Source organism: Chlorocebus sabaeus, chromosome X (assembly GCF_047675955.1).
Source record: "Chlorocebus sabaeus isolate Y175 chromosome X, mChlSab1.0.hap1, whole genome shotgun sequence".
Lineage (NCBI taxonomy): Eukaryota > Metazoa > Chordata > Mammalia > Primates > Cercopithecidae > Chlorocebus > Chlorocebus sabaeus.
In genome coordinates this window covers 531,738-1,108,453 of record NC_132933.1, presented here as the reverse complement: position 1 = coordinate 1,108,453, position 576,716 = coordinate 531,738, and the positions used below count along the sequence as shown (strand labels likewise).

Here is a 576,716-nt window from a genome sequence, read left to right as displayed (position 1 = left end):
ACACCCACTAGAAAATGCTACCACTGAATGGACTAATTTGGTGAAGCACACTGAACACATCTCAGCTACAGACTCTGCAAGAGGAGGCAGTGTGACTCTAGAGAGCATGCTAGCAGGCCCAGCTCAGACAGAGTCCTGGGCATAAACATACCTGGTATGGTGCAGTCTTCCAGTCTCACAGTTGGACAAAACCAGATAATCTGGAAGGAAGAGAAGCTCTGACTCACTTCTTGTTTCCTCAGTGGCTACAGCATTAGTGTTTGGGTCATCTCTTGGCAAGGAGGAGCTGGCAGCATGGGCGGTATGAAGGGAGCTGGCAGAGGATGGCTGCAGGGAGGAGGGTGTGTAAGAGACGCTCTCCATGGAATCTGCTGGAGAAATCATTTCCCAGGTTAATGTTTAAGAATGGCTATAACACGCACTCAAAATTTCTCAAACAGCATCAAAGAAGCCAAACAGAAGATGCAAATCACAGCTGGTGTTTGTACTGATGGAGGAGACCATTTCCCCAAGCTGTAAACAATGTCTGGGAAAGAAGGCCAATGTTCAAGAGCAAAGTGTTGAATCAATTAAGAGTAAAAAACCCAGCATTCTTGGCCTAAAACTCTGCAGTTAGTCTACACACAGCTTCTTTATGGCCCTCAGCAGCAGCCCTGCATCATTGTCTTTTCACTCAACAAACATACATACATATATATATATGTATGCATAACAAGTCCATGCATATAATTATATATGTACTTGTGCATATATGTATGTGTATCCATAGATGTTTATATCGGTATATGTCTATATAGAATACCTATCACATCTACCATGTACCCGGAATGCCACTAACCCTCACAATACAGACAAGACAAAGATCCTGCCCTTATCGATGTTTAGATTCTAGCAGAGAAGACAGACAAATAACACATAAATAGAAAATCCTGTTCATCACTGTTATAAGTAAAGGGAAGGAAAGAAACACTGTGCTGTGGTGGCTGGAAAAGCACATTCCTTTTTCTCAAGGAGCATGACATCCTCCCTATCACCTGAAAACATGGCCCTTAAGATGAATTTGAATCAGGAACCAATGAGAACTTCAGATCAGAAACAGCTAATGAAAAGCCTGCTTTTATTTCCCCTTTGAACCAAGTTAATAGTCCAGGATTCCTGAGTCAGGATGAGCCAGAACTGCCTGAGTTCAAGTCCAGGCTCTACTACATAGCCATTACTACATGGCCTGCCTTCTCCAAGTTTCCTTTTCTATAAAGTAGAGATAATAATCACACAGGCCATAGAACTGCTGTGGGGATGAGACGAGTTACTATACAAAAGCATTTCAACAGAGCTCCTGGCCAGGGTACACACACAATGTGTTGACTACTCTATGGTTGCTGGAGACAGAACCAAACACTCTGTGAAAAGTCACAAGAAAGCCCTTTGGGTGTAATTCTCAGATGAAGAGGACCCTGCTCTTACGTGGTTCTAAAAACTGAGGGGGGCTACAGAGAATGGAAAGGGTCACAGGTGAGTTTTCTGGCTTCCTCCAACTTCATGCCGGGGCAGGCTTTCCGGTTTTGGCCTGGTGCCTTACTCATTCCTGTTGCTCTTGGGTTATTGGGAAACATATTATGTACATATGTTTTAGGATAACTCCTGGATAAGGAAAGAAACAGAGGAGACACATAACACAGTATATGACGATATACCTATTTAGGGCTGAAGGTGTGGAATAGGGTGGTAAAGAGCTGGCTGGAGAAGTTGGTCAGGGAGGCTCTGCTTGATTTGCATAATGTCAGACTCTAGCCAGAACCTACTTAATGCGACTTTCCAATTAAGTTTTGTCCATTGTACCAAGGATAAAGAACTTGCCATCACTTCATTTCCTTTTATTTGAGCGCTCTCAATGCTCAGCAATATTACTGAATAGCCTCACTTAATACGCTTCCCTGGTTCACGAAACGAAAAGGAATGTGTTCTCAGGAAGCACACTCTCTTGTGCCTGTCCTGGAGGGAGATACAACTCTGACTCTCCATTGCCACCTAGTGTTAGAGTGTGGATATTTCAGTGGCAGATGGTGGAAACCATACAGTAACCCTTAAAATGTTGAAGCAAGTATAGATCACAGGATTTAGGGGCCAAGTTTTGTCTACTAGACTAAGAGGCTAAAAGAAATCAGATTCAAAATCTCATATTTTGAGGAAAAGGGCATGTTGCAATAATGTCAGGGGCTCAACAACAAAATCCATGAAGGGAAGTGAATTGTAACCCTAGATTACAATATACCTGGTAAATTACATAGGAAGAGTTGTGTGTATGTGTGTGCGTGTGTGCGTGTGGCAGAGAGAGAGAGAGTCTGGGGTACTCTTCATGGGTCAATTGCCCCCACTGTCCAGAAATGGCCCAGAGCAAACTTACAACTAATTTCCTCTGCAGAGAACTTGAGACATTTGGAGGTAGAAGGAAATCTTTCTTGCCTACGGTAAGTAGCCAAGTTCTCTCTTTCTACCATTTAGTGATGAACAACCCAATAGGTACCAGAAATACTGGAGTTCCACAATATTTTGAAGTGTGGCAATATTTGATATTTCTAGAAAGTCATGAGTGTCAGCATCATGGGAAGACATCCTTATCCACATTTGACTTTCACTGTGGTTGAATGAGAGCAAAGACATGAAGGGGTTTTAAAGCCTACAATGCTCAGTGTGTGTATGGACTCTGCCTTCCCACATTTGGACTGAGTAAAAGAGGGCAATTTCCAGTACCGTATTTGGTAGGGACAGTTCTGATATAAATTAGCCTGCCAAAACACCCTCGAGGAGGCAGGCTTGGCATCTTGAAGTGTTTTTCTGCAGTAGCCCTCCAGTCCTGGGATACCCCTTAGCACATGGGAGCCCCAACTCCGCTCTTACCTGCGCCATCCTCCAGGTGGCCAAGGTTGCAGACCTGACTGATGCTGTGCACCCACACCTGCATTTCTTGCTCAGTTTTGGCCACCAGGTAGAATGTACGGGAAGTAGTCTTGACAATGAACACGAAATTATTCTGAAATTCCTTCCGAACAAAGCCGGGGCCCACATGCTTCCACACTGCACACTCGCTGAGGTCTATTACCCGGATCGGCTTGCTGGAGTGCTTGTTCCTGTAGTACTCCAAGACATCGGGGTTGCCGCTCATGCGGCCTCGCCGGAGGACAAACCAGCGCTTGCGCCAGGCCTGCAGAAAGGCAATTCAATAAGGAGTTACTGGACCAATTTCTCTTGCTTCTCAGGCTATGCCAAGAACCCATGTCATGACAAGGACAGCAGGAAGGAAGCAAATCAGCCATTCTAATGATGAAACGCTTTGTATTACAGGACTAGTGCCCATCTTCAAGTCTACTTTATTGGATGATTTTAAGGACAGGTCAGGATATGAGAGTCTAGTAATGGGATTCACACCCACAGTTTGAAGGACCAGAATTATACAATCATTGAAATTGATGCAGCAAAGGAATGTAGTACAAATTTAACATATGCTTAAGCTTTAAAAGAATCTTAGCAATAAAGAACTAGAAGGAAGCTTTCTTACTATTATCTATCTATCTCAGTTCAAGAGCCAATATCATACATTAAAATCAGATGCAAATCACAAGTGCTCACCACTGCCCCAGTATCTTCTAACATTGTTATTTAAGTTCTACACAACTGGCCAAGAAGGAAAATCATACACATTGGAGAGGAGGGGAGAGGATTGCCAGTGTCTAAAGGTGACAAATTGTCTTCCATAAAACTCCCAATGATGATTAAAACACTAATAGAATTCTCAGAGAATTAACTAGCCTGGCTAGTTACAATTCCTATGTAAGAGACCCTAAGTGCTTTACTATAATCCATTTAATCCCTAAAACTATACTATGGGAGGGGTAACTATTACTATCTCCATCTTATGTCTGATAAAATTGAGATTCAGAGAGATTAAGTAATGTGCCCAAGGTCACATAGCTAAACAGCTGTAGGAATGAATTTGAACTCAGGTTGGGATAGAAGGATCAGTAATGGATGTGAAGTCAAAAAAAAAAATAGAGAGAGGAAGTGTATTCAGCTCTTCAGAAACATCTGACTGTAAAGGGGGAAGCCCTGGGGTCAAGGGAGTTTTTAAAGATGGGAGACTCTTAAGCATTCCCCCCTAAGTCACAGTGTTTCTCAATAAGGGATAGTCTAATTCCTTTCTGGAGCATCTGAAAATATGTGGGTTTTGCTTGTTATAAAGGCTGGAGATGGGGTGGGGGGTGAGGCATGGCAGGATTGGCCTCAAGCTATCAGTGCCTCTGTTTTGAAACACTGTAAAAACTAAAAGGAACTTTTGTTAATGGAATAGGAATCTTGGAAAGAGCCAAGCCTGGAGGTCAGATGAACAGGTAAAGCTCAGTCCATGCTCAGAAAAGAAAAGAGAATGATATTCCACAATAGCCAGTGCCAAGATACGACAGGTCTCTTTTGTGCCACTGAGAACTACTGAGGATGACCTAGGGCTCCTTGGCTCCCCACTCACCACTGACCTAGAATGTTTGATGTAGACAGTACCATCTTGGCTCAGTACAAAGAAAGGGTGCAGATCTCTGGCCTGGGGAAAGAGGTATTTTCAATTGACCAAAGCCCTAAGGAGTCCCCTGGATCTGTAAACTTCCCTGCCCTCTCATGGAGCCAGGGGGAAGGAAATGTTTGAGTTCCTTGTCTTCTTACATTTAGGTGCCCTTTGTTCATCAGAGGGCCAGACAGGCCAGCCTGCATGGATAGCGTATGCTTCCTTTCTGCGGTAGGGAACTATGGCATGAGCCCCAGTTGGGAATTGAGCACAGAGAAGGATGACGGGCTGACCGCAGGGCTCTCTTCCATTGGAGACACTCAATGTTGCATAGGAGAGATTTATAGCTCTGTGGTTTTCTCTCCCGTGCAGTAGCATGTGTGACAGCAGGAAGTGTCGGGTTCTGCCAGGAGGTACAGCGACCCCTGGGACAGGAAGTCTTTTGTATCTCTAGCTTCATTTATGTGTAATACTTTTTAAGCCCACCAGCTTTGACCAAGAGGCCAGGGAAAAAGGAAAAGACACTATTTGGAGTATTCTCAGCTCCCTCCCTGCTCAGAGAACATGAATCTGAGATGTCAGAGAATCCAAAGAAGCACTGACCTCCAATTATGCCTTAGAATAAAAAGCCCTTCCAGGACTGTGGCAAGGGGCAGCAAGCAGAAGGAAGGCAGTCACTCCGTGTCAGGTTGGGGCAGGTGAACCCTGGTTTGCTCCTGCGTTTACAGACAGTATATGGCTTTGAGAAGAGGTCTGGCCATGAGTCAAACAAGGAGACAAACTCAGGAGACAAACAACGTGGTGTGATTAAGTCCACGTTTTTAAGACAGGAAAAATAACAGCATGTTTGTATGCTCGTGGGGGTGACCCAAGAGGGAGAGAAAAATTGATTCAATGAATTCCTGTTGCAAAAACATGGCATTGGATGGGAGTAGAGCCACTAAACATAAGAGAAGTAGCTTGAGTCTTGCTGTGGGGTTTGAAAGTGGGAAACTTGGGCTTCTGGCATCAACTGAGGCAAACAGGAACATAAGACCCAGTTCAGGGAAGGGGCTCAGGGGATAAGAGAATGGCATGTGTGCCTGCTGAGGAAAGCTTTCATGAGGAGGGAGCATGGGGTGCTCTAAACTTTCCAAAAGCCACTTTGGTAGGGGAAATATAAAGAGGAACTTTGTTGCACTTCCCAAAAATGATTCTAAAAGAGGAAGTCAAACTGAGCACAGAAACAAGTTTCACATTAACTGCTCTTAGTGTTATGGAGACAATAGATTTCTTATCTTTTAATAACAATATTGGAAGAGAAGTAACACCAAGAGTTTATTTATTGAGTGCCTACTCTGCACTATGCATCCTGCTAGACAATGAAGATAGAAAAGGAGATTAGAGCTGGTCTCTAAAAAGACCTCACTCTCTAGCTGGGATAGGGAGAAGGGTAGAATTATGATATGGGTAGATTTCAACTCAGGATAGTGAGCGGTCTAGCAGAAGAGTGAACCAGAAGTGGTGGGAGTGCAATGGAAAGAGTGACATGAAGAAGTTTGGGCTTTATTCATTCATTCAACAATTACCTATTGATAGCCTACTAATATGCTGGACACTGTGCAGACACTGGGGAAGATGAAGTGAGCAAGCCACAGGCCCTGCCACTCACAGTCTCATGGGCAACAAGGGAGTGAGCAGATGGATAAACAGACAATTGCAATCAGTGAGATAAGTGCTACGATAAGGCAAAACCAAGATGCTATGGGAACAAACAAAAGAGACATCTCTGTCAGATCAGTTGTCTGGGGAGGCTTCCGGGAAGAAGTGGTGACTAAGCTGAGGCTAAAGTGGGGCAGGAGGAAGCAGCATGCACAAAGGCATTAAGGTGGAAAGGCTGAAAACTTTGCGTAAGTAGTTCAGCAGGGCTGGAAGGCAGGCATGAAGGTGGAAAGGAAAAAGAACAGTCACACAGTAACTTAAATAGGATGTAGCATAGTCTTGATGCTAAATCATGCAAAATTGCCAGTGTGTCATCCCTTAGGTTTTTAAATCTCTACATAAGAGTTGTGATTATGCAAAAACAGAAATGGGTGTTCTTGGAGCTCTTTGCTAAGTAGGTAAAACCAGAGGCCACATACAGTTCTGTTCCACCAGGTTTACAGGCTTCTGGAAAATGAAAGACATGTGACAAAGCCCCTGAAAGCAGTCAGTCTGCCAGCACCAAAGCGAAGAAAAAGAATTTGTCATCTTCAGAGGATGTAAGGGAACTACTTCATTTCCTTGAAAACTAGTTAAGTAAAGGGAAGAATCAAGCATTATCCAACCTTTGCTATGTGAGCTGTCCCACTTGGGTAGAAGAAGGGAATGTTTCTTTATGAATGTATTCTGATTAGTAATGGAAAAACAAATGACAGAATTAGAATATCCCCACTTTGCTAGCCCCAATGAATTAATAGGTATAGCTATTAAGCATCAACAGCTGCTAACTTGGGAATAGAAACAATCAGACATTTTGTGCCTTTGATAGCCTGATATGAGGGTGCAATCAGCAAAGAAAAGCACAGGAAAAGAAGCAATCAATAAAATGAAAAGGTAACCTATATACTAGGAAAAATATTTGCAAACTACATTAAAGGGTTAATATTCAAAATTTATAAAGAACTCTTACAAGTCAATTGCAGAAAAAGAAACAATTAAAAAATGGGTGAAGGATCTGAAGGAAGTGAAATCACCATCTCATAAAGATATCTGCACTCCCATGATCAGCACAGCATTAATTTACAATGGCCAAGATATGGAAACATCCTAGGTGTCTGTTGACAGATAAGTGGATAAAGATACTGTGGTATGTGCATCGCATCACACTATGAAATATTATTCATCCTTAAAAAGGAAGGAGATCCTGCCATTTGCAAAAATATAGATGGATCTACAGGACATTCTGGTAAGTGGAGCAGGACAGACACAGCAAGACAAATACTGAATGATCTATCTTGTATGTGGGGGGAAAAGGTCAAATGTACTGTGGTATATTTATAAATATAAAAAAATAAAACTGGTTACCAGAGATAGGATGGGAGGAAATGGGAAGATGTAGGTCAAAGGATACAAAGTAACAAATATGTAAGAGGAGCAAGTCTAAAGATCCAATGTACAGCCTGAGGGCTGCAGCTAATGCAATTGTGTTAGGGATTTCTGTGAAATAAGTAGATTTTTGCTGCTATTGACACACAAAAATAAACATGTGAGATTATATGTTAATTTACTTCACTATAGTAACCATCACTATCCATAGGTATCCTATAAGGTCATGTTGTAAACTCCAAACTATATACAATAAAATTTATTTTTAAAAAGAAAGAAAAATAAAGGGACAGAGGAGAGATCTATGGATTAGATGATACTTAAAAGACACATCAAAATTTTTAAGTGTGCCTAGCAGATACTCATTTGAGTGATGAAAACATTAAAAAATGCAAAGAAGATATTTCTGTACATGTCAGGATAGTGCTTATTTATGGGGAGAAGAAGGAGGAGGTTATGATCGACAAGGACACATGGAGGGACTTCTGTTGTGGGTGGCAAAGTTCTATTTTTCAATACATTTCTTTTATGTGATTTTCAATATTTGTTTTGTTTGCTTGTTTGTTTTTTCTTTTTTTGAGATGGAGTTTTTTGCTCTTGTTGCCCAGGCTGCAGTGCAATGGCGTGATCTCGGCTCACCTCCCAGCTTCAAGCGATTCTCCTGCCTCAGTCTCTCAAGTAGCTGGGATTACAGGCATGCGCCACCACGCCTGGCTAATTTTTTGTACTTTAGTAGAGATGAGGTTTTGCCACGTTGGTCAGGCTGGTCTTGAACTCCTGACCTCAGGTGATCCGCCCTCCTCGGCATCCCAAAGTGCTGGGATTACAGGCGTGAGCCACTGTGCCTGGCCTTGTGTTTTCTTTTATGATAAAAAAAATCTTAAAACAATTCCTCTGTACAGGGCACATTTGTGGATTCATTCAATCAGTATTTACCAAGTGTCTACTATGTGCCAGACACTGTGCATGTAAAGAAAAAGGGTGCTATGTTTATCAGGGAGTTCATAAGCTCACAGAATGAGGAAGGAAAGCAGAGGTTTATGCTCAATGTCCAGCATCAACTACCAGATGTGAGGAGGGGGTGTCAGAGTATAAATAAGAGATAAGTGGAGGGGTCTGAACCTAAGGAGTTCAGAGATGGGTCAGGAAGTAAAGAGTACAAAAGATGATGGTGAACACTTCAGAACAGAGGGTATGAGGATGCTGGGACCTGAGGGCTGCCCTCTCTTCTTACTGAGATGTTTGCATTTTATGGAAACATAAAAATGCAGGATTGCTGGCTTCAAGTAGCTGCGCTGGACTTCACCTTCTCCCCTCAGTCCTTCTCTGCCGGGTAGGTCATGAGCAGCTTGGGAAGCCAAGATGGAAAAGGGTGAGGTCAAGAGTTCAGGATAGACTGTGAAGATAAGCCTGGGTCAAGAGGATCTAGAAAGCAGAATCACTATGCAAACAAGTATCCACAACAGTAACTTAGAGAAATGGAGTACAAAAATGGGCGTGGGGGAGGCACTGAATTGAAAGTCAGGAGACCTGAATTTGAATTCTGATTCTACTTTTGACTTTCTGTGTGACTTTGAGCACACAGTACTTGAGTAACTCAGCTTCTGCAAACCTCAGTCCTGTCACCTGTAAATGGAAATAGTAAACCCTGCCCTGTCACCCTTATGGTATAATTGTAGTGAACCAATGAGAAACAATGGCAAAACATTATCAATGTAAAAGTAACTTATAAAATGACAACGTGGGCTAGGGGCGGTGGCTCACGCCTGTTATCCCAGCACTTTGGGAGGCCGAGGTGGGTGGATCACTTGAAGTCTGGAGTTCAAGACCAGCCTGACCAACATGGTGAAACCCCTTCTCTACTAAAAATACAAAAATTGGCCAGGTGTGGTGACATGCACCTGTAATCCCAACTACTCAGGTGGCTGAGGCAGAATTGCTTGAACCCAGGAGACGGAGGTTGCAGTGAGCCAAGATCGGGCCACTGCACTCCAGCCTGGGCAACAAAGTGAGACTTCATCTCAATAAATAAATAAATAAATAAATAAATAAATAAATAAATAAAATAAAACAAAATAAAATGACAATGTGACTATTGGCCACCAGGGCTCATGGCATCACTTGCCCTGGGGAAACTGCTTCTCCCCATACTATAAAATGATGAGCTCTGAGGGCTTTTCCAGCTCCGACCATCAAAAGATCCACTTCCCATCAGCCTTTCCTGCCACAGCCACCAAGCTGACTCATTACCAGCGACCAGTATCATCTCTAACAACAAAACCCTGTAACCTTGTGTAAAGGTGTTTGTGCTCATTTCTAGTCTCCTCCAGGAAGGTGTGTCTAGGCCACAGGCTTGTTAGTTTTTATAAAATTGTTAGAGAACAGTTTAATCCCATTCTTCTGAGAGTAAAAGCTACACATTGTTCTCATCTTAAAACAATCCAACTTGCTGTTTGTTTCCTAATGGAGTGAACAAAGGTGCGAGTACCTGCAAGGCTGAAGTGGGTCCTATGCAATGGCAAGGTGTCACCCCCCCACCAAATTCATATGTTAAACTCCTAAGCCCCCAGTATCTCCGAATATAACCTTATATGGAAATAATCTTTAGCAAGTTAAAGTGAGGTCATAATCAAATATGACTGGTATCTTCATAAAAAGGGGAAATTGGAACACAGAAATGCATAGAAGGAAGACATTGTGAAAAGACACAGAGAGAAGATGGCCATCTACAAGTCAAGGAGAGAAGCCTGGAACACATCCTTCCCTCACAGCCTTGAGAAGGAACCAAATCTGCTGACAGCTTAATTTCAGACGTCCAGCCTCCAGAACTGTGAGACTATAATACACCTCTCTTGTCTAAGCCACCCAGTCTGTGGTACTTTGTTACAGCAGCCCTAGGAAATGAATACACTCTGCAACCTTTATTATGCATTTGAATCACCTGGAAGGACTTCCACTTCCAGCCACATTAGTGTACTGGACACTGAACTTGCCCCCTACACATAAAACCAACTAGAAAACTAGATCAAATAAATATATGAAATAGACATTAGATGGCAGTCAGTGCAGAGCTGTGGCCTGTATAAAAAGGAAAGCAAAAGAGGTGAGTCCCTGATCACCCTGGCTTTCATCCTGTAAGCACTTTCTCAACCATGGCCATCTCACAGAGTTGAGAAAGCAGAGATCAGAATTCTGGGTGGTTGAGGTGGCTAGAATTTGCAGGACAAAGGACCACAGAGAACACAGCTATGTAGAGAAAGAGCTCTAGAAATCTACATAGGTGTTTCCCCATGAGACTTTGGCTGAATACTAACATTCATGTGTGTAGAGTGAAACCCCATGAGGTGAATCCTAAAACAACTACTGAAGACCCCAAATCTAAACAACTGCCAGAGCTCTGGCTGAGAGATGTTTGAGTGCTTTTTTTTTATCAGCCATGATGGAGAGACCTGGAACATTCAGTAGAGACTCAAGAAAGGCCACACCTTAGAAGCAAGAGTAAGGCCAAACTAGCCCTAGAGTATAGGCTGCTCTAGATTTGCCCTAAGAAAGCTTAAAAAGAAGGCTTGGAATGATCAAGCTCATCAGCAAGTTACTGAATTGGTGGCCAAAACAAAGTTCAACACTCTAAGGGAAGACAAAAGTAGACACTCAATAATATAATATTTACAATGAAAACATCCAAGAAATTACTAAATATGCAAAGAAGCATAAAAATATGACTAATAACCAAAGGAAAAAATCAGTCAATAGAAAGAAACCTAGAAATGACAGAGATGATAGAATAAGCAGACAACTTTAAAACAGCTGTTATAAAATTTGAGATGTAAAGGAAAATACGAACATAATGAGAGAAATGGAAGTTACAAACAAGAAAAAAATGGAACATGTATAGGTAAAAAATATAATATCTGAGCCACATAAAAAATACACTAGATGGGCATAATAACATCTTAGATACTGAAGAAGTGATCAGCAAACCTGAAGCACAGATAGAAAAGCCTGGGAAGACAGGAATAACCAGAATCACCCAGAGAGCTGTTAAAAATGCACATTCCTGGACCTCACCTCCAGAGATCTTAATTCACCAGGCCTGACTTGCGGACCTCTGCAGATCACAATGCATAAAACTAAGTGGCCACAGATGAAAACAAAATAAGTGAAAAGGGATGTCAAGAGGGTAGAAGGAATTGGACTGTGATCACTAATAGACCGCAGATACAAGAGGAGGTGTACACAAAACCTACTTGAAAGGGAAAAGTATTCTAAATGGTAGTTTGGCTGGATCCTCAGGGTACAGAGGAATAAAAAACAGTTTCATGAAACTAGTTGCTTATACCTCAGGATATATGTGTTATCAACAGAAGTGGAATTCGCCTATCTCAAAACCACAGTCTCAAGATGGATCATTTCAGCAGTGAATTCCTCATCTTTTATGGGCTGTGAACCGTTTAGAGAACATGATTAAATACATGAATCTTCTTTTGTCAGAAACATGCATGTGTGTGCCTGTGCACGCACACACACATACACACAAGTTGCTCTGCCTTTCCCCTTAATGAACTACTCATACTCTCCCTTAGAGGCTTCATCCAGTCTCGTTTCCCTTAACTACCATCTATTTGATGATGGTTTACAAAATTATGTTTCCAATCTGGATCTTTCCCATGAACTTCAGACCCATATAGCCACCATCTAACTAACTGATATCTCCACTTACACATCTAAGAGGTCTGTCAAACTTAACATGGCCAAAATGCAGCTTTTATTTCATGCCCACTTAACCCACTCCTCTCCCAGCCTCCCAATACCTCCCAATGGTACCACCATCCTTCCATTTTCTAAATACAAAAACTTTGGCGTGATCTTTGCTTCCACTCTCCACTAGTGGTTGACTCTACTTTCAAAACATTCCAAATCAGTCCACTTCTCTCCATGCGTCACTCCTGCCGCAAAACCACCCTAGTCCAAGTCACCATTGTCTCTCACCTGGGTAATGGAAATAGCCTCTTGTCTTCCCACATCCACTCTCAACTCCCCCCATAAATTCATTCTTAACAAAGAAGCCAGTAACATTTTAAAATCATAAATCAGATCATGTTGTTCCCTTGGTCAGCACCCTCTAAAGGCTTCCCAATATATTAATAAGAAAACCCAAAACCCTTCACATAGACTAGAACGTCTCACATGAACTGGCTCTGCCTGTCTCTCCCACTTCACATCTCAGCCACTCTCTTGCTCTTCCACACTAGTCTTTTTGCATTCCAGAACATGTAGAATCTTCTCTCCATCTTGGGGGCTTTGCCTTACTTGTTCCTTCTTCATGGAATACTCTGTCACACAGATCTCTGCATGGCTGTCATGCAGATCTCTGCTTCCTGTCATTGAGACCTGAACTTAATTGTCATCTCTCAGAGAGACCCTCTTTGATCATCCATATTGAAGTGGCCAGCCTCACTGGCCACACTGGCCAGTCACAGTCATTCTCTGCCTCCACCAGTAGAATGTGAGCTCCTGGACAGTAGAGGCCTTGTCTGTCTTGATCACTGTTTTATCCTCTGGGCCTAGTAGTGCCTGGCACAGGATAGTCGCTCAGTAAATACTTGTTGAATGAATGAATTGTACACGTGATTTCATGATATCACAGATCTAGGTTTAAAACACTACTCTTGAGGAACAAGACTAGTATTGTGGTTTATAGCAAACCTAATTACCAGAATTTACTCATCATATATTTATGTGCTAGGAGCTGGAGATGTAACAGTGAACCAGATAGACACAGTCTCCAAGCTGGAACTTAGGCTGTCAGGTAAGGCGTCATATCAGAGTTTTAACTCAAAACCAACAAATATGCTATCCAGATATTGCAGCATGTTGTTCAGGATTAAACTGAACAACGAACAAGTCTTGGAAGTTTGGACACATTCCTTCTGCACTCAATTCTACTTGCACAGTAAAATAAACCTGGCTGGGTTACAGCAAGTTTCACTTCTTTGGCTCCAGAATTCACTCCAATAAAATTGAAGTGGCCCGCCTGGATTGTATTCATTGTCAAAAGACACAGAAATGAACTGAGAAACATCCTGAAAGTCTCTGAGGCTGTAAAGAGACACCTCTGATTTAAACTACTTTTCTGGTGAGAGTGATTATTGTCCCTTTGTTTCAGCAGAATTGGCCCTCTGCCCCCTCTGCAGTGGTGAAATCCCAAAGCTATGAAGTCATTTCCTTCACATGTGCACAGGAGGGGTCAGCAACCTGCCTTCAGAGCCAGGCTTTCCAACTCAGGCTGAGGGAGGAGAAGCTATATCTATCTGCATTTGGAGCTCTGTGTTTTGATCCTTCAATACTGCTGTCATTTCAGCAATGGCACTTTTTGACTGAACCTGCCAAAAGGAATTGTGTGGGCCTTTTCCCCTCCTGACCCATGGACGTGCTTCATACTGTCCTGGCCAAGAGCGTCTACAGCGCCAGGATTTTGGTGCTCAGATTCTGATTGTTCTGATTGCTTACAGGTGTTGGTCTCCTTCTGCACTGCTTTTTCAGTGGCCTTATTGACCATGTATAGGAGATGCCTCAGATTAAAAGACAACAAGGAGGAAATAAAAATGTTGCTAAGAACCTACCTGAACCAACTGTGAAAGGCTTTCAAGTTGAATGTAAATTGGTGAGATGTTGGAAATGGAACTAGCTTGGGGAGCAGTTAGAGTTACAGATAGAACACAGAAATCCTGGAAACCAAGCCACACCCAGTGAACAGCAACTGGCTCCAACTTTCCCTGGAACTTTAGCCTGTGCTGACCTAAACTGTATGCTCTGTGAAGGCAAGGACGTTGCCCATCTTGGTCCCTAAAGTACCTCCAACATCTTTAAGTCTTGGCATACAATACATACTCAATGTGTTGTTGTGGACAGAATGACTGACTAAAGTATGGCTATAAAGGGGCAACACAAGGGATCTTTGTGATGGAGCAGTTCAGTATTGGTTTCAGTGGTGGGTACATGACTCTACACAGGTGATGAAATCACACACAGCTACACATGTGCACACATGCACGTGCAAGGGGTGACACCTACAGCTGCTCCTAGAGGGTATCAATGTCATTTGCTGGTTGTGAGACCGCACTAGAATTATGCTAGATGGCAACACTGAGGGAACTGGGGGAAAAGATGCACTGGTCTTCCGGACATTTCATTACAACTTCCTGTGAATCCAGTGATTTCAAAATACTAAGTTTACAAAAAGACACTCAATCCAAAGGAAAATTTAAAAGTGCAGAAAAAGAAACCTAGAAAAGATAGGGCAAATAGAAAGCACAATAAGATGCTTGACGTCAATCCAAAGGCACCCATAATTACTTTAAATGTAAATGGACTCAATGCTCTTGTGAAAAGACATTTATCCAATGCCTACTGTGAACCAAGCCCTGTGATGTGTGCAAGGGTAACAGCGATGAATACGACCCAGGCCCTGCTTCTATGACGCTTGGTGCAATGAACCAAGAACTGGGCCAAATGCTGTTAATGAGTGCCACCTGAATGAGTGTGTAACTGCCAGAGGTTTGGAGCGACGGAAGATGAAGCTAGAGATGTGGCCATAGCAGACAAGTTGCAAGGAGAATTAATAGGACCGGGTCACCAAATGCATGTGGGCCACCAGGGAGAGGAAAGGATTCAGACTGAATCACAGGGTTCTGGTTTGCAATTAGCAGATAATACTATTGCGTAGCATGCTATCAAGGCCTCATGGAACAAGGGCAAATGAGCTTTCACTGATGACATTTCTTTCTCCTACAAGTTTTTATCAACTTACATTCCTAATCTTGTGCAGTGGTCAAGGCAGCTACTACCCTAATTTTCCAGAAAAAGAAACTGGTACTTAGACAGATGAAGTGGCTTGCTCACTGAGTAACAGTGAATCTGAACCCATGGCTCCCCCATTCGGTGTTCAACAACATTGTTTCAAATTCTTTGAAATTAAGAGAGAAAACAGAGAGCCACAGTAAGGAGAGGGTATGTGGCCATTCAAGTTGGTTGATGACCCTTCAAGATAGCTTAGAACTTTACCAGGCAAGTTTTCAAGCTGGTTGCTCCTGCCACACTCTGCAGTTTGCTGTGGGGGTATCTGAAGGAAAACAGTCATGTGCTAGAGCACTTTGAGCACTGTTCTATCACATGGAACTGTCAAAGCTATTTCCTCTGATTTAGCTCTGTATTGCAAAGTTGGATATTTCTGTCCCTTCATGTGCAAACATTCTTTGGAGTCCAGAAGACACAGAGGAAAAGAAGGAAAGAGGAATAAGACTTGCTCTTGTCTGATTTACTGACTTTTCATTTCCTTTGACACCCTTCCTCACCCCTGCTCCTCTGACTATGGACAACTTTCCCCTACGGTGTTTTTCTTGTTCTTGTGTTGCTATTGACATATACTTAGTAGATTCTAGTTAATGTTTAGAAAATCTAACAACTCAATTACTGACTGCCACTTGCAAGGCCCCTAGGAATCTTGGATGTGGTCCCAGAACACGAAATGAAATAAAGCATTTGGTAACAACTTAGAGATTTTTGGTAACTTCCCAAGACCTGCTCCTCTAAGCTGATCTCCCGTTCTCTGCCCAGTAGCTACACTTTGAATGCACTCACGAGGCTTGGGGGGTGTTTATATGTTATATGTTGCAAAAGGTAAGCATCATTAAAGAAACAGAAATCTGGTTAATTTTCTATTTTCTGCTGAGCTTTACTCAAGAGGGCCCTTTCCCTCTGCCTTCTACTTCCTTGCCAAGGGGGGGCCACAAAGGTTGGGAATTTCCAGGAGCAGGTTACACACTTCTCCTCTCTGTCCTGGCTCAATGCCACTAGCCCTGGCATTGCTGGTGACCTTTCAGCCTGATGGCCTGTAACCTTCTGCTCCCTGCCAGATAGAGTTGGGACTTGTCCAAGGCATGGAATAACTTCCTGTGATTGTCCTGAAGATGGCCTGGCCCACAGGATCTGCTTCCATAGCTTGTCAACAAAAGCAGAAAAGTCCTGTATCTCTACAGTATGGTGGGCCTTGGAAGGAAGAATCTCGAGGAGAAATGTTCAGCAAAGATAAGCATGCCAACAGGGCTGTGTTCAAGTACAGCCACACTACATGACATGGACTTGACCTTCCTCATGTATTGTCAACCAAAGTGCCACTGAATATCCTGGCTAGTTGCTCATTATTTCTTGTGTGGCAGAATCTTTGAGGTCATTAAGACCAGCTAATCAAATTTGCAGGTGTTTATAAACCTGGGAGGGTCACCAATATGTTAAGTCAGGATCAGGATGCAAAATTATGGGTTGAAACAATGGGCCAAAACCAACTGAGGAATAAAGTTATTTTAAACTCTGGTAAGTTCTGTGATACATTAAGTATCTGAGAGGCAGTGGAGGTAATCAAATCTGGATGGAGGATCAAGGAAGGTACAATATGGAGGAAGTGACGGTGCAGCTGAACTCACCAGTTGTATGAGACCAATGTGGTTGAGGGGAGGCTCTTCTAAGCAGAGGTACTTGCAAAACATTAAGAATAACTCCAAAGTGTTAGGTATAATTAGTGGTGATGGTTACACAACATCATAAAGGTACAGTAGTTAATGCCACTGAACTGTCCCCTTACACATGGTTAAAATGGTCAATATTATGTTATGTATCTTTTCCCACAAGAAAAGTAATGAAAAATGCTACCCTCACATCCATGGGTGTCCCCTAGGGACATTCCCCATTGCCCAAGCTGAGTGCACAGATGTGGTGGCTCCTGGGATTGTCTCTAAAGGAGTCCATTAATGATGAGAACATACCAGTACCAGAGTCACAGACAAACATGAAGTAACACAGATCCCTCAAAATATGCAATAGCAATATTAATAGCTAACATGTATATCCCAGGAATTATTCTAAATGCTTTAAATTAAATTAAATCATTTGACACTCACACAGACCCCATGTGAGTAAATACTCTTTTTAGGGCATTCTATACGTATGCAGAAACTGAGGCACAGAGAGGTCGAGCAATTTGCCTAAGGGCAAGAGTGAATATGTAGCAGAAGTGGCCATGAAATCAGATCATCTGCTTCAGTCTGGTTCCTAATCGCAGACTATGTGTGATGTTGAGAAGTTGTCATCCACTGACTACAGCTATGTAGGTCAAAGAGCTTAGCACATCAGAAGAGTGAGCAGTGGGTGAGGAGTCAAAGAGGAATCTCATTCCACGTGAAGAAAAGCATGAGCTGAATGACTGGGATTGTGGAAGAGTGTGTATTCAGGTTAAAAAGTCTAGGAGAGGAGAAAAATACAACATCATATTGTAAAAATGAGCTCATAGTCTAGCAAGAGGTCCTCCTATTCTTTTTCCTAAAATATATGAATTTGGAAAGCATTCAGAAAACCTTGTATCTTGTGTTATTGGGCATAATATAATCTGATGTTTAATACTGAAGAAAGTCTTTCTCAAATGTCCCAACAGTGCCTGGTGCCTAACAGGGACTCGGTAAATCTTGTTGAATTAATTAATGAATCTCTGTCTCATCCCACATATAATAAAAATAAATTCTTGGCCGGGCGCGGTGGCTCAAGCCTGTAATCCCAGCACTTTGGGAGGCCGAGACGGGCAGATCATGAGGTCAGGAGATCAAGACCATCCTGGCTAACACGGTGAAACCCCGTCTCTACTAAAAAATACAAAAATCTAGCCAGGCGAGGTGGCGGGCGCCTGTAGTCCCAGCTACTCGGGAGGCTGAGGCAGGAGCATGGCGGGAACCCGGGAGGCGGAGCTTGCAGTGAGCTGAGATCCGGCCACTGCACTCCAGCCTGGGCGACAGAGCGAGACTCCGCCTAAAAAAAAAAATATAAAAAAAAAAATAAAAAAAAAAAAAATAAATTCTTTCTGGATTAAACATTTACATTGAAATAAAGAAACTGACACTACTGAAAAAATAGAGGTGGACACTTACATGATACTGGCAGCTGAGAAGGCTTTCTAACCATATATGAATTCCTAAACAGTAGAAATGCTTGAAACACCTAAGTGCTATGTGTGAGTCTAAGGGCGGGAGGGAAGAAAAGAGACGACAGGGGAAGGAGTGAGCCGTTCTAGAATGGGTCCCAGCACCCCAGGGTCGGTGGGAAATCCAGCAGTCAGCTACAGCCCCCAAATGAATTCTTTCAGAGTGGTTCATCACTTCTAAGTACTCCTCTGACTGGAGGAAGTTGCCAAAACCACCTCCGAGCCCCTGGCCAGCACATAACCTTGAGTCAATAGAAGCTGCTCCATCAGAGACCACAGGGCACCAGTGTTTACTTAAACTCCTGTCTCAGCATGGGAGAAGTTAAGACCCCAGAGGGCATCTGCATGCTGACTTATCCCCAGGTACCTGGAGAGGAAAAGAACATTCTCAATTTCAACTTGGTTTCATTACTTGCTTGGCTCAAAGCACACCAACTAGACGGAAGAACCCTTTACTGTTTACAGTTCCAGACAAACTCTTGGCCTCTTCACTGTTGAACCAAATGCCCTTTCTTTTCTCCCAAGAACACATGTGCAAGTTAGGGTTCCGAAAATGTTTGCTGAATGAATCAGTGAGCACTGGTCCAGAACATGTCAATATGCACACTTGGATACAACACCAACCAGTCTCATTTTCAATTCAATGTATGTTATTTTTTACGTGTCATATCCCTTTGTGAACTGCTGTGAACTGTCTGTGAACTGCTGTTCAGGTATGTTGCCCATTTTCCAATTGTGATGCTGATCTTTTTCTAATAATTGATCAGGATTACTCATAAAGGTGAAGAATATGAACTCTTTGCTTGCCTCGTACGATGTGAAAAACTTTCACATTTTGTCATTTGTCTTATAAGTTGGTATTGTTTTTGAATTACCTAAAACAGTGTTCAGCATATAGGAGACACTCACTAGATTATTTGTTGAAGAACTGACTGAATAAATAAATGAGCAAAGAGATATGTTTTATTTTCATGTAGCAAAAATCCTTGTCTCTTCCTTTATAGATTTTCCTCTGCTATCATGTTTAGAAAGGTTTTCCCAACCCCAAGATCAGATTGAGATTCAATAACATTGTCCCTTCTAGAAATTATATTATTTCGTTTTCTTTACATTTAAATACAACACATCTGGAATTCGTCTCTCATATCTACGCTAAGTGAGATTGATTATAATTTTCTTTTTTGCACTGTAATCTCCTTATGTAATTTGGTATCAGGGTCATACTAATGTCATACAATGAACCAAAGGTGTTTGCATCTTTTTCTGTGCCCAGTTTGAAGAGTATGAGAGTTATATGTTCTTTAAAGCTCAAGAGATCTCAAATCTAAGACTTTCTGAGTTAGTTATCTGTCCTGGAGGTAATTATCTGACAATACTTTTCATCTCTTATATTTACTTACAATGTTGATTAGTCTAACATTTCAGGGGCTAACACTTTGAAGAGTGTACCTTTTTTTTTTTTTTTGGCAAGGCGATGTTAGAATTCTCATTTGGTGTGAAAATTTGGGTGGGGTTAAATTAATGTTTAAACCTCAGTTGAACTTCTAATTACACTGTTCTGGTGGCTAAAGACCCTAAACCACTGATTTTTTTTAGCACTAAAAGCCACAATGTAACAGACTGGCTTCTTGTGAAATAGGAACCAAATACTCTGCCAGAACTGGAAGCCTCTAACAGGAAGTCATGACTTAGTGGTGAAATAACTAAAGAAAAGGAGGGGACAGAAAAGCAGCCATCCCCCTTTGGGGGCCTAGCTGTCATTTTGCTGCTGTTGCCTTTTAGTAAGTAATAGCCAAATCTTTAGCTTGGTCTAGAGCATAGTGACATTCTTATGTGCAAAGAAGGCAAAATAGGCTGAATTACTTGGATAGAAAGTCTCCAGTGAAAGGCTACAAATATGAGTAAGTCAAACAAATAATCACTGTGCAGAATGCTAATGTTGTAACAGAGGGAAGTCCAGGGCCTAAGAGGGAGGATGGGAAGGTTTTTGCCCACACACTTCGCAGGTCAGTGGGACGTTCTTACAAGGCTCTACTTGGCAGGAAGACACTGTGTTTTCAGGCACTGGGCACAACCCACAGGGAAGGAACCCCGACTTTGATGTAGCACACTGCAGGCCCTGGGGAGACAGCGCTGAGCAAGGCGCTCAGGGAGGGAGACAGACAAGTAAACAGAGGGGCTGCTTTGCAAGGGAAGGAAACTGACTTTGATGGCTGTTTCCACTCTAACGCTTGCCCTTAGCTACAGAGACAGCAGATCTGGAGCCACCCCAGCCAAGGTTTCCCAGCATGCTTTCAGCACATCCAGCCTGACTGAAGTGGGGGCCATCCTCCTATTACGCGATCTGGAAGCCTTCTCCACTCCAAGATTATCAAAATATTTTCCTATGTTTTCTTTTAATCTTTTATGTTGAATTACAAATAAATGTGTATCGAATAAATAAAGCATGAAAAGAGCTTCTATGAGGCATTAAGATAAATATGAATAACCTAATAGAAAAACATGGGCAAAATATATGAATCAGTATTTCACAGAAAAAGAAACAGAAATGGCCCCAAACTATATATCCATATCTAATTTTAAATAAGACATCTTTGCATATAAGACTGGCAAAAATGTTCAAACATGTGCAATGTATCTTAATGTCATTTTTCATAATGAATAAAAATCAGGAAGAAACTAAACATCTATCAAAAGATAAAATAAATTATGGTATGAATAAGCAAACCACACACATAAGCCCCTCCACCCTAGTCTATGCTTATATTTTGGCAATCTCGGCACTCTTGTGTGCTGTGATTATTTGAGTTCCATTCCATTCATCCCATTTACAAGTCGGAGTGAAATGAAGAGTAAAGTCTATAATTCCAAAAGCAAATTTTCAAAACAATTAAATACAGACTGTTCACATGACATCTTTCCAGAATGGAGCCCATGGGGGTAGTTGGGGGCTCCCTGAACCTGTTCCTTCCACATGCTTCCAAATCTCACTGGAATTCTTGACTCCTTTCTTTCTCTTGCGCAGAATAACCAATCCGTCAGAAAATCTTGCCGGTTCTATCTTCAGAATATACCCCTCTCCACGCACCTCACCTGTATCACTGCACTAGCCCCCAACCTGGTCTCCCTGCTTCTGCCCTGGCCCCTACAGCTTGCAGGCAGCTGCCAGAGTGATCCTGTCACAATTCACATCAAATCATGTCAGTTCTGTTCTCAGAACCCTCTGGTGTCTTCCTCCCTTACTCAGACGAAAAGCCAAAGGCTAAAGTAAGGCCTCTACTTGCATCACCACTCTGACCTCATCTGCTCCATCCCTTACTCCCTGGGCTGCAGCCAAGCTCACTGCTCTTGGAACATTCCAGGTGTGTTCCTGCTTCAGAGGCTGTACACTGTCCATTCCCTCCCCTGATTAAGGAGTGGGGTATGCCATTCCCAGACACTTTGAGCTCTCTAACATGCAAGCAAAATGGTCTCTGGTAGGCCAAGAGCAATCTCTCAAACAGAAGCTGCCACTGTTGGAAGTGAAAGCCCCCCAAAGTCGGGGGAGAGGAGCACATCCTCCAATATCTTTCTGTGGTGCTAGTACTAGCAGTACTAGTAATACAATATGAATTGGTCACCTTTATTGGCTACTTATGAAGTGCATTACATATAACTCACTACATCCTCACAACAACCCCATGACGCAGGATATTGGTCAAACTTGACAAGAGCAGTTTTGATGGAGTGGTGGAGTAAACACGTGATTAGGAGTGAATGAGAAATAGAATCTCACCATTTGTAATCCTTAATGAATTAATCAATTTAAGCATTAAGCATCAGTGGCTGCTACAATCACAAAAAGGGAAACAACCAGATATGATTTTCCTCCTAATGGAAGTACAATAATACCATCTAGGAAGGGTTCATTATATTATTCTCTCAGAAAATAACAACATGCTTGAGTGCTGACTGTTATCATCTAGAGCCAAGTGGATCCACATACTGCCATCTTCCAATTTAAAAAGAGTAAAATGCTAGAGTTGAAGTTTTCTTTCTGCTTTTCTGTGGTATGTATGTATTTTGGTGCTAAGAGTGGTTATTCTCCTGAAAGATCTTAAAGTCTTATATCAGATTCATGATAAAGGTTTAAGGTATTCATCAAATGCAGGGGCAGGGAGAATAAGCCAGGGTTGGACATGAGTGACCTCTCTGCCATTTAGAGAGCTTGTCCCAAAGCATTTGGCCTGTGGAGGAACCAGTCCAGGGGTTTTTCCTATTAAGACTTCTAAGCAGTACACTTTATCCTCAATCTCACAAATACCTATTGGCAGAACTCATCTAAAACACACACTTCAGGCCCTAAAGATGTAGTCGGCCCTTTGGAAAATTGTTGACTTTGAGTCCATTTCACCACTTGGTTGTATTTCTTTCTTTATTAGGCCTGGGTCTGGTAGCCTGGGTCACTGGTTTTCTGGCTGACACTGCAAATGAATAAATACTTTCCTCCCATTTGCTTCTTTCACTTTTAACTACCATCTCATCTCCTTTCTCTTCCACTGCCATACTTCTTGCTGTCCTTGCTACCCATTTCTTTCTAAACCATTAATATTGGGAATCCGCTTCACTAGAAAGACTCGGAAGCCCCACTTAGACTTCACGCTCAAGCAGCTTTCTCCAATTCAGCTTTTTTAGTGATAAAACAGCTGTTTTGCATCCATCTTCCTTATCTTGTGCCCCTTGTCCATTCCTTCTCTGTGCCCTATCAGTCAGAGCCCTAGGAGGAAAGACGGGTGACTGGCATTACCATTGCAAGGTATTTAGGGTTATCCATTGCTTCTAATGGTCTCTCCTCTTATCTCTTCTCAGTTCTGCTGACACTTTTCCTCTTACTCTCTAACTGTGGTATCTCCCAAAATTCTGCCCTAGGTCCTTTTCCTTCTTACTCATCACACCCTTCTTGGATAGTCTCATCCACCCCCATAACTTTAACTGCTTCCTATACCCCAGTAACCACCAAAACTCCATCTGGAGCCCAGGTCCCTCCCCTTGGCTCTAGACAAATTTACCCACGGATACTTCAAACTTGGTATGTGCCAGCCTGAATGTACCAGTCTTACTGACTTGCCCCCAAACTGGGTTTTTTCTCCCATGCTCTTGCTCACAGTGTCTGTATGACATAGTCAGTGTCCAAAAAGATGTGGTGTAAAAAATCAATTACAGGCCAGGCGCAGTGTAATCCCAGCACTTTGGGAGGCCAAGGCAGGAGGATCACCTGAGGTCAGGAGTTTGAGCCTGGGCAACACGGTGAAGCCCCGTCTCTACTAAAAATACAAAAATTAGCTGGGCGTGGTGGCAGGTGCCTGTAATCCCAGCTTCTCAGGAGGCTGAGGCAGGAGAATTGCTTGAACCTGGGAGGGGGAGGTTGCAGTGAGCCGAGATTGCGCCACTGCACTCCAGCCTGGGCAACAGAGTGAGATCCTGTTTCAAAAAAAATAAAAAAGAATCAATTACAAAAATGAATAAATTAAAGATGAAATTCAACAGTAATAATGTAGGTCCTGTTCCTGGGCTTAAGCAAAACACCAATAGCACAAGAACAGACTGGAGAAAAGATAGCTTAGCTGAAACACAGAGGAAAACTAAGTCTGTTTGACAGGAAGCTCAGTGTGAGTCAACGGTGTGGCGTGGCTGCCAGAACAAAGCTAATGGAATCTCCAGCTGCCTTCTCAGAAGCACGATGTCCAGATGAGCAATGATGGTCCTGGAGGAGTTTATTTAGTTCTGGTACCAGTTCAGAGGAAATATACAGGACAGTGAGGGAACTCAGAACTCTGTTCTATCCTAAGGAATGACTGAGTAAACCAGCAACATTTAGGTTGGATATTTGCAGGGCTCTCAAATTGAAAAAGAATTAGAGGTGTTCTGTATATTCTAAAGAGGTAACACCAGGACCAATTTCTCGCAGTCAGAACTATCACACGATTATTTGGGTAGCATATTATGTAACCGGTTTCCTGTCATTGGAAGTGTCCAGATAACAAATGACTGGCAAAAATGTGGCCAGCATTGGAGTTGCTGTAATTCATCTTGGGCTAATCACCCTTCTCCACATTCCTACTCCTGCCAAGTTCAAAATCTTTAATTATGCCCTCTCTCACATACCTTATAATTAAGCAATCAACATTTCCCATTGATTATTTCTCTAAAATATTCTCATATTTTCCCTTCTGCTGCATTCACATTAATACCCTGGACTAAGTCGCCTTGCATAGGAAAGAAGATTTTTTTAAAAAGGACATCTTCAAATACCATCCCAATCAACCTGACTTCCAGAATCTAAGTGGCAATCTGGAGTAACATTGTCAGTTGTTTTGGCCACCCAGCATCTGCACCTTTTTCTATATTTGGGGAATTCCCAACCTTATCAGTTACTGGGACAGAAGAGACCAACTCCAGTTACAGAAGCAAGAAATGACGGATCCTTTCCTTTCCGATCTCCCTTACTATGAAGGTACAGATTCTGATCGTCTTTCCTGACAGTTTAACCTCAAGACTGTTTCTGCAGATCCCACAACAGTACTTTTTATCTGCCTAATTAAATCATCATCTAGTTACCTGAAATGACATGCTCACTGAAGATAAGGTTTTAGGGGAGTGGGGAGTGGGAGCCCAGTGTCAAAAATTAAAGTTTTTATTAAAGATATATGATTTTAAAAAACAAAGCTTCTCAGTACCATGCCCTGAAACTCATTAACAGAAGCTGTTTTTACATATTTATACCATACTTAAAGTATACTCATGTCATCCATGTGTATTGCAGCACTATTCACAATAGCCAAGCTACAGAATCAACGTAAGTGTCCATTAATGGATGAATGGAAAAAGAAAATGTGGTACCTATACACAATGGAATACAATTCAGCCATAAAAAAGAATGAAATCCTGTCATTCACAGCAACACAGATGGAACTGGAGGTTATTATATTAAGTGAAATGAGCCAGGCACAAAAAGACAAATTTCACATGGGCTCAATCATATGTGGGGACTAAAAAACTTGATGCCATGGACGCAGAGAATAGAACAATAGATACCACAGACTGGGAAGGGGAGGGGGTGAATGAAGAGAGGTTAGTTAATGGGTACAAACGTACAGTTACATAGAAGGAAGAAGTTTTAATGTTTAATAGCAGAGTAGGGTGATTATACTTAGCACATATAAATGATAAATACTTAAGGTGATGAATACCCCAAACAGCATGACTTGATCATTATACATTCTATGCATGTAGCAAACATATGTACACCATAAATATACAAAATATGGCCGGGCGCAGTGACTCACGCCTGTAATCCCAGCACTTTGGGAGGCTGAGGCAGACGGATCGCCTGAGGTCAGGAGTTTGAAACCAGCCTGACCAACATGGAGAAACCCTGTCTCTACTAAAAATACAAAATTAGCCAGGCATGGTGGCGCATGCCTTTAATCCCAGCTACTTGGGAGACTGAGGCAGGAGAATTGCTTGAACTCAGGAGGCGGAGGTTGCGGTGAGCCGAGATCGTGCCATTGCACTCCAACCTGGGCAACAAGAGTGAAACTCCATCTTTAGATATATATATACACACACATATATATATACACATATATATACACACATATATATACACATATATATAGAGTATCAATAAAAGAAAAAAAGATGAACTGAACTCTGGCCACTGACATGGAGACAATTCTAGGATAAATTTTTTAATGAACGGAGTAATGTACAGAACATTCTGTATCTTTTGTGTTAGAAAAGGAGGAATAAGAAGTTGTATATGTATTTCCTTGTGTTCATATGAAGAAATACTGAAAAGATTAAAGAAAAAAATTTTAAAAATGGTTATTTGAGGGGTAAGGGTAAAAATAGGGTGGAGGAAGGCAGAGGTGGAAGGAGTTTTCATTAAACATTTAAAATATATTTTTTAATTTTTGAAACATGACTGCATTACCTATTCGATAGCAATTTTTAAAACTAAGGCAAAAGTAGAAGAATTGACAGGAAGATCAACAGAACTGCCCCAAAACAGACCCAAAGAAAGATTTAAGATTTAGGTTACATTTAAGATAATTTTCTAGAAACAGAAATATAAATAGCTTTTATACTGAAGAGATGTTCAACCTTACTCAGAAAGAAATTTAATTAAAACAAGATGCCATTTATCATCTATTGATTTTTCAAAGATAAAAACATTTAATAGTACACTATATTTGAGTGGGTGCAGGAGGACAAGCACTTTCATACTCTGTTGCTGAGAGTAAAAATTGGCATTATACATTTACATGCACTTCGACTCAGCAATTCAACTTCTAACAGTTTTTTTTACAAGCGTAATTGCACATAACCACAAAGACCAATGTACGAAGATATTCACCGCAGTATTGTTTACAGCAGCATGAGACTGGAAACAAGAGAAGTTCTATCATAGTATCTCCACATAGTGAAATATTATGAAGCTGTTATGGACTGATACGGACCAATCTCCAAAATACATTAATAAGAAAGGAGGTTACAAAATAGTGAGTATAGTGTACTACCATTTGTGCAAAAAATGGGGAAGTATATGTGCTTGTATATGCATGGAATATATCTGGAAGGAAAATCAAGAAACTTGTCTCAGAGAAGAAATATAAGGGGTCTCCACTTCTAGGAATGTAAAAAGATGCAAAGAACATCCTTCCCACTATGACGAGAAAAGCTGGACAAAACACAAAATCTTCATTTTATTAAGCCTGTCAGAGAGTGGAGGTCACAAGGCACCCAAGTGATCTGACTTCCAAAGAGGGATGACAATCCCTTCCCACAGTATATAGGGCTCATGGAGGAGATCCCTCCCTTAGTGGTAATCCTAAGTACAGAGACTTCCAGTTGCTGAGGTAGCCCATGACCCAGAAAACAAGCTACCTGTATAGCCAACCCAGGTCCCTGGCATTCCTCTTCATCATAACAGGAAACAGTCTCCTATAATTAAAGTGGATATCTATAAACAGGATTCTCATTTAAGCTGAAGGAATTCACTGTTCAATCTGGAACAGAATATCCCCCCTCTTGGCACCACTTGGACCCATTTGGGCCAAATTCATGGTGGTGGCGGACTGTCCTGTGCATTGTAGAATATTTAGCAGCATCCCTGGCCTCTGCCTACTAGAGAATGCATCCACAGAGATATGGTTTGGCTGTGTCTCCACGCAAACCTCATCTTGAATTGTAGCTCCCATAATTCCCACGTGTTGTGGGAGGGACCCAGTGGGAGATAACTGAATCATGGGGGTGGGCCTTTCCCATGCTATTCTCATGATAGCAAATAAGTCTCACAAGATCTGATGGTTTTATAAAGGGGAGTTTCCCTGCACAAATTCTTTCTCTTGTCTGCTGCCATGTGAGACGTGCCTTTCACCTTCCGCCATGATTGTGAAGCCTCCCCCGCCACATGGAACTTTGAGTCCATTAAACCTCTTTTTTTTGTAAATTGCCCAGTCTCTGGTATGTCTGTATTAGCAGTGTAAAAACAGACTAACATATGTGGTGTACTAGTCCGTTCTCACACTGCCATGAAGACATACCCAAGACTGGGTAATTTATAAAGGAAAAAGGTTGGGCCGGGCGTGGTGGCTCATGCCTGTAATCCCAGCACTTTGGGAGGCCAAGGTGGGCTGGATCACTTGAGGTCAGGAGTTCAAGACCAGCCTGGCCAATATGGTGAAACCTGTCTCTACTAAAAATACAAAAATTAACCAGGCAGGTGCCTGTAATCCCACCTACTCGGGAGGCTGAGGCAGGAGAATTGCTTGAACCCAGGAGGCAGAGGTTGCAGTGAGTTAAGGTTGTGTCACTGCACTCCAGCCTGGGTGACAATGCAAGACTCAGTCTCAGAAAAACAAGGAAGATTGTAGCATTAAATGCTTATGTTAGAAAATAAGAAAGGTCTCAAATCAGTAATTTAAGTTTCCTCCCTAAGGAACTAGATAAAGAAGTGATTAAATTAAACCCAATGCAATCAAAAGGAGGAAAATAATAAAGATAAGAGGATAAATTAACAAAATAGAGAAAAGCCTTGAAAGACACTAATGACACTCATTCAAGAAGATATGGATAACCCAAATAGCCCTATATCTATTAAAGAAATAAAATTTGGCCGGGCGCAGTGGCTCATGCCTGTAATCCTAGCACTTTGGGAGGCCGAGGCGGGTGGATCACCTGAGGTCAGGAGTTCGAGACCAGCCTGGCCAACATGGCGAAGCCCTGTCTCTACCAAAAATAAAAAAATTAGCTAGGCGTGGTGGCGGGCACCTGTCTTCCCAGCTACCTGGCAGGCTGAAGCTGGAGAATCTCTTGAACCCAGGAGGTGGAGGTTGCAGCGAGCCAAGATCGTTCCACTGAACTCCAGCCTGGGTGACAAGAGTGAAACTCCATCTCAAAAAAAAAAAAAAAAAAAAAAAAGGACAAGAAAGAAAATTTGTAGTTGATATAGCCTTCCCAAAAAGAAAAGTATAGGCCCAGATGTTTTCAATGGTGAGTTCTACCAAACATTTAAGGAGGAAGGAATACCAATTCTACACAACATCTTTCAGAAAATACAAGAAGAGGGAGAACTTCTGATTTCATTTTATGAGGCCAGCACTATGCTAATATCAAAACCAAAGATAGTATAAAAAAGGAAAACTGCAGACCAATATCCCCCATGGACAGAGACACAAATATCTTCAGCAAAACTATCAGCAAAGCAAATCCAGAAATATATGAAAAGAATAATATGTTACAACCAACTGAAGTTTATTCCAGAAGTTCAAGGTTGGTTCAACATTCAAAATCAAGCAGCATAATTCACCATAGTAACAGACTAAAAAATAAAAAACATATCATTTTTATAGATGCAGGAAATGCAACAAAATCCCACTCATGAGAAGAAGCCTCAGGAAACTAGCAATATGGGGGAACTTCCTCAATTTGGTAAAAGGTGCCTACAAAAAGCCTACAGCTAACATACTTAAAAGGTGAAAAATGGAATGCTTTCCCTCTAAAATCAAGAAAAAGTCAAGGATGTCTGCTCTCGTCATTTCTATGCAACATTTATAGTATTGCAGGTTGCAACAGATAAGGCTATTAGAACTAATAAGTGAGTTTAGCAAGGCTATGGGATATGAGGCCAGTGAAATCAATTGACAAACCAATTCTAAAATTGTTATAGAAAAACAAGGGACCTAAAATAGCCAAAACAACTCTGAGAAAGAAAAAGTCTGAGGGCTAAAATAACCTGATTTCCAGAATTACTGTAAGGCTACAGTCATTAGTCATTAAACAGCATGTTGTTGGCATAGAACAAATAGATCAATGGAACAGACTAGAGAATCCAGAAATAGATCTACATGGATATGGTAAATGGATTTTCTTTTTTTTTTTTTTTTTGAGACAGTTTTGCTCTTGTCTCCCAGGCTGGAGTGCAGTGGTGTCATCTCAGCTCACTGCAACCTCCACCTCCAGGGTTCAAGCGATTCTCCTGCCTCAGCCTCCCAAGTAGCTGGGATTACAGGCGCCCACCACAAATTTGTAAAAATACAAATTTGTAAAAATACAATTTTTTTGGTATTTTTAGTAGATACAGAGTTTCACCTTGTTGGCCAGGCTGGTCTCGAATTCCTGACCTTAGGTGATCCTTCAGCCTCAGACTCCCAAAGTGCTGGGATTATAGGAGTGAGCCACTGTGCCCTTCAGGTAAATTGATTTTTGATGATGTTTCAAAAGTAAATCAATGGAATAAAGGAAGTCTACTCAATAAATAGTACTGGAACAAATGAAATTGGTATGCAAGAAAAGAAACCATGATATAAACCTCACAGCTTTTATAAAATTTACTCAAAATGGATCATAGATCTAAATATAAAATGTAAATATATAAAACTTTCAGAGACCAGGTGCATTGGCTCACACCTATAATCCCAGCACTTTAGAAGGCCAAGGTGGAAGGATCGCTTGAGGCCAAGAGTTGGAGACCAGCCTGTGGGCAACATGGAGAAATCCTGTCCTCTCTACAAAAAATACAACAATTAGCAGTGTGTGGTGGGGAGCAGCTATAGTACCAGCTGCTCAGGAGACTGAAGCGGGAGGATCACTTGAGCCCGAGAAGTCAAGGCTGCAGTGAGCCATGACCATGCCACTGCACTCCAGCCTGGGTGACAAAGTGAGACCCTGTCTCGAAAAGGAAAGAAAAACAAAACAACTTATAGAAAAAACAGAAAAAAATCTTCAGGATCTTAGGCTAGATGAAGAGTTGTTAGATTTGACATTAAATCCATGATTCATAAAATAAAAATTGTATTGGGGATTTCATTAAAATTTTTAAATTTTAGTTCTTCAAAAGAGAATGAAAAGACAAAAACTATGGGCTGCTAGAAAATATTTGCAAATTAAATATGCAACAAAGAACCTATATCCAGTGACAAAAACAGTGCCTGGCTCTTGTCATTGTTTTGAAAACTAAATGAGTTAATACAAGTTCTTAGTGTAGTGCCAGGCACATATAAACATTCAATAAAAGTGAACTATTATAGCTTTATTATCACTGTTATTATAGGATTCTTTAAAATTGATAAAATAGATGCAAGCCAAATGTTCACCAATAGAGAAATTGTTATATTATATGTATTACAAGGAATATTTGACAATGCTTTAAAGAACGAAGTAAATCTATATGTACTAACCTGGAAAGGTGTCCAGAATTTTTGTGAACAAAGCAAATTGCAGGACAGATAGTATAATATGATCCCAGTTGTGAAAAAAGAAAATTATATATTTTCTGAAAAATTTTGTAGAATGGTACTCACTAAACGGCTAACAGTTGTTATCCCTGGGTTGGGGAGTATGGAATAAGGAGGAGAGCAAAGGGAAAGCAGGGGGTAGGGGAAATATAAAGGGGGTCTTCATGTTTCATTCTATTTATTAACATAAGAATATATTTATTGTGAAACAAAAAATACAAATGAAAATAATTATCTTTTAAAAGACCAATGATAAAAAATAACTTTCTGATTGTCTTCGCTGATGGATTCAAGTGGATGAAGTACAAGCCTACTGTGGACTGAAAGGTTTGCCTAAAAACTGCCTGAGCTTCCATTTGTAATAGGAAACATTGATGGAGTGCTGCTTGCTGGCCTGACAGCATGAAGAACTGAGTTATTGTCCTGGTTGTGCCAATAACTAGTTTTGCTATGTTATTATTATAAATGTTAAACTATAAACTGGAATCAAGTCTTTTTTTTCTGTCTTCCCAGCCTGTAACACAGGGCCTAGTTCGGAGTTAGCGCTCCGTTAACAGGAGGGAGTGACAGGAATTGAATTTAAGCAGCTGCAACAGCCCTGTCCAGGCCCCGTCGAAGCGACACATGATCACCATCTAGTGGTAAAAAGGATTCCTGCAAAATTTAGCTATGAAAGGAAAAAGAATTCTTTCTGTGGTGTGTTCCAGGGACAGATGCCAGTCAGCAAAAAAAGCATTGACTATCTATGATCTTTCTTAGAGAGAGTTCCCAACCATCAAGGTTTATGTCTTGGAGTGTTGGTAAGATGATGCCTAGGTACTCTTGTGTCTTAAGTCTGGTCCCTGCCCCATCATCACACGCCCCACATATCTCTAAGTCGCACGGTGTCCACTCCTGCCACATCCCCTACAGGAGGGAACCCCATGTGATAATAGGCACACACACCCACGCCTTCCCAAAGCTGATGAAATACTAGTCAACTTCCCTAAGCCAGTCTGCTTAAGATACAAAAAAAGACTGGGGAATAAAATACGCTATAATCTTTGCCCTCCAGGTCCACCATCTTTCTGTATCATCTACTAAAACTGTATAGTGAACCTTCAAAATGCCTGTCATTCCAAAGGACAACAAGGAAACCCATCTTGAGCCAACATTTCAAGCACTGCTGTGTGACAAAAGCCTCACCTGCTCATGCAGGTGATGGGAGCAGCTTTTCTTCTCTTGCCTCCTTTGAGTAGCTTCACAGTTAAGGAAGCAGCTGGATAATGCAGAGGCCAAGAGATATTGGACCCTGTGCTTATGGACTCCTGGACTCAAAAGCAAATGATGCAGGGACACACTGGCACTTAGAGAAATCTCAGTATTTATACACCCCTGATATTCACATGCTAAATAGAACAACCTTCCTCTAAAATTCTGTTCTGCAGAACAAACAACAAAAATCTTTTCAAAGACCCTTAAGAGAGAAACAAACACTGTCTAGCCTGGGGTGAATGGGAAAAGAAGGTTTGAGCAACTCTATGTTCAGGAAAATCTCCTGCCACATATTCTGGAAGTATTCATACATTATTAAAGTCATTTTATAATCCCATCTCTTGACCTTCCACACAATATGTGCCTCATGTATGTGGGAACAAAACCAGTTGTGAAATTTGGCCAAAAGAGGACAGCAGTTTGAGAGCATTGTATAGACAAGAGCACAAGGCTAAACCACATTTGGGTGGGCGCAGACATGGGCGAGTTTGTTCCTACCACCGTGCAGTGAAGTTGCAGAGAAATTAGGAATTAAGAACAAGATGATTCCATCCAGCTACTCCCAGCCTAAAAAAAGCAAGAAGCCCTAATATCTATTTATATGCAACTCCCTGGGGACTGAAGTGGTTCTTCCTAATGGCTGAAAAATACTGAGTAGCAATCAGGTCTTTAAGCAGAATGTTTTTAAAACCTTATCGTGAGGACGCTGATGGAGATAACGAACTTTTGAGGTGTCGATAGCACATCTTAAAACAGTAATGGAATATGTTGGAAGATATGCTCTTCCAAGTATTCCTAATTTCATACTAGTAAAAGTCAATTGTCCTGCTGGCACTATAAAAGCGCGGTGTCAGCATTAAGAAGAAGCTGAAACGGGTTACACGATGAGAAACGAGTTACACTGTGTAGGGTTCCAGACAGCAGTGTCCGATGACAGCTACAAGAGCAGCACTCCGCACTCCTTACGGTCCTGGGGGAATGCAGGCAACTCCCCTCCGGCTGTCAGCCTCCCTATCCCGTGCCGCGTCCCCCTCGCAGGGCAATGGGTGTCAGAGCCACCCCCCGCCAAAGAAAGGGGCACGCTTTCGAGATGTCACCCTGGCCGCTCCTGCACGGAGACTGGTGCCTGAGGTTTCAGCCCCAACCCGCCTCCCTCCGCTAGAGTCAGCGGCGGTCTGGAGTCCCTGAGACCCGCGGGCAGGCGCCACCTGGTCTCTGGCCCGCTGCCTAGCACAGCGGCGAAGCTGGCTCGACGTGCGATTTCGCTTTCCGTCCATCGGCCTCGCCCGCAGTCCCGGGCGCTGGGAGCGGCTGCGCCTGGCGCGCCCAGAGCCCCGCGGCTTCCCCGCGGCCGCCCCGCGGGCGGGTGCCCCGGGAAGCGAAGGCCGGGCGGGTGGCGGCGCCCCTACTCACGTAGCGCTGTAGCTTCCTCTCGGGGGGCGACTTAACGAGCCAGCCGGTGCACACTGCGTCGCCCGCACTCATCGTGGCCGCCGCCGCCGCTTCCTCCAGCTGGGCCAGCCGCCCGCTGCAGAAGGAAGTCGAGCCAAGGATGCCGGCGGGGCGGGCCCAGAGCCCGCCCGCCCAGCGCCGCCCCAAGCGGCCGCTGCGACCCCCGCCTCCGGCCGCTGCGGCCCCCGGGGAGGGAACCGACGCCGCCCGCCACCCAAGACGGCGGGAAAAGCAGGCAGCGAAGCCTGGGAAGCCCCTTCGAGCAAGTGCAGCGCCGCCAGCGGCTGTGCCCAGGGGAGCCTATGCAGCAGGGCGCCTGCCACTCTCACCCAGGGTCACGAAAAAGCGCTCGGAAGGAGCCCTGCGACCTAATGGGAGCACAGCCTGGAACCTGTTGCCCTCAGGCCCCATCCCCAATCAGCCACGCCAAACGGGATGGTCCCTGGGCCTCAGGGACCCTGGAGCCGAAACCGACGTACCACCCACAACTGCCATGTGCATAGTTCACGGAGAAACAAAAGCACGACTCCTCTTTGACTTCCCTATTCCACTTAATTGTTTGCAGAGTACTGTGTTTTCTATGTCCCTCCCCCAAACATCGTTGTATTGAGTGATAAGCTTTGCTGGCTAAACGGTCTAAATGTCTTAATGAACCTAAATGACCCAAACTCAAAAGTGCTGTTTGCAGTCTCTTTGACTCTAAGGTTTTAAAAGATGGATCTAAAGTTGATTGTGCCAACTAGTGTGCTGACCACGCTAAATAAAAATAACAATCATGAGCACCTAACACTTGTGACCTTCCTTACTGCCAAGCGAACACCATGCCAGCGATTGTGCTAAAGCACTTTACAGGCGTTATCTCATTGAATCCACACAAACACCCTGTCAAAGGGCTCTTATTATTATCTCAATTTTGCAGATTACTAAAATGAAAAACAGGATGATAGTGTCACTTGTCAAGAGCCACACAACTAGAAAATCATCCATAGGAAGCCAGAGCTGTGCCAAGAGCCCATCCACTTAAGCACCACCCTCTGCTTTTTGTGGGCATCATCTGTGTGACGTTTGCTAGCATCTTCAACAAAATGACCATCCTACCATCCTATCAGGCCAGGTGCTTCAGGGTGATGAGCTAACATGGTAACACTAGTGGAGTCCATCAGCATGCGCACACTGGCTTATAATGATTTTCTTGTGTGAGATAATGTCAGTGTGAATAATGGGTTCAGTAAGTCAATGGGTGGGAGTGCCAGCAGAAATGTGAATTTTTAAAAAGCGAATCCATGTACAAAATTATACCTGTTCAAGTGAGAACAAATTGCTGCCCCTTCCAGATGGCAGTCCAGGTGGCTGGCTGGTCCCTCCAGGGAATGCTATGTTATTAGGGGTTCATTGTTTGTCTCTGCCTGTGGGCAGCTTGAGCACTTAGCAGTGGTTGTGGCCATATCAACTGTTGCCAGTCCCTGAGAGCCCCGCTATGCATTGCTAATTATCTAAGTCTTGCTCACACCTGTGTTTAAAAACAAAATCCCTTAATTATACTTTCCTCATTTCAACCCCTTGAGTCTACCATTTGCTTCCTTTTGAAACCTTGACCAATAGACCTGGTCATGAGGAACTCCCTATGACATTCTAGGTGTGAGTCCAGGGAATGGTGATCATGCAGCAGCAGGGGCCACAGAGATGTGAGCCACCTGCTCAAGCAACTTTCCTGTACCTTCCAGACCTGCTTGAGTCTGGTCTCAAATATTCCACTTCCAATAGAAGACCAAGTAGCACCAAACGTATCAGGGGCAGCCGAAGTTACATGGTTCTTTGGTGCCCCACGGTCAAGCATTCAGACTTTGCCACAGCCCAGGAGCAAGCTGGAAGCTGTTGGTCAAAAGGAAAATACTTCTTTTGTGGTTGAGGGCATGGTTTACTTCAAAACTCTAGGGGTTTGCTCTATGTTTCTCCTATTGGGACTTGCCAGAGGCTTCATGTAGCCTCCCAATGTGTCAAAGGTTCTGTACCTGTTGAATCTACATAGTCATAAGGGTCAAGTGGCCTGGACCTGTCACAGAGCCTTTTTTTGCCCTGGATCTCTCCCTGAAAACATGCAACCCTACAGATTACTTGCTGAGTGCATTGGTGCGGCACAATTAAGTGTAGCATATGTTGCCTACAAAATTCAAACACCCACACCAAATGCTGTGCCTCTTTCTGAGTGGTAGGTGGTATGAGGTACAACAACATGTTGAATACCCAACGTGGTCCAGACCATCTAAAAACTTTGCTGAGGTTCAGGCTCTTGAGTTTTCATGGGGCTTATCACCCGCCCTGTGGTGTACTTGTATCTTAATAAAGCATCTAGAGTATTTGCTACCTCTTGATCATCAGGTCCAGTACATATGTCATCAGTGTAATAAACCAGCACGACATTCACAACAATCAAATTCCATTCAACGTGGATTATGACAGTGAGCCAGAGAATAGATACAGCCCTAAAGTTGTACTTCTGTTCCTGCCAGATGAAAGTAAGCTGCTTCTAGTGTTCTCTGCTGAATGGGAAAAAATAACATTTGGCAGATGGATAGTTGTATCCCAGGTGCCAGGGGCCTGTGTTGATTTGCTGTAGGAAAACAGCATCATCTGGAATAGCAGCTTCAGTTCGAATCACAACCTGATTAATTCTACAATTACCCACTATTAATCTCCAAACTAGCCAGATGGGTTAAATAAAGATGTGATATGAGTAATTATTCCTGTATCTTTTAGGGTACACTGTTCTCCCTGCAGGAGAAATTGAAATTGTTCCTTCATGGAAACCCATCCCAGTTTCTCTGCACTCTAGCCTGGGAAGAGGAGAGAATTTGAATAGCAAGTGATTTTTGGCACCTGAATTCCCTTTGTGGCTTCCCCATTTATTTTTTATTTAAAATAGACTTTGTTTCACAGTTCATTAAACTTCTGTAAATCTTATAACTACAAACTTGTGAAAATAAATGCCCACTATTACAGAAGAGTTTCTATCTCAATTACATCATGATGAGTCAAAGTGGCTATGCATCTAACTTATTCGCTATGAAAAGAAAATTTGAAAAGAAAATTCTGGATCACAGACAGGCATGGGAAACAGTTTCACATGTGTGTGAAAGCCAATAATGAGGGAAAGGACTGCACTTTCCTATATCTCCCACCTCCCACCCACCTCTTGATTTAATAAATCGAAGAAGTATGTGAATTAAAGGCCTGGAGTGCCATGGCACAAGCTCAGATAGGGGAACACTCTTTTGCCTAGATAGGCATCCATAAAGGACTTCTCTAAGAGTTAAAATCATCTAATTTTCATCTGGAATATGAAATTTGACTTTATTATTATCAATGATAGTCTTTCATCATATCCATTATTGTTGTATTTAAAATTGCCCAAAATTGGTCAGGTATGGTGATTCACACCTGTAATCCCAGCCCTGTGGGAGGATGAGGCAGGAGGATCCCTTGAGCTCAGGAGTTTGAGACCAGCCTGAGCAACATAGGAAGACTCCATCGCTAAACAAACAAACAAACAAATAAATAAAAGATTGCACAAAATTGTTGTCATAAGTCCAAATCAAATACTTCTCAATTGATTCCATAAAGCCAGTATTACTCTGATACTTCCAAAACCAGAAAAAGTTAAAGAAAGAAGGCTATATGCCAATATGCCTCATGAATATAGACACAAAAATCCTTAGAAAAATATTAGCAAATAGAATCCACAAATACATAAAAAGAATTATACACCATGCGTCTCAAGATGCAAGGCTTGTTCAATATTTGAAAACCAATTAATGCAATACAGTACATTAACAGACAAAAAAAGAAAAATCACATGATTTATCAGTTGATGCAGAACAAGCATTTGACAGAATTCATGACAAAAACTCTCAGAAAACTCTCAGAAAATGGGGGAATTTCCTCAATTTATTAAAGAACATCTGCAGAAGACCTACAGGTAACATCATACTTACTGGTGAAAACCTGGACAGTTTCCCCCTAAGACTGGGGAACAAGGCAAGGATATCCACTCTCCCCACTTGTATTCAACATAGTACTAGAAGTCCTAGTTCAGTACAATAAGATAATAAAAAGAAACAAATTGCATAAAGATTGGGAAGAAAATGTCTCAATTTGCAGAACATAATTGTCTCCACAGAAAATCTCAAGGAATATGCAAAAACAACTCCCCAAACTAATAAGTGAGTTTTGCAAGGTTGCAGGATAGAAGGTCAACATATAAATCTCTTTATACAATTTCAAGGCTTATTATAAAGCTACAGTAATCAAAACTTTTTGTATTGGTGAAAGGATAGACATATAGATAAATGGTATGGAATAGAGAGCCTGGAGATAGGCTCACATAAATTCGTCCAACTGGTTTTTGACAAAGGTGCAAAAGCCATTCAATGGAGGAAGGATAGTCTTTTCAACAGACTGCAGCAACTGGACGTCCATAGGCCAAAACCAAACAAAATACCTCAACCCAATCCTCACACCTGATACAAAAATGAACTCAAAATGGATCCGAGATTTAAATATAAAATGTAAAACTACAAAACTTTTAGAAGATAAAATAGGAGAAAATCTTTGGGACCTACGACGGTGATGAGTTCTTAGACATGGCACCAAAAATACAATCCATAAAAGAAAAACCTGAGGCCAAGTGCACTGGCTTATGCCTGTAATCCCAGCACTTTGGGAGGCCAAAACAGGAAGATCACTTGAGCCCAACAGTCTGAGACCAGCCTGAGCAACAAAGATAGACAGCGTCTCTACACCAATTTTTTTTTTTTAATTAGCCAGGTGTGGTGGTGCACACCTGTAGTCCCTGCTACTCAGGAGATTGATGCGGGAAGATGGCTTCAGCCCAGGAGATTGAGGCAACAGTGAGTCACAGAGCGAGATCTTGCCTCCCCCCTCAAAAAAAAAAGAAGAGAAAAAAGTGATAAATTCGACTGCATCAAAATTAAAACTTGTGCTCTACAAAATACCTTGTTAAGAAGCATAAAAAGACAGCCAGGCATGGTGGCTCACACCTGTAATCCCAGCACTTTGGGAGACCAAGGCTGGTGAATCACCTGAGGTCAGGAGTTCGAGACCAGCTTGGCCAACATGGTGAAACCTCGTCTCTACTAAAATTACAAAAATTAGTTGGGCGTGGTGGTGGGCCCTTGTAATCCCAGCTACTCGGGAGGCTGAGGCAAGAGAATTACTTGAACCTGGGAGACAGAGGTTGCAGTGAACCCAGATCATGCCACTGCACTCAAGCCTGGGCAACAAAAGCGAAACTCTGTCTCAAGAAAAAAAAAAAAAAAAAAAAAGGTGTAAAAAGACAAGCTACAGACTGGGAGAAAATATTTACAAATCATGTATCTAACAAAGGATTCATATCAAGAATATATAAAGAATTCCCAAAAATAAACAGTAAAAAAAAAAAAAACCCAATTATAAAATAAACAAAAGATATGAAGAGACATTTCACTGAAGAGGATATACAGGTAGCAAATAAGCCCATAGAAAGAGGTTCAGCATCATTAGCTATTAGAGAAGTGCATATTAAAACCACCATTACCTACTCATCTAAATGGAAAAAAATAAAAAAAGTTAGCTGGCCAGGCGCGGTGGCTCATGCCTGTAATCCCAGCACTTTGGGAGGCTGAAGCGGGCAGATCACCTGAGGTCAGGAGTTTGAGACCAACCTGGCCAACATGGTGAAACCTCATCTCTGCTAAAAAAACAAAAATTAGCCAGGCGTGGTGGTGCATGCCTGTAATCCCAGCTACTACGGAGGATGAGGCAGGAGAATTGCTTGAACCTGGGAGGCGGAGGTTGCAGTGAGCCAAGATCGAGTCATTGCACTCCAGCCTGGGTGACAGAGCAAGACTCCGTCTTAAAAAAAAAAAAAAAAAGGTCAGCAAAATCCCCACATTGGGCCAGGCATAGTGGCTCATGTCTGTAATCCTAGCACTTTGGGAGGCCGGGGCAGAAGGACTGCTTGAACCTAGGAGCTCAAGATCAGCCTGGGCAACATAGTGAGACTGCGTGTCTACACAAAACACAAAAATTTGCTGGGCATGATGGTGCACGTCTGTAGCCTCAGCTACTTGGGAGGCTGACAAGGGAGGATGACTTGAGCCCAGGAGGTTGAGGCTGCAGTGAGATGTGATCACACCAATGCACTCCAGCCTGGATGACAGAGTGTGAGACCCTGTCTCAAAAGAAAACAAAACAAAATTCCCACAATGATTTCCTGACCTACAGAATGAGGCCATCCTGGCAGAAAGGCCCAAGTGGAAACCCCTAGAGTTTCCCCTTCTCACAAAGTGTAAATCAAAACAAATAATACCACGTACTTAGGAGCAATTTCAGAAATTAGTTCCCTCACCAAAGACTTGAAAAATGCAGAGAAGAAAATTCCTATTACACCCTCATTTAATTCATCCGTTCGGCCTGCACAGCAGTTGGTTAGGTCTTGGTGAACGTGGCAGTTCTAAACCAGGACTCCAAAATTCTTGACACTCCTCCCATTGAGAGGTGGGGTTAATGTTCCCTCCCCTTGAACCTGAGCAGGCTTGTGGCTGCTTCAACCATAGACTGCAACAAAAATGGCATGATGAGACTTCCAAGGCTAAGTCATAAAAGGTGATGCAGCTTTTTGCCTTTTTCACTCTAATCCTTGCTTTGGAGGTCCTGAGCCACCAAGTACAGACTCCAGCTAGTCTAAGGCTGCCATAAAGAGAGGCTGTGTGTAGTAGGTGCTCCAGTTCCAGAGGAACCCAGCCTTCCAGCCATCCTAGTATAGGCAACAGGCTGAAGAAGCTTCCAGAAGATTATAGCCTCCAGCCATCCTGTCACCCCTATCCATCAAGTCATCTCAGCCAAGACCTCAGACATTACAGAGCAAAGAGAAACTATTCTCACTGTGTCCTGTCTTAATTTCTAACCTGAAGAACCTGTCAGCACAATGAAATGGCTGTTTAATGGCACTAAGTTTGGGGATGGTTTGTTATGCAGCAGTAGAAACCTAAACTGTGGACATTAAACGGCTGTGGATTACTGAAAGCATAATCAGATGGTTATTTCAATTGCTGCTACGGTTCCAGATGTGATCTATTTGCTAAAACAATTCCATACCTCTTCCAACATTCTGTATGCAGCTGTTGATCTGGGCAATGATAAAGTGGCCTGTTGAAGATTCTGCTGTGTTGCTAGCTGGGACACAACACTCTTGTGAGGATCTGGACCATACGCTGAACTAGAAACCATTAAATGGTGCAGTTTTTCTCATGGTCAGAATATAAGAGGTCTGGAAAACAGAGTTGAGGTTGGGAATGGCATATCTCACAGATATGCTGAATAATCTGCCTTCAGAATTTTTGCTTCTCAACCTCATGACTTTGTACCTGGCTGGTTTAGATTCTAGTACCCAAGAAAAACATGCTTCCACTTATGAGAATCACACCACTAACCTGGAAACAGAGCCACTTGGCCACTTCTGGCTCCTCGTGCCATTACCCAATCCTCCCCTCTCCAGCTGACTTCCAGTTACAACTCGTTGGCCAGCACTGTGCCACATGGCCACCCGAACTGCAAGAGAGGCCAGTAAATGATGTGACAAAGGATCTGATTGGCTTAGAGCGACTGTGATACATCCCCCGCTGCTGGGCACAGTGCTGTCCTGGCCAAAACTGGGGATCTTTTATGGAGAAAGAAGAGGAAAGGGATAGCCGTTAGGCAGCCAACTAACAGTGCTTACCACACATGACCTAGTGAAACATTGTAGAAGCAATATAACCCTACAGGACCTGAGGGCAAGAGAGCAGGCTGGGAACTAAAGAGCATCCATGCTGGGCATTGTTAGGGGCTTTTCTTTTAGAGTACAAAAAGATATATAGAGCTATTGTTTTACATTCCTTTCTTTAAATTTGATTTTCTGTTTTTACTTCTGCAAACATCCACTAAAGTCTTATTTAATCGTATAACTTGGTGTGGTGTGGTGCTGTGAAGGTGAGAGATGAGACATAAACGATTTTGAGGCCTACCCTAAATGTTCACTCACCCCACTCTTTAAACCTGTTCTTTATTGAGTCCTACAGTCTATAATACCCTTCCAATAATAACAGTCTGTTTCTTTTACTTCCAAACAAAACATTTCTGGCACAAGATTTGGTACTAGAAGCAAAGTCTTCCATGAATCTTGCAAGCAGACAAATGCAAGAATTTTGTTTTGGTTATCTGGCTAGATGTAGTGAAAACAATGTGGTGAAAAATCATCTGGTATGGGAATCTAGTAGCTTACAGCATTGATTAGCAAAACAGCTCCTTCAATCCCTGCACGTTCTCACCTGAACTCCATCGTCCATTGCAGTTAAAGTTCTGGGATAGGCTTCTTGGTCCAGGCATCACCTCCACATGAACCTCTATTCCAGCATCTATACCAAGAATTCAGCCCGATTTAAAATGATCTCCCTTTTTGGGTCAAGAACCTTCACATATCATTTACATAAATATTACCTATTTCCTGGTACATGTTTGCAAACTTCTACTACTGTTTTCATATGCAAGCTTTGTCCTGCTGCATGACTTAAATTGTTCAGTTGAGGCAATGTAGAGGTTAACTCTAGTCACAGGCCTGGAGACATTGGGGTGGGAGAGTAAGAGGGAAGTGCTTTTGCTTCCCTGCTAATTCCCTCAGGAGAGAGTAAGGGAACCTGCAATCAGATAAACGTGGGGGTTGTTTAACAATGGAGGCTCAGTAAGAGTTGGGGATTCTGGGGACTCCCAATTCTCCAATTTGCTCCCATTTCCAATCCCAGTGTTCTATGCTTTTCTGATCATGGCCCCAACCTTTACTAAGGGAACTGAGAAGGCTGTGAATTCACTGAGTTTTGTAATTTGGAAAGGTGATGGGTCAAAATTTTAAAGTTTGGTTTTTAGTTGTTTTATTCTTGTGCCTGTAAAAGATAAGTACTTCCTTAAGCATTGTTACAGAAATTCCCTGGATTTCTGTCTGTGACCCAAACCAAAAATTCGAGGAATTTGGCTGTCATTTAAATTATCCCAAACAGTCATGAGTGGCCATCCTATCCCACAATTCTTGAAATCTTGTGCAATCATCACCAAAATGTAATTTTAGAACCTTTTTTATCACCTCAAAAGAAACTCTGTGCCCATTAGCAGTCATTCCCCATGTTCCCCTAAATTCCTAGGCCAAGGCTACCACTAATCTGCTTTTTGTCTCTAGATTTGCCTAGTCTGGATATTTCCTATAAATGGAATCATACAAAATGTGGCCTTTGGTGTATGGCTTCTTTCACTAAGCATAATGCTTTCAATGTTGTATCCGTGTTGTAGCATGGATCAGTACTACATCCCTTTTTATGGCTAATAATATTCCATTGTATGAATAGACCACATTTTGTTTATCTATTCATCTGTTCATTTTGGTCGTTTCTACCTTTTGGCTATTGTGAATAGTTCTGCTATGAACATATGTGTAGAACCATCTGTCTAAAAATCCATTTTCAATTCTCTTGGGTCTATACCTAGGAGTAGAATTGGTGAGTCATATGGTAACTCTATGTTTAACCTTTCAAGGAATTACCAGACCATTTTCTAAAGGGGCTGCATCATTGTATTTGAGGATGGAGTACTGCTTCACATGCCCAACTTTATGGTTTGGTCAGACAACACCCAGTTTATCATGGGCAGCTCAGGTCTTAAGACCACGTGTATCACAGTCATTCCGTTTCAGTAAATAATTACAGTAAGCCAGGAGCTTTTCCTCCTGGCAAATTATTATTTTTTGTGTGTGGAGGTTTTAGCTTTAAGTTTATTTCAAATTCCAGAGGGCTGAACTGTGAGTCTCTTACTAAAGCTTGGAAAAGGCTCTGTGTAGCATCCTAATGGTATATGCCATCTCCAGAAAATGGCCCACTGAGTGTCATGCTTCTTATTTAGCAAGCAGAGGGTTCCAAGTAAGGCAACTTGTCTTTCTCTTTGGAGGGACTGTCTCAACATGCCTCAGCCCACTGGATGCCCAGGAAGCTCACTGAGGTGTCACCTCCCTGAATTTTCAAGGGGCTTATCTCTCACCCTGTGGTGAAATATTTGCTACTTCCTAAGCATCAGGTCCGCTCTGCATGATGTCTTGGGGTACAGTGAGATGATCAAATCAGTTTCCAGGGAATCAATTATGATAATGTGCCAGAGGCTTCCTTTGATCTTTCCTTCCATTATCACCCTCAGTCCTTGAGTCAGGAAGCCCCTGTGGGAATTTTTCCAGCTACCAATTTACTGTTTATTACAAGTACGGATTCAAGAACTGGGGAGAGAGCCACAGGGTGGCTAATAGTGAAAGGGACGTGGGCTGACTCCACTTCTGACCATTGGACCACAGTGGCATTCTACTTCCACAGCGATTAACACAGGCTAGTGCAAGCCCCTAGGAAATGGCCATGGGTCCCAGGAGAAGGCAGGAGGCAGGCTTAAAGTACACACTTGTAGCGTTACATATGCCTGGCCTCACCTTTACAGGTTCACCTCACAGGCTCTGGCCTGTGGACTGACTAGATCTGGGAATTAGATGAGGCACTATGATTTTCCATTGTGGTGATTCAAGGCAGGATGCCTTTAGCCAGACCTAGAGTTACCGGGGTTATACAGATCATGATGGCTTACTACAGGACACTGTGATCAACTAGACACCATCAAAGATCCCTGGGGAGAAATCAGTTTGGTTCCAGCTTCCAGCCCTGCTGCCTATCATGATACCCAGGCTCATCCTGTTTCTATGAGATTTAGTGCCAGTGCTTTGTCTCTGCTGTTTGGCGTGAAGCCCGGTCGTGGAGTTCGAATTGAGGTGTGCTGTGAGCATAAACGCACACTCTGGAAAGTCTTCGTGAGGGGACAAAAAAAAAAATGTAAAATATCCTATTCATACTGTTGTGTTTTGCCTATATGTGGAAATGATAATATTTCGGATACGCTGGGTTAAAAAAATTCATTATAAAAATCATTTTCACCTTTTTCTTTTTACTCTTCTTTCATGTTGCTGCTGGAAAATTTAAAAGTCAACATGCAGCACGCACTCTACTCCTATTTGCTCTAGCTGGATGGGAACTGCAAGCAGCAAAGGGCTTTCAACCTCTCCGAGCTTTAACATGTTCACTTATTAATCAGGACTGATCCAACACCAACCTGAAAGGGTCGGTGTGAGAAAGCAAAGAAAGAGGTACTGTTTACGGAGCGTTCAGCCGTGAGCCCAGGCGCAGGCGCGGAGCTAAAACCGGAGGTGAACCAGTTACAGCTGAGGCCACGCCCACAGACTCCAGGCTGCCGGGGCGGGCGGCAGTCGCGCTTCCAGCCTGGGCCAACCGGGCTGGTTGAGGCTCGATGCGCACGCGCGATCGCGCCCTCCGTACTGGCCAAGCCAGCAAATCGCATTGCGCGGACTACCAGCGCGCGCCTCGGATTCCGCCCCCGGGATGGCCCCGCCCCCTCCCGCCCCGCGGCAAGGCACGCACAGGGTGGTGCGCGGGTGGGTGGGTCCTAGCAGCGCGGCCTGACGGGACCGAGGCGGCGGGAGTCTGCGGTCGATCTCTCAGCTGTGGTCGGGGCTGCACGCACGCGGTGCACGGTAACATGGCGGATGCGGAAGGTAAGGGCTGCAGGCGTCCGGGCCGTGCTAACTCCGGGCGACTCGGGGAGCTGGGGGTGGGGGGATGGTATCGGGGCCCGCGCACGCCTCCTTCTGGTTCCCGCCGGCGTGTCGGCCTCTTCTCCGCCCGGCCTTAAGCCGGCCTTGTCGCTCAGTACTGGCTCCATGGCAAGGGCGCGAGAGTGGAAGCCCCTCGTGGTGACTTAGTATGATGGGGCTCGGCTCTCTCACCTCTCTGGGGTCCGGGTCGCCGTCGAAGGACCTCTGCCGTGCTGCCCACCCTGTGGTGGCGGGGGACGTGGCAGTGTCTGTGCTGCTGCCCGCCCGGACGCCGCCGTTACAGCTCCATGGGACTAGTGGGGCAAGGGTAGTGGAAACGGGCCGAGAAGAAAAGGAGCCGAGGGACCTCGGAGCAGGGATAGAGCTCCGAGTTGCAAGAAAGTTCTAGAGGCCACAAGCCCGCGGGGACAGTCGAGTGGTCGCTTGTGGAACTTTCCGGCCCGCTGCGTGAGTGCTTCTGTTGGATATTTAAGCCCTGCCATAGCCACGTGGTGAACCGGAAGGGAAGCCGACACGTGCAGTAGCCTGCAGTCAGTTACCCAGCCATGCGACCCATATATTTGGCCTTACACACTTTGTTTTCTTGCTTACCTACGGATATACGTTCTGAGAAATGGGTCGTTAGGCGATTTCATCATTGTATGAACATCAGAGGACTCTTACACAAACCTTGATGGCATAGGCTACTACACACCTGGGCTGTATATGGTGTAGCGTATGGCTCCTAGGCTACAAACCTGGACAGCATGGTACTGTGCGGAATGCTGTAGGCAGTTGGAACACAGCGTCGAGAGTTTGTGTATTTAAACATGTCTAAGCAGAAAAAGGACAGTGAAAATATAGCACAGGGCCGGTCGCGGTGGCTCAGGCCTGTAATCCCAGCACTTTGGCAAGCCCAGGCGGGCGGATCACCTGAGGTCAGGAGTTCAAGACCAGCCTGGCTAACATGGTGAAACCCCGTCTCTACTAAAAATACAAAAAAATTAGGTGGGCGTGGTGGTACACGCCTGTAATCCCAGCTACTTGGGAGGCTGAGGCAGGAGAATTGCTTAAGAACCGGGAGACCGAGCCTGGGGAAAGAGGGTCCCCCCACTCAAAAAAAAAAAAAAAAAAAAAAATTATATATATATATATATATATATATATAGTACACAAGGTTATAAGTGGTGCACCGGAGGGCACTTACCATGAATAGAGCTTGCTGGGCTGGAAGTTGCCCTGGCTGAGTCGGTGACTGAATGTGAAGGCCTCAGACTGAAGACTACTGAAGACTTTGTAATCTGTATACCTAGGCTACACTAAATTTATAAAAATATATTTTTCTTCAGAATAAATCAACCTTAGCTTACTGTAACTTCATAAACTTTTTACTTCGACTATTGTAATAGTACTTAGCTTAAAACAAACACATTATTCAGCTGTACATAAATATTTTCTCTGTTTATATCCTTATGTTTTCTATTTAAAAATTTTTAAATTTTTTTCTTAAAAAAATTTTTTTTTTGTTAACTAAGGCACAAACACATACAACACACACAGTAGCCTTGACCTACACAGGGTCGGGATCATCAAGACATCACTAGGAGATAGGAATTTTTCAGCTCTGTTATAATCTTATGGGGGCCACCGTCACATACGCAGTCTGTCCTTGCAAAACATTATGTGACATGTGACTGTAATCGTAGACCTAAAATACATTTCCTACCTGACCTAATTTCAGTCTTTATTTTAAACTCTTGTTTCGTTTATTCTTGGGGAAAATTCTCGAATCCTGTGTTTGTTTTTTTAGTAATTATTTTGCCAAAGAAACATAAGAAGAAAAAGGAGCGGAAGTCATTGCCAGAAGAAGATGTAGCTGTGAGTAGTAATGTGTTTGACTTCACTTTGACTAAAAAGGTTTACTTAAATAACAAACTAAAGAAAGAGGTGTTTTTAAAGGTTTCCAAGGAATGGGCCAGCATTGGTGGTCATTGTGTAGATTTGAAAAAGCATTGAAATGAGAGCCCCAGACAGTCCAAGTGTCCTTCAGGCATAGCTAACTAAGTGGTGCTGGCCTTAACCAACTGCTCTCTCTGAATTTCTCTTCTTTATGCCACCCACAGACCCACCATCCCCCTTTCTCTTTAAATGTTTGGACCTATCTTAGTGGCATTTCACTTCCCCTCTGTACTCCTGGTTCATTTCTTCTCTCTCTCTCCCTTGGAGGTCCCAGTGAAAATGCATAGGAAGCCTTATTTTCTATTTAAAAGGCATACATTTCCATGGCAGTAATGGAATTGTTCAAAATCGGGTGGGAAGTTTAATAGGTTATATTTCTGTCCTGTTGAAGGAAATACAACACGCTGAAGAATTTCTTATCAAACCCGAATCCAAAGTTGCTAAGTTGGACACGTCTCAGTGGCCCCTTCTGCTAAAGGTATGTGGTTAAAATCGTGCATCAGGTGAATGCCTGCTTTTATGGTATTTCCAAGTGTTAAGCAATTGATTGAGAATGCTTACTGCTGGCATCCTTGACTTTAGGAAATGCCCACTGATACAGTTTAAAGCAGGATTCCTTAAGGTATCTGAAATGAAGAACCAAGTTTTTAAAAAAATTTGCAGTGCACTTGACACTGTTGTAGAATAAATGTCCCCACAATGTTAAATTGCTAAGTTTGTAAACAGTTCTCAGTTTTTGTACTTAGTCCATCCTGCAGACCTATGCCAGTTTGTGGGCCACATAGTGGTACTGACTCTTTTTTTACATGTGCTCACGACATGGTATTTTGTTTTATGTTGTGTCGTTGCTTTGTAGAATTTTGATAAGCTGAATGTAAGGACAACACACTATACACCTCTTGCATGTGGTTCAAATCCTCTGAAGAGAGAGATTGGGGACTATATCAGGTAAGTGTTGGGAGGAGGCACTGTGCAAACTTACTTTCTTTTGAAAATGCTTTCACACCAGCTATTCAAGAAGGCAGTGACATGCCAGAATAGCTTTGTCTTGAATATATAACCTGTACCCACAGTGAATTCTTTTTCTTTTAACTCTAGATCTGTTGTTTCATTGGCACACAGGAGTGGGTTATACATTAATTTTTTTTTTTTTCATTCTAGGACAGGTTTCATTAATCTTGACAAGCCCTCTAACCCCTCTTCCCATGAGGTGGTAGCCTGGATTCGACGGATACTTAGGGTGGAGAAGACAGGGCACAGTGGTACTCTGGATCCCAAGGTGACTGGTTGTTTAATCGTGTGTATAGAACGAGCCACTCGCTTGGTGAAGTCACAACAGAGTGCAGGTATTTGGGAGAGGGAGGGAAGGACTGGCTAGAGTGGAAAGCTTTCTGTATTTCCCTTCTATGTTTTGTCTGCTGGAAACTATTTCTTCGTTAGGGGAAAAAAAATCCTAAAGCAGAGATACTGTTTTGGTTTCTGTGTACCTTCTGTCCCCTGCCAGATCTTGGTGGTCCACCCTTTTTGGAATTCCACATACTAAGCATGTATTCATCAAGCTGACAGGATCCATTTGTAGCCTGGAGGCAGAACTCTGTCCAGGTTCAGCTCTCAGCTTGTCACTCTAGGCTTCTCACTCTGTGCCACTGCTTCTGCCTAAAGTATCCTTCCTTCATTTTTATCTGAGAAAAGCCTGCTTATCTTGCAAGGCTTTTTCCAGGCAGGTTCTACACTGGGTACTCCCAACTGTCCCTGTCAGTACATTGAATTCCCAGTGAGAGAGTATCTTCATTCTTTCCTACATCATCACCATGAAATCTGTCTTCTTGCAGATTTTATAGAAACACAAGGTCAAACTGCCTGCTTTTCCTGTTGTGCAAAATGGGAGTGACTGAGCATATAAGAAATATGAAAAACAGAAAACTCAGTGGCCAAACCTGACTACTCTTGTCATTTTTCAGGCAAAGAGTATGTGGGGATTGTCCGGCTGCACAATGCTATTGAAGGGGGGACCCAGCTTTCTAGGGTAAGTCTGCAATTGTAGGGAGGACACCCTTTGTTGATTTGGATCTCTGAGCCCCTAAACATCTGGAGATGGGTTAGCTGTCCTGGCTGACTCCTTTTGTGCCGTTTCAGTCAGCTGCCACAGCCAGCCTGGACCAGTGACTGCACATTTACATTCTGATGAGGGTGTTTGGTTTGCTTTGTGTTTGTTCTTAGGCCCTAGAAACTCTGACAGGTGCCCTATTCCAGCGACCCCCACTTATTGCTGCAGTAAAGAGGCAGCTCCGAGTGAGGACCATCTACGAGAGCAAAATGATTGAATACGATCCTGAAAGAAGATTAGGTGGGTCATTAGGTCTGTGAGTGGGTATGAACACATTCTTCAGGATTCTGTTCTCTTGTTAAAAGTAGATGCCCTTGAAGTTGAAGACTTTCTGAAACCTGCCCTACAGCTGGGATATTGTCTGTGGGCAATAGTTTTTATTATCTTTTGTTAAAAAGTGAACAGTGCCTAGTAAAGTGAGATGGCTTTTGCACTTTTTATGATGACTGCTTCTGCTGGAATTGAAATATTTTCATTCTGCATTACAGTTCGGTGCTTTGTTCAAAGATGTTTTCACCAAAGTATGTTTTGCATGTGTTTTTTACTTGTTGCAATTTTGACTGCTTAGAAGTTTCTGTTGTACAAAACATCATTTAAAAGGTTTTTCTGTTGAATCCAGAGTATTCTCCAGATTGAAGCCTATGTGTAAAATGCTACCAAATGGCAAAAAGCAACAATAAACAGTTGGATTTTACTTTTCTTTTAAACATAGCAATACTTAGCAGGGCTGGTCAGATTAAGTTGTCAGAAGTAAATTTAAGACAATGCCTATTTTCCGCCCATCCATGAAACATACCATGCTGAATATACCTGCAACTAAGTGTTAAAAATTCTGTTAATATCAGAATTACAGATCTTTAAATACAGCAAATGCTTATATTTTAAGAAGTGGTTGCCCTTGGCATATTGTGTTAGTCATGCCCTCTGTCTGTCACCTCTAGTCTTGATGGCTCAGATGAAGGATAACCATTTCTCAACCAGTGATGTATTTATAGTAGGTGCTGATTTTCTTTTGTGTGTATATCTTAGGAATCTTTTGGGTGAGTTGTGAGGCCGGCACCTACATTCGGACATTATGTGTGCACCTTGGTTTGTTATTGGGAGTTGGTGGTCAGATGCAGGAGCTTCGGAGGGTTCGTTCTGGAGTCATGAGTGAAAAGGTATGTGTTACGGGGCTAGAAGTTTTAGAGCTTGTTCTTAACATCTGCCAGCCTTTGGTGGCACTCCACTTGCTTCATGTTGTGGGAAAGGCGCTTTCCAAAGTGTTGAGTTCAGTCCAGGGCAGCTTCCCTGTTCTGTTAATTAAACTTTGGGACATTAAAATGGACTAAGGGAGATGATTGGGTAGGAAGTATTATTCTATTCATTTGCCTCCCAGCCTACAAAAATGCCTGCTTGGGATCTAATACTTCAGTGGTTAAAGATGCCTGGAAGAGCCAGGACTGAAGAGGCTGAAGACATAATGAGCTCGGACTAGTAGACAAGTTACATTCAGTTTTAGGAAGTTTGGGATCTGATGGGCCGAGATGCAAATAAACTGAATTATTTTCATACATGGCTGCTTTTCAGGACCACATGGTGACAATGCACGATGTGCTTGATGCTCAGTGGCTATATGATAACCACAAGGATGAGAGTTACCTGCGGCGAGTTGTTTACCCTTTGGAAAAGTTGTTGACATCTCATAAACGGCTGGTTATGAAAGACAGTGCAGTAAGTTCCGGGTTAGGAGTTTATATTTGGACAGAATATACTCCAAAGATGAGGCTTGCTCTTTTTATTGTTTTCCTTGGGTTTTATTTGTTTATTTTTTCAAGTCCAAACCAAGTATACTAATTTAAAGTAAAAGTTTAATGGTAGAAATACTTTAAAAATAAGGCACATTAGGCCGGGCACAGTGGCTGATGCCTGTAATCCCAGCACTTTGGCAGGCTAAGGCAAGAGGATCACTTGAGCCCAGGAAGGAGTTTGAGACCAGCCTGAGCAACATAGTAAGACCCTGTCGTCACAAAAATAAAAAATAGCCAGGTGTAGTGGCACATGTCTATATTCCCATCTACTTGGGAGGCTGAAGTGGGAGAATCGCTTGAGTCCAGGAGATCAAGGCTGTGAGCTGTGTTTTTATGATGATCAGAGAGTTGGCCTTTTATAAATTAAAGCATACTCTCTTTTCTCTAACTTGAGGGATAAAAATTTCTGGATATTTAAAATGTTTGTAGCTGGTAATTATTTATATTCAAATCTTGTACAGATGTTTGCATATTTTGTATGTGTATAGGCTGCAATAAATATTGAAAGATGGCACCATAATAGTTGAAAAAACTCAGTCACAAAACAGTGGACAACATAAATGTGATATCCTCTCCTTATCAAACCATTGGCTTCTGGGTGAATGTAAAGGGAGGGTCAAATGTGATCAGCAAAAGAGATCTAGGTGAGTGGAGATGGCATGAGGCAGATGGGTGCCTTGGGCACCATTGAACTTCTGGAGAGGAAGCCTTAAGTTGTACCTACTGATCTATAAATTCTGCACCAAGACTTTTGTGTGATTGGTTCAACAGGCCTCAGTAATCTTGTTTTCAAGTTCTTTAGGAGCCTGTTATTGCCTGGATCTCTAGTAAATCTTTTCTTTCTCCTGATAAGGAGGAGAGAGGAGCAATTAAGGAATGCCAAGGCTATTTTTATGTTTAAAATGAAAATACCGACCAGGTGCAGTGACTCACACTTGTAATCCCAGCACTTTGGGAGGCCAGGCCAGGCAAATTGCTTGAGCTCAGGAGTTTGAGACCAGCCTGGGCAATATGGTGAAACCCTGTCCCTATTAAAAATACAAAAATTAGCTGGGCGTGGTGGCGCATGCCTGTAATCCCAGCTACTTGGGAGGCTGAGGCACGAGAATCACTTGAACTCCGTAGGTGGAGGTTGCAGTGAGCTGAGAACGTGCCACTGCACTCCACCACCCTGGACGACAGAGGGAGGTTCTGCCGGAAAACAAAAAATAAAAAAATAAAATGAAAATACCTGTGAGTCTCTAGAACCTGAAAATCTGAAAGTCTTCTTTACGACTTTTAAGTCGTGTGTGTAAAGTGCAGAGAGTGGTGCCTAGCACAGTGAGGTGGCTGTTGCTCTTCTGAGTCCCTTCATGCCCCTTGCAGCTAGTGGGCTATCAGTGCCATCCCCATTTCATGGTGTCAGACCCCACCCCCTTGTTGTCTTCCTTTACTCAGGTGTGGGAGTGGGGTGGAAGGCAGCAGCTGGGCCCCTCACACATGGTGCCATCTCTGCAGGTAAATGCTATCTGCTATGGGGCCAAGATCATGCTTCCAGGTGTTCTTCGATATGAGGATGGCATTGAGGTCAATCAGGAGATTGTGGTTATCACCACCAAAGGAGAAGCAATCTGCATGGGTAAGAGGGGATGTTTATTTTTTAAATTGTAAATGTTTGTGGTTACATAGTAGGTGTATATATTTATGGGGTTCATGAGATGTTTTGACACAGGCATGCAATACATAATAATCACATCATGGAGAATGGGGTGTCCATCTTAAGCATTTCTCCTTTGTGTTACTAACAATCCTATTTTACTGTTAGTTATTTATCTATCACCTTAGTTATTTTAAAATATACACTTAAGCTATTGATTATAGTCACCCTGTGACTATAATCTATCAAATAGTAGGCTATCAAATAGTAGGTCTTACTCGTCTTGTTCATTCATTTGATTTTTTTGTTTTTGTTGTTGGTGTTTTGTTTTTGTTTTTGTTTTTTAAGAAGACAAGAGTCTTGCCCTTTCGCCCAGGCTGGAGTGCAGTGACGTGACTTTGGCTCGCTGCAACCTCTGCTTCCCAGGTTCAAACAATTCTCGTGACTCAGCCTTCCGAGTAGCTAGGATTACAGGTGCACACCATGACACTTGGCTAATTTTTTGTATTTTTAGTAGAAATGGGGTTTTGCCATGTTGGTCAGGCTGGTCTTGAACTCCTGACCTCAGGTGATCTGCCTTTATTTTTTTTTTGTACCCATTAACCATCCCTACCTCCCTGCCAGCCTCCAACTACCCTCCCAGTCTCTGGTAACCATGAGTTCAATTGTTTCGATTCTTAGCTCCCACAAATAAGTGAGAACACGCAATGTTTGTCTTTCTATGCCTGACTGATTACACTTAACATGGTCTTCAGTTCCACCCATGTTGTTGGAAATGACAGGATCTCTTTTTTTTTTTTAAGGCTGAATAGTATTCCATCGTGTATATGTACCACATTTTCTTTATCTATTTATCTGTTGATGGGCACCTTGGTTGCTTCCAAATCTTGGCTATTGTGATAACACTAGTTTCCTTTATTTGATAACACTAATTTCCTTTATTTGGGGTATATACCCAGCAGTGGGATTGCTGGATCCTATGGTAGCTCAGTTTAGTTTTTCGAGGAACCTCCTAACTGTTCTCCATAGTGGTTGTATTAATTTACCTTCCCACCAACAATGTACAAAGGTTCCCTTTTCTCCACATCCTTTCCAGCATTTGTCATTGTCTGTCTTTTGGATATAAACCATTTTAACTGGAGTGAAATGATATTTCATTGTAGTTTTGATTTGCATTTCTCTGGTGATCAGCGTTGAGCACCTTTTCATATGCTTGTTTGCCATTTATTTATCTTCTTTTGAGAAGTGTCTATTCAAATATTTTGCCTGTTTTTTGATTGGATTATTAGATTTTTTACCTATAGCGCTGAGTTCGTTATATATTCTGGTTATAAATCCCTTGTCAGATGGGTAGTTTGCGGATATTTTGTCCCGTTCTTATGCATATGGATATCTAGTTTTCCCAGCACCATTTATTGAAGAGACTGGTTTTTACCCAGTGTATGTTCTTGGTACCTTTGTCAAAAATGAGTTCAATGTGGCTGTGTGAATTTGTTTCTGGGTTCCCTATTCTGTTCCATTGGTTTATGTGCCTGTTTTTATGCCAGTACCATACTATTGTGGTTACTGTAGCTCTATAGTATAATGTGAAGTGAGGTAATGTGATTCCTCTAGGTTTGTTCTTTTTGCTTAGGATCGCTTTGGCTAGTTTGAGTCTTTTGTGGTTCCATGTAAAGTACCAGTGTTTTTTAACTCGTGAAAGCTTAGCTACTGTTGGATTGTCTCTTAAGACTTTAAATGCTCTGCACCCTCTTAGCGAATGAACCTTAGAGCTATTCATTTAATGGGTCCAATTTGTACCAGAAGTAAGCATGTCATCAGGATTCCTTAGCTCTGTGAGCAGGCAGGCCAGCCATGGCCTATGGACAGCAGCAAAAAAGGAATCCTTAAAACTTCAAAGGTTCTGTGGCCGCAAAGGGAGTGTGCATGCCATTCCTATAGATGTCTTGAGCTGCAAGCCTGTTATGTGTATCGTTAGGTGCTTTGGTTAGGTGTTTTTTAACTTGAGAAGTTTAACATCATTTCAGAAGCCTCCTTCTCATAATGGGGGATTTCTTCCATATGCATATCCTGAGCAAAGGAAACCCCAATTAAAGTAGTAGAGCTCAGAGTTTTAAAAGTGGCATACAACAGTAGAGTTGGGGCTCATCAATTATCAATTCTTTCCCCCTTCAAATAATTCTTTTCTTTATTCAATGCCTGTAGCTATTGCGTTAATGACCACAGCGGTCATCTCTACCTGCGATCATGGTATAGTAGCAAAGATCAAGAGAGTGATCATGGAGAGAGACACTTACCCTCGGAAGTGGGGTTTAGGTCCAAAGGTAAGTGGTACTGGGTTGCGTGCTCTGCCAGTTCTTTTGTTTGGCATTGTTGAATACTTGGGCAGCTATTGGTGTATTTCACCACCACAGCCTTGTATTGTGCTGGGCTCTGGATTGTCGATGAGTGGAAACAGGCCCTGCCTTGGGCCTTAGAGATTTCAGTCTAATGAGGGGAAACAGTTGGGCATTACTTACGTAATTCCACAGTGGAATGGCAAATTTCATTCATGTTAGTGGCTACCAAGAAGTGCAGAGGTGGCTGTCACCTGGAGTGTCCACAGTGCTCAAGGAGTCTGGGCAAGAGATCATCTGTTAAGCCACACCACTGTAAAGAGTGGATTAGGTGTTGATGAAGTGAAGAGGGGAGGGGAGAGTTCAGGGCAGTGGGAGGGAGCAAACAGCATGTGCAAAGGCAAAAAAGTAGAGTGGCTGTGGTGGGGACATATGTCTGCAGAGGCTCTCACTAATAAGCTTTGTGACCTTCAACAAGTCCTGTGTGTGTTGGAGTTAGTGGACGAATTCTGAATGCTCTGGAGAGGAGTTTGAGGCCCTGCTGAGAATACACCAGGGAGGAACCTTGTTCTATTCTTTGCAGTCACCATGCCCGCTTCCGCATTGACACCATTCTAATGTTGACACCTTGATGTTCCACCAGGCAAGTCAGAAGAAGCTGATGATCAAGCAGGGCCTTCTGGACAAGTACGGGAAGCCCACAGAGAGCACGCCTGCCACCTGGAAGCAGGAGTATGTTGACTACAGGTGAGGGCAGGATGTTTCAGAGCCAGGCGGGTAGAGACAGCACACACATGCTGCCTTGATGCAGGAGTACGTCAACAACAGGTGAGGATGGGAGGGTAGAGAGTGCCCACTTGCCATTTGGATGCAGGAGTACATAGACGACAGGTGAGGGACAGGTGAGCACGGAGGTTGTAGAGCCCAGGGGAGGGGGAGTCACTTGGTCTGGGGCAAACTTGCTAAATGCAGGACCACAGGAACCAGCTCTTTGGCTCCCATGAAGTCTTGGCTGCCCAGGCCAGTTAGGGGTGTGGGCCTGCACGGCAGACAGTTATCCCTTTCTAGTCTGGCTCGTGGGACTCTAGAGGGAGTCAGTCTGCAGCAGTGAGTGGTGAGTTCTTCTGTCCAGCGTCAGTATTTTGATGGTGGTTTTAGACTTGCCAGATAACACTACATGACATCAGTACTGCCCTGGAAAGCCATTCAGTGCATTTGACCTATTGCTACCTCTTCTCTTTCAGTGAGACTGCCAAAAAAGAGGTGGTTGCTGAAGTGGTAAAAGCCCCGCAGGTAGTTGCCGAAGCAGCAAAAACTGCGAAGGTGAGTGGCATGCTGTAATCAGTTTGGAATGTGCTTAGGGAGAGAATCCTAAGAGGCACTGGCATTCCTCTTACTTTGTGACTGTCTGCAGTCTAGCCATATACCCTGGCGTCAGAGGTGCAGTGCATACACAGGTAATGCTGCCTTATACCCTGGGGTGCTTGTTTGGGCTCTGCAGGCTCCTCTGATTTGTATTCCCTGTCGTATCTGCTGGGAGGAGGAATGTGGGCTCAGGAATCAGATCGGCCTCGACTCCTACCTCAGCTATGGCAGCAACACAGGGATAGAATGGGTGCTGGTGTGTGTGTCATTCTGGCCCCCGCCCTGGGTCAAATGGTAGGACACATGTGTTGAAATCAGAGGCCATGGCTGTTGGACACTCGAGGCCATACAAAATTCAGCAGAGAACAGAATTGCATTTTAACTCGGCACCACCTGGTGTTGAAAGAGTCAGTCAAGCATGGGGTGGCAAGTCCACTCCATGTTGCTGCTGGCATTGGCGCACAGAATGACAGGTCTGTACTCAGACACGGGGGGCGGTACTGAGTATCCTGCACAACGCTGTGTGGGAGGAGCTTCTGACTTGTCAGATGTGAATTCCTGCTTTGCCTGCTTTCTGTGAGAGGTCCTTGCAGTCGTGAAAGAAACAGCTTCTCTGGGCCTTTCCATCCCCAAGCCCCGTGCTGCTGCTGTGCTGCTCCTCTCTGCCTGCCTCAAGGCTTCTTGGATTTGGGGGATGAGACTGTCTTCAAATCCTCAGTAAACTAAAGCCCTGTCCGGGTTTGTAGTCACAAAACATCCTGTTGGATTCAGTTGGGATCTTTCTCGGTGCCTCACTACCTTGTGACTCACTGAACCTTTCTTGTCCATTATTGCCCAATATCTAACACTTAACCAATTGCTTTCATCTCAGCGGAAGCGAGAGAGTGAGAGTGAAAGTGACGAGACCCCTCCAGCAGCTCCTCAGTTGATCAAGAAGGAAAAGAAGAAGAGTAAGAAGGACAAGAAGGCCAAAGCTGGTCTGGAGAGTGGGGCCGAGCCTGGAGATGGGGTGTGTGGAGATATGTTCAGGTTCCTTGGGCTGGCTTAGTCCCTCCATGGGGAAAGAATTACCCAGGTGGTACCAGCTTTGTTATTCTTCTTGGAGGAGCTGTGGCCTGGGGGTGGCATGCGACTGAGTGCCTTTAGTGCTTCCCCATGTTCCTGAACTGCTTTTGCCCTCCCTGTGGAATGGACAGATAGAGGTACTCGGCATCTACCACTTATACTTACAGCTCTATTGATGGTGGGTGGAGAGGATGTGTAGGATGGTGATCTGAATGTTTCTACTTCCAAAAGTAGACCACGAGGGTGTCACTGAAAGGTTCGCAGAACTTTGTGTCACATGTAGTATTTAACCCAAAATATCCTTACAGGTCCTGAAAAAAGGCTTGCTTGACTGTGGACCTTTACCAGATTTCCTTCTGGGAGTGTGATAGCTTTGTTAGTGGATCCCACGGTATCTATAAGCTTTCATTCTCTTTCTTTCTAGGACAGTGATACCACCAAGAAGAAGAAGAAGAAGAAGAAAGCAAAAGAGGTAGAATTGGTTTCTGAGTAGTGAAGGCCACTTGAAGCATTGTGTCCAGCTGGAGGAGAAACTAAAGCCTTATTGAGAAAACATGTTATAGATCCTTTTGTTGCTGAGAGAGTGGAACATAGGTCCTAGACAGGGTGAAGAGTTCCGGCACATTTTAGCTGCTACTTTGAGACCTCGGTGATGTTACCTGGTGTGGTCATCCCATCTTGTCCTGTTTTAAGGATATGGGTGATGAAAGAGGCAGAGTTTATCCCAATGACTTCTCGGTTTGAGCTGGGAAGCCTCACCTTCAGACCCAGTAACTGTCCGCAGCTGTCTGCTAGTGGTTGTCTTAACATCATAGTCCTAGTTTGCATTTTTTTATCCCCTCTGTTTATAAGGTTTGTAAAACAAAACAAAAAACTAAGTCTGCTCAGTGAAATGGTGTAGAACCGTAAATAAGTGATAGAAGAGTGTCACTGAATTTTGTCTCTGAATTCAGTATAACTGAGTTTTGTCCATGCTGGTGTCTGATGGGCCTGGTAGTTTTCCATCTTGTTCTGGCCTAGAGGTCAGTCCTTTGCACTTCCTCAAAGCTTCTGTACAGTGTTCACCTAAATCCATCTGACTACTTGTTCCTGTGCCGTCTTGTTTTAGGCCTCGTTTACTTTTAAAGAATGAAATTGTTCATTGCTGGGAGAAGAATGTTGTAATTTTTACTTATTAAAGTCAATTTGTTAAGTTTTTTATGTATTCCTGTTGGGTTTTCTTGTTGGTGATCTCATGCTAGCAGAGCAAAAATTGTAAAATATTTTGATTAAAAATCTAGGGACCTTTATGTCCTATTTGAAGTGTGATGCTTTTATGTTTTCTGGTTTTTACATTTTCGTTCTGTATGTTACACAGTTCCCCTTGGGCCCTGTCATCTGATGTGAGTACTCAGAGGCAGTGATTACCACAAAACCAGTGATCTGTAGAAGAACAGAGGAGAGGGTTGATGTATTTATACATAGTGGGCCTGGCAGGAGGGAGGCAGGGTAAGTCGGGAGAAGGAAGCTGAAAGTTAGGGACATTCAGGAATCTGAAGGCCTTGGTGACAGATTAGTGGAAGAAAGGTCTAGGGTTGCTTCCAGTTTGGTATTAAGAACCAAGAAAGAGGCTGGGTGTGGTGACTTACACCTGTAATCCCATCAACTTTGGGAGGCTGAGGTGGGCAGATCACCTGAGGTCAGGAGTTTGAGACCAGCCTGGCTAACATGGCAAAACCCATCTCTACTAAAAATACAAAAATTAGCCAGGTGTGGTGGTGTGCACCTGTAATCCCAGCTACTTGGGAGGCTGAGGCAGGAGAGTCCCTTGAACCTGGGAGGTGGAGGTTGCAGTGAGCCGAGATCCTGTCACTGTACTCCAGCCTGGGCAAAGCAGTGAGACTGTCTCAAAAAAAAAAAAAAGTGTCGCTTCCTGGGGGAGTCCTTGGATGCAGTGAGGAGAGGCCCTGAGCTGTAGCCACATTATGAGCCAGGCGTGCAGAGTGGACCCCAGCCCTGGCTCAGCGACCAACCTCCACTGTACCACGGGACCCCAGGCTAGGATTTTCTCTAAATATGTGCCCACAATGGGCTTTCCTCCAGATACGACAACCTTGGGGTGTTTTTCTACATGGGCACTAGCCAGTAGAGACCTGCAGTGGGGGCACAGAGAATGGGGATTCTTCCAGGGCACTGGTGTTTATCATCTGCATCCCATCTGAACACAAGAGAGGCATCTTGTGTTAATGCCGTTGTCCAGGAGCTTAAGTGAAATGGACCACATTTCTTTGTGTGGAAACCCAGAGTTACAAGGTCATTGGCATTTTAACACAGCATTTTTATTGCTTTTGAAGGTTTCCCTAGAGCAGACATCATTCTATTGCACAGATGTGTCATTTTGGCATTATAGAAAGTTGCAGTTAAAAACGCTTTCTCCAAAATAAAAAGACAAACGAGATACCAGCATATACAGTTGAAGGCAAAGGAGGGCAGGCTTTAGAGGGATGGAGTCGTTGCTTTTGCTGTGCATCATCATTGATTAGCAGTGACGTTTTGGTAGTACTGCTTACCCCCAATTTCTAGAAATCCTTTTGCAATCCAGATTACTGGGGCCCCATCAGGAAAATCAAATCCCAAGCCTTCAGGAGCCTGAGCAAGAAGACCGAACCCTACTCGCTTAATTAGGATAGCTGCAGAGAGCTGGAAGCTGACACAAAACTAGTTGGAGCAGCCCTGTTTGTCTTAAAGCAAGGGGGGTGGAGTTCCAGATGCTGGAGAGGGGCATACATTGGGTTCCCCCATTCTATAAGCTTAGTAAACCCAGGAGACAGGCACCCACTGTGGAGAACTGCATGCTTGGTCGAAGGCTTCTTGTAATTTCTTAAGGGTTTCATCAACACTATTATTGACCAGTGAGAGGTCAAAGTAGTGAGCGTACTGGCTGCGGATGGCCTCAGAGTCCTTCTGCAGCTGCTGCAGGGCTTCTGTCTGCAAAGAAGAAAGCCACAGATGAAGCAAGCTGCACCACCCCCAGCCCAGAGAGGCCAGTGACAGATTTTAAAGAGCAACTGTTAGCGCTGCTCAGCTGTGCATCATACTTGAAGAGTCAAACTTGGAAGACATTGTGAAAGAATGTTAATATAGGGCATGAAGAGGCAATCTCAAAAGACCATGGCAATTCTCAGAGGATCTCAAGCTAACCCTGACCAATCAGAGCCCTCTGGAGAACCAATAGCTATGCAGAGACAGCATGGACTTCACCAGCATCTCCTATTAATGCCGTTTGAACATGGAAGAGCCATTTCAACAACCACCAGAGCTGCAATACTAAAACAAAGATAAAGGTGATTTTGTTTTGTTTTGTTTTGAGATAGAGTCTTGCTCTGTGGCCCAGGCTGGAGTACAGTGGCACAATCTTGGCTCACTGCAACCTCTGCCTGCTGGGTTCAAGCAATTCTTGTGCCTCAGCCTCCCGAGTAGCTGGGATTACAGGCGTGCGCCACCACATCTGGCTAATTTTTGTATTTTTAGTAGAGACAGGGTTTTGCCATGTTGGCCAGGCTGGTCTCGAACTTTGGACCTCAGGTGATCCGCCCGCCTCGGCCTCTCAAAGTGCTGGGATTACAGGCGTGAGCCACTGCACCCAGTCAGATAAAGGTGATTTCTAATCCCAGAGCACACCTGTAATCCCAGCACTTTGGAAGGCCGAGGCAAGATGATTGCTTGAGCACAGGAGTTCAAGACCAGCCTGGACAACACAGTGAGACCCCATTTCTACAAAAAACAAAATTTAAAAATGTGTGTGTATATATCTCACGACTCTTTCTTTGACCTAAAACCAAGCAGCCATGAAAGACAAATTATGTAACTACATAAAAGTAAAAATGTCTGCATAGCAAAAAGACATGCCAAATTGGGAAAAAAAAAATTACAGCTGATACTACAAAGGGCTAATTACCCTAATACAGACTTCCTATACATCAAAGGCCAATAACTCAGCAGAAAAATGAGCTAAGGACATGACCAGATAATTCTCAGAAAAGGCAATACAAATTGCTCTTCATATGAAAAAGTACCCAATCATCTCTTTTAGTAAAAAAGAATGAGATACCATTTTTCCCGCCAGTAGCCTGGCAAAAAAAGAAAAGACAACATGCTACAGGCAAAGAGAAACAAGCACTCTCACAGGTGGTTGGAGGGACTACAAATCCTAAAGGAGTGGTTTGGCAGTCCCTGTCCAAATTCTAAGTGCATGTGCTCTTGGACCCAGTGATCCTACTTGGAGTTTTTCCTACAGATATATTTGCACACATATGCTATATGCACAGGGCTACTGATTGCAGTATTCTTTATAATCAGTGTTTGAAAGCAACCCAAATGGCTATCAACAGGTGAATGGTTAAGTCATTACACATGCATGCAGTAGAAGACCATGCAGCTATTGAGAAAAAGAGTTCCTCACACCCTGATAGGGAAAGGTGTCCATTGTTCAATGAAAAAGCACAGTGTAGCAAAGTGCATGGGTAGGGCTGGGCAGAGGAGCAGGGCAGGCTTTTCAATATATTCCTGGCCCCTCTGTCTTTCCTCACAGCCATACTGCACCCCAGGGCAGGTTCAGTGCCACCTCTGTCCATCACAGCTTCCCCTGCCAGAGCCTGCATCCCACCAGTATCAGGATCTGCTCAACTGTCCATCTCTACCCCTGGAACTGTGTGCCTCCGGGACAATGACTGGGTCTGGTTTGTTTTGTCCCCATTACCTGTCATAGGCACCAGCCTAGCTAGTGGTTTAAGAGCTCGAATGAATGTGCATGCCCTTTGGCTTCTTGGCCCTGGAGGAAGCCCAGCTGGAGCTGTGACCTCCAGCCAGCACTCTGGCCAATGACCTGGACTGAAGTCCTAGTCTGGGCAGGCCCGGAGAAAGTGAATTCCTACCCAACCCACACAACCTCTCCTCACCTGAGTGCCCTGGTCAGTAGGTGCAATGAATACGATGAAAGGTGAAAGTTCTGCTGTCCGAACAATTTTCAGGGTCTAGGAAAAAAAAAAAAGAAGGGGAGGAAGGAAGAAAAGGAAAGTGAAAACAAAAAACAAAACAAAACAAAAAACCTGCATAGCTGTCATAATGGATTCCTTCTAAATTAGCAGCTTTGAACTTTACCAATACTACTTTCCATCTTTCCCAGTACTACTGTCCTTGTTCCAGGCTGACCCCATTAAAAGTGCTGAAGCAATCCTGAGCTCCCAGAAGATTCCCAAGGAGCACTATCTTTTTCAGCACTCTCTTCGCCATCCCTTGTGTGGCTGAGCCCATCCGTCCCTGCCCTTCCGTGCCTACCCACCTGGGGCTCAATGTCAAGGATGGCAATCTTGTCTTGCTTATGAATCTGGTGCACTGTTTCAAATTTGGTGCCAAACATGTTGCCTTGGTAGCTGCCAAACTCCAAGAACTCATTGGCAGAGATGTTCCTTGTCATCTCCTCTGTTGAGATAAAGTGGTACTCCTTCCCATCTTCCTCACTCTTCCTTGGCGGCCGTGTTGTATCTGTGTACAAGAGCCCAAATCCCTGACAAACTCCAGGTCCTCACCCTTTCATGAGGGCTTGGACCATGGTTGTCTGTATTGAAATCCTAGCTGCCTTTGGTGCATTGACTTTAATACAGGGGTTCCTGAAGAGCTGATGCTCGAAAGTGATGTACACCAGGAAATCCCTCCATCTGCCCAGGACACATTCAATTTTTAAGGGGCAAAGCCTAACATAGAAAATTCCTATTATCATTTTCCCTAGATGAAGTTACATCTCTCAAACTTCCAAATCTAGGAATATTGAAACTCAGAAATGAAAACAGCAGAAAATATTTTTAAAACAGATCTATAGACTATGCTCAGGATCTCTTGGAAATATATTTAAGGTTTCCTTTTCATGACTTGGAAAGAAGAGTACTTTAGTTTACTCTCAGCTCATGTTGTTAAAAGTTGGACTATTTTCTATTACTTGTATAAACTGTCTAATCAGTAAAATATGCTCCAGATATTGTAGTTTGAAACACAATCCTCCCAACCTCCCCTCTTTCCATCTTCCATTGACTGTCTACTTTGCCTCCCAGATCACACTTGTCTCTCACCTGGCCCCTTCTCCTCAATCTACAACCACGTGTGATTCTCTTGAAGGAGGAGCCTGTACTGGTTATTTCTGCTTCCCCACTCACTCCTGGGGCCATTTGCTTTCTGCTCCTAATGCGAACCTGGAATAAGTCTATGTCCCTCCGGCAAGGAGACAACTTTCAATGATCCATGTGTAAAAAAGCAAAATGAAGAAAGAATAATAATAATAAAAAAAACAATATGAGGTTTAGAATCTGGTTTTCTATTTTGCTTAGCAGTACAGTAATTCCTCACTTAATATTATTATCAGTAGGTTCTTGGAAAATGTGACTTTAAGTGAAATCACATGCAGTTGGTCCTTGAATAACACGGTTTAGTTCAACTTCATTTCATTGTATTGTTGATGAGTAAAAAAACTGTTTCTTGTTATATGTCATTTCACTTAAAGTCACAGTCTTCGAAGAGCCTATTGACAATATTAAGCGAGGAATGACTGTATTTCTTTCTGGGAACATACACAACTATAGCATGCAGCATCACTTCTGGAATGGAAGAGTTATCAAATTCACCTGATCACCGGCGCTACTCTCCTCCGTATCTAGGACTGCTGTTGAGATAGTTTGGGCCTTTCCTAGGCACTGCTTTGATTTAGAAGACATTCCATGAAAATGAGAGGCAGCCTGAATATCAAGAGTGGGCTAGCTAAGGAAATCCACCAAGGACATCCACTCAGTGGACTATAAAACCATTCTCAAAGAGAATTAGGCAAATTGCAGGGAAACATGAGAAAATGTTTAAAAAGTAAAATGACAAAGTTATATGTATAAACTTTAATACTTAGTAATTTTTAAGGCAGTATAAAATGTTTACTATAGCTTCTGTTATGTAGACAAACAGCACGAATAACAATAAGAAAACAGTTATTCTGTTAGGTGGAGGAATTGTGGGCACAAATTTTTTTCTTTCCATATTTAGTTTTAATAATCAAACATTTAAAATAAAATAATTAAAAAAAATAAAATAACACTATGGTATTTCAGATGGAGAGTGGTACTGTGATAAAAAGTGCTACTGATGCCCTGTCCTTCAGCCTGTCACCTCCCCTCCACAGTGCCTATGAGCTACTTACATGGGGCAGGGTACATAAACTTCTCCGGATTCTGGCTGAGCAGGGCATTCTTAATGTGGCTGCGACCCACCCCACTGGCTCCTGTGTAGAGAGAGAACATCTTTTGGAAAACGGGGAGAGGAGCAGGGATCGGGGATAAGATACAGATTTTCCTCTCTCGGCACTCAAAGCTGCCAACAGGTGAACATGAGTTCGGGTTCCATGTGGGCTGGGGTCAGGGCCTTTAAGCTGTCAGAAGATTTGGGGCCACCAAGGGGCTTCAGGTCCTTTTTTCCATTTCGGGGAGAAGGCTCTTTCTGAGGACTAAGGGTTGGGACTCAGAATGTAACTGTCACTTCTGCAGAGGAGCCAGCAAACACATGAGGCTTTCTGGTTATTTTCTAAAATTTCTTCAAAATTAATGGAACTGAATTTAAGCCACTGTTTTTACTAGAAATTTTACCAAAACTTCTAGTTTAATGTAGATCCTCTAACCAACTAAAGTTTCAACTCTAAAGACAGGAAGGTGAGCAGCCCGCCAGAGGCAAAGCCTGCATACCTGGGTTTGAAGCAAGGACTTACTCTGTTTCAGGTCAGAGTCACTGCTTGGGGGAAGGGAGCTTCCAAGGCTTATATGGGTGACTGACAGCTCAGAATACTAACAAAATGCTAGGGAAGCACTCCAACATATTTGCTTTAAAAAGCATATTACTGCCAGTGGACAGATGAACAAAGAGCAAAACCTTGTTTCGGACCTGCCAGCATGAAACCTAACCAAAAAGAATTCGTTGCTAAATAGTAGAGAAACTTATAAGGTTTAGTTTCACTTGTGAGGTGGACCCAGATGGGGTGCATGTGAGGATTCAGAAAATTCCTTACACCTGCTCTATGTGGAGAACCCAAGAGACCTCACTTATTTTCTTCCTCACTGCCTTTTTTTGGGGTGGGCACATGATGCAGGCAGGAAAATAAAGACAGAAATGTGCAAATGGGGCAATGAGAAGATACCGATCAGCACCAGGGTCTTCCTCTTGAATGCAGGGAGCCGAACGACTTCCTCGTAGGAAACAACATCCAACTGATCAAAAACTAGAGACAAAGAAAACCAAGCAGTGTTCATTTCCAGAGCTGGGAAGAACAGTGTTCCACACTCTGAAGTGGGAAAGAACCTCACGATATCTCAACAAGCAGGGAGGAAGTGACTAGAGATGAGGCCAGGGAGGTTGGTGTGAAGGAAGGACTTCGGACTGTATTTTTAGTGTGGTGAGGGAATTTTGAGCACAGGAGTTTATCTAACTTTTGGACCCTCTCTTCCTGCTTGCTCTATCTCTCTGAGCCAACTTTTCTTGTCTCCTGTCCTCATCTCTTCTCTATAGTTTCAGTATCAGATGTTCCCTTGGCACTTAGAGCTGAAGAATGCCAACGCTATCTCTGTTCTGCCTGAATGTCCCTTATCTTAGAAGATACTGAAACTATAGAGAAGAGATGAGGACAGGAGACCTGCTCAAGATGGAGACCTGGTGTCATCCTGACTCTCCACCCCCTCACCTGCTCACAACCCAAGACTGCCACGATCATTCCCTGGCTGGTGGTGTGCATGTGACATCTCAGAAAGAGAAATGCAGATGGAAAGCTGACCGTGTGAATTCTCTGCTCAAAACCCTTCACTAGCTCCACAGTCTGTAGTACAAAATTTAAAACGCTAGGGAGGGTGCACGAAGCTCCTATGACCTGGTCCTGGCCTCTCCCTCTGGCCTGTGTTCTTGCCCCACTTCTCCTCTCCCACCACAGATATTCTGGCCACATCTACTTCTGTGTGAGGGGTGGGGTGATGAGTAGGTGTAGGCAGACCACTAGTCCTCCTTTACCTCCACTGGTCTGACTGCGGCAAGCTTGTGAAGATGGATTCAATAAAAAGAAACCAGAATAAATTATATGCTTTATGTAGAATGTGCCTTCCGCTGCACACTGCACCACCTCCCCTTTTCTGCTGGTTACAGAGACTGGGAAACACACGAATGCTGGAGGAGCCTGGGGCAAGAAGGCTCAGAAAGCTTACTCGAGCTGTGCTTGGCCAGATATTTGTCTTTGTACTTCTTCTTCTTTCCAAAGGGACTGCAGCTCGGGGCTTCGCTAGGAGCTGACTGAGCTATACTTGCCACTCGCCTGGTAGGAAAAGACAATCAAGGGGTCAGCTTTCCTCCCCCTCCCCTCATAACCCCCTAGTCACTCATTCCCTAATCCCCTTCACTCTCTGAGTGTCCGTTACAGTGGGACATAATGTGTGCAAAGCGCCCCATACGCTGTTTGGTGCATCTTGCACTGTGCCCTGCCCTCAGTCAGGGACCTGGCCCCTTGAGTCTGTGTCATCCAGTACCTGTCAGCACATTCTGGACACAACGCACAAACAACGTGCTTTCTTTGGTCTAGACCATAAAGGTCTCAAACCTTTATGACCCTACCTCACTCTAAGAAATACACTGTACATTGCAAGCCAGTATTACACATACATCTATAAACAAAACACATACACACACCCCACACATATATATCTAAAACAACTGCTTCACAAAACAATAACTTGTATTACTACATGTAATAGATTCTAATATTTCTATTCAATGTCAACCGCACAAGGGTTGTAATCTTTACACTGGGGTAATTTTGCACAGGCAGAGGGAGGCTCAGTGTTGGATATGTTATAGTTTGGAACTGTTTTGTGAATTTTTCTGTGAGCAATCTGACTCGGGGACAGAAATTATTTCTTCTACGTACCAGAAATATGCCTAAAGGACACATACTTAAATGTGCCTGTTTTCTGCAGGACTCCAAGGAAATCCCAGAAACAGTATGGCTGGTAGAAGCGCACTAGCTTGGGAGATAGGAGACCAGGGAGGGCTCTGTCCCAGCACTGTCATGTGCTTTGTAACTATGGGGAAAACGTTTAAGGAAGCAAGAGGCCCACATAGGAATGAAGAGCTATTTGGGCTCCCTTGCCTGTAGTTGCCTCTCAGCCCAGCTTATCAACTCATGGTTAAACCCTCCCCCACCCATTATGCCAGGAAATCTAGGAGGTCTCCTTGGTCGAGAAACAGAAACTACAAACAAAATGACAGATTTTCTGAAGCTAAGTTATTTGTGGCAGGCACATGGCCCTTCCACCTGCACAAAAATGGCTCACCATTCCTGCAGTTCAGGGGAAGGGATCAATCCTGCTGACTCCTTGGAGGAGCCTTCCACCCGTCCCTGCCACCAATTGCTGTCATCCTTGTTGATAATCTGGATAATGTCCCCAGTAGCAAACTTCAGTCCCGCCTCCTTGCAAGGGATCAGATTGTCCTTTTTGGGATCATAGTCAAACTGTGCTCTCATGAACATCTAAAAAGAAGGCAAAAGGAACTGCAGGCGGCAGCTTCAAAAGAAACACCAGCATCAGAGTATGTCCTACTGTAAACAAATTGGGTCAAGATACACAAATCTGACAAGAATCTTACAATTTCTCTCTGCAACAGAGATGTAAAAACGCCAAACAAAATATTAGCAAGTCAAATTTAGCTATGTATACAAAGTATAATAAATCACACCCAAACAGGATCTAGTTCAGCAATATAAGAAGGTTTACTACCTGAAGGCCAATAAATTCACCACATTCACATAAAAATGGAAAAAGATCATATGATCCCCTCAATAGATGCAGAAAAAGCCTATGATAACATTCAAAACCCATTCAAGATTAAAATTCTTAGCAAACTTGGAATAGAAGGGAAGTTCTTTATTGTGAGAAAGAATACCTACAAAAACCCTACATCCAGCGTCATACTTCTCAGTGAAAGATTAAAAGCTTTACCCCCTTTTTTTTAAAGGACATGGGTCTTGCTATGTTACCCAGGTTGGTCTCGAACTCCTGGGCTCAAGCAATCCACCCGCCTTGGCCTCCCAAAGTGCTAGGATTACAGGCGTGAGCCACCACACCTGGCCAGCTTTCCCTTTAAGATGGAAAAATAAACAAAAATGCCTGCTATCATCACTTCCACTGAGATATGGTACAGATGCCTCTTTTATCCAAATTGACATGCAGGTTTGGCATAGGGATAAACAAACAGTACAATGGAAAAGAATAAATAGGCCTGTAAATATTACTCATGACAAAAGTGATGGTGTACAGTAAATGATACTGGTTCAATTGGTATCCATATGGAAAAACTGGAATCTTGACCTCTTACCTTACAATATGTATAACAATGAATCCCAGATGGGTTGTGGATCCAAATGTGAAAAATCAAACAAGTAAGCATTTAGAAGAAAACATAGGAGAATATCTTCTTAACCTTGTAGTAAGTAAAAACTTTTAAAACAAGACGTGCCGGGCGCGGTGGCTCACGCCTGTAATCCCAGCACTTTGGGAGGCCGAGACGGGCGGATCACAAGGTCAGGAGATCGAGACCATCCTGGCGAACACGGTGAAACCCCGTCTCTACTAAAAAATACAAAAAACTAGCCGGGCGAGGTGGCGGGCGCCCGTAGTCCCAGCTACTCGGGAGGCTGAGGCAGGAGAATGGCGTAAACCCGGGAGGCGGAGCTTGTAGTGAGCCGAGTTCGTGCCACTGCACTCCAGCCTGGGCGACAGAGCAAAGACTCCGTCTCAAAAAAAAAAAAAAAAAAAAACAACAAAAAAAAACAAGACGTAAAAAGTGCTAATCAGAAAAAAGTGGTAGATTGGATTTCATTAAAATTGAGAGTTTCTAGTCATCTACAGGAACCATGAAGAAAATAAGCCACAGAAGAAGAGAACATACTTGGACTCTTATCCAGAATATATGAGGAACTCCTACAAATCAAATCAGTGAAAAGCCTTGAATCGGTATCTTACAAAAGAGGATACCCAAGTGGAAAAAAAACATATAAAAAGGAGTTTACCCTCACTAGTCATTAGAGAATTTTTAGAATCACAATGTGATACCACCATCAGGATGGCCAAAGGGCGAAAAAAAAACCAAACAAATCAGAGAATGGTAAGTATTGGTGAGAATATAGAATAACCAGAACCGTCATACTATGCAGCTGGGGATGTCACATGGTTCAGCTACTTTGGAATACTATTTGGCAATATCATCTAAAGATGAAGACACACATATGCTACAACCTGGCAATTCTACTCTCAAAAGAAAGGCATAGATGTATGCACAAAACACATGCATAAAAATCATATGATTTTTCTCCATTTTTCTGTTAACGTGGTGAATTCATTGCCCTTCAGGCAGTAAATCTTCTCATATTGCTGAATTAGATCCTGTTTGGTTAATGGCAGCACTTCGTAAGACCAAAAAAGCTGACTGAATCAATTGTAGCATGTTCATACAATGAATGAATGAGAATGAAGCAATATAGGCGATTCCCATAAACATAATACTGAGTGAATAAAATGAGACACCAAAGAATTCATACTGTATAATTCAATGTTAATACATTTCAAAAAGGGGCAAAACTCATCCCTGCTGTTAGAAGTCAGGGTTATGGTGGGCCTTGAGGAAACAGGCATGGTGGGGCTGGGGGCGGTGGTCTTAGGCTGCTGGCATATTCTGTCTCTTGAGCTGGGTGCTGGTTGCATGGGTGTATTCAGTTTGTGAAAAATTCATCCAGTTTTATACTTGTGATGTGTGCCCTTTGTTGAATATATACCCATATATGCCAAAACTTCAATTTAAAAGTTTACTTAAGAAAATTATACCATCATACTACAAGTAACCTGCAATAGAAACTTCAGATGTATTCTTTTAAATATCTCCTTCTTCCACATTGACTTGCCATGGCCCTGTCCAATCTATTCCTCTACTGGCTGATGAGCTGTGTGCAAACTGGGAACCATTTCTCTTTATGTCACCTCCATGTTCTAGCACAGTACTTTGTACATGGTAGATCCTCAATAAATTGTCAATGAGTGCTCAACAGATTCTATCTTCTTTCTTTCTTTACTTCGCCACTATCAATCACAGGGCTTTATTATTGCTATTTTAAAAGCTATTTGCCAATTTGCTTGGTGAAAACTGGTGTCCCATGCATATTTCAATTTGCATTTCTTTGATGACAGGTAAGATAAAATATTTTTTTCATATGTTCAACGCTCATTTGTAGTTTTCATCCTGTGAATGATCTCTTCATTCCCTTTACCCATTTTCCTCTTGGAGTTGTATTGATTCCTTAACATCTGTAGAATAAGATTACCCTCTCCCTTCCTACCTGATCACTAGCAGCAAAGGCTCATTCATTCTCTACTACTGTCGTCACTATGTTCTCCCTTGAGGAAAGGGGAATGGGCTCCTGTATTTTATACCAGGCAGGGAATAATGGGACCCTGAGCCAAGCAGCTACACACTTGTGAGATACTTAGAACTTATCCCTTATAATCAAATTTCAAAGAATACAAGACAAATGGCCCAACTCCTGCCATCATGACAACAGAGAAAATGGTGCCCACCCACCTGTAGTGCAGGAAGACGGCTTTGCTGGTTGGGAATTACTTTTAATGAGATCATTCCTTTGGTTTCTTTCTATTTAAAAAAATGGACATAAAATTGTACAGAAAACTCAGTTGAATGATGTGATCATTCATTCAAAGTCCCAGGTTTTTTTCCCCAACAACCATCTTTACATTTTGAGATTCTGTAGGACAATTCCTCCTTTAATACAAAAGTATCATATGCCCCATAAAGCAGCATAACAATATGAAGACATGCAAAGAGTAACAAAGAAAAGCTAACTAAAGACTTTTCTGAGCTGGGCACGGTGGCTTACGCCTGTTGTAATCCCAGCTCTTTGGGAGGCTGAGGTGGGTGCATCGTCTGAGATCAGGAGTTCGAGACTAGCCTGGCCAACATGGTGAAACCCCGTCTCTACTAAAAATGCAAAAATTAGCCAGGCGTGATGGTGGGTACCTGTAATCCCAGCTACTCGGGAGGATGAGGCAGGAGAATCGCTTGAACCCAGGAAGCGGAGGTTGCAGTGAGCCGAGATCACGCCATTGCACTCCAGCCTGGGTGACGGAGCGAAACTCCATCTCAAAAAATAAATAAATAAATAAATAAATAAATAAATAAATAAATAAAAACTTTTCCTCCCCAAAAAGTCCCGAAGAAGTTCCTAAAAATGAACTACGGCACATATATATCCAAGCCTTTCCCCATACCAATGAAAGGATTACAAATATTTACATACATTATACATATACATACATATGTATTGTTTGTTTTTAACAAAAATGGGATTCTACTATACACATGATAACTTGCTTTACTTCATTTGGCATTACTTCATGGAATACCAGATTGATGTTCGGGGTTATTTGCCCTGCTTTAGAATTTTATGAAATAAAGGCAGAAAATTATCATTTCTTACACAAAATAAAGACTAGCAGTGAAAAGAGCCCCCTCAAGAAGGTACAAATACTTTGACAGAAAGACGAGGTCACTGATACCAATGTGGATCAGCACTTATGGAGACAATGGAAGGTCTTCATCTAGCATAGAAAATACCCACCATCGCCTTCTGCAGCTGATCCACTGAATGATTAGTCACATTTGTGCCATTGATTTCTAGGATCTCATCCCCCACGTGAAGAGAGCCTGCCATGAAATGAAAAATCAATCCACAAAAGAACAAAAGTTCAAACAGGAGCTGTCGATGTAACTCAAGATACCACAGAAGAGAAACCAGGATTTACAGCATGTTATGAAACAGATTGTGTCAAATACTCAGGATTGAAAACATTTGACTTGACAGTTTAAGATGGTCTCATCCTCCTTGGCCTCAGTAGTCCAATAGCACAGTAAAACACCTTGTCCTCAAATTCCTGGAACTAGAGTGGCTACTGACTCCAGACTATGATACAGATGTATATACTAAAAAGAATAACAAAGGCCGGGCGCGGTGGCTCAAGCCTGTAATCCCAGCACTTTGGGAGGCCGAGACAGGCGGATCACGAGGTCAGGAGATCGAGACCATCCTGGCTAACCCGGTGAAACCCCGTCTCTACTAAAAAAATACAAGGAACTGGCCGGGCGGGGTGGCGGGCGCCTGTAGTCCCAGCTACTCAGGAGGCTGAGGCAGGAGAATGGCGTGGGCCCGGGAGGCGGAGCTTGCAGTGAGCCGAGATCCGGCCACTGCACTCCAGCCTGGGCGACAGAGCGAGACTCCGTCTCAAAAAATAAAAAAATAAAAAAAAATAAAAAATAAAAGAATAACAAAGCAAGGCAAAGAACTCAGTACTCCTCTTTCACCAGCAAGCTCCATGTTTCTTTGTTGTTTAGCTCAAACTCCAAAATGCTACCAAATGGTACTGCTGTCCTTTCCGAGTCTAATGCAATGGGTGGCATGTGGCAATTGTTCAAATATTAACTACTAGAAAAATATTGGTATAAATAGGTGTGAAAGAAGGCTCAGATAGAGAGATGGTCGCACTGGGCAATTCACATAGAGATCTTATCATGTAGTGATTCTACAGAGCCAGTTATTAAGCTACAAAAAGTCTCTTGGCACACTCACAAAAATGCTACCAGTTTGGAGGATTGTAAGCTTCATGCCCCACACCACTGAACAGGGAGTAAATTATTAATCCCTGAATAAAACCCCACCCAGAGCTCCCACAGAGTACCTTGTCTATGGATCATGCCACCATGAAGAATTCTGGCCACTGTACAGGACTGTTTTTCATTCAGCTTCAGAGTGATTCCCTGAAATAAAGATAATGGCATGATAAGCTTTATTTTAAGGTCTTTCTGAGGTTATTTTAGAAATAACTTATGGCAATTTCTCAGGAAAAGCATTTTCTATTTATACCCAGGATAGTCCTCAGCTAGAACAGGCATGAAGCCTGCTTTGAGGAGGAATTTGAGATGAGGATGAAAAGACAATATTGGGGTTGGCCAATTCCCTAACTCCATGAGCAGCCTCCTTCACTGGGCCAGAAGAGTCACTGGTGAGCAACAATAGGACGAGGGATTACCATGGGCTCTTCTGTGACCTTCTCAATCTGTATGAGTCGTACTTTCCGCACCTCCTGTCCCTTGACTTGGGCAGGGCTACCTGGGGCAGGAGACCCGTTGGTGTACATGTCCTCAGTCACAGTATTCAATGGATGTGATACAGCCTGTCAAGTCAAAACAACAAAGCAATGTGTGAAATCAGGAGCAAGGCCCACAGTCAGTCCACAATCTGCAATTCTAACATTCAAAAGCTCTGAAAACTTATTTCATAAGTTTGGCCTCATTCTTATTTGAATTAACATGAAGCTGTTTGTAAGCTTTATTTCTCCAACTTAATAGACATGTTAGCCAAGTGTGGTAGTGTGCACCTGTAGTCCCAGCTATAGTCCCAGGGCAACAGAGCGAGACCCTGTCTCTAAAAATAAGTAAAACAGACATGTTTATCTAGGTTGCTGCAGAAATATTAATGTGCCTTGATTTACATGGTGCTCCCCTGGATCCTACTTGGGGGATTACATAATATATAACAAAATTAGAAAGATTCTGAATCCTGCAGCACCTCAGGCTCCAAGGGTTTCTGGCATGTCCCCTTCTCCTCTGTATTTCCTTGAACAACCTGATGCTCTCAGTCACACAGCAGCAAAGGTAATTCAGGTTAACATCAGTTTCTCATGAATCACCTCTTAGGCTACAAAGAACTTCTACCTGTACAATTAGGTGCTTAGGACTGGACCCCAAACCACGGTGATGACAATAATACATTGCCACTGTGACTCCTTCCCCTAATCTCAAAGACAGCAAAGCTAAATGAGTTACTCTACCAGGCAGCAAGACCTCTTCATTATAAATCTAAAGTAATTCAAGGCACTGTGGTAAGAAGAAAGATAAAAGACCAATGTAATGGAACAGAAAGTGCAAAAACAGAGCCATACATTTATAGTCAGGTGACTCTGCAGTGAACTCAAGCCAATGACATGCATGCTGAAGCTTTCAGGGGTAAAGTGCTCTGATATCTGAAAATTATTTGAAATACCAGGAAAAAAAGGTAGACAGATGGGCAGTTTTTGGATAGAAATGTGATAAAGCAAACATAGCAACATGTTAATTGTAGAATCTAGGAGATGTGGCTATATGGGTGTTACTATACAATTCTTTCATCTTTTTGGCGCCATTCCAAGAGCAGCAAGTACCCTTTTAAAATATTATAAAATTTAATTTTGAACCATTTGAGCTTAATCTAAAGACTTTATTTTCCTTTACCCATAAGTGTCTCTACATGTTAGGAACGAGCATTTTCAAAACTGAAAATTTAACATTGACACAATATTGTCATCTGGTCCTCAGTTCATATCTAAATTTTGCCAACCCTTTCAAGAATGTCCTTTATAGCTATATATTTCTTCCCCAGTACAGAATCCAATCTAGGACTTTTTGGTCCCAGAATCCAATCTAGGACCAGAATCCAATCATGCATTTTTCACATTTCCTTACTCTTCCTTAATTTGGAAAATTTCTTCTTTCATGACCTTGACATTCTTGAAGAGTACACACCTGTTATTTTGTAGATGTCTCTCAGTTTGGGTTTATCATCTGATGTTTTTTTAAAGATTAGATTGGGATTTTGCATTTTTGGCAGGAATTCCAGGAAAGTAGTGGTGTGCCCTTTCCAGAACAACACTATTCTTAAAAGCCCAAACCTGAAAATACCCCAAAAGTCCATCAACAGTAGAATGGATAAACTGTGGCATATCCAGTGGATATCCCACATCAATGGGAATGAATGGCTACTGCTACACCACAACATGGTGGATCACCTGTGGATCACTCACAGGTGATTGCTCTCTTCTCCTTAAAACACTCCTTCTCAGTTTGCTTTGCTGGTCTTTCCTCATCTTACTGATCTGTTAATGTCTAAGAAGCCCAGGGCCTGGGGTAAGAGCAATCACAATGGGGAAAAACTATGGAAACCTCTGAAAACGCTCCCTTCCCACCCCAGATAAAATATTAAATCAAAAATAATATAGCCACTTGGAGGAGGAGGAGGAGGAGGAGGAGGAGGAGGAGGAGGAGGAGGAGGAGGTATATGCCTGAAGTGGGCTTATGGAAGGATCTGCTGAAAATAGAGGATAGCTGCATTCCAGTCATACCCAGAGGTGACCCTCAAAACAGTAAGGAGGGAAGATCTTCCCAATAGGCAGAACTGTGAGGAGTGTGCCATTCACTGTGTGGGGAAGGAGAAGGGTCCCTAGAAGGGAATACATGTATTCCTGAGCAGTGTCCACTGGCCTGCCCAAAGCCTAAAAAAGGACTAGAAGACGAGAGACAAGGAAGTCTGGAGTAGAGGCTTACATCATTTCTAAGGGACTCTGATTTCTAAGTAGAAACTTTGATAAGATAGTGAGGTTTGGGCCAGGTGCAGTGGTTAACACCTGTAATCCCAGCACTTTGGGAGGCCAAGGTGGGGAGATCACTAAAGCCCAGGAGTTTGAGACCAGCCTGGGCAACATGGTGAAACTCCTGCCTCTATAAGAAATTTTGAAATTAGCCGAGTGTAGTGGTGCAAGCCTGTGGTCCCAGCTACTCGGGAGGCTGACACAGGAGGATTGCTTGAGCTCAGGAGTTGAAGGCAGCAGTGAGCCATGATCATACCACTACACTCCAACCTGGGCAACAGAGGAAGACCCTGTCTCAGAAAAAAAACAAAAACAAAAACAAACAAACAAACAAAAACACAACATGGTGAGGTTTGAAGTAATGTTCACTATCAGGTGACCTCAATGAGGGAAGTACTGAGAAAGAGAAACCGCCTTGTCTAGCAACTAGAAACTGCCTTGTCTAGCAACTAGAACTTCAAAAAACTCACATGACACCAAGTCATATGGCATTGCTGTTATAACAAAATTGTCTAAGATAGGCTTATATTAAAAAATTGACTTATGATACCTGGGATACACCATGCAGGTATGAAAAGGAAGTTCTGAGGGTAATCTTGAAGATTTATTGTTAAGCAAAAAATAATAATGATGCGATGAAGGGTATATTAGCTTCATCATAAAGAGTGAAAGAATGATTATATTCATATTTGCTTAAAAATCCATAAACTGGCCAGGCGCAGTGGCTCACACCTGTAATCCCAGCACTTTGGGAGGCTGAGGTGGGAGGATCACTTGAGCCCAGGAGTTTGAGACAAGCCTAGGCAACATAGTAAAACCTTGTCTCTACAAAAAATAAAAAAATTGGCCGGGCATGGTGGTGTGCACCTGTAATCCTAGCTACTCGGGAAGCTGAGGCAGAAGGATTGCTTGAGCCCAGGAGGTCAAGGCTGCGGTGAGCTGTGATTATGCCACTGCACTCTAGCCTGGGTGACAGAGTGAGACCCTGTCTCAAAAAATAAAATAAATAAAATAAAATAAATGAAAATACATAAACTATGTCTGGAAGGAGACATAAGAAACAGTGGTTACTTCTAGGGAAAGGAACTGGGTGGCTATAAGATGGGGTGAGAAGGAAATTGTTTTCACTGTGTATCAAGTTATACCTTTCAAATTATGTATTATGTGCTTGTGTTACTTTAATAAAAGAAATTAGTAAAAGAAGTTTCCAAAGTGATTGGGACTCAGGTTCAAGTACTTGTATGGATCTTGTCCTGCCTCAGCCTTGACCCTGTTTAAGGGGAGGAGGGAAATAGAAACCCACAAAAAGTCATCAGGGTTGAAGGATTTCTTTCTCTTCTTTACTTTTCTTTCTTTCTTTCTTTCTTTCTTTTTTTTTTTTTTTTTTTTGAGAAAGAGTCTCACTCTGTCGCCCAGGCTGGAGTGCAGTGGCATGATCTTGGCTCACTGCAACCTCCACCTTCCGGGTTCAAGCGATTCTCCTGCCTCAGCCTCCAGAGTAGCTGGGATCACAGGCATGTACCACCATACCTGGCTAATTTTTGTATTTTTAGTAGAGACGGGGTTTCACCATGTTGGCCAGGCTGGTCTCCAACTCCTGACCTCAGGTAATCTGCCTGCCTCGGCCTCCCAAATCTACTGGGGTTACAGGCATGAGCCACCACGCCTGGCCAGGATTTCAATAGCTTTCTAGAAGGCAGAAAGCTGACGGAGGAACGACCAAGGAGAGTTGAGACAGCTAGAGCCTAGAATGTGCATACCGGAGGCACCAGCCAAGGGGATAACTGTGCCCTCTGCAGAAAACAGCAGATTCAGGGCTCAGAGGCCCCCAAAAGAAGTGAGGCTTGTGGTTCTTGTCTCATTGGCCAGAACTGTGGAACTCAGCCGTCCCAGCTAAAAAAGAGGCTGGGAAGATTAGTTTAGTTGAGCATCTTGCCATCCCAAACAAGATCAGGGATCTATAAGTGAGAAGTGGGATGTTGGATCGGCAACCAGTTATAACAATATAAAAACCACTTACTGATTTTTACTTTTTAGAACTCACTTGGAAACAAATAACAGACTGTAAATATCACCACCATGACAATATTAAGGTACATATGTACATGATAGGAAGTTGGCAGGTAAAAAGGGGAGAAAAAAACGAAGGGAAGAGGCCTGTAATCTTGTTCTGTTACAAAGTGGGGATTCAAGAAGTAGTATCTGCATTGGTTGGACAATAAATGAAGGAATGAATGCATAATTTAAAGTTCCAAGCCAGGTGTGGTGGCGTGTGCCCGTAGTCCTAGTTACTTGTGAGGCTGAAGCAGGAGGATCGTTTGAGCCCAGGAGGTCAAGGCTGCAGTGAGCTATGATAGCACCACTGCACTCTAGCCTGGGCAACAGAGTGAGACCCTATTTCCAGAAAAAGAAAAGAAAAAGTTCCAAGGGTAACCACCAAAGCAGAAGTTGCAAACTGTTTTATTTCAACCACATGTCTCTGTTTTGTTTAGTAAAAATCAGGGGACTATAACTTCTTTTTAAAGTACCGGAAAATCTGGCACCGCTCTCCAGGTGGCCCCAGCTCTCACATTCCCTACTGATGCCTCATCCAGAAGCCAGTGTTGGCTACCGATCACCCTACACTTGGGGTGTTATTTTTCTTATACATAAGAGTTTTCACTCACTTGGTCCATGTAGGTTACACTAAAAGCATGTCTAGACTTGCCCCTTTAAAAATCATACACATGATGGAAAGGTACAGGCCCATGAAAAGCTAAAACAATTTTGAAAAACAAGACAGTAGGAAGACCCAGTCTGCACAGTTTTGAAACTTACTGTAGTATAGTCTCAATAAAGACTACATGGTAGAGACACGCAGATCAATGGAACAGGATAGGGAACCCAGAAACAGATCCACAGAGATATGCCCAGTTGATTTTTAACAAAGATGCAAAAGCAACTCAATGGTGCTGCAGCAATTGGAAACTCATTGCCAAAAAGGGAAATGCTGACCTGAACTTTACCTTCTAAAATGGATGTGGACTTACATGTAAAGTGCAAAACTAGAAAATATTTTTGGAAAAAATAGAAGAAACTTGTCAGGATCTAGAGCCAGGCAAAAAGTTCCTATACATGACACCAAAAGCAAGATCCATAAAAGGAAAAATTGGTAAATTGGACCGCATCAAAATGAAAAACTCTTGTTCTGTGAAAGCCCATGTGAAGATTATGAAAATACAGCAAGCTACAGACTGGCAGAAACATTTACAAACCACATATCCAATAAAAGACCGGTATATAGAATATAAAAAGAGAGTACTCAATACTCAACAGTAAAAACAATCTAATTAGAAAATGGGCAAAAAACATGAACAGATATTTCACCAAAGAGGATATATAAAGATGGCAAATGAGGATATAAAAAGATATTCAACATCATTAGCCATCAGGGAGAAATGCAAATTAAAAAAACAATGATATGTCACTACACATCTATCAGAACAGCTGAAATAAAAAATAGTGACAATACTCATAACTGGTGAAGCTGAGGGGAAATTGGGTATCTCACACATTGCTGGTGGGAATGTAAGTGATATGGCTTCCTTAGAAAATAGTTGAACACTTTATTAAAAAACCAAACACACAACTACCATACAACCCAGGGATGGCACCTAGAGAAATGGAAATTCATGTCTGTTCAAAAGCCTATACATGAATGCTCATAACAGCTTTATTTACAACAGCCAAAACCTATAAAGAACCAAAATATAGGTGAACAGTTAAACTGTAGTACATCCATACCATAGAACACTTCTCAGCAATTAAAACAAAAAACACTATTGATAGTAAAACAACTTGGGATCCATCTCAAAGGCATTATCCTGACTGAAAGCAAGCTAATCTATCTGAAAACATCACATACTATATGATTCCACTTATATAACAGTCCTGAAATGACAAAATCATAGAGACATTGAACAGAGTAGTGGCTGCAAGGGGTTGCGAGGATGGAGTAGGGAGGAGGACAAGTGTGACTATGAAGCGACAGCAGGAGGGAGGTCTTTGGGGTGATAGAACAGTTCTGTATCTTTATTGTGGTGGTGGGTAGAGGAATTTTATTTTATTTTATTTTATTTATTTTTTGAGGCAGAGTCTTGCTCTTGTTGCCCAGGCTGGAGGGCAATGGCACAATCTCAGCTCACTGTAACCTCAGCTCACTGTAACTAGTTGAACTCCTTTAACTAGTCCCCACATCTCCTCATTACTGACGTATCATAGGAGAAAAGATATGCAGAATTCAATCAATTCTCCTGGCTCAGCCTCCCGAGGAGCTGGGATTACAGGCGGGCACCACCACACCCAGTTAATTCTGTATTTTTAGTAGAGATGGGGTTTCTCCATGTTGGTCAGGCTGGTCTCAAACTCCCAACCTCAGGTGATCCACCCGCCTCAGCCTCCCAAAGTGCTGAGATTACAGGTGTGAGCCACCATGCCCAGCTATGTTATATTCTTCTTATCCAGCTTTATTACAGTGATTGCTTTTTACATGTCAGCCTTTAAATTAAATTAAAGACTCAGCAAAGCTTAGTAGAGGCAGAACACATTTCAGCTAGAAAAGTTCAAGAGTTGCTATCCCAAAGGTTGGTCTTTCAGATGTGCTTATCCATCAAGATGTTCCTCTTTGCGATGACTAAGAGTCATTATCACGCTTACCCAGAAGTTGCAAATGATGACTAAGAAAAACGGAAACTTTCAACGTGGTAACTAAAGTACACACTTGCAACAATAAGTTTTCCAAAAGCAAAGCACAATTTTCTCCCCCATCAACTTGTCCCTGAGCCACCCTGTCTTCATGAGACTCTCAGAAAGGGAGGGTCAGCTTCTCTGAGACCTCATCTTACAGAACTCCTTCAACTAGTCCCCACGTCTCCTCATTACTGACGTATCATAGGAGAAAAGATATGCAGACATATACTGTAAGTGACATGAGTAATGCTGAACAAATAATAAAGGTCAAAGGTACTAGATTCTATTTCTCAGAGGTCACTTCACAACCTCCACATCATCCCCTCAAAGCAGCCACCATCATCTCTACTGGATACAGGAGGCCACAGAGCTATGGCAGGCCTGCCCCTGACCAGTGACAAGGCAGGGCGGAAGTGGCTCTGTTAAGGATGACTGCTGGGATTCAGGAGGAGCCAGGGAATAAACACCCACCCATGACTCCATGTCTGGCCTTTGTTCTGCAGCATCTGGCCTTTAATCAGACAAAGTGCTGGAGTGGCAATGCCTGCCGCTCTGAAAGCCCCTGCGGAGGAAACATCTGCAGGGTTCAAAGGGCAGAGGCAGTTGCTCAAAGGAAGTTGGAATTTAAAAAGAGATGAAAAACAAACTGGGCGGGGGCAGGTGGTGGTAGGGGTAAATAGAGCAGGGGCAACTGAAGTTGGCTTTCTAATCCAAACAATTAGATTAAGTGACAGTGAACATAGGAAAGAACAAACATTTGCTCAGCCTACTGTTAGGCTTTTTGCCAACTGCTCCCACGTGGAGACTTAGAAAGCCAAGTCCAAGACGGCGAGAGGATGCCAGACAGCTGCCCAGCAAGCCCTGGCCCCAGGTGCCCGCAAATTCCCTCTCTTTGCATAGGCAGTATCCTATTCCACTTCGGGAAAAAAACAAGCGAAACTGAGAAAGCCAAGGGTATTCTGAAGTATTAGAAAAAGATTAGCAATGTTTAACCACAAATGAGAGGAACTAGGGAGAGAGGAAGGCCTAAGAGCCAGGATATTCTTGCAGGTACTGTAAAATCATACATTAACCAGGTGCTTTGCTTCTCAGGTACTAAATCCATCTGGGAACACACACATCAACCTAAAGGCCAAGTCTCTAGAGATCCCTTTCCAATGAGCTTTATCTACCCCATGCTTTTAGTACACATGCAAAGGCTTTTGCTTTCACAAGGCCGGGACGGAGGTGGGGAAACAACAGGAAACTCAAGTAGCACCGGTCCACACAGAAGAAACACAAGGCTGCAGATACCTGGTGCTGAGTCCGCCATTAAACCAGTGCCAGAGCTGTGTGCAAATAACAACACTCGTTAAATCAAATGCTCATCCCCATTCTATGGTCAATATTTGAAGACATGAAATGGTTCAGAAACCTGTCTGAGCTTAAAGGATGAGTAAGCCTCAGACTCCAGAGGTTAAACTATAAGCATGGACTTTGGAGTTTGTGCAGGTACAGGGAGAGAATGCGGGTGCTGTGTCGCTCACATAAAGGCTGCCTCTGCACTGTGCAGAATATTCAGAGATGATGACAGGTGCTAAGGAGGAAAATAAAGCAGAAAAGGCCTCGCAAGGAAGATAACTTTTGAGGGAAAACCTATTATGAGTTTTGTTCATGTATATATTTCTTCATATGAAAGAAAAAAAGAAAAGCAAAACTCTATGTTACGAAAGTTCCTCTTCCCCTCCTCTGGCGTCACTTCCTCTACCCCAGCCAATCTTGGAAATATGGCTATTTAGTTTTGCCTTTCTACACTCCACACTCAGAGTTCTTTTTTAGCAACGTTGAAAGGTTAGAGGCAATTCACTGCTTCTGAGAAAACTCTCTGCATCGACTAATTTTGTCTCCCCTCCTGACACTGTCTCCCCTCCTGACACTGTCTCCCCTCCTGACACTGTCTCCCCTCCTGACACTGTCTCAGGACATTTTTGATTGTCACAACTTAGCGGCGAGGTATTATTACTTTTTACAACAGAATTATCAGACCCAAAATGTTAACAGTGCCCAGGTTGGCAAACTCCAATTTAAGGGAATTGATCTTAACCTGAAATATCTGTTCCTGATATTCTATTATACTTCAGTGTCTTGAGTAGGGAGAACAAATGAGTTAGAAAAGAATAGAACGTTCATGATGAAACTCGAATCTACTTAGCCACAATAAAAGCAGATTCTTATCTACAAGGTATCCTAAGCCCTTCTGGTTTTGAAAAAAAAGTCATGAATGGCCAGGGACACTGGCTTATACCTGTAATCCCAGCACTTTGGGAGGCCAAGGCAGGCGGATCACCTGAGATCAGAAGTTTGTGACCAGCCCGGCCAACATGGCGAAAACCCATCTCTACCAAAAATCAAAAATTAGCTGGGTGTGCTGGCAGGTACCTGTAATCCCAGCTAGCTGGGAGACTGAGGCAGGAGAATCGTTTGAAAGTAGGAGACAGAGGTTGCAGTGAGCCAAGACCACGTCACTACACTCCAGCCTGGGCGACAGAGCAAGACTGTGTCTCAAAAAAGAAAAAAAAAAAAAAAAAAGAAGAACAGAAGAAAAGTCATGAAGTTCCTGGAACTGAAGGATAGGAAAGGCTGACTGGCTGAGACCACACCACATACTGGGGAGACTGGGCAGAGGATTGCATAATTTGAAAATTACACTTTACTTTCTAGTATCAGTTCTGTGAAAAGAGAAACCTTGAACAGAAACATTTCCTTTGCAAACGAAACAGCAAGATCCAAGTCTGGAGCAAAAGTTCTTTCTCAGGTGAAATTATAACTAGTCAGAAGCAGAGTCAGTGATCATGCACACCATAGACTCGACCTCCTCCCATCGCAGAAGGTGCCACACCTGGCATGCACCTTGGTGTCTGTGCACAGGCTATTCCCTCTGCCCGAGTGCTATTTGTCAGTTACAGCCTAGGTACTGGGAAATGCAAGAGCCCCACCGTGCTGGGTGCCCCTCCTTGCTCCACAGCGCTCCACGCCTGCCTCTATCACATCACCACCACACTACTCCGTATTTGTTTCTATGTCTGTGTCCTTCCTTATTTGCCTCCTAGTTCCAGCAGCAGACCTGGAGTAGGCAACAAACAACACTGCGTCACACTCAATGGCCACCAGTGGGGAGTAATGCTGCATGTGATGGCCCTAAGAACCAAGAAACAGGTTTTCTTAGTGGAAATTTGCCTGGAGCCTGACTTATCTGTTAGGTGATTTTTTTGATGTGGGATAGGCCTAAGTGAATTTTCAGGGATTCTCAACCTATTGCTTCAGGTCCTGGGGAAAGAGTTGCTTCAAACAGGCCCGAAGAGGAAAGCAGTAACAGGAATTTTACAACTACTTTTATGTGCATTAATGGGCACTACTGTGAAGAACAAGGCCAGAGAGAGCTAATAAAATCAGTTTCTCCATCAACCTGCCTAGACCACATTGAAAAAAAAAATAGTTTATCTAAGGAAGGAGATATACTTAAATAGGGGAGACAGGCTACATTCAAACCTATTGCAAAATTATCTTTAGACAATATTTTTTCAGTATTAAATGTGGATTATAATTGGAAGTGAAACTTTGTGTTTTGAATCGGTAGCCTTTTTCCATAAAGTGACACCTTTAATGAAACTTTCAGCAAAATAATTTTATAATTTCTATTGAAGCCAACAACTTCCTCACGGGTTTTCCTGCTTCAACTCTTGCCACTATAGAAAACCTTTCTGACTGCTACTAATGGGCAGGCAGCTCCTAGGGGATACTGGGTCATTATCCTGGATGTCCCAGTGTGGCTCAAGGTCCTTGTCAAGTATTACCTCACGTAAATGTTGCCACAACCTTCCAAACTTGCCAGTTTCATAAAGGAGAGAAACCTAAGGTACAGAGAGCTCCAGCAGTTTGCCCAAAGCCATGCAGCAAGTGAAAGGCAGAGCTTGGTGCCACAGCAAAGACTGGTAAGAGCCCCAAAGGGAAGGTGAACCTAAAGAAATAAGAAGCTGCAGGTTTGTGGAGTCAAGCCACACTTCATCACGTGAAGATTCTCCCTCAGATGCTCACTTTGCCACAGCTGGATGCTATTTCATTCAGGGATTTAGTAAGTTTTCTTATTTGATCTTCTTCAAATCCTTTAATAAAGACCAAACAAATGAGCTAACTGGTAGACTATCTCCAATATTATAGTATAAACTCAAAGCCCCACAAAACATGCTGTTTACTCAGGGGGTGTGCCCACAACATAACAGTGGTGGTGACAGGGCCTCTTTTCGAAAAGGCAATCTTTCAAGCATGCCCATAAGAGAACACATAGGTTTACATAAGAACCCCGACACAAAATACATCATACTGTAGGATTCTATTTATATAAAATTCCAGAAAAGGCAAATCTATAGTGATAGATCAGTGGTTGCCAGGTTCCAGGTGGAGGAAAGTGACTGACTGCCAAGGGCCACAGGCGAACTTTCTAGAACCCTGAAAATGTTTATTCTTTGTCATGATTGTGATTGTCGTTACATGACTGTATACATTTGTGAAATGTCATCAAACTGCACAATTAAATTTCATGAATTCTACTGTATGCTAACTGTACCTCAATAAGACTTCCAAAAATAAATAAAGAGATTTTAAAAAAACAGTTGAGGCTCAGCCAAGTGAGTACTGACTGTGGGGAAGAAAAAAAATTACAAGTCCAAGTTCATGGGGAATCAGGTAACAGAACTTGTAATTTTGTCTTGTCATCTGTATAACAATAGCATCTTTCACGCCTGTATCATTTCTGCACTCATTTAAATCCAGGCTGTTGCAATCCTGATTTGAAATGACAGGCAGGTGTGAATGCCTCACTCCGAGTGGAATATAAAGGGAAAGGCAATGCGGCGCAGCAGAAAGTACACTGACCTTTGACTCCGCAGACACAAAATCTAGCCTCAGTTCTGATGCCCATTACTTGTTTCCTTGAGTTAATGCCACTCAGTCCAAAGAGTCTACAGCTCTACTGTTTGCCTTACGTTGCAGGGATCTTCAGTTTTCTCATCTGTGAAATCGGAGGGTTACTCTAAATCCCAAATGTCCACCTCTTCAGTCATTTATTAATTGAGGCCTTGCAGTCTAGGAAGGATGTTCATGCTGTGACTTCTAAGCTTCTGCCTGGCTCTCTGGTTCTCTCTGGACATTTTCCCCTTGGGACCTGGCCAGCATGCTGTGAGGAAGGCCAAGCCACAGGGAGAGGCTGCTGGTTGCTTTTCCGGCTCATGGCTCCAAATGAGAGCCAGCATCAACCTCCAGATGAGTAAGTGAGCCGTGTCCCCACCTGACAGACCCTGAATGACGACCACCTTGCTGGGCCCAACCAAAACGAACTATGAGAGACAAGAAAATGCTCAGTGTTGTAAACCAGCGAGTTTGGGAGAGATTTGCCAGCAACAGATAAGCACAACCTACCCTTAGGGCATCTTTGAGGACACAGGTTAATAGCTATTTACCAGCCATCCATCCCTGGAATCTGGATTCCTTGTTCCACCCGCAAATACACACTGGCCACCCTCTTTGCACCACAGCACAAGGGGACCTGCCTAAATGAAGAGGAACAGTGAGTGAGCTGTTTAGAACCAGAAGCTGGCTTTTACAATCATTTGTGCGGATCCAAACACAAGTACTTCAACAACAACCAGGCAGACCTACTCCTTGATGTGTTCCTTAAAGACTTTCTGTTACTCTGACTTCCGTCCACGAGGAAGTTTTCCTTGACCTTAATAAGCTCATTGTCCAGGCCGCTGTCTCTCCTGATTTCCAACTAGAAGGACTGCCGGGGGCAAGGATCCACTGCACCAGCAGCCCGATACGAACCCGGCCGCGCGCTGGCCTTGTCCCCACCCCGCTGGCTATCGCGGCCTCCGGCCTATGGCCAGGATCCGCAAGGTCAGGCCCCCCGGGGACACGGCCCCGCACAGGGAAAGTCCCTAGATGAATAGCCGAGCCCCGGCCCAGCACCCTTGGGACTCGCGGAGCCCGCTCACCTCTGGCCGACTACGCTTCTGCAGCAAGTGCTCCAGGTAGAGGTCGGAGAGCGCCGTGTGCATGCTGCCCCCACTCTCGCCCTCGCTCGCCTTGAGCGTCATCTCGCAGAAGCTGGAACACTGGAACCCAAGACAGGGCAGCGCTGAGAATGAGAGGGCCCCGGGCCTGCGGGGCTGCAGAGACAGCGGGAGACGCGGTGCGGCTGGGCCAGTCACCGCCCCGCAGGCGGTGCGCCGGGCGGGCGTGTACGGAGCTCCGCCCACGCTCCACCCACTCCTGCCCTCGCTCCGCCCATGGAACCCTCCCACGCCCCGGACTCCGCAGCGCCCTGCGCTCTGGGAAGCGGCCCTTAAAGGGCCTGAGGAAGTCGTAGCTGTAGGTGGCCGCGTGAGACGAATCCCCGAAAGATAAGAACGGGGAGGGGGCCCCCAGTTTCTGGCTGGTTGAGCACACGGCCCATGCTCCGTTGGGCCTGAGCCGCCCGGGTGCCCGGCCAAATTCGTGGGGATTGCAGAAAGGCAACAAGGGAAGTCGGAATCGGCCGGCTTAGAGGAGTCTGAAGGATGTAGGTGAACTCTAGACTCTTCCCATAAATTGATGCGGGCGCAGCATTACCCTTTGAGATCTGGACATTGCGAAAATGCCTTTAAGGCTCCTGTGCTGCTGCACCCTGTCATTTAATTGCTGTATGCTGTTCGATGATGAAACATCTTATTGCCTTCAAAACCAAACTATTTTTACTTAGGGCAGATCTCCTGCTGTAAATGCCACAAAAATTTTCCGGCTCAGCGAAAGCAAAGGGAGCAAACATTCCTTAGGAACCCTAGAGGAGAATTCCTTAGCATCCTAACGCGTTGGAGACATTCAAACACCAGTCACAGTGATGGAAGGCTTTCTGAACAAAACAAACATGTAATGGACTTGTAGGGCTCTTGGTCCCCTACCCCAAGCTAGTAGCCTCACAGTATCAGAAGCAGTTCATCACTACATGTAATCTTATTCTGACCTTCCTCAAAGCTTCCTGGGAAGGAGGAGCTCATAGCCAAGAGGAGAAAATCCAAGGGCAACAGTTTAGAGCTGCATTGCCCAGTTTTCTCTACTAAGAGGCTGAACTCATGTGAATGACGGTTCCCTTCCACAAGATCACGCTAAACAAACGAGGCGGGGGCGGGGGAGAGATTGAAGTTAACACTGTGATATTGATGCACGGATAGACGGAGCAATGGCGTAGAATAGAAAACCCAGAAACCCATCCATGCCAGTATAGAAATGTGGTATATGATAGAAGTGGCATGTTAGGTAAGTAAACAGGGACATTTTATTAACTGACGGTGGAAAATGGTTATTTATATTGGAAAAGATGAAATTCGAACCCTCATTCATGTGATATGGAAAATAATAATAATCTATTCCAGATGGATTAAGGAATTAAATGTCAAAAACATACCCTTAAAGCTCTTGACAGGAAACATAGTCAAGAAACTTTTAGACTTTGGGATAAAGATTTCTAAACAATGGGGACAAACCATTGACCATAGAATGGAACAGTGGTAACTTTGACTTTAAGAATTTTAATTTATGAAGACACCATAAAGAGCAAAAAACACAGCTGTGCATTGGGGGAAAATATTTTCAATACAGATAAGTGGCAAGGAATTCCGATTGTGAATATATAAAGGACTACAAATTATTAAGAAAAACACAATCCAGTAAAGAAGTGGACAAAACACACGAATAGACATTTCGCCAACGGAGAGACACATATGGCCAATAAACATATAAAGAGATATTCGACATCATTAGTGATCAGGAAAATGCAAAGCAAAACTACAATGAAATACCACTGTTCACCCATTCAGTTGTCAAAAATTTAAAAGTCTAACAGTATCAAGTGTTGGGGAGGATGTAAATCCATATGATTTATTGAATATTGCTGGTGGGAGTCTAAATTGGTACCAGTTGTAAGGAAAATGGGTTTCCATTATCTCTTACAGTTGAACATACATCTACCCTTTGAGCCAGCAATTCTACTCCTAGAGGGAACAACTATTCCCAGTTTGGTCTGTAAGGTCTCCCTCTGTGCATCTGCAAAATATTCAGGACTAGAGTTGCCTTGTTTGTCCAGGTATGAAAACCATAGTATGCATGACCTTGCTCCAATTTATACTCCTTCCATATTTTCTCAGCCTTATCTACTTCCCAGGCCATCAGGCACTTGATCAATGGAAATCCCTGACTGCCACTGCCTTTTTCACATCTCCTGACACTTCTGACTCCTTCACTTTTCTAAAGTGAGGGCTGGGTTCTGAAATGTCCTCTACTGCACTCACTGCAGCAGAAGCTTCTGCACTCAAGCTCATCCTGACCAGATCCATGGAGGCTCTGATGACTCCTACCACTTTTGGACTCAGGATTGAACTGTGGTGTGTGGGATCTGGCTTTCCTACTGACTACCAGGACCAAGGTAACACAACAACTCAGAGGTGTGAGGAAACTAACAAACACCCAATAGGGTGAACTTTGACCACTGACAGAAATGAGACAAACATCTGTAGGCAGATCAATTCCTTTCCTCAACCATTTCAAGATGCTGTGATTCTATACAACTCGTCTAGAAGCATTCAGGAAGACTGTGAAACAAGGTGTGTTTTCTTGAGTAACAGTGGCGAACTCAGTAGCACACCAAAGTATATTTTATTTCCATCCTTCCCTACCTCACTTCATTTATTCCCTCACTCTTACACCCACGGGATTGCATCCTTCACTAAAGCTTTACCACATATGTTTTGCTCCAGGCTTTGCTTTCTGCTGAACATAGGCTAAGAAAACAGGTGTAGGAAATGGGGTGGCCTCAGAAAACAGACCCTCAGGATAGGACTTTTTCTATACAAATACATGGACATTAAATAATCTGCTCTTGAATGATCTTTGGGTCAACAATGAGATGAAGATGGAAATTAAAAATGTATTTGAGCTGAACAGTAACAGGGACACAACTTATCAAAACCTCTGGGATACAGCAAAAGCGGCGCTAAGAGGAAGGTTCATAGCATTAAATGCCTATATCAAAAAGTCTAAAACAGCACAAATAGATAATCTAAGGTCACATTACCTGACTTCAAACTATACTACAAGGCCATCATTACGAAAACAGCATGGTACTGCTATAAAAATAGGCATGTAGACCAATGGAACAAAATAGAGAACCCAGAAATAAAGCCAAATACAAACAACTGATCTCTGACCTAACAAACAAAAACATAAAATGGGGAAAGGACACCCTGTTCAATGAATGGTGCTGGGAAAATTGGCAAGCCACATGTAGACAATTGAAACTGGATCCTCATCCCTTGCCTTGTACAAAAATCAACTCCAGATGGATCTAAGATTTAAATCTAACACCTGAAACCATAAAAATTCTAGGAGATAACGTTGGTAAGGCTCTTCTAGACATTGGCTTAGGCAAAGAGTTCGTGACCAAGAACCCAAAAGCAAATGCAACAAAAACAAAAATAAATAGGTGGGACCTGATTAAACTGAAAAGCCTCTGCACAGCAAAAGAAATAATCGGCAGAGTAAACAGACAACCCACAGAATGAGAGAAAATATTTGCAAACAATGCATCTAACGACAAAGGACTAATATCCAGAATCTACAAGGAACTCAAACAAATTAGCAAGAAGAAAATAACCCCATCAAAAAGTGGGCAAAGGAATGAATAGACAATTCTCAAAAGAAAATATACAAATGGCCAATAAACATATGAAAAACTGTTCAACATCACCAATTATCAGGGAAATGCAAATTAAAACCACAATGAGATACCACCTTACTCCTGCAAGAATGGGCATAATAAAAAAATAAAAAAAGAATAGATATTGGTGTGAATGTGGTGAAAAGAGAAGACTTTTACATTGCTGGTGGGAATGTAAACTAGTACAACCACTGTGGAAAACAGTACCAAGATTCCTTAAAGAACTAGAAGTAGAACTACCATTTGATCCAGCAGTTCCACTACTGGATATCTACCCAGAGGAAAATAAGTCATTATGTGAAAAAGACACTTGCACACGCATATTTATAGCAGCACAATTTGCAATTGCAAAGATGTGGAACCAGTCAAATGCCCATCAACCAATGAGTGGATAAAGAAAGTGTGGTATATATATATTATACTATGGAATACTATTCAGCCATAAAAAAAGAACAAAATAATGGCAACCCACAGATGGAGTTGGAGACCATTATTCTAAGTGAAATAACTTAGGAATGGAAAACCAAATATCGTATGTTCTCACTTATAAGTGGGAGCTAAGCTATGAGGACAAATGGCATAAGAATTATACAATGGACTTTGGGGACTCAGGGGAAAGGGTGGGAGGGAGATGAGGGACAAAAGACTACACATTGGGTGCAGTGTACACTGCTGAGGTGATGGATGCACCAAAATCTCAGAAATTACCACTAAAGAACTTATCCATGTAACTAAAAACCACCTCTACCCAAATAATTTTGAATTAAAAAATAAAAATATTTTAAAAGAACTCTTTAAAATAAATAATGAAAAGCACCAACAGACTTATGAACAGGCAATATAAAAAAATGAGAAATAGAAAGGAATACAAATGAAAGTACAGAAAAAGATACCACACTGGTAATTTGAAATACAGATTGAAATAATGCAAAAAAAAAAAAAAAAAGGCAATTTCTGGCACCATGGCAGACCAGGTACCTGGATGACTTTGTTGGTGAAAACAACTGAAAATGCTAGTTAAAATCTATTAACACATTCTTGAATACAGTCATGGCCAAAGGAAGTCACGTGACTAAGCCCATCGTCAAGGAGTGAGAAAGTATTTTCTTTTTCTTTCTTTCTTTTTTTTTTTTTGAGACAGAGTCTCGCTCTGGAGTGCAGTGACCGGATCTTGGCTCACTGCAAGCTCCACCTCCCGGGTTTACGCCATTCTCCTGCCTCAACCTCCCGAGTAGCTGGGACTACAGGCACCCGCCACCTCGCCTGGCTAGTTTTTTTGTATTTTTTAGTAAGACAGGGTTTCACTGTGTTAGCCAGGATGGTCTCGATCTCCTGACGTCGTGATCCGCCCGTCTCGGCCTCCCAAAGTGCTGGGATTACAGGCTTGAGCCACCGCGCCCGGCCGAGAAAGTATTTTCTACCTACCACGAGGCCAGGGCAAGGGTGTGCACTTAAAATTCTATTACAGTAGTCAAGAATTAGACCACTAGCTTTTTTTTTCCTTCTGTTCATTGAATACAGTCACTGTGCATTTTACATACTTTCATTTAGTCTTATGACAATCCTATGAAACAAGTACTTTTTAAAAATTGAGATAACAGTTGCATACTGTGAAAATCATCCATTTAAAGTGAACAACTCGCAGGTGCAGCTAGCTCAGTCAGCAAAGCATAAGACTCTTAAAGTGAAAAATTCAGTGGTTTTTAGTATATTCACAGAGTTGTGCAACCATTGCTACTATCTAATTGGTCTTAGTCTGTTTGGGCTGCCATAACAAAATACCACAAATGGGATAGCTCATAAACAACAGGCATTTATGGCTCACAGTTCCAGAGGCTGGAAGTGCAAGATTAAGATGCCAGCAGATTCTGTGTCTGCTGAGGGCCTGTTCCTCATAGAAGGTGGCCTTTTGCTGAATTCTCACATGGTAGAAGGGGAAAAACAAGCTTGCGTGGGCCTCTTCAATCCCAAAGGCCCCACCTCTAAAAAGCCCCACTTCTGAATACCATTACATTGATAATTAGGTTTCAGCATAGGAATTTGGGGGAACACAAATATCCAGACTGTAGCATAATTCCAGAACAGATTCATTACCCACGGAGACCCCAGCCCCATTAGTAGTCACTCCCCATTCCTAGTCCCTGGCAACCACTAATCTACTTTCCGTGGGACCACTGACTGAATCTACCACAAGGGACTAATGAAAACCCTGCCCTGAGAATTCATAAGTACAAGTTGGCCCTTGCTCTGGTTGGCAGCTCAAAGTTGCACGACCTGAGTAACCTGACAAACCTTAAGTAGAGAATTTAACTTCAAGTGTTTTCTTGACTGATAGAGCCCCGAGGTGCCTGGCAAAGCAAAACATGTCTTTTTGAAGGAGTCCTCATTGATACCAGACCTTAAATTCCATACATATCCATAGATGAATAAATCACTAAATAATCAAGGAAACAAAGTCCTCTGAGTGAGATCCAGCAGAAACTACAGATAACCAAACTGGACCAAAAACTTCAGATACTGAAATTCAAGATTAGTTAACATTAGAAAATTTATTAATCCAATTTACCATATTTATGGAGAAATTCATATTATCTCAGTAGGTGGAAAATATTCAATGTAATTCAATATCTATTAATGATAAAAAAATCTTTTATCAAATTAGGCATAGAAAGAACCATCATTAGTCGGGCGTGGTGGCTCACGCCTGTAATCCCAGCACTTTGGGAGGCCGAGATGGGTGTATTGCTTGAGGTCAGGAGTTCGAGACAGCCTGGCCAACGTGGTTAAAAATGATCTCCATGAAAAATACAAAAATTAGCTGGACGAGGTGGCAAGCACCTGTCGTCCCAGCTCTTTGGGAGACTGAGGCAAGAGAATTGCTTGAACCCAGGAGGCGGAGGTTGGAGTGAGCTGAGATCATGCCACTGCACTTCAGCCTTCAGCCTGGGTGACAGTGCGATTCTGTCTCAAAACAAACAAACAAAAATTCCCTCTTTAATCTGATTTTTAAAAACTATTTGTAAAACATCTAAAACACCTACAACAAATATAGTATTGAAAAGCTGAATGTATTTCCTTTAACATTTTGAACAAGACAAAGATGCCTCTATGGCCACTTTTCTCTGTGTTGTATTATAAGTTCCATCCGGCAGAATAAGGCAAAAATAAATGTATCATGGTATAAAGACTGGGAGGGCAGAAACAAAACTGTTGTTATCAATGGATATATTATTGTCTATGTAGAATATTTAAAAATCTACAGATAAATTACTAAAATTAATAAATGCTATTACCAAGGTTGTTAGCTACAGTCATATAAAGAAATCAATTGTATTTCTATACACCAATGACACACATAAAATATAATTTAAAAGACTCCATTTCGTTATGACATCTAAAATGATCAAATACCTAGGAACAAATCAAACCATATATAGGTACTGTATGGAGAGAATTATAAAATTCTGTCCGCATACATTGAAGAAGAGCTAAAAATTGAAAGAGAAATCATGTTCATGGTTTGGAAGGCTTAATTTTATTAAGATGTAGGTTCTCCTGAAATTGGCCTAAAGATTCAATGCAATCCTGATAAAAATCTCAATAGGTATGTTTTGTGAAACTTGACAATCTAATTTCAAAATATGTGTAGAGTTGTCAACAGTAAGACTAGCCAAAGAAGAACAAAGTGGGGGACCTGTCTTGCAGATAGCAAGACCTTAATAAAGCTATGGTAATTAAGAGTGTGGTATAGGCACAGAAATAGACCAATGGACCAGAAAGAAGAGGCTAGAAACAGAGTTATGCATATTTAGACACTTGATAATATGACAGGTAAATCAGTAGGAAAGGACAGACTTTCACCAAGTGGTACTGGGCGTACTGGGTATTCATAGCATCAAAATGGAAACCGAAACTAGATAGAGGTGAAGGAAGGTAAGCACTTTACCTAAACTACTGTAGTCAGAAGAACAGAAGAGGGAGTGACTCCTTGAGCGAAACTTGGTTTTTACTGAGGCAAAGCTCAGAGTAGAAAAGTACTGCAACAGCAAGCTGGTTGCCTCAGAGGCTGGGTGGTCATACAGCTTGTCTTTTTTCAACATTCTGATGCCTTTTTATGGTCAGCCAGCTGTGGTTCAAGGTGATCATTGTTCAAAATCTGATTTTGCTCCTTCAAATTTATTGCTTCTTGGAATTTATTGCAACTATCTGCTATTCACAGTTCCTAGAACTGCCTTTAGGTACAGCAGTTCAGTTCAAAGTTCATGAGTGGAAAGTTACAACTTTTCACAATATAAAAAAATGACATTGGACTCTACCTCACACCATATAAAAAATCAATTCCAAGTAGCTTAAGGAGCTAAATATAAAAGACAATATAAAAGTTTTGTCTTCCAAAACTTTTGGAAGACAAATACAATCCTCAAACTGGAAGAAAGTATTTTCCACACACATAGCCTACAAAACATTAGTGTATCAGGCATATAAAGAATTCCTATTCATCAATAAAGAATAAGCAAAACTACTAATTAGAAAAATGGGCAAAATCCATTAACACGATTTTCATAGAAGATAGACAAATGATCTATAAACACAAGAAAAAGTCTTCAATCTCATCAGTTATCAGGGAAATATAAATTAAGAAAACAATGGGACATAATTTCTCATTCACCAGATTGACAAACAATTAAAAGGCTGATGATATTGCATATTATCAAGGATATGGGATAATGGCAACATTCACATACTGCTGGTAGGAGTGTAAATTGATGCAATGTCTTTGGGAAGCTGGCATTGTATCATAAAATGGAACATTTGCTTACCCTTTGACCCAGCTATTCAATCACAGGGTATATTCCTTGCAGAAACTTGCACATGTGCACTGTGAGACATGTGCAAGAATATTTATGGAAGCTTTACTTAGAATAGAAAAAAACCACAGGAACAATACAAATACCCTTCTGCAGTTGATAGTCTAAATGAGTAGCGTTCTCTTCATACTATAGGACATTATGCAGAATGAGTGAAAATGGACTAACTGCAACTACAAGCATCAGCATGGAAGAATATCAAAACATTATATGAATAAAGCAAGAAAATCACAGAATATATATGTATAGCTTAGTTTTTATAAAATTTTAAAATGGGAAAGGTTATGTGTTAGATGAAAGGATAAGGGTTGCTTTGGGGGTTAGGAGGGGCTGGTGACATGGAGGGGGAGGGGGAAGGGAGGAGGAATTTATTATCTTTGTGGTAACTCTTTGAGCTACATACATATGATCTGCATTCTTTCCTGTATGTATATTTCAAAAATAAATTTAAAAGTTCTGGGGCACCAAGCAGAGGAACACTTCAAGAATTTTTTTAAATACAGGCAAAATTAAATAATATATTGCCAAACATATTAGCAAAAAATGTAAAGAAAAACAAGGAAATAATATTAGGGACAGAGGAAGGAGGGCTGTGAGCCTGGAATGTAAATTGGTATAACCATTATGTGGAACAATATAAAAACCTTAATATGGTGATAGTCTATAACCCAACAATTCCACATTCAGCAATTTGTAGTAAGGAACAACTTGGACAAGAGTATAAAGACTATAAAGCTATGTGTAAGGTTACTCAACAAATTGCTATGTGAGTAGCAGGGTTCCAAATGCCCCTAACACCAAAACTCAGATGTTCACGGAAAGTGCAACTCTTCTGTTTTATTATAACTTATTGACTTCCCCCACAAGCTCCCACCTGTTGGTTAGTGAAAAAGAATTTAAGTAAATATCACTCTGATTTAAAGTTTAGTGTAAATTGATAAATTAAACAGTCATTGCAGATAGTCTCTGATAAGAATGATAGTCTCTTTCTACCATCTGGATGTATGGGACAAAGGGTGCGTGGCTAATATGCTATGGGGAAATTGGTCCCCTCACATCAGCTTGCAAATGTGACCTGGCACCCACTGGTGTCCACAGGGATGTCTCTTGTTCCCCAGTCTTTCTCTCTGTTGGTCTCTAATGTGGCCCATCATATTTTGGTTTGAGCAATGCTCTCAGTAGCTCCCAACTGGCAGCAGTACCTTAAGCTTCTGTCAGGTCCTCCCCCTAACTGACCACTCCTAGTCTTTTAAAAAAAGTTTTTGCCTCCAATTTTATTGAGATATAATTGACAAAATTTTATATATATAAGGTATACATTGTGACGATTGATATACATGTATATTGTGAAATGATCATCACAACGAAGTTAGTTAACACATGCATCACCTCACATAGTTACCACATTTTTGTGGTAAGAACATTTAAGATCTTCTCTCGCCATACTCCATGCAAATGGTAACCCAAAGAGAGCAGGGTGGCTATATTTATATCAGACAAAATAGACTTTCAGTCAAAATCTGTCACAAGAGACAAAGAAGGTCTTTATATAATGATAAAGGGATTGTGAATCCCAAATATCTGAGACAGGTCTCTGTCAGTTTAGATAATTTGTTTTGCCAAGGTTAAGGAGACACCCATGACACAGTCTCAGAAGGTTCTGACGACATGTGCCCAAGGTGGTTGGGGCACAGCTTGGTTTTATACATTTTAGGGAGACAGGAGACATCAATCAATATATGTAAGATGTACATTGGTTTCATCCAGCAAGGTGGGACAACTGTAATAGAGGAGGGAGCTTCCAGGTCATAGGTAGATAAGAGAAAAATGGTTGCATTCTTTTGAGTTTCTGATTAGCCTTTCACTGGATACACAATTTACAGGAATAGTCAATTATGCCTTAGTCTGGCTCAATGCAACAGTAGGGCAAAAGAAGTAATCAGATATGCATTTGTATCATGTGAGTAGAGGGATGACTTTGAGTCCTGCCTGCCATTTGTTTCACAAGGAATTTTCTTGTGGGCAAATTGTGAGGGAGTCATGTAGCTTATTTATTTGTTTGTTTGTTTGTTTATTTATCTTTATAGCTATCTTATTTAGGAATAGAATGGGGGGGGGGGGCATTTACCTAATGCAGTTCCCTGCTTGACTTTTCCCTTTGGCTTGGTGATTTTGGAGAGATTTATTTTCCTTTCATATTCTCCCCTTTTCCTTTTAAAATCTTTCAGAGAAAGCATTTTAGAAGAAAATGAGTCTCTGGTCTCAGCTTTTGTCTGATCTGTCATGGCTAGGATGCTTTATTCCCAGACAGATAGATCCCACATTATTAGGAAAGCTCATTTTTAGCAGGTTGTGAAGTCTCATGTCCTACAAAGGGAAAATAGGGGTAGGAAGGGAGAACAACAACAACAAACAAACATAAATTGAAGAACAATCCTGGAAAATCAATATAGGCCATATTCCTCTGAAGTCCATACATCAGTAGGCAGGTATGAAATTGGTTTATGTATAATATGTAAATAGGTTGCTGTTATTTTCTTCTGAAGTTTAAGTTGTCTAGCTTTAGTTTACAGAGCTTTAAGAAAGCACAGCTTAATTTTTAAATTTCAAATCAGGAAAAATGGGAAGAAAGGAAAGAACAAAAAAAATTAAAAACATTATTTTGGAGACTTGTAGCCAGAAAAAAGTTTAGAATTCAGCCCAAACTGCAGAAAATAATAAAAAATGAAAAATGTTAGGCAAGACCAGAATCTAATAACAGGTGTACCATAGTTTATTTTGAAACATAGTTTTTCTCTCTCCAGTTCCATTTTTACTAAAGACAAATCATAGGAGAAATTCATTTGCAAAATAAGTTTTAGTCTTATTACACTTGGCTGGAGTAGCTGCAAGAACAATTATTTGCCATATAGGCTCCTCTTGTTTTTTAAATTGGCTTTGCTGGAACTTTATTCCATAAGCAATCTCAGATTTGAATTTAATGTCTTAAGCCCAGCCTATGTCTGCAAATACCTACGTTAATTGGGTGAATTCCTTACCTTGAGGTTCCAAGAAAACTTGGGGATCCTGGGCCAGTCAGAAAGTGACATTTTTTACTTACCACAGGTCAGGAACCTGTATAGGGACTGTATAGGGACTGCACAGACAAGGTGTGAGGCCAGTTTTCCCAAGGGGCTTTTATTGGCTCTATAAGTCAACTTTGATTACTTGAAGGAATCTGTATTTGAAAGCATGTTATTCCAGTCAAAACCTTGCTAAAAGAACCAGTGTGTCTCCAATTGTGTCCTGTTACAAAAGAAAGCAGGTTCTTATTATACTTAGGCAAATAACAATATTGCCATAAGTTGAGAATACTCACAACTACTTTCCAAATTTTGGAGAAATCAGGTAGAGAGAAATGTGCTCCAAATTTTGTTTATAGGAATATTTTTTACTCAATTGTCAAAAGCTTCAAAAAGTTTCTTTGGCTCTGAAAAACAAACAAAAGATCAGCAATGTTTTAAGCAAAAAGTCATAAAAGGATTTATTTCAGTCTTCTATTAGTTTAGTCCATGCAGTTAACTCCTGTTCTGCTTGATATTCGTGAATATTTCAGCTCTCTATGGGAGTCTTGGGAAGTTTTTCCTCTATTGTAGTGTCACAATCTCCAACGTTATCAGAAACCTGCAATCAAGAGCACCTGTCAGAGTCCTATGTTGATTATAAAACCACTTTTTGAAAAGGATAAAAATAAAACAACTGTGGATAACAGAAGTCTTAGAATAGTCATAGTTAAACACACAATTGACAAGAAAATTTGGTTATTTCTGTGGCATACAACAGTTTTACATAATAAACATAATTACTGCTGATAACATATGCTAAGACATCAGAATCACAGGAATTTCATACAATTCTGGAACATACACTAATAACACAGTTATATAAACATAATCCAAAGAAGCTTAAACACTGTTTCATATTTGACAATACTTCCTGTTTGACTTTATTATATCAAATAAGCTGAATATGTCTCTTCTGAACTTCAGAGGACTAACATAAAACATTAATGAGTACTGAAGTTAAAATTTGATTTGGGAAAGTTTGTCAAATATAAAAAGTTTAAAACACTTGATATCACAAAATAGGATCACAGGTCATTGTAAAATAAGTCATTCATTTAGCCAAAGTGATAACTCAAAGTTTTTTTTTAAAGGTAAAAATCTTTAGTCTTTGAGAGAGGAGACTTAATTTTCCAAACAATAAGCCCTAATAAAGACAGCATGAGGCCAATTAAATTTTTTTCAAAATTTTATAAACAATCTATAAAATGTTAACCATCTTGACCCTAAGATATAATTTCCATAGCCTTTTTATAACCTTTATAATCTTTTATTAAGGAGTGGTTTAATGCTCCAAGAAAACCTTGTTAATCTGACACAGGGACCCATACGCTACATCAGTGTGCCTTCAACATTAATGGTTAATTTATAGAGAAACTGAACTTACTTTATCTCTCAAAATCAGCCCTTAGAATCTCATGTGCTCACCTCTTCCACGATAGTCCCTGGACCTTGAGGAGTTAAATAGCTTTAATTTCTGGCCATGTGTCTCATGAACAAAGTTTATTTTGATTGGCATCTTCTATGGGGTCTGGAGATGAGGATTTAATTGCCGTCAGTGTTTAATATTTAGCAGGACTTGGGGTTCTTTTTAGACCCAGTAGTCATAGCCCTGTAACTTAGTGGCACAAGAATTTTAAAAGCACATATAGAAAGTCATATGGATGTAATAACCTTAATTTTTAAAAAAGTTTTAATCTCAGTTTTTTCCCTAAGCAAATCAAAACTTAGTAATAATGACATAGAAATTATTTTGATAAAGCATAAAATCTGTTTATCAGGCCAGTTACCCAAAGGCAAAAGACACTTTCTGCAGTGTGACTGCTGTTCCCTATGGGGAGTTTCATTTAGATAACTTCAAGTCAAAACTAATGAAATGGGTACTTGAATTAGTTAGACATAGGAAGAATGTTTCCTGGATCATAAATGCAAATTTTCAGATTCATAAAACAATTTAAAGCCAAGAGCACTGAATATTATGTTGGAAGGAAACATTTTCTTTAGACCTTTAAGATAAAACACTTTTAGCATCAGACCACAACAAACAGAAACCAAAGGAGGGGAAAAAAAGAAATGTACAGGAGCTGAAAATGAGTTGAAGGAGAGTTATTATTTCAGACTTTTAAAAGGGGAGAGAAAGCTGAAAAAGTGAGACACAATTAAAGTTGAACTCTGCATTAAAAAAATCATAATGTCTTATGATTTTATTAAGGGTAAAGCAAATACCTTAAGAAAATACCATTTTTCTAATCGATCCTTTAGTGTATAAGTGTTTTTTCTTTAAATATCAAAACCCGATCTCTAGAAAGATCATTATAAATGATTTCCCTTTAATTATAGACAACTCGATCATACAAGATTTGATCCCACATTTTTTTTTTCTTAAAAGGAGGAACTGAGCTGTGGCCAGACCATTCATGATATGCTTGGACTTTCTGGTTTGTCTTGACCTTCCCTCTTTCTTAAATAACCAATCATTTTATTCTGGCACACAAAAAAATACCATATAAGATTCTTTATCATATAAAATTATTTTTAAGCTGTTTTACCAAAAATACTTCTTTACTTCTATACCTTTCTTTACGTATCTCTTATTTCCCTGTTCTTTTTACTTGTTTTATACATAACCTTTAAATAAGCTTTGAATTAGATAAAAATTATTCACTTTTTAACAAGAACACACGTTTTTTAGAAAAAATGTTTTCCTACAATATATATTTTTTAATTAGAAAATGCCCATTTAATGAAGTATCTATTATTTAACTTTAGATTCTAAATTATGGCAAGTTTATCCACAAGTATTTATCCCATCACATTTACCTAATTATTTTATTTTAATAGTTTACCTAGATTATTTATGAGAACTGCAATAGTCACCAAAGTTATTTTCCTGTCAACCATTTTATAGCTTGTGAATTTCAGGCATTTATCTGAGTTAGAATCTTAAGATTGAATATATGGTTATTTTATTAAATAATTCAGGATTTAGCTGTTTTCATTAAACCAATAATAACGTCTTTTTTGTGAAAGATTACACAGGCAAAGATCATTCTGTTTTGGGTTGGGATTATCGTTTAATAACCTTTATGACGGCTGGGCACAGTGGCTCAGGCCTGTAATCCCAGCACTTTGGGAGGCTGAGGCGGGCGGATCACGAGGTCAGGAGATGAGACGATCCTGGCTAACACGGTGAAACCCCGTCTCTACTAAAAATACAAAAAATTAGCTGGGTGGGTGGTGGGCACCTGTAGTCCCAGCTACTCGGGAGGCTGAGGCAGGAGAATGGCGGGAACCCGGGAGGCGGAGCTTGCAGGGAGCTGAGATCGCGCCACTCACTCCAGCCTGGGCGACAGAGCGAGACTCCGCCTCCAAAAAAAAAAATAAAGTAAAATAACCTTTATGACAAGTTTTGACACCTTATAATATTTGGCAGGGATAAGTATGAAATCTCTTGATCAATAAATGCAAACAAAAATGTATGCTGACATTTCTGAAGATATTTGTAATATTACTCTACCAATAATTTTAAAGCTAGCTTATTAAAAGCTCTACTTAAGTCATGTGAGCTTGAAAAGCATTTGGGCTTATTATTTAATTTATGAGTACTCTTTAAGCCAAATTTGGTACCTTGTGGCAGAAAACATATAACAAAATACGTCTACATACACGTAAACACACACATACACACTCATATAAACAAATATCCTAGAGCATTTACTTCAGAACTCTAGCCATGAGATATTAATAACAACTCATCGGTTTGCAAAAACAATAACATAAAGAAATGGTTAGGTGCAAACAGTTGATTTTATCTCAGTAGAAAAGTAACAACAGACTTAAAGCAGGCAGAAAAGAAAGCAGAGAGATACAGAACTTAGGAGCTTTATAGTTGCAATCGACCTTCAGGCTCTGAATTTTCCTTGATGTAATTTGCTTGTCAGTTTAAAATGTGCACAAGAACAGACCTAACATGTAACCAGCTGCAGTGTTAGAAAATCTGGCATGCCCTTCTATTTACACAGCTACTTGCAAGTAGAGGAGCCATAAAACCAAATGGGGTTCCAAGGCGGGGGGGTTGTTCTCCTTGCCTTTCCTCATTCTTAGATGATGTGTTTCCCACATTTTTTTTTTTTCTTAAAAGGAGGAACTGAGCTGTGGCCTAGGGTTTAATGTGGTGGGTCAAAGTGTGCTGGTTGTGGACAGGACTCCCCAGTGCATCACCACTGAATTGCTTCAGTCCTCTTCTGTGTCTGTTTCTCTCTCCAGAGGTCTAGCATCCCTGGGAGGGCTCAAAGCTTGGGGTGAGCAGCTCCTATATGTGCTCCCTGGATGAACCTTTTAAAACTAATTTTTTTTTTTTTTTTTTTTTTTTTGAGACGGAGTCTCACTCTGTCACCCAGGCTGGAGTGCAGTGGCGCGATCTCGGCTCACTGCAAGCTCCGCCTCCCGGGTTCCCGCCATTCTCCTGCTTCAGCCTCCCGCGTAGCTGGGACTACAGGCGCCGCCACCACGCCCGGCTAGTTTTTTGTAGTTTTAGTAGAGACGGGGTTTCACCGTGTTAGCCAGGATGATCTCCATCTCCTGACCTCGTGATGCGCACGCCTCGCCTCCCAAAGTGCTGGGATTACAGGCGTGAGCCACCGCGCCCTTCCTAAAACTAATTTTGTTGGCGGTTCCCTGTAGGTCTACTGCACATCAAAGGGAGGCAACCCCCAGACACTCCCACTTGGCCTCCAGTCACTGAGGAGCACCTTTTTTGACTGGGAGGAGCAAAATGCCCTTTCTCTTTGGAGTTGAGGAAACTCCGTCTCATTTATCTATGAAAGTGACAGTGCAGTTCCTCATGCAAATATGCAGACAAGCCAATGGACATTAATTTGCGGGAGAAAGGCAACAGAGAAGACTCTTTAGAATGTACCTCTGAATTAGAATTGAGATCCTAAACAACTTCCTAGGAGGAAAAAAACCCAGCCAAGACCACTTTCTGTAAACTGTCCTCGGCCACCTTTAACTGTAGCTCTTGTCTGCTATTACACATGCCAAGGTCAAATCCTCTCACAGCACAAGGTAATCTCTGGTACCCCTGATACAGGACTTAAGAAGAAATCACTTGGGCAGATAGTAAGGGTATGGGGTAAGGTTTTTGTGTTTAATGAAAAGCAGCCCCAAATCATTTTCTAACAAAGAGCAGCCTGTAAAGTCCAGCTGCAGACTGAGAGAGGCAAGACGGCTCTAATCAACTGGAAAGTCTATTTGCATAATAATATTCAGCTGGGGCCACCAGCCTTCCCCATGCACCATGTAAACATCATACCTGATCGAACCAATCTGTGAGCCCTATGTAAATCAGACACCGCCTCCTCAAACCTGACTAAAATTTGGCGCATCCACCACCTGCTGGTCCTTTCCACTGGGAGACCCCTTTCTCTATAGAGAAAACTGCTCTCTTTCTCTTCTCTTCTGCTCATTAAACCTCTGCTCCTAAACTCCTTGTGTGTGTCCATGTCCTAAATTTTCCTGGTGCATGACAACGAACCCCAGGGTGTATACCCCAGACAACGTAGCCACTTCACCCCCAAAAGCCAAAGAGATCAGGTAATGCAATACAGGAGAGGAGAGCTTTAGACCTAACAAGACTCTGCCCATGACTCTTGAAACTCCACAAAGAAAACAGAACACCCCCAGAGGAGTGAATGGTGTCTTTGTCCTGAGTTCTTTAAAGGGTTAAAGTCATTAGATGCCTTCTTTAGATTCTTCTTGGTACCAAAGATGGCGAGAAGAGAAGGAGGAGTAGGGTGGAAGAAAAGTAAATGAAAGAACAATTATTTTTTTAAGACAGGGAGTGAACACACAAAGCAAGTGCATGTTTGGTCATTTTTTCTCTTTTGCAGCTGCAAGGAATTTTAGCCAATTCAGAGATACCTTGTTACCCATTATTTGGAATTCTCATTCGGATTTTACCAAGTCCAGTAGAATTGGCCAAATGTGATGGGAGAAATACTGGAACAAACAACAAAAGAACCCCAACAATATGATTACTGAGTCCTCTAATGGTAAGGAGAAATTAAGACCAGCTGACTGTTAACCATAACTTTAGCCAAGACAAAACTCCAATTCAACTTCTTACCTAGGAGTGGGTCTCAGGCTGAAGACTGCTCTCTACCATCCCAGAAGCAGGAAAAACTCTAACTCACCTTCCCTGTTGGAAGTGAGCTCAAATTCCAGAATGCAGTTATCTGCCTTTCATTGTCATGGAAGCAGGAAAACTTGCCTGCCTTGTTGGAAGCAAGCAAAACTCCAGAAAACTAGTTGTACAGCAAAATAAACTTTAGATCTCAACCAAATTTTGGGAGATGAGGGATTCTCTGGAGGGAGAGGAGGTCCCAGGCCTCAGCAAATTGTTCTATTGGTTTGAGCTCAAGTTGGTACCAAGTACTGATAGGAGATTTGTCAAAGGTCAGGGCCACCTCCACTCAGTCTCTTTGTGGTCACCAAATGTGTACCTCGAATATCTGAGACACGTCTCAGTGAATTTAGAAAGTTTATTTTGCCAAGGTTAAGGACATGCACATGACACAGCCTCAGGAGGTCCTGATGCCATGTGCCTAAGGCTTGGTTTTATACATTTTAGGGAGACATGAGACATCAATCAGTATATGTAAGACATGCAATGGTTTGGTCCAGAAAGGTGGGACAACTTGAAGTGGGGAGGGGGCTTCCAGGTCATAGGTAGATAAGAAACAAATGGTTGCATTCTTTTGAGTTTCTGATTAGCCTTTCACTTAATACACAATTTACATGTGAGAGCAGGAATAGTCACTTATGTTTTAGTCTGACTTTGTGAAACAATAGGGCAAAGGAAGCAATCAGATATGCATTTGTCTCATGTGAGCAGAGGGATAACTTTGAGTTCTGCCTGCCCTTTGTTTACAAGGAATTTCTTCATGGGAAAATTGTGAGGAAGGTATATAGCTTTAAAAAAATATATTTGTAGTTATTTTATATAGGAGGCAGGTTTGCCTAATGCACTTCCCAGCTTGACTTTTCCCTTTGGCTTGGTCATTTGGGGGAGATTTATTTTCCTTTCATGGGGTCAATCCATCAAGAAGACGTAACAACTGTAAATATATATATATATGTATGCACCCAACATTGGAGTAGCTAAATATATAAAGCAAATATTTACAGAACCCAAGGGAGAAATTGACAGCAACATGGAGACTTCAACACCCCACTCTCAACAGTGGACACATCATCCAGAAAGACAGTCAATAAGGAAACATTGGACTTAAACAAAACTCGAAGTCTTTTCTGAGTTCACCTTGGCTTGCCACAGCAGGCCACATGACAGGCCATGTGGCAGCCCACTAGATCTCACGTCAGCATCAATTAGAATATCACTTCAGTTTTTCTTTCTCTTTGCATTTTCTCTGTAGTAAATTCCTAACCTCCTGCAGTTTTCTCTAGCTCAACAAATGACAACCCCATTCTTTCATTTGCTCAGGCCAAGAACCTGGGAGGCATCCTTGAAGCCTCACTCTCTCTCTCACCTCATCCAAATCCTAATCAAATCCCATCTGCTCTCCCTTCACATCCCTCCTCTGATCTAAACCTTCTGTTGGCCCCTGCTATGGCCCCCAGGAAGAGCCTAAATCCTTTCAATGGCTCACAATATCTGCTCTGCCCCTCGCTTAATCTGGTTTTTCTGCTACCACTCAAATATGCTAGGGATGCTCTTGCCTCAGCACCATGTGGCTGTTTGAAGGATCTGAATCCTCACATTAGCATGGTGGCTCCACAAGAGCTGGGCGGGGGGTGGGGAGGGGGGTTAGATGGTGCCATTGCACTCCAGCCTGTGTGACAGAGCAAGACCCCTTCTGTTTGTTACCTGTCCAGTGTCTGTCTCACAGTAGGTGATCAACAAGTGTCTGTTGAATGAATGATTTTAAACTCAGAACAGCAAAAAGGAAAAGCAAATTAATATATCTATTTTTTGAGACAGGGTCTTGCTCTGTCACCCAGGCTGCAGTGCAATGGCAGTATCTCAGCTCACTGCAGCCTCCACCTCCCAGGTTCAAGCAAGTCTCCCACCTCAGCCTCCTGGGTAGCTGGGATCACAGGGGCGCGCCACCACGGCCAGGTAATTTTTGCATTTTTAGTAGAGATGGGGTTTCACCATGTTGGCCAGGCTGGTCTCCAACTCCTGACCTCAGGTGATCCACCCGCCTCGGCCTCCCAAAGTGCTGGGATTACAGGCGTGAACCACTGCACCTGGCCAATAATTTTTAATAATATTACCTGTATTACATTTATAATACTGAATAAATAGAAACACCTTAAATAATTATTATATAGGGAGGTGGTTAAATGACTCATGTCATATCCACTACATTAAAAAAATCTCATGTTTAAATTAGTTTGGGAAATGCTATATATTATACTCACTTGTGGAGATTAATATTAGCCTGTTAAAAGTTCTTAGAAGTCCTGGAGCAAAGAAAAATAGGTTTAAATGTGTTTAATCCAGCATTTCCCAAACATAACTGACCACAGGGCCCTCATTGTTTTGTGACTTTTATTAAAACAGAACTATTGTTTCACAGAACAGACTTTGGAAAACTTGTAATACATATATAGAAAAAAATTGAAGGGAGGTACATCAAGATGTTAATGATGTTTATTTCTGGGTGCTAGAATTATGAAAACTTACTCTTTTCTTTGTATTTCTCAACTTTTTTTTGCAATAAATATGTGTTACTATTATAACCAAAACAGTAATAAGGATATTCACATTTTAAAATTGCAACTTTTGAAGGAGAAAATGAAGGCAAAGATAATTCAAGTTGGAAGACAATTTAATTTTAACTGATAGATACTTCCTCATTTTAAGCAGATAGCAAATGCCCCACTCTTTTGGAGTCCAACCGAAGAGACCATATGTGCCCTGTTGAATCTTCTAGTTCTTCACTGGACTGGGTCAACTACAAGAATGCTGGGAAAAGAAGATAAAATGGTAAATGCTCTGCACAGAGTTACTATGTAATTATATACCTTTTTCAAAGATTGGATTTTTCACCACTTTTTCTCTTAATATGAACCAAATAATTCCATACAAACAAAATGCTTTGATGAAAAAGCAGAATGTGTTTCCAGTACAGTGGGGCTTGGAGGTAGTGGTATAAGTATGGTTAGGTAGTTTTTCTTCTTTCGTTTTTAAAGTATCTTTTAAAAAATGAACTGATCAAACAATATAGCTCGTTGTAGAAAGATCAGAAAGTGCAATTAGATGGGGAAAAAAAAGTTAACACCACCACCAATAATAATAAAACAATCTACTCACTACCACAAGGAGATAACCAATGTGTAATACTTCGGTAAGGTTCTTAGAGGCTTTCCCCCTATATGATTAGTTTTTTAAAAGAAATTAGACTAAACTATGTATCTTCTGTTATAATCTGTTTTTTCCACTCAATGATATTTCATGAATATCTTTCCGTGTAATTATTCTTAGTACTCATTGTATGAATGTGCAATGCTTTCTTTAGCCAGCCCCAGACTGATGGACATTTAAGTTTTCATTTCTTCACTATTGAAAACCATACTAAACATTCCTTGTACACATATCTTTTTGGACTTGTTAGAGCCTGTCAGTCCTCCTGATTGCCACCTCTGCTTCTGGAATGCTGGGAGATTAGCCAAGCTTTCATGTGCCTCAGGTAATAAGCAGCTAGCTTAAGCCTTCATTACAGCTGCAGCTAATGGTATATACAGGTGAGTATAGAGGAGGAAGAATGAGGCACAGAAAGACTGCAATCCTCACTGTGAAATGTCTTAATTAAAAATCAACAAGTATTACTGAGAGTCTACTATGTGCCCAGTACCAAGTCCCAATTTTTCCTGGGAATTGATGTGTCCTTTATGACCACAGACTTCAGTCTTCTTTAATTCCTGCAACACTTAAAAAATTATAACTTGGCCAGACTCTGTGACTCACGCCTGTCATCCCAGCACTATGGGAAGCCGAGGCGGGTGGATCATGAGGTCAGGAGTTGGAGACCAGCCTGACCAACATGGTGAAACCCCATCTCTACAAAAAAGACAAAAATTAGCCAGGCGTGGTGGCGCGTGCCTGTAATCCCAGCTACTCAGGAGGCTGAGGCAGGAGAATCGCTTGAACCCGGGAGGCAGAGGTTGCAGTGAGCTGAGATGGCGCCACTGCACTCCAGCATGTGTGACAAGCTGAGACTTAATCTCAAAAAAAAAAAAAAAAAAAAAAAAAAAAAAGAAAAAATTATAACTTTTTCTTCTGTTGGATTATTTTGGTTCTCTTAATCAAAGAAATCATTCTGTGCCTCCTATATCTACCATTTCTTCTCTAATCTTACTTTCACCAAACTGTTTAATACTGCTTGCCTATGTAATCCTGTTTTCCATATTTTCTTTCATATTTTGTACCAATGTCTCTCTTTCTTCATGGTTCCTCATTTTGGCGATAGTTTTACTTTTTGTCTTTTACATTTTTCTTGGGATTTTCCATCTAATTTTCATCTTCTCCTTTTGTTTTAGTATACCTTATCTGCCCTGTTTTATTTCTGCATATAGCTTTTATTATTATTATTATTATTATTATTATTGAGATGAGGTCTTGCTATGTTCCCAGGCTGGTCTCGAACTCCTGGCCTTAAGCAATCCTCCCGCCTCAGCCTCTCAAAGTGCTGGGATTACAGGCATGTGCCACCATGCCCGACCTTAGCTATTATTTTATATTTTGTATCAAATGTTTTGAATTTATGGCAATATGTTAGTACACAGTTTTTATCTGCCCTGAGATATTTTTCTAGTGAGTATTCCTCATCTGCCATTTCTTGCTTATATATTTCTTGTCTTTTCCATACAGTAACTCAGTATAGATCTGGTGCTGTTTCCTGTTGAATGAGATAAACTCTTACTGGACCAGTTATTTACAGGAGATTTGCACAAGTCACCAGCGCTATACTTTAGACTAACAAATTATCTTCATGATGCTGAGGTATGTGTGAGCTCTTGTAGCCTTTACTTCTTTCCAGCCAAGTGAGAGCAGCAGCTGTAGGTCTGAGCATAAAGAAGTTTCAGACTTTATCTTCTTGCCTCAACAGACTGCTTCTTACAAATATGGCTTGCCTATATGCTTATTCATTCAAATTTATCTGTTAGGCTTCTACTTGGTGCCCAGTTGGGTCCAGAAATGTTTCTTTCACTAGTTAGCTTGCTTGTTCCCAGCAAGGGCTTATTGGCTTTTCTCTTCAGGTTAAGCCATCTACTTCAAAGAAGGAATTATTTTTGTTGGCATATAGTCTGCCTTATCTTCACAGACGTCCCTCTGAATGTGCATGGTTAACCAATACTTCCGATGCTTTTGATGCAGCTTACCTGCCGACCACAGTTTGAGTAACAGTGACTTCAAAGATGTGGAACCAGACATATCTTATTTCAGTTCCAGCTTCCTTGGTTGGTTGCTAGGTATACTATTCAGGGACATTCAGCTGCTATAACGGTCCTGAGGTCTTAGTAGCTTAACACAATAAAATTGATCCTTCACTCATGACTCATTCTGATGTAGGTTAAGTTCTCCTCCATGAGGTGATTCAGGGATCCCAGCTCCTTCCATCATGTGGCTTCACCACCTTAGAGTCCTTCAGTCGAAGCCATGCATATGTGAAAGAGAGAGGTAGCATGGACACATGTGCAAGACATTTTATGTCATACATTCCTTTTGCTCGTATTTTACTGGCCAAATCTCAGTACTGTGGTCCCAGCCTAGTTGGAAGGAAGGTTGGGAATATAATGTTACTCTGTGCTTGGGGAAGAAGGAACAGGATTGCTGAACAAATAGCCAGTCTCTGTTACAGTCTGTCTTTCTGATCATCCAGTATCTGTTTCACTTTTCTTTTCATATGTGGAACACAGCCACCCTGTCATGCATATGGAAATATTCCACCCATATTTCCGCTTGAGAAAGGCCTTATTTCCCTAGCTGCTGAGAGTGTTGTCAGCAGAGAGCCTCTACCTGTTAGCTCATTCAGAGGCTGCCTCAGCTGCAGAGAGCTTCCATGTACTTTCTGGGAACAGCCCACATCCAGTGAATGATCTAGGTGGGGTTAGAGAGGTCCAGCCATTTCAGCCATGTGGGACAACTCTGATGGGGCTGACTGAGTCTTTGTTGGGCTTGCAAGACAGTTTGATTTCTCCCTTCCACCCCATATCTTCCACAGGCGTTGATCATTAATAATACCCTGAATGCCAAATTCTGGTCTCCCTGTCTACTTTCAGAATACCTGACTTGTGGCAAACCCTTTCCTCAGGACTAAATCTCATTCATCACTGTGTCCAGCTCAAAGTCCAGAGTATCTGGTGATGCTGAGTTCTCTCAAGTCTGGGGGTGGCTCTGCTTGGTTAAGTGATCTGCTCCTGATCTCTACAACCCAGAATAATGTTGGAACAGGAAGAGGATAAGCACCATAAACATTCCTATTTGAAAAGAGGAAGAATGAGAGACATACAGCAGTCATTGCTCTGTGGCAATCCTGGAGTCCTGGTGGGTAGGCATCGATTAGGCCCAAATCCTGCTTTCAAAGGGTGGCTCTGTGGCCCTTTGTCCATTCTCTGGGAGGCTCTTCTGATCCATTATTCTTCTGAAGCAAATATTGGGACCTTCAAAGCTGGTGTCCTTATTTTTCATGGAAGGTTGGAGGCCTAACTATTGTTCACAACTGATGGCTCATTTAGTTCTGGCTTATGGTTTCTCTGGCAATAAGCTTCTCTCAAAAGCTTAGCTGACATCTAATCTATTTGCCTCCAATCAGTTCCATGTGCCAGTAACCACATCCAAGGTTGCTTCCTAGACACAGTTCTTGATCCTGTGATCATTTCGAGGTTACAGGAGCCATAGGTGATGCCACACCCTTAATCTGATCTTTATCCTCAGCCACTTTCCTTAGATTTTTGAGCTCTTTTAATTGCTTTCTTTCTCTGTCTTTCTAGCAACCAGCACACAGACAGGCAAGTAGTCATTTGTTGGTAAATACTGACTGAATTAACAAAATTTAGCTCAACTATTTTGTTTTCCTCAGGATTCTTTTGGCTTCATATGATTTATGTAGATAAATATTAAGGTAAATTTTGAGGAAATTGAGAGCACAACTAATTATATATTTTCTATGTATAGTTCTTGAGCCACAGGGAAGAAAAATTAGGAGTTAATAAAGTTGATAAAAGAAATGACCAGTTGTAAACACTGGTCATTAAATGTGGCCTGTCAGTCATTGGTAACAAATGGAGCAAGTTGGAGGAAGCAAAAGAGAAAGTAGAGAAGACATTTTAAAAAGGGGTTGCATGACCTTTCACAGTTTTCCTCCCAGAATTGAATTTCTTAAAACTTTTCCTTAATTACAGATATGCAGGCTGGTGAGCAACCTGTTTCTGTTCCCGCCCCCCTTCACGTTCCCTCTCTCCTCCTCGTCTCTTCTTCCCGCAGAAGCTTACGTGAAGCAGCAGAGGATCCCCATTAGTGCTGAGGTGAGAAGAAAAGCAACAATGGCTGCTGGAGGTAAGGCACTCTTGATAAGTTGCCATAAGTAATCCCTGAAGTTGTTCAGCCAGGACCTGTCATTACCTGCAGAAAGAGCATAGATGTTCATTGAGGAGAGGTCAAGTAAATGATAGGGCTGGCGTTTGAATCCAAATTCCAGTTCAAATAGTTGTCCCAGATATCATGTTCTTATAGTTGTCCAGAGCCCATATCCTAAACTACTTTGCTGTGCTGGCTGTAAGATGTTCAAAGGGCAAACATTTGTTTTTAAAGTATCCTTAGATGGATATAATTTTTTGCCTCCTTGTAAGTCAAATAGGATCAATAATTGTTGTTTCAGATACCTTAAGGGTTGTTTCGAGTATATTGGGTACTTTTTGAAAGAGAAGCATGAATTGATAACAAGAAAGTCTTTACTAAAGTGTTGCTGCCTAGAGTATATCTCTGGGAGTCCTGCAGGAGGCTGAGGGAAGGGAGTATCCCAGGAAGAGAAAGGAGAAGGCCACCAGCCCTAAGAGCAGGGGAGGAAGGGGCCAGGGCAACTGGAATAAGGACCTCTAGGGGGAGTTTGCTGATCAATGTAAGGCTCGGACTGTTGGGTCTTTTCATTAGCAACTGGGGGAGGAAAGTACAGTGCTTTGACCCTAAAGAAAGAAGTAGGGGAAAATGAAAGTGTCTGCAGCATGGAGTTGAGAGGATTCACCACTAACCAGCAAGACACTTGAATAGCATGTGTGTGCATGTTGGAACCTAGATTGTGGATCAGTGGACCATCAGGTTTATTGTCAATTTCACCTCCTTTGTCAAGTCTTTCCTGACCCCTCCCCAAAAACAGTTTAAATTATCCCCTTGTCCGCTGGGACATTGATCATGCTCCATGGAAGGTTGGCATCTATGGCTTTGTCTGCCTATCCGTGAGCTCCTTCATAACAGAGGCTGTTCAATTCCTAATCCATGTAGTTCAGAAAAGGACTTGGTACATAGTAGGTAGGTTAATGCTTGTTGAACTAAATTGAACCAAACCAGAATAGTTTGCTTTCCTATGAACATTCTTTTTAAACATGAAATTCATTTTACCTGACCTGAAACATGAATCTTAAGTCCTATGAAGAAAGGAACATTCATCCTAACAGCAAACACACCCCCTGAGCGTGGTTTCGATCCTGTTTTTTCTTGTATTCCCAAGGCAGACAAAGGCGAAGGACAGGAAGCTACTGTCTCCAACAAGAGGCAAGTTAGAGAGTATAGCAGAAATCCAGTTATCAGCAGCTTCTGGGGTTCCATGGATGCCCGCCTTCAGCTGCGGCTGAAGAGATGGTAATCCTAGCTCACTCCGCCAAGGAGAGATGTCTTTGTCCGTAGCTCTTTCCACAGAAACTCTGTCTGAAAAGTTAGACAATGATGGTTTAGTTCATATTCCAAAAATCCTCTCACCATCACGAACATAAGGATAATTGACTGACTTACACAGGTGACTCCTGAAAATGGTCACTTTCCAAAGCAAAATGTATCCCCTCCAAGAAAACAAAACAAAACCTCTATCAGGTCAGATACCTGACATTCCCTCCTACCCCTGATACCTTTTCAATCGTCCCCAACTCAATTAGTAGAAACTGTTTCATCTGTTCAGGCCAAAAAAAGTATATTCACATTGTTGTGCAACAGATCCCTAGAACTTTTTCAACTTGGAAAACTGTAAACAGTAAACTGTAAACAGCTCCTCATTACCCCTCCCCTTCAGGTCCTGGTAACCACCATTCTACTTTTTGTTTCTATGAATTTGACTACTTTAGATACCAAATATAATAAATTTCTATATATCTATATATTTTTAACTCCATAATATATTTTATATATTCAAGTAACAAACTTTTATATTGCTTTAAAAAGTAAATGTTTATTTAGGTTTACATACAATGACTCTTCTTTTTCTTTCATACACTTTATCCATCAGAAGTGTCTAGTCACCTTTACTCACAAAACGTATCCAGAATCCTGCCACTTCACACCACCTCCACTGCTACCTACCATCATCTCTGTCTTTCTGCTTCCATCCTTGCCTCCCTTAAGCCTCTTCTCCAGTGAGTGGTCAAAGAGATCTTGGTAAGTTGTAGGTCAGATTATGTCCTAGTTACTGCTGACCACATATCCTACCAGTTTCCTCTTGATCATCACTCCAACTTAGCCTCATTTCATTTTGAACAAGCTGGGCGTGTTCCTACCTTGGGGCTTTTTCACCTGCTTTTCCCTTTCCAGGGAATGCCTTTCCCCCAGGTATTCTCACCTCCTTTGGTTACTCAAATATCACCTTCTCAATGAGGATTTTCCTTAGATCCCATTGTTAAAATTGTACCACCCTCCTACAAACTTCCTAGTTGTCTTACCTGCTTGATTTTTCTCCAAAACCTCATTAGAACCTAGTAGAATATATTTTACTTTACTTTATTATATGTATCTCCTGAATATAATGTAAGCTGTATGAGTGCAGGGATTTTTGTCTGTTTTGTTCACTGCTAAACAGTACCTAGCACATAGGGTATCCAGGTGCTCAATAAATATTTTTTGAATGAATGGTGACTTTTGGCGGATATTGTTCCCACCCGTTTTTCATTTACTACATCCAACTAGATAAGCTGAAAAAGCTGAATCCTCTCGTTCTCAGCCATCCTTGAAGTTAGGCTTGGCTATGTGACATAGCTCTAGATAATGAAACATAAGGGCAATCTGATGGGTAGCTTTTGGGAAGGCTTTTTGCTGTCTTGATAAAAGAGATGGTGCTGCCTTGAATGTTGTTTAAGAAATGTTGCCTGAAGTTGCTCTGACAATTTCAAGCCACTAAACGAACACCTGTAGCTCCTCACCTCTGGACTACATGGTATGAGAAAAATATACTCTTATTTGAGCCATTATAATTTGGGCCTCCTATTACTTAAGACATTTATAACTGATACACTCACCTACTGTTTGCTAGGGCTTAAAGAGACCCACATCCAGTGGGAAACCACTTACCTGAAAATGGACTTAGCACCACGGAATTCAAAGAAACCAGTGGAATTAGGCCTTAGTCTTTAGAGGGCAGAAGTCTTCAGAAGAAGCTGGTCAGTCTTCTCCTTAGGTCTCTGAAGTTCCAAATAGAATTCCACGACTCCTTATGATATCATCGATTACATTTAACTCTCCCCCAGTCTCCTTATTCGACAGCTAAGCACACAGACATCAATTTCTGTCTATGTATAAACATCTGTGCTATACCAAAACCCATCCTTACAGTAGTTGTATCCTCTTAGGCTTGAAGAATTCTAAGATATTTTATTCACCACATGGTATCTAACTATGCCTTATAATAACATATATATAGAACTTCAATAGATTGTAAATATGGCATTTCATATTGGGAAAAAGACATTATTTAATATGATGTTGGGTGTGAGCCCTTTGCCATGCTATGCAAAATAGAAATTCTAGATGGATCAAGGACTAAACAAAAATAAAATCATATATAAAATATGACATTTTCTGTCATACTTTTATGATAGAAAATTCTATGAGTGGATATTTTTATAATCTTGCTGCAGAATAAGCTACTCTAAGCATGTCATAAAACCCAAAGCCATAAATGAAAATACTGATAAATTTATAACATAAAAATGTAAAGCTTTCATATAGCAAAACATTGTTTAAAAAAGATAAAAGATTAATGACAAATTAAGTAATTTCACAGCATATACGACAGACATTCAATTAAGATTGTTAATGTACAAAGAACTCTTATAAACTAATTAAAAAAAAATAGTTCTGGCTGACGCCTGTCATCCCAGCACTTTGGGAGGCTGAGGCAGAAGGATAGCTTGAGCTCAGGAGTTTGAGACCAGCCTGAGCAACATAGCGAGATCCTGTCTCTACAAGACATTTAAAAATTAGCCAGGTGTGGTGGTGCACGCCTGTAGTCCCAGTTACTCTGGAGGCTGAGGCAGTAGCCTGCCTTGAGCCTGGGAGATTGAGGCTGCAGTGAGCTATGATCATGCCACTGCACTCCAGCCTGGGTGACATGTGGGGCTTATAACCTAGATGACGGGTTGATGGGTGCACCCAACCATCATGGCACATGTATACCTATGTAACAAACCTGCATGTTCTGCACATATATCCCAGAACTTAAAGTTTAAAAAAATGCAAATCAAGTCTAGGCAACATAGCAGGAGCCTGTCTCTACAAAATATAAAATATTTTAAAAATTTAAAAAATAATAGTTATCCATAGAAGAACGGCAAAAATGGTATCTCAGTTAGGGGTCTATCAGAAAACAGGCTCCCAGGAAATACATAAAATGAAAGTTTTTGTAAAGTCCTCCAGTCTCTCCCAGTTTCTTGCTATGTCATGATAGAAAATCATGGAGTGGCTTGACCATTCTGTGACCCAGCCAGCAGGCCTGAATGAAAATTGGGACCTTGAACATTCCCAGGCACTGATAAAGGTATCTAGGTTGTGACCTAAAACACTGAAAGAAACTGGAGGATCTACTTCCAAGATGGTGCACTCACATGACTATTGCTAGATGACCAAAAGTCCCAGCTTGCCTGGGACTCAGGATTGGCTTCATGGGAGTTTGATCTATGCCGGTCCACAGGGCCCCACACCCTGAGGGGCCCTATGTTTTGTTTGCTCTGATGTCACTGTCTTGAAATTCTTAATAATTTTATCTTTGATCTTGTGTTTTGTAAGGGAAGTTTAATGAGACCGCCTATTTCATCATACTCATTTTCCCCTCCCCACTGACTTTGTTAACATTCTTCTCCCTGGGGCGGAGCAAGATGGCCGAATAGGAACAGCTCCAGTCTCCAACTCCCAACACGAGCGACACAGAAGACCGGCGATTTCTGCATTTTCAACTGAGGTACTGGGTTCATCTCACTGGGGAGTGCCAGACGATCGGTGCTGGTCAGCTGCTGCAGCCCGACCAGCGAGAGCTGAAGCAGGGCGAGGCATTGCCTCACCTGGAAAGCGCAAGGGGGAAGGGAATCCCTTTTCCTAGCCAGGGGAACTGAGACACACAACACCTGGAAAATCGGGTAACTCCCACCCCAATACTGCACTTTAAGCAGACAGGCACACCAGGAGATCATATCCCACACCTGGCCGGGAGTGTCCCACACCCACGGAGCCTCCCTCATTGCTAGCACAGCAGTCTGTGATCTACCGGCAAGGCAGCAGCGAGGCTGGGGGAGGGGCGCCCGCCATTGCTGAGGCTTAAGTAGGTAAACAAAGCTGCTGGGAAGCTCGAACTGGGTGGAGCTCACAGCAGCTCAAGGAAACCTGCCTGTCTCTGTAGACTCCACCTCTGGGGACAGGGCACAGTAAATAATAACAAACGCAGCAGCTCTGCAGACGCAAACGACTCTGTCTGACAGCTTTGAAGAGAGCAGTGGATCTCCCAACACGGAGGTTGAGATCTGAGAAGGGACAGACTCCCTGCTCAAGTGGGTCCCTGACCCCTGAGTAGCCTAACTGGGAGACATCCCCCACTAGGGGCAGTCTGACACACCACACCTCACAGGGTGGAGTACACCCCTGAGAGGAAGATTCCAAAACAAGAATCAGACAGGTACACTCACTGTTCAGAAATATTCTATCTTCTGCAGCCTCTGCTGCTGATACCCAGGCAAACAGGGTCTGGAGTGGACCTCAAGCAATCTCCTACAGCTACAACCTACAGCTGAGGATCCTGACTGTTAGAAGGAAAGCTATCAAACAGGAAGGACACCTACACCAAAACCCCATCAGTACATCACCATCATCAAAGACCAGAGGCAGATAAAACCACAAAGATGGGGAAAAAGCAGGGCAGAAAAGCTGGAAATTCAAAAAATAAGAGCGCATCTCCCCCGGCAAAGGAGCGCAGCTCATCGCCAGCAACGGATCAAAGCTGGACGGAGAATGACTTCGACGAGATGAGAGAAGAAGGCTTCAGTCCATCAAATTTCTCAGAGCTAAAGGAGGAATTACGTACCCAGCGCAAAGAAACTAAAAATCTTGAAAAAAAAGTGGAAGAATTGATGGCTAGAGTAATTAATGCAGAGAAGCTCACAAACGAAATGAAAGAGACGAAAACCATGGCACGAGAAATACGTGACAAATGCACAAGCTTCAGTAACCGTCTCGATCAACTGGAAGAAAGAATGTCAGCGATGGAGGATCAAATGAATGAAATGAAGCGAGAAGAGAAACCAAAAGAAAAAAGAAGAAAGAGAAATGAACAAAGCCTGCAAGAAGTATGGGATTATGTAAAAAGACCAAATCTACGTCTGATCGGGGTGCCTGAAAGTGAGGGGGAAAATGGAACCAAGTTGGAAAACACTCTTCAGGATATCATCCAGGAGAACTTCCCCAACCTAGTAGGGCAGGCCAACATTCAAATCCAGGAAATACAGAGAACGCCACAAAGATACTCCTCGAGAAGAGCAACTCCAAGACACATAATTGCCAGATTCACCAAAGTTGAAATGAAGGAAAAAATCTTAAGGGCAGCCAGAGAGAAAGGTCGGGTTACCCACAAAGGGAAGCCCATCAGACTAACAGCAGATCTCTCGGCAGAAACTCTTCAAGCCAGAAGAGAGTGGGGGCCAATATTCAACATTCTTAAAGAAAAGAATTTTAAACCCAGAATTTTATATCCAGCCAAACTAAGTTTCATAAGTGAAGGAGAAATAAAATCCTTTACAGATAAGCAAATGCTTAGAGATTTTGTCACCACTAGGCCTGCCTTACAAGAGACCCTGAAGGAAGCACTAAACATGGAAAGGAACAACCGGTACCAGCCATTGCAAAAACATGCCAAAATGTAAAGACCATCAAGGCTAGGAAGAAACTGCATCAACTAACGAGCAAAATAACCAGTTAATATCATAATGGCAGGATCAAGTTCACACATAACAATCTTAACCTTAAATGTAAATGGACTAAATGCTCCAATTAAAAGACACAGACTGGCAAACTGGATAAAGAGTCAAGATCCATCAGTCTGCTGTATTCAGGAGACCCATCTCACACGCAGAGACATACATAGGCTCAAAATAAAGGGATGGAGGAAGATTTACCAAGCAAATGGAGAACACAAAAAAGCAGGGGTTGCAATACTAGTCTCTGATAAAACAGACTTTAAACCATCAAAGATCAAAAGAGACAAAGAAGGCCATTACATAATGGTAAAGGGATCAATTCAACAGGAAGAGCTAACTATCCTAAATATATATGCACCCAATACAGGAGCACCCAGATTCATAAAGCAAGTCCTTAGAGACTTACAAAGAGACTTAGACTCCCATACAATAATAATGGGAGACTTCAACACTCCACTGTCAACATTAGACAGATCAACGAGACAGAAAGTTAACAAGGATATCCAGGAATTGAACTCATCTCTGCAGCAAGCAGACCTAATAGACATCTATAGAACTCTCCACCCCAAATCAACAGAATATACATTCTTCTCAGCACCACATCGTACTTACTCCAAAATTGACCACGTCATTGGAAGTAAAGCACTCCTCAGCAAATGTACAAGAACAGAAATTATAACAAACTGTCTCTCAGACCACAGTGCAATCAAATTAGAACTCAGGACTAAGAAACTCAATCAAAACCGCTCAACTACATGGAAACTGAACAACCTGCTCCTGAATGACTACTGGGTACATAACAAAATGAAGGCAGAAATAAAGATGTTCTTTGAAACCAATGAGAACAAAGATACAACATACCAGAATCTCTGGGACACATTTAAAGCAGTGTGTAGAGGGAAATTTATAGCACTAAATGCCCACAAGAGAAAGCAGGAAAGATCTAAAATTGACACTCTAACATCGCAATTAAAAGAACTAGAGAAGCAAGAGCAAACACATTCGAAAGCTAGCAGAAGGCAAGAAATAACTAAGATCAGAGCAGAACTGAAGGAGATAGAGACACAAAAAACCCTCCAAAAAATCAATGAATCCAGGAGTTGGTTTTTTGAAAAGATCAACAAAATTGACAGACCACTAGCAAGACTAATAAAGAAGAAAAGAGAGAAGAATCAAATCGACGCAATTAAAAATGATAAAGGGGATATCACCACCGACCCCACAGAAATACAAACTACCATCAGAGAATACTATAAACACCTCTACGCAAATAAACTGGAAAATCTAGAAGAAATGGATAATTTCCTGGACACTTACACTCTTCCAAGACTAAACCAGGAAGAAGTTGAATCCCTGAATAGACCAATAGTAGGCTCTGAAATTGAGGCAATAATTAATAGCCTACCAACCAAAAAAAGTCCAGGACCAGATGGATTCACAGCTGAATTCTACCAGAGGTACAAGGAGGAGCTGGTACCATTCCTTCTGAAACTATTCCAATCAATAGAAAAAGAGGGAATCCTCCCTAACTCATTTTATGAGGCCAACATCATCCTGATACCAAAGCCTGGCAGAGACACAACAAAAAAAGAGAATTTTAGACCAATATCCCTGATGAACATCGATGCAAAAATCCTCAATAAAATACTGGCAAACCGGATCCAGCAGCACATCAAAAAGCTTATCCACCATGATCAAGTGGGCTTCATCCCTGGGATGCAAGGCTGGTTCAACATTCGCAAATCAATAAACATAATCCAGCATATAAACAGAACCAAAGACAAGAACCACATCGTTATCTCAATAGATGCAGAAAAGGCTTTTGACAAAATTCAACAGCCCTTCATGCTAAAAACGCTCAATAAATTCGGTATTGATGGAATGTACCTCAAAATCATAAGAGCTATTTATGACAAACCCACAGCCAATATCATACTGAATGGGCAAAAACTGGAAAAATTCCCTTTGAAAACTGGCACAAGACAGGGATGCCCTCTCTCACCACTCCTATTCAACATAGTGTTGGAAGTTCTGGCTAGGGCAATCAGGCAAGAGAAAGAAATCAAGGGGATTCAGTTAGGAAAAGAAGAAGTCAAATTGTCCCTGTTTGCAGACGACATGATTGTATATTTAGAAAACCCCATTGTCTCAGCCCAAAATCTCCTTAAGCTGATCAGCAACTTCAGCAAAGTCTCAGGATACAAAATTAATGTGCAAAAATCACAAGCATTCTTATACACCAGTGACAGTCAAACAGAGAGCCAAATCAGGAATGAACTTCCATTCACAATTGCTTCAAAGAGAATAAAATACCTAGGAATCCAACTTACAAGGGATGTAAAGGACCTCTTCAAGGAGAACTACAAACCACTGCTCAGTGAAATCAAAGAGGACACAAACAAATGGAAGAACATACCATGCTCATGGATAGGAAGAATCAATATCGTGAAAATGGCCATACTGCCCAAGGTAATTTATAGATTCAATGCCATCCCCATCAAGCTACCAATGAGCTTCTTCACAGAATTGGAAAAAACTGCTTTAAAGTTCATATGGAACCAAAAAAGAGCCCGCATCTCCAAGACAATCCTAAGTCAAAAGAACAAAGCTGGAGGCATCACGCTACCTGACTTCAAACTATACTACAAGGCTACAGTAACCAAAACAGCATGGTACTGGTACCAAAACAGAGATATAGACCAATGGAACAGAACAGAGTCCTCAGAAATAATACCACACATCTACAGCCATCTGATCTTTGACAAACCTGAGAGAAACAAGAAATGGGGAAAGGATTCCCTATTTAATAAATGGTGCTGGGAAAACTGGCTAGCCATAAGTAGAAAGCTGAAACTGGATCCTTTCCTTACTCCTTATACGAAAATTAATTCAAGATGGATTAGAGACTTAAATGTTAGACCTAATACCATAAAAATCCTAGAGGAAAACCTAGGTAGTACCATTCAGGACATAGGCATGGGCAAAGACTTCATGTCTAAAACACCAAAAGCAACGGCAGCAAAAGCCAAAATTGACAAATGGGATCTCATCAAACTAAAGAGCTTCTGCACAGCAAAAGAAACTACCATCAGAGTGAGCAGGCAACCTACAGAATGGGAGAAAATTTTTGCAATCTACTCATCTGACAAAGGGCTAATATCCAGAACCTACAAAGAACTCAAACAAATTTACAAGAAAAAAACAAACAACCCCATCCAAAAGTGGGCAAAGGATATGAACAGACATTTCTCAAAAGAAGACATTCATACAGCCAACAGACACATGAAAAAATGCTCATCATCACTGGCCATCAGAGAAATGCAAATCAAAACCACAATGAGATACCATCTCACACCAGTTAGAATGGCGATCATTCAAAAGTCAGGAAACAACAGGTGCTGGAGAGGATGTGGAGAAATAGGAACACTTTTACACTGTTGGTGGGATTGTAAACTAGTTCAACCATTATGGAAAACAGTATGGCGATTCCTCAAGGATCTAGAACTAGATGTACCATATGACCCAGCCATCCCATTACTGGGTATATACCCAAAGGATTATAAATTATGCTGCTATAAGGACACATGCACACGTATGTTTATTGCAGCACTATTCACAATAGCAAAGACTTGGAATCAACCCAAATGTCCATCAGTGACAGATTGGATTAAGAAAATGTGGCACATATACACCATGGAATACTATGCAGCCATAAAAAAGGATGAGTTTGTGTCCTTTGTAGGGACATGGATGCAGCTGGAAACCATCATTCTTAGCAAACTATCACAAGAACAGAAAACCAAACACCGCATGTTCTCACTCGTAGGTGGGAACTGAACAATGAGATCACTTGGACTCGGGAAGGGGAACATCACACACCGGGGCCTATCATGGGGAGGGGGGAGGGGGGAGGGATTGCATTGGGAGTTATACCTGATGTAAATGACGAGTTGATGGGTGCAGCACACCAACATGGCACAAGTATACATATGTAGCAAACCTGCACGTTGTGCACATGTACCCTACAACTTGAAGTTTAATAATAATAAATAAATTAAAAAAAAAAAAAAAAACCTTCTTCTCCCTTTGAGTCTCACTGAACTCCAATGCATTGTGGGTCCACTAGAATGTTATGCTCATGGGCATTGTGTACATTCTTTGCTATTCTATTTGCACATAGTGTTTACAATGCATTTTTACATTGTGGTAAAATTGTAGTAAGAACACAACATGGTATCTGCTCTCTTGACAAATTTTTAAGTGCCCAGTATGGTATCGTTAGCTATATGCACAATGTTGTACATTAGATCTGTAGAACTTAATTCATCTTGCATAACTGAAACTTTTTTTTTTTTTTTTTTGAGATGGAGTCTCACTCTGTTGCCCAGGCTGATGGAATGCAATGGCATGATCTCGGCTCACTGCAACCTCCACCCGCCTCCCGGGTTCAAGCAATTCTTGTGCCTCAGCCTCCCAAGTAGCTGGGACTACAGGCGTGTGCCACAATGCCCAGCTAATTTTTATATTTTTAGTAGAGATGGGATTTCGCCATGTTGGCTAGGCTGGTCTCGAACTCGTGCCCTCAGGTGATCCACCTGCCTTGGCCTCCCAAAATGCTGGGATTACAGGTGTGAGCCACCATGCCCAGCAGCATAACTGAAACTTTATGCCCATTGAACAGAAACTCCCATTTCTCTCTCAGTCTCTTTCTCTCTCCATATAAGCTGTTCACCTGGATTGAGACTCCATTTCTGATTTATTTTATTCAGCCTCTCATGAATTAAACCATTTTTACTCTGAGTTCAATTTAATCTGGTTTTCTACCTCACTAATTTGGTTTTCTAGAGTGTCCATCTTGCTATTCAGTGCCCCATTTGTTTTACAAATATCAGTGCTCACATTTTTATTTCCAGTGTAAAAACACAATTCTCAAAGGCATTTGTTTGTATGTGTCAATGTTTTATTTAACTCATTACTGAAGAAACCAGCAGGAAAATAAAAGAACTAGTTCCATGAACATTTGAGAAATAGAGATGTATATAGTCAATGGGAAAAGAATGCCAAAACAAGATTGCCAAGTTAAACATAACAGGAAATAAAACCATATCACCTTTGGGGTTAACTCTTCTACCGGGCTATAAAACAAAACAACTTATTCATTTCTGTAAGTTAGCCTCTAAATGTTAAGAACTTCACAGGGCTATAAACCATTTTCACCTTTATCATTTGTGGATTGTGACTATACTGTGACAGCTATGTTATAGTTTCCAAAGCGGTCAGCTCAGGGTCAAGCAGGATTATTAGAAAATACTCCAGCATAGAAAATAAGTAGCCATTCTTTTGCCTTTTCTCAGATTGGGATCCATTTTTCTTTCATATTAGGATCTCCTATTTTCAAATTGCCCTGGGTTGCAATCTTCGGATGCTTCCTCCAACTGCTCTATAACTTATCCTTGCCTCCAGTCCCCTTTACTAAATCAGGAGATTCTGTGTAGTCTTAGTGAAGGGGTCAGGCAGATGGAAGGAGCAGTAAACCCTTCGCAATCTTATTGGGGTGGAGGGCAAGATGGGGAATCCTACTGTGTGGTGACATGGCAGGCTGGAGTGCTTTTTCAGTTTTCACCAGTCCAATTTTCTTCTGACTTCCTTGATACTTCAACTATGTAAGTGGGACTCTAGTTTTCAGTCATGGTATAAAATTTCCCATTACATTTTTGTTGTGTTATTTTCAGCAGGAAATTAGTAGAGGGAGCGAGTAAACTGAGTGCATTATTATAGCACAGTAAGCACTCATAGGGGCAGACTATGCTGTTGTTGTGTTGTGTCACAGGGCGAACCTCAAAGCTGGGGTTCAACTTGAGAAGTCACATAGGTTCTTGGCTTTGCACAGGAAGGAATTCAAGAGCGAGCTGACAGACTTAAGTGACAGCAAATTATTAAGACATAAAAGAATGAAAGGGTGGCTATTCCATAGGCTGGTTGGCTATTTTTATGATTATTTCTTGATCACCTGCTAGACAAGGGGTGGATTATTTATGAGTTTTCCAGGAATGGGGTGTGGAATTCCTGGAACTGAGGGTTCCTCTTCCTTTCAGACCATGTACAGTAACTTCTGGATGTTGCCATGGCATTTGTAAACTGTCGTGGTGCTGGTGGTAATGTCTTTTAGCATGCTAATGCGTTAGGATTAGTGTATAACGAGCAGTGAGGACCACCAGAGGAAGCTTTTGCTGCCATCTTGGTTTTGGCAGGTTTGGCCAGCTTCTTTACTGCATCCTGTTTTATCTGCAGAGTCTGTTGAACTCCTATCTCAGGGCATGTGCCTCTTAGTACAGCAGATGTCAACAAAGTTTTGAACTGTTTGCTATCAGTTCCATTTCTTCCTGTCCCCCCAGGATTCATTATGGAAATTTATGATTTTCAAAGAATTTGCTAGATCTTTAGGACTTTATGTGGCACTACCTCAAAGATTTAAAAAATCCATCTTCATTTATTACGAAGTAGGCCAAATACAAAATACAAAGTTTGTATCTCCTATCCCAGATAACCATGGATTTTCCTCATATTTCAACAGAAATATTAAATATATGTCCTTAGAAGCCTATTATCATCATCATTTTCTTTCTTGGCCATCACAAATTTCAAGAAGACATAGTTATTTTGTTTCAAAGCTTTCAACAATTCCATCCTCCTGACTTATTTTTTATTGGTCAGAGTTAAGACCAAATGGTTTTATGTCTACATCTTTCTGAGATTAAATCTATGGACACTCATCAGAAAAATGCACATTTGCATTTATACAGAATGTCCCATATAATTTCAGGAAACTTAGGGATTCTTGAACCCTATCTATAATTCTCAGTTTAAGACTGCTAGTTTTGGAGATAAGAATGTGCCCCTCATGACTAAATAACATAATTATGTCTATGTGTAAGGAAGCAAAAACAACTTTTTGCCTAGTTACATTGGAAGGAAGGAATAATCTGGGAGCAGCTGCAGAAAATAGGTAAGAGTTAAGTTAAATTGGATGCACCCTCCTGGCCCCACACCAAATAAATGCAGGATTAATGATAGTTAATTCAGGAGGCTTCAAGGCAGTGTCTGCTAGGACTGTATAGTTTAAATACATAGCAAAATAATGGGGCCATGGACAATGTGGGGCAGGAAGTAAACCGAAGGTCAGCCCAAAGGTAGAAGGCAAGCCAGGAAGGGACACTGCCCTGGAGCTGAGGAGGGAGGGGTGCGGGCACTGGCAGGTGCTGCAGTGGCCACTCTCAGTAGAGCTCCTGTGCCTCACAGCCCAGAACCTCTATCCTCAGGGCAATCTGGTGCACCCAACTCTGGGGATGAATTCGAAGGTAGCGAGTCAGTAACGGTGAGTCTAGAGAGTTCACCACAGGTGTGAAGGAGTCTTGATTTCCCTGAAAAACCTGAAAGAGGAAAGATAGCATTTATTGATTGTCTGACAGGACAGTGGTCACTGCAAAGCACAGATGCTTTTCTCACTTCTAGTTGTTTCCAGTAGTCCAGGATTAAATCCTGGAAGATGACTAGATTACTCTGTCCCACGCATCTGGGACATCTAGAATTAAGAGCACCCTGCTTTGGAGGCCTTCACTCTAGCTAGGCCTTATATCTAGAATGTTCTCACCCACTTTCCAAACCTCAGTGATATTAAGTGCTTTGTCCCGGGTCACACACAGCACCTGTGTTGGATCATCTGGAGATGAGAGTCAGGCTTTGGCCAGCAGACTCCCTTGTCAATGCATTTGCTGTGGCAAGAAGAGTACACAGTAAGAGCTCAGAAAATGGTAGCTATCATTATTAGTTAGATAAACTGGTTTCCCACATGTTGGTGACAACTTTAGAATGATAACGAATGCAACACAGCAAGGCATGCAATTTAATGTGGCTGGGCAACCTTGGCAGGAGGGGATACAGAGAGAAAGAAGTGGGAAGACAGTCTAAGACTCAAGGCATCTTGCTACTCCAGGACTTTGGAGCAAAGGCCACCTATAACTGGGTGGATGTTTGGGAAAATGAAGATCCGAATGTTCAAGTGTGTAATTCAAGGCAACTCTAAAACCCTGTGGGTTTTGTGTGGATTCTGAGGTAAACCTACAGAAGAAAGTCCAGCCAAATGGTGAGAATACGCAAGAGTCTCAGAGAAAAAGGAACAGAATGAAGGTAATGTCCTACCATAGTGCATGCTCTTGCAAGGACAGACACCATGATATCCTTAGGATCTCCTGAGGCAGTTTGTGTGTAAGGAGGCAACTTGCCACCATACCGGAAAGAAGTGGTTAAATAGCAACAAAAGGGCTCCTGCTTCCTGGGACTATTGGGTGACATTTTCCTCTAACAATCCTGGCATCTTCAAGTATGGTGTCGGTTTTACTTCAGATTCCAAATGGGAAGGGACTTTTCCTGGCGAATGCACTGTAAAGTAGCACTGTGTTCCTACAGAGAGTTTAGCTATCAGAACAAAAGAAGTTTGGGCCATCTTCATTAATCTAGCTACATGTCCCCCCTAGGTTCCCAACCCTGGCTGCTTATTGGAATTGCCTTTGGAGCTTTTAAAAAATGATGCATGGGCTAGCTCCCTGCCCCCCCACCCCTCGGGAAGAAATGCCAATTTAATTGGTTTGTTCCCACCTTGGCCCCCTTATTCTCGTCTCCAAGTTCTGCCTAATATAGCCCCAGCCTAAGTCTCTGATCTGTTCTCCCACTGCATTCCTCCTATTCTACTGCATCGCAGATAAACTAATCTTTTAGTTTCTCAACAAGGTCAACTCTTGTTTTATTTAACATGAGAGCCTTTGTATATGTGATTCCCTCTGCTTGGAAGGCTCTTACCCCTTCTGTTTCTTCTTTTATCCATGTTTTTTTACCCTTCAGGTCTCAGTTTAAATACTACCTCTTAAACTAGGCATAGTGGCATGCCCCTATAGTCTCAGCTACTCAGGAGGCTGAGGCAGGAGGATTGCTTGAGCCCAGTAGTTTGAGACAAGCCTAGGCAACAGCGAAATTCTGCCTCAATTTTTTTTCTTTTTTTGAGATGGAGTCTCGCTCTGTCGCCCAGGCTGGAGTGCAGTGGCACAATCTCAGCTCACTGCGAGCTCCGCCCCCCCGGGTTCACACCATTCTCCTGCCTCAGCTTCCCAAGTAGCTGGGACTACAGGTGCCCCCCACCAGGCCCTGCTAATTTTTTTTTTTTTTGTATTTTTAGTAGAGACGGGGTTTCACCGTGTTAGCCAGGATGGTCTCAATTTCCTGACTTTTCCTAACAATTTGTGGAGTGAGACTTTGAGATCATGCAAATATTCTGTTTCACAACAAGTTTTTATCCAATGGTATTAGCAACCCTTAAAGTTCTTTACAAGTATTCAATAGTATATTGATGGTTGCAAACTGATTTTCCAATTATGATCCATTACCCTCATTATTCCTTTTGATGCTCAAATTGTCTCAAATCTAGCCAACAGGAAGCCCTTCAGGCCAGTTGCTGTGTTCTTTTCCCATGATCCCATTTATCTTCTGGCACATCAAGATCACCAAGATCATCTAAGATCACCTGGCAGTTTCCTTGATCCAGCCTTGAAAAAGTCATTTCTCTAGGGAGCTCAGATTCTTTTGAATGGAAAATGGCAGTTAGAGACCAAGATTTGGGCATGCGATGGGCTTGTTATTACTGCAGTGTAATTACTTCTAGATTCCTTCAGCGAACAGTGCTAAGAATATGCTTTTTTAATTCCTAAGTTCTCACTGACACTTCTAATTAAACTCTAACATTGTTTTTGTTAGTATTAGATTTCTAGGGCTACTGTAACAAATTCACTACACACTTGGTGCCTTTAAAACAAAAGAAATTTATTCACTCATCATTCTAGAGGCTCAAAGTCTGGAGCCTGGAGCAGTGGCACAAGAGTGTCAAACACAAAATCACATTTAAAGCTTCTGTTTGGAAGTGGTATATGTCATGTCCAATCACATTCTATTGATCAAAATGAGTTACATGGCCATGCCTAAAGTTGATGAGGTTTTCAAGGAAAGAGGGAATAAAAACTCAAGAACATTAATACCATCTGCCTCATGTGCTATTTTCTATTCATTTAGAAATTCCTTACATTTTCTTGTTTCAGCAAAAGAGGTGATTTATGTAGGCAGACATGAGGGCTGGGTGCCTTACTAGGTTTCTTAGCCAGGAGTACCCTCTACTGTTGATAAATGGAAGTGCAATTTATTTAATAGATGGGACCAAAGAGGTCTGTGGGTCTTGTGATTTCGTGATTCACTTTTGTTTTTATAGGACAGTTAAGTTCCAACATTTGCTTTCTTCTTTCTTCCTTTCTTTTTTCTTTTTCTTTTTTTTTTGAGACAGGGTTTCTCTCTGGAGCAAGGTTGTCTAGATTTGTAGATTTATTTTCTACTTGTAAATATAAACTTTCAGTACTTTTTATCTTCTGGTTATTCTGTAGATGGGTTATGGGTGGTTTTAGTCATAATTTAAAATTGTGTGTGTGTATGTGTATGTATAGTTTTTGAAGACTGTGTGGAGAGATTTAGGCAGCTGCCATTATCTTACAGGAATGTGTGACTCGTGCTTGGAATTTTAAAATGCTATTTAAAACTATTTTTCCAACTGTTTCTGGTATACAGAAATACAATTAATTTTGGTATTTATTTTGTTTTCAGCAAGCCTGAAAAATTTTTTAAATTCTAATAATTTATATATAATTTCCTTTGGATTTTCTATCTATGCCATCATATCTTCCATATACAATGAGTTTTCCCCTTTCATCATATTCAATCCTTACATATTTTCCTTCTTTTTCTCATCTTATTGCACTGTTTAGGATATCCAATATGTATAATCCTTCAGTCTATCACTGTGATAAATTATATCAGTTTTCTAATGTATAAGCCAACCTTGAATTCCTAACATAAATCCAATTTGGATCCATATTGCTAATATTTTGTTTGGGATTTATATTTATGAATAAAATGGGCCTATTATCTTCCTTTCTAATACTGTTCATGTTGGGTTTGGTTGTCAATGTTATGCTATTATTATAAGAGAATTGAATAACATACCATCTTTTTCCATTTTCTGGAAGAAGTTTTGTAAGGTTAATATTATTTCTCCCTTGAAAAACTGGTAGAATGTAGTTAGTGTAGCCATCTGGATCTGGATTTTTTTTTTGCGGGAAGATTTTTGAATACAAATTCAGTTTCTCAAAGGTTTTAGGAGTTTCAAGGTTTTTATTCATTCTTCTTGTATTTACCAGGGATTAATCAATTTTACCTAATTTTCCAAACTTACTGTTAAAAGATTAATAAGTATTCTCATTTTTTATATTGGCAGAAATTTTTGTGGGATCTTTATTGATGTCCAATTTTTTAAAGTTTCTGATATCATTTGTGCCTTCTTTTCATCTTGATTGCTCTTGCCAGAAGTTTGTCAGTTTTCAAGGAACCAACTTTTGGTTTTGTTTATTCTCTCTATTGTATGTTTCTTTTTTACTTCATTTACTTCATATCTTTATTATTTCCTTGCTTCTACTTCCTTTTGGTTTATTTTGCTGTTCCCCTAGCTTCTTGAGACATACCTGAGTTCATGAATTTTCAGGCTTTCTTCTTTTCTAATATATGTTTTTAAGGCTATATATTTCCTTCTAAGTATTGCTTTAGCTGATTCCCACATTTTAATATGTCATGCCTTGTTATCACTCAGTTTAAAATATTTTCTAATTTATGATTTCTTCTCTGACATATGGGTTTAAAAGTATATTTCTTGATTTCTAACATAGGAAGATTTTATAGTTATCTCTTTCTTACTTATATCTACTTTAATTGTATTGTGACCAGAAAACATGTTTTATATTATCTGAAATTTGAGACTACTTTATTTGTAGCTTAAAATGGAAAATTCTAACATGTTTCCTTTGTGTACTTCCAAAGAATGTGTAATTCTGCAATTTCAAGGTGCTATTTTCTAAATATGTCTATAAGATCAAACTTGTGAATTGTTAACTGTTCTATTTCTATACATTGTTCCATCACTTGATGAGAAATGTGTTAAAATCTAGCACTCTAAATTGTGAATTTGTCCATTTTCCTTTTTCTATCAGTTTCTGCTTTAAATATTTTGAAGCTATGTAATTACATAATATAAATTCAAATTTTATTTTCTCAGAGACCTTTGATTATTATGAAATCACTTTTTTTTTTTTTTTTTTTGAGACGGAGTCTCACTCTGTCGCCCAGGCTGGAGTGCAGTGATGTCATCTCTGCTCACTGCAAGCTCCACCTCCTGGGTTCATGCCATTCTCTTGCCTCAGCCTCCTGAGTAGCTGGGACTACAGGCACCCGCCACCATGCCCGGCTAATTTTTTGTATATATTTTTTTAGTACAGATGGGGTTTCACCTTGTTAGCCAGGATGGTCTTGATCTCCTGACCTCATGATCCGCCCGCCTCAGGCTCCCAAAGTGCTGGGATTACAGGCGTGAGCCACCACATCTGGCCATGAAATCACATTCTTAATCTCCAGTAATACTTTCTTGCTTTAAAGTCTATTTTTCTGCTATCAATAGAGCTGCAATCGATATCTTTTAGATATTTGCATAACTTCTTTTCCTATTTTTGTCTTGCAACTTTTCTGTATCTAATGTTTTAGATATGCCTTTTATAAAATGCACACGATTTGCTTTTGCTTTTTTTTTTTTAAATAGGATACAATTTTATTTTTATTTTTTAGAAATGGAGTCTCACTCTGTCAACCAGAGGTTGAAACACAATAATAAAGACAAAAAAGAGGTTACTATGTGTGTAAATCTAAACAAACATTTACCTTTTAAACAATATAAAAGTTTGTTACTTGAATATATAAAATATATTATGGAGTTAAAAATATATAGATATATAGAAATTTATTATATTTGGTATCTAAAGCAGTCAAATTCATAGAAACAAAAAGTAGAATGTGGTTACCAGGGCCTGGAGGGGAGCGGGTAATGAGGAGCTGTTTAGAGTTTCAGGTCTTCCTTTTTATATTTGCTCATTATTCACCTCTCTCTGCTATGGTTTCAGCTCATTATTTTAAAATGGAAGTTTGTGGGGTTTTTTTTGATGAGGGGGCTGGAGATTCCCCTTTCTTTGCCAAATACAACAATGTATTGTCAGTGATATAGCCTTTTTTATTGTTGTACAATATACATAAAATTTACCATTTTAATCATTTTAAGTGTACAATTTAGTGGTATTAAGTATATTCACAATATTGTGCACCCATTACCACTATCCATTTCCAGAACTTTTTCATCACCCCAAACAGAAACTCTGTACTCATTAAAAATAACTCTCCATTTCCTCCCCATTCCAAGCCCCTGGTAACCTCTTTTCTACTTTCTGTCTTTATGAATTTGCCTACTCTAGATACCTCATTATGGTGGTTAATTTTATGTGTCAACTTGACTGGGTCATGGGGTGCCCATATATTTGATTAAACTTTATTTTATGTGTGTCTGTGAGAGTGTTTTGTGGTGAGATTAACATTTGAGTTGATAGACTAACTAAAGCAGATTGTCCTCCCCAGTGTAGGTGGAACTTATCCAATCAGTTGAAGGGCTAAATATAACAAAAAGGCTGACTGTCCTCTTAGTAAGAGACAGTTCCTTCTATTTGACTACTTTTAAACTGGGACTTCGGTTTTGTTTTTTTTTCTGCCTTTGGCTTCAAACTAAAACATTTTAACTCTTTCTAGGTCTGCAGCCTGCTGGTCTTTGAACTGGAACTACAAATCAGCTCTCAGGGGTCTCTAGGTTGCCAACTCATCCTGCAGATCTTGAGACTTGTCAGACTCCATAATCACATGAGCTAATTCCTTATAAGTGTGTGTGTGTGTGTGTGTGTGTGCGCGCGCGCGCGTGCGCGCGCCTGTGTGTCTCCTCTTGGTTCTGTTTCTTTGGGAACCATGACTAATATAGATTTTCACACCAAGAGTGATTCTAAAGGAACAGAACTTCAAGGATAAATTTTATACATTTGTTATTGGATTTCTGGAATTGGGTCTGTAATCTGATGAAATTTAAAGACACTACTGACTATTTTCAGTAGTAAAAATTGTCCACGGCATGATCTGGTAATAGAAATATGCAGGCCAGGCTGGGCGCAGTGGCTCACGCCTGTAATCCCAGCACTTTGGGAGGCCGAGGCGGATGCATCACCTGAGGTCAGGAGTTCGAGACCAGCCTGGCCAACATGACAAAACCCTGTCTCTACTAAAAACACAAAAATTAGGCAGGTGCCTTTAATCCCAGCTACTCGGGAGGCTGAGGCATGAGAATCCCTTGAACCTGGTAGATGAAGGTTGTAGTGAGCTGAGATCACGCCACTGCACTCTGGCCTGGGCGACAGAGTGAGACTCAATCTCAAAATATATGTATATGCAAAATATCTCCATTGGATACTCCTAATCAACTACTCATAAGAAGCAAGGGTCTTGGTGACTATGTATATTGACATTTATGAACATATTTGTCAAACTAATGAAATGATGAGATTAGTTGGTTGCTGCTAATGTTGCTGGAAAAAGTGATGAAAGAAAAGGAGGAGCTCAGAAATTTGAATTCCCAGCTCAAGAGCTGCATAAATGACCTGACAGATTCTATGTATGCCCTGAAGGAGACCCTTATCTACTGTAGCCACAGAGCTGAGATTGCTGAAAATCAAATGCCAAATCTCATCCCGTGACTAACTGAATTACAAAGCAAGTCAAACTTCCAGCTTTGCAGGGTTTCTACTGTTAAAGCAAGGGCATTGATTGGGAAATAATGGGGCACTATAAGTTGGATTAGGTATGTGTGGAAGACCCTGATTAAGCTGCGGACATTGAGCTCCTAAATATTGATGAGTCTTCTTTGCCAGTGAAAGTTGTCTCTCCATCCCTGTGGTGGCAGTGTCTCCACTCCAGTCTAAGTGGATTAACCCTGCACTGCCTGCGGAAACTGTAATGGCCTCCCTTGAGGCAAGTGCCATGCAAGATAATGCTGATTGCCTTCAGGACCCACCCTACCACCCCTCTTTGTTATTAGATCTCTAACTACACTCAAGTCCCAGCAGGCGAGGTGAGGTATGAAGGTGACCCATGACAACATGCACTACACTCCAAAAGAATGACTTGAGTTTTCTAATTTACACAAACAGGAATCCAGAGGATATGTATAGGAATGGGTACTAAGGATGTGAGATAATAGTGGAAGGCACATAAAGTTGGATTAGGCCAAATTTATTGACATGGGCCCACTAAGCAGACATTCTGGATTTAATGTTGCATCTCAGGGAATTAGGAAGGCCTCTAACGGTTTAATTGGTTGACTGAAACACAGACCAAAAGATGGCCCACAGTGAGCAAACTAGAAATTTCAAACTTGCCCTGGTTTAACGTAGAAGAAAGGAGATTGAAATGCTTGAGTTAATTTGTCATTTAAGACCTACTCACCAACACTGGGAGAGTTCAGAAGACACAGATCTCACCATTACTTTGAGAAATAAATTTGTCAGAGGAACCTCAGCATCCTCGAAGGGCTCTGTGATCACTCTTCTCTGTAGGTGACACCTTACAGCGGGACCTGCATTCACTGAATTAGAAAACCTAAATACGATGGGAATAATTGGATCCTGGGGTGACAGGGGAAAAGGGGCAGCACTCAACTGCCAAAGGCAAGGTAAGTGTGGTTACCATAAGGGACAGCAGAGTCAAAGCAGCAATTAGAATAGTATGACTATGGTGTTGGCTAGTAGATTATAGTGTTCCTAGATGAGATATAGATAGAATGCCTACCAAATACTTGATCTGTATAAGCGGAAAAGTTCTAGGTCAAGTGAACAAAAGTCTAACCTGAATAATAAAAACAGAGTCACGGCCTCTCAATCAATTCCCAGACTTGAGCAAGTTTACAGACCCAGCACTACTTGAATGAAGGGGAGGCTCAGTCTCCTTGAGGAAGGACTCTGGTACACTGCCAAGAATACTGTTACTTTCTCTCAGCCTTCCCCAAAGGGACATATGGCCTTTCTATCAGAATAACTGTGCATTGAAGAAAAATACTTAATCAGACCTTTTAGGGACTACTGGACAATGGCTCTGAACTGGCACTAATTTCTGGAGACCCAAAATGTCACTGTGGTCCACCAGTCAAGAGTATGGGCTTATGGAGGGTCAAATGATCAATGGAATTTTAGCTCAAGTCCATCTCAAAGTGGATGCAGAGGATCTGTGAGCCTATCTTGTGGTTATTTCCCCAGTCCTAGAATGCGTAATTGGAACAGATATATTGAGCAGCTAGCAGGATCTTCACATTGGTTCCCTGACTTATGGAGCAGGGGCTATTATAGTGAGAAATCCTCCTGCAATCCTCTGTGAATAGCTATTCTCCTTTTGTGAGTAGCTCTTGGCCTACTACTGGGCCTTAGTAGATACTGAATGCTTGGCCACAGACCACCAAGTTGCCATGTAACCTGAACTGCCCATCATGAACTAGGTGTTATCTGATCTACCAAGCCATAAAGTTGGGTATGAATAATGGCACTCCATCATCAAATGGAAGTGGTATATACATGGTTAGGTCTGAGCAGGTCCTGAAGGCACATGTAAATTACATTAAGAAGTAGCCCAAATGTCCATGGTGCCTGTTTCTGCTACCCTGCCTTCTCTCTCCCAGCCTGCACTTATGGCCTCATTGGGAGTTCCCTATGATCAGTTTACAGAGGAAGAGGAGTCTTGGACCTGGTTTACCAATGGTTTTGCATGATATGCAGGTACTACACAAAAGTGGACAGTCTCTATCTGAGATATCCATGAAGGACAGTGGGCAGAATTTTAGGCAGTGTACCTGGTTGTGGACTTTGCTTAGAAGAAGAAATGGCCAGGTGTGCAATTATATGTCAAATTATGGGCTGTAGTCAGTGCTTTGTCCAGATATGGACTTGGAAGGAACATGATTAGAAAACAGGTGACACAGAAATTTGGGGAAGAGGTATGCAGATAGATCTCTCTGAATGGGCGAAGGATGTGAAGATATTTATGTCCCATGTGAGTGCTCAACAAAGGGTGACCTCAGCAGATAAGGATTTCAGTAATCAAGTAAACATGATGAGCCGGGTGCAGTGGCTCACACCTGTAATCCCAGCACTTTGGGAGGCAAAGGCAGGAGGATCACCTGAGGTCAGGAGTTCAAGACCAGCCTGGCCAACATGGCGAAACTCTGTCTCTACTAAAAATACAAAAATTAGCCAGGTGTGGTGATGTGCACCTGTAGTCCCAGCTACTTGGGAGGCTGAGGCATGAGAAATGCTTGAACCCGGGAGGCAGAGGTTGCAGTGAGCCGAGATTGTGCCATTGCACTCCAGCCTGGGTGACAGAGCAAGACTCCATCTCAAAAAAAAAGTAGATATGATGACCTGTTCTGTGGATACCAGTCATCCTCTTTACTCAGCCACCTATGTCACTGCCTGATGGGCTCATGAACAAAGTAGCCATGGTGGCAGGGATAGAGGTTATGCGTGGGCTCAGCAACATGGACTTCTATTCAACAAGGCTGACCTGTCTATGGCCACTGCTAAGGGCCCAATCTGATAGCAGTAGAGACAAACACAGAGTCCCCAGTATGGCAGTATTTCCCAGGCTGATCAGCCAGCTATCTGGCAGCAGGCTGATTACACTAGAATATGTTAATCATGGAAGGGGCAGCGTTTTGTCTACTACTTCACAATGGAGGTATGGAAGAGTGTGTCTGGAATATAATAGATCCCTTAGAGTATCTCTTACTATTACCACACCCTATGATTCTGGTCAATGGGAAACTATAGCAACCCAATCCATGCAGGACTACTAACGGCCCAGGCTCTTCAGGAATAAAGGTTCGGGTCACCCCATCAGGTAAAGAACCACAATCAGCTGAGATGCTTGCTGAAGGCAAAGTCAACACAGAATGGGTAGTAGAAGAAGGTAGTTATCAATACCAGTCAAGTTTTGTCATATCATGTTAGGTGGAATTAGGACCTCATTTCTGTCTCTATTTAGAGATAAAGGAGATGTGTATGGTGGGTGCTACACTGACAAGGGGTGGACTTGTGATGGTTATTTTTATGTATCTACTTTACTCGGTTATAAGGTGCCCAGATATTTACTCAAACATTATTCTGGGTATTTCTCTGAGGGTGTTTTTGAATTAGATTAACACTGAAGTCAGTAGACTGAGTAAAGCAGATTGCCCTCCCTAATGTGGACAGGCATCATCCAATTAGTTGAAGGCCTGAATAGAACAAAAAGGCTGAGTCTTCCCCAAGTAAGAAAGTATTTTTGCTGCCTGACTGCCTTTGGACTGGAACATCGCTTTTTCCTGCTTTCAGTCTTGAACTAAAAGAGTTTAGCTCATCCAGAGAGAGAAGGCAGACAGACAGACAGAATCTCCTATTGGTTCTGTTTCTTTGGATATCCCTGACTAACACACTCATATAAGTAGAATCATACAATATCTATATCCTTTTATGTCTGGCCTATTCACTTAGCATATTTTCTTCTTTTTTTTTTAGACTGAGTTTCACTCTGTGGCCCAGGTTGGAGTGCAGTGGCGCAATCTCAGCTCACTGCAAGCTCCGCCTCCTGGGTTCACGCCATTCTCCTGCCTCAGCCTCGTGAGTACCTGGGATTACAGGTGCCCGCCATCATGCTTGGCTAATTTTTTGTATTTTTAGAAGAGACAGGGTTTTACTGTGTTAGCCAGGATGGTCTCGATCTCCTGACCTCGTGATCCATCCTCCTCGGCCTCCCAAAGTGCTGGGATTACAGGCATGAGCCACCGTGCCCGGCCTTCGCTTAGCATATTTTCAAAGTTCGTCATGTTGTGGCACTAATCAGAGATATAACCTTTTTTAAATGGGAATTTCTTCTAGAATATCCAATGTCTAGACTTTAGTTCACCAAACTGCCAGTTTGGTGAAGTCTTTAATCCAGCCTTGATGGATAAGGGAATTCTTCTTGAACATGATGTTTATCCGAGACTTAAAGAATGAGTCAGGTGAAAGTGGCAGTAGTGCGCAGCTAGAAAAATGTTCCAGGTAGAAGAAATAGTATCTATTTAAAAGCCTGATATGAGATACAATGTGCTGTGTTTAGTGACCTGAGAATTTCTTTTTTTTTTTTTTTTTTTTGAGACAGAGTCTCACTCTGTCTCCCAGGATGGAGTGCAGTGGCCGGATCTCAGCTCACTGTAAGCTCCGCCTCCCGGGTTCACGCCATTCTCCTGCCTCAGCCTCCCGAGTAGCTGGGACTACAGGCACCCGCCACCTTGCTCGGCTAGTTTTTTTGTATTTTTTAGTAGAGACAGGGTTTCACCGTGTTAGCCAGGATGGTCTCGATCTCCTGACCTCATGATCCGCCCGTCTCGGCCTCCCAAAGTGCTGGGATTACAGGCCTGAGCCACCGCGCCCGGCCGAACTTCTTAGTATGGATGGAGCTTAAAGAGCCAAGTGGCAAGAGACTGTAGTAGAGAGATTGGTAAGGACCACATCATGGTTAACTCTTAGTGAACAAAGAATATAGAAAATACCAAAGAGAGGAACTATTCCTTGCCCCATTACTCATGGGATAATAAGAGTTTATGTCATGTCTTTTCATCAGCACAATTTGTTGAATTATCCAGTAAACCCAGATTAAGAATGAAGACTTCCTGGACCACTAAAGTTAAAGGTCAAAAAGGCTTGGGAATCAAGGTGCTGATGAGGAGAATCAACTCTTGGATCTACTCTGCCCTTTTCTCGGTACTTTACCTTTTTCTTAAAGTCACCGTGTTCTCTCAGAATGCCTTTTACAATGTCTTGCTACCTTAGGTACTTAATAAATGTTGCCCTGAAAGTTTGGTCATATATCAACCTTGTTATGTTATGTTAAGCTCTAGGAGAAGTGTTTTTTTTTTTCCTTTCTTTCCAAGGAGACCAGCATACCTTTACTTTGCCATTCTGAAAAAAGAGAGTCCAGTGATGGCCATCTTGACTGCTGGAGATGAGGAACTCCTTCACATACATGCTGGTAAGTAGAGATTTTACTCCCTGAGTAGTTATTCCTGTGACTTTCATTGTCTTCTGGAAGTCCACTTGCAGCCACTCTTTTGGATTATTCACCTGAGGGCAATAGAGTTGGATTAGTAACCTCTTGGTAACCATTTACTCCCAGAAATTCCCAAATCCCTCTTAACCATACCACAGCATTTCTCACTCTACTTTCTTTTTTGGAGATGGAGTCTCGCTTTGTCACCTGGGCGGGAGTGCAATGGCACGATCTCAGCTCACTGAACCTCTGCCTCCCAAGTTCAAGCGATTCTCCTGCCTCAGCCTCCCGAGTACCTGTGGTTACAGGTACCCACCACCATGCCCGGATAATTTTCTATTTTTAGTAGAGATGAGGTTTCACCAGGTTGGCCAGGCTGGTCTTGAACTCCTGACTTCAGGTGATCTGCCACCTAGGCTTCCCAAAGTGCTAGGATTACAGGCGTGAGCCACTGTGCCCAGCCTCACTCTTTTTTTCTTTCTCTCTCTCTCTCTCTCTTTTTTTTTTTGAGACGGAGTCAGGCATGGTCGCCTGGGCCAGAGTACAATAGCGTGATCTCAGCTCACTGCAACGTCCGCCTCCCAGGTTCATGTGATTATCCTGCCTCAGCAAAAGACTGGTCTCGAACTCCTGACCTTGTGATTAGCCTGCCTCAGCCTCCCAAAGTGCTGGGATTACAGGCATGAGCCACCGCGCTGCCAGGCCTCTACTTTCTATTGGCTAATCAGTCTCTCTTATTCAACTCTAAGCAACTTCAGGGCCAAAATTTTTCACAATTCACCTTTGTATCCCTAGGCGCATCCTGGGGATACTAAGATGCACAGTAAATGTTTACTTTCCATTGATGTAATGAGAAACCTGGAAAGAAAGCTAATTGTTGATATTTATATGTAAAATGGACTTTAGCTTCTACAATTCTTTGACAGATATTAGCCCATAATCAAACTTCCTTGACACTCTTTTTAGGACTAACAGTTGACAGAAATACCTCGGAAGAAACAGTCAAGGGCTTCCCCCATTTTTTCCCCAACCACTGCTTTGAGTCAGTTAAAGAGTAAATCTGTTGCCTCTTACCTGAGGTCTCCAGGCATTACTCCTTCCTTGGAGGTTAAGTCGAGCTTTTGAAGGAGACCAGGTGGCAAACATATTGGTGAAGTAGGATGAAGCAGTAATCTGTGCATCTGATATTGCTTTACTCTCCATTCCCAACGGCATGCTGCAACCTCAAAGAAAAGAAAAAAGAAGGTTATCACAAGGACATGCTTCAGCGTCAGTTATACTGAGCAGCCTCCACTGACATTCTAGGGCTACTGTCATCATAATATCATTTCTCAGGTGTTAACTTTTGCATAGATTCTGTTATTGGTTTTTTGTTTTGTTTTGTTTTTTGAGATGGAGTCTCGCTTTGTCACCCAGGCTGGAGTGCAGTGGCGTGATCTCGGCTCACTGCAACCTCCACCTCCCGGGTTCAAGTGATTCTCTTGCCTCAGCCTCTGGAGTAGCTGGGACTACAGGCGCACACCACCATGACCGGCTAATTTTTTGTATTTTTAGTAGAGATGGGGTTTCACCGTGTTAGCCAGGATGGTCTTGATCTCCTGACCTCGTGATCTGCCCGCCTCTGCCTCCCAAAGTGCTGGGATTACAGGCGTGAGCCACCACGCCCGGCCAATTCTGTTATTGTTATCTGTTTTCTGGCCAGCTCTTCCCACTTTGTGTGACTCTTTAATTTTCCTTGTTTCTTTTCTTCTTCTACTTTTATTTTAGGTTCTAGGGGGTACATGGGTAGGTTTGTTGCATGGGTAAATTGCATGTCACTGAGGCTTGGTGTATGAACGATCCCCTCACCCAGGTAGTGAGTGTAGTACCCAATACGTAACCTTCGAACCCACACCCCCCTCCCAACCTCTCCCCTCCTGAGTTTCCATTATCGTGTCCATGTGCATTTAATGTTTAGCTCCCACTTATGAGAACAGGTGATATTTGGTTTTCTGTTCTTGCATTAGTTCATTTATGATACTGGCCTCTAGCTGCATCTATGTTGCTGAAAAGGACATGAACTCATTCTTTTTTTATGGCTGCATAGTATTCCATGGTATGTATGTACCACATTTTCTTTATCCAGTCTGTTGTTGATGGGCATTTAGGTTGATTCCATGCCTTTGCTATTGTGAATCGTGCAGAAATGAATATATGTATGCATGTGTCTTTATGACAGAATGATTTCTATTCCTTTGAGTATACACCCAGTTGTGGGGTTGCTGGGTTGAATGGTATTTCTAGGTTTGCCCAGGACTGCGCTGGTTTTAGCACTGACAATTTTGTGTCCTGATACTGGGAACCCTCCCCCAGTCTCAGGATAACTAGAACAGTTAGTCGCCCTACCCATAGTTGAGGGAAGAAGGATATGGGATGACTTGGCACTTACTATTTAAATCACAGCCCATCAACTCCATGCGAAGAGTGCTGCGAATGCTATAATGAGTTGGGTGCAAACGGATGTATCGAGCAATAATTGGAGGGTTAAAAATATTGTGTTTTATCCCAGATGAATCCACATTGCCAAAGAAGACCTGTATGGAGAGATTAGCACAAATACATGGAAAGTGAATACACAGTAAAAAACAATTTCTGTCAATCACATCTTCCTTCTAATTTGCTTTGTGCATTTCTCAACAGCATCCAACATCTACATAAGACAACTATGGTTAGATGAATGTTACGATGGTAGACACAAAGGAGGAAAGCACCAAGAAGAAGTGGGAACAAGGGAAATTATTAGGTCTGGGGCAAGTGAAGTCATTTTCTACTGCAAACTGAACAACTTGCTCCTGAATGACTACCAGGTAAATAATGAAATGAAGGCAGACGTAAAGATGTTCTTTGAAACCAATGAGAACGAAGACACAACGTACCAGAATCTCTAGGACACATTTAAACCAGTGTTTAGAGGGAAATTTATAGCACTAAATGCCCACAAGAGAAAGCAGGAAAGATTGAAAATTGACACCCTAACATCAAAATTAAAGAATTAGAGAAGTAACAGCAAACAAATTCAAAAGCTAGCAGAAGACATGAAATAACTAAGATCAGAGCAGAACTGAAAGAGATAGAGACACGAAAAACTCTTCAAAAAATCAATGAATCCAGGATCGTGATCTGCCCACCTTGGCCTCCCAAAGTGCTGGGATTACAGGCGTGAGCCACCGCGCCTGGCCTTCACTTAGCATATTTTCAAAGTTCATCATGTTGTGGCACTAATCAGAGATAACCTTTTTTAAATGGGAATTTCTTCAACAAAATAGATAGACTGCTAGCCAGACTAATAAAGAAGAAAAGAATCAAGTAGATGCAATAAAAAATGATATTGGTGATATCACCACTGATCCCACAGAAATACAAACTACCATCAGAGAATACTATAAACACATCTATGAAAATAAACTAGAAAATCCAGAAGAAATAGATAAATTCCTGGACACATACACTCTCCCAAGTCTGAGCCAGGAAGAAGTCAAATCACTGAATAGACCAATAGTAGGCTCTGAAATTGAGGCAGTAATTAATAGCCTACCAACCAAAAAAAAATCCAGGACCAGACAGATTCACAGCTGAATTCTACCAGAGGTACAAAGAGGAGCTGGTACCATTCCTTCTGAAACTATTCCAAACAATAGAAAAAGAGGGAATCCTCCCTAACTCATTTTATGAGACCAGCATAATCCTGATACCAAAACCTGGCAGAGACACAACAAAAAAAGAAAATTTCAGGCCAATATCCCTGATGAACATCAGTACGAAAATCCTCAATAAAATACTGGTTAACTGAATTCAGCAGCACATCAAAAAGCTTATCCTCCACGATCAAGTTGGCTTCATCCCTGGGATGCAAGACTGGTTCAACATATGCAAATCAATAAACATAATCCATCACATAAAGAGAACCAAAGACAAAAACCACATGATTATCTCAATAGATGCAGAAAAGGCCTTCAATAAAATTCAATACCTCTTCATGCTAAACACTCTCAATAAACTAGGTATCGATGGAACATACCTCAAAATAATAAGAGCTATTTATGACAAACCCACAGCCAATATCACATGGAATGGGCAAAAACTGGAAGCATTCCCTTTGAAAACTGGCACAAGACAATGATGCCCTCTCATACCACTCCTATTCAACATAGTATTGGAAGTTCTGGCCAGGGCAATCAGGCAAGAGAAAGCAATAAAGCGTATTCAAATAGGAAAAAAGGAAGTCAAATTGTCTCTCTTTGCAGATGACATGATTGTATATTTAGAAAACCCCATCATCTCAGCCAAAAACCTCCTTAAGCTGATAAGCAACTTCAGCAAATTCTCAGGATACAAAATCAATGTGCAAAAATCACAAGCATTTCTACACACCAATAACAGACAAACGGATAGCCAAATCATGAGTGAACTCCCATTCACAATTGCTACAGAGAATAAAATACCTAGGAATACAACTTACAAGGGATGTGAAGGACCTCTTCAAGGAGAACTACACACCACTGCTCAATGAAATAAAAGAGGACACAAACAAATGGAAGAGCATTCCATGCTCATGGATAGGAAGAATCAATATCGTGAAAATGGCCATACTGCCCAAAGTAATTTATAGATTCAATGCTATCTCCATCAAGCTACCACTGACTTTCTTCACAAAATTGGAAAAAACTACTTTAAACTTCAGATGGAACCAAAAAAGAGCCCACATAGCCAAGACAATCCTGGGCAAGAAGGACAAAGCTGGAGGCATCATGCTACCTGACTTCAAACTACAGTACAAGACTACAGTAACCAAAACAGCATGGTACTGGTACCAAAACAGAGATATAGACCAATGGAACAGAACGGAGGCCTCAGAAATAACACCACACAGCTACAACCATATTTTCTTTGACAAACCTGACGAAACAAGCAATGGGGAAAAGATTCCCTATTTAATAAATGGTGTTGGAAAAACTGGCTAGCCATATGCAGAAAACTGAAACTGGACCCCTTCCTTACACCTTTTACAAAAATCAACTCAAGATGGATCAAAGACTTAAATGTAAGACCTAGGACCATAAAAATCCTAGAGGGAAACCTGGGTAATACCATTCAGGACATAAGCATGGGCAAAGACTTCATATCTAAAACACCAAAAGCAATGACAACAAAAGCCAGAATTGACAAATGGGATCTAATCAAACTAAGGAGCTTCTGCACAGCAAAAGAAACTATCATCAGAGTGAACAGGCAACCTACAGAACGGGAGAAAATTTTTGCAATCTATCCATCTGACAAAGGGCTAATATCCAGAATCTACAAAGAACTTAAACAAATTTACAAGAAAAAAACAACCCCATCAAAAAATGGGCAAAGGATATGAATAGACACTTCTCAAAAGAAGACATTTATGCAGCCAACAGACATGAAAAAATGCTCATCATCACTGGGTATTAGAGAAATGCAAATCAAAACCACAATGAGATACCATATCGTGCAGGTTTGTTACATATGTATACTTGTGCCATGTTGCTGTGCTGCACCCATCAACTCGTCAGCACCCATCAACTCATCATTTACATCAGGTATAACTCCCATTGCAATCCCTCCCCCCTCCCCCCTCCCCATGATAGGCCCCAGTGTGTGATGTTCCCCTTCCTGAGTCCAAGTGATCTCATTGTTCAGTTCCCATCTATGAGTGAGAACATGCAGTGTTTGGTTTTCTGTTCTTGCGATAGTTTGCTGAGAATGATGGTTTCCAGCTGCATCCAAGTCCCTACAAAGGACACGAACTCATCCTTTTTTTTTGGCTGCATAGTATTCCATGGTGTATATGTGCCACATTTTCTTAATCCAGTCTGTCACTGATGGATATTTGGGTTGATTCCAAGTCTTTGCTATTGTGAATAGTGCCGCAATAAACATACGTGTACATGTGTCTTTATAGCAGCATGATTTATAATCCTTTGGGTATATACCCAGTAATGGGATGGCTGGGTCATATGGTACTTCTAGCTCTAGATCCTTAAGGAATCACCACACTGTTTTCCACCATGGTTGAACTAGTTTACAGTCCCACCAACAGTGTAAAAGTGTTCCTATTTCTCCACATCCTCTCCAGCACCTGTTGTTTCCTGATTTTTTAATGATTGCCATTCTAACTGGTGTGAGATGGTATCTCATTGTGGTTTTGATTTGCATTTCTCTGATGGCCAGTGATGATGAGCATTTTTTCATGTGTCTGTTGGCTGTATGAATGTCTTCTTTTGAGAAATGTCTGTTCATATCCTTTGCCCACTTTTGGATGGGGTTGTTTGTTTTTTTCTTGTAAATTTGTTTGAGTTCTTTGTAGGTTCTGGATATTAGCCAACATGGCACAAGTATACATATGTAACAAACCTGCACATTATGCACATGTACCCTAGAACTTAAAGTATTAAAAAAAAAAAGTTATGTTAAAAGAAAGACTGAAATGAAAGCAATAGTTGCTTGGAATTAGGGGTGGTAGCAGGAATTTACTGCATATGGGCTGAGGGAAATTTTTGAGATGATGAAAATGCTCTAAAACCATAAATTTACTAAAAAATAATGTATACAGTTACAATGGGCACATTTTACGATATGTAAATTATACCACAATAAAGCTTTATGTACCATTAAAAAAAAAAAAAAAAGAGATACCATTTCATGCCAGTTAGAATGGTGATCATTAAAAAGTCAGGAAACAACAGATGCTAGAGAGGTTGTGGAAAAATAGCAACGCTTTTACACTGTTGATGGGAGTGTAAATTAATTCAACCATTGTGGAAGACAGTTTGGCGATTCCTAAAGGATCTAGAACTGGAAATACCATTTGACCCAGCAATCCCATTACTGGGCATATGCCCAAAGGATTATAAATCATTATACGATAAAGACACATGCACATGTATGTTTATTGTGGCACTATTCACAATAGCAGAAGACTTGGAACCAACCCAAATGTCCATCAATGATAGACTGGATTAAGAAAATGTAGCACATATACACCATGGAATACTATACAGCCATTAAAAAGGATGAGTTCATGTCCTTTGCAGGGACATGGATCAAGCTGGAAACCATCATTCTCAGCAAACTATCACAAAATCAGAAAACCAAATACTGCATGTTCTCACTCATAAGTGGGAGTTGAACAGTAAGAACATATAGAAGCAGGGAGGGGAACATCGCACACCAGGGCCTGTTGGGGGGTGGGGGGCTAGGAGAGGGATAACATTAGAAGAAATACCTGATGTAGGTGACGGGTTGATGGGTGCACCAAACCACCAGGGCACATGTATACCTATGTAACAAAACTGCACGGTCTGCACATGTACCCCAGAACTTCAAATATAATTTTAAAAAATAAATAAATAAAATAAGCATCCAAATAGGAGAGAATAGTAAAATCATCTCTTTTTGCAGATGACATGGTCGTACATGTAGAAAACTCTAAAGACTCAACAAAAAATTATTAGAACTAATACATGAATTCTGTAAAGTTGCAGGATACAAAATCAACATACAGAAGTCAGTGGTGTTTCTATACACTATAAACTATCCCAAAGGAAATTAGAAAATAATCTTATTTACAATAGCAACAAAAGAATAAAATACTTAGGAATAGACTTAACCAAAGAAATGAAAGACTTGTACAATGAAAATATAGAAAACATTTATGAAGGAAATTAAAGAAGACACAGATAAATAAAAGATATTCCATATTCCTAGATTGAAAGAATTAGTATTGTTAAAATGTCCACAATACCCAAAGTAATCTATAGATTTGATGTGATCTGTATCAAAATCTCAAAATCTCAATGGTGTTCTTCACAGAAATAAAAAAAAAAATTAAATTAATATGAAATCACAAAAGATCCCAAGGAGGCAAAGCAATTTTTTTTTTTTTTTTGAGACAGAGTATTGCTCTGTCACCCAGGCTGGAGTGCAGTGGTGCAATCTCGGCTCACCACAACCTCTGCCTCCCAGGTTCAAGTGATTCTCCTGCCTCAGCTACCACACCTGGCTAATTTTTGTATTTTTTCAGTAGAGACGGGGTTTTACCATGTTGGTGAGGCTGCTCTTAAACTCCTGACCTCAAGTGATCAACCCATCTCAGCCTCCCAAAGTGCTGGGATTACAGGTGTGAGCCAACACATGCAACCAGGCAAAGCAATCTTAAGAAGAACAAAGCTAGAGGAATCATACTTCCTGATTTCAAAATATACTACAAGTCTCCAGTAATCAAAATAGTATGGTGCTGGCATAAAAATAGACACATCAACCAAGGGAAGAGAATAGAAAAGCCCAGAAATAAATTCACACATTTACTGTCAACAGATTTTTGACAAGGGTGCCAAGAACACACAACAGGAAAAAGAGTGTCTCTTCAATAAATGATATTGGGAAAACTGAATTTCCACATGCAGAAGAAAGAAATTGGGCCCTTTTCTCAAAGTATACATAAAATTCAACTCAAAATTGATTAAACACTTGTATATAAGACCTGAAACTATAAAACTCCTAGAAGAAAACAGGAAAAAAGCTTCCAGATATTGATTTGGGCAATACTTTTTTTATATGACACCAAAATCACAGGCAACAAAAACAAAAACAGACAACTGGGATTGCATCAAACTAAAAACTTTCTACACAGCAAAAGAAATAATCAACAGAGTGAAAAGGCAACCTATGGAATGGATGAAAATATTTGCAAACTGTATATCTGATAATGGGTAAGAAACTCAAACAACTCATTAGTAAGAAACAAACTACATATACTTCTCAAAAGAAGACATTCATACAGCCAACAGACACATGAAAAAATGCTCATCATCACTGGCCATCAGAGAAATGCAAATCAAAACCACAATGAGATACCATCTCACACCAGTTAGAATGGCAATCATTAAAAAATCAGGAAACAACAGGTGCTGGAGAGGATGTGGAGAAATAGGAACACTTTTACACTGTTGGTGGGATTGTAAACTAGTTCAACCATTATGGAAAACAGTATGGCGATTCCTCAAGGATCTAGAACTAGATGTACCATATGACCCAGCCATCCCATTACTAGGTATATACCCAAAGGATTATAAATCATGCTGCTATAAAGACACATGCACACGTATGTTCATTGCGGCACTATTCACAATAGCAAAGACTTGGAATCAACCCAAATGTCCATCAGTGACAGACTGGATTAAGAAAATGTGGCACATATACACCATGGAATACTATGCAGCCATAAAAAGGATGAGTTCGTGTCCTTTGTAGGGACATGGATGCAGCTGGAAACCATCATTCTCAGCAAACTATCGCAAGAACAGAAAACCAAATACCGCGTGTTCTCATTTATAGGTGGGAATTGAACAATGAGATCACCTGGACACAGGAAAGGGAACATCACACACTGGGTCCTATTGTGGGGAGGGGGTATGGGGGAGGGATAGCATTAGGAGATATACCTAATGTAAATGATGAGTTAATGGGTGCAGCACACCAACATGGCACATGTATACATATGTAACAAACCTGCATGTTGTGCACATGTACCCTAGAACTTAAAGTATAATAATAAAAAAAAAGAAACAAACAACCCAATTAAAAACGGGCAAAGGACCCAAATAGAATTTTTCAAAAGAAGAAATATAAAAGGCCAACAGATAAATGATGCTCAGCATCACTAACCCACAGGGAAATGCAAATCAAAACACAATGAGATATTCCCTCACATCTATTAGAATAGTGTCTTAGTCTGTTATTATGGACTATAACTTATTATGGACTATAATTTATTATGCTGATGTGACAGAATACCACAGACTGAGTAATTTGTAGTGAACAGAAATGTATTTGGCTCACAGTTCTGGAGGCTGGGCAGTCCAAGATCAAGAGGCCAACATCTGGCAGAGGCTTTCTTTCTGTATCATAACATGGCAGAAGGGCAAAAAGAGGGCAAGAGAGAGCAAGAGTTCAAATTCACAGCCTTAGGTGCTTTTGTAACTGGCATTAATCCATTCATGAGGGTGGAGTCCTCAAAACCTAAACACCTCCCATTCGGTCCTACCTCCCAACACTGTTGCATTGGGAATTCAGTTTCCAACACATGTTTTTTTGGGGAAAACACTCAAACCAGAGCAAATAGCTATTATCAAAATGATAAAAAGATGACAAATGGTGGTAATGTGAAGAAAAGGAAACCCTTGTATGCTGTTGCTGCAAAAATAAATTGGTACAGCCATTATGAAAAACATCATAGAGTTTCCTCAAAAAACTAAAACTAGAATACCATATGATCTGGCAATCTCACTTCTGGTATATATCCAAAGGATATAAAATCAGTATGTTGAATATCTGCACTCCCATGTTCACTGTAACAGTATTCACAATAGCCAAGATATGCAAACAACCTAAGTGTGTTCACTGATGGATGGAGGGATCACTGATGGACATATATATATATCTGATGGAATATTCCCACAATTATAAAATATTATTCAGACTTAAAATAGAAGAAAATCCTGCCACTTGTGATAACATGGATGAAGCTGGAAAATATGCTAAGTGTAATAAGCCAGACACAGAAAGAAAAATACTTCATGACCTCATATGTGGAATCTAAGATGGTCAAACTCCTAAAAGCAGACAGTAGAATGTTAGGTGCTAGGGACCATGGTGTGGGGGAAACAGGAAGATGTTGATCAAAGGGTACAAAATTTCACTTATGCAAGATAAATTAGTTCTGGAGATCTAATGTACGATATAGTAACTATAGTAAACAATACTGTATTGTATACTTGAAATCTGCTAAAAGAGTAAGTCATAAATGTTCTCACCACAAAAAAAGGTAGCTAGGCAAAGAGATAGATATATCTTAATTAGCTTGCTTGTGGTGACCATTTCACAATGTATCAAACATCATATATCAAAAACAACATAAATCGAAACATCTTAAATATACAGACCTCTTAAATATATGCAACTTTTATTTGTCAATTATATCTAAGTAAAGATTTTTAAAAAGAGATGCAGTTTCTTGGGCACCAAGTCAGGTCTACTGAATCAGAATCTAAATTTTAATAAGATCCTTAGGTGTTTCATAAGCACACTAAAGTTTGAAAAACACTGGCAGAGGACAGAGACAGCTGTGAAAGAGTACTGGGAATGCACAGCCTATCCTCCACACTGGTCTCAGAATGATCTTCTAAGAATGTAGTGTGTACGTGTGTGTGTGTGTAGAGAGACAGAGAGAGAGTCTACAATGTGGGCATTAATGAATGATCCCACTGTATGAATTAATGAGACACATGTTAGTATCCAAAACATGGGATTTTGTACCTTGACATGTCTGGGTTCTGGACAAAATTATATAACATATTCAAGGGAAAGGGAATACAGTTTGAGAAATATGGTAGTAATGCCAATTTGAAAGGCCTAGATTTAAACCATGGCATACAGCATAAGAAATACTGAAAATGATATAACTCGCAGAACACTTGGGATTTTTTTATCTGCTTGAATACACTAAAATAGGAATCAATGTAAGTCTATTATATGATCACACATCAGAGTTTAGTATCATGGGAAATTTTTAAAAATTATTCTGCCATGTAGCATTTTTTCTTCCCATGGAATAGAAAATATTAATAAATTTGTGGCTTTGTTCCTAAACAAGTTACACCAGAAATCACAACATTCTTTTTTATAAATATGTCTATATTGGGGGGTTAAAATAGAATGAATAACATATTCAAATCATAGAACTTTATTTAAAGATTTACCAAGGATTTTGTTTTCTCTGCTGCTCTCCTCTCTATATAGGAGAAGATTTGACCTTCTATTTATGGCCTTGCAAGAGCTTGCAAGACTTGGCTCTTGCAAGAGCTAGTATAATTAAATCCCAGGTAATAAGTAAACACTCCAACCCACCTCTCTGGGGTGGGATGGTGCAAAATTACTTGTAGAAAGCCACCTGTTTCGTCTAGCTACCTCCTGCATAAGTGGGTACTGGCAGCTCTTGGGGGCCTGAATTTTATGTCTCATTTTGACTAAAATAATGAATGTGTAATCTGACTCCAAAAGGGGATAGTCATCTTTGATTTGAGATAGGTCTCGTTGTGTTTCCAGATTTCTGATTTAAAAGAAATTTGTTGCTACAGAATAATCATTGAGAAGGAGAAAAAGTTTTGAAATGAAGTATATATCAATGTAAAATGCCATTCCATTTTATCAGCATCTGAAAAGTTTATGTTGAACTTAAGAGTATTATATAGCTAATAAATGTTGATCATTAACTTGTGACTAAACTGTATGTGCTAGGAAGAATATGATCTCCCAGTGATGTCCACATTTTAATCCCCAGAACATTTGACTATGTTATGTTGCATGGCAAGAGGGACTTAAGGTTGCAGATGGAATTAAGTTTGCCAATTAGCTGATGTCAAAATAGGGAGAATATCCTGGATTATCCAGGTCTGCCCAATGTAATCACAAGAGGCCTTGAAAGTGAGAGAGAGAGGCAGAAGAGGAGAGTCAAAGGGAGATGTGACTACTTAAGAAGAATAGTCAGAAAGGTGCAATGTTACTGGCTTCGAAGATGGAGGAAGGAGACCATGAGTTAATGAATGTGTGTGGCCTCTAGAAGCTGGAAAAGAAAGGAAAAAGGATTCTTTCTTTTTTGAGACAGAGTCTCACTCTGTCGCCCAGGCTGGAGTGCAGTGGTGCGATCTCAGCTCACTGCAAGCTCTGCCTCCCAGATTCACACCATTCTCCTGACTCAGGCTCCCAAGTAGGGACTACAGGCTCCTGAAAAAGGATCCTTTCCTAGAGCTTCCAGAAAGAAATGCAGCCCTGATGATACCTTGATTTTAGCCCAGTGAGACTTGGATCAGTCTTCTGCCCTATAGAACTGTAAGATAATAAACTTGTGTTGTTTTAAGCCATAGTAAGTTTGTGGTAATTTGCCACCCCAGTATTAGAAAACTAATACCCTACATACATTGACTTTGTTTTCATTCATTACTCAATCTTTGTGCCTTGATTAGAAACCTGCTTGGTGAGGCAATTTATTAATTCAACAAATAGTTAATGACTGACTACATAAATCCTAGATTCCATATATTATGTACCAGGCATTGTGCTAGAAGGCCTCACTGGTAAATTCTACTAAATGTTTAAGGAAGGATTAACATTAATCCTTCTTAAACTCTTCCAAGAGATAGAAAAGGAGAGTAAACTTTACAACTCATACTATGAGGCCACCATTATCTTGACATCAAAGCCAGACAAATATATCACAAGAAAAGAAAATTACAAATTGCATGCAATTGAATATGTGAATATAATATTCCCTTAGGCATATAGATGCAAAAATCTTCAACAAAATATTAGCAAACCAAATCCAGCAGCATGTTATAAAGGTTATATCCCATGCTCAAGTGGAAATTATCCCAATAATGCAAGAGTGGTTCAGCATAAGACAATCAATCCACCAGTCAACTCCACATTAATAAAATATAGGGGAAAAAAATCCTGCAAGTTTATTCTGGTTGATGCAGAAAAATCACTTGATAAAGCTGAAGACTTTTTCACGACAAGAAAAAAAAAAAAACCAGTAAGCAAACTAGAAATAGAAGAGAAAATCCACAACATGATAAAGAGCATTCATAAAATACCCAAAACTAACATCACACTCAATGGTAGAAGACTGAAAGATATTTCCCTAACATCAGAAATGAGACAAGAATGACTGCTGTTATGACTTCTATTCAAAATTGTATTGGAAGTCTTAGCCAGAGCAATTAGGAAAAAAAGAAATAAAAGCCTTCCAAATTGAAAAGGAATAAGTAAAGCTATCTTATTCTCAGATGAACATGAGCTTATATATGGAAAACCCCAAAGAATCCACAAAACACTATAGAGCTAATAAATGAATTCAGCAAAGTTGCAGGATATAAGATCAACACGCAAAAATCAGTTGTATTTCTACGCACTAGCAATGAACAATCTGAGATGAAATTAACAAAAAAAAAATAATTCTATTTAAAATAGCATCAAAAAGAAGAAAATACTTAGGAATAAATTCGGCCAAGGAGGTACAAGACTTGTACATCAAAAACTACAAAACATTGCTGAAAGATATTAGAGACAGCATAAAGAAGTGGAAATATATCCTGTGTTCATGAATTAGAAGACAATATTATTATGATGATGGTACTACCCAAAGTGATCTACAGATTTAATACAATCTGCATCAAAATCCCAGTGACCTTTTTTTTTTTTTTTTTTTTTTTGGCAGAAATGGAAAAGCCAGTCTTAAAATTCATGTGTGATTGTGTGGGACCTCAAATAGCCAAAATAATCTTGGAAAATAACAAAGCTGGAGAACTCACATTTCCCAAATTCAAAACTTCTTATAAGGCTACAGTTATCAACACTTTGTGGTACAGGTGTAAGGACAGACATATATATATATAAATGGAATAGAATTAGGAAGCAAGAAATAAACCCGTAAATGTATTCATGGGTATGTACCTCAAATATGAATGGTTTCCAGCTTATAATGGTTGGACTTACAATGTTTTGACTTTATGATGGTATGAAAGCAACATGCATTCAGTAGAATCTATACACATAAAAGTACTTAAAATACACATACAACCACATACAACCATTCTGTATTTCACTTTCAGTGCAATGTTTAATAAATTACATGAGATAGTCAACACTTCATTATAAATTTGACTTTGTGTTATATGATTTTGCCCAACTGTAGCCTAATTGTAAGTGTTCCGAGCATGTTTAAGGTAGGCTGGGCTAAACTATGATGATTGGTAGGTTAGCTGTTGATATGGTTTGACTCTGTATCCCCACCCAAATCTCATGTCAAATTGTAATCCCCATGTGTCAGAGGAGAGGCCTGGTGGGATGTCATTGGATCATGGGGGTGGATTTCCCCTTGCTGTTCTTGAGACAGTGAGTGAGTTCTCATGAGATCTGATGGTTTAAAAGTGTATGACATTTCCCCACTTCACTCACTCTCTCTTCTGCTCCACCATAGTAAGGCGTGCTTGCTTCCCCTTCACCTGCTGCTGTGACTGTAAGTTTCCTGAGGCCTTGCAGTCATGCTTCCTGTTAAGCCTGCAGAACTGTGAGTCCATTAATAAATGCTTCATAAATTACCAAGTCTCAGGGAGTTATTTATAGCAGTGTGAGAATGGACTAATATAGCTGTATTAAATGAATTTACACTAATAATGGTTTTAACTAACAATGGGTTTATCAGGATGTAATACCATTCCAAGTTGAGGAGCATCTGTAATTTAAAACAGCTGTTCAAACAAACACTTGTACAGGAGCGTTCATGGCAGCACTATTCACACTATCCAATCAGTAATGTAGGGGATCAAATGCCACCTCAAAATATGCCACTTTGGGATATTGATTATTTTGAGTTTAAAGGCACTTGAAAATAGCAGATGCAAGAAGAGCATGCTGACCTTCCTTTTTTTTTCATGAAAGGAAGAGATGAAACTCTGATGTGAAAGGTATTATCTGTATACCAGGAAGAAGAAACACATTCTTATTGCCCCAGATGGGGAGTCCAGGTTTGAGGGAAAGCTGCTCCAAAAAAACCTTGTTAAACAACTCTTACCTTCTTAGTGACTTTTCCACAATTAACTCTCCTAGCCCAAACCCCATTGTCTTGTTATGTTTTCACAATTTAACACACTTTTTCCATCCTAGTATGTAAGTATTCAGCTGTAATTGCTCATTTGAGTCTCCGTATTTCTTATGAGGGCTCCCATGTACATGTAAAAAAATTTTGTATGCTTTTCTTTTGTTAATCTGTCTTATTTAAGTCCTAGCTGGAGAATCTAAGAAGATAGAGGGCAACATTTACCTCCTCTGCCATGGAAATCACTTAATGAACTGTTCATCAACTGATGAGTAGATAAACAAAATCTGGCCTATTTAAACAACAGAGTATTTCTCATTGGTGTTGTCTCAATGCTTAACACAGTATGCCTGGCACTACCCTTCAATATTTTTTGAAGAATGAGACAATGAATTATCATGTCTCCAGCTAGGTTCGCCAGTATGAGTAATATGTAGTGAGTGCCTACTGTGTGCCATTTTACTACCTAAACTTTGCATGGACTCTGTCCCCTAATCTTATCTACCAATGCCATTGTCTTAGTTGAGATATCTGTCATTTCTTGACTGGTATAATACAGCAGCTTTCTAATTCCAATCTCAGTCCTCTCTGTTCTATTCTCCACACACAATCCTCTCTGTTCAATTCTCCACGCAGCTTCCAGAGTGATCTTTCTAGAGGCAAATCAGACCATGTCACTCCCAAGCTGAAAGACCACAGTGGGTTCAGTGTAGCCTACAGGGTATTCTAAACCCTGAGCATGGTATAATAGAGCCTCCATGTCTTGGCTCCTGCCTACCTCTTTCCCAGCCACATCAACCACTACTACTCCACTGGCATCCTACTCTCCAGCCTTAATGAATTGGTTGCAACTCCCCTCCTCCCACCAGTGCCTTGGCTTCTCATCATGCTACAGATTCTTTAACACACGCACTGTCCTCCAAGAAGCTTGCCAGATCCACTCCTATTCTTTCAACGAAATGTTTATTGACCACTCTTTATACACTATGACCAAACAGGATTTATCCCACAAATGTAAGGTTGGTTCAACATGTGAAAATCGGTTTATATAATACACCATATTAATGGTTGGTTCAACATGTGAAAATCAACTTATATAATACGCCGTATTAACAGAATGCATGGTGGAGCGGCGGGGGGCGCGGGGGGGGGAGGGACTCATGGTCATCTTAATCATGTACAAAAAGGATCATCTGACAAAACGCAATACCCTTTCATGAAAGTACATTCAACAAACCAGGAATAGAAAGAAACTTCTTCAACCTGGTAGAGGGCATCCATGAAAAACCCAGAGATAATATCATACTTAATGGTGAAAGACTGGTTGACCTCCCCCTAAGATCAGGAATGAGAAAAGGATGTCTTCTCTTGCCACTTCTAATTCAACACCGTACTCAAAGTTCTAGTCAGGGTAATTAGTCGAGAAAAAGAAATAAAAGGCATCCAGATTGGAAAGGAGCAAGTAAAACCATCTCTATTCATACGTGCATAGATGGCATGTTCTTATATAGAGGACACTAAAGAGTCCATCAAAAGAAAAAAAAAAAAAAAAAAAAAAACCCGAGATGGTTTGGCTCTGCGTCCCCACCCAAATCTCATGTCGAATTGTAATCCCCACCTGTTGAAGGAGGGGCCTGGTGGGAGGTGACAGAATCATGGGGGCGGACTTCCCCCCTGCCATTCTTGTGATAGAGTTCTCACAAGATCTGATCGTTTGAAAATGTGCAGCCCTTCCCCCTTCGCGCACGTTCTCTCTCTCTTCCTCCTGCTCCAATATGTGAAGAAGGTGCTTGCTTCCCCTTCGCCTTCCGCCATGATTGCACGTTTCCTGAGGCCTGTCCAGAAGCAGAAGCCTGTACAGCCTGCAGAACCATGAGGCAATTCAACCTCTTTTCTTTATGAATTACTCATTCTCAGGCAGTTCTTTATAGCAGTGTAGAAACAGACTAATACGCCAACCCTATCTGAGTATGCTCAGCAAAGCTGCAGTACCCAAGATCAATCTGCAACAATCAGTGGTATTTCCATACCCTAGCAGTGAATAACATGGATGAACCCTGATGAAACCATTATGCTAAGTGAAAGCAGCCAGACACACAAGGCCTCACATTTGGTCGTATGATTCCATCTATAGGAAATCTCCAAAACAGGCTAACCTCTACCGACAGAAAGCAGATTGACAAGTGGTTGCCAGGGACTATCGGGAATGTGCGTATGGGCGGGGGGAGAGGGGTGTGTGTGGCGGGGTGTGGGGGTTGGTAGTGGCGGTGTGGAAGGAGGCGTGTGGCAAGTGACTGCTTATAGGTGCAGGGGTTTCAGTTTCTTTTGAGGGTGTTGAAAATGTTTTGGAACTAGGTGGTTGTGACGGATGTGCAACATTGTGAAGGCGTGGTACCCACTCTCCCCTCGCCCACCCCTCTGTCTTTCCCACAATGTTCCCATCCAGTAGAAAGGGAGAGTTCCCACTGGCAGAGAAAGGGTCACGAGCGGGATTCCCCTCCCCCCACCATGGCCCTCCAGTCACTTCTAGGCCCAGGCCTGCTCCCTCGAGGCCAATGGGAAAGCGCTGAGGTCACCTGATGGACGTGTCCCTTGTGAGGCCATCACCACGTGCGAGGCCGTCACCACCTGCGAGGCCGTCACCGCGTGCGAGGCCGTCACCGCGTGCGTGCCCGTCACCGCGTGCGTGCCCGTCACCGGACGTGCGTGCCCATTGGTCTCGGCTCCCCAGCCAATGAGGGGCTGGGCCCTGGTCGCTAGGATACACAGCACTGGACGCGGTAACTGTCATCTTGAGAGCCATCTTGTCTAGCTAGGGCAAGCCGAGATAGCACACTCAACGCCCAGCATGTCGGGGAGGAGGAGCCATCGCCGGTCCTCCGGGGCTGGCGACCGGGGGCGGACCCGCTCTCGCACCGTCCGAGCGGAGCTTTCGTTTTCGGTGAGCCAGGTGGAGCGCGGTCTACGGGAGGGCCACTACGCTCAGCGCCTGAGTCCCACGGCGCCGGTCTACCTCGCTGCGGTTATCGAGTACCTGACGGCCAAGGTCCTGGAGCTGGCGGGCAACGAGGCCCAGAACAACGGAGAGAGGAACATCACTCCACTACTCCTGGACATGGCGGTTCACAACAACAGGCTGCTGAGCACCCTTTTTCACACAACCACCATCTCTCAAGTGGCCCCCGGTGGGGACTAGCTTCTGACGCCCAGCCCCTGGGACCTGGCAGGTCCACTCGTCCACCCACCCAGCCCCAAACTCCCCGGCCTCAAATCCCCCGGCCCGAATCCCCAGCCTTAAATCAACCCCCACCACCCGGGCCCCAAAGTCTTGGGTCTTCATTAATTCTGTCAATAAAATGTTTAAAGGAACCCACCTGCCTGCTTCAGTCACTTTGCCTTGGGGTGGGGGGGGGGTGGGTGGTGACATGGGGTGGGGGGCTGGGCGATGTCATGGGGTGTGTTGGGGGCGTGGGCGGTGAGTGGGGTGGGGGGTTGTGAGACCTCCACAGCTGGAGGGATGGAGAGGTGGTGGGGGTCTGGGGTTGGGTGGGAGTCAGGGATGGCACAGAGGAGCGGTCCCTCCCGGTGACAGTGCAGGGGACTGGCCCTGGGTGGGAAGGGGACACCCCCGCTGGTTCTGAGCAAGTCAGGGCCTGCCCGGGAAAGTCCTCAGCATGATGGCGTTCGTTGGGGCGGGTGGGCCTCAAGACCATGACTGCAGCGTTGCCACAGGATGGACTCCTAAAGGCAACCGGGCTGGGGACGGAGAGGTGGACCCGGCGCTTGGCAAGGGGCCCTGGACAGGAAGATGGAGGAGTGAGCGGTGGGGGGAAAACAGTCGAGAAATGTACGGACACGGAATTAGGGTCACGAGTTTAGTTTGGGTCATGTTCAGATGGAGAGGCTGTGGGAGGCCTTCAGCAAGCGAGACCATCTGCATTGCAGCCGAGCTAGCAGCAGGTGGCGCCGGGCCAGGCCCCGCGTACCTTCCCAAGGTCTTGGCTCCGCATCCCCGAGACCCTGGATTTGCATGCGCCGCTCACAGCCCGGCCAGGCCCCGCCTCCGATCCCGCTCTTTGCACATCACCAGGGCAAGGGGCACGCTCGGGCTGGGGAGCGGGCGCGGGCACGCCGGCAGCCTGCCAAGGGGGACGCAGGGCACGTCGCCCCGCCCCGCCCCGCCCGTCCGCCAGCTGCGGCAGCGCGTCCGGAAGTGCCTGGGGCGGCGAGCATGGCGGCGGCGGCGGCGGCGGCCGGCCTGGGCGGAGGCGGCGGCGCCGGCCCGGGACCCGAGGCCGGGGACTTCCTGGCCCGCTACCGGCTGGTGTCGAACAAGTTGAAGAAGCGGTTCCTGCGGAAGCCGAACGTGGCGGAGGCCGGCGAGCAGTTCGGACAGCTGGGCCGGGAGCTGCGCGCCCAGGAGTGTCTGCCGTACGCGGCCTGGTGCCAGCTGGCGGTGGCGCGCTGCCAGCAGGCGCTCTTCCACGGGCCCGGGGAGGCGCTGGCCCTCACCGAGGCCGCCCGCCTCTTCCTGCGGCAGGAGCGCGACGCGCGCCAGCGCCTGGTCTGCCCCGCCGCCTACGGGGAGCCGCTGCAGGCCGCCGCCAGCGCCCTGGGCGCCGCGGTGCGTCTGCACCTCGAGCTGGGCCAGCCGGCCGCCGCCGCCGCCCTCTGCCTCGAGCTGGCCGCCGCCCTGCGCGACCTGGGCCAGCCGGCCGCCGCCGCCGGTCACTTCCAGCGCGCCGCCCAGCTCCAGCTGCCCCAGCTGCCCCTGGCCGCGCTGCAGGCGCTGGGCGAGGCCGCCTCCTGCCAGCTGCTGGCGCGCGACTACACCGGCGCCCTGGCGGTCTTCACGCGCATGCAGCGCCTGGCGCGGGAGCACGGCAGCCACCCGGTGCAGTCACTGCCGCCGCCCCCGCCGCCGGGGCCCCAGCCCGGGCCCGGGACCGGGGCGACGCCCGCCCTACCGGCCGCGCTGCTTCCTCCGAACTCCGGCTCGGCGGCGCCCTCTCCCGCCGCCCTGGGCGCCTTCTCGGACGTGCTGGTCCGCTGCGAGGTGTCCCGCGTGCTGCTGCTGCTCCTCCTACAACCACCGCCGGCCAAGCTGCTGCCGGAGCACGCCCAGACCCTGGAGAAGTACTCCTGGGAGGCTTTTGACAGCCACGGGCAGGAGAGCAGCGGCCAGCTTCCCGAGGAGCTCTTTCTGCTGCTCCAGTCCTTGGTCATGGCTGCCCACGAAAAGGACACGGAAGCCATCAAGTCGCTGCAGGTGGAGATGTGGCCACTGTTGACTGCTGAGCAGAACCACCTCCTTCACCTCGTTCTGCAAGAAACCATCTCCCCCTCAGGACAGGGAGTCTGATCCATCCCATTCACCCAGTGACTTTTTGCCCAGACCGGCAGGGGATTCCCATCAGTCACGTGAACCAGATGACTTTGCCTGTTGCCAAACCTCACGCATCCACGTTTGCGTCTGGGGAGGAATAAAAAAGACATCGTTCCCGCTTCTGTGTTTTGTTATTCCTATTGCCGCCATAGGAATTATTTCGTTGGCTGAACGTTACCTGCATCCCAAGAACACATTTTGATAGAATCAGAGTAGAGGACACGGCCGTCTTCTAAAAAGCCACGACATGAAAATAACAGTCCCTTTCGTCTCCTTCCTCTGCTTCTTCCACCCAACGCAGCCTCCTGCCTCCGCCTTTGTTTCATAGTGAGGATTTTATTTTGCACGGCACTCTCCCTCTAAATACCTACCCTAGATGATTTCATCCTGCCCCTCATTTCTGAACGTATTTCTGTGTCTTTGTAATGGCCACATTTCTCCTTCCACTCGTCCGCACAGTACGTCTTCGTGGCAGGGGAGTCATTTTATTCCTTACAGCTTCCTTGTAACCACAGCCCTAAATCCATGATAAAGCTACTCTTGCACTCCTCATGTGTGGTTTTGGTGTCCCTCGTCTATAAAATGTGACTCTCTTCCCTACTTGTCAGGAGGCCAGAAGCAGAACCAGATAGCTCTTTGGGCTCCAGGATGCGTTCGTTCCTTTGAAATTTGCACTATGCCTGCCTCCTATGTGGGCAACGAACCTGCCTCAGGGCAACGAACCTGCAGAGATCATCTGTGATGTGCTCCGTACTGGGGTGACTGCAATGCAAACGTGTCCAATGCAGCGGGTCCGGTGCCGATGCATCAATTTGCATTGGAATTCACGGTTCCGGTTCTTTTCCCAGAGGTATATGCAGTGTGGATCACAACAGCTTTTATTTGTAATAGGGATTCCCCCTGCCCCCCATCCCCGAGATGGAGTCTCACTCTGTCACCCAGGCTGGAGCACAGTGGCGTGATCTCGGCTCACTGCAACCTCCGCCTCCTGGGTTCAAGCGATTCTCCTACCTCGGCCTCCGGAGTACCTGGGATTACAGGCGCGCACCACCATGCTAGGCTAATTTTTGCATTTTTAATAGAGACGGGGTCTCACCATGTTGGCCAAGCTGGTCTCCAACTCCTGACCTCAAATGAGCCACCCTCCTCCGCGTCCCAAAGTGCTGGGATGACAGGTATGAGCCACCACGCCTGGCCTGTAGTAGGGATTTTTGCTGCAACTTTTAGTTAAGTGGGTGAAATCAGAGTGCATGGCCTTTTGGTGGTGTGCGATCACGTGACTGCAAGGCAGCCTCCGTGTTCCCCAAAAGCAGGATGGCGTTCCATTTGAAAACACTTAAGTTTCCAAGGCTTACTGGCTCAGATGGAGCATGCAACCCAACTAAGCTGTTTTCTTATTTATTGCGTCTTTTTAATCCTTTTGATGGTGACGACAAGAACCCTTCAGAATACAGCCTCTTTCTCAGACTTTCAACCCTGGGGAAATGCATCCTTTGGGCCGAAGTTGCACACAATACTGATCTTCAGGGCTGAGATATAAGGACACAGTTTGGAGTAGGTGTTTTTGTTATGCGTCTTTTTGCGGGGGAGAGGTGTGGAGGGTTGTCACTGTGAGTTGAGTGCCTCAAAATGGGTGGGACTTGTAGGGTGTTCTTTTCTGCTTCTACTTCTATTTCAACAGTGTGGAAGTAACGGGAAGCACTGTCATTCCTCTTTCTCTCACTTGGCTGCCAGGAAGGGTCCTACGGAGCCCTGAACGCCTAGCCCAAATTATTGTAAAAGCGGTTGAAGGGCTCATGGTCCTTTGCTCTTTGGCTGTTTCCTGGTATGCTCCTCTTAACCCGGGCTGCAGACCTGGCCGGCTGGCTTATTGTCAGGTTTAGGAGTTACGGAGCATGACTGGTGACCAGTTTGGGATTTGGGCTTCAGGAGAAGCCCCCTGAGGCCTCTGGTCCAAACTCCTTGCATCAGGGAGGTGAAGGGAAGGATAACCAGACAGTCGGGTACTGGGTAGCTGAGCATAGTTCTAGGAAACACTAAAACTCCTCGTTTTCCATTTCCCGTGGGCTCATTCATGTATCTGCCTCAGAAACTTAAGAGCAGTGATAACTGGGCCGGGGCCAGATTTCAGCATTTTTGAGAATTCCCTCCTAATGTACCACATCAATATCAAAAGTCAACACTGATTTCTAGCATGCCAAAAGCAAATATTTTCAGAGGACATGATTCGTTTGCTTTTTAACTTGAAAACAATTCCAGATCCACATTTAAAACAGTGTAAACCGTCGGAAATGGTGGCAGCGAAGCAGTGAACCCTTAAAGGGTGTTGGGGTTCCCCTTCTCCCCATTATGAGGTACTCCTAAAAGGAGAAGTGTTGCTTATGAAAGAATATTTTATACGCGAATAGCACAAAGACAAAGACGTTTGAGAACCGCTACGCCGGAGGAAGGTGATCAAGACTGAAATTAGTGTATTAGGCAAGATCTGGTTCCTAGGTGCTGAGGATTCTGGTGCCAAGGATTAATGTTAACCGTGTAGGCATCTCTACCACCGTTAGAGGAGACCAGCAGCCCACAGACTCTTTCTGTCAAGGGCCAGATAGAAATGTGTTAGTCTTTACAGACCACAGATGATCTCTGTTGCACAGTCTTCTTTGTTTCTTTGTATGTTTGTCTTTGCAATCCTTTAAACGTGTAAAAACTATTCTTAACTCACAGTCCGTACAAAAGCAGGCTGTGGGCCAAATTCTGGGGCTATCGTTTGCCCACCCCTGAATTAGAACCCAGAACATAGTAGTTGCTCAGTGGCTGTTCAAGGAATGAACCTCATGAGAGTAGTTAATAACTATAACTAATTTATCCTTATCATTAAAGGACAAAGATTGAAGAATAAGTGAACTAAGCATTCACCTCCAGATTGTAGAGAACAAACAAAATAAACCAAAAGAAAGGAAAATAGAATTTTTAAGGTTTTGAACAGAGATTGATGAACTAGAAACAGCTCTTTCAAAACCATGTTTGAGTTTAAAACTGAGCTGATTCTAGGCCGGGCGTGGTGGCTCAAGCCTGTAATCCCAGCACTTTGGGAGGCCAAGACGGGCGGATCACGAGGTCAGGAGATCAAGACCATCCTGGCTAAAATGGTGAAACCCCGTCTCTACTAAAAAATACAAAAATCTAGCCGGGCGAGGTGGCGGGCGCCTGTAGTCCCAGCTACTCGGGAGGCTGAGGCAGGAGAATGGCGTAAACCTGGGAGGCGGAGCTTGCAGTGAGCTGAGATCCGGCCACTGCACTCCAGCCTGGGTGACAGAGCCAGACTCCGCCTCAAAAAAAACAAAACAAAACAAAACAAAAAAAACTGAGCTGATTCTTTGAAAACTTGATAGAATAGACAAACACTTGCCAACTCTTGCTACAGAGGGGAAAAAAGGAGAAAAGACATATATGTATGTATACAGATATAGATGTATGGCACAGGAAAGGATATATGACTAATGTGCACATTTGCAGACATTAACTCAAGGCAACACAAATGAGAATAGCAATAATCATATAAGGATTGGAAAATATAGCCTAGTATCTCTCACTAAATAAAGCACATGGCTCACATGGCTTTTTCATTTACTCTCATTAAATACTGGATTCCTACATTAAATAAGCTATTCTAGAGCAATAGTTTCATGGAAAAAAATGGAAGCTTTCCCATTTTATTTTCAAGTTTAATATAACTCTCATGCCAAAACCTGATAAGTAGAGCTACTGAAAAAGTTAAACCCATTTCATCCATGAATATAGATATAGAAATTATAAATAAAATGTTGGCAAATTGGATCCAGCTAAGTTTTAAATGACTAACACACTATGACTGATGAAAGTTTTCCCAGGAATGGAGCACAGTAGTTCTCTTGCACTGGTCTGTGACAGCCAATTGTAAGTAAGCATCTCTTCCCACCCCTGGGGCCAGGCATGATGGGAGTAGTATTTATGTCAGGGAAATCTGCCAATGCTATAAATCAAGGCCTTTACTTCCTAACCTCCTCTCACTTTGCTCCCCTGTGGGTTGCTAATTTATTGTCAGCACACTACTGAATGTTAAGTATAATCTGACAATACAAAAGAGAAATGTGACCATGTCAAAGATGCTGGAAAAGCATTTGATAAAATTCAGTTGCCACTGCAAATAAAATAGGAATAGAAGAAAACTTTTTAGATGTCATAAAAAGTATTTGAAACTAACAGTAAACATTATATTAAACAATGAAACACAGGTTACATTCTCATTAAAGTCAGGAACAAGATAGGCTTATTTGTTATGTGTTTACCAGGTCCTGTCAGTGTAATGTCATCAGTGTAATGGACAGGCATGGTGCTTGTGGGATGTAAAGGTGTTTGAGGTCCCTTGAGTCTATATTATGATAGAAAACAAAAGAGCTAACATTGCCCTGATGCATGGACAGTAAACTTAATACTCTTGTTCCTACTTGGTAAATTCAAATGTATTCTGATTTACTAATGTATGAAAATGAAGAAAAAGCATTTTCTAGGTAAATACTTCTATATCAGGCTCCTGGGCCTGTGTAAATTTGCTTCAACAGAGATATGATATCTGGAATTGCAATTTTTTTTTGGCATCACCACCTGATTAAATTTGTGATGCTCTGCTGTCATATTCCGTGACTCGCCTGGCTTTTGTAGTGGCCAAACAGGCTCTCTAAGGAGAACAGTCACTGGTTTGTGAGGCACCTATCCCAGTTATAGCCACTGAAAGGCTTTTATGCAAAAGAGGGATGACTGCTTCAGAGACTGGTGAGTGGTTGCCTCCTCAGGCAAAGGAGGTTCAGGGGAATTTGGAGGTTTGCAATTCTCAGCCTCATCCATGTCTGCCTAAATACCTCCATCTCAAATGGAGGTGGAGTTTCAATGGAGGCCTCAGAGTTTCACTCCTTCCCACCAGTACTCTTACCACAGCACAGTAGATCTGGTAGAGTTGAGCATTTAATTGTCACTGCAGCTCTGCAACTTATGCTCAGCCCTTAAGTCGTATCTGCCTACAACCACAGGATATGGAGGATTCCTCAAAAGCTCTATGTATGCATCCTGATTTTCCATGTATGTTCATCAGTGTTCTTATTTTGTACATAGTCACATTTCATTTCTTTTTCCATGTGTATGTCCTCTAGGGCTGTAAGAAGACAGACCATTCTACAATCAGGTAATGGCTATGTTTGTTGCCACAGTGACTAAATGCCACTGTCATTTAATCTCCCCAGTGTCTTACTTGCCATCTGCAACTCATCCCATAGTATCACTGGTGATAATCTGAGAAACTATAATACTAACACATGTCATGGATTCCCTAACTGCTCATTTTCTTCCTAGGCAAATATGTTATCTCTGTGTTTCTTGAATATATTAGCAATGTAACCTTAGAATTGCATTTTGAAAATCTGTTTCCTGGGGTTTCTTGTAGCACCAATTACTGTATGAAACAAGGGATCCAGCAAGGAACAGAAAACATGGAAATTAGGATAATTTGTGGAAGATTTAATAAATATACTAGTTAGGAGGGTGGGAACAGAGTATTACCATCCTGTAAACCCAAAATAAAATTCTAATCCCCCCAACCATCTGAATGAACCCTTCTTTTCAGCAAAGGGCATTCCAAAGTTAACCTGAAAAACTAGTTCAGGCCATGATGAGAAGGTGGGGATCAAACATGCCTCATTATACCCTCCTCCCTTTTGGAATTCAGAAAAATCTGACCAGCATTAACATCAACACAGACCTTAAGACTGATAGAAAAGACTCTTTAAGTCTGATAAGAAACATTTACAATGTATTCTATCTGAAGCCTGCTACCTGGAGGCTTCATCTGCATGACAAAATCTTGGTCTTCACAATCCCTTATCTTAACCCAGATGTTCCTCTCTATTGATTCTAAGTCTTTACACAATAACTTAATTTTCAACTAATTGCCAATCAGAAAATCTTTGAATCTACCTACGACCTGGAAGTCCCACCTCGCTTCCAGTTGTCCTGCCTTTCCAAACTCAATGAATATACATCTTACATCTATTGATTTATGTCTTATGTCTCCCTAAAATGCGTAAAACCAAGTTGTAGCCAGACCACGTTGAGTACGTGTTCTCAGGATCTCCTGAGGGCTGTGTCACAGGCCACTGGTCTCTCATATTTGGCTCATAATAAATCTCTTCAGGTATTTTACAGGGTTTAACTTTTTGTTTGTTGACAATCCCTAAACCTGAAAGGATCAGAAGAGACAGAAACATCCTGAAAGAGAGAATTGGATAGATTGTTGTAGTGGCTTTTAAAAATGACCATCAATTATTTAACATTTCTCCCATTAAAAATTAGGGTCTATGTCTCTTCCCCTTGAATCTGGGTGGATATGTGATTTGCTTATAACCAATAGAATGTATTGAAAGTGAGGACTAAACTCTAATTTTTTTTTTATCTTGCCCAAATTCCTATCTAAGGGGCCTGGGGAGTCATGCCCTACAAATCATAAATTCTCATCAGATGGGTTTTATTTAACCTTTATATATCATGATTTACTTTCCAACCTGACTCTGGAATAACATTGTGAGACAAGGAAGAAAATAAAAATATTTTGCCCCAAAACATGTTTCTTTGCCATATTTTTTAATGGCCCTGCAAAGCTGTTCTTTGTGGGGGGAAATTTGCATCTGTAAAGAATCTCTATTAACATAGCTAGATCTTTTTCTTCCAGCCCCTCCCAATCCTAAAGAGATTAACTAAGATCTGAATACAAAACATTTGTCATCTATTGTCTCTAAGGGCAGCCACTATAAGACTTCAAAAGAACTTTGGTCTCCACAATGTTTATCTTAACCTGAACATTCCCTTTCTATCAATCCCAGGTCTTTAGACAAACTCAACCAATAGTCAACTAGAAAATGTTTAAATTCACCTATAGCCCGGAAGCCCCCAGATGGAGTTGTCCCGCCTTTCTGGACCAAATCAATGTATTTATTAAATGTATTTGATTGATGTCTCAAGCCTCTCTAAAATGTATAAAACAAAGCTGTGCCCCGACCATCTTGGGCACATGTTCTCAGGACCTCCTGAGGGCCATGTCATGGGCCATACTCACTCATATTTGGCTCCGAATAAATCTCTTAAAATATTTTACAGAGTTCAACTCTTTTTGTCGACAAAAGTGATGCTACATAACTTAAAGACTAGGTCAGAAAAGGTTATGTAGTCTTCACCTTGTTAACTGTAACACTCACACTTGGAGGCCCTAAAATGATGTGTAAGAAGTCCAACTACAGGCTGGGCACGGTGGCTCACACCTGTAATCCCAGCACTTTGGGAGGCTGAGGCAGGCGGATCACCTGTGGTCAGGAGTTCAAGACCAGCCTGGTCAACATGGCAAAACCCGTCTCTACTAAAAATACAAAAATTAGCTGGGTGTGGTGGCATGAACCTGTAGTCCCAGCTACTCAGGAGGCTGAGGCAGGAGAATCACTTGAACCCGGGAGGCAGAGACTGCAGTGAGCCGAGATCACACCACTGCACTCCAGCCTGGGCAACAGAGTGAGACTCTGTCCTCCTCCCACCCTCCCTGCCCCACAAAAAAGAAGTCCAACTACCTTGAAACACGCTGTAAGGAAGCCCAGGCCTCAGGGAAAATCCATGTAAAGTTACAGCAGTCAATAACCCCAGATTCTGTCCTAGCTGACAGTCAGCACCAACCACCAGAAAAGCAAGAGAAGGAACTTCCAGATGATTCTAGCACCCAGCTGTTAAATATTCCTAACTGAGGCTCCAGAAACCACCCATCCCCACTGTGTCCCAAAGTCTTGATCTACAGAATCTGTGAGTAAAACATAATGGTTTTTGTTATGACACTAAGTTTTGAAGTGGGTTGGTACACAGCAATAGTAACTAGTACAGGTTGAAAAAGCCACTCTGAGGGAAACAGTGACCTTAAGTGGAGAGAGAGAGTGAACTCCTCTACAAGGGGAAAGTTGGAAGAATAAATATGCCAATCTTTTGCCAGTGCTCCCTGTTGGTGAAATCCAACCAAAAGCTGGAGGACAAGGTAGCCTGTTGATGTATTCTATACAAGCTCACCTCACAGAACAAGAAGCAGGATAGAGAAGCAGGAAAATGGATCTAAAGGGGCAAACAAAAGTTATCTTGCTTGGGGTCATTTGAAGACTTTGAACTTTATTCTGAAGACAATGGGAAGATATTGAAAAGTTTTAGACAGGCAACTGATACTTATCCTGAAAATGATGTGCAGCCTTTGTTGGAGAATAGATTAGAAACAGGGGAAGACTAGTTAGGAATGTAAAACAATAGATCAAGTGTGAGGTGATGGGACCCTGGGCTGTGGCAACAGTGGTATAAATGGAAACAGAAGAAAGATGTGAGAGGCATTACAAATACAGGATTGACCAGATTTGTGGGCATAAAAATGAGGGAAGAGTAGACAATAACACTGAGGTTTTAAGCCTTTAAGGGTCTTGAGCTCACCTCTAGAGAATTCATCAATTCCCAAAGTTTCACCCATCCTTTTATGTGGAAGTCATGAATCTTCATCTCCATCCATGGTTTTGCCCCCTAAACTTGTCTTTCACCTACTGCCTGCTGGACATTTCAACCTGATTGTCCTACTATAACCTCAAACCTAGGATATCAATAAGCAAGCTCACAATCATCAATCCACACAATCCTGAATCACATATTTCTGTCAATACAGCATCTTTTCATTTCTATCATCTATGAGCCTTGACACTACTACATTTTTGCTGATATGTCCGTAATAACTCCTATTGTTCATAAGTGAAAAAGTATTTTTTGGAGTTAAGTTTGTAGAAGCTAAGAGTGTTTGTCCAATATCTGAAATCTGCCAAAATTCTTTAAAGTATTCAGGCATTCCTTTTACATGACTAATTACATACCATTAAGGTTCCAGTGGAATTTCCTCGATAAGTCTGCCACTTTTTCCCATCAAGACTATACATGATGATAAACTGAGAGATGTAGAGGCTGGAGAACTTCTGACGGGCACCCTGGGTCTTGATGCCGTGAATAATCATTGGCGCCAACAGATCCACCTACCAATTAAAACAATACTTTATTTTAACCTATTTTTAAATGTATGTACTACCTCCTGAAACTAATTATTAGCTTAGGAAGAATCTACATTGCTACAGATGTGTCCATCATTACCTGACATGTGCAAGTGAAGCAGTCACCAATGTTGAAATGTGCATGTGTGTGTGAAGCTGTGGGATAAACAGTAGAAATGAATAGAAAGATGCTTATTGAGTTCCCAGCCTGCTTCTTGACAAACCAAACCACTACCAAATCATTGAGCCCCCATTTCCTACACACACACACACACACACACACACACACCCCTTTTGTGGACTCACATAAGCTAATGGACCCACATAAGCTAATGCTTTGCCCACACCTCAGTCTCAGACTAAAGCCAATTTCCTGCCCTCCTCCCAAACCAGACCCAGCCCAACATCACTGTCAGTGATGAACTGCTACACCTCCTTCAAGTGTTAGTTCAGAAACTATTTTTCCTGGTTAGCCTGCTCTGACTCACCCAGACAAATTTAGTGCTGCTTCTTCTATGCTTCTACTTCACTTTGTATATAACTTTATTATAGCAAATTATTGCACCATAGTATAAGGTTGCTTTGCTTTTCTGCTTTTCTTATTAGACTGAGATCCTTAAGGCAATGAACCTAAACTTTCTGTGTCTCAATTTATCTGTAAAGTGAAGATAATATTAGTTTTTATCTCAAAGGGCTGCCATAAGGGTTAAAGAGTTAATACATGTAATGTGCTGAGTTCAGTGCCTAGTGCATACTAAACACTCGATCAATGTTAGCTTTTATATTCTCTCTAGCCCCAGCACCTAATATGGTATCTGGTGTAATACTGCTATATAGCAAATGCTTTGGAATGAATGAGTGAATAATGGAAAAGTAGTATAGAATGGACACTTCTTAAAGAAGAGGTCGTGGACTACAAGAACATTAGAAGTATCAGTTACTGTCCTAACAAGCAAGTCAAATTTAGCATGTTTTCACAGATGCCTGACACACACAAATTGGACTGGTCATGACTCTTGTGCTTAATAACTGCCTCCTTCAGCTCACTATAAGTTCCATTCATACACTCATCCAAAGAATATTTTTTAGCACTTGCTATGTGCCAAGCACTGTTTTAGGTACAGGGAATAGAGTAAAACAAGAAACAAAGCCCTGCCCTCATGGAACTTACAGTTGAGTAGGGGAAATAGACCTTATATCATATATGTTTATAGCCTCAAGTAGTGATAAATGCAGGAGAAAAATGAAGCAGTGTAACAGGACAGAGTGGCAAGGTCTTCAGAAGTTGCAGCACTGTCTTTTCCCAGATTAGATGGTATTCCCATTCAAAGACACTTCATTTTAACATCTTGGTATTATGGCATAAAAAAGTGAAAGCAACAGGCACAAAAATAATGATTTTTACTGAATTGACTTTTACTGTTTCTTCATATAGATAGAGTATAAGAGTTTTTTCTTGGACCAGTGATTATTGTATTTTCTAGCAGCCTTGCTAGAATAAAGCTGCAATAGAACCAGGCTACAATAAAGCCTTGGCAGCCTACCTACATTCTGCAACTGACGAATGCTTGACAAACTGCCAGGCTTATCTACTTCATCTTCTTGTGCCTCTTCTACATTATAATTGGCACCTGGGAGCAGTTTGACAATTACAGACTCAATAGCTTCACCTATGTGCACCAGCTGGGTGTTTCAGTGTAACTACAAGACACATCTGTCTACTAGGAAGTAAGCAAGGGGGTAATGAGTTTCATTGTATAAAAGTACAAATATTGCAGCTGCGTATCTCCATGGAGCCTGCTGACTTCCCCCTGTGCATTGCCTGGTCTTGGTCACCTGGTGCTCCTCAAGCCAGCCCAGTGCTCTTGTGGCCAGGCTGTTGTGCACTCTTCAGGCCTTCTCACGAGCATAGATGCCTTCTCCAACTCCCTTCCTTGTCAGCATGCCTTTCAACTCCATCTCCATGGTTTATTTTAAAGTTACAAGATATATAAAAAGTCTAGCTGGACCTTAGTAGGACAGATGGCAAAAACCACCTTGAAGATAAGGTGATTTAATAGTGGTAGATGATAACATAACTAGGTGGATTTGTAACTGGTTTAATTTCCATAAGTAAACAGTGACAGTTAATAGATGGTTATCAACTTAAAGGGAGCATTCTGGAAACAGTGTAGTACAATGGTTACCAACTAGGGTTCTGGAGCCCAACCATCAGAATTTGAATTTTGCCTCAGGCACTTACTAGCCATGTGACTTGGGCCTCTCTATGCTTCAATGTGACTTGGACCTCGCTATGCTTCAATTTCATTATCTGAAATGAAGATGATAGTAACATCTAGCTTCTTTGTATTGTGCACATACTAAGGAAGTCTTGTCTACTTCAATACTTTGATCATGACTTTGCTGCAGTATTACAAAGTTTACTGATCAAATCAGTAACTGGAAAAACTAGGAAACACTTTGGGATACTGAAGATTGGCAAACTGAAACAATGGGCCAAATCTAGTAAGTGGAAACAACAGGGTATATTGTTCAGGGTTCATTGGCTAGGCACAGACAGGACACTCTATTTACTAGTCTAATCAGGTTGTATCTAGGGAGGAAGATATAATTCCCCCCTCCCAAATAAGAATGTTATTACAAAAAATTAAATAGCACAGACACAGGGCGGCCAAATAGATAAATATGTCCTCTATATAGGGATACATTTAAGGTTGAAAATAACCATAGAAATACAGGGTGAAGAACATAACATGTTGTTTGGCAGAAGCACAAACAAACAAAAAATACTTAGGGATTAGTGAACAGCAGCTCAGATTGAGTCAAAATTGGCAGTGTCTACAAAACAATGCTGTGGCATTAATAGACATGCTATTTACAAAGATGGAAACCAAAATGTTTTCTCCATTTCCTGTTTAGGTGGAGAGGCTGAGTAGGCACTGCCAAGCTGCCCTCAGCTTTTGTGAGGCATGGAAGAGACCCAGAAGTTTCCATCTGTCTGCCTTTGAAGGGGCCCGATTGATCAAATGTTGAAATGATAGTATTTTCAGATATGTTGAGTTAAATAAAATGTATTATTAAAGTGAATTTCACATTTTTGAAAACGTGGCTACTAGAAAATGTAAAATTACCCATGTGGTTTGCATTTGTGAACCATTGTTTTATGTTAAAATAAAGGGGATTGGAGTACTTAAGGACACCTGGGCGGTTGGAAGCATCTAATAATAACATATACTGTATTGAGAGATGGTGAGTTCAATATTATAGAAAATATTCAGATGTTCTAATCCAAGTAGAAGGACTAAAATACAGAAATACAACATATCAGTATACTTAATTCTATCCCCATATCTCTTTGTTTATGACTGCTTTCATACAAATCATAAGGCATTCTGTTCTTTAGTTTTCTCATATTCATAGAATCCTTTGAGCTTACAGGAGGAATAAGTAATGCAATTGACTGAATGTGATACATTTCCCACCATTGATTAAATTTTCTAACCTTGATCCAAGAAAAGGGCTCCTTGGTGCTCCAGGCATTGATTGATCCGGAATAATGAAGTCTGGCCAGCTTTGGGGCCCACTGTCCTTTGCCGAAGTAAAGAAACAGAGATTAAATCAGCTGGGTTGGTCCTAGACACTTGAGAATAAAATTATTGTCTTGAGAAAGATTATTGTCTTGAGAAATTATTGTAAAATTATTGTCTTGTAAAATTATTGTCTTGAGAAATCTAAGCTGTGGTGAAAATAGAGAAAAACATAAAGGCTTTATGGCATACCAGTATCAATTACTATCTAAGTATACTGCTTATCCTTGTTGTCCATTTTATTTTCTAAAATTTATAATTTTGTTAATTGTTAGCACCGCTAATTAGCTGATACTGCAATTTGTTACCGACACTACCAAATAATAATATTATTATTTCTTTTCTTTTCTTTTTTTTCTTTTTTTGAGATAGAGTCTTGCTCTGTTGCTTAGTCTCGCTCAGGCTGGAATGCAATGGCGTGATCTTGGCTCACTGCAACCTCCACCTCCTGAGTTCAAGCAATTCTCCTGCCTCAGTCTCCCGGATAGCTGGGACTACAATTGCGCACCACCATGCCCGACTAATTTTTGTATTTTTAGTAGAGATAGGGTTTCACTATGTTGGCCAGGCTGGTCTTGAACTCCTGACCTCAGGTAATCTGCCTGCCTCAGCCTCGCAAAGTGCTGGGATTACACGCATGAGTTAACATACCTGGCCTATTATTTATTATACAATTTATATTCATTGTAGAAAAATCAGAAAATGAAAAGTAAAAATAAAAATAAGTAAAAATACAAATAAAAGAAATTTTAAAATGTAACCCTTCCACCTAGTGAAAAATGTTACTATTTTGGTATACAACTCTTAAGCCTCTTTTTCTTTTTTTTTTTTTTTTTGAATTTAATATATACAAATTTATTGATGGCATTTAAACACTAGACAATATGTGAACAAAATAAAGTTAAAACTCCTACTTCATTCAATGTTTGCAACTTATGAGATTCACTCAGGAATAAAATTTTCAATAAAAAAGATTTAGAAAAGAAAAATCTACAAGAAAAAATAAGCAATTGGTAAAATATATTTTTTTTTAATTTATTTATTATTATTATACTTTAAGTTGTAGGGTACATGTGCATAACGTGCAGGTTTGTTACATATGTATACTTGTGCCATGTTGGTGTGCTGCACCCATCAACTCGTCATTTACATCAGGTATAACTCCCAATGCAATCCCTCCCCCCTCCCCCCTCCCCATGATAGGCCCCGGTGTGTGATGTTCCCCTTCCCGAGTCCAAGTGATCTCATTGTTCAGTTCCCACCTATGAGTGAGAACATGCGGTGTTTGGCTTTCTGTTCTTGTGATAGTTTGCTAAGAATGATGGTTTCCAGCTGCATCCATGTCCCTACAAAGGACACAAACTCATCCTTTTTTATGGCTACATAGTATTCCATGGTGTATATGTGCCACATTTTCTTAATCCAATCTGTCACTGATGGACATTTGGGTTGATTCCAAGTCTTTGCTATTGTGAATAGTGCTGCAATAAACATACGTGTGCATGTGTCTTTATAGCAGCATGATTTATAATCCTTTGGGTATATACCCAGTAATGGGATGGCTGGGTCATATGGTACATCTAGTTCTAGATCCTTGAGGAATCGCCATACTGTTTTCCATAATGGTTGAACTAGTTTACAATCCCACCAACAGTGTAAAAGTGTTCCCATTTCTCCACATCCTCTCCAGCACCTGTTGTTTCCTGACTTTTTAATGATCGCCATTCTAACTGGTGTGAGATGGTATCTCATTGTGGTTTTGATTTGCATTTCTCTGATGGCCAGTGACGATGAGCATTTTTTCATGTGTCTGTTGGCTGTATGAATGTCTTCTTTTGAGAAATGTCTGTTCATATCCTTTGCCCACTTTTTGATGGGGTTGTTTGTTTTTTTCTTGTAAATTTGTTTGAGTTCTTTGTAGGTTCTGGATATTAGCCCTTTGTCAGACGAGTAGATTGCAAAAATTTTCTCCCATTCTGTAGGTTGCCTGTTCACTCTGATGGTAGTTTCTTTTGCTGTGCAGAAGCTCTTTAGTTTAATGAGATCCCATTTGTCAATTTTGGCTTTTGCTGCTGTTGCTTTTGGTGTTTTAGACATGAAGTCTTTGCCCATGCCTATGTCCTGAATGGTACTACCTAGGTTTTCCTCTAGGATTTTTATGGTATTAGGTCTAACATTTAAGTCTCTAATCCATCTTGAATTAATTTTCGTATAAGGAGTAAGGAAAGGATCCAGTTTCAGCTTTCTACTTATGGCTAGCCAGTTTTCCCAGCACCATTTATTAAATAGGGAATCCTTTCCCCATTTCTTGTTTCTCTCAGGTTTGTCAAAGATCAGATGGCTGTAGATGTGTGGTATTATTTCTGAGGACTCTGTTCTGTTCCATTGGTCTATATCTCTGTTTTGGTACCAGTACCATGCTGTTTTGGTTACTGTAGCCTTGTAGTATAGTTTGAAGTCAGGTAGCGTGATGCCTCCAGCTTTGTTCTTTTGACTTAGGATTGTCTTGGAGATGCGGGCTCTTTTTTGGTTCCATATGAACTTTAAAGCAGTTTTTTCCAATTCTGTGAAGAAGCTCATTGGTAGCTTGATGGGGATGGCATTGAATCTATAAATTACCTTGGGCAGTATGGCCATTTTCACGATATTGATTCTTCCTATCCATGAGCATGGTATGTTCTTCCATTTGTTTGTGTCCTCTTTGATTTCACTGAGCAGTGGTTTGTAGTTCTCCTTGAAGAGGTCCTTTACATCCCTTGTAAGTTGGATTCCTAGGTATTTTATTCTCTTTGAAGCAATTGTGAATGGAAGTTCATTCCTGATTTGGCTCTCTGTTTGTCTGTTACTGGTGTATAAGAATGCTTGTGATTTTTGCACATTAATTTTGTATCCTGAGACTTTGCTGAAGTTGCTTATCAGCTTAAGGAGATTTTGGGCTGAGACAATGGGGTTTTCTAAATAAACAATCATGTCATCTGCAAACAGGGACAATTTGACTTCTTCTTTTCCTAACTGAATCCCCTTGATTTCTTTCTCTTGCCTGATTGCCCTAGCCAGAACTTCCAACACTATGTTGAATAGGAGTGGTGAGAGAGGGCATCCCTGTCTTGTGCCAGTTTTCAAAGGGAATTTTTCCAGTTTTTGCCCATTCAGTATGATATTGGCTGTGGGTTTGTCATAAATAGCTCTTATGATTTTGAGGTACGTTCCATCAATACCGAATTTATTGAGCGTTTTTAGCATGAAGGGCTGTTGAATTTTGTCAAAAGCCTTTTCTGCATCTATTGAGATAACGATGTGGTTCTTGTCTTTGGTTCTGTTTATATGCTGGATTATGTTTATTGATTTGCGAATGTTGAACCAGCCTTGCATCCCAGGGATGAAGCCCACTTGATCATGGTGGATAAGCTTTTTGATGTGTTGCTGAATCCGGTTTCCCAGTATTTTATTGAGGATTTTTGCATCGATGTTCATCAGGGATATTGGTCTAAAATTCTCTTTTTTTGTTGTGTCTCTACCAGGCTTTGGTATCAGGATGATGTTGGCCTCATAAAATGAGTTAGGGAGGATTCCCCCTTTTTCTATTGATTGGAATAGTTTCAGAAGGAATGGTACCAGCTCCTCCTTGTACCTCTGGTAGAATTCAGCTGTGAATCCATCTGGTCCTGGACATTTTTTGGTTGGTAGGCTATTAATTATTGCCTCAATTTCAGAGCCTGCTATTGGTCTATTCAGGGATTCAACTTCTTCCTGGTTTAGTCTTGGAAGAGTGTAAGTGTCCAGGAAATTATCCATTTCTTCTAGATTTTCCAGTTTATTTGCGTAGAGGTGTTTATAGTATTCTCTGATGGTAGTTTGTATTTCTGTGGGGTCGGTGGTGATATCCCCTTTATCATTTTTAATTGCGTCGATTTGATTCTTCTCTCTTTTCTTCTTTATTAGTCTTGCTAGTGGTCTGTCAATTTTGTTGATCTTTTCAAAAAACCAACTCCTGGATTCATTGATTTTTTGGAGGGTTTTTTGTGTCTCTATCTCCTTCAGTTCTGCTCTGATCTTAGTTATTTCTTGCCTTCTGCTAGCTTTCGACTGTGTTTGCTCTTGCTTCTCTAGTTCTTTTAATTGCGATGTTAGAGTGTCAATTTTAGATCTTTCCTGCTTTCTCTTGTGGGCATTTAGTGCTATAAATTTCCCTCTACACACTGCTTTAAATGTGTCCCAGAGATTCTGGTATGTTGTATCTTTGTTCTCATTGGTTTCAAAGAACATCTTTATTTCTGCCTTCATTTCGTTATGTACCCAGTAGTCATTCAGGAGCAGGTTGTTCAGTTTCCATGTAGTTGAGCGGTTTTGATTGAGTTTCTTAGTCCTGAGTTCTAGTTTGATTGCACTGTGGTCTGAGAGACAGTTTGTTATAATTTCTGTTCTTGCACATTTGCTGAGGAGTGCTTTACTTCCAATTACGTGGTCAATTTTGGAGAAAGTACGATGTGGTGCTGAGAAGAATGTATATTCTGTTGATTTGGGGTGGAGAGTTCTATAGATGTCTATTAGGTCTGCTTGCTGCAGAGATGAGTTCAATTCCTGGATATCCTTGTTAACTTTCTGTCTCGTTGATCTGTCTAATGTTGACAGTGGAGTGTTGAAGTCTCCCATTATTATTGTATGGGAGTCTAAGTCTCTTTGTAAGTCTCTAAGGACTTGCTTTATGAATCTGGGTGCTCCTGTATTGGGTGCATATATATTTAGGATAGTTAGCTCTTCCTGTTGAATTGATCCCTTTACCATTATGTAATGGCCTTCTTTGTCTCTTTTGATCTTTGATGGTTTAAAGTCTGTTTTATCGGAGACTAGTACTGCAACCCCCGCTTTTTTTGGTTCTCCATTTGCTTGGTAAATCTTCCTCCATCCCTTTATTTTGAGCCTATGTATGTCTCTGCGTGTGAGATGGGTCTCCTGAATACAGCAGACTGATGTGTCTTGACTCTTTATCCAGTTTGCCAGTCTGTGTCTTTTAATTGGAGCATTTAGTCCATTTACATTTAAGGTTAAGATTGTTATGTGTGAACTTGATCCTGCCATTATGATATTAACTGGTTATTTTGCTCGTTAGTTGATGCAGTTTCTTCCTAGCCTTGATGGTCTTTACATTTTGGCATGGTTTTGCAATGGCTGGTACCGGTTGTTCCTTTCCATGTTTAGTGCTTCCTTCAGGGTCTCTTGTAAAGCAGGCCTAGTGGTGACAAAATCTCTAAGCATTTGCTTATCTGTAAAGGATTTTATTTCTCCTTCACTTATGAAACTTAGTTTGGCTGGATATAAAATTCTGGGTTTAAAATTCTTTTCTTTAAGAATGTTGAATATTGGCCCCCACTCTCTTCTGGCTTGAAGAGTTTCTGCCGAGAGATCTGCTGTTAGTCTGATGGGCTTCCCTTTGTGGGTAACCCGACCTTTCTCTCTGGCTGCCCTTAAGATTTTTTCCTTCATTTCAACTTTGGTGAATCTGGCAATTATGTGTCTTGGAGTTGCTCTTCTCGAGGAGTATCTTTGTGGCGTTCTCTGTATTTCCTGGATTTGAATGTTGGCCTGCCCTACTAGGTTGGGGAAGTTCTCCTGGATGATATCCTGAAGAGTGTTTTCCAACTTGGTTCCATTTTCCCCCTCACTTTCAGGCACCCCAATCAGACGTAGATTTGGTCTTTTTACATAATCCCATGCTTCTTGCAGGCTTTGTTCATTTCTTTTTCTTCTTTTTTCTTTTGGTTTCTCTTCTCGCTTCATTTCATTCATTTGATCCTCCATCGCTGACATTCTTTCTTCCAGTTGATCGAGTTGGTTACTGAAGCTTGTGCATTTGTCACGTATTTCTCGTGTCATGGTTTTCATCTCTTTCATTTCGTTTATGACCTTCTCTGCATTAATTACTCTAGCCATCAATTCTTCCACTTTTTTTTCAAGATTTTTAGTTTCTTTGCGCTGGGTACGTAATTCCTCCTTTAGCTCTGAGAAATTTGATGGACTGAAGCCTTCTTCTCTCATCTCGTCGAAGTCATTCTCCGTCCAGCTTTGATCCGTTGCTGGCGATGAGCTGCGCTTCTTTGCCGGGGGAGATGCGCTCTTATTTTTTGAATTTCCAGCTTTTCTGCCCTGCTTTTTCCCCATCTTTGTGGTTTTATCTGCCTCTGGTCTTTGATGATGGTGATGTACTGATGGGGTTTTGGTGTAGGTGTCCTTTCTGTTTGATAGTTTTCCTTCTAACAGTCAGGACCCTCAGCTGTAGGTCTGTTGGAGATTGCTTGAGGTCCACTCCAGACCCTGTTTGCCTGGGTATCAGCAGCGGAGGCTGCAGAAGATAGAATATTTCTGAACAGCGAGTGTACCTGTCTGATTCTTGCTTTGGAAGCTTCCTCTCAGGGGTGTACTCCACCCTGTGAGGTGTGGGGTGTCAGACTGCCCCTAGTGGGGGTTGTCTCCCAGTTAGGCTACTCAGGGGTCAGGGACCCACTTGAGCTGGGAGTCTGTCCCTTCTCAGATCTCAACCTCCGTGTTGGGAGATCCACTGCTCTCTTCGAAGCTGTCAGACAGTCGTTTGCGTCTGCAGAGCTGCTGCGTTTGTTATTGTTTACTGTGCCCTGTCCCCAGAGGTGGAGTCTACAGAGACAGGCAGGTTTCCTTGAGCTGCTGTGAGCTCCACCCAGTTCGAGCTTCCCAGCAGCTTTGTTTACCTACTTAAGCCTCAGCAATGGCGGGCGCCCCTCCCCCAGCCTCGCTGCTGCCTTGCCGGTAGATCACAGACTGCTGTGCTAGCAATGAGGGAGGCTCCGTGGGTGTGGGACCCTCCCGGCCGGGTGTGGGACCCTCCCGGCCATGTGTGGGACATGATCTCCTGGTGTGCCTGTTTACTTAAAGCGCAGTATTGGGGTGGGAGTTACCCAATTTTCCAGGTGTTGTGTGTCTCAGTTCCCCTGGCTAGGAAAAGGGATTCCCTTCCCCCTTGTGCTTCCCAGGTGAGGCAATGCCTCGCCCTGCTTCAGCTCTCGCTGGTCGGGCTGCAGCAGCTGACCAGCACCGATCGTCTGGCACTCCCCAGTGAGATGAACCCAGTACCTCAGTTGAAAATGCAGAAATCACCGGTCTTCTGTGTTGCTCGCGCTGGGAGTTGGAGACTGGAGCTGTTCCTATTTGGCCATCTTGCTCCGCCCCCCAAGCCTCTTTTTCAAGGGGATTTTTTGCCCCACAAAAACATAGGTTGGCAAACTTTTTTTGTAAAGGGCCAGATAGTAAATCATTTAGGCTTTGCATATTATATGGTCTCTGTTGCAACTATGTTACTGCTGCTGTAGCCATAGATGATATGTAAATTAATGGACATGGCTGTGTTCCAAAATAAGACTTTATTATGGATGCTGAAATTTGAATTTTATAATTTCATGTCATGAAATAATCTTCATCTTTTTGTCAATTATTTAAAAATGGAAAATCTGTTCATAGCTCACATGCCATACAAAAACAGGCAGTGTGCTGCATTTTGCCTGTGGGCAGTAGTGCTCTAAAACAATTTTTGATAATTCTCTATAGACCCTAGTCAAACGTTACCATTACTGCTCACAGGAAAGTGTAGCTTCCTGCTACAGTGAAAAGAATTGACTCAAGGAAGGAATAGTGAAGGTAGGGAGGATATTTAAGGAGGCAGTGTCATTGCCCAGGTAAGAAATGATAGTGACCAGAGTTAAGATGGCCACAGTGGGAAGTGGAGAGGAGGAGATGTATTTGAGAGGCAATTATGGAATAGAACAAATAGAAGCATGGAGATGGATTCATTATCTGAGATTCTCCAACAGATTATTAAAAAAGATATAATCAGCCCAGGTTCTTGGAGCAAAAATAATAGTATTTACCATATTGTCCTGAAGCTGTAATCTGAAAATCTCTAATGCGTCCAGAAGCCATTCCCAGGGGAGTCTGACACTCTGAAATGAAACAGGTGGAACACAGTAACTAGAAGTGCACAAAATTCAGCTTCTCAAATGTAAGTCAATGAAAATGGGAGAATGTCAACAAATACTAATTTTTTTAGTGTTTAAATGTGCCAAGAACTGTACTAAATGTTTTACTGTATTAGTTCATTTAATTAATCCTAACAGGTGCTAGAATGATTCACATTTTACAGATGAAAAAACTGGGGTCCATACATAAATAGACCAGTGGTTCTCTTACTTGTTTAGGGTTAAATCTCCAAACTCTTCCAAGTAATATTTCTTTTTTTTTTTTTTTTTTTTTTTTTTTTTTTTTTTTTTTTTTTTGAGACGGAGTCTCGCTCTGTCGCCCAGGCTGGAGTGCAGTGGCGCAATCTCGGCTCACTGCAAGCTCCGCCTCCCGGGTTCACGCCATTCTCCTACCTCAGCCTCCCGAGTAGCTGGGACTACAGGCGCCCGCCACTGCGCCCGGCTAATTTTTTTTCTATTTTTTAGTAGAGACGGGGTTTCACCATGGTCTCGATCTCCTGACCTTGTGATCCACCCGCCTCAGCCTCCCAAAGTGCTGGGATTACAGGCGTGAGCCACCGCGCCTGGCCCCAAGTAATATTTCTAAGTTATCTGGTAACTAAATCAACATTAAATTCCAAAATCTGCTACTGGAGATCTTAGAGCTTTACCAAGTTGTGAAAATGAGGTGTTTTTCTGGTCAATTATTTAGAGCTTCAGGTTCAAAGTGTTCAAAGCTTCAAGTATATCTGCCCTCCTCTGAGAACTCTGATGATTTCTACCAGCAATATTCATTTTAAATTTGATAATGATGTAAACTTGTATTTATTTCCTGACACAAGCAACCATTCGAGAAAGAAGGAAAGCTGTAAAGAAGTAGGCTGAGTGGGTAGGGAACCTCTGCCCACATGGCTACTCACTGTTGCTGTACACCAGAAAAAGTGTGCTCATCCCAGCATGTAGGTGCTCGCCAATAAGGCATTCCACCCGCCAAATTCCAGCTTTGGATGGTAACATTTCAACTGTCTCAAAAACACCTTATAAAAACCAAAAGGAACACAAATTATTTCTTTTCACTAAAAAATGAGCATAAGATACATTGGTTTATGTGAAATATCAGGGTAGACCTACCAAATTTGGTAGTTCCACTATTCTTGGACCCCTCAAACCCAAAGTGCTTGCTAGGTGACCCTTACAGTTGGGGGTCATGGAGATTGAGTTCTGACTACTCCCCTCCCCCCAGGAGATGAGAAACAGGGTGACTGAATTCTTTGATGATAGGGACAGGAGAATGCTACTGCATTATGATTGACCTACATCCCCAGGGTTTTTCCAAGCAAAAGGTGTGTTTCCTATTGGCCAGATGTGGACTCTGTGAAAGAGATAAGTCAGGGTGAGTTCCCACTGGATCCAGTCCACTAGGGCTGCCTACAAGGGTAAAGTTACCCCAGCAACAAGAAGCTGCAGGTGAACACTGAGGGCTGAGAAATGAGTCACAAGTGACCACCCAGAATAAAGGTGGAAGAAACCATGTCAAGGGGGTTTCATGACAGTCATGTAAGGGAGTCTCTAAAGAGTTCCCTGAAAGTGCCCTGCAGGAGAAAGAGTCAACTTTAAGTATTGCCAGGCACAAACAGCGTTAAGCTAGTTTACAACAATGGTGCCAGCTGTAAATAGGTAAGAACTATCTTATCCCCTTACCTTTAACCTATCCATGTTGGAGTTCAAAACAGCAGCTATAAAGGGGCTGTTGCAAAGCATGATCATCACAAGGTACAGACACAGAGGACTCAACCATGTCTCCCTTTTCCAGTGCAGACTTCCAGCCTGATGCAGGCTCAAGTTGGAGGGGAGACTGAAGTTAAATCAAGTTCAGAACTTTGATTAATATCTTGGGATGGACATTGTAATTTCTGATTTGAACTGTATTTGTGATATAAAGTGACTTTAGTCCTGTTTATTACTTAAGGGCGAGGAGAAAGTTACAGGGCTTATCAGAATTTTTATGAAGAAATAGGGTAAGTTTACCCCCACTCTTAAACCAGATTTTTTTTTTTTAGAGACAGGGTCTAAATCCAGTCTGTCATTGATGGACATTTGGGTTGGTTCCAAGTCTTTGCTATTGTGAATAGTGCCACAGTAAACATATGTGTGCATGTGTCTTTATAGCAGCATGATTTGGATATATACCCAGTAATGGGATGGCTGGGTCATATGGTACTTCTAGTTCTAGATCCTTAAGGAATGGCCACACTGTCTTCCACAATGGTTGAACTAAAAAATGTGGCACATATACACCATGGAATACTATGCAGCCATAAAAAAGGATGAGTTTGTGTCCTTTGCAGGGACTTTGCAGGGACATGCAGCTGGAAACCTTCATTCTCAGCAAACTATCGCAAGAACAGAAAACCAAACACTGCATGTTCTCACTCATAGGTGGGAATTGAACAATGAGATCACTTGGACACAGGAAGGGAAACATCACACACCAGGGCCTGTCGTGGGGTGGGGGTAGCAGGGAGGAATACCATTAGGAGATATACCTAATGTAAATGACGAGTTAATGGGTGCATGCAGCATGCCAACATATGTAACAAACCTGCATGTTGTGCACATGTACCCTAGAACTTAAAGTATAATAAAAAATTTAAAATAAAATAAAATAAAAATTCAATAATTGTTAGTATATACATAGAGTTGTGTAGTCATCTGTGATCAACCTTACCTAGTAGTGTTAAGGGGCAAAGTAAGATGAAAACTGTGGCCTGTGACTTTAGACAGTGGTATGGTAGAATTTAGAGTCAGATTGCAATGGATTAAGGAGAAAGTAGAAAGTGAACAAGCAAAGAAAACAAATGTGGACTATTCTTTATTACAAAGATTAAGAGAGACATAGCTCTGGGGGATGTGAGATCACAAAGTTTTGATTGATTTTTATGATTTAAAATATGTCAATACTTTTCTAAACTGAGAGGAAGGAGCCATTTCATCCAATTGCATTGGAAAAGGGAGACATGGCTGAGTCCTCTGTTTCTGTACCTTGTGATGATCATGCTTCCCCAAAGCCCCTTTATAGCTGCTGTCTTTCATAGCTCACTGCAGCAATCCTCCCACCTTGGCCTCCCAAAGCGCTGGGATTACAAGTGTGAGCCACTGCACCTGGTCAAACCTATTTTAAAGGGACAGTGGAGAACCAAAATAGAATTGTGTCGTGATCAACATTATGAGTAGTGCTTAATCAATATATTGGTTACATACATAAACAAATCACTCTTTGGATGACTACTGGTGCCCTATGGGATTTGAGATGGTAAATGATAAAGGAATAAATTCCTTTTCCCTAGGAAAGTACTATGACATTAATTATCCATTTATTATGTTCTATTTCCTTTTTAGCAATTTTTCTATATGTGAAATTATCTTGTTCATTTGCTAATTTATTTATCTCCCTGTAGGTTTGAAAAAGTGTTACCTGAGAGCATGAAGAAGTGTTACCTGAGAGCATGGAGCTTGTCTGTTTTGTTCACTGATTGTGTTCCCAGTGCCTAGACCATTTAAAGTAAGTACTCAACAAATAGAGTAGGTAGAAGAAAGAACGCAAACGAGCTCATACCTGGATAGAGATTGTACACTGCCATTTTATACTCCTCTTTTTTTCGTACAGTGAACACATGTCCACTGAAATGAATAGAATGGATGTTTTCATTGCTGCCCATGCTGAGCAGATACCATCGAATCCTTTGATCCTGAGCCATTACTAAGCCAGGTAGTGTATCCATTATGTAGCCATTGATTGCTGGAGAAGGACACAGAGAAGCCTGTTAAAATCTATTATATAAGTTTCTTTCCCTCCACTCCACCAAAAAAACTGACATCTATGAGGATTCCACCCCCACAGATATACTCTAAATAAATACAATGTTTAAGGCACTGGATCAAGTCTCATTTGTCAAAGTGCAATCTGCATTTCACAGTGATAATGTTTAGATGTGGGTTATATTACCATGGAAGCGATAATTCTCTTTAAAAGTGGGATCTTCCATCTGGATATTGCAGGGAGCCCTGCAGTTTCTTTCCGTGTTTTCAGTGAAGTACCAGCTTTTGGTCTCATCAAAGATAGTGAAAAACAGAGCAAATTCCTGTACTGTCACTTGTCTCCCATGAGCAGGGTTCAGTGTGTTAGTGTGGCAGACCAGAAGGGGTCCAATCAGGCCTGAGTGCACATCTTTTTCCTAGGGAGGGAAGACATCAATCCTATGAGTATAAGCTCTCTCACCTATGAACCAGAGTGGATTTCTCATCAATTTTTATGCCACTCCAACCTGCCTCCCATCTTCCAAAAATATAATCCATCCTCTTCAGTAGATTCCAGAATGACATTTCTAAAACACAAATATAGTGATCAACTCCCTATTTAAAGCTTCTCATTGCATGTAGGATAAAAACCAAAATTCTTAGCACACAAAGACCATTTCTTTTAAACCAAAAAGTGGTCAGTACAATAGACACCTGCTTACCAGATCAACATCAGAGAAATAAGCCCAGGCTTTGCAGTCAAACTCATCTTTAGTGGGCGCCATATGATGTTGCACTTTCCAAAAGTAAGTTTTAGTTTCATTAGGCTTGACAAAATTCTTTCTAGGTTCTGCTCCTTGCCTCTGATCTTCCTCATAAGAAATAAGGCTAGAATAGAAGGAATAGGGACGAGAGGCCTGATTTTTGAAAGTTACCTGCAGAACAATAACGACAAAAAAAAAAAAAAAAAAAAAAAAGCAAGAATAATCTTCTAGGATCTTAAAGTCCTTAGGGTTTACATCCCTAAAAGAAATACCTGTCTTTTGGTCTTTATCAAAGTTTTTAATAACCTGGAAGAAGTGGTACAGATGGATGCTGTTAGAACCCAAACTTAATCCTGAGGAGGTTTTGTATTCTAAATTTAAGGCATGAACTCAAAGTTGCAAAGGAGAAAACTCCTAAACACTTAAAGGCAATTCCAGAGTAAAAGGGAAAATGTCACTGCAGGGGTTATAAGAGACCATAACACCAAGAGTTGATATGTAAGTTAAGGTTCTTCATGACAAATTCTAGAATGAATGCATATTATCTTTTTAAAAAGGTTTATTTTCCAGATTAAAAATTATACATATTTGCCGGGCGCGGTGGCTCACGCCTGTAATCCCAGCACTTTGGGAGGCCGAGGCGGGTGGATCACAAGGTCAGGAGATCGAGACCATGGTGAAACCCCGTCTCTACTAAAAATAGAAAAAATTAGCCGGGCGCAGTGGCGGGCGCCTGTAGTCCCAGCTACTCGGGAGGCTGAGGTAGGAGAATGGCGTGAACCCGGGAGGCGGAGCTTGCAGTGAGCTGAGATTGCGCCACTGCACTCCAGCCTGGGCGACAGAGCGGGACTCCGTCTCAAAAAAAAAAAAAAAAAAAAAAAAAAAAAAAAAAAAAAAAAAAAAAATTATACATATTTATCATAGAATATATGGAAAGTCAAATAAAATGTAAGGCAAAAATTGCCCACAATTCCATAATTTTAGATCCTTCTACATCCTTAATATAAACAATCAATTAATTGAAACAATGAATAGATATTTTCAGAAAAAAATAAAACTACTTTGATCTTTGGTTCACACAATGCACCAAAATAACTTTTAGTCTACAGGAAGTATTAAAAAGTTAAATGTAAAAAATTAAACTGTAAGAGAAAAACTGAAGAAAGTATAGCTGTTTTTTAAAAAGTCTCTGGATAGGCACGAATTTTTATAAACATAAAAGCAATCAAAGTGTCAAAAAGTAAAAATTGATGGGTTATTATCTAAAAATTAAAATTTGTTTTATTTCAAAAACCATCATTTATAAAATTAAGAGAAAACAAAAACTTGAAAAAGTACTTTTCATTAAAATGTTCAGTGGTTTACTATCTAATATATAAGGCAACGTAATTAATAAGAAAAGCACTTTCTCCACAAAAGACAAATGTGCAAGGGACATTACCAAATAATTAATAAGAAAAACTCTTCTCCGTCTCAAAAAAAAAAAAAAAAGAAAAGAAAAACTCTTAAGATGCTCAAATACATTGCACTTCTGGAATTTTAATCTTAGAAAAACTGTTGTGATTACAGCATTATTTATATAGTGAAAAAAGAAACTGTCTAAAAGGTTGTTCAAATAAATGGTTACATAAACTATGGTTCCAAAAATTCATATAATAGACTATTATACAGTATTTTAAAAACATACATAGGAAGTGTTTTTAATGACATAAGAAATGTTTATGATGTGATATTTAGTTAAAAAACAAGAATCAGAATTCTGTATGGTATAATTTGAATATATAAGGAGAAAAATACACAGGAAAAATATAAGAACATACACAAACATGATAATTATGGAATTATTTTTCTATACTTAAACATTTCCAAAAGTGGGAATACATCATAGTCAGCAAGAAAATAAATATATAAAATTAATTTTCTTGTAATTCCATTGTCCTTAACTCACCATGATATTATCTTCAACTTCTGCTCTTATATATGGCCCCAGGAGTCCCAAATGTTCATTTAGTTCTCCACGGTATAAGGGCTGAGTAAAGGAGCCATCAGTAAATTCCTGGAAAACAACTTTCTTGAACTGAGGGACACTGCCACTCTGAGCCCTGGAGAAAAGAAAGCAGAGGAAAAGCAATAATTTTATGTACCAAGTAGGTAGAAATGCCTCACATCCTCATTTTCCTAGGTGTCTGAGAAGCATTTTGCATAGTTAACCACTTTATCTTCCTTGAAATATACTTTTGCCAAGCTTTATTAGTATGTAAGTTCCATGAAAACTGGGGTTTTGTCTATTTTGTTCACTGTTGTATTCCCAGCACCTGTAATGGTGCTTGGCACAAAGTAGTAGCTCAGAAAATATTTGTTGAATGTTGAATGAATGTAGAGTTTATAAACACACTCCAAATATAAGAGAGTCCCATGGTCAAGCCCTTGGACCTCTTTTCTTTTTACTTTTAAAAATCCTATTAAAATTGTGAACTAAAAAAAATTGTGAACTAAAACATGTACAATAAAGTGCATAAAACACAAATGCCTTTGGTACAAAAATGCAATCATCACCCAGATCAGTAACATTGCCAATAACCCACAAGACTCACTGAATGTCCCTTTTCAATCATACTTTCTCCCTTCCCACTGAAGGTATCCACCATTCTGATCTTTATGATAATCGTACATCCTTTAAAAATATAGTTTAGTTTTGCCTGTTTTGAAGTGTGTAAATAAAACATACTACATATATTCTTTTGTTTCTTCTTTCACTTAGCATTCTGGTTGTGAGATTCATCTATATTATTGTATGTAGCTATAGTTTGTTCATTCCTATTGTTGTATAGTATTATATGAATATACCCTAATCACGGACATTTGAGTCATTATAATCTTTGGTGCTTACAAATGGGCCTGCTAGAACCTTCTGGTGCATATCTTTTGGTGAACATATATGTGCATTTCTGTTGGGCACATACACAGCGGTGGAATTGCTAGGTATGCATGTGTTCGACTTTGGTAGGTATTGCCACACTGTTTTCCAAAGCAGCTGCACTATTTTCCATTTTCCTTAGCAATGTATGAGAGTTCCATTTGCTCCAAATTATTACAAATACCTGGTATTGACTGTGTTTTTACATTTTTTGATGTTCCATCAGGTTGAGCATCTTTTCTTACGAGTAGCAGTCATTTGGATTTCCTCTTTTGTGGAGCACCTATCCAAGTTTTTTTTCTGCTAAGTTTTCTCTTGAATAATCTGCTTTTTTCTTTTTGAATCAAAATAGTACCCTATATATCCTTGATTGCTGGAGAAGGAGGACACAGAGAATCCTGTTAAAATCTTTTTTTTTTTTAAATTTATTTATTATTATTAAACTTCAAGTTGTAGGGTACATGTGCACAACGTGCAGGTTTGCCACATATGTATACTTGTGCCCTGTTGGTGTGCTGCACCCATCAACTCGTCATTTACATCAGGTATAACTCCCAATGCAATCCCTCCCCCCTCCCCCCTCCCCATGATAGGCCCCGGTGTGTGATGTTCCCCTTCCCGAGTCCAAGTGATCTCATTGTTCAGTTCCCACCTACGAGTGAGAACATGCGGTGTTTGGTTTTCTGTTCTTGTGATAGTTTGCTAAGAATGATGGTTTCCAGCTGCATCCATGTCCCTACAAAGGACACAAACTCATCCTTTTTTATGGCTGCATAGTATTCCATGGTGTATATGTGCCACATTTTCTTAATCCAATCTGTCACTGATGGACATTTGGGTTGATTCCAAGTCTTTGCTATTGTGAATAGTGCTGCAATAAACATACGTGTGCATGTGTCTTTATAGCAGCATAATTTATAATCCTTTGGGTATATACCCAGTAATGGGATGGCTGGGTCATATGGTACATCTAGTTCTAGATCCTTGAGGAATCGCCATACTGTTTTCCATAATGGTTGAACTAGTTTACAATCCCACCAACAGTGTAAAAGTGTTCCTATTTCTCCACATCCTCTCCAGCACCTGTTGTTTCCTGACTTTTGAATGATCGCCATTCTAACTGGTGTGAGATGGTATCTCATTGTGGTTTTGATTTGCATTTCTCTGATGGCCAGTGATGATGAGCATTTTTTCATGTGTCTGTTGGCTGTATGAATGTCTTCTTTTGAGAAATGTCCTTTGCCCACTTTTGGATGGGGTTGTTTGTTTTTTTCTTGTAAATTTGTTTGAGTTCTTTGTAGGTTCTGGATATTAGCCCTTTGTCAGATGAGTAGATTGCAAAAATTTTCTCCCATTCTGTAGGTTGCCTGCTCACTCTGATGGTAGTTTCTTTTGCTGTGCAGAAGCTCTTTAGTTTGATGAGATCCCATTTGTCAATTTTGGCTTTTGCTGCCGTTGCTTTTGGTGTTTTAGACATGAAGTCTTTGCCCATGCCTATGTCCTGAATGGTACTACCTAGGTTTTCCTCTAGGATTTTTATGGTATTAGGTCTAACATTTAAGTCTCTAATCCATCTTGAATTAATTTTCGTATAAGGAGTAAGGAAAGGATCCAGTTTCAGCTTTCTACTTATGGCTAGCCAGTTTTCCCAGCACCATTTATTAAATAGGGAATCCTTTCCCCATTTCTTGTTTCTCTCAGGTTTGTCAAAGATCAGATGGCTGTAGATGTGTGGTATTATTTCTGAGGACTCTGTTCTGTTCCATTGGTCTATATCTCTGTTTTGGTACCAGTACCATGCTGTTTTGGTTACTGTAGCCTTGTAGTATAGTTTGAAGTCAGGTAGCGTGATGCCTCCAGCTTTGTTCTTTTGACTTAGGATTGTCTTGGAGATGCGGGCTCTTTTTTGGTTCCATATGAACTTTAAAGCAGTTTTTTCCAATTCTGTGAAGAAACTCATTGGTAGCTTGATGGGGATGGCATTGAATCTATAAATTACCTTGGGCAGTATGGCCATTTTCACGATATTGATTCTTCCTATCCATGAGCATGGTATGTTCTTCCATTTGTTTGTGTCCTCTTTGATTTCACTGAGCAGTGGTTTGTAGTTCTCCTTGAAGAGGTCCTTTACATCCCTTGTAAGTTGGATTCCTAGGTATTTTATTCTCTTTGAAGCAATTGTGAATGGAAGTTCATTCCTGATTTGGCTCTCTGTTTGACTGTCACTGGTGTATAAGAATGCTTGTGATTTTTGCACATTAATTTTGTATCCTGAGACTTTGCTGAAGTTGCTGATCAGCTTAAGGAGATTTTGGGCTGAGACAATGGGGTTTTCTAAATATACAATCAGGTCGTCTGCAAACAGGGACAATTTGACTTCTTCTTTTCCTAACTGAATCCCCTTGATTTCTTTCTCTTGCCTGATTGCCCTAGCCAGAACTTCCAACACTATGTTGAATAGGAGTGGTGAGAGAGGGCATCCCTGTCTTGTGCCAGTTTTCAAAGGGAATTTTTCCAGTTTTTGCCCATTCAGTATGATATTGGCTGTGGGTTTGTCATAAATAGCTCTTATGATTTTGAGGTACGTTCCATCAATACCGAATTTATTGAGCGTTTTTAGCATGAAGGGCTGTTGAATTTTGTCAAAAGCCTTTTCTGCATCTATTGAGATAATGATGTGGTTCTTGTCTTTGGTTCTGTTTATATGCTGGATTATGTTTATTGATTTGCGAATGTTGAACCAGCCTTGCATCCCAGGGATGAAGCCCACTTGATCATGGTGGATAAGCTTTTTGATGTGCTGCTGGATCCGGTTTGCCAGTATTTTATTGAGGATTTTTGCATCAATGTTCATCAGGGATATTGGTCTAAAATTCCCTTTTTTTGTTGTGTCTCTGCCAGGCTTTGGTATCAGGATGATGTTGGCCTCATAAAATGAGTTAGGGAGGATTCCCTCTTTTTCTATTGATTGGAATAGTTTCAGAAGGAATGGTACCAGCTCCTCCTTGTACCTCTGGTAGAATTCAGCTGTGAATCCATCTGGTCCTGGACTTTTTTTGGTTGGTAGGCTATTAATTATTGCCTCAATTTCAGAGCCTACTATTGGTCTATTCAGGGATTCAACTTCTTCCTGGTTTAGTCTTGGAAGAGTGTAAGTGTCCAGGAAATTATCCATTTCTTCTAGATTTTCCAGTTTATTTGCGTAGAGGTGTTTATAGTATTCTCTGATGGTAGTTTGTATTTCTGTGGGGTCGGTGGTGATATCCCCTTTATCATTTTTAATTGCGTCGATTTGATTCTTCTCTCTTTTCTTCTTTATTAGTCTTGCTAGTGGTCTGTCAATTTTGTTGATCTTTTCAAAAAACCAACTCCTGGATTCATTGATTTTTTGGAGGGTTTTTTGTGTCTCTATCTCCTTCAGTTCTGCTCTGATCTTAGTTATTTCTTGCCTTCTGCTAGCTTTCGAATGTGTTTGCTCTTGCTTCTCTAGTTCTTTTAATTGCGATGTTAGAGTGTCAATTTTAGATCTTTCCTGCTTTCTCTTGTGGGCATTTAGTGCTATAAATTTCCCTCTACACACTGCTTTAAATGTGTCCCAGAGATTCTGGTATGTTGTATCTTTGTTCTCATTGGTTTCAAAGAACATCTTTATTTCTGCCTTCATTTCGTTATGTACCCAGTAGTCATTCAGGAGCAGGTTGTTCAGTTTCCATGTAGTTGAGCGGTTTTGATTGAGTTTCTTAGTCCTGAGTTCTAATTTGATTGCACTGTGGTCTGAGAGACAGTTTGTTATAATTTCTGTTCTTGTACATTTGCTGAGGAGTGCTTTACTTCCAATTACGTGGTCAATTTTGGAGTAAGTACGATGTGGTGCTGAGAAGAATGTATATTCTGTTGATTTGGGGTGGAGAGTTCTATAGATGTCTATTAGGTCTGCTTGCTGCAGAGATGAGTTCAATTCCTGGATATCCTTGTTAACTTTCTGTCTCGTTGATCTGTCTAATGTTGACAGTGGAGTGTTGAAGTCTCCCATTATTATTGTATGGGAGTCTAAGTCTCTTTGTAAGTCTCTAAGGACTTGCTTTATGAATCTGGGTGCTCCTGTATTGGGTGCATATATATTTAGGATAGTTAGCTCTTCCTGTTGAATTGATCCCTTTACCATTATGTAATGGCCTTCTTTGTCTCTTTTGATCTTTGATGGTTTAAAGTCTGTTTTATCAGAGACTAGTATTGCAACCCCCGCTTTTTTGTGTTCTCCATTTGCTTGGTAAATCTTCCTCCATCCCTTTATTTTGAGCCTATGTATGTCTCTGCGTGTGAGATGGGTCTCCTGAATACAGCAGACTGATGGGTCTTGACTCTTTATCCAGTTTGCCAGTCTGTGTCTTTTAATTGGAGCATTTAGTCCATTTACATTTAAGGTTAAGATTGTTATGTGTGAACTTGATCCTGCCATTATGATATTAACTGGTTATTTTGCTCGTTAGTTGATGCAGTTTCTTCCTAGCCTTGATGGTCTTTACATTTTGGCATGGTTTTGCAATGGCTGGTACCGGTTGTTCCTTTCCATGTTTAGTGCTTCCTTCAGGGTCTCTTGTAAGGCAGGCCTAGTGGTGACAAAATCTCTAAGCATTTGCTTATCTGTAAAGGATTTTATTTCTCCTTCACTTATGAAACTTAGTTTGGCTGGATATAAAATTCTGGGTTTAAAATTCTTTTCTTTAAGAATGTTGAATATTGGCCCCCACTCTCTTCTGGCTTGAAGAGTTTCTGCCGAGAGATCTGCTGTTAGTCTGATGGGCTTCCCTTTGTGGGTAACCCGACCTTTCTCTCTGGCTGCCCTTAAGATTTTTTCCTTCATTTCAACTTTGGTGAATCTGGCAATTATGTGTCTTGGAGTTGCTCTTCTCGAGGAGTATCTTTGTGGCGTTCTCTGTATTTCCTGGATTTGAATGTTGGCCTGCCCTACTAGGTTGGGGAAGTTCTCCTGGATGATATCCTGAAGAGTGTTTTCCAACTTGGTTCCATTTTCCCCCTCACTTTCAGGCACCCCGATCAGACGTAGATTTGGTCTTTTTACATAATCCCATACTTCTTGCAGGCTTTGTTCATTTCTTTTTCTTCTTTTTTCTTTTGGTTTCTCTTCTCGCTTCATTTCATTCATTTGATCCTCCATCGCTGACATTCTTTCTTCCAGTTGATCGAGACGGTTACTGAAGCTTGTGCATTTGTCACGTATTTCTCGTGCCATGGTTTTCGTCTCTTTCGTTTGTGAGCTTCTCTGCATTAATTACTCTAGCCATCAATTCTTCCACTTTTTTTTCAAGATTTTTAGTTTCTTTGCGCTGGGTACGTAATTCCTCCTTTAGCTCTGAGAAATTTGATGGACTGAAGCCTTCTTCTCTCATCTCGTCGAAGTCATTCTCCGTCCAGCTTTGATCCGTTGCTGGCGATGAGCTGCGCTCCTTTGCCGGGGGAGATGCACTCTTATTTTTTGAATTTCCAGCTTTTCTGCCCTGCTTTTTCCCCATCTTTGTGGTTTTATCTGCCTCTGGTCTTTGATGATGGTGATGTACTGATGGGGTTTTGGTGTAGGTGTCCTTCCTGTTTGATAGCTTTCCTTCTAACAGTCAGGATCCTCAGCTGTAGGTTGTAGCTGTAGGAGATTGCTTGAGGTCCACTCCAGACCCTGTTTGCCTGGGTATCAGCAGCAGAGGCTGCAGAAGATAGAATATTTCTGAACAGCGAGTGTACCTGTCTGATTCTTGCTTTGGAATCTTCCTCTCAGGGGTGTACTCCACCCTGTGAGGTGTGGGGTGTCAGACTGCCCCTAGTGGGGGATGTCTCCCAGTTAGGCTACTCAGGGGTCAGGGACCCACTTGAGCAGGGAGTCTGTCCCTTCTCAGATCTCAACCTCCGTGTTGGGAGATCCACTGCTCTCTTCAAAGCTGTCAGACAGAGTCGTTTGGGTCTGCAGAGCTGCTGCGTTTGTTGTTTATTTACTGTGCCCTGTCCCCAGAGGTGGAGTCTACAGAGACAGGCAGGTTTCCTTGAGCTGCTGTGAGCTCCACCCAGTTCGAGCTTCCCAGCAGCTTTGTTTACCTACTTAAGCCTCAGCAATGGCGGGCGCCCCTCCCCCAGCCTCGCTGCTGCCTTGCCGGTAGATCACAGACTGCTGTGCTAGCAATGAGGGAGGCTCCGTGGGTGTGGGACACTCCCGGCCAGGTGTGGGATATGATCTCCTGGTGTGCCTGTCTGCTTAAAGCGCAGTATTGGGGTGGGAGTTACCCGATTTTCCAGGTGTTGTGTGTCTCAGTTCCCCTGGCTAGGTAAAGGGATTCCCTTCCCCCTTGCGCTTTCCAGGTGAGGCGATGCCTCGCCCTGCTTCAGCTCTCGCTGGTCGGGCTGCAGCAGCTGACCAGCACCGATCGTCTGGCACTCCCCAGTGAGATGAACCCAGTACCTCAGTTGAAAATGCAGAAATCGCCGGTCTTCTGTGTCGCTCGCGCTGGGAGTTGGAGACTGGAGCTGTTCCTATTTGGCCATCTTGCTCCGCCCCCTAAAATCTATTATATAAGTTTCCTTTGTGTGTTCTTTGTGTTATGTATTGCAAACATTTACCATTCTGTGGCTACTCTTTTCATTCTTTTTATGTTATCTTTTGATGAGCATAAGTTTGTAATTTTAATGTGTGGAATTTATTTTAAAAATCCTTATTGGCTAGTGCTTTTGTATCTTGATGTCAATTCTCTTTCTTTCCCTACCCTGTCGTTATTAATATATTCTTTTACTTTTTCTTTCTAAAATGTTTATGATTTTATATTTCACTTTTAGACTTGTAATGCAACATGAATGGATTTTTGTGTATGGTGTGAGTTAGGAATCCAATGTAATGTTTTGTCTATATAGATACCAACATTTTTCAGCATCTTTTATTGAAACTCTTCTTCTGTGACACCTTTGTCATAAATTAAGTGTCTATGTGCGTTAGACTAGTTTTGAATTTTCTATTCTATTTCATTTACCTGTTTGATTATCCCTATACCAATTGCTACATTGTTTTAATTATTATAGCTTTAAAATAAGTCTCAATATATTATACAACAATTACTCTCATCTTATTCTTCCTCTTCAAGAAGGACTTGGCTATTCATAAACCTTTACATTGTCATATTAATTTTAGAATCAGCTTTTTGAGCTCTACAAAAGGAAAGGCTTGGGATTTTCATTCAGGTTGCACTGAATCTATAAATCAGTTTGGCAATAACTGACAGTTTCAAATATCATGTTTTCCAGTTCATGTATGTGGTGTATCTTGAAAGTTATTTAGGTACTCTTTAAAGTTTCTCAGTAAATTTCCATAGTTTTTTTTTCCATAGACATCTTGCATATTTTTAGCTAGACTTATTTCTAGGTACTTGTTAGTATTTTATTCCACTGTTTATTTTGTTTTTACTTCATCATTGTGTCTCACCTAGCTGACACACTCAAACTTAACCTTCCCCCTGGTCAGGACTCTCCTAGAAAGTGGCTATCTTGGCTTATGACCATTCTCAAGGGAGAGACCTCAAGACTAAACTAGAAAGAAACCATAGAAATAAAAATCACAATGGGGGTCATCTTCCAGCTTCTAACCAGAAGGAAATCAACCACCTTCAGCTCAGCAAACCTGCAAGCAATGTGAGCTGTGTGACAATCCAACACAGGTGGAGAGCCAGCACTGATTTGGCCTGGATGGTTCAGGATAATCACTTGAGCAGTGAAGCCAGCTGCTTCCGTTGGTGAGTCATTTTTGCTGTCACAAGCCATATTGCCATGATGAACATCTTGGCAATGTGGGCTTCAGAGAAAGCATAGGTGTTTTTTTAAAAAAACCTCTGGATAGGCAGGAATTTTTACAAACAATATACTACAATTCAAGATGAGACTTGGGTGGGGACACAGAGCCAAACCATATCATTCCATCCATGGTCCCTCCAAAATCTCATGTCCTCACATTTAAAAACAGAATCATGCCTTTCCAACAGTTCCCCAAAGTGTTAGCTCATTCCAGCATTAACCCAAAAGTCCAAGTCCAAAGTCTCATCTGAGACAAGGTAAGTCCCTTCCACTTATGAGACTGTAAAATCAAAAGCAAGTTAGTTACTTCCTAGATACAATACGGGTACAGGTGTTGGGTAAATACAGTCATTCCAAATGGGAGGAATTGGCCAAAACAAAGGGGCTACAGGCCCCATGCAAATCTGAAATCCAATAGGGCAGTCATTAAACCTGAAAGTTGCAAAATATTCTCCTTTGACTCCATGTCTCACATTTAGGTCACCCTGATACAAAAGGCAGGCTCCCACAGCCTTGGGCAGCTCTGCCCCTCTAGCTTTGCAGGGTACAGCCTTGCTTCTGGCTGCTTTCATGGGCTGGCATTGAGTGCCTATGGCTTTTCCAGGTGCATGGTGCAAGCTGTCAGTGGATCTACCATTCTGGGGTCTGGAGGACAGTGGCCCTCTTCTCACAGCTCCACTAGGCAGTGCCCCAGTGGTGACTGTTGGGGGCTCCCACTCCACATTTCTTTTCCTCGCTGCCCTAGGAGAGGTTCTCCATGAGGGCTCTGCCTCTGCAGCACACCTCCGCCTGGATATCCAGGCGTTTCCATACATCCTCTGAAATCTAGGCGGATGTTCCCAAACCTCAATTTTTGTCTTCTGTGCACCCACAGAACAAAGGCTGGGGGCTTGCACCCTCTGAAGCCATAGCCCAAGCTGTACTTTGGCCTCTTTTAACTGGGGTGGCTAGGACACAGGGCACCAAGTCCCAGGCTGAACACTGCAGGGGGGCCCTGGACTCATCCCACGGAAGCATTTTTCCCTCCTAGGCCTCCAGGCTTGTGACGGGAGGGTCTGCTGCGAAGATCTCTAACATGCCCTGGACACATTTTCCCCATTATCTTGGCGAATAACATTTGGCTCCTTGTTACTTATACAAATTCTTATAGCTGGATTGAATTTCTCCCCAGAAAATGGGTTTGTCTTTTCCACTGCATCATCAGGCTATTCGTTGAATAGCTTTCACCAAAATGCTGATAGTGATATGGACAATGAAACTGCCCCCATGACCCAATCACTTCCCACTGGATCCCTCCCATGACATGTGGGGATTATGGGAACTACAATTCAAGATGAGATTTGGGTGGGGACACAGCCAAACCATATCTGGGTCTTTTGTGGTTCTGTACAAATTTTAAGATTGCTTTTTCTATTTCTGTGAAAAATGTTATTGGCATTTTGATAGGTAATACATTAAATCTGGTAGTACTGATATTTTAACAATATGAATTCTTCCATTCTATGAACATGGGATAGATACCTTTTCATTTTGTGTGTGTCTTCTTCAATTCCTTTCATCAATGTTTTACAGTTGTCAGGATAGAGATATTTCACCTCTTTGGTTAAATTTATTCCTAGATATTTATTTTTATTGTAGCTATTATAAATGAAAATGCTTTTATGATTTCTCTCTCAGATTGTTAGCTCTTGGTATATAGAAATGCTACTGATTTTTATATGTTGGTTTTGCATCTTGCAACTTTACTGAATTTGTTGATCAGTTCTAACAGTTTTTTGGTGGAGTGTTTAGGTTTTTCTAAATATAACATTGTATCTTCTGCAAACAAGGGGAATTTGATTTCTTTTTTTCTAATTTGAAGGCCTTTTGCTTAATTCCTGCATCTTGGACTTCTAGGACTACATTTAATAGAATTGATGAAAGTGGGCATACTTGTCTTGTTCCAGATCTTAGAGGAAAGGCTTTCAATTTTTTCCCATTCAGTATAATCTTAGCTGTGCATTTGTCATATATAACATTTACTGTTTTGAGATATGCTCCTTTTAAATCAAGTTTGTTAAGAGTTTTTATCATGAAGGGATGTTGAATTTTATTCGATGCTTTCTTGACATTTATTGAAATAAAGATATGGTTTTTGTCTTTCCTTCTGTTAATGTGGTATATCACATTTATTGATTTCCATATGTTGAACTATCTTTGTATTCCTAGGATGAATCCCCCTTAAGCATGACAAATACTCATTTTAATGTGTTGTTGAATTTAGTTTGCTAGTAGTTTGTTGAGGATTTTTGCATCTATATTCATCAGTGATGTTGGCCTGTAGTTTTCTTTTTCAGGTACACTGAGAATACATACACTGTTCCATTTGATGGTGTCCCTTAAGTCTCTTAAGCTATCTTTGCTCTTCTGTTCTTTGTTTCTTTTGGTCTTTGGATTAAATGATTTTCAGTGACCTGTCTTTGAGTTAACTGATCCTTTCTTCTGCTTGATCTAGTCTGTTTTGAACCTCTCTACTGAATTTTTCTGTTTAGTTATAGTATTCTTTAACTCTTGATTTCTGTTTGGTACTTTTTAATACTTTTTATCTTTTTGATGAAATTCTAAATTTTTTTCCTGCATTTCTCTCCTGATTTTAGGGAACAGTTCTCTTTATGACCATTGTTTCAAATTCCCTTTTGGGTAAATCACATATCCCTACTTCACTCGGGTAGGTTTTTGTAGGTTTATCTTGTTTTCATTTTGAATGTATTTATTTGTTTCTTCATTTTCCTTGGCTCCCTGTGTTGGTGTCTGCACATAAGATAAGAAAACTGCCTCTCCCAGTCTTGTCAGACATGCCTCATGTAGGAGAAGGATCTCACCAGTTGGTCCAGCTGGAGACTTTAAGGTGCCTCACAAATCTTTGTGTTTGGCCAAAGTGCTGTCTCTGTTTTTGATGGTCCCCTGGAGATTAGAATTTGCCACGTCCTGTCAGTACCCTGTGACCAGTAAAGTAGAAGGCAGACCCTCTAGATGTGACTGGAAAGGCCGGGGCATTGGATATGTAGTCCAGTTCCTTCTATCCTCATGGTGAAGCTGAGTGCAGGGTTTACCTCCAACTCTCTGTACTAAGCTGGAGAGAAAATCTGTGGCAAATGCCTGTATATTCAGGCTGTACCTTCTGATCCTGGGGAGATGGCTGCTGGAATTTGGCCTGTTGTATGTTCACCTCTTTTTTTTTCTGTGGTCTATGGCCACTTGGGAGCACAAAGCCTCATTGACTCCCAGAGCTTGGTTGTATAGGAGACAGTCTTTTGGGTGGAAGCTATAGAAGTTGTGCTTGTGCATGGACAAATTTCTTCCAGGTAGAATGAGGACTTTAATTTATCACTGGGGTGAACCAGAGGAAAGGCTCAGGAATTGCTGAGTTTCTGCTCAGGCTGCCTGAGGGCTACTGTTCTTCTGCCCTTTTAGCTCCCTGATGCAATTTCATTAGAATCTAGGTTGTCAAGTAGTCACCGGAATAGTGTAAAGTAAACCCCTTCTGGAAAGAAAATGGGAGTTGTGTTTTCCAGCCTCTTTTCTGCACAGCTCTCAGTGGGTATAGCCTCTGGAAGTGTTTGCATGCCCATTTAAAACCATCTCTTTCTGTGATCTAGGAAGACTTGCATATGCCTAGTCCCTTTCCCTCCCAGAGCCAGATTTAGGATGCATTCCTCAGGTAATAGCTGTAAACGTTTGGGTGCTCAACATGTGCCATAAACCCCTTCCAGGGAAAAATAGGAAGTTGTATTTTTATACACTACTACCAGGGGATGAAGCCCCTGGAAGTACTGGTGAGCCTATATAAAATTGCTGCTTTTTTTCCCTGTGGTATTGAGAAAGTCATGTTTGCCTAGTCTCTTCTGCTCTCAAAGCTAGGAGAGTTAGGATGCAGTCCCTCAGGTGGAAGCTGTAAAGCAAAAGTTCGGACACTGGATGTATGGACAAATTCTTTCAGGAGGGATTAATAGATCTGGAGTTATCATTGGGATGAGCTGAAGGAGAAGGTTTGGGAAGTACCAATTTTCTCCTCAGGCTGCCAGCAGGCTACTATTTGTCTGTCTTCAGCTCCTTGATACAAGTTAATTAGAAGCCAGGCCACAAAGTAGCTACTGGAAGAATGTGTCATAAACTCTTTCTGGACAGAAATAGGGAGCCACATTTTTTTTCTATGCCTCTTCTCTGTACTGCTCCCTGGGGATGAGGCCCCTGGGAGTGCTTACAGACTCACACAAAACCACCACATTTTTCTTATAGTATAGAGAGAATTGTATATGCTTAATATCCTCTGTTCTCAGAGTTGGTGATTTAAGAGCCAAACCGTGGGTAGCCTCAGAGTTAGGGACTTATATGTAATGTCCAAACCCTCCTCTCCACAGAGGGAATCTGGGTGCTGGGGATTCTTTTCCCAATTGTATGGTGCAGTGCCTGGGGCAGGGCTCATGCCTCAGCTTTTCTTACCCATTTGATGTAGAATTTTGCTCAGTTGCCCAGTGGGTAGAAGTCCCTTGACTGATTTCTGACTTTCCCTCAGAAGGAACTGATCTGTGAATAGATGTTTATTTGGTACATCCATGGGTGGAGGGAGAGTCAGGAGCCTTCTATTCCACCATGTTCTTCTATCTTTCTCTCTTTTTTTTTCTTTTCTTCTTCTTCTCTTTTTGAGATGGGACCTTGCTATGTTGCCCAGGCTGGTCTTGAATTCCTGGGCTCAAACAATCCTCCTGTCTCAGCCTTCCAAATAGCTGGGAATACAAGCATGTGCCACTGCACCCAGCTTCTATCTTTAACTAGTACTATTGAAAACTTGCCTGTCTGCATCTCATTTGAGAGTGTGTCTTTTTTCTTTGGTTACTTTGAAGAGTTTTCTCTTGGGTTTCTGCAGTTTCACTCTGATGGAATATGCCTTTGTGTTTATTTTTTATTTATCCTGGTTGGGATTTGTTGAGCTCCCTGAACCTGTGTATTGATATATTTTTTAAATTCTGGAAAATATTAAGCCATTGCCTCTGCAAATATTGCTTCTTTTCTAATCCCTCTTTCCTTTCCTCCTGAGATTTCAATTAAACACAGTTTAGTCCTCCTCACTCTGTCCTCCATGTGTCTCTTCTGGTTATCTGTTGCTGTATCAAAAACTACCTCTAAACGTTAGTTGCTTAAAACAGCAACCATTTTATTATAATACTGATTTTTTGTGAGTCAGGAATTCCAACAGGGGTTGGCTAGGTAATAGTTTTGCTCCTCATGGTGTCAAATGAAGTCACTCAGTAATATACAGCTGGCATCTGGGCTAGTATGGAGGGTCTAAAATGGCTTCATTCACATGTCTGGTGTCTTAGTAGAGAATGCTAGAAAGCTGGGCTAAGCTGGGACTCTTGACCGAAGGGCCTACATGTGAACTGTGGCACCAGGGTCAGACTTTTTATGTGGTGGCTACATTTTTCCAGAGAGAAAATCCCAAGAGAACCAGGTATAGGCTGCATGGTATTTTCTGGCCTAGCTTCAGGGATCACACAACATCACTTCCACCACATCCACAGGTTGCAATTTTTTGTTCCATTCTATTGGTCACACAGGAGTTGTAATGCCAGGCCAGATCAAGGAGAGGAGAATTATACTCTACTCCTTGAATGACAGAGTGGCAAGGTCACATTGTACAAGAGCATGTATCTCATTATATCTTTTGTATTTTTCCACTTAAAAAAACTCTACATGCTGCATTTCACAGTATTTCTTTTTTACTTACCTACCAACCCACCAATTCTTTCTTCATGTTTTAATAATGGTATCTGCTGATTCCAAGATCTTAGGTCTGTGAGTTTATTTTGGTTCTCTGTTGTTTCTGTTATGTCTTGCTTATTTTTTCTTATTTGTTTTTGTACCTAATATCGTTCTGTTCTGGGTATTGTATTTGAAACATTTATGAAAATAATTTGAGTTCTAGAAAGTTGATTTCTTCTTTAAATTTTATATTTTCTTCTGCCAGATGCCTGGGAACACTGCCAATCAAAAACTGGCTTAAATTATGATCAAGAATAGAGGTTTCAAATTCCACATGTTCTCACTTATAAGTGGGAGCTAAATGATGCGAACACATGGACACATAGAGGGGAACACCACATATTGGGGCCTGTTGGAAGGTGGAGGGTGCAAGGAGGGAGAGGATCAGGAAAAATAACTGATGGGCACTAGGCTTAATTCCTGGGTAATGAATAATCTGTTCAACAAACCCCCATGATGTAAGTTTACCTATGTAAGAAACCTGCACTTGTACCTCTGAACTTAAAAGTTTGAAAAAAATTCCCAGACATTAGCGACTTCCTGATCATATGCTCCACTTGGGGAAAATTCAGATCAGTATTATAAACTGCCAACAGACACCAGTTCCCAAACACATGGACCATTCTTGCCTCTGAGAATCACAGAATGAAAGAAAATGATTGAGAAGCAGCTCAGGAAGTATTCCACCAGCCCAGACAATAGTTGTATCAGACAACTATTGTCCAGAACATCAGCCCTGCAATTCAATCTGAGGGTCTGACACCCCTTTAGAGAGGGCCAGAAAAATTTGGAAAGGCCAGAAGGGCAAGAAAACAAAACAAAACAAAAGGTCCAGTGAGCAAGATTTGAAGGAATAGGAGCTATTTTGCTGGGACAGAAGAGTTACCTAAGATAGAAGTATCTGAAAAGCTGTTATGTGGAGGAGATATTGGGTCTGTGCTGTGTAGGATGTGGGGCGGGTGCAGGGGGGCGGGTACGTCCAGGGATCCACAATTAGCACAATCCAAAAAATAAAGTGAGCTGTTTTGGAAAGTCACCATAGTGGCTGGAATAACCACACACAAAAAAAGAATAGAGGTTTAATAGATAACACAGATGATAGAAAACTGGACTGTAAGTTAATGAAGTGAAAGTTAACTGATTCACCATTATCTTGAGGATATTTCTCTTTAGGGACTGATATGGTTTGGCTGTGTCCCCACCCAAATCTCATCTTGAATTGTAACTCCCACAATTCCCACGTGTCTTGGGAGGGACCCGTTGGGAGGTAATTGAATCACGGGGGCAGATCTTTCCCGTGCTGTTCTCATGATAGTGGATAAGTCTCCACTTATCCACTATCATGAGATCTGATGGTTTTATAAGGGAGACTCTCCTTGCACAAGCTCTCTTCTTGCCTGCTGCCATCCATGTAAGATGTGACTTGCTCCTCCTTGCCTTCCAGCGTGATTGTGAGGCCTTCCCAGCCATGTGGAACTGTAATTCCATTAAACCTCTTTCTCTGGTAAATTGCCCAGTCTTGGGTATGTCTTTAGCAGCAGGGTGAAAACAAACTAAGACAGGGACCAAGCTTAAAGTTAGAGTGGTTTACATCTATTTGTATTTCCTTGCTTACCCCATTAAGTGTTATTTGAATGCTATCTATGTGCTTATGACTCCTAAATTTATATCTTTAGCACAGACCTCTTCCTTAACTATCCAGACTCATACATCAAGCTGCCTACTAAACATCTCAATTTAGGTATCTAATTGGCATCTCAAACCTAATATGCAAAAAACAGACCCTTCAGTGTTTCCTCAAATAAATCTGTTCTACCTCAAGCCTTCCATATCTCACTAAATGACACCATCATTCACCTACTTGCTCAGGACAAAACTTAAAAATGTTCTTTACATCCTCTCTCCTCATTCTTCCCATACTCAATTAACAGCCAGTCTTATATGCTTATCTTAAATTATACCCAACATCCTTCCATTTCTTTCCATTTCTATCACCACCACACTGGTCTAAATAACTGTCTTCTTTTATCTGTATGACCGCAATAGCATCTTAACTGGTATCTCTGCCTCCATTCTTGCCCATGGATGCTGTGTTCCATATAATTGGTCTTTCCTAGAGTCCTAGAGTTTGGACATAAATGGGAGACCTGCTTTTGTCTCCCTACATTTATCATTTACTAATTCATTCAACATACATTTATTTGAACATCTACCATGTGCCAGGCACTGTTCAAAGTTCTGGGGACACACTATTAAACAATACCTCCAAAGTTTGTGTTCTTAATGAGCTTAACTTATAGTCAGAGAAGATAGACAATAAAGAAATAAATATATAATATTTCAGGCACTGTTAAGTGCATTGAAAAAAAATGATGGGAGTAATATTTACACACAGTGTTTAGGGAAAGCCTCACTGATAAAATGAAATTTGAGCAGCGTCTTGAAGGAAGTAAGAGAACTAGCATTAGAGTATCAGGGGACATAATTTTAAATATAGAGAACAGAAACTGTAATGGTCTAGAAACAGGAGCATATCTGGTCCATTTGAGAAGAACAAGGAGGTCAGTGTGGCTGGGGCAGGATTAACAGGAGACAATGGTAACAGATGAGGGCAGAGAGGTTGCAGAGGGTCAAATTTCATACGGTCTTGAAGGCCATGGTGAAGTCTTTGGAATTTACTGAGTGAGATGAAAATCCACTGGAGGATTTGAAGCAGAGAACAGTGATCAGAATTGCAATTTGAAAAACTACTTTAGATGCAATGTTGGGAAAAGACTATATGAGGGTAAGGTTGGAAGCAGGAAGGCTTTCTATCAACTCTCATCTGAATTACTGCAATGGCTTCCTGCAATAATTCAGATGAGAGTTGATGATAGTTTAGATCTGGATGGTAGTCACTGAGGTGTAGAGAAGAGGCTGGTGTGTGTGTGTGTGTGTGTGTGTGTGTGTGTGTGTGATTTATAGACTTGATTTTATTATTTTAGTACCCTTTTATTATTACAGAAGCAGTGCATATGCAGTGTAGATAATTTGAAAATATAGGCAAATAACATTCAAAAAATAAAAACATCACTTTTATGGCATCCGAAGTGACACTGTATCCTCTCTTGGCTTGTAACCTGCTTTCCCTGGTCAATTATCTTCATCGTTCCATTTCAGTACATTTTCATCTTATTCAATACTAAGTACATAATCAACCCTGATTATTTTTTGAAATTATAGCCAACAGGATCTGATATGGTTTGGCTGTGTCCCCACCCAAATCTCATCTTGAATTCCCATGTGTTGTGGGAGGGACCTGGTGGGAGGTAATTGAATCATGGGGGCAGGTCTTTCCTGTGCTGTTCTTGTGATAGTGAATACGTCTCATGAGAGCTGATGGTTTTAAAAATAAGAGTTTTTGGCCGGGCACAGTGGTTCTCACCTGTAATCCCAGCACTTTGTGAGGCTGAGGTGGGTGGATCATAAGGTCAGGAGTTAGAGACCAGTCTGGCCAATATGGTGAAACCCCATCTCTACTAAAAATACAAAAATTAGCTGGGCATGGTGGCACATGCCTGTAGTACCAGCTACTTGGAAGGCTGAGGCAGGAGAATCACTTGAACCCGGGAGGTGGAGGTTGCAGTGAGCCGAGATCACGCCACTGACTCCAGCCTGGGTGACAGAGCAAAATTCCATTTAAAAAGAAAAAAAAAAAAAAAAAGAGGAGTTTTCCTGCACAAGTGTTCTTTCTTTGCCTGCTGCCATCCATGTATGACATGACTTGCTCCTCCTTGCCATCTGCCATAATTTTGAGGCCTCCCCAGCCATGTGGAACAGTAAGTCCATAAAACCTCTTTCCTTTGTAAATTTCCCAGTCTCAGGCATATTTTTATCAGCAGTGTGAGGACAGACTAATACAGTAAGTTGGTACCAGTAGAGTGGGGTGCTGCTGAAAAGATACCCGAAAATGTGGAAGCGACTTTGGAACTGGGTAACAGGCAGAGGTTGGAACAGTTTGGAGGGCTCAGAAGAAGACAGGAAAATGTGGGAAAGTTTGGAACTCCCTAGAGACTTGTTGAATGGCTTTGACCAAAATGCTGATAATAATATGGACAATGAAATCCAGGCTGAGGTGGTCTCAGATAGAGATGAGGAAGTTCTTGGGAACTGGAGCAAAGGTAACTCTTGTCATGTTTTAGCAAAGAGACTGGTGGCATTTTGCCCCTGCCCTAGAGATTTGTGGAACTTCGAATTTGAAAGAGATGATTTAGGTTATCTGGTAGAAGAAATTTTTTTAAGCAGCAAAGCATTCAAGAGGCAACTTGGGTGCTATTAAGGGCATTCATTTTCATAAGGGAAGCAGAGCATAAAAGTCTGGAAAATTTGCAGCCTGACAATGTTATAGAAAAGAAAATTCCATTTTCTGAGGAGAAATTCAAGCGGGCTGCAGAAATTTGCATAAGCAATGAGGAGCTGAATGTTAATCCCCAAGACAATGGGGAAAATGTCTGCAGGGCATGTCAGAGGTCTTCACAGCAGCCCCTCCCATCACAGGCCCAGAGGCCTAAGAGGAAAAAGTTGTTTCATGGGCCGGGCCCAGGGTCCCTGTGCTGTGTGCAGCCTAGGGACTTGGTGCCCTGTGTCCCAGCTGCTACAGCCATGGCTGAAAGGGGCCAATGCAGAGCTCCAGCCATGGCTTCAGAGGCTGCAAGTCCCAAGCCTTGGCAGCTTCCACATGATGTTGAGCCTGTGAGTGCACAGAAGTCAAGAATTAGGGTTTGGGAACGTCTGCTTAGATTTCAGAAGATGTATGAAAATGCCTGGATGCCTAAGCAGAAGTTTGCTGTGGGGGTTGGCCCTCATGTAGAACCTCTGCTAGGGCAGTGCTGAAGGGAAATGTGGGCTCAGAGCACCCACACAGAGTCCCTACTGGGGTACCACCTAGTGGAGCTGTGAGAAGAGGGCCACCGTCCTCCAGACGCCAGAACGGTAGATCCACCAAAAGCTTGCACCAGCATCTGGAAAAGCTACAGACAATGCTAGCCCATGAAGGCAGACACGAGGGAGGCTGTACCCTGCAAAGCCACAGGGGTGGAGCTGCCCAAGACCATGGGCACCTACCTCTTGCATCAGCATGACCCAGATGCAAGACATGGAGTCAAAGGAGATCATTTTAGAGATTTAAGATTTGACTGCCCCATAGAATTTCAGACTTGCATGGGGCCTGTAGGCCCTTTGTTTTGGCCAATTTCTCCCATTTGGAATGGCTGTATTTACCCAATGCCTATACCCCATTGTATCTAGGAAGTAACTAACTTGCTTTTGACTTTACATGCTCGTAGGTGGAAGGGACTTGCCTTGTCTCAGATGAGACACTGGACTGTGGACTTTTGAGTTAATGCTGAAATAAGTTATGACTTTGGGGGACTGTTGGGAAGGCATGATTTGTTTTGAAATGTGAGGACATGAGATTTGGGAGGGGACAGGGTGGAATGATATGATTTGGCTGTGTCCCTACCCAAATCTCATCTTGAATTCCCATGTTTTGTCGGGGGGACCTGATAAGAGGTAATTGAATCATGGCAGCTGGTCCTTCCCTTGCTGTTCTTGTGATAGTGAATAAGTCTCACAAGATCTGATGGTTTTAAAAAGAGGAGTTTCCCTGCACAAGCTCTCTCTCTTTGCCTGTGCCATCCATGTAAGACATGACTTGCTCCTCCCTGCCTTCTGCCATGATTGTGAGGCCTCCCCAGCCATGTGGAACTGTGAGTCCATTAAACTTTTTTCTTTTGTAAATTGCCCAGTCTCAGGTAAGTATTTATCAGCAGTGTGAAAATGGACTAATACAGGATCCTTTACAGATTAGATGTTAATGTAAGAAAAAAAAAAGTTGGAGAACTTCAAGGTCTGTGGACTGAATAACTGAAATAGGAAATGGTTTTATTTATTTATTTATTTATTTGAGACCAAGTCTGACTCTGTCGCCCAGGCTGGAGTGCAGTGAGGCCATCTCGGCTCACTGCAACCTCCGCCTCCCCAGTTCAAGCGATTCTCGTGCCTCAGCCTCCTGAGTAGCTGGGACTACAGGTGTGCACCACCATGCCTGGCTAATTTTTGTATTTTTAATAGAGATGAGGTTTCGCCATGTTGCCCAGGCTGATCTTGAACTCCCGGGCTCAACCAATCCACTTGCCTCAGCTTCCCCTACTGCTGGGATTACAGGAGTGAGCCACTATGCCTGGCCAGGAATGGTTTTTTATTGCCATGGAGAAGGCTGGGCAATCAGCAGGTTTGGGGAAGGGGTAGGAATTAAGAGTCTAATTGTGTACATGTTAAGGTAGGGAGTTGATATGTAAATTTTGACTTCAGGAGAGAGATCTGAGAATATCTCCAGATATTCAACTGGAATTATCTGCAGATAGATAGTACTTAAAATCATGAGGCTAAACAATATCATCACAGAGTGAGTAAAAACAAAATAAAGGAGAAGTTGGACAACTAATCCCTGGAGCACTCTAACCTTTAAAGATTAGGGGGATGAAGAAGGACTCACAAAGTTGACAAAGATTGGCAGTGAGTTTAGTAGAAAAGTGAAGAAAAGTGGTGTTAGAGAAACCAAGTGAGAACCTGTATCAGGGATGGAGTAATCCCCTCTCAAATACTACTGAGAATTCAAATAAGATGAGGACTAGGAATTAGTAATGTAAAGATCAATAATGACCTTGAAAATGTAGTTCTTATAAAATAATAGTGATAACAGCTTCTTTGGGGTGGGTTAAAGAGGAGAGAATGGCAGGAAAAGATGCAAAGGCTGCAAGCAGGGACAATTATTTTAAGATGGTTTCTGTAAAGATAGGGGAGGAAATAATAGCATAATTGATGTTGAGATTAATCTAGTGGAGAGAGAAATTGATGATGTAAGGGAGAAACGGAGAAATTGCTGGAGCAACATTTTTTATGAAGGGAGAAGAGATGGGAATCAAGTACAAAACTGGAGAGGTTGGCCTTAGGAGCACAGATATTCTATTTATTGTAATAAGTGTGCAGGCAGAGTATATGGGTACAAATGCCAGTAAATGTGATGCTGGGAGTCTATGGAGGTTCATTGCACAGTATCAGCTAAGAGTGAAAATGGGCATTGGAGAATGGAAAAAAGGTGTTTTAGATGTAAGGAAAACACAGAAAATCTAAGATAGAGGTCCAGGAGAATGAGAAAGTCAGTGGACTAGGGAAATATTCTATGGTTGCTGTGCAGCAATAAGGGCTTAGTTGAGCTAGAAAGCAAGGTGGGAAAGTGACAAGTCATGCTTGTCCCTTCTTGTTCCTCAAACATGCTAAACTTTTTCCATTCTCAGGGCCTTTGCCTTTTCTGTTCCCTCTGTCTGGAAACATCTTCTCTCAGAGCTCCATCAGCTGGCCTCTTATCATCATTTAGGTCTCAACTCCTCAAAGATTATTTCTGTGACCACCACAGCTAATGTAACACTCTACCATATTACTCTATCATATTATTCTCTCTACCATATTATTCTATTCTATCTTCTGAATAACACCATTGAGATTGCCTTATTTAGTTTTGTACTAACTTGTCTCTTGCTCTTTCCAACAGAATATAAGCTCCTGCTGTGCTGTACTCCAATGTGTACAAAAGTGTCTGGCATGTAGCAGGTGCTCCATAAATATTTGCTGACTGACTGACTCTCCTTATGTTTATATTCCACATTTCTCTGTGCTACTTGACCACCCAACCTCCCTCTACTCACCTAAAAATAAAATCCTCCTACTTTGCCCTCTGGATCCCCAGTATCATGAAAACCAATCCTCCACAAGTCCTTAACCTCTTTAACATGAACTCACTTCTTCTGCCTCACTTAAAGTTCTCTGATGAGACTAAGATCTCCCCTGCAGCTCATAAGGTTGATAGCTGAGGTTGACTTTCTTCCTGCTCCCCATTGCTCCTTCTTGACCCTGATTCCTCTACCCTCTTGTAAACCTCTCTTCTATATCACCAGAGTTAAGAGTTTCAAGCCACCTTGATTTTTCATCCTCTAACTCTCATTGTTGGTATCATCATCTGGTAAAGTCAAATGTCACAAAAGCAGAGCAAAGGAGTAACCAATGAATTCATACCTGTTTCTTAGAACATGCGGGGAACTACTCATCCCATAATCCCAGAGCCGCTCCACTGCAGCAATAAAATAGTGTCGTGTTTTCTTTTGAAAGCTGCGGGGGCTCTGATTTTCATCCTCACCATAAATGTCAAAATCTTCCTTCTTCATTTCAACTGAGATGGTATCATCATAGTCAATTTCCTCTTGATCTGACTGAAGAGTATTAAGACTTATTTCCCTTTGATGACGTTTCAAGACTGGTGGGTTTTGAGAGCACAGCCTTTCAGTCCCACCTTGCTTTGCCCAGGTGACTTCTATTTGGGGCTCATTTTGTTCCTCATTTATTGCTGCTATTGTATGATTGCTTTCACAAGGGTTCAGGGGCAAAATGGTATCCTTTTTCTTAAAAGCTGTGTTTTCTGGTGACTTCTCTTGGGATTTCCACTCTTCTTTTGGTATCTGAGTACCATAGTGGTTATCCCAAGCAAGAGGATCCAATAGCTTGGAAGGAGTCTTTGCAGAGCTTTCTGTTGCTCCTCTCAGAAAGGGAATTTTTCCAGGTCTATTTGCTTCCTTCCACTTAATTGCCCCCTCTGTTTCCTGAAGAAGGCTCCCTTCCATGAGATCCAGATGGCCAGGAGACCCACTGCTAGTTTCTGTAGGGAAAAGGTCCTTCTGATAAATGCGAACTTTTGGAAGCAATTCAACTTTGCCAGATGTTTCGGGCAAGCCTGGTTTCAAGAAAACAGTGTTCTCAACTTTCTTGTACGTGACTGAATTTGTGGCACTTGTCACCAGGGAGCCAACCTCTCTTTGATCACCAATCATCTCCAAGGTTAGAATAGCTAAAGAAAGGTTATTTTTTTTGACTCCTTGTAAGAAATGACTGCTTTCTTGGACCCCAGAATCTTTCTTTCTGTAAGATGGTGCTGGAAGATGAGAAAAGTTGTCTTGGAATAGGACCCTGGTCAGATCCATAGGTCTAATAGATGGAAATGATGATACCTTTGCAATGGGTAATGGAGATCTATTTGCTTGAGTGATGCTATGACTCCTCGTAAGACAATCTGATAAGGGAGACTGAGTAATGGCTCCTTTCTCCTTCTCATTGTAGTCTATCTGTGTGAGGGTGCTTGGGGTCAAATGTTTTATGTTTTTGGACCACTGGGTTGAGGTGTCCTCCACAATTAGCCTTTTTTCAAGTTCTGTTTCTTCTAGTGGGAGTCTGAATTGTTTCAAAGCTCTCTTACCACGTTGCGTGACAAAATTTTGCTGGCTTGGATTAGGAGATATCCTTGTGGTGTGTGGATATTTCTCTACAATTTGCTTTGTTTGATTTCCCAAACCTTCCAAGTTTTCTTCCTCCCCTTTTACTGAGAAATGAGCCATGTGGTTCTTTGTTCTATTTGTTGAATCACTTAATGACCTAAAATCTTGAAGTACTGGAGCATATGCCCCCTCATATGAACCTTCTACATTTTGCCTAGTGCTCAGTAAGAAAAGGTTCTTCATGAAATTCTTAGTGCCAGTCACTGTATGTATCTGAGGCAAAACTACATTATCTTGGATTAATGTTTCCTTTCTTTCTATTTCTTCCTGAATTTTTTTTTCTTGATTGTGTGTATTATTTTCATGTAAATTATCCAAGTTAGTAAGAAATAGGTTTCTGTTGCTTGGAAAAACTATCTCTTTGAGTCCTATATCCTTTGTAAGTTCACCCTTTCCTACTACCACTTTATTTTTCTCAGACAAGAAATTCTGACCTTCCACAGAGTTTTCTGGTCCTAAGGATATGAATAGTTTTGGACTGGGGCCTTGCCCCGAGTTCAGGGAGTTCTTTCCATGAGTCCTTTGTATCCAATTTGCTGATTCTGGTAAGAATAGCATCTTAAAGAATGACATATCTGGATTTTCTGCATCTGGTAGTATGGGGCCCTCTATTTTTTGTTGGACCATTTCCATGTTTTTCGATGAAGTAGTTTTATTTGACATATGATTTAGCCTCAAAGTTGTAGTATTTTTGTCCGTAAGCATTCTGTCATGAATCAAAGGTGTCACTTTTTGAAACTCAGTATCACTTTCTAATATATTTTGCCAGACTGATGGACTATTCTCAACTAATAATGATGGGCCATCAATGTGAGTCTTTCTATTAGTTGCTGAATTATTGGAAGTTTTGTTTATCTTTAACAAAGAGATGCTAACTTTGAATAAGGCATTATCTTTAGTCAACAAAGCAGGTCCATGAGCTCTCTTCTCTTTAAATAACCTACCACTGTCTGTTGACCATACATTTTTTCCCCATGAACTTTCTTGGCTATTCATTAAACCTGATTCTAACAACTTTGAATCATTATTTTCTTCACTCAAACTCAGAGGTCCACCAGACTCAATAAGGGGAGATGACTTTTTGCCAGATAGAGTGGTATCTAATGGACTCTCATAATGAACTGGCATATTTGGGGGTCCTAAGGAACTTGTATTATCATTACCTGCTGCCAAATTGTCTGATGGAATTGTTGAAATCAGATTATTTGATGAACTAGAAACTTTAAAATCAAGTTTCTTCAACTCTGTTGCTACAGTTGTCCCCAGTTTCTCATTTAATCTTAATTGGAGGTCTGGCTCAGGGGTGAATACCATGTCCCCACTGTGATGGGACTGTGGCCTGAGGTGTGTCATTTTAGACAGGTTGTTATCAGTGTCTATTGCTCCAGGCGATGGATCATCAGAAAAAGTCTCATATTCGGCTTCTTGGAGATCAGATAAGGATAGCCCATGTGGAGTAGGACTCTGTCGCAAGAGCATCAGCAAATCACTAGAGGAGACATTCTGTACTTTAGGCACTGGTGTTCTGTGTGCAAACCAAGGGTCAGTCTTCTCTATGTCATTTTTGGGAATTGTGGTGGCATTAAATTGCTTTTGCCTAGGGCTAGGGTGTCTTGAATTCTGGGAGAAACTTCTTGGCTCAATGGCATTGTTTTTACTCAGCAAGTATGTTGAAATATCTTCATAACTGTCCTCGTAATAATCACCAGTGTTCTTGTCACAACTAGAAACCTTCAGTAAGGCGGTCATGCCTCTGTTCCGAAAGTCTGAGTTGTGGCACCCCAGAATCCATAGGCCTGGAGATGAGGAAGAATAAGACTCTGGTTACTCATAACACAGATTCTAAAACGTTCTGTTAGAGGTTCTCTCCCATTCCCAGATAAATGAAAAAAATACCAGTCAGTATCATTATATCACAGGTCATTGGGTTAAATCCCTGGAACATGTAATATAAAAGTGGTTTTTGCATTGCTGCTGTTGTTCTATGCCTGTTTCTGACCATAAGAAAAGACTGTGATAAAAATGAATAGATATTGGGATTAAAATGGGGAAATGTAATTAATATACACAATAGTGGAGGGTCTTAATAGTGACACAGAACTCTGAATATGACAGTGATTTAATTCAGGAAAGTATATTAGCTAGATGTTATTGCTATATCACATAGTGGCACAGGTTCCTCTTGAATCCATCAGATTGCCTGGATTCAAATCCCAGTTCTACCATTCACCAGCCATGTGACTTTGAGAAAGTTACTTAAGCTTTCTGAATAATAGGTTTCTAATTTGCAAATGAGGCTAATAGTATCTACCCCATCATATAATACAATGAAATCACATAACACAATACCTAGCATCCACCGTCACCTACTTGCAGAATACGTAAGCACAAGGAAGAAGCATTTAGGTCTAGGATCCAGCTAATATAAAATTCTACCATGATACTAGCAATACTAATTTCTACCATGGCTGAGCATGGTGGCTCACGCCTGTAATCCCAGCACTTTGGGAGGCTGAGGCGGGTGGTCAGGAGATGGAGACCATCCTGGCTAATGCAGTGAAACCCTGTCTCTACTAAAAATACAAAACATTAGCCGGGCATGGTGGTGCATGCCTGTAGTCCCAGCTACTTGGGTGGCTGAGGCAGGAGAATGGCGTGAACCCAGAGGCGGAGCTTGCAGTGAGCCCAGATTGCACGCCACTGCGCTCCAGCCTGGGTGACAGAGCAAGACTCCGTCTCAAAAAATAAAATAAAATAAAAATAAAAATAAAAAATAAAAAATAAAATTTCTACCATGAACAAGATTAGCTGAGTGAAGGAATGCAATAAATTATAATAGGCTAATTCCATGGTGGTAAAGTAGATGCATAAACGTAAGAGACAAGATATACCTTTACCAAGCTACCTGTTGGGTACCTCAACAGCCTTGTCATTTCACACAGTCTTTGCAGGGAAGATCTTAACTGTATCTACCTTCTCCTCAAGGGAAGCTGCTCCCAAAAGCCCTGTGAATGCCTACATTCTATGTGCAGCCAAATTATCAATCAAGTGGCAAAGGAGAATAAAAACATATTCTAACATATAAAGACTCAGAAAATCTACCTCAAATGTCACCATTCTCAGGAAGTGATTACGGAATGTTTGCCACCAAAATAAAGGAGTATATCAAACAAGAGAAAGACCTGGTATCCAAGAACCAGGTACCTATCCTGAGGAAGGATAAATAAAAGTCCCAAGTTGATAACTGAGCCTCAGGCCTAGAGAGAACCAGCTCAGACTGGAGTAGGGGGATGCATGCCTCTAGGAGGTCAATCTGTAAGCAAAAAGGAATACATCGTATGATGGAACTCTTGAAAAAAAAGGATAATTCAAAGGAAGACATTATAAGAAAAACAGGGAAACAATGAAAGATTCTGGTTAAACTAGTTATCAAAATGGACTTTTACTTACCCTCCCCTCTGAGAAGGGCCTGGTATTAGGAATGGTGATCAAGCTGGAGTTTAGTTTTAACTGCTTGGGTTAAAATTTTGTAATGAAAATATCTTTTTGTATTGTATGTGTGACTAATGGTAAATTTAAAACAATATAATTAATTAACACATTTCAATCCAAGTGCTTAAAGAAGAGTTGGTTGTTTGATGAAAAAGTCAATAAAATAAATAGCCAAACAAAAATTAAGAAATTTCACATATACAAAATTTGAAGAAAAGAGACATAATTACAGACACAAAGAAAATGAAAATAATTGTAATTCCCTTGGAGACACCTCAGCTGTCAATCTCCTCCTCCAACTTTTGACACAGGTACAAGCTACCTGGCCAAGTTTGGGGTCTAGTCAGCACTACAAATATAGCTCTGTCTCTGCCTCTGTGATCAAACCAGGGCTTTCACTGAACTAATTAATTCCGTAAGCTATTATCCGATCTTGAAACTAGTAATACTACCAAAGTAACTCAGAGAGAGAGAGCCCAGCTGATCACATCCTGCACAGACAGTAAAGGAAGTAAGAGGAGAGAAGCCACCATAGAAGACATATAAAAGTCCAGTAGAAACTAGATATTGGACTGGGGTTAGTTTATCTTAACCTTTCTTCTAGTTGTTGAGTTAAGAAGGGAATTCAACATCCATTAAGTAGACAGAGAGTTAAGCTAAGAGCAAGCCACTTATCCTCTCTGCTAGCAAACCTTGATCAGAACATTTTTGTACCTTGTTTAAGGATAAGAGAAGACATGCAATCTATAGAGATACTACAGAACAGGGAGAAGGAAACAGAAGTCAGGAAACTTAGAAGCAATACCTACTTTTGAAAGTAATCCACTGCAGATTCTAGAGGAAAAGTAAGAACAAATATCTTGCCATGCTAAAACACAAGAAGACACAGCTTCCATAATTTAAAACCACAAAGACATAGCTTCTATAATTTAAGACTGGAAAGGGCATACACATGTCACCATAATCTAATGAGATTACCACATCTGAAAACCAAAGTCTAATGTAGAATTAGCTATAAGAATTTATAGAAGACATATGGGTCAATGGAACAGAATGGAGAGTTCAGAAACAAGCTCTCACATTTATGGTCAATTGATTTTCAACAAGGGTGTCAAGATGACTTAATGGGAAAAGAATCATACTTTCAACAAATGGTGCCAGGACAACTGGATATTTACATGCAAAAGATAAAAAAGAGGTTAGACCTCTTCTTCACACCATACACAAAAATTTATTCAAACTAGATCATAGACATATATGTAACAGCTAAAACTGTCAAACTCTTAGAAGAAAATATGGAAGTAAATGTGGCCTTGGGCGAGGCAAAGCCTTCCTAGATGTGACATCAAAAGCACAAGTGACACAAGAATAAAAAGATAAATTGTATGCCATCTATGAGTTCATCAGTTAACTCAACAACCCAGGAAACAATTATTGAAGTAAAAATAGGTCAATAAATGGGAACAAAACTGAACAACTAGAAGGAAAAATAGTGAGAAAACAAACTAGAACAGCATACTCAAGAACTGTGTGACAAATTGAACAGTATAACATATGTAAATGCAATACCAGAAGAAGAGAAAAAATTAGAAACAATATTTGAAGACACAGATGATAAATATTTTTCAAAATTAATGAGATACCAAATCACAGATTGAAGAAGCCTAGAGAATGCCAAAGTAGAACACACACACATACACACACACATACACACACACACACACACACGAAAATCAAAGTAAAGAGCTTGAAGGCATCCAGATTTTTTAAAAAAGATACATTATATACAGTTGAACACAAATGGGAATTACAGCAAACTTATTGTGAAAAACTATGCAAGCAGAAACAATGGAGTGGCATTTTTAAAGTGCTGAGGGAAAACCAATAAAACAAAATGTAATAAAACACAAACAACAACCACAAACCCAGAATTCTATACAAGGTGAATATGTAATTCAAAAACAGAAATAAAGACTTTTCAGAGAAGCAAAACCTGACAAAATTAATTAACCAACAGACTTGCACTACAGAAAATGTTGAAAAAAAAGACACACTGTAAATATAAGGATACAGATAGGTTGAAAAGAAAAGAATGGGAAACATATACCACACAAACATTAACCAAAATAAAGATGATAGTGCAGGTGCATAAATTTTAGACAATGCAGACATTTAAGGCAACAAGTAGTACTTCAGACAAAAAGGACATTTCACAAAGATGAAAGAATTGATCTAATAAGAATACAATCTTAAATTTGTAAGCACCTGATTTTATTTTGCCTTATTTATTTTGAAACATCTTACTAACAAATACAAACAGCAAAATAACAAACTCAACAATCACAGAGATGTCACAGTTTCCTCCACGTCTGTCAGAAACAGACAAAATATCAGGAAGTTTATAAGGATTTTAAAAACATGATAAAGCAACTTGACATAATAGACAAATATATGATACTCTACCCAACAACAGCAGAGACATATTTGTTTCAAATGCAGTGGGCCATTTATCAAATTAAATTATTTACTGGGCATACAGCAAGTCTCAACAAATTTCAAACGATTGAGATAATACAGAGTATGTTATGTGATCACAGTAAAACAAGTAAATCAGCAACAGAGAGAGAGCCAGAAAATCTCCATATGTTGGGAAATTAAAACACTGTAAAATAACTGTGAATAAAACAAGAAATAACGTAAAAATTATAAAATATTTTAAACTCAATGATAGTAAAAATATGACTCATCAAAATTTGTGATATGGGGTTAGAGCAGTATATAAAGATAAATGTATAGCACTTTTAAAAAGTAAGAAATGTTGAAAATCGATGAACCAAGTTTTAATCTGAAGAAGTCAAGAAGAAAAAGAAAACTGAATCCAAAGAAAGTATTGGAATAATAACAAAAGACCAGAAATAAATGAAATGAAAAGCAAAATAAAAATAAAAACTCAACATAGAAAATAAACAAAGTAAAAAAATGTTTTAAAATTCCATGACCTGCTGAACAAAGCAAAAATTTGATCCTATGGTAGGATTAGTAAATTTGATGAACCTATAACAAAGCTGATAAACTTAAAATAGTTAAAATATAAATTAAAATATCAGGTATGAAAAGGGAGACATCAGCACAGACATTATAAGGATGACAAAAGAACATTACAAATAACTTACTTCAAGTAAATTAAACAACTTAGTTGAAATTGACATATTTCTAGAAAAACACAACTGATAAAAACTTATACCAGAAGAAATAGAAAATAACATTAAATACGAAAGAATAAATTTTACAAAAATGTGCAAGACCTGTACACTAAAATTTTACAAAAATATTGCCAAAATTTAAAAGATCTACATAAATAAATAAATAAATAAACAAACAAACTATGCTCATGGACAGGAATGCTCAATATTGTTAAGATGTATGCTCCCCCAAATGGATCTATAGAGTCAATGTAATTCCTATCAAAACCTCAGAAGATATTTTTGTTGATAAAATTGACAAGATGATTCTAAAATTTATATAAAAATCAAAGAGAGCAAAGTTGGAGGAATTATACTAACAAATATTAAAACTTACTATAAGATAATACGTTACTGGTACAAAGACAGACCAATAAGTCAATGGAATATAAGAGATCAGGGGTTGGCAAACTTTTTCTGTAAAAAGTAACATAGTAAATATTTTAGGTTTGTAGATACATATGGTCCATGATACATATTATTTTTTTTTTGCTGTTTTTTTGTTTTGTGTGACAATTCTTTAAAAATGTAAAAAAAATTCTTAGCTCAATGCCATATAAAAACAGGCTGCAAATTTGGCTTGTGGAACATAACCTACCCCTAAAATAGAGTACAGAAACAAAGCTATAGTGATATGGTCATCAGATTCATGGCAAAGACAACAGTGCAATTCAGTGAGGAAATTATTTTTTTCCAACAATTGGTGCTAAAGCAATTGAATATCCATATGGAAAAATGAACTTTTATCTGCATCGCTCCATCAAAATTAATTAAAAATGAATCATAAACTTAATTGTGAACAATAGAACAATCAGACTTCTAGAAGAAAATATTTAAAATATGTAGAAAGAATATATAGAAGGATGGCATCATGTTCTTAGGATAGGCAAAAATTTCTGAAACAGAATACAAAACGCACTAACCATAAAAAACTGAAAAATAAGAATTAATTAAATGTAAGAACTTCTATTAACCATAATGCACCCTTAAAGGAGTGAAAAGACAAACCACAGACTGGGAGAAAACATTCACAATACATAAATCCAACCAAGGACTTGTATCTAGGCAAAATAAAGACCCATTCTGACCAAAAACTGACAGAGAACTTTTACCAGCCAACCCACACTGAAGGAAGTTCCAAAGAAGTTTCTTCAGACAAAAAGAAAATGATCATAGATGGAAGCAAGAAATGCAGAAAAGAATGAAAGAAAGGTGTAAATATATATATATATATACACACACACACACACATATAAATGATATTGATTACATAAAACAATAATAATGTCTTATGGGGTTTAAAATAGATGTAGAATTCAAATAAATGACAAGAGTACAAAAGGTAGGAGTAAGAAATGGCGTCATGTTGTTTGAAAGTCTTTGCATTGTCTGGGAAGTGGTAACAAATTAAATTAGACTTTAGTAAGTCAAGAATGCATGCCGTAACCTTTAAGATATCCCATATAAAACAGTAGAAGAATGTAAACTAACAAATGAATAGAGTGAAAATGAAATAATAAAATAATAATAAATAATAATAAAGACTCAATTCCAAAGGAAAGAAAGCAGAGAAAAACGATAATAAAACAGGTGGGACAACTAGAAAGCAAATAAGATGTGAGATTTAAATCCAAATATATCAGTAAATCCACTGAGTGTAAAGGATCAATTACATCAACTAAAAGATCAATATTATCAGACTGGATAATAAAATAAAAACCAATTATTTGTTGTTTACAAGAGATGCATGTAACTGTAAGAATGGGGAAAGACTGCAAATAAAAGTAAGGAAAAAAGAAATACTGTACACAAACTAAAATAAAGCATATGTAATAATATCAGACAAAGTAGATTTTAAGATGATGAACATTAGTAGATTTAAAGAGGAGGATTTTACAATGACAAAAGGGGCATACCCCAAAGGATATAACAATTATACATTTGTACATACTAGTAATACAGTCTCAAAAAATATTTTAAAATTGACAGAATTAGATAGACAAAATCACAATATAGTAGGAGATATTAACACATCACTCTGATAGAAGAAACAAAACTTAATTGGATTTTTTATGTAGAAAATCACTGTCTTTGGTTCTCCTTTCTTACTGAACCAAAGACAGTGATTTTCTAGAAGTCAAGTGAAGAAAGTTTCAAGAAGAAAGTGACCAACTCCATCAACTGATGCTGAGAGGTCTGGTAGGTCAAGGTTTGGGAATTGTTGAAATTGGCAAGTTAGAGGTCAATTTTGACTTCTTCCTTGAAAAGAACTTGTTCAGTGGAATGGTGCAAATGAAAGCCTCAACTGTACCCTCAAGTACACTAGGACATAAAATTATGATTTTTATTTTATTTTATTTTATTTTGAGATGGAGTCTTGCTCTTTTCGCCCAGGTTGGAGGGCAATGGCATGATATCAGCTCACTGCAACCTCTGCCTCCCGGGTTCAAGTGATTCTCCTGCCTCAGCCTCCAGAATAGCTGGGATTACAGGCACACACCACCACGCCCAGCTAATTTTGTATTTTTAGTAGAGACTGGGTTTCTCCATGTTGGTCAAGCTGGTCTCGAACTCCTGACCTCAGGTGATTCGCCTGCCTTGGCATCCCAAAGTGCTGGGATTACAGGTGTGAGCCACCATGCCTGGCCAAAATTATGATTCTTATGGGCAAGTTTTCTCAAACCTTCAAGAAATCCATGGTTCCTGGATTATTTAAACTGTTTTGGAACATAGAAAAAATGGTATGCATGTGATTTCTGTACAAAGCTAGTATAATTCTAATATTAAAAATATTAAAATGGCACAAAAAGGCAAAGGAGTTAATCTCATTTATTAATATAGATGTACATTATTCTAAATAAAATATAAAAACAGTGCTTAACAATATATTAAAAGAGTAATATACCCTTAGCTCATATTCTAAGATAATTCTCAGAAGACAAGGTTTGATTTGCTTTTTTAGAAAGGAGAAATATTGTTAAATATATATACCTCTCTTCCACCCATTCTCTCAATATTATATCACAAGTTTTGGTTAAATCAATTTCTGGTATTCATATCATTATAACTATGTAAACATTTGTTCACAGATGAGCCATGTAGTGTACTATGCTTAAATATTTTTCTTGTAAAATTTTGTTTATACTGGGGTTAATAATTGGCTCATTTTTTGTTTTACTAGTTTTTCTGTATACTTATTACTAGTTCACCCTTAAACTGACAGAACCATGAAACTCCTTTCAACACAATTATCTTATCATCTGCCAAATCAGCTCAATTTCTCCTGTATTTTCATCGCCTTTAGACTTTGTTTTGCTTCTCCCATATAGACTGGTTGTTCAATAAGCCTGCTACACAGGTGTTAGTCTGGGATCTTCATTGACCCTCCTCCTGGGAATTCGCTTTGCCTGTCTATTGTGTTGCATACCCTGAATCCTGGATCCCAAGATTTTCCTTTTCATTGATTCGCTTTATCATCTTGGTAGAGTACATCCTCTAGTATTTTCCCAAGAATATAAAAATTGCATAGGAGGTAAATTTTTCAGAGTTTGCTGACAAGTTTTGTAGAGAAGTGGCATTTTGTAGAGAAGTGGCAGGCAATGATCATCCCAGAACAAAAAGGGGGAAGAGAAAAAAGCAGAACTCTAAATAGTTTTTTCTAATCCATTTTCTCATTGTTGCATATAATGCCCTGCTCTTCATTTTGCAGCCACCCACCTCCCCTACATACATATCATTTCAATACAACCATAAAAAGGGGCAGCTGTTGTGGAAAACATTCTGGCAGTTAGTTCCTGAAAAAGTTAAACATAGAATTGCCATGTGACTCAGAAATTCTACTCCTGAGTACATACCTCAAATAATTGAAAACAAGTGTTTAAACAAATACTTGTACATGAATTTTCATAATAGCACTACTCACAATAGCCGAAAGGTGAAAATGACCCAACTATTCATCAATAGATGAGTGGATAAGCAAAATGTTTTCTATCTATACAATGGACTACTATTCATCCATAAAAAGAATGATGTACTGATACATGCTACAGTGTGAATGAATCTTGAAAACAATATGCTAAGTGAAATAAATCAGACACAGAGGGCAAATATTGTATGGTTCCATTTATATGAAATGTCCAGAATAGAGAAATCTACAGACAGAAAGTAGATCAGCAGTTGCCAGGGGCTGGGAGAGGAGGAAACAGGGAGTGACTTCATAATGGGTATGGGGTTTCAATAAAATAAACAAATAAAAGGGACCAGACTTTATCATAGTAAACACAGGAAATCTTCCTTAGGCATTTTGTTTAGTTTGAGCTTTGTAATCAATGATACTATATTAAAATTTCCCGTCAAAGAATATAAAACAGAGTTTTAATTTGTCTTTAGAAGTAAGTGATCACCAAAGTAGCTTAAATGTTTCTCAAATTATTGATATCTAATATTTTTCTCTGCCTACACAAACACACACACATTTTCTCTCTTTGTTTTAGACAATTACAACCATATTATACATATCATTCTATAATAGGTTTATTATATTGTATATATGTTTTTCCACCTAGTTGTGAATATTTTCAATGTCATTAGATATTCTTCCATTTAATCATTTTTAATGGCTTCACAGGATTCTTACAATATGGACAAGCCACACTTAACTAATCCCCTATTGTTGGACATTTACATTTCCTCCAAGTGTTTACCAGTCCCTTTATAGGTAGTTCTGCCATATATACCCTTGTATACAATCTTTTTGCATTTATTTATTTGTTTATTTATTTAGAGACAAAGTCTCACTCTGTCGCCCAGGCTGGAGTGCAGTGGCATGATCTCAGCTCACTGCAACCTCCGTCTCCTGGGCTCAAGCAATTCTCCTGCCTCAGCCTCCTGAGTAGCTGGGATTACAGGCGCCTGCCACCTTGCCAAGCTAATTTTTTTTGTATTTTTAGTAGAGACAGGGTTCTCCCATGTTGGCCAGGCTGGTCTCAAACTCCTGACCTCAGGTGACCCGCTCGCCTCGGCCTCCCAAAGTGCTGGGATTATAGGTGTGAGCCACTGTGTCCGGCCCATTCATTTATTTTTACATATTTTTAAAGTAACTACTATATGCCAGGTACAATAGATATTGGGGATATGGTGATTAACAAGATAGACTAGGTCTCTGCTCTCAGAGAGCTTACAACTTAGTTGGGAGACAGATAAAGACATAAACACACAAACATAAATAAGCAAGATACTTTCAGAGATGTTACTGGGGTTCTTCCAGGTTCCTCACTCACTTCCCACAAAAATATATCACTTGAAGTAATATAAGTTTCCAGGTATGAAAGTAAATGTGTGATTATGTATGATGACATTAGTTTTTATTCTCTAGAAACTTCCCCATGAGCACTTATCTCCAGAAATGCTGTAAGAGTAAGACAGTAACTACAATCTGCAGGTAGTTTTATGTTCTTCCCTCTGTAGATGGTGGGGGTTAGAGGGGCCAGGAAGCATGCAGTGGCCTAGTGCTTGTTAGTAAGCTGTGTGAACATAGAAGTCTGTGTTGGACTTAGGGTTGATAGTCTCAAAAGCCTTGCAGTGGTTATTGAGGGAGAGAGAGGAAGAGATGCTGAAAGCCACATTTGTTCTGGAGGCCTCACAGTGGTTTGGGGATATATGTGCAGAAGATTACTATGCATTTCCTAAGGTCTTCTAGGTGGTATTTATCCAGCAATACCAATGTTCACAAGGCACACACAAATATTCACAAGCCTTGTGAAAATGAGGTTCACATGTTCATTGCATATTTAAATATATGTTTACAACTATAGTTTAGCAAACACATTTGAAAATTAGGCTTTTCAGTGGGCTTGAGGTATACTCCAGTGTGACACCAGCTGTAGTGGCCATGGGGGTGCCTGTGCCACTCCTTCCTGAACTCCAGGTGATGCAGTGCAGGGAAACACAGCTTCCACTTGGGAGAAGGAGAGGGAAGAATACAGAGGACTTTGTCTCGCAACTTGGGTACCAGCTCAACTACAGTAAAATAAAGCACCAGGCAGATTTTTGAAACCCCCAATCCTAGGCCTTTGCTCCTGGATGGCATTTCTAGACCCACCTTGGGCCAGAAGGGGATTCACTGCCCTGGAGGGATAGACCAAGTCCAGGCAAGATTTACCACCTGATAGCTAAAGTGGCCTTGGGCCTTGAATAAACAGCAGCAGTAACTGGGCAGTAGCAGTCATGGGCCTTGGGGAGCCTAGGTATTGCACTGGCCTGAGAGACTATGGGATTCAGGTGCAACCCACCACAATGCCAGCTGTGGTGACCATGGGAATGCTTGCATCACCCCTCCCCCAACTTCAGGCAGGCCAGCATGGAGAGAGACTCCTGCCTGGAGGAAAGTGAGGGAAGAGAGTAAGAGACCTTTCCTGGGAATCCAAGGAATTCTCCCTTATCTTCCCCAAGTCCACCAAGTCTGTATATCTAGGAGTCTGCAAAAGTTGCAGCAATCCTGGGCTTAGAGTACCCCCAAGTGCTGAAATGACCATAGTCATCTAAGTAACAACACTCAATCCCCTTTGAATTTTTGGAAAGCCCTCTCAAGGATGGGTACAAATAAGCCCAGCCTGTGAAGTTTGGAATAAATACATGACTCTTCAATGACCAGACATGAATGAACATCCACAAGTATCAAAAGCAACAAAGAAAATATGACCTCACCAAATGGACTAAATAAGGCACCAATGACCAATCCTGGAGTGATGGAGACATGTGACCTGTCAGACAGGGAATTCAAAGTAGCTGTCTTGGCTGGGCATGGTGGCTCATGCCTGTAATCCCAAAACTTTGGGAGGCCAAGACAGGTGGATCACTTGAGCCCAGGAGTTTGAAACCAGCCTGAACAATAGGGCAAAACCCTGTCTCTACTATTATCTATCTATCTATCTATCTATCTATCTATCTATCTATCTATCCATCCATCCATCCATATACTGGGTGTGGCAGCACACACCTATAGTCCCAACTACCTGGGAGGCCGAGGTGAGAGAATCACCAAATCACCTGAGCCAGGGAAGTCGCGGCTGCAGGTTACAGAGTAAGACATATATATATGTGTATATATATATATAGCTGTCTTGAGGAAGTTCAATGAACTTCAAGATAACACAAAGGAGGAATTCAGAAATCTACCACAGAAACTTAACAAAGACATTGAAATGATTTTAAAAATCAAGAAGAAATTCTAGAGCTGAAACATTTACTAGACAAACTGAAAAATGAATGAGTCTCTCAACAGCAGAATTGATCAAGCAGAAGAAAGAATTAGTGAGTTTGAAGACAGGCTATATGAAAATACATAGAGGAGAAAAAAGAAAAAAAGTTAAAAAAGAAGAAAGCATGCCTACGAGATCTAGAAAATAGCCCACAAGGGCAAATCTAAGAGCTATTGGCCTTAAAGAGGATGTAGAGAAAGAGATCATGGTAGAAAGTTTATTAAAAGAAATAATAGAGCAAGATGGCCGAATAGGAACAGCTCCAGTCTCCAACTCCCAGCGCGAGCGACACAGAAGACCGGTGATTTCTGCATTTTCAACTGAGGTACTGGGTTCATCTCACTGGGGAGTGCCAGACGATCGGTGCTGGTCAGCTGCTGCAGCCCGACCAGCGAGAGCTGAAGCAGGGCGAGGCATCGCCTCACCTGGAAAGCGCAAGGGGGAAGGGAATCCCTTTTCCTAGCCAGGGGAACTGAGACACACAACACCTGGAAAATCGGGTAACTCCCACCCCAATACTGCGCTTTAAGCAAACAGGCACACCAGGAGATCATATCCCACACCTGGCCGGGAGGGTCCCACACCCACGGAGCCTCCCTCATTGCTAGCACAGCAGTCTGTGATCTACCGGCAAGGCAGCAGCGAGGCTGGGGGAGGGGCGCCCGCCATTGCTGAGGCTTAAGTAGGTAAACAAAGCTGCTGGGAAGCTCAAACTGGATGGAGCTCACAGCAGCTCAAGGAAACCTGCCTGTCTCTGTAGACTCCACCTCTGGGGACAGGGCACAGTAAACAATAACAAACGCAGCAGCTCTGCAGATGCAAACGACTCTGTCTGACAGCTTCGAAGAGAGCAGTGGATCTCCCAACACGGAGGTTGAGATCTGAGAAGGGACAGACTCCCAGCTGAAGTGGGTCCCTGACCCCTGAGTAGCCTAACTGGGAGACAACCCCCACTAGGGGCAGTCTGACACCCCACACCTCACAGGGTGGAGTACACCCCTGAGAGGAAGCTTCCAAAGCAAGAATCAGACAGGTACACTCGCTGTTCAGAAATATTCTATCTTCTGCAGCCTCCGCTGCTGATACCCAGGCAAACAGGGTCTGGAGTGGACCTCAAGCAATCTCCAACAGACCTACAGCTGAGGGTCCTGACTGTTAGAAGGAAAACTATCAAACAGAAAGGACACCTACACCAAAACCCCATCAGTACATCACCATCATCAAAGACCAGAGGCAGATAAAACCACAAAGATGGGGAAAAAGCAGGGCAGAAAAGCTGGAAATTCAAAAAATAAGAGCGCATCTCCCCCGGCAAAGAAGCGCAGCTCATCGCCAGCAACGGATCAAAGCTGGACGGAGAATGACTTCGACGAGATGAGAGAAGAAGGCTTCAGTCCATCAAATTTCTCAGAGCTAAAGGAGGAATTACGTACCCAGCGCAAAGAAACTAAAAATCTTGAAAAAAAAGTGGAAGAATTGATAGCTAGAGTAATTAATGCAGAGAAGCTCATAAACGAAATGAAAGAGACGAAAACCATGACACGAGAAATACGTGACAAATGCACAAGCTTCAGTAACCGACTCGATCAACTGGAAGAAAGAATGTCAGCGATTGAGGATCAAATGAATGAAATGAAGCGAGAAGAGAAACCAAAAGAAAAAAGAAGAAAAAGAAATGAACAAAGCCTGCAAGAAGTATGGGATTATGTCAAAAGACCAAATCTACGTCTGATTGGGGTGCCTGAAAGTGAGGGGGAAAATGGAACCAAGTTGGAAAACACTCTTCAGGATATCATCCAGGAGAACTTCCCCAACCTAGTAGGGCAGGCCAACATTCAAATCCAGGAAATACAGAGAACGCCACAAAGATACTCCTCGAGAAGAGCAACTCCAAGACACATAATTGCCAGATTCACCAAAGTTGAAATGAAGGAAAAAATCTTAAGGGCAGCCAGAGAGAAAGGTCGGGTTATCCACAAAGGGAAGCCCATCAGACTAACAGCAGATCTCTCGGCAGAAACTCTTCAAGCCAGAAGAGAGTGGGGGCCAATATTCAACATTCTTAAAGAAAAGAATTTTAAACCCAGATTTTTATATCCAGCCAAACTAAGTTTCATAAGTGAAGGAGAAATAAAATCCTTTACAGATAAGCAAATGCTTAGAGATTTTGTCACCACTAGGCCTGCCTTACAAGAGACCCTGAAGGAAGCACGAAACGTGGAAAGGAACAACCGGTACCAGCCATTGCAAAACCATGCCAAAATGTAAAGACCATCAAGGCTAGGAAGAAACGGCATCAACTAACGAGCAAAATAACCAGTTAATATCATAATGGCAGGATCAAGTTCACACATAACAATCTTAACCTTAAATGTAAATGGACTAAATGCTCCAATTAAAAGACACAGACTGGCAAACTGGATAAAGAGTCAAGACCCATCAGTCTGCTGTATTCAGGAGACCCATCTCACACGCAGAGACATACATAGGCTCAAAATAAAGGGATGGAGGAAGATTTACCAAGCAAATGGAGAACACAAAAAAGCGGGGGTTGCAATACTAGTCTCTGATAAAACAGACTTTAAACCATCAAAGATCAAAAGAGACAAAGAAGGCCATTACATAATGGTAAAGGGATCAATTCAACAGGAAGAGCTAACTATCCTAAATATATATGCACCCAATACAGGAGCACCCAGATTCATAAAGCAAGTCCTTAGAGACTTACAAAGAGACTTAGACTCCCATACAATAATAATGGGAGACTTCAACACTCCACTGTCAACATTAGACAGATCAACGAGACAGAAAGTTAACAAGGATATCCAGGAATTGAACTCATCTCTGCAGCAAGCAGACCTAATAGACATCTATAGAACTCTCCACCCCAAATCAACAGAATATACATTCTTCTCAGCACCACATCGTACTTACTCCAAAATTGACCACGTAATTGGAAGTAAAGCACTCCTCAGCAAATGTACAAGAACAGAAATTATAACAAACTGTCTCTCAGACCACAGTGCAATCAAACTAGAACTCAGGACTAAGAAACTCAATCAAAACCGCTCAACTACATGGAAACTGAACAACCTGCTCCTGAATGACTACTGGGTACATAACGAAATGAAGGCAGAAATAAAGATGTTCTTTGAAACCAATGAGAACAAAGATACAACATACCAGAATCTCTGGGACACATTTAAAGCAGTGTGTAGAGAGAAATTTATAGCACTAAATGCCCACAAGAGAAAGCAGGAAAGATCTAAAATTGACACTCTAACATCGCAATTAAAAGAACTAGAGAAGCAAGAGCAAACACATTCGAAAGCTAGCAGAAGGCAAGAAATAACTAAGATCAGAGCAGAACTGAAGGAGATAGAGACACAAAAAACCCTCCAAAAAATCAATGAATCCAGGAGTTGGTTTTTTGAAAAGATCAACAAAATTGACAGACCGCTAGCAAGACTAATAAAGAAGAAAAGAGAGAAGAATCAAATCGACGCAATTAAAAATGATAAAGGGGATATCACCACCGACCCCACAGAAATACAAACTACCATCAGAGAATACTATAAACACCTCTACGCAAATAAACTGGAAAATCTAGAAGAAATGGATAATTTCCTGGACACTTACACTCTTCCAAGACTAAACCAGGAAGAAGTTGAATCCCTGAATAGACCAATAGTAGGCTCTGAAATTGAGGCAATAATTAATAGCCTACCAACCAAAAAAAGTCCAGGACCAGATGGATTCACAGCTGAATTCTACCAGAGGTACAAGGAGGAGCTGGTACCATTCCTTCTGAAACTATTCCAATCAATAGAAAAAGAGGGAATCCTCCCTAACTCATTTTATGAGGCCAACATCATCCTGATACCAAAGCCTGGCAGAGACACGACAAAAAAAGAGAATTTTAGACCAATATCCCTGATGAACATCGATGCACAAATCCTCAATAAAATACTGGCAAACCGGATTCAGCAGCACATCAAAAAGCTTATCCACCATGATCAAGTGGGCTTCATCCCTGGGATGCAAGGCTGGTTCAACATTCGCAAATCAATAAACATAATCCAGCATATAAACAGAACCAAAGACAAGAACCACATCATTATCTCAATAGATGCAGAAAAGGCTTTTGACAAAATTCAACAGCCCTTCATGCTAAAAACGCTCAATAAATTCGGTATTGATGGAACGTACCTCAAAATCATAAGAGCTATTTATGACAAACCCACAGCCAATATCATACTGAATGGGCAAAAACTGGAAAAATTCCCTTTGAAAACTGGCACAAGACAGGGATGCCCTCTCTCACCACTCCTATTCAACATAGTGTTGGAAGTTCTGGCTAGGGCAATCAGGCAAGAGAAAGAAATCAAGGGGATTCAGTTAGGAAAAGAAGAAGTCAAATTGTCCCTGTTTGCAGACGACATGATTGTATATTTAGAAAACCCCATTGTCTCAGCCCAAAATCTCCTTAAGCTGATAAGCAACTTCAGCAAAGTCTCAGGATACAAAATTAATGTGCAAAAATCACAAGCATTCTTATACACCAGTGACAGTCAAACAGAGAGCCAAATCAGGAATGAACTTCCATTCACAATTGCTTCAAAGAGAATAAAATACCTAGGAATCCAACTTACAAGGGATGTAAAGGACCTCTTCAAGGAGAACTACAAACCACTGCTCAGTGAAATAAAAGAGGACACAAACAAATGGAAGAACATACCATGCTCATGGATAGGAAGAATCAATATCGTGAAAATGGCCATACTGCCCAAGGTAATTTATAGATTCAATGCCATCCCCATCAAGCTACCAATGAGTTTCTTCACAGAATTGGAAAAAACTGCTTTAAAGTTCATATGGAACCAAAAAAGAGCCCGCATCTCCAAGACAATCCTAAGTCAAAAGAACAAAGCTGGAGGCATCACGCTACCTGACTTCAAACTATACTACAAGGCTACAGTAACCAAAACAGCATGGTACTGGTACCAAAACAGAGATATAGACCAATGGAACAGAACAGAGTCCTCAGAAATAATACCACACATCTACAGCCATCTGATCTTTGACAAACCTGAGAGAAACAAGAAATGGGGAAAGGATTCCCTATTTAATAAATGGTGCTGGGAAAATTGGCTAGCCATAAGTAGAAAGCTGAAACTGGATCCTTTCCTTACTCCTTATACGAAAATTAATTCAAGATGGATTAGAGACTTAAATGTTAGACCTAATACCATAAAAATCCTAGAGGAAAACCTAGGTAGTACCATTCAGGACATAGGCATGGGCAAAGACTTCATGTCTAAAACACCAAAAGCAACGGCAGCAAAAGCCAAAATTGACAAATGGGATCTCATTAAACTAAAGAGCTTCTGCACAGCAAAAGAAACTACCATCAGAGTGAACAGGCAACCTACAGAATGGGAGAAAATTTTTGCAATCTACTCGTCTGACAAAGGGCTAATATCCAGAACCTACAAAGAACTCAAACAAATTTACAAGAAAAAAACAAACAACCCCATCCAAAAGTGGGCAAAGGATATGAACAGACATTTCTCAAAAGAAGACATTCATACAGCCAACAGACACATGAAAAAATGCTCATCATCACTGGCCATCAGAGAAATGCAAATCAAAACCACAATGAGATACCATCTCACACCAGTTAGAATGGCAATCATTCAAAAGTCAGGAAACAACAGGTGCTGGAGAGGATGTGGAGAAATAGGAAAACTTTTACACTGTTGGTGGGATTGTAAACTAGTTCAACCATTATGGAAAACAGTATGGCGATTCCTCAAGGATCTAGAACTAGATGTACCATATGACCCAGCCATCCCATTACTGGGTATATACCCAAAGGATTATAAATTATGCTGCTATAAAGACACATGCACACGTATGTTTATTGCAGCACTATTCACAATAGCAAAGACTTGGAATCAACCCAAATGTCCATCAGTGACAGACTGGATTAAGAAAATGTGGCACATATACACCATGGAATACTATGCAGCCATAAAAAAGGATGAGTTTGTGTCCTTTGTAGGGACATGGATGCAGCTGGAAACCATCATTCTTAGCAAACTATCACAAGAACAGAAAACCAAACACCGCATGTTCTCACTCATAGGCGGGAACTGAACAATGAGATCACTTGGACTTGGGAAGGGGAACATCACACACCGGGGCCTATCATGGGGAGGGGGGAGGGGGGAGGGATTGCATTGGGAGTTATACCTTATGTAAATGACGAGTTGATGGGTGCAGCACACCAACATAGCACAAGTATACATATGTAGCAAACCTGCACGTTGTGCAGATGTACCCTACAACTTAAAGTTTAATAATAATAAATAAATTAAAAATAATAATAATAATAATAGAGCTCTTCCAAGATGGCCAACTAGACATAGTCAGGAAGAGGATCTCCCAACAAGAAACCAGATTATCGAGAAGACACTCCAAGCAGATCTATGGGAAGGAAGGCATTGAGAGTGGACTGAGGGAGGATACAGACCCTGGGCTGAAGGGGAAGGAATCTTGGAACCCTGTATGGGGTCTGCCAAGCACCAGGACTCATTCCTGGCCCCAAGTAGCTCCTGGTGAATGGATGAGTTAAATAGGCAAGGAGTGGCTCATTCTCACACGGACCCCCAGAATCCTAGCTGAAGAAGACTCCTTGACCCCCATGGGCATATCAACTGACAGGGAGAGCTGCTTGGAGAGGTGGATGGGACAGAATTCCAGCCTTTGCGGAGCCTAGAGGGTTTGGCATGGGAAGGGTTGCAGTGGAGCACGGCCAGGGATGCCCATCCCCCAAGGCTCACCATGTTCTTCTAGGTGGCTTCGGCCTTTGTTGACTATCAGACCTGGACAGAGCAGGGCAGTCTTGCCTGTGGGATGGGGCCAGTCTGATCTGAGCACCCTCTGTCTGCCAGCCTCTGTTGGGGTCCCTACGTGGCTGCACCCACTTGCAGTGCAGCCTTGGATGCTCAACCAGGGCACTTCCTGGTGGCCACCACCATAGCTCCTTTACTGGAAGACCCTGCCTAATCATTGGAGAGCTTCAGTAGATGGGCCTCTGCCAACTCACACCCACTCACCTGCAGCCTCCCCTCACCACTTTGCTGGCATAAACTCGGCCACAGCCTCCCTCCACTGCTTTGCTGATGCGCAGGGCATATGGACCTTATCATCCTGTTGCCACCAGTGCACGTGCATGTGAATGTTGCTACCACTCCTTTTCCCTCACCAGCATGTGCACACACACACCCTGCTGTGATTGGCACACATGTACCCTGCCACACTACCATCAGAATACACACAAGCATATAGCCCACTGCCACTGCCCCAATGAAGCAATTTGGCTGGCACCGTCCCCCTCCCCCCCCCCCCCCCACCATTGGAGTGTTCTCGCCAGTGGACTGGGAACACCTCAACTCCTCCAGTGCAGCAGGTGCTTAACCTGAAAGGGCCAGAGAACAAAGCTGTGGGCCTGGTACCAGCACCCCTGGGATACAGCACATAGCCCAGGTGTGCTGAACTGAGCCTTGGCCCCCTGAAATTTTCCAGAAACGAAGCCAGTCAGCTGAACCCAATTTATATCACAGTCAAACCCTCACTGGCCTCAAAGAATATGAAAGCAAAAACAGAAACTTCAAAGATTAAAGGAACATTAGCCCACACAGATGAGAAAAAAACCTGTTCAGTAATTCTGGCAACTAAAAAAGCCAGAATGTCTTCTTATATCCAAATAACTGCACTAGCTCCCCAGCAATGGCTCCTAACCAGGCTGAAATGGCTGAAATGACAGGCATAGAATTCAGAACCTGGATAGGAACAAAGATCATCAAGATTCAGGAGAAAGTGGAAACCTAATGCAAGGAATCTAAGGAATCCAATAAAACGATACAAGAGATGAAAGATGAAATAGCAATTTAAAAAAGAACCAAACTGATCTGATAGAGTTGAAAAACTCACTACAAGAATTTCAGTAATAAAATCTGAAGTATTAACAGCAGAATAGATGAAGCTGATGAAAGAATCTCAGAACTCGAAGACTGGTTTATTGAATCAACTCAGTCAGACAAAAATTTTAAAAAGAATGAACAAAACCTCTGAGAAATATAGGATAACTGAAGCAATCCCAAGAAAAAGAACAAAGTCAGAAGCATCATGCTACCCAACTTCAAACTACACTACAAGACTACAGTAACCAAAACAGTATGGTACTGGTACAAAAACAGATGCATAGACCAATGGAACAGATTAGAGAACCCAGAAATAAAGCTACACACCTACAACCATCTTATCTTTGACAAAGTCAACAAAAACAAGCAATGGGGAAAGGACTTTCTATGCAATAAGTGATGCTAGGATAAATGGCTAGTTGTATGCAGAAGATTGAAACTGGACCTCTTCCTTATACCATATACAAAAATCAACTCCAGATGGATTAAAGACTTAAATGTAAAACCTAAAACTATAAAAATCCTAGAAGAAAGCCTAGAAAATACCATTCCAGACAAAGTCCCTGACAAAGATTTCATGGCAAAGACCCCAGAAGCAATTGCAACAAAACCAAAAATTGAAAAGTGGGGCCTAATTAAACTAAAGAACTTCTGCACAGTAAAAGAAATTATCAATATCAACAGAATAAACAACAAACCAATAGAATGGGAGAAAATATTTGCAAACTAAGTATCTGATAAAGGTCGAATATCCAGAATCTATGAAAAACTTAAATTAACAAGCAAACAAAAATTTTTCAAAAGGGCATAGGACATGAACAGACACTTCTCAAAGAAGATACGCACGTGGCCAACAATGAGAAATGCAAATGGAAACCACAATGAGATACCATCTACCAGTCAGAATGCCTGTTATTACAAAGTCAAAAAATAACAGATGCTGGCCAGGTTTTGGAGAAAAGGGAACACTTACACACCACTGGTGGGAATGTAGATTAATTCAGCCACTGTAGAAAGCAGTCTGGAGATTTCTCAAAGAACTTATAAGAGAATTACCATTTGACTGAGCAATCTCATTACTCATTACATACCCAGAGGAATATAAATCATTCTACTATAAAGACACATGCATGTATATGTTCATTGCAGCACTATTCACACTAGCAAAGACATGGTTTCAACCTAAATTCCCATCAATGGTGAACTAGATAAAGATATTGTGGTATATATACACCATGGAATATTACACAGCCACAAAAAACAAGATCATGTCCTTTACAGCAACATGGATGGAGTTGGAGGCCATTATCCTAAGCGAATTAATGCAGGAACAGAAAACCAAATACTGCATGATCTCACTTATAAGTGGGTGCTAAACATTGAGTACACATGGACACAAAGAAGAGAACAATAAGACGCTGGGGTCTACTTGAGGGTTGAGGGGTGAGGATGAAAAAACTACCTATTCAGTACTATGCTTGTTACCTGGGTGACAAAATAATCAGGACACCAAACCCCCATGAAATGCAATTTACCCATGTAACAAACCTGCATGTGTACCCCCTGAAGCTAAAATAAAGTTGGAAAGAAAAAAAAGAAAGAATGACAGAACTTTCCAAACCTAGAGAAAGATATGAATATCCAGGCACAAGAAATTCAAAGAACATCAAGAAGATTCAACCCAAATAAGACTACCTCAAGGCATATAGTAATGAAATCTTAGAGGTCAAAAAAAGTATCTAAATGCAGTAAGGGAAAAGAAGCAAATACCATGTAAAGGAACTCCAATATGTCTAGCAACAGTCATAATAACAGAAACCTTATAGGCCACGGGTAAATGGGATAACCTATTCAAAATGTTGAAGGTAAAAGACTTCCAAACTAGAATATTATATCCAGAAAAGTAATTCTTCAAACATTAAGGAGAAATAAAGACTTTTCCAGACAAATAAAAGCTAAGGAATTTAATCAACACTGGACCTATCTTATAAGAAATGGTAAAGAGAGTTCTTCAATCTGAAAGAAAAGGATGGCAAAGAGTAAGAAGAAATGATCTGAAGGCACAAAACTCACTGGCAATAGTAAGTAGACAGACAAATACAGAATATGCTAGCACTGTAATTGCAGTGTGTAAACTACTCATATCTTTAGTATGAAGACTAAAAGAAAAGCCTAACAAAAATAAAAGTAACTATAATACAAAATTTTGTTAAGAGACAATGTAAAAAGACATAAATTGAGACAACAAAAAGTCAAAAAGAGGCAGGGGATGGACTTAAAAAGATAGTTTTTAGTTTTATCTTTGTTTTTTTTTTTTCTTTGAATTGTGACTCAGAGTTGTCAGCAGTTTAAAATAGTTGGTTATAAAATGTTACAAGCCTCATGATAACTACAAAGCAGAAACCTATAATAGATACACACACAAAAAATAAGAGATTAAAACATACTACTAGAGAAAATCACTTTTATACAAAGACAGACAGGAAAGGAAGAAGAGAGGACTAATAAAACAACCATGAATCAAATAACCAAGTGGCACTAGTAACTGCTTACCTAACAATAGTAACATTGAGTGTAAATGAACTAAATTATTGAATGAAAAGACAAAGAGTGGCTGAATGGATGAAAACAAGATTCAACCGTATGCTGCCTGCAAGAAACTCACTTTACCTTATAAAGAAATGCAGACTGAAAATGAAGGCATGGAAAAAGATATTCCATGCAAATAGAAACAAAAAAGCAGGAGTAGCTATATCAGATAAAATAGACTTCAATCCAAAAACAGTGAAAAGAGACAAAGAAGGTCATTATATAATGATAAAGGGGTCAATTCAGCAAGATGAGATAATAATTCTAAACGTATATGCACCCAACACTGGAGCACTGGGATACATAAAGCAAATATTATTAGAACTAAAAAGAGAGAGAGACCCCATTACAATAATTGGGCATTTCAATACCCACTTTCAGCACTAGACAGATTACTAGATAGAAAATCAACAAAGAAACATCACACTTAATATGCACTATAGACCAAATGGACCTAATAGACACTTACAGAATATTTCATCCAATAGCCGCAGAATACACATTTTTTTTCTCCTCAGCATATGAAATATTCTCAAAGACAGATTACATATTAGGCCACAAAACAATTAAAAATACTCCCCCAAAATGAAATCATATCCAGTATCTTTACTGATCTTAATGAAATAAAACTAGAAATCAATAACAAGAGGAACTTTGGAAACTATACGAATACATGGAAATTAACAACATGATTCTGAATGACCATTGGGTCAATGAAGAAATTAGGAAGAAAATTGGCCAGGAGCGGTAGCTCATGCCTGTAATTCCAGCACTTTGGGAGGCTGAAGCAGGTGGATCATGAGGTCAGGAGATCGAGGCCATCTTGGCTAACATGGTGAAACTCCATCTCCACTAAAATACAAAAAATTAGCTGGGTGTGGTGGCAGGCACCTGTAGTCCTAGCTACTCGGGAGGCTGAGGCAGGAGAATGGCGTGAACCCAGGAGGTGGAGCTTGAAGTGAGCCAAGATTGCGCCACTGCACTCGAGCCTGGGCGAGAGTGAGACTCCGTCTCAAAAAAAAAAAAACAAACAAAAAACAAAAAACAAAACAAAACAGAAATTAGGAAGAAAATTTAAAAAATTTTTAAACAAATGAAAATGGAAATACAACATATCAAAACCTATGAAATATAGCAAAAGCAGGACTAAAGGAAAATTGTTAACAATAAATGCCTACATCAAAAAAGTAAAAGGACCTCAAATAAACAGCACAATGATATATTTTAAAGAACTAGAAAAGCAAGAGCAAACCAAACCCACAATTAGTAGAAGGAAAGAAATAATAAAAATGAGAGCAGAAATAAATGAAATTGAAACTAAAATAACAGTAAAAAGATCAGTGAAATGAAAAGTTGGTTTTTAGAAAAGATAAACAAAATTGAGAAACCTCTAGCTAGACTAAGAAAAGAAAAAGATAAGACAGAAATAATTAAAATCATAGACAAAAAAGTAGACATTACAAATGATATCATGGAAATTCAAAGGATCATTAGAAGCTACTATGAGGAAATATATGCCAATAAATTGGAAAACATAGACGAAATGGATAAATTACTATACATATACAACTTACCAAGATTGAACATAAGAAATACAAAACTTGGGCCAGGCACAATGGCTCATGCCTGTAATCTCAGTACTTTGGGAGGCCAAGGCGGGTGGATCACTTGAGGCCAGGAGTTCGAGACCAGCCTGGCCATCATGGCAAAACCCCATCTCTACTAAAAATACAAAAATTAGCCAGGTGTGGTGGTGCACACCTGTAATCCCAGCTACGTGGGAAGCTCAGGCATAAGAATAAATTGAACCTGGGAGGCAGAGGTTGCAGTGAGCTTAAAAGGAAAAGAAAAGAAAAGAGAGAGAAAGAAAGAAAGAAAGAAAGAAAGAAAGAAAGAAAGAAAGAAAGAAGGAACTTAAATAGATTAATAACAAGTGATGAGCTAGAAATAGTAAAAAAAAAGTCTCCCAACAAAGAAAAGCTCAGGACCTGATGGCTTCATTGCTGAATTCTACTGAACATTTTTTTTTTAAAGAACAAATACCAACTCTCCACAAACTATCCCAAAAATCAAGGAGGAGTAAATACTTCCAAACTGATTCTACAGGCCAGCATTACCCTGAAACCAAACCAGACAAAGACACACACATACACAAAAAGAAACTACAGGCCAATATCTCTGATGAACATTGATGCAAAAATCCTCAACGAAATACTAGCAAACCATATTCAACAACACAGTAAAAGATCATTCATCATGATCAAGGGGGATTCATCCCAGGGATGCAAGGATGGTTCAACATATGGAAATGAATCAATGTGATACATCATATCAACAGAATGAAGGACAAAAAACATGATCATTTCAATTGATGCCAAAAAGATTAAATTCAACATCCCTTCAGGATAAAACTCTCAACAAACCAGGTACAGAAAGCATACCTCAAAACAATAAAGGCCATATATGACAAACTATGGCTAATATCATACCAAATGTGGAAAACGGAAAGCCTTTTCTCTAAGATCTGAAACAAGATAAGGATGCCCACTTTCACCAATTCTATTAAACGTAGTCCTGGAAGTCCAAGCCAGAGCAAGTAATCAAGATAAAGAAATAAAGGGTATCCAAATTGGAAAGGAAGAAGTCAAATTCTCCTTGTTTATAGATGACATAATCTTATATTTCACACACAAAAAACTAAGGACTCCATCAAAAAACTATTAGAACGGATAAGCAAATTCAGTAAAGTTGCAGGATACAAAACCAACATGCAAAAGCAGTAGCATTTCTATATATCAAGAGCTAACAACCTGAAAAAGAAATTTTTAAAAAATCATTTACAATAGCTACAATAAAACTAGATATCTCTATAATGAAAACTAAAATACTGATAAAGGGAATTGAAGAACACACAAAAAAATGAAAAGGTATCTATCCCATGTTAATGGGCTGGAAAAACTCATATTGTTAAAGTAGCAATGCTACCACACTTAATGTAATACCTATCCAAATACCAATGAAGTTTTTCACAGAAATAGAAAAAAGAATCTTAAAATTTGTATGGAACCACAGAAGACTCCAAACAGCCAAAGCAAACCTGAGCAAAATGAACAAAGCTGGAGGCATGACACTACTTGACTTCAAACTATACTACAAAGCTGTAGTAACTAAAACAGCATGGTACTGGCATAAAACCAGAAACATATGCCAGTGGAACACAACAGAGAACCTAGAAATAAATCCACACATTTATAGCCAAACTCATTTTTGACAAAGTACCAAAAACATGCACCAGTGAAAGAATAGTCTCTTCAATAAATGGTGTGGGAAAACTGGATATACACATGCAGAAGAATGAAACTAGACCCCTATTTCTCACTATATACAAAAATAAAATAAAAATGGCTTAGAGACTTAAATATAAAACCTGAAAGTATGAGACTACTGGAAGAAAATATTGGGGGCATGTGCCAGGACATTGGTGTGGGAAAGATTTTGCAGGTAAGACCTCAAAAGCACAGGGAACTAAAGCAAAAGTAGACAAATGGGATTATATCAAGCCATAAGCTTCTGCACAGCAAAGGAAACAATTAACAAAGTGAAGAGATAATCTTAGGATGGGATGAAATATTTGCAAACTATACAACTGAGAGGATGTTAATAACCACAATATATAAGAAACTCTAGTCAATAACAATAAAACAAAGAACCCTATTAAAAATGGACAACGATCTGAATAGACATTTCTCAAAAGAAGACATACAGGCCGGGCACAGTGGCTCACGCCTGTAATCCCATCACTTTGGGAGACCGAGGCCGGTGGATCATGAGGTCAGGAAATCGAGACCATCCTGGCTAACATGGTGAAACCCCGTCTCTACTAAAAATATAAAAAATTAGCTGGGTGTAGTGGTGGGCACCTGTAGTCCCAGCTACTCGGGAGGGTGAGGCAGGAGAATGGCGTGAACCCGGGAGGTGCAGCTTGCAGTGAGCCGAGATCGCACCACTGCACTCCAGCCTGGGCAACAGAGTGAGATTCCATCTCAAAAAAAAACAAGAAGAAGACATACATATGGTCAACAGGTATATGAAAAAGTGCTCAACATCAATAATTATCAGAGAAATGCAAACCAAAGGCACAATGAGATATTTCACTTCAGTTAAATGGCTTTTATCAAAAAGACAAAAAAAAATTAATGAATGCTGCTGAGGATGTGGCAAAAGGGGAATGCTTGCACACTGTTGGTGGGAGTGTAAATAAGTACAAACACTGTGGAAAAGAGTAAGGAATTTCCTCAAAAAACTAAAAACTAAAAATAGAACTACTATGTGATCCAGCAATCCCACTGCTGGATATATATCCAAAGACAGGAAATCAAGGTATCAAAGAGAGAGCTGCACACCAACACTTACTACAGCACCATTCACAATAGCTAGGATATAAAATCAACCTAAGTATACATCAACAGATGAATGGATAAAGACAGTGTGGTATATGTACACAATAGAATATTACTCAGACATTAAAAAGAATGAAATCCTGTCATTTGTGGCAACATGTGTGAGCTTGGATGTCATTATATTAAGTGAAATAAGCCAGGCATAGAAAGACAAATATCACATGTTTTCACTTACATATGAGAGCTTAAAAAGTGGATCTCACAGAGATAGAGAGTAGAATGGTGCTTAACAGAGTTTGGGAAGGGTACGTTGGATGGGGTAGAATGAAGAGAGGTTGATTAATAGGTATAAAATTACACTTAAATAGAAGGAATAAGTTGCAGTGTTCGATATTACAGTAGGGTGACTACAGTTAACAATAATTTATTGTGTAATTCAAAATAACTAGAAGAGTGGAATTGGAATGTTCCTAACAGAAATAATAAGTTTTTGAGGTGATGAATATCCCAGTTACCCTAATTTGATCATTACACATTGTATGCTTGTATGAAAATATCACATGTACCCCCTAAATAGGCACAACTATTATGTATCCATAAAAATTGTAAAAATTAGCCCTTGGCATGTGAAGGCACTTTTTAGAGCAAAGACTCTTAAGTTAAATACTTGAGTGGGTGCTGTCATTAAAATGCCTGGCAATTACCAGAATCACTTGAACATGTGAGTTATTGGGCAAAAGAGCATATGAATGACTAGTGAAGCATTCACAGCTGTTGGCACAAGAATAATACACATAACTAACCTGGGTTTTCCATCGACATGAAGACAGTTTCTCCTGAGAATGGGAATAGGGTAAGTGTGTCTTCATAGACCATTTTGTGTTTGAAGGTATATCCAGAGAAGAAGACAGAAAGGAAGTCAGTCTGTGCTCCAATGCTTAGAATGTACCAGTATGCCACCTCATGCAAACAAACAGACAACTGCAGACTATCAAAAACATAGCCATTGATGCCTGCAAAAACAATGGGGAAAAAGAGATTTAGTCATATCACAGATTTAGTATTTTGGATTGTGATCGTCATGATACAATTAGGAATTATTGTATGTTATGCCCATTATCTTATTCCCAGGAAGAGATATTATGTCTTCAAAAGAAGTAGATTGTTAATAATCAGTTGGGCCACAATCCCAATGTGAGGAGATAGTCATAAACCATCATGATAAAGATTAATTTGGATGTTTTATGGGGGGCATTTTGATGAGTAGCAGGATGTTTGCATGGTCTTAAAGTATATCCCTTCAAACCATTTATTAATTGCAAGGGTGAAAATGGTAACTACACAGAGGAGCAACCAGAAAAAAAACCTTTGGGTGCTTAAAGTTACCTTAAAGTTATCAAGGTCCAGATTCAAGGAAATTAAAGAAGCAGGACAAGTAGTTACTTGTACTAGATCCCTGTACCTCAAGGAAGAAATGCCATAAATGACAGCATTGGTTGATACAACTGGAATACCAGCTGTAAATTACAGAAATGTGTTTTATCATTTTGAAGTGTCTGTAATTTCATAACATCATTCTGTTTATGTAAAAGAATATCTTTATTCACAGGAAATGTGCATTAAAGTATTGAGAGGTAAAGGGGTGTGATGTCTGTAACCCATTTTCAAATGGAAAATAAGTAACAGAAGTGTGTATATAAAGAAAAGAAAATCAAAAACAAAATTGCAAAATGTTAAACATTTGTGAATCTGGGTAAAGGGTATATGCAAGTTCCCTGTATTATTCTTGTAACTTTTCTGTACATTTTAAATTATTTCAAACTAAAGAGCTAAGCAAAAGTAACATTGGCCTTAGATTATAAAGGGAATTGTTTCTGAAAGCCTCTTCCACACATCCATCCATCCATCCATTCAATAAACACTTGTCTACTCTGTTACTAGGTACTGTGTAAGATGGTTGCCCACAAACCACTAAGCAATACTCAGACATTGGCTTAGTATAACTAATTAATAATTGAAGTTTTTTTCCTATACAGCATTAAGAGATATTATAAAGCTATTATAATTAAAGATGCAGTCTTAATGCAGAATAGATAAATATATCAAACAGAATATAGAGTCCAGAAACTGACAAGATATAAGTGGAAACTTAATATATAATAAGTTGAAACTTAATATATAATAAAGGCAGCATCTCCAACCAGTACAGTAAAAAAATGAGCTATTTGGTAAATGATAATAGAATATATGACTGTCCACTTGGAAAAAATAGATTCCTCTTCATTTCACATAGCTAACAAAAATAAACTCCTTTTAAATTAATCTGAATTTGGCCTAAGGGTACCTTTGCACTTGAGTCCTTGCACAGCAAAGTTGCAGCCTGGTTTGGTTGATGAACTAACTGAAAGCCTAATTTAGGAATATGCTTTTATAACAAACAGCTCAGTCTCAACCAACTATAGCAGCTGAACTTCCATCAATTGCAGGCGACCAACACCTTCAAATAAGGCAAAAATGCCCAACTGTAATCACTTAAGATGTCTCTAAACCTCACTTCCAATTTCTATCCATACTACGTTGCTGGTTGCTGTTCTGTATTTGGTTCTGAGGGCTATCTGATTCTAGAACCATGTATAAAAGCCAATTATAATCTTTAAAGTACATTTGTTGTATTTTTGCCTTTTGACACTCCACATGGATTAAATAATTACATGTCTTTTGTAAAATATGTACCCACTACTTTTGGCTGCTGTACTAGTCCGCTAGGGCTGCCATAACAATACACCACAGACTGGGAGGCTTAAATAACAGGAATGTGTTTTCTCACAGTTTTGAACACTAAAATTCCAAGATCAAGGTGTTGGCAGGTTTGGTTTTTACTGAGGCCTCTCCTTGGCTTGGTCTTTCCTCTGTGCATATACATCCCTGGTGTCTCTGTGTGTACACATTTCCTCCTCTTCTTCTTCTTCTTCTTCTTTTTTTTTTTTTTTTTTTTTTTTGAGATGGAGTCTTGGTCTGTCCACCAGGCTGGAGTGCAGTGGCGTGATCTCGGCTCACTGCAACCTCTGCCTCCTGGGTTCAAGCGATCTCCTGCCTCAGTCTCTCGAGTAGCTGGGACTACAGGAGCTTGCCACCATGTCCAGCTAATTTTTGTATTTTCAGTAGAGACAGGGTTTCACTGTGTTAGCCAGGATGGTCTTGATCTCTTTACCTCGTGATCTGCCCACCTTGGCCTCCCAAAGTGCTGGGATTACAGGCGTGAGCCACCGCGCCTGGCCCACATTTCCTCTTCTTATAAGGTCACTAGTCATATTGGATTGGGGCCCATCATAACAACCTCATTGTAACTTAATAAACCCCTTAAAGACCTTATCTCCAAATACAGTCACATTCTGAAATATCAGTGTTAGGGCTTCAGCATATGAATTCTAGGGGACATGATTCAGGTATATACTAGGAGTGGATTTCCTGAGTCAATAGGGTATGCCTATGTTTGGCTTTAGATACTCCCAAAGTAAGTGCACAAATTTCCAACCTGACCAGAAATGTATGAGAGTTCTGATTACTCCACATCTTTACCAATACTTGGTATGGACAGTCTTTTTAATTTTAGCCATTCTGGTGTATCTCATTGGTGGTTTTGTGTTTTTTTAATATCATACTATCCAGTTTATTCTTTAACTTGCATAATGGTTATCTGAAATCAGGCTTAATTACTAGAATGGCTGATTCTTCTCTATCCAATCTTTTTAAATTTATTTTTTAATTGACAGGGAAAAATAGAGTATGTTATGATGTACATCACAATGTTTATATATTTATATATTGGAATGGGTAACTTATTAACTGTAGTCACCACAGTGTACAATAGATGTCTTTAATTTATTCCTCTTGTCTAACTGGAATTGTGTGGCAAAGTCTTTATCTCTCTGCATTTCTGAAGGACACATTTTCTCAATACTTGGAATATATCATCCCACCCTCTTCTGACCTGTAAAGTTTCTGCCTTATTGGAATTTCCTTATATGTGGTTTTGCTCCTTTTTTGTTGTTGCTTTCAGGATTCTCTCTTTGTCTTTGATATTTGACAGTTTGATTGTAATGTGTCCTCATATAGTCTCGTTTGAATCTAATCTGACTAGCGATTCTTGATCTTCTTGTACGTGTACGTGAATATTTACATCTTTCCCCAGATTTGGAAAGTTTTTTGCTATCATTTCTTTAAATACACTTTCTTCCATTTTGTCTGTCTCTTCTCCTAGTTACCCACATCAGAAATTTGGCAATCATCCTTGAATCCTCTTAGTCCTTTACCAAACATAGCTAATTATTTACCAAATCATGTGCATTCTATCTTCTAAACTTGTCCCTTCCTCTTCATTCCTACTGAAATTTCCCTATCATTTGTAGGATCCATCTACAAAATAAATCCTACAATTTTTTTAAAACACAAAATTATAAAACAAACGTCTAGGTCATGAAATACAATATTACTGGTATCCCCACAAAACACATGTGTTTATTCTCAAATGAACTCTTCTAAGAAGTAGCCACTATCCCATCTTTTATGATAATCATGTCCTTACTAACCTTTATACTTTTCTTCCTCTGTATCCCTAAACTATGTAAGTTAATTTTGCCCATTGTTGAACTTTATGTAAATAATATAATACTGTATATATTCTTTTGAGACTTACAATTTTACTAAAAATTGTCTTTGTGATACTTATTCATATTGTTGTGTATAGCTTTATTTTTGTGAATCTTTATTGTCACATAGTATTTCATTGTATGAAAATAGATTATCCATTTTACTGCTAATGGAAATAGGAGTGGTTTATGGTTTGGGTTTCTCTCCTCCTGGTCCTTTTTTTGTTCTTCTTTTCTTATACCTCTGTCTTAGCATCTTTCTCCCTGGACTCTTCCTCTGAAGATCCTTCCCCCGTGTCTCTTGGTCTCTGCCTTTGTGTCTCTCCCTGTGCTTTCCCAGACTCTTTTTCTCAACTCCAATCTCTTCTCTCTCGATTTCAGACTCTTATCTCCACCAAAAGCTATATTAGAAATCCCAGAGGAAAAAAAATTTCTTTTCTCCCAATACCTATATATCATTTTCAGTGAAAATGTTTTTTGGCTCTACTTATGTCACTATATCTCTCTTGTTTTAATCACTGTCTCCATGAAAATGAGATGGTTTAACTGTCTAGATACTGTGACAGGTGCACATCCTACTTGGAAAAATATGTGGTGGGAAAGGGAGAAATTATGAATAGAAAAAATAAAATAAAATAAAAGAACAATACCTTGCACTATGTAAAAAATAAAAATGCAACTCAAAGGACTAAACAACCTTAAAATTTTTAGAATAATGGATAGTAAAGGACTTTAACTCTGGAGAATAATATATCACTATTACTAGAAATTCAAACTAAATATGAGGCTCAACCCAAAGTTAAAGGGCTAACGCTTTGAGATGAGGGGAATAGAATTGTAACATATGCCACATTCTGGTAGGTGAATATAACCCACATTACAACTTTTCAAGGTTCCCATGCATTTTGTTCAGGAATTTTTTTTTTTTTTTTTTTTTTTTTTTTGAGACGGAGTCTCGCTCTGTCGCCCAGGCTGGAGTGCAGTGGCACAGTCTCAGTTCATTGCAAGCTCCACCTCCTGGGTTCACGCCATTCTCCTGCCTCAGCCTCCCGAGTAGCTGGGACTACAGGCGCCCGCCACCACGCCTGGCTAATTTTTTGTATTTTTAGTAGACACAGGGTTTCACTGTGTTAGCCAGGATGGTCTTGATCTCCTGACCTCATGATCCACCCGCCTCAGCCTCCCAAAGTGCTGGGATTACAGGAGTGAGCCACTGCGCCTGGCCTCTTCAGGATTTTTAGTTGCATCCAGTGGGACACACAGGGAAATGTGTGCTCACTCCATCTTAAACATCTTAATAATCAGAATTTCGAAAGGCATATATTGGTTTTGAAAAGACTATACTACTTATCCACTAATATAGCATGAGAACATTCTTTTATCCACAAGCCCACTAGTAATTATAATTTTGGCAGTTTGATGGGTATAAAGTGCTATCTCATTGTTATCCTATTTCGCATTTCCCTGTAGCATATAGTGCAATTGGAATTTTTCACCATATTTTTGACCATTCAGATTTGTGGGTATATATAAACATATACACATGTGTATGTACACAATGGGCTGAATTGTGTTCCCCCATCCCATACTTATACCTTGCAGTCCTAAACCCCAGTACCTCAGCACGTGACTATACTTGGAGATAGTGTCTTTAAATAGGTAGTTAGTTAAAATAATGTCATTACGGTGGGCACTAACCCAACATTACAGGCATCTTTATTAGAAGAGGAGATTAGGACAAAGATATATAAAGGAGAAACCATGTGAAGACAAGGGAGAAAGCCATCTACAAGACAAGGAGAGAAGCCTCAGAAGAAACCAATGCGGCCCACATCCTGATCTCAAGCCTCCAGAGTTGTAAGACAATAGATATCTGCTGGTTAAGCCACCCAGTCTGCAGTACTTTGTTATGGCAGCATTAGAAGACTAATACAATGTATGTATGTGTTTATATATGATTATATAATTATAGAGAAAATATGTCTTAAAATGTTACCTGGGCATGGAATGGTTGGTGAAAAGACATAATATAGAAGGAGATGGGGAATTAAAAGGGAGGGGAAACCAAGTAAACATTGAAAGGAAAAAATGGTGACTGGATTTTTAAAATATGGATTATATGATCACGTGTATTTGAGTAAAAATTATAATTTATAGGTAACACAATTGTTAAATTTATATACACATACAATTCATTCATTATCTGGACATCACTTTGATTACATCGATTTTTCTTTATTCACCACCCACTGGACTTAAGTGCTGCTTTACTCACTGTGCATGATGTTGGAGGCTTGGAACTCTGGATCCTCAAGCTGCACTCCAACTGGATTGGGGAGAAAGTGTTGCATATTCTCTGTGAGGTACCAGCTTTGGTTCTCATCAAAAACAGAAAACAGGATGACATTCCTCTTGTCTGACATTATCTGTTAATTACATATATTGAAAAGGGTAAAGAAATGCTGCTGATGTTGTCAGGTAGGAGCTAGCAGTCTATGATGAAAGCGATGGCATGCATGTGATATATCTAATCCGTTGGTTTAATTCCATTTCCTCTTAGGCATGTACCAGGGCTTGGGAGTTGGGGGTGGGTGCTATGAGCAGTGAGTATATGCTTACAACAAATGTGTCCCAAGGACAAAAGGGTGACTGACCCACTGAACTTAGTTTTTCTGCACCCAAGGACATATGCTGCTTGATTTTTTGGGTACAGTCTGTAGCCTTATTCTCCTCATGTTCAGATTAGAAGATTTAACTCCTTAAAGAATCAAGTGATTATTCAGTGCCTTTCTTAAGTTAGTTAAGTCAAATGAGATACTGACTTTCCTAAACTTCCATCTAGCAACTGACCTTCCACAAGGCTATAAAAAATTAAAAATAGAAAAACAGAAATCAAATAAGAAAGATAAGGTGAACCACAAAAATGTCGAACAACACTAATACCTTAAATTTTCTGTTTAAAACATTCAAATTTTTTTCAGGAGAGCAGTTTGTATATGAACCAGATTTATGAATTAGATTTATGAATTGCTAATTGGATCTGCTAAGATTTCATATGTAAACCTCACTAATACATATAAACTTTATTTTTTATAACCTATAGCTATATAAACCAAAATACTGAAGAGAGGAGATTGGAGAATATAGAATAATATTTCAGTTATCTTCCCAAAAGTGATGAAAAAACTAAAATTAGGAAAAATTGGTCAGGACAAGTACTTGGCAAAATTTATATTTCTCTGAGTTTTTGTGCCACGTGTTTTATTGGCACCAAAGTTCATATACTTTACTCTCTAAACAAATGAAATGTTTTCAGACTAGTAGGGATCTTATGTATCATAAATACAATCAAATGGACACATAGTTAAGCCTCAGCAATATGGCAACGAGTTATTCTGGGGCCAAGCAATGAGTTTTTGTGAAGAACTAAGTTTTTCTTGTTCAGAGAATGTAGCTTTATTTTTTAAAGCAGTAGAAATGGTCCACATTCTAGCCATATTTTGAAATATTTTATATCTTTCCTGATGTTTTGCCCAAAAGTATTTATTAAGCTTTTTTTTTTTTTTTTCTGAGACAGGGTGTCGCTTTGTCACCCAGGCTCACTGCAGCCTTGACCTCCTGGGCTCAAGCTATCTTCCCACCTCAGCCTCCTGAGTAGGTGGGACTACAGGCACATGCCACCATGCCCAGCTAAATTTTTTTTTTGTAGAGACAAAGTCTAGGATGGTCTCCAAATCCTGAGCTCAAGCAATTCTCCCGCCTCGGCCTCCCAAAGTGCTGAGATTACAGGCGTGAGCCACTGTACCTAGCCTATTAGGCTCTTACTAAGTGCCATACACTGTGCTACATGCTGCAGACATGTTAATTTTGAGGTGCTTTTGAATCACCCATAATGAGATGCCCATGGAAGAAATCTAGGCTGTAGATACAAATTTGTGGGTCATCTGAAAGTAGACATGTAAAAATGGGGAGGATCACCTAGAGAGAGCTAAATCCCAGACTAGGAAAAATCTAGGGCCTACATTCTATGGCCTATCCATCCAGCAGGCATGTTTACTACACCAAACTCAAATTCAGTAAAAGCTAAGCTCATTTCTTTTACTGACCTATATTGCAAACCATTATATTTTCTTCAGGTTATAAGGGGACATACACTGAGAATTTATGTGCATCTCACCTCATTTTTAGCTTCAAATCCAGCACTTGGAAAGGCAAGAACTCACCTGGTTTCCTCTTTGATCTACAGATTCTTTGTAGCAGATGAGGAGAGGGCCAATAAGTCCTGAAGCTAGATCTCTCTCCATATTAATGAAACTAGAGTAATAACGGGTCAGGCACCGAGGATCTGATTTAGTTGGCCCATCTTCTACAGTCACTGTCCATTTATATTTGAATATTTCTCCTGGCAGAATTGGAAAATCCTTCAAATGTTTTACACCTATCCACAAGCAAACCCAGAAATAGCTCAATTAGAGTACAACAAGCCACATATTGGTAATCATGTTGTTGTTGCAAGAGTTCCACAAATCTGTATGTACATATGAAGTTTCTCAGGAAGTGGAAGCTAAAGTTGCGCCTCTTATAATTTTAAGATTCACACAATTTTTCAGAAAAGTAAAAAAGCTATAATTGATTATCCAGTCGACTGTGAAAGTTTCAGGCCTGAATATATGTCAAAGAGCTTGGCACTGGAGTTTTAGGATACAGTCTCTGACTTCTGTGAGGAAAGGGAGCAAGAACTGAGATCTGCCCTCAGGGTAATGGGTCCTCAGGACAAGAACTAATTTTAGTAATTAAGTCTCATTCTGGGTATGTTTAATACCTGAAGATCCAATATAAATCAAAATTTTAATTTTATATTCATTCTAAGCTCTTCCTCACCTCACTAAGTTATGCCTGACCTATGGTTAGAGAACCCATAGAAAGGGAACGGTGTTGAGGTCAGGAGTTTGAGACCAGCCTGGTCAACATGGTGAAACCCCATCTCTACTGAAAATACAAAAATTAGCCAGGTGTAGTGGCAGGCACTTGTAATCCCAGCTACTTGGGAGGCTGAGGCATGAGAATCGCTTGAACCCGGGAGACAGAGGTTGCAGTGAGCCAATATCACACCAATGCACTCCAGCCTGTGGGATAGAGTGAGACCCTGTCGCGGAAAAAAAAAAAGAAAGGGAATGGTGTAGTATGTTCTTTCAATATTTCTCAGCCTTCTCTTCCCTTTTCCAGGAGCTGGGGGTGAGGGAGGGTAGGTAATAAAAGAAAGGGCAAACAGACTCTTGTTTAACAGGTCCTGCTGCTCTATCTTTGATAACACTATTTGGTCATCAAAGTTCTCTGTGTGGGAGGTGCCCAAATGCTGGTCTTTTCATAGGACACATGTATGGTTTCTTTCGAGTTACCATGGGGACCTCAGCACTACATAGTTCCATGACATGAGAGATGTTTCTTTCAGCTATCCTTCTGCAACTCTCCTTTCCCCATCAGCTCTTCTTACTTCCAGTGATACATCCAATACTCTATTGGTTCTGCTATCCCTTTAGCGTGCCTAACTGCCTTCTTGGGCAGAATATCTTCAAAAGGGGTAAAGCCCAGCTACTTTCAACAGCATTCACTTGTTACAGAAGAAACTCATGTCAAACAGCAGAAAGGTAAACTGCTCCACTCTTGCCCTCTCTTCTTGCCCACTATTACGGGCATTACAGCCTTCAAAATTCTCCATGGAAAAAGCAGTTTACGAGTAACTGTATCCATGTATGCCTCCAAATTTCAGGATACACATTCAAAATCTCCCCAGTACTCTGTACTATGCCTTCTTCCATAAAGAAATACAAATAAAGAATTCTTATCAGCAATAAGGAATATTAGAAAACAGGGGAAGGATTTTTTTTTCTTTTTTTTTTGAGATGCAGTCTTGCTCTGTTGCCCAGGCTAGAGCGCAGTGGTATGATCTTGGCTCACTGCAACCTTTACCTCCCAGTTTCAAGCAATTCTCCTGCCTCAGTCTCCTGAGTATCTGGGATTACAGGCACACGCCACAGTACCCGGCTAATTTTTTTTTTTTGTATTTTTAGTAGAGATGGGTTTTCACCATATTGGCCAGGCTGGTCTTTAACTCCTGACCTCAAGTGATCCACCCACCTTGGCCTCCCAAAGTGCTGGGATTACAGGCATGAGCCACTGCACCCAGCAGGAAAATTTTTATAACCAGTCTTTCTGCCCATGATGTGATACTGAAGGATTCAGAAAGTTCACCCTCTGTGTACCACATATTTAGAAGTTACTTGAGAATATACTTCCAGAAAAACAAAAGAAGAAATCAAAAAATAGAAATGTACAAGAGAAAAGAAGTTAATGCTATTAACTGCAAGAATGTCTTTAAAAAGAAAAAGATTTGGTTCCAGCACTTTGGGAGGCTAAGGTAGGCAGATCACTCGAGCTCAGGAGTTTGAGACCAGCCTGGGCAACAAGGTAACACCCCATTTCTACAAAAAATTTTAAAAAAATTTTTAAAAATTAGCTGGGCATGGTGGTGTGCGCCTATGGTCCCAGCTACTCAGGAGGCTGAGGTGGGAGGATAGCCTGAGCCTGGGAGGTGGAGGTTGCAGTGAGCCAAGATTGTGTCACTGTACTCCAGCCTGGGTGACAGAGTGAGACCCTGTCTCAAAAAAAAAAAAATAAAAGATTTGGATACTAAGCAATAAACAGAATGATTAAGAAACTGAAGGGCCTAAGAAATAGGGTTGAAGAAGCATACATTTCTGTTCCTAATAAAAGAAAACAAAGTCTTACTTCAGGATACAGACACAAAAATTATAAGATCAATATGGTCCTAATACAAAAGCGAAAATTGAGCATGATATCAAACTACTGATGAGGAATAATGAAGGAGAATCTATTTGATCTTTTTATTTTTTAATTGACACATGATAATTGCACATATTTATGGGGTACAGAGTAATATTTCAATACATGTATACATGTGTAATGATTAAACCAGGGTAATTAGTACATACCCATCATCTTAAACATTTATCATTTCTTTGTGTTGGGAACATTCCAAATCCTCTCATCTAGCTATCTGAAAATATGTCATTGTTGACTAAAGTCACCCTACAGTGCTATAGAACATTAAGACTTACGCCTCCTATCTAGCTGGAATTTTGCATTCATTAACCAATGTCTCCCTATCTCCCCCTCCCCTTCCCCTCTTTAGCCTCTAGTAACCACTATTTTATCTCTACTTCTGTGAGATCAACTTTTTTCCTTCCACATATTATTTTATCTTAATAGTAAAATCACTTGAGCTGTAGAAAAGAGAGCAATCATAGCATATTACCTAGTTCTGCAGTTAACATTTATAAAAAGAAACTTGCATACTAAAATAATACAATGCTGTTTTTTAATTTTTTAAGCTTTAGAAAAAATATATAGACAAAGCAAGGAAGAGTTATTTCAAATTACGGTATAAAATGTAAATGTTATCAAGTTTAGTTTTGTAAAAGTAAAGGAATGGCTAGCAGCAGTGGAGAAAAGAAAGGTTTGGGGAAAGGAAAAGTGAGGGGTACAGTTTTTAATATCCTTAATTTATGAAGTATGGAGTCAAAAGATATTTTCCAATCATGATTGAAAATATATTACTAAAAGATGATGTTTAGTATATTTTTAAAGTTCTAATGATAGCCAATGGAACTGAAAACACTGATAAAACTGAAATAACTTGAATGGAAAGAAGCACAAAACAAAGTAACTATATAGTGTCTAAAGTTGAAAAACAAAGAGTTAGCAGTATAAATAACTTTTTAGAGATGTAGAGATAACCACCAAAAATCAAAACAGAAATTCTTAAAAATGGATGCCTCTAGGGAGGCAGTCCTTTTGTAGTTTTAAGCATACACATCTATTATTTTGATAAATATTCATCCAAAATTAAATAATAGGAAGAATACATATAACATCCAATCTACTAAAAGAAAAAATAAATCTTTAAACAACAAACAATATAGTAAATAAAAACTGGAGTTGTGAACTATTTAGAAATGAATATGTGAAGAACCCTGAAATTATCAAACTAGATACCAAAAGTGAGAGTGAAACCCTGTCGAGAGAGAGAGAGACAGAGAGAGAGACAGAGAGAGAGAGAACAAGGAAGAGCAATAACATGGAAGCTGCAGCAAAGAATCCTAAAAATATCAAACTAGATACCCAAAGTGTGGAATACCACACTGGATACCAAAAGTGTGGAATGTAGCTGAAAACTGTACTCAGAAAAAAAAAATTATCTTAAGTGCCAGAAGAATCAGCTTCAAGATTTTAGGGCATTTATAGTAGTTGCAGTGGAAAAGAGACAATCTAATTGGCTGTGCAATATTTGAACATCACCACTAGGTAATAGGAAAAACACATCAGGTGACTCTTCACTAATTTACATGAAACATCACCTGAGGATTCCTATAATTGATTTTTATAACTTTAGACTGGAGCTTGAGGTCCAGCCAACAGTTGGAGAAAGGACCAACATGATTTTAGCTGTTATTGATGATATTGATTTAATCTGTATCTACAGGTAAAAAAGAGCTATAAATCAAGGGAATACTTACCTTTTGGTAATCTCCTTGAATACAAAGGACGGACATCAGTGATTCCATGAGGGTAGATGTTATATGGTCTGCTTGCTTGATTCTTAAATATAATCTGAAAGTATAAGTGAGATCTAAGATCAAATCCTAAAACAACTAGGATCAACAAGAAAACTGTGGTCTAACTCCAGATAAATAAAAGCAGCCTCTATCTACATTATAGTAATTTGAGGCTAGATAAAACTCAAAATATTTGGTCTTTTCATGAAATTGTCCCTTGGAATGCATGGGGGATTGGTTCCAGGACCCCCGCAGATACCAAACTCTGTGATGCTCAAGTCTCTAATGTAAAATGATGTAGTATTTACATATAACCTATGCACATCCTCTCATGCACTTTAACTCATGTCTAGATTTCTTATAGTACATAATATAATGTAAATGCTATGTAAATAGTTGTTGTATTGTTTCTTTGTATTATTATTTATTGTTGTATTATTATCTTTTATTGTTTTGGGTTGTTTTTTGAATACTTTCAATTGATGGTTGTTTGAATATGGGACTAGAAACCCAATGATACTGAAAAATAAAAATAAAATCTTAAACATCCCCAAACAACTGAAGAGACCCCTTTCTCGACCGAGGAGATCCCAGAGATGGCTTAAAAACTGAGTTTCTGACCATGATGGGATGGGAGATCAGGCATGCCTTGTTACATTCCCTCCCTCCCTAATCTGCTGTTAGACTTTCTTTCTTAAGGGTTAAACATAAACCAGTCCTTTCTAAAGACGTGCTGGATTCCCCTCCCTTTGTGCAGTTTTGACACAACGACTGACCAGCATTCCTTCCTGATGAGAGACCACTGACCATGGACTGGCTCTGGCCAGTTTACAGAGGCTGCCTCTGTGTCCTCTGTTTCATCTTTTGACATATACAGCCTAATTTTCATGCATCTAAATGTTAAGTCTCCATCCCAAAGTGAACATGGAATGTATGTAATATGCATGTTTGCATGTGCCCCATCATAAATATTCACAGCTCTTCCTGGAACCTGTTAAATATGTATACTTAGCCAACTCATTCAGCATAAATCCCTAACTCATCCTTCCTTCTTCAAAGTGCTTGCTTCCAGTTGCTGCCAGAGGCTACACTTCCCAGCCTGCAATCCTTTCCACTCCAAATTTACAAACTTATGATTCTTCAGTTGACAATGTGGAGGGCGACAGTACTTAGGTTTCTCCCTAAAGGCCCCTTTCCATTTCTTTAAAAATTGTTTCATTTGCTTCAGGAAGTGTTCTCTGCACCTTCTCACACTAATTGAAATTTGGATGTCTGCTGAGGACACTGCTTCCTTTCAGCCTTTTTCAGTATTTGGGCATTAAATTCACTGATAATAGAGAAAGAGACAGTGTTTCAGGAGATAAAATCTTCAGTGAATGAGCAGGCATGACCAAGAGGACAGTTGATTACAGTATTAAGCAAGGGTGGCAGGTGGTATTGCCTGATTGCACCAGCTGTAAAATAAAACAAAGGCCTACGTGCAGTGGTTTGTGCCAGTACTTTGGGAGGCTAAGGCAGGAGGATCGTTTGAGCTCAGGATTTCAAGACCAGCCTGGGTAACATAGTGAGACCTTATCTCTACAAAAAATTTAAAAATTAGCTGGGCATGGTGGTGCATGCTTGTAGTCCCAGCAATTTGGGAGGCTGAGGTGGGAGGATCACTTGAGCCCAGGAAGTCGAGGCTGCAGTAGTGAGCTGTGATCACACCACAGCACTCCAGCCTGGGTGACAGAATGAGACCCTATCGAGAGATAGAGAGAGAGAGAGGAAAGCTGCAGTGAAGAACCCTTAAAATATCAATCCCACCTCCAGATCTGAGCTGTGTGATATGAGGATAAAAATACAACTTCCACTTCTGCTCTTGTCTTAAAACCCAGTCATTTGGTAAGCCCATGAAGCAGCTGATTCCTTATCTGCATCTAAGCAGCAGAATGATACTTCAAATAACAGCAGTTTTGTTTCTTTCCAATATTAAAATGCTTTTTTTCCATTCTTTTCGCCCTAAGAATACTCACTAGGATTTCCAATATAATATTAAGTAGAGATGGTGATATCTGTCACCTGTGTCTTGTCCTGATCTTAAACAGAAGGATTTCTGATTGTCACCACCAAGTACAATGGTTACAAGTTTTTTGCAGATCTTTATCAGGATAATGGTAATTATTTCCTTGTAATCCCAATTTCCTGTGAGTTTTTATTATGAATGGATGTTGAATTTTGACAAATGCTTTTTCAGAAGCTATTGGAATTATCAAATTATATTTTTCCTTTTATGTGTTAATATGGTAGATTGCCACATTTGATTTTCTAATGTTAATCTAGTGCTCCTGGGATAAGTCAACTTCATAATATGTATTATCTTTTTAATATATTGCTGTATTAGGTTTATAAACTTTTGTTTAGGATTTTTTGAACCCATGTTTATAATGAAATTGGTCTGTAATTTTTAATTTTCCTTTCTCATGGTGACATAGTCAGGTTTATAACCAAATGCTATGCTAGCCTAATAAAAAATAATTGATCTTTCATTTTTTATACTCTACATTTTAAATTTTAATATAAAGTTATTTATTTATTGAATATTGATATAAATTGCCAATAAAATGGCAATTCTTGCTAGGTTGATATTTTCTTTTAACACAAGAAAGATATGATTTAATTGTCTTCTTACTTTCTTTTTTGCTCTAGAGAAGTAAGCTATCAGTCTATGTGGCAATTTAAAACATGGTCTGCAATTCTTTGGCTCTTCTCTCATCAAGAAGTAGATCAAATTTTCCCTCTTCTTGATTCGAGGTGGGTTTTGGCTGCTTTCAACTAACAGATTATGGCATAAAGTGCTGTGTGACTTCTGATGCTGATTGCAAAAAGTGAGGCATTTTCTGCTTTATTAACAAGAATACACAGTTAGAGCCTTGAGTCACCATATAAGAAGTCCCACTACCCTGAGGCTGCCACAGTGTGAAGAAGCCAAACAACATGGACAGACAACATGTAGGTGCTCTGGTTGGTAGTTCTAATTGTCAAGTCATTGCTACTCAGGTACCAGATATATGAGTGAAGCTGTCTTGGTCCCTCGAGATCCACTGATCAACATCAAGTGACCTTGGTCAATGATAAATAACTGCCCAGCTGAGCCTGAACTCCTGACACAAATAATCTATAAGAATAATAAAACAGCTGTTGTTTTAACCATTAAATGTAGAGGTAATTAAGTATACTACATTAATAATCATAACAGTTTAATTATCATTTCTTTGAATATAGTCTGCTTTTTCTGTCTGATTATTTGTCCACTTAAAAATATGTTTATTGAAGAATAATTTATATGCTGCAAAATTCACACATTATAAGTATACAATTAAATGGTTTTTAGTAAATGTATGGAGTTGTGCAATCATTGCCACAATCCAGAATTAGAATATTTCCATCACCCCAGAAAGACTCTGCATGCTGGCTTGCAGGCATTCCCTGCTTCCACTCCCAGCCCCTGGCAATCACTGAAGAGATTTCTGCTCTATAAATTGGTCTTTTCTGTATATTTTATATAAGTTAAATCATGCAATATGTAAGTCTTTTGTCTGACTTCTTTAACTTACAATATTTTGAGTTTCATCTGTATTTATCGTGTATAATTAGTTCTTTTCTTTTAATTGCTGAATAGAATTCCAATTATATGTATATACCACATTTTATTTATCCATTCACCATTTGGTGAATGTTTGAATGGTTTTCAGTGTGGGGCTATGAACATTTGCATACAAGTCTTTGTGGGTACCTGTTTCCATTTCCCTTAGGTATATCTCTAGGAGTGGAAGTGCCAGGTCATATAATAACTCCATTTTGAACATTTTGAGGAATAGCCAAGCTGTTTTCCAAAGTGGCTTCACTATTTTGCATTCCCTTCATAAATTGATGAGGGCTACAATTTCTCCATGTCCTCACCAACACTTAACATCTGTCTTCTTGATTATACTTATTCTAGTGGTCGTGAAGTGGTATTGCACTGTGGTTTGAATTTTCATTTCCCTGACATGCAGCATTTTTTCAACTGCTTATTGGACACTTTGTATATAACCTTTGGAGAAATGTCTGTATAAACCCTTTGCTCATTTTTCATTTGGGTCATTTGCCTATTTATTATTGAGTTGAAAGAGTCCTTTATATATTTTGAATACTACATCCTTATCAGATAAAAAATTTGCAAGCATTTTCTCCAGTTCTATGCATTGTCTTTGCATTTTCTGGGCGTCCTTTGAAGCACGAAAGTTTTTGAGTATGATGAAGCACAATTATCTATGTTTTTCTTTTGTTGCTTGTTGGTTTTGGTGTCATATCCAATAAACCATTGTCTAATTCAGGATCACAAAGATTTATTCTGTTATTTTCTTATAATTTTGTAGTTTTAGCTCTTACATTTTATCTTGGATCCATTTTGAGTTAATGTTTAAGTGTAGGATTCAGCAAGGTATCCAGAGCATAACCTGAATAAATCAAAGAATGAGGTAGATCTTTATATGTTGACATGAAATGATATCCAAAATATATTGTTACTTTTTATTATTACTATTATTTTTAGATAGAGTCTTGCTCTGTTGCCCTGGGTGGAGTGCAGTGGTGTGATCTCAGCTCAATGCAACCTCCGCCTCCCAGATTCAAGTGATTCTCCTGCCTCAGCCTCCAGAGTAGCTGGGACTGCAGGCATGCACCACCATGCCCGGCTAATTCAAAATATATTGTTATTTTTTAAAAATCAAGGTACAGACTAATTTACACTGCTCTTGTTTTTGTGTGAAACACACTCACACACACACACACACACATACATTCATACATGTATGCACTATTTCTGGAGGGGAGTATACAAACCCACAGCAATGACTGTCTGTCAGACTATGGGGTTGGAAGTCCAAGAGGGAGGAAAATTTACATTTTATTGTATGCTCTTGTTTACCCATTTTTAAATTAGCCAGTAAAAATAACTCAAAATACACACCTATAAGTATGTACAATTATTGTGTCATTATGCATTTTTAAAATTAATGAATAAAAATAAAAGTATACAATCTTCAAAAACATCAATAAAAGAAAAATATGTAAACAAAATTTATGAAGAAAAATTGTACAAGAATAGCTAATAAAAATTTTGAAGAAGTACAATGAAAGAAGATGTCATACAGATATCAAACATATTACAAAGTTGAAGTCATTAAAATAGTGTGGCAACAGATTAGTTAAGGAGAATTAAAAATCCCAGATTTTAGCAATTTAGTATAAGATAAAGAAGACATTTTCAAACTAATGAAAAAAGGATTGGTTATGTGAGTTGCCATTTGGGAAAATTTCTATTTGAATTATGCACTATATCCAAAAGTAACTTCCAGGGCAATTAGATTGTTCACTGTAAAAATAAAGCTATATAAGTAAGAGAATAAAATAGAGACTATTTTTATAATTTCTTGGAGCTGTCAAAGACATTCTTAGGCAGAAAATAAAAGTGAAAAAGATCCAGAGAAAGTTAAATGAAAAGATTGATAAAAGATAGGAGGTTTTGACTATATAAAGATAAAAAATATTTGAAGGACAAAAAAATATCATAAAGGAGTGACAAAAAGTACAAGTGACAATGTGAGGAAACCATTTGAAAGATAAATGACAATGTGTCAATATCCGTAATCTATAAAGGCCTTTTACAAATACATAAGCAAAAGATGACTACCCAAATAGAAAACTGGACAAAATTTACAAGCAGGCAATTCACAGAGGGAGTTATACAAATAGCCAACAAACATGAAACAATATACAATTTGACTACTAACCAGGGAAATGCAAATGAAGACAACATATAAACATTTTGCTCATCAAATTGAAAACTTTTTCTGAAGGTTTATAATATATGTTGTTGGCAATGGTGTGGGGAAAAGGGCAGTCATATACTTATGGTAGGGGATATAAATTGGTACAAAATTGCTGAAAGTCAGTTTGGCAGTATCTAAAAAAACTCCACATCTAAAAACCAGTGCTCTTCATGACATTCTTGAGCAATTGAATTTATGCAACCGACGGCCTATCCTCAAATTTCTTGTGAAGAAAATAAACCCTTATTTATTTAAACCACTGTCCATTGAGTATTCTGTTACTTACACCATACTCATTCTTAATATCCTAGATCAGGGGCAAGCAAGCATTTTTTGGAAAAGGCTGGATAGTTAAATACTCTAAAATTGTGAGCCCTATTTAGCCTCTGTCACATATTCTCTTCCTCCTCCACCTTCTCCTCCCCTTCCTCCCATGCTCATTTCTTTTCTTTACAATATTTCAAAAATGTAAAATCTCACCTAAGCTCATAGACTATTCAAAAGCAGACCACAAGCCAAATTTGGTTCATAGGCCATAGTCTGCTGACTCCTATACGACATAATTAATGGGGAAAGATCTGGAAGGATATGTCTAAGCAGTATTTCAAAGGAGTGTCGAGTTGAATGGGTGACATTAAATTTTTATTCTATATACTCATACTTCAAATATGTGCAATCAGCTATTATTTGTGTAACATTTATAGCTTTTAAAAGATCATGTCCATTGGAGACAAGGCTGAATTATGAAGTATTTTAGAAACTCAAAACTCTCTAGACTTTTTCTTCTTACCAGACCTTAAATCGTTTCCTCAACTTACCAACAGTGTGTCTCCAACTTCCCCATAAAGTAAAGGTCCCAAGATTCCTGATTCATACTGAATAGCTTCACGAGTCTTAAAGGTTTCATCTGTGTATGCCATAAATCGGACTTTTTTGTACTTCCTACCAATCCGCTGAGAGCCATTGTTCAAATATTGACTTTTATAACTTCTGTATAAAAGAAAAAAAAGATGCGAGGTTGGGAAGAAAAATTCTAGGTAGGCTCAAATCCAACTCTAAAACAGCTTATATGATTCAATCAAGGCAAGGAGTGAGAAAAATACAAGCTTCTCTGACACTCTGCTATGTTAGTTTCCAAATGCAGACCTAATGCCGTAAAAACCCTAGAAGAAAACCTAGGTAATACATTCAGGACATAGGCATGGGCAAGTACTTCATGTCTAAAACAACAAAAGCAATGGCAACAAAAGCCAAAATTGACAAATGGGATCTAATTACACTAAAGAGCTTCTGCACAGCAAAAGAAACTACCATCAGAGTGAACAGGCAACCTACAGAATGGGAGAAAATTGTTGCAATCTATCCATCTGACAAAGGGCTAATATCCAGAATCTACAAAGAACTCAAACAAATTTACAAGAAAATAACAAACAACCCCATTGAAAAGTGGGCAAAGGATATGAACAGTCATTTCTCAAAAGAAGACATGCATACAGCCGACACATGAAAAAATGCTCATCATCACTGGCCATCAGAGAAATGCAAATCAAAACCACAATGAGATACCATCTCACACCAGTTAGAATGGCAATCATTAAAAAGTCAGGAAACAGGTGCTGGAGAGGATGTGGAGAAATAGGAACACTTTTACACTGTTGGTGGGATTGTAAACTAGTTCAACCATTATGGAAAACAGTATGGCGATTCCTCAAGGATCTAGATCTAGAAGTACCATATGACCCAGCCATCCCATTACTGGGTATATATCCAAAGGATTATAAATCATGCTGCTATGAAGACACATGCACATGTATGTTCATTGCGGCACTCTTCACAATAGCAAAGACTTGGAATTAACCCAAATGTCCATCAGTGACAGACTGGATTAAGAAAATGTGGCACATATACACCATGGAATACTATGCAGCCATAAAAAAGGATGAGTTTGTGTTCTTTGTAGGGACATGGATGCAGCTGGAAACCATCATTCCCAGCAAACTATCGCAAGAACAGGAAACCAAACACCGCATGTTCTCACTCATAGGTGGGAACTGAACAATGAGATCACTTGGACTCAGGAAGGGGAACATCACACACCGGGGCCTATTATGGGGAGGGGGGAGGGATTGCACTGGAGTTATACCTGATGTAAATGACGAGTTGATGGGTGCTGATGAGTTGATGGGTGCAGCACAGCAACATGGCACAAGTATACATATGTAACAAACCTGTACGTTGTGCACATGTACCCTAGAACTTAAAGTATAATAAAAAAAAAAAATACTCTTGCCGTTTGATTCCATACCCGTACCCAACCTTAAACATGGCTTCAGGATTTGTTGGTTTGAATAACTGGTAAGAACTTTTTGAGTATGGGGAAGAGAGAGTACCAATAGTCAAAAAATGCTTACCTGTCATCAGGGGCGAGGACTGAGGGAGCGTAGTCCCAGACCTCCTCTTCAGCAGCAATGTAATGTACCCAAGTTTTAGGATGCTTCTTGGCAACTGAGCGAATTTGGATAAAGGAAGGAGAGTTGTCATCATCAAACCTGACCACATCCATTTCAGAATCAGCAAGATCATCATCATAGTCTTCCGCTTCTTCATTATTTTTCATTCGTAGTTGGGGTTCCTCTGGGCAACTGTCTACTTTGACATAAGCTTCCATGCCATCTGGAGTCAGACAAACCAAACAATGTCAGAGTGTCCCGCTGTATTAGGCTGTTCTTGCATTGCTATAAAGAAATACCAGAGACTGGGTAATTTATAAAGAAGAGACTGAATTGGCTCATAGTTCTGCAGGCTATATGGGAAGCATGGTGCTGGCATCTGCTTGACTTCAGGGAGGTCTCAGGAAGCTTACAATCATGGGGGTAGGTGAAGGGGGAGGAGACATGTCACATGGTGAAAGCAGGAGCAAGACAGAGAGTGCAAGTTGTCACACATTTCTGAATGACCAAATATCATGAGAACTCACTATCATGAAGACAGCATCAAGTCATGAGGGATTCACCCCCATGATCCAAACATCTGCCACCAGACCCCACCTCCAGCACTGGAAATTACAATTCAACATGAGATTTCAGTGAAGACAAATATCCAAACTATATCACTTACCTTAACTTTTAGGACTCTTTCTCTCTTATTAGGCCTTCCAGGCTCTCCCCTAAGCACCCCCCTTTCCACATCACTTTCCCTTCTTGCCACTTTCCTATATATACTTATTTCTATATGGATTATCTGGTACTTGCTTGTTTCTTCCTCTGGTCTTTGCACTCACCATTTCCCTTCTGCCTGATCCTTCTCTCTATATATTTTACCTCCTTTTCAAAAGTTATTCATTTGCTCTTATAATATGTATTACTATTTCCCTTCTGGAACTGGTTTTGAGCCTATCATTCCCCTACAGCCAAATGATAAACAAAGAGACTTGAAGAACTGCGTATTTTCAGCATTTCGAAGCCTAGACCAGACCAGCTCCCCATCCCCATAGTCACCTAATGATTTCTATATTTACCCTATTGGATTATAATACAAATCATTGATTTAATAACAGCTTATTGGGAAAAATGTTAGTGTAGATATAAACTTTAAGACATGTTCCAAGTTCATAAAAACATGACAAGATACAACTTAAAATCAAGGAGATATGTATTTTAAGAGCATGTCTGCCTGTGACTAGTTGTAAACCCTACAGCAAATCTATTCAACATTCTCAGTCTCATCTTTATGGTTTGTAAAATGGATAATAATAATTCCTGCTGTATTTATAACATAGGGCAATTTTGAAGATCAAATACTTCTAAGAAGGGAGACCTGTTTACTTGATTATGAGGAACAGGGCAGGTTTTAGGAGCAGCAAACAACTAGTCTGAGGTTCATGTAGCCTTAAACATAATTCAGTCTGCATCTAAAAACGAAGTGTTTTGTCTGAGGTTCAATAAGATAAAGCATTATTTTTCTGAAAAATAAAGATTAAAATCAGTGGATAGAATCTGTGAAAGTAAAAAAACAAAACAAAAAATAAACTGTTAAACTGAATCAGGCTCCAACTGGACAATGATTGATTGACAATGATCATATACAAGTAAATGACCTATTCCTCTGTGCCTGCAAGAATTTTGTTTGTGCATCAACTTCCTGTTACTCATTCAGTATGACACTTTTTGTCCACTAAGGTCTTGTCAAAATTCCATAAATATTATGTGATGGATGAGGAAAAGAGATTTCTATTCTTAATCACTACAGAGGACTATAAACAAGGTCACTAATAGAACATAAGGAGGAAAATGGTGGATACATGGCAAGATCAAATCTCTTTTCTAAGTCAACCAAGGAACCTGAGGAGAATGTTAATATGAGAGTACTAGGAAGAAAGAAATGCTGTTAAATATAAAAGATTAGGCCTCTCTGACATTTTTCTCCAACAGCTCTTGCTATGGTTTGAATGTCTGTCCCCTCCAAAACTCACATTGAAATTTAATTATCATTGTGATGGTGTTGAGAGGTGAACATATAAAGGTGTTTAGGTCACAAGGGTTCCACCCTCATGAATGGACTAATGCAGTTATCTGGGGAAAGGGTTCATGGGAGTGGATTCATTATCACAGGAGTGAGTTCACCCTCCTTTTGCTCTCTCTCTCTCTCACCCTTTCTTTGCCGTTTTGTCATGTAATGCCTTCCACCATGTTAAGACGCAGCAAGAAGGCCTTTGCTAGTTGCTGGCAACTTGATACTGGACCTCTCAGCCCCCAGAACTGTGAGCCAATAAGTTTCTGTCCATTATAAATTACTCATTCTGTGGTATTCTTTTATTGCAGCACAAACTGACTAAGCCTTCAATGGCCACAAGAGGGGTAGAGAAAGAGGGTTATTAGGTTGATCCAAGATTAAGAGTTAGCAGAATAAATACAAAAATAAGGAAAATTGGGGTGAAATGATGATGCAATCTGAATTTGCACAACTAGCAGTTACAAATAAAGTTATAGTAACAATAATTTAAAACTGTAGTTACCATCATCCTAATTTGTTTACACAGAACCTTTGACCCTTTGCAAAGTTCCCACCCGATAGTCCTTGAAAACCTCATGTGGTGCTTCACATATGCTGACCAGCTTTCAATCCCATGTTACTTGTCCTAAAAATCACTAGCTCCTTACCTGCCCTCAGTTTCACAGGTGTCTCTCATATACTGCCAGGTATCTACAGAGTGCCTCTAGTTGTCTGGTGTCTGAAGTCAAGCTTGCTCTACAATAGCCTGTCATATTTGCTATTTACTGCTCTGGGCATTACTACTGATATACTGGAGCCCTTACAGTTGCAACCTAGGCAATGCCTTTTTTCCATTTCCCTAGATTTCTCAAAAAAAAAAAAAAATCTCTTCAGCTACAACCTGCAGTTCCTCTCTCAATATTGGAGCATAGTTAATGGGAGAAGGCTGAGAAACCAAGGGCATACTATTCTCCTCATTTTCCCACCTCAGTCATCCATAAGCCATCTTTTCTCCATCACAGACATTTAACTAAAAATCCATGAGTCCTACTAATACTCAAGCCCTTTTATAGTCAAGGTAAAAACTTTACACTGGAAGCTAGAAACTAGGGGATCTTGGTTGAGGTCTAACACAGTAACTCTAAAATGCCCCCTTCAGCAACACACTATATTCCTGTACATTGTCCAGTAAATTCTATTAAAAGTAGGACTGGATATTTATAATACTCATTTTAAAGATCCAAGATATTACCATGTTGGTGGGAAGAGATATGACAAAACAGTAGAAACTGTCCAAGGTCCATCAAGAGTGTTTGAGCAGTAAGGAAAGTTATTGGTGAGATTTCCAAGGAGGCCTGGCGATGGTTCCTCACAAGAAATGTGTGACCTTCGAGGAATATTGAGTGCACTTCAGGAGTGGTGCCCATTCCAATCACATGCCAATAGACTGATTTCCTGTGGCATCCAATCAGACCTGTAAAGTAGGAATAAGACACGTATGGCTAAGAAGTAGAGAATTTGAAATGGAAAACACTTGCTAGGACAGAATGGACAAATTGATCTTAGACACTTTATTGCTACCTTGACTTGTAAACAAATTTATCTAGAATATTGGGCTACTATCAAACCAACAGCTCTTGCCAAGGTCATCAATCACCATCATGCTGCTAAATCCAATGGACATTTTTCAGTCTTTATTTGCATCTGTTGACCATTCATTCCTTCTTAAAACTCTCTCTTCCCTTGGCCTCTGTGCCAACATCTTTCTGGGGTTTTTTCTCCTACTTCTCAGACTGCTCCTTCTGTCTCCTCTCCTGAACTCTTCTGGAACTTCAGGCTCATACAGCCAATCACTTTCTCAACATCTCCACCTAGATATCTCAAAAAACCCACATGTTCAAAACTAAGTTTACACTTTTCATCACTTCCTTCTCTTCCAGAGTTTTTTATAACAGTGAATGGCAGCATCCTGCATTCGAATATGCAAGCAAGAATTATCCTTTTTACCATTCTCATCTCCCATATGCAATTTGACACTGACCAGGGCAATATAATCAATAATAGCTAATATTTATTGAGCACTTGTTTTATGTCAAGCACTATCCGAAGTATTTTACAAGTTTTAATTCATTCATTCCTCATAACAACCCTATGAATGTAGAAACCATTATCATCCATGTCTTGCAGGAGAAGAAATGGATGCCCAGAGAGGTTGATTAATTTTCTCAGTATTTGAACCTAAGTGTTCAGATCCCACACTGGTAACTACAAGGGCACAGCTGCCTCCTATTTTGGCTCTAAAAGCTTTCAAATGTATCTATTTTTTCACTATTACTACTACCACTATCTTAATCCAAGTTACCATTATCTCATCTGAGCTACTGATAAACTTGTTTTTTTTTTTTTTTTTGAGACGGAGTCTCGCTCTGTCGCCCAGGCTGGAGTGCAGTGGTGCGATCTGGGCTCACTGCAAGCTCCGCCTCCCGGGTTCACGCCATTCTCCTGCCTCAGCCTCCCAAGTAGCTGGGACTACAGGCGCCCGCCACCTCGCCCGGCTAGTTTTTTTGTATTTTTCAGTAGAGACGGGGTTTCACCGTGTTAGCCAGGATGGTCTCGATCTCCTGACCTCGTGATCCGCCCGTCTCGGCCTCCCAAAGTGCTGGGATTACAGGCTTGAGCCACCGCGCCCGGCCGATAAACTTGTTTTACAGGTCTCCCTATAACTGGTCATATTCCCCTCTAAGACTTTTACCCACAAAGAAACTGGTGTAATATTTCTGCATTCCAGATCTGATTGTAGTATCCACCAGCCTAAAACCCATCGCAGGCTGTCATTTCACAGAGAATAAAGTCCAGACTGTCTACTAAGGACTAGAAGGCCCCAGTAGGTTTGATTCCTAATACCTCTAACAGCTTCATCTCACATTGCCTCATTTTCCCAGTTTCAAAGCTAAATTCAAGGGGTACTTGCTTAGGGAAGCCTTCTCTGATTCCCCAGTCTAGGTCAGATTCTTTTATTATAGGCTTACATAGAATTATGTAATTTTCCTTCAGAGTAATGGTCAGTTTGTAATTTTGCATGTATTATTATGCTTATTTGACTACAACCCATCTCTCCACTATAAGGTATATGAGAACAGGAACTTGCATGTTGTCAAAACTAATTTCTTTTTTAATTATAAAATTATGCATGTTTATTATCAAATTACTGGAAAATACAGTAAAGACCTAAGGAGAAAACATCCCCCTCATACTTCATTATTCTCTTGGGTTGCTGAATCTCCCAAATTCCTCCTTTCTGTAGTTTCTGGTTTTACTATAGTACACATTCAGTGACTATTAAGGCCCTCTATATCTGAAAATGTCTTTTTTCTTCCCCCAAAATTGATTCAAAGTTTGACTAAAAATTCTAGGTTCAAAATAATTTTTCCCTTAGATCTTTTACAATATTGCTTAATTATATTGTCAGTCTAATTCCCATTCTTTTGTATGCATCCTGTTTCTCTCAGAAGAAGCTTTTTTTGTTGTTTGTTTGTTTTTTTGAGACGGAGTCTTGCTCTGTCGCCCAGGCTGGAGTGCAGTGGTGCGATCTCGGCTCACTGCAAGCTCTGCCTCCCGGGTTCACGCCATTCTCCTGCCTCAGCCTCCCGAGTAGCTGGGGCTACAGGAGTCGCCACCATGCCCGGCTAGTTTTTTGTATTTTTAGTAGAGACGGGGTTTCACTGTGTTGGCCGGGATGGTCTCCATCTCCCGACCTCGTGATCCTCCTGTCTCAGCCTCCCAAAGTGCTGGGATTACAGGCCTGAGCCACCGTGCCTGGCCACAAGAAGCTTTAAGTATCTTCTCTTTGTGCTCTGAAATGCTACAATGATAATTTTGTGTGGGGGTCTTTTTATTTATCCTAATGGGCAATTTTATTTTTTAAACTGTATTACTTTTTATTGACACATAAATAATTGTACACATTTATGGGTACAATGTGATGTTTTGATACATGTATACATTGTGTAATTATTCAAATTAGGGTAATTATCATATCCATCACCTTAAATGTTTGTCATTTCTTTGTTGTGAGAACATTCAAAATCCTCTCTTCTATTTGAAATATACAATATATTATTGTTGGCTATTGTCACCCTACTGTGCAATAGAGTACCAGAACTTATTCCTTCTATCTACCTGTAACATTGTACCCATTGACCAACTTCTCCCCATCTCCCACTTCCCCCTAATCTTCCCAGAATCACTAATTTCAACTACTATGAGATCAAATTTTAAAGACTGTACATAGGAGTGATATTATGCAATATTTGTCATTCTCTGTCTGACTTATTTCACTTAACATAATGTCCTTCAGGCTCATCCACATTGTTGCAAATGACAGGATTTCATCTTTTTTAAATGGATGAATAGTATTCCATTGTGTATATATACCACAGTTTCTTTATCCATTCATCCATTGATGGGCATTTAAGTTGATTTTATATCTTGACTATTGTGAATAATGCTGTCATAAACATGGGGATGCAGATGTTTTTTCAACATACTGATTTCATTTCTTTTTGGTATATACCTACTAGTGGGATTGCTAGAAAATATGATAGATCTATTTTTAATTTTTGAGGCATCTCTATACCATTATCTCTAACGGCTTAACTAATTTATATTCCCACCAACAGTGTATAGGAGTTTGTCTCCACATCCTTGCTAGCATTTGTTATTTTGTTGTCTTTTTTATAATAGTCATTCTAACAGAGGTAAGTGATATCTCATTGTAGTTTTGATTTTAATTTTCCTGATGGTTAGTGATGTTGAGCATTTTTCATATACCTGTTGGCCATTTGTATGTCTCCTTTGGAGAAATGTCTATTCAGGTCTTTTGCTCATTTTTAATAGGATTATTTGGAGTTTTGCTATTGAGTTGTTTGAGTTCCTTATACATTATAGATATAAATCCCTTGTCAGATGTATAATCTGCAAATATTTTCTCCCATTCTATAGGTTGTCTCTTCACTCTGTTGATTGTTTCCTTTGCTGTGCAGAAGCTTTCTAGTTTGATGTAATCCAATTTATTTTTCCTTTTGTTATTCATGATTTTGAGGTCTTGTCTAACAAATTCTTGCCCAAATTGTCTAACACATTCTTGCCCAAAGTGATGTCATGAAATGTTTACACTGTGTTTCAAATTTAACTCCTTAATCTATTTTCCTTTCCTTCCCTCCCCTCCCCTCCCGTCTTGTTCCCTTCCCTTCCCTTCCCTTCCCTTCCCTTCCCTTCCCTTCCCTTCCCTTCCCTTCCCTTCCCCTGTCTTGTTCCCTCCCCTCTCCTCCCCTCTCTTGTCTCTCTTCTCTTCTCTTCTCTTCTCTTTTCTTCTTTTGAGACAGAGTCTCACTCCGTTACCCAGGCTGGAGTGCAATAGCATGATCTAGGCTCACTGCAACCTCCACCTCCGGGGTTCAAGTGATTCTCCTGCCTCAGCCTCCCAAGTTGCTGGGACTGTAGGCATGCCACCACACCTGGCTAATTTCGTATTTTTAGTAAAGATGGGGTTTCACCATGTTGGCCAGGCTGGTCTCAAACTCCTGACCTCAAGTGATCTGCCCGCCTTGGCCTCCCAAAGTGCTGGGATTACAGGCATGAGCCACTGTGCCTAGCCTATTTGATTTTCATACATGATGAGAGATAGAGGGTCTAGGTTCATTCTTTTGCATATGGATATCCAGTTTTCCCAGCACCATTTATTGAAAAGACTGCCCTTTACCCATCATGTGTTCTTGTCAACTATGTAGAATATCAGTTGGCTTTAAATGTGTGGGTGTATTTCTGGGCTCTCTATTTTGTTCTATTGGTCTATATGTCTGTTTTTAACTCAACACGATGCTGTTTTGGTTACTATAGCTTTGTAGTATAATTTGAAATCAGGTAGTGTGATGCCTCCAGGCTTATTCTTTTTGCTCAAGACTACTTTGGCTATTTGGGATTTTTTGTGGTTCCACACAAATCTTAGGATTGCTTTTGTATCGCTGTGAAGAATGACATTGGAATTTTGATAGGAATTGTATTGAATCTGTAGATTGCTTTGGCTTTAATAATATTAATTCTTCAATCGATGAACATGAAATATCTTTTCATTTATTTGTGTCTTATTCAATTTCTTTCATCAATATTTTATAGTTTTCATTATACAGATATTTCACTTCCTTGGTTAATTTATTTCCGGATATTTTTTGTAGCTATTGGAAACGTGATTGCTTTCTTGATTGCTTTTTCAGATTGTTCACTGTCGGCATACAGACATGCTATCAATTATTGTATGTTGATTTTGTAGACTACAACTTTACTACATTCATTTATTAGCTCTAACAGTTTTTTGGTGTAGTTTTGGCGGTTTTCTATATATAAGATCATGTCATCTGTAAACAGGGACAATTTGTTTTGTTTTTTGTTTTTGTTTTTGTTTTGAGACAGTGTTTCACTCTGTTGCCCAGGCTGGAGTGCAATCTTGGCTCACCACAACCTCCACCTCTGGGGTTCTAGTGATTCCCCTGCCTCAGCCTCCCGAGTAGCTGGGACTACAGGAGTGCACCACCATGCCTGGCTAATCTGTGTGTGTATGTGTGTGTGTGTGTGTGTGTGTGTGTGTGTATATGTATTTTTAGTAGAGATGGGGTTTCACCATATTGGCCAGGCTGGTCTCGAACTCTGGACATCAAGTGATCTGCCCGCCTTGGCCTCCCAAAGTGCTGGGATTACAGGCATGCGCCATTGAGCCTGGCCAAACAGGGACAATTTGACTTCCTTCTTTCCAATTTGGATGTCTTACCTAATTGCTCTGGCTAGGACTTCCAGTACTGTGTTGAATAGAAGTGGTGAGAGTGGATATCCTTGTCTTATTCCAGTTCTTAAAGGGAAAGCTTTCAACTTTTCCTCACTCAGTATCATTTTGTTTGCAGGTTTATCATACAAGTATGTTCCTTCTATACTTTGTTGAGAATTTTTATCATGAAGGGATATTGAATTTTGTCAAATGCTTTTACTGTGTCTATTAAAATGATAATATAATTTTTATCCTTCATTTTTAATTTACATATGTTAAACCATCCTTACATCACTGGGATAAATCCCACCTGATCATGGTAAATGATCTTTTTAATGTGCTGTTGAATTCTATTTCTAGTATTTTGTTGAGGATATTGGCCTGTAGTTGTTTGTTGTTATTGTGCCCTTGTCTGGTTTTGGGATCAGGATAATGATGGCCTCCTAAAATAATTTTGGAAGAGTTTCTTCCTTTTCAATTTTTTGAATAGTTTGTGAAGAATTGGTATTAGTTCTTTAGATGTTTGGTAGAATTCAGCAGTGAAGTCATCAGGTACTGAACTTTTCTTTGATGGGAGACTTTTTATTTTTGCTTCAATCTTGTTATTCATTGTTGATTTGTTCAAATTTTCCATTTTTTCTTGATTCAACCTTGGTAGGTTGTATGTGTCCAGGAGTTTATCCATTTCTTCAAGGCTTTTCAATTGGTTGGCATATAGTTGTTCATAGCAGTTTCTTATAATTCTTTGTATTTCTGTGTTATCAGTTGTAATGTCCCCTTTTTCATGTCTGATTTATTTCTGTTTTTCTTCTTTATTATCACTTAGTCTGGCTAGAAGTTTACTGACTTTGTTTATCCTTTCAAAGAACTAAGTAACTCATTATACTGATCTTTTGTATTTTTTTTTTTAAATTTATTAATTATTATTAAACTTCAAGTTGTAGGGTACATGTGCACAACGTGCAGGTTTGCTACATATGTATACTTGTGCCATGTTGGTGTGCTGCACCCATCAACTCGTCATTTACATAAGGTATAACTCCCAATGCAATCCCTCCCCCCTCCCCCCTCCCCATGATAGGCCCCGGTGTGTGATGTTCCCCTTCCCGAGTCCAAGTGATCTCATTGTTCAGTTCCCGCCTATGAGTGAGAACATGCGGTGTTTGGTTTTCTGTTCTTGTGATAGTTTGCTGAGAATGATGGTTTCCAGCTGCATCCATGTCCCTACAAAGGACACAAACTCATCCTTTTTTATGGCTGCATAGTATTCCATAGTGTATATGTGCCACATTTTCTTAATCCAATCTGTCACTGATGGACATTTGGGTTGATTCCAAGTCTTTGCTATTGTGAATAGTGCTGCAATAAACATACGTGTGCATGTGTCTTTATAGCAGCATAATTTATAATCCTTTGGGTATATACCCAGTAATGGGATGGCTGGGTCATATGGTACATCTAGTTCTAGATCCTTGAGGAATCGCCATACTGTTTTCCATAATGGTTGAACTAGTTTACAATCCCACCAACAGTGTAAAAGTGTTCCTATTTCTCCACATCCTCTCCAGCACCTGTTGTTTCCTGACTTTTGAATGATCGCCATTCTAACTGGTGTGAGATGGTATCTCATTGTGGTTTTGATTTGCATTTCTCTGATGGCCAGTGATGATGAGCATTTTTTCATGTGTCTGTTGGCCGTATGAATGTCTTCTTTTGAGAAATGTCTGTTCATATCCTTTGCCCACTTTTTGATGGGGTTGTTTGTTTTTTTCTTGTAAATTTGTTTGAGTTCTTTGTAGGTTCTGGATATTAGCCCTTTGTCAGATGAGTAGATTGCAAAAATTTTCTCCCATTCTGTAGGTTGCCTGTTCACTCTGATGGTAGTTTCTTTTGCTGTGCAGAAGCTCTTTAGTTTAATGAGATCCCATTTGTCAATTTTGGCTTTTGCTGCCGTTGCTTTTGGTGTTTTAGACATGAAGTCTTTGCCCATGCCTATGTCCTGAATGGTACTACCTAGGTTTTCCTCTAGGATTTTTATGGTATTAGGTCTAACATTTAAGTCTCTAATCCATCTTGAATTAATTTTCGTATAAGGAGTAAGGAAAGGATCCAGTTTCAGCTTTCTACTTATGGCTAGCCAATTTTCCCAGCACCATTTATTAAATAGGGAATCCTTTCCCCATTTCTTGTTTCTCTCAGGTTTGTCAAAGATCAGATGGCTGTAGATGTGTGGTATTATTTCTGAGGACTCTGTTCTGTTCCATTGGTCTATATCTCTGTTTTGGTACCAGTACCATGCTGTTTTGGTTACTGTAGCCTTGTAGTATAGTTTGAAGTCAGGTAGCGTGATGCCTCCAGCTTTGTTCTTTTGACTTAGGATTGTCTTGGAGATGCGGGCTCTTTTTTGGTTCCATATGAACTTTAAAGCAGTTTTTTCCAATTCTGTGAAGAAGCTCATTGGTAGCTTGATGGGGATGGCATTGAATCTATAAATTACCTTGGGCAGTATGGCCATTTTCACGATATTGATTCTTCCTATCCATGAGCATGGTATGTTCTTCCATTTGTTTGTGTCCTCTTTGATTTCACTGAGCAGTGGTTTGTAGTTCTCCTTGAAGAGGTCCTTTACATCCCTTGTAAGTTGGATTCCTAGGTATTTTATTCTCTTTGAAGCAATTGTGAATGGAAGTTCATTCCTGATTTGGCTCTCTGTTTGACTGTCACTGGTGTATAAGAATGCTTGTGATTTTTGCACATTAATTTTGTATCCTGAGACTTTGCTGAAGTTGCTTATCAGCTTAAGGAGATTTTGGGCTGAGACAATGGGGTTTTCTAAATATACAATCATGTCGTCTGCAAACAGGGACAATTTGACTTCTTCTTTTCCTAACTGAATCCCCTTGATTTCTTTCTCTTGCCTGATTGCCCTAGCCAGAACTTCCAACACTATGTTGAATAGGAGTGGTGAGAGAGGGCATCCCTGTCTTGTGCCAGTTTTCAAAGGGAATTTTTCCAGTTTTTGCCCATTCAGTATGATATTGGCTGTGGGTTTGTCATAAATAGCTCTTATTATTTTGAGGTACGTTCCATCAATACCGAATTTATTGAGCGTTTTTAGCATGAAGGGCTGTTGAATTTTGTCAAAAGCCTTTTCTGCATCTATTGAGATAACGATGTGGTTCTTGTCTTTGGTTCTGTTTATATGCTGGATTATGTTTATTGATTTGCGAATGTTGAACCAGCCTTGCATCCCAGGGATGAAGCCCACTTGATCATGGTGGATAAGCTTTTTGATGTGCTGCTGAATCCGGTTTGCCAGTATTTTATTGAGGATTTGTGCATCGATGTTCATCAGGGATATTGGTCTAAAATTCTCTTTTTTTGTTGTGTCTCTGCCAGGCTTTGGTATCAGGATGATGTTGGCCTCATAAAATGAGTTAGGGAGGATTCCCTCTTTTTCTATTGATTGGAATAGTTTCAGAAGGAATGGTACCAGCTCCTCCTTGTACCTCTGGTAGAATTCAGCTGTGAATCCATCTGGTCCTGGACTTTTTTTGGTTGGTAGGCTATTAATTATTGCCTCAATTTCAGAGCCTACTATTGGTCTATTCAGGGATTCAACTTCTTCCTGGTTTAGTCTTGGAAGAGTGTAAGTGTCCAGGAAATTCTCCATTTCTTCTAGATTTTCCAGTTTATTTGCGTAGAGGTGTTTATAGTATTCTCTGATGGTAGTTTGTATTTCTGTGGGGTCGGTGGTGATATCCCCTTTATCATTTTTAATTGCGTCGATTTGATTCTTCTCTCTTTTCTTCTTTATTAGTCTTGCTAGCGGTCTGTCAATTTTGTTGATCTTTTCAAAAAACCAACTCCTGGATTCATTGATTTTTTGGAGGGTTTTTTGTGTCTCTATCTCCTTCAGTTCTGCTCTGATCTTAGTTTATTTCTTGCCTTCTGCTAGCTTTCGAATGTGTTTGCTCTTGCTTCTCTAGTTCTTTTAATTGCGATGTTAGAGTGTCAATTTTAGATCTTTCCTGCTTTCTCTTGTGGGCATTTAGTGCTATAAATTTCCCTCTACACACTGCTTTAAATGTGTCCCAGAGATTCTGGTATGTTGTATCTTTGTTCTCATTGGTTTCAAAGAACATCTTTATTTCTGCCTTCATTTCGTTATGTACCCAGTAGTCATTCAGGAGCAGGTTGTTCAGTTTCCATGTAGTTGAGCGGTTTTGATTGAGTTTCTTAGTCCTGAGTTCTAATTTGATTGCACTGTGGTCTGAGAGACAGTTTGTTATAATTTCTGTTCTTGTACATTTGCTGAGGAGTGCTTTACTTCCAATTACGTGGTCAATTTTGGAGTAAGTACGATGTGGTGCTGAGAAGAATGTATATTCTGTTGATTTGGGGTGGAGAGTTCTATAGATGTCTATTAGGTCTGCTTGCTGCAGAGATGAGTTCAATTCCTGGATATCCTTGTTAACTTTCTGTCTCGTTGATCTGTCTAATGTTGACAGTGGAGTGTTGAAGTCTCCCATTATTATTGTATGGGAGTCTAAGTCTCTTTGTAAGTCTCTAAGGACTTGCTTTATGAATCTGGGTGCTCCTGTATTGGGTGCATATATATTTAGGATAGTTAGCTCTTCCTGTTGAATTGATCCCTTTACCATTATGTAATGGCCTTCTTTGTCTCTTTTGATCTTTGATGGTTTAAAGTCTGTTTTATCGGAGACTAGTATTGCAACCCCCGCTTTTTTTTGTTCTCCATTTGCTTGGTAAATCTTCCTCCATCCCTTTATTTTGAGCCTATGTATGTCTCTGCGTGTGAGATGGGTCTCCTGAATACAGCAGACTGATGGATCTTGACTCTTTATCCAGTTTGCCAGTCTGTGTCTTTTAATTGGAGCATTTAGTCCATTTACATTTAAGGTTAAGATTGTTATGTGTGAACTTGATCCTGCCATTATGATATTAACTGGTTATTTTGCTCGTTAGTTGATGCTGTTTCTTCCTAGCCTTGATGGTCTTTACATTTTGGCATGGTTTTGCAATGGCTGGTACCGGTTGTTCCTTTCCATGTTTAGTGCTTCCTTCAGGGTCTCTTGTAAGGCAGGCCTAGTGGTGACAAAATCTCTAAGCATTTGCTTATCTGTAAAGGATTTTATTTCTCCTTCACTTATGAAACTTAGTTTGGCTGGATATAAAATTCTGGGTTTAAAATTCTTTTCTTTAAGAATGTTGAATATTGGCCCCCACTCTCTTCTGGCTTGAAGAGTTTCTGCCGAGAGATCTGCTGTTAGTCTGATGGGCTTCCCTTTGTGGGTAACCCGACCTTTCTCTCTGGCTGCCCTTAAGATTTTTTCCTTCATTTCAACTTTGGTGAATCTGGCAATTATGTGTCTTGGAGTTGCTCTTCTCGAGGAGTATCTTTGTGGCGTTCTCTGTATTTCCTGGATTTGAATGTTGGCCTGCCCTACTAGGTTGGGGAAGTTCTCCTGGATGATATCCTGAAGAGTGTTTTCCAACTTGGTTCCATTTTCCCCCTCACTTTCAGGCACCCCAATCAGACGTAGATTTGGTCTTTTGACATAATCCCATATTTCTTGCAGGCTTTGTTCATTTCTTTTTCTTCTTTTTTCTTTTGGTTTCTCTTCTTGCTTCATTTCATTCATTTGATCCTCCATCGCTGACATTCTTTCTTCCAGTTGATCGAGTCGGTTACTGAAGCTTGTGCATTTGTCACGTATTTCTCATGCCATGGTTTTCGTCTCTTTCATTTCGTTTGTGAGCTTCTCTGCATTAATTACTCTAGCCATCAATTCTTCCACTTTTTTTTCAAGATTTTTAGTTTCTTTGCGCTGGGTACGTAATTCCTCCTTTAGCTCTGAGAAATTTGATGGACTGAAGCCTTCTTCTCTCATGTCGTCAAAGTCATTCTCCGTCCAGCTTTGATCCGTTGCTGGCGATGAGCTGCGCTTCTTTGCCGGGGGAGATGCGCTCTTATTTTTTGAATTTCCAGCTTTTCTGCCCTGCTTTTCCCCCATCTTTGTGGTTTTATCTGCCTCTGGTCTTTGATGATGGTGATGTACTGATGGGGTTTTGGTGTAGGTGTCCTTCCTGTTTGATAGCTTTCCTTCTAACAGTCAGGATCCTCAGCTGTAGGTTGTAGCTGTAGGAGATTGCTTGAGGTCCACTCCAGACCCTGTTTGCCTGGGTATCAGCAGCAGAGGCTGCAGAAGATAGAATATTTCTGAACAGCGAGTGTACCTGTCTGATTCTTGCTTTGAAAGCTTCCTCTCAGGGGTGTACTCCACCCTGTGAGGTGTGGGGTGTCAGACTGCCCCTAGTGGGGGATGTCTCCCAGTTAGGCTACTCAGGGGTCAGGGACCCACTTGAGTAGGGAGTCTGTCCCTTCTCAGATCTCAACCTCCGTGTTGGGAGATCCACTGCTCTCTTCAAAGCTGTCAGACAGAGTCGTTTGCGTCTGCAGAGCTGCTGCGTTTGTTATTGTTTACTCTGCCCTGTCCCCAGAGGTGGAGTCTACAGAGACAGGCAGGTTTCCTTGAGCTGCTGTGAGCTCCACCCAGTTCGAGCTTCCCAGCAGCTTTGTTTACCTACTTAAGCCTCAGCAATGGCGGGCGCCCCTCCCCCAGCCTCACTGCTGCCTTGCCGGTAGATCACAGACTGCTGTGCTAGCAATGAGGGAGGCTCCGTGGGTGTGGGACACTCCCGGCCAGGTGTGGGATATGATCTCCTGGTGTGCCTGTTTGCTTAAAGCGCAGTTTTGGGTTGGGAGTTACCCGATTTTCCAGGTGTTGTGTGTCTCAGTTTCCCTGGCTAGGAAAAGGGATTCCCTTCCCCCTTGCGCTTTCCAGGTGAGGCGATGCCTCGCCCTGCTTCAGCTCTCGCTGGTCGGGCTGCAGCAGCTGACCAGCACCGATCGTCTGGCACTCCCCAGTGAGATGAACCCAGTACCTCAGTTGAAAATGCAGAAATCACCGGTCTTCTGTGTCGCTCGCGCTGGGAGTTGGAGACTGGAGCTGTTCCTATTCGGCCATCTTGTTCTGCCCCCCCCGATCTTTTGTATTTTTTAGTTTCTATTTTGATTATTTGTGCTCTCATCTGTATTCATTCATTTCTTCTAATAATTTGGGGTTTTGTTTGTTCTTGTTTTTCTAGTTCCATGAGATGCATCATTAGGTTGTTTATTTGATTTTTTTTGGACGTAGACATTTATTGCCATCAACTTTTCTTTAAGGACTACTTTTGCTGTATCCCATAAGTTTTGGCATGTTATGTTTCCATTTTCATTTGTCTCAAGAAATTTTTTAATTTCTCCTTTAATTTCTTCATTGACCCATTGTTTGTTTAGGGGCATGTTCTTTAATTTCCATGTATTTGTACAGTTGTTCCTCCTGTTGTTGATTTATAGTTTTATTCCATTATTGGCAGGAAAAAAATACTTATTTTTAAAAAGTTAGTTAAGACTTGCTTTGTGGCCTAATGTATCATCTCCTGGAGAATGTTCCATGTGCAGTTGAAAAGAATGTGAATTGTGTAGCTGTTGGAAGAAATGTTCTGTGTCTGTTTGCTCCATTTGGTCTACAGTGCAGCTTAAGTCCAGTGTTTCTTTGTTGATATTTTGTCTGGATGATCTCTCCATTGGTGAAAGTGGGATGTTAAAGTCTCCTACTATTATTTCATTGCTGTCTTCATTTCCCCCTTGGTCTATTAATGTTTGCTTTATATTAGGTCAGTGCAAAAGTAATTGTAGTTTTTGCCATTATTTTTAATGAGACTAGAAAATACAAAGATCAAACATTAATATATTTAGATGCTCCAATGTTGAGTGTATATATATTTATGCTTGTTACATTCTCCTTTGTATTAATTTCTTTACTATTATATAATGGCCTTGTCTGTCATTTTTTTTTTTTTTTTTTTGGATGGAGTCTCGCTCTGTTGCCCAGGCTGGAGTGCAGTGGTGCAATCTTGGCTCACTGCAAGCTTTGCCACCCGGGTTCAAATGATTCTCCTGCCTCAGCCTCCTGAGTAGCTGGGACTACAGGCACCTGCCACCATGCTCGCCTAATTTTTGTATTTTTAGTAGAGATGGGGTTTCATCATGTTGGCCAGGTTGGTCTCGAACTCCTGACTTCAGGTGATCCACCCACCTCAGCCTCCCAAAGTGCTGAAATTACAGGCATGAGCCACCACATCTGGCCGTTTGTCTCTTTTTATAGTTTCTGATGTGAAGTCTATTTTATCAGATGTAAGTATAGCTATTCCTGCTTTCTTTTTGTTTATATTTGCATGGAATATCTGTTTCTATCCCTTCACTTTCAGTCTATGTGTGTCCTTACAGGTAAAGTCTTTCTTGTAGGCAGTATATAGTTAGATCTTCTTTTAAAAAAAAATCATTCAGTCACTCTATGTCTTTTAGTTGGAGAATTTAACCCATTTGTATTCAAGGTAATTTTTGATAGGTAAGAACTTGGTAGTGCCATGTTTTTACTCGTTTTCTAGTTGTGTAGATCCTTTGTTCCTTTCTTCCTCTCTTAATATCTTCTCTTGTGGTTAAGTGATTTTTCTATCAGTATGTTTTAATCCCTTGCTTTTTATTTTTAGTGTATCTATTATAAATTTTTTTTGCTTTGTAATTACCATGAGGCTTACACAGAATACCTTATAGTTACAACAAGTTAGTTTGAACTGATAACAACTTAATTTTGATTGCAAGAAAATTTTTTAAAAAAATCTACTCCCAAATTTTGTGTTTTTGATGTCATCATTTACATCTTTTTATATTGCTTATTCTTTAACAGGTTATGGTAATTATTTTTACATGTTTTGTTTTTTAATCTTCCTACTAAGGATATAAGTGATTTATGTTCTATAATTACCATGTTAGAGAATTCTGAATTTGTTGGGATACTTACTTTTACCTGTGGGTTTTATACCTTCATATGTTTTCATGTTACACATTAGGACCTTTTTCTTTCAGTCTGAAAAACTCCCTTTAGCATTTCCTGTACAGCAGATCAGGTTGCAATGAATTTCCTCGGTTTTTTTCTTTTTTCTTTTTGTCTGAAAATGTTTTTATCTCTCTTTCATTTATGAAGGATAATTTTGCTGTGTACAGTATCCTTGGCTGTCAGGTGTTTTTTTTTTTCTCTCATTCTCTCCTGGCTTATAAAGTTTCTGTTGAGAAATTCACTGTTAGTCTGATAGCAGCTCCTTTATAGGTGACTATATGCTTTTCTCTTGCTGTTTTTAAATTTTTCTCTTTGACTTTTGATAAGTTTGACTATAATGTGCCCTGCAGAAGACCTTTTTGCATTGTATTTATTTGGGTATTTTTGAGCCTTCTTTATCTGGATGTGTAAATCTCTTGGTAGACTTGGAAATTTTTTCATCTAATATTTCATTAAATAGGATTTCTAACCTCTTCATTTTCTCTTTATAGTGCCTAACATGTCATGAAATCTTTGGTCATTATTTTTTATTCTTTTTTTCTTTATTTTTGTCTGATTGGGCTATTTCAAAAGATCTGTATTTCAGTTCTGATATTCTTCTGCTTGGTCCAGTCTATTGCTGAACCTTTCAAATGTATTTTATATTTCATTCAATGAATTCTTTGGTTCCAGAATTTTGTTTGGTTCTTTTTTGATATCTATGTCTTTGGTAAATTTCCGTTTCATATCCTTAATTGTTTTTCTGTTCTTTGTATTTTTTTTCTCAGAATTCTCTTGTATCTCACTGAGTTTCTTTAGTATCAAATTTTGGAATTATTTTTCCAGGATTTCATAAATTTTTAAAGAGATGTTGGCCAGTTTACTTAAAAACCAAAGGTCACATATACTGTTCTGTTTGCAAACTATGATTTTTTAATTTTGTGGATACATAGTAGGTGTATATATTTAGGGAACACATGAGATGTTTTGATACAGGCATGTGATGTGAAACAAACACATTATGGAGATGAGGTATTTACACCCTCAAGCACTTATCCTTTGAGTTATTAACAATCCAATTACACTCTTTAAGTTATTTTAAAATGTACAATTAAGTTATTATTAACTATAGTCACTGTGTTGCGCTATAAAATAGCAGGTCTTATTCATTCTTTCTAACTATTTTTTTGCACCCATCTTAAAATTTTTTTATTTGGATCTATTGCTACAGAATTATTGTGCTCCTTTGGAGTGTCATATTTCCTTGATTTTTCATGTTTCCTGTGTCCTTACATTGATAGCTGCACATCTGGTATAATAATCACTTTTTCCAATTTTTAAAATTTGCTTTTATAGGAAAGAACTTTTTCCTGAAGATGTATCTATAGTGTTGCTTGGGTAGAGCACTTTGGTTTTGATTCTGGGTGAATGCAGTAGTCTCTGTATAAGACTCTAAACAGCATTAGTGATATTTGTGATTTTCTCAATGGCTTAGGGTGTGGTTATTAGTGGAGGCTGTGGTGAAGTTTTACTGAGAACTGGGATGCCAGGTAGGCCTGTCTTCAGGCCCCAGTGGTGGCAGCAGTGGGCTGAGCGTGCTTTTCTTTGGTGTACCATGGTGGCATATGATTTTGCACTGGTTTTAGGTCCAGGCAGGTTGATTTGTGGGTCTCCAAGTGGTTTACTTGGGTGCCAGAAATGGTATTGATGGATCACGTGGGTGGGTGGGTTCTCAAGTTCCTGGGCAGCAAAGTGGCATGGTTGATGGCAATCATAGTAATGAAACAACCTTCTGAATCTCAAGCGGTCTGTGCTGGCATTGGTGGTGGCTGCTACGGATTGCATGGGCCAGTCCCCAGACCCTCAAGTGGTGCATGCAATGAGTGCTAACTGTGGCAGTAGTGGCAGGTTGGGTGGGCCTGGCCTCAGACCCCAGGAGGTTCTCAGGAGCTACCAGTGGTGGACAGGGCTAAGTGATCCCTAGGCCCCTGGATGATATGCTTGGGTACTAGGGGCAGGAAGAGCTGGGCTAGGTGAACCTGCCCTCAGGCTCCTTGGTGGTGTGTGAGGTGCTGGTTGTGCTACGCAGGGGTGGGGTGATACCCAGGTCACTAGCAAAATGCTCAGGTTGGCGTGCAGCAGCAGCTGCACTATGGCCCTGCTCTTGGTGAAGGTAGGGTTGCTTTCTCTGGGAGCAGCTGTAGGCAGGCAGCTTGGAAGCACAAGCTTCACTGGTGTTTTGGCCCCACAGCAGCCTGCAGCAGCAGTGTTGTAGGTAGTGGAATGTGTTCTTGGAATATGTGAAAATGCATGGGCACACCTCTGCTGGGTGGGGCAGGATCACTGCTCGGGGCTCCTGCCTAAGTCACAGCCATTATAGCAGGGCAGGAGGTGTGGGCTGTGCTCTCAAAATGGTGCTGTGCTGCAGCTGCTTGGGAGATTTGCAGAACCCAGCGTGAGCTCTCTGTTGCAATGCCTTCACATGGTCTTTAGGCAACTTCCTATGCTAGTCTCTGCGCTGTCAAGGAATAAGGGGCTCTCCTGCGGCTAGGACTGCAAGAGTCCTTGGTGAAAATGAGGAACACTAAGGGTCTCTTACCCTTTTCCCACATTAGGAAGCTGTTCCAAACTCCCAGCCAATCCCAGGCAAACAGGCCGTATTTCTCTCTCCTCCCTTGCTTTCAATGCTTCCTATCTCTTCTCTGTTGAATTCCAGTGTTCTCTCTTAGATGACCTATTCAAAGTATAATTATCTACTTGCTACTTTGGTTCCTCTCCATGGAAGGGATGAACACTAGATGCATCTAGTCAACCATCCTGGAGCCCCTCCTAATTGTATTTTTGGATAGCCTGTCTTTGAGCTTGCTGATTCTTTCTTCTGCCTGATCAATTCTGTTGTTGATGTCCTGTATTGCGTGTGTCATTTTTTGTTATACTTTTCAGTTCCAGGATTTCTCTCTTACTTTTTTTATTCCTTCAATTTCTCTGTTAAATTTCTTTGACAAATTTCTGAATTGTTTCTCTGTGTTTTATTAAAGTTTGTTGAGTTTTCTTAAAATAGCTATTTTGAATTCTTTGTCTACAAGATCATTCACTTGCATGTCTTTAGGATTAGTCACTGGCACGATTTTTTGTTCATTTGGTGAGGCCATCTTTCTTAGGTTATTCTTATTCTTTGTAGACGTGTGTCCCTGTCTACACATTGAAGAATTAGGTATTTGTTCTCATGTTCAGTCTGGGTTTGTTTGTGACTGCTCTATTTCAGTAAGCTCGTTTAGAAATTGAGTGGGGCTGACTGTAGTGGCTCATACTTGTAATCTAGCACTTTAGGAGGCTGAGGCTGGAGGATTGCTTTAGGTCAGGAGTTCAAGACCAGCCTGAGCAACACAGCAATACCCCAATCTCCATACACACACACACACACACACACAACCAAAATTTAGCTAGGCATAGTGGCACACACCTGTAGTCCCACTCTGGAGGCTGAGGTGGGGAGACCGCGTGAGCCCAGGAGTTCGAGACTGCAGTGAGGTATGATCGCACCACTGCACTTCAACCTAGGCAACAGAGTGAGACCATATCAAAAAGAAAGTGGACTGGCTGTTGTAGTTCCTTTTAGCACTAGACACTAGAGGGCACTCTAAGCCCAGGTTAGACGCAAGTCTCATACTGGCTTTGCTACTAATGCAGCGTCCAGCCTGGATGGGCCCATGGGAATCCACAGAGGGCACCCAGGCCATACGGGAGAGCCGGTGAGGCTCTCAAGTCCAGAGGATCTGGAAACCATGCTTCCCACGGCCTGGTGTGGTATCTCCTCTGGCAGGGATGGAGAGCCACTGCCAAGTTCTGCTTGCTTGCTACCACTAGCCCCGCCCCCTTTCTTTGTACTTAGCTGGCCTCAGGTGGTTCAACCCAGTTGATACTCGCAGTGCTCCCCATAAACTGGTGCAGGAGTGAGTCTCCTACAGAAGGACCTAGGATGGTGGAGAAGCCAAATGTCTGCCTCCGGCTCACTTTTTTTCCGGTGTAAAAATCGTGGGTCCATGGTGACTTTCCGCTTGTGGTACTGCAGTGGCTTGGGGGTGGGGTCTCAGTCATAAAGAACCAATCCCCTTAACTTCCAACTATGGTTTTACTCATCTTTGCAGTCCAAAAGGGCTTCACAGTCTTGCTCATGGGTTCGGGTTTTCTTAACTCTTATGATGGTAATTTCACGCATCAAGTTGTTAAGTTGATGTTTCTGTGAGGAGTTGATTGCTGAAGAGTCCTACTCCACCACTTTGCTCTACCCAGCATGCATTATTTACTTTAGACATCTGGAGATGAAGTCCTGGAAAGAAGACAATAGAAGCCCAAACCCCTCTCCCCAACCTTTATCTAGTAGACCACAGTGTCCTTATAATTCAGCAGTCAGCACCTTTTCTGATAAACGCCAAATGGAAGAGATGCATATATAAGGAAGGGTATGTGGGAAGGGGCGTGGGACCAGCCACTCTCCAGGAACCTCCATGTGTTCAGCTACTCAGAAGCTCCTGATGGGCAATTTTAATATGAATATTTATCTTTAAATTCTTATCATTTTTCTATCATTTCTTGATGTTAAAATCTGCTTTAAAATATACAGTTGACTCCTGAACAACACAGGTTTGAACTGCATGAGTCCACTTATATGCAGTTTTTTTTCAATAAATATATTGAAATTTTTTTTGGAAATTTGTGATAATTTGAAAAAACTTTCAGATGAACCACATAGGGGAAAAATATCAAAAAAATTAAGAAAAAGGTATGTTATGAATGCAAAAAATATATGTAGATGGCCGGTTGAGGTGGCTCACACTTATAATCCCAGCACCTTGGGAGGCTGAGACGGGTGGATCACGAGGTCAGGAATTCAAGACCGGCCTGGCAAACGTGGTGAAACCCCATCTCTACTAAAACTACAAAAATTAGGTGGGCGTGATGGTGCACACCTGTAATCCCAGCTACTTGGGAGGCTGGGGCAGGAGAATCACTTGAACCCAGGAGGTGGAGGTTGCAGTGAGCTGAGATCATGCCACTGCACTCCAGCCTGGGCAACAGAGCAAGACTCCATCTCAAATATACATATATGTATGTATATATATATGTTGATACTGGACTATTTTATCATTTATTACCATAAAATATATAAAAATCTATTATAAAAAGTCAAAATTTATAAAAACTTATGTACACAAACCCTTACAACCATACATGGCACCATTCCCAGTTGGGACAAATGTAAACAAATATAAAGATCCAGTATTAAATCATAACTGCATAAAATTAACAGTAGTAGCCATCTCCTACTGTTACTGTGGTGAGCTCAAGTGTTGCAGGCATCCACTTAAAACTCTGCATGATGCTAATAATCTCTCCATAAACTTTGAATGATACTTGGAACCCATATAAAGTGCCACTAGTGATGCTGGAAGTGCTCCCAAGAAGCAGAGAAAGGTCATGACCGTACAAGAAAACACTGAAACACTGAATTGCTTGATATGTACCATAGATTGAGGTCTGCAGCTATGGTTGCCCACCATTTCAGACTAATGATTCAACTTATAGATGATAAACTTATGTTGTCTACAAATACAGTACAGTATTGTAAATGTATTTTCCCCATGCTTTTTAAAATAACATTTTATTTTCTCTAGCTTACTTTATTGAAAAAATACAGTATGTAATACATATACAAAATATTTGTTGTTTATGTTATTGATAAGGCTTCTGATCAACAATAGGTCATTAGTACTTGAATTTGGGGGTAATCAAAAGTTATACATGGATTTTTGACTGTGCAGGGGGTCAGTACCCCAACCCCCACATTGTTCAAGGGTCAACTATATTGTTACTTTATTTTTAAATTTCTTTTTATTGATGTAAAATATACATATATAATTTGCCATCTTTATCATTTTTAAGTGTACAGTTCAGTGGTAATAAATACATTTATATTCTCTTTTTCCCTTCATCATCCCCACCCTCCCCACCCCAGACTATGGTAACCATGATTCTACTCTCTATTTTCGTGAGATCCACTCTTTTAGCTCCCACATGTGAGTGAGAACATGTGGTATTGCCCTCCAGTGCCACCTATGTTGATGCAAATGAAAATATTTCATTCTTTTTTATGGCCAAATAGTATTCCATTGTGTATATATGCCGTGTTTTCTTTATCCAGTCATCCATTGATTACTTAGTTTGATTCCATATTTTGGCTATTGTAAATAGTGCTGCAATAAACATGGGAGTGAAGATATCTCTTTGATATATTGATGTCATTTCTTTTGAATATATATCCAGTAGTGGAATTGCTGGATCATATGGTAGTTCTCTTTTTTTTGGAACCTCAATACTATTGTCTATAGTATTGAGTACAGCATTAGTGGCTATACTGATTTATATTCCCATTAACTGTGTACAAGGGTTCCCCTTTCTCCACATCCTTACCAGCATCTGTTATTGCCTGTCTTTTTGATGCAAGCCATTTTAACTGAGAGCACGTTTTCATATACCTGTTTGCCATTAGTATATCTCTTTTGAAACATATCTGTTTAGATCTTTTACCCATTTTTAATCAGAGTATTTGTTGTATTGCCATTGAGTTGTTTGAGCTCTTCATATATTCTGGTTATTAATCCCTTGTCAGATAGATAGTTTGAAAATATTTTTCCCATTCTGTGGGTTGTCTCTTTACTTTGTTCATTGTTTCTTTTACTGTGCAGAAGATTTTTAGCTTGATATAATTCCAATATTTGCTTTGATTGTCCGTGCTTTTGAGGTCTTACCCAAAAAAATCCTTGGCCAGGTCAGTGGCCTAGAGCATTTCCCCAGTATTTTCTTCTAATAGTTTCATGTCTTAGATTTAAGTCTTTAATCCATTTTTATTTGATTTTGTGTATGGTAAGATATAAAGGTCTAGTTTTATTCTGCATATAGTTATTCAATTTTTCCAGTACTATTTATTGAAAAGATTGTTCTTTCCTTAATATATGTTCTTTGCGCCTTTGTTGAACATGAGTTAGTTGTAAATGTGTGGACTTATATCTGTGTTCTCTATTCTGTTCCACTGGTCTATGTATCTATTTTTATGCCAATGCCATGCTATTTTGATTACCATAGCTGAGTAGTAAATTTTGATATCAGGTAGTGTGATACGTCCAGCTTCGCTCTTTTTGCTCAGGATTGCTTTAGCTATTTGGGGTCTTTTGTGGTTCCATATAAGTCTTAGGATCCTTTTTTCTATGAAGAATGTCATTGGTATTTTGACAAGGATTGCACTGAATCTGTAAATTGCTTTCGGTAGCATTGTCATTTTAACAATATTAATTATTCCAATCCATGAGCATGGAATATATTTTAATTTTGTGTATGTCCTCTTCTATTTCTTTCATCAGAGCTTTGTAGTTTTCCTTGAATAGATCTTTTATGTCTTTGGTTAGATTGATTCCCAGGTATTTTATATTTTTATAGCCAATAAATAGTTTTATTGATTTCTTTTTCAGATATTGGCTGCTGGCATATATAAATGCTACTGATTTTGGTGTATTGATTTTGTATCCTGCAACTTTACTAAATTTATCATTTTGAACAGTTTTTTGGTGGAGTCTTTAGGTTTTTCTAGATCATGTTGTCTGCAAGCAAGGCTAATTTGACTTCTTCCTTTCCAATTCGGATGCCCTTTATTTCTTTTTCTTGCCTAACTGCTCTGTCCAGGACTTCCACTATTATGCTGAGTATGGTGAAAGTAGGCATCCTTCTGTTGTATGAGTCTTTAGAGGAAAGGCTTTTGATTTTTTCCACATTCAGTATGTTAGCCATGGGTCTGTCATTAATGGCCTTTATTATTTTGAGGTGTGTTCCCTCTATATCCATGTTGATGAAGGTTTTTATCATAAAGGGATATTGAATTTTGTCAAATGGCCTTTTAGAATCGAATGAAATAATCAGCTTGTAATCCCAACACTTAGGGAGGCAGAGGCGGGTGGATCACTTGAGGTCAGGAGTTCAAGACCAGCCTGGCCAACATGGTGAAACCCTGTCTCTACTAAAAATACAAAAGTTAGCTGGGCATGGTGGCTCACACACCTGTAATTCCAGCTACTCGGGAGGCTGAGGTACGAGAATATCCTTGATGAACAGCGAAGCGAAAATTCTCAATAAAATACTGGCAAACCAAATCCAGCAGCACATCAAAAAGCTTATCCACAACAATCAAGTCTGCTTCATCCATGGAATGCAAGACTGGTTCAACATACGCAAATCAATAAACGTAATCCATCACATAAAGAGAACAAACGACAAAAACCACATGATTATCTCAATAGATGCAGAAAAGGCCTTCGATAAAATTCAACACCCCTTCATGCTAAAAACTCTCAATAAACTAGGTATCGATGGAACATACCTCAAAATAATAAGAGCTGTTTATGACAAACTCACAGCCAATATCATGCTGAATGGGCAAAAACTGGAAGCATTCTCTTTGAAAACCAGCACCAGACAAGGATGCCCTCTCTCACCACTCCTATTCAACATAGTATTAGAAGTTCTGGCCAGGGCAATCAGGTAACAGAAAGAAATAAAGGGTATTCAAATGGGAAAAGAGGAAGTCAAATTGTCTCCCTTTGCAGATGACATGATTGTATATTTAGAAAACCCCATCATCTCAGCCCAAAATCTCCTTAAGCTGATAAGCAACTTCAGCAAAGTCTCAGGATACAAAATCAATGTGCAAAAATCATAAGCATCCCTATACACCAATAACAGACAAACAGAGAGCCAAATCATGAGTGAACTCCCATTCACAATTGCTACAAAGAGAATAAAATACCTAGGAATACAACTTACAAGGGATGTGAAGGACCTCTTCAAGGAGAACTACAAACCACTGCTCGACGAAATAAAAGAGGACACAAGCAAATGGAAGAGCATTCCATGCTCATGGATAGGAAGAATCAGTATCATGAAAATGGCCATACTGCCCAAAGTAATTTATAGATTCAATGCTATCCCCATCAAGCTACCACTGACTTTCTTCACAGAATTGGAAAAACCTACTTTAAACTTCATATGGAACCAAAAAAGAGCCTGCATAGCCAAGACAATTCTGGGCAAGAAGAACAAAGCTGGAGGCATCATGCTATCTGACTTCAAACTATACTACAAGGCTACAGTAACCAAAACAACATGGTACTGGTACCAAAACAGATATATAGACCAATGGAACAGAATGGAGGCCTCAGAAATAACACCACACAGCTACAACCATCTGATCTTTGACAAAGCTGACACAAACAAGCAATGGGGAAAAGATTCCCTATATAATAAATGGTGTTGGAAAAACTGGCTAGCCATATGCAGAGAACTGAAACTGGACCCTTTCCTTATACCTTATACAAAAATCAACTCAAGATGGATCAAATATTTAAATGTAAGACCTAGGACCATAAATATCCTAGAAGGAAACCTGGGTAATACCATTCAGGACATAGGCATTGGCAAAGACTTCACGTCTAAAACAACAAAAATAATGGCAACAAAAGCTAAAATTGACAAATGGGATCTAATCAAGCTAAGGAGCTTCTGCACAGCAAAAGAAACCATCATCAGAGTGAACAGGCAACCTACAGAATGGGAGAAAATTTTTGCAATCTATCCATCTGACAAAGGGCTAATATCCAGAATCTACAAAGAACTTAAATAACCTTTACAAGAAAAAAAAACAACCCCATCAAAAAATGGGCAAAAGATATGAACAGACACTTCTCAAAAGAAGACATTTATGCAGCCAACAGACATATGAAAAAATGCTCATCATCACTGGTCATTAGAGAAACGCAAATCAAAACCACAATGAGATACCATCTCACACCAGTTAGAATGGCAATCGCTAAAAAGTCAGGAAACAACAGATGCTAGAGAGGTTGTGGAAAAATAGGAACACTTTTATACTGTTGGTGGGAGTGTAAATTAATTCAACCATTGTGGGAGACAGTGTGACAATTCCTCAAGGATCCAGAACTAGAAATAATATTTGACCCAGTAATCCCATTACTGGGTATATACCCAAAGGATTATAAATCATTCTACAATAAAGACACATGCACACGTATGTTTATTGCGGCACTATTCACAATAGCAAAGACTTGGAACCAACCCAAATGACCATCAATGATAGACTGGATTAAGAAAATGTGACACATATACACCATGGAATACTATACAGCCATAAAAAAGGATGAGTTCATGTCCTTTGCAGGGACATGGATGAAGCTGGAAACCATCATTCTCAGCAAACTATCACAAGATCAGAAAACCAAACACTGCATTTTCTAACTCATAAGTGGGAGTTGAACAATAAGAACACATGGATACAGGGAGGGGAAGAGCATACACTGGGGTCTGTGGGTGTTGGGGGGCTAGGGGAGGGATAACATTAGGAGAAATACCTAATGTAGGTGACAGGTTGATGGGTGCAGGAAACCACCATGACACGTGTATACCTATGTAACAAAATTGCACATTCTGCACATGTAACCCAGAACTTTAAGTATAATAATAATAATAATAATAATAATAATAAAATTTACTTCTTAATTTCTTCATTGACCCATTGGCCGTTTAAGAGCATGTTGCTTAATTTCTGTGTTTTTATGTATTTTCTGAGGTTCCTCTTGTTATTAATTTTTAGTTTTATTCCATTGTGGTCAGAAAAGATACTTGATACAATTTCTGTTTTTTGAATTTGTACAGACTTGTTTTGGGGCCTTGGGTATGGTATATTCTGGAAAATGTTTTATGTCCTGATGAAAAGAATGTGTATTCTGCAGCAGTTAAGTAAAATGTTCAGTAAATGTCAGTTAGGACTATTAGATCCAGTGTGTAGTTTAACTCCATTGTTTCTTTATTGATTTTCTGTATGGATGATCTGCCCATTAGTGAGACTGGGGTGTTAAAGTCCCATACTATTATTGTATTGCAATCTGTCTCTCCCTTTAGATCTATTAATGATTGCTTTATATACTTGGGAGTTCCTGTTTTGGGTGTATAGATATTTATAACTATTATATCCTCTTGGCCGGACGTGGTGGCTCATGCCTGTAATTCCAGCACTTTGGGAGGCTGAGGCGGACAGATCACAAGGTCAGGAGATCGAGACCATCCTGGCTAATACGGTGAAACCCCATCTCTACTAAAAATACAAAAATTTACATATTTGTATATTACCTATATCCTAACAGGCTGCTGTAGCTATTATAGTTGTTGATAGATGTATACTTTGGGCTTCATACTACAGTTATGAGTGGATTGCACACCACAAATACAGTAATAGAGTATTCTGAGTGTGCCCATGTATTTAATTTTACTAGTTGGTAAAATTAAATTAAACCAGGTTTTATACTTGAAAAGTTTTCTTTTGCACATTAGTATTCTTTTTTTTTCAGATTGTAGAACTCTCTAGCATTTCTTGCAAGATGAGTCCAGTGTTTGAGTTCACTGATTCTTTCCTCTGCTTGATCCTCTAATGATCTACTCAGTTCATCAAATGCAGTCATCAGTTTCAAGATGTGTTTTTTTTATTGTTTCAATCTCTATGTTAAATTTCTCTGAGAAATTTTTGAATCAATTTTCTGTGTTATCTTAGGTATCTTTGAATTTCCTTAAAATTGCTACTTTGAATTATTGATCAGAGAGTTCACAAATCACCATCTCATTAGGGTTAGTCACTGGGTTTTTGCTTTGTCTTTTTGGGAAGCTCATGATTGCCTGTTTGCTATTGTTTCTTGTGGATATACATCTATGTGTTTACATTGAAGGATTAGCTATTTATTTCAGTTTTCTCTGACTTGTTTTTGTTTTATTGGATACATTTGCTTAGTGAATCTTCACTGCTAGTTCACTGTCCTTTATTTTGGCTCTAGGTGGCACCTAAGTCCAGGTTCACCTCAGGTCTAGTTTTGTTTTTGTTTTTGTTTTTTTGAGATGGAGTCTGGCTCTGTCGCCCAGGCTGGAGTGCAGTGGCCTGATCTGGGCTCACTGCAAGCTCTGCCTCCCAGGTTCACGCCATTCTCCTGCCTCAGCCTCCTGAGTAGCTGGGACTACAGGCTCCTGCCACCACGCCCGGCTAATTTTTTGTAGTTTTCATAGAGATAGGGTTTCACCATGTTAGCTAGGATGGTCTTGATCTCCTGAACTCATGATCCACCCGCCTCGGCCTCGCAAATGTGCTGGGATTACAGGCGTGAGCCACCGCGCCTGGCCACCTCAGCTTTAGTAAGTGGTCAGAGCCCCGCTTGTCCCAAGTGGGTGAGGTCCCAAAGGTATTATCTTAGCAGTATTGGAAGGCCGGCTAGGCATTCATGCCAAGGTGACCTGTAGGATAAACCTGCTACATTCTGAATTTGCATGTCCTTTGGTCAAGTTATAGAGTAGGATTTCCAGGCCTGGGGATGGTAGTCCTTCCTTCCTCATTTGTCTCTGCCTGTACTCTGGGATATTTCTGCCTTCAGACAGTCATGATGCTTTCTGTGGGTTAAGGCAAGGACAAATCTCCTCCCAGGGAACCCAAGAAGGTGGAGAAGCTGGTTGAACACCTCAATGTCACTTTTTACAGTGTAGAAACCATGAGTTGGGGGAGATTTTCTATACACTTGGTGCCAGGCAGAATAGGAAGAAGGAGAGTCATGGATGTGGAAGTCTGATTGTCAAAGTTTTTGAATTTCTCTGTGGTTCCGGGAACTGTCTCATCCTCACATGTGAGCTCTGGGTTGTTGTTGGTGTAGATATTGGTGCTGTACGTTTGGTTTTGGTTTTCTCTGGGAGGGAGTAAAGCGAGCCTGCCTCTATGCCCCTATTTTAAAACTGGAAATCATTTTATTGTTACTTTATTGATGCAGTATCTTCTTGAATCTTGAAAATAGTAATAAGAGCTTCTGATGAGTTCTGTTCTGAGCAATAGCTCTTTTTATTCTGGGATTATTGTTTTCTTTGTTCATCTTTGCATATCCCTTCAATATTTTAGGCTCTTTTTGAATGTCTGTTCGTCCTTGGTTGCCCACTCACATTTAAGAAAAGGAAAGAAAAATCTGACTGTGGGCTGTATGTACATGGGTAAGCCTTCATTTTCAGGTGACCAAAAGAGGAATTGCCTACTATACATTAAGATCCCCAGAGGCCAGAGATCTTAAAGTATTCAGTGGGTTATATCCTCTGGGATGCAGAGGTGTTTGTGAACTGAAGTACAGAACTCTGGTGCTGAATATGGAAGACCCTGAGGATTGTTGAGCAGATGTATACATACCTGGTAGAGACCTGTTTACATAACCATTGACTGTGTGCATTTTAGGCCAGGTCCGAGCAGATGCATCATCCCTATCCTGCATCAAGGAGTTCTTTGTTTCTGAGTGCCAACTTTTCCCTGATGAGAGAGAAGGCAAAAATAAAGTCAGCTAAGCATGTGTCTCATGAATGACGCCCCTCCCCTTTCTCCTTCCCCACTCCCAGTATGCTCACACCTTAAGCATTTTTGTCAGCAAAGTAGGCACAGAGCACTTATCCTCACAAAGTCAGTGTGAGGGAGGGAGAAGATAATTATCTAAAGGCAGACATCTCTTGCTCGAACTGATTTTCTCTCCCTCTATTTGTCCATGACAATAAATGGGAACAGACAATAATAGAAGACAGAATATTAGTTAGCTTGAGGCATAAGGATTCGATTCTTTTTATTAGCTGACTTATCTAAAAGGAATCTTATGAAAATCATCCTAGGGGCTGGGTGCGGTGGCTCATGCCTGTAATCCTAGCACTTTGGGAGGCTGAGGCAGGTGGATCACTTCAGGTCAGGCATTTGAGAGTACCCTGGCCAACATAGTGAAACCCTATCTCTACTAAAAATACACAGATTAGGTGGGCATGGTGGCATGTGCCTGTAATCTCAGCTACTCAGGAGGCTGAGGCACAGGAGAATCACTTGAACCTGGGAGGTGGACGTTGCAGTGAGCCGAGATTCTGCCACTGCACTCCAGCCTGGGCAACATAGTGAGACTCGATCTCAAAAAAAAAAAAAAAAGAAAAAAGAAAATTGTCCTAGGAAAAAGGCTGTCTGTTGGTCCCTGTCTCTGTTATAATTGTCTCATCCCAGCTTATATTTATGAAACCACAGGAACCTGAAAGCTCCCTAACACTGTCTCTGAAATTGATAAGGGCTGAAGCACTGGAAATACTATTGAAACTTTATGAGGCAGCCATTCATTTGTTCATTCATTCAAACACATATTTATTGAGCACTACTGATTGTAGGCACTGATGATAGAGAGGAAGATACAGCCCGTGCTTTCAAGGTGCTTACACTCTAGCTGGAATAGTCAGAGAACCTGATAATTATAATAAAGAGTAAAGAGTGATATAATAAAGATGAGAGTAGGGTGTTATAGGGAGCAGAGAGGAGAAGAAATTTCATTTTGCTTGAAGGGAAAAAGATATGAGATCAAAGAAGATAAATATTAAATAAATAAAGTAGAAAATACTGATATAGTATGATAAGGAGTAAGCTCAAGATGCTGTGGAAATATAAGCAGGCATCTAATCCAGACTAGAGGTCATTCTGGGAGAAGGAGTTAAGGAAGGGGATAACCGAAGTAAGTCAGACTTAAAGAAAAAGGAGAAGCTTGCTTAGTGTAAAGAGGGAGACAGATTTTTCTAGGCAGAGGGAACTGCATAAGCAGAGGTCTCATGTAAGAAAAAGCATTACATGTTTGGGTGACATGGAAGATAAGGCAGGAAATGGAACACAACAAGGCTGGAAATGTCACCAGGGAATAGATAATGCATTTTGCACTTTACCTTGAAATTGAATTATTTTATTTGTTTTGTTGTTTTGTTTTGTTTTATTTTTTGAGATAGGGTCTGGCTTTATCACCCAGGCTGGAGTGCAGTGGTGCAATCACAGTTCACTGCAACCTTCAACTCCTGGGCTCAAGTGATCCTCCCACCTCAACCTCCCAAGTAGCTGGAGTACAGGTACCTGCCACCATGACCAGCTGATTTTTTAATTTTTTTGTAGAGATGTGGTTTCACCCTGTTGCCCAGGCTGGTTTCAAACTCCTGGGCTCAAGCAATCCACCCACCTCAGCCTCCCAAAGTGCTGGGATTACAGACATGAGCCACCACACTTGGCAAACTGAAGTATTTTAGAGGCTGGAGTGACAAGATCAGATACTCACTTCAGTAAGCTTCCTTTGGGAGTTACGAGACAGATCATAAGGGCCTCAATTAAGAAGATGGCAATGTAAATTGATAAGGGGGTAAGAAGAAGATTATGTTATTGTTATTGATTACATAATGATTACATTAGGAGGAGGTGGAGGTGGAGGTACTAACACTATTGAGGGCCTACTCTATGCCACACATTGCTCTAGGTTACTTAAGTGAAATCACTCAGCACTCACAACAATCTTATGAAAAACGTACTATTATTTCAATTTAGGAAACCGAGACACAGAGAGGTTAAATAACTTGTCAAACGTTGCGCACTTAATAATAGATGAAGGTAAGAGAAAGCATTTAGAAAGTAGAGCCCAAAGTATTTGTTGATGGTCTTAATGAGGCGGATGAGGTCAATCCATTATCCAACTCCTCTATCTTCTTACCTCATAGCTGCCAATGGAACTGAGGTTACATTTTGTTTTCTTGGAATTCATTTTTAACCCCATCTCCTTCATTCCTGAACAGTAATGTAATTTATGACCTTTCTATAATCACCTCCTCTTAATAGTAGCAGAGGATTTGTTTCAGGAATCCAAAATTCAGATTAAGACTCACTAACCTTCATCAAATACAGCAAAAAGTAGTACAAATTTGTGCAAGGTCTGTGTCTTTTCCTTGGCCAGACTCCCTGAAAAAGAAGTGAGAACATTTATCTTCTATTTTAAAATCTCATGTAGGAAATTGTCACTAGCAGGAGACATTTCTTCATCAGTTACTTGAGAGTAAGAACAAATGTAGTCTTCTGTCTCTTGTTAACTTTGCTTTGTTGTCAGGTCTCCTATACCAGTGTTTCTAAAACTATCTGGAACAAAGAATTTTTTTATTTCAACTTTGATGAAGACCACTACTTGTGTAAAATATGATAAAAATGAATTACTAAAGAAAAAAATTAAAAACATTTATAAAATACAAGCCCTCATACACACACATCACAGAGAAAAAGAAAAATTACAGCAACAGTACACATTGCTTCTGAAAAAAGGTGTGTATAAGCAATTAATATACATAATTTCTGTTACTCTTATAACTTTTTATACTTCTGCAATTGTAAATTAAAAGTTTTGAATAAAATAATAATTGTCCATATTAAACATCTATACTCATGATATTTTTTTCAATAGCCCACAGTGCTTTTAATTATACTCACATTTTAAATGAATACCGTGTATATCAATAGCTAAAGTTTTTAATGGAACAAACTAGCTTGTTTCATGCTTTAACTGTTGAGCTTGGCTATCTTTCTTAGCCTTATATATTTTTTAAATTTGGGAACTTTTGTTTGCAGGCTTATTTTGAGTAGAAAGATTTTTGTTTATGACATTTTGCCTTTCTTTCTCTCTCTTGCACCCTTAATGCTTAGAAATAAAAATTAGCTTGAACTAAGAAGGTAACAGTATGTGTGCTGCTACTCATCAGGCTGGGTAAAAGACATAGGTAAAGCTAACTACAGAGTTAACAACACCATTTCTCCCAAGGACACATTGCCACTGTACAAACTCACTGAATACCAACTATTTGCTTTGATTATCTCTTGATTTCTTACTCAATTGAATTGTTTGTTCTTGGAATTCACAGCCTGCCAGAAATGTCTGAACTAATAGCAATAAGAATGAAACATCTCATTCTTTCCTAGGTCATCTAAATTACTTTGACACGAAGCAGCAGCTCAATTTAAAGCTCAAGCTTCAGGTAAGGGATGCCTTGACTTAACATTTCATGTCTATGTTAACCTTTTAGTTAACCAGGACACTTCACAGTCTAGACCTCATGGTTATTTCTTTACACACAACTCTACTGTGCTTCATCTAAATATTACCTAACCTCCACCCTTCCCCGAAATTCTTTACTAACTCTATATAGTATTTTCCTTTGTTTAGGGAGGTGTCCACAGTCTCTCGTTGCCATGAGCCAATAAATCTGACTTTGTTGAACTACAGTGATCTTTGCTGTCCCTTGTGATCATTGGTTGATTAAACAAAGGATGTGTTCACTATTCTCTATTTAGCAAATCACACCCTAGAATGGAATTTTGGAGATACTGGCTAATGGAAATCTTGGGGATATTTCAGATTCCCCCACTGAACCGAGAAAACTTAGTTCCTATTCTAGGACTGGGTTTGCCAGTTATGTGATTGGTAAATATTTTCTCCCACTCTATAGTTTGTTGTTTCCTTTCTTCTGCTTGATTTGGGTTTGCTTTGCTCTTCTTTTTCTAGTTTCCTGGGGTGGAAATTTAGATTATCGGGTTGATATTTTTCTAATACAAGTGTTTAATTCTATAAAATTCCCTCTAAGCCCTGCTTCAGATATAAACCAAACATTTATTATTATGTGGTCTGTGGTTTCAGTGTCAGATCAGTTTTAAACCCTTTGCTGTGCCATTGACTCCAACACAGTGGCCAGTCTGGTATGTGAGGGGAAATCTCAGTTTCACAGACTTCAGCATGCTAATTAGGATTCCATCGAGATATGTGTAGGTTGGGGGTAAATCCAGGAGTTAATGCACAACTTTATGGGTTTACTTTCCTGGGATCTTTTCTCTCTGTCATCTATAAACTTTCCAGTTCCGTGAGCTCCTTTTTTTGGTTTTCTAACCAGAAGCTTCCAACTAAGGTCAAGCAACGGAAGGGGAAAGACAGAGAGAAAAGTAATGTGCTTTTGCCCCAGGGTCTTAGATCTGTAGCTGTACTGAATGAAGGATAATGTTCCGCTCCCTAAGTTTTTACTCCTGCAGGCTTCTGTTGCCAGCCACTGTCACTGGCACAGGCAACCTTGGACTGAAGCTTGAGAGAATGGTGGAAAAGAGGACAAAAACCCTAGGGGATTTCCCCTTCCATGCTCTTTGTGCATTTAGAGTTACCTTTCCCACTCCTTGAAACCCTAGAGGGTTTCTCCTGGAGCTCTCTTTGCAACATAGTATACTCCCCCACAAGTTTGGTAACACTTTGAATTTTAGTGCCTTTTCTCTATATACTTGTTCTATTTGCCTTTTAGAAATTTTTAAATATCTGGGCTTTGCATTTTGTCAAGGTTTTATAGATAAGTTCAATGGGAAATAAAGGGTGGAGTGTGTTTATCCATTTTACCCGGAGCTAGAACCTCTGTTGACTCTTTAATTCAACTCTGTGTCAAAGAATTATTTGGGTTTTTAACTTATTTCTTTATATGTCATATGTAAACACTAATGTTTTGATTATGTCCTTGTTCAATTAGCCTTTACATCTCATAAATAACACACTGTGGTTTTGGCACTTTCTCATTAATTATGACTATGAAACTGAACTTAGTATATGAAAAATCATACTTTCATCTGAAACTATTATAAACTACAAACCTTTCTCATGTTCTCCACTCCCCACTCCCATCTTTTTTTTGAATCACATTCATCACCATTCAGAAAGACTATGGTGATTTCTGTTAATAAATTCTTTGCCTATTCCCCATCAAAAGGTGGAGTCCCCCTCTATAGACTGGTCTTAGTGATGCATTCTAACTAATAGAATGTATGTTATGTGAGTGATTTCCAAGGTTACCTTAGAAAACGTGAAACAGTTTCTAATGGGCTCTCTCAGGACCATATAAGAAGCCTGGCTACCCTGTAAGACCCGTGTGAGAGAGACCATGTGGACAGTGCCATCAAGCCAAGGTTAAAGACATGTGAATAAAGGCAACTCTGGGATGATTTCAGCTCTGGCCACTGTTTGACTATAGCCTCATGAGACACACTTAGATAGACCACCAAGTCAAAACACTCCCAAATTCCATGAGACCCACAGAAACCATGAGCGATAATAAGTGATTGTTGTTGTTTTAAGCCACTAAATTGTGGAGTTATGCAGTAAAAGATAACTGGAATAAGAAAAAGGTACAGTGAAGCTGATTTCACCATAAAAAAATAGGATGAAAAACAAATTATGTAAAATTTACTTCCCTAATTTAATTTATGCTAAGGTATAAATTAAAAACAGGTTTGATTAGAATTATTTTAGAATATATTAATTCAATCCAAATTAATTAATTTTCAATAACATATATAAATAAATACTGACTTTTCTTAGATTTTTATATACTTTTGGTTTGCAGATGACAAACTAACCACCTGAACCAGTCTATATGTGTTCACCTTCATGAAGCTTTCTCGAAAGAAGACATTTATGCAGCCAACAGACACATGAAAAAATGCTCATCATCACTGGTCATCAGAGAAATGCAAATCAAAACCACAATGAGATACCATCTCACACCAGTTAGAATGGCGATCATTAAAAAGTCAGGAAACAGCAGGTGCTGGTGAGGATGTGGAGAAATAGGAACACTTTTACACTGTTGGTGGGATTGTAAACTAGTTCAACCATTATGGAAAACAGTATGGCGATTCCTCAAGGATCTAGAACTAGATGTACCATATGACCCAGCCATCCCATTACTGGGTATATACCCAAAGGATTATAAATCATGCTGCTATAAAAACACATGCACACTGCTTCTCTCAGAAACTGGATTATTCTCCTTTCTATGAGCATGATGCTAGAGTAAAGAAGCCTCTTTCAGGTTAAGGAACACAAATGCTAACTGTTATAGATAGATTCAGTTGTTTGTACTTCTCTGCTTATTTCATCTCAATCATACACTTTCATACACTTACCTTCTCTACATACTAGTAGGGCTCCAATGAGGCCCGAATTCAAGTCTTTTACCAGGTCCACATGAGAAAGATATGAGTAGGTAAGGCACAGCGGGTCAGAGGCCATTGGACCATTCTCTTTCAGGACCTGCCAGACATATGTATGGCTTCCACCAGGAAAGACTTTATCATCTTCTTTCTCCCTTTGACTGGTCTGATCATCATATTCAGCTCCTATAGCAGGAAGAAATAAAATTGTCCTTTCTATATCCATTGTCCACTTAAAGAAACATGTCAAGTTTACTGTCACCAATAGGTTCTACATAAGAAACAGACTTTTTGCATCTTTGTTGTTGTTGTTGTTTTGAGACGGAGTCTCACTCTGTTGCCCAGGCTGGAGTGCTGTGGCACGATCTCGGCTCACAGCAACCTCCACCTCCCAGATTCAAGTGATTCTCCTGCCTCAGACTCCCAAGTAGCTGGGATTACAGGCACACACTACCATGCCTGGTTAATTTTGTATTTTTAGTAGAGACAGAATTTCATCATATTGGTCAGGCTGGTCTTGAACTCCTGACCTTGTGATCCACCCACTTCAGCCTCCCAAAGTGCTGGGATTACAGGTGTGAGCCGCCACCTCTGGCCTACTTTCTGCATCTTAATTTGAAAAACTAACAAGTAGCAGCCACAAATGGGGAGAAGCCTCATATATTCCAGAGGATCTTGAGATCACTAACCCTAGTATGAGTAGTAAAAACTAGGTTCTGGTTGAGATCTCCACATTCTGTTAAATAATAAAATTGCTTCCATTATCGCATCTTTTTGCCTAATTCAATTCAACAACAAATACACTTTGTCACAGACTCTTTGGTAGGCACTAGTGAGGGTCAGGGAAGGGTAAGAAAGAGAGGTTTAAGAAAATTTCTTAAACTTTGTTCTTTCCTAGCGGTACAACACTATGTTTGGTGGGGGACATAGACATATAAAGATATAATTATAATACCATGTGGAAATATTCACCTATTTATTCACAAATATTTATTGAGTTCTTATTCTTTACCAGACTCAGTTACAAGCTGAAAATATAAAGATCGAGATAGAAGTCTCTGCTTATGGAGCGAGCAACCCAGTGGATAAAAAAAGTAGTAAACAAGCTTCCTACTCTTCAGTAATGCTTGATGAAGGAGGTGGAATTTGAGATGAATCTTAAAAGATAGATATATTTGCGTCATTTTTCATGTGTTTAATATAAAGAATTTAATATTTTTGTGAGTGGATATTAGAAAATTATTCTTGGAATTGCATTGCTACTTTCACTTTTTTCTTTCAACACACTTTTTATGATGATGCATTTTAATGTACATTACAAATTTCATGACAGTCCACTCCTATATACTTTAGAAGTCATCTTTAAAAAAAATTTTCCCACATATACAAAATGACACTAGCACACCTGATCCAGTTAATATCACCTAATATCAATGCAATATTCAAATTTTCTTTTTTTTTTTTTTTACTCAGAGGTTTCCAACACATTTTATTTTGCAGACCACTGGTTTGTAGCTTTTGAGGACCAACATCTGTATATCAATTCCTATAAAATGTCCAACCAATTTCAGTTCCATAGCAGGCTCTTCCAAATTGCACACTATGCTTATGGGTGGAGGTCCAGTTACACATGCATAAAGGCTGCCCTGCCCGCTGGTTCCCAGAAGAGGTCGCGTCGGAGTTAAAGCCTCTTCCAGGAGCTTGATCTTCCCAGGGGTCATTTCCTTTGGCAAGAAGTCAGTTTACACGTGCGGCTTTGATGCCTGTGAGCAGGAAGCACCAGAAACATGCAGGATGTGCTGCTTTTTCTCTCATGAAGGTGGGCACTCGAGGATCCAGTGCCCTTGTGCTTAGTGACAGGAATCCCTCCTCTTTGCTCAGTAGGTTAAAATATAAGGAAGCCTCCACTTTACGAAACACAAATAACACCTTTTTAGGTTGCCTATTTATTCTAGAACTACAAAATTTAATTCAAGAAAATATAGGTCCCATGAAAGACTTAAAAGTTTTATAAAACTAAAATCTAGTTTTTTCCCGATAAATTGTACTTTAGGCAAAACTCTCCCAATGCTTCTAAAATAATACTAAAAGGGGCATCTGATTATACAAAAGCAATTTAAAAAATTAAATATTTATTTGAATAACAAGTTTTAAGTTCGAGCTGCAACGTTGGCAATGCAGGTTTTTAACACAGATCACGAAAAGGGTGCACAAAAAAGTACTGGCGCAAAGGACAAAATAATGCTAAGAATTAGGCTAAACAGCTGCTGATTTTAAGGAAACAAAAGGCCTGAAATCACTATACAAAATATAAAATATATTAAACACTACCATCCACAGAACAGTCTTTATTATTGATTATATTTAAAAATTATTTGCGTAATTACATATTGAATTGTAAATGAGTATTATACATGAACCTCCATTCGGAAGGCAATTCCTTGTAGCACTATAGAACATCTAATTACATTGCAAAAAGTATCCTTTTTTGCTATTGATAAAACAGTTAATATTACTGTAAATATCAGGAAGGCTACAAAAAAAGAAATAAGATTTCTTTTTTGTCTTCAAAGGGTTTTCCATGCAGTGAAGCATTTGCCATGTTGAACTGAATGCACTACTGGAGAATGTTCTGGGTTCAAGATGCTCTTGAGAGACAAGACTAGGCTTTTCAAATCAAACACTCAAAGGAATCATGCAACCCTCCTATGACTGGGATATGACTGGGATACCATCATGTGCCACTTACCGGTGCTGGCTCTCCAGAAAACCATTCAAGACGCTTAAAAAAAAAAAATCAGACTTACATGATAAGTATACATAAAATGAAGACACCAACTGCTATTTGACATGACTACTGGTAATGTCTGTGCTATGTGAAAGCACCTTTAAAAAGAGCCTATGCAGCAAGAGATAAGTGTCTAAAGATTCAAAATGAATCAACAGTATTGGATAACAATATAATTCTCAACTCAGAAGCTGCTTCAAGATTAGGTGCATCTTCAGTTAATGTAACAGGAAAAAAGAAATGGATTTTATTTTATTAATTGTATCCACTTACAAACAGACCCAAGGTCACCCCGATGTGTAGACACGAGATTTTTGTTTTTAATTGAAGTGGTAAGGGAAACAGATCTATTTAAAATCAAAACCGAACAACTATTTCTGTCTAGATTAAGAGGTGGCCCCAGGTGTGGGATTCACCTTTTGAGTGGCCACTTGTGGTGCGACCTCGATGATCCGGGGTTTGTCTATCATTCTTGTTGTGCGGTTGTCCTTGTCTACAATCCCAATAATCCATGCTTGGTGGCCTTCACCATATTTGGGGGACTTTATCTCTGCATAGAACCGAGCTGCTTGCTCACATGGTAAACAGATCAGAAGGCCACCTGAGGTCTCTGGGCAGGTCCCGTGCATGAGGCCGAACATGTTTCCACAGGCCTTGCTCACCGCAGTCATCTTGGCCAGCACCAGGAGGCTGTGAATTACAAACGACACCTCGTTCCTCTGCTGCTTGACCAGGTTCTGCACATGGCCCCAAATCCCGAAGCCCGTGATGTCAGTGGCTGGGTGGGCACTGAACGTGTGCATAAGTCCTGCAGCTGTCTTGTTGAGCCTTGCCATGTTCATCATTGCCTCCTGTGTCCCCAGGGGTTTTGTCAACACCAACACGTTCCCTGGCACTGCATTGTCTGGCATGATACATTCATTGGGCTGACAGACAGTGGTAGCAACTCCTCCCAGGACAATCCAGGGGTTTAGTACTGTTTGGCCACCTGTTACAGACGTTTCTGCTTCCTCAGCTGCGTCTTTAAAACCTTGGATAATCAGAGGCATCACTTTATCCCTTTCCCTGTCGGTCATTTTATTACCGACTCCAAGGAGCATCAGCATATTGTCACATTCCGTGACCCCCATTGTGTAGAGGTCACTGAGGACATTGGCACATGCTATCCTGCCCATCATGTAAGGGTCGTCTACGATCGGGTAAATGTAATCTGTGGTTTGAACCAAGGAAAGCCCACCGTGCCTCAAAGGAATGACACAAGTATCCATTCCAATGCCAAGCCTTGGTGTAACGGCTCCCAGAAACTGCTCATCTTCTTGGAAGTGGGTCTCTTGTAAAGATTCCAGCAATTTTTGCAGGACATCTTGGGGCACTTTGCAGCCTGTGCCCTTCAGTTCAGTGAATCTGGTTAGCCGGAAGCTTTTGTCCAATTCGTAACTTTTCGGGTTAAACGACTCCCGCATAGACATGGTTCTTGGGCCCCGCTCTCCTCACAGCTCAGCCCCTCCCCTACCTCTGCGGGTTGGCTGGCATCTTTATGGATCCACGGGCTCGCTTTGCGCCCTCCGCCGCCTCCCGAAAAACGGGCCGCGGGCCGCTCCTACAATGCACCGGGCGCGGCCGGGCTCCCTTAAGCGTCGCCGGAATAAAAATGCCGCGCCCCGCGCCTGAGCGTCGCAGGGGCTCGCCAGGCTCGGCGCGGCCCTGCGGGAGCCGGGCCGCCGCGCTCCCGCCGGCTGGGCGCACCTCAAATTTTCTTAATTGCTTCAAAGGCATCCTTTGTAGCTAGTTGGTCCAAATCAGAATTTAACCTAAGACTGCACATTGCATCTGGTTGTTTAGGCCCACACTCTCTTTTAGTACGGAGTAGTCCCTTTTTTCCTGACACTCATTTAGTGAAAGAAAGTTGGCTTGCAGTCCTGTAGAATATCTCATGCTATTGAATATACCTAAGTTCCGATTAGATTCAAGTTAAGTAAGTTTTTTGGCTAAAATACATCAAAGATGATGCTGAGTCCTTCATATTGTGCCATATCAGGGGTAGATAATATCTGGCCATCCCATCCTTAGTGACACTAAATTTGACCCGTGGATTAGCCTGATACCTCCATTCTAAAGTTAACATTTCCCGTAGCAATCAAAAAGAAATTTCTGAGATATTATTTTGGCACCATACAAATGTCAAATTCCACATCAGCAATTCACCCAATGATTGTAACATCAGCTGGATGTGTTTGAAGTCAATCCTAGACAGGATATCATTTCATTTATGAGTATTTCAATATATATCTCTATTATATAAGGGCTCCTTTTAATGCGATCATTATTTTTTCAATGATCAATTACTTTGAACTTTGACAATGAGAACCCTTTCCTGCCAGCCCCATGGAGGGTTACAGACTGTATGTAAAACGTTTAATTTTGTAAAATACATTAAGCAAAGATGACAAAATGTTAACATTTGGCAAAGTGAGGTGATGGGCACATGTTTGTTTGTTATATTATTTTCTGTATCTATCTTTGTTTGAAATATTTCATTTCATTGCACTGGTAGAATAGGTGGAGAACAGATGTAACCAAGGTAAGTGACCCAGCTCAGAAAGATTTGAGTCTCTTCCTCTCCAGGAATGGGTTAAACCTAGTTTTCCTTGGACAGAAGAACTTGGCCATATCTGAGATGAGCCACTGCATCAGGAGCAGTAACTTCAACATATGCTAAACATTTCACTGGAAATGTACAGATGAGTGCTGTTCAATAGAAATATAATGCAAACCACATATGTAATTTTAAATTTTCTGGTAGTCACATCAAGAAAAGTAAAAAGAAATAGGTGAAATTATTTTAATAATGTATTTCATTTAACCTAGTATATCCAAATATAAGCATTTCAACTCGTATTTATAAACAGTGAATGAGATATTTTTCATCTTTTTTGTACTTAGCCTTTGAAATCTGGTGTGTATTTTACAGTATGTCTCAAGTAGGACTCACCACATTTCAAGTGCCTGATAGCTCGTGGCTACCATTTGAAGTGTGCAGTATAGACTCTATGGCTGGTGTCCCCTCATTGGATAAGATGTGGCCATTTGGGGGTCCTGAAAGGTGTTACCTTTTCTGATGGGTTTAACTTGAGCTAGATTTTAAAATATTATTTCCCCATAATTATGATTTTAAAAGCTCTTATCTCTCTCCCTGATGTCAACAGAAAAGAGAAAGATAAAATTGCATTGGCCACTCTTTTCTCCACCAATTTTTGGAAAATTTCACCAATGTTGAACCACGATTATATGTAACTCTTTAAGATATAGCCAAGTCCAGACCCTCCAGATTTGCCATGGCTTCCTGTCTCTGATTATACACCTACATGTTTAGGGTAGGATCAGTAGTATAGAAGGAGCAGATAAAGGTAGGTTGTCCTGCCTTTGCACCATGCCTGCAACTATGAAAAGGACAAGACCAACACCCCCTTAAGACTCCTATAAGATCCATGGCCCACAAGATATGAAGTAGTAGAATCTTGATTTTATTATATATTTGGGCTCCATCCACTAAGTATAGGATTACCTGGTAATAGTAGGTCCTTTTTCTCACAAATTTCAAAACGCTGGCGGAAGTACTCTCATTGGCCTAGTTTGGGTAAGGTGCCCATCTCTGGACCGATCAACTGTGGCCAAGGAGGTGGGATACCAGTGTCAACTGCTCACCCCTAGATCAATTGCTATGGTTAAGGAGGCATGGGCTTTAAGAAAATGGCAGGTTCTGTTTGAAGTACATTCAGAAAAGCAATTCTGAGGGGGTACACAGGTGAGAAATGTTTAATTTTAGGAAGAAAAAGTGACTGGTGCCCACTGCACCCTCATTATTGCTTGAGTATCCACTATAGGGTAGGCAGTATGTTATATGCTAAGGACACAGCAATAAATAAGACGAATTTCCCTATCTTGAGATATTTATGATCTAGTAAATGTTAAGAAACACACATAATGTTCAGTTAGGACCTTAAAAGAGTTGAAAGAATTTGGTTCCAAGTCTTTGCTATTGTGAATAGTGCCACAATAAACATACGTGTGCATGTGTTTTTATAGCAGCATGATTTATAATCCTTTGGGTATATACCCAGTAATGGGATGGCTGGGTCAAATCGTATTTCTAGTTTTAGATCCTTGAGGAATCGCCGCACTGGCTTCCACAATGGTTGAACTAGTTTACAGTCTTACCAACAGTGTAAAAGCATTCCTATTTCTCCACATCCTCTCCAGCACCTGTTGTTTCCTGATTTTTTAATGATCGCCATTCTAACTGGTGTGAGATGGTATCTCATTGTGGTTTTGATTTGCATTTCTCTGATGACCAGTGATGATGAGCATTTTTTCATGTGTCTGTTGGCTGCATAAATGTCTTCTTTCGAGAAGCGTCTGTTCATTTCCTTTGCCCACTTTTTGCACTCTAGCCTACCCACATCAATCTCCAGACCATGTTCATTTGTATCAAAGAGGTCTGTGTGACCCAGGTAAAGCAGAAATTTTGGAGATTTGGAAATTCAGGGAGATATTTTCATAGAGGTGGAAAATATAGTCGTCTGTCTCAAATCAAGATGCCCTACAAGCAAATTAACTTTAACTACCTCTCAAATAACTAACACTGCAACTCTATTGGGCTTCGTAAAACAATATGTCCTTGGTGTGGAGACCACTAGGTCTCTCAGTTTGTTACATATGTATACGTATGTCATGTTGGTGTGCTACATCCATTAACTTGTCATTTACATTAGTTATATTTCCTAATGCTATCCCTCCCCCTACTCCACCACAGTCCCCGGTGCGTGATGTTCCCCTTCCTGTGTCCAAGTGTTCTCATTGTTCAATTCCTGCCTATGAGTGAGAACATGGGATGTTTGGTTTTCTGTTCTTGCGATAGTTTGCTGAGAATTATGGTTTTCAGCTCCTTCTACCAGAACGCTTTCTCAAGAGAGTGCTGAAGAACTCCATCATCCTGGCCATTGTCATTGGACTGGGTGAGACTGATGCTGCCTCTTGCTTTCTAACTCTTCCATACCACTCAACATCAAGAAATACTGGGATAGAGGCTTGCTTCCCACTCCTGGATCACAATCTGTAAGAATGAGATAAGCCTTGAGCTTCCAGTGGCTATCTTTGCCATCATATTAGAAAAGCCTGCCTTAGAATGAAAACAAAAAGGACAGCCCAGCTGAGATGGTGGGAGAAAAATGGTCACAATGCTGAGAGCATCACTTGAATCCTTGGATCCAGCCATACTTGACTGACTCCATGGAACTTTTCAGTTACATGAACCAAATTCAACATTATTTATATGAATGCTTGCACTGTAGCACAGTGGTTCCAAGTATAAGTTCTCGAGTTAGATGGGGTTAGGTTTGAATCCTGATTCCACCACTTACTAGCTGTACAACCTTCAACTCAATACGTATTAGTCATTATTGTTGTTATTATTATTTTTCAGTAAGTTTGTATTTAAGAGAATGGATCCAACTCCAGGTGTGCCACCATTACAAAGCACACACATCTCACTGTTCTATTCCTAGAATGACAGGACAATAGGAGGGTATTTAACTCACCCTCAGAAGCTTTCCAGTAGGATACACCAACAGCATGAAGACTGACAGGATGGGAAGCCATGTTCTTAAGTGTAATGACCACTGTGTCATAAACCTCAGCCTGGATGGTAGGACCCAGCAGACCTGTAAGAATGAGATGTCCAGCAAAGGTCACTTGGGGATAGTACTCCAGAAAACCTGTTATCACAAAAGTTAAAGTCAAGGTCACAGTGGAGAAGCATGCCCCTGTAATTATTGATAAAAGGTAGTATTTGCTTGCCAACATCAGCCTAACCTTATGGTTGCTCTGAGGAAAGATTTCTGGCAATCATTCAATTCATTCATTCATTCATTCATTCATTCATTCATCTAGAGTTCCTACTATATTCTAGGAACTGTCTTATGCACTGGAGGTGCAGTAGCAAACAGGACAGATCATGGAGATCATATTCTCAAGATATTAATCATATAAAAAATGAAAAAGAAAAATTCAAGTTGTTATAAATATTATAAAAGCTAGTGGTCTGCTAGAAAATGATGAGGCAGGAGGTAGAGGATACTTTCAGTGTAGTAGTCAGGAAGGGCATCTCTGAGGAGGTGACATTTGAGTAGAAATCTGACTAATGAAAAAGAAGTAAGATTTTCAAAGATTTAGTGGAAGAGCATTGCAAGCAGATAAAACAAATGCAAAAGTCCAGAGGCAGAAATAAGTTTGGTCTAGTCGAGTAAAATGTGGCTGAAGCACAGTGAATCAGCAGGGGAGTAACAGAAAATATGGTCAAAAAGGAAACATAACATGCAGGACCTTGCAGGCCACAGGAATTTGGATGAATTTGGATTTTACAAGGAGTGAAATAAGAAGACTTGGAACTTGTTTTGGAGTAACAGTCAACAGGACTTGCTCATAAATATGATGGTGGAGATAGACAAAAAGAGAGAGTAGTCAAAGAACACTCCTATGATTTTGGCTTGTGCAACTGGGTTGTTAGTAAGGCCATGACAGAAAATCAAGAGGAAAATTAAGAGCTCCACTTTATGAATACACTAAATATAAAATGCCTATAAACAGTGTATTGAATGAACTGGATTTAGTGGGATAAAAACATAAAATAGCCTTATTTTTCTTAGACCACTGTTTTTAATTACATTATGTGAGATCTCCCTTTTCCTGCACTTTGGCTGATCCCAAATCTTTTCCAGTAACCTTCAGATATTAACCAACAGTATCACTTTTAGGTTCTAACAAGTCCAGTCCAGTCTAATACCAAATTTTTGATGTCTTCTGCAATTGCAAGTCCCCTTCCTTCTGCAGCTACGTTCTGACAGCCCCAGAAATTTGCAATACGTAAAATTAATTTTTTTGGCAGCTTTGCTGCTTTCCCATCTTCCACCCCAACTCACCTTTCTGCCTCTGGACCCTCCACGGTAGGAGCAAGTGGGAAGGACGGCAGGACGGAGGGTGGGGGGAGGTAAAAAAAAATAGGCACAACAACAAACTCTTTCTTGATAATGTGGCATTAGTACTCCCTAGTTGTGACACATACCAAAATTCTGCCTTTCTTTCTTAGGGAACTTATGAGTTCTTTGGAGACCTCTCCCTGCCAACATGGAGACACCCCACTGCACCTGATCTTAGCATGGGATATACCTTCTCCTGCCGGTCACTTGTATCTCTCCTCTCAGATTCTGCTTCTGGCAGTACAAACCACACAGGCTTTTTCTGTTGAGGTTATCTAACCCTGGCAGGAAGACCTCTCAGGCAGAGTCTTTGTAAGACAAGTCCCATTCAGTGACCTTCCTGGCCTTACACCTAACAGTGGTAGTGCAGTTAGCTCCCACTACAGCCCACTCCCCCTGCTATTCCATCAGAAGCCCTTTTGGCCTCTGACCTTGAAAATTTGTCCAGATAAAAACCAGGCAGTAGTCAGTGTCTCCCAAGTTCCATAGGTACCTTGTCCAGTCTTCTAAGTGGTTCTCCCGAGGTCTCCTTGATTATAACTTGACATGAGGGACGGGCCTCCCATCCCCCATGGGGTAAGCAACACATAAAACACCAAAGAGGCTCTCCAAAGAAATATTCAAATCTAAAGTTTTTCATAAGTTCCCAGCCTTTTTTTTAATACAAGGTTGGAGGTGAGTCAGGGGCTAAGGGTTGCAGAACCAATTTTGGACTATTACCTGAACAAGTTCTAAATCGATAGGCTGATACCTCTCTTTAGAATAAGGGGATACTTCCCACCTGTAATTCTCAGCAACAATTCTAGGACAGAAAATATCCTATCATAACATGTTGTTACATATTTTATTTGACATCTAAGTAGAGGTAAGCAGTTGGCATAGACCAAGCAGAGGAAGATGGCCCAGTAAAAAGACAGAAAATGCAGTCAGTGTATTTCCCTATAGGTAGCAGTTAGGGAAACATTCCCTTTGGCAGCTGCACTTTTTAACTGCAACCTCAAGATTGCGGAATCTGTGATAGAAAATAAGATACCCAATTTCATAATTAGCATTCAACATTGTTTTTATTACCCATCCAGGGTGGCCTTGGCTTAGCGATGTTGAAAAGGTGATCCGTGAATTCTACAAACACAGTCTTTTTGTACATGACTGAGGTGTTGAATGGAAAAGATCTTGGCACTCTAGGAGGAAATCTGTGAAGAAAGGAAAAAGTCGTTTATTTTGGTGGACGCTTCAAAAAGCAGCTGGAAGTAATGCTTCCATACTACTCTTTTCTACTATTAACAAGGAGGTAAATTTGAAGTTGTATATAAATCCCTAACATCCATTAAACTGAAACACTGTTTTCACAAGTCAATTGACACATTAGGTGTCATGTGATAAGAATCATAAAATCAGTAACCATACACTGCATCAGCCAAAAATCCTTTGCCAAAGCAATAGCTACTGCATCCTTCAATTTCATCTCTAAAACAGGCTATAACTTTCATCTAAGTACTCTGTATTCAAATTTTGTCAGTATGTACCTAAAATTATACTTCCCTCCTTAGGGATACCAGGAATATCACAGAGAGAATTACCTTTCAGCAGACTATGTATATTGAAACCTACTAGTGCCAGGAGCTGTAATTCAGAATCAGTCCTACGTTAATGCTCACTCTTGTCTCCACTCAGATACTCCCAATTACTCATTTATTCATGAACCAGCTACTGAATCAGAAATTATATAATTACTTATATAAATGTTCCCAAAATGTTATTATTTGCCTCCATTGTCAAAGCCGTTTTAAGTGAAAGCTGGTTCCCAACTTTTCCTCTCTCCCTGTGTGACAGTTTAGCATGTCGGGGGCCTCCTCAGGCCAAATAATCAAAAGGACCAATATGAATCTTGGTGAATAAGGGACACTGGCCCCAAGTGAATTGGTAGAAATTACAAAGTGGTTGAAGGTGACTATCTCCACTCACTAGTTTCATGTGCTGATGAGTTTTGCACACCATGGAGCAGTTCTGCAGCTTTCTCTATGCCATGAAGAGCCTCTCTTCCTGACTTTTATGCTTCTGGACATCTAACTTTTATCTCCCATCGGATTTTACCAATTGGTATCATTTCAACAAGCCAAAGGCACAACACCACGGGCATTTGGGTAATTAAGGCTTAGTCGGAGAAAGCAAGGCTCCTGCCCTGGAAAAAAAGCTTTCATGTATAGATCTGCATTCGCCCTCTACAGATGTACATTGATTCACTTATGAATCACATACTACATGCCACTGTGCCATAACAAAACACATCAGACATAAATATGGAAAAGGAGAGATTTTTAAAGACATACACTTAGATGTGAAGCAGTTGTTTTGAGTCGTGTCTTACTGACTCTCAGGGGCTTTTGAAAAGTGGTAGATGTGAAAGATGGAGAACAGCACAAATAAACGCTCGGTATGGCGGACTACTGAAGAAAGAACCCCAAATATCATCCAGCGAGACACTCCCTCCATTGTCATAAATGATGGCAATAATGATAAAGTGAGGGAAAGGAGAGGGAGTTTCTGATTGTAAGTATTCACATGCTTGGAATAAAAGCCATACCATGCCTCAGATCATCAGGATGGTGAAATGAGTAAGAAGGGGTCTGGGCATTTATCACTTGTTTATTTCTTTCTCAATCTTGTGGTGAAATAACAAAAGTCTCATTTTTCCTTTCAGGAGCAGCCACACTGGAGCCACACTTTCATTCTTGTAAGAAAGTTTGCTTTTTCTTTAGTCAGAATGCTGAGATAGAGAAGGAAAATACAATCTAAAAATGGTGAAAATAGCTAAATTGGTAAATCAGTGACCCATGGGGATTTCAGTTTTAATAATCGTGGTAAAATACACATAAAATTTACTATCTTAATCTTTTTTTTTTTTTTTTTTTTTGACAGGGTCTCACTCGGTCGCTCAGGCTGGAGTGCAGTGGCGAGATCCGCCTCCCAGGTTCGAGCGATCCTCCCGCCTCAGCCGCCAGAGTAGCTGGGACTACAGGCGTGCGCCACCATGCCTAGCTAATTTTTTTGTAGAGACAGGGTTTCACCATGTTGCCCAGGCTGGTGTCAAACTCCTGGGCTCAAGCAATTCACCCTGCTTGGCCTCCCAAAGTGCTGGGATTATAGGCGTGAGGCACCACGCCCAGCCTAACCATGTTTAAATGTACAGTTCAGTAGTATTAAATATTCTGGCCAGGTGTGGTGGCACACACCTGTAATCCCAGTACTTTGGGAGGCCAGGGCAGAAGGATCACTTGAGCCCAGGAGTTCAGTACCAGCCTGGGCAACATAGCAATACCTGGCCTCTACAAATAATAATAATTAGCCAGGCGTGGTGGTGTGCACCTGTGGTCTTAGCTACTTTGGCGCCTGTGGTGGGAGGATCACTTGAGCTCAGATGGTTGAGGCTGCAGTGAGCTATGATCGCAAAACTGTACTCCAGCCTGGGCAACAGAGTGAGATCCCATCTCAAAAAAGAAAACGTGTAATATTCTCCCATTCACCTCCAGAATTAATTTTATGTTGCAAACTGAAACTGTATAAACATTAAATAATAACTCTCACCTCCCCCAGTCTCTGGCATCTACCACTCTACTTTCTGTATGATTGTGACTACTCGAAGTACCCAATATAAGTGGAATCATACAGCATTTGTGTTTTTGTGACTGGCTTATTTCACTTAGCATAATATACTCAAGGTTCATCTATGTCGTAGCATGTGTCAGAATTTCCCTTCTTTTGTAATGCTTTGTGTGTATATACCACATTTAGATTATCCATTCATCTGTCAATAGACACTTGCAGTACTTCCACATTTTAGCTATTGTGAATAATGCTGCTTATGAACATGGATATGATGGTTAATTTTATATGTCAACTTGACTGGGCTAAGACATGCTCAGATACATGGTAAAACAGTATTTCTAGTCTGTGACGATGTTTCCAGAACAGAATAGCATTTGAATTTGTAAAGACGATCACTCTCACCAATGTGGGTGGGCATTATCCATTCCACTGAGGGCCCAAATAGAACAAAAAGACAGAGGAAGGGCAAATTCACTTTCCCTGTTTGAACTGGGACATCTATCCTCTGCCCTTGGACATAAGCATTCTTGGTTCTGCCTTCTGACTCGAACCCTGTATTTTTACCACACACACACACAGACACACACACACATATATATATACACACACACACCCACACACCCACACACACACTCTTGGATCTGTTTCATTGAAGCACCCTAATACAATTGATGTATAAATATCTCTTTAAGACCCCATTTCAGTTCTTTTGCATATATAGCCAGGAGTCGAGTTGCTGGATCATATGGTAATTGTTTAATTTTTTGAGAAACTGCCCTATTGTTTTCCACAGCAGCTGTACCATTTTTACATTCCCAGCAGTGCACAAGGGTTCCAATTTCTCCACATCCTCACCAACACTCATTATTTTCTGTTTTAGTTTTGATAGTAGCCATCCTAATGGGTGTGAGGCGGTATCTCTTTGTAGTTTTGATTTATATTTCTCTAATGATTGGTGATGTTGAGCATCTTTTCATGTACTTATTGGCCATTTGTATATCTTCTTTGGAGGAATGCCTACTCAAGTCCTTTGCCCATTTTTAAATCAGGTTGTCTGCTTTCTTGTTGTTGAGTTTTAGGAGTTCTCCATATATTCTGGATAGTAATTTCTTATATGATTTGCAAAGATTTTCTCCCATTCTATGGGTTGTCTTTTAACTCTGCTGATGGTGTCTTTTGATAAACAAATTTAAAATTTTTTCATGAAGTCCAATTTGTGTTTTTCTTTCATTGCCTATGCCTTTGGTGTCATATCCAAACAGTCATTGCCAAATCCAATGTCACAAAGTTTTGCCCTATGTTTTCTCCTGAGAGTTTTATAATTTTAGGTCTTACATTTAGGTAATGGATCCATTTTGAGTTAATTTTTATATGGTGTTAGATAAGGGTTCAACTTCATTCCTTTTCATGTAGATAACCAGTTTTCCCAGCACTGTTTGTTGAAGACTATTGTATTCCTATTGAATGGTCTTGGCACCCTTGTAGAAGATCATTTGGCCATATACAAAAGGGCTTATTTCTGGACTCCTTATTCTATTCCATTGGTCTATATGTCTATCTTTATGCCAGTACCACACTGTTTTGATTACTGTAGCTTTGTAGCAAGTTTTGAAATCAAGAAATATGAGTCCTTTAACTTTGTTCTTTTTAGAGTTATTTTGGCTATTCAGTGTCCTTTGAGGTTTTTTTTTTTTTTTTGAGACAGAGTCTTGCTCTGTCACCCAGGTTGGAGTGCAATGGCGTGATCTCGGCTCACTGCAAGCTCCACCTCCTGGGTTCATGCCCTTCTCCTGCCTCAGCCTCCTCCCACCACCAAACCCGGCTAATGTTTTGTGTTTTTAGTAGAGACAGGGTTTCACCGTGTTAGCCAGGATGGTTTCGATCTCCTGACCTCGTGATCCACCCGCCTTGGCCTCCGAAAGTGCTAGGATTATGGGCATGAACCACCATGCCCGGCCCCTTGAGATTCTACATGAATTTTTGCATGAGTTTTTCTATTTCTGCAAGAAATGTCACAGGAATTTTGATAGAGATTGCATTAAATCTATAAATTGACATCTTAACAATATTGACACCTTAACAATATTGTCTTCCAATCCATTAACATAGGATGTCTTTCAATTCATTTATGTTTCCTTTAATTTCCTTCAGGAATATTTTGTTGTTTTCATTGCACAAGTGTTTCACCTCCTTGGTTAGGTTAATTCCTAAGTATTTTATTCTTTTATATGCTATTGTAGGTGGAATTATTTCCTTAATTTCCTTTGAAGTGTTCATTTTTGGTGCATATAAATGCAACTGATGTTTTAAATTTTTATTTACTTTTTTTAGGATAGAGGGTCATGGTCTGTCACTGGAGTGCAGTGGCACAATCATAGCTTTACTGCAGCTCAAGTGATCCTCCCACCTTAGCCTCCCAAGTAACTGGGACTACAGACTTGCACCACCACCTCTGGCTAATCTTTTTTAAAATTTTTTGAGACAGGGCCTTGCTATGTTGCCCAGGCTGATCTCCAACTCTTGGCCTCAAACAAACTTCCTGCCTTGACCTCCCAAAGTGCAGGATTACAGGTGTGAGCTACCATGCCCAGCCACAATTTATTTTTTTGTGTTGACTTTGTATCCTGCTACTCTGTTGAATTGATTGACTAGTTCTAACAGTGGTATGTGTGTGTGTGTGTGTATTTCTGTCTGTGTGTGTGACTGTTAGGGTTTTCTACAAAAATGATTACATCATCTGTGAACAGAGATAATTTTGCTTCTTCCTTTCCAGTTTGGATGTATTTTATTTCTTTTTCTTCCCTATATGCTCTGACTAGGACTTCCAGCACTATGTTGAGTAGAAGTGGTGAAAGGGGTCATCCTTGTCTTGTTCTTGATCTTAGAGGAAAAGCTTTCAGTTTTTCACCATTGAGTATGATGTTCGCTGTGGGTTTTTCACATATGGTTCGTACTATGTTGATATAGTTTCCTTTTATTCCTAGTTTGTTGAGTGTTATCATCATGAAAGGGTATTGAATTTTGTCAAAAGATTTTTCTGCATCAATTGAGATAATCACATTTTGTCCTTCGTTCTGTTAATGTAGTGTATCACATTGACTGATTTTTGTATATTAAAACATCCTTGCATTCCAGGAGTAAATCCCATGTAGTCATGCTGCATAATCCTTTTAATATGCTCCTGGACTTGATTTGCTAGTATTTTGTTGAGGATTTTTGCATGATAAGAGATACCGGCCTGTAGTTTTTGTTTGTTTGTTTTGTTTTTGTTTTTGTTTTCTCATAATGTCTCTGTCTGGCTTTGGGATCAGGGTAGTGCTGACCTCATAGAATGAGTTGAGAGATGTTTCCTCTTACATTTTTTGAAAAAGTTTGAGAAGGATTAGTGTGAGTAATTTTTAATTTTGAAAAGGCAACATACTTAAAAAGTAGACAATCAGACTTCTGGTTTCCAGTCTGGCACGTAAGAAGCTTAGAAGGTGCTACTCCGTCTTAACAAGTAAAAAGCTGAATAAACTGAAAAATCAACAACTCTTCTTCAGATAAGCCAGAGAAGTGAGGTCACAGGTCAATCTGCTGCCCCCACACATTGGAAAGACAGGTGAATACAGAGAATCACAACTTACTGAAGCCAAAACCTAAGCACAGAAACTTCCATGGGAACCAGCATCAGGGTAGGAAAACCTGAACTGTAATTGACAAATTGCTGCAAGCTCAGTGTGGACAAGTCTGAGAGTTTAAAACTCCATTGGGGAGGGGGGCGGGCATGGTGGCTCATGCCTGTAATCCCAGCACTTTGGGAGGCAGCTCAATCACTTGAGGTCAGGAGTTCGAGACCAGCCTGGCCAACATGGTGATACCCTTTTGTCTCCACCAAAAGTACAAAAATTAGTGGGGAGTGGTGGCATGTGTTTATAATCCCAGCTATTTGGGAGTCTGAGGCAGGAGAATTGCTTGAGCCTGGGAGGCAGAGGTTGTAGTGAGCTGAGATCACACAACTGCACTCCAGCCTGGGTGACAGAGCAAGAATCCATTTAAAAAAAGAAAGAAAGAAAGAAAAGGTTCCAAGATGGCCAAATAGGAACAGCTCCTGGCTACAGCTCCCAGTGTGAGCAACATAGAAGACAGGCGATTTCTGCATTTCCAACTGAGGTACCAGGTTCATCTCACTGGGGTGTGTCAGACAGTGGGTGCAGGACAGTGGGTGCAGCCCAACGAGTGAGAGCCGAAGCAGGGCAAGGCATAGCCTCACCCAGCAACCGCAAGGGGGAAGGGAATTCCCTTTCCTAGCCAAGGGAAACCGTGACACACAGCACCTGGAAAATCGGGTCACTCCCACCCTAATACTGTGCTTTTCCAAGGGTCTTAGCAAATGGCACACCAGGAGATTATATCCTGTGCCTGGCTCGGAGGGTCCCATGCCCATGGAGCCTCCCTCATTGCTAGCACAGCAGTCTGAGATCTAACAGCAAGGTGGCAGGGATGTTGGGGGAGGGGTGCCCGCCATTTCTGAGGCTTAAGTAGGTAAATAAAGTGGCCTGGAAGCTCGATCTGGGTGGAGCCCACCACAGCTCAAGGAGGCCTGCCTGCCTCTGTAGTCTCCATCTCTGGGGACAGGGCATAGCCAAACAAAAGGCAGCAGAAACCTCTGCAGATGTAAATGTCCCTGTCTAACAGCTTTGAAGAGAGTAGCGGTTCTCCCAGCACAGAGTTTGAGATCTGAGAATGGACAGACTGCCTGCTCAAGTGGGTCCCTGACACCCAAGTAGCCTAACTGGGAGACACCCCCAATTAGGGGCAGACGGACACAACACACCTCAAATGGCCGGATACCCCTCTGAGATGAAGCTTCCAGAGGAACAATCAGGCAGCAACAATTGCTGTTCAGCAATATTCACTCTTCTGCAGCCTCCACTGATACCCAGGCAAACAGGGTCTGGAGTGGACCTCAAGAAAACTCCAACAGACCTGCAGCTGAGGGTCCTGACTGTTAGAAGGAAAACTATCAAACAGAAAGGACACCTACACCAAAACCCCATCTGTATGTCACCATCATCAAAGACCAAAGGCAGATAAAACCACAAAGATAGGGAAAAAGCAGTGCAGAAAAGCCCAAAATTCTAAAAATCAGAGTGCCTCTGTCCCTCCAAAGGAATGCCGCTCCTCGCCAGCAACGGAACAAAGCTGGATGGAGAATGACTTTGACCAGTTGAGAGAAGAAAGCTTCAGACAATCAAACTTCTCCGAGCTAAAGGAGGAAGTTCAAACCCATTGCAAAGAAGCTAAAAACCTTGAAAAAAGATTAGATAAATGGCTAACTAGAATAACCAATGTAGAGAAGTCCTTAAATGACCTGATAGAGCTGAAAACCATGGCATGAGAACTACGTGACAAATGCACAAGCTTCAGTAACCAATGCTAGGAAGAAACTGCGTCAACTAACAAGCAAAATAACCAGCTAACATCATATGATGGGACAAAATTCAGACATAACAATATTAAACTTAAAAGTAAATGGGCTAAATGCTCCAATTAAAAGACACAGACTGGTAAATTGGATAAAGAATCAAGACCCATCAGTGTGCTGTATTCAGGAGACCCATCTCACATGCAGAGACACACATAGGCTCAAGGGATAGAGGAAGATCTACCAAGCAAATGGAAAACAAAAAAAGGCACAGGTTGCAATCCTAGTCTCTGATAAAACAGACTTTAAACCAACAAAGATCAAAAGAGACAAAGAAGGCCATTACATAAGGGTAAAGGGATCAATTTCACAAGAAGAGCTAACTATCCTAAATATATATGCACCCAATACAGGAGCACCCCGATTCATAAAGCAAGTCCTTAGAGACTTACAAAGCGACTTAGACTCCCACACAATAATAAGGGGAGACTTTAACACCCCACTGTTAACATTAGACAGATCAACGAGACAGAACGTTAATAAGGATATCCAGGAATTGAACTCAGCTCTGCACCAAGCAGACCTAATAGACATCTACAGAACTCTCCACCCCAAATCAACAGAACATACATTCTTCTCAGCACCACATCGCACTTATTCCAAAATTGACCACATAGTTGGAAGTAAAGCACTCCTCAGCAAATGTAAAAGAACAGAAATTATAACTAACTATCTCTCAGGCCACAGTGCAATCAAACTAGAACTCAGGATTTAAAAACTCACTCAAAACCACTCAACTACATGGAAACTGAACAAACTGCTCCTGAATTGACTACTGGTTACATAACAAAATGAAGGCAGAAATAAAGATGTTCTTTGAAACCAATGAGAACAAAGATGCAACATACCAGAATCTCTGGGACACACTTAAAGCAATGTGTAGAGGGAAATTTATAGCACTAAACGCCCACAAGAGAAAGCAGGAAAGATCTAAAACTGACACCCTAACATCACAATTGAAAGAACTAGGGAAGCAAGAGCAAACACATTCAAAAGCTAGCAGAAGGCAAGAAATAACTAAGATCAGAGCAGAACTGAAGGAGATAAAGACACAAAAACTCTTCAAAAAAATCAATGAATCCAGGAGCTGGTGTTTTGAAAAGATCAACAAAATTGATAGACCGCTAGCAAGACTAATAAAGAAGAAAAGAGAGAAGAATCAAATAGACACAAAAAAAAATGATAATAAAAAATGATAAACGGGATATCACCACCAACCCCTAAGAAATACAAACTACCATCAGAGAATACTATAAACACCTCTACACAAATAAACTAGAAAACCTAGAAGAAATGGATAAATTCCTGGACACTTACACTCTCCCAAGACTAAACCAGGAAGAAGTTGAATCCCTGAATAGACCAATAATAGGCTTTGAAATTGAGGCAATAATTAATAGTCTACCAACCAAAAAAAGTCCAGGACCAGACAGATTCACAGCCGAATTCTACCAGAGGTACAAGGAGGAGCTGGTACCATTCCTTCTGAAACTATTCCAATCAATAGAAAAAGAGGGAATCCTCCCTAACTCATTTTATGAGGCCAACATCATCCTGATACCAAAGTCTGGCAAAGATAAAACAAAAAAGAGAATATCCCTGATGATCATTGATGCAAAAATCCTCAATAAAATACTGGCAAACCGAATCCAGCAGCACATCAAAAAGCTTATCCACCATGATCAAGTGGGCTTCATCTCTGGGATGCAAGGCTGGTTCAACGTATGCAAATCAATAAACATAATGCAGCATAAACAGAACCAAAGACAAAAACCACATGATTATCTCAATAGATGCAGAAAAGGCCTTTGAAAAAATTCAACAGGTCTTCATGCTAAAAACTCTCAATAAATTTGGTATTGATGGAACGTATCTCAAAATAATAAGAGCTATTTATGACAAACACACAGCCAGTATCATACTGAATGGGCAAAAACTGGAAGCATTCCCTTTGAAAACTGGCACAAGACAGGGATGCCCTCTCTCACCACTCCTATTCAACATAGTGTTGGAAGTTCTGCCCAGGGCAATCAGGCAGGAGAAATAAATAAAGAATATTCAATTAGGAAAAGAGGAAGTCAAATTGCCCCTGTTTGCAGATGACATGATTGTATATTTACAATCGTCTCAGTCCAAAATCTCCTTAATCTGATAAGCAACTTCAGCAAAGTCTCAGGATACAAAATCAATGTGCAAAAGTCACAAGCATTCTTATACACCAATAACAGACAAACAGAGAGTCAAATCATGAGTGAACTCCCATTCACAATTGCTTCAATGAGAATAAAATACTAGGAATCCAACTTACAAGGGATGTGAAGGACCTCTTCAAGGAGAACTACAAACCCCTGCTCAATGAAATAAAAGAGGGCACAAAAAAATGGAAGAACATTCCATGCTCATGAATAGGAAGAATCAATATTGTGATAATGGCCATACTGCCCAAGGTAATTTATAGATTCAATGCCATCCCCATTAAGCTACCAATGACTTTCTTCACATAATTGGAAAAAACTACTTTAAAGTTCATATGGAACCAAAAAAGAGCCTACATTGCCAAGACAATCCTAATCCAAAAGAATAAAGCTGGAGTTATCACGCTACCTGACTTCAAACTACACTATAAGGCTACAGTAATCAAAACAGCATGGTACTGGTACCAAAACAGAGATATAGACCAATGGAACAGAACAGAGCCCTCAGAAATAATACCACACATCTACAGTCATCTGATCTTTGACAAACCTGACAAAAACAAGAAATGGGGAAAGGATTTCCTATTTAATAAATGGTGCTGGGAAAACTGGCTAGTCATATGTAGACAGCTCAAATTGGATCCCTTCTTTACACCTTATACAAAAATTAATTCAAGATGGATTAGAGACTTAAATGTTAGACCTAAAACCATAAAAACCCTAGAAGAAAACCTAGGCAATATACCATTCAGGACATAGGCATGGGCAAGGACTTCATGTCTAAAACACCAAAAGCAATGGCAACAAAACCCAAAATTGACAAATGGGATCTAATTAAAGAGCTTCTGCACAGCAAAAGAAACTACCATCAGAGTGAGCAGGCAACCTACAGAATGGGAGAAAATTTTTGCAATCTACTCATCTGACAAAGGGCTAATATCCAGAACCTACAAAGAACTCAAATAAATTTACAAGAAAAAAACAACCCCATCAAAAAGTGGGCAAAGGATATGAACAGACACTTCTCAAAAGAAGACATTTATGCAGCCAACAGACACATAAAAAAATGCTCACATCACTGGTCATTAGAGAAATGCAAATCAAAACCACAATGAGATACCATCTCACACCAGTTAGAATGGCAATCATTAAAAAGTCAGGAAACAACAGGTGCTGGAGAGGATGTGGAGAAATAGGAACACTGTTGGTGGGACTGTAAACCAGTTCAAGCATTGTGGAAGACAGTGTGGCGATTCCTCAAGGATCTAGAACTAGAAATACCATTTGACCCAGCCATCCCATTACTGGGTATATAACCAAAGGATTATAAATCATGCTGCTATAAAAACACATGCACACGTATGTTTATTGCGGCACTATTCACAATAGCAAAGACTTGGAACCAGCCCAAATGTCCATCAATGATAGACTGGATTAAGAAAATGTGGCACATATACACCATGGAATACTATGCAGCCATAAAAAAGGATGAGTTCATGTCCTTTGTAGGGAGGGACATGGATGCAGCTGGAAACCATCATTCTCAGCAAACTATCACAAGGACAGAAAACCAAACACCACATGTTCTCACTCATAGGCGGGAATTGAACAATGAGATCACTTGGACATAGGAAGGGGAACATCACACACCAGGGCCTGTTGTGGGGTGGGGAGAGGGGGGAGGGATAGCATTAGGAGATATACCTAATGTAAATGACAAGTTAATGGGTGCAGCACACCAACATGGCACATGTATACATATATAACAAACCTGCACGTTGTGCACATATACCCTAGAGCTTAAAGTATAATTTAAAAAAAAAGAAAAGAAAGAAAGAAAAAAACTAGAAAAATGCACAGGGAATCCATAACAGTGGTTATATTTTGGGATCTGACAACATAACAATAGGAACAGGAGCTGGGAGGAGCTTATCACTAGATACCTTCTGTATGTTTTTCTATTTTTAAACCATGGAAGTGTATTACCTATTCAATAACTAAACCAGCTGCTATGGACTGAAAAAAAAAAAAACCCTCAGGGGACCCAGTAATAGATGGGTTCCCATGCTGCTGTGAGTTTTACCTCTAGGAGCTCTACCAGGTCCTCATAATAAATATTGAAGAAAAATCCCTGTGTTTCTGGCAGCAACAAGGGAGAAGTAACCATTTGAAATATGCCAAAACATTCTGCTCTTATATCAGAGCCTAACCTACTTAGGGAAAAGCAAATATCCAACTCCATCCCCTTCTAGCTATCTTGTACAACCTACGGGGGTTTGGGAAATCAGAGAAGCACCGATGAAGGGCATAGTTCAGGGGCACAGGCTCACCCAAAGACTGAAACCTAATCTATAGGACTATAGAACGCTTTCCCTCCCACTACAATAACACCACATCACTACAGGCCTATTTACTGAAGTTCCTCTTACCCAGCACATCATGTCCACCTTTTAACAAGAAATGACATGGCATACTAAAGGGCAAAACCTACAAAATTTGAAGAGACTGAACAAGCAAGCATCAGAACCAGAGTCAAATATGGCAGGAATGTCATAATTATCAGAGCAGGAATTTTTTAAACTATGATTAATATGCTAAGAGTTTTAATGTAAACAGTAGACAATGTGCAATGACAGATGTATATTGTAAGCAAAAAGATGGAAATTCTAAGAATAAAAAAGAAAGGCTACAGATCAAAAACACTGTAACAGAGATGAAGAATGTCTCTGATGGGCTCATTGGTAGACAAGACATGACTGAGGAAAGAATCTCTGAGCTTGAGGATATGACAATACAAACTTCCAAAACTGAAAAGCAAAGAGAATAAGACTGAAAAAACAAAAACAAAAACAAAAACACACCAAAAAAAAAAAAAAAAAAAAAAAAAACCACGGCAGAGGCTCTGCATGGGTCCAGAATGTCCAAAAACTGTGGAACAGCAACTACAAAAGTTGTAACATACACATGTTACAAACGGAAATGCCAGAAGAATAATGCAGAAATGAATATAAGCAAATTTTTAAAGCAGTAATGACTGAGAATTTCCCCCAAATTAATGGCAGACACAAGACACCATACCACAGATTCAGGAAGCTCAGAGAATACCAAAGAAGATGGATGCAGCTGGGCACAGTGGCTCACGTCTGTAATCTCAGCACTTTGGGAGGCCGAGGTGGGTGGATCACGAGGTCAGGAGATCGAGACCATCCTGGCTAACACAGTGAAACCCCGTCTCTACTAAAAAATCCAAAAAAAGTTAGCCGGACGTGGTAGCAGGTGCCTGTAGTCCCAGCTATTTGGGAGGCTGAGGCAGGAGAATGGTGTGAACCCAGAAGACGGAGATTGCAGTGAGCCGAGTTCGTGCCACTGCACTCCAGCCTGGGCGAGAGAGTGAGGCTCCGTCTCAAAAAAAAAAAAAAAAAAAAAAAAAGATGGATGCAAATGAACAAACAAATAAAAAACCCCTACACCTAGGCATATTACATTCGAGAAAATCAAAGACAAAACATGTTGTAAGAAACCAGATGGGGAAAAATACTTTATCTATAGAGAAGCAAAGATAAAAATTACATCCAACTTCGCCTCAGAAACCGTAAAAACAAAGAGAGTGCAGTGACACATTAAAGTGTTGAGGGAAAGAAAAAAACAACCAACCTAACATTCTGAACTCTGTGAAAGTATCCTTCAAAAATGAAGGAGAAATAAAAACTTTCTCAGACAACAAAAATTGAAGGAATTTATTGCCAGTAGACCTGCCTTTCAATAAATATCCAAAGAAGTTGTTCAGAGAGAAGCAAATTGAATCTACAAAGGACATGCATTACAGAATGAATAAAGAACATCAGCCACAGAAACAGCACTAAACAACCAAGTAGACTGAATGATTTAGCCACTTGATGCTCACCAGCCTCTGCTGTTGGTGCCCCAATTATTGCAAAATGGATGTATGAATGGAGGAGCCATGGCAGAGGCTATGCATGGGCCCAACATCATGGACTCATCAATACAGATCTAGCTACTGATGTTAATATTCAACTTGTCAGTAACAGAGACCAAAGCTGAGACTCTGATATGTCACCATTTCTCAAGAAAATCATTCAGTCGCTTGGTGAGCCTCAGTAAACACCACCATTCAAGGCCTCACAGAATATTTCATCTTACATAACATTGCATCAGACCAAGAGAACTACTTTACAGCAAGAAGATACATGACCATAGAATCCACTACCCAGAAGCTACCCACCTGATAGAGTAGTAGGACAGCTTGTTGAAGGCACAGCTGAGGCACTAGCTTAGACATAATACCCTTAAGAATAAGGCACCATCCTCCAGGATGCAGTATATACTCTACATCAACGGCCATCATTTAGTGCCATGTGTTCCTAAGTAAAATATATGGTTTTGGGAAACAAGGACTGGAAGTAGGACCAGCCTCACACTACCATCACTCCCAGTCACCCAATTAGGGAAACTATGCCTCTTATCCCAACTCTGGGCTCTGAGAGTTTAGAAGTACTGGTTCTTAAAAGGGGAATACGTCCACCAATGGACACATCAAGAGTCTCATTAAACTTGAAACTATGGTTTCCATCATATTACTTCAGATCACTATTAAGAGACCAAGAGGTAAGGAAAAGAGTCACTATTCTGGCAAGAGTAACCAACCCTGATCATCAGGAGGAAGGGCTGACATTACACAATGGAGACAGAGGAGAATATATTTGGCAGCCAGGTCATCTGCTTGGGTATCTCTTAGTATTCCCTTGTTCAATGTTGATGATAAATGGACAAGTACAGCCATGGCTTACAAAAGGCATGATGACCAGGTACCTTATCTGGTAACCCATTTGGACCAGCAGAAGTACATATTGAGAGGGTGGTGGGGGGAGGGATCTAGAATGGGGAGTAGAAGGGGAAGATGATGAGTACCAGTTGCAGACTCAAGAAAAGCTAAAGCAGCAGGAGTTGTGCTCTGTTCCAAACCTTTCTCTTTTGTTTCCCCAGGAAATGGAGTCCATCAGAATCCTGAAGGAACCATTCCAGAACTTATGAAGCAAATGAATCTGAGCAGCAGAAAGGGTGGACCATAGTGGAGGCTGGTGTCCAGATTCACCGCTTCAGGACTAAAGCACTTATTCCCTAAGCTGCTGGGTGTGCTGACAGCCAACAACTCTAATCTGAATTCCTCTCCGGGAACCAATTTTGGCTGAAGTCAGTGACCACACCCAAACTTATGCCTTATTCCTGGAAAATGTGTGACTATATAGGTTCAGACAACTTGCCTCAATAGAGAACATCTCTGCAGAGCCATCCTAGCTTGAGCTGCCTGTGGGATTGACCTTTGTTCAGACTGTATCACCTCAACTTCTTTTACCCAATGCTGCTTCCTTCACTCCCCCATGGGTGTTGATTCAGAGGATCCCCCTCCTATAAACTTTCTGTATGCAAGAAAAAAAAGAAAGAAAAAGGAGAAAGAAGCTGACAATAATTTTTATTCGTGTGTTTAAAAAGTTGTAAAATCGCCCAAGGAAGCACGTAAGTTGTCAGCATTTGATCAATGTTGGAAACATCTTATTCCGTCTGATTTGCTTTGGGACAATTCACTGCCAGCTATAAATTTGTGGAAACACTGCCACACAATCTTAGCAGACAAGATTGGCAGAAAATCGCTTAGAAACACTGAAAACATGTGACAAAGGGCTTTCCGTGAAAAGGGTGGATGTGAAGCAGTAAGGACCCCCTTCGTGAAGCACGCAGTCACCGTCCAGCCACCAGAACCACAGGAACGAGGTGGTAACTGAGGGAAAACACATCTAGGCACACGTCACGGTGGCACCTTCCAGCAAGTCCCCAGGGTTGTGCCCCTGGAGCTCTGACAAAGAGTGTGGCCCGGAAATGTTATGTTTGGACTGCGAGTTTTGGTGAAAAATAACAATGCATCAGGTTGCAGACAAAGCAGACCCTGCTATGTGCGTTTATGGGAGCCACGCCCAACAGGAACCACAGGGAATGATCCAGAGGAGAGCGATGGACAGACACAAAGAGACACACCAGAGAGAGGCTCTCAGGAGGAGGCTCTGTGGCCTCCAGACCATGTCAAAGCCAAAGCAGAAAGGATGAACTGAGGAAAGGTGGAAAATTTCCTCTTAAGGAAGGTAAAATCCAGAAGGGATCCCTAAAATGGTGAGCAGTTTAAACCTAGCAGTTTTGCATTAATTCACATAAAGTGTAATGAAAACTGTTAAGACACACAAGGAGAGACTGGCCAATCTACAGTCACAGAGGAAAACCCTTCACACCCCTTCACAGGATCTCGCAGCAGATTGGCTGAAAAGTATCCTTGAAACTGCAAACCTCTCTCAAGGAGACCCACTGAGTTGGGCAAAGGTAGGGCTGACTTAATTCTCGCCTCCCTGCTCTCCCACATAGCCCTGCATTTCACTCCATTCCAGGGTTTCTGGGACACCCGAGAAAGCGTGTAGTCCAGGGAGCACGTCTGCCAACTGAAGGCCTTGACAAATGACTTTCTGTACTGGCTAAGGCCAGGGCCCAGCGTACTGATAAGGAAGCTCTTCCAGAAAAAAGTTGGGACAAAAAGCATATTAGTGAGTGGACACAAACTAGAAAAGTCTTCACGTAATACGTTAATGCCAACAGAAAGCATCCACCATGAAGGAAGCACTAACCAACAACACAGATAAAAATGACTCTGGCAATTAACATCAGCCAGCCTCTGCATAGGCCATCCCAGCACTGGCAAGATGTGAGCTAAGTGGCTATAGCAGCAGGGAGAGAATTTATGCACGGACCCAAAAGTGTGGCTTCCCACTGACTAAAACTGATTTAGCTACTGTTGCCACCAAAGTCCAACCTGCCAGCAACAAAAACCAATGCTGAGCTCCCAATATGCCATATTGGGCCCAACCCCTGGGCCGCTGACCCATACTAGTCCATGGTCTGTTAGGAATGGGGCCACATAGCAGGAGGTGAGCAACAGGCAGGGAGCAAAGCTTCATCTGTATTTACAGCGGCTCCCGATCACTTGCATTAGCGACTGGGCTCTGCCTCCTGTGAGATCAGCTGCCGCATGAGATTCTCATAGGAGTGCGAATGCTACTGTGAACTGCATATGCAAGGGATCTAGGTTTTGTGCTCCTTATGAGAACCTAACTGATGCCTGATGATCTGAGGTGGACAGTTTCATCCCGTAACCATTCCCAACCTCCCCACAGTCTCTGGAAAAATTGTCTTCTTCCACAAAACCAGTCCCTGGTGCCAAAAAGGTTGGGGACTGCTGCAATATGGTATTGTCCATCACAGAGACAAACCAGCTTTTCGGTGGCCAGACACACTGGACTCTTTCCCTCCTAGAAAGGACAGGACTTCATTGACATACCTAATCTTGGCATAGCTTAGCCTTTCCTCCCTGCAGGGCCTTAGCCAGCACCACTATCTGAAATCTTATAGAGGATTGGATTCACTGATGTGGAATTCCATATAACACCGTGTAGACCTGGGGAATCACTGTACGGCAAAAGAGATGAGGGAGTGGGTCCTCAACCAGGCACAGGTAAAACTCCAGCTTGGAGGCAGGTCTCTGTGAGGATGGAGGGCCAGCCTCCAAGGTGCTGTATATGTATGAATTCAAAGATGATTCTGTGTCCCCAGTAAGAAGATTACATAGGGTTTGGGTATCAAAGAGTGGCAGCAAAAGAACTCTGATTACCACCATCCCTAATGAGCCACGTAGGGAGTCTGTGCCGCCCCTCCCTGCAGCTCTGGGACCGGCGGTTTAGAAGGCCGCCGCAGCAGAAAGGCAAGAGTGTAGGGCGGGGAGCCACCTGGCCCCGCTGGGCTAACCCAGGGCAATGCAGAGCAATGGCGGGGAGAGGGGGCGAGGGGGAAGAATGGCAGGGGCTGGGGGTGCCATCACGCCCAGGGCGCGGGCAGGAGCGTGCAGCTGAGCCCTGAACCCACGACGACCTGGAGCTGAGCAGCACCGAGGGTGAGGGGCGCCCAGATGGCAGCCTAGGAGAGAACTCCCCAGTCCCAGCCGCTGGATGTGGGAAGTCAGCCTTCACCTCCGCTGAGATGTGCGCCGGGACTGCCCCAGAGGAATGTTGCCTGTGGGGGCCACACACCTTCCTTCCCAAGACAGACCACGCCCCTCTACCAGGGCATGCCCCGCCCATTTCCAGGACAGGCCCCACCCCCTCTCTGGGCAGACCACGCCTCTTCCCAGGGCCGACTCTGCCCTGTCCCAGGATGGACAGTACTTCATGAGTGCTCAGTGCAGGGACACAGAGGCCTGGACATGTTGGTCCAACCTGGAAGGTTCATTCCAGCTCCAGAGCTCCCTGTAAGGTCCAACAAGGCTGTCCTGGAGCCTACCCGGCAGCGTGCTTCTCCCTCTGCCTATCCCTGATTCCTCAGGTGTTGATCCCAAGAACACTCCAAATAAAATTCCTGCATGTTAATCTTCACCTCAGAGTCTACATCTAGGGAACACAACCTGTAACATTAATTTATACTTTAATGTCATCTACCTCTAAACATTTCCACGGCACTAGTCTTAACATAAGCCTATGTAGTTTTTAGTCATTTAACATTATTATGCCCTTTCACATTCACCAACTCATCCCTAGTTTGCTACCTTTCTCCTTTTTCCACATTATATCCTTGGTTCCACTGAGTCTATCCTACCCCCTCTCTGTGCAGTTTCCATTGGTTTCTAAGGTATTTCAACATAAGTTACCACAGTGCTTTCACTTTAAATGTTTCTGATTAAAGGCCAGACGCAATGGCTCACATCTGTAAACCTAGCACTTTGGAAGGCCAAGGCAGGAGTATCACCTGAGATCAGGAGTTCGACACCAGCCTGAGCAACATGATGAAACCCTGTCTACTAAAAATACAAAAATCAGCCAGGCGTGGTGGGGCGTGCCTGTAATCCCAGCTACTCAGGAGGCTGAGGCAGGAGAATTGCTTGAACCCGGAAGGCAGAGGTTGCAGTCAGCCAAGATCACACCACTGCACTCCAGCCTGGGGGACAGAATGAGACTCTGTCTCAAAAAAATAATAAATGAATGAATGAATAAATAAATAAATAAAATGCTTCTGACTAAAATGAAGATATAAGACACATATAAAATATGTTCTAGAGCAAGAGATTGGAAGATCAGAAAGGGAACAGGATCAAGAGCACACAGAAACACTTTTTCCCTCTCTGAGGGAAGAGTGAAAACACATAATTGATAGAGAAACAAGATTATGAGACAGAGAAACAAAAAGGCCCTAGGTCAAGCAGTATGTGATTCAGGACAGGACTCTATTCAAACGGAATTACTAGACGTTCCTAAGAGCATTAACACCCTCCAAGTGTGTGGTTCAGTTCTGAGATGAAACTATTACAGGACAATATCCAGCTCCCCAGCCTGAGACCTTTGCCATTTGAGTGAATATTTTCCACTGTGGCAGAAACACGTGATTTATTTGCCTGTCTCACACTTTCAGGCTAATCTGCATAGTAAGCAACAAAATGTTCCAGGATTCCTGGGTTTTACTCCTTCCTAACTTTTGTGGGGTTTTGTTTGTGTATTTCCCTTGGGATTCAATATAGAAATCCTGCCAAATATATTTGGCAACCATTGTCCTTGACATGAACTGTTCTTTTACATTTTATCTAAAACTAATCAGAAAACCTATTATATTCCCTGACCCACGGTTAGAAAAAACTGAGCAGCTGCAGGAACAGATAATATAAAACTGAATTTTCCCAGCTGTTTATTTCAAACCTTGGCAGAGGCTGTCAGGATGTGCCCAGAGTCAGCTTATCCTGTTAATCAGTATCAAAATAATCTAAAGTGTAAAAGGGTTTCATCAAAATAAAAATTCTATCAACTTTTTTCTGGTAAATACATGTGACTGCCTATACAACAATAGAAAGCTAGATAATAAATTAATGATGTATTCTATTCAATTCAACTCAAACTATTATTCTCTGGCCTCAGGCTGCATGCTAGATGGACATTAAAATATACACAGTGTATGAAGTAAAATTATCTCAATATTAATTGTTAACAAGACTAACTTTAATGGATAAATGGTTGTTTAGTTAGATGCCAGGCTACTGATAATCTGGGCCTCTACTTCAAGGTCACTAACATTGCTCATCTGCAGGCTATATAGGCTACAGAATGAACTTGGATCCCCTCCTCACACCATATACCAAAATTAACTCCAAGTGGATCAATGACCTCAATGTAAGAATTAAAACTACGAAAGCCTCAAAAGAAAATACAGGTTTAAATCTTTGTGATCTTTGATTTGACACTGATTTCTTAGATAGACATCAAAAATACAAGTAACCAAAGGGGCAAAATAAATAAATATTGGACTTCATCAAAATGAAAAACTTTTGCATCACAGGATACTATTAGGAAAGTGAAAATACTACCCACAGAATGGGAAAAATATTTTCATGTCATAGCTCTGATAAGTATAATATTAAGAATATATAAAGAACTTATACTACTCAGTACTAAAAAAAAAATCCAATTAAAAATACACAAACAATTTAAATAGACATTTCTCCAAACGAGATATACAAATGGTCAATAAACACATGAAAAGACTCTCAACAACATTAGTTATCAGGGAAATGCAAATCCAAGCTACAATGAGATATCACTTTATCCACACGAGGATGGGTATAATTAAAAAGACAGACAGTAACAAGTGTTGATAAGAATATGGAAAAATTGGAACACTCATACTTTGCTAGTGAAAATGTAAAATGGTGCAGCTGCTTTGAAAAAGTTTGGCAGTTCCTCTAAAAGTTAAACATAGAATTACCATGTGACCTAGCAATTATATTCCTAAGTATATTCTGAAGAGAAATAAAAGCACATGTACACAAAGACTTGTACATGAATGTTCTATAGCATCATTATTCATAATTGCCAAAAGGGGAGACAATCCAAAAGTCCATCAACAGATGAATGGATAAACAAAATGTGGTCTATCCATACAATGGAGTATTATTCAGCCATAAAAAGGAGTTAAATTCTGATACATACTACGACATGGAAGATTTTTTTAATTAAAAAATGAAAATAGTTTCATTCTTACTATATCTTTCTTATTTTAACTCCTCTGTCATTCTGCAAAAATGGAAGAATCCTGAAAACATGCTAAGCAAAAGATGCCAGACACAAAAGGCCACATATTTTATCCCTTCATTTACATGAAATATTCAGAATAGGCAAAACCACAGTGATGGAAAGTAGGTTAATGGTTGCCAAGGGCTGGGGAAAGGAAGAAAATTAGAAGTGACTGTTTAATGATTACAGGGTTTCTTTTTGAGGTGATGAAAATATTCTGGAATTAAATAAAGATGATAGTTGCACACTTTACGGATTCACTAAAAACCATTGAATTGTACACTTTAAAATGGTGAATTTTATGATATGTAAATTATATGTCAATGAAAAAGTGGAGATTTAGGAAAGGAAAAAAATCTCCACACTGAAAATAGGTGATTTTTACAGTACGTAAATCATACCTCGAAGGAGTGAAAAAATGATAAGGAAATATTCTGAACTTTATACTATTAAATTCAACAGCTCAGATGGAATTTATTTTCTTTTTTTGAGACACAGCCTTGCTTTGTTGCTCAGGCTGGAGTGCAGTAGCACGATCCACAGTTTATAGCAGCCTTGAACTCTTGAGCTCAAGTGATCCACCTGCCTCAGCCTTCCAAGTAGCTGGGACTATAGGCATATGCTACCACACTTGGCTAATTAAAAAAAAAAAAATTTGTAGAAATGAAGTCTTGTTATGTTGCCCAGGCTGATCTCAAACTCCTAAAGCAATCCTCCTGCCTCCTCCCAAAGTGTTGGGGTTACAGGTGTGGGCCACCATGCCCAGTCTGAAATGGAATTTCTTAAAAGAAATTATTAAAATTTATCCTATAAGAAATAGAAAATTCAAATATCCCTTTACCTATTAAAAACAGAAATCATAATTAAGACCCTTAAAAAAACCAAAACAAAACAAAACAAAAAACACTGGGATAAGATGATTTCCCTGGTGAATATAGTTAAACATTTAAAAAAGAAATGATACCAATTCGACACAAACTCTTTCATAAAATAGAAAAGTGAACATGTCTCAACTCATTTTATAAGAATCGTCTTACTCTTTGGTATGATTTGGTTGTGTCCCCACCTAAATCTCATCTTGAATTGTAGCTCCCACAATCCCCATGTTGCGTGAGAGAGACCGAGTGGGAGGTAATTGAATCATGCCAGTGGGTTTTTCCCATGCTGTTCACATGATAGTGAATAAGTCTCAATCTGATGGTTTTATAAAGGGCAGTTCCCTTGTACAATGCTCTTTTGTCTGCCACCATGCCACATAAGATGTGCCTTTGCTCCTCCTTTGCCTTCAACCATGTTTGTGAGGCCTTCCCAGCTATATGGAAATGTGAGTCCATTAAATCTCTTTCATTTATAAATTACCCAGTCTCCGGTATGTTCTTATAGCAGCATTAGAACGGACTAATACCACTCTTATACCAAAACCAGACAATGACATTATAAGAAAATCACAGTCAAATATCCATCATGAACACAGACGCAAAAACTAAAAAACCACCATCACCACCACCAAAACCCTTAACAAAACAGTTTTAGTTGGCCAGGTCTTCCATAACAAAATACCAGAGATTGGGTGACTTAAATAACAGAAACTTATTTTCTCACAGTTCTGGAGGCTGGAAATCCAACATCAGGGTGCCAGCGTGGTCAGTTTCTAGTGAGAGCCCTCTTCCCAGCTGGTAGATGGTTGCCTTCTTGCTGTATGTTCACATGGCTTTTCCTCAGTGCATGAGTATGGAGAGAGAACTTTCTCTCTTCTTATGAGGCCACCAATCCTATCAGATTAGGACTCCATCCTATGACCTCATTTAACCTTGTTTACCTCCTAAAAGCCCTATCTCCAAATATAGTTACATCAAGAGTTAGGACTTCAGCACATGAATTTGGGGTGGGAGGAGGTGGAGACAATTCAGTCCATAGAGAAAATATTACCAATATAATATGTCACAACCAGGTGGATTTTTTCCCTGGGAATATATACCTGGTTCCTCATTAAAAAATCAATCAAGGTAATTCACCGTAACAGAATAAACAAGATAAACCATATGACCATTTGAATAGATGCAGAAAAAGCATTTGACAAAATCCAACATCAAATCTTCATAAAAACTCTCACACCAAGAATAGAAGGAAACGTCCTCAATGTGACAAAGAGCATCTGTGAAAAAATTACAAGTAACTGTACTTAATGGTAAAATAATATTTTCCCTCTGAAATCAGGAACAAGACAAGGATTCTGCTATCATCAGTTCTATCTAATATTGTACTGGAAGCTCTTGCCAGTGCAGTAAGGCATGAAAAAAATAAAAATAAAAAGCATCCAGTTTGGAAAGGAAGAAGCAAACTGTCTTCATTTGCAGACAACGTTATTGTATATCTAGAAATTCTAAAAGAAGTGCAAAATGCTACTAGAGCTGAAATGCAAATTAACAAGATTAGAGTGAACAAGGTCAATATACAAAAATCAACTGAATTTCTACATTTTAGTAACAAATGATTGAAAAATGAAAACAAATAAAAATGATACAATTAACAATAGCATCAAATCCCTCAAAATACTTAGGGATACAATTAATAAAATTCTTCTAAGAAGTACTCTGTAGGCTACAAAATATCCTAGAGGGAAATTAAAGAAAATCTAAAGAAACAAAGCACAGATACACACATCTATGGAACTAGAGAATCCACAAACAGATTTGCCTATATACAGTCATTTAATTTTCTACAAAAGTGCCAATGGAATTCAACAGAGAAAGAAAAGCTTTTCACACCATACTGAAAATTTAACTCAAAATGTATTATAAACCTAAATACTAATCCTAAAATGATAAAAGTTCTAGAAGAAAACAGAAGAAAGGCTTTGTGAACTTGAGGTAGGCAAAGATTTCCTAGGACGGGAAAAAAAGCATGAAACATAGAAGAAAAAAAGCTAAATTGGACTTAACTACAACTATAAATTTCCACTATTTGAAAGACACCATTTGGAAAATGAAAATGCAAGCCATAGATTAGAAAAAAATATTCAAAACAAGTACATCTGAAAAGTATATATATAAAGAATTATATATAAAGAATTATCAAAACTCAACAATAACAAGACAAACAACCCAATTAAAAACTAGCCAAACCATTATCCTAAGTGAATTAACACAGGAATTGAAAACTAAATACCATATGTTCTCACTTATAAGTGGGAGCTAAATGATGAGAACACATGGACATAGAATCATAGACACTGGGGACTAGAGGAAAGAGGGAAGAGGAAGGGTAGCAAGGAGTGAAAAACCACCTATTGGGTACTATGTTCACTACCTCGGTGACAGGATCATTCATTCGTAACCCAAACTTTAGCATCACGCAACATACTCATGTAACAAACCTGCACACGTACCTCTTCAGTCTAAAATAAAAGTTGAAACTACGTTTAAAAAAAAGGATGAAAGATTTGAATAGACACTTCCAAGAAGATATAGGAGTGGCTAATTAGCACATGCAACATCTTTAGTCATCAGAGATATGCAAATTAAAAGTATAACCAGGCACGGTGACTCAAGCCTATGATCCCAGCACTTTGGGAGGCCGAGGTGGGTGGATCACTTGAGGCGAGGAGTTTGAGACTAGCTTGGCCAACATGGCAAAACCCCGTCTTTACTAAAAATACAAAAATTAGCTGGGCGTGGTGGCATGTGACCGTAGTCCTAGCTACTCAGGAGGCTGAGGCACGAGAATTGCTTGAGCTTAGGAGGCAGATGTTGAGCTGAGATTGCGCCACTGCACTCCAGCCTGTGTGATGGGATGAGACTCCATCTCAAAAAAAAGTATAGTGAGATACCACTATGCAGTCATTAAGTACTGGCAACATCAAATGTCGTCCAGGATATATTGCAACTGGAACTCTCATGCATTGCAGGTGGAAGTATAAAATGGTACATTCAAGAAATCTGTCTGGCAGTTTATTTTAAAGTTAAACATGCACTTACCATATGATCCAGCAATTCCACTCCTAGATATTTAACTAAGATAAATGAAAATAGATGTTCACACAAAACAGGTGGAACACTGTTCACAGCAGGTTTATTTGTATTTGCCCCTAACTGGAAATAACCCCAAATTGTGATATAATCCCATAATGGAGCAGTAATCAGCAATAAAAAGGATAGAAATACTTTATACAACAACCTGCATGAATTTCCAAATCATGATGCTGAAGAAAAAAAGCCATAGAAGAATGCATACCGTATGATTCCACTGATGTAAAATTCTAGAACATGTGAAAACAAATTGGTAATTTCCAGATAGCAGTTTATTGCCTGAGGCCAGGTCAGTGGGAGAGACTCATTAAAAAGTTGCAGGAGGGTTGATGTAAATGCATGTTGATTAGAGTGGTGGTTATGCAAGTGTATGCATTTGTCAAAACTCATCAAACTGCACATTTAAAACTGATGTGCTGCATTGTATGTAAACTATACCTGTGGCAGGTAAAAATTTGGCCCACATCACCTTTGCTCCTTGGTGTGATGACCAAAAATACATTATGTGGCAAACTAAAACTTTGAAGATGGAATTAAGGGTGCTGATCAGCTGACCTTGAGATGGGGAGAGTAATCTGAATTATCCAGGTCAGCCCAATGTAATCACATGGGTCCTTAAAAGTAAAAGAGAGAGGCAAAAAAGGCCAGAGATAAGCACGGAAAATTGAAGTCAGAGCAATTCCAAGCATGAGTGAGTGTTGATGCACCATTGCTGGTTTCCACTACATGGAATAGTTTGCTGAGGATGGGGCCTAGGAATCTAAATTTTAATAAGCTTCTCGAGTGATTCATGAACTAGTTTGACAACAAGTGCCTTCATGAACTTCAGCTTTGGGATGAACTTTAGGAAAGTTGGGGTCCAGTTAATGTATATGAGAGATATTGCTTTTTTGTTTTGAAATGGAGTCTCACTGTGTTGCCCAGGGTGGAGTGCAGTGGTGTGATCTTAGCTCACTGCAACCTCCGCCTCCTGGGTTCAAGTGATTCTCCTGCCTCAGCCTCCTGAGTAGCTGGGATTACAGGCGAACACCACCATGCCCAGCTAATTTTTTTTTTTTTTTTTTTTTTTTTTGGTAGAGATGGGGTTTCGCCATGTTGGCTAGGCTGGTGTCGAACTCCCAACCTCAGGTGATCTGCCCACCTCGGCCTCCCAAAGTGCTGGGATTATAGGCATGAGCCACCATACTTGGCTGATTGCTTATTTATATCTCCAAGCTCCACTGATCAGAAAATACTTTTCCTAAAAAGTTATCCAGCAGAGGTCAGATCATGTTGAGAGGACAAGTCTCTGGAATGTTAATAAAAGTATATGGAGTTAGTGTAGTTGAGTTGTTCACTTTTTGCATAAGAAATCTCACTGTTCATGTTTTCCCATCGGACAAAATAAAACAGACTGAGGAGTTATATATTAATGTGTGAACAGTGCGTAGCTACATGCCAATAAAGCAACACGGTTAATGAATCAATAGCTTTTTTTCCTGCTCAGTGAAAATAAAAATGCTTTATACCAACTAGAAAAAAAAATAAATCCAAAAGCTCATTCTTCGAAAAGAGCACCACCAGCAACAAAATAGACAAATCACTGGCAAACTTATTCAAGGAGAAAAGATAAATAGCAAAGATAGAGGAATTTAGGAATAAGAAAAGGCACATAACTACAGATAATGTGGAGTAAAAGAATCATGAGTGAGTGCTACATGCAACACTGTCACAAAAAAATTGAAAAAATAAATAAAGTTACTTCCTAGAAAGGTATATAATTATTAGAAGTTGAAACTTGAATTAACTGATTATCATAGAAGAGCCTGGAGGGGTGATTAAAGACATTGCAAATGTCACTAGGACCAAATGGATTCATAAGTGAGTCTCGCCTAACTTTTAGACAATGGATAATTCTAATGTTACTTAAGCTATTCTAAGCAATAGAAAAAGATGGAGTACTCATCAATTCATTTGATAAAGCCAACAAAACTTTGTTTACTATTATTAGTAGGCTGAGCAGTGAAAATCCACTAATAATAGTAAAAAAAGAAAAAAGTTATAGATCAATCCCACATTCAAAGGCACACAGTGTCTAAAGAAACAGTAGCACATAGAACCCACTAATAATCAAATTACATGAACAGCAGATTTTACTCCGAGAATGTAAGTGTATTTAGTGTCAGGACATCTATTAACATAATTTATCAACATATCAAAGAAGACAATTCAGATGATACCAGCTACTGAAAAGTTATTTATGATAAACATTTTGTGGCAAATGAGAATAGAAGTAACAAGCACCATTTGCAAAAACCAAAACAGCAAATGTTACTCTAAATAGCAAAACACAAAAATTATTTCAAGTAAACATAGAGTAGAAGGAATGTTCACTTTCATTGTTATTATTTCATTCTCCTGTTTTCTAATAAATTCAGTAAGATAAGAAAATGAAATAACTGGCTATAAACATTGGAAATGAGCTAAAATCTGTCTCATTTCACTGATGATATGATACAATACTCGTAGAGACTTTAGGGTAAAATTACTAGAGTTAATAGGCGAATTTGGCAAGGTAGCTAGATTTAAGATGAATATACAATGGCTGGGTGCAGTGGCTCAAACCTGTAATCCTAGCTGTTTGGGAGGCTGAGGTGGGCAGATTGCTTGAGCTCAGGAGTTGAAAACCAGCCTGGGTAACATGGCAAAAACCCATCTCTAAAAAATATACAAAAATTTTCCGGCCATGGTGACCTGCTCCTGTAGTCCCAGCTACTTGCGGGGCTGAGACAGGAGAATTGCTTGAATCCAGGAGGTCAAGGCTGCAGTGAGGTGAGATCACTCCACTGCACTTCAGCCTGGGTGACAAAATGAGACCCTGCCTCAAAAGAAAAAGCTGAATAAACACAAACAAATAGCTTATCTCTATTCTGGTACTAAGCACTTATAAATGGAAATAGGAGAAAACTATCTTATTAACAATAGCATCACACTTATAAAATACATAGAGATAAATGTAATAAGAAAAATATTTAAATTTATTATATTAATAAAATTAAGGTATGAGTTTAATGAAATTTCAGTTAGAATCACAACAGGGCTTGGATCTTTTTAATTTGAAAAATATCTTAACAGTTTTATGTGGAAGAATAAAGTGTCTAAGAATAGCTAAGAAAGGTACAAAAAGAATAGTGAAGATTGCTTTCACCCACTAGATATCAGAAGATATCATAGGCTCACTGTAATCAAATCACTATGGTATTGGCATAGCAAGATAATACTAGATTAGTGAAACAGCCTAATGAATCCAGAAATATATGCTAATATATATGAGAACTTTATATGATGAATGTGTTGATTCAAATCAGTGGCAAAAGGTGCCATCATAATAGGCTATTGATCTGGATGGAAATAAAACTAGACAAATCCCTCTCTCATGCCATATGACAAAAGTAATTAGCAGATAATTGAAGCAATGCATATAAAAAGCAAAACAGTAAACATTTTGCAAGAAAATCTGGGAGACTACACGTACAATCTTGAGGTGTGGGAAACATTTTTAACCAACCTTGCCAACTCTGAAGACATGAAAGAAAATATATTTCTGCTTATAAAAATTAAAAACTGTTTTGGTAAAAGTTATAACAAAGTCAACAGACAAACAATAGATCTTGGGGGAAACTGCAATATACATGACAAAGAGTTAATACTTGTAATAATAAAAGGGTTCTCCTAATTTTTTTTTAAATGAAAGAGTCCAAAGAATAATGGGCAAAGCATATGACTAATTAAATCCCCCAAATAAATTCAATAGCCAACAAGCATTTAAAAAGATGCTCAAGTTACTAGAAATAAAAATAACACAATGAAAGTAATGATGTAATATCACTCCACACCTGTAAAACTGGCAAATTTTAAAAACAGGATAAAACTCATCACTACGTGAGTGCAGAGAGAAGGCCATTTTCATACTTCGATGGTAGAAATGTGTGAAAAGTTCTGGCTTCTTTGGAAATTAAAACTTAAAAGGAAACATTCCCTTCGTTCCATTAATATTCCTCTTGCAAATTAGTTCAACAGAAGTAAAAGCACCAGTATGCAATGATATAGGATATAGTAGCCAAAAACTGGAATAAAGTGAACGTAGATACAGCCATACCATAGAATCTTATATAGCCAATAAATATAATGAATTAAGGCTATGCCAATTGACTTAGAGTTCTAGTAGGTGTTAATGAGTGAGAAATGTGTGTACAATGTCCTAATTTTATAAAACAAATAGTGTCCAAGAAAACCTTTGTCTGTGTGTATGTGTATGTGAATATATATGATCATACCGGGGTTACCCAGTTGAGGTGGGGGAGAAGGGGACTGATGTAGAAAGAGGGTGGGGAGCCAAACAGAAAGAACCAAAAAGACTATAAAGTATGTACAATATGACCACATTTAATGTTTACATAGCCACTATCTATGTATTATATTTATATCTTTATAATACACATTTAAAGAAGACAAAACAAAATATAAAATAAATGATTTCAACATTCAACTCAATAAGCAAAAATTGAACAACAAAATGAACCAAAGGAAATTAGAAGGAAGGAATGAACTAATGAAAGTAGAAGCAGAAACTGATGCAACACAAAGACAAAAGAGATTTGATAAATCAAACCAAAAGAAAATTCTTGACAAGACCAATAAAATCAAGAAAACTCCTGTAAATATTATTTTTAAAAGAGAGAAGAGAACATATACAACATAAGAAATGAAAAAGGAAATATAACTACAGACACAGAACAGTTTAACAAAATCACAAGAGACTCACATGTAACTTGATACCAATACATTATCAAATCTAGGGATAGTAGATTTCTTTCTATGAAAATATAGACCAAAATATAGACAAAAATATACCAATATTTACTGAAGAAGAGGTAGAAAAATCTGAATCAACTGATGACCATAGACAATATTGATAGTTATTTAGTACTCTCCCTAAATGCACCAGAAAGCCCCAAACATGAAAAGCTTCTGAACTCATGGCTCATATTATCCTTACACCCAAAGTAGAAAAGATATTTAAAAAACACACATCGCATGTACACACAAGAGAACCAGACATGAAACTCGTGTGTGATATTGATTGGATTTCATTGCCTTCTCTCTATGGAAGCTTGGGCAGGCGGAGGGAAGTTTTGTCTTTGTCCCTTCAACCTCCCTATACTCCAGTCTCTAGATTCTGGAGGAGCAGCATGTGACAAAGAGGAGCAATGGACAAAACAGAACAAAATATCAACAAATAGGTCAGACCTATGAAAAGAACTGGCAATTAGCATTTATGCTAATAACACAGATGTCAGCACAACTTACCCAGAAATGTTTCTTTGGGGCCCAGGTAGCATCACAACCATTCTAACCCGATGTCTGCACCTTCCTCCAAGCAGACTTACACCCCCACAATCCTGGCCCCTCATCAGACCCCACAGAACATGCCTTTACCTTGTGTCCACAGGTAGCTCACCGAGATCACTTTGCATATAGTCCCATGACAGTTCCACTGCACCCAGGTAGTATCTTCTGGTGGCACTAAAGCAGAATCGCAAAAGGCACAGAAAGAAGTAGGTGGAGAGCTCTATTTGCATGACTTATTGCCACAAATGTTCAACTGAAGCAGCAAAAGGTTAATTCTTCTTTAAAATGTCTTTAGCTCCCAGGAGGGGAAAAAAGTAAAATTTCTGATTTAATGAAAAGTGCCAATTTCTTTGCAGAGCATTTTAAGGAACTTTACACGCTGGATGTGCTTAGCACTAAGCAGTAACCGACAGGATTGCTTCCTTTTTATCAGTGGGAAGTAGCCACAGGAAGAACTGAAGTAGGAAAAGGGAGGCTACTAAACTTAACCCATTCACTTCTGAGAGCAGTAGGGGCATGAGAAGTCTGCTTTAATCAGAACCTTTAAGGAAAGGAGGAGAGGGATGGATAAGTCAAAGTGAACAGGAGCTTTAATTTGTGCTCCTATTCCTAGCCTACTACAACCCTCTTCCTGATTGGCAGCAGCAAGAGAAGTTCTGGATGTTGTCGAAGATTCTAGAATTCACTTGCACTAGCAAGAGTAACCAGCAACCTGTTAGTTTCTCTGCTTCTGCACTTGCCCCCCACACTGCTGCCAGTGTGAGGAATTTATAGTTTTTAAAACTATAGTTTTACATAAAACATGAGGTTAGGCAACTATTGTTTTAAAAACTATAATTTATAGTTATAATTTAAAACTATAAAGCAAATCCTACCACTCCTCTTCTCAGAATCCTCCAATGGCTTCTGACCTCCATCAGGGCAAAACCCTACATCTTTACCATGGCCTAAGTACTAGAGCATCCCACATGGTTGGCATGCCCTTTCTCCTGACTTCTGTAGTCTCATCTCACTCTGGTTATACTGGTCTCCTTACTCTTCCCTAAAATACCAAGCACACTCATGTCCCTGGACCTCAATACTTGCTATTTCTTTTCCCCTAGATTTCCACGTAATTCCTCTCCCACAACTCCTTCGCATTTCAGCTCAAATCTTGCCTGTTGAATGAGGTTTAAATATGGAACACCACATTTATGTTGTAAGCTCTTTACCCTACCTGCATTACTGATATTTTTCTCAATAGCACTCATAACCACCTGGCATTTATTCATTTATTTATTTTGTCTTGTTTTTAACCTAACACTTTTCCGGGTTGTTTACATTTGGCCCAGGTATAGAATCTTTACATCAGAATGTAGCCATGGTGAGCTCAAACACCCTACTCAGGTTAATGTGTATTAGGGAGAGTGAGGTCTCCCACAGGGGCCTCAAAGTATAAAAGCTTATGAGAAGAAACGATCAGGGTTGCTATAAAAACGTTATCATTGAGCTCAGTTCTGCACAAACAAGAATGTGTTCAGGAGCAATTGGTATACTGTTGACTGGTTTGGAAACAGGCGGCAAGATGCCCCTTTGATAAACACTCCTCTCCAACAGGTACAAGGATGCAGAGATGACAGCTGACACTACATGCCAGGAAGTATTCTAGGTGCTTTTAAATACAGGTACTACTCTTACCTTCATTTTAACTGAAGCATGGAGAGGTTAGGCAACTTCCCCGTGGTCACACAGCTTGTGAGTGGTAGCATTCAAACCCGTGTACTCTGGCTCCAGAAGTCATGCTCCTAACCACTATGCTATACTTCTATGCCTCAGAACTGAAGAAATCCCAGTTCCCAATCCTCTGGGAATAACAGTGCAATGGAGGAGACAGAAAAGTAGACAGTTACAGCACAGGGTGCTACATTCTCTGCCAGGTGCTACATGACAACACGGCAATGTGGATACAGATAAAGTAACTGAGGTACAGAGACGTTAAATGACTTGCCTACAGCCACACAACTACCGATTTATTTTTACTCAACTCCTATGGTGCTACAAAATCCTATATTAAGCAGTATAATTGAAAAGAAAAAGAAAAGAATAGCACAGTGATTATAAAGAAAATAGCTTGATTGTGTCACTCCTGAAGTAGTGGATCAGATGTCACTGTTTATTATCATTCACTAATTACATTTATGAATAATTTTTAAAAGTAAAGGAAAAGACTGGCTGTTTTAACTAACATAATAGAAACTTGCTGAATTTTCTGTTGAAGATATATTTTGAAGTCAGTTTTAAGTATAACTCACATATAAAATTCAAAAGAAAAATTAAATACATAAACAAAATGTGTCTTCCTCCACTAAAAAAGTAGGGCACATCGCAGGAGCCGATAAATATTTGTTCAATGTTTACATGAGCAAACACGGTCACTCAGCCGTCTTTATTTTCAGTGACTCATAGGTAAAATATTCTTCACCAGGTGAGGATTGAGTCGCAGTAGCGTCAGGAACTCGCCTCCAGGTACTTAGCGAGCGAGCCCCGAAGGCCGCGGTTGGTGGAGGGGGGAAAATGGGGGACAGTGGGGGGTAATTTGGGGAGACTGAGGTGAGGAGTAGGGGGAGAACTAGGGAGGGAGCCTCACCCCCGGGAAGCTTTCTGCGCACGCGCATCTCGGTGCATCTGTTGGGCGGGGCTGCGGGGCCTGTGACACAGCCCGCTGAGCTTTGTGATGTAGCCGCTTGCGGAGACTGGAAGCAGCCGCTGCGCGCCCGGCCCGCCCTCTTCCGCTGCCGCCGTGGGAATGGAAACATCTGCCCCACGTGCCGGAAGCCAAGTGGTGGCGACAACTGAGCGCCACTCCGCGGCCTGCCGCGCAGATCCTCTGCGTGTGTCCTCGCGAGACAAGCTCACCGAAATGGCCGCGTCCACTCAAGGTAAGGGCGGGCGCGCGCGCGGCCGGCGCCGCGGGGAGCCGCCTTCCTGGGCTCCGGAAGAGGAAGGGCTCAGCGCCCGCCAGTCCCGACCGAGCTCCCCCGGGAGCGAAAGCGGCGCGGGGACGGGGAGGGCGCTTGAGGCTCGCCCCTGGCCCATCCGCTCCCAGGGTCCAGCCAAGGTCACGCGCGTGTCTGGGGCCTAACCACCCCGGTGTGTCGTCTCCAGTGGAGCTCACCCAGCCTTCCGGCGCCGCCCCCGGCAGCTGAAGCACGGAAACGTTCTGTCCCTGTTCTCGGAAGCGGTCTGGCTTCTTTGTCCCTTTGGACGTTCATCTCAAATGCCTCATGGCGTCGTTCCGTGTACAAGGCACCTCCCCAATTGCTTTATTGTTGGTTTTGAAAAACTAGCACATATGAGATGGTACTTAAGAATAGCCTTCTGTTTAGTCGGCATAGTCAAAGATTCCGTGTAATTCGCAGTGGAGCACGTCTTTAAGTTATACTTTTTACCCTATTTTGAATGCTTAAGTTGTATTTAATTTAGTACTGACTCACAGGATCCCATTGCTAAACAGAGCCATGATCGAAAACTCAATTATATAAAAATAAAATTACATAAAGTATATTAAAGGCAGTGGAAATACTAAAAACTCATCACTTTTATTATTTACCATCTTTTATTGTTACTTTGCTTTTGGGGTTATTTATACATCTATTGTATCTCTGTGGAGGAGATACTATACTATGGTGCTCTACTGTGCATCTCTTCCCAACTCTGGGTTCAGTGGTGTCACAATTCAGTAATGTCACGCTCACGATGAATGAATACACAATGGAAATTGGCTACACTACAAATCAACCCTTGCCTAAAGCCAACTGTTAAACATTTTACCAGCACACCGCTAAATTTTAGATGACTCTGGGAAGGTGGAATGTGCAATGTGATAATTAAGTATTTACCTGCAGAGCAGACTTCTCTTATTGACTTTAAACATATAGGTCGATCAGGTATTTGCACCTAGGAAATTGTTGTGAGAAATTTTGAGGTTAAGATGAATTTTAATTGTTATCACGGTGATGATCACATAATACTGTGATCATTGATTTTGTGGCCTCATAAACGTGGCTAGTGGCTGACTTTGTCTCTCATAGTGCTTAGCAGTGTTTGACCAATGACTGACCAAATATCTCGCATTTAATCCACCTTCCCCCCACTCTCTTTTTTAGGGACTAGATCTGTCATTCAGGCTACAGCACAGTGGCACAATCATAGCTCACTGCAGCCACAACTCCTGGGCTCAAGCAATCCTCCCACCTCAGCCTCTAATTCCCCCTTTTGACTGGAGCCACCTGTTGATCTAAGGGGCTTGGTCAAATTACATTAAAACAAAACTGTAATGTTTTGCTGTTACATTAGAAAAATAATTTATTTTTTTAGAAAAATAAATTATTTAACTACTTGTGAGGCCATGGAGTACCCAGGTACTCAAACATCCATATTTTGTCTGCTAAATGGGCATCTGTGATGTATCCTGAATGAATTCTTGAATATTTTGTGTATAGTTTAAGGTAGAGGTTGAGAGTAGTTAAAAAAAAAAAAATGTAGTAGTTGTAACATCACTTGTTGTTTCCTTCATTGAATTACCTTGCTGCTGTGTTATTAAAAATCAAATGACTATATGTGTGGATCTATTTCTGGATTCTTGATTCTCATCTATTTCTGGATTCTTGATTCTCTTCCATTGCTATATTTGGGTATCCTTCGGTCAGTTTGACAGTATTGAATGTCATCGCTTTATAAGTCTTGGAATTAAGGTAGTTGTATATTATACTGTAGCTTTATAATAAGCCTTGAAATTCCTTGAACCCTCCTCTTTCCCCTGCCCGCCCCCGCTCCCAGGATTATTCTGGCCGTTTGTATTTTCCTGATTGCAGCAATATTTACGATTCCTCGTGGTCTTTTTCCTAGTGACTTTGACACTCCTCCCACCCAGGGGTGGGGTCTGTATTCCCTCTTCATGAATCTGGATGGGAGCTTGTGACTGACTGCCTGTTCCTACAGAATGTAGTGGAAGTAATACTGCATTTGCTCTCTCCCTTTCTTGGGACTTTCACCTCCTGATCTCTGCTCCTATGCTGTGAGGAAGCCTAGACTGATTCACAAAGAGTAGCTGCCTGTCTATCTGAATAAGTGTAGAGTCTTCAGACCCAGCCTGTAAATCTTCTGGCTAAAGCCTCAGACATCATGAAACAAAGACAAACCACAGTGCCGTGACTGAATTCCTGATAGAATCTGAGAGCATAATATATGATTGTTTTGCTTCATGAAGTTTTGGAGTAATTGGTTGTACAGCCGAAGTAACTGGAACACAGCTGGGTTTTTTTGTATCTTCATATGAATTTTAGAACCAGTTTGTCAATTACATAAAACTTACTTTTTTGTTGGGTGCGGTGGCTCACGCCTGTAATCCCAGCACTTTGGTAGACCAAGGCAGGTGTATCACCTGAGGTCGGGAGTTCGAGACCAGCCTAACCAACATGGAGAAACCCTGTCTCTACTGAAAATACAAAAAATTAGCTGGGCGTGGTGGTGCATGCCTGTAATCCCAGCTACTTGGGAGGCTGAGGCAGGAGAATCACTTGAACCTGGGAGGAGGAGGTTGCGGTGAGCCGAGATTGCGCCATTGCACTCCAGCCTGGGCAAAAAGAGCAAAACTCCATCTCAAAAACAAAAAACAAAAAACAAGAAAAAAACCTACTTTTTAATTGGGATTATATTGAATATATAGATCAATATATGGAGAGAATGAACATCTTAAAAATATTGAGTCTTGCAAAACATAAACATAGTATATCTCTGTTATTTTAGGTCATCTTCAATTTCTTTGCAGTGTTTTGTAGTTTACAGTGAAGAGGTCTTGTGCATCTTTCATTGAATTTATTCCAACATAATTTTTGCAATTAAAATTATTTTGTTTTCCAGTTCATCATTTCTAATACGTAAAAATTCAAATGACTTTTTAATATTGGTCTTATAATCTGTGACCTTGCTTCTGGTACCTTTTTGTAGATTTTTCTGGGTTTTCTATATACACAGTTATATTATCTGCCAATGAAGACAGAATTATTATTGTACCTCCTTTCTAATCTCTTTGACTTTTATTTCTTTTCTTCTATTGTACTGGCCAGGAACTCCAGTACAGTGCTGGGCAAGGTGGCTCACACCTGCAATCCCAGCACTTTGGGAGGCTGAGGAGGGAGGATCACTCGGGGCCAGGAATTCCAGACCAGCTTAGGCAACAAAGTGAGACCTCCTGTCTACAAAAAAAAAAAAAAAAAAAAAAAATCAGTCGGTCACAGTGGTGCACAGCTGTAGTCCAGCTACTGGGGAGGCTGAGGTGGGAGGATTGCTTGAGCCCAGAAGTTTGAAATTGCAGTAATCTGTGATAGTGCCACTGCACTCCGATGTGGGTGATAGAGTGACACCCTGTCTCAAAACAAAACAAAACAAAACAAAAAGCAGTTGAATAAATTTTAGGGAAAGGAAAGTGTTCCATATTTCACCATCAAGTATGATGTTAGTTGTATATTTTTCATAGATGTCCTATATCAGATTGAAGAAATTCCCTTCTATTCCTGTTTTCTACTTTTTATTCTGATTTTTTTCTTTGATTTTGAAGTATAAAATTTCTGTAATTATTATTTTGTACAGTAAGTATTCATTTAGATTTATCCAGCTATTTACCCATTCCAGTGTCTGTCATTCCTTTCTGCATTTCCAGACTTCCATGTGGCATCATTTGTTGTCGGCCGGAATAACTTTAGTGTACCTCTTTGAATGTTACTTCTATCCCATTCTTTCTAATCTTCTGGAACTCCGATTACATATATGTTTAATCTTTTGAGCAGTTTTCGAACATTGTTATTTGCTTACTTCAGCATCTTGATCGTCACTGTTCTATTTCTTTTTTTTTTTTTTTTTTTTTTTTGAGGCTGGGTCTCACTGTGTCACCCAGGCTGGAGTGCAGTGGTGTGATCTTGGCTCATTACAACCTTCGCTACCTGCGTTTAAGTGATTTTCCTGTCTCAGCCTCCCGGGTAGCTGGGACTACAGGCGTGTGCCACCACGCCCAGCTAATTTTTGTATTTTTAGTAGAAACAGGGTTTCACCATGTTGGCCAGGCTGGTCTTGAACTCCTGACTTCAAGTGATCCGCCCCCTGGGCTTTCCAAAATGCTGGGATACAGGTGTGAGCCACCATGCCTGGCCTGCTTCTATTTCGTTTATTTAAACAAATTTTGTTTCTTTATATGGCTTTGCCTTTGCATGGGTAGTAGTAATTTTCTATTGTTTATTGTATTATGTGTGAAAAGATTGTACAGACTCCATGCCAGATGAAGTTGATCATTTGAGGTCAATTTTACAGTAAACAGCTTTGAATAGTACATTGCTGACATTTCATATCAGACGTTTCTTAGTGCGGTGTTTCCAGGGAAACAGGGCTGGGTATAGTAGGGGAGCCTGACATTATCTTCCCACAGAGAAAGGGATTGACATTTTGTTAATTCTTTCTCCATGCTTGGGTAAATCACTTAACTTTGGAACCTTCATTTCATTTTTTTTTTTTTTTTTTTCTGACAGAGTTTCACTCTTGTTGCCCAGGCTGGGGTGAAATGGCGCAATCTCACCTCACTGCAACCTCTGCCTCCCCGGTTCCAGTGATTCTCCTGCCTCAGCCTCCCGAATAACTATGATGACAGGCGCGTGCCACCACGCCCAGCTAATTTTTGTAGTTTTAGTAGAGACGGGGTTTCGCAGTGTTGGCCAGGCTGGTCTTGAACTCCTGACCTCAGGTGATCTGCCCACCTCGGCTTCCCAAGGTGCTGGGATTACAGGCGTGAGCCACTGTGCCCGGTGCCTTTTTTTTTTTTTTTTTTTTTTTTTTAGGTGGAGTCTCATTCTTGTTGCCCAAGCTAGAGTGCAATGGTGTGATCTTGGCTCACCACAACCTCCACCCCTCAGGTTCAAGAGATTCTCCTGCCTCAGCCTCCCGAGTAGCTAGGATTACAGGCATGTGCCACAACCTCCGGCTAATTATGTATTTTTAGTAGAGGTGGGGTTTCTCCATGTTGGTCAGACTGGTCTTGAACTCCTGACCTCAGGTGATCTGTCTGCCTCCAGCCTCCCAAAGTGCTGGGATTACAGGCGTGAGCCACCGTGCCTGGCTTTCATTTCTTAATTATAAAATTGAGTTAATAAGTAGTACCTACCTTATTCTTTGGATTTAATTAGATATACATGATTAATGTTTAGCACATTGCCTAGTAAATAGTAAGAGCTCAATTAAACATTACCTCTCATCTTCATTATCACTGGAGATCTACGTAGTACTTAGAAAATTTGTGGATTACTGAATAGCATTGAGTTATTCCTGAAGAGAAGGGGCAAATTTGTTTCATTTGGGATGCATTACTGGCAGTTTTTTGTAGGTCTTCTTGGATTGATTTATTTATTTGAGATGGAGTCTTGCTCTGTTGCCCAGACTGGAGTGTAGCAGCGCTATCTCGGCTCACTGCAACCTTTGCTTCCTGGGTTCAAGCAATTCTCGTGCGTCAGCCTCCCGAGTAGCTGGGATTACAGGCACCCGCCACCACGCCTGGCTAATTTTTGTATTTTTAGTAGAGATGGGGTTTCGCCATTTTGGCCAGACTCGTTTCGAACTCCAGACCACAGGTGATTCGCCCACCTCGGCCTTCCAAAGCGCTGGGATTACAGGCGTGAGCCACCATTCCCAGCCTTTTTTGTTATTTTTAAATTTGAGAGGACAAACTAGAGGACTAATTCTAGATTTTCTAGGTTTTTCCCTCTAATATAGACATTAGCATTTGCTGATTTTAGTCTGATTTTCCAAAATTGTAACTTAGAATAAATTTACTATTTAAAATACAATATTTGGAGGTTTCGTATTATATCTATCTCTGTTTCTTTAAATATATTTTAATCTAGTTAGGTATGGTAGTGATTTCTTATAAAAGTAAATATTTTTTTATTTAACATATTATTTCTTGTAGGAAACTTTGACGGAAATTTTGAGTCACTGGACCTTGCGGAATTTGCTAAGAAGCAGCCATGGTGGCGTAAGCTATTTGGGCAGGAATCTGGACCTTCAGCAGAAAAGTATAGCGTGGCAACCCAGCTGTTCATTGGAGGTGTCACTGGATGGTAAGTGATGTGAAAGATGTCCATTGTCTTTTGTGCATGATTTAGTATTGCAGTTATAGGTACCATCATCTCCTTTAACCAATGAAAACACATTGGCTTTTGTGAAATTGGTCACTTAATGTGTAGCGTGTGTCTAAACATCATCTTAAAGTGCCATTTAATGGTTATACATAATGATTGTTTGCTATATGCCAGGTTCTGTTTGAAGTATTTACATAGATATCTCGTTTCCTTCTCATAACTCTGGAATTAGTACTGTTATTTTCTATCCTCATTTTATAGAAACTGAGGCTCAGAAAGATTAGTTTTCCCAAGGTCACATAGCTGGTAACTGGTAGAATAAAGAGCTAACTACTTATTAGCTATGTCAGATGATAACTTAATATGATACAGCTTATGGTTTCATTTGTAATAAATTCAAAAAATGTTAATAGCAAATTTCATAGGTGAATATTGAATCCATTAATCTCATAGACTCTTTACATTTGAAAAATTTTATAGCACCATATAGCAAATATAGAACAGCGCATATAACAGATGTACATTTTAGCAAATACTTAGAGTGAACACCTATGTAACAAATGCTGAGGTTAAAAAAAATGTGGTGCACCCTAGAAACTCAAGAGGTTGTTATGCAGTTATTTCATTGCTTTTCTTTGTAGTTTTAACACCAGTTATGTCACTAAATAACATACTGTGGTTTACCTGGTTTCCAGATTAAAGTAAATGCAATCAGTATGTATTCTTTTGAGTCTTGCTTTTTTTGCTCAACCTGATGTTTCATATGTTCAACTACTTTGTGTATAGTTGTAGTTTCTTCACTTTCATTTGTATTTTGAGTTCCATTATATGACTATACCATAGTATATTGATCGAGTTGATGACTGATATTTGAGTTGCTTCCATTTTTGGCTAATACTATGCTGATATGAGTATTAGATTTCCTGGTGTATATATGCATACATTTCTGTAGGGTCTGTACCTAGAAATTGCCAGGTAATGGGTATAGGTATCTTTAGCTTCACTAAATAATGTCAAACCACCTTCCAAAACTGTTTTTAACAGTTTACAGTCCCAACAAGGACTGAATGAACCTGTTGTTGTACATGGCGGCACTTGATTTTGCCAGGTTATTAAATTTTTAAAAAATTAGTTAATTTTTCCTTAGCAAGGTAATCTAATTAAATCCAGACTGTTAACATTTTGCCAAGTCTGGTAGTTAGGTAGTAGTATTTCATGGTGGCTTCATTTACATTTCCCTGAGTAGGAGTGACATTGATCAACTTTTACGTATGTTTGTTGACCATTTGGATCTCCTCTTTCAGTTCCACTCTAGTCTTTTTCCTCTGAAGTTGTCATTCTTTCCCTTGTTAAGCTGTAAGAGTTCTTTATATATTCTGAATATTCTCAGTCCTTTGTTAGTTGTGTGTATTACAGATATTTTCACTCATTCTGTGGTTATCTTTTGATTTTATGGTATCTTTTGATGAACTGAAGATCTTATTTTTAATATAGTCAATTTTATCAATCTTAACCTTAATGGTTAGTGATTTTTATGACTTATTTAAGTAATCTTTGCCTACCCCATGTTTCAGAACTTTTATTATTTGACCTTTCACATTTAGATTTATTATCCACCTGGAATTGTTTTTGTGCTCGGTATGTGGTAGATTCCTCTTTTCTTCCCCATGTGGAATACCCATTTGTCCCAACTTAATTTATTGCAAAAGCTATCCCTTTCCCCGTTGCTTTTTGTGAGTGTGTGTGTGCATGCATATTTGTGTGTCTGCTATCTTATTCTTTAGGAACATCTTGGCTATTTTCTTTATCTCTTAGTTTTTAAGTTTAATAAATAGGTATATTATAAGTTGCACATATTTAAAGTATACAATTTGATACATTTTTACATATGTACCTGCCCATAAAACCATCACCACAGTCAAGATAATGAATATATCTATCACTTCAAAAGCTGCTTTGTACCTCTTTGTAATCCCACACTCTTTCCTTCATGCCATGCTCCCACCACTGATCTGCTTTCTATTACTATAGATTACTTGACGTTTTCTAGATTCTTTTTAGAAGTGGAATTACATAGTATATATTCTTTTTTGCCTGGCTTCTTTTATTCACCATAATAATACATTTTTTTGTTTTGAGATGGAGTCTTGCTTTGTTGCCCAGACTGGAGTGCAGTGGTGCGATCTTGGCTCACTGCCTCCTGGGTTCAAGCAATTCTCCTGCGTCAGCCTTCGCCATAATAATTTTGAGATAATCTGTACTTTTCTGTTTATCAATAGTTCATTCCTTTTTATTGCTAAGTAGTACTCTGTTGTATGGATGTACAACAATCTGTTTCTCCATCCACCTTTGATGCACATTTGAGTATTTTTTTTTCATTGTTTGGCTATTACAAATAAAACTTCAAGTTTGTGTCCAAGTCTTTGTATGAACATATGCTTTCATTTCTTTTGGGTAAATATCTAGGAATAGTATGGCTGAGTCACGTAGTAAGTGAATGTTCTAAATTTACAAGTACCTGCCAGTTTTTTAAAGTGCCTGTATCGTCTTACATCTCCACCAGCAATGTGTGAGGGTTCCAGTTCCTCTGCATCCTCACTAACACTTGGTATTATCTTTTTGATTACAGCCATCTTAGTGGGTATGAAGCTGGATCTCATTGTGGTTTGAATTTGCATTTCTCTAATGACTAATGATGTTGAACATTTTCATGGGCTTATTTTTTGCCATTCGTATATCTTTGGTGACTTATTTGTTCAAATCTTTTCCACATATTTTTATTGGGTTGTTGGTTTTTTTTCATTGCTGAATTGTGAGAGTTCTTTAAATATTCTGGATAGAAGTCTTACATATGTGATTTGCAAATACATTACTTCTGTGTAGCTTTTCATTATCTGAACTGTACCTTTAAAAGAGCAGAAGTTCTTAATCTTGAAGTGCAACTCTTTTGTAGCTGCAGCTTTTGGTGTCATGTCTGAGAATATTTGCTTAATCCAGGGTCACCAAGATTTTCTCTCGCTTTTTCTAGATGGTATATAGGTTCAGATTTTATATTTAGTTCTGTGATCAATTTTGATTTACTTTTTGTATATGGTATAAGGTAGGAATCCAAGCTTTTTTTGCATATGGATATCTAGTTGTGCCCACATTTGTAAAAAAGACTATCTTTTTCTCCACTGAATTGGCTTTACACCTATGTTGAAAATCAGTTGACTATATGTTTTTGAGCTCTTTGTACTGCCAAATTGTTTTTCATCAAAGCTATTTTGAGTATTCTAGGTATTTAGCATTTCCATATGAATTTTAGAATTAGCTTGGTGCCAGTTTCTGCCAGACACCTGATGAGATTTTGACTGGGATTGCGTCGATCCATAAACATTGGTGTCTCTCTCCAGTTTGTTTAGGTTTTCTTTAATTTCTCTCAGCAATGCTTGTAGATCTTACACATCTTATATCAGATTTATCCCTAAGTATTTCATATTTTAAAAATTTTTTAACAGTAAAAAGATACAAATTAACTCAGCCAAGGGAAGAGGCACATGGAATAGGGTCCTGTGGAGTCTTTATATTTCTTTCTTTCTTTTTTTTTTTTTTTGAGACATAGTCTTGCTCTCTCACCCAGGCTAGAGTGCAGTGGTGTGATCTCGGCTTACTGTAACCTCTGCCCTCCGGGTTCAAGCAATTCTCCTGCTTCAGCCTCCCAAGTAGCTGGGACTACAGGTGTGAACTGTCACCCCAGGCTAATTTTTGTATTTTTAGTAGAGTCAGGGTTTTGCCATATTGTCCAAGCTGGTCTCGAACTCCTGACCTCAAATGATCTGCCTGTCTTGGTCTTCCAAAGTGTTGGGATTACAGGCATAAGCCTCCACACCCAGCTGAGTCTTTACATGTAAAGTAGGTTTCTTGTAGTTTCCATATAGGTGGTTGTTAATTTTTTAGAATCCAATTTGACAATCTCTTCCTTTAAATTAGGGTGCTTAGACTATTTACATTTAAGTTTATTTTAAAAATTCTTTTAATTGACTAGTAAAAATTGTAGGCTGTGTGCAGTGGCTCACACCTTTAATACCAGCACTTTGGGAGGCCGAGGCGGGTGGATCGTTTGAGCTTGGGAGTTTGAGACCAGCCTGGGCAACATGGTGAAACCCCATCTCTACAAAAAATACAAAAATTAGCTGGGCGTGGTGGTGTGCACCTGTAGTGCTAGCTACTTGGGAGGCTGAAGTGGGAGGACGGCTTGAACCTGGGAGGCAGAGGTTATAGTAAGCCAAGATCGTGCCACTGCACTCCATCCAGCCTGGGTGACAGAATGAGACCCAGTCTCAAAAAGGAAACAAAACAACACAAAAATTGTATATAATTGTATATACATGATGTTTTGATATATGTATACATTGTGGAATGGCTAAATCAAGCGATTTAACATGTATTACCTCACATACTTACCATGTTTTTGTGGTGAGAACACTTAAAATCTACTCTTGTACCTATTTTCAAATATATAATATGTTGCTATTAACTGTAGTCACCATGATATACAGTAGATATCCTACACTTCTTTCTCCTAACTGGAATTTTTGTGTCCTTGACTAACATTTCCCCAACCGCCCACCCCACAACCTTTGGTCACCACCATTCTCTATTTCAATGAATTTGACATTTTTAGATTCCACATATAAGTGAGACCATTTGGTATTTGTCTGTCTTTGCCTGACTTATTTTACTTAGCAGAATGTCCTACAGGTTAATCCATGTTGTCACAATGTCAAGATTTCCTTTTTAAGGGTCGAACAGTATTCCATTATGGAATATACCACATTTTCATTATCCATCTGTTGATGGACGCTTAAGTTGTGTATATCTTGGATATTGTGAATAGTTGCAGTGAACATGGGAATGCAGATACCTCTTTAACGTACTGACTTCATATCCTTTGGCTGTATACCCAGTAGTGTGATTGCTGAATCATATGTTATTAGTTCTACTATTTTTAATTTATTGAGGAGTGTCCATACAGTTTTCCGTAATGGCTCTACTAATTCACATTCCTACCAACAGTGTACAAAAATTTCCTTTTCTCTACATCCTCACCAACACTTGCTATCTCTTGTCTTTTTGATGATAGCCATCCTAACACGTGTGAGGTGATATCTCATTGTGGTTTGCATTTTTCTCATGATTAGTGATGTTGAGCATTTTTTTCATATACCTTATTTATTAGCCATTTGTATGTTTGTATGTCTTTTGAGAAATGTCTATTCAGGTCCTTTGCCCATTTTTTAATCAGGTTATATTTTTACAGTTGAGTTGTTTAATCCCTTGTATATCTTTTATATTAACCTCTTATCAGATGTATGGTTTGCAAATATTTTCTTCCATTCTTTAGGCTGTCTCTTCACTCTGTTGATTCCTTTGCTGTACAGAAGCTTTTTAGTTTGATGTAATCCCATTTGTCTATTTTTGCCTTTTGTTGCCTTTGCTTTTCGGGTCATATCCAAAAAATCTTTGTGCAGGCCAGTGTCATGGAGTTTTCTCCCTGGTTTCTTCTAGCAGTTTTACAGTTTCAGGTCTTATATTTAAGTATTTAACCTGTTTCCAGTTGATTTTTGCAACAGTTTGAGATGAGGGTCTCTTTTGCGTGTGGATAAACAGTTTGCCTAGGACCATTTTTTGAAGAGACTGTCCTTTCCCTGTTGTGTGTTCTTGGCATCTTTGTCAAAAATCAGTTGGCTGTAAATACATGGATTTATTTCTGGGCTCTCTATTCTGATCCATTGGTCTATGTGTTTGTTTATAATGCCAGGACCATGTTGTTTTGGTTACTATAGCTTTGTAGTATATTTTGAGATCAGGTAGTATGATGATGCCTCCAACTTTGTTCTTTTTACTGAAGATTGCTTTGGCTATTAGGGGTCTTTTGTACTTCCCTGTGAATTTTAGGATTTTTTTTCTCTTTCTGTGAAAAGTATCATTGGAATTTTGATGTGGATTGCATTGAATCTGTAGATTGCAAGTGGGATGTTTGTTTTTGTTATTATTGGGTTCAAAATTACCATCTTGGTATTTAATCTGTTCTTTGCTTTCATTTTTTGGTTTCTTTTGGATCAAGTATTTGTGTGTGTGTGTGTGCATAATATACATATATAGGTTATATATGTGTGTACATATATACTGAGATGAAATTCACATAACATAAAACTAACCATTTTAAAGTGAATAGTTTAGTACAACTTAGTACAGTCACAATATTGTACGACCACTATCTCTATATAGTTTTAAAATGCTTTTATCACCTCCAAATAAAACTGAGTACCCATTGAGCAGTTACTCCTAATTCTTCCCTCCTTCAACTCCTGGCAACCACAGTGTGCTTCCTGTCCTTATGGACTGACCTATTCTGAACATTTCATATAGATTGAATCATGCAACGGGTGAACTTTTGTATTTGGCTTCTTTCACTTAGCATAATGCTTTTGAGGTTCATCCATGTTATAGTGTATATATATTGCTACTTCATTCCTTTTTATAGCTCAGTAGGATTCCACTGTATGTATATGCCACAATTTGTTCATCCATTCATCTGTTGATGGACATTTGGGGTGTTTCCACCTTTTTTGACTGTTGTGAATAATGCTGCTATGAACATTGGGTAGAAGTATTTTTTGAATATTTATTTTTAGGTCTTCTTTTTTTTGTATTTACCCAGGAGTGGAATTGTTGGGTCATACGATAATTCTATGTTTACTTTTTTGATGACTCACCTAACTTTTGGGCATCTTTTCATGTACTTGCTGGCCATTTGTATATCTTCTCCGTATAAATGTCAACTCAAGTCCTTTGCCCATTTTTAATTGGATTTGTCTTTTTGTTATTGAGTTGTAAGAGTTCTTTATATGTTCTGGATTCTAGACCCTTACCAGACACGATTTGCAAATATTTTGTCCTGTTCTCTAACTTGTTTTTTCACTGTTTTGATAATGTTCTTTGATACAAGAAAGTTTTTAATTTTGATGAAGTCCAATTTATTTTTAATTTTGATGAAGTCCAATTTATTTATTTTGTTGCTTCAATCAAATATTTTCAATTCCACTTTCATAATTTCATTTTCATGGATATTTTCATAATTACATTTACATCCTTTGTTAGCTTATTCGCTACAATTGTTCATTGTGTAATTTTAGTGGTTGCTTTAGGGTTTATAGGAGACATCTTCTACTTATAGTCTGCCTTCAAGAAATCTACCGCTTCATATATGATATAACAGTATGCTTCCATTTTCCCCTTCCCCTTCGTTTTCATTGCTATAGATCTTACTTTTACATGTCTTATAAATCCATAATACATTCTTATTATTTTTGCATTAAATGCTGAATTTTTATAGTTTTTAATAACAAGAAGGAAGCCTTTCATATTTCTCTCCATAATTTCCATTTCTTGTGCTCTTCATGCCTTTGTGTGGATCCTGATTTCTATATGATATCATTTTCCCCTGCCTGAAAACTTCCTTTAACATTTCTTGTATTGCTGGTCTGCTGGGGATATTTTTTTTTCCAGTTTTTGTATCTGTGAAAAAGGTCTTTATTTCATCTCTGTTTTTGCAAGATCACTTAGTATAGAATTCTAGATTGACAGGGTTTTTTTTTTTTTTTCAGTACATTGAAAATGTCACTTCATTGTCTTTTAGCTTTGTATTATTTTCTGTGGGAAATGTGTTTACTCCAGACTTTATTCCTCTTTACCTAATACCTCTTTTTTCCCCCTTCAGGCTCGTTTTAAGATGTTCTCTAGGCTGGGTGCGGTGGCTTACGCCTGTAATCCCAGCACTTTGGGAGGCCGAGGCGGGCAGATCACGAGGTCAGGAGATCGAGACCATCCTGACTAACACAGTGAAACCCCGTCTCTACTAAAAATACAAAAAATTAGCCGAGCGTGGTGGTGGGCGCCTGTAGTCCCAGCTACTCGGGAGGCTGAGGCAGGAGAATGGCGTGAACCTGGGAGGCAGAGCTTGCAGTGAGCCGAAATCCGCCACCGCACTCCAGCCTGGGTGACAGAGCGAGACTCCATCTCCAAAAAAAAATAAAAAGTAAAAAAGAAAAAAAAAGATTTTCTCTTTACCATTTATTTTAAGCAGTTTGATTAGGTTGTACCTTGCTATAGTTTTCTTTCTTCCTTCCTTTCTTTTTTTTTTTTGAGACAGACTCTTTCTCTGTCACCCAGGCTGGAGTACAGTGGCATGATCTCAGCTCACTGCAACCTCCACCTCCGAGGTTCAGGTGATTCTCGTGCCTCAGCCTCCAGAGCAGCTGGGATTACAGACATGTGCCACTGCACCTGGCTAATTTTTGTATTTTTAGTAGAGATGAGGTTTCACCATGTTGGCCAGGCTGGTCTCAAACTCCTGACCTCAGGTGATCCTCTTGCCTCAACCTTCCAAAGTGCTGCGATTACAGGTGTGAGCCACCGTGCCTGGCCTTCTTTGTCTCTTTTGCTTATATTTCATTGAGCTTTTTGGATCTGTAGATATATAGTTTTCGTGGAGCTTGGAATATTTTCTGTCCTCTTTCAAATATTTTTTTCTGTCCTCCTTCAGTGATTCCAATTACACATTTATTAGGCTGTGTGAAATTTTTCCACAATTCATTAATACTGTTTACTTTTTTAAAACTTTATTTTGAGATAATTGTAGATTCACATGCAGTTAGAAATAATCCAGAGAGGTCTTATGCCCATTCCCCAATTCCCCCCATGGTAACATCTTGTATAACTATAGTTCAGTATCATAACCACTTTCATTTTTTTATCTCTTTTCTATTTCATTTTTGATAGTTTTTATTGCTATTTCATGAAGTTTATTAATCTTCTACAGTGTCTAAACTGCTATATATTTCATCTCAGACATTGTAGTTTTTATTTCTAGAAGTTTGATCTGCATCTTTTTTTTGAGACTTTCTTGCTCTGTTGCTTAGGCTGGAGTGCAGTGGCACAATCACAGCTCACTGCAACTTCTACCTCCTGGGCTCAAGAGATCCTCCCACCTCAGCCTCCTGAATGGTGGAACTGCAGGTGCATGCCACCATGCCTGACTAATTAAAAAAAGTTATTTTTAGAGACATGAGGACTCACTATGTTGCCCAGGCTGGCCTTAAACACCTGGGCTCAAGCAATCCTCTTGCCTTGGCCTCCTAAAGTACTGGGATTACAGGCATGAGCCACTGTACCCAGCCAAGATTTGCATGTTTTTAAAAGAGCTTCCTTGCCTCTACTTATTATGTGCAATCTTTTCTCTAGCTTCTTGAACATATTGAATATAATTATAATAACTTTTAATGCTTTTGTCTACTAATTTTGTCATCAGTATCATTTCTGGGTTTCTTTTAGTTGATTTTTTTTTTTATCATGGTTCATATTTTTCTGCCTTGCAAGCCTGGTAGTTTTTAATTAGATGGTAGATATTATGAATTTTATTTCATTGGGTGCTAGATATTTTTTATTCTTATAAATGTGCTTGATTCTTGTTGTTGGATCCAGTTACTTAGAAATTGCTTGATCTTTTTGGGTCTAGCTTTATTATTAGGCTTTATTAAAAATGCATGTTTTGTTTTAAAAAGAGAAAAAGCCAGGTGTTATAAACAGTGCAACATTTTTTGTAACAGCAAAAATCTGTAACCATTCTAAATATGTATCAGTGACTCTGATTATACTTTAGTAAGTCTGAACAGTGGAATGCTCTTAAAATGGACCCTTATGATTTATTTACTGGTCCTACCAACCTTCCAATTTCAGAGTTGCTTCAGAAATATACTGCCTGACATCTAACTTTTGTTTAAAAAAGATTAAGTCTTATGAGGTTCTCTGCATTGTTGTATTTGTAGTTCTTTCTCTTACTGAGCTGAAATGTAATAAGGGGAGAACAGTAGACAATGAGGGTAGTGAGGTGATGGGAGACAAGATGTTAAGTGTAAGGCTTTAACTTTCTCTCTTAGTGAGGAGGGAAGCTACTGGAAGGTTATGAGCAGAAGTGTACCTTGATCTTACATTTTAGAGCAGGGGTCAGCGAAATTTTTCTGAAAAGAGCCCATATGGTAAATATTGTAGGCTTTATGGGTCACACAGTCTCCGTTGCAACTTGATTTACAAAGAGATGTCTGGCAGGATTTGGCTCCCAGGCTGCGGTTTGTCGTCCCCTGTTTTAGGATTGTATGGGCTGCTATATTGAGAATAGATTCTAGGGGGCAAAAGTGGAGGTAAGGAGTCCAGATGAGGAGCTGTAACAGTAACCTACATCAGAGATCATGGTATACACCCAGCAGATAGAAAGTGAATACACAGAGCAAAGAGGTTCTAGGACTGAGTCTTGGGACAAACTAACATTCAAAAGTCAGAAAGAGGAAGCAAAATTGTCTGATAAGGAATGGCCAGTGATATATGAGGAAAACCAAGAGAGAATGGTATTCCAGAGCAGAAAGATGTCAAGAAGGAGAGTACAATAGCAGAATAACAAATAACCTGATAAAACATGGGCAAAAGACCTGAACAGACACTTCCCCAAGGAAGGCATGGAAATGGCCACCAGAGGTATATGAAAAGATGCTTAGCATCACCAGTGATCAGGGAAATGCAAATTAAAACCACAATGAGATATCACCTGACACCTGTTAGAATGGCTGTTATCAAAAAGAAAGATAATTGTTGATGAGGGTGTGGAGAAAAAGGAACCCTAGTACACTGTTGGCGGGAATGTAGATTGCTACAACCATTATGGAAAACAGTATGGAGGTTCCTAAAGAAATTAAAATTAGAACTACCATGCAACCCAGCAATTCCTCTTCTGAGTATATACCCCAAGGAAATGAAATCACCACCTCATAAAGATATCTGCCCTCTCATGTTCAGTGCAGCATTAGTTTACAGTAGCCAAGATAAGGAAACATCCTAAGTGTCCATCAATGGACGAATGGATAGAGAAAATGTGTATACAATGGGATACTATTTAGCCTTAAAAAAGGAGATTGTGCTGTTTGCCATAGCATAGATTTGGGAGGACATTATGCTAAGTGAAATAAGACACAGAAAGACAAAATACTGCATGATCTCATATGTGTGGGGAAAAAGTCATATATACAGTGCTATAATGTAATAAATATAAAGAAATAAAACTGGTTACCAGGGATAGGATGGGAGGAAATGGGAAGATGTAGGTCAAAGGATACAAAGTAGCAAATATGTAAGAGGAGCAAGTCTAGAGATCCAATGTACAGCCTGAGGACTGCAGCTAATACAATTTTATTGTATTCTTTTTTTTAAGAAGGGGAGAGTAATCGACTGTGGTAAGAGCAGCTAAAATCCACTTATTTCACGGAAATCCCTAAGGCAATACAATTGTGAAATAAGTGGATTTTAGCTGCTCTTACCACAAAAAACTAACTGTGAGATGATAGATATATTAATCTGCTTCATTATAGTAACCACTTTACTTGTCTATATGTATCCCATAACATCATGTTGTAAACCTCAAATATACACAATAAAATTTCTTTTTTAATCTCATCTGACATACAGCAGCTTTTGACACAGTCAATTACTCTCCCCTTCTTAAAAAAAAGAAATTTTATTGTGTATATTTGAGGTTTACAACATGGGACAAAAGCCTAAATGGAGTAGGTGTGAGAGAATATAGGAGAAAAGAGAAAAGGGAAGGTGGCTGGATAATTGGAGTCTAGGGAGGATTTTTTCAACAATGGTTAATGATTATAGCTGATACATGTTCAGCAATGAACACAACAAATCTCTGCCTTCATGAAGCTATGTATCGGGTGGGGGCAGGAAGATAGACAATAATAAAGAAACGCATAATTATATTAAACTGGCTACGAGATGTTGCCACTCAGATATCATGTGGACATTTTGCATTCAACACATTCAAAATGACATTATCTCTTCCCCTCCCTTTCCCCACCTTTTCCTCTGTTTCTCTTCCTTGTTTTTATATTGTAAAAAATGCCACATTCAGGACAGAATCTTGTGACTTATCCCTTGCAACTGTCCTGTCCTCAAACTCAGGCGTGTTTTATTTTTTTCTTCACAAACAGTTCTCAGGTCTCCTCCCTCCTTGCAATCTCTACCTTGGCCCATGGCATTGATTTCTCTTCTGGATTGCTACTTTACCCTCTTAACTAGAGTCTCTGACTTCATCCTCCCCGTTTAATCATTTCTCCACAATGTAGCCAGAGTCGTCTTTTAAAAATATAACCTGAGAGTTTTAAGGGACTTACTCAAGACCACAACATTCATAGAGCCAAGATTTGATTTCCTTATGGCATGCTCCTCTTGGGGCTGGGCTTTATGTAGGGGATAGGAAGGAGCTAGATCATCATAAACTACATAAGATATGAACATTGCCAGAAATGCATTGTTTATGCAAAACTGACAGCTCATCAATTTGTCTGATGTTGATTTGTTTTTGTAGGTGCACGGGTTTCATATTCCAGAAGGTTGGAAAGTTGGCTGCAACAGCTGTGGGAGGTGGATTTTTTCTCCTTCAGGTCTGTATGTGAAATGTTCTCAGATGTTTGGAAATTCCACCTGCCCATTAAGGAATGTGGTGTGGGGAGTTGTAATACGGTCCTGGCTGTGTACTATTTTAAATGCTAGTGACCGTTTGAGTCAAATTTTATCCATTGTACTAGTAAATGTTATTTACCCAGTCACATTTTATTTCCTCATGTGGGGACAGAAGTGCAAATTCCTTATCATAGCTCCCTTAAAAGAGTTTTTAAGACCAGCTCAAATATTAAGCAGATGTGATTTCAAAAATATAAGTGTGCTGTGATGATTTAGTCTCATATGCTAATATAGCTAGCTTTTACAGAGGGGACGTGGAGCATGTGATGAGAAATGGGAGCTAAGTGACAGTACACTCAGATGTTGTCTGCTGTCTCCTTGACCCATAGTTTCAGAACCAGTGGTTGCCAGTTCTTTTGAGACTGCTTAGGAGAGACTTACAAGCAAGACTTGAAAAAGAAAAGGGGAGCAGTTTCTCCAAAAACAAAAGAAAACTGACGTTTGATTGTATTAGGCATACATTTCTTAGCTCTGCGGCATTGATATTCAAACCTGGCTCCGCATTGGAATCACCTAGGAGTTTTTAAAAGAGCCAACCTGTGCCACCCCTGACCCACAGTGTGATTTCATTGGAAAACTTAAAACTCCTGACGTGATTCTGTCATGCAGCGGTGCATAGAGCTGCTGTGTTGTGGGAGCCATAACTTGCTGAATCATGCCAGAGTCTCTGAATTCACAGCCCTTTGTCTCTTCCCACAGTTGGCAACCCTCACTTTTGCAAGGTAAGTTCTGCATTAGCACCATGACTGGAGTGAGTTTTGCAGATAGGTCAGGTGAAAATCAAATGTATTGAAGAGGGAAGCTGGTAACTGGCTGTATCTGGGTTGAGTGTGGTATTGCTGCATGACAAATTCCCCCAAACCTAATGGCTTCAAATAATGATCACTTTATTCTCTCTCATGGTTACAGGAGTTTGGGGAGGGTTAGTAGGTGCTTGTGGATCAGAGTCTCATGTGGTTACAGGCCAGATGATCAGAGGATTGGGGTAGGTCTGGACTTGTGGGGCCTCTTTGTCTCTCTGTCTCTGTTTGTCTTCCCTCCTCCTCTCCTTACTTCCCCCATGTCCATAGTCTCAGTGCTCTTCCATGTGGTCCCTGTGCCGGCATAGGCTTCCTCACACCACCTTGACCTCAGGACTCCCAAGCACAGTGCTCCAGAAACGTGGTGCAAATTGCATCTCCTTTGTTGCCCAAGCCTCAAAAGTCATGTAGCCTCACTTTTGTTGGCTGCTTCCCTGTAGGCTTGTTAGGTGCTGGCTCTGTTGCTGGACAAGTCAGACGCCCTGCAAGGTGGGGCCTCTCCTCACACCTCTCTCTCCTTCCCCTTGACCCTTCAGGTGGAAGTGCAGTAACATCTCTATCCCTGTGGTTTCCCTTATATGCTGCCCCAAACTTCATAAACATCTTAATATTGCTTTGAAATGTCTTAATTTGAGTGTGTCCTCTCTTTCTTTTTGGGCCCCTGACAGAAATAATTGGTATTGAAAGTGTCTCCAGAAAGGCACCTCAAAATGAGATTTTGGTGTTGGATAATTCCAATATTCAAGGGGTACAGGGACACTGCTTTGCTGCAGAGGTGAAACGTGGAGAATCGGTGGCAGGCACTCATGTTATCTGTCACCAGAGGAGTGAGAGCAGGAGGCAAGCATAATGTTGGGAGATCAGTTATATCACGAGTTATAGTTTGACATAGGGATACAGTTTCCTTTTTTCCATACTGATAATTGAGCAGAATTTAGTGAATAATTCTTCCCATTCCCAGCATTTGCAGCATTGTCTCTTTCATATATCAAAATCCATGTATGTGTGGCTGTGACTCTGGTTTCTGTGTTCTATTCCACTAGTCAACTTTCTATCTTTATGACAGTACTAAAGCTTAATATTTGGTAATGAAAATTTCTCCACCTTATTCTTCAAGAGTGTTGCAGCTACTTTTGTGTTCCTGCTTGTTCATCTAAATTTTAGATCAGACTTGTCAGTTATTTTCAAAAATCGTGTTGAAATTTTTATTGGAATTGCATTGGAACCATGTAGATATCTCTTATGATATTGAGTATTCTATCTGTGAACATGGGTTTTCTCTCCAATTATTTAGGTTTTCTTTAATGCCTTTGAATAGACTTTTATTATTTTTCCATATAGATCTTGTACATCTGTGATTCAGTTTTATTACTGGATACCTTATAACTTTAGTTACTCTTGTGGATGATAGAATTTTTAAAACTACACATTCTGATTCATGCTAATGTGTTGAAATACAGTTGATATTTTATGTTGTTCTTTCAGCCAGCCACCTTGTTAAAAAAGTCTCTTATTTCTGACTTGTCTGGGATTCTTTTGGGTTTTGTCTATAAAATCATTTTATGCCGTCTGTGAACAGTGAAATTTTTCCTTCACGTCTTTATGAATGTAGTTGCTTTTTCTTACCAAGTTGTAGATCATTTCCAGCACTTTTTGCAGCTTTCAGAGCCCAGCAACAACGCTTGCCAGTTGTCAGTTTATTCGGCTCCCTCTACTTGTTGTGCTGCAATGGAAGTAGGATGTTGAGCTTTGTCAGTAGAGGGCGCTGGAGGGACCTTGCAGCGGGAGAGGCTGCTTTTCCCAGTTCTGGTGTTGCTTTGCCCCTGCAGTGCAGTCCCCCAGTAATGCCAAGGAGAGCAGGAAGTCACCTTGCAATCCTGGTCTGGGCCACCCAGGGGACTTCACCACCACCATTACTACTTTTGCACCCTTGTAAAAAATCAGTTGTAGTTGTCCAAGTCTGCTTCTGTACTTTTTATTCTGTTCGTTGGTCTGTGTCTCTCTTCTTCAGTATCACCTGCTGTCTTGACTGCTGTAGCATTATAGTAAATCTTAAATCAGGTAGTGTGATTCCCCCAACTCTGTGCTTTTTCAGAATCATTTTGGTGATTCCAGTTCCTTTGCCTTTCCATATAAATTTTAGAACCAGCTTATTTATGTATCTATAAGAAATCCTGCTGGGATCTATAGACAATTTGGAGAGAATTGGGCATCTTATTTCTGTGTTGAGCATTCCATTCCATGTACATGTCGTCTCTCCATTTATTTAGGTTGTCTTTGAGTTCTTTCTTCAGCGTTTTGTAGTTCTCAGTATACAGATCCTGTATGTTTGATTTGTACCCAATATTTAATTATTTTTAGCACCTATTGTTGTAAATCATTTAAACATTTTTCATTTCCAGTTCAAATTGCTAGCATTTAGAAATTCAGTTGGTTTTGTGTGAATTTGTATCCTGTGACCCTGCTAAACTCACTTTTTTAGTCTAGGAGTTTTTGGTTTTTTGTTGAAGTCTATGAAATTTTCTATGTAGACAAAGATGTCTATGATTGGAGACAGTTTGACCCTTGTGAATCAGGATGCCTCCTAATTCTTTTTCGTGCCATGTTGTGCTGACTCTGAGTTCACTGCAGGGTTTTTTTTTGGTAGATGTTCTTTATCAAATTGAGGAAGTTCCCCTCTAATTCTCTTTCTCTGAGAGTTTTATCATGAATTTGCGTTGAATTTCGTCAGATGTTTCTTGAGTCCTGCCTTGAGGTTAAGCCAGGCGATACTGCAGGAAAAGCAGGAAACACGCCACCAGTTTTGTGGTGCTTTGGTTTTCTGGTCTTTTCCAATCTGCATGCTGCTGTTTTTATGTAAGAGCCTTCAAATAGCTAGTCCATGTATTCTCTCAGTTTAATAGCAGGATTTTGTGGGATAAACAGAGTAAATGAACCAGAGCCGCCTTTTAGATACAAACGTTGATACTCAACTATGTGGTTGCTATAAGTAATTTGTTCTTTTTAGTACTAAGTAATATTCTATTGTGTAAACATGATACAATTTGTTTATCCATTCATGTATTGATAGACTTTTGTGAATTTCTAGTTATAAACTCATAAGTAGAGCTACTATGGCTTGATTACTTGTGAGGTTGAACTTTTTCCTTTTCGTGGACACTTTCCTCTGTGAATTGCCCTTACCCATTTTTAGTGAATTTTCTTTCTTACTGATCTCTATAAGAAGTTCACTTTTTTTGAGTCTCAATGTTTTGTTTATGATACACATCACAAGTATTTTCTCTAGTCTGTTTGGGTGACTGGTGGTGCCATTAGCTAAAATAGGGACTAGAGGAAGAGCAACAATACAGGAGGAGACTCTAGCAAAGTGATGACTTTTAGTTTCGGATATTTTGAGATATCCAGGTAGATATGACTTGCCAAAAATTTGGTAGAGAGAAGTGATATTGATAGGGCATTGATTGGTCGGCTATAGTCATTCTCTTCATTCCTTGGATGATACTAATCCATCATCAAAAAACTATATGCTTGAATCAGATTTACACTGAGTTTTAGTGTTTCTGCCTGCTGTTTTTTTATCAAGGGAAATAGGTATATCCTGTAGGTGTCTTTGGATGTGCTTCTCTTAATACCCATTTATATGAAGTTGCTCATGAGAAATCTCTGTGGGGCCAGATGCTATATTTCTTCCTGTTAAGCAACAGTAATTACTGCCTGAATGCTTTATTCTGTTCACATTGTCAGGAAACTGACACTCATGGGCACATTGTCAGGGTCATTCTCTGGAAACATTTGTATTGGCTGTAAGGTCCATCTCTTCACCCTACATCTTGATCCCCCACCTTGATTTGCATCTTACATAACTCTTTGTAAAAGGGTTGTAAGAGTATAAATAAAAGAATTGCCAGTAGTTATTTCTAGTGCCAGGCATATTGCTTCACATATTGGGGGGATGCTGAGTAGATGTCATCATGATACAAAGAATCAAATGGCAGATGTCTCCAAAAATGGAAAGTCAGAGGGTTTTGAGAGTCTACTTCAGGATTTATCCTGATGAAAAGAAATAACAAATCTGTTTCTCATTTCTTGTTGTCATTATTGTTGATACTGTAGCTTGCAAACCATACTGGGTACATCAAAGTTGACTGGCAACGAGTGGAGAAGGACATGAAGAAAGCCAAAGAGCAGCTGAAGATCCGTAAGAGCAATCAGATACCTACTGAGGTCAGGAGCAAAGCTGAGGAGGTGAGACTCGCATTGTTCATGTGTAGTGTGTGAACAGTGCAGACAATTTTGTGTGTACAAAAACAAGGCTTAACCCTATTGCACCATATCTCAGTGATGGACAGGGCTTAAGCATTACAAAGAACTTAGAGTAATGAGACAAAACTAACTTGGAATATCATCACTTCAGAGCATTTTTAAAAGCTGGATAATTAAAGTGTTTGGTAACCTTTGTCTGTGTACATTTGTGGAGTGATTATCCCTTTAACCAGTTCTTGTAGGAATGTAGGGCAGCATAGTATGATTTTTGTCCCCATACACACGTATCTCTGAAACATTTATACTCCACTTGTTCTGCATATAACTAGTGGAAATGTCACAAGTATTCAGCTCCACTGTATATCATGAAAATAGCCATAGATGATATGTTAAATAAGTGGATGTGGCTGTGTTGCAATAAAACTTTATCTAAAAAGAGGTTCATATTGGATTTGGCCCATGGGCTGTAGTTTGCTAACCCCTGATCTTGTTCATTAAAGCCAAGTTAGATTATAACCTGGCACTGTAGGGACAGAAGTTCTTACTTTTTAAAAGGATATTTTTTGCTGCTTCGTTATTACCTTTAGAAATATGTCAGATGTCCCAAATAAATAAGTACACTGAACTGGGGAGAAATAAGCAAGGATCAGGGTGTCAAGAAGATAGCTGGTACTTTCTATAGCCTAGAGTGATGAGAGATTCTCCCATTATCTCACTCTAGCCTCACAGGGAAAACAGACAGATTGAGTGCAGGGGAGAAGAAATACCCTGTGTGTGCCTCAGGCTTCTCATGTTGTGAGTGGCTTTTCATCCTGGTGATTGGCAAGTGGCTGGTCAAAGCTGGTGCCTTTACCCAGAGTGGGAGGGTGACAGAGGTGGGTATCTACAGGAGCCCAGAGCCCAAACGGTTCCTCTTTCCTTTCTTCCTTCTGTCTCTCCTCAAAGTTATGAAAGTTATACTTTATTTCATGAAAACTTTATTCAAATGTTTATAAAAATAATACATGGCTGGGCACAGTGACTCACCACAGTGAGTAAAAAAAAAATTTTTAAGAGAGGTCTCACTCTGTCACCCAGGCTGGAGTGCAGTGACACAGTCATGGCTCACCGTAGCCTCAACCAAGCGATCCTCTGACCTCAGTCTTCTGAGTAGCTGGGTCTATAGGTGTGTACCACCACACCCGGTGAAGTTTTAAATTTTTCGGAGAGACAGGGTCTCCCTGTGTTGTCCTGGCTGGTCTCAAACTTCTGGGCTCAAGCAGTATTCCCACCTTGGCCTCCCAAAGTGCATTACAGGTGTGAGCCACGACGCCGTGCTGAAAACTTCTAAAATAATACTGCAAGTGTATATAATAAAAAGTATAAAGTTAATATTTGATTAGAACCAACTGTTGACTCACAGAGGGAGTTTGTTATAAAGTAACCAGATGATTTGGAATTTCACAAATTTGTGTGTTCCTGTTCCTGGCCTGGCACTGTCACAGGCCCTGGGGATGTAGTGGCTGGTTTTCTTACTCATAGAGCTGGTGGTCTGATTTGAGAAATAGGATGAAGATTTAGTTCAGTATTTAGCAACAAGATGACTTCAGTGAGAACAGCTTAGTGGGGTGGTGCAGTTGAAAGCCAAATTAGCAAGTTGAAGAAAGAGTAGTAAAAATAATAAACTAAACCAATTTTTTCAGGAAGTTGTATGATTTTTTTTCTTTACCCCAATGGCAGATGACAAAAGTGCTTCATTTAAGGAAATGTAGAGGTCCAGGAGAGTTGGGGGAAGAGTAGAAATGAGGCAGGAAGACATAGGCATAGTTGGAGTAAGGGCTTACTGGAGGGTTAGGAGACAGTGGTCCTAGGAGGATGGGGTGGTAGTGTGAAAAATGTTAGGGGAATGTCAGGGTGTGAGTAGCTTAGTTGGTTTGGAGATGAAGTCACTGTATTTGAGTTCAAGAAATGATCAGGCGAGGATGTTGGATGTCTTGTTCATATGAACACTTTCTAAGGTGGTGATCATACTTAGGAGAAAGAGGAAGTCTGAGCCAGTTACCAAAATTGTCTCTGAATTTGGAAGGGTGGGGAGTGGTCAGGAGATTGGTAGAAGACAGACTAAGGAGCCGTAAAGTGTGTCTGAATGTACGCACTGAGTCTCAGATGACTGGGAGCTTTTCCAGAAGGGTAGAGGGGAGGTGGGAAGCTTTGGGAACTTAAGGAAATAAGAACCTCACCTGTTAATCATCTTAGATGTGGTGAAGTGTGAGAATGAGAATTTATAGCATCTACCTGGGAGCAGGCATAGGTATAATAGAGATGATTCTTAATATTATTAACATCCTTAGCAAAACAACCCATTGTACTATCTTCTGTTTTCAGGTGGTGTCATTTGTGAAGAAGAATGTTCTAGTGACTGGGGGATTTTTCGGAGGCTTTCTGCTTGGCATGGCATCCTAAGGAAGATGACTTCATGTTCATTGTTCCTGTTTTTTTCCAGCCAGCAACCTCTACACTCCATCATAGGACATCGAGTCCCTCCTCCTCCTTCCTCCCTGCCATGGCAAATCCGAGTGGCTTCTATAAGCGTCTGCTGGTACAAGTTAATGTGGCACCATGAGCCTGATGGTGGCAGAAGAGACAATAGTCCTTAGCTCTCCTCCCAGTACACCCCCTACTTGGTCAGTCTGTAGGTCAACAAGAAAGTTCCTTTACCCCCATGCAAGACACTTATGAGAACACGTTGCAAGATGGCTGACTGTGGAGGATGAGTAGATCCTGAAAGGTTGTCCCGAACTGTTGATTTGGAAAAGAAATAAGCACATAGATAACCTTATTGTGTGCTGCATGGAAAGGAACTGAATACATTTGCCTTTAAGCATGAAAGATTTTGGTATCTTGGTGTCTACTTTCTTTTTTAGTTGGCTTTACATTACAGAAAGAGCTATTTAAATGTGTTATAATTATGCCGACAAAATTGGCAGCATAATTATTATAATTGAAAAATCCGATGTTGTCCAGGAATGTTTTCTACCATACAGGATAATGTATCTCATGGCTGTTTCCAAAGGGTTTATTTATTGTAAAACGAGTGATTTAGGTGGGAAAGGGAAGATCTTGGATTTTTATTTCGTAGAAAAGGTTTTAAGCTTTGAAATGTGAATGAAGTATTCTTATCAAAACATTAGGGATGGCCATAACTCCTCTGTGCCACTTCTATTTTTTTTTTTTTTATCTAGTTAGTTTGAAATATAACATTTAAACCAGAATTTTAAAGAAGTAGCTTTCCAGGGATTCCGAATTAAGAAAGATACATATTTTATCTTTCTTGTGATACATGTGAAATAAATTTCCGTCAAGTGTAATCTACCATCTCATGATGACCACAACCTCTAGAATTCTTTAAAAGCTTACACATGCACACACACGCACACACACACATGTACACACACAGAATCTTAGCATATTTTGCTGTAGTGGCATGTTACCATGTCTACAGTCCCAACCAGAATATCAGTCAGCTTTCAGAGGGTAAGACTTCTGTCTTCACCATTATACTCACAGGGCTTAGCACTTAATAGGTGCTGAGTATTTGTGGAATATATGAATAATGACTTTATAGAAAGAAAACTCACTATTAAAGGTTAGTTTTACTCAGAATTAATCATTAATCTTGGAGATGATCTCTTGTGAAATATGAGTGTGTTTCTAAGGCCATACATTTAAAAATGTTTGCATTTTAACCCGTCTTGAGAATGATGTATTGAATTTGAAAATCAAAACTACCAGTGGATGTGTGGAACTTTACAGAAATCACCTATTTGTGTTTTTCTCCTTACATTTAAGGAAACATAAGCCATTTTGTTTGCAATATGTATGAATCATCTCAAAACCATAATGGTATGAGCCTCTTTGCTGTGTATTTTTCTATAAGAACTTATTTTTTTTCACTTTTTATTATGGATGCTTTCAGGAATATATAAAAGTAGAGAATATAGTGCAATAATCCCCCCATGTATCTATCACTCACCTACAACAAAATTATAGCTATGCTCATTTTTACCAATTATTGTGAAACAAATATCAAAATGTCATTTGATCATATTTCAGTATGTATCTCTAAAAGGTAAAAATTATTTCTAAAAATCATAAATATAGTACCTCATCATATCAAACATTAACAGTAATTACATAATATCCAAAATCTGATCAGTGTTCAAAATTTCCTTGTCTCAAGTATTTTACATTTAGTTTGTTTGAATCAAAATTCATGCAAGGTTCACATTGTATTTGCATGATTTGAATAAGTCTCTTAACCTTATATATCCTCCTCTAAATTTTTGTTTGCTATATATTTATATCTATATATATTGATATGGATATATGTAGTGACACTGAGTCATCTGTTTCCTGCTTCCCCATACTCTGCCTCTCCTGACATCTGGGTCTCTTGGGTTATGCCATATATGGTGATAGTGACTGCAGCCACTTTAGCTGTGTGACTTACCCACAGCAATGGGATGGTAACAGCAAAGCTAACCAAAATGCTCTGTGCCCCTTTGGGTTGCATGTGGGGAGACTGGCCACCCAGTGCCTCTCCAGTGGGGTAGGGGTTGTCTTTTGGTGCATCTGTTTTTCCTGTGATTATTGGTGAGTACAGCAAAGATTAGCAGGTGGTTCTAAATTACCTTGAATAGGTTGTAATAGTCTGGCCTCAGACTCTATCCTGATTGTCTGAATTAAGATCTGTAGGTAGGTCTCTCCTGAAGTTTTTTCCCAGCTGGTTGTCTCTAGGACTGTGAGGGTCATGGTTGAGGTCAGTATTGCAGGTTGGCCTCATCCTTTTAGTATGAGAATGGCTGTGAGTTCTGCCCACTATGTGAGTCCACGGCGCCCACTTGGGATTGTACAGAGCTGGCATGGAGGTTGAACACGCTCAGCTGCACACCTTGTTTTCAGTTCAGCTGAACCATCAGTGAAGTAGGCTCAGCCATTTAGGGGTACCTGTGAATCAAGGCCCTATTGTGCCAGCATCTTTGTTTCAGGTGGTGAAGTGGGAGTTAAGGTTTCCCCCAAAAGAACAGCTACCACTCCTCCAGGCAAAACCGAGATGATTCAAGGACCAGGCAGCTCCACCTTTCAATGCACTATTTTCATTTGACTGGAGAGGCCTGCTGAGCTAGGCACGTATTTTCTCCAGTAGCAGAGTCCAATAACGTTCCTAATTAGTGGTGGTGGGGCAGAAGTTTTTCTTTGGGAAGAGCGTTGTTGTTGTGTATGGCCCAGAGAAACTTGACTTGGAATGTGTTCTGAGTTTCATCGCCCCCTTGTGGCGGCGACGTGGTAACACCGCACTCAAGGCTTGCAAGTTGTCAACCAATAGGATGGCATCAGGGACCCCTTCTGTCCCCTTCCTGGCTACTGTGGGTCCGCCCTCTTTGAGCCACCCTTTGACCCAGCGTCTCTCCTGCAATGGGACCTGGTGGGATGGGGACTTGGAGTATGCTACAGGAGAGGTAGAACGTTTGAGTCTCTTTCCAAGGTTCTCCCCAGAGTTGGAGAGCAGAGACAGATCCAGGGGCACTTTCTGGCGGCTGCCTGCTCGGGCTCAACAGATGGAGTCCAATGTTTCGGTCTCCCCCAAGGATGTGTATCCTCATTGCTGACACGGGAGCTGGGTCGGGGGAGGAATGTGGTGGTGGGGACCCTTGCCTGAGCAGCCCATTGTCGTGTTACTGTCATTGTGATAATCTATTAGCATGACTCTCCTCCCAAATGGCCACTTGTTTGCTGCCATCTCCTGCCATTCAGCCTCCAGATATTCATTAACAGGACAGTGGGGTTCTTGACTCCCCCACCACTGGGATGACAGTCCTTGCTACTGGATCTGGGCAGTTACTGTCTCATGGATGCTGGCAGAAGACGATTCAAGTTGGAGGACCAGATTCTACAAGGAATGAACTCTTGCATAATTCTAGCCAACATACTCTTGGGGTGGGTGCTTCTGGTTTTGGAAAGCAGAGTTATTGTGTGGTTAACTATTGTAAGAATAGTCTCTCCATCATTCTTTTGTTTGATGGTTGCCAGAAAGATGGGCATAACTAATGGCTGGGCTCTTATTTGGAACAGTTTGGGAATCTGCTTGAAAAAAAAATGGTACACTGATGGATTTGAAATTTCTGAGTATCATCAGTGTTTCATGATGATGTCAATTTCTTCTCGGAGGGAAGCTCACAGCCAGTTTTGGACCCCAGATAAAAATTTGACTGCTGCCCTCTGCTCCCTCCACCAAATTATCAGCTTCATTTATCTGTCATGAAATCCAGTATGATTTCTTGGAAATCAGGCCCAGAACTAAAATACATTTTCTGCCCAATTCTCTAAGAGGTCACACTAACATTTGAGTAATTGGGCAGAAAACCTATTTTAGTTCTGAGCCTGATTTTTCTAGAAGTCATATGGTATAGCTTATATTTCTGATGCTTGTATTCTTTTTAAGGGTCATGAATCTTAATACTTCTTTTTAAAAAGAAAACAGTGTTGCACTTTTTCACATTTGTATAAAGCTTTAAAGTCAGCTTATTGACTTGTCAAAACTGTCTTTTTAAATTTTAAGATGGTAAGAAATGACATTATTGAGAACAGTGGTTTTCATCCTTGCTTGCACTTGGCAATCACCTGTGAAATTTTAAAAACTACTAATGCCTGGCTCTCATCCTACAGATTCTGATTTCACTGGTCTGGGGTGCTGTTCAGGCATCCCAAGGCTTTAAAGTGTCTTAGCTTTTTCTGATGAGCAGCTGAGACTGAGAACCACTGAAGGACAGAGTTGGAAGCTGGTGCTGAAAAAATGAAGAGTTTTGCTTAACAGGGCTTTAAGGCCTTTTATATTAAGTGCCATACAACTTCAGATGCCTTCTGAATACCGAACACAAGTGTAATATTATAGTTCATTAAATGTCTTAGGAATCGCATGGAGTGAATGCAAGGAAAGGAGTTGTTGCACTGTGGCAAAGTGGAAGAGCAAGGGCTTTTTCTAGCTAAAAGGTCAGTCACTAACCAAGTGATTAAATGTAGCATCACTAATAGCCAACTTAACAGGGTTTTTTTTTTTTGGGGGGGGGTGGTTTCTAAACTGGGAGATCATAGTTTTCACCTTCCTAGAGTTCTTTCCTTAAGACTGACATTCAGTGTTAATGTTGGTCCCTAGCAATAAGAAGCACTCAGTAAATGTTAAGCCTTTTATAATGGCTATTTTATTTTTTTGTATATCATAATAGTAGCTAAGAATAATAAGAGTTAAATTAATGTCTTCAAATAGATTTGTTGACTTAAACTGAGACAATCCTTTAAAGGAAAGAACTGATTTGAACCTTTCAAAACCGAAAGAAAGTAGTATACTGATACAGTTTGGATCCACTGAGTCTCATGTTGAACTGTGTTCCCTAATGAAGGTGGATCCTGGTGACAGGTGATTGGATCATGGGGGCAGGTTTCTCATGGATGGTTTAGCACCATCCCCTCTTGGTACTTTACTCATGATAGTGAGTTCTCATGAGATCTGGTCATTTAAAAGTGTGTGGCACTTCACCCCTCACTCTCTCTTGCTCCTGCTTTGGCCATGTGGAGTGCTCACTCCCCTTTTGCCTTCTGCCATGACTGTTAAGTTTCCTTGCACTTGCATCCCTAGAAGCCCATCAGATACCAGTGCCATGCTTCCTGTACAGCCCATGGAACTGTGAGCCAACTAAACCCCTTCTTTATAAATTATCCAGTCTCAGGCATTTTTTATAGCAATGCAACAATGGACTAATACATATACTTTAGCGTAAAAACATTTAAAAGAGTCTGAAACTGGAGTAGTTAACTCAGTAAAAATAAGCAATAAAACACAGAAAAACAATCTATTTGATCATGCAGTGATTCCTAAAGTAAATCCTAGTACCACTATCAACTGATAATTTTAAATGTAATTTAGATTTGTAGATGGTGTAACATTAAAGTTGTATAATGTTTTATTGTTTTATTATTAACACAAGACTTCATTTAAATTTCATGGGGATTTAGCTCTGTTACTCTGGTTTGTGAACCAAACGTCTCTAAGGCAGCATTTTTCTAACTCTGGAGAGCATTCACACACACAGATGCAAAACAGGTTCACTTAGGCTTTTTGAAAGCTCTGAAGTCTGACAGGAAATTAACCTGTTCACTAGCATTCCCCAAACTTACCTGAACACAGCAGCTTTTTTTTTTTCTTCTGGTTACAGCAATTCCTAGAAACACTCTGAGGAATGCTGCTTTAAGGAAAACAGTTGGTCTCAAATAATCATGGTATTTTAACATCAGGAACCTAGCAGAAATTGTTCCTGCTTTTAGTCATCTTTTTCTTTTTTAGAGGACGGACTGTGGTGGTTCAAGCATCCATTTGAGGAAAGCAAATGGCCTGTTGCATGCTGCCTCCTCCTACTTCATAAAGTGACAACTGTCAATAGGCTTCATTCAGCAGCTTTGTATTAATATTGTCTGGATCCTCTGTAACAGGTTTTTATTATTACGATATGAAGAATAGATAAACCAACTAAGTTTGAATTATCTTGCTGCCTACCTGACTTCCAATGAAAATTTTTTCTTCAGTTCCTTCATGATAAATTAAGGATCATTAAACATTATAAGCATCATTTCTATGCCTTTCTTACCACTGACTGAATGAATATTAAGCACTTCTGGTTAGTCGCTGGGGTGGGGATGCAAAAGCAGAAAGAAATGCTCTTACTGGCATCTGGAAAGACACTTTTTGCTCTGTATTTTTGGAAGTACAAAAGGTAATGAGTTAGTTTAAAGGAAACTTTGAATTAATTTAGCATGTAATCTATAAAAGGTATCAACATTGGCTCACACCTGTAATCCCAGCACTTTGGGAGGCCGAGGTGGGCAGATCATGAGGTCAGGAGTTCAAGACCAGCCTGACCAACATGGTGAAACCCCATCATCTACTAAAAACACAAAAATTAGCCAGGCGTGGTGGCGCATGTCTATAATCCCAGCTACTCAGGAGACTGAGGCAGGAGAATGGCTTGAACCCGGTAGGCTGAGGTTGCGGTGGGCTGAGATTGCACCATTGCACTCTAGCCTGGGTGACAGAGTGAGACTCCATCTCAAGAAAAAAAAAGGCATCAAAATTGTGATGCTGGAAGTGAGTCCTTTCACCTAACATACCTCACAGGACTTAAGTTTGATGAATGGCACTAGTGGTCTGAACTTCAAGAGAATTCATTAATACCCTATATCTAATAGTCTTAAAATACATTTAGTACAAAACCAAACTTTTTCTCTTAAACAGGTTTATTTTAGCAGCTCAGTATATTACATTCTACATATTTGTCTTTTAATGTGTTTATATTTCTGCCTGTTTTGCATAGATGGCATATTCATTAACTTTTATAACTGACTTTTTCATTTGCTATTTGCTGCTACCTGACCTGAAGAAAGTCAGGAGGATAAAAAAAATTCATCTGGTGGAAACATGGAGCAGCACTTCAGCAGAACTTTACTTTGATGCAGACTTCAGTGTTAGGTTTTCTTCCTCTTCTTTTTCAAATCCTGAACAGACGACGGATCTTCCCTTGGGATACTGAGCACAACACTTACGCAGTTCTTGGATGACAGCCTGACACTTTGATTCCATGTAGTTGTTGGCTGAAAAACATACAGGCAGAGTCTAGTCATGATCTCATAGGACTAAGGTACAGGGAAGTTTAGATCAGTGCTTCCACCCCTTTTCAAAACTTTCAGTACCTATGGAACTGGAAGAAAGAAGATATACCAAAATCCACTGAATTATTTCAAATTTAGAGACCTGTCAACAGGTTGATTAGGAAGAAAAGTATGATTTACAAAGTGGTTTTTAGATTTTAGATTTTTAGATTTTAATATATAATTTCCTTCAAGGTTGAGTTGATAGCATGCACCTTTTTCCAGGACATTGGTTTTTAACATCATTATTATTACTGGTCACTAATTTGATGAATTAGGAAAATGCACCTAAACCACACATTATTTTGCATACAGTTTAAGCTGATTGTTAGACCTCCCCTACTAAGGCTGTGCATCAGGAATTGGCAAACTGCAGCCTTAGGGTCAAATTCAGCCCGTTTTTACAGCTGGGAGCTAAGAATGGATTTTAGATTTTTAAAGGGTTGTAAACACACAACACATACACAATATATACAACAAAGGCCTTTGGCCTCCAAAGCCTAAAATATTACTTGTTTGGCCTTTTTCATAAAACATTTACAGATCCCTACCATACATAAACACTAAGTTAAGGAAGACCTGACCTAAAAGCTCTAGGTCAGCTGAAGTTAATGAGTCCCCCAGTACTAAAATGGGGTACATAGTAGTTAGCTCAGGATAGGAAAGACAATTCTGATTAGAAGGGCAGTATAGCAGGGTGGGTAACAGTCCAGATTTGGAGCTAGACCAAGGGTGGGGTTGTGGGATGTTCAAACTGTCACCATACCTCTTACTAGCTATGTGACCCTAGTCAAATTACATAACTTCTGTATCTGTTTTCCCCTTTATGAAATGGGGGTCATAGTAGCATCGACCTCATGGATGAAAGGCTTAATATGTATAATGTCCTTACAACGGTGCTTGTCATCTAGTGAGTGCTTAATGCTAACTATTAGTCTTTCCAGTTCTCAATCCTCCCACACTGTGCCAAGGGGGTGTCACCAGCTCTTTTTAACTTATTTTTTCCCTTAGCCATGGGTTATTTCAAACACGGTAAGGATTTATTTGGGAGAAGGAATTCAATGCAAAAAACTTTTTCCTTTTCCTTAAAGTTGGAGGGAAGAAAAGTTTAACTAAAATGGCATTATTATACATCCAGATTTTAATCTAAAAGATTTTATAAAATATTGCTTACATCAAAAAATGAAAAGTCCAAGAATGAAAGCTAAAAGTCCAAGGAAATACACAAAGGATTTCTTTGGTGGTGAATCTTTCGGGGAACTCTGAACATTTTTCCTTCATACCTTTCTATATTTTCATGACCGTCCATCTCTATCTATTACTTTACTAGTGGGGAAAACTTACTAAAAATTTTTCAAATTCAGATAGCCTTATAGTTTTTTCTATTTGCTCTTCTGGCAATAATCATTTACTGATTAGAAAACTAAAATCCTCCAACATTTGGTCAAACTTAGTAGTTGGACAAATGGACAAATGACCTCAAATATGCTTTAGTTGAGATTCACTTCTGCCTTTAAGTTAGCTGATGGCTTCAGCAGCCTGAATTCCAATTGTTATTTCAACCCCACCTCTTCCAGATTGCTTTTAAAAAGTGAATTGTCAGCTGCAGTGAAGTATAACCAACCAATTTAAAACTAGCCTTTTAGTAAAAACAAACAAAAAAACCCTTTTGCTTAGCTCAGTAATTCTCAACTCTGGCTGTGCATTAAAATCACCTGGTTAGTTTTCTAGCCTGATTCCCAGCCAGACCCTAGCCCCAGGAAGTCTGAATTGTTCTAGGTAAGTTTTTAAAGATCTCCAGGTGATGCTAATCACCTGGAGTGAAAACCCCTAGCTTTGATCACATTTTTATTTTCTCCATCTTTGATGATACAATGAAGAGAATCTTCAGGATAATTACATATATGTTACATTCTTAAAAAAGAGTTAATATAGATAAAAGAATAATTGGTCTCTTATAGTTAGTTCACAGTGGAAAAATATTTTTAAAGCATTTTACAATATACTACCTTGTAAACATTTCTGTATCTCACAGGCTTGCTTCTGGCACGGATCCTTCTGCGGCATATCCAGAAAACTAAAACAAGAAAAATGATTTTTATTTTCCTTTTTTCCATAAAGACTTTAAAGCCCCTCTACGTGGAATTTTCTTCTGAGACAAGCAGTATGCCCTTACAATTGCTGGAAAATAATTACACTAAAAATACTCTTCCCAAACACAGGATGAATCAACTGTATTTTTATAATATCCATTTCATTAGGCTTGGAAGATATAAATAGCTTTACATGGAAGAAAAAAACCTTGAATTCAATCAACTCTTTCTGAATACTGTAAACCAACGTTAGGCTAGAGGAGCCGACGGCGCAGCCTGGCTCTATCATTCGCAGAAGAAACCCTTGATAAATGATTAAACTCCTTGAGCTTTTTTTATTACTCATATATAAAATGGGAATCATACCTACCTCAAAGCATTGACAGGAGGATTAAATGTGATAAAGTATATAAGGTACATACAATAGTGCCTGGAAGGCAGAAAGGACTCAATACATGGTAGCTATTATTCCCAAGACTTTTTTTTTTTTTAAAGTAAAACCTTACTTTTAATGTATATAAACTGTTATGACTACTTTAACTCAGGAAATTTTTTACAAGTAGTAAATGTTTTCCTAGGAATCAGCAATATTTGGTGTTATTACTTCCTGAGAAAGGTGCCAGTTAAGCAGCTAAAATGGTTTTTCTTGAAGTTCTTATAGAAACCAGCTTATTTAAAATATCTGTAATCAGAGAATGAATTTAAGAACCCACAATTTTGATCAGCAACTTCCAGTAATTTGAAGACACGATTTCAGATAGAAAAAAAGGCCCAGAAGCCTTTGTAGCTAATTTCATCAATGCATATCTCTTTTCAGAGCCCTCTAAATACTCAGTAGATCCAAATTAGGTCAGTACTGGGATGGGAAACACTGGAGCAAAACCTAGGATATTTACAGGATGGGAGAAGGAAAGGCAGGTGAATTGCTGCAGGGCAAATAAGCGACAAATAGATGTTGATGCTGCTAGGAGCTGCTCTCTTCTCTCTAAATCAGTACCAAGTCCTTGGTGATCAGGGCATCTGTTCTGTAGAAGGTGCTGACTTTTGTGGGATTCATCAGATCCCAGGTCCAGCCGATGATGTCCATTAAGGGTTCTATGGCAATTTCCAAAGGAGTCAATTTCAAGTTACGGATCCTGACTAAGTGCTTTTGTTGACTTGCTTTCTGCCTACGTAACCTCTCTCTGCAGTTTCACTTGCAGTATTCTTCATGACCCTTCCTAAACTTCTGTTTCTTGAGCAGTTTTTCAACCCACTCCCTCCCCCCAGGCCCAAGGGTGGGTGCACTGCAGTAGTGGATGAAGTGATTGCCAAATACTGAACAGAACAAAGGAGCATATCTTCGTAGAATCCCAGCACCTGGAAAAAAAAATCATTAAAATCACCACAACTGAATAGAGCCAAAACAAAGAGGGGGAGGACGGAGGAGAAATAGAAATACATACCAGGTTAGTCATCAGGCAAAAGCTTAAGCAACAGCTCCTGTACTCCCCTGACCTGTCAGAAAAAGAAAAATTTATGGAGTACTCTGTTACGAGAGCCTCAATACAATGGGAAATAATTAAGCAACATGTGTACCATTAAATGATGCTGTATCTGCCACAAGCGAGAGTTGTTATCCATGTAGCGCTCCTCCGGGTAGAGTTGCCACATGAGAGGTAGCTGGGAGGTAAGAAGGTGACTTGGCCTAGCTGCGTCACCTAAGGGAACCTGAATTTGCTGGACTCGTGCCCTTAGGAAACTCGTCTCCTAATGGAAAGGAATGATCAAAAATAAAACCAAAGACTTCAGAATATTGAGACTGGAATAGAAACCAAGTTACTTGAAAGCAAAATCAAAGAAATAAGCAAAATATAAACAGTTACCTCTTCCACGACGGCCACCCACGTGCGCTGGTATTCGTCGCGGTAGATACCCTCTTGGTGAACCCAGAGGTGATCGGGTGGAGCCCCCACATCCTCTCCTGCCATTCTGGGCTTTGGGTTCCAATTCTAGCCCTGCTTTTCTCCACCTAAGCCTGCAGCACCCGCGCACAGGACACAGGTGTGACTTTTTGGGTTTGAATGAACTCACCAGTAAGCAAGGTGATCTGGTAGTAGCAACCACTAACCAGAACCAAACCTCATATATGTCTATTTGCACAACCTAAATAGAACCAAGGACATCTGAAGCTTTCTGCAAGACAACTGAAGTGACACTCAGGCAGAGCCTCAGGTAGTGCTGCTGACTGCAAAGCGCTCAAGAATTTGGCTAGGTGAGGAGTTCTGTGGAAATGTAGGACTAGCACTACAGGAAGCTGGGCAGTGGTCTCACACGTACTGCATTCACAAGCGGTGTCTGGCAAAATGTAGTTAGCAATAGAATATGCAAAGAGCGTGCCTAAGGACACACTTATTTTGGCAGGAAGGCAGTATAACAGACACATGCATGCCATATTCCCCAGGTAAAAGCCACTTCCAAGCAGTTTCCATTTTAAAAGGTAAGATTCTGAAGGACATATATGCATGGCTTTCAGAGTTGAAATTGAAAGTTTGTTTTAAGGGCAAAGGATCTATTTGTTTATTTACTAAGGATCTATTTATTTACTAAGAAAGTTTACAAATAGCGGATGGGCATTTCTAGAAGGGGATTTTCTTGTTAGGAAAAGTAAGCTAGCTTCATGGAATTTCTGAGCTGCAAGAGATTTTGGGGATCACAGTGATTAGGAGCTGAGTGAGTGCAAATGAAAGTTATCCATCTAGGTCCTTGTTTTATTTTAATAATTCTGCAGGATGTTACAGGAGCCCATTTTTCCATAGAGGACTAGGTTTAAATTTTGACTTCCTAAGCCAGAAGACCAGAAGCACATTTGAGAGGTGTAAAGGAAGCATACCTCCTGAAGCATTTGAGTGGTAGGGCAAACTCTTCTCTATAATGATCCTCTGCCCAAGCCCCAGATCTCATTTTAGGACCTCACAATAACTTGATGTGCATTTGCATGAGTGAATCTTCTAGACTTTACTCACAGCATTATAGCGCAGTTGTACTGTATTTCTACCTTTGGCCAGAGTATAGATACGGCATTGGGGGAGCTGCCCCACAAAACAAAGACCTCCTATTCTCATTAGGTGGGAAAGGAAATGCAGCGTGGGAGGGTGGTTGTTAGAGTCCTCAAAGTGAGACTGTCAAGAGCAACCAGATGCTTCACCCATTATACCCTGAGTACGTCTGACTCTGAGCCTGGTGCAAGCTCCTGTCTTAGTTTTCATACATATGTGCTCTCTCATTTCAAACTCATCTAAACTTTCTCCTTAACCAAATCCTGATTTCTCTCAATGGCAACACCACCATTCCTGATCCTGCAGACTCAAAACTTTTGAGTTTTCTTGGATTTCTTCCTCTTATTCAGTTGCTACATCCTATATGTCACCAATTCCAGCAGGCACTACAACTACCACTGCAGTTGAGATCAACTTTCCCCAAATACCAGGCTCATTTCTAGCTCCATACCCTTGCTCTTGCTTTCCATTTGCCTAAAATGCCTCCCTGGGCCTCTCTGCCTATCTTAAGTGCTATTATAGCAGAGTCCAGGTGCCTGCCTCCTCTATGAAAACTTTAGAAAATTCTTGCCTCTTTTGACTACTGTAACATTTATATTTAAACAAAACCACCTTACACATTTGCTTTGCTTATTTCGCAAGTCCTGTCTTCCCGAAAGCACAGTACTGTATACTGCTCAACAGCAGGAATGACACAGTTCTGGGCACCCCAAGTCTCAGATACTGGTCAAGCAATGTTTCTGTGAACAGGTGTATATGTATGGTGGGTAGGGAAGGGAAACAAAGGAACGCCACATTGGTTGTCATGATTGGCTACGTATATGTGGGTAGAGATTGATTCTCTAGGCATAAGCCTCTGGCTATACATAATTTTTTTCCAAAGCCCCCCCTTTTTTCCCATTTGCAGATACAGTTGTTTTGCCTCTCCTCCTTCCCAGAGCTTTGGAAAAGAGAAATACAAATAAAAACCTGGTAAATACTAATGCCAAAATAAAATATATTAAATTCGGATTTCAAGCACAAAAGACTTAAATGTGGCCAATAACTGTTTTAAAAAAGTGGAAACCATGTGTTAAGGGTTTCAGGACCATCTCAACTTCATAGATAAGTCCTAGCAACAACCAACATGTTGACATTTAAATTTGTTTTGAATGGAAAACAAAATTGCATTGGTTATACTGACATTAAAAGGAAATAATGCCAGTGGAATAGAGGGCAAAGAGATTGGAGATGATGGTCTGAGTTACTGAGTCACTACAAAGAGGCCTATGAGTTACTACAAAATATTCTCAGAAGAAAGGCAGTGTGATGTGCTGCTGTGACCCGAAGGTCAATATGCTGGGCATCAGAGGGATGAGCCTGGGAACCCCTCTCAGCACAGTATCCTGGATTTGTGTGTGCTACCATTCAGAGGGCATGCAGGCCCAGAGAAAGACAACTGCAGTGACCAAGGGACAGAGAAGTCACCATATGAGCACGAACAAAATCCTCAGCACAGAAATGCAAAGGCTGAGGGAGAGGGATTCAGATCAAAGTCTATAAAATCACAGGTTTTATGAGTGGAAAAATGTGATTCTTAGAAAACTTGCTCCCAACATTTTCCTTGGTCAAATAAGTTTGGGAATCTTGGAGACTCATAAAGCACATTAGTGTAGTAACTGTTCTGGCAAGTTATGCAGTAAAGAAACTTTATGTTAACATTTCCCAAATTTATTTGACTAGAGAACATTTTATTTGCACATGATACTTGTTTACAAAATTCAGGACTTCTCGAACTAAGACGAATCTTTTAAAACCTCAACATAGACTTAGGTACAAGGTGCAATACAATACATGGAATATAAACTTGTGCAACTCAACTCAAGGAATACTGCCAGCTGCAAATACAAATGAGTTCCAAAATGTTTAGATAACTGCATAACTTTATCATCCACTAGAAGAGATTGTCCCCATGAGGGTCACCTTGATTTCGGGGCCAGAGAGCACACTGGCCCAGACAGACAATTTCTTAGTAAGGCATTTTGTAAATTAGGTTTTAAATGGGTGACATACAAGATAGAAGGGCTCTTAGGTAGTAATCTAAGTAAAACTATCATTTTTCCTTTACAGAATAAATTCTTTTGTGTCTATTAAAAATAAGTATAGTTTGCTTTAATTGCCAGGTTGATGAACAGTTTCTAAACATAGATCAGTTGAATACACTTATTTTATTAGAAGTCAATTAATAAACTCGTCCAATTACAATGAGTGAAATTACCAAGAACACAGGCCCAGGCCTGTGTACGAGTCCTGAGTCTGTCACTTACTAGCTTTGTGACCTTGGACAAGTTAACGTCTCTCCACCTCAGCTTCCTGAGGTGTAAAATGAGAATTAAAGAACATATTAATCACGATAGTCTTTATTTAGCATTCCTATATGTTTACATATATTGACTCATTTAATTTTCACAATCTTCATAGGGCGCTATGAGGTGGGCAGTATTATTATCATCCCCACTTAAAGGTGAGGAAAAGTAAGGCACAGAGAAGTTAGGTAACTTGCTCAAGGTCACACAGTGGGGAAGTTGTTGAGCTTGACTTCAACTGGGGCAGTTTACATGTACCAGGCATATAAATGCTTAGTATGTAGCATATAATAAGCTTGCCATAAATGTTAATAATTTTGTTCTACTCCAATTAAATGCCTGGAGCTGTAAAAGGCAGCCATGAGCATTAGAAAAGTTAGTGAACCTCATTCTGGAATATGAGATTGACTACCGCCGATAACAAACAAAAGGTATTTTTCTTCTTGAAAGTGCCTAAAGGCACTATATCCCATCACCAAATATTAATATCATAATAATAAGAACAGCCGTTCCTGCTCCATCAGGACAGGGCATACTAGCCACAAACAGTAACTGAAAATAACATATGATATAAAATTGAAACAAGAGAAAATTTAGACAGGTCCAATGTAACTGCACACGAAAATTTTCCAACCTTCATCATGATCAAATTAATTATAGAAAGATGTGCCATGTGATCCTTACAGATCGTTAGGTAAAAACGGAGGCTGCTGGTGTGCACATTACAGATCGTTGCACTGGATGGGGACCCTATGTGTGGGGAGACTTGGGTTGGAACTGACTTGGGAGAAAAGAGCAAAGCATCAACACTTGAAGTAGCACCTTGGGAATGTTCCCTTTCCAGTACTGCCATACCTGCCTGGCTTCAAAACTACACAAAGTAGAAAACCAAATCAAAGACACGAACACGGACGGGCTGTGGAGGCGGCACGGCATATATTGTGCTTTGATTTAGAATCGCTTCCAAAATCCACGTGTGATTCCTAGACTTGTGAGTTGGAAGATCTGTACTTTTATCCTTGGCACGTTTGACAAACCTCGAAATAAAATTACTTTTACATATATTTTCACTGTCTGATATCATCGAGACAAGGAGACCCGAGGAAACTTGCATTCTGGATACCTAATGTGATACATCCGAACTTGAATAAAAACTGAAGTTCTCCATTTCCCCTTCCCTGTATCCAACAAATAGCTACCTAAAAGCCTTTGTAGAAAGTAGCAGCAGCCAAGCTTAAGAGTGATACTTTTTCAGATACAGTATAACACTGTTTCTGCAAAAGGTTACTCACATGAATATAATGTTTCTTGGGCTAATTAATCCGCCTTGAGAACAGCTAGGCTAAAACTTCCAGGTCTCCCACCCTGGGCCACTCAAGCCAGGATCGCGACGTGAGCCCGGGGTGAGCCGAGGGGCATCCCGGGCCGAGGTCACTCGAACCGAAGTTATGAGGCGCGGGCCGGCAACCGGAAGTGGTCCAGGGAGAGTTGTACGAGATTCGGGGGCTGTGACTTGGAAATAAAACAAAATAAAATAAAACCTTAACTGTTTTGGGACTGACTTTCAAAAGAGCGTCCCCCTGGCTCAAGAGGCCGGCGTTCGCGGAGATGTCGTCTTAAAGGGCTGTCCCCCAAGCGTGTAGGCCGCGCACGGGTCTCCTTAGCGGGCGGGCAAAATGGGCGCCGGTACTCGGGAGGCGCCTGCCCAGGCGCCCGGGCGCGGCTCGCAGAGTACGTCCGCCAGCGGCCCCAGAGCGCCGCCTCCCTGCCGCCCCCGCCGCCCGGCCTGACGCCCGGACCGCGGCCGGCCACCGCCCTCCGCCCCGACGGCCACGCCTGCCCCAAACCCCGCGGGCGTTTCCCAGGTGCTGCTGGGCGGGCCCCGCCCCCGCGCGCCAAGGCCCGCCCCCGCGCGCCAGCCTCGCGCCCGCTACCCCCTCCTCGCCCCCACAGCCCCGCCCCCACAGCCCCGCCCGCTCCCTAAGCCCCGCCCCCGAGGAACCCGCGCGCCGAAGGCCAGGCCTGGGCGGAGCGCAGAGCGCGGGGCGCTGGGGAGGCTGCGCCGCAGCACCCGGTTGGTCAGGACCAAGTGGGCCCGAGGCGGACGTGAGAAGGGTCGGGCCAAGATGGCGGTGCAGGTGGTGCAGGCGGTGCAGGCGGTTCATCTCGAGTCTGACGCTTTCCTCGTTTGTCTCAACCACGCTCTGAGCACAGAGAAGGAGGAAGTGATGGGGCTGTGCATAGGGGAGGTGAGTAGCTCTGTTAGCCTGTCCGGAACCCTGCTAAGCAGTCCCAGTGTGTCCCAGGGGTGGGTGCCGGCAGCTCCCAGGGCTGCGGAGGCCACAGGCATACTCGATTTAGATCCTTGGACACCCTTTACATAGCTCTGTCGCGGGGATCCCCGTTTCTTCTGGCCGCCTGACACTTGTTTAGTCTCCTGCGAGTCCCCGGCGGTATGTACAGGCCCCGGGAGCCTTGCCCTTTCTCCTGTAGCCTGGGGCTTCTCTTTAGATCTGCGCTTTTCGCCCCCTTGACCAAAACTGCAAGGCAGGTCAGAAAGACACTGGAGTATATTTAGGACGTCCGGGTATTACGATGCAGCAGCTGACCACGGTTAGAGCCCCTTGCCTCGTCTAGTCTTCAGTCTAGGGAGCAGAGATAACAACCAAAGCATTTGAAGGGTATCGAAGAGCCTAACAGAAGGTGCGGGGCTTGAAGGAAGCAAAAGTTTCCGCTGCATTGTGTTGAGGAGGGGCCAAAGAGGATGAGGAAATACAGTTTAACTATTTACGGGTCTAAAGTAATTCTCCAGTCTTTCATACCGTGTGCATGAACACATGACCTAATTGTCATATAATCTGCATATATATACGTCAAACAAACGTAATGTGATCAATAATGTTTTCTGCTTTTTCCCACTCTAGTTGAACGATGATCCAAGGTAAGACCGTATCTGTTTACTCATATCTTATAATCTCTAAGTCATTGTTAACTCAAAATTATGGCGACTTTGACAGTATTGTGTCCGCATCGTGTCTTAAATTAATTACCATTATCGCTCCGGGGCTCTCTCGATGCAATTTGAGTTCCACCCCAACCTTGAACTTTGGTTTCTGCCTTACCTCCTATTGAGTTGAGATATGGGATAAACATCTTAATAAGCATTATCATAATTGTTGGGTTTTAGGGGTGAGACAGGGTCTCGCTCTGTCACCCAGACTGGAGTGCAATGGCGCGATCTCAGCTCACTGCAACCTCTGCCTCCCAGGTTCAGGCGATTCTCATGCCTCAGCCTCTCGAATAGCTGAGATTACAGGTGCCCGCCACCATACCTGGCTTTTTTTTTTTTTTTTTTTTTTTTTTGTATTTTTTGTACAGACGGGATTTCACCATATTGACCAGGCTGGCCTCGAACTCGTGGGCTCAAGCAGTCTGCCCACCTCGACCTCCCAAAGTGCTGGGATTACAGGCGTGCGTGAGCCACCTCGCCTGGCCTTGCTCAGTGTATTTCATGTTCTGTCTCCCCTTAAATGCCAGTGAGATATCAGGAATTTTCTTTGTGACAGAGAGCATATACGTTTAGAGGCATTTCCCCCTGTTGATCCATTCCTTCACGTAAATTGACAGTGACATTGCCTTTCCTCCTGATGGACCTCAGTGATCTCAGAGATCCCCAGTAGCTTCAATGCTTGATGTGGTGAAACCTTTCGGTAACGTTTTAATTTAAACTTCACATCATAACATAGTGTACTTCTCAAGCCCACCTCCTTAATTCCCAGGATTCCAGGAATTTAGCTTTGTCTATGATAACTTTATACACTCAGCCACTTGTGCATGTGTCCCAGATTGCTTCTAACAGATATAGAGAGTGCAACTCTAGTCTCAATTCAGTTTCCCTCCTCTTCTTTGGTCTCTGCTAAGATTTCATTGCGAAAACAGTTAATCCTGTTATTTTGCTTTAATTCCTTTTTATATTCCAAACCCCACTTCCTTTTTTTTTCTAATTTATTCCCAGTAGGAGTGACTCCAAATTTGCATATACTGGAACTGAAATGCGCACAGTTGCTGAAAAGGTATGTGTGCTAAAATTTTGCATGATGGAAACTTGCAGTTGGGGAAAGATTTCTGTAGTCCAGTGATCTCAGCCAGAGTATGTGGTTTCTGGCTGGATGAGATATTCTTTCTAGTAAAATCAGAATCTACTCACTAGGAATGGGACCTAATTTTCTGTTCTTTGTAGCAAATTATCTCTACTTGATCAAGATTAATAATCACTGTCAGTACCACCCTCTTGCTGCTCTCCTTGCTGTCACTGCCTGTTTTCTGGCCCTTCTTCCACTTTCCTTGAGACTTTGGCATGTGGTTCACATCACTATTACCTCTTTATCCCGAATTCCAACATCTACTCATGCAACCCTCTCTTCTTAAACAGGCAAACTAACCATAGCATCATAGTTCTTAGTCTACCTTGACTTTTTTCTTGTCTGCACTCCTACACCACCTTTTTTGGCATGCTCTAGCCTTGATGGTCTAGCGTAATGCTTCTCACTTAATCGTGGTATAGGACTGGTTATTGTTTTCCCCAATCTGTCACAGACTGATGCTTTTGTAAAATACAATAAAAATGAATTATTTCCCCCTCCTCCCACCAGGTTATCAGGCCACAGCTTCATCTACTTATACAAACTTCACCTTAATCACTTTGCATCTCTTCGCATATCAAAGAAATAAGTCCTCTTCCTATCCAAAGCTGCAGCTTCTTCAGAGACCCTGTTTATCAATGTTCTGTCTCTTTTCTGGGTCTTTTCCCTGTCACCTGGTTCTTTTCTCTTAGGATAAAAATATGCTTAAATTACTCTCGTTTTCAGAAAGGAAAGCTACTTCTTAATCCTGTATCTTCCTGTAGTCACTACTCTTATATCCTTCCTTTAATAGCCAGACTTCGTAAAAGAATGGGCTACAATTACTACTCCTTCACCTTCCCCAGTCAAACCCACTGAGGTTTGGTTTCTAATTCTACCTTCAGTGGATTATCTCCTGGTGCTTATCTTAGTCTTTCTCCTTGAATCTCTGAACTTTCATGGGTTTCTGTTGGTTTTGCTGTATTCCTTTTATTCCTGTTTCCCCCTTCCCACAATCATTTGTGGACTCCTCTTCCTCCTCTGTCTATGCATTAAATATTACTCATTCCTCTTAGGCACTGAAATCTCTGACTAAAGTAAGAAAGAGAGAAAGAAACAATTCACCGTAGGCATCAGTTACTATGATACATTCCAAATCTTAATAATGTAATTTTGTTATTCAAGATTTCATACCCTCGTCTTGAGTTTTATGTCAGTTTTTACTGTCTAAATTAGATATTAAACTTTATTAGTTAAGCTGCCTTTTTAGTATTGCATAGTGTATTTTTTATCCTTTTAGTTTTAGCCTTTCTATGTACTAATATTTAAAATGTGTCTTATTAGCGGTAAAAACTTTAAAAAAAAATCCAGTGTGATCATCTTTTTAAGTGGAGTATTTAGTTGAAAAGCAAAACAAAAATAAACCACAAAAAAAAAGAAATATAATGTGAGCCTCGAATGTGATCCGTATGCATAATTTTAAATTTTTTAGTAATCACAGTAAAAAGGAATAAATGAAATTAATTTGAAGGGTGTATTTTATTTAACCTAAGTATGTGAAGGATTATTATTTTAATATGTAGTGAATATTAAGAAATGTTGAGATATTTTACATTCCTTTTTACTTTTTTGTGTTGTCTTTGAAGTCCATGTGTGTTTCATACTTGCTGCACATCTGAAATCAGACCTGTTGCACAGTGAAAATCTATAGCTGATTTCAAAGGCCTCCTCTCAGATTTCACCCTTGTCCCTTCAACATCTGATAATGTTAAGCCCACTCTTTCCCCTGAAACTCTTGTACCATTTCATTGTTCTGGTTTTGCCTTCTTTGTCTTCTTCCCTGGCCCTTCTTGTTCTTCCCCACACTAAATGTGGCCACTCCCCTTGATTCAGGCCAAGACCTCCACTCCCTGACTCCACACCTTTTTTGTCCACTCATAAACGCTTTATTGATTCCTGCATTGATTCTGTTTGAGTCTAAGCTATAATCTCACTTGCCTGCTAAAAATTGCCATATTGTATATCTCTCATCCCAGATTATCTCATCTGAAAACAAGCTCTTCTTTCCTTCCTGACCCTTTCTAAACTTAGATCTGCCTCACATCTTCTACCTAGTTTCAACCTTGAAACTTTAGAATCATCTTTGACCGTTTCCTGTCTACCATCACCCATGGTCCATAAGCTACCAAATGTTGTAGATTCATTCTTTTTAATGGGTCTCAAATCTGTTTCTTCCATCTCTGCCATCTGCTTAGCCCAGTACTTCATTGTTACTTCATCTACAGTTTATCTGAAATAATTTTTTTCCTTTGAGTTCATCCTGTAAATTATGGCTTTTGGCATTTCAGGTCTTGTACATTCTCACTCCAACTTTCTTAGCCTTGCCATCTGCCATTTCACCTCAAGCTCTGTATCTAAATCAGTTGGCCAAGTTGTCTCCCAGACACCTCATTCACACTTTACTACTTCCATTTGGCACCTGTAGAAATGTGTTTCCCCCACTTCCCACAGTAATCAAGGAATAGATACACTTGTCTGCCTTTTCTGTGAAGATTTTTTTCTTTTTTAGATTTATATCCTGCTTATGTAAAAGATTGCTTTTCTAATGTAAGTGAGTTCTTTCCTCTGAGCTCCTGTATTAGTCTGTTATCACACTATAAAGAACTCTCTGAGGCTGGGTGCGGTGGGTTATGCCTGTAATCCCAGCACTTTGGGAGGTCGAGGCGGGCCTGAAGTCAGGTGTTTGAGACCAGCCTAGCCAATTTGGCTACCAAAAAACACAAAAAGCCAGGCGTGGTGGCATGTGCCTGTAATCCCAGCTGCTGGGGAGGCTGAGGTGGGAGAATCGCTTGAACCCAGGAAGCAGATGTTCCAGTGAGCTGAGATTGCACTGCTGCACTCCAGCCTGGGCAACGGAGTGAGACTGTGTCAAAAAACAAACAAACAAAAACTCCCTGAGACTGGGAATTTATAAAGAAAAGAGGTTTAATTGATTCACAGTTCCACATGGCTGGGGACGCTTCAAGAAACTTATAATCATGGCGGAAGGTGAAGGAGAAGCAAGGCACATCTTACATGGTGGTAGGAGGGAGAGAGAGAGAGTAAAGTGGGGAAGTGCCACACTTTTAAACCATCAGATATCCTGAGAACTCACTCTCACACTATTATGAGAACAGTGTGGGGGAAATCTAACCCTACAGTCCAATCACCTTTCACCAGGTGTCTTCCGTGATACGTGGGGTTTACAATTTGAGGTGAAATTTGGGTGGGGACATAGAGCCCAGCCATATCAGCTCCTATGGCATTGACTTACTACATTATCTTAGTGGAGTTTCATGAATGACAACTTGCCACTCAACCATGTCGTTAGCACATTGAACCCTTTGTCAGCACCCTGATTTATATTCCTTTGTGTGACACAGTGTTTTGTACATAGTTGTAAGTCAAATAATTACTGGTTGATCATTCCAAAAGTCCTTCCTTGATCTAAATATTAGCATATATATTTTAAATTTTTGTGTCTGAAATGTATATATTGAGGTTGGGTGTCTTTTATTTGAAACATTTCATTCATGAGAAAAGTGTCAGTTTTCTAAAATGGAATATTTTATCTGATATTATAATAAAATGAAATTCTATAGTTGAAGGGGGATGTGTTATTGGAGAGAGCCGTAAGTAACCATTTCTGTGGATTTTCCTTTAGGTCGATGCCGTCAGAATTGTTCACATTCATTCTGTCATCATCTTACGACGTTCTGATAAGAGGAAGGACCGAGTAGAAATTTCTCCAGAGCAGCTGTCTGCAGCTTCAACAGAGGCAGAGATATCCTTACTGGTCGATAGAAGCTTTTATGTGCTCTGGGATTCCTGGGCCACATTGCTGCTTGCTTGCTGCAATCATCCTACTTTAGGTGGTTTCACAAATTTTCTTCCCTTAGATCCAATTGTTTGGTTATTAGAATTTCTCTTTCTTCTTTTGAGTGGGTTTTATTGGAAGAATTCGAAATTTTCTGACATTCCTTCTCCTAAGTGCCAAAAGATGTCAGGGTCCATCACTGTGACAATGAACTCTGTGTGGAGTCCCCTCCATCTTCCTCCCTAGTCTTCTCTCCATTCCTCCCTGCCCCTCCTTCCAGTTTTCCTAGTATCATTTAATTTCTAGGCCATTTGCTACCTTGGTCTCTATCCTCTTGAGAGATTCTCCTTTGTGACTTCCTTTCAAAAAATGCAGTGCTAGGAACTGAATGCAATGTTTCATGTTAAATATAACCCCAAAATGATCAAATGGGGCATTCGTTTCCTGTGATTTGTTTCAGTATGTTACTGAGTGCCCTGACTGGCACCTCGTGAGTGAATATGAAGCTGGTCCCCATCCCACTTTTTTTTTCTTAAGGAATCCTTTCCCTGGCTTCTGGTAGTTTCCTCACATCCTTCCGCTCATCAGTGATCTGCTGAATGCTCAAGTGGGACCCTCAAGTGCGGATATGTCTCTGCAGCTCTCCTCTGTGGTCCTCTGCCCTGCAAACTTCAGCTGCAATTACTATTTGTTAAGCACTTACTAGGTGTTTGCCAGGCACTACGCTAAACACCGTGTGTGGATTATTGCATTTACTCTTCACTGCTCTGAAACATTATTCCCCTGCCTCAGTCTGCAGCTGAAGAAATGGGCTAAGAGAAGTTAAGTAGTTTCTCTTATCATTTGAAAACTTGAAAATATATCTTAGAAATATGTATAAAAAGGATTATTTTAATATAAATAATTTGCAGGAAAACTAATCAGCATTTTACAGGATAACAGCAGCAGTCTTGAAAGTGACAACTTCTGACGATTTAGAAAAGCTTTTCAGATAGCACAGTGGTAATGATTCGAGTGATCAAACATCAGCTAAATGAAACTTGAGGATGTAACTATATACGGCATATGGTTTCTAGTTAAAAAAATTTTGGCTTTAAATGGGCGTTATGGGAAACTCAGCATTAACCTTATTTCATTCTTTTGTTGCCATTAAATTGCAATAAGCTTATTTTAAACTTCAGGGTGCTTTCTGAGCCCTTATTAGCATTAGAAAATTTTGTTCCCACATTTTGAAAGTACCTTGACAGACACACAGGTTGGCTGAACTGACAGGCCGCCCCATGAGAGTTGTGGGCTGGTATCATTCCCATCCTCATATAACTGTTTGGCCTTCACATGTTGGTGAGTATCGTGGGGTTGCAATGTTTATTGTTCTCAGAAATTAATATCATGTTTCTTTCTCCATTACATAGGGTATGGTTATTTTAAACCAAAATTCGACTGTCCTTAAGCAGATGTCACTATTTTGATTTATTTTGTTATGTATTAAAAGTAATTATGTCATATTGATTGTTTTTAATAAGTCTGTCAGTTGATATAAAAAAATTAAACTGTTAACTGAAAATTGCTGATTGCTGAATATCATTACTGTCCAGGACACTCCCATTCTGCAGACTTAAAGGGCAAAATTTGCAAAATTGATTTTTACAGTTGCTGTTTATGTATAGTCCATTGGAGCTCTCAATATACATCTTTACCCTTCTAATCGGTGTAATGTAACTAAATTGCTTTCTCTCTACCTTTACCCCTTTTTGAGAATCATGATTTTTTTTTTGTCCGTATCTGCCTCTCCAGAAAGGAGAAAAGTAACTTGGGGAGAGTGAACTAATATTCACGAGCACTTAACTATGTGCTAATGGTTTACAAATGTTTTCTTCTCCAATCCTTGTGGCAACCTGTGAGTTAGAGATCTTACCCCCATTGTACAGAAAGGTAAACAAAGACTCACATGAATTAAGTGGCAGAGCTGAGGTTAGAATCCAGGTCTGACTGCCAAGTCTGCTCTTCCCACTGTGCTAGTACTAGTCATATGGGTTTGACTTGATAGCAAGTTCTAAATTCGTTTATGCTGTGATACGAATGGCAAAAAATCATCAGTGGTACAGTCCCAGACTTTAATGAAACACGAGTGGTCCTAAGAAATACAGTATTAATTCTCAGTCTTGGGTGGGTGAGGATGTTTCTCAGAATCACCCGAGAAAGCTTTTATAAAATGTACCTGCCCCAAATTAATCTTTCCTAGACTGTAACTCAGACCTACTGTGACAACCTCTGGGAGTAGGTGTTAGGTGGGGATATTGTTGAACACCCCCAGTTAAATACTGATTTAGAATAAGGGAGATGACAGATCTACCTTCTCCCAGATTTGCCAGATTTTAACATTTTGCAACATTTGCTGTATCATTCTCTTTTACATATATGTATATACATATATGTATATTCCTGAAGTATTAGACTAAGTTGCAGACATGGTACCTTTTACCCCTACTCTGCACTATGAATTTCCTAAACACAAAGAAATTCTCTTACATAACCATGGTACATTTATAAAAACTGGGAAATTAACATTCATATAATACTATTGTTTAAATTATAGACCTTATTCAGATTCTTTAATTGGCTCACTGATGTCCCAATAAAGTTGTTTTTATAGCTATTAATATATTCCTGTAAAGCCTTAATGTCACTGAAAAAATTCAGTGTCTGATTTGTTTTCCTGTCACTGTCAACACTGAAATCAGATTGGCCTAAAATTTTTCCCATGGTAGTGCCATCAGCCAGAAAGAATGAAGTACCAACCACTAATGAAGAAAAGTTTGACACATATATTACTGAACAATTATTTTCACTATAGTAATAAGTTACAGTGGGAAATAAATACATAAAATTTGGTGGTAAAAAGAAATTCCCTACGAATTTAAGGAAAAAAACCTTATAAGTATCTGAAGCAGAGCACCCAGAAAGTTTCAGAGTTCAGAGAACAATTGAATTCTCTCAGGGGAGAAGATCTGAGCCATTAAACAAGAACCCAGGTAGGTGTTTGTAATGCAGCAGTAGTGGGAACATTTCAATCTTTATAGCAGTTAGAAAAAAAAAAGGATATTGCAGAACGTAACTGAAAAAAATCAATTCTAAATTATGAAATGATTAAGGAGCCATGTGCTCCATAATTCAAGACAAAATAGATTTGGAGTCCAGAGTGGACTTTAGTTGGGGACTAGGTCTGTGTTAGCATCTTGTTTCAGTCACTTACCAGTTGAGAAAATATTTTAACTTGTCTGTGCCTCTCTAGTTTCCTCTCTGTCAGAAAAGAACATAGTCTCAGAGTTGTTAGGAGCAGTGTATGAAATCATGTATACGACACCTTGTCCAACACTTACCATGGTAGCTGTTCACCTATAAAATGAACAAGAAAAGACAGACGCCAAAGCATTTATTTGTAAAACTCTCAAGGACATGGAGAGAGTGTATGAAATATCTATATTGAAGGGCAGACAATATTCAAAGGATTAACAATGAGGACACATCAGGTCTCTCACCTGAGATCTCAAAAGTATTTACAGGCTGGGCATAGTGGTTCATGCCTGTAATCCCAGCACTTTGGCAGGATGAGGTAGGCAGATCACTTGAGGTCAGGAGTTGGAGACCAGCCTGGCCAACAAGGTGAAACCCTATTTCTATTAAAAATGTAAAAATTAGCCAGGCATGGTGGCAGGTGCCTATAATCTAAGTTACTGGGGAGGCTAAGGCAGGAGAATTCACTTGAACCTGGGAGATGGAGGTTGCAGTGAGCTGAGATTGTACAACTGCACTCCAGCCTGGGCGACAGAGTGAGATTCTGTCTCAAAAAAAAAAGTACAGTAATGAAACTATGGGTACAACTAAAGAAAAATAATTGCCCAACTGAGCTGGCATTCACACTCATCTCCAAACAGCCTTTTAAGAAGTAGTACCTTATAAATGTATGCAATTATGATTTGTCAATTAAAACTAATATTTAAGAAAGTAAACAAATGGGAAAAAAAAGAACTGAGTCTAACAGAGGCACTGTATTGCAAACCTCAGAAAAAGTGAGCAATGAATAAAAGCTTTAACTACCTTTAACAGGAAAAGAATTCCAAGCTGTGGTAAAGAATGGCAAGTGAGAAAGAGTGAAATCTTTTTTTCTGTTAAAAGAAAGGTATAATTTTAGTTGGCGAGGTAGAGTGATGTGACCATTTCAGTGCTTTTTATGATAAGGTAATTAGTGCAATTAGGTTAAGTTCCAGTGGGCTAGGTAACACTGCTTTGAAGATAATTTAAAGGGATCATTCCATAAAACGATTCTTCAGGAAATTTACTGGATACTTGTATGGAATAATAAGGTCATGGCTCCTGCTGTCCTAGACCTTAATGATTTTGTTGAGGGGAAAACAGAGTACTTAAAGGAAAACAATGAGTAACATGATAAAGAAGAAATGAGATGTCATCCATATAGAACATTTGTGCTTGTAAGTATTAACAGGGGAAGCACCTATAAAAATAAAGCCTTGGGATTAGGAAAAAAGAAGAATAAGATTGTCTTTTATTAAAGACAAGCTGCAAACCTAAAGACTTGAAGAAAAACTAACAAGCTAGGTTAAGCCATATGGGAAAAATAAAGACCTACCATCATAAGCTAAAGGGTAAGTGAGAGAAGATAGGTCATTCATTCTATAACAAAAGGCACAGTAACTAAGGAAACTAATGAGACTGAATTATGTGCCTTACCATAGCAACACTCATGTACATAGGATAAAGTTTTACATGTAAGGAAGGGAAACTAGTTGAAATAGAAGAACTTGATAATCCACTTTCAGAATGTATTCATTCCTTCAAAAGAACATAAAGTGAGTTGGCCTTGGGTTGAGGTTGGCAGTGGAGGGGAGAATGAACAAAAGCAAGGGTAAGGTAGGACAAGCACACATACAAAGACTTTAAAATTTCATATTAAAAGAATTTTAGTCTTACAGAAAAATTTCAAGAATAGTATGAAGAACCAGATGCAACAGTTGTTAACCTTTGGTCGCATTTGCTTGATTATATTCTCCCTCTCCAGCATACACACATGCACATGTGCACATGCTATTTGAGAGTGAGTTGCAGACATGATGCTCCTTTACCTTTAAATACTTGATTGTGTATTTCTCAAGATTAAGTTTATTTATTTCCATAACCATAGTACAATTGTCAAAATAAGCACATTTAATAAATACAATCTTATTGTGCAAACTACACAGAGCTTATTCACATTTTGCCAGTTAACTCAATATTGTCCTTTATGGCAGTTTTTTTCTTTCCGATCCAGGATCCAATCTCAGATCATGCATGGCATTTAGCCTTCATGTCACTTTAGTCTCCTTTCCTCTGGACCAGCTCCTTAGACTTGTTTTCCTCTTTCATGACATAGACATTTTAGGAGATGGACTATTGCTCCATGTCTGCTGTTTGCTTATGACTAGGATAGGTTACGCACTTTTGGCATGTGGTGCTAGGCCTTTCTCAGTGTCTCCCATCAGGACATGTGTGATTTCTCTGCCTCACACTAACATTTTCATGCCTCTGATGAGGCAGAATTAACAAATGTGAGTCAAATGGGAAGAGGTGATAACAAGCCTCTTCTCAGCTTGTCCATTTGTTGAACAGATACTGAGGACTTGCCCATGCCAATTTGTAATAATATCTGCAAAGCCAATTCCACAATTGGGAAGCTGTTCATGTTCCATGATGTCTTTGATCAGTATGCTCCTACTTTCTGCAAAGGCAAACCCTTTCATTTTCAAACCTCTGAATTCCCCATTTCTGCTTTCACGTTCAGCAATGTTATCTAACATTGCTTCCCACTTTAATAGAGAAAACAGGAAGTTGTTTTTTTGTTTTTGTTTTTGTTTTGAGATGGAGTCTCACTCTGCTGCCCAGGCTGGAATACAGTGGCGCGATCTCGGCTCACTACAAGCTCCACCTCCCGGGTTCACGCCGTTCTCCTGCCTCAGCCTCCCGAGTAGCTGGGACTACAGGCACTCGCCACCACACCTGGCTAATTTTTTGCATTTTTAGTAGAGATGGGGTTTCACCGTGTTAGCCAGGATGGTCTTGATCTCTTGACCTTGTGATCCACCTGCCTCAGCCTTCCAAAGTGCTGGGATTACAGGTGTGAACCACCATGCCAGGCCCTAAAAAGTTTTTTTAAAGTAGGATAGGCCAGGTGTGGTGGCTCATGCCTATAATTGCAGCACTTTGGGAGGTTGAGCTGGGAGGATTGCTTCAGCCTGGGAGTTCAAGTCCATCCTGGGCAAGATGGTGAGCCTCTGTCTCTTAAATTTTTTGTTTTAATTAGCCAGGTGTGGTAATACATGCATGTATTTCCACCTACTCAGGAGGCTAAGGTGGGAGGAACCCTTGAGCTCAGGAGTTGGAGGTGGCAGTGAGCTGTGATTGCACCACCGTGAGCCAGCCTGAGCGACAAAGCAAGACCTTGTCTCTTAAACATTTTCACCACGTAGCTCCTAAAAGGAAATGAGAAGGCCTATTTCTGAAATGTTTCCATGTCCCCTTGGGGACATTAAAGAGACATTAAAAGAGAATGTCTATTTCAGGCAAGAATAATAAAATGGGTTTTTAATACTACATATGGTTATTTCATCATATTTCTTAGGAATGGTGCTGTATAATATCACAGTGCACAAAATCACAGATTCTTCAAGAAAACTGGTTCTTAAATACCCACAAAGGGGCCTAGTACGAGCTGCAGCCTGCTGCATGCCTGTGACATTTAGTCTAACAGCTTAACCAGCCCTCTGCTGTACTTGCCATACAGAAAAGCTGAAACCGCTGGTTTCCAGGTCAGTTTACGTGGTCCAATCCCTGACCTACTTTCTTCCTGAGAGACCCAACCAGAGGAAACTCTGACCAAAAGAGCATCTCTTGTGTACCAGGCCGGAGTTCAACAGAAAACAGATAAACAACCTCCAACTTTTTGTCCCTGGGTCTGAAGTCACATCCTGAAGGGTTTGGTTACACCAGTAATGAAACATACATGGTTTCCTATTGCTTTCCCTTCTTGATCTCCCTTCTTAATTTCCGGTGAGGATAATGTCACCAGAAGGTTCCATCTCCCTCTCTCAGTAACAGGGAGAAGTGAAACAGGCAATCGGATCTCATGCAGGGTCTTGGCTTGAGCCTTGGGGCAGTTTACAGAGTTTCTGTCTTGACCACGGAGATCTTTACCAATTTGCTGGGTAGGTCCATGGCTGCCTGGTTCCCCCAAGACTGCTTTGCCATGACTCTGAGGAACTGTTCTTTGGTGATTTCTGGAGGTTCTTTCCCTTTAAGGGTTCTTCAGACAAAATGTCTGAAGTGCTCTCAATATGAGTTTTGGTAGCGGCCAGCCTGGGTCTGGGAGCAGAGGGATAGGACGTACCCTGCCTGGTCATGCCCAAGGGATTCTGATTATTCATCCACAACACACCTTGGGAATCATGAATCTCCCATCTGTGGTCACAGCTGTCTGTCTAGTGCTGGCTGATGTCCAAGCTAACAGCTGCCCCACTGGGAAACTTCATGCTGGTCACAATGGCATCTGCATCCTTTAAGGAGGTCATATCTGGTCAGAAGGCACGTCCGAGAGAAAACACAGTGTCTGGAGTGACTTTTCCCAGCAACATGCATGGGATGTCCGCATTGTGTACCCAGTGTTGTAGAGAACCCCACCTGCCCGCCTGCCCTCCCTTCCTTCCTCCACTCCTCCCTCTCTCCCTTCCCTCCCTCTCTTCCATCCCTCCCTTCCTTGCCCAGGCTGCAGTGCAGTGGTGTGATCTCAGGTTACTGCAACCTCTGTCTCCTGGGCTCAAGCAATTCTCCTGTCTCAGCCTCCCAAGTAGCTGGGATTATAGGCGCATGCCACCATGCCCGGCTAATTTTTGTGCATTTTGAGTAGAGATGGGGTTTCACAACATTGGCCAGGCTAGTCTCAAACTCGTGACCTCAGGTGATCCGCCCGCCTTGGCCTCCCAAAGTGCTGGGATTACAGGCGTGAACCACCACACCTGGCCGGCCCCTTCTTTAGGAAACCAAGAGAAGCCCCTGCTCACAGCACCATCTGGTGGATCCTTGTGTAAGAACTGGATTAAAGCGCTTGTAAAGTCCAGAGGAAACGCGTTCCCAGAGTCTCTCGGCTTCCTCTCTGAACGGGCCTGCCCCCTTGAATAGGCGGTCGTCTATTCAAACCAGGCAGCCTCTTGCAAAGCCACCCCCATCCCTGTTCTCGAATTACCCTAGTGTTGGCCAAATAATCGGCTCTGAAGGTTCAGTCCACTTTATATAGCCGATCCTCAAAAACATACAACAAGCAGCAGCTGTTCTCATCTAGTATATCCCAAAGATGGCCAGACGAATGCTCCGATGTCATTAAAGCATCTCATACCTCTGTTGGAGGCTTCTGAAATAAGTCTTTGGCTGTTCTGAGAGCACCAATACGCTTTTCACTCAGAGTACAGAAGTAGATTTGCGTCTGGACCGGAAGCAGAATGCCTGAGAGAATATCTGAGCGGATACTGAGGGGCAAGGGTCCGAGGCTGCTGAGATGAGAATATGAGCGTCCATAGGATGACAGCTCTTCATGAGCAGCAGTGGCTGGAGTGGGTCCCTCTGAGCTCAGGTGGTCTCCCAAGGGGTAGCCAATGCTCAGAGCGGGTACATCCCTTACGATGGGGTGCCAGAACGATCCCTCCCGGAGAAGGTTCGCCGGCGAGAAGAGTATGCTTTCCCACGGGGGAAGATGGCGGTACAAGGGTCTCCCCTGGGAGGGTGACCAAGGCCAGTCTGAGCCTCTGGGGGCCCAAGGTCGGGGACTCTTGGTAGCCAGTGGACGGGCAGGGCCGACTCGCTTTGGCAGACTCCGTCTCAAAAAAAAAAAAAAAAAAAAAAAAAAAACCCACAACCAAGTTGAAGCGTCACAGGGTAGACAATTATAGTTCTGGAGTTCAGAGTAGAAGTCTGGGACTGGAGATTGTTGGGCAGGAGTTGAGAGTGGCTGGTGTACATTTGAAGCCACAAAACTAGATGAAATCCCCCAAAGAGTGACCCTGGACCACACCAATATTTGGAGAGTGGGAACATGAGAAGGATCCAGCAACAGAGACAGGAAGTTAGAGACAAGTAGAAAGAGTGAGAACGTGAGGCAAAGTGAAGACTGTTTCAAGAAGGGAGTGATCAGCTGAGATCCTGTAAATTGAAGACCAAGAATAAATCATTGGTGACCTTCACAAAAAGCAGTTTGGGTGACATGATGGGGACACTAGTTGTTTTCAGTGGTTATAGATAAAATTGAATGGAAGTGACGTTTATGAAGCACCTTTGATGTGTGTTAAAAAGTTTGCAATTTAAAAATTACAGAAACCCTATGAGAGAAGGCATGATGTTTATTCTCATTTAACTGATAAGGAAATAGGCTTAACAGTACCAAGAATTTTACCAAGGTCATATAGCAGTACAGAGACCATTTTTACAATGCTATGCATGTTTAGCAGTATTTTCAGCCAATTCCCTTTGTACTCATTGCTGAGTACTGTTTGGTGTCAGTCTTTACTTAGGAAGACACTGGGGAGAAGTCAAAATCCACATCAAAAAGGTATACACACAAAGAATGTTGAATGTAAGCCATTGGGCAAAACTGTAATCGGCAGTGTTTCATGGTGACATGTGATCTTTTGTATCCTTTATAAGCAATGGTCTGAAGACTAAATTTAGCCTCTGGAGTTTCACTCTCATTGCCCATGCTGGAGTGCAATGGCACGATCTTGGCTCACTGCAACCTCTGCCTCCTAGGTTCAAGCGATTTTCCTGCCTCAGCCTCCCAAGTACCTGGGATTACAGGCATGCACCACCATGCCCAGCTAATTTTGAATTTTTAGTAGAGAAGGGGTTTCTCCATGTTGGTCAGGCTGGTCTCAAACTCCCGACCTTAGGTGATCTGCCTGCTTTGGACTCCCAAAGTGCTGGGATTACAGGCATGAGTCACCACACCCGGCCATTTTTGGCATTTAATATTTTAATCCTTTCTAATGTTGTTCTTTGGTGCTTGTTTATTATCTCTTTTCAAAAGTTCAGTAACTATATCAAGCAGAATCCTATGGATAAGAAAAAAATCAAGTAACCATATGGGGGGGTTTCTACTCTCTGGAATGTTGAATTGATATCACAACCACTTCCATACAATGGCTTCCTGTAAGATTTTCCTCCGTAATTGTTCCACACTTCTATTCTTTAGTAGCAAGCCTAATAAATATGTTCACTTTCCTAGAAGCTGTCCATCAAAAGGCTTTTTCTAGGAAATACTTTCTCTCCTTCCATGGCCTTTCTTTGAGTCTCCATGGAGGAAATTATCAAGTTTTGGGGTAACTGAAATTTTTAACTTCTCTTTCTATACCACATTCCATAGCAGAGCTACTCTTGGGCTAGGCAGGCTAGAGTTATTAATGAGTTTTATTATTTAATGACAGACTTTCGATAGTATTACCCTAACCTAGCAAAACATTTATACTTTGACATTGTCCTTAGGATATATTCCTGTTTTGCCTATACAATCTGAATCCTAGGGAGATTATATGTCACTGTTATCTTTAAATCCTCAAGTCTGTGAGACACAGTTTATTGACAGAAGATTTTTAAATTTTCATTTATTTTCAGATGTTCGCACACAAGCCATGTACCAGATGATGGATCAAGGCTTTGTAGGACTTATTTTTTCCTGTTTCATAGAAGATAAGAACACGAAGGTATTGTGTGTGCGTGCGTGTGTGTGTGTGTGTGGTGTGTGTGTGTGTATGTGTGTGTACACACAGAGTAGAGAAAAATCTCTTTGCAATTTTAATAGGATGGCCAGGAAAGGTTTCAATGAAAAGGGTCATTGAGTCAGGACCTGAAGAAGGTGAGGGAACAAGTCTGGTGGATTTCTTGGGGAAAGAACGTTCCAGGCAGAGGAAATAGCCAGTGCAAAGACCCTAAGGTGAGTGTGGCATGTTCAGGAAACATCAAGGAAGTTGGTGTGGCTGCAGCAGAGTGAGGAAGACCATGACCATACATCCCAGTTTGCCTCTGTCAGTCCCAGTTTTACCCTATTATCCTACTGTCCTTCCCTCTTGGAAGTGTCCCAGTTTGAATGATAACTCATTTAGTTGTCCTAAACGAGGTCCAGATCTTGTAAGGCCTTGACTTTGACTCTGACTTGGGAAGTAACTAGAGGATGACTTTATGTTTTAATGAGATCTCTCTGGCTTCTGTGTAGACTGAACAGTGGGCAGAGGGTGGGGATGGAATCCATGGCATCAGTGAAACCTGTTAGGAAGATATTGCTGTAATCTAGACAAGAGATGATAGAGGTTTGGTCATGGTGGTAAGAGTGAAGATAATGAGAAGTGGTTGGATGCTGAATGTAGTTTGATGGCTAGTAATAGTAACAACTACCATTTATCACCTATTGTATGGCATGTACTTATTAGGTGCTTTATATAAATATGCTGTAACCCTGACAACCCAGAAGCTCATAGAAGTTAAGCAGTTTGATCAGTGGCCAGTCTTGCCATTCTGTATTTGAATTCTGTTTGAATTTTATGTTCAAGAGGTTATAATATGTGTCAGTTCAAACAAAAAGAAAATTACTACTTAACATTGTAGGTATGAATTCTGCTAAGAATAACAATAGTGTCTTATTTAGTGCATTAGTTATATTTTCAGAATCTGTGTTAATAATGAATATTTTCCATAAAATCAGTTTTCCAGAAACACTACAGTTCAGTACTTGAACTTTATACATCATTTGATATGCTTTCAACTTTGTAATCATACATTTATTTATTTATTGTCATCATAAGTAGTTGTTGAATAAGTTTGTCAGCTTTCAGTATAGCAGTTTGAATGTTCAGGTTCTTAGGTTCCTGGTTCTTGTATTTGTTAACAATTCCCTGCTGTTACATGAGCAGATGTTTGGTTGTGACCATCTTATGTTGACTGAGCATATGATCCTTTTTCAGAAATTGATTTATGGCATATTCCATCTTTGGAATCTCTTTTAACCTTCTACTTCTAGAGGGGCCTTTGGGGTGTTTCTCAATATTAATCTTTCTTTTTGTGATATTTCTTTCTTTCTTTTTTCCTTTGATAGACTGGCCGAGTACTCTACACTTGCTTCCAATCCATACAGGCCCAAAAGAGTTCAGAGTAAGTATTAGAGAGACTTATGTGTGTATTGGAGGGCTATATCTTGTCTTTGCTGTGTCATAAACTTGATTTAAATGTTTGCATAGATCCATTTCCTTATTGAAATCTAACTTAATCTAAATTAGCAAATCTTTTTTTTTTTTTTTTTGAGACAGAGTCTCACTCTGTCACCCAGGCTGGAGTGCAGTGGTGTGATCTCGGCTCAGTGTAACCTCCACCTCCCGGGTTCATGCAGTTCTCCTGCCTCAGCCTCCTGAGTAGCTGGGACTACAGGCATGTGCCACCATACACGGCTAATTTTTGTATTTTTAAGAGAGATGGGGTTTCACCATGTTGGCCAGGATGGTCTCGAACTCCTGACCTCAGGTGATCCGCCCACCTCGGCCTCCCAAATACTGGGATTACAGGTGTCAGCCACTGCACCTGGCCACTAGCAAATCTTAATTGAGTACCTACTATATGCCATGTTAATTCATTGTCTAATTGGGAGACAGAAGCAAATACTGTTACCTTTTTTCTTGTAATATTTATCAATTTATTATTATAGCATTGTTTGAAATGTCAAAGAATTGAGAAAAATCAGATGCTCATCAGTACAGAACTGATTAACTCAATTATAATACATTCATATAATGGAATAAAGTGCAGCCATTAAAAAAACAAAAACAAAAACGAGGAAGCTTGATAGTAGTACATAAATATCTCCAAGATATTTTGTTAAATGGAAAATGCAGGGTAGAAGAACAGTATGCTATGATTTGTGTAAAGATATGGAAGAGAAATAGATAAATACCTAGTCAAGAAATATTAATTTAAAAAATTTAAAAATTTTCACCACACTATTACATGCATATGCGTAAAAATATTGAATGGTACAGAAGTGCTTATAATAAATAGTTTCACTCCTCAAATGGAACCACTTCTTTCTCCTAATTTTCCTTTTAGTTCTTCTGTTACTTTGATATCTCCAAATAATGTACTTATGATGTTCTTTCTTGATTTACCAATTTTGGATGTTTTCTATTCTTCTTTATTATTGTGTTATATTGCTCTCACAAATGAGGATTTAGCTCACTTACACTACCCCATCTCCATTCTCCTCAATGTAGTTATGTTACTATTTTTTGTTCTTCTATTGGTTACTTTTCTAATCTTAAAGTTTGCTTATTTCTTCTATTAACAATTGACAGTAGACAATATTTTTTGGCTCCCTGCCGCCACTTGTAGTTTTACCCTAAGCATTTATATTTTCACAGTTATAAGCATCTATGTTCTGTGTTGTAACCATAATTGCATTTTCTGTGCTTTGTCTATGGTTGATTCTGAGAGTAGAAAATAAAGTGTTTATATTGTTATTATTATGTAAAGATTATTCCCTGTACAGCCAAGCAGTGTAGTGTACTATGATTCCACTTCTTTTCTTATATAGCTTTTTGTTTTTTACATGGGGTTTCGAGTGGCTTTTTCCCCTTATTTTTCTGCCTTTATCATCTCCCAGAGCTCTACATCCTCAGAAGTAATATTAAAATATTTGGAATCCTTGCTTTTCCTAGGATTGCTCCCTTGAAACCCACTATCCTCTTACCCTAATCTGGTATCTTCTCTAGGCTTACTGCACAGCTGACATCCTGGGACTTTCCTTCATTATTCTCCTGGATTGGATCCATTGTGGTCTGGATTTTGTGTTACCTTTCTTGGTTCACTGTGTCATTTTGCTGGAAAAGACTCTCTAGTAACTTCCTAAGTTTTTAAACATCCAGTGTTACTGATGATAAGCCTTTGTAGGGCATTTTTTTTCCCCTCTCTTTCTGACAGCTTTTAGATATCTCTCTTTATTCTTGATGTGAAATTTTCTATGATTTTCTAACTATGATATAGTTAGAATGTGGATATTTTATTCAAACTGCTGTACACTTCAATCAGAAAGTACTTGTCTTCCAGCTCTGGGCAATTCTCTATTGTTTTTTGTTTGTTTGTTTGTTTGTTTGTTTTGTATCCCCAGATAAAACAATCCACAACCTACCTAGTTCCTGGAGAGAGGAAATCTTATTTGTAACTCAGTCCAATTCCATAATTTAAACAGTTTCTTCAAGTTTATATTGGTCTTTGGGGAATGACTTCTCATTCCTTCTGTTACTTCCGTTACTCCCCATGTTCACTCTAAGATGGCATCAGAAGTATTGGGAAGATGACTTAAATAAACCTACACTGTCAGGAAAGGAGGCTTTCTGGTCTCATGCTGGTTATGGTGGTCCTTGTTCTCATGGTCAGTGTTCTCCTTAATTTATCCAATATAATCCTGTCTCATGGACTTGAATTCCTAGCAGAAGGAGATGTATCACCAGCTTCCTCTCTCACAGCTCTCTCCTTCCTTTTCCCACTAAGTTAATAGGACAGAGATATCATAACCTTTTCTCTATTCTTTGATAATTCCTCCCTATTGTTTTCCCTTTCTCTTTCTAGAACTCTCCTATCAGTCACAATTTAAAGGTCCTAAATTGACCTAATGACTCTTTTTACCCAAATTTTCTGTGTCTTTTATTTTGTTCTAGTTTTGGATTTTTAAAGTTTTATCTTCCAACTGTTTTTTTTGGCAATTTTATATTTTTAATTTTCAAGAATTTTTTCTACATTTGGTGGTTACTCCCATTTGACAGCATCCTTTTTTATTTTATTGATATGATATTGAAATGTTAGATTGTCTTCTGTTTTTTACAGTTACCTGCTTCCTCTGATAATTTTTTTTTGGCTTAGTTTTTAAAATCTTTCTTGTCTATCCCTTTTTAAGAATAAAGCAACAAACAGTGAAGTGGTAGCTCATTATTTGTGGCCTTGGCTTGTCAACATGAGGCTTCACTTTAGGGTGAATAGGTTGGGAGCCAGCTGTTTTGTTCAGGTATCACTCAGTGCTAGACCTGAGATATCTTGCTCTGGGACACGAGTCTTAGCAATTGCTGTCATACTTCCTCCCAGACAGTTTATCATTATTATTGTTATTATTAACTATTAAGTAGAAGAATTCTTGATGCTGCTGTTACTGCAAATGATAATGGTTATTATTATTATTTTGATGTAAGAATGAAAGCTTGGTTATTAAACATTTGGTGTATACACAGGCCAAATCATGGAGGAAAACAAGAGAGGAGTAGCTAGAGTCTCATGTTTCTGATAGGAGGAACAAAAGGGATCCAAGAAATCACATAAAGGGAGGAACATTATAAAGCAACTTCATAAAGTTGTTTATAAATTTCTGGGCTAATACTTGAGCAATGTATGCATGGATCTGATCCTAATTAGCATAATTTAGAACAGAATTAACCAATAGACCACCGCATATATCCTATACTGACCACTAGGTGGTGCACATGCAGGTATGAACCGAAGACCACTACAAAGGCTCTGAAAAATTAGAACCACTGCCTACAGAAGGCTGTGGAAAATTGAACTTGACCCTAACTAGGTGGATTGTGTGCTGAAACAAAAGTAACAACATTCTCCATAGAATATAAACAAGATCCAGTGTGTCAACATAATATTCCAAATACTGGGAATCCAATTCAGAATTACTTGGTATGTGAAGAACTGAGAAAATTTCAACTTGCATAGAAAAGGACATTAACAGATGCCAACAATGAGCTGACACCCATGTAGGAATTGTGTAATAAAGACTTTAAAGCAAATACAGGTTGGGTATCCTTTATATGAAATACTTTCAGATTTTAGATTTTTTAAGATTTTAGAATATTTGCATTATATTTACTGGTTCAGCATCCCTATTCTGAAATATGAATTCCACAGTGCTCCAATCATCATTTTCTCTGAGTGTAATGTTGATTCTTACAGAATGAGCATATTTTTGTATAGCTGTACAGTGTGTTTTAAGTTAAGTGTTATCAGAGTCAAAATATTAAAAAGTTTATAAAGTAAAAAAGTTACAGTAAGCTAAGGTTAATTATTGAAGAAGAAAAAATTTTGTTTTTATTTTTATGTATTTATTTTTTGAGATGGAGTTTTGCTCTTATCGCCCAGACTGGAGTGCAACAGCAGGATCTTGGCTCACTTCAACCTCCGCCTCCTAGGTTCAAGCAATTCTCCTGCCTCAGCCTCCTGAGTAGCTGGGATTATAGGTGTGCGCCACTACGCCTGGCTAATTTTTGTATTTTTAGTAGAGATGGAGTTTCACCATGTTGGCCAGGCTGGTCTTGAACTCCTGACCTAAGGGGATCCACCCGCCTCGGCCTCCCAAAGCGCTGGGATTATAGGCATGAGCCATGGTGCCCAGCCAAGAAAGAAACAATTTTAAATATACTGTAGCCTAAGTGTTCAGTGTTATAAAGTCTCCATTAGTGTACAGTAATATCTTAGGCCTTAACATTCCCTCACCACTCACTCAATTACTCACCCAGAGCAACTTCTGGTCCTGCAAACTCCATTCATGGTAAGTGCCCTATACAGGTGTACTTTTTTTTTTTTTTGGTTTTTTATTCTGTATTTCTACTGTACCTTTTCTGTGTTTAGATACACAAATACTTGTCATTGTGTTACAGCTGCCTATAGTATTCCATATGGTAACATGCTCTATAGGTTTATAGCATAGGAGCAATAGGCTATACCATATAGCCTGGGCATGCAGTAGGCTGTACCATCTAGTTTGGTATAAGTACACTCTATGATGTTTACATGACAATGAAATTGCCTAATGATGCATTTCTCAGGACGTATCTCCATCAATAAGTAATGCATGACTGTATATCCATTCAATCAAATATTATTCATAAAAAAGAAAGTACAGAAACATGCTACAATCTGAATTTGAAAACATAAGTGAAAGAAGCCACACAAAAAGTCACATATTGTGTGATTTCACTTATAGGAAGTATTCAGAATAGCTAAATCCATAGAGAGAGAAAGCAGATTGGTGTTATCCTGGGCTGGTGGGAAGGAAGAATGTCAAGTAACTGTTTGATGAGTATGGGGTTTTATTTTGGAGTGATGAAAATGTTTTTGAACCAGATAGAGGTGGTAGTTGTACCATATTGTGAAGGTACTAAATGCCGCTGAATTGTTCACTTTAAAATGGTTAATTTTATGTTATGTGAATTTCACCTAAATTTTAAAAAAGATGTAAAAGGATTTGAATGGATGCTTTTTCAAGGAAGATATACAAGTGGTCAATAAACGTGAAAAATTGCCCCAAATCATTAGTCTTTAGGAAAATGCAAATAAAAACCACAATGAGACACTACTTCCCACCCACTACTACCCAATGTTGTCTACAGATCCAATGCAATCCCTATTAAAATTCCAATAACATTTTTCACAGAAATAGAAATAAAATCATAAAATTCATATGAAACTACAAAAGTTCCTGAATAGCCGAAGCAATCTTGAGAAAGAAGAACAAAGTTGGAGAAATCACACTATGTGATTTCACAGTATATTATAAAGCTATAATAATCAATGCAATATGGTACTGGCATAAAAATAGACATATAGACTAATAGGACAATAGAGAGCCCAGAAATAAACCCATGCTTATGCAGTCAAGTAACCTTCAACAAAGATGTCAGGAATATTCAACAGGAAAAGGATAGTCTCTTCAATAAATAGTGTTGGGGAAACAAGATACCCACATGCGAAAGAATGAAAGTGGATCCTTATCACACATATATATAAAAATCAACTTAAAATGAATTAAAGACTTAAACATAAGACCTGAAAGTGTAAAACTACTAGTGGAAAGCAGAGGAAACACTCCTTGACATTGGTCTTGGCAAAGATTTTATGAATATGACTCCAAAAGCACAGGCAACAAAGGAAAAAATAAACGGGTGGGACTACATCAAACTAAAATATCTACACAGCAAAAGAAACTGAACAAAATGAGAAGGCCACCTACAGAATGGGAGAAAAATATTTGCAACCCATGTATCTGATAAGAGGACTGACATCCAAAATAATACAAAGAACTCATATAGCTCAATAGCAAAAAACCCAAATAATATGATTTATAAATGGGCAAAGATCCTGAATAGACATTTTTCCAAAGACATATAAATGGCCAGTAAGTACATGTAAAGTTACTCAACATCACTAATCTGAGAAATGCAAATAAAAGCCATAATGAGTTAGGATGGCTATTATCAAAAAGTAAAAGAAAACAGTATAGAGATTCCTCAAAAAACAAAAAATAGAACTCAGTGATTCAGCAGTCCTGTTTCCAGAAGCATATCCAATAAAATTGAAATCCGTATCTCAAAAAGGTGTTTTAAAAAACAGAAAATAACAAGTGTTGGCAAAGACATGGAGAAGTTGGAACCCTTGTACACCATTGGTAGAAATGTAAAATGGTACAGCCACTGTGGAAAATGGTATGGTAGTTTCTCAAATCAAGAATATTATTACCACGTGATTCAGCAGTTCTACTTTTTGGTATATACCCAATGAATTGAAAGCAGGGTCTCTTCATCCTGGCTAACACGGTGAAACCCTGTCTCTACTAAAAATACAAAACATTAGCCTGGCGTGGTGGTGGCACCTGTAGTCCCAGCAACTCGGGAGGCTGAGGCAGGAGAATGACAGGAACCCGGGAGGCGGAGCTTGCAGTGAGCCGAGATCGTGCCAGTGCGAAACTCCATCTCAAAAACAAAAAAAAAGGAAGCAGGGTCTTTAAGAGCTAGTTGTGCACCCATGCTCACAGCAGCATTATTTACAACTCAGTTTCTTAGCCTTTAAAAAAAATTCTGCATTTCTCTTTATTAATTTGTTCTATTTTCTTTGCATTTTATTGTTGTATTGTTCTCAATTCTTGAGATGAAAACCAGGTTTATTTTCTTTTTTTTTTTTTTAATTTATTTATTATTATTATACTTTAAGTTGTAGGGTACATGTGCACAACGTGCAGGTTTGTTACATATGTATACTTGTGCCATGTTGGTGTGCTGCACCCATCAACTCGTCATTTACATCAGGTATAACTCCCAATGCAATCCCTCCCCCCTCCCCCCTCCCCATGATAGGCCCCGGTGTGTGATGTTCCCCTTCCCGAGTCCAAGTGATCTCATTGTTCAGTTCCCACCTATGAGTGAGAACATGCGGTGTTTGGTTTTCTGTTCTTGTGATAGTTTGCTGAAAATGATGGTTTCCAGCTGCATCCATGTCCCTACAAAGGACACAAACTCATCCTTTTTTATGGCTGCATAGTATTCCATGGTGTATATGTGCCACATTTTCTTAATCCAATCTGTCACTGATGGACATTTGGGTGGTTTTCTAATAAATACATTTGAGGTCAGAAATTTTCCTCTTCACTTTGGGCCCACAGGTTTTGATGTATATATAGTACAGTAGTTCCGATGTTTTTTGTTTGTTTACTTGTAAATAATTTTTACTTTCCATTTTTATTTTCTCTTCAACCCGAGGATTATTTAGAAGTACATTTAAAAATTTTAAATTTTGAAATTTCCAGTTGTTTAGATTTGAGGGAGGGACTAGTATGTTAAATTTTTTTTTTTTTTTTTTTTTTTTTTTTTTGAGACAGAGTCTCACTCTGCTGCCCAGGCTGGAGTGCAGTGGCACGAACTCGGCTCACTACAAGCTCCGCCTCCCGGGTTCACGCCATTCTCCGGCCTCAGCCTCCCGAGTAGCTGGGACTACAGGAGCGGCCACCTCGCCCGACTAATTTTTTGTATTTTTAGTAGAGACGGTGTTTCACCGTGTTAGCCAGGATGGTCTCGATCTCCTGACCTCGTGATCCGCCCGTCTCGGCCTCCCAAAGTGCTGGGATTACAAGTGTGAGCCACCGCACCAGGCCTTGTATGTTAATTTTTAACACTACGTTATGCTAACTGATTGTGGCCTGTGTGATATCAGCCTTATGGATTTTTAAAATATTTCCTCTGTTACCTAGAACAGGGGTCCACAAACTATAACTTGTAGGCCAGGTTGGCCTGGGGCCTATATTTGTAAATCAAGTTTTATTGGAATATAGCCACATCCCTTTATTTACATATTGTCTATGACCCCTTTCCAGCTATGATTGTAGAGGTGAGTGTTGTAATAGAGACCCTGTGGCCCACACAGCTTAAAATATGTCTTTACTTCAAGAGTTTGCTGATCCCTGACTTAAAACATAGTCAGTTTTCACAGCTTTTTCATTTCGGTTGAAAATATGTGTATTTTCTCTTGGATATAAGTTCCTTATATCCCTGTTAGAATAAGCTTAAGCTGTGTTATACCAATCCTTATATCCTTCATTGTGGTTTTGATTATCGATATCTGAGAGAGATGTGTTAGCCAGGATGGTCTCCATGACAAGGGATCTTCCCTCGTCAGCTTCCCAAGTAGCTGGGACTACAGGCATGTGCCACCAGGCTTGGCCTTTTTTTTTTTTTTTTTTTTTGATACAGAGGTGGGGTTTCGCCATGTTGCCCAGGCTGGTCTCAAACTCCTGGGCTCAAGCGATCTGCCCATCTCAGCCTCCCAAACTACTGGGACTACAGGTATGCACCAGTGCACCCAGCCTGTATGAGGTATTATAAATAATCTAGAGATGACAAGTAATCTAGAGAGAATCTAAAGTATATAGGAGGATGAGGTTATATGCAAATACTGCACCCTTTTATATCTGGGACATGAACATCTATGGATTTCAGTGTCCGTGGGAGATCCTGGAACCAATTCCCAACAGATACAAAGGGATGACTGTATCTTGTGTGGAGTTTTAGCATTCATCAATTAGTATTTCCTAAATTATGTATTACTAAGATGTTTGTCACATGGCAGTGTTCTAATTCCATCATTCCTTCAACATTTACTAGTTGGTATTCTACTCTAAGAAACAGTTTTCTCTTCTGCCAATTTCATTGTTCATTTATTTATTTATATTAGTGTAAACACCTGGATCCTTATTTTATTCAATGGGATTTAATCCATTACTGTCATTAGTTATTTTGAGGCACCCAATGTTTCAGAATTGGCTAGTGGAAGCTTTTCCTGTGTTATTTTGACCTCCTCCCATCTTTCTTTGATTTTCTAGCACAAGTAGATGTTCTAGGTTTGTCTCATTCTTTGCTCTATCCAGCCTGGATTCATTATTTCTCCAAGGAGCCTTGGTTCTTTGTAATTCTTTTCTTCCATCATGCCCTATCACTTCTCTAACCATGGAAAACCCTGATCTACTATTACTACAGATTGGTCTTCATTTTCTAGAATTTTTTGTATATGGAATCATAGACTATGTACTTTTTTGTCTGTCTCTTTTCATATATCATAATTATTCTGAGATTCAGCCATGTCGTAGCATGTATCAGTAGTTTGTCCCTTTTATTACAGAATGATATTAAGTTGTGTAAATATTACCACAATATGTTCATTCACCTGTTGATGGATATTTGAGTTATTTATAGTTTTTCTCTATTACAAATAAAGCTGCTTAGAACATGTGTATATAGGTCTTGGTGTGGATATATGCCTTTTCTTTCCTTGGGGAAACACCTAGGATCACACTGGCTGAACATACGGTAGATGTGTGTTTGATTTCTTTTAAGAAACTGATAGGCTGTTTCCCAAAACTGCCTGCAAGGATTTTAATTGGCATTTTGTTGAATCTATAGATTCATTTTGGGGAGAACTAACATCTTAATAATATTGAGTCTTCCAAAGTATGGACATGGTATATCTCTCCATTTATTTAGATCTATAATTATCTCAGTAATGGTTTGTGGTTTTCAATATACAGGTCTTCCATATCTTTTGTCATATTTATCCCTATACATTTCATGTATTTATATTATTGTAAATGTGATGGTATTTCAATTTCCTATTCATTGCTACTATATAAAAATATAATTCATTTTTGTATATTGAGTTTATATCCTACAACCTTGCTAAATTCAATTAATTTTAATAGCTTTTTTGAAGGGTCCATTGGATTATCTACAGGCGATTATGTCATCTGTGAATAAAGGTAGTTTCACTTCTTTCTTTCCAATGTGGATGCCTTCTGTTTATTTATTTATTTATTTGTTTTTGCCTTATTGCATTGTTGGAACCTCTAATAAACTGTAAGAGCGGTCATGGTAACTTTGTTCCTAATCTTTGGAGAAATCATTTACTCTCTTACCATTAAGTATGATGTTACCTGAAGATTTTTTATAGATTCCTTTAATCAGTTTGAGGAAGTTTCTTCAATTCCTAGATTGATAAGAAAATGTTTTCAACAAAAATAGATGTTGTATTTTGTCAAATGTTTATCTCTTTTATAGACTAATTAGCTGTAGTCTTTTGTTATTTCGGTGATTGCCTTAGGGTTTTTCACAGGGTCTGTCAACATTGGCACTATTGACATTTTGGGTCACATAGTTTTGTGTGTGTGTGTGTGTGTGTGTGTGTGTGTGTGTGTTGTGGTGGGGGGTGGTGGCATTCTGTGCATTGTCGAATGTTTAGCAGCATCCCTGACCTCCACCTGCTAAATGCCAATAGCACCTTTTCAGTTGTCATAATCAGAAACATCTCCAGACACAGCCAAATGTTTTCTGCAGGGAAAAATTACCCCTGGTTGAAAACCACTAGTTTATAGTATACATGTTTTACGTATCACTGTCTGTCTTTGAGTGACATTTTATTAGTTCATATGTAGTATAAGAATCTTGCAACATCATACTTTCATTTCTCCCCTCCTGGCCTTTGTGCTATTGTGGTCATACATTTTACTTGTATGTATAAGTTTTACTTTAAACAGTTTATTATCTTTTCAGGAAATTTAAGTAAGAAAAGTCTTTGTATTTAACCATATGGTTAGCCATTTCTAGTGCTCTTAGTTTCTTTGTTTACATCTGGCATCATTTTCTCTCTTCTTGAAAGACATCCTTTAATGTGTCTTTTAGTGTAGGTAGCTCTGCTGGTGCTATATTCTTTTGACTTTGGTATGTCTGAAAAAAGTCTTTGCCTTCATTTTTTGAAAGATATTTTCAATGGATAAAGAACTCTAGGTTGCCTCTTTTACATTTAGAACTATAAAGATATTTCTCCACCGTTCAACAAGAAAGTGGCTGACATTTTTACCTTTGCCCACTCTACTTAATGTATCCCTTTCTAAGACTTCTTTTAAGATTTTGTTTTTATCATTGGCTTTAAATCATTTGAGTATCAGTGTATCATAGTGTAATTGTTTCCATGTGCCCTGTGCTTGGGTTTCATTGGGCTGCTTGGATCTGTGGATTTATGTATTTTTTTCATCAAATTTAGAAAAACTTCAGCCATTATTTCCACTAGTTTTTTATGTCCCACTTTCTCCTCTCCTTTAGGTATTTCAACTAACCATATTTTTGGCCACTTAACGTTACCTCACAGTTCACCGACGCTCTATTCATTGTTTTTCAGTCTTTTTTTTCTATCTGTGATTTGTTCTGTATAGTTTCTATTACTGTCTTCTAGTTTACTCATCTTTCTTTCTGCAATGTTGAATTTACCATTAATCCTGTCTACTGTACATTTTAATTTTTATTTATTATTATTTTTTTAGAGACAAGGTCTCGCTCTGTCACCTAGGCTGGAGTGCAGTGGCATGATCTCAGCTCACTGCAGCCATCAACTTCTGGGCTCAAGTGATCCTCTTGCCTCAGCCTCCCAAGTAGCTGGAACTATGGGCATGTGCCAATACTCTACTGTACTTTAAGGCATTGTAATATTCATGTCTAAAAGTCTCATTTGGATCTTTAAAATTTTTTCTTTTCTATACTTAACATGTTTAATCTTCTAGCTTCTTGAACATACAAAATAGTTATAATATTCATTTTAATGTTTTGTCCTCCAGTTTTGTCGCTAAATCAGCATCATTCTGGGCCAATTCCAATTGATTTCCTCTCCTTATAGGTTGGACTCTTCTGCTGCTTTTCATGCCTGATAATTTTTGATTGGATACAGACATTGTGAATTTTACCTTATTGGGTACTAGATATATTTGTATTCCTAAAAATATTCTTGAGTTTTGTTTCAAGATACTGTTAAAGTTATTAGGAAACAGTCCTATCCCTTTGGATCTTGCTTTTAAGCTTTGTTAGGCAGAAACAAAGCAGTGTTTAATATAAGGTTCATTTTTTCCCCACTACTGAGGCAAGACCCTTTTTAATACACTGATGCCTCTAATATTATGAGATTTTCCATTCGGACTGTTGGAAATAGATGCTATTCCTGGCCCTGTGTATACTTTGGAGTTCGCTTCCTTTAATCCCTTTAGGTTGTTGTTTCTCTGACTGGGTAGTTTGCTCACACACATGTCCAGACCAGTCATCAACTGAACACTTGAAGAGGACCCTCCAAAGATCTCTAGAGTTCTCTTCCTGTGCCAGCTCTTTCCTCCACAGTACTTTACCTTGCAAACACAAGCTGTCTTGGCCTTCCCAGAGTCTCAGCTACATTTTCTCAACTTGGCATCTGTCAAGCTCTACCTGGGGATTCTCCCTGAGCTTCAGCTTGGAAACTTTCTCCAGCTTACCTCTGAGTTCAACCTGATAACTCCAATTATATTTCCATACTTTAAGGTTCATTCCAGCATTCTCCTTTTCCATGTTTGCAACTTTTTCCTTCAAAAGAGAGATGCCTTGCTTCTGCTAGCCACAATTTGTTTGTTACTCATCCCTAGAATATACAGAAAGTAGTTTCAGAATTGTTAATCTATATCACCGTGAAAGACAAACCTACTAACTAGAGATCAAAATTTGTTTACAGTTCTTTTTATTAAGCTTTATTGAGGTATAATTAACATGCAGAATTGTACATATTTAATGTACACATTTTGATGAGTTTGGACATATGCCTAAGAGTATATACTCAAAATACTTAGTTGAATTCAGTCTATTTCCCCCCCTGACCACTTCAGTGAGGTTATATGATTTATTTGAAAGACAGGTTTTTCTTGTTTGTTTTCCATTTTAGGATTTTCTTTTAACCCATACTTTTTTCCCTTTTAGAGTATATGAAACATCAACATTGTTCAAAAAGTCAAAAGTCAGAACTATATAGAGTTAATTTTGTATAGACTAAGATATGAATCTAATTTTATCTCTTTCTAAATGGTAATCCACCTGTTCCAAAACCATTGTTTAAGAAGTTTATGTTAGGTGGGCACAGTGGCTCATGTCTGTAATCCCAGCACTTTGGGAGGCTGAGGCACGCGGATCACTTGAGGTCAGGAGTTTGAGAGCAGCCTAGCCAACATGGTGAAACCCCATCTCTACTAAAAATACAAAAATTAGCCAGGCATGGTTTGCCTGTAATCCCAGCTACTTGGGAGGCTGAGGCAGTAGAATTGCTTGAACCTGGGAGGTGTAGGTTGCAGTGAGCCGAGATCGTGCCACCGCCCTTCAGCCTGGGCGACAGAGCGAGGAAAAATAATAATAATAATAATAATAAAAGCTTATCTTCATGTCAACAATTTTACATGGCACCTTTTACCATATAGGAAAGCTCCCTATTCACTTGGATCTATTTCTTAACTTTCTATTCTGTCTGTCCATTTAGTTACCATCGCATTAATTATAGTGGCTTTATTGTATGTTTTATTATCCGTAAGGCTAGTCTCCATTGTAGCTTTTCTTTTCTCAGTGTTTCAGTGTTTCCCTGACTATTCTTTTTTTCATTTTTATTTTTTATTTTTTATTTTTATTTATTTTTTTGAGACAGCGTCTCGTCCAGCCGTCCAGGCTGGAGTGCAGTGGTGCGATCTTGGCTCACAGCAGCCTCTGCCTCCCGGGATCAAGCTATTCTGTCTCAGACTCCTGAGTAACTGGGATTACAGGCACGCACCATCATGCCTGGCTAATTTTTGTATTTTTAGTGGAGACAGGGTTTCACCATGTTGCCCAAGCTGGTCTTGAACTCCCAAGCTGGTCTCAAACTCCCAACCTTGCGTGATCTGCCCATCTCGGCCTCCCAAAGTGCTAGGATTACAGGCGTGAGCCCAGGCTTGAGCCACCACGCCCGTCTAAGACCCTGACTATTCTTACATGTTTGGTTTTTCATGTGAACCTTACTATCAACTTGTCTAGCTCCAAATAAAATCTTTTTGATATTTCCATTGAGATTGTGTTAAATTTATAAATTAATTGTGATGTTGCATCATCCTATCCAAGAGCACTGGCTGTCTTTCTATTTGCTGTAGTCTACTTTTATGTCTTTCAGGAGTGTTGTTTTTCTCATATAGGTTTTGCATATGTCTTACTGAAATTTATTCTTAAGCATTTATCTTCTTTTTTGCTTTGTGAATGTTTTTTTTTTTCTATTGCATCCTCTGTTTTTTGCTTGTATATTTGAAGGCTATTATATTAATCATAAGTGCTATCAGAAATATTATTAAATTTAATTTTTTGTTCTTTGAGTTAATTATACCTTTATTTCCCTAGAGCTTTCCAGATAAGTATCACACCCCATCTGCAAATAGTTTTACTTATTTCCCAATTCCTAAACCTCTAATTGATTCCTTAAATATAACTGTATTGCCTAATATTTCTTTAGAACATTAAATAGTAGTGGAAATAGTAGATAATCTTATGATTTTTGATGAAAAAGTACTAAACAAAATATTAGCAAACATAATCCTGTCTTTTTGAGGAACACAAAGTTGGTTAAATAGTAGGAAATCTATAAATATAACATACCATATTAATAGGACTAAGGAAAACCATAATTTGCCTCTGTAGATACTGAAAAACTTGACAAAATCTAATACCTATTCCTGATGAAAACAGAATACAAGGGCAAAAGTAGGAATTTATGCATACTTTCTTAATATGAAAAGGATATATACTTTATTTCTTTTTTCCCTTGGTTATGTTAGCCAGTGGTGTGTCAATTTTGTTATTTTTCCCTGAAACACTGATTTTTATTTAGTTATTTGTTTTCTATTCCCAACCTTACTACTTTTGCTTTTATGTTCATTATTTCCTTCCTTATGTTTCATTTTGGTCATTTTGTTGTGCTTTATCTTAGCATTTGGAGTTTGGAATTTAATGAGTATATTTTTTATCTTTCATTATTATTGATGTAATGCTTAAGGCTATGAATTTTCCACTGATCTTTGCTTTAAATATATCTCATAGATGCTAAGTAGTATTTTCATTTTTATTATTATTTTTTAAAGTTATTTGATTTTAGCACTCACCCATTTTGCTTCCTTTCAATTTGGTATCATGGTGTAGCTATTCTAAAATGATCCTGCTCCCTAATGCCCTCAGAATAAAGCCCTCAACCTGCAGCCCTTCATGGTTTGCTTATTTCTCCAGCTATGTTCTCTCTCTGTCATATGCTCACTCTACCTACAGTTTCCTTTTTCCTTATACCACCTGGCCAATGTCTAGTCATTTTTGAAGATGAAGATCAAATTTAGGAATCCTTCTCTGATAATTCTCAACTCCCGATACCATCCCAGTTAAGCATTCCTCCTGGAAACTTAATAAAATCATATACTTCCTTTTTGTAATACATATTATATTTTAATATTTTGTTCTTCTACTAACATTGTAAGATCCTTGAAGGAAGGTATGCCTTTTTATTACTTTTCCTGTGGTGTTCAGTAAATATTTGTTTAGTGTCCCTTCAGCTGTAGATTTCAAAACTAGTATTGTAATACATACATTCTGACCTGTGAGCTCTAGCATACTCTAGAACTTCTTTGTCATAAACTTTGGTTGGTTGCTTGGTGTTAGCTTTTCAATTGAAGTGTAACACACAGAAAAGTACACAAATTACAAGTGTCCAGCTCGATCAGTTTTCACAAAATGAAAACACCTATGCAACCATAACCCAGATCAGCTCCATGAAGTTTTACAAAGTGAACATGCCTGTGAAACTGTATTACATATCAAGAAATAGAACCTTACCAGCCCTCCAGTAGCCTCCTTTGTGGCTCCTCTCAGTTGTTATGCCCTCGTTTTTTTCCCAAAGGTAACCATTATCCTAACCTCTAACAACACAGATTAATTAATTTTGTCTGTTTTTGAATTTTGTATAAATGGGAAAATACGGTAAGTACAACTTTATGTGTGGCTTCTTTCACTCTGTTATGTTGCGTATTGGTAGGTGGTTCTTATTTATTGCTGTGTAATATTTCATTGTTGGAATTTACCACAATTTACCTCATGTATAAGTCACATTCATTTTTCTTTAACTTTCTTAGTACTTCAAAAGAATTCCAATATGTTCTGGATACAAGCTGTCAGCTATACCTATTCCAAGTATCTACTCTCTCACCCTGACCTGATTTTCACTACCTTAATGGTATCATTTGAGGAGCCTAAGTTGTTTATTTAATATAATAGTCCAAATTATCTTTTTATCTTCTCGGTCTAGTGCTTTTTAGTGTCCTATACTATTTAAGAAATCTTTCCCTATCTGAAAGAGATGCTTCAGTATTTCACCATTCATGCTTAAATCTACAATCTACTTAGTGTTAACTTTAGGATATGATGTGGGATGTGAGTTGACGTTCCCTTTTTCCCATGTGTATATCCAATTGACCTGGCACCATTTATTGCTGCCCTGCCACTTTGCCTTAAACCAATTGTCCTTATATATATGGTTATGTTTCTGAACTCTAGGCAATTCTGTTTTGTCTATGTGTCTATCCTTGTGTCAGTAACACACTTTATTAATTGCTGTAGCTTTATAATAAGTCTTGATAATATGTGGTAACGTTTGTTCTCCCCTTTGTTGTTATTCTTCAAGACCATCTTGGCTATTCTTCGCCCTTTGTAAACCCATATAAATTTTAAAATCGGCTTGTTGATTTCCACAAGAAAACTTGCTGAAACATGTCAGCTGAGATTTGATTGGAATAGAATTGAATCCATTCATCCATTTGATGTATTCCTCCATTTATTTAGATTTTAATTTCTCTATCTTTTGTATTTTTCTGTGAAACATCTGAAAAGATTGTGCACATTTTTCATTTAAATTATTCTTGGGAATTTGGTGTTTTATGTTATTGTAATTAGTATCTTTTCATAATTTTGCAGTTGGTACTGGTTATTTAGATAGCAAATTGATATATGTATATTGGCTTTATATCCAGCAGCCTTATGGATATAAATGTACTTATTAATTCTAATGATTTATCTGCAGATTTTATTTCCTTGGGATTTTCTGTGTAAACAGTCATGTCTTCCATAAACAAGGGCAATTTAATTTCACCCTTTCCAATCTTTACACATTTTTATTTCTCTTTCATGCCTTATTATACTGGCTCAGTCTTCCAGTAAAATTTATACATAAAACATAAAGAGAATGCTTCAAAATTTCCCAGTTATCGCTGGTGTTTAATTTAGCTTTTCTGTAGTTAGCCTCTATTATATTAAGGAAGTTCCCTTGTATTCCTAGTATTCTAAGCCTCTTTTTTATGACTGAATGTTGAATTTTATCAAATGCTTCTTCTGCATTTATTAAGATAATCATGTGATTATTTGCCTTAATGTAGTAAGTCTCATAAACTGATTTCTGAATCTTAACCCAGCTTTGCATTTGTTAGTCACTGTATATTATCTCTTTAGTGTATTCACTAGGCTACTCTTTTTAGGAATTCTATATCTTTGTTCATAAATAAGATTGATCCATAATTTTCTTTTCTTTAAACACCTTTGCTAGATTTTGATATCATGGTTATGCTGGCTGTATAGTACAAAGTAGAAAATGTTCCCACATCTCGATTTTCTGAAATGTTTTGTGTAAGTTTGGATTTTTTCTTTAAATGTTTGGTAGAATGTAACAGATTAGCAATGTCAGTGTGGAGTTTTCTTTGTGAAAAGTTTTAAATTATAAGTTCAGTTTCTTTAAAATATGTAGGATTATTCTGATTTTCTGTATCTTTTTAGTTTTGGCAAGTTGTGCTTTTCTAGGAATTTATCCTAGAACTTTAGTTTACATGGTTCACAATATCTTCTTACTATCCTTTTAAAGTTTGTAGGATCCGAAGTGATTTCCCCTTTTTTATTCCTTACATTAGTAATTTTTGTGTTCTCTGTTTTTACCTTGATCAGTCTTGGTGGGGGTTTATTAATAAACATATCAGTCTTTTCAAAAGAGCCATAAATATCCTTTTAAGCACTGCTTTGGGTACATCCATAATTTTTATTTTTTAAAAGAACTATCCTTCAGTTCAAAGTATTTCCCTTGTGATATTATTACCTTTGTGATTTACTTTGATGCAGGTGTTACTTAGAAATATATTATTAAATTTCAAAGCATTGGATGATTTCACACATAAGATGACATCAACACATGCTGCCCCTATATCTCACTGAACTCAACTATATACTCTGGAAAGAATGCCAAGCCTAGCTATTTGTGAACTCTGGAATGTAAATAACAGGCAGTTTGGAGAAGGGCCCCAAAGCTTAAAATACCACAGAAGTGGGGATATAAACAAGATCCAAAGTCTCATAACTTAATATCCAAAATAACCAGGACATAAACCAAAATTATTTAACATATTAAGAACCACAGAAATCTCATCTTGTATGGGAGAAGATAATCAACAGATACAAAAGGCAAGATGACACTTATACTGGAAATATCTGACAAGACTTTAAAAGCTGCCATTATGAAAATGTTCAAGCTATCAGTCACAAAAATGTTGCAACAAATATTTAAAAAGAAAGTATCAGATAAGAAATAGATGATAAAAAAGAAGCAAATGTAAATTTTACAACTGAAAAAATATAATAACCAAAATTTTTAAACTCTAGATTAAAAGTGAGAATGCAATGGAAATGCCAGAGGAAAGAGTCAGTAACTTGAAGATAGATCAACAGAATTATCTAAGCTGGATAACAGATAGAAAAGACTGGAAAAAAAGGGACAGAGTTTCAGAAAGGATAGATATAAAAATCAGTGCAGTAGAACTGTGAGTCCATAAGTCAACCTGTACATTTCTCGTCAGTTGATCTTCAACAACTGTGCCATGATAATTCAACAGGGAAAGAAGAGGCAATTCAACAAATGGTGCTGGGACAGCTAGATAACCACATGCAAAAAGAATAAAGCTGGACCACTATCCTCACCCAATATACAAAAATTAAAATGGATCAAAGATCTAAATAGAAGAGCTAAAACAATAAAACTTTAGAAGAAAACGTAGGGGTACATCTTCATGACCTTCAATTTGGCACTAGTTTCTTAAATATGACATCAAATGCACAAGGGAGAAAGGAAGAAAACACCAGACAAATTGGATTTGATAAAAATTAAAAACTTTAGTGCATCACAGCACATTATCAAGAAGGTGAAAAAAACAACCTACAGAACCAGAAAAATAGTGACAAATTACAAAAAGCAGTCTCCCCTTATCTTTGGGGAATATGTTCCAAGAACCCCAGTGGAGGCCTGAAACCACAGATAGTACCAACCCCTATTACCCCATGTTTTCTTATACATACACACCTGTGATAAAGTTTAGTATAATTAGGCACAGTATGAGATTAACAACACCAATAATAAAATAGAACAATTATAACAATATATTGTTTACAATTTCAAAGATAGAAGATTTGTTCTTACTATAGGTCTTAGCAACATTATCATATGATGTTTTTGCTTTTTTTTTTTAAGTTGTATACTTTCATCATTTCACTTAAAGGAAGCACTTTAGGGCTTCTCTTTGGCATAGCAGAACTGCTAACATTACTACTCATATGTTCTGGGGCCATTATTAAGTAAAATAAGGGTTATTTGAACGTAAGAACTACAATACCATGACAGTCAATCTAAAACCAAGATGGTTACCAAGTGACTAATGGGCAGGTAGCATATACAAGGTGGATCAGATGGACAAAGGGCTGATTCATATCCTGGGCAGGTTAGAGCAGGATGGCGTAAGATTTCATCATGCTACTCAGAAAGGTCTGTAACTTAAAGCTTATGAATTGTTTATTTCTAGAATTTTTCATCTAATATTTTTGGACTGTGGTTGACCACAGATAACTGAAACCATAGAAAGTAAAACAAAGGATAAGGGAGGACTACACATATGATAATGGTATAGCATCCAGAATAGGTAAATAGTTCTTACAACTCAAAAATAAAAGGGCATACACTTCAATTTAAAAATAAGCATTCAACACAGGACTGGAATTCCTAGCCAAAACAATTAGGCAAGAACAAGAAATAAAAGGCATCCACATTGGAAAGGAAGATGTAAGTTTATCTCTCTGTTCATACATGAAATATATGTGAAAAACTCACAAAACTGTTAGAACTAATAAGCAAAAAGAAAGTCGCAGGATACAAAAATCAACAAACCAAAATCTATTTTATTTGCATATACTAACAGCAAATAATCCGAAAAGAAAATTTAGAAAGTCTCATTTACAATAATATCAAAAAGAATAAAATAATTAGGCATAAACTTAATCAAGGAGGTGAAAAACTTATATATTCAAAACTACAAAATGTTGCTGAAAGAAGTTACAGATACAAATAAATGGAGAGACATCTCACGTTCATGGATTGGATAACGATATTGTTAAGATATCACTACTCAAAGTGATTTATAGATTTAATGCAATCACTGTAAACATCCCAATGGTTTGCTTTTTTTTTTTTTTTTAAGGAGTCTCACTGTGTCACCCAGGCTGGCCATTTTAAAAATAGAAGAATCTATCCTAAAGTTGACATAGAATCTCAGGGGACCTTGAATAGCCAAAACAATTTCAAAAAAGAACAAATTTGGACAATTCACGCTGCCTGATTTCAAAAGTAACTACAAAGCTACAGTAATCAAAACAGTGTGCTATCAATGAAACAGAATGGTGAGCCCAGATTTAAACCCTTGCATATATGGTCAAGCAAACTTCAACAAGGATGCCAACACCACTAAATTGGAAAAAGACAGTCTCTTTAATAAACGATATTGGAAAAATGGAATATTCACATGCAAAAGAAAAAAGCTGGACCCTTATCTTACACCATATATAAAACTTAAATGAATTAAAGACCAAAACATAAGACCCCAAACTACAAAACTAGCAGAAAACATAGGGAAAAAGCTTCATGACACTGGATTTGACAATAATTTCTTGAATATGACACCAAAAGCACAGCTAACAAAAGCAAAAATAGACAAATGAGACTACATCAAACTTTAAAACTTCTGTGCATAAAAAGAAACAATGAAATGAGTGAAAAGGCAACCTATGGAATGGGAGAAAATATTTGCAAATCATATATTTAATAAGTGGTTAATATCTAGAATATATAGAAAACTCCAACACTCAACAACAAAAAAAACCTGACTTTAAAATAGGCAAAGGACTTAAAGTGATATTTCTCTTGGCCAATAAGCATATGAAAGAGTGCTCAATATCACTAATTGTCAGAGAAATGCAAATCAAAACCACAATGAGATATCACCTCACACCCATTATGACAGCAACTATCTAACAAAATCAGAAAATAACAAGTGTTGGGAATATGGAGGAGTTGGAACCCTTGCACATTATTGTTGAGATTGTAAAGTGGTGCAATAAGCATGTGGTTTCTTTAAAAACTAAAAAATAGATCTACTATATGATCCACCAGTCTCACTTCTTGGGTGTATATCCAAAAGAATTAAAAGCAAGACCTCAAATAGGTATTTACATACCTATGTTCACAGCATTATTCATAATAGTCTAGAGGTAAAAGCAACCCACATGTCCATTAATGGATGAATGGACCAACAAAATGCAATGTAACATATAATGGAATACTATGCAAACTTAAAAATAAAGGAAAACCTGTTACAACCTGCAGCATGAAGGAACCCTGAGAATATTATGCTAAGTGAAATAAGTTATTCACAAAAGAACAAATGCAGCATTTTTCTATTTATATAAGGTGTCTAATGATCATAGATATACGAAGTAGAATGGTGGTCACTAGGGGCTGGGAGAAGGGAGAAAGGGAAGTTGTTTAATGGGTATAGAGTTTCAGTTCTGCAAGATGAGAATGTTTTGAAGATCTGTTTCATAACAATGTTAATATACTTACATTACTGAACTGTATACTTAAAATGGTTAAAATAGTAAATTTTATTTTTTAAGCACAATTAAATTAAAAAGAAAAAAAACCCAAATGGACATTGTAAAACTGGAAAATACCTAAAATTAAGAAATCATCGTAGGGACTAGCAGCAGACTCAGGTATAGCAGAAGGGATCAGTGAGCACAAATGTTAATAAAATATACCCTAAGTGAAGCAAAGAGTTAAAAAAAAAAAAAAAAAAGAGAATGAAATAGCAGAATGGTGTGTGACAGAACTGTGAGGCAGTATGAACCATTTTAATTTACATGTAATTGGAGCACCAGAAGTAGACAAAGAATGCCTAAAGAGATAGTGGCTAAGAATTCTCTAAAAACTGATTCATACCCATAGATTCATGAATCTCAGCCAATCAAAAGCAATATGAATACAAGCAAACTAAAATAGGTACATTATAGCAGCTAAAGGAATAAAAGATATATTACAAATAGTGGAGCAATAAAACGATAAGAATGATGACTGACTTCTCGTCAGAACCCTGGGAGGCTGGAAGATGATGGGGTGACATCTTTAATGTGCATGAAGAAAACTATCAATCCCAGACATTTTTATGGAAAAAAGCAGGCAGAATCTGGAGAATTCACTACAAGAAATATTAAAAGTTCTTCAGACTGAAAATATATGATTTTAGATGGAAGCATACCCTGACTACTTGGGTGTGGGGAGGGGAGGGCTTGTAATGCCCCATCATTTGTGTGCCATCTAGGTTGTGGTATGGGGACTAGGCATGTTCTGCTGGGATGGGGAAGCTAGATCTTAAGCTGCCTTACCACCATGTGCCAGTGCGGCCTCACAGTGCCAGGGGCCTTCAACCTGAATTCTCCACTGAACCCGCTGGTAGGTAGAGTTTAGGTGTATTTGGGGTGATAAGTGGGTAGAGGTAGACTGGTTGGCCTTAGTAACAAACATTTCTGTTTCTCCCATTCTAGCATGAACATGTGAATATTTGTGAATTTCTTACCTATTTCCCCCCAGGGGAGAAAATGGGAAGTGAGGGCCACTGGTAAACACTGAGTTAGAACAAGTGAGTAATCCCACCTACATAATGAATGTGATGGAGCCATTGAAGAGTCTGTAGTTCCTCTTCTCCAGACTTTTGTGATTAATTTGTTCAACCTCACTGGCAACTTCTTGACTGAAAACAGTATTAATTAGCTATTTCCCCTGACTGGGGAGCAGACCTAAGGACCTTGAACTCTCAAGGCTTCTCTTAAATTTACAGAAGTGGCCTTACATTCTCTATGGGACTAGGGAATACTGGCTCTGCAAACGGGCTTTTAGTTTGTTCTCCAGACAAACCCGATTTGAACTCTATCCACTTTAAAGTTGTGTCACTAAATGAATTACACAATGCTTAATCTTTGAAGTACGCCATATTCCAAATTTTCAATTAAAACTGTAGAGAACTTCTGATTATGACAACTCAGGGTTTAAAAACTGACCTGAACTGATTGCCTCACAGGTATGAGAGAATCGAAATCCCAATCCATATTGTACCTCATGTCACTATCGGGAAAGTGTGCCTTGAATCAGCAGTAGAGCTGCCCAAGATCCTGTGCCAGGAGGAGCAGGATGCGTATAGGAGGATCCACAGGTAGAGACCCTCTTCACTCCTCTTCTCTACTTCTCAGGACCTAGTCTCTCTTTTCTTCTTCTGTCCTTTTATCTTTAGCAGCTCAACTCTTGAGGCCCCTTTCCTTTTGCCTCTCTGGGAAAGCTTTCTAGCAGTCTCCAATCATAATGTTTCTCACATTGTATGATAATTTCTTCAACATTTGTTTTTCTCCTGCTTACTTTGGATGTTTCAAGGGCAAGGATACTTTCTTTTTTGGTTGAGAAAAGAGGATAATCCACAACATCTTAATCCTGTTGCCAAGCACTAGGTTTTGCCCAATAAATTTGTACTAAGTCAGAGCTTTGGTGAGAGACAGCAATTTCAAAATTATCACTTTGAATTATCTTTGAATAAAATCACATCCCCCAAATCATCAGGAAGTTAATATTGGGGATTTAAATACTACATATTCATCTAATACAGTTGGCAACGGTGTGATGCAATTTATGGTTGGTTTAGTCCATGACCATTTTGCTTTCCCTTCAGTGCTGCTTTGCCACTAACCTACTCTATTTTCTTTTAGCCTTACACATCTGGACTCAGTAACCAAGATCCATAATGGCTCGGGTAAGAATTTTTTCTTGAGTACTCAGCATTTTTTCTGAGTATTTCCCTGAAATACTCAGCTGACAGAAGCAAATTTAGTTTAAGTGAGTGAAGTGATGGGTACAAGTTGTCCTCAGATTTCCTTTCCCAAGGGTTTTCCTGATCCTGATCCCAACATTTCTTTTGAACTCTGGGGATCCATGAATACTATAAATACAGCTTAGAGTAAGACAGGAGGAAAGACAGGAAAGAGCTTTATGATAGACCTACTCAGTGATATACTGGCACACGTTTAACAACCAGTTCTCAAGGAGCAGGAGGTTTGTTCCTGATTTGTTGTGTTTGGCGGTTTCTGTGGTGTAATGCCCCTGGCATGGCTGGTTTCAAGCAACTAACATGGCATCAACTAGCTTACAAACTTCTTGGAATTTTAATAGTTGGCTTTTGTGAGCTGGCATGAATTGGTTCCAGGTTAACACTACCAGGGCCTGTCATGGTGGGAATTGAAAGAGATGGATGGATAGACAGATAGACAGATAAAAGGGAAGGCATGAGGGAGAAAATCTTTTGATGTCAATAAATATAAAAGTAATTTTTATGCAAGGCAAAGGAACAAAAAGCTGAATACAATATTCATACTAATTCACTTGTCCCTAACATACACATTTCCCCAGCCGCACTTTCTGTCTGAGTAACCCTGACTTCTGGGTCATTCTGTGCACTCTTCCCCAGTTACTTGCAAAGTCACCAGTGAGGAAGAAAGGGAGGCTTTTGAGTGTTATAGACAGTTACTTTTCAAAGAAAAGGAGAAATGGCTTGGTCTATCTGTCCCATAATTTTGGTCTCAGGATAAAACATGACAAAGTTAAAAGTTGGTAATGTATGATATATAACCATATTCTAAAGCCACAGTAATTTAAAAAGTATAAATAATAGCTCAAAATAAACAAATAGATCAGTGGAACTGAACAGAGTCCAGAGATAGGCCTATGTATATATAAGAATTTATATTTAACAAAGATATTACTTTAAATAAATGAAAAAAGCATGAATTATTTATTAAATAGGATTGGGACAGTTCACTTCTTTGTTCATTCAGGAAACATTTGAGTGCTATTCTAGGCACTGAGGTACAGTGCTGAGCAAAAGAGACAGTCTTAACCTTCATGGAGTTAACATTCTTTTATTTCCATTTGGGGGAAAATGGATTCCTACCTAATACCCTGCACAAAAAATAAATTCCAGATATATTTAAACTTTTACTATTGTGGTGCAACCACTTTAGAAAAGAGGTTGGCAATTATATTTGCCATATGTCATACCAGTTCCTTTCCTAGGTATATACCTCAAAGAATTGAAAACAGCTGCTCAAAGAAAAACCTGTACACACATGTTTACAGCAGCATTATTCACAATAGCCAAAAGGTAGAAACAACACAAATGTGCATCAGTGGGTGAATGGATAAACTGTGATATATCCGTGTAATGGAGTACAACTCAACAATAAAAAGAACAAACTACTGAAACATGAACAAACAGGATGAGTCTCAAGAACATTGTGCCAGGTGAAGGAAGCATTACACGAAAGGCTACATACTCTATGGTTCCAAATTCAAGAATAAGCAAAACTAATCCGTGGTGTAGTAGCTGCCTGGGGATGAAGGGGCATTGGATGCAAAGGGAACTGCAGAGGGGATTGTTTGAGGGTGGTGGAAATGGTATATATCTTGACTAGCACTGGTTACATGGAATGTCTTAGTTCATTTTGTGTTGTTATGAAGGAATACCTGAGGCTGGGTAATTTATAAAGAAAAGAGGTTTATTTGGCTTTACAGTTTTGCAGACTGAACAAGAAGCATGGTGCTGGCACCTGCATTTGGTGAGGGCTTCAGGCTGCTTCTACTCGTTACAGAAGGCAAAGGGGAGCCTATGTGTTTAGACATCATGTGGCAACAGAGTAAACAAGAGAATGGGAGAAGGGCCAGGCTCTTTTTAACAGCCAGTTCTTGTGGGAACCAACAGAGAAAGAACTCACCCCTGAGGGAGGGCATTAATCTATTAATGAAGGACCCACCCCCATGACCCAAACACCTCACATGAGGCCCCGCCTCCAACATTGGGGGTCAAATTTTAACATGAGGTTTGGGGGGCCAAATATCCAAATTATAACATGGGGTATACATTTGTCAAAACTCATAGAACTGTATACTTTAAATTGGTTCATTTTACTGTCTGTAAATTATACCCACAAAAGCTCATTTTATAAGTTAAAGAAATATAGGAGGAAAATATAAGAATTTTTTTCAGACTCTAGGAAGATGATGGCCTAAGTATAATGTGAAAACCTGAACTCACAAAAGGAAAGACTGACTAAATAAAAATTAAAGACTTTTATGGGCCCCTACAAAAATAAAAATGTTAATTATTATCTTTAAAAGAAGTATGGATTAAGATAAGATGATCAGTTTTTCACCTTTTCAAAGATTAAATTGAGAGACTATTAGGTGAGGATGTGAGGGAAGTGAACAGTCTCACTGTTCCTGGAGATATAATTTGGTACAATCTGGAAAATACTGGATAATTAGTTTTAAATTGTACATGTACTTAGATCTAGCAATTTCACTTAACTGCAGTCTTTAAAATAGCAAAAAACTGGACAGTGGTCATTTCAGTGACAGTCACATATTATGAGAGAGAAAAAGATATTTACATTAGATGGAATTTGTTTTAAAAGAGTACCTTAGAATCTTTGTCTTACCATGAGGCTTACATTCACAGTAAAGCATAAAAGATGGTAACTCCCTTACTCTTCATTCCTCTGTTCTTCATTTTAAAAGAGGAGCTCTCAGGCGTATTCAATTAATGTACATTTCTGCAATATATATAACAGTTTATATGCCTACAGGGCGCTCTGGAAACGTAAGTTGCAGAAGGCAGACTTCTGGCCCATTAGGAGGTTTTGATGGTTTATAGCAAGGGAAGGTCTGAAAGGCTGGAGAAAGGAACCCTTTCGTGGCTCTTAGCCCTTTTGCCTAAGGGAGTAAAGAGCTGGCCATCTTTCTGCCAGGCTTCCGTCTGGCTTATGGATTCAAGATAGCCTCAGAATGGGTATTTTCTATGCTCAGCTCTTCTGTTTTTCCCCTGGCTGGGCCCAGAAAAATTGTTTACCAGTCCTACTTATTACACTTTTTCTACTTCCTTCTCCAACCCCTTTCTGTGCTCATGGTTGGGGGTCTGCTGGTGATGGAGTGGGAACATGCTAGTGGATGGTGCGTTTCCACAATTATTCTCATCTTTATTTTTCCTATTGAAGTGTTTACCAAGAATCTGTGCAGTCAGATGTCGGCAGTCAGCGGGCCTCTCCTACAGTGGCTGGAGGACAGACTGGAGCAAAACCAACAGCATTTGCAGGAATTGCAACAAGAAAAGGAAGAGCTTATGCAAGAACTTTCTTCTCTAGAATAAATCAGGGGACAAAATCGGGTAAAAAACTTCTTTTTCAATTTGTGTACTAAACACAGTCTGAAAATGCACACAGCTCACATCCAGGCAGACAATAGAGTAGTTCTTTTTATATCCCAGTAGATAAGTTTTCACATGCAATCAGCACAGGATGTCTTCCTGACAGTTTAATTAGAGTTCACTGAACCCTCCTACCTATAACTGACCTATAAGGAGCTTATGCAAGAGAATTTAAGTAGAATATGAAAGTTATTTTTAAAAAGGCTATAGGTGGTACATCGGCAAGGAATATCTTAGAATAAAATGTCTGGGGAGTATATTTTAAACATATTTCCCTTTCTTTTAACTTGGAAGTCTTTATTTTCATTTTCAAATACATTCACTCGCTAGAATATTTTATGTTTCAATTTTGTAGGTATGATGCTTATGTTGGACAAGCAAATAATAAATCTAGTGTCAGTGGAAGGAAGCACCCCACCTCTATGCCCTCATTGAGAGGGCAGTGTCTTCCTTCTTAATTTCTAAAATATATGTTCTGAGATACCTATCAAACATTGAATCTCTGAAGGTACTCTTTAAACAAACATGAGTTCTAGCATATTTGACTCTGAAGTAAATTCCTACTGAGCAGATTCTATCTGCCTAGGAATTTCCATTATAGTATAAATGTGTTTCTTCAGAAACATTTAGGATTTAGGATGTAATAAAAATCATGCTTTTAAAAAGTTTGGTTGCATTACTCTTATCATGTAAAAGCACAAATGATAAATGTGTCTTCAGAAAAGACATACTTTTCTGTGTGCTTGTTGCATACTGGAAACAAAGTATACTTGTTGGATACTAGAAGTTAAGTGATAAAGGCTGATTTTGGTTTTTGTTTATCCTTCTTATTTTTCAAATTTCAAAGTGTTGTCCAGAAGCACCTGCATCAGAATCACTTGAAGGTCAAACCCTATCTCTAGGGATAAAACACAGAAATCTGTATGAACTCCTTAGCTGATTCTGGGGCATACTCACATTTGAAAACCACTAGCCTTGAGCATATGGAATGTATATACTATATTGTCCCTAATTTCCCACAGCCACTGTTCTTCTCTATTCTTTTTATTTCCCTATAGGAAAGATGAAAATATCCAGCATAAAGTTACTTAAGATAAATCAATTTTGAAGAAGAAAAACTTGGAGGACTCACATTACCTGACTTCAAGACTTACTAAAAAGCTATAGTAATCAAGATAGATGGTATTGGCAGAGGAACAGACACATAAATCAATGGAACAGATGAGAGAACCCAGAAATAAACCCATATAAATATGCTCAACTGATTTTGAAAAAGTGCAAAAGCAATTCAATGGAGGAAGAATAGCCTTTCTGACAAATTATGCTGGAACAATTAGACACCCATAGCGAGGAGAAAAAAGAACCTCTACTTAAACCTCACATCTTATATAAAATTTAACTCAAAATGTATAATGGACTTAAATGTAATACATAAAACTATATAACTTGGAAAAAAGCCACGGGAGAAAAAGCTTCAGGATCTTGGGCTAGGTGACAAGTTCTTGGACTTTGCCCCAAAAGCACATCCATAAAAGACAAAAACTGATACATTGGACTTCTTAAAAATTTAAAAACTTGTGATTTAAGAAGAGGAAAAGATAAGCTACAGATTGAGATGAATTTGCAAACCATATATCTGATCAATTTGGTACATATAAAGTGTGCTAAAAACAACTGTAGTCAGGCATGGTAGCCCATGCTTATAATCTCACCACTTTAGGAGGCGTGCTTGAGGTCAAGGGTTCCAGACCAGCCTGGGCAAGACAGTGAGACTCTGTCTCTACAAAAATTTTTTTTTTTTAAATTAGCTGGGCACCATGACACACACCAGTAGTCCCAGCTACTAAGGAGACAGGAGGATACTTGAGCCCAGGAGTTTGAGGCTGCATTGAGCTATGATCACACCACCACACTCCAACCTGTATAACAGAGTGAGGCCTTGTCTCAAAAAAGCCACAAAAGCTCAACAATAAAAACAAGCAGTCCAATTAGAAAATGGGCAAAAGACATGAATAGATGTTTCACTGAAGAGGATCTATAGATGGCAAGTAAGCATATGAAAAGCTGTTAAACTCCATAAGTCATGAGGGAATGCAAATTGAAACCACAGTGAGGCTATGACTTACTTATCTGAATGGCTAAAGAAACAATAGTGAAAATACCAAATACCAATGAGGATACAAACTGAATATTTTATACATTGCTAACAGGAATGTAAAATGGTACAGCCACTCTGGAAAAGAGTTTATAAATTTCTTATCAAGTTAAACATAATTTTTTAATCAAGTTAAACATAAGACCCCGCAGTTGTGCTCCTGGACATTCATTCCAGAGAAATGAAAATCTATATTGTACTTGTACCCAAACATTCATAGGAGCTTTATTTGTAATAATCCCAAACTGGAAACAACCCAGATGTCCTACAACAGGTACATGGTTAAACAAACCATCCATAACTTGCAATACTACTCTGGAATGAAAAGGAACTAACTGTTGATACAAGAACATGGTTGTACCTCAGGGGTATTATGGTGAACAAAAAAGCCAGTCTCAAATGGTCACATACTGTATGATTGCATTTATATAATATTCTTGAGGTGACAAAATTATTGAAATGAAGAACAGATTAATGGTTGCCAGGGATAGGAATTGGAGGGGGTGTGGGATATGTATGACTGTAAAGAGATGACGCAAGGAGTTCCTTTGTGCTGATGGAACAGTTCTGTGTGATTATGATGATTATGATGTTGATTATAGCATTTGATTATGAGGTTAAGCACATGAATCTATACCTGTGCTGAAGTTGTATGGACCTACATACACACAAATGAATGCATGTAAAATCTGGTGATACTGAATAAAGTCTGTAGTCTAGATAGCAGTATAATATCATTGTCAATATCTTGGATATGAAGTTGTGCTATAGTTACAAAACTGTACCACTGGAGGAAACTGGGTAATGGATACATGGGACTCTGTACTATTTTTGCAACTATAAGTATATAATTATTGCAAAATGAAAAGTTGTAAGTTTTAAGTAAGAAACTGGGACGTATGGTACCTATTTTATGAAGTAAGAAAAGGGTGATAGAAAATTTGAGGGGAATAAAACAATTGGAATATTTTTACAGGCCAACCTTTAGCACAAGTCCTTTTCCTTTTCTGGGTTTCATTTTCTTTAGGAATAGAATGAGATTAGAGTAGTTGACCACCAAGGTTTCTTTTAGCTCAGTGTCCAGTCTTTAAAAGTGTTGAGCATCACAAAAAACAGTGGTGTGAACAAGATGTATCATTATTTTCCCAGCTGCACCAATCTGGCTTACCTTTACACAACCCTGTATCCCCTTATGAACACTAGATTCTCTATATTCAGTCACATCCAAGGGTCTCATGGTAACTGCATATACTTGTTCTCTCTGCCAAAGTCACCAATGATCTCCACACAGTGAAAGTCAATAGTTGCTTCTCCCATCCTTAATGAACCTCTCAGTATTGACACAGTTGGTTACTCCTCCCTGAAATCTACTTCCTTGGCTTCTCTTATTTTCTTCTCTGGCCAGTCTTCCTGTTGTTCTTTTCTTCTCTAGCTGTTCCTTCTCAAATTCATTCATAGACTTCTCTATCTTTGCTTACCTATATGCAGTTGACATACAAATCTGTATTTGTCCATGCCTCTATCTGAACTCCAGACCTACATTTCCACCTCTCTACTGGACATTTCACTTGGTTGTGTTTTTAAATTTCTAAAAATTTTTTTTTTTTTGAGGCAGGGTCTCACTGTTGCCCAGGCTAGAGTGCAGTGGCATGATCATGGCTCACTGCAGCCTCAACTTCCTGACCTCAGCCTCCTAAGTAGCTGGGACTACAGGCATGCACCACCATGCCTCACTCATTTTTTTGTATTTTTTTGAAGTGACAGGGTTCCACCACATTGCCCAGGCTGGTGGCAAACTACTGGGCTCAAGCAATCCACCTGCCTCGGCCTCCCAAAGTGCTAAGGTTACAGGCACGAGCCACCGTGCCTGGCCTCCACTTGGCTGCCTTAATGGCACATAAAAATTAATATATCTAAATCTGAAATCATAGTTTTCAATCTAAACTATATTCCCTTCCAACATTTCTTACCTCAGTGAATAGTGAATGTAACATCTATTTGCACAAACTGGAAACCAAATAGACATTCTTAACACCTCTCTCCATTACCTTCTAAACTACTTATATTGATAGAGTTATAGCAATTTGAAATTCTTTTTCTAACCTAGTAATCTGAGTAATTTGTAGGATAAGCATGTCAGGGGAGGGGCAGGTACATGGAGGTGTCAGTGCCTGATGGCTGAGGAAGCAGGCTGGGATTACTGCGTGGAGGTATCAAAGTTTCCAGCTTTGTGGCTCCGTGGTTGGGTGGAGGGGCAGGGGGAGAGATCCAGTGGAAGCCATGTTGTGCCAGTGCCCTCAGGGTGAGGAGGCAGCCAGCAATGTGCTACATTAGGCAAATAACTAAATTGATTGAGCGAAGAAGTAAATCTGTTGAGGAAAATGGGAGCTAGGTTTCTCAGTGTCAGAGAAATTATTTGAAAACATGGAAAGGCCAGGCGCAGTGGATCATGCCTGTAATCCCAGCACTTTGGGAGGCCGAGACGGGTGGATCACGAGGTCGGGAGATCGAGACCATCCTGGCTAACACAGTGAAACCCTGTCTCTACTAAAAATTAAAAAAAAAAAAAAAAATTAGCTGGGTGTGGTGGTGGGCACATGTAGTCCCAGCTACTTGGGAAGCTGAGGCAGGAGCATGGCATGAACCTGGGAGGCGCAGCTCGCAGTGAGCCGAGATCTCACCACTACACTCCAGCCTGGGCGACAGAGCGAGACTGTCTCAAAAAAAAAAAAAAAAAAAAAAAAAAAAAAAGGCATGGAAAAGAGGAAGGGTAAAATGAATCTCATGGTATTGGATTAAAATTGGAAAAGAGTTCATTAATATGAACTATTTTTCAAAGGAAAAAGAGTATGTGTTTATGTGTGTGTGTGTGTGTGTGTGTGTGTGTGTATATATGCACACAAACCCTATACATATATATCTCAGAGCTGAGAAAGGTATGTGTATGTGTATTTGTGCATACCTTTCTCAGCTCTGTCCACCAAGACAGACTAAAAGTGACACCCAGTGTCTTTGAGCACACCTAGCACCAAGATGCTGATTTTCAAATCCTCCACTAAAAATGGAATTGAATTGAGAGTCCAGAAATAAGCCCACACATCTACAGTCAACTGATTTTCAACAAGGGTACAAGACTATAGTAGAGAATAGTCTTCAACAACTGGTGAGTGGACAAGTGGATATCCACGTGCAAAATAATGAAGTTGGACCGAGACCCCACACAATATATGAATATTAACTCAAAATGTATTGAAGACTTAAATTCCAGAGCCTAAACAATAAAAACTTTATAAGAAAACAGTAGTAAATCTTTCTGATCTTGGTTTTTGCAATGGATTCTTAGATATGACACCAAAAGTGCAAGCAACGAATAAAAAATAGGCAAATTGGAATTTATGAAAGTTAGAAAATTTTGTGCATCCAAAGACATCAGGACAATGGCAGAAAATATTTGCAAATCCTATGTATAAGAGTCTAGTATGCAAAATATATAAAGAACACTGAAAACAACAAAAACCAAACAGCACAATTCAAAAATGGGCAAAGGACCGAAATAGAAATTTTCCAAAGAAGACCTACAAATTGCGAAGAAGCACATGAAAAGATGCTTGACATTACTAGTCACTAGAGAAATAAAAATCATGGGATACAACTTTATACTAACCAGAATAAAACTGTAAGAGAATAACAAGTGTTGGTGAGGGTGTGGAGAAATTGGAACTCTTGTACACTACAGGTAGGAATATAAAATGGTATAGTCAATTTGGAAAATTGGCTGATGGTTCCTCCAAAAGTTAAACACAGAATTACCATAAGACCTAGCAATTGCATTTCTAGGTGTATATCCCACAGAACTGAAGACAGAAATTTAAACAAAAACTAGACAACCCAAATGTCTATCAACCAATGAATGGGTAAACAAAATGTGGTCTGTTCTTTAATGGAATTTTATTTGGCCATAAAAAGGAATGAGGGGTAGGAAGAGCAGGGATAGAGGGTTGATGGCTAAGAGGGATGAGGTTTCTTTTTGAGGTGATGAAAATATTCTAAGTTGAGTGCAGCGATGGTTGTACAGGTCAATGACTATACTAAAAGCCATTAAATTGTTCACTTTAAATGGGCGAATTGTGTTGTATGTAAATTATGTCTCAATAAAACTGTTTTTTTTTTTTAAAAAGACACAAAAGAAGAAACTTTCCTGCAGCTCCAGCTGACCCTGCAGGCTGGCCTCTTCCACTCTGACCTGTGCTCCCTAAGCTCCCTGCGAAGGAGATAAAATGAGCTCCTGGTCTGCAACAGCTATTGGTTATTGTAATGTCTGCTTTTGTTTAAAAGGAAAAAAGACTCAACTCCTTATACAGTTTGAATTGTATCTATTTGGGGATCTCTGAGTTTCCTGTATCTGGATGTCTAAATCTCTTACTAGACTTAGGAAGTTTTCAGCAAGATGACTGGATGGTCATGTTTCAGCCTCTGTGAGACAAATGTTACAGCAGCAGATGGCACAAGACCCAGGAGCCTGGGGATGAACGTCACTGGAATCCACACACTCATCAGATCTGTGCTGCCCAGGCAGCAGGCACTATTGAAAGATGGCATGGACTCAAAGGAAAAACTGAAAGGACAGTTGGATGGCCAAGGCTCAGCCTCCAGTGTAACACACACGTATGACAGTCAGTTTGGGCTATAAATGTGACAGAAGGATACCTATCAAAATGTAATGTTTAATTATGAAGTGGGGAAGAAGGAAGAAGCTTAGATGGCTGTAAGAGACCAAACGAAACAAGTGTAATTAGCACTGCATAATTAATCCTTCTCACTCTACCTTTGTTCCTTCCTGCCTACCTCTAGGACCATGGGCCACTGGGATTTGGGGTAGCAAAAAGGAGCCAGGGGTTAGTGATTCTAACCTGGTACTCCTTTTACCACCTGGGTATGCTTGCTGGATTTGGATAGTTACAGACATTGACGATAATGATCCTGAGATGATGGTGCTCCATGCATCAGAGATTAGAGATGTTACACGTACAAGGGATACAAAGAACTGCTGGGCCATCAGGGACAAGTTGATATGGTTTGCATGTGTGTCCCCTCCAAATCTCATGTTGAAATGTGATCTCCAGTGTTGAAGGTGGGCCTAGTGAGAAGCATTTGGGTCATCAGGGCGGATCCCTCATGGATACCTTGGTGCTGTCCTCACGATGATGAGTGAGTTCTTGCTCTGAGTTCATGTGAGATCTGGTTGTTTAAGAGAGTAGCACATCCTTGCCGCTTTGCTCCCACTCATGATGTAATACATCAGTTCCCCCTTTGCCTTCCACCATGATTGTAAGCCTCCTGAGGCCTTCATCAGATGCAGATGCTGATGCCATGTTTCCTGTACAGCCTGCAGAACTGTGAGCCATTTAAACCTCTATAAATTATCCACCCTCAGGTATTCCTTTGTAGCAATGCAAAAATGGACTAATACACAATTTAGGAGCAAGGTGTAGGTAAGACAAGGAGAGGACTGGAAAAGGGTGAAGTGACTGCTGCAAGGACTGATAACATCAATCACATGGCTGTGAAAGGAGGGCAACAGTCCTGACGGGTGGAGAGAGCACACTTTAAACTCTGTGAAGGCAGAGGTGGAGGGAGGGGCCGCTAACATCTCAGCTACTTGTCTGCAGAGCCTCTGGACAATTTAGCCCAGACTGCCATCACCACTTTCAACTCAATGGCTGGTCAACAAATCTTAATCTAAGGACTCTCAGAAACTTCCCAGGAACTGCTGACTCAAGTAGCCTCAATTCAAAATGATCGAATGAGATTTTCTGGAAACTGACAAAACTCTTTTGTACAAGAGCTTAATAGAATTGGACCCTGATCCCAACTTAGCACAATGGCACTGCTGAGGTCACTACAACTTCTTATGTGAATAAGAAGCTACCTATAGTAGCATGCCACAGACAAACTGGTCTATTATCTCTAATGTACATGGTAATGGGACAATAACACATTACCCAGGACTTCCTGCTGGTCAGTCAAGGCAGGATATGTGCAACTGTCAGCATCCGTTACTGCACCTGGGTTAATGAAATATTTAACTGGCTTGGCTCCAGTTGCGGAGCGTAGCTTCAGTGTATCCTCCAAGTGGGCCTAATTAGAGAAGCATTCTTGTATATGTTGCCCAAAATAATCAGAATTTGGTTAAAGCCCCTATAAGCACGATTAATTAGAGTATATTTGATGGGGTGGCCTGTGCTCCTGAGAATTCTTAACTAGCTATTTGAAAAGTGAAGGATGGAGTTGTAGAGAGTGGATCTGCCATGGTGCCCTTGTGACCTGGCATGCATATATCTATGCAAGCTAGGCTTGAATTGCAAGTTATCTGAGTCTTGGCAGGATGTATTTTGGTCCTCCCAGAACACAAGAGATGGGAGGGTGATGAGGTGCTGTTTCAAGGCTATCTCTAACCTCCTAAACTCACTGAGACAGACAATTTCTCATCTCCTGAGTACTGTTGAGGTCTGAGGCTATCTGCCCTGCCCCATTCAGGGTATAGCTACAGAATATAAAACTGCTAGCTGCAGTCTAAAAGGGGCTCCTCAGCAATGGGGTGTCCCATAACTGGTGCAGCAACTTTCAGAAGTTGTCCTGTTTGGTGCAGGGAACAAGGATATGGGGAGCTGGCACCTTTGGCCCATCTTCCTCTTGCTGTCTATGTAGGTAACAAACTTAATCTTAAAAGGACATGTCATTACTTTAGAAGCCAAATCAATCACTCTTGGGCTTGGCCTTTTTTTGACAATGTGGTAGTTATGTACAAGAGTGTCTTTGTTTTTGAGACTTGTACACTGGAGTGTTTAGGAGTGATGGAACATGTCTGCAACTTGGTCTCAAATGGTTAAGAAAAAGCCATATGATAATAGTGGTACACACACGTAGGCATGCACACTGCAGAAATGTGAAGTGTTATCAATTGAACAATCTGGATGAAGTGAACATGGGAGTTCTTTGTACTATTCCTCCAACTTTAGGTAAGTTCATAACAAGTTACTTTTTAAAATCTACATATAATGTACAATGTCTGAAAGGCTACATGAGAAAATGCTAACTAGCTCATTACCCCTGGTGACTGAGCTTAAGGCCAGGGGGGAGTCTTATTTTTCACTTTGAACTCTTCTGTAAATTGTTTTTTGAATTTCTACAATGACTATTACTTTCTTAATATAAAATTAAAATGTCCAGTTTTTAAAATCACAAAATATAATAAAGGAAACTTGAAAAATATGAAGAGAAACCTATAATTTCCTCAAAATAACTATCATTTTTAATAGTCCTTTTGCTTTTCTCTTATTTTATTTGTTCATTTCTAGTATTAATGCATCTTATAGTTTTGCATGTGGATTTCTTCATTTAACATAATTCTAAAAATTTAATATGTTGTATAGGTTTCATAATTTATAATTGTAGCTTACTCTCCTGTCTGGTGGCAATACCATGATTTAATGATTCACTAAATCAACAACAACAGCAAACCCTGGGGAGAGGGACATCTTATTTACAGAGCCACCACATTATAACAAAATGTCCAGTTTTAAACAAAAAATTACGAGGCATGCAAGGAAACAAAGTATGGCCTACTGACAGGAAAAAGAAAAAGTAGAAACTGTCCCAGACAAAGCCCAGGTCTTGGATTTACTAGACAAATAATTTAAGTCAACAGTTGTAAATAGGCTCAAAGAGCAAAAGGAAACCATGAATAAACAATTAAATCAGGAAAAGGATATCTCACCAAATAGAGATAACAAAGATAAAAATTTTAAAAGGACCAAAATAGAAATTCAGGAGCTAAAAACTATAATAACTGAAATGAATGATTCATGAGAGAGACTTAACAGATTTGAGCAGACAGAAGAAAGAATCAGTGAACTTGAAGATAGGTCAATTATCAGAGACCCAAGTATCAAAGAAAAAAGAATGAAGAAAAACAAACATCCTCAGAGACCTGTGGGACACCATTAAGCATAACAATGCACCCACAATGGGAGTTCTAACTAAAGAAAGAAGGGGCATAAAGAAGTAATGGTCAAAAACTCCCCAAATTTGATGAAAGCTATGAATCTACATATTCAAGAAACTCTAAGTATTCTGAGTGGGATAAACCCACACCTAGACACTTCATAGTCAAAATGTCTAAAGCCAATGACAGAATCTTGGAAGCAGCAAGAGAAACGACTTATCACATACAAGTGAACGTCAATAATATTGACAGCCACATTGTTGTCAGAAATCGTAGAGGCCAGAAGGCAGTGGGATGACATATTCGAAGTGCTGTGCTGAAAGAAAAAGTGTCAATGAAGAATTATATGTCCAGCAAAATTATCCTACAAAAATGAAGTAAAATAATGACATCCCCTTACCAGTGGATCTGTTGGATCGAATAAAAAAAGAAAAAAGAAAAGAAAAAGTAGTGACATTCCTAGAAAGAAAAACAAGAGACTTTGGCATTGCAGACCTATCTTAGAAGAAATACTAAAGAGTGTTATTCAGGCTGAAGTGAAAGGACAGTAGACTGTAACTCAGATTCACATAAAGAAATAAATATCATTGGTAAAGGTAACTAATAGGTAAATATAAAAGATGGTATGTTGTATTTTTGTGACTCTTTTTTCTTCTACTTAATTTAGAAGACAGCTGCATAAAGCAATAATTCTAGGATGTGTTGATGGGCATATAATGTAAAAAATATATAATATGTATGACAATAATAGCCCAAAAGAGGGGAGAAGAGAATAGAGCCATGTTGGAGCAAATTTTTTTAATATGGTTGAAATTAAATTGGTATTAAAACCAGATGAGTTTAAGTTAAGATGTTCATTGTAATCACCAGGGCAACCACTAAGGAAATAATTCAAAAATATAGTAAAGAAACAAGAGAATTAAGATGGTATACTAAAAAACATGTAACACAAAAGAAGGCAGTAATGGAGAAATAGAAGATCAAAAAACACAGGCATATAGAAAACAAAGAGCAAAATGTCAGGCATAAATCATCACGTATCAGTAATTAGATATAAATGAATGAATGAATGAGATTATTAGAATACATAAAAAACAAAATCCTATTATATGCTGTTCACAGGATACAAACTTTAAATTCAAAGATACAAATAAAATGATGGGAAAAGATATAGCATGCAAACAGCAATCATAACAGCTGAAACAGCTAAACCGATATCAGACAAAATGGATTTTTTAAAATGTTAGAGATAAATAGGGGCATTTTATAAAGTTACAATGGTCAATCCACCAGGAAGATGATATTATAAGCATATAGGCATATAACAACAGATCCCAAGATACATGAAGCAAAACCTGACAGCATCAAAGCAGAAATAGAAAATTCAACAATAGCTGTTGGAGACTTCAATACATCACTTTCAATAGTGGATAGAACAACTAAGTAGATGATAAACAAGGAAATAGAAGAACTGAATAATGTTATCAACCAAGAAGACCTAACAGACAACTTATAAGACAATCCAAAAAGAGCAGCAGAATATACGTACTGCTCAACTACACATGAGGAATCTAAGTTAGATCATATGTTAGGCCATAAAACAAGTTTCAATAAATTTAAAGGACTGAAATTATACAATGTATGTTCTCTCTCCACAATGCAATAAAATTAGAAATCGATAACAGAAGGAAATTTGGGAAATTCACCGAGTTGCAGAAATTAAACAATAAATTCCTAAATACCCATTGGGTCAAAGAAGAAATCATAAGGGAAAATAGAAAATACTTTGAGATGAATGAAAATAAAAACATAACCAAAACTTATGAGATGCAATGAAAGCAGTGCTTAGGGGGAAATGTATATCTATAAATGCCTACGGTAAAAAGGAGAAAGGATTTCAAATTAATAACCCAACTTCTCAGCTTAAGGAACTGAAAAAAAGCAAATTAAACCCAAAGCTAGCAGAGGGAAGGATATAATAAAGGTTAGGATGGTGACAAATGAGAGGGAACAGGAAAACAATAGAGAAAAATCAATAAAACCAAAAGTTGGTTTGCTGAAAAGATGAACAACACTGGCAATCCTATAGCTAGACTGTGAAAAAAAGATTCAAATTTCTAAAATTGGGAATGAAATAGGAGACAACACTACAAGCCATACAAAAAGAAAACGGGAATTATATCCAAAGGAGCAAAGCAAGATGGCAGAATAGAAGCCAATGCCGTTCATCCTCCCACCCCCACAGAAATGAAATTTTAACAATTATCTGCACACAGAAAAGCACTGTCACAAGAACCAGAAATCAGGTTAGCAATCATAGTACCTGGTTTTAACTTAGTATTTCTGAGAGTCATTGAAGACGATAGAAGAGACAGTCTTGACTCCCAGACACCACCCCTCCTCCATCCTCTGGTAGCGACCTGCCTTTGCAGGTAGGGAGCATTTGGACCAGACCTAACCAGAGGGGAATTCCCCTTCCCAGTGGTCATACCTTAAGTTTTTGCAGGCTTCACCACCATGGGCCAAAGTGCTCTGGGGTTCCAGGTAAATTTGGAAGGCAGTCTAGGATACAAAGACTGCAGTTCCTAGGTGAGTCCTAGTGCTGAGCTATGGACTAGGGTGGCACATGACCTAGTGAGACACATACCTAAGGGAGTGCTTGCGGTACCCTTCCCTCAATACCAAGCAGTGCAGCTAGCATCAAGGAAATGTTTAAGGAGAGAAGAGTAAAGAGGACTTTGTCTTGCATCTTGCATACCAGCTCAGCCACAGTAGGATAGAGCACTGGGCAGTCATGAGGCTCCCATTCCAGGCCCTAGCTCATGGACAACATTTCTAGACACACCCTGGGCCAAGCAGGAACCCACTGCCTTGAAGGGAAGGATCCAGTTTTGGCAGGATTCATCACCTGCTGACTAAAGAGCCCTTGGGCCTTGAATAACCAGCAGCAATACCTAGGGAATATACTGTGGGCCTTGGGCTCTGAGATGCGCTTCTTCAAGTAAGACTCAGCACATTCCCAGCTGTGGTGGCTACAATGAGAGACTCCTGTTTGAGAAAAGCAGAGGAAAAAGTAAAGGGAACTTTGTCTTGCTCTTTAGGTACCAGCTCAGCTACAATGTGGTAGAACAATGAGGAGGCTCTTGGACAGCATTTCTGGACCTGCTCTGGGCCAGAGGGAAGCCCACTGCCCTGAAGGGTGAGTCCCAGACCTGGCAGCATTCACCACAAGCTGAATGAAGAGCCCTGGGGCTTTAAGTTAATGTCAGAAGTGGCCTGGAAGAGCCCCCCCAAAGGGACAGTGTTAATTGTGGCCACAGGGAGAGGCACCTCTGCCTGTGGAAGGGGGAGGGAAGAATGGGAAGTGTTTCGTCTTGTGGTTTGAGTGCCAGCTGAACCACAGTAGAACGGAGCATCAGGTAAATTTCTAAGATTTTTTATTCTAATCCCTGGGTTATTAACCTGATACCAAAACCAGGCAAAGATACATTAAGAAAACTATAGACCAAGATCTCTGATGAATATTCATGCAAAAATCCTCAATAAAATACTAACAAACTGAATTCAACAATACATTATAAAGATCATTCATCATGACAAAGTGAGATCTATCTCAGGAATGCAAGGATGGTTCAACACATGCAAATCAAGTAATGGGGTACATCATATCAACAGGATGAAGGACAAAAACCACATGATCATTTCAATTGATGCTGAAAAAGTATTTGATAAAATGCAATATCCCTTCATCATTTAAACAAACTCAAAAATTGGGGACAGAAGGAACATACCTCAAAAGCCATATATGACAGACCCACAGCTAGTATCATACTGAATATGGAAAAACTAAAAGCCTTTCATCTAAGATGTGGAACATGGCAAGGATGCCCACTTTCACTACTGTTATTCAACATAGTACTGGAATCCCTAGCTAGAGCAATCAGACAAGAGAAAGAAAGAAAGAGCATCCAAATTAGGAAGAAGTCAAATTATACTTGTTTGCAGATGATATGATCTCATATTTGGGAAAACCTAGACTCCACCAAAAACCTATTAGAACTGATAAATTCAGTAACATTGCAAGGTACAAAGTCAGCATACAAAAATCAGTAGCATTTCTATATACCAACAGTGAACAGTCTGAAAAAGAAAAAAGGTAATTCCATTTACAATAGTCACAAATAAAACTAAATACCTAGGAATTAATCCAATAAGTGAAAGATCTCTATAGTGAAAACTATAAAACACTGGTGAAGAAAATACAAGAGGATACAAAAAATGGAGAGATTCCATGTTCATGAACTGGAAGAATCAATATTGTTAAATTGTCCATATTACCCAAATCAGTGTATAGATTCAATGCAAGCCCTATAAAAATATCAATGACCCTCTTCACAGAAATAGAAAAAAAACTATTCTAAAATTTATGTGGAACTGCAAAAGACCCAGAATAGCCAGTGCTTTCCGAAGAAAAAGAACAGAACTGGAGGAATCACATTACCTGACTTCAAGTTATACTACAGAGCGACAGTAACCAAAACAGCATGGAGCTGGCATAAAAACAGACACATAGATCAATGGAACAGAATAGAGAACCCAGAACCAAATCCACACACCTACAGCAAACTCATTTTTAACAAAGGTTCCAAGGACATACATTGTGGAAAAGACAATCTCTTCAATAAAATGTGTGGGGAAAACTGAATATCCATATGTAGAAGAATGAACCTAGACCCCCTGTCTCTCACCATATACAAAAATAAAATGAAAATTGATTAAATACTTAAATCTAAGACCTCAAACTATGAAACTACTACCATAAAACATTGGGGAAACTCTCCAGGACATTGGTTTGCACAAAAATTTCTTGAGTAATACCCCACAAGCACAGGCAACCAAAGCAGAAATGGACAAATGGGATCACATCAAGTTAAAAAGTTTCTGCATAGCAAAGGAAACAATAAAGAGACAACCCACAGAATGGGTGAAAATACTTGCAAACTACCCATCTGACAAGGGATTAATAACCAGAGTATATAAGGAGTTCAGACAACTATATAGGAAAATATCTAATAATCTGATTCTAAAACAGGCAAAAGATTTGAATAGACATGTCTCAAAAGAAGATATACAAATGGCAAACAGGCATATGAAAAGGTGCTCAACATTGATCGCCAGAGAAATGCAAATCAAAACTGCAAAGAGATATCATCTCATCCCACTTAAACTGAATTTTACCCAAAAGACAGGCAATAACATGCTGGCGAGGATATGAAGAAAAAGGAACCCTTTTACACTGTTGCTGGGACTGTAAATTAGTTACAGCCACTATGGAGATCAGTTTGGAGGTTCCTCAATAAACTAAAAATAGAGCTCACAATCCAGCAATCCCACTGCTGGGTATATACCCAAAATGAAGAAAATCAGTATATTAAGGAGATATCTGCACTCCCAAAGAGATATTGTTGCAGCACTGTTCACGATAGCTAAGATTGGGTAGCAACAGAAGTGTCTATCAAAAGAAGAATGGATAAAGAAAATGTGGTACATATACACAATGAAGTACTATTCAGCCATAAAAAAAAGAATGAGATTCAGTCGTTTGCAACAACGTGGATGGAACTTGAGATCATTATGTTAAGTGAGATAAACCAGTCACAGAGAGACAAACATGGCATGTTCTCACTTATTTGTGGGATCTAAAAATCATGGCATGTTCTCACTTATTTGTGGGATCTAGAAATCAAAACAATTGAACTCATGGAGTTAGAGGGTAGAAGGATGGTTACCAGAGGCTCGGAAAGGTAGTTGGGGGTGGGTGGAGGGGAGATGGGGATGGTTAACAGGTAAAAATAAATATAGTTAGAAAGAATGAATAAGACCTAGAATGTGATAGTACCACAATGTGACTATAGTAAATACTAATTTAATTGTACATTTAAAGACAACTAGAGTATAATTGGATTGTTTGTAACACAAATGATAAATACTTGACAGGACTGATACCCCATTTTCCATGATGTGATTATTATGTGTTGCACACCTGTATCAAAATATCTCATGTACCCCATAAATATATACACCTGTCCACAAAAATTAAAAATTTTTAACAATGAAAAGGATCATTGGGGAAAACTATTAACCATTATATTACAATAAATTAGATAACATAGACGAAGTAGACAAATTTTTAGAAAAACAAAAACTACCAAAACTGACCTACCAAAAAACAAAAAAATCTGAATAAACTTATGAGAAGTAAAGAGATTGAATTACTGGTTTTAAAACTTTCCACCAGTAAAGGCCCAGGACCAGATGACTTCACTGGTGAATTCTACCAAACATTTGAATTCATATACCAGTTCAGAATTAACACCAGTTCTTTACAAGCTCTTCAAAAACAGAAGAGGAAATACTTCTCAACTCATTGTATGAGAACAATACTACTCTGATACCAAAACCAGACAAAGACATCATCTGGAAAGAAAACTAGACACCAATATTCTTTATGAATATAGATGCAAAATTCCTCAACAAAAATACTAGGAAACCGAATCCAGCAACATATAAAAAGAATGAGGCCCCATTACCATGTGGAAATTTTCCTAAGAGTGCAAGGACAGTTCAACATACAAGAATCAATTGATATATAATACACCAGATTAAATGAATAAAGGACTAAAACTACATGATCAACTCAACAGGTGCAGGATAAGCATTTGACATAAGCCAACACATTTTCATGAGAAAAACATTCAACAGACTACAAAGAGGAAGGAACTTCCCCAACCTGATAAAGGCCATATATGAATAACCCACAGCTAATATCATACTTAATGGTGAAAGACTGAATTATTTCTGCATAAGATCAGGATCAAGACAAGGATGTTCTTTCCTGCCACTTCAATATTGTACTAGAGATTCTAGCCAGGTAATTGAGGGTGGGGGAAGGCACCTAAATTTGAAAGGAGATGTAAAACTGTATCTATTTGCATATGGCTTGATATTATATAGGGAGAACCCTAAAGAATGCATGCACATACACACAAAAAAACCTATTAGAGTTAATAAATGAGCTCTTCAAAGCTGCAGAGTTTGGGCAGGGTTGCTAGCTGCTCTGGTACTGGAACCCCAATTTAGCTGGGGGTTGTCAAAACAAATGGGTACAGGTTTTTTTTTTGAAAGTGGTGGAAAGGTTGTAAATTGATCTTGGTGATAGTTGCACAACTCTATGAATATATTAAAAACTACTGAATTTTACACGAAATGGGGAAGAGGTTGTAGTGTGATGGGTTCCCCACCATGTTACTTAAGAGTGTATGTCCACTGCTTGAAACTTCAAGGCTTGGCAGTGAGCCAAGGCCATGGTGCCCAGCCAAGGAGCAGGTGTCTTTGAGAACTCAAACATCCTGGAATGTATCTGGGAACCTACTACAGCAAACAGTCTCATTGCACACAGTAGGCAAAGAGCCGGGAAATTAGCTTAAAAGCAGCTTAGAGATGGGAGGTGGGGTAGATCTCTGGAGTTGTCCTGCTGCTGCCCAGGAGTGCCCTGCATGTAAGTCCTAATAAACTCGTAAGACGGACTTCTTTGGTCATTCTTTGGTATGTTGGCTCCTTCCCAGTTTGGGGGGCCCAGTTTGAGGGAATGTTACAGTGCCAGGCTTTTCTTATAACAAAGATATTTGTGAATTAAATATCAATAAAGCCATTTAAGAAAATATGCCTTAGAAAGATATGATTTAAAAGTAATGTGTGTGCCTGTCTAAACAAACTTCAACACTCCTTAAAGGAATACATGAACATACAACACTCAACAAAGCAAAATTAACAGTATCTGGCATCCAATCAGCAATTACTAGGTATAGGAAGAAGCAGAAAAATGTGACCCATACAGCAGACAAAAATAAGTCAATAGGAACAGGCCAAGAAATGCCCAAGATCATGGAATTAGCAAACATTTAAAAATAACCATTATAGCTATTATAATATCCACAAGGGTTTAAAGGAAAATGTTCATTCTTTTAAAATCTTTCATTACGCTCATTACGTTGAATAATATAAAAAGAACCAAATGGAACTTCTAGAGATGAAAAATGCAATATTAGAAATGCAACATGTTCTGGATGGGATTAACAGCAGATCAGACTCTGCAGAAGAAAAGATCAGTGAATTTGAAGGCATAGCAAAAGAAAATCTCTAAACTGAAGCATAGGGTAGGAGGAAGGCTCTAAAAAATGGAAATGAACGGAGCTTTGGTGAACTGTGATACAATCATCAAGAAGTGGCCAGACGTCGTGGCTCACGCCTGTAATGCCAGCACTTTGGGAGGTGCAGGCGGGAAGATCACTTGAGCTCAGGAGTTTGAGACCAGCCTGGGCAACATGGCAAAACACCCCACCTCTACAAAAAATACAAAAATTAGCCGGGTGTGGTGGCACATGGCTGTAGTCCCAGCTACTCAGGAGGCTGAGGTGGGAGAATGGCTTGAGCCCAGAGGCAAAGGTTGCAGTGAGCCCAGATTGCACCATTGCACTCCAACCTGGCTGGATGACAGCCAATTTTTTAATTGCATTTTTGTTTTATAGGTCCTGTGGGATTTATGCTTTAAAGAAGTTCTGTTTTGATGTGTTCCCAGGATTCGTTTCAAGATTTAGAGCTCCTTTTAACAGTTCTTGTTGTGCTGGCTTAGTAGTGGCAAATTCTCTCAGCATTTGTTTGTCTGAAAATAACTGTATTTTTCCTTCATTTATGAAGCTTAGTTTCACTGGATACAAAATTGGAATACTCCACTAAATAATAGAGGAATATACATCTTTTCAAGTTTACAAAGAACATTTAAGGCCGGGCGCGGTGGCTCACGCCTGTAATCTCAGCACTTTGGGAGGCCGAGTCGGGGGGATCAAGAGTTCAGGAGATCAAGACCATCCTGGCTAACACAGTGTAACCCTATCTCTACTAAAAATACAGAAAATTCGCGAGGCGCGGTGGCGGGCGCCTGTAGTCCCAGCTACTTTGGGAGGCTGAGGCAGGAGAATGGCATGAACCCGGGAGGTGGAGCTTGCAGTGATCCCAGATCACACCACTGTACTCCAGCCTGGGTGACGGAGCGAGACTCCGTCTCAAAAAAAAAAAAAAAAAAAGAACATTTACCTTGATAGACCATGTTCTGTGCCATAAAATAAATCTCAAATTTTAAAAGACCAAAGTCAGAAAAAGATCTTTTGACAACAAAAGCAGTGTTTAGCACTAAATGGCTATATTATAAAAGAAGCAATATATCAAGTCAGAAACCTAGCCTTCGACCTTAAGAAACCAGAAAATCAACAGCAAAATAAACCCAAAGCAAGTAGAAGAAAGGAAATAATAAAAAGCACAAGTTAATGAAATAGAAACAGAAAACAGAGAAACCTCATGAAACCAAAAGTTGGTTTATTTATTTATTTATTCATTTTTTTGAGACGGAGTCTCGCTCTGTCGCCCAGGCTGGAGCGCAGTGGCCGGATCTCAGCTCACTGCAAGCTCCGCCTCCCGGGTTCACGCCATTCTCCTGCCTCAGCCTCCCGAGTAGCTGGGACCACAGGTGCCCGCCACTGCGCCCGGCTAATTTTTTGTATTTTTAGTAGAGACGGAGTTTCACCGTGTTAGCCAGGATGGTCTCCATCTCCTGACCTCGTGATCCACCCGTCTTGGCCTCTCAAAGCACAATTAACTCTTTAGGCAGACCAATCAAGAGAAAAAAAAACATACATTACCAATATGAAGAGTGAGAGAAGTAACATCACTAAAGAGTCTACAGATATTAAAAGGATAATAAAGAAATACTATGAACAACTCTATGGACTTGTGGATTTGATGCTGCCTGAAGAGTAGGAAAACATGACCTCATGCAGGCTACAGCCCTGATAATGTGTGACTGAAGCTTCCCTAACAATGCCATATCAAGAATTTCCAAGGTATTGTCACAGGATCACCTAACTTTACAAGACCTGAAGATCTCGCGACCTTGCATGTGGAGTCCCCAACATGTCCCCCTTCCTCATAATGTTCATTAATGGTTGTTACTGTGCCATGTAGTATGCAAAGTGCCCTAGCTCCTCCAGAGATGCCCTGCCCCAAACCTGGACTTGCCGTCAGAAACCAAGCAAGTTCGTGGTACATGCCTTCTTGGGCCGGGCAGCCATCTTTCCCAGCATTCTTGCAGAGCCCGAGCTCCTCGCAAGTTCAAATCCCACCTCATAATGCTGGATGTCTGCGTCAGGCTGCATGAAGTAAGGTCGCCTGGTGAGGGCTCCCTGCAGGGTCAGGCATTTCTTCCGTCACCTGGGGCTCCTCGTCCAACACCAGGGGTGCCAGTACCCTGCTCAGGGATGCGGTCCTCTGTGGTCTGGAAGAGGTGGGGCTGGACTTTGTCGCCATCACCCTTGTGACTGGCAGTCTGCGACTCGCCCATGGGGTTATCTGCATCCAAGGCTGCCCTCAGGGCAACCAACGATGAGCCCACGGAGCCTGAGCCGAAACAACTGGCTGGTGAGTAGGAGGCCGGGTATGGGCAGCCCACGCCGCTAGTGCAGTCTGAGTGGGGAAGAACCTCCTAATGGCGGCACCTTGTTCCCCTCCCCTTCCCCTACTCCCCTCCCACTCACCTCAGTGCCCTCCCCTTTTCCACGTCCTTGCAGGAGGGGGAGTTTGAACTGTCATTTCTAGTAATCTTTGATTGAGCACAGAAGGGAACCTCTGGTGGTTTTCTTTTTTTTTTTTTTCTTTTTTATTTGAGACAGAGTCTGGCTGTGTTGCCCAGGCTGGAGTGCAGTGGCGATCTCTGCTCACTGTAACCTCTGCCTCCCGGATTCGAGCGATTCTCCTGCCTCAGCCTCCCGATTAGCTGGGACTACAGGAGCCCGCCACCACGCCCAGCTAATTTGGTATTTTCAGTAGAGACGGGGTGTCTCCATGTTGGTCAGGCTGGTCTTGAACTCCTGACCTCAGGTGATCCGCCCGCCTCGGCCTCCCAAAGCGACCTCTGGTGTTTTTAACTCCAAATTCCAAAATATTTAGAAATTATTCAACTAAGATAGGAGACAAAGAGGGTGGAATAGTAACCCAGGCTTCTTAGAAAGGTTTCTTTTCCCAAGTTCACCCCAGTGCTCTTATAAATTATAACATTCAGCGAGTCTTCTGAAGGAAAGTCTATTGAATAGATTCTCCCTTAGGTATTCCTAACCTAACGTCCATGAATAGGCTTTAGAGTGTCCATGGCATAATTTTTGTGCCCTGTGTATGTTTCTAGGAAGAAGATTTTTGATTCCTAGAGTGACCCGTTGCTCAAAGGATAGACTCCCAGTCTATCCAGTCTAGCCCCACTCCCTGTTGTTTGAGCTTATAGTGAGCAGTGACTTCATAAACAATGTGTGTTATTGGCAATATAATTAAATTTTACTGCTATTGAAACCTTCATAGCTAACTCATTCTTTTGATCACCCCTTTATTTTGGTATTTTGCTTAAACTATTCATTGACTTAATCTGTATTTGCCTTCTGAAGTTTTATCTTCTTATCATCATGATAATGTGCATGTGTTACAGCAAGTTACTAAGTTAAACAGAGATTAATTTCATATATATATGTTTGCTAAGCATTATTCTCAGCAGGTCACATACTAGAGTCTCTGTATATATTACACAGTCCTGGATACTTATGTAATATATGCCAGAATTGGCTTCTGAAAACCTAAAGAAATGCTCATTAATTAATAAGTGCCATGGATGAAGTTGTTGCATAATGATAGTTTGTAAACAGTTTTGAAAGCAAAGAGGATTTTGAACTGGTAAAAAAGAGGGAATCATTGCATGTTCTTGAATGTGAAAATCGAATTATGAAACTTAACTTTTGAGGGGCTGTATGAAATGAATTCATGAATGGTTATAGGCATGAGACCAGAAATTTAAAAGCTGTCACAATAAACTAGGTACAAAGCTATGAGCTACTGAACTCAAGAAATAGAAGCAATAAATAAAAGGATACAGGATGCAGATAAAAGGGTCAGAGATGGGGTGACAGTACAAAGAAAGTTCCTAACTGAACCTTCATGGAATGACAGTTTTCTTGAGAGAAGCAGTGACAGTGGTTAATAGCTTGGTCTCTAGGGTCAAACAAATCTAATTTCAAATCCCAGCCCTGCCATTTAACTACCTGTATGATCTTGGATATGTCACCTTCTTCAGTACTGTTCATTCATTTAATAAGTATTGACCAGAACTTGTTATGCGCCATCTGCTTTGCTGGGCCTTGAGGACCAAAATGGATTCATTCCCTCCCCTCATCAAGTATGCAAGATAATTAAAAGCATTAAAGATCATGTAACATATAACAGTGCAAATTGTAATACATGTAACGAAGAAAATATTTTTGAGGGTTCCCTATGTCATTTCTCCAACATTTGATTGCATCTGTACTTAAGTTAAAATTACCAATTTTGGTTTTGAAAATTATTTCTCAGTCTGTATTCTAAAGCTTATCATTGTCTCTCATTTAGATCTAATACAGTACATCAATGAAACTAACATGAGTGTTGAACATCTGGCTAATATTCTTTCTGAAAAAACTAGGAGCAGTAGCTGGGTGGTGGTGTTCAAAGCCCTGGTTACTGTACACCACCTCATGGTGCATGGAAATGAAGTGAGCATGATGTATATTCCAATGGTAGTCGTTTCCTTCCTTAGTACAAAGGACTGTAAGCATGTGGGGAAAAGTATGGGGGAAAGAATTTAAAATAAAGCCTATTGGCACAAACAACATCCCTATGGAAAAAATAGAATGAGATGCTTATATTACTCCATATACAAAAATAAATTCCACGTGGATGAAATATCTAAATTCAAAAAATAGATTAAATTGAAGAAAATGTAGGAGAATATGCTTATGACATTTGGGTAGCAAAGGCACCATAGTTAAAAGAAGATATTTGCAACATATATACTATAGACCAAAGGTTAATATTCAGAATACATAATTAGTAAGAAAAAGGCACTACAATACTAATGAGCAAAAGAAATGAACAGAGGATTTATACAAAAGGAAACAAGAATGTCTAATAACCATCTGCAAACATGCTCATATTAGCAAAAATTGAAATTTCTGACAGTATGAATAGTTGGGAGGACATTGAGGTAATGGGAATTCACATACTCTGTGGATACATGTAGCTGCTGCAGTTTATCACTGTGGAGAGGAGAACATTGAGACACATTTAAAAAGTTGAAAATGCCCATCCCAGTGACTCAGCAAATCCACTTCTCACATCATGTTTATAATAATGAAAAACTAGAAATCACCTAAATTTCCATCAGTAGAGAACAGATAAAATTTAGTGTGGTTATACAATGAAATGCTGTATTACATTAAATGGGATTGTATACCAACAAGGCTAGATCTCAAAAGCAATGCTAATAGAGGAAGCAAATTGTAGAATGACACTTAGAGTGCAAAACTACTTATGTAAAAAATTTTAAAATACACACAGTACTTGTCCATGGAACAAATACATGTGAAACTATAAGGAAAATAGACTGTAAAGATAACACATTAAAATTATGATACCAGTTACTTCTAGGTAGAAGCAGGAAATGGATCTTGGGGATGCGGCTTTATCTGTAACCATTTATTTTCTCTTATTTTAAAAATAGACTTGAAGCAGGTATGTCAGAAAGTTAGCAGTTATCATTTCTAGGTAGTGGGGTCCACAGATGTATCATATTATTATTTGCATACTTCTGTAACTTAAAATTACTCAAACTCAAGAGTGGGGCATGGCTAGATAGAAAGTCTTAGAGGGAAACAGTGTGTATTCACATGAGCTTTAATGTTTAACTCCTTGTTTATTTGGGGAGTATATAAACAGAGGAGAGTTGGTAGCACTGCAAATCCTTATGTTGGCCAGCACAGGATATGATTGTGTGCAACTTAATCAATGCTCCTGAAATAGATACAAGGTGTGTGATAGAATTAAGTATACGTTCATAATGACAATCATTAACGAACTTTTTGTGTGTACAGAAACTAATTTTAGAATTTGGCACATTTGTTTGACAGCATTTCATTAAACATGTTTCATGTCGGAGCTCTTTGTTCACTTTACACAATTTCCTGGATAAAAGTGTCATAGAAGGTAAGATGATTCTTTGATGGAAATATTTCCGTATGCCAAGGAGGGAAAAATTCTGAAAATCATGCCTAGTTAAAAAAAAGGTTCTAAATTATGAAGGCTGCGATGTGTTATACATTTGAAGAATGTAAATAATCCCCAAATTCATTGATACAACATATATTTTGGAGCTTACTAAGAATAACAGAATATGTCATGTGCTAGAGACAGAAAAGTTAATGAGAGCTACAGGTCTTTACTCAGCGAAGCCTTGTCCAGCCTACCAAAAATTGCAGCACCTTTACACCAGTTCTCTGACTGGGTTTATTATTTCCCCTTCTCACTGACTGTCTCTGTGTTCCCTTTTTTTTTTTTTTAACGTAATTGTCTGTCATTTCCCATTGAAATGTAAGCCCTATGAGGGCAGGAATATTTGTCTGTTGTTTTTCACTGCTGAACTTCCCGCACTTAGTACATCGACTGGCTTATAGTAGGCACTCAGTGATTGTTTAATGAATGAATAAATTGAAGGGGAATCAGCATACATTTGGAGGTTGAGTAGAGATTAGTTGAGTTTCTACCATGGCCTTCTTCTCCTTTTTCTCTGTGAAGTAGGCGGCAGGTCATTTGCTGAGTGGAGGGAGAGAGGAGGTGGGATGGTGGCAGTGGGATGAGGAGAGTAAGGAAAATGCTAACAATTTATAATAGTTTCTGTGAAAATGTCAAAGGAGCTGATACAGTTCAATTATTTCATCTGTTCAGGAATATCACCATCAATACCCCATTAAGGGATGATATCTAGGCTCTAAGAAAATAAAAATTAAACTTTAACAGAAAACTTGAAGAATGTTGGAATAGGTGATTAATAAAGGCCATTCTAGCTTTTGTGCTTCAAAGATATTATTGAGGTATACAGGTGAATATGGAATAAGTCTTTGCATTTATTGACGTATTGTAAAAAGCTACTGTTGGTTGAATTGGAAATAATAAAAATATCTCATTTTTAGGCTATACTATGTCAACCTTCATCAGACGATACAGCAGGTACTTGAATAAAAGTCACTTGCATATAGAATGATCTCATCTGACATCACAAAAACCAAGAGAGGGTCAGTAAATATCATTAGTTTGTAAGCAAGAAGTACTGGACTTACATGTGGTCTGCTTTGTAGTTTGTCAAAAACAGCCCTATTTCAAGATGCTGATGTCACAGTGCTTCTCAAACTCTTAGTTATTGAGGTTCATGATTTTCTTTTATCTTTTATAGGACAGATGGTGTGATAAAAACTATGAATACTGAAGAACTGCTAAACACACTTCCAGTTATTCAAACCCAGTTTAATGCTCTTCTTAGTTTTAACGTAAGAGGTTTATAAATTTTGTTTAAAAATATAGTAAATAGCATCCTGTAACTCCAGGTGGGAGAAATAATTTTCTAGCTGTGGTGTTAATTGGTTACTCTTTTTATTTAATTTTCAGGCAAATCCTGATGAACTCACTAATGGTATAATACATGCTGCTTTTATGCTCCTCTTTAAAGATTCTCTTCATCTCTTTGCAGCTTATAATGAAGGGATCCTTAATCTGCTAGGTAGGATAAAGAATAAACTTTTTAAATGATTACTTTTGAAAGCGTAAAATGGTAAAATAATTTATTTGTAAAAATCCCTTATCTCTCCATTTAGACTCACATTTGCTTTAGATACAAAATAGAAAATCTTTGCAGGGTCATGTATACTTTTAAATACAGATATCATATTGCTTCATTGGTTAAACATTATTTGGTTAGTTAGCCACAAAACTTTTCCATTTTTATGTAAGTGCTAACTGATATTTCTGGGAAATTTGTCAGGGAATCAACCTAGGTTGTCATGTTTATTCATTATATGTTAATAAGGTCCATTTCCACCAAGGTCAAATAACACAATTTTGACTTTCCTAAGAAGGTAAAGCCTATAACATAAGTAATTGTTATTGATGATATACAAACATATATTTTTAGACTTTTCAGGAAATTGCTGTCATCATTTAGCCCTAATGAATGATTCATTTAGCTGCAATTATTCTCTAAAGTTTATTGACGGGAATTTGATAACTTTTCTTATACTGAAGAAATACATAGTATTATACATTTGTAGGGTTATAAGAGAGTAGGAAACACAGCCCTTTCCCTCAGAGGGTTGCAGAGCTTTGTATTAATCAAAAAGACTATAGACTAGAAGTCGTTGAAATTAAAATCTAAACTATCTGTGCATGCTATTAAATTCCATATACCCAGCACCAGTATTTGGCATACAGTAGTTACTCCATAAAAATTTGTTGATTATGGGGATTGAGCAGTGCTATTTTTTTGTTATTAAAACAGAAAATAACTTGATTAAAATTATAATTGTTTTGAACAGGTTAAATTCATATCCAGAATTAGCTTAAAATAGAATAATGAGAATGGAGTAAAACTTGAAAATTGCTAAGATATTGGCTCCTTTATGGTAATTTTTTTCTATTTTTAGACAAATATTTTGACATGAGGAAGAACCAATGCAGGGAAAGTTTGGATATTTACATCAAGTTCCTTGGAGGAACAACCAAATTGACACAGTTTCTACTTACGGTGTTTCTTTTTTTGCAATAATTTAGTATCAGTTGAAACTATACCTCTTCCCTCCACCACCATAACCACACAAACACACAGTAATTGGTAGTGGTTTTAACTACTTTGTAAACAGTAAAACTAAAACTAAAGTTAGGTACTTCAAATGTATTATCCAATGCACTTGCACTCAAAAGCAATCTTACAAGGGCTTCTGTTTGCAGCCATAAAGATAACCAGTACCAAGCTTACCCTCCCACCAGAAACAACTCTAAAAGTAGACCAAAATATATATGACATAAGTCTTTTTAGGTAGTGAACAATAGGTAGGTTTGTGGTCAGTGAGAGAAGCACTTGAGGTGAGCCCTATGTTCTCTCTGACACTCAGAGGAACCCAAGCAGGATAAATACAAGGAGAACCACACGGAGGCGAGTGATAGTCAAGCTTCTGAAAACCAAAGAGAACAGAGACATATTATCCATGGGAGAATGACAATATGAATAACGGCTGACTTCTGACTACTTGAAAAATTAGAACACATTTGTATGATATCCAAAATACAGCTTAGCTCTTCTCAAATCAGAAAAAACTCAGTAAGCTGGAAACCATCATTCTCAGCAAACTAACACAAGAAGAGAAAACCAAACACTGCATATTCTCACTCATAAGTGGGAGTTGAACAATGAGAACACATGGACACAGGGAGGGGGGCATCACACACTGGGGCCTTGTGGGAGGTGGGGGACTGGGGGAGGGAGAGCATTAGGAGAAATACCTAATGTAGATGATGGGTTGATGGGTGCAGCAAACCACCATGGCACGTGCATACCTATGTAACAAACCTGCACTTTCTGCACATGTATCCCAGAGCTTAAAGTATAATAATAATAATAAAATAATAATAATAATAATAACAAAGTCTATCCTTAGGACAAATATAAGGGTGTACTTAAGTGTGCAAGGCATACTTTAGCCTGGCAAAGTACCAGCCCAGGAAGACATCATACTCTTGGGGTATTTTCTCTTTCATGCACACAATGGTCTCTCAGTTACATTTCTGTTGTTGCCACTCTCTGCTGTAATGTGTACTTTCACCCGCATTTTTTATTTCAGCAAGTTGGAATTGACCAGAGCAACATTCCATGTATTACTCAGGTCAGTGTATCTCTCCTATGTATTTAAGTGATGTTTTTGTCTTTGTTTATGTGTTTATTATATTAATCATCATCTGAGACTCTCCATCCTTTGCGATATACTTACGTGTGTGCATTTTCATTTCTCCATAAGTAACATATATATGTGTGCTTATTGTGTGTGTGTGTGTGTGTGTGTGTGTGTGTATAACTACTAGACCATGCTTGTAATATTATCAGTAGAAACAGCAGGGTATTTGGAATAATGAACTTAGGTTTGAGGGCTGCCTTGTCCACCTTTCAGGTATATGGTCTCAAGCAACTCATTTCCATTCTCTGTTCCTCATTTCTGCAACTGCAAAATGGGTGTGATGCACCACCTGGCTCATAGTAGTGTTGTAAGAACCAAATGAGCTCAGGCTTTTTTCTTCCTCAGCAACTAGTTCTCAGGGATCCCCTCATGGGCACAGGTGTGACCTGAGGTAGAAGTGGCAGTGCTGGAGGTGTGGACAAGATGGGCCTCAGGCAACCTGCTTGTGCATCCTACTTAGCCCTCTGGACCTGCCTGTGCTCCAACCCAGACGTACCATGGGGCCTGAGCAGCAGGGCTTCTGACCCAGCCTGGACCTACTACAGAGCGCTTTCCTGCTCTGGGCCCCCAAATTTAGGTGGCAGGTCTAAAATTTAGGCCACCTGGGGTATGGGTGAGAGCTGTTTTCCCTCCTTTGGGAATATGCTGTCTCCAGAGCCCAAAGAAGCCTACGAGGTATCATGTATCCTTTTTTGTTGTGGGAGGTACAAGATGCAATACTTTATCTTTTATTTTGGATGTGATGTCCTGGTATGCCTCTGACCACTGGAACTCCCCAAATTTTATCAGTGTGAAAAGAATGTAGACTGCATGTATCTTTCACTATATTGCCTACTGCCTGCTCATCTGATCCTGTGAGCGTGACATCATGGATACGGTGGATCAATTTCATGTTCTGAGGAGTGACCAGATGGTCTAGACTTCTAACTTTATTATGACAGAAGATGAGAGAGTTAACACAGCCATGGGTACAAAACTGAAAATATAAAGTGCTGTTCATTCCATGTGCCTGTGTACTCTTTCTGAGTCACACTTCTGATGGTGATAGAAAGCAACACAGTCACCAAACCAGCAGCCACATACCATGTACCTAAAGCTGCATTAACTCTACCTCTACCAAAGAAACTATCATGGCTGGCATAGTGGCTACAATTGGGCTACTACTTGATTGATTTTGCTGTAATTATTAATCTCCAGAACCCAACTGGTTTTGATGGGGAATGGGGACTATCACCACTAATATAATCCTTTCTACTATTTAGATTTGTGCTAATTTCTGCCATCCTCTTGGGAGGTAGTCCTGTGGTTTTTTTTTTTTTTTGTTGTTGTTGTTTGTTTTTTTTGTTTGTTTGTTTGTTTTGAATCTACTATTTTGCTTGGAGGGTGATTGGGGGCTATATCAGAGGCATGCCCCTAGCTGAGTTTTGCTGTGACTTAACTATAGTCATAGGCCTAGAGGACAGGAATGGAGGTGGGTGCAGATCCTGATGGGGCTTGTAACTTGTGGAGTAGAGGCCTCTGTATCATCTGCAACAAAGGAGGCTCAGAGGTTTCTGGAAAATCTGGAGACTCAGGACTTTCACAGCCATCCCCCAGCTGTCCCCATCATATATATCAGGGACTGGTGTGGCAGACCTGTCTTGGTTGGGACTAGAATAATGAAGGATTATCTGAGACAACACATGTGGAATGCTCAGACAGTGCCTGGTTCATGTGGCAGTCATGTGTATGTGAAGAAGCCTGTGAAGAGAGAGAAGATGAAGATGTAGGGGAGAGAGGATGGTTGCAGATGCAAATAAAATGTTAAGTTTAGTGGCAGAGAAGGAGGGAGGTTTTGGCTGATGGCTTATAAGTCTTTGAAGGAAAGGAATGTGTTCTCTCAAGTATACACAGCACAAATATTCCTTCATGTGCAGACAAGTACAAAGGCAGCTTGCACGTAGCCCTGAAATCCCACAAAGTGGTCCACAATGGGAACCACTGTTGGGTGAAATAATGCATGGCTTCCTGAATGAGAAGTTTCAGATGACCAGTGGTGGGAAGAGAGAGAGACAATGAGAATATCTGGGTTAGTAGGTGAGTAGAGTTTCATTGCCTCATGGCGACATAACCAGTTGATTTCAATCAACATGCATTCATAAACATGCTTGACTCCTTTTCAGTTATAATGAATGAGACACAATCCCGGCCCCTGAGTTCCCGAAAAAGACTGAACAAAAATTACACATGAAGAATCACTAGATATCTACATTATATGTAGCCCTCTGATTTTTTTCTACATTGACATTTCTTCCCTAAGGGAAGTGGTGGGAGCAGCGAGGGGACCTTTGCTAGGAACCACAGTCTCAGCCACTGTCAGGATACAGATGAGCATTAATTGACCAGCACCTGTGGCTTGCGCTGTAAGGGACATTTGCCAGGAGGAGTACCTGAGTGGAGGGCCACATTTCCCACCAGTCCACCCTCCTCCTTACCTCAGCTCTGGTCTCCCTGAGATCAAAAATGAAGTAGATGGCTGCAGGAGAGCCTGCAAAAGGCAGGCAGGGATCTTGTTGGTAAACTTTCATGCAGATTCACTCCTCTGTAAATCAACTCTTTTTCTGGAAGAGCTTCCTTATCAGTACGCTGGGCCCTGGCCTTAGCCAGTACAGAAAGTCATTTGTCAAGGCCTTCAGTTGGCAGACGTGCTCCCTGGACTACACGCTTTCTCGGGTGTCCCAGAAACCCTGGAATGGAGTGAAATGCAGGGCTATGTGGGAGAGCAGGGAGGCGAGAATTAAGTCAGCCCCACCTTTGCCCAACTCAGTGGGTCTCCTTGAGAGAGGTTTGCAGTTTCAAGGATACTTTTCAGCCAATCTGCTGCGAGATCCTGTGAAGGGGTGTGAAGGGTTTTCCTCTGTGACTGTAGATTGGCCAGTCTCTCCTTGTGTGTCTTAACAGTTTTCATTACACTTTATGTGAATTAATGCAAAACTGCTAGGTTTAAACTGCTCACCATTTTAGGGATCCCTTCTGGATTTTACCTTCCTTAAGAGGAAATTTTCCACCTTTCCTCAGTTCATCCTTTCTGCTTTGGCTTTGACATGGTCTGGAGGCCACAGAGCCTCCTCCTGAGAGCCTCTCTCTGGTGTGTCTCTTTGTGTCTGTCCATCGCTCTCCTCTGGATCATTCCCTGTGGTTCCTGTTGGGCGTGGCTCCCATAAACGCACATAGCAGGGTCTGCTTTGTCTGCAACCTGATGCATTGTTATTTTTCACCAAAACTCGCAGTCCAAACATAACATTTCCGGGCCACACTCTTTGTCAGAGCTCCAGGGGCACAACCCTGGGGACTTGCTGGAAGGTGCCACCGTGACGTGTGCCTAGATGTGTTTTCCCTCAGTTACCACCTCGTTCCTGTGGTTCTGGTGGCTGGACGGTGACTGCGTGCTTCACGAAGGGGGTCCTTACTGCTTCACATCCACCCTTTTCACGGAAAGCCCTTTGTCACATGTTTTCAGTGTTTCTAAGCGATTTTCTGCCAATCTTGTCTGCTAAGATTGTGTGGCAGTGTTTCCACAAATTTATAGCTGGCAGTGAATTGTCCCAAAGCAAATCAGATGGAATAAAATGTTTCCAACATTATTCAAATACTGACAACTTTTGTTATTTATTCTCTCAGAATTGTTCCTTAGCTCTGTCCACACCTCTGTAAGTAGTTCATTAAACGCTTCTCCCACTGCTAGCTCAGCAGTTTATATCACCCATCTTCCCCCCAGATCTGCTTCTCATTCTGTGTGCCCTTCTCATCCTTGATACTCTCTCCCTCAACTCCCCTTACAATCCAACACTGAATCCTAACAACTTTGTCTGCAATGCCTCCTCTTTTCTGCATTTTAGCTTCAACTTCCATCCTCTCTCACCTTCCAACCAGTCTGTCTCCATATACTCTGCCCCCTGCTGTTTGTTTTACGCAGTGCATCCAGAATGCAGATCCGATAACATCCAAAATAGAGATCTAGTCATTTCACTTCTCACTTAAAAGCCCTCGAAGGTCTCCCAGGATTCTTAGGACAAAGTGCAAGCTCCTCACCATTGCTTTTAATTTAAGGTCCTGCATTGTTGAATCCTTGCCTACTCTCCAGCTTCATCTCCCTTACTCTCCCCTCTGCTCTTTCTGCTCTAGCAACAGGGTTCATCTGTGCCATATGCCTTCCCCAGGGCCTTTGCACATGTTATTCCTCTGTCTACAATGCTCTTTCTTTCCGTACTGACCTACTACTTATTCCTGAACTATCCTTCATAAGGATAAGTATACACAGCACAAACTATTACTTTCTTCAGGAGGGCTTGCTTCCCAGACTTCCCTGACTTGGTTAGATTCCCCTGCTTCAACACTGAGTATTGTGTACCTCTCTTTCATGCTACCGTTTATAACTTAAAATGACTTTACATTTATTTGTGTGATTGTTTGATATATCTTCTCCTTATCTGTAGACTGTAATCTTATGAAGCTTGGGATCAAGTTGTTTGTGCTTATGGTTATATCCCAATTTCTTATGGTAAATTATCATAAATATTTCTTGAACAAAGAATCAGTGAATGGTTCACAGAAGTTGGTGGAATATAGAATCCTGGTGAGGAATTGGTCTTATATAAGAGGGAGTCTACTGTTTCTATTTAAAAAATATTTTTTCCTCATAGGTTTTTGGGGAAGAGGTGGTATTTGGTTACATGAGTAAGTTCTTTAGTGGTGATTTGTGAGATTTTAGTGCACCTCTCTCCCAAGCAGTATACACTGAACCCAGTTTGTAGTCTTTTATCCCTCACCTCCTTCCCACCCTTTCTCTCAAGTCCCCAAAGTCCATTGTATCATTTTTATGCCTTTGCATCCTGATAGCTTAACTCCACTTGTTAGTGAGAACATACAATGTTTGGTTTTACATTCCCGAGTTGCTTCACTTAGAATAATGGTCTCCAATCCCATCCAGGTCACTGCAAATGCTGTTAATTTATTCCTTTTTATGGCTGAGTAGTATTCCATCGTATATCTATACCACAGTTTCTTTATCTACTCGTTGATTGATGGGCATTTGGGTTGGATCCACATTTTTGCAGTAGCGAATTGTGCTGCTATAAACATGCATGAGCAAGTATCTTTTTCGTATAATGACTTCTTTCCCTCTGGGTAGATGCCCCGTATTGGGATTGCTGGATCAGATGATAGTTCTACTTTTAGTTCATTAAGGAATCTCCACACTGTTTTCCATAGTGGTTGTACTAGTTTACATTCCCACCAGCAGTGTAGAAATGTTCCCTTTTCACCGCATCCATGCCAACATCTATTATTTTTTTATTATGGCCATTCTTACAGGAGTAAGGTGGTATTTCATTATGGTTTTGATGGACATTTCCCTGATAATTAGTGATGTTGAGCATTTTTCCATATGTTTGTTGTCCATTTGTATATCTTCTTTTGAGAATTGTCTATTCATGTCCCTAGACAACTTTTTGATGGGATTTTTTTTTTTCTTGATAATTCGTTTGAGTTCATTGCAGATTCTGGATATTAGTCCTTTGTCAGATGTATAGATTGTGAAGATTTTCTCCCACTCTGTGGGTTGTCTGTTTACTCTGCTGACTGTTCCTTTTACCGTTCGAAAGCTCTTTCATTTGATTAAGTCCCAGCTATTTATCTTTGTTTTTATTGCATTTGCTTTTGGGTTCTTGGTCATGAAATCCTTGCTTAAGCTGATGTCTAGAAGGGTTTTTCTGACGTTATCTTCTAGAATTTTTATAGACTCAGGTCCTAGGTGTAAGTCTTTGATCCATCTTGCATTGATTTTTATATAAGGTGAGAGAGGAGGATCCGGTTTCATTCTCCTACATGTGGCTAGCCAGTTATCCCAGCACCATTTTTTGAAAAGGGTGTCCTTTCCCCACTTTATGCTTTTGTTTGCTTTGTCAAAGATCAGTTGACTGTAAGCATTTGGCTTTATTTCTGGGTTCTCTATTCTGTTCCATTGGTCTATGCGTGTATTTTTATACCAGTACCATACTGTTTTGGTGACTATGGCCTTATAGTATAGTTTGAAGTCAGGTAATGTGATGCCTCCAGATTTGTTCTTTTTGCTTGGTCTTGTTTTGGCTATGCAGGCTCTTTTTTGGTTCCATATGAATTTTAGGATTTTTTTTTTTCTAGTTCTGTGAAGAATGATGGTAGCATTTTGATGGGAATTGTATTGAACTTGTAGATTGCTTTTGACAGTATGGTCATTTTCACAATATTGATTATACCCATCCATGAGCATGAGATGTGTTTCCATTTGTTTGTGTCATCTGTGATTTCTTTCAGGAGTGTTTTGTAGTTTTCCTTGTAGAGGTCTTTCACCTGCTTGGTTAGGTATATTCCTAAGTATTTTATATTTTTGCAGCTATTGTAAAAGGAGTTGAGTTCTTGATTTGATTCTCAGCTTGGTCACTGTTGGTGTATGGGGGAGCTACTGATTTGTGTACATTAATTTTGTATCCTGAAACTTTGCTGAATTCTTTTATCAGTTCTAGGAGCTTTTTGGAGGAGTTTTAGGGTTTTCTCATTACACCAACATATCATTAGCAGATGGCAACAGTTCGACTTCCTCTTTACCAATTTGGATGCTCTTTATTTTTTTCTCTTGTCTGATTGCTCTGGCTAGAACTTCCAGTACTATGTTGAATAGAAGTGGTGAGAGTGGGCATCCTTGTCTTGTTCTGGTTCTCAGAGGGAGTGCTTTCAGCTTTTCCCCATTCAGTACTATGTTGGCTGTGGGTTTGTCATAGATGGCTTTTATTACATTGAGGTGTGTCCCTTATTTGCCGATTTTGCTGAGAGTTTTTATCATAAAGTGATGCTGGATTTTGTCAAATGCTTTTTCTGCATCTATTGAGATGATCATATGATTTTTGTTTTTAATTCTGTTTATGTGGTGTATCACATTTATTGACTTGCATATGTTAAACCATCCCTGCATCCCTGGTATGAAACCCACTTGATCATGGTAGATTATCTTTCTGATATGTTGTTGGATTCAGTTGGCTAGTATTTTGCTAATGATTTTTGCATCTATGTTCATCAAGGATATTGGTCTGTAGTTTTCTTTTTTGGTTATGTCCTTTCTTGGTTTTGGTATTAAGGTGACACTGGCTTCATAGAATGATTTAGGGAGGATTCCCTCTTTCTCTATCTTGTGGAATAGTGTCAATGGCATTGGTACCAATTCTTTTTTGAGTGTCTAGTAGAATTCAGCTGTGAATTCATCTGGTCCTGGACTTTTTTTGTTGGTAATTTTTTAAAATTACCATTTCAATCTTGCTGCTTGTTAATGGTCTGTTCAGGGTATCTAATTCTTCCTGATTTAAGCAAGGAGGGTTGTATCTTTCCAGGAATTTATCCATCTTCTCTATGTTTTCTAGTTTATAAGTGTAAAGGTGTTCATAGTAGCCTTGAATTATCTTTTGTATTTCTGTGGTGTCAGTTGTAAAGTCTCCCATTTTGTTTCTAACTGAGCTTATTTGGATTTTCTTTCTTGTTTTCTTGGTTAGTCTTGCTAATGGTCTATCAATTTTATTTATCTTTTCCAGAACAAGCTTTTTGTTTCATTTATCTTTTGCATTTTTTTTGGTGTCAATTTCATTTAGTTCCGCTCTGATCTTGGTTATTTCCTTTCTGCTGCTGGAGTTGGGTTTGGATTGTTCTTGTTTCTCTAGTTCCTTAAGGTGTGACCTTAGATTGTCTATTTGTGCTCTTTCGGGCTTTTTGATGCAGGCATTTCCTCTTAGCACTGCATTTGCTGTATCCCAGAGGTTTGGATAGGTTGTGTCGCTATTGTCTTTCAGTTCAAAGAATTTTTAAATTTCAATCTTGATTTCGTTGTTGACTCAATGATCATTCAGGAACAGGTTATTTAATTTTGATGTATTTGCATGATTTTGAAGGTTCATTTTGGAGTCGATTTCCAGCTTTATTCCACTGTGGCCTGAGAGACTACTTGATCTAATTTCAATTTTCTTAAATTTATTGAGACTTGTTTTGTGGCATATCATATGGTCTATCTTGGAGAAAGTTCCATGAGCTGATGAATAGAATGTGTATTCTGCAGTTGTTGGGTAGAATGTTCTGTAAATATCTGTTAAGTCTGTTTGTTCCAGGGTATAGTTTAAACCTCTTGTTTCTTTGTTGACTTTCTGTCTTGATGACCTGTCTAGTGCTGTTAGTGGAATATTGAAGTCCCCCACTATTATTGTGCTGTTACCTATCTCATTTCTTAGGTTTAGTGGTAATTGTTTTATAAATTTGGCAGCTCCAGTGTTAGGTGCATATATATTTAGGATTGTGATATTTTCCTGTTGAACTAGTCCTTTCATCATTATATAATGTCCCTCTTTGTCTTTTTTAACTGCTCTTGCTTTAAAGTTTGTTTTGTTTTTTATAAGAATAGCTACTCCTGCTTGCTTTTGGTGTCCATTTGCATGGAATGTCTTTTTCCACCCCTTTACCTTAAGTTTATGTGAGTCCTTACGTGTTAGGTGGGTCTCTTGAAGGCAGCAGATAGGTGGTTGGTGAATTCTTATTCACTCTGCAATTCTGTATTTTTTAAGTGGAACATTTAGGCCATTTACATTTAACGTTAGTATTGAGATGCAAGGTACTATTCTACTCATCGTGCTATTTGTTGTGTGTATATCTTTTTTTTAATTGCATTTTTGTTTTATAGGTCCTGTGGGATTTATGCTTTAAAGAAGTTCTGTTTTGATGTGTTCCCAGGATTCGTTTCAAGATTTAGAGCTCCTTTTAACAGTTCTTGTTGTGCTGGCTTAGTAGTGGCAAATTCTCTCAGCATTTGTTTGTCTGAAAATAACTGTATTTTTCCTTCATTTATGAAGCTTAGTTTCACTGGATACAAAATTCTTGGTTGATAATTGTTTTGTTTAAGGAGACTGAATATAGGGCCCCAATCCCTTTTAGCTTGTAGGGTTTCTGCCAAGAAATCTGCTGTTGATCTGACAAGTTTTCCTTTCTATGTTACCTGGTGCTTTTGCCTCACAGCTCTTAAGATTGTTTCCTTCATCTTAACTTTAGATAACCTGATGATAATGTGCCTAGGCGATTATCTTTTTGTGATGAATTTCCCAGGTGTTCTTTGAGCTTTTTGTATTTGGATGTCTAGGTCTCTAGCAAGGTCAGGGACCTTGCTGGAGACCCCCCAAATACATTTTTTAAACTTTTAGATTTCTCTTCTTCCTCATGAATGCCAATTATTCTTAGGTTTGGTTATTTAACATAATCCCAGACTTCTTGGAGGCTTTGTTCATATTTTCTTATTCTTTTTTTCTTTGTCTTTGTTGGATTGGGTTAATTTGAAAACCTTGTCTTTGAGCTCTGAAGTTCTTTCTTCTGCTTGTTCAATTCTGTTGCTGAGACTTCCCAGAGCATTTTGCATTTCTCTAAGTGCATTCATTATTTCCTGAAGTTTTGATTATTTTTTATTTATGCTATCTATTTCACTGAAGATTTCTCCCCTCATTTCTTGTAGCATTTTTTGATTTCCTTAAATTGGACTTCACCTTTCTCTGGTGCCTCCCTAATTAGCTTAATAACTGACCTTCTGAATTCTTTTTCAAGTAAATCAGGGATTTCTTCTTGGTTTGGATCCATTGCTGGTGAACTAGTGTGATTTTTTTAGGGGGTGTTGAAGGACCTTGTTTTGTCATATTACCAGAATTGTTTTTCTGGTTTCTTCTCATTTGGGTAGGCTATGTAAGAGGGGCTCAAGGCTACTGTTTTTTGTCCCACAGGGTGTTCCCTTGATGTAGTTAGTACTCCCCCTCTTTTCTTAGGGATGTGGCTTCCTGAGAGCCAGGCTATAGTGATTGTTCTCTCTTCTGGATCTAGCCACCCAGCATGTCTACCAGACTCTGGGCTGGTACTGGGGGTTGTCTGCACAGAGTCCTGTGATGTGAACTGTCTGCAGGTCTCTCAGCTGTGGATACCAGCGCCTGCTCCAGTGGAGGTGGCAGCAGGGAAAAATGGACTCTGTGGGGGTCCTTAGTTTTGGTTGTTTCATGCACTGTTTTTGTGCTGGTTGGCCTTCTGCCAGGAGGTGGTGCTTTTAAGAGTGCATCAGCTGTGGTAGTATAGGGAGGAATAGGTGGTGGGCGAGGACCTAGGACTCCCAAGAGAATATGACCTTTGTCTTCAGCTACCAGGGTGGGTAGGGAAGGACTATCAGTTGGGGGCAGGATTAGGTGTGTCTAAATTCAGACTCTCCTTGGGCGAGTCTTGCTGCAGCTATGTGGGGGATGGGGGTGTGGTTCTCAGGTCAATGGAGTTATCTTCCCAGGAGGATTATGGCTGCCTCTGCTGTGTCATGTAGGTTGTCAGGGAAGTGGGGGAGAGCTGGCAGTCACAGACCTTACCCAGCTCCCAAACAACCCCAAACGCCCATCTGACTCCCACTGTGCCCCCACCAAAGGCACCAAGTCTGTTTCCAGGGAGTGGGCGAGCAGGGCTGAGAACTTGCCCCAGGCTACCAGCCTCCCAGCTACGACAGCAAGGATGGCTTTTGTGCCTCCCCGCCTGTGGAACGTGTACACTGGATTTATGCCCTCCCCTGAGTTCTGGCCAGGAGACTTCACGATCAGTTGGAATTTTTACAAAGTTCAGCTGGAGATTTCCTTTTCCCAGTACCTCTGCTAGTCCTCCCCAAGGATCCGTATGAGACAAAGCAGAAATGGTTTCCCAGGGAACCCAGCGAGCTCATAGGGTTTTTTCTGCTGTTTCCTCTACCTCTGTATTTTGTTCAGCTCTCTAAATTGACTCAGCTTCAAGTAAAGTCAGAATCTTCTCCTGTGATCTAGACCTTCAGGTTCCCCAGTAAGGGTGTGTGTTCAGGGGTGTATGATCTCCCTTTCCCACTTCCACAGCTTGGGCAGTCACAGTATTCAGGGTGTCTCCTGGGTCCTGCAGGAGCAATCCACTTCCTTCAGAGGGTCTGTGGGTTCTCTCAGCTTTCCTAATTGATTCCTTCAGTAGTTCTGGAGCAAAAGTTCACAATGCAGAGTCTCACACTGCTCTGTCTGTCCACCTGGGAGCTGCAATCTAGTCCTCTAGTCTATTTTTAATGGAAGCAGAATAAAAATATACATCCACATTCATTCAGCAAATATTAATTAAGCACTTACTATGTGCCAGGCACTTAAGATTCATCAGTGGACAAAACAGACAAAATCCCTGTCTTCATGGAGCTTGTAGTCTATTGCAGGGAAACAGACATAAACATATACAGGAATGAAATCCGTAATGTTAATGAAAATTAGTGCCTTGGTGAAAATAAAGCTTATTGTTAATGAGATTGTTGGAAGCCCAATGTCTTCTGAGGAGATAAATATTTTAGCAGTTTTTTGATCATTTTAAGAAACTTTTTTTTTTTTTTTTAAACGTATTTTATTTTTTTGAGAGAGGGTTTCACTCAGTGGCCCAGGCTACAGTGCAGTGGATCAATCACACCTCACTGCAACCTTGACTTCTCCGGACTTAGGTGATTCTCCCACCTCAGCCTTCCAAGTAGTTGGGACTACAGGTGTGCGACATCATGCCCAGATAATTTTTCTATTTTTTGTAGAGATGAGGTCTCACTGTTGCCCAGACTAGTCTCAAACTCCTGGACTCAAACAATCCTCCTGCCTTGGCCTCCCAAACTGTTGGGATTACAAGTGTGAACCACTGCACCTAGCCTAACAATGTGTTTTAGATCATAGTTTGAAAATCTGATTTGATACCAAGATGCTACTTTTAATAATGAATTTACATGTAGCAATTTTAGCTTTAATGAGGCACCTTAATTTTTGCTCATAATAACTTTTTTAGGTACCCCACGGTTTACTTGAAGTACTAAAACAACATTTAGCTTCTTTGGAAGAGAAAAATGACACTTTACCTCCTTACTGGTAAGTTAATAATGTCTTAATGTAGGTTAATTTTGTTTCCCTCTAGATAATTTTCTGCATCTTAAATAATATGTGATCAACTAAATAAATTATGGGCTATGAATATGATGGAATACTATTCAGCTATTTTAAATGATGATATGGGACCGAAGTTTTCAGTCTTTCGTGGGATTCCACACTCTTCACAGGATGATATGCTTCACAAAGGAACATCTTTTATTACACTGAATGATTTGCAAAGTCAGAGATTGGGATGGGAATATTCAAGAATTTGATTCCTTCCCCTAGGGGCTCCTCTAGGGAGAATAACTATTATTGTAGAAAATTATTTAATGACATGTCAAAGTGCTCATTCATGAAATAGAACACATAGTAACATTCAAGACATGTGTATAGATACACACATCTATCTACACATACACATACATGTACTCTGCTATATGTGCATATACATATAAACTGAATAATACAAAATTTGAAGTATGTCACCCCAAACTGTTCACATTAGCTATTTCTTTTTTCTTTTTCTTTCTTTCTTTTTTTAGACAGAGTCTCACTCTGTCGCCCAGGCTGTAGTGGAGTGGCGTGATCTCGGCTCACTGCAATCTCCACCACCTGGGTTCAAGTGATTCTCCTGCCTCAGCCTCCCCAGTAGCTGGAATTACAGGCACACGCCACCACACCCTGCTAATTTTTGTATTTTTAGTAGAGACAGGGTTTCACCATGTTGGTCAGGCTGGTCTCAAACTCCTGATCTCAGGTGATCCGCTGGCCTCAGCCTCACAAAGTGCTGGGATTGCAGGCGTGAACCACTGCACCCAGGCTTAGCTATTTGTGAGTGTAACAATTATGGCTGATTTCAGTTTTCTTGTTTGTATTTTTCTATATTGTCCACAATCACTACAAAGGTCATGTAATATTAATTCATTAGACTTTTTAAGGTTGTATTGATTGTAATCTATTTATATTATCACCTTCTCTTAGACCACAAGCCCATTGACTATTTCTTAATTATCTTTATCACAGATAGACATATAGTTAGTATATAGTTGGAGAGATGGATGGATAGATGGATAAATCAAAGAAATGTAAGTTTAGCTAGGTAGAATATATGTAATTCTATTTATTCTCCAGTGTGCCTCATATTTATTGTGATCTTTTAAGTCTCCAACCTGCATTGACTCCATCCTTCCCAAATAGTCCAGTTGTGACAGCTTCAGCAAGCAGAGCTTGGTTTGCAGGTAATATGGCATTATTACATGATTATGTCAGTAATAACTGAAGATAGGATTAGAATCTTTAATTTTTTTCACTGCTAAACTACCAACTGTGTCTACTGCCTCTTCCTGAAGCAGTATTTGACCCAGCATTTTCATTCCTAGGAATTTATTCCACATATATATTCACAATTGTGAAATGATATATGATCAAGAATATTCATTGCAATATTATAATGGCAATGGCACAATTAATAAGAGGCTTGTTTTTCTATACTGAAATGGAACAATCTCCAAGTTATATTGTTAAATGACAAATGAGCAAGATGTGAAACAAAGTATAGTATACTATCATTTTTGTTTTTTAAGATAGTAAAAAGAAAGAATATGTATGTAATGTCTTAAATAATATTCCTGGAAGGATATATAAGAAATGAGTTAAAATGGGCTGCTTCCAAAAAGAGTGTGGTGGTTCATGGAAAGAGATGGTTGGGTGAGTCTCCACTGTATACCATTTTCTAACTTTTGAAATTATACCATGAAAATAATTACCTATTATTAATATATAAAGTTTACAAAGAAACAAAAATATACGTACATTCAGTGTGATACTTTGTGATGCTTAAGGTGGAAATCCTTTGTAATTTCTTACATTTAGTTTGCCTCATACTTAAGTGGTGTTCTGGAGCCAGCTCCTACTAGCTTAGAGGAGCCATAAATTTCCAGGAATTTTTCTAGCTGGTTGATGTCACATTGGCAACTTGAAATTGGTCACGATGGGAGTATTTACACTACAGAAATGGGCAAACACTACAAATTAAGCCTTTTTTTTTTTTTTTTTTTTTTTGATGAAGTCTCTTGCTTTGTCACCAGGCTGGAGTGCAGTGCAACCTCTGCCTCCCAGGTTCGAGCAATTATCCCGCCTCAGCCTCTGGAGTAGCTGGGACTACAGGCACATGCCACCACGCCCAGCTAATTTTTGTATTTTTAGTGGAGATGGGGTTTCACCATGTTGGCCAGGATGGTCTCGATCTCTTGACCTTGTGATCTGCCTACCTTGGCCTTCCAAAGTGCTGGGATTACAGGTATGAGCCACTAAACCCAGCCTTTTTCTTGAGAGCTGTTTGTTATACATTTACTGGCACACAACTGCTCATAGGCAGCCATATTTTGGTTATTTCTACTCTAGACACAAATCCGTGTAATAATGAGCAATATTATCATAGGGCTTATATAGCAATATTATCATAGGGTTTATATGCATTTGAATTAAATTTTGTTCGTATTTTAACTTAAATATTTAGACTGTATTTTAAATGTTTTTATTTTTCTGATATATATATATTTTCAATGGACAAATCTTCTGCATTTTTAATGGTGAGTTCAACCAAAGCTATGATGAACATAAATTCTTTGAGTAAAACAATGTGTATAGAAAAACTATACACTTGATTTATTTCCAAAAGAATAACTACTGTCACTTTTCTGAGTCCCTGTGCTTTGGGAATTATTAGTGCTTACAACAGATGTTATAAGACAGTTTAATACGGTGGTTAAGAAAATAAGCTATGGATTCAGTTCGATGTGCATGTATTCTAAAGGCCTATGGGCGTGATTACCAACAGACCAATACTGACTACTAGTGATCTCCACAGTAGTGTCACCCTCATTGCTTCAACCAATTCTGTTGACAATCCTGTGACCAGTTGAAACCACTTTTTCTCTTAAATTACTGTAATTTAAAAATGCTGGCCATGGAGCCAGAGTGCTTGAATTCCAATTTCACACTGCCATTCATAGATTGTGTTTTTGGGCAGATCATTTAGCCTCTCTGTACCTCAGCTTCCTTATCCTTTTAAGATTGCTGGCAAAATTAAATGAGTTGATATACGTAGAGTGATTAGAACAGTGCCTGGCCCATAGTAAGTGCTGTTATTGTTGTTTTTGTACTTCTATCCTTCTATCACTCTTACCAACTTATTCCATGGTAAACCAAAAGCTCTATCCTTGGCAGTTTAACTGAATGATTTTTCTCTATCTCTGGCCTTGGTTGGAGATACTTCCCTTAGGGTTTTAATTACTATGTATATTCTGGAGAGAGAGAGACAGAGAGAGAGAGAGAAAGAGAGAGATTATATTTCTGTTTACATTTATGTCTACAGCTCCAAACTTATATATCCAGCTGTCTACTGGACTTTTCCGCTTGCATGTTCTACAATTATCTCAAACTCAATTTATACAAAACAAAATGGCTCACTTACCATCTCCCAAACCTTGCTCCTTTGCCTTTGGCGTGTGCTTAGTAAATGGCACCGTTGTCCATTCAGGTGCTCAGTTGATACCAGGGAATTATTTTTGACACTTCCTTCTCCTTCACTTCCATATCCAACCCATTACCAAATCCTATTCATTCTACTGCTCAATGATCTGTCAGTTCTCTCCACTTCTATCTGTCCAAACTGCCTCAACCTTAGCTAAAACCACTGTCATTTTTCTCCTGGATTACTATAATAGCTACATAACTGGCCCCCCTACATCCATTTGCCCTCCTATAACCCATTCTGAATATGGCAATCAGAGTGATATTTTAGAAAGTCAAATATAATCATGCTGTTCCCTTGATCAAAACCCTTAAGAGAATTTCAATTATCCAAGGATATAGCCTACAAGCTTCATTTTGTGTTGTTCTTGCTCAACTTTCTGGGATACTGGAGTTGTTTCACTTATTTACACATCCCCTAGGGTCTTTCTAATTCTCAGGTTGGAATCCTTTTCTCTCCTTCCCCTGGCCCTAATCCTCATGGCTTATATAATTTATATTTCATCCTTTAAGTCACAGATTAACTAACACAGAAGACTAATTCTTGACTCCCTAGATGAAATTAAATTTCCTTGATACATTCATGTAATATTCTGTACTTCTTCTTTTATAATATTCAACAAATTATAATTTTACTCAGATCTTTTACTCATACTTCTCCTGCAGGATCACCATGGTTCACTTTCTCACATCCTTTAGGTCATTACTTAAAAGCACCCTTCTTGGTGAGCCATTCCTATTTAAAATTTAAATTACTGCATGTGCCAAGCTAAATACATGAAGCAAAAACTATTAGAAATACATGGAGAACTTGAGAAAAATACCGTTATAATGGGCAATTTCAAACCATCTCTTTCATTATTGGACATATCTCTCCCGCTGACATGTCACGTCTCTTTCCCTGATGTTTTATCCTTAGCATTTATCAGTATCTGACATAGCATATACTTCATCTTGGTTGTTTACTGTCTCCATTAGAATGTAAATCGCATGAAGGCAGGGATTTTTATCTTTTTTTCCTCACTGCTGTATGTTTAGCACCTAGTACAATGTCTGGCACATAACGAGGGCTTAATTAAAATTTATTCAATAAATAACTTAAAATCACTCCTCTTTTACCTAATAATTTGAGGTCCTGTTAGTCTGTAATGGGAGGGTATGCATATGTCATTACTGTATTGACATAAACTAGGTTTATGTTTTCATCTCATTTTGTCTCTTATTTTTAGATTATTTTACCTACATGATACATTACAACCATCATTATCTTCGCAAGCCCACGAACCTGTTGGAGCCAGACAGCAAGGTGGAACGATTATAGCAAACAACCTAAATGGCTCACCTGCTAGCCTTGTAGGAAGTAAACATCTATTTTTAAATTAATATTTTAAATATATTTTAAAATGCATTTTAAGAAAAAGCATTTACACAAAAATAATGTAAAACTTGTGTTTGTTTTATGAAACAGATTTTAACTTTGAAGAAATTCCAGTCAACAGGTAAGTTTTTATTATTTAAAAAAAGACAGAGAGGGAGGGCTGGGCAGGAAAGAAAAAAAAAAGGACAACCAATAAATATATACCAGAGGAAAGGGCTTGTAAGAGGAAGAACTAGAAAATAATTTTCAAATTAGATATCATAACTGCTGTTATGAAACTCTATAATGTGGACTCTTTAAACTTAAATAATTAAAGTGGAAAATTTATTTATTATGCACTATCCTAACTTTTGTAGGTAAAGTTCTTGGTTAAAGTATACTGTATTGCGATTCTCCATGGTTAACCAATGTCAACTTCAATGAGTTAACTCCTAAAATTTCAGCCAAAAAAATAACGGGGAAATGGAAACCAAAGGAAGGCAGAAGTGATAATATTAACAACAAATAATATAGAATGTAAGGCTAAAAGCCAGGTAAAGAGGGTAAGAATAAGGATTTTTAGGCCTTATCTGACAAAAAGGGCATGATCTGATATTAATCAGCTGGGGGAAACAGCATGGCCTGTTTCTTCAGATTCTTCTCTGTGACCCTTTGCCTTCAGACATAAGGATGTTTCTTACCTGGAGTTTTAGGCCTACCTAAAACTTCCTCCTTTAAGGATGAGGAGGGATATCACATAATGATAAAAGGCACTATTTATGAAGACATAACAGTATTAATGCTGTAGCACTAAGCTAAATATAGAAAGCAAAAGTTATTAGAAATACATGGAGAACTTGAGAAAAATATAATTATAATGGCATTTTCAAATCACTTCTTTCATTATTAGACAGGTCTAGTAGATAAAACATAAGTAAAGACAAAGGAATTCAAATAAAACGTAACAAATAAATAACAATAATAAACCAGAACACACACACACACACACACACACACACACACACACACACACAGAGAACGTTCATTTTCTTTAAAGCAGTAATATACTTGGCCATAAAGAAAACCGTAACAAAATTTTGAAGAATTTTAAAGTCTATATTTTCTCGTAATTCAGTAAAATTAGAACTAATTAATAAAAATTTGACCATGAAAATTTTAACTATTTAGAAATTTAAAAATATAATTCTTTTGCCCAAGAGGAAATCAAAGGAAAATTATTAACTATCTAAGGCAATGAAGAAGAAAACTTCATACCAATGCTAATAGGGCACTGTGAGAGCTAAAACTTAAATAAAAATTTGTGGCTTTAAATATCATTATTGTTTAAAAAAGATAAATTTTAAGATAATTTCATTTTTATCTTAAGAAAGTAGAAAATAAAATAATTAGGAAGATAAAATTTTTAAAGATAAAAACTTAAATTAATAACACTGTCAACAAAAACAGATACAAAATTCCTTGTAAAGTCTAATAAAATAAGCTCCTCTGATTAAATAGAAAAGAGAATGCAAAAGTTTACAACATTGGGAATAAAAGAGCTGACAGCTAGAAGGGAGATTAAAATAATTATGATTGTGCAACCATTTGGCAACAGCCTATTTGAAAATCTAGAGGAAATGGATGATTTCCAAGCAAAATATAAATTACTATATACCATCCAAGAAGAAGCAGAAAGATGCATAGACCAACGACCACGTAAGTCTTTGAAAATTAACAAAGGAAGCTGCTGACTGGTCTCATATAGTCATTATATTTGGCAGAATCCTACAAAAATTATTAACAAATAAAATCCAAGAATATATTTTAAAAATTCACTACTTATACAGACTGCTTCTTTGATATTGGAGCCTACTGTATGAAACCCTGCCTGGGATGATACATTTATAGTTTTATAATCTTAAGTATCTAGTAAAGATAATATAAACTTGATTGACTAGTAAACCTGGGTATAAAAAATTGTATGCCTGTATTACATTTGATGCTGACAACTCTGAAGATATTCCAGTTTTTATTTTACCAATGACAATCTTTCTTTTAAAAATGTGTCTTGAACATTTATTTATTTTTAATTGACAAAATTTGTATATTTATGTTGTACAACAGGTGTTTTAATATACATTGTGGAATGATTAAATGAATTAACATGTCAGTTCCCTCATATTTTTAATCTTTTTTTTTTTTTATTTTTGAGACGGAGTCTCGCTCTTGTTGCCCAGGCTAGAGTGCAATGGCACAATCTCGGCTCACTGCAACCTCCGCCTCCCAGGTTCAAGTGATTCTCCTGCCTCAGCCTCCCAAGTAGCTGGGATTACAGACATGTGCCACCACACCTGGCTAATTTTTTTTTTTTTTTTAATTTAGTAGAGGTGGTGTTTCACCATGTTGGTCAGGTTGGTCTCGAACTCCTTACCTCAGGTGATCCACCCACCTCAGCCTCCCAAGGTGCTGGGATTACAGGCGTGGGCCACCACCCCTGGCCATTTTAAACCATTTTTTGTGGTGTGAACATGTAAAATCTACTTTCAGCAATTTTGAATATTCAATACACTCTTATTAACTACAATCAACGTGTTGTACAATAGATCTCCTGAACTTACTCCTCTTAGGTCTAGCCAAAGCTTTGTATCCTTTGATCAACATCTCCCCAATCCCGTTTCTCCCCAAGCCTCACTGCCTCTGGTAACCACAATTCTACTCTCTGCTTCTATGAGTCCAACTTTTTCTAGATTCCACATATAAGTGATATCATACAGTATTTATCTTTCTGTGTCTGGCTTATTTCACTTAGCATAATGTCCTCCAGTTTCATCTAGATTGTTGCAAATGTCCACTGTCACTCTTCTAGACCAGGCCACTTGAGACCTCTTGCTTGGATGACTTGAAAAGACTTTCTAACTGACTTCTTCACTCTATCTTAGTTGCCCACTGTTCATGTTCCATACTCCTCCCAGACTACTCTTTCAAAAATGTAAACATGATCATGTTATAGCTTCAGTTCCCCACTGAAGGAGAAGGATTTCCTTATTTTTATAATGAAATAGTATTTCATTATGTGTATACCACAGTTTCTTTATCAGTTCATCCACTGATGGACACTTAGGTTGATTCTGTATCTTGACTATTGTGAATAGCGACGCAATGAACATGGGAATGCAGAGATCTCCTCAATATACTAATTTCAAGTCTTTTGAATATATACCCAGAAGTAGGATTGCTGGATCATATGGCAGTTCTATTCTTAGCTTTTTCAGGAAAACCACAGTTTTCCATAATGGCTGTACTAATTTATATTCCCACCAACAGTGTACAAAGGTTTTCTTGTCTCCACATCCTTGCCAACACTTACCTTTCATCTTTTTGATAATAGCCATTCTGACAGATATGAGCTGATATCTTGTTGTGGTTTTAATTTGCACTTCACTAATGATAAGTGATGTTGAGCATTTTTTCATATATCTGTTGGTCATTTGTATGTCTTTATTTGAAAAATGACTGTTCAGGTCCTTTGCCCATAATTGGGTTATCTCTTTTCTTGTTACTGAGTTGTCTGAGTTCCTTATGTATTTTGGATATTAACCCCTTTTCAGATGTATGGCTTTCAGATGTTTTCTCCCAATCTATAGGTTTTGTCTTTGCTCTGTTAATTGTTTCCTTTGCTATGCAGAAGCTTTTTAGTCTGATTTAATCCTATTTGTTTATTTTAGCTTTTGTTGCCTGTGCTTTTGGGGTCAAATCCAAAAAATTATTGCCCCAACTAATGTCATATAGTTTTTCCTCTGTGTTTTATTCCAGTAGTTTTACAATTTCAAGTCTTATGTTTAAGTCTTTAATGCATTTTGAGTTGATTTTTGTATATGGTGTGAGATAAGGGTTTGATTTCATTCTTCTGCATGTGAATATTATGTTTTCCCAGCATCGTTTATTGAAGAGAGTGTTCTTTTCCCATTACATCTGACATGAAATGGTGTCAGCCTTCAGAGATGGAAATTAATGATGGAATAAACTGGCAGTTGCATACCTTCACCTGCACATCAACCATATGGAATTCCATTGCTGCTCCTCTTCCCTACATGGTAACATTTGTGCTGTATTATTACTCTAGTTTTTTGATATATGCATATAACATAGAAAATTGTATTAAGGATGTAAGTAGAGCAAGAAATGTTTTCTTTTTAATCATTTTTAATGTATTGCACTAATACTTATAAGTATATTAAACTATTTCATAAATTGAAATGTGAAAATTCACATTAGGAGCTCTATGAGGCCTATAGTTCTCTTCTCATCACAGAATCTACACTTCCACTATTTTGCTCTACTTTTATTGTGCACCTATTAGGTACCATGCACTGTGCTAAGTGGTAAAGACACAGAATCAAATAGGAACTAGGTTCTACTCTCAAGGCGCTACTGTAAGGGTAGATGAAATAAAGACATTGAATATTTTAAGTGCTAAGGTGGAACACTTCAGAGGGTATATTGATTAATTTTACAAGGAAACTGGACTTGAGGTAAAAGGAGATGAGGTGAATCTATTGTATATTTCAAAATAGCTAGAAAATAATAATTTGAGTGGTTCTAAGATAAAGAAAAGACAAATATTTAAGGTGATGGATATCCCAATTGCCCTGATTTGATCTTTACAAATTACATGAATGTGTTATCACATGTATTCCCGAAATATGTACATTTGTTATGTATCAATAAAAATTTTTTTCAGAAAGGGGATGAGGTAAATTGATAGTCACCATGTAGCAGGATTGATAAGGAATTAGACAGACCAATGGGGTTGAGGAGGATATTTATTATTTAGGTGCACCAGCCCAGTTCGGATTAACATCCAAAGGACTGAACCCTGAACAAAGAGTTAAGTTACCTTTTAAGGCCAGGCGCGGTGGCTCAAGCCTGTAATCCCAGCACTTTGGGAGGCCGAGACAGGTGGATCACGAGGTCAGGAGATCGAGACCATCCTGGCTAACGGTGAAACCCCGTCTCTACTAAAAAATACAAAAAAATCTAGCCGGGCGAGGTGGCGGGCGCCTGTAGTCCCAGCTACTCGGGAGGCTGAGGCAGGAGAATGGCGTGAACCTGGGAGGCGGAGCTTGCGGTGAGCTGAGATCCGGCCACTGCACTCCAGCCTGGGCGACAGAGCAAGACTCCGTCTCAAAAAAAAAAAAAAAAGAAAAAAAAAAAAAAGTTACCTTTTAAGCATTTTGTGGGGATGGAGAGAGATTTGTGCAGGGGGAAGCATATTACAGAGCAAGAAACAATGAGAGTTATTCAATTAATTGAGACATGCTTTACATCATTTCTTACTTTTTAAGGAAAAAAATATTTTACTACTCGAGTTTATCTTTTTAGTGACCTTGCAGCTGCACAGCTAGAGAAACAGGGTCTTTACAATGCCTGGGAAAGGAGGAGAGATAAGGCTCACTAGCCACAGAAAAACAGGCAGCAGTTAATTTTTAAAGGACTCCAGCTCTTTCTCTTTCTTAAGGGGAATTGGGTTTTCTTACATACAACTGAGTTTCTGCTTACAAATCCTTTAATTTCTTTTTTTTTTCTTTTTGAGACAGAGTCTCACTCTGTCGCCCAGGCTGGAATGCAGCGGCACCATCTTGGCTCACTGCAACCACTGCCTCTCCAGGTTTAAGCAGTTCTCTGCCTCAGCCTCTGGAGTAGCTGGGATTACAGGCGCGTGCCACCATGCCTGGCTAATTTTTTGTATTTTTAGTAGAGACAGGGTTTCACCATCTTGGCCAGGCTGGTCTTGAACTCCTGACCTCGTGATCCACCCGCCTCGGCCTCCCAAAGTGCTGGGATTACAGGCGTGAGCCACTGCGCTTGGCCAATTTCTTTTAATTCCTTTTCCAACCAGTTGACAAATAGGGCAAGCGCATCACAAGCAGAGGGAGCAGAAAACCAAATGGGCTATTCAGAAAAGCGTAAATAGCTTAACATGGCTGTAGCATAATATATGACAGATGCAATAAGAGATAAAGGTAGAGAGGTTAATAGAGGCCAGAACTCGTAGGAACTTGTATAAAAGTTTATTTATTGGCAGTGGGGAGCCAAAGCTATAACATGATCATATTTACATTTTTGAAAGATTAGTCTGGGAAGAGTATGGGAGATGGATAGTAGGCAAGTAAGACAGAGCGAAGAAGTCAATTAGAAAGTCTTTTCAAGTTGTCCAAGCAGGAGGTCTCAAATGGCCCGGTTTAGAGTAGTGACAGTGGATATTGAAAGAAAGATTTCAGAGATACACAGATAGAATTAATGGGACTTGCTAGTAGATTGAAAGTTGAAAGATAGGTCTCCTATAAATTATGCAATTTTAAAATCCAAAAAGTTCTGGACAAGTTTAATTACTTAGTTAAGATTTGTGACAAACTCTTTTGGCTGCAAAATGTTACCTGAACTGTAATGAGTCTATAGTCATTATTTATGATCTTGTTTGCATTTTGCTGCATAAATATTATTGCATTTGATTATAGGGTACTATCCCACCTCCCCAAGGTGTTACATCATATGTTTTATATGTATTTTCCAAATTGTCTTTCTAATATACAGAACATTGTGAATTTCAAAACACTTTTGATCCCAAGGATTTAAAATATAGGATTGTGGACCTGTGCTATTTTTTTGTATGATTTTGCTTTAAAACTTCCTTGTTCCATAGATATAACAAACTGTACATTAACTGTTGAGTAGATAGTGACTTTGTTTTTCTAATATCCAACTGAGATGTGTCTAGGAATGAAAATTTTGGTAGGGTTTGGGAAGAAGGAAGGAGTAACTTTGAAACATACTGAGGAAAGGTGTGGCTGTGCTACTGCAATAGATTTGAAAATAAGGTAAGGCAGTTTGAGGGAAATGGATGCTTAGAAAATAGAGGACACAGATGACTAAGAAATACTAGAAAAGTTATGGCAAAGAAATGTGTTTTCAGTAAAGAAGATGAAATGTAGAAATAACATAAAAATTTGGTTTAAATTTATATGCATAGAACTGTTAATAGTATTCCCTTATTTTCCTTTTAATCAATGTCTATGTGATCTGTAGTGATCTCTACTCTTTCATTTCTTGATATTGGTGATTTATGTCTTCTCTCTCTTTTTTTTCTTTGCCTTGCTTAGAGGATTGATATGGTGTGGCTGGGTCTCCACCTAAATCCCATCTTGAATTGTAGCTCCCATAATTGCCACGTGTTGTGGGAGGGACCTGGTGGGAGATAACTGAATCATGGGGATGGTTTCCCCCATGCTGTTCTCACAGTAGTGAATAAGTCTCATGAGATCTGATGATTTTATAAGAGGAAACTCCTTTTGCTTGGTTCAGATTCTCTCTTATCTGCCTCTATGTAAGACTTGCCATTTGCCTTCCACCATGATTGTGAGGCCTCCCCAGCCACGTGGAACTGTGAGTCCATTAAACCTCTTTTTCTTTGCAGATTACCCAGTTTCAGGTATGTCTTTATCAGCAGCATGAGAACAGACTAATATAAGGATTATACATTTTAGTTTCAGTGAATTTTCTCTATTGATTTTTTTTGTTTTTAATATGTGTTTATTTTTACTTCTTCACTTTTGTTCAATAAATCATTTTGAAACTAAAAAAAAAATTTTTTTTATTGATTTCTACTCTTTGTTGTTTCCTTTCTTCTGCTTGATTTGGGTTTGCTTTGCTCTTCTTTTTCTAGTTTCCTGGGGTGGAGATTTAGATTATCGGGTTGATATTTTTCTAATACAAGTGTTTAACTCTATAAAATTCCCTCTAAGCCCTGCTTTAGATATAAACCAAACATTTTATTATATTTTCATTTTCACTTAGTTCAAAATATTTTCTAATTTCTCTTTGACCCATTATTTCGACATGTGTTGTGTAATTTCTTTTTTTCTTTTTTCTTTTTCTTTTTCTTTTTTTTTTTGAGACAGAGTTTTTGCTCTTGTCACCCAGGCTGGAGTGCAATGGCGTGATCTCAGCTCACTGCAACCTCTGCCTCCTGGGCTCAAGCAATTCTCCTGCCTCAGCCTCCTGAGTAGCTGGGATTACAGGTGCCCACCACCATGCCCGGCTAGTTTTTGTATTTTTAGTAAAGATGAGGTTTCGCCATGTTGGCCAGGCTGGTCTGGAACTCCTGACCTCAAGTGATCCACTTGCCTTGGCCTCCCAAAGTGCTGGAATTACAGGTGTGAGCCACAGCGCCTGGCTGTGTTGTGTAATTTCTAAGTGTTGGACAATTTTCTTATCTTTCTATTATTGATTTCTAGTTTAATTCATTTGTGGCCAGAGAGAATATTTTGTATGCTTTAAATTATTTTAAATTGGTAAGTTTTGATTTATGACACAGGAGATGGTGTGTTTTTGTGAACATTTCATGGACACTTGAAAACAATTATATTCTGCTATTGTTGGGTGAAATGTTAGGTAAGCATCAATTAGATTCTATAGGTTGATTGCATTGTTCTGTATTTTTGCTGATTTCTGCAAAGTCCTTCTATACATCAGAATAGAGTATTAAGTACCCAGTTACTGTGGATTTGTTCATTTCTCCTTTCAGTCTGGTCAGTTTTTGCTTCATATAATTTGAAGCTGTGTTATTTGGTGTATACACATTCAGGATTATTATGTATTCTTGGTGGATTGATCCTTTTACCAATAAGTAATGTTCCCCTTTGTTCCTGGCAATTTTATTTGCTCTGAAGTCTACTTTGGTATTAATGTAACAGCTTTCTTTTGAATAGTGTTTGTGTGTTATATCTTCTCTCCATTCTTTTACTTTTAAGCTGCCTATATCATTGTATTTGAAGTGAGTCTTGTCTATAGTGTAGAGTTGGGTTATTTTAAAAATCCATTCTAACAACCTCTGTCTTTTATTTGGTGTATTTAGAGCAATTGCACTTAATTTCATTATTGATGATTGTATTTAGGTCTACCATTTTATTATTTTCTGTTTATCCTCTCTATTTTTGTTGTTGTTCCTCTGTTTCCTTTTTCCTGCCTTCTGGTTCTTTGAACATTTGTTTTGTCCCACAGGACCTGTGGCTGGAGTCACCTCAAAAGCAGGAGCAGAGGAGTTCCCACAATGGAGTGTCCCAAACTGTCCTGAGATGGGGCTGTTTGGGATTCCAAAGAAAGAAGTACTGAGTGCCAGGGTGATCAGTCCAAAGTGTCTGCAGATACAGGGGCAGGGGTGGAGTTTTTATTACGGTTTAAGAAATTTGGCTCAATCGTGGGGCCAGTTTTTTTTTTTTCAGTGTTTTGGATAACAACCTAGATGCCTTTATTAGCACCTAGGAATGTTCAAGGCCCCAGTTTTTGTTCAGGCCTCCTGGCAAAAACCTGGAGTGGGCTGGGTCACAGAGTGATTAAGCCACTCTGTGATTTTCTGTCAAGACTCAGAAAGAAAGTTGGGGGAACTGGGGAAGCCCACAACATTTTTCAATATTTCATTTTAATTTATACATTGTGATTTGAATTATATCTTCATGTAGTTTCCTTTAGTGCTTACTCTGGCCATTACCAAACACATTTCACAGTGAGTTTAGAATCAATATTTGACCACTTCAGTTGGAATGTAGAAACATTAGCACCGTATGGGTCCAGCTTACCTTTTTCCCTTTATGTTATAGCTGTCTATTGATTACATCTACATACATTGAAAAACCATGCAGACAATCTTACACTTTTTGTTATCAACCATCAAACATGTTTTATAGAACTCAAGAGTGGCCAGGCGCGATGGCTCACATTTGTAATCCCAGCACTTTGGAAGTCCAAGGTGGGCGGATCACTTGAGGTCATAAGTTCAGACCAGCCTGGCCAACGTGGCAAAACCCCATCTCTAACAAAAATACAAAAATTAGCTGGGCATGGTGGTGGGTGCCTGTAATCCCAGCTACTTGGGAGACTGAGGCAGGAGAATCGCTTGAACCCGGGAGGCACAGGTTGCAGTGAGCCAAGATTGTGCCACTACATTCCAGCCTGGGCGACACAGCAAGACTTCATCTCAAAAAAAAAAAAATAAAAAAAAAAGAGTGGACAAATAGTCTGGTATAATTACCCAGGTAATTGACATTTCTGTTGCTCTTCCTTTTTCTTGATATTTCAAGTTTCCTTCTGGTATAATTTCCCTTGCTACCTGAAGAGCTTCCATTAGCAATGGAAGTTCTGGTGTTAGCAATTCTAGCTATGACTTCTCTTATTTTTCTTTCACTTGAGGATGGCTTTATTTCACCTTTATTCCTAAAGCAAATTTTCACTGGATATAGAATTCTGGATTGATAATTCTTTTCTTTCAGCGCTTGAAAAATGTGCCACTTTATTCTGGCCTCTGTGGTTTCTGATGAAAAATTTACAATCATTTGAATCATTGTTCTTCTATAGCCTATATCATTTTTTTCTGGGGCTGATTTCAAGATGTTTTTCTTTTTCTTTGTCTCTCGTTTTCAGAAGTTTGGCGATGAGGTCTGGGCATGGGTTTTGGGGGAGCATATGCTGTTTGGAGTCTATTCAGCTTGAATCTTCATTTCTATGTCTTTTGCCACACTTGGGAATAACTGGGAAATTTTCTACTGTTATGTCTTCAAATACTTTTTCAGCACTGCGCTTATTCACTCCTTATTCTCAGACTCCAATAACACAAATACTAGACGTTTAAATGTTGTAACAGTGGTCCCTGAAGCTGTGTATGGTTCTTTCAAATCTTTTTTTCTGTCCTTCAGTATGAATGATTTCTACTGGTCTGTCTTTAAGTTCACCGAATCTTTGCTCTGCCATCTCCATTCTGTTATTGAGTCCTTCCATGGAATATTTTAATTGTGTTATTGTATTTCCAGTTCTAAACTTTCCATTTGGTTTTTCTCTATATCTTCCATTTATTTGATAATGCTTTCTTTCTTTCTTTTTTTTTTTTTTTTTTTTTTGAGATGGAGTTTCGCTCTTGTTGCCCAGGCTGGAGTTCAATGGCGTGATCTCAGCTCACCACAACCTCCACTTCCCAGGTTCAAGCGATTCTCCTGCCTCAGCCTCCCGGGTAGCTAGGGTTACAGGCATACACAACCAAGCCAGGCTAATTTTGTAATTTTTTTTTTAGTAGAGACGGGGTTTCTCCATGTTGGTCAGGCTGGTCTCGAACTCCTGACCTCAGGTGATCCACCTGCCTCAGCCTCCCAAAGTGCTGGGATTACAGGTGTGAGCCACCGCGTCTGGCCAATGCTTTCTGTTTTAACTTTTGTTGCAAGAGTGTTCATGATTGCTCATTCAATTATTTTTATAACAACCACTTTAATGTCTTTGTCAGATAATTCCAATATCTGTGTCATCTCATCATTGGCATCTGTTGATTGTTTTTTTCTGTGCAAATTGAGATTTTTGTGGCTCTTCATGTGCCAAGTAATTTTGGATTGCATCTTGTACATATTGACGTTATTTTGTAAGACTCTGTCTTTTATTAAATTTTATGGAAAATGTTGATATCTGTGTTTTAACAGGTGTTTCACCTGATTAGGTCTGAGCAGCAAGTTTTAGCTGCTTCTCTGGTCCCTGGTTCTAATGTCAGCTCAGTTTCCACAGCCTCTTGCTGTTCTTCGGGTCTGTCCTGCATGTGCACTACTCAGTGGTCAGCTGGGGACCTGCACATTGGTTTCTTCACTGGTTTAGTAATCAGAATCTTTGCTATGCTCAAGATTAAATCCACCCATGCATGGGGGCAATGATAGTGAGCCAAGGAGTCGTAAAGTTTCCCTTTGGTATTTTTCAGTTTCCTCGTCAGAAACCACCTACTTCTGTGATAAAGACAAGTCAAGCTTTTGAGTGGTGTTAGGACAGAGATAGATTTATTAAGGGAAGTTTTCTGTCCCTGCCCTTATGGAGCCATAGCTCCACCTAATGGAAATGAATATTTCTCTCCCTCAGGTAGTTGGCTCTTGCAGAACAGTGTTTGTCCTTTTGTTTCTTTTACTCAGCATTATATCTTCAAGGTTTATCCATGTTGTAGCATGTATTAGAATTTCATTTTTCAAAATTAATTAATTAAATTGACTATAATTGTATATATTTATGGAGTACGATGTGATGTTTTGATGTATGTACACATTGTGAAAAGATTCAATCAAGCTAATTAGCATATTTATCACTTCACCTCTTTAACTTTTTTTGCAGTGAGAACATTTGAAATATATCCTTTTAGCAATTTCGGAGTATATAATACATTATTAACTATGCTCACCATGCAGTGCAGTAGATCACTAAAACTTATTCCTCTTGTCTAACTCAAAATTTGTACCCTTTGACTGACATATCTCCTTTCCCTTCCCTCCCCACCCTTCATCTCTGGAAACCAGTGTTCTACTCTCTGTTTCTATGAGATTGACAAATTTTTAGATTCCACGTGTAAGTGAGATCATACAGTGTTTGTCTTTCTGTGCCTGGCTTATTTAGCTTAACCTAATGTCTTCCAGGTTCATCCAGGTTGTTGCAGTTGACAAGATTTTGAGATAATGGTCCAATTTTATTCTTCTGCATGTGGATATCTAGTTTTCCCAGCACCATTTATGGAAAGCACTGTCCTCTCCCCATTGTATGTTTGTATTTGTCCATTCCCACAGTTCTGTAAAGAAATACCTGAGACTGGGTAATTTATAAAGATAAGAGACTTAATTGGCTCATGGTTCTGCAGGCTGTACAGGTAGCATGGCTGGGGAGGCCTCAGGAAACTTACGATCATGTTGGAAGGTGAAGGGGAAGCAGATACGTCTTACGTGGCCGGAGCCAGAGGAAGAGAGTGAGGGGGAGGTGCTACACACTTTTAAACAACCAGATCTCGTGAGAACTCACTCACTATCATGAGAACAGCAAGGGGGAGATCCATCTCCATGATCCAGTCACCTCCCACTAAGCCCTTCCTCCAACACTGGAGATTATAATTTGACATGAGATTTGAGTGGTGACACAAATCCAAACCACATCAATGTTCTTGGCACCTTTGTTGAAAATCAATTGACTGTAAATGCGTGGGTTTATTTGTAGGCTTTTTATCCTGTTCCATTGGTCAATGTGTCTACTTCTATGCCAGTACCATGCTGTTTTGATTATCATAGCTTTATAATATAGTTTGAAATCAGACAGGGTGATGATTCCAGCTTTGTTCTTTTTGCACAAGATTGCTTTGGATATTTGAGTTTTAAACAATGGTTCCATAATATTCTCTCTATAATATATAATATATATATAATATTCTATTATATATAATATTCTTTATATATAATTGAATATTATATAATTGTGATATATATAATTGTGATACACACACACACACACACACACACACACATATATATATATATATCTCACATTTGTTTATCCATTCATCTGCTGAAGAACATCTGGGTTGTTTCAACCTTTTGGCAATTGTGAATAATGCTGCTATGAATATTAGTGAGCAAATACCTGTTTGAATCTTTCAATTCTTTTGATTCTGTATCCTGAGGTGGAATTGCTGGATCATCTGGTAATTTCGTATTTAATTTTTTGAGGAACCACCATACCATTTATCACAGCAACTGTACCATTTTACGTTTCCACCAGCAACATATGAAAGTTCAAATTTCTCCACATCCTCAATACTTGTTATATTCTGTGTTTTTTGGGAGTGGGTGTTTGTTTGATGACAGCTATCTTAGTCAGTTTGAGCTGGTATAGTAAATTGCCGTAGACTAGGTGGCTTAAACAAGAAAAATTTATTTCTCACAGTTCTAGAGGCTAGAAAGTCCAATATTAAGGCACTAGTAGATTTGTTGTCTGGTGAAGGTCCTCTTCTTGGTTTCCAGACTTCTTGCTGTATCCATCACATGGCAGAAAGAGAGCAAGAGTGCTCTCTGGGGTCCTTTTTATTCCACTCATGAGGGTCCCACCCTCATAACCTAATTACCTCCCAAAGGCCCCATCTCCTATTACCATCACATTAGGGGTTAGGATTTCAACATATGAATTTGGGGGAGTGGACAGGAATATTCAGTCCATAACAATAGTCATACTAATGGGTGTGAAGTGGTATCTTATTTTGGTTTTGATTTGTATTACCCCAAAGATTAATGATGAGCATCTTTGCATGTGCTTATTTGCCATTTGTATGTCTTCTTTGGAGAAAGTTTTATTCAAATCCTTTGGTCATTTTTTAATGTGGTTGCTTTGGTGTTGTTGACTTGTAGAAGTTCTTTGTATATTTTGGATATTAACCCTATATCAGATATATAATCAGCAAATATTTTCTCCTATTTTATGAGTTACCTTTTTACTCTCTTAATAGTGTCCTTTGATGCACAAAGGTTTTTAATTTTGATATAAAGTCCAATTTATCTATTTTTCCTTTTGTTGCCTGTACTTTTGGTCTCAAATCCAAGAATTCATTGCCAAATCCAGTGTCATCAAAGTTTTCCCCTTTGTTTTCTTAGAAAATTTTTTATAGTTTTAGTTCTTAAGTTTAGATCTTTGATTCCTTTTTAGTTAACTTTTGTCCCTGGTATGAGGTAAGGGCCCAACTTTATTCTTTTGCATGTCGATATTCAGTTGTCCCAGCACTATTTACTGAGAATACTGTCCTTTCCCTTATTGAATGGACTTGGTCAAAAATCAATTGACTGTACATGTGAGTGTTTATTTCTGGGCTCTCTGTTCTATTTCACTGAACTATATGTCTGTCCTTATGCCAGTACCACACTATTTTGATTATTGTTGCTTTGTAGTAACTTTTTTTTTTCTTTTGACAGTGTCTCATTCTGTTGCCCAGGCTGGGCATACTACAAGCATACACTGCTATACCTGGGTAGTTTTTTTCTTTTGTTTTGTTTTGTTTTTGTTTGTTTGTTTGTTTTTTTACTGTTGCCTAGGGTGGTCTCAAACTCCTGGCCTGAAGTGATCCTCCCACCTCAGCTTCTCAAAGTGTTGGGATTACAGGTGTAAGCTACTGTGCCCAGCCTGTAGTAAATTTTGAAATCAGAAAGTGTGAGTTTTCCAATTTTGTTCATGTTTTTCAAGATTATTTTGACAAATTGGGGTTCCTTAATAGTCCACATGCATTTTAAGATGGTTTCTTCTATTTCTACAAAAAAACCACTTTAAGGATTTTGATAGAAATTGCATTGCATCTGTAGATCACTTTGGGTAGTAAAGGTATATTAACAATACTAAGTCTTATCATCCATGAACATAGGATGCCTTTCCATTGACTTAAGCCTTCCTTAATTTTCTCTAGCAGTGTTTTATAGTTTTCAGTATACAAGTCTTTCATCTTTTTGGTTAAATTTATTTCTAAGTATTTTATTATTTTTGGTGCTATTTTAAATGTGATTGTTTTCTTAATTTCTTCTTGGACCGTTCATCGCTAGCATATAGCAATGCAACTGATTTTTTTGTGTTAAATTTGTATCCTGCAACTTTGCCTAATTTCTTTATTAGCTCTAACAGGTTTTTGTGTGTGTGATTTTTAGGGTTTCTACATATAAGATCATGTCATCTGCAAACAGATAATTTTACTTCTTCCTTTCTGATTTGGATGCCTTTAATTTCTTTCTCTTGCCTAATTGTACTAGCTAGGACTTTCAATATTGTGTTCAATAGAAGTTGTGAAAGTAGGCATCCTTGTCTTGTTCCTGATATTAGGAGGAAATGTTTCAGTTTTTAACCATTAAGTATGATGTTAGCTGTGGTCTTTTCATATATGGCCTTTTTTATACTGAGGAAGTTCCCTTCTATTCTCAATTTATTGAGTGCTTTTATCATTAAAGGGCATTGAGTTTTGTCAAATGCTTTTTCTGCATTAATTGATATATCAAATGTTTTTCCCCTCATGCTATTAATGTGGTGTATTGCATTGATTGAGTTTTGTATGTTGAGTCATCATTGCATTCCAGGAATAAATCCTACTTGGTCATGGTGTATAATCCTTTTAATAAGCTGCTGGATTCGGTTTGCTAGTGTTTTGTTGAGGATTTTTGCATTAATGTTCATAAAGAATATTGCTCTACAGTTTTCTTCTATTGTCTTTGGCTTTGGTATCAAAATATAGTAGTTTCATAGAATAAGTTAGGACATGTTTTCTATGCTTCAATTTTTTGGAAGACTTTGAGAAGATTTGGTATTAATTTTTCTTTTGATGTTTGTTAGAATTCGACAAACATCAAATTCAAAATTCATCTGGTCCCAGGCTTTTCTCTTTGGGAAGTTTTTGTTTACAGATTCAACCTCTTTATTAATTATAGATCTATTCAGATTTTCTATTTCTTCATGAGTCAGTATCTTATTTTTTTGATCACCACAAATTAGACATAAGTATCATTGTTTTATATAGTCAGTGTTTGTTTAGATTTAAACACATTATTTACCATTTTGTTTCTCATCATTCCTTCTTCTATCTTAGACCTTCTGGATGGGATCACCTGAAGTACATGCTTAAAATTTCCACTGAGAAGAGTGTATTGGTGGTCAACTCAATTTTCATTTGTCTCTGTATACTCTTCTAGTTTGACAGTTATTTTCTATTAGTACTCTGAAGATATCATTCTACTATATTCTGGCTTCTACCACCACCATTGATAAGACAGCTTTCAGTCTAATTATATTAGCTTTGTAAGCAGAATAATGCCCCCCTCCCGCCCCAGAAGTCAATGCCCTAATCCATGGAATCTGTGAATATGCTTGGTTACATGGCAAAGGGGTCTTGAGGTTGCAGGTGGAATTAAGTTTGCTAATCAAATGACCTTAAAATCGGGAGATTATCTTGGCGGGCCCAATATAATCACAAAAGTCCTTAAAAGTGAAAGAGGGGGACAAGAGGGACATAAAAACAGATGTGATAATGGAAGCAAGATTAATGCTGCAGTTGCTGACTTTGAAGATAGAGCAAGGGGGACACAAGCCAAGGGATATGGGTGACCTCCAGAAGCTGGAAGGAGCAAAGAAACTGATTCTCCCCTAGAGCTTCTAGAAGGAATGAAGCCCTGCCAATACCTTGGTTTTAGCCCAATGAGATCCATGTCAGACTTCTGAACTCCAGAACTGTGAGATAATACATTTGTATCATTTAAGCCCATAAGTTTCAGGTAATTTGCTATGGCAGCAGTAGACAACTAATATAGCGATTCTGATTTTTTTTTTTTTTGCTGCTTTTAACGTTTTGCCTTTTTAATAAGTAGGTTTACCTTGATATTTCTACAGGTAGATTGGTTTATTGATAGATTGATTGACTGATTTAACTTGCTTAAAATTTATTGGGGATTCTGGAATCTGAGAATTATGATTTTTCTCAGTTCTGAAAATTCTTAGCTGTTATACCTGTAAATATTGGCTTTCTTCCTTGCACTCTAGTGCCTTCACTGGCAAGCCAATTAGACTTCTTTTATATCTTTTCACTCTCCTTTTTATCTCTTAAGACTTCTCTCATGTATTCTATCTCTTTACTTCTATGTGCTTCATTTTGGATATTATCTCCAAATTTATATTCTGCTTTATGAATTCTGTCTCCATCTATGTCTAATTTGCGATTTAGCCCATCCATTGAAGGTTTGTGTTCTTGTAATTCAATCCTTCCATTAAAGCTTTAATTTCATTAGTTATACTTTTAATTTCCAAGAATATATTCTTATGATCTGTTCTTTCTCGTAACATCCTGTTCAGTTTCATAATAACCTTATTTGTCTCTTTTTACAGTTTTTTACTTAAAGTCTATTTTCTCTGATATAAGTGTAGCTACTCTTGCTCACTTTTGTTTTCCATTTGTGTGAAATATCTTTTTCCACCCCTTCACTTTCAGTCTGTATGTGTCTTTACAGATGAAGTCAGTTTCATCAAGATTATTATTGATAAATGAGGACTTACTCCTGTCATTTTGTTGTCTTCTGGTTGTTTTGTATATCCTTTGTTTCTTTCTTCCCTTCTTACTGCTTGTCATTCTGGTTTGGTGGTTTTCTATAGTAATAAGGTTGATTATTCTTTGTTTCTTTTTATATCTGCTCTACTAATGAGTTTTAATACTTCTGTGTGTTTTCATAATGCTGATTGTCTTTTCACTTTCAGATTCAGGACTTCCTTGAGCATTTCTTGTAAGGCCAGTCTGTTGGTGACAAATTCCCTCAGTTTTTGCTCATCTAGGAAAAACAAAACATCTGTTTGAGCATCTTTTCGTATATTTATTAACCACTAAGTTCCCTTTTTAATGAAATACCTACTTAAGTTTTCACCTGTTTTTTGTTGGGTTATTTGTCATTCTCTTATTGCTTTATGAGTTCTCTACAAATTCTGGATACTATTCCTTTGTCAGCTATTTCTATGTCCCATATTTTTTTCTCTTTGTGACATTTCTTTTTCAAGAAAGTATTAATTAGTGGTTTAGGAGCATTTTTGATTAATCATGTTTCCTGCTATGAGTTCTCAAAAATTTAAGAAATACACAAAGGAGCCAGGTGGGAGTTAAAATTCAGATCTAGCTTTATGACCTAAAATATAGAACTTTGCAGTAAAGCTAGATTAGAGAAGATAGCAAGGGCTTCTACCTACAACTTCAAATTGAACTTACTCCCCCAGTCACTCTTGTGAAAACTGTAGAACTGGATGATAGAGACTTCAAAGGAACAGGAAGTTCTGCAAAGATGAGCCAACTTCTTAAGAAGGAGGTAGTAACAATGCATGCTACTGGCTAGTAGGCTTTAGACCAGGAGGACTTTATGTAATACTGTAGCATAGTGGTTAAGAGTACAGGCTTTGGCACCAAACTGCCTGACTTGGAAACCAGGTAGAGCCTACTTAATATCTGTGCAACCTTGGACAAAGTACAGAACCTCTCCATGCCTCAGTTTTCTTACCTGTAAGATGGGGATTAATATGTCACCCATCTTATAGGTTGTTATGAGGATTAAATGAGGTAACACATGTAAAATGCTCAGAATAGTGCCTAGGTCACAGTTAGTGCTCAAAAAATTTTAGTGATATGATGATGATGATAATGATGATGGAGATTGTGTGGCACAGTCCTCCTGCCCACTAAAATATGAGACATAAACCATTAAATTAAATCCCCTCAGTCCTCAGGGAGGGATATGGAAATAAGAGGGCAAGGAGAATAACCATTTCCCCTAACAACAATTAAGATGCTCTGTTGGTATTGAGAACACACTGGGTATAGTTCTCCCTTGACAGAATTTTCTAGAACCTTGCTATCCTTTATTATTCTCAAGCTTTAATATTCATATATTCATATGGTTCACCTAGAATTCTTAAAATGAAGCGGGTTTGGGATGGAGATTGAGATTCTGCATTTCTTTTTTTGAAAAAACTTTTAAATTTAGTTTTAAATGTTTATTTTATTTTGAGTTCTGGGATACATGTGCAGGATGTGCAGGCTCATTACATAGGTAAACGTGTGCAATGGTGGTTTGCTGCACCTATCAACCCATCACCTAGGTATTAAGCCCCTCATGCACTAGCCATTTATCCTGATGCTCTCCCTCCCCTAACACCTCCTGCAGGCCCCAGTATGTGTTGTTCCCCTCGCTGTGTCCATGTGTCCTCATTGTCCAGCTCCCACTTATAAGTGAGAACATGTGGTGTTTGGTTTTCTGTTCCTGTATTAGTTTGCTGAGGATAATGGCTTCCAGCTCCATCCATGTCCCTGCAAAGGACATGATCTCATTCCTTTCTGTGGCCACATAATATTTTGTGGTGTATATACACCACATTTTCTTTATCCAGTCTATTATTGATGGGCATTTGGGTTGATTCCATGTCTTTGCTATTGTGAATAGTGCTGCAGTGAACATACGTGTGCATGTATCTTTATAACATAATGATTTATATTCCTTTGAGTATATACCCAGTAATGGGATTGCTGGGTCAAATGATATTTCTGGTTCTTGGTCTTTGAGGAATCACCACACTGTCTTCCACAATGGTTGAACTAATTTGCATTCTCATAAGCAGTGTAAAAGCATTCCTATCTCTCCACAGCCTTGCCAGCATCTGTTGTTTCTTGACTTTTTAATAATCTCCATTCTGACTGGGGTGAGATGATATTTCATTGTGGTTTTGATTTGCATTTCTCTAACAATCAGTGATGGTGAGCTTTTTTTAATATGTTCTCCACATAAATGTCTTCTTTTGAGAAGTGTCTGTTCATGTCCTTTGCACAGTTTTTTATGGGGTTGTTTTTTTCTTGTAAATTTAAGTTCCTTGTAGATTCTGGATATTAGACCTTTGTCAAATGGATAGCTTGCAAAAATTTTCTCCCATTCTGTAGGTGGTCTGTTCATTCTGATGATAGTTTCTTTTGCTGTGCAGAAGCTCTTAAGTTTAATTAGACCCCATTTGTCAATTTTGGCTTTTGTTGCAATTGCTTTTGACATTTTTGTCATGAAATCTTTGCCCATGCCTATGTCCTGAATGGTATTGCCTAGATTTTCTTCTAGGGTTTTTATAGTTTTGGGTTTTATATTTAAGTATTTTATCCATTTTGAGTTAATTTTTGTATAAAGTATAAGAAAGGGTCCAGTTTCAATTTTCTGCATATGGCTCGCCAGTTTTCCCAGCACCATTTATTAAATCGGGAACCCTTTCCCCATTGCTTGTTTTTGTCAGGTTTGTCAAAGATCAGATGGTTGTGGATGTGCAGTTTTATTTCTGAGATCTCTATTCTGTTCCATTGGTCTATGTATCTGTTTTGGTACCAGTACCATGCTGTTTTGGTTACTGTAAACTTGTACTGTAGTTGGAAGTCAGGTAGTATGATGCCTCCAGCTTTGTATTTTTGCTTAGGATTGTCTTGGCTATATGGGCTCTTTTAAAATTCCATACGAATTTTAAAATAGTTTTTTCTAATTCTGTGAAGAATGTCAATGGTAGCATAATGGGAATAGCATCAAATCTATAAATTACTTTGGGCAGTATGGCCATTTTCACGATATTGATTCCTCCTATCCATAAGCATGGAATGTTTTTCCATCTGCTTGTGTCCTCTTTAACTTCCTTGAGCAGTGGTTTGTAGTTCTCCTTGAAGAGGTCCTTCACTTCCCTTGTTAGCTGTATTCCTGGGTATTTTATTCTCTTTGTAGCAATTGCAAATGGGAATTTATTCACATGATTTGGCTCTCTGCTTGTCTGTTGTTGGTGTATAGGAATACTTGTGATTTTGGCATATTGATTTTGTATCCTGAGACTTTGCTGAAGTTGCTTATCAGCTTAATGAAGCTTTTAGGCTGAGATGATGGGATTTTCTAGATATAGGATCATGTCATCTGCAAACAGAAACAGTTTGACTTCCTCTATTCCTACTTGAATAGGCTTTATTTCTTTCTCTTGCCTGATTGGCTTGGCCAGAACTTCTAATACTGTGTTGAATAGAAGTGCTGAGAGAGGGCATCCTTGTCTTGTGCTGGTTTTCAAGGGGAATGCTTCCAGCTTTTTGCCCATAAAGTATGATATTGGCTGTGGGTTTGTCATAAATGACTCTTATTATTTTGAGGTATGTTCCATCAATACCTAGTTTATTCAGCTTTTAACATGAAGGGATGTTGAATTTTATCAAAAGACTTTTCTGTGTCTGTTGAGATAATCATGTGTTTTTTGTCTTTAGTTCTGTTTATGTGATGAATTACATTTATTGATTTGTATATGTTGAACCAGGCTTGTGTCCTGGGGATGAAGTGAACTTGATTGTGGTGGATATGCTTTTTGATGTGCTGCTGGATTCTGTTTGCCAGTATTTTACTGAGGATTTTTGCATTGATGTTCATCAGGGATGTTGGCCTGATGTTTTCTTTTTTGTTGTTGTATCTCCGCCAGGTTTCGGTATCAGGATGATGCTGGCCTCATAAAACGAGTTAGGGAGAAGTCCCTCCTTTTCAATTATTTGCAATAGTTTCAGAAGAAATGGTACCAGCTCCTCTTTGTACCTCTGGTAGAGTTCAGCTGGTAGGCTATTTAATACTGCCTCAATTTCAGAACTTGTTATTGATCTATTCATGAATTTAACTTCTTCCTGGTTCAGTCTTGGGAGGGTATATGTGTCTAGGAATTTATCCAATTCTTCTAGATTTTCTCATTTATTTGCATAGAGATGTCTATAAATAACAAATAATATGTCTATAAATAATACTGTAAGGTATTCTCTGATGGTTGTTTGTATTTCTGTGGGGTCAGTGGTGATAACCCCTTTGTCATTTTTTATTGTGTCTATTTGATTCTTCTCCCTTTTATCTTTTATTAGTTTAGCTAGTAGTCTATTTTATTAACTTTTGAAAAAACAGCTCCTGGGTTTGTTGATTTTTAAAAGTTTTTTGGTATGTGTATCTATCTCCTTCAGTTCCACTCTGATCTTGGTTATTTCTTGTTTTCTGCTAGCTTTGGGATTTGTTTGCTCTTAGTTCTCTAGTTCTTTTAGTTGTGATATTAGGGTGTCAATTTGAGATCTTTCTGGCTTTTTGATGTGGGCATTTAGTGCTATAAATTTCCCTCTTAACACTGCTTTAGCTGTGTCCCAGATATTCTGGCTCATTGTCTCTTTTTTCTCACTGGTTTCAAAGAACTTCTTGATTTCTACCTTAATTTCATGATTTGCCCAGGAGTCATTGAGGAGCACATTGTTCAGTTTCCATGTAGTTGCTGTGGTTTTGAGTGAGTTTCTTAATCTTGAGTTCTTATTTGATTGTGCTGTGATCTGAGAGACTGTTGGTTGTGATTTCAGTTCTTTTACCTTTGCTGAGGACTGTTTCACTTCCAGTTATGTGATTGATTTTAGAGTAAGTGCCATGTGGCACTGAGAAGAATGTATATTCTGTTGTTTATGGGTGGAGAGTTCTGTAGATATCTATCAGATTCACTTGATCCAGAGCTGAGTTCAAGTCCTGAATATCCTTGTTAATTTTCTGTCTCAATGATCTATCTAATACTGACAGTGGGTGATAAAGTCTCCCACTATTATTGTCTGGGAATCTAAATCTCTTTGTAGGTCTCTAAGAACTTGTTTTATGAATCTGGGTGCTCTGGTACTGGGTGCATATATATTTAGGATAGAATGACCAATGCTTCATAGTGTCATTGGTCTTTGTACTTCAGTGTTTTTTTTTTTTTGAGACGGAGTCTTGCTCTGTCGCCCGGGCTGGAGTGCAGTGACCGGATCTCGGCTCACTGCAAGCTCCGCCTCCCGGGTTCACGCCATTCTCCTGCCTCAGCCTCCGAGTAGCTGGGACTACAGGCGCCGGCCACCTCGCCCGGCTAGTTTTTTGTATTTTTTAGTAGAGACGGGGTTTCACCGTGTTAGCCAGGATGGTCTCGATCTCCTGACCTCGTGATCCACCCGTCTCGGCCTCCCAAAGTGCTGGGATTACAGGCTTGAGCCACCGCGCCCGGCCTTCAGTGTGTTTTTGTAGTGGCTGTTAACAGTTTTTCCTTTCCATATTTAGTGCTTCCTTCAGGAGCTCTTGCAAGGCAGGCCTGGTAGTGACAAATTCCTTCAGTATTTGCTTGTCTGAAAAGGATCTTATTTCTCCTTCACTTATGAAGTTTAGTTTGGCCAGATAGGAAATTCTGGGTTGCAAATGCTTTTCTTTAAGAATGTTGAATATTGGCCCCCAATCTCTTGTGGCTTGTAGGGTTTCTGCAAAGAGGTCTGCTGTTAGTCTGATGGGCTTCCCTTTGTAGGTGACCTGGCCTTTGTCTCTGGCTGCCCTTAACATTTTTTCCTTCATTTTGACCTTGGCGAATCAGATGGTTATGTGTCTTGGGGTTGATCTTTTCATGGAGTATTTTACTGGGGTTCTCTGGATTTCCTGAATTTGAATGTTGGGCTTATCTTGTTAGGCTGGGGTAGTTGTGTTGGATGATATCCTGAAGTATGTTTTTTCAACTTGGTTCCATTGTCCCCCTCTCTTTCAGGTATCACAGTTATTCATTGGTTTAGTCTTTTTACATAATCCCATAGTTCTTGGAGCTTTTGTTTGTTCCTTTCATTGTTTTTGCTCTAATCTTGTCTGTCTGTCTCATTTCAGCAAGATAGTCTTCAAGTTCTGAAATTCTTTCCTCTGCTTGGTCTATTTGGTTATTAGTACTTGTGGTTGCATTGTGAAGTTCTCATGTTGTGTTTTTCAGCTCAATCAGTATGGGGGGAACCTGCCCCCAATATTTCAATGTAGATTCTTTCTATTTTCCATAAGTGTCAGCAAGCTGAGAAATAAAGAGAGACAGTACAAAGAGAGGAATTTTACAGCTGAGCCTGAGGGGGTGACATCACGTATTGGTAGGACCATGATGCCCGCCTGAGTCTCAGACCAGCAAGTTTTTATTAAGGGTTTCAAAAGGGGATGGGGGTGTAAGAACAGGGAGTAGGTACAAAGATCACATGCTTCAAAGGGCAAAAAGCAGAACTACTAATAAGGGTCTAACAAAGATCACAAGGCAAAGGGCAAAAGCAGAACCACTGATGAGGATCTATTTTCAGCAGTGCACATATTGTCTTGATAAACATCTTAAACAACAGAAAACAGGGTTTGAGAGCAAAGAACCGGTCTGACCACAAATTTACCAGGGGCAGTTTTCCCAATCCTAATAAGTCTGAGGGTACTGCAGGAGACCAGGGCATATCTCAGTCATTATCTCAACTGCACAAGACAGATATTCCCAGAGCGGCCATTTATAGACCTCCCCCCAGGAATGCATTCCTTTCCCAGGGTATTAATATTAATATTCCTTGCTAGGAAAAGAATTTAGCGATATCTCTCCTACTTGCATGTCCATTTATAGGCTGTCTACAAGAAGAAAAATATGGCTCTTTTTGCCTGACCCCACAGGCAGTCAGACCTTATGGTTGTCTTCCCTTGTTCCCCAAAAATCGCTGTTATTCTGTTCTTTTTCAAGGTGCACTGATTTCATATTGTTCAAACACACATGTTTTACAATCAATTTGTACAGTTAACACAATTATTACAGTGGTCCTGAGGTGATGTACATCCTCAGCTTACAAAGATAACAGGATTAAGAGATTAAATTAAAGACAGGCATAAGAAATTATAAAAGTATTATTTGGGAACTGATAAAAGTCCATATTAAAATGAAATCTTCACAATTTATGTTCCTCTGCTGTGGGTCCAGCTGGTTCCTCCGTTCGGGGTCCCTGACTTCCTGTAACACATCAGGTCGTTTATGTTCCTCTCTAACGTGGTTATTCTGCTAAACAGCTCCTGTAATGTTTTATCATGGTTCTTAACTTCTTTGCATTGGGTTAGAACATGGTTCTTTAGCTCAGTGAAGTTCATCATTACCCACATTCTGAAGCCTACTTCTGTCAATTCATCCATCTTGGCCTCCGCCCAGTTCTGTGCCCTTGCTGAAGAGGTGTTGTGATCACTTGGAGGAGAAGAGGCACTCTGGCTTTTTGAGCTTTCAGCATTTTTTTGTTGATTCTTTCTCATCTTAATGAGTTTATCAACTTTGATCTTTGAAGCTGCTGACCTTTAGATGGGGTTTTTATGGGGACTTTTTTGTTGATGCTATTGTTGCTGTTGCTTCCTGTTTGTTTTTCTTTTAACAGTCAGGGTACTCTTCCATAGGGCTGCTGCAGTTTGCTTGGGGTCCACTCCAGATCCTAGTCACCTGGGTCCCTCTTGCACATGGAGGTATCACCAATGGAGGCTGCAGAACAGCAAAGATGGCTGCCTGCCCCTTCCTCTGGGAGCTCTGTCCCAGAGGGGCACCAACCTGATGTCAGTGGGAACGCTCTCGTATAAGGTGTCTGGAGACCCCTGTTGGGGGGTCTCACCCAGTCAGGAGGCATGGGATCAGGGACCCACTTAAGGAAGCACTCTGGCTGCCCCTTGGTGGAGGGGGTGCACTGTGCTGGGGAGAAATTGCACTCGCCCACACTGCCTGGATTCCTCAGAGCCAGCAGAGAGAAAGACTAAGTCAGCTGATCCATGGAGACTGTGGCTGCCCGTCCCCCCAGGGGCTCTGTTTCAGGGAGATCAGAGTTCTGTCCATAAACCCCTGGCTGGAGTTGCTGAAATTCTTGCAGCGAGGCCCCACCCAATGAGGAGGGTTGGGTTAGGGTCTGGCCTAAAGAGGCAGTCTGGGCTGGGCGTGGTGACTCACACCTGTAATTCCTGCACTTTGGAAGGCTGAGGTGGGTAGATCACCTGAGGTCAGGTGTTCGAGACCAGGCTGGCCAACATGGTGAAACCCTGTCTCTACTAAAAATACAAAAAGTAGTGGGCGTGGTGGCGCACCTGTAGTCTCAGCTACTCGGAAGGCTGAGGCAGAAGAATTGCTTGAACCCGTGAGGTGGGGGTTGCAGTGAGCTGAGATTGCACCATTGCACTCCAGCCTGGGCAACAGAGCAAGACTCCATCTCAAAAAAACAAACAAACAAACAAAAAAGACTAAAGAGGCAGTCTGGCCAAAATCTCCTGGGTCCAAACCATCTAGTCTCCCTGCCACCGGCAGGAGAAAAACAGCAGACTGGAGCCACAGTGATGGCTTTGGGGAACTCAGTAGTCTTAGGCAGCCAGCTGCTGCCATGATAGTGGCCACGCCTCCCCCTGGGAACTCAGTCGTCTTAGGGAGTCTCCAGCTGTGTGGCTGCTGAGAATTTGCCCAGCTCTGTGCTTGGGACCCAAGGCCCTTGTGGCTTGGGTTCATGAGGGGGATCTCTTGATCCCCAGGTTGCAGTGATTCACGGAAAAAGTGTGGTTTTCTAGGCAGAGTAGCACGATCACTCACTGCCTCCCTTAGCTCGGGGTGGGGGCTCCCCTTGCCCTGTGTGGCTCCATGGGTCGTGCCATCTGCCTTGTCATTCCCAATGAGAGAACCTGGATACCTCAATTGCCAGTGTAGGATTCACTCTCCGTTTTCGTTCTTCTTGGTGGGGACCTCTGACTGCAGCTTTTTCTAGTCAGTCATTTTGGCCCCTCCCTTCAAGATTCTTCATTTCTAGCAACCTTCCAGGTGATGTTGATGCTTCTGGTCAATGGATTAGACTTTCAATAGCAATGTCTAATGGCAACTGCCCAGTATGCACAGGACACCAGCACCAAGAACAGAAATTATTCAGCTGGCTGCAGCGGCTCACACCTGCAATCCCAGCACTTTGGGAGGCTGAGGCGGGTGGATCACCTGAGGTCAGGAGTTCGAGACCAGCGTGACCAACATGGTGAAACCCTGTCTCTACTAAAAATACAAAATTAGCTGGGTATGATGCTGCACATTCAATTTTAGCTCACATGATATATATAAAGAATGAACGAATTTCTTATAGCAGAATTGGAAGCAAGGGTGTAAGAATACTTTGGGAAGGATCAGAAAGACTGATATTAAAAATGTATTTCTGCCTCCTTATTCAAGTCCCTGTAGCTGATCACTAGCTCTCTGGAGTACTTCTAAAGTCAGAAGTCACTGTGTCTCATGTTGTATCACCTAGTAATGGACAAAGAAACTAAGACAGGGATTAAAGTGATGACTGGTATTACTCCACTTTTCATCTGCTGTGTTGAAAGCCAACTTATCATTTTTCACATTATTGTATACATCTAAAACATATTATAAACGAAGACTGGAAGTGAACACTGAAAAACTGAGAAAGTTTTAGTTGTTGCAGGTAATGCAATTATGGTTCAAATTTTTCTTTATTTTTGTCTATTGTTATTGTTTTGTTTATGCAGTACAGAAAAGAGTCACAACTCTTTCTTTCTTAGCTAAGTTCACATTACTCTCTGATGTGGAATGTTTTCCAAGCAAATTCCTGTTCCTCAGGAAATCTGAGCTATTGTGAACTCTGCGCTGCCTTCTAAAACAACATAGCAATAATTAGATGTCTTTAAACCTCTTAAGGAAGGATAATTGCTTAAGGAATGATCACTGTCTTGGCTATAGAAAGTTCACTATGAATTTGTTCTCAGTGTTAAACATACAGCAGAATATTTTCTGTATCTTTTAATATTGCTTATTAAATACTAGTAGAAAATTTACTATATGGTCACTGACACGTTTTGTCAAGGTTCTACCTCCAGTGACTCCCCAGCAAATGCCTATGTATAGGAAGAAAAAATGCTCTTTCTTTTTATATCATTCATATGAGTTTATTAGAAAATTTTGAATCAATTACACCCAATTGCAATTAAATTTCTCCAATTTATCATGCTATACCTTGCTTGAGTAGTCAAAGAGGACATAGTATACAAAGTATATAACACAAGGATAGTTTGAGTAATATAGTGGAAAGACTATATCACAAGATTGGAAACACCCTGGGATCAAGATCAAATTCGAATGATTTGCAAAGCTATGGGACCTTATGGTGTAACACATGGATTATGCATTATGTTAGAAATGGTTTGTGAAGGAATTTGTCAATTTTGTAGCTTGTTTTATTTAGGCTCTGCACAGAGCATCTATACTGTATGATTATTCACTTTGTTTATCTTGTGCAGCTGTTTGCTAGAGAACCATAAGGAAGGGTTTTGAAAACAATTAATTTTTTTTTTGAGATGGAGTTTCACTCTGTTGCCCAGGCTGAAGTGAAGTGGCACAATCTCAGTTCACTGCAATCTCCGCCCCCCGAGTTCAAGTGAATCTCTTGCCTCAGCCTCCCAGGTAGCTGGGATTATAGGCGTTTGCCACCATGCCTGGCTAATTTTTGCATTTTTCATAGTGATGGGGTTTTGCCATGTTGGCCAGGCTGGTCTCGAACTCCTGACCTCAGGTGATCTGCCCGCCTTAGCCTCCCAAAGTGCTAGAATTACAGGTGTGAGCCACTGCACCTGGCCAGAAAAGCCTCTTTTAAGATATCAAGAGTTGGATATATGGTTACAACTACTAACAGAAAAAAAAATTACACAGATATTTTTAAATGGAAAGTAATTCATCCACATTCTTTTCTTGCATTGGAAAAAATGGCAGCTGTCTGAGAAATAATAAGCACATGCCTTGTGAGATGGCTAACAGGAATAGAGAAAAGAACCCTGGAAATGGGGATAAAAAGAGATTTACAGAAGTGGAATAGTCAAGAGAAAGCTGTTTCAGAATTAATAGATAATCCAAAATAGGAATTACCAACATTCACATATTAATATAATTTAGTTTAGGTTACATTCTTGGTTTATCCCAAGAGTTATTAACTACTGTTTGTTGCTGGTTTTTTTCCCCTTCTGCAAGGATTTTATTGTTGTTTCATTTTGTTTTGTTTTATTTGCTATTTTGCTGTTTGGGATCACTTCTAGTCTATATCAATCAGGTTTAAAAACTTGAACTGATTTTGCTGTTATCATATAAAACTTCTAATGGGAGAAATTGTTAATACAGATAGAATATCTGGAATTTTTCTGATTCTAACCTTCTTTTAACTCATTTTTAGTTTATTATTTATATTCTGCCTATTTGGCAATATTTTCATGGTTTAAAATTTTTCTTAGTTAAAATATTTTTGTAATCACTAGTTCTATTTATAGCTTCAGTGCACTGCATATATTTTATGCAATACAATACAGGTAATGGAAACTCTGAAGACATTTAGTTGCTCCAGCCATACACCAATTTGCTCATGTTGTTTTTACTGTTGGTCCATTCCAGAAAATGGTAAATATACAGGAACATGCAGAGGATAACAAATATCCATGTTTCTGACACATCTCAAATTGCACGTGTCCAAAACTGTACCCTTGATCTCCCCAAAGCTGTTCTACTTGCAGCCTTCCCAATCACAGCTGATGACATCTCCATCCTTCCAGTTTCTCAGGCCAAAAGCATTAGAGTCCTCCTTAATACATCTTTCTCTCACTCCACATACAATTCATGAGCAAATGCAATGGCCTTTATTTTCAGAATGCATCCTGACTTTTTCCTAATCCATTTTCTCTCACCTGGTTCACTGCAGTAGCCTTCTACCTGGGCTCCCTGCTTCTGCCCTTGCTCCCTACAGTTTTCTTCACACTGCAGCCAGAGTGATTGGCTTACAGTGTAAGTCAGATCAACCAACTTCATTGCAATTGCCCCCATTTCTCCCAGAGCAAAAGCCAAGATCCTCCACGCTGCCTCTCTGCTTCCATCTCCTGACACTCTTGCCTTGCTTAGTTCTTTCTAGGCATAGGGCTACTCAGTATATATTCTTGAAGTAAGGCAGGAACAACCCATGTTTGTATTAAAGGACATTGAGGTTGTCTCCCCGGTTCACTTTTCAACTCACTTTAGTGTGACTTCTATCCTCACTGTTCCACTAAACTGCTAACATAAAGGTCTCTAATGACTTTCATGTGACCTAATCGAATAGCTACTTCTCTGTCCTTGTCTTACTCAGTCCTTCTCTCCTATCACTCAACTAGCACATATTCTGATTCTAGAAATATGGAAATAATTAAAAGAAAGAAAAACCTATGTCTCTGCAGGATGTACATTCTAGTGGGGGGAAGAAATAAATAAACAAGGTGACAAGTGCTATGGAGAAAATTGCAGCAGGGAAGAAGAATTAAGGGTATTGGAGTAGGTTTCCATTTTAAATAGGCTGGTCTGTGGGAACTCTATTGAAAAGATGACTCAGTCTTGAGTAGATTTTTTTTTTTTTTTTTTTTTTGAGACAGAATGTTGCTCTGTCACCCAGGCTGGAGTGCAGTGGCGCGATCTCGGCTCACTGCAAGCTCCACCTCTCGAGTTCACGCCATTCTCCTGCCTCAGCCTCCAGAGTAGTTGGGACTACAGGCCCCTGCCACCATGCCCGGCTAATTTTTTTTATACTTTTAGTAGAGACGGGGTTTCACCATGTTAGCCAGGATGGTCTCGATCTCCTGACCTCGTGATCCGCCTGCCTCAGCCTCCCAAAGTGCAGGATTACAGGTGTGAGCCACCGCACCCAGCCTTGAGTAGAAATTTTAAAGAGGAGAAGGAGCAAGTCAAGTGGAAGAGCATTCCAGGAGAGGGAATAATCAGTGCAAATGCCTTGAAGTAAGAATGTGCTGAGAGAAAGAATGGATGAAATCACCTAGGGGTGACTGGAGACTGAGCCCAAGGGTCATCTGTCATTGGGGCAGGGAAATGAGAAGGAACCTGCAAAAGAGGTAGAACAGGAGTGGCCAGTGAGAGAGGAGGAAACACTCTCCCTTCCTAGAGTTAGAAACACCATTTTCTCTTGGTTTTCCTCCTACCTCATATCTCTTTTGAGTCCTGTTTGTGGACTTCTCTACATCCTCTATAATAATATACTGTATGTGCCATTTAATTTCCAGAAGAGGATTAGAGTATAATATGACACTAGGTGTGCATATATGCTAGAACTATGAGTGAACCCAAGCTCAGAAAAAATAGACTTAGTAGGAATTTAAGGTAGAAGGAGTAGAACTGAGATACTCCACAGGTCAGGGTCCAAGTGCTAAAGGAGTGTGGTAGATTCCAGGTCAGGCATCAGTAACCAAAGTCTATTTATTAGTATAACAGGGCTTGAGGCAAAAAGTATGGGTTGCAGAGAGAACTATGAAGGGCTACGTAAAGAGCCAGGTTATTTCAGATTCTTTCCAAATAATGGTGAACAGAACAGGGCCCATTTCCCAGGGAGAGAAGCTGACAGGAATCAGGTACAAAGTAGACCCTAGCATTGACTTGACTACAGAATGAGACTCCCACTCCTCTGGCATGAATAACTGTGGACCCAGGTGGATTGAAGGAGGCATATTCACCTAGGTTTCCTAAAAGGACTAGGTGCTCGGTCTAGTCACCACATGGGGCTATTCCAGGGTGTACTATCTGATAACATCACAGAAGTGGACCAATATCTTCATCCTCAGGCAAGAGCAATTTCAAGGATTTCTAGGCAGCACTGGTTTGTAAGGCAAGAGGTCTTGGTACCTTGCTCACTTAGGCCCTTTGTTTGATACTGCAGAAGTGGCATCCCTGCACACTGCAGATAGCTAGGAACTGCTTCCAAATTGCTGGCATGGGGCTAAGACAGGAGGAAGGAGTGGAAAACTTAAATGTTACTATCAACTAAAATTCTTTTAACTTCATTTTCACTTCTCACCCATTCTATATATATGTGGGTATTTTTTTAAGATCCAAGTGCAAGACTCTGTTAACCTTCATCTTATTCATTTGGGACCCTATCTCTAGTCTGTCAAGAAAATTAATGTTTCTGATTATATTTAATGTATTCATTATCTTTTCCAATGGGTATGTTATTCACGTGCTCAGTGAACATGTCCTCTACAACATTTTCATTGATAGATAAAGATGAACAAGAAGATTAAGAATATAACCCTGCAGCGTATCACCAGAAACCTCCCAGCAGGTCAACACATTAATCCTTAGCCTTTGGTTGTGAGTCATTCGAACAGTTTCTAATTTACCCAGTTGTTCTTAAGTAAGCCCATATTTCCTCAATAAGTGAGGGAGAAGTGAGGGAAAAGATCAAGATGAGAAAGAAGTAGGCTTGGTAAGCCATGCCAAGGAGTTTACACACTATGTATAGTCAATGAGGGTCCATTTAATGGTTTTAAACAGTGGAGGGAGATGGTCACAGTCTTATATTAATGGGTCTGTGCAACCTCCTTAGTTTGTTCTTCATTAATTGCCATTCTTTCATCTTTTGAATATAATTTAAAATGTGAGCTCATAAAGTAACTAGAAAAGTAAAACAAACTAAAGAGATGTCACATGCCTTTCTAGTTCCACCTACCTCCTTGACTTGATGTGCTTGCCCTTCCTTCACTACTTTCATCTGGCAAATTTCTATACATCCTTCACATTTAACCTGTAGATCGCCGTATCAAGTCATATGTTCATACTAAAGTATTTCATGAAAGATACATACATACCAGTATATATTTAACATGTTCCATGTCCACCTACAAACTTCCTTTCTTTTTCCTATGAGTATTATTGGCCTTGAGATGTTGGAGTTCTGTCTTGTAAAGAGTCCTTTGTAGGCCTTACTTTGTGGCTAATTCATCCCTGCTTTTCAATAACTGTTCTTTAGGTTTTCCACACTCTTTGGTCTGTCATACTTTATCACTAGCAGCCCCTTCACAAATACATTTTCCTCTTTTTCTTTGCATCTGGCATTTCGCATTCCTTTCAGTTGATGCTTATTAAATATTAATATAATATTTACTTTAGGGGGCTACTTGTTCTCATGGTACTATTATATTAGGAGAGCAATTAAATACTAATTAATTTTTAACTGTTTATTTTCTTTTAAATTTCATAGGTTCCAACTCCATTGGGAGCTTCTTCTCTAATGGCACCTCAACCCATTGTTCATACCCAGCAAGGCCTAAGGACCAGTAGTCCTTCCACTCCATCCCCAGAACATCAGGTACATTTGGGTTGTTGTTGCTAAGCGCCTTGGCAAAGATAGGCAATCAGTGGAGGCAGGATCAGTGTTATAATGGAGTTTTGCAACATAGCCATCTTTTGTGTACTGTTGGTTTCTCATAGAAGAAAACCTAATTGTAACATTTTCATCATCATAGAAAGACACAGAACTGTGCAGACCTGGTACAGACCTTTATAAACTTGTGTTGTTAAGCCTCAACTGCTTCTTATATTTATTCAGCCATCCTTTTATTCATTCATTTGTTTATTCATTCAACAAACCCAACTGTAATTAGTATTGGAGAAATGGCTAACCCAGTCTGGAGATTTCAAGGATGACTTACCAGAGAACTGATACTTAAGTTTAATGATAATATTTAAAAATAGACAGAGTTAACAGAGTGAGAAAGGATGCTCCAGATAAACATATACGCAGAGAGGGAAGCACAAAGCACCATGGGAACTCAAAGAAGAGAACGATTAATTTAGTAAAGGAAGCTTTCAAGTACTAAATGATAAAGAAGATTTCAAATAGTAGATGTATAGTGGATAGAAGAAGTTTGGCATTACAGGCAGAAAGAATAGGTTGAACAAAGAAGTGGAAGTAGGCAGTGGTAATGTGAGGGAGTATAGCTGAAGTGTGTGGGAGAGTGTCATGATCCAGGTGTCCACTGTCTCAGAGTATTGTATTCTAGAAGACTTTACAAGGCTTCTTCTTTCAGTCTTCAACTGATGTGCTGAGTCCCCTGATACCTGAACATTTGTTTTAGGAGGACTGATGAAGCTTCAGGTGTTAGATAATGAGAAAAATGGAGTGACAATTTACTTCCTTCCTGTTCTCATAGCAAGGCTGGTGGCATCATTTTTTTTTTTCATTTTAAGTTTATTTATTATTATTATTTTTTTTATTACACTTTAAGTTCTAGGGTACACGTGCACAACGTGCAGGTTTGTTACATGTGTATACATGTGCCATGTTGGTGTGCTGCACCCAGTAACTCGTCATTTACATTAGGTATGTCTCCTAATGCTATCCCCTCCCCCCCTCCTCACAATAGGACCTGGTGTGTCATGACCCCTTCCTGTGTCCAAATGATCTCATTATTCAATTCCCACCTCTGAGTGAGAACATGCAGTGGTTTTCTGTTCTTGCGATAGTTTGCTGAGAATGATGGTTTCCAGCTGCATCCATGTCCCTACAAAGGACACAAACTCATCCTTTTTTATGGCTGCATAGTATTCCATGGTGTATATGTGCCACATTTTCTTAATCCAGTCTGTCACTGATGGACATTTGGGTTGATTCCAAGTCTTTGCTACTGTGAATAGTGCCACAATGAACATACATGTGCATGTGTCTTTATAGCAGCATGATTTATAATCCTTTGGGTGGCATCATTTTGCCAAAATGGATTTCCTGAGCAGAGTCTCCAGACTCCCACCATGTAATTGCTGTAGCTGCTCTCTAAGCAACAACAAGAGCAATGGTTGCCTATGATTTCTTGTCTTGGGCAGGGAGTGTGATCCCTGAGTAACATAAGCTCACCTTGGCATGGGAAATTTCATCAAATATTCTGGTCTCTGCTGGCTTGGCTTTCTTGAAACTGTAATGTGCCCACACACCGTTATTTTTGAGCCATCATCTGTAAACAGAGACTACAATATGTGAAAGGTGATGAATTTTTTAGAGATTAGCAATTCCAAAATCCTCTTTAGGAAGAGGAAATGGAGGCCCTAAAAGAGATGACTTCCAAGGTTTCTTGGCTTCAAATCCAGAATTTTTTCCAATGTGTGGGCAAAAGCAGGCCTTCCATGCAAGGTGGATTCCCACTACACTTAGTGTCTCTGGCACTTAGCATTGACTGTCTTGCCCAGCTAGGTGGTTTTTCGTGTGAGTGTCTTAGTTTCTTAACTAGATTTATTATCTCCAGTTATACACTGCATCGAATTCTTCCCGTATAACTTATCTTCACTACCTCAATGTTGAGCACATTGTACATGCTCCACAAACATTTGTTGCTTGATTGATTCACACAGTCAATAAATAATGACGAAGCTGCTATGTATCAGGCTCAGTGTGAGGCCCAGAGAAACAAAGGCAAGAGAAACAAGTCCCTACCCTTAAGAATTTATAGGCTGATAGAGGCACTCATCTCAGCTTCTCTTTTTCTTTGGTACTGACATCAGACATTTTAGAGTCAAGTTGAAAAGAGTTGGTCATATTTCTGGGCTTTCGTATTTCAAGGCATTTCAACATATCCACAAATAGCAGGCCCAGTGAGCTGTGCAATATCATGGGGCTCCAATGTTTTAGGAGCCTTGGTCCTGAGCCAGACTGAATGCCCTCTCTTATCTATATATGTGAAGAATAGCCCTTCTTCCTCCCCAGGAGGCTGTGAGGGATTTAAAACAGATGTCTAGCTGAGGGATCCTGCAGATCTCCCATGCTATCAGGAGGCTGTGTGATTTCTCCCCATCATGAGGCCTTTATCATGACGTGTTATGGCTCATGTCTCAAACCCCTGAGTTTCTTATTCTGTGCCATATCCATGCCTTTCAATTATCAGGACAGTAGCTGAAATTTATTGAGGGCTTACTAGGTACTAGGCACAGTATCAAGTATGTTATATGTGTAATTCCATTCAATCTACTTAATAATATGTGCCCAAAGCCCCATTATTATGGTTATTTTACAATGGAGAAAACTGAGACACTGTTAAAGTAACTAACCTAATATCCCATAGCCAATAATCAAGCTTGACTGCAAAGTACATGCTCTTAGCCTTAACCATTATGCTGAATGCACCATCTCTCCCAATTATTATCCAGGAAACCTTGTGACTGGGAATTTACCATGGCTTATACTGAAGGTCTTCGTGTAGCCTGAGGAGTCCAGCCCAAAGAAGATTCAGGAACATGAAAGCAGAGTTCAAACCTTTTTACATCCATGCTTTTTATTGGGTTTGGTGGGAAAGGAAGAGCTTGGGTGGACATAGGGGCAGAGGTATTTGGAGGGTGTAATTACTCACCTTGGGGCCCAAGATCAGGTTTTCTAAATTGAGAACTGCATAGTTACAGAAGGAACCTGGAGGACCCAGTGGGATTTCGTGACAACCATGGGATGCAGAATTAGTACTAGTGCCCTGATGACTCACCAGAGGTCGTAGTCAAAATGTATTAGCACTAGAAGTGAGTCTGGAGATCCTCTAGTCCAAAGCTCACATTTCACATGTGAGGACACTGAGCTAGATAGGTGAAGACACTTGTCTAATGAGGCACAGCCTGTTAATGACAGGGTTAAACTAGAACCCAGGTTCTAGGGCCTATTACGCAGTGGCAAGCCTAGGAATGGATTCTGGAAATAAAGCAGGGTAATGTCTGGGAGTCCCCAGGGCCATCATTCTGGCAGATGAGGTGGTGGGGTCAGGTTGCAGAAGGGTTAGTTGCCTGGAACAAAGGACCTCTCCACATCACCTTGGATAAATAACATCAGTCCCAGGAAAAAGGAAATCACATTGCCACATTTTACCTTGTCTAGGAAAATCTTACCTTGTCCTCTCTTGTATAAACAGAACAAAAACACGGAAGATACAATAACAATACACAGTGAGAACACCACCAGCACATTCAGCAACCCAGGGTAGTGAGTATGGAGGCCCACTGGCATGTCTGGAAATAGAAGAAACATGTATTCTGACTTACTAGGAAATAGCCCCAAGAGGCTGGGACAGCTTAGCATGCAGGAGCACTATCACAATTGAGAGCCCTCCAGGGGAGTTCCAAAGCACCTAGGGGAAACTGCACTTTCTGCTCTCAGAAGTCAGGATTAGAAACTGAATCAGAAGGTCGAGCAGAGGCTGTCTTAGAACATCCTGAAATGCTTGGCATCCCTCTGAAGGCCTTGGGCTCTTTCCCAGTGGGCTTCCTGAGAGGAAATGACCCCAGTGACCAGGCTCAGGAAAAAGGAGACACATTCCCCCAGCCTCAGGATTTGCAGCTCTTCGGAGTAATTTCAGAGGCTTGTGGAGATTGGGACAGAACCTGTTACCTGCACAGAGCAAACATGGAGAGTTGTGGGTTCCCAGCTGCACAAATTTAAGTCAGCTCTTGGTCCTCTGAGTTCTGGAAGTTGCTAAGGATATCACCCTCTTCTTCCAGGGAACTCCGATTGCATATCACATCATTTTCTTCCTTCTCTGCAGAGCACATTAGTGTGACATTTGCAGGTACTATTCGCTGAAGTCATTAAACTCTGGCTTCCCAAAATATGAGCCAGTGGTGCACTAGAGCTGGCTTGTATCAGCTTGTGAGAACCAATTGTTAAATTTCTAGAAATTCTGCAAGATGGTTGTTAAACACAGTCATCATTCAAAATTAAATTATAAAAATTTACAATTAAATTATTTTAAAAGCAAAGGTAATAAATATTCAAAATTTATCACCTTCTAATTATTTTTTGACATTTGAATGTTACCTGTGCTCTTGAGGTTATTTACGTCGATTTTATCTGTGTGCTACTGGGCATGTCTTCCCAACTCGACATGGATTGAAATCAGCCATTGTGAGAGTATCTACGCAACAGAAATTGGTAGATGCTACAAACTACGGCTTGATCTATGTTTGTAACTCTAGACTTGAAAGCAATGGAGAAAATGTTACTAATGCAGATTCAGCTTAAAAGTGAGTTGTGTCTGTAGCCATTATTGTGAATAGCACCAAAAAATGAGGCAATATTTTTCTGGTATTTGAAAACCATTATCCAATTCAGCAAGTAAGTCACTCACATTGTTGACGAATGACCCAAGTACCAATAAAAAAATAATTGTTGAATTACTTTTTTTATTATTTAACATAAATGAATATATCAACCAACATTTATGTCAGAACTACACTAGTTCATCAATTGCAACTATAGGTTGTCTAGGGAGATATGTATTTGGCAAAAATCAAAAGCATCCTGCCAGAATTGGTTATATGGAATTTATGATAAAGAGTATTGTATATTTTATCATTTATGAAATTGTGTGCTATACACCTTTTATATCAATACAATTTATAAATACCTACCCCCTTTCTAAAGAGAATTAGTTGAACATTTATCAGCACAACACTATGTGAAATGATTTTTTTAAAGTTGTTCTGTTTCCTATTGTATGCATATTTTCTTTACATTTTGTTTTGTTTTGTTTCAAAAGTGTCCATGGTGAAAAACTACAACCTTTTAAAGTCTGCTTTAAAAAATGCTTTTACTAAAGCAATCTAAAGATAAGCTGTAAAAAGTGTGGCCTACTGAAGGGTTACTAAAGATCAGTCATAGTGAAAGAACAGAAAGGACAGAAAACAGCCCGAGGAATAATTACTTGGTTCTGTATGACACATGTGCTTTTAAAGGGTTGTAGTGTAGGATGACATTGGGTAAGTCCATGGTCCTAGAAGCCTAGGTGGAGTTCTTAGGATTTTCTATGTAGACTATGAAGTTTTGGAAACGTTTGAGCTGGAGAGAAGACATTCTGTTCAAAGGTGGCTTTCAGGAAAGGCTGGTGCGACAGGCAGGATATTTATTAGAATGAGGCCAGTGACCACTCTGAAACAGACACAAAGTAAGTTCCCTTCAAGGGGCAGGAAGCTCCCTGGGATGGTGAGACCAGAAAGGCACAGAGGCTGAACCCTCGTGATGGCGCTAGGTCCCAGGTACGCTAGCATCCGAGAGGGGGATTGGGTCGCTCCAGAGGCCATTGTGAAGGCTGCTGCCAGTTCTAGGGTCGGGGTGGGGTCAGGCTAGGTCTCTATTCCTAGGGCTTTAGCACCGCTCACTCACAAATCCCCTTTTCCCAGGAGGGCGTAAGGGTTTTTCCTGTCGCTCTAGCTTCTCTTCCGCGGCCCTTCCACGCTTGTCACTTACCTGACGGCAGCCAATGAGCACCTACAGGTTGGGCTACTTTCGGCCAAAGGAGAACGGGGGCTTATGGGGGACCCTCCCTGCGCACCAATGAATGTGCACGGAGAGGCGGGCCTGCAAGTGCTAACAAGCCAATCACGGAATCCCGGCGGCCGGCGGCCCGGGAGGCAGTCGCGCGCTCGCATCCCCAAGATGGCGGCCGCTAAGGACAGTTGTGGCAAAGGAGAAATGGCCACAGGGAATGGGCGGCGGCTCCACCTGGGGATTCCTGAGGCCGTGTTTGTGGTAAGAGGCACGCTGTTCCCTGGCATCTTGGCTTGAGGCCGCGGACTGCCCCTTTCTTCCGGCTCCCACCCAGGCCTCGATTGTTGGAAGGAGCTGAGCTAAATGTTCAGGGAGGGGGCGCTCGGTCTGCTCTCACTCTTCGCACCTGGATAGATTGAGCTCTGCTGGGGCCCGCCCGGAAGAAACGTAGCTCGAGAAGGCCCTAGAAGAGAACGGGGTGTGGGGCCGGAGCGAAGGGCGAGGGGCGGCGGGCGGTGGGTCAGGGCGGCCTGAGGGACCTCCGGGCTGCCGCCGGTTTTCGTCCCCCTGCTGGTTGGAAAAGGGGAGGTGGTGAGGAGCTCCACTCAGCATGGATGCTGGAGAGACAGTACAATGAATAGGCAGAACAGCCAATGCTAAGATGTGAAAACGGAATATCACCTTGTCTGTTGAAGGAATGCAGTGGTCTGTTGCCTCGGGGAAAATGGAAGAAGAGACCGATGGGAAAGTAGGATGATAGGGTGAGAGCGTAAAGTCCTTCTGTGTTTTGCTAAGGAATTGAGGTTTTTCCGGTAGGCAACGGGCTGTCATCAGAAGGCCTTTCGTTTTAGGTACATCATTCTGACAACTTAGTGGAGAATGAATTGTTGAGAGAGGAGACTGAACCCTCGTGATGGCGCTAGGTCCCAGGTTCGCTAGCGTCCGAGAGGGGATCGGGTCGCTCCAGAGGCCATCCTGGAGGGCGCTGCCTGTTCTGGGTGGCTTTAAAAATTTTTTATTTTATTTATTTAATTTAGAAATAGTAGTTGAAAACTATTTGACTAATGAGAGAAAACGTCTGACTGGCCCTCCAGGCCAGGTCATCTGTCTGTCCCCACTTAGCTACTATAAAATCTTCATGGAAGTTTCTCAACCGTTTGGTTTGTACCTTACCTTACCTCTGCCTTTTTCACTAACCACGTCTTATATCCTAAAGACTCATTTATTTATACCACACTTGATATTGTATATTTGCATTTGCTGATTGAATTTCGTAATTGTTTGGTTATTATTTTGTGTTTTTATGAGCTGTGTCATTTATTTGTCTACATTGATCTATTATCTAATCATAACAAAGAATAAAATTTGTTGAGTGCCGGGCACTTTCTTAATGATTTTACAAAACTCGAGGTGGTAGCTACTGTTATGCCCGTTTTTTAGATGATAAAACTGAGGTACGGGGCCCTTGAGTAACTTGCCCAGGCCACACAGGCTATAAAGTGAGGAATCCAGGATTCGAACTTGGGCAATCTGTGGAGGTCCAGACCGGCGGCTTACCCCTCATGCTCTGCTACTGAGTAGTGTAAGTAGCAGAGAGTTCTCATGCATCGCCCCACTCCTCCTGGTCATAGCACAGTGCCTGACACATAGTATAAGTTCAAACTGGGTGTCTAATTGAATTTCCATAGTGCCTTAAATGTTACATTCATAGTGCTCAGCTAGAGATGGCCTCAGAAATCTAACTCGGGAGGAGACACTTTATCTGAGGGCTTTATAATGTCTTAAAATGCTTTTTCCCTACAATGTCATGGTTATTTTTTTCTAGACCTTAAAACTTCTACCCTGCATAATGTAATAAGCAACCCAAATTTTATATAACTGTTTTTGTTTCTAAACTATTAATAATTGAAGTGACATGGTATTGTAGAAATATTATCGGCCCTGAGTTTCTTTAACTGAAATAGGGATGACAATACTTAGAGAGTTGTTATGGGAAACAGAGGACATGCTTGCAGTATTGCAGTGTAGTACGTGTCAAATAGATATTAATGTTCATGATGATAGGAGGCAATGTACCATAGTGGTTAGAAGTCAGACCCAGTCCATTCCCCAACCCCACTGAGGCAGTAATTTGTTTTCTTTCTCTGCTTGAATTGTTCTTTCACCCTTGTCCATTTCATGACTTCTTCATCTTTCCACATCTAGTTCAGCTATCATCCCCCTGTAGTTTTTGCTGACCTCTACCCCAAAACAAAATCCCTGGCACTTTGTGTTCCTGTGGCACATTATGCTATAGATAGGTGTCACGTACTCTTATAGGCGTCTCACCTATGCTAATTTCTGGTGATGAAAAGGTACTTGTACAGATGATGAGGAGATTGAGGCAAAGAGAGGTTAAATAACTTCCCTAAGGTCAACTCATCTAGTGAGTGGTGAAGCTAGGATTCAAACCAGGCACCTCCTGTCTCTTAACCACAGCCTATGCTGCTATAGTTAATTCTTGCTGAACTCCAGCACCTAATAACATGTATCGTGTGCTAGAAACTTACACTTCTTTCTCTTCCCTCCAGTGACCCTTCTAGGAAGATGGCATCTCTCTTTTACATACAGAACTCAGCCATTAACTCTCAGCCTCACCTTTTCAATTTCCTTTACTGTCTCTAGTTTGATGGCTTCATAGTTCACTCCCTTGCTGTGTTTCTCTTCCTTTTTCTTCCTTGTTTCAGCTAAGATATTCTCTGGTAGCTAATAAATATGGATAAGAATAATGATTTGAAGATCTTAAAAGCTGTAAGATAATTGAAGTTACTTATAATAAAGAACTAGACTTCTGTAAAGTACTAGACAGCTCTTGTAGCATCTCTTTGACGTTTCCATATATTTTCATCTTGTTTCTGATTCTTATCTAATTAACTAGCCTTTCTTCAAGGATCAGCATGTGGTATAAAAATATTTTAACGTCAGTTTTACTGCTTTTCTTTTGATCAGTTATTTCTGTTACAAAAGATTATTCTATCTGCCTTTTAGATTTACTTTGTTTCAGTTATTTGATACTGAAGGAAGCATTTGTGGATTGCCTTGGGAACCCAGTAACCATATTTAGTATGATTTCTATGGCAAAACTTGTTGAATTAAAAATAAGTAATGAAATTGATAATCTTGACATACAACCTGTAAAATCATTTTGTGAATAGGATGCATGAATAGGCAATGTATTTGATTGTTAGTATTTTCATATTTACTACTAGGGATGCATGGGAAATGCATAAATGGGCAAAGTCATTCTTCTTTTCCTATTTATAAATAAAAAATGAAGAGGAAAGTGAAAGAATAAGTTAGCTATATAATATATATATACGGTCTGAAATTGTCTCTAACTTTTTATAACTACAAGTTGAGCATCCTAAATCTGAAAATCTGAAATCCAGAATGCTCTAAAATCCAAAACTTTTTGAACACCAATATAATGCTCAAAGGAAATGCTCATTGGAGCATGTTTGACTTTGGATGTTTGGCTTGGGGATGCTCAACTGGTATAATGTAAATATTCCAAAATCCAAAAAAAAAAATCTAAAATCCAAAACAATTCTGGTCCCAGGCATTTTAGATAAGGATGCTTAACCTGTACTTTTAGTTAAAAACAGACCTTTGGAGGAAAAGCTTTTTTTCTTTTATGTTTTAAAAACAAAGCAGTCAAAAAATCTGATGAGTGGCATGAATTCTAAAATTTGTAAAGTATTATTTCTGATATTAAAGGAAGATGTAGATTCCTTCATGAAACAGCCTGGGAATGAGACTGCAGATACAGTATTAAAGAAGCTGGATGAACAGTACCAGAAGTATAAGTTTATGGAACTCAACCTTGCTCAAAAGAAAAGAAGGTAAGTGTAAAACTTTCTAAGTTTTGAAAATCGTATATGGCTTGAACTTTAAAAAAATTGAGATATAATTTACATATGATAAAATATTCAGATGTCAAGTCCTCCAAGGTGGCTGTACCATATGAAATTCCCACCAGCAATGTACAAGAGTTCCAGTTGTTCCACATCCTTGCCAACACTTGGTATTGCCAGTCTAAATGTGGTTTTGAAAACATAATAGAATGGTTATTAAAGACTATATTCCAAAGCTTTCAAAATCATAACATCTTATATGTCTAGTTCATCCTTCTAATTTTGCCAACAAGATTAGAGACCCACAGGGTCTGGGGCACAAGACTTATGGGATTTCATAACTAATAGGCATAGGAAAAAAGGTATCCTTACTCTCAACTCTTTATTTCCCTACATAATTTTATATAGCTTATAAAGTCAATTCACTGTAATATTTATAGATCTCTGTTTTGTACATGTGCCAGCATTCTTCTGTGAGATAAATATTTATGGAATGCCAGCTAGATGCCACATACTGTTTTGGGTGAAATAACATCCAGTATCTGCTTTCAACAAGGACACAGGACTGGGCATGGTGGCTCAAACAATTAGGCTGGGCACGGTGGCTTGTGCCTGTAATCCCAGCACTTTGGGAGGCTGAGGTGGGCGGATTGCCTGAGCTCAGGAGTTTGAAACCACCCTGGGCAACATGGTGAAACCCCCGTCTCTACTAAAATACAAAAAAATTAGCCGGGCATGGTGGCACGGGCTTGTAATCCCAGCTACTCAGGAGGCTGAGTTGGGAGAATCGCTTGAGCCCGGGAGGTGGAGGTTGCAGTGAGCCGAGATTGTGCCACTGCACTCCATCTTGGGCAACAGAGTGAGACTCTGTCTCAAAAATAATAATAATAATAATAATAATAATTAGCTGGGTATGGTGGCATGCACCTGTGGTCACAGCTACTCTGGAGGCTAAGGTGGGAGGATCACCTGAACCCAGGACGTTGAGGCTGCAGTGAGATGTGATCATGCCGCTGCACTCCAGCCTGGGCAACAGTGCGAGATCCAGTCTAAAAAGCAAACAAACCACACAAAAAACCAGGGACACAGGTTGGGGGGAATTATAGGTATATAAATAAAATTAGCACACAAAGTAGAGCAGTGGAGGTACTTCAGTACAAAGTAATGAGTTACAGGGGATGGTAACTCATTACTTTGTACCAAAACACCTCATTAATCTGGAGGGGCCAAGGGGGTTCAGAGGAAGCTTCTAAGAGGAACAGATACCTGTGTAGAATTTCAAAGATTAGTTATGAGTTTGGAGGCAGACTAAAGTGAGGAAGGGTGGTCTGGGCATAAGGCACCATTTATGCAAAGGTACAGAAGTTTGTAGATGTATTTTCTCATTTGATTTTGGTGACAGTTGTAGAAATTTGAATATGTACTTTGTATTAGATGAGATGAAAAGTCATTGACATGGAAAGATGGAGAGCGTTAATGGACAGAAGCAAGATAGAAACCATTAAGAACAGTATACTCTTATTTTGGAAAAAAATGTATATATGCACAGGAGTATCTGGAGAAGTCCACACTAAAGGCATATTAACAGTGGTAATCTCTGGGTAGTTAGAATATGGCATTTTTCTTGTTTTTGCTTATCTGTATTCTTAATTTTTTACAATGTACATGTACTGCTTTTGTGATAGTAAAAGTTTATTTGAAAAAGAAAAAGCCATTGGATTTGAGATCATCTACAGGGAGGTTACAGATAGAGAAGAAAATGTGCCTTGGGGTGGGGTACAGTGGTTCATGCCTGTAATCCCAGCACTTTGGGAGGCTGAGGTGGGCAGATCACTTGAGCCCAGGAGTTCAAGACCAGTGTGGGCAACGTGGCAAAACCCTGTATCTACAAAAATTAGCTAGGTGTGGTGGTGCATGCCTGTAGTTCCAGCTACTAGGGAAGCTGAGGTGAGAATATTGCTTAAGCCAGGGAGGTTGAGGCTGCAGTCAGCTGTGAGTGTGCCACTGCACTCCAGCCTGGGCAACAGAGTGATACCCTGTCTCAAGATAAAAAAAAAAAAAGAAAAGAAAATGAGCCTTGGTACCGAGTCCTGGGAGAGGGAGAAATTTGTGTATCAAAGTTACATTGCTCTTCTAACTAGTAAATTAATGATAGACAAAAAAAAAAAAAAAAAGAAGAAAAAAGTTATATTGCTAACTCTACAACTGTGGTATATAGCAGGATACTCACTCTAGCTTAACATATGGTCTAGGCCTAAATGTGGGGAGAAGGGGTAAAAATTCGAAGCACTGAGGAAACATCAGTGAACATTGGTGTTCTGGATGAGAACAGTGTTTGTCTAGTGTTTTAAAAGAGAATGGTAGAGTTGGAGATAGTGAGTTAGGAAAACTTTCTTGAGTTTTACCTATTTTAATAGTGGGTTGGTTATTTTTTTGAGACAGGCTTTCTCTCTGTTGCCCAGGCCAGAGTGCAGTGGTATGACCACAGCTCACTGTAGCCTTGACCTCCTGAGTTCAAGCAGTTCTTCCACCTCAGCCTCCCAAGTAGTTGGAGGGCTATTTTTCTCTTTTTATTTTTCTGGAATTTCTCTCATCCCTATGATGTCAGCTGTGCAACAAAACTATTTTTGTGCCATGATCTAGTTGTTTTGCAGCAGATGGCTCTGTAGTTTAGATGCTAACCTTTTAATATATGTTTTAAATCTTTTCTTGCAGCCTGTCATGTAACTTTACCTTCAAGCTGTGTAAAAGTTCCTTAGTATTTCATGTGTTAATCTCTTTTTTGACACTTGAATCTGAGATCTTTTATCTTTCTTTAATTGGAAATTTTGTGATTATCACTTCTTTTTTTATCATCTGTTAATTTTTTTTCCTCTTTCTGAGATACCTGTTTACAGATGTTGACACTTCTAATTCTGCCTTCCATTTCTTTATATTATTTCCCTTTTTTCTGTCTTTGTCATTTATCTTTTGGTAATTAGATGGATAGCCATGAGTTCTTTGTTTCAGCTGTTACAATTTTTATACCTAATAGTTCTGGTTGGTTCTTCTTCATATTACCAATATTCTTTCTTTTCTCTTTGTGGTATCTTTAAGTATTTAATGTATAATTTTATCTTTTGGTATTTGTTAATTTTGTTTCATATCGTAGAGTCTGTTGAATTTATTGTCTTTATTTATTAAAACTATTTTTGTGCCATGATCTAGTTGTTTTGCAGCAGATGGCTCTGTAGTTTAGATGCTAACCTTTTAATATATGTTTTAAATCTTTTCTTGCAGCCTGTCATGTAACTTTACCTTCAAGCTGTGTAAAAGTTCCTTAGTATTTCATGTGTTAATCTCTTTTTTGACACTTGAATCTGAGATCTTTTATCTTTCTTTAATTGGAAATTTTGTGATTATCACTTCTTTTTTTATCATCTGTTAATTTTTTTTCCTCTTTCTGAGATACCTGTTTACAGATGTTGACACTTCTAATTCTGCCTTCCATTTCTTTATATTATTTCCCTTTTTTCTGTCTTTGTCATTTATCTTTTGGTAATTAGATGGATAGCCATGAGTTCTTTGTTTCAGCTGTTACAATTTTTATACCTAATAGTTCTGGTTGGTTCTTCTTCATATTACCAATATTCTTTCTTTTCTCTTTGTGGTATCTTTAAGTATTTAATGTATAATTTTATCTTTTGGTATTTGTTAATTTTGTTTCATATCGTAGAGTCTGTTGAATTTATTGTCTTTATTTATTATAATGATCAAATTCTAATTTATTTTCCCTATCAGCTTAGATTCCCTCAGGGATATCAGCTACTTTGGCTAGTAATGTATGTGGAGGTGGGGGTAATTTAAGTCACTCCTGGTGGGTAGGGGTGGGAGGAATGCTGCTGGTATCCCAGTCTAAGGGCATAGCCATCAGACAAATACTTCTCCCCAACCAGATAATTCCACCTCTGGGGGATTATTTCCATTTCTGCTGTCTTCATTATCATCACAGGAGGGAAAGGGAGTCGGGAGAGGTGGGCTGCTGGGGACTAGTACTTGTAATTCTTAGCTTCCTAACTTGGCCTTCCCCCTGCCAGTAGCCAATTCTGCCATTTTTCTGCCCTGTAGCAGTGATGAGGTAGGTAATGTGACTCCTTGGGGGCAGTTCAGAGGGAGAAAAGGAACACAGCTAGAACATTTTCTTTTAGCTTTATTCCTCTTTTGAAGGCTTGATTCACTTTCCTTCTAAGCTACTGTCTCCCCTTTCACAGCTCTAGCCCCTCCTAGGACCTGGAGGTTTCCACTGTTGTTACAATAACAATGACCTGGAGCTGGCAGAAGTGCCCTTTGACAGAAGAGTAGATAAAGAAGTTGCTTTTGTTATATTTGTAATGGGATAGTACACAGCAGTGAAAATGAATGAAGAAATCTTAGAATCTTGATTGAGTTTAAAAAGCAAACCCCAGCCGGGCGTGGTGGCTCACACCTGTAATCCCAGCACTTTGGGAGGCAGAGGTGGGCAGATCACCTGAGGTCGGGAGTTCGAGACCAGCCTGATCAACATGGAGAGACCCCCCCCCCCCATCTCTACTAAAAATACAAAATCAGCCGGGCCTGGTGGCGCATGCTTGTAATCCCAGCTACTCAGGAAGCTGAGGCAGGAGAATTGCTTGAACCCAGAAGGCGGAGGTTGCAGTGAGTGAGATCACGCCATTGCACTCTAGCCTGGGCAACAAGAGTGAAACTCCATCTCAAAAAAATAAAATAATAATAATATAAAAGCAAACCCCAGAAAAATGCATACAGCACGAGACCATTTGAATTAAGGTCAGAAGCCACCAATGTTAAAGAATATTTTGTTTAGGGATACACACGAATAGGGTGAAACTAATTGAAAAAGAAAAAACAGGACTGTAAACACACAGTTCAGGCAAGCTACTTTCTCTTTGGTTTTTATTTGTTTTTTATTTTTGAGATGGAGTGTCGCTCTGGCACTCCAAGCTGGAGTGCAATGGCGCTATCTCGGCTCACTGTAACCTCCACCTCCTGGGTTCAAGAGATCCTCATGCCTCAGCTAACCAAGTAGCTGGGATTACAAGTATGCACCACCATGCCCAGCTAATTTTTTTGTATTTTTTTTAGTAGAGGCTGGGTTTCACCATGTTGGCCAGGCTGGTCTGGAACTCCTGGCCTTAGGTGATGCACCCGCTTCGGCCTCCTAAAGTGCCAGGATTACAGGTGTGAATCACTCTGCCCAGCCAAGCTACTTTCTCTTCAGGTGAAGCAAGGTAGGGAGGAGTGTATTGCTTGGGCACATACAATGTCATTGGTTGTCTGGTTCTTAAGTTAGCTAGGGCTGCAGCTGCTTGATTAATTAATATGCTTTATAATGTATTACATATAATATTCATATATACAAAATGCATCTTAAAAGTCATTTACATGACCAAAAAATCTTAATCTGAACATACTCCTTATGTTGTATGTGTATCACATATTTTACAAATGTATAACATCTTTGTGGTGTTTACCTATATGAACATATCATACAAAAATAAGCAAACTTGAGCAATCTATGGCATCCAGATTGAATTGTAGTGAAAAAATGAATGCCAGGTGTTTCTAGGTTATTCACTGGACTGTATTATCAAATGATGACACTATTTTTTTTTTAAGCAGCAGGCTCATTTAACACATTTCTTGCCAGGTCAGTAGCACAGGGTGTAGTAAATTTGCCCTGCCAACCTCCTGCACACATGGAGTGACTTCCTTTATGTGACGCAATAAGTTCATTTTCATTGTTGTGTTTAAATTTTGTTTACATTCTGGTCTCTAATAATATTTAGCAAATTTACCTCGAAAGAACCAGAGCTTTGTTATTATATCCTTAGTCTGTTTTGCTAGAAATTACATTGTGATTTGACAGAGACCCTATAACTGTTTTGCATATATCGCCTTGCAAAACACATGGATCTAATCACTATAAAGAACTAAACCCCAGTGACAAAAAAGGTGTCATTGTTTTCTCTCTTTAATTGACTGAATGTTTTTAGCATACTATGTTTTTCTTTTATGTTCTTGTCAGTGAGGTTGATTGCATTTGGAAGTCATTTACTAGCCTTTTGCTAGTAGCCATCATATAACTTATCCATTAAGTCGGATCAGTCAGATCATGTCCATCATTGTTTTTTTTAATTTATTGTGTTTAAATCAGTGATCTATTTATAATTTTAAGAATGATTGTTACCTAATTTGAAAAGAAGAGCATTTAAGGAAGAAGTACCCAAAGCTTAAAAAGAATCACCAAATTATACTGTATCATAATGTGGTGTGTTTGGCATTCAGATGATGGTGTACCTTTTTCACAGTGTGACAAGTGCACATACTGAGAAGGTGTCACTGTGCTTTGCCTGGCATTTAGCTGACTGTGATGTGCATGTGTGTATACCGAATGCACACACCAGGAGCAGCTGTGTGCATCACTGGTTAGGGGATTGGTGTCTTCAATTTTAGAATATAACTTTTGAATCTATGTTATTTTTAAATTTAGTTTTTAAATTAATCTATTTAAAATGTCATTCTAATCAAATGCAGAACCTATGAATCACCTCTGTGGAATATAGTCTGCTCTAGAAATGTTAAATAACAATGGGGTATTTGACATAATAGAACAGAGCTTTGTCTTCATAGAATAGGCATTCCATAAACATTTGCTAGTATATCTTAAGTATTTTTATTAAGTATTTGTACTTTAAATATTTTATGAATATTTTACTAAATGTATTTTCTTTAAGTAAATATTTCATTAAATATTTTATTTTTATAAATATTTATATCTTATTTTATCTCATATCTAAAAATATCTTAAATATTTTATATCTGTACATAGTCCTCAAGAACACATTAGTAGAAAATGCAAAGTTAGCAAGACCATGCCCTGTTGTTTATTTTTGCCTGCAAAATACTAAGTTAGTCTTTTTCTTGTTCACAGGCTAAAAGGTCAGATTCCTGAAATTAAACAGACTTTGGAAATTCTAAAATACATGCAGAAGAAAAAAGTAAGTGCATTTTTATTTGTAAATATGAACAAACTAGGATATGTCAGCAGAAACTCATCTTCTTTGACTCTTTGGTCACTGATATTTGATCTGTGCTGTGGAATCCAGTCTGCCTTCTTAAGCACATACACTAATGTTATGATGTGATTCTGTAGCAAATGTGGCTTTGCAGCCTTCCCCCAAAAGTCAGGTTTAATTCTAGGGCCCACACTTGGATTATTTTGCTTATCTTTAGTACTTGTGAAACTTAAATGCAATTTGAAATTGTTTTAGGTGTACAAAGAAAATGTCTTATTCTGTGCTAGCAGCATCTAGGGTTTTTTCTTTGTTGTTGTCTTTCTCCCTAAGAATAAGGAGTTAGTCCAAGATTTATAGAACTGGGAAAAATCTTAGAGATCATCTGTTTCAGGTTCTCATTTCATAGTTGAGGAAATGCTTACGGAGAGGTTATACTTGACCAGTGTCTATGTAGTTAGTTACTGGCAGAACTGAATTTGAGAGTCTTCTAAGTCTTAATCCAGTATTCATTAAATAAAAGCAGGTTGTAAAGATTAAATCTCATAAGCATATTGTATTTAAAAAATTGTGTGTGCGCTTACGATTTTGCTTGACTGTTAGAATAACTATTTCTAGTACATTTTAATATATGGTGAACTTTGTAAGACTTCAGCAACTGATTGGGCATGAAGCACCAGTGAAATAATAGAAGAATGACTAATTCTTATAATAACGCTTTCTCTGTATGTCAGGCACTCGATGGGGTGTGTGTGTACGTGTTACTCAGTGCTTATCACTGACTTCATAGGTGTAGGGACTGTTATAATCCTAATTTTACAGATGAAGAACCTGAGACACAAAAGTTAAGTGAGGTGCCAGATTTGTACAGCTAGTGAGTAGCTGAGCCAGAGTCCATACCCAGCCACCTGGGTCTAGCATTCGTTTCTTTTACCACTACACTTAACCTGCATGATGGTACTGTTTTAAATGTCCTAGGTTCAACTGTGCGATCTCTCTTTTATAACCTTGATATCAAACTGACCTGTTTATGGTAGTGTAATTTTTTTTGTTTTGAAGGAGTCCACCAACTCAATGGAGACCAGATTCTTACTGGCAGATAACTTGTATTGCAAAGCTTCAGTTCCTCCTACTGATAAAGTGTGTCTGTGGTTGGGGGTAAGTAAATGTTATAGCCACAGCTGATATATTTGTAAACCAATGTGTTTTCCCCAGCAAGCACACTGGTTTTGCTAGTATTTGCTAGTATTTTAATAGTATTGCTCGAGATGTGAAAGTGTTCATCTCCTTTTGATTGTGGAAGGGACACAGGGGCAGAGTTCAAGTGGTTCATATTAGAAACTGACTAGAATCAGGAGTGCGATGAAGATCGCAGCAAAAACATACTGAAGTCTCTCCCAATCAAGATAAAACTGATCAAACAAACCTTGCTTCTCTTCCAATTAATGCTTTATCTCTCTTAAATATAATGGAGGAAGAGCAAGAGAAGTAAAATAGAAGGTACTGCTGAACTTTGGATAAATGCTTCTTCCCATAAGAGTTTAATAATTCTAGAAAGATCCCTCTGAATTTAAGGGGAAAAAGAGTATTACAAAAAGCTTGAGGTTAGAGTTTATTTTTTAAAACCATATATTTCAGTTTTCAATGATTTCATTGAGCTTATCTGTGATTTACCTGTCTTGCTCTTCTCAGTCCTCTGACTATCCAGCTACCTGTCCATGGATCTTGTTACCTCAGGCGAGTTCTCATACAAAGTAGCAAGCCGAGTGTACTTCTACCAACTGTCCTACTGGGAGGATTTCCCCTAGCTGCTGTCCTGTAGAATCACTCCGGAGAGGCACTCTAGATTAGCCCAAGGAGGTTTGCTCAAAGTTTGTACAACATTTACATTTCATTCTACAATCATAATTTCTACACTTAGTTCTGTATTTGAAAGGAACGATTCAGTATTTATCACTAAGGCTTTTTAAAAAATAACTTTGAAGCATAGCAACTATATCTGAGTGTCTAAGGGTTGAATGATTTTTCTGTATTCAGTTTTTTTGTAGAAATTGCATGACTTTTTGATTCACAAATTCAAGTGTTACTTTATTTCAGGAAAGATAATTTCTGTTGTGTACTTGAATGTGACTTTTGCCCCATTTCTTTTATTATCTTTTGGAAATAATAAATATGCATATGTTGGATCTCCTTTATCTATTTTCAGTACCTATCATGTTCTCTGTTTTCAGTTATTTGATCTGTTTCATTTTGCGTGATTTCCTCTGGCTGCTTCCCCATGACTTTGTGTTTTCCCTTTTAGTTATTCTATTTTGTTGCTTTTACTCTGTCTTTCATAACTGTTCTTCTGTTTCTCTTTCTCTTCATTTTCTTTGCTGAGCTCTTCTTGCTCTTTTCATGTTTTTCTTCTTTTATTCCTCTTGAATGCTTAAATCCTCATTTCACCACTCATAGACTGGCACTTCCCACTTCCCGCAATCTTCCCCATCTCAGTAAATGGCAGAATCTTTTGCCTGGTTGCTCAGAACAAAAATCTTTGAATCTTCTTTGACTCTTCTCTATTTTATATCTCTCAACCAGTTCTTCAGCAAACCCCACTGGTTACTTCTTCTGAATAGATTGAGAAACCAACTATCTCTCACTTCCTTACCGCTATTACCATGGTCCAGGCCACCTTTGTCTCTTGCCAGGACTGTGGGAATAATGTCTGTATTAGTTTTCTAGGGATGCCATAATAAAAGTACCACAAACTGGGTGGCTTTAACAACTGAAATGGATTGTCTCACAGTTCTGGAGGCCAGAAGTCTGCGATCAGCCCCAGAATCAGGGTCAATTCCTTCTGAGGGCTGTGAGGGAAAATCTGTTCTAGCCTTCTCTCTTAGCTTCGGTGTTCGCGGACAGTCTTTGGCATGTTGATGCGTAGAAGCATCACTGTGATCTGTGCCTTCATCTTCACATGTGTGCATGCATGTGTCCAAATTTCTCTTTTTGAAAGACCCTATTTCCAAATAAAGTCACATGCTGAGCTATTGGGGGTCAGGAGTCCAACTTACTTTTTGTTGGGGAGACAATTCAATCCATAATACCTTACTTCCACATAAGGTCACATTCACTAGTATAAGGGGTTGAAACTTAAATGTATCTTTTTTGGCGACACTCTTTAACCTGTAATAATACCCTAATTCACTGTCTTGCTTCTGCCCTTGCTGGAATTCCCAAAGCCTTTCCAGCACAGTGGTCAGATTAATCCTTTGAAATCTCAATCAGGTCATTCCATTATTCTGCCCAAAATCTTTGAATGGTTTCTTATCATATTCCAAGGAAAAGTCCAAGTTCTTTGAGTGGCTGACAAGTTCCTGCACATCCTGGTACTCTGTTACTTCTCTCTCTGTTTTTTGTTTTTTGTTTTTTTTTTTTTTTGAGACAGAGTCTCACTCTGTCACCCAGGCTGGAGTGCAGTGGTGTGATCTCAGCTCACTGCAACCTCTGTCTCCTGGGCTCAAGCAATTCTTGTGCCTCAGCTTCCTGAGCAGCTGGGATCACAGGCATGTGCCACCACGCCCAGCTAAATTTTTTGGTAGAGACGAGGTTTCGCCATTTTGGCTAGATTGATCTCGAACTCCTGGCCTGAGGTGATCTGCCCACCTTGGCCTCCCAAAGTGCTGGGATTACAGGTATTAGCCACCGTGTCCAGTCTCTCTGTTCTTCTCTTACCTAATGCCCTACTTCCTTGCTTGACCACACTTGGACTTCTTGCCGGACTTAGAGCATGCTGGGAATGGCCCTGCTTCAGAACCTTTATTCTAGCTCTTTCCTCTGCTTAAGCTGCCAGAGTAATGCTTTTAAAACATGTCAGATCCTTCCACTTTGCTCAAGACCCCAGTGGTTTCCCTGTCACCAAGGGTGGAATACAGAGGTATCCTTTCCACAGGACAGCCCTACTCCCTCTCAGCACTCATTTGTGCTCATTCTTTTGCTCATTCTGCTGTAGCCATGGTGGCCCCCTAACTGTTCCTGGAACCTGCCAGTGTGGCCCCACATTTCTACTTCTGTGCTCTTCACACTCAATCCTTCGAGTTCTCAGTTCCAATTGTTAGCTCCCCCAGGGACCTGCTATGGCTTGTCTGTCAGCATTCCTTGGTTTCACCCTGTTTATCTTGTACTGTTTTCCTTCAAAGTACTTAGCACTCCCTGATATGTTATTGATTGGTGTATTTACCAGTTCCCTGACACATAATAAGTGCTCAGTAAAAATTTTTCTTGGGTGAATGACATTTTTGTTGGTTTTTTATCAGAGTTCATACATGCTAATGGTTAAAAGAGCAAATAGGACAAAAAGTTTTACAATAGAAAGCAGCAGGCTACTCCTCCATCCCCAGATGTACCCACTTTTAATCATGTCTGTACATCTGTACGTACATAAATATTGGGGATTTTGTTAATTGTTTTTACAAAGATGGGATATATATTGTTCAGCACCTGACTTTTCACTTAATAGCACAGATGTCTTTATTTGTGAGTAGACACAGAGTTTGCCTCCTTGGTTTTGTTGGCTTACTATTCTGTGGTAGGGCTATGTGATAATATTCCCAAGTCAAGGGGTGTTTAGATTGTTTTAAAGTTTCTTGTAGAGTGAGCAGTGCTGTAGTAAATATTTTTGCACATCTAGACTTGTACACAAAGGCATATTTTTGTATGCTGCTTTGAAATGGAATTGTTGTGTCTAAGAGTATGCACATTTAACGTGTTGATGAATACTATCAAATTGCTCTCCAGAAAAGACTACCAATTTTCATTTTCTCCAACAGTATATCAAAATACCCTTTTATTAACAGTCTCACCCACATATGTAGATTTTTGCTAGTTTTATAGGTGAAAATATTATCATCTTACAGGTTTTTGTATGATAAAATGCTCATTTGTATTTCCTCTTCTGTTTGCCTTCCTGACTGTGTTGTTGCTCCATTTTTCTGTTGGATTCTTTATATATATATAGATAGATAGATAGATAGATAGATAGATAGATAGATAGACAGACATTTAGGTCTTCTTTACATATTATGTATTTTGGATGCAAAGTCTTCTCTTAATATTGCTGATACTTTTTCTCATCTGTCACTTGTCTTTTGTGGTACCTCTTGGAAGTTTTAAATTTTAATGTAATCAACTTTATCAGATATTTATAATTTTATCTTAACAATATACTCCTTTCACCAAATCTGCAAACATTTTATTTTTCCTAATATTTATATACTTAAATTTTTTAGAAAACTTTTTTGTTAAGGATAACATGGAAAAAGATAAGTAACTCTTCAGGATAATGGGTGAGTGACTTCCAAAAAGAGGGCCTTCCAATGGCCAGTAAACATATGAAAAGTTGTCCCATTTCATTAGTAAACAGGGAAATGCAAATTAAAAGCACAATGTGATCTCACTGTGTACCCACCGGAATGGTAGGGTGATACTAAGTGATGGTAGGACATGGAATAGTGAAAACACTGATTTACTGTTGGTGAAGGTGTAAATGGACACAGCTGCTGGGGAAACTGGCAGTGTCTGTTAAAGCAGAAGATATGCATTGCCTACGCCATAGCAGTTCCATGCCTGTCTCCATCTCTTTCTGCCTCTTGCTATATATAAGAAATGTATAAATATTAACTAAAAGAAAGGTGTAAGAATGTTCATATCAACTCTGTAGTAACCAAAACCTGGAAACAACCCAAATGTTCATCACAGTCAAATGGATGACTAAATCATGATGTGTTCAGACCATGGAATACTATACAGTACAGATAAGGAATGAACTTCTGCTACACACCAGCACTGCAAGGGTGATTTTCACAAACAAGGTTGAGTGAAAGAAACTGCATAGCAAATTACTACAAACTTAGAGGCCTAAAACAATATCCATTATCTCCTAGCTGTATAGGTCAGAAATCCAGATGGGCTTGGCTGGGTCCTCTGTTCAGGGTCCCACAAAGCCAGAATTAAATTGTCCACAGGGCTGTACTCCTTACCAGCAGCTCTGGGGGAGAATTAGATTTCAGCCTTATTCACGTTGTTGGCAAAATCCAGTTCTCTGTGGTTGAGGTCCCTGTTTCCTTGCTGCCTGTTGTCCAGGAGTCAGTCTCAGCTTCTAGAGGCCACTCGCAGTCCTTGGCTTGTGGTCCTTTCTATTTTCAAAGCAGTGATATGACTAGTCTTTCTTACACTTCAGATCTTTCAAACTTCTCATTCTGCTTCCAGCCAGAAAAAGTTCTCTGCTCTTAAGTGCTCATATAACTAAATTAGGCCTACCTAGGCAGTCTGTATATTAAGTTCAACTCTGACAAATGATGTAAATATTTCATCAGAGTCACAGATTCCAGAGATTAGAATGGGACAGCTGTTATGGGAGCCATAATTCTTGCCTACTATAGAAGTCAGTCACAAAAGAGCGCATATACTGTGTCATTCTGTTTATGTAAAGTTGTAATGCAGGCAAAACTATGCTCTAAGTCAGGATAATGGTTACCTTTGGGGTGGGGGTGCTGGTGGTAACTGGAAGCGTTCACAAGGAAGCTTTGGGGTGTTGGTGATAACCTGTCCTTGATCTCAATGCTGGTTCCATGAATGTGTTAAGTTTGTGAAATACATCAAACTATATATTTATGATATGAATACTTTTCTATATGTATATAATGTTAAATATAAACAAAAAAATCAGAAAACTGCATAAAGCAAAGTGTAAGTGAACGAATCTGTTATCAGTCAGGGTTCAACCAGAGAAATAGAACCAGTAGGATATAGCTAGCCTGCATAAACTTGTGTACAAAGGTGCAGGTTACTATGTGTGTACCTCATGAAATCATACTGTTACCTCCAATTCAAATTCAGGACAATAGAGTTTTCACTTTAGTTGTTCCTCTGTTTTTTTTTTTTTTTTTTTTTTTTTTTTTTTTTGAGATGGAGTCTTGCTCTGTCGCCCAGGCTGAAGCGCAGTGACACGACCTCAGCCTGCCAAGTGCTGGGATTACAGGCGTGAGCCACCGCGCCCAGGCCCCCTGTTTCTTCTATATGAAGAATCCTGGTTTTCAGAAATACCAAGGGTGATAGAATTGAACTAGACAACATTACTATTCACACACAAAGCATTCTTAGAATAACACCACCCAAGACTGTTACCACTGACAGTTTTGCATATGTTCTTCCTGTCCTTACCCATTCTTTATAAGGTTGTTCCCATATTGTTGGAGCACAGAGCCATTATATACCGTTTGCTCTCTCTTGTGTCTTTCATTTATCTTTGTTCTTCGTGTAAATATTGAATGCACATCATAGTCTTTATGTTGATGTCCCCCCAGTCATTTTGATTGTATGTTACTCATTCGTCTGATAAGTAGATTGCCTTAAGATTTATGGGAATGATATTCCCTGAGTTATCTCATGTTGCTGACAACTTGTCTGTGGCCTTTGTACTTGAGATTCAGTTTTGCTGGATATAATATCTTAAACTCACATTTTATTTCCTTCAGCATCTTATACAGTGCTCCGTTTTCTTTTATTGTAAAGCATCACTGTCAAAAAGTGTAATGGCAAACTGTTTTCTTTCCGAGTGATGTGTTCTTTTTGCCTGGATGCTCAAAGGACTTTTGGGTCAATTTCCCCAAGGTGTGTGTGTGTGTGTAGTATGTGCATGTGTCACATTTCAGGAACATTTTATTGAAATGAAGGATTTAGAAATTTTTGTGTCCCCTGCTTTGGTTTTTTTCTTTGTGGATTCTTATTATATTTATGTTCAGTCTTTGCTTATGTTGAATATTTTTGTCCTATCTGAACTTTAATACAGTTTTCTAATTATGGATTGGATTATTCAGTCAATAACTATTTATTTGGCATTCACTTTGTGCCATATACTTTCATGTTGTCCTGTTTAATCCTTACAGCAATCCTTTGAGTAATTTTAAGATTGCATTTGTGAGATGAGGAAAGTGGTTTAGGAAATGCCCAGTGGTCAGTCAGGTGATGGGGGAGTTCAAAACTGTAAAAGGTATGGCTTCCCAATTCCAGGGTACATGCATCCCTGAATATTGGCAGTAACACTAGATCTTCAGAATGACAGACACATTACCTTGCCTTAATCCCTAATATCTGTCAGAAGTAGTAGCAAGGGACAAGTAAAAGCTAGCTGTCTTTCTTACCTGGTCAAATATAGATGATAAAAAATGTCTTTGAAAAATTTTAAATTAATACCGTATCTGAAGCTCAGAATTTATTTAAATTGATACAAACTTAACACTGTTTAGTGTCACGATGGAGGTAGTAGAAAGATAGAATTTTGTATCTAAACATACTGGTTTCTTATCCTGATTCTCCCATTTTCTCACTAGCTATGCCAGCCAAGGCAACCTGAGCTTTCATTTCTTTAACTGTGAAGAAGACAACTTTGGCCTCAGCAGGGTTGAGGATTAAATGATACAATGTATGTAAATATATTCTTTAACCAAGGGATCAGCAAACTTTCTGTAAAAGGTCAAATAGTAAATATTTTTGGTTTTGTAGATCACATGGTTTCTGTCTCAACCACTCAATTTTGCCACTGTGGTATGAAAACCTGAGTAGAGAATAGCTGGGCTCCAGTGAAACTTAACTTGCAACAAAAGGCAGCAGGCTAGATTTGACCTGAGGGCTGTAGTTTGCCCACACTTACTCTAACCTATAAAGCTCTGTGTAAATATTGAGTAATTGTCATGACTTTCTCTCTTCAGGCTAATGTAATGCTTGAATATGATATTGATGAAGCTCAGGCATTGTTGGAAAAGAATTTATCGACTGCCACAAAGAATCTTGATTCCCTTGAGGAAGACCTTGACTTTCTTCGAGATCAATTTACTACCACAGAAGTCAGTATCCTTTCTTAAAACAAAAAGCAAGGGAAAAAAAGCAGAAAGATTTTTTTAAAAAAACATTCTTTCGTGGGCAGAGGGAGAGCATTAGGAAAAATAGCTGATGCATGCTGGGCTTAATACCTAGGTGATGGGTTGATAGGTGCAGCAAACCACACAGCACACGTTTACCTTTGTAACAAACCTGCACATCCTGCACATGTACCCTAGAACTAAAAAAAATTAGAATGCAAAAAACCTCCCACATTCTTTCTTACATTGCTTTAGTGGGAAGAATTTCCTTATTAGGCTAACATAAGGTTATAGATTTTATAAGATAATAAATAAGATATTTGGAACTAGTACTTAAATAAGTTTGTAGATAGATTAGTGACTTTGAAATGTGATGTGGAAACAGCAAATTCACATAGGTGAATGAGTATTTTTCTTGCAAATATTTTCCCAAGACAACTTTGTAACTGGTTAAGTAGTTTAATTTCACAAGCATTTGTTGAGGGTCTCCTATGTTCCTGCAACTGTGTTAAGCCATATGGGGCATGAAAATCAATTTTAGAAAAGAGTGGCAGTGTCTTTCTCTGTTTGTTAGAACTATACATGTAAAACAGCTGAATGATAATTCATAGCAAACTATAAGTAAGTTAACATATGCAACACCAAGGCAATTTAAACTTTGGGAAAGATAGATGTAGGCTGGAGTTAGTTCAAAGAAGGCTTTGTTGAGAAGATAAAAGGCTGCTTTTTTAAAGGCAGCGTAGGATTTAAAGATCAGCAGAGAGAAGAGATGGGAGTGGGGTATTCTGGTCAAGAGAGAAGGCAAGCTCTTTGCCTTTCTTCTCTGGCCTGTCTTTTCCTCCTACTTCCTGTCACAGTCACCCAAGACAAAATCATGGGAGTCACCTTTCACACTTCTCTCTTCTTCGCTACCAATAACAAATCAATCACCAGATTCACATCAAATTTCCCTCATAAATCTCTCTGACCATTACTGTTCTCGTTCTGGGACTCCAAAACCTGCACTCAGTAGCTTTTTAGGTTCCTTTCATTCCTCTGTCCTGCCCACTATCTCTAGTATGAATTTACTAAGTCACTCATTTTTATTCCTCTGGTTACAATATTTCAACAGTTCCTTGTTACTTACAAGATATACATATAGGCACTCTTGTGAAGTGACCCCAGCCTGTCTCACCTCATGCCACTGACCTCTTCTTGACTTTCTCCAGTGCATTCCAGGTTCCAGATAACTCCAATCAGTTATTGTACACACTCCCCAAATGTGCCACACCCTTTGTATTTCTACCCTTTGTTCCTCCTAACTGGAATGGCTTTCACATATTTACAGGAGGTGCTCTTTTTTTACCCTTTTACTCTAAATATCTCAGTTCAAGCATCAGAGCATTCCTGAACATTTTCTGATCCTCAGAGTGTTTCTTGTGTGCTTGCTTAACACATACTGCTTAGTTTTTCCTTGCCAAACCATGAGCTCTTCAAATGTAGGAGCTGCACTTTCTCTTCTTCTCCAGTGTGCAGCATGTGGCAGGTGTTCATGGTTGGCTGAGGGAAGGCAGGCCTGTTGGGGCCTAGTGCACTGATCATCATCATCTGACGAGTAGTGTGGAAACTTCATCCAGCTGTGAGATGATGAGGGTCTAGGATGGTGGTGCTTGTGGAAAGGAAAAGATATTAAACGTTAGAGAAAAAACAGGATCCAGTGACTTAGATGGGTACAGGAGCCAAAAGAGAGGAAATCCTCTCAGATGAGTCCTACAAGTTTAGTTAAATGCCATTTGTTATTGTTAGTACTGCAAAAGGTAGGAAAGGAAGGTGTACAGACAAGTGAGGGAGCTAGGGCGAACAGTCTCTGTCATATTGACTATTCTACTGGAGTCTAAGCTCCATGAGGGAAAGGACTTCACCTGTCTTATTCAGGGCTTTGTACAGTGCCTAGTCAGAAACACAGTAGATGCTTAACAAACTTATTAAGCCAAAGGGAGGGTAAGAGATAAAATTGTTGATAATTGTACTAATACAAATATTACATGGCAGGATATGGGTTGAGCAATCTTTGAAATTTCTTGGATGAGGGACTGTCTTTAAAACTATTGAGAGTGTCTAGTACATATTTGTTAAATATATCGTAGTTGACTAGTTGACAGTTGACTAATACCATAGTAAACAGTTGGTTAACAATTGTTGATTTGAGTCCTTAGTTTTGATAGAGTTTAATTACAGTATTTTCCTAGCAATTGACGTTATAGCAGGATGTCTTAACAATACTATTTGTTACCAGTATTTGTGTATGTGTGATTTCTGTTTCTTTGATTCATTGTGCAAGTGGAGTGAATAGTTAGTCATTGCATGCATTATCTTTAGAACTGCATTTGCATTTTCTTTGACAATTCTTGCAGATATGGCCAGGGTTTATAATTGGGATGTAAAAAGAAGAAACAAGGATGATTCTACCAAGAATAAAGCATAATGCTGGCAATTAAAAATGTGGTTCAGTTTTCCAAACATGTTATCTTAAATACCCCTTTATCCTTGCAGGTTGACATAACTTTGAATGTTTTAACAGCAAGAATTTTAAGAAAAGATAAACACCATTTTATTTATTTATAAAAACAAAATTAGTTTCAAATATTTTTGACATTGTGGTTTTTTTTTTTTTTTTCACATTTCTCAGCAAAGCTAATGGTATTTTAATCATTATTTTTGCCTGTCATAAGAAAACTCTTAGCTGAAATGGCCGAAAACTGTGAGACATGCTATGGAAGCTGAATGTCGGACACTAGCACAGTTTGCTATTTCCCTTTCTAATTGGCTTATGTTACTCTCACTTGATGGTTAAACCGTTTTAGATGTAGAAAAGACAGACAGTTTGAATATTTGTAAACTTGTTTTTCTTTGGTGTGTTTAGGACTTAGTGGTCCTCTGTTGCTGTTGTCTTCTATAAGTGGGGTTTCATGACTCACTGCTTAACAAATAACTATCTATTCTGATATTCTGGACATTTCAGGAAATGGTAATTTGCCTTGTTACACAGTAAGGGGGCTATTAAGACAACATTTTTTCTAACCTCAGATAAGTGCAGTGTCTTTGCAATGCCAACATAAGGTAGATCTCGGCCAACGTGAAATAAAATTACTCATTCAAAACTCTTCCTAAGGTGATTTTGTAGTTCTTAACAGTTCTCCAAAGCATCTTAAACAGGAATATTAAGGTAAATGTAAATCTGCAATGGCTGAAAAGAGTTGTGAGCTTTTTTATTAATGATAAAACCTTATAGGAATAGTAAAAAAAAAAAAAAAATCCCTGTGGAAAGCTCCTAGTACATTGGTCAGTGCTGGGTGATACAGATTCTGATAAAAACATAAATGTATTAGTTCATCTCCGTGTAGTAAAAAGTATACTTATACAATGTTTTGTACTTGTATTTCATGATATTAAAACAGTGATGCTAAAACTATGGCAGAGCACTTTTTTCATGTTACTCTTTGTCTAACTATGTTTGGGCTGCTATAACAGAATATCACAGACTGGGGAGCTTATAAACAGCAGAAATTTATCTCTCCCAGTTTTGGAGGCTGGGTAGTCAAAGATCAAGGTGCTGGCAGATTTGGTATCTGGTAAGGGCTGTGTCCTGGTTCATAAATGGCACCTTTTCACCATGCCCTCACGTGGCAGAAGAGGCAAGGAGCTCCCTTGGGCCTCTTTAATATGGCACTAATCTCATCGTGATGAGACTCACCTCCCAAAGGCCCCAGCTCCTAATACCATCACCTAGGGGGTTAAGATTTTAACATAACAATTTTGGGGTGTCACGGAGATTCAGACAATACACCTTTTTAAAGTTATCATGGGTCTTTTCACATTTTTGTAAAGTTTACTTGTACATATACTAGCATGTTCCAATAACTTCTTATATTTCTTGAAACAACATAAAATCCCTTTGGAAGGAGTACAGATCTGCAAACAATTGAGAAGTTCATTGAAAATATAACAAAAGTTCCTTGATTGAATTTTTCTTTCATAATTTTAAATTCTCGTATTTTAGAATTTGAGGTTTGTAAGCATCTTGAGATATTGTATGTGCTCATTTCCCCCAAACTATTATGGTAAGTATATATTGGTATGAAATGTTCCTGTTAATATTAGAACAGGAATGGTTTGCTCTGAAGATCTTCATTTTGTCTTTGAAAGTATGAATATGGATTTTTAGGCAATTACAAGGACTATGAAGAAACAAAACTCTTTTGAGATATGAATTACAGGCCAAAAATTAAGGTAATTATTTAACAGGTATTTAAAAACACCCATTATGTGTCAGGAACTGTGTTAGGCTCTGTTAATTAAATGAAAGATATTTAAATCTTACCTCTGCCAGATAATTTCTGTTAGAGTGGTTTACATTTTCAGAATAACATAACCATCCTGATTTGACATATTTTGAAGTTTAATATTAGTATAGCATACTAGGAGAGGATATGGGCAAAAGATTGACTACAGAACTTGATGCTGAGAAATGTGTTGGAAATGCAACTTAAATTGAACTGTTTTTCATTATAAAATGGATGTTCGTTTAAGAAAATTTGGAAAACTGGAAAAAAAGATGTTCTATTTGCAGGCCCCGCTTGACATTTCTATGTATTCTGTTTCTTTTTATGTGCATAGGTTTTTTGAAAACATAGCTGAAATGATTTTGTCTTTATTTAATTCTACTTTCTTAGCATGAAATTTGTGGGTTGTTTTTGAAACTTTTTCTCTATTGTAAGTAAAGAACTGAGCAGTTTATGTTTACATAAGACTTCTTCCTATATTTAAGGTTTTTCCAGAGACTAGATTACCAATGGAATTATGGAGTCAATGATCATAGCATTTCATTACCTGGGGTTAACTGAAAGTACTGTTTAGTTAGATAGAACTTGTTTGACACAGAGGCTGTGAGGCTGATGAGTTTTCGAATGGGTATGTTGAGAATTGAATGAAGCATTATTAACTAAGACCAACAGGCAAAAACTTAAGAAGTTGTTTTTGTTCTCACTTTAAAAGCCCAGAATCATAGGTGTTTGTTTGCAGGTTTTACAATTTAAAACACACAAGCCAAATTTGTGTTTTCTTTGTTCCAGCTGTTATTAATGTAACATTTTTCTAAATTCATGTTTTTCCCATACTTCATTTGTGCTTTCCTTCATCCCCTGCTCCCACTACCCATCCTCTTCCATATAAAGACACTGACATCTGTAGGGAGAAGCATCTTATTCAAGGCCATATAGCAGCTATGTGCACAGTCAGAATGAGAGCCACATTTCCTTGCTTCTGGGAAAATTTCCCCCTCTATACCATGATGCCTTGCTCCTTTACTTAGTGATAGCTAAGTTTGGGGAAAATGTTAAGTTCCATTTTTTAATGAATGAACGCTCTGCCTTTCTCTGTATATTTGCTATTCTCAGCCTTAAACTTCAGTGATGTCTTTAAAGATCTTAAACCATTTTTTAAAGGTTTGCCTTCATTGGTTCTAATCCCATACTCTTGTGATAGTCATGGCTATGACAATTTGGTGCTAATGTGGGATGGGGTTGCCTCTTAAGACACTCTTGAGTGCTAGGGCAGCATTCATCACAGCTGGTGTTGGGTTCAACTACACAAACTCCCATGACATAGAAGGGCCTCCTCTGTTACCAGTTTGCTCTGAAGGACATTGGGCAGGTAAGACAGCATGCCAGAGGATGGGCTTTAGGCAGAGTTCTATGGGAATTATCTTGGCAGTCCCCACAGACTGCACAAAAGGACATAGGAGTCACCTTGACTTTAGAAGCCATAAGGGACCACCCTCTTTTTAACAGTTCCCTGTGCATATAGCATCCTTGGGTTCTGGCTAGGGACAAGGCCCAGGAAGAAGTTGTACACTGCACTCTTGGAGCCCAAGCTGTGACTCCTAGCAGGTGTTTACATTCATTAGCAGCCTTCCTAGCTTGGACACAGGATGCTTCGCTGAGCGTTTTACCAGAAGCACTCTCTTGTCACACAGCTGGTGGTCTACCTTCATCAGGTTTCCAGGGGAACCAAGCTAGAAAACTATCCAACGTCAATGCCAAATCTCAAAGGAGAAAGGGATTTGAAACACCTCAGTCATAACCTGTTGAATCTTGCATAATCATGGCCCAGTTTTTGTCATTGGCCTGCTTCCCTTTTCAGTTCCTTTTGTAAGACCTCTTAGCTAATAGCTGCGGAAAATGTAGTAATACTGTCTTTAGTAAATTTTAAGGGTCAGATGGAAACATTTCTGTCTGGGTTAGGTGAAAGACAGCCAGGCGGTCCAAGTAGTTAATCTCCGAAGTTCCTTAATAAATGGATCTGAAAACGTTTTTCTCAACTCAAAACCAAGTGATGTTATAAATTTAGTGAACCTATGAAATTAATGCAGAGTGCAAGCTTTTAAGGCTTGTGGCCCAAGCTAGGCAATAACTAAAATTTTCATTTTCACACTTTTTATTTTGAAATTTTGTAACTATGACCAGTGTCATCGTTAGGCCTGCTAATTAACCATATTTCCTATATATTAATACTCTTTTCTGTACTCAGGGAGAACTGCTTGTATGACCAGTTGTGAGAAGGTACCAGTTTAAGATTGGAAGTGTCCAAGGATGGAGAAATTGATTCACGTATTATGTGCACAGAGTTACTATTCTTGTTTGGTTAGGAGAAGATGGCCCAGGATCTCATCTGCACATGAAAAATCATGGATTGTGCTCTGAAGTTTAACTAGAGGATATACTTGTGTTTGTGTTCCTCTCTTGTCTGATGTCAGATTTACGTGTAGCCATGTCAAAAAGGATAGACCTGTGTGCATGGTATTTTTGAGCAGTTTCTTTATAAAGGATCATGCTTCTTGATTATGGTTTTCAAATAATTTTATGTGTTAGTTGATTGTGTGACAACTCTGTTTGCCTTCCGTGGATATTTGATATACAGGTAGGTAATGACCAAATAGGACTTTTTTTCCAGATTTTCCAAGTACACCCATCTTAGACTGAATCAGTTTATTTTCCCTAGACCAAAGCTGTGGATTCTAGAGTAAAAGTAAAAAATTTAAAAGTAAAAGGTCAGTGGATAACAATCTCTTGCATTTGTCTATTTTTGCTTGTATTACCTGTGCTTTTAGAGTCATATCCCCAAAAATCATTGCCCAGATGAATGTTATCAAGGTTTTCCCCTATGGTTTCTTCCAGTAGTTTTTACAGGTTCAGGCCTTACGATTAAGTCTAATCCATTTTGAGTTGATTATCATATGTGGAATGAGATAGGAGTCTAATATCATTCTTCTATATGTGAATATCCAGTTCCCCGAGCATCATTAATTGAAGAACGTTCCCTTTCCCCATTTTGTGTTCTTGGCACCTTTGTTGAAAATGAGTTAGCTGTAATGTGTAGATTTACTTCCGGGCTCTCTATTCTGTTCCATTGGTCTACATGTCTGTTTTTATACCAGTACCATGCTGTTTTGATTACTATAGCTTTGTAGTTGATTTTGAAATCAGAGAGTGTGATTTTATGAGTTTTAGGATTGTTTTCTATTTCTGTGCAAAATGTCATTGGAATTTTGATAGGGATTGTATTGATTCTATGGATTGCTTTGGGAAGTATGAACAGTTTGACAGTTTTAATTATTCAGTCCATGCACATGGGGTATCTATCCATTTATTTGTGTCTTCTTCAATTTCATTGGTATTTTACAGTTTTCAGTGTATAGACTTTTACCTTCTTGGTTCCATTTATTTCCAAGTACTTTTTGGCTATTGTAGATGTGATTGTTTTCTTGATATCTTTTTCACATAGTTCATTGTTAGCATATAGAAGTAGTACTGATTTTGTATGTTGATTTTGTATCCTGCAACTTTCCTGAGCTTATTTATTAGTTCTAACAGTTTTTGGTGGGATCTTTACAGTTTCAATATGTAAGATCATATCATCTATAAACAGAGACAGTTTAACTTCTTCCTTTCTGATTTGGATGCCTTTTATTTGTTTTACTTTACTAATTGCTTTATCTAGCACTTCTGCCACAATGTTGAATGGAAGTGGGGTGAATGGGCATCCTTGTCTTGTTCCTGATCTTAGAGGAAAAGCTTTCAGCTTTTCACTTGAACATAATGTTAGCTGTGGGTTTATTGAATATGGCCTCTATTGTGTTGAGATGCATTCCATCTTAATTTGTTGAGAATTTTAATGATGAAAGGATGTTGAATTTTGTCAGATGCCTTTTCCGCATTCATTGAGATGATCATAGGGTTTTGTCCTTCATTCTGTGAATGTGGTATATCATATTTGTTGATGTGCATATGTTAAACCATCCTTGTCATCCCAGAGATAACTTCACTTGATAATGGTGTCAGTTTGCTAGTATTTTCTTGAGAATTTTTGCATGAATGTTCATCAGGAATATTGACCTGTAATTTTCTTTTCTTATAGTGTCCTTGTCTGGTTTTGGTACCAGGGTAATGCTGGCCTCATACAGTGAGTGTGGAAATATACTCTTCAGTATTTTTGGAAGAGTTTGAGATGGATTGGTTTTAGTTCTTTAAATGTTTGGTAGAATTCAGCCCATGAAATCATAAGGTCTGGAGCTTTCCTTTGATGGGAGACTTTGTTTTTTTGACTTGATGTGATCCTATTTGTCCATTTTTGCTTTGGTTGCCTGTACTTTTGAGGTATTGCTCAAGAAATTTGACTGCACTGTAGGTGTGTGGGTTTGTTTCTGGGTTCTCTATTCTACTCCCAATTATTGGTGTATGTGTCTGTTTTTTATGGCAGTGCCATGCTGTTTGGCTACTATAGCTCTGTAATATAATTTGAAGTCAGATAATGTTATTTTTCTAGGTTCTTTTTAGTTAGGATAGCTTTGGCTATTCTGGGTCTTTTGTGGTTCCATATAAATTTTAGGATTATTTTTTCTATTTCTATGAAGAATGTCATTGGTTTTTTTCTTTTTGATTTAAGTTCCTCATAGATTCTGGATATTAGTCTTGTTGGATGCATAATTCACTAATATTTTCTCTCATTCTGTAGGTTGTCTGTTTACTCTGTTGATTATTTCTTCTATGCAGATACTTTTTAGTTAAGCTGCATTTGTCTATTTTTGTTTTTGCTGCATTTGATTTTGAAGTCTTAGTGATAAATTCGTTGCCTAGGCCAATGTCCAGAAGAGTTTTTCCTAGGTTTTCTTTGAGGATTTTTATAGTTTCAGGTCTTACATTTAAGTCTTTAATCTATCTTGAGTTAATTTTTGTATATGGTAAGAGAGAGGGCTCCATTTTCATTCTTCTGCATATGGTTAGCCATTTTCCATAGCACTTGTTGAAGATCAACTGGTTGTAGGCATGTGGCTTTATTTCTGGGTTCTCTATTCTGTTTTACTGATCTATGTGTCTTATTTTTGTACCAGTAGCATGCTCGTTTGGTTACTGTAGCCTTGTAGTATAACTTGAAGTCAGGTAATATGATGCCTCCAACTTTGTTCTTTTGCTTAGGATTGCTTTGGCTATTTAGGCTCTTTTTTGGTTGTATATGAATTTTAGGAGTCTTTCCTAATTCTGTGAAAAATGATGTTGGTAGTTTGATAAGAATTGCATTGAACCTGTGAATTGCTTTGGGCAATATCGTCATTTTAATGATATTTATCCTGATCCATGAACATGGGATGTTTTTTCATTTGTTTGTGTCTTCTCTGATTTCTTTCATCAGTGTTTTTTAGTTTCCTTGTAGAAATCGTTCACTTCCTTGCTTAAATGTATTCCTAGGTATTTAAATTTTCATTGGTGTTAGATTTTTAACCAATTTTCAACTTTACTGTAGCTATTGGTTGCAATACCAGAGTAAAATGGCCGTGCTGCCTTTTTTTTTATTTCAGGTCACACTGAGACACTGATACCAGTGATGCATTAAACAATGTGGTGCACAGGCATCACCAGTATGCGATATATTTATGTAACAAACCTGCATGTATACCCTCTGAACCTTTAAAAATAAAAATAAGAGTGGACTGCAGTTGCCTTTTTCTTCTCCACTTGGTCCTCAGCCACCAGATCCCAAACTGATTCTGGGAGAAATCCAGGTAATTAGCAACTATAGGGAAATCTGATTACTCATACTAATGACCAAGTAAAGGGTCATTACTCTGGTTATTTGAGAGATGAACGTGGTCTAGGACTTTCTCTTTTAACTTTTCTGGCTAGAGTTTGTGCAGGTCAGATGTTGGGGGAAGAAGGTCCAGAGAAAATAAATTTTATCCTAGGGAAGGAGTGGGCAAGTCCCAAAACAAAGATGACTCTGGAAGACAAAAGGCAAGCAGAGATGGGAGTCTGGCCCTGAATATAGGTAGAGGCAGGAAAGCTGGAAACTAAGGACTGAGCCCCTTCCCTTCTTCTCTGGTCCCTACCACACCCGCCTCCTTATGTATCTAATGGCACATCTCTCTACCCCAGCCCCTAACCTCCACCTGTCCCATTTCTCCTTGGTGAAAAGTTAGTTACATCAGGAATTTTTGAAAGTAGATGGGGCCCAAATTAGTTCTGGGAGAAATCCAGTAACCGTAGGGAAAACGGATTACTGATACTAATGACCAAGGAAAGGATCATTTAAAAAGCTGATAATAAGAATACACCTTCAAAAGTTTTTTTTTTTTTTTGAGGGGGAAGAATATGATCAGAGTACTGGGCAGCTCAAACTTTTCATGCAGGACTACATATGTGATGAGACAAAATTATTTAGATTATTACTGAATAATGGCAAATAGATACCAGTATTTTAGTACTTAAAAGTGGCAGGCTATACTGAATTACTAAACACTGCTTATGGCAATTATCAACCATATTAAATATTATAAACATGATTTAATATGACTTTTGTTAACCTGCCCACTTCAGGGAAGTCTCCTTCCAACCCCAGAAAATGTTTCTACAGAATTACAATTAGTATATGTAAAGTATTTCAGAGCAACATACATTTTAAAAAATGTTTTCAAAACTTCAGATGAGATGGCAATTGGATATTTTGGAAAATCAAGCAATCTTTGGGTCTTCTATTAAAGTGTAGAGCTTGCCAGCTTTCATTCTGTTGTGGGTTCCAAAGTACCAGGTCACCTGAGAATTGTGGTAGAAGTTCAAGTTGCTGTTTTCTTAAGGTAATTTTTCTTTTTCCTTTCATATATTTATTTGCATTGGTAAAGGCTACCGTTTATGACAAAGATGAAATCTTCGTGAACATGTATCTGGTGAATAACATTACGTGAAAATGTATAAAGTGTTAGAAATGCAAGGAAAATGGACAGAAATATTAATAGGAGTCCTAATATATTAATTGCAGTCATTTACAGGCTAATTAGGCAAGACTGCTAGTAATGCTAATTTAATAAATGTTGGCACCTACAAACCCAGTTCTCAAAAATCATTTACAAAAAGTGAGCACATATTAAGCTAATAAAAAAGGCCAAATTTCCAAAAGTGCAAATCATCTGGGCCACATTTTCTGACTATAATGCAGATAAAATTGGAATGAATAATAGTTTAAATGAGAAAAATATGAAACATTTCAAAATTAAGCACTATGTTAAAGAACTTTTAGGTCAAAATAAAAGTATAATTACAAAATTATTTAGAATTTGGTGCAATGAGAACACTAAAAAGCGAGACGGGTGGATCACGAGGTCAGGAGATCGAGACCATCCTGGCTAACACGGTGAAACCCCGTCTCTACTAAAAAATACAAAAAAATTAGCCGGGCGTGGTGGCAGGCGCCTGTAGTCCCAGCTACTTGGGAGGCTGAGGCAGGAGAATGGCGTGAACCCGGGAGGCGGAGCTTGCAGTGAGCCGGGATCGCGCCACTACACTCCAGCCTGGGTGACAGAGCGAGACTCCGTCTCAAAAAAAATAAAATAAAATAAAATAAAATAAAATAAAATAAAATAAAATAAAATAAAATAAAAAAAGCTTAAGAACAGGGGATTCAGATTAAAATATAAGCCTTTGTTGCTAAACTCAAAAGAATAAAAAGCAAATCAAGTGACCAACACTAACATTTGCTGCCTCCATCATTAAAAGTAAGGATAATCTGTCTCTTAGGATAATACTGTGTGTCTTCTGTCTTAACTCTGTCGTATTTATGTGAATCCTTGTCATTACCAACCACTGCAGCTCCTTCCTAATTTCAGCCTCAAGTCATTCTGCTCCCTGACCACCACCTCCTACCTTTTCAGGTTTTCACTGCCCTGCACATCCTTACTTCTCTTCCTTTTGTGTTTCATTCTTTGTACATGTTGTCAATGTTCTTGTCATCCAGCTTTGCTATACTGACTTAGCTGAGTCACTGTCTTGGTTCAGACCAACTGTGCCAATTCCCAGGCAGCTTAATGTAACTAAAAAAGGTCACCACTGCAAGTCTCAAGAGGGCAGTGATGCTGTGCAGTGATCCATTCATTCTCTTACTCTACAAGATAGTTTCATACCCTCTCTCCTGGTCTCAAACCCTGACACTCCCTCTCTGGTTGTTGCTCACAGCTGATGTTCCTGCTTTCTAGTTGGCCAAGAAGACTGAAGCAACCAGAGGACTCTTAATGCACTCCACCCCACATCTACCCACCATCTGCCCATATTCATAACCTTTGCTTCATCCTCATCTCAGCCCCCAGTCTCACCCTAACCAAAGCATTATAAACATTTCCAGGGCAATGTATGGTGTTATTTTTAACATTGCCTGGCGCAGCCTCCAGTTAGAGGAGTTCTGGCTTGGCAGTGCACATGTTGTTTCCTAAGTACCAATGACCTTTTCTGTTGAGTGCTCTGGCCACAAAATTGTATTGATTTTAAGTGATACACCCCAAACCTATTTTTCCCTTAGGCCTTGTTACTGTTAGTATATTAGTTTGCTAGAGCTGCTGTTACAAAGTATGATAAACAATAAACAGAAATTTATCACCTCATAGTTCTGGAGAATTGAAGTTTGAGGTCAAGTGTTCGCAGAGCCCTGCTCCTTCTGAAGGCTCTATGGAAAGATTTGTTCCAAGAGCCTAACTTCTGGTAGTTCTTGGCTTGTGGTAGCAGAACTCCAGTTTTCACCTGGTGTTTTTCCTGTGCGCACATTTCCCCTTTTTATAAAGACACCAGTCATTGGATTGGGGCCCACCTTACTCCAGTATGACCTCATTTTAACTAATTACATCTACAATTTGACTGCCCCACACCCCCACAATAGGATCACATTTACAGGTACTGAGGGCAAGGACTTTGACATCTTTGGGGGACACAATTCAACTTATGCAGATAAAATTGGAATGAATAATAGTTTAAATGAGAAAAATTGAAACATTTCAAAATTAAGCACTATGTTAAAGAACTTTTAGGTCAGAATAAAAGTATAATTACAAAATTATTTAGAATTTGTAATTCTAAATAATTGAATTCATTCTTTGTACATGTTGAATTTTTATAATTCAACATATAATTCAAGAATACAAATAAGGTAATGCAAAATTACTTAGCTGCTGTGCAATTTTGCAGAATTTTAAAGTTTTAGGAGCACATGCATTGCATTATAGTACACAGTGGAACACTCTGTACTTTACTTTTTGTTTACATTGATAAAGTGTCCCTGCAATCTTAAAGAGAAGAAAGGTTCTCCCATGAACTTGTCTTTCCTGAATCCTCAGTCTTTCTCCACTGAATCTTTCTTATCTTAAAAACAAAAAACAAACAACAACAACAACAACAAAACTCTCTTGGCCTGACATCCCCTCAAGCTGTCATCCTTACTTGTCTTCTTCACAGAAAATTCCTTGGAAGTATTCTGTACTCACTTTCCTTTTTTTCCTTCCTGTTCTAACCAGGGTTTTCTATGCTATACTCCACAGAAACTGCTCTTGTCAGGGTCTCCAGACATGTACATTGTGAGATCCAATGGTCAGTCTTCATCTTCATCTTATTAGATCTATCAGCAGCATTTGACACAGTTGATTGCTCTCTCCTTTTAACTCTGCCTCCTTGGTTTCTAGTATATTGCCTCGTTTTCCTCCCACCTCCCCGCCTGCTCCTTCTCAGTTTCATGTAGGAGTTCTATCTTCTATGACCTCTAAATTTTAGTGTTCCCAAAGGTTTACTCCTCAGACCTCTTTTCTGTGTATTTGAGGAACTCATCCAATCTCTTGTAAATGATTGTCCTCCCTGCACTGGTAATGCCCAGATTTTTATCTCCATATCCTACTGCCTACTTGACATCTCCATATGTGAAACTTAATAGGCATCTCAAACTGAATGTGTTGAAAACTAAACTGATTCTTTCTCCTTCCTCCCCTCACCTCAAATTCCACCCATGCTCTTATACGTCATATTCAGTTCATCAGCAATTCCTGACTAAATTCATGGTGTATCCAAAATTTGACCACCTCTCATCACCTCTTCAGCTACCATCCTGGTCCAAGTCACCAACATCTCTCATGTGGATCACTGCAACAGCCTCCTGATTTGGCCTGCTTCCACAGTCGCTCCTCTTCAGTCTCTACAAGAAGCCAGAGGAATTCTGATATTGTAAGTCAGATCAAGTGTCTCTTGTGCTTAAAACTTTTCAGTGACTTCTGTCTTACTCAGAGCAAAGCCAGAGTCCTTACAATGATGTACAAGCCCTACCTGATCTGGGTCCCACACCCCCTCTCTAAATTGATCTACATGACTCAGCCCCCTGCCCCCACTCTCTCTCTCTCTTCATTTACCCCCCTTTCATTCTTCCCTGGCTCATTCTGCTCTAGCACACCAGTTCCTTTGCTGTTTTTGAAACATACTTGTTTTGCTCCTGCCACAGGACTTTTCTACTTGTTACTCTCTTTTCCTGGAATGTACAGATATCTACACGGTTTATGCCTTAACACTTTCAGGTCTTCACTGAAATATAACTTCAAATATGAGCTTCATTACTACCCCCCTCCCTCACACAAATGCATATCATTATCCTTCTTCCTTGCTTTGTTTTCCCTTTAGTGCTTAACTCTAGGGTAATTGTATGCCATGGGACAGTCTGGTTTATTTGTGTTGTTCACAACTATTAATTATTTTTAGCTCCTCTTTGTACTTTCAGTAGAAGCCCAGCTTGGATGATAAACTATGTGGTTAGTCTCCTCATCACTATTTTACATGGTATATATTTATATTACTCATTGTCTGTGTCCCTACCCTAGAACTTGAAGTTGTATAAGGGCAGAAATTTTTGTTCTAATCTTCACCTATCCCTAGTATCTACAACAGTGCTTTGCATACAGTGAGGATTCATACATTGCATGCATCTTATTAGTATGCTTATTACTAATAAAGCATACTAATTTGAAACATTGTTTAAAAATCTGTTCTTTTTTTTTTTCTTTGGAGACAGAGTCTTCCTCTGTCACCTAGGCTGGTGCAATTTTGGCCCACTGCAACCTCCATCTCCCCGGTTTAAGTGATCCTCCTGCCTCAGCCTACCAAGTAGCTGGGACCATAGGCACATGCCACCATGCCCAGCTAATTTTTGTATGTTTTGTGGAGATAGGGGTTTCATCATATTGCTCAGGCTGGTCTTGAACTCCTGAGCTCAAGCAATCTGTCCACCTCAGCCTCGTAAAGTGCTAGGATTATAGGTGTGAACCACCACCCCCAGCAAAATCTGTTCTTTCATGATAAAATATGCTCAGATGTTTAAAAATAAGTCTGACCTCTTTAAGAAGAGTTTATGAGGACAGATGTCTTCGAAATTGCTATTGGTGTGAAAAAAACATATTTGTGAAATTGCTGTTGGAAACTAGTGGAGATTTAAAGTGCAGAAGTTCAATAATTGGTCTGAGATGTGATGCTTCATTGATACTACATTATGTCCCAAGGAAAAGGTGAGACTTCTTAAAAATCAAAATTAATTATTTCCATTGTGGTTTGTCAGTGCCTCTTTGAAATCAGATGTATTTTTAGGTTTCAGCTCTATTACTTCCCCAATTGAGAGTAAGATTCTACCTTCAAGGAACTTGTGTTTTTGTAAGAAAATCAGATGTATAGTAGATGCGATTGTAAAAAAAAATGTGATATTTGCTTTAACAGAGAAATATGTGTTTGTATCTCCACAAAGCAGAGACCTTTTAATGTTACTTAAATCAGGTGGATAAATTTTCTAAGAAGGTGATGCTTGAATTGAGTATTATAGTTTGAATAGCAATTTGCTTAAAATGTTAGAAAGGGAAAAGCATTTGATGGCATAGGGAGTGCTATATATATATTAATATAGCTGTGAAAGAAAATTGCATTTTTAGTGAATGGCAAGAAGTATACCTGTCTCTTCTATGGCTTTCCTATTAATACTCATCATGTACTGTGATTGGGTTGTTTATCTTTGTATTATTGAGTTTTGAGAGTTCTTCAGATAATCTATAGACATATAAGTCTTTTATCAGATATTGCAGATTCTTCCTCCAGGTCAGTGGCTTGACTTTTCATTTTCTTAACTGTCATTTGAAAAGCAAAAAGTTTCCAATTTTGATGAAATCATATTATCAGTTTTAAAAACTTTTTAAGTTTTCATCCTAAATTTCTAGAAGTTTAGTTTTAGTACTGCATGTTGTCATTCATTAAGTGGGAGTTGAACAATGAGAATACATGGATACAGGGAGGGGAACAACACACACCAGGGCCTGTGGGGTGGGGGCAGGGGAGGGAGAACATCAGGGCAAATAGCTAATGCATGCAGGGCTTAAAACCCAGGTGATAGGTGCAGCAAACCACCATGGCACAAGTATACCTATGTAAAAAACCTGCACGTTCTGCACATATATTTACTGCTGTTTGCTTATCTTGTTTATCATTATAACTAACCCTATGAGGCATACACAATAAGGCAGTCCAATTTTTTTATTAGTATGCTTATTACTTTATTTTATTAAAGTAAAATAAAAATTAAAAAAAAGTTTTAGCCCCCATATTTAGGTGTGTGATTTACTTTTAGTTTATTTTTGTGTATGGTGTGAAGTAAGGGTTCAGATTCATTTATTTGCATATGTATGTACAATTCTTTCAACACTATTTGTTAAAAATATTATCCTTTCCCCATTAAATTAATAAATACCTTGGCACCTTTGTAAAAATGCATTGAGTAAAATTTGACTTGTGGATAGGATAGAGGAAGCACACTTCACTGCAGAATGCATGGAACAGCTATTTAAAGACAGGGAAAATAAAATACCAGTAGGCTATCAGGAAAGAACAACTGAATTTGGAGTACCAATGAACCCACAGTGAGTTAACTGGTAAGTTTTTCCTTTAGTTTTCCTGCCGCATGGCCCCTGACACAGCACAGCAGAGCAGGATAGCTAAAGCCCAAGATTTCTGCCTAGAGCACCCAAAAGGGGATTTTCAGGGAAGTGGAAAGTGCTGGAGATGGAGGACAAGGAGAGGGAGGAGCTCTGAAAAGCAACCCCATAGCTGCACAAGCTTGAATGTGTTCCTAATTAGTATATTGAAGACTAAGAAGTGAACAAAAGGATAGACCACTGCAGGTTGGAACGTATGACTTGAATTTACTCAGGTCGATTGCCTGCTAAAGCAAAAAATCAAAATCCTACATAGGATTTAAACAAGACCCAGAATCTCATAATATTCAAAATGTTCAGAGTACAGTAAAAAATTAGTTGACATATGAAGAACCAGGGAAATATTCATTCACACAAAAAAGGACAAAGTATGAATTTATGTAGATAACATTAAAAATCAATAAATTAGAATGCAGAGAAAGTAAAATTGATAAAACTAAGTGCTGGTTATTTGAAAATACCCATCAAAATAAGCAATAGAAAGAGAAAACACACAAGACTACAAATGATAGAGAGGTTTCTATCCACCATTACAGAAATTTTTAAATTATACTAAGTACAACTGTATGTCAATGCATTTGAAAATCTACATGAAATAGATAATTTTCAAGGAAAACATAAATTACCAAAATTTACTCATGAGGATGTATGCGGTGTTTTTGTTTTTGTTTTTGTAGAGACAGGGTTTCACTATGTTGCCCAGGCTGGTCTCGAACTCCTGGCCTCAAACCATCCTCCTGCCTTGGCCTCCCAAAGTGCTGAGATTACAGGTTTGAGCCACCACACCCAGCCAGATGTGGGTGTTAATCTAGATAGGCTATGACATGCTGTGGTAGTCATTCCCAGTCCTGGTGGCTACATGTCTATTATAGGTCAAGGATTGCTCTGCTCCATGTTGACTTTACTCCTGAATCCAAACTAGTAGAAAAACCTCTAGCTGGGACATTGCCAGTCACATGGCCAAACCTACATCATTAGAGGGAAATATAATCCTGTTTCAGGGAAGGGCAATGAACATATATGAAAACAATCAATATTATGGTTGAAAACGGAATCTGGCCATAACCATGAAATAAATGGAAAGGATTGTCAAAGATCTATATCCCTTTCCACACACACACACAAAAGGAATGCTGGAGCAAAAAGCTCTTATGAGTGAATTCTATCAAACCTTCAAGAAACAGACCACCCCACGTTATTTAAAATATTCTAGGGTATAGAAGAAGACAGATTTCTAATCATTACATCATTTCATGAGGCCAGCATAACTATGATACCAAAACCTGACAGAAAGCACAAAAGATCAACATTTTCCAATGTGTTTTTCACTGAAATGTCTGTTAAGATACTTCAGAAAGTGAGTTATTTTGTCATATAAGTTGAGGAGATGCTGTATAAAATTACCTCCCAATGGAGAGTCCCAATATACCATAGTATTCAGTAGTCCTACAGAATACTATTTTTCTTTGTTTAATCCACAATTTTCTGAATTTGTTTGACTGTAGGTGCCCCAACACACACCTAGATTCTTTGTAATCCCCATGGAATACATTTCTGGAAATGGTATTATGAACCAATCTGAAACATGAATTTAAATGCAAAGATCCTAAATAAAATGTTAGTAAATTAAATTAAGCAGTATTTTAAAAATACACTATGAACAAGTAGAGTTTATTCCAAGAATGTAAATAAATATGGTTTAATGTAAACAGATTTACTAATATAATTAATTACATTAACAGGTTAAGGGAAGAAAACCATTTGATTTCCTCAATGGGTACCAGAAAGACATTGGAAAAAGTCAATATGCATTCTTTCTAAAAGCACCTAGTAAAATAATAATGCAGTGAAAAGTTCCATAGCCTATTAAAGATAATTTAAGGTCAAAATGCCAGAAACATATAACAGCAGGCAAAAGACAAAGATTGAATGACATACTCTTGGGCAAATATTGTAAAGACACTTGTTCCTGCCATATATCAGTGTCAGATGGTGGAGGGACAAATAGCTAGTCATTTGGGAAAATAGTTCTTATCCCTATCTCTACTTCTTATACCTAAGTCAATTCCAAATCCATTATAAGAAATTATAGGAAAACCATTTTCTAATTTTGAGTGGGGAAGGCCTATCTCAACCTAACACTATTGCCAAAAAACATTAAGACAACATACTATACAAGAAAGAGAACATAAGTTACATGGCACAAAAATCAAAAGATACAAATGTTATCCAATGGAAATTAAGTCTTCCTCACAGCTTGTTTTCCAGGCATCAGTTCCCCAATTCTGAGACAAAGACTGTTTCCAGTTTATTGTAGACAACAGATTTAATCACCTATATATGAGAGACTTCTGTATTAACAACCACCAGAAAGTTTAAGAAATCAGAAAAACCTAAAAAAATTTGCAACATATGTGATGAATAAAAAACTAATTTACATATATAAGGAGATCATACTAATAAATAGGACTGCTTCAGCTGCAAGCCACAGAAAACCAGTAACCAAGATATGCACATTTAAAAATACTGATCTAATCAATTATATCAAAATTTTAAATGTATATATATATATTTTTTAAATTTATTTATTATTATTAAACTTTAAGTTGTAGGGTACATGTGCACAATGTGCAGGTTTGCTACATATGTATACTTGTGCCATGTTGGTGTGCTGCACCCATCAACTCGTCATTTACATCAGGTATAACTCCCAATGCAATCCCTCCCCCCTCCCCCCTCCCCATGATAGGCCCCGGTGTGTGATGTTCCCCTTCCCAAGTCCAAGTGATCTCATTGTTCAGTTCCCGCCTATGAGTGAGAACATGCGGTGTTTGGTTCTCTGTTCTTGTGATAGTTTGCTAAGAATGATGGTTTCCAGCTGCATCCATGTCCCTACAAAGGACACAAACTCATCCTTTTTTATGGCTGCATAGTATTCCATGGTGTATATGTGCCACATTTTCTTAATCCAATCTGTCACTGATGGACATTTGGGTTGATTCCAAGTCTTTGCTATTGTGAATAGTGCTGCAATAAACATACGTGTGCATGTGTCTTTATAGCAGCATAATTTATAATCCTTTGGGTATATACCCAGTAATGGGATGGCTGGGTCATATGGTACATCTAGTTCTAGATCCTTGAGGAATCGCCATACTGTTTTCCATAATGGTTGAACTAGTTTACAATCCCACCAACAGTGTAAAAGTGTTCCTATTTCTCCACATCCTCTCCAGCACCTGTTGTTTCCTGACTTTTTAATGATCGCCATTCTAACTGGTGTGAGATGGTATCTCATTGTGGTTTTGATTTGCATTTCTCTGATGGCCAGTGATGATGAGCATTTTTTCATGTGTCTGTTGGCTGTATGAATGTCTTCTTTTGAGAAATGTCTGTTCATATCCTTTGCCCACTTTTGGATGGGGTTGTTTGTTTTTTTCTTGTAAATTTTTTTGAGTTCTTTGTAGGTTCTGGATATTAGCCCTTTGTCAGATGAGTAGATTGCAAAAATTTTCTCCCATTCTGTAGGTTGCCTGCTCACTCTGATGGTAGTTTCTTTTGCTGTGCAGAAGCTCTTTAGTTTAATGAGATCCCATTTGTCAATTTTGGCTTTTGCTGCCGTTGCTTTTGGTGTTTTAGACATGAAGTCTTTGCCCATGCCTATGTCCTGAATGGTACTACCTAGGTTTTCCTCTAGGATTTTTATGGTATTAGGTCTAACATTTAAGTCTCTAATCCATCTTGAATTAATTTTCGTATAAGGAGTAAGGAAAGGATCCAGTTTCAGCTTTCTACTTATGGCTAGCCAATTTTCCCAGCACCATTTATTAAATAGGGAATCCTTTCCCCATTTCTTGTTTCTCTCAGGTTTGTCAAAGATCAGATGGCTGTAGATGTGTGGTATTATTTCTGAGGACTCTGTTCTGTTCCATTGGTCTATATCTCTGTTTTGGTACCAGTACCATGCTGTTTTGGTTACTGTAGCCTTGTAGTATAGTTTGAAGTCAGGTAGCGTGATGCCTCCAGCTTTGTTCTTTTGACTTAGGATTGTCTTGGAGATGCGGGCTCTTTTTTGGTTCCATATGAACTTTAAAGCAGTTTTTTCCAATTCTGTGAAGAAGCTCATTGGTAGCTTCATGGGGATGGCATTGAATCTATAAATTACCTTGGGCAGTATGGCCATTTTCACGATATTGATTCTTCCTATCCATGAGCATGGTATGTTCTTCCATTTGTTTGTGTCCTCTTTGATTTCACTGAGCAGTGGTTTGTAGTTCTCCTTGAAGAGGTCCTTTACATCCCTTGTAAGTTGGATTCCTAGGTATTTTATTCTCTTTGAAGCAATTGTGAATGGAAGTTCATTCCTGATTTGGCTCTCTGTTTGACTGTCACTGGTGTATAAGAATGCTTGTGATTTTTGCACATTAATTTTGTATCCTGAGACTTTGCTGAAGTTGCTGATCAGCTTAAGGAGATTTTGGGCTGAGACAATGGGGTTTTCTAAATATACAATCATGTCATCTGCAAACAGGGACAATTTGACTTCTTCTTTTCCTAACTGAATCCCCTTGATTTCTTTCTCTTGCCTGATTGCCCTAGCCAGAACTTCCAACACTATGTTGAATAGGAGTGGTGAGAGAGGGCATCCCTGTCTTGTGCCAGTTTTCAAAGGGAATTTTTCCAGTTTTTGCCCATTCAGTATGATATTGGCTGTGGGTTTGTCATAAATAGCTCTTATTATTTTGAGGCACGTTCCATCAATACCGAATTTATTGAGCGTTTTTAGCATGAAGGGCTGTTGAATTTTGTCAAAAGCCTTTTCTGCATCTATTGAGATAATGATGTGGTTCTTGTCTTTGGTTCTGTTTATATGCTGGATTATGTTTATTGATTTGCGAATGTTGAACCAGCCTTGCATCCCAGGGATGAAGCCCACTTGATCATGGTGGATAAGCTTTTTGATGTGTTGCTGAATCCGGTTTGCCAGTATTTTATTGAGGATTTTTGCATCGATGTTCATCAGGGATATTGGTCTAAAATTCTCTTTTTTTGTTGTGTCTCTGCCAGGCTTTGGTATCAGGATGATGTTGGCCTCATAAAATGAGTTAGGGAGGATTCCCTCTTTTTCTATTGATTGGAAGAGTTTCAGAAGGAATGGTACCAGCTCCTCCTTGTACCTCTGGTAGAATTCAGCTGTGAATCCATCTGGTCCTGGACTTTTTTTGGTTGGTAGGCTATTAATTATTGCCTCAATTTCAGAGCCTGCTATTGGTCTATTCAGGGATTCAACTTCTTCCTGGTTTAGTCTTGGAAGAGTGTAAGTGTCCAGGAAATTATCCATTTCTTCTAGATTTTCCAGTTTATTTGCGTAGAGGTGTTTATAGTATTCTCTGATGGTAGTTTGTATTTCTGTGGGGTCGGTGGTGATATCCCCTTTATCATTTTTAATTGCGTCGATTTGATTCTTCTCTCTTTTCTTCTTTATTAGTCTTGCTAGCGGTCTGTCAATTTTGTTGATCTTTTCAAAAAACCAACTCCTGGATTCATTGATTTTTTGGAGGGTTTTTTGTGTCTCTATCTCCTTCAGTTCTGCTCTGATCTTAGTTATTTCTTGCCTTCTGCTAGCTTTCGAATGTGTTTGCTCTTGCTTCTCTAGTTCTTTTAATTGCGATGTTAGAGTGTCAATTTTAGATCTTTCCTGCTTTCTCTTGTGGGCATTTAGTGCTATAAATTTCCCTCTACACACTGCTTTAAATGTGTCCCAGAGATTCTGGTATGTTGTATCTTTGTTCTCATTGGTTTCAAAGAACATCTTTATTTCTGCCTTCATTTCGTTATGTACCCAGTAGTCATTCAGGAGCAGGTTGTTCAGTTTCCATGTAGTTGAGCGGTTTTGATTGAGTTTCTTAGTCCTGAGTTCTAGTTTGATTGCACTGTGGTCTGAGAGACAGTTTGTTATAATTTCTGTTCTTGCACATTTGCTGAGGAGTGCTTTACTTCCAATGACGTGGTCAATTTTGGAGTAAGTACGATGTGGTGCTGAGAAGAATGTATATTCTGTTGATTTGGGGTGGAGAGTTCTATAGATGTCTATTAGGTCTGCTTGCTGCAGAGATGAGTTCAATTCCTGGATATCCTTGTTAACTTTCTGTCTCGTTGATCTGTCTAATGTTGACAGTGGAGTGTTGAAGTCTCCCATTATTATTGTATGGGAGTCTAAGTCTCTTTGTAAGTCTCTAAGGACTTGCTTTATGAATCTGGGTGCTCCTGTATTGGGTGCATATATATTTAGGATAGTTAGCTCTTCCTGTTGAATTGATCCCTTTACCATTATGTAATGGCCTTCTTTGTCTCTTTTGATCTTTGATGGTTTAAAGTCTGTTTTATCAGAGACTAGTATTGCAACCCCCGCTTTTTTGTGTTCTCCATTTGCTTGGTAAATCTTCCTCCATCCCTTTATTTTGAGCCTATGTATGTCTCTGCGTGTGAGATGGGTCTCCTGAATACAGCAGACTGATGGGTCTTGACTCTTTATCCAGTTTGCCAGTCTGTGTCTTTTAATTGGAGCATTTAGTCCATTTACATTTAAGGTTAAGATTGTTATGTGTGAACTTGGTCCTGCCATTATGATATTAACTGGTTATTTTGCTCGTTAGTTGATGCAGTTTCTTCCTAGCCTTGATGGTCTTTACATTTTGGCATGTTTTTGCAATGGCTGGTACCGGTTGTTCCTTTCCATGTTTAGTGCTTCCTTCAGGGTCTCTTGTAAGGCAGGCCTAGTGGTGACAAAATCTCTAAGCATTTGCTTATCTGTAAAGGATTTTATTTCTCCTTCACTTATGAAACTTAGTTTGGCTGGATATAAAGTTCTGGGTTTAAAATTCTTTTCTTTAAGAATGTTGAATATTGGCCCCCACTCTCTTCTGGCTTGAAGAGTTTCTGCCGAGAGATCTGCTGTTAGTCTGATGGGCTTCCCTTTGTGGGTAACCCGACCTTTCTCTCTGGCTGCCCTTAAGATTTTTTCCTTCATTTCAACTTTGGTGAATCTGGCAATTATGTGTCTTGGAGTTGCTCTTCTCGAGGAGTATCTTTGTGGCGTTCTCTGTATTTCCTGAATCTGAATGTTGGCCTGCCCTACTAGGTTGGGGAAGTTCTCCTGGATGATATCCTGAAGAGTGTTTTCCAACTTGGTTCCATTTTCCCCCTCACTTTCAGGCACCCCAATCAGACGTAGATTTGGTCTTTTTACATAATCCCATACTTCTTGCAGGCTTTGTTCATTTCTTTTTCTTCTTTTTTCTTTTGGTTTCTCTTCTCGCTTCATTTCATTCATTTGATCCTCAATCACTGACATTCTTTCTTCCAGTTGATCGAGTCGGTTACTGAAGCTTGTGCATTTGTCACGTATTTCTCGTGTCATGGTTTTCGTCTCTTTCATTTCGTTTATGAGCTTCTCTGCATTAATTACTCTAGCCATCAATTCTTCCACTTTTTTTTCAAGATTTTTAGTTTCTTTGCGCTGGGTACCTAATTCCTCCTTTAGCTCTGAGAAATTTGATGGACTGAAGCCTTCTTCTCTCATCTCGTCAAAGTCATTCTCCGTCCAGCTTTGATCCGTTGCTGGCGATGAGCTGCGCTCCTTTGCCGGGGGAGATGCGCTCTTATTTTTTGAATTTCCAGCTTTTCTGCCCTGCTTTTTCTCCATCTTTGTGGTTTTATCTGCCTCTGGTCTTTGATGATGGTGATGTACTGATGGGGTTTTGTTGTAGGTGTCCTTCCTGTTTGATAGTTTTCCTTCTAACAGTCAGGACCCTCAGCTATAGGTCTGTTGGAGATTGCTTGAGGTCCACTCCAGACCCTGTTTGCCTGGGTATCAGCAGCAGAGGCTGCAGAAGATAGAATATTTCTGAACAGCGAGTGTACCTGTCTGATTCTTGCTTTGGAAGCTTCCTCTCAGGGGTGTACTCCACCCTGTGAGGTGTGGGGTGTCAGACTGCCCCTAGTGGGGGATGTCTCCCAGTTAGGCTACTCAGGGGTCAGGGACCCACTTGAGCAGGGAGCCTGTCCCTTCTCAGATCTCAACCTCCGTGTTGGGAGATCCACTGCTCTCTTCAAAGCTGTCAGACAGAGTCGTTTGCGTCTGCAGAGCTGCTGCGTTTGTTATTGTTTACTGTGCCCTGTCCCCAGAGGTGGAGTCTACAGAGACAGGCAGGTTTCCTTGAGCTGCTGTGAGCTCCACCCAGTTCGAGCTTCCCAGCAGCTTTGTTTACCTACTTAAGCCTCAGCAATGGCGGGCGCCCCTCCCCCAGCCTCGCTGCTGCCTTGCCGGTAGATCACAGACTGCTGTGCTAGCAATGAGGGAGGCTCCGTGGGTGTGGGACACTCCCGGCCAGGTGTGGGATATGATCTCCTGGTGTGCCTGTCTGCTTAAAGCGCAGTATTGGGGTGGGAGTTACCCGATTTTCCAGGTGTTGTGTGTCTCAGTTCCCCTGGCTAGGAAAAGGGATTCCCTTCCCCCTTGCGCTTTCCAGGTGAGGCAATGCCTCGCCCTGCTTCAGCTCTCGCTGGTCGGGCTGCAGCAGCTGACCAGCACCGATCATCTGGCACTCCCCAGTGAGATGAACCCAGTACCTCAGTTGAAAATGCAGAAATCACCGGTCTTCTGTGTCGCTCGCGCTGGGAGTTGGAGACTGGAGCTGTTCCTATTCGGCCATCTTGCTCCGCCCCCCTAAATGTATATTTTCTTTGATTCATAAATTCTACTTCTAGGATTTTGACTTGAGGACATAATTAGAATTGCTTTATAACAGCAAAATTTGCACATAACCTGACGATTGATTAAATAACTTGTATATCCATACAGTGGAATACTTTCGTATCAGGAGACTTTCAGCTATAGGTGGAAAAAAAAATTGCACAAACTAAAATGGGATTTATTACTCATGTAACAAGGAATGTTAATATAGGGTGACTCCAGGGTAGTTAAATCTGTAGCTCAATGACATTATCAAGGACCCAGTTTTCGTCTATCTTTGCTTTTTCATCTTTAGTATGTCAACTAACTCTTGATCACATTCAGCAAATGTGTACAGGTACTGATAAACTGTAAAGATATAATGGTTAGCAAAAACAGACATAGCTTCTGTCTTTGTATATTTGAAGAGAATATACAATATGTGAAAAAGGTAATGGCATAGTATGTGTTACATGATACCCTTTATGAAAAAGATCATTTTGGTGCAAACATATTATAGTACGTAACCTTTTCTGAGTAAGATTGTTATGTGATGTTCACCAAATGCCAGAGCCTGTGATAAGTACTTTATATGGATTATCTCATTTCATCCTCACAACAACTCTATGAATTAAATACTGTTATTATCCAATTTGATATATGTGTAAACTGGGACTCAGAGAGATTGAATCACACATAACTGGCAGCCAGAAATTGAACTCAATGTCTGTTTTATTCCAAAATCCATACTCTTAACCACTATGTTAAACAACCTTTTGAAAATTGAAATAAAAATATATAGAAAGAAATAGACCAAGCTTTAAACAGTCATTTTCTTTAGGAACTTATGGTTGAATGCTGTTGGCTACAAGAGCCAGGAAAAAGGGGGAGGAAAACAAAATCAAGGGGTACGTTAATAGACTGGCAATGGGGACTGGTTGATTGCCTAAAACGTCCTAAAGACATTTAAAGGCAGGGCTCATAGGAGACAGTGAGCAACCAGAACTTATAATCAGAACTCTAGAGGCTGTATAAAATTTGGTAATGCTTTAAGATAGGGACATGTGTGTATTTTACTGATGTGAAGTAAGACTCAAGGTCATTGGATTAAAGTAGAGCAAGAAAACAATCATTCATTCAAGTATGTATAGATTATTCAAGCACCTAATTTGCAACAAGTTGGAGAAATACTGGTGAACAAGATGAGTAAGATTCCTGCTTTTGTAGACCTCAGAGTTGGAGAGGTAGACCCAGGCCAGATCATGCAGGGCCTTAGAGCCATGTTAAGAAATGTAGGGTTTATTTGGATTTTGTTCTAAATGTGACAATAAACCACCAGTGAGTTTTAAGCAGAGGAATTACTTGATCTGACTTATGTTGTAAAAAGATCATTCTGAGTGTTATGTTGAGAATGTATCGTGGGAATGGGAACAAGGAGTAGGGAGACTAGTTAGGAAGATAATGAAGTAGTTCAGGTAAGAGTTGATAGTGGCCTGGACAAACGTGATATCAGTGGAGATGGAGAAAAAATGGCAGACATATATATATACATATATATATGCACAGATTATATATATATGCACAGATTTTATATATATATATATATATATATATTTGAGACAGCGTCTTGCTCTGTCACCCAGGCTGGAGTCCAGTGGTGTGATCAGAGCTCACTGAAGTGATCTTCCCACCTCACCCTCCCTTGTAGCTGGGACTACAGGCATGTGCTACCATGCTGGGCTAATTTTTTTTTTAGTAGAGATGGGGTCTCACTATGTTGCCCAGGGTCAGACACATATTTTGAAGTTAGAGTTGACAGTGCTAGATGATGGATTTGATATGAGAAGTGAGGGGGAGTGAGGACTTAAGAATAACTCCCAATTTCTGTGAACGGTGGTGTCAGGTGGTGTCATTTATAGAGCTGAGGAAGACTGGGGTGGTTGGAGCACATTTTGATAGACACTGATTTTAGTATTGGATATGTTGATTTTGAGAAATTTGTGGCTGTGTTTATTAGGCAAGTTGGCTGTATTGGTATAACGTGCAGAAAAGTGAGCTAGAGTTCCTGATTTTGGAATCAGCAATGCAAAGATGGTAACTGAAGTCACAACAGTAGGTAAGATTGTCTAGGGAGAGGAGAGGATAGAGAGAAGAGAGAAGAGAATTGGTCCTCTGACAGAACTGAGAACACCAAGTTCCTGAGAGGCTTGATATAGGCAGCAATCATCCCACCAATACTATACTGGCAAAGGCCACTCATGACTTCCTGTTCTCTCAAATCCTGGGGATTCATTTTAGTTTTTATCTTTCTGAATCCGCTGCTGCATTTTGATACTACTGTTCATGCCATCCTGTAAAACTATACTCTCCAGGATTTCATTGTCTCCTTGTACGTTTCCTTTCCCTTTTCTGTGTGCCCTACACTTTATTGTTACCCAGGGAAGACTAAAGAGTAAGACTCTAGGTTGAGCTGTCAGCAATGACTTTTGGAGCCACGTCTTCCCTAGGATGAGGAAACTGCTTCCAACTCTTGGAAGCTGCTGGCTCCAGAACTTGATGAAGGTGAGAGAGCAATCCATGCAGATATCTCAGGAAAAAGAATTCTAGACAGAGGGAAAAGGAAATACAAAGTCCCTGAGGTGGGAATGTGCTTAGTGTGTTTGAAGAACAGGAAAGGAACCCATGCAACTGGAGTAAAATAAAGAGGGTTAGCAGTAGGAAATGAGGTTACAGAGGTGATGAAATGGAGATAGAATTTATTTCCAAGGGTTCTTCTGCAGGCCATTGGAAGGACTTTGGGTTTTAAGCTGAGTAAAATGTGTAACCACTGGAGAATTATGAGGAGATGATTGCTTATAACTAATGTTTTATCAGGCTTCTTCTAGCTGCTATGTAGAGAATAGACTGCAAGCATGGCAGGGGTGGGGAAGGGGAGATGACAAGAGTGGCAGCAGGGAGACCAGCTATCACAATAATTCAGAAAAATGATAGTGGACAGCACCAGTGCGTTAGCATTGAGAATGGTGAAAGGCTGTCATATTCTGGTTATACTTTTAAGGTAGAGCCAGCATAATTTCCCAATAGATCAGATGTGGACTATGAAAGAAAGGAGTCAAGGGTGATACCAAGATTTTTGGCAAAGGTAGATGAAAGGACAAAGTTGCCATTTATTGAGGAGGGGAAGACTATGAGAGGGACATACTTGGGGAGGAAGATTAGGAGCCTGACTTGGGACATGTTAAATTTGTGATGCCTGATAGACATTCAAGTGGGGATGTCAGGCAAGCAGTTGGTTATAAGGGTCTGGAGTCCATGGGAAATAGACAAGTTGAAGATAAAAATCCAGGACTCATTGGCTTATAGATTTAATTTATAGCCATGGGACTGAATGAAGCCACCAAGAGAATTAATATAAATGAAGAAAAAATGATCGAGCCCTGGGGAGCATTTTAAGAAGGGGATATTACATTGTTGTTTTTTCCTTTCTTCTTTCCTTGTTCTCCCCTTCCCTCCCTTCCATTCCCTCTTAACTATAAAAGTGATAAAGCTGTACAGAACTTAGCCTACCTATCTACTTATGCCCAGACTCAGAATCTATTATCTTTCCTTTTTTTCTTACCCTCCCCCCACCCACATGTGTACTATCAGTCCTGGGAAATGTGCTAAACTATTGTGTTCTTATGTCGGTGCCACACTGTAAGTGATCCTGGCATAAAAAGTATGCCGTAGTAGGATTTGAAAAAGCTGAGGTAACTTAGCCTGGAAAAAAGAAGACTTTCCAGGGAATATAATAGTTGTAATCAACTACCTGGCAACAGAATTAAGATTCTTGATTTAAAATCACCACGATGAAGATTTAGGCTTGAAGGAACCAACTTTTCTCAAAGTTGCCTAGGCTCACCAGGAAGTACTGAGGTCCCAGTGACTTTTGATATAATGATCAGATAACTTTCAAAAATCATTCTCTTTCTGACTTTAAGATAATGGTGAATACGATTGTGTATGGTATATGTTACATCTTATTGATATCCTTGGTAGTAGAGTTGCTACACTGTAGTAACAGATTCTGGAAATAGCTATAACACACACTTGGAATCTCACAGTCACATAATCAATCATTTTACTAAATACAAGCATATTTTCATTCACATACAGCTAAATAAAGCATTGTTCACATTTCATTACAGTGCACAACAAAGTGAGGAAAAGTATACAGTACATTTTATTCTGAAATATGAGACAATCTAATCCAACATGCAGTTGTGGTCTTTGTTACAAGTTAGTTTATCTTTTCTTTACCTATGTAGTAAAATAGCTTCTAAAGCTTTATCCTTAGTAGTATATTAACACCTGATTTTTTTCACACTTATTTTCTAAAACCCACTTATTGCAGTGACAACGGTACTGAATTCTACTAAAATGATTTTTAAATTTTCTAGAACTTATTTAAGCAATTAAGCTCAGCCACCTCTGCTGGATTTATGCTGAATATTTTTAAACCTGCCAAAAAAATGCCAGGAGTGGGAATAGTGTACATACAATAAATTTTAGTCAAGAAAATTGTAGAGAAGTTTTGTTTCTTTCCTTTTTTGAACTGACAGAATCCACTCAACTCTCATTTACCCACTGGATAATCTTGCTTTCAGAATCTTCTAAACATACTTAAGTATAGCAGTTGATGAAATTTTGTGTTAATCAAATTTGCCATGTTTTGTCTTTTACAACCATAAAGGTGGCAATTTAATTACCCCACCTAAGCCAGTTCTTGTGAAATGAATATAGAGAAGATGATCAGTTCACTTGTAATTAATGCTGTGAATTGATCCAAAGTGGTTTGCTCATCCAACTTGGGGCACAGGTGGCAGAACAGTCTTCCATAATTTTCATGATTTGGCTTCTTTATTCTGGGTGAAGCAAATTCCCAAACTTTCAGATTCAGTCACATTCATACAGAAGTTCAATATTATATCTCAAAGCGATTTGCCATTCTTAGGCCTTCCTATCACAATGGATATGAGAAACCTGACTCTAATCAGAATAGTTTTTTTTAAATTGTGAAAAGTATGGCTTTTGCCTAGCTGAACTGGCTACAATCCAAAAAGTAATTTAAAGCATCACCTCTCTTCAAGAAAATAATGGAAACTTCAAGCCAGCCATTCCAATTTGCTGATGCAGTTAGCTGTTTGTTCACCTGAGAATTAAGGGCTGACTCTGTTGGGTAGACAGGAGCTCAGTGTACGTATGCGGCAGACAGGTGGCCAAGGTCATTTTGGGGTGAGTATTTTATCCCTATCCCACTCCCAATTGCCATTGCTGTATGTGGTTCCTTTCAATAAAAATCCAGTGTCTCGGTGATAAGAACACTTATAGCCCACACAGTTGTAATGTCTTTTTAGTTGTGCAATTATTCACTTGTTTAAAGCCCTCTTGTCAATAATACCTGAATGGGCTTTACCTTTGTCCCTTTCCTAGTTATAGGGTAATTTGCACGGGACAATTTGTTTCATACAGCTGGTAATTCTACCACAAGGGTGTTCAAATGTGCTAATAACTGTGTAGATAGCCTTTCTTTCATATTCACATCATTTTAACTTGAACACCAGACCTTTTGGTCTATGTTCCTCATTTTACAGATAAGCTGTTAAAAGCTAATTGGTACCTTTTAACCAAACCCAGCAAACACCTTTGGTGCAGGGTATTCTCATGGAATAAGTAGAGCTCATAATCTTTGTCCCCAATGTGATACTTTTTTCTCCTTTATGTGTTTCTTTATGTTCATGGCCTATAAGTGAGCTCAAATACCAAGTAATAGTTGTCCTGTCTGTAGGTATGCTTTCCTGGGACTTAGCTTCCTAAACCCCAGGCCCTTAACATGTGGTCCACAAAGGGCTCATGGAGCAGCCACTGCCTAGCATGGGCCACAGTTCAGTCCCTTGGTCACAGCACTCAGGCACCCCCATCCACCCGCACATGAGTCTGTCAGAGTCCCCCTGAGAAGGAGGCTCACTTGGTATCCAAATGGAGGTTGAGTTCTCGTCAGTTACACAAAGATTCTATTTATTTCTCTTACTTTTCAGTTCAAGTAGGAGAGCATGTTTTGGAAATAAAAGAGCTGACTAGCACAAACATCTCCTCTCTGATTTGACAACCTCTTCTGAAGAGTGAACCACATTTGGTACAAATCCACTCTTCACCCCTTCCCAGCCCTCCTGGATTGTAATCTCCCCCCTTTTAACCAGCTCATATATGTCTCTTGTCAGGTCTGTGAAGGCTTTCTCCACATTAATGGCATCTCGGGCTGACGTTTCAATGTACTTCATGCCGTATGCAGCAGCCAGTTTCTCGGCCTCGTGGCGAGTCACTTGCCTCTGTGTATCCAGGTCACACTTGTGACCCACCAGAACAAATACAATTTGGTAGGGCTGAACGTGTACTTTGGTCTCTTCTAACCACTCATGGACATTCTGGAAGGACCTGCGGTTGGTAATGTCAAATAAGAGAAGACCACCTACTGAGTTCCTGTAGTAGGCGCGAGTGATGGATCTAAAACACAAGAAAGAAGTAAAGAATAAAGGCCGTGTCCAAACTTCTGCATGTCAATGAACTCAGTATATTCAAGTGTTCCTGGTTATTGACACAGTCCTTTGATAAAAGTGATTTTCTTTTTTTTTAAAACAAGGGAATACAAATGGCACTCAATAGTAATACTAATATGTGAGTTTCCAATTGGGCAAAACTTTGAGATGGGTATCTTCTAGAAATGAATGCTCATGAACTTTTAGGCATTTTCCATGGATTCAGCACTGGAGAGTGACCCTGGGACATAACTTAGTTCTATTTCTTGCCTTCAGGTAAAACTACAACTAACTCTCCCACCCCCCAAATCTGAATAACTGACAGAGACTTCCTTTTCTGTAAAATAGGATACCTAAGTCACAGTGTCACCATGAGGCAAAATGAAACAATGGATATTAAAGTGTTCTGTGACGTGGAGAGTTCATTACAAATGCTAGTAGTTGAAACAGGATTTTTAAAACATAGAAATGAATTTATGATAGTTAACAAAATATTTAAAGTAGGTATCTTGCTATATACTCCATTTTTTCCATTTATCATTACCATGTTTTTCTCTTTCCATTATTATCATTATTAATTATTATTATTATTAGCTAACAGGGATCTTCAATCTCTTCTGTGAGGAGAAACACAATTTTATTTTTTATTTTCCAGGCCTGTGGGAATGGAAAAAGAAAGATGGTGAAGGGTTCAGGCAAAGTGCCTCTCAGCCCTATTTCCTGACACATTTCAGAGAGGCCAACTCAGGAGCCATCAGAGGAAACTTCACATGTTTTAACTTCTTGACTTGAGGAGCCTCATTATAAATATACATTATGGCACTTTGCTTACAGTGTATTAAAGCTTATTACAGGGTATAGACCTATTTGTCTCTGCAATCACTTGCTTTAGACTACTGTGATTTTTTAAATCTATGTCTATTTTTAGGTTTTCTGTCTCCTCAGATAAAGAAGATAGACAATGAAGGACTCAATAGCTTAGGGAAAATGGCCCAGTGTTAACAGAACAAGCATTGTCCAGGGACCTACAGTCCAAGCTAGATGATGGTAAAAGTAAAACTTACAAATGAGTTTAAGTCTCCAGAATTAGGCAAATCCGCCCTGGGGACTGAAAGCATTTCTTGTCTCTTAGGTTTGAATATTCATGGAGAATGGTAGATTTACCAGAAAATTAGACATGAACAAACAAAGGTTTTGATTTGTGAAAAGCTTGATTCAAGAAATCAATTGTTTGTGAGTACTTAGCAAAGAAAGTAACAAAGGCCTTCTAAGCATGGACATAAGGCTACATAAACCTTAAATTCCTCCCTACATTAAAAAATCTTAAATAATGTGAAAAGACAAATGATAAACTAGGAATATATGTTACAACATACATGACGGGAAAGCGTTAATATTCTTAATCTATAAAGTACTCTTACAAGTCCATACTGCCCAATAAATAATAAGCAGTGGATGTGAACAGGCTGTTCATATAGAAACAAATTCCAACAAACACATAAAAGATACCTTTCTTTGCTTAGGAGAAATGTAATCACAAGTTCAAAGTGAACCTGTACAAGGATATTCTCCACAGTGTTGTTTGTGGAAGTGAGGAGCTGGAGGCAACTTAAGTTTGTAATTATTTCTCCTTACCACTCTTCAATTACCCAACCCATATCTTCTATGGTTAGTTAGTTTTCAATAGATAAATGAGCAAATGATCATAAACTTGGGCTATTGAGTTTTCTTGATCTGGTTCCTGCTGCTCTACTTTAGTTCAAATTGTTCCCTGCAAAGTTTTCTGTGTACACTCTGTTCCCTCTCACTTCTGTCTTTATTCATCCTGTTTCCTATCCCTGGGCATTTCCTGTCTTTGCTTGGGCAGTCATACTCATCCGGTCTCATCTTCTCCAGTTAACCTTTCCTCCTCTGTGTTCATACATATAATTACAAATCATACATGCTACAAAAGAAAAGCAAAGGGTTTTGAGTGAAAGTAAACATATTCATTGATTATTCAATGAATTCATTGAAATTAAGCATATTCATTATGTGCCAAGTGTTACAGTAGGGAGTGGGCATACAAATATGAGCAAGACACATTTTTGTAATTGCTGATTATCTATTTCCCTCAACTATGTTAGCACAGAAGTTCGAGTGAAGGGGCTTTGTCTGTTTTGATTACATGGCATCCCCTTTTGTGAGTTTCCTCACACTGTTTTCCCAGAAACAAGCCCGGAGTCTGGCACATAGTAGATGATCACTGAATGTGTGCTGGTTGCAAGAAGGAATCAATCTTATGTATTTCCTTTATGTTAGAACATATGTTAGCATATATATGTGCACACACACAGATATGGAAATAAAACATAATACACATGTATTTATGTATCTAAATCTCTGTCACTTATGTTAGGATGACCTGGGAACATTTTTGAAAGTACGTAACATAGGGACTGAGATTGATGAATTACAGATACAGAAATCAATTCCAGCTAGTTTATTAGCCACCAAGGGGCAGGTGCAAGCAATATGTGTTATTGACCGGCCTTCCCTGCCAGGGCACTTCTTTCCTTGCACTGAACTCCGGGTTAGCCAAAGGTGGGCTTCGGTAGAATCCCCAAGACCCTTAGTGTTGCCCTCCTGGACCGCGACTAGGACCAGGAAGTTCTCTCTCCCCAGAGGCTGTGCAAACCCCGAAGACCCTCCCACTGCTTGCGGGCCCGGACTGCGCTCCCACCTGAACCTCTCTTGACCCGCGGTATCCCAGATCTGGAGCTTGATGCGTTTTCCCGGCTCGATCTCCACCAAGCGGGAGAAAAAATCCACCCCCACGGTGGGGTCAGAAACCTGGGCAAAGCGACCCTCGGTGAAGCGGCGGATCAGGCAGGACTTGCCCACTGTGGAATCCCCGATGACAATGAGCCGGAACTGGTACAGCCAGATGGCCTCCATGGCCGCGGCTCTGCAGGTCTCCTTGGCTCGGACCGGGGACGGCGGGAGGGGGCGCCCCGCCGACGCCTCAGAGAGCGCGGCTCGGCAGGATCTAGCTCAGCCGCGAGCGCATCGCTGACCTGGGAACCCGAAGCTGGGTAGGCCCAGGCGCCCGGATAGCGGAGGGATGGATGCTGCGCTTGCAAAGGTGATGAAATGGCAGCAGCATCAGCACCACGCACTCTGACTCATCACTGACAACCGGGTTACTGTAATCCCCCGCGTAGACGCGACGCCTGGGCCGCCGCACTGTCTGTAAGAGGAGCGCACACAAAATGGCTGCAAAATTAGCGCGTTCCCTCCCTTTCTAATTACCCCACCCACCCTCTGTTAATTAAAAATGTTTTCTGTCGTTCAAACTGCAAATGTCATACCTTTTCATTGAAACTAGCAAAGCAATACAAAACTATTCAAGAAAGGGAAGGTACATAATTATATATTAGTCTACAAGTGTTTCCATGCTCACGTAAACACACAAATATTATATGTGTTTGTATTCCCATACACATTTATTGCTGTTTGTTTTTACAAAAATTAAACTGAGGCCTTACTTTCAATTAATAATTGCTTTCTGCAGTTAATAAAGCATCATAAATATCTTTCCATTTCCACCTAATTTCCCTTTTGTCATAACAATGCTGCAGTAAAGATTCTTTAAAGTGTAGTCACACGTATTTTATTTCTATGAGCTAGAGTTTTAAAAGAGAGGCCATGAATTCAAAGAGTATGAGTACTTTAAATTTAATGGACATGGCCATTCTACTTTCCAAAACTAGCAGTTTAAACTCTACCCAACATTGTGTGAAAAGGTCATTGCTCTACATTATTTCAAGCATCATATGTATGTTTTATTCTTTCTTAATTCTTGTCAATAGAATGTAGTTAAATAAAAATACGTCTCATTGCTTTATTTTACATTTCTCTGACTACTGATGAGGTCAATACCAAGTCTTGTGTATTGACCACTTTATTTCCTCTTCTGGGAATTGTCTCTTCATATCCTTTGTATTTTTTGTGTGTAATCTTTTATCGTTGCCTTACTCTTTAAAAAACTCAGCCTTATTAACATGGAAATTCATATACTGTACAATTCACCCATTTAAAGTGAAAAATTCTTAACATAGATTTTTAATATACTCACAGATATGTACAACTATCACCACGGTTAATTTTAGAACATTTTTATCACTTCAAAAAATAACCCAGAACCTTTTAGCTATCATCTCTCTATCCCATGTTCCTCCAGCCTTTGGCAACCATTAATGTACTTTCTGTCTCTATAAATTTCCCTATTCTGAACATTTCATATACGTGGAATCACATAATATGTGCATTTTTGTGACTGGCTGCTTTCACTTAGCATAATGTTTTCAAGGTTCATTCACACTATAGCAAGTATCAGTACTTCATTCCTTTTTGTGGCTGAATACTATTCCATTGTATGGATAGACCACATCTTGTTTATCCATTCATTCATTGAGGGACATTTGGGTTGTTCCCACCTTTTGGCTATTCTAAATAATCCTTCCGTTGAACATTCATGTACAAGTTTTTTAAAAAATATCTGTTTTCAGTTTTTTGGGATTTATACCTAAGAGTGGAATTCCTCAGTCCTGTGGCAACTCTATGTCTAACCCTTTGATGAAATGCCTGACTTTTTCACAGTGGCTGTACCATATTACATCCCACTGGCAGCGTATGTGGTTCCAATTTCTCCACATTCTATCTAACACGGATGTGAAGTGGTACCTTATTCTAGTTTGATTTGCATTTCCCTAATGACTGGTGACTTCAAGCATATTTTTACATTCTTATTGGCCATTTGTGTATTTTCCTTGGAAAAATATTCTTAGATCTTTCGCCCATTTTTAAACTGGATTACTAGTCTTTGTATTATTGAGTTGTAAGAGTTCTTTATATATACTAGATACAAGTCCTTTATCAGATATATGATTTGTAAATATTTTCTCCAATTCGGTGTGTTCTTTTTTTTTTTCACTTTCTTGAGGGTGTCCAAACAAAGTTTTAGATTTTTAAGAAGTACAATTTATCGAGTTTCCATTTTGTTGCTCATGCTTCTGGTGTCATGTCTAAGAATACTTTGCCAAATCCAAGGTCATGAAGATTTACTCATGCTTTCTTCTAAGAGTTTTATAGTTTTCGTTCATTCCTTTAGGTCTATGATCTATTTTGTGTTTATTTTTATGCATGGTGTGAGGAAGGGGTTCAAATTCATTCCTTTGCATGTGGATATCCAGCTATCCCAGCACTCTATTGAGGATACTATTCTTTCTCTATGGAATGATTTTGATACTCTGGAAAATCAATTGACCACGGACGTATGGATGTATTTTTGGACTTTCTATTTCTGTTAATAAAGCTGATTTTTTAAAAAAAACAGTAAGGCAGTGATAAAAGATTACACATAAAAAATACAAAGTATGTAAAGAGACAATTTCCAGAAGAGGAAATGAAATGGCCAATACACGTTGGTCTATATGTCTCCCTTATGCCAGTATGACACTGTCTTGACTGTTGTAGCTTTGTAGAAAGTTCTGAAATCAGAAAGTGTGAGTCCTCCTACTGTGGAGGATCCAATCTTTTCAAAGATTGTTTTGGTTATTTGGAGCCTTTTGCAATTTCATATGAATTTTAAGAACAGCTTATCAGTTTCTGCAAATAAAGCAGTTGGAATGTTGATAGGTATTGATTTGACTCTGTAGATCAATTTGGAGAGTATTGCTGTCTTAACAAAATTAAGTGTTTCCATCCATGAGCACAAGATGGATATCATTCCATTTATTTAGGTTTTTAAAAATTGTTTTAACAATGCTTCGTAGTGTTCAGTGTATAAGTTTTGTACTTCAAGTGTTTTGTTATTTATGATGCTATTGTGAATGGAATTGTTTTCTTA

General features: G+C 39.8%; 13 protein-coding genes, 2 non-coding genes and 1 pseudogene across 25 annotated transcripts in view; 8 read left to right on the top strand and 8 right to left on the bottom strand.

The window, feature by feature from the left end:
• Positions 1–34,240, bottom strand: part of GAB3 (GRB2 associated binding protein 3) — a 77,441-nt gene extending 43,201 nt beyond the window's left edge. Inside the window, exons 1-3 of one of the 2 annotated variants that reach the window (XM_007993177.3) lie at positions 34,091–34,240; positions 2,899–3,202; positions 152–371 (exon numbers count right to left, since the gene is read on the bottom strand). In XM_007993177.3, the coding sequence (XP_007991368.2) occupies positions 152–371; positions 2,899–3,202; positions 34,091–34,162 (596 nt within the window). In that variant the 5' untranslated portion in view covers positions 34,163–34,240. The remainder of the gene's footprint in view (positions 1–151; positions 372–2,898; positions 3,203–34,090) is intronic. The other variant, XM_007993179.3, reaches the window with a different exon arrangement.
• Positions 34,241–45,643: 11,403 nt separating this feature from the next.
• Positions 45,644–59,395, top strand: DKC1 (dyskerin pseudouridine synthase 1). The gene is made up of 15 exons (XM_007993180.3): positions 45,644–45,809; positions 47,659–47,726; positions 48,199–48,285; positions 48,664–48,755; positions 48,969–49,153; positions 49,769–49,833; positions 50,028–50,154; positions 50,944–51,074; positions 51,484–51,627; positions 53,202–53,322; positions 55,546–55,664; positions 56,320–56,423; positions 56,921–56,999; positions 57,913–58,050; positions 58,531–59,395. The coding sequence occupies exons 1-15, from the start codon at positions 45,794–45,796 to the stop codon at positions 58,597–58,599; spliced, it is 1,545 nt and encodes a 514-aa protein (XP_007991371.3). The 5' UTR covers positions 45,644–45,793; the 3' UTR covers positions 58,600–59,395.
• LOC119621008 (small nucleolar RNA SNORA36 family) lies at positions 51,170–51,301 on the top strand. Its single transcript, XR_005237546.1, has one exon. It is a non-coding gene; the product is annotated as a small nucleolar RNA SNORA36 family (small nucleolar RNA).
• On the top strand, positions 56,721–56,849 carry LOC119621010 (small nucleolar RNA SNORA56). Its single transcript, XR_005237548.1, has one exon. It is a non-coding gene; the product is annotated as a small nucleolar RNA SNORA56 (small nucleolar RNA).
• A 1,007-nt stretch (positions 59,396–60,402) lies between the features above and the next one.
• Positions 60,403–87,666, bottom strand: MPP1 (MAGUK p55 scaffold protein 1). 3 transcript variants are annotated; one of them, XM_007993181.3, is made up of 12 exons: positions 87,427–87,666; positions 74,297–74,440; positions 73,946–74,024; positions 72,832–72,917; positions 71,778–71,846; positions 68,480–68,676; positions 67,358–67,464; positions 66,307–66,387; positions 65,320–65,400; positions 63,427–63,629; positions 63,044–63,118; positions 60,403–61,073 (listed from the first exon to the last, which is right to left on the bottom strand). In XM_007993181.3, exons 1-12 carry the CDS (start codon positions 87,526–87,528, stop codon positions 60,897–60,899), a joined length of 1,401 nt encoding a protein of 466 aa, XP_007991372.1. In that variant the 5' UTR covers positions 87,529–87,666; the 3' UTR covers positions 60,403–60,896. The 3 variants fall into 3 exon arrangements, with proteins under 3 accessions (XP_007991372.1, XP_072869380.1, XP_007991373.1); XM_073013279.1 differs by lacking the exon at positions 87,427–87,666 and adding an exon at positions 86,309–86,400; XM_007993182.3 differs by lacking the exon at positions 71,778–71,846 and having other exon boundaries at positions 87,427–87,664.
• Positions 87,667–107,708: 20,042 nt separating this feature from the next.
• On the bottom strand, positions 107,709–115,874 carry SMIM9 (small integral membrane protein 9). Its single transcript, XM_007993187.3, has 4 exons — positions 115,727–115,874; positions 113,860–114,100; positions 112,672–112,801; positions 107,709–108,142 (listed from the first exon to the last, which is right to left on the bottom strand). The coding sequence occupies exons 2-4, from the start codon at positions 113,999–114,001 to the stop codon at positions 108,115–108,117; spliced, it is 300 nt and encodes a 99-aa protein (XP_007991378.1). The 5' UTR covers positions 114,002–114,100; positions 115,727–115,874; the 3' UTR covers positions 107,709–108,114.
• Positions 115,875–125,863: 9,989 nt separating this feature from the next.
• Positions 125,864–344,778, bottom strand: F8 (coagulation factor VIII). Of its 8 annotated transcripts, XM_073013274.1 has the most exons (28): positions 344,689–344,772; positions 343,740–343,905; positions 342,150–342,236; positions 311,285–311,406; positions 308,777–308,899; positions 300,365–300,577; positions 296,279–296,347; positions 293,756–293,872; positions 265,919–266,140; positions 262,587–262,848; positions 260,994–261,165; positions 254,282–254,375; positions 249,908–250,122; positions 247,960–248,110; positions 241,839–242,048; positions 210,756–213,861; positions 188,031–188,184; positions 186,041–186,253; positions 185,527–185,755; positions 185,137–185,319; positions 182,441–182,557; positions 181,434–181,505; positions 173,454–173,539; positions 169,781–169,936; positions 142,151–142,295; positions 140,797–140,945; positions 139,620–139,796; positions 125,864–127,043 (listed from the first exon to the last, which is right to left on the bottom strand). In XM_073013274.1, the coding sequence occupies exons 3-28, from the start codon at positions 342,185–342,187 to the stop codon at positions 126,888–126,890; spliced, it is 6,951 nt and encodes a 2,316-aa protein (XP_072869375.1). In that variant the 5' UTR covers positions 342,188–342,236; positions 343,740–343,905; positions 344,689–344,772; the 3' UTR covers positions 125,864–126,887. The 8 variants fall into 8 exon arrangements, 7 of the variants coding, with proteins under 7 accessions (XP_072869375.1, XP_072869374.1, XP_072869376.1 ...); XM_073013273.1 differs by lacking the exon at positions 343,740–343,905 and having other exon boundaries at positions 344,689–344,769; XM_073013275.1 differs by lacking the exons at positions 342,150–342,236; positions 343,740–343,905 and having other exon boundaries at positions 344,689–344,778.
• On the top strand, positions 158,020–158,766 carry H2AB1 (H2A.B variant histone 1). The gene has a single exon (XM_007993191.3). The coding sequence runs from the start codon at positions 158,289–158,291 to the stop codon at positions 158,634–158,636; it is 348 nt and encodes a 115-aa protein (XP_007991382.1). The 5' UTR covers positions 158,020–158,288; the 3' UTR covers positions 158,637–158,766.
• F8A1 (coagulation factor VIII associated 1) lies at positions 159,456–161,378 on the top strand. Its single transcript, XM_007993189.3, has one exon. It carries the CDS (start codon positions 159,471–159,473, stop codon positions 160,800–160,802), a length of 1,332 nt encoding a protein of 443 aa, XP_007991380.3. The 5' UTR covers positions 159,456–159,470; the 3' UTR covers positions 160,803–161,378.
• Positions 301,346–308,883, bottom strand: LOC119620986 (selenide, water dikinase 1 pseudogene; annotated as a pseudogene).
• Positions 344,779–344,847: 69 nt separating the features above from the next.
• On the top strand, positions 344,848–371,775 carry FUNDC2 (FUN14 domain containing 2). The gene is made up of 5 exons (XM_007993188.3): positions 344,848–344,980; positions 351,052–351,202; positions 363,690–363,765; positions 368,758–368,889; positions 371,272–371,775. The coding sequence occupies exons 1-5, from the start codon at positions 344,848–344,850 to the stop codon at positions 371,347–371,349; spliced, it is 570 nt and encodes a 189-aa protein (XP_007991379.1). The 3' UTR covers positions 371,350–371,775.
• Positions 371,776–378,213: 6,438 nt separating this feature from the next.
• On the bottom strand, positions 378,214–387,446 carry CMC4 (C-X9-C motif containing 4). Its single transcript, XM_007993204.3, has 3 exons — positions 387,411–387,446; positions 380,652–380,719; positions 378,214–378,585 (listed from the first exon to the last, which is right to left on the bottom strand). Exons 2-3 carry the CDS (start codon positions 380,707–380,709, stop codon positions 378,437–378,439), a joined length of 207 nt encoding a protein of 68 aa, XP_007991395.1. The 5' UTR covers positions 380,710–380,719; positions 387,411–387,446; the 3' UTR covers positions 378,214–378,436.
• On the bottom strand, positions 381,733–387,518 carry MTCP1 (mature T cell proliferation 1). The gene is made up of 5 exons (XM_007993201.3): positions 387,411–387,518; positions 382,601–382,752; positions 382,314–382,484; positions 382,181–382,232; positions 381,733–382,094 (listed from the first exon to the last, which is right to left on the bottom strand). The coding sequence occupies exons 2-4, from the start codon at positions 382,703–382,705 to the stop codon at positions 382,185–382,187; spliced, it is 324 nt and encodes a 107-aa protein (XP_007991392.1). The 5' UTR covers positions 382,706–382,752; positions 387,411–387,518; the 3' UTR covers positions 381,733–382,094; positions 382,181–382,184.
• Positions 387,519–388,134: 616 nt separating this feature from the next.
• BRCC3 (BRCA1/BRCA2-containing complex subunit 3) lies at positions 388,135–436,961 on the top strand. Its single transcript, XM_007993207.3, has 11 exons — positions 388,135–388,367; positions 389,043–389,059; positions 390,134–390,191; positions 393,943–394,062; positions 395,349–395,436; positions 404,800–404,888; positions 406,274–406,329; positions 429,860–429,991; positions 430,536–430,579; positions 433,872–434,041; positions 435,139–436,961. The coding sequence occupies exons 1-10, from the start codon at positions 388,245–388,247 to the stop codon at positions 434,021–434,023; spliced, it is 879 nt and encodes a 292-aa protein (XP_007991398.1). The 5' UTR covers positions 388,135–388,244; the 3' UTR covers positions 434,024–434,041; positions 435,139–436,961.
• Positions 436,962–518,289: 81,328 nt separating this feature from the next.
• VBP1 (VHL binding protein 1) lies at positions 518,290–541,618 on the top strand. Its single transcript, XM_007993214.3, has 6 exons — positions 518,290–518,586; positions 522,082–522,206; positions 529,189–529,255; positions 530,330–530,428; positions 538,018–538,156; positions 540,561–541,618. Exons 1-6 carry the CDS (start codon positions 518,368–518,370, stop codon positions 540,629–540,631), a joined length of 720 nt encoding a protein of 239 aa, XP_007991405.2. The 5' UTR covers positions 518,290–518,367; the 3' UTR covers positions 540,632–541,618.
• Positions 541,619–568,348: 26,730 nt separating this feature from the next.
• Positions 568,349–573,996, bottom strand: RAB39B (RAB39B, member RAS oncogene family). Its single transcript, XM_007993215.3, has 2 exons — positions 573,549–573,996; positions 568,349–570,794 (listed from the first exon to the last, which is right to left on the bottom strand). The coding sequence occupies exons 1-2, from the start codon at positions 573,761–573,763 to the stop codon at positions 570,368–570,370; spliced, it is 642 nt and encodes a 213-aa protein (XP_007991406.1). The 5' UTR covers positions 573,764–573,996; the 3' UTR covers positions 568,349–570,367.
• Between the last annotated feature and the right edge of the window lie 2,720 nt (positions 573,997–576,716).

Excerpts from the sequence above, each read along its gene's own strand:
- DKC1 (XM_007993180.3), top strand. Across the intron at positions 48,286-48,663 it reads AGTGGCCCCTTCTGCTAAAG|AATTTTGATAAGCTGAATGT; the intron begins GTATGTGGTTAA and ends GTTGCTTTGTAG. Across the intron at positions 49,834-50,027 it reads GGGGGACCCAGCTTTCTAGG|GCCCTAGAAACTCTGACAGG; the intron begins GTAAGTCTGCAA and ends GTTTGTTCTTAG.
- MPP1 (XM_007993181.3), bottom strand. The coding sequence starts at position 87,528 with ATGACGCTCAAGGCGAGCGAGGGCGAGAGTGGGGGCAGCATGCACACG. Across the intron at positions 65,401-66,306 it reads GAAGACCCTGGTGCTGATCG|GAGCCAGTGGGGTGGGTCGC; the intron begins GTATCTTCTCAT and ends CTCTCTACACAG. Across the intron at positions 63,630-65,319 it reads GTTTATGTACCCTGCCCCAT|ATACAACACGGCCGCCAAGG; the intron begins GTAAGTAGCTCA and ends TCTTGTACACAG.
- SMIM9 (XM_007993187.3), bottom strand. The coding sequence starts at position 114,001 with ATGGAACCCCAGAAGCTGCTGATAACTGGATTTCTGCTATACTCTCTA. Across the intron at positions 112,802-113,859 it reads ATCGAAACCACGCTCAGGGG|GTAATGACAGGTCCTGGCTG; the intron begins GTGTGTTTGCTG and ends CTCTTTCTGCAG. Across the intron at positions 108,143-112,671 it reads GGGATCCTCTGCTGCTTCAC|CATTCTTGTAGTTGACCCAG; the intron begins GTAAGCTTCTGC and ends TTCTTTTCCCAG.
- H2AB1 (XM_007993191.3), top strand. The coding sequence starts at position 158,289 with ATGTCGGGGAGGAGGAGCCATCGCCGGTCCTCCGGGGCTGGCGACCGG.
- F8A1 (XM_007993189.3), top strand. The coding sequence starts at position 159,471 with ATGCGCCGCTCACAGCCCGGCCAGGCCCCGCCTCCGATCCCGCTCTTT.
- F8 (XM_073013272.1), bottom strand. The coding sequence starts at position 342,292 with ATGCAAATAGAGCTCTCCACCTACTTCTTTCTGTGCCTTTTGCGATTC. Across the intron at positions 308,900-311,284 it reads GCCAAGGCCACCCTGGATGG|GTCTGCTGGGTCCTACCATC; the intron begins GTAATAAAAACA and ends TCATTCTTACAG. Across the intron at positions 266,141-293,755 it reads TGTAAACAGGTCTCTACCAG|GTCTGATTGGATGCCACAGG; the intron begins GTATGTATACAT and ends CCTACTTTACAG.
- FUNDC2 (XM_007993188.3), top strand. The coding sequence starts at position 344,848 with ATGGAAACATCTGCCCCACGTGCCGGAAGCCAAGTGGTGGCGACAACT. Across the intron at positions 344,981-351,051 it reads AATGGCCGCGTCCACTCAAG|GAAACTTTGACGGAAATTTT; the intron begins GTAAGGGCGGGC and ends TATTTCTTGTAG. Across the intron at positions 368,890-371,271 it reads TCAGGAGCAAAGCTGAGGAG|GTGGTGTCATTTGTGAAGAA; the intron begins GTGAGACTCGCA and ends TTCTGTTTTCAG.
- CMC4 (XM_007993204.3), bottom strand. The coding sequence starts at position 380,709 with ATGCCGCAGAAGGATCCGTGCCAGAAGCAAGCCTGTGAGATACAGAAA. Across the intron at positions 378,586-380,651 it reads GATACAGAAATGTTTACAAG|CCAACAACTACATGGAATCA; the intron begins GTAGTATATTGT and ends TATGTTTTTCAG.
- MTCP1 (XM_007993201.3), bottom strand. The coding sequence starts at position 382,705 with ATGGCAGGAGAGGATGTGGGGGCTCCACCCGATCACCTCTGGGTTCAC. Across the intron at positions 382,485-382,600 it reads GGGTGGCCGTCGTGGAAGAG|GAGACGAGTTTCCTAAGGGC; the intron begins GTAACTGTTTAT and ends CCTTTCCATTAG. Across the intron at positions 382,233-382,313 it reads AGATACAGCATCATTTAATG|GTCAGGGGAGTACAGGAGCT; the intron begins GTACACATGTTG and ends TTTTTCTGACAG.
- BRCC3 (XM_007993207.3), top strand. The coding sequence starts at position 388,245 with ATGGCGGTGCAGGTGGTGCAGGCGGTGCAGGCGGTTCATCTCGAGTCT. Across the intron at positions 404,889-406,273 it reads TAGAAGATAAGAACACGAAG|ACTGGCCGAGTACTCTACAC; the intron begins GTATTGTGTGTG and ends TTCCTTTGATAG. Across the intron at positions 406,330-429,859 it reads CAGGCCCAAAAGAGTTCAGA|GTATGAGAGAATCGAAATCC; the intron begins GTAAGTATTAGA and ends ATTGCCTCACAG.
- VBP1 (XM_007993214.3), top strand. The coding sequence starts at position 518,368 with ATGGGGGACCCTCCCTGCGCACCAATGAATGTGCACGGAGAGGCGGGC. Across the intron at positions 529,256-530,329 it reads AATACATGCAGAAGAAAAAA|GAGTCCACCAACTCAATGGA; the intron begins GTAAGTGCATTT and ends TTTGTTTTGAAG. Across the intron at positions 538,157-540,560 it reads ATTTACTACCACAGAAGTCA|ATATGGCCAGGGTTTATAAT; the intron begins GTATCCTTTCTT and ends CAATTCTTGCAG.
- RAB39B (XM_007993215.3), bottom strand. The coding sequence starts at position 573,763 with ATGGAGGCCATCTGGCTGTACCAGTTCCGGCTCATTGTCATCGGGGAT. Across the intron at positions 570,795-573,548 it reads GCGGGTCAAGAGAGGTTCAG|ATCCATCACTCGCGCCTACT; the intron begins GTGGGAGCGCAG and ends CTTGTGTTTTAG.